Below are 457,475 nucleotides of genomic sequence, written 5' to 3' on the forward strand. Positions count from 1 at the left end.
CCTTTGAAATGTGGTGGCGGCAATTTAAAAAAAACTATGTGCTCTTGTTGGGAAACAAAGCCACGTGCTTTTTTGACAGCTGTCAAAGCCAAGTGTTTTTTGACAGCCACGTGCTTTTTGACAGACAACAACGCATCGCTAACCTCAGTACTGCCATCTTGACGGGCCTAACCTTAGTGGTACCAACTTAACCTCACTAGCATGAGGTAAACAAAGCCACGTGCTTTTTGACAGCCACGTGCTTTTCGACAGATTTGTAAACAAAGCCACGTGCTTTTTGACAGACAACAACGCATCGCTAACCTCAGTACTGCCATCTTGACGGGCCTAAACCGCAGTAGTACCAACTTAACCTAACTAGCGCGAGATAAACAAAGCCACGTGCTTTTTGACAGCCACGTGCTTTTTTGACAGCTGTCATCCGCCATCTTTAAACTACAGAGCACCGTGCTGCCCTCTTTCGTCACCTGTCATCGGCAGTGCTGCCATCTTGACGGACCTAAACCTTAGTGCTACCAACTTAACCTCACTAGCTCGAGATAAACAAATCCACATGCTTTTTGACAGCCACGTGCTTTTTTGATAGCTGTCATCCGCCATCTTTAATCTATAGAGCACAGTGCTGCCCTCTTTAGCTACTTACCTTTGAAATGTGGTGGCGGATAATTTGAAAAATGCTTTTCGACAAGCAGCCATCTTTAATCCGGAGAGAACTGTGCTGCCCTCTATGTGGTGGCGGCAAATTGAAAAATTCCACGTGCTCTTGTTTGAAAACAAACTCACGTGCTTTTTTGACAGCTGTCATCTGCCATCTTTGTGCACAGTGCTGCCCTCTTTAGTTTGAAATGTGGTGGTGGTAAATTCCACGTGCTCTTGTTTGGAAACAAAGCCATGTGCTTTTTGACAGCTGTCATCCGCCATCTTTAATCAACAGAGCACTGTGCTACTATCATGCGGGCAATTTCATCACCTGTTATCCGCCATCTTTAATCCACAGAACACCGTGCTGCCCTCTTTATGGCTACTACCTTAAGCACGTTGTAGCGGACAATTTGAAAAGTTCTGTTAGCTATCATCCGCCATCTTTAATCAAGAGAGCACCGTGCTGCCATCTTTAGCTAGATACCTTTGAAATGTGGTGGCGGCAAATTGAAAAATTCCACGTGCTCTTGTTTGGAAACAAACTCACGTGCTTTTTCGACAGCTACCATCCGCCATCTTTAATCAACAGAGCATAGTGCTGCCCTCTTTAGTTTGAAATGTGATGGCGGCAAATTCCACGTGCTCTTGTTTGGTAAACATAGCCATGTGCTTTTTTGACAGCTGTCATCCGCCATCTTTAATACAGAGAGCACCGTGCTGCCCTCTTTATCGTAGTAGATGTAAATTCGTCACCTGTCATCCGCGGTGCTGCCATCTTTACCTAGATACCTTTGAAAAGTGGTGGCGGATAATTTAAAAAGAAAAATTCTACAGCAGCCCTCTCTCGACGCTAATTGCGTAAGATGGCGGCTATACATGACTCCTTAAGGGTGCTTACGCAAGATGGCTGCTATACACAGGTTCTTATGAGACGCCCTTGGGATGCTTGCGCAAGATGGCAGTTATACATGGCTCCTTATGAGATACCCTAGGGATGCTTGCGCAAGATAGCGGCTGATCTTATGGGACGGCTTAAGGGTCCTTGGACAAGATGGCTTGAGACGCCCTAAGGATGCTTGCGCAAGATGGCGGACACAAGATGGCAGCTATACATAACTCCTTATGAGACGCTTTAAGGGTGCTTGCGCAAGATAGTTGCTACTCTTAGCTTAGAGGCTAACGTGTCGTGATAGTTCGATTCATTAAATTTAGGGCTTAAATGCAAAATGTTAAATATATCGAAAACGGTGCACCGTAGAGCAAAACGGACAAAATTTTTCTGCCTAATACCTAGGTTCGCAGTATGAGGAACAAGAAAATCACAGTCTAATGATGGGATCAACGGTTCGGTTCCTACTTAGGCCCTTTGGCATTTGCTCTGTTTTAGCTTGTATTGAAGCGAGTCTTCGTAACATGATCAGGTCTAGCTATGGTAGAGAGTATAACGTACCGTGCAGGTTCGATTCATTAAATTTGGAGGCTTAAATGCAAAATGTTAAATATCTCGAAAACGATGCATCGTAGAGCAAAACGGACAAAATTTTTCCGCCAAATACATACGTTCGTAGTATCAGGAACAAGAAAAAACATAGTCTAATGATGAGATCAACGGTTCGATTCCTACTTAAGCCCTTTGCCATTCGCAGCTATCTATTTCTACAAGATGGTGGCTGCTCTTATGAGAAACAAGATGCCTTGAGACGTCCTAGGGATGCTTACGCAAGATGGCAGACACACAATGGTGACTATACATAGCTCCTTATGAGACGGCCTAGGGGTGCTCGCACAAGATGGCGGCTACTCTTATGAAGAAAGCTAGCTTAGAGGCTACTGCGCAAGATAACAGCTGCTGTTATGCATGTGGTGGAGGGCAATTTGAAATTCTATGTGCTTAATCAACAGAGCACCCTGCTGCCCTCTTTAGCTGAAATGTGGTGGTGGATAATTTGAAAAATTCTTTTGACAGCTATCATCTTTAAAAACAATGGCGACTATACATAGGCTGTTAAGGTCTTATCATTCTCCTCCTCCTCCTCCTCCTCCCCCTCCTCCTCCTCCTTCTCTACCTCCTCCTCCGCCTCTTATGTCAAGGCATAGCTTTATATCGAACAAGTTTAAATCTGCATCGCGAAGGCAAGCGTGTGCAGCGATAACATTATTGTGCATGTTTAGACTTTCGAAACATAAGAAGAGTAGAATCAAACGCTGTACTCGATACGACATGTGATCAGAACATTGATTGATGCGTTCAGAAAAACAAAATAAGTGATCAAGACTAGAATCGAACAATGTACTCAATACATCATGTGTTTAGAATATGTCAGGGGATACGCTTGTTCTAAGAAGATCAGATTGAAACATAACAAGACTAGAATAGAACACTGTAATCGATGTTGTTAACTTCAACATGTGATCAGAACATTGATTGATGTGTTCAGAACACAAAATAAGTGATCATGACTAGAATCGAACACTGTACTCGATACAACATGTGATCAGAACATTGATCGATGTGTTCAGAACACGAAATAAGTGATCAAGACTAGAATCGAACACTGTACTCAATACAACATGTGTTTAGAACATGTTAGGGGGTACCCTTGTTCTAAGAAGATCAGAATGAAACATAACAAGACTAGAATCGAACACTGTAATCGATGTTGTTAACCTCAACATATGATCAGAACATTGTTTGATGTGTTCAGAGCAAAAGTACAATTTTGATGATTTGCGCAGCTAACTCGCTCGGTAAACGATATAGCCGAAGTATATCTTCAAATTATTTACCTTCCATCATTCGTCTTGTGTGTAAAAATCAGTCGAACAAGTTATCGCATAAACATGGCTGAAAAAAAATCGTGATAGGGTATGGAACCCAGGGGTTACATCTTATCAGAAGGGCAAAAAGGATGAAAGGACTCTTCCTCCTCCTTACCGCACATTCCTTGGCTAAAGGGCTAATGGGCTAAAGGGCTAATGGGCTAAAGGGCTAAAGGGCTAAAGGGCTAAAGGGCTAAAGGGCTAAAGGTGCAACAACCTCATCGATCGCTATCAGCAAGAACGCTTGTACTTTGTTAAGTGTAGAAAATTAATCTTTATTGGTAAATGGTTTTATGTTCAGAACAAGGAATGGAACCTAGGGGTTACGTCTTACCTAATAAAATCCCCGAGGTGCGATGAGTTACGTTTTTCGAACTAGTGTTTGGAACACTGAACTTTTCAAGATGGCAAGAGTGAGGTTAGCAATGTTCTGTTGTTGGATTTTAAATTCCGCGCTACAACATGCATAAGGTGGCAGCCCTTGAGGTTTACTCCCGTAAAGATGGCAAGAGTGAGGTTAGCAATGTTCCGTTGTTGGATTTTTAAAATTCCCCGCTATAACATGCAAAAGGTGGCAGCCTTGAGGTTTACCGCCGTAAAGATGGCAGCAGTGAGGTTAGCGACGCTCCATTGTCCTTCAAAGTGAGGTTAGGGTTCGTCAAGAAGACAGCTGTCAAAAAAGCACGTGGCTATGTTTACCAAACAAGAGCACGTGGTCGTGACGTCACGGTCACGTAATCAATCCTTAGCTCGACGTCGCTAAGAGCAGCATTAGGATTAGCTATTCTTAAAAGTCTTGGGAACAGAGCAGCAGTATGAATTGCTATGTTTCAAAGCGTGTACACATCACCTATCGATTTTACATACATCGACCATCGAACTAAACTTCATGCGCTAGATCGTGCTGCTATCTTAGCATGACTTTAAAGTACAATGAATAGCCATGTTTCAAAGCGTGTACACATTACCTATCGATTTTGCACGCATCGACTCTCGTACTAAACTTCTTCCGCTAGATTGTGCTGCTATCTTAGCATGACTAAGATGCATGAACTGAAAGTACGAAGAATAACCATGTTTTAAAGCGTGTACACATTACCTATCGACTTTGCATGTATCGACTCTCGTACTAAACTTGTGCAGGTAGATTGTGCTGCTATCTTAGCATAACTTACACGCATGAACTTAAAGTACAGAGAATAGCTATGTCTCAAAGCGTGTACACATTACTTATTGATTTTGCATGCAACAAATATCGTACTAAACTTCTTCCTCTAGATTGTACTGCTATCTTAGCATAACTTATACACATGAACTTAAAAGTAGAAAGAATAGCCATGTTTCAAAGCGTGTACACATTACTTATTGATTTTGCATGCATCAAATATCGTACTAAACTCCTTCCGCTAGATTGTGCTGCTATCTTAACACAACCTATACGCATGACCTTAAAGTAAAAAGGTGTGTACACATCACCTATCGATTTTGCATGCATCGAGTCTCGTACTGAACTTCATCCGCTAGATTGTGCTGGTATCTTAGCATAACTTATACACATGAACTTAAAAGTACAAAGAATAGCCATGTTTCAAAGCGTGTACACATCAACTATCGAATTTGCATGTATTGACTCTCATACTAAACTCCTTCCGCTAGATCATGCTGCTATCTTAGCATAACCAATACGCATGACCTTAAAGTAAAAAGAATAGCCATGTTTCAAAGTGTGTACACATTACCTATCGACTTTGCATGCAACAAATATTGTACTAAACTTCTTCCGCTAGGTTGTGCTGCTATCTTAGCATAACCTGTACGCATGAACTTAAAGTACAAAGAATAGCCATGTTTCAAAGCGTGTACACATTACTTATTGATTTTGCATGCATCAAATCTCGTACTAAATTTATTCCGCTAGATTGTGCTGCTATCTTAGCATAACCTATACCAATGAACTTAAAGTACAATGATTAGTCATGTTTCAAAGCGTGTACACATCAACTATCGAATTTGCATGTATTGACTCTCGTACTAAACTCCTTCCGCTAGATCGTGCTGCTATCTTAGCATAACCTTAAAGTAAAAAGAATAGCCATGTTTCAAAGTGTGTACACATTACCTATCGATTTTACAAGCATCGACTCTCGTACTAAACTTCTTCCGCTAGATTGTGCTGGTATCTTAGCATAACCTATACGCATGGCCTTAAGGTACAAAGAATAGCCATGTTTCAAAGCGTGTACACATTACCTATCGATTTTGCATGCATTGACTCTCGTACTACACTTCTTCCGCTAGATTGTGCTGGCATCTTAGCATAACTTATACACATGAACTTAAAAGTACAAAGAATAGCCATGTTTCAAAGCATGTACACATTACCTATGGATTTTGCATGCATTGACTCTCGTACTAATCTCCTCCCGCTAGATTGTGCTGCTATCCTAGCATAACCTATACGCATGACCTTAAAGTAAAAAGAATAGCCATGTTTCAAAGTGTGTACACATCACCTATCGATTTGCATGCAACAAATATCGTACTAAACTTCTTCCGCTAGATTGTGCTGCTAACTTAGCATAACTAAGATGCATGAACTGAAAGTACGAAGAATAACCATGTTTTAAAGCGTGTACTCATTACTTATCGATTTTACATACATCGACTCTCGTACTAAACTTCTTGCGCTAGATTGTGCCGCTATCTTAGCATAACCTGTACGCATGAACTTAAAGAACAAAGAATAGCCTTGTTTCGAAGCGTTTACACATTACCTAATGATTTTGCACGAAACGACTATCATACTAAACTTTTCCCACTAGATTGTGCTAAAATCATGTAAGTGTGCTGCTATCTTAGCATAACCTATCGATTTTACATGCATCTGCTATCGTACTAGACTTCTTCCGCTAGAGCATGTAGCAATCGCTTTTGTGTATCCCTAACCCATGTGCACGAACTTAAAGCATAAAGATGAGCTATGTTCTAAAGCGTGTACACATCACCTATCGATAATGTATGTATCGAATATCGTACTAAACTTCTCCTGCTAGAGCGTACGAGTATCGCTTGTGCGTGCACGAACTTAAAGCATAAAGAATAGCAATGTATAAAAATCTTGTAAACAAAGCAGCAGCATTACGTATAGTCAAGATTAAATGCGTGCACACATCATGTATCCATGACGCACACAGTACTAAACTTATTCCATTAGAATGTACAAAGTTCGCATGTGTTTGTGCTGCTATACTTAGCATAGCCTATGTGAATGAACTTAAAGCATAAAGAATAGTGATGTATAAAAATCTTGTGAACATAGCAGAGTGTTAACTACGTAGGTGTAGACATTGAACTTTGCATGCTGAGGCAGCATACTACGTGACCGTGACGTCACGACCACGTGCTCTTGTTTGGTAAACATAGCCACGTGCTTTTTTGACAGCTGTCTTCTTGACGAACCCTAACCTCACTTTGAAGGACAATGGAGCGTCGCTAACCTCACTGCTGCCATCTTTACGGCGGTAAACCTCAAGGCTGCCACCTTTTGCATGTTATAGCGGGGAATTTTAAAAATCCAACAACGGAACATTGCTAACCTCACTCTTGCCATCTTTACGGGAGTAAACCTCAAGGGCTGCCACCTTATGCATGTTGTAGCGCGGAATTTAAAATCCAACAACAGAACATTGCTAACCTCACTTTTGCCATCTTGAAAAGTTCAGTGTTCCAAACACTAGTTCGAAAAACGTAACTCATCGCACCTCGGGGATTTTATTAGGTAAGACGTAACCCCTAGGTTCCATTCCTTGTTCTGAACATAAAACCATTTACCAATAAAGATTAATTTTCTACACTTAACAAAGTACAAGCGTTCTTGCTGATAGCGATCGATGAGGTTGTTGCACCTTTAGCCCTTTAGCCCTTTAGCCCATTAGCCCTTTAGCCCTTTAGCCCATTAGCCCTTTAGCCCATTAGCCCTTTAGCCAAGGAATGTGCGGTAAGGAGGAGGAAGAGTCCTTTCATCCTTTTTGCCCTTCTGATAAGATGTAACCCCTGGGTTCCATACCCTATCACGATTTTTTTTCAGCCATGTTTATGCGATAACTTGTTCGACTGATTTTTACACACAAGACGAATGATGGAAGGTAAATAATTTGAAGATATACTTTGGCTATATCGTTTACCGAGCGAGTTAGCTGCGCAAATCATCAAAATTGTACTTTTGCTCTGAACACATCAAACAATGTTCTGATCATATGTTGAGGTTAACAACATCGATTACAGTGTTCGATTCTAGTCTTGTTATGTTTCATTCTGATCTTCTTAGAACAAGGGTACCCCCTAACATGTTCTAAACACATGTTGTATTGAGTACAGTGTTCGATTCTAGTCTTGATCACTTATTTCGTGTTCTGAACACATCGATCAATGTTCTGATCACATGTTGTATCGAGTACAGTGTTCGATTCTAGTCATGATCACTTATTTTGTGTTCTGAACACATCAATCAATGTTCTGATCACATGTTGAAGTTAACAACATCGATTACAGTGTTCTATTCTAGTCTTGTTATGTTTCAATCTGATCTTCTTAGAACAAGCGTATCCCCTGACATATTCTAAACACATGATGTATTGAGTACATTGTTCGATTCTAGTCTTGATCACTTATTTTGTTTTTCTGAACGCATCAATCAATGTTCTGATCACATGTCGTATCGAGTACAGCGTTTGATTCTACTCTTCTTATGTTTCGAAAGTCTAAACATGCACAATAATGTTATCGCTGCACACGCTTGCCTTCGCGATGCAGGTTTAAACTTGTTCGATATAAAGCTATGCCTTGACATAAGAGGCGGAGGAGGAGGTAGAGAAGGAGGAGGAGGAGGGGGAGGAGGAGGAGGAGGAGGAGGAGGAGAATGATAAGACCTTAACAGCCTATGTATAGTCGCCATTGTTTTTAAAGATGATAGCTTTCAAAAGAATTTTTCAAATTATCCACCACCACATTTCAGCTAAAGAGGGCAGCAGGGTGCTCTGTTGATTAAGCACATAGAATTTCAAATTGCCCTCCACCACATGCATAACAGCAGCTGTTATCTTGCGCAGTAGCCTCTAAGCTAGCTTTCTTCATAAGAGTAGCCGCCATCTTGTGCGAGCACCCCTAGGCCGTCTCATAAGGAGCTATGTATAGTCACCATTGTGTGTCTGCCATCTTGCGTAAGCATCCCTAGGACGTCTCAAGGCATCTTGTTTCTCATAAGAGCAGCCACCATCTTGTAGAAATAGATAGCTGCGAATGGCAAAGGGCTTAAGTAGGAATCGAACCGTTGATCTCATCATTAGACTATGTTTTTTCTTGTTCCTGATACTACGAACCTACGTATTAGGCGGAAAAATTTTGTCCGTTTTGCTCTACGATGCATCGTTTTCGTGATATTTAACATTTTGCATTTAAGCCTCCAAATTTAATGAATCGAACCTGCACGGTACGTTATACTCTCTACCATAGCTAGACCTGATCATGTTACGAAGACTCGCTTCAATACAAGCTAAAACAGAGCAAATGCCAAAGGGCCTAAGTAGGAACCGAACCGTTGATCCCATCATTAGACTATGATTTTCATGTTCCTCATACTGCGAACCTAGGTATTAGGCAGAAAAATTTTGTCCGTTTTGCTCTACGGTGCACCGTTTTCGATATATTTAACATTTTGCATTTAAGCCCTAAATTTAATGAATCGAACTATCACGACACGTTAGCCTCTAAGCTAAGAGTAGCAACTATCTTGCGCAAGCACCCTTAAAGCGTCTCATAAGGAGTTATGTATAGCTGCCATCTTGTGTCCGCCATCTTGCGCAAGCATCCTTAGGGCGTCTCAAGCCATCTTGTCCAAGGACCCTTAAGCCGTCCCATAAGATCAGCCGCTATCTTGCGCAAGCATCCCTAGGGTATCTCATAAGGAGCCATGTATAACTGCCATCTTGCGCAAGCATCCCAAGGGCGTCTCATAAGAACCTGTGTATAGCAGCCATCTTGCGTAAGCACCCTTAAGGAGTCATGTATAGCCGCCATCTTACGCAATTAGCGTCGAGAGAGGGCTGCTGTAGAATTTTTCTTTTTAAATTATCCGCCACCACTTTTCAAAGGTATCTAGGTAAAGATGGCAGCACCGCGGATGACAGGTGACGAATTTACATCTACTACGATAAAGAGGGCAGCACGGTGCTCTCTGTATTAAAGATGGCGGATGACAGCTGTCAAAAAAGCACATGGCTATGTTTACCAAACAAGAGCACGTGGAATTTGCCGCCATCACATTTCAAACTAAAGAGGGCAGCACTATGCTCTGTTGATTAAAGATGGCGGATGGTAGCTGTCGAAAAAGCACGTGAGTTTGTTTCCAAACAAGAGCACGTGGAATTTTTCAATTTGCCGCCACCACATTTCAAAGGTATCTAGCTAAAGATGGCAGCACGGTGCTCTCTTGATTAAAGATGGCGGATGATAGCTAACAGAACTTTTCAAATTGTCCGCTACTACGTGCTTAAGGTAGTAGCCATAAAGAGGGCAGCACGGTGTTCTGTGGATTAAAGATGGCGGATAACAGGTGATGAAATTGCCCGCATGATAGTAGCACAGTGCTCTGTTGATTAAAGATGGCGGATGACAGCTGTCAAAAAAGCACATGGCTTTGTTTCCAAACAAGAGCACGTGGAATTTCCACCACCACATTTCAAACTAAAGAGGGCAGCACTGTGCTCAAAGATGGCAGATGACAGCTGTCAAAAAAGCACGTGAGTTTGTTTTCAAACAAGAGCACGTGGAATTTTTCAATTTGCCGCCACCACATAGAGGGCAGCACAGTTCTCTCCGGATTAAAGATGGCTGCTTGTCGAAAAGCATTTTTCAAATTATCCGCCACCACATTTCAAAGGTAAGTAGCTAAAGAGGGCAGCACTGTGCTCTATAGATTAAAGATGGCGGATGACAGCTATCAAAAAAGCACGTGGCTGTCAAAAAGCATGTGGATTTGTTTATCTCGAGCTAGTGAGGTTAAGTTGGTAGCACTAAGGTTTAGGTCCGTCAAGATGGCAGCACTGCCGATGACAGGTGACGAAAGAGGGCAGCACGGTGCTCTGTAGTTTAAAGATGGCGGATGACAGCTGTCAAAAAAGCACGTGGCTGTCAAAAAGCACGTGGCTTTGTTTATCTCGCGCTAGTTAGGTTAAGTTGGTACTACTGCGGTTTAGGCCCGTCAAGATGGCAGTACTGAGGTTAGCGATGCGTTGTTGTCTGTCAAAAAGCACGTGGCTTTGTTTACAAATCTGTCGAAAAGCACGTGGCTGTCAAAAAGCACGTGGCTTTGTTTACCTCATGCTAGTGAGGTTAAGTTGGTACCACTAAGGTTAGGCCCGTCAAGATGGCAGTACTGAGGTTAGCGATGCGTTGTTGTCTGTCAAAAAGCACGTGGCTGTCAAAAAACACGTGGCTTTGACAGCTGTCAAAAAAGCACGTGGCTTTGTTTCCCAACAAGAGCACATAGATTTTTTCAAATTGCCGCCACCACATTTCAAAGGTATCTAGCTAAAGAGTACAGCACTGTGCTCTGTTGATTAAAGATGGTGGATGGTAGCTGTCAAAAAAGCACGTGAGTTTGTTTCCAAACAAGAGCACGTGGAATTTTTCAATTTGCCGCCACCACATAGAGGGCAGCACGGTGCTCTCTTGATTAAAGATGGCTGCTGTCACGTGGAATTGTCTGCTACCACAGGTATCTAGCTAAAGAGGGCAGCACTGAGGTTTGCGATGCAAGATGGCTGCTGTCAAAAAGCATTTTTCAAATTATCCGCCACCACATTTCAAAGGTAAGTAGCTAAAGAGGGCAGCACTGTGCTCTATGGATTAAAGATGGCGGATGACAGCTGTCAAAAAACACGTGGCTTTGTTTACCTCGCGCTAGTTAGGTTAAGTTGGTAGCACTAAGGTTTAGACCCGTCAAGATGGCAGCACTGCCGATGACAGGTGACGAATTTTGCAGCTACTGCGATATAGAGGGCGGCACAGTGCTTTGTGGTTTAAAGATGGCGGATGACAGCTGTCAAAAAAGCACGTGGCTGTCAAAAAACACGTGGCTTTGTTTACCTCACGCTAGTGAGGTTAAGTTGGCACTAGTGAGGTTTAGGCCCGTCAAGATGGCAGTACTGAGGTTAGCGTTGCGTTGTTGTCGATGACAGCTGTCAAAAAGCACGTGGCTTTGTTTACAAATTCAAATTTCCCGCGGGAGGTGGAGGAGACCTCTGGGAGGCCTCTGGCTGAGGTGGAGGTGGAGGAGGCATCTGGGAGGCCTCTGGCTGAGGTGGAGGTGGCCTCTGGGAGCCTGAGGTGGAGGTGGCCGCCGAACCATCCAATTATACTACTGAAGAGAAATCGATTAGGAATATACATCGTGATTATTTTGAAGTCCATGGCAAAACCGTAGCGTGCATACATAATTTTGAGAATAAGTCTGAGGTTAGGAAATCTAGTCCTCTACTTCCAAACTATTCGTGTTCCTCGAAAAATATTAACTTAGATAGAATATACTTGATATTGTGTTATTCCGTCAGTGTCTATGTGCGTCAAAGTGTCTAGTGATTTAGATGCAAGTGTATTTTACAATAATCTGTGCTTTGCCTGCGGAAATGTTTGGCTCGTACTTGGAGTATAACAAAACTTATAAGTGTGACGGATGGAGCAATCTGCATACTGTTACGCAAAAGAAATAGTGACTTAGAGGGATTAACTGGGTTTGTAACGTAGGGTTTTACACTACCAACACCTTCCGATTCATGCTATGGCTATCAGTTATTAAGCTGACTGTGCCGAACTGAAGCTCGTGCATGTGGTTAAATATCAATGTTTAGTCAATAGAGTTTTTCCACTCATGTTATTTAATGGGTGAAAACCTATTAGGCTATATATTTAGTGTCTGAACGTTTCATTACTAAGGTTACTATCCTTGCGTGAAGTGCTGTTATGCCATATGTCAACATTATATTAACATCATGTTAATATAATCATTTCGGGTGTACTTGATCTGAGTGACACCGAGCTCGAAAGCTGCAGTCGCTTAAGTGCGCCAGTGTCCAGTATTCGGGAGATAGTAGGTTCGAACCCCACTGTCGGCAGCCCTTAACATGGCTTTCCTTGGTTTCCCATTTTCACACCAGGCAAATGCTGGGGCTGTACCTTAATTAAGGCCACGGCCGCTTCCTTCCCACTCCTAGACCTTTCCTGTCCCATCGTCGCCATAAGACCTATCTGTGTCGGTGCGACGTAAAGCAATTATCAAAAAACTAGCAATGATCTGAGTGACTCAGACGGTTAAGGCGCTGGCCTTCTGATCCCAAATTGCTGGATTCGATCCTGATTCAGTCCGGTGGTATTTGATGGTGATCAAATACGTCAGCCTCGTGTCGGTAGATTTACTGGCACGTAAAGGAACTATTGCAGGACTAAATTTCGGCATTTCGACGTTTCCGAAACCCGTAAAAAATGTAGTTAGTAGGACGTAAAACGAATAACATTATGATTTCGGGTGTACTTCCCATTCATTGGGTGGTGAATTTAAGAAATTATCTACCACTTCAAAACTAAGGCAACAAGTTATGTTTGTGTTTCACAGTTCTCATGAGAGCGAATAAATCGAGGAATTTTGCACCTTAATTTATTTTGAAATATTCAAAATGATGTTAGAAATATCATTTTAACAGTTTTATCACATATTTTCATCTATCCAGCGAAGTGAAATCTTAGAGAAAACGTTATTTGACGAATTGAAATGTCTAAATAATCAGCTTGTTGGTCTCTTTTCTAGTAAAATATATGTGATTCTAGTTGATTATATGTGGTGCGTACTTGTTGGCGAAGCGATTTCATACGTGTAAAAGTGATTTTCCTTACGATGTTACATTTATCATATTAAATTACGGCCGTTTATATAAAATGCACGTGATATTTTCGTGTTAGCCAATACCAGCAATTCGGCTACTTCGGCCGCCATGTTTTTCTTATATTACGGTCTGAGGATTGGAGTCGGTCTTGGTTGGATGTCTATGCTTCGGTGCACAACCACCAGACAGAGCCAAAATCGGCCTAAACGTCAATTTAGAAGTAGAGCCGTTCGGAGTATAGTACGCCTCATTTGGGCTCCGCCATTGGTTTTTGCGGTTTCCCTTTAACTACATAGCCTTTGGTGGTGCTATTTGAGGATCCAACCAGCCTCTGGGCTGATGACCTAACAGACAGTTACAACTGTGAGCAACGAAACTACAGTATAGCCTACTGTATATTATATTTGTTGCTGTAGGAAGAAAAATATTGGTATTCATCGACCTAGAAGAAAGCGGAGCACAACATATTTATTTTAAGTAATAGATTGTTTTATGTAAGTAATGCATTACAAAATGTATTTTCTGTTATTAAATTACGTTTACATTCTTTACTAACTATGTTACAGTATTTAGCTGGGTACCGGTATGTGCTATGATTCTTGTCAATCCCACCATGATGACGTAATTGCCCTTCAGGCATTTTCACACTGATTCCATGTACTGCATTCAGGTGTTTTATCAAAGTCTGTCATACTACCGATCATGTTAGCATATCTATGGCATAATGGCTACCTGAGATCTAACTTTCAGTAGCGAAGCAATACAATGTATGCAGAAAGACCGTGTATAAACATGACACGAGCTTAAAATACCGCACACTAAATACAACATATATTCCGAGGCAGTGATTTTAAATAATAATAATAATAATAATAATAATAATAATAATAATAATAATAATAATAATAATAATAATAATAATAATAATAACGTCCGCCTCTGTGGTGTAGTGTGATTAGCTGCCACCCCCGCAGCCCCGGGATTGATTCCCGGCTCTGCCACGAAATTTGAAAAGTGGTACGAGGACTGGAACGGGGTCCACTCAGCCTCGGGAGGTCAACTGAGTAGAGGTGGGTTCGATTCCCACCTCAGCCATCCTCGAAGTGGTTTTCCGTGGTTTCCCACTTCTCCTCCAGGCAAATGCCGGGATGGTAACTAACTTAAGGCCACGGTCGCTTCCTTCCCCTCTTCCTTGCCTATCCCTTCCAATCTTCCCATCCCCAACCAAGGCCCCTGTTCAGCATAGCAGGTGAGGCAGCCTGGGCGAGGTACTGGTCATCCTCCCCAGTTGTACCCCCAACCCAATGTCTCACGCACCAGGACACTGCCCGTGAGGTGGTAGAGGTGGGATCCCTCTCTGAGTCCGAGGGAAAAACCAACTCTGGAGGGTAAGCAGATTAAGAAAGAAATGAAGAAAGAAAGAAAGAAATAATAATAATAATAATAATAATAATAATAATAATAATAATAATACCGTGCCCAGTCAGCTTTCGTGGGGGTCTGGCACCGAATTGAGTAAGCGCTAGACATAACTCCTCGGAAGACACTGGTGTGGGGGGCCTCAACCCCGACACGGCGTGTCCCATATGGCTGATAGGGGATGTTCCTGTAGATATGCAGGACAGGTGTGAATAAGACCAAGCCAAATAATGACTCGCGGATCAACTGAGGCAAAAAGGACTGCAGTCAACGGTCTCGACGGCGGAAGAGGATATTTCCCAACGGCTGAGAGAGCGGAAGAACTGACTCTTCGGCTTACAACAGAAGTTCTAACCACGGACTCCTAATTAATCGTAAATGATAATTTAGCCGGAAGACACCAAGAAGCACCTCTCGATCTTAACCATCGAGTTGTAACCTTGTGATCATACCAGTATGATCGCCCCCTGCATGTATCTTCAACTTGCAACATTGGCATGATGAATAACACGTTATCACAGCAACTACCCCAGGCTCTGGACACACCTAGTCCGGTTTCTCCCGATCATCGGATTCTGGGGGATCGGGGGCATCATGCAGAGAAGAGTCGGAGCTTCTCAAAATCTCTTCGTCCCAAGAAAAAGACCTTCTTAGGTACAATTAATGTCAACACCCTACTGAAAACAGGCAAGCTTAAACAGCTAACGGGCACCCTGGATAAGTTCGATATTCAAATCATAGCACTCCAGGAAACGCGCTACCAGGATGAAAACCATTTTGACTCTGAAGAGTACAGGATATTTAAGGGTAAACCTGCCATAAGAATCCATGGGAACTTAACACAACTTGGAACAGCTTTTGCGGTACGAAAAACTATCATCAGTTCTGTACTTGATATTACATCCCCATTTGAAAGAATCTCAGTACTTACTGTGAAATCTGGCAATAAAGCTTACTCCTTGGTCAAAGCCCACGCTCCCACAAACACTGATAATAAGAAAAACCCAGAGAAAGTGGAAGCCTTCTGGGAACTCTTAGAAGAAACCACTACCAAGATTCCAAAGCATCACGTGAAAATCTTAGTAAGTGATTTTAACGCACAGGTTGGCAGAGAGAGGAAACACAAATTGATTGTTGGTCATCACTCGGCACATTGGAGAACGAATAAGAACGGAGAACGTCTTATAGACTTCTGTAAAACCTTTGTCTTAAAACTCATGTCTACGCATTTTGCGAGACCCCCACATAAAAAAACGTGGAAATCACCAAACCCGTTATTGGGCGAATTCCAGATCGATCACGTCGCAATCTCCAGAAAGAATATGTGTGAGATCCAAAATGTTAAGAGTACGGAAGGGAGTTATCGAATCGCATCACTGCCTAATACAAATCAAAGTGAGATTCCAACCCAACAGATGCAGACCTAAACACGTAAGATCTCTAAGAGCTGATCCAGAATGTCTTCGATAGAACGCCACGACCTTTCTACAAGACACGAGAGCAGGACCCCAAGGACTGGCCAGGCCTTCGTAAAACACTTCAGACATCAACCATGAAATTAGGACAGCCTCCAAGGAAACGCAAACATAGGTGGTGGAACACAACCTGTGATAAAGCCATTGATGAACGGACGAAAGCATGGGATCAGTGGAATGGACATCAAACAACTAAGAGATGGGAGACCTTCCTAAAAGTTCAGAAAATCTCCTCAAAAATAATCCGCAGGGAGAAACGAGCCTATGACAAAAATAGACTCATAGAAATCGAACAAGATTTCCTTAGAAACAACTCCAGGAATTTCTACAAGACCTTCCGTGAGAATTTATCCAGTTATCAACCACCATCTTTATGTTTCCGTCGAGCAAATGGAACATTAGAAACGAACACCAAAGAGAAATGCACCATTCTAGCTGACTACTTCCGAGACCTCCTCAACTGTGATCCTCCAAAGGAAAGACTGAACTTTGAAAAGCCCATGCCCAACCCCGATTCACAACCACCGACAATACAGGAAACAGCAGAGATCATACGATCGCTTAAAAATAATAAAGCTCCTCTAGAGAATGGCATCACTGCGGAGATGTGTAAACTTGGAGATGATCTTGTAAGCAAAATTCATGCAATCCTAGTAGATATATGGGAAACGGAAATGACTCCACAGAATTGGAAGTGTGCATTAATACACCCATTGCACAAGAAAGGTGACAAGGCAGATTCAAACAACTATAGAAGCATATCTCTACTGCCAATCGCATACAAAATTCTTTCCAAAGCTCTCTTGAACCGGTTAGAAAAACAGACAGATCATCTGATTGGCGAGAACCAAGCGGGTTTCAGGAAAGGTCGATCATGTGCAGAACAAATATGGAACTTGAAGACGATATTAAGGATTCGCCGAAGTGCCAGCACGATCGTCACCTTTGTGGATTTTAAGAAGGCGTATGACTCTGTGGAGAGACAGACAGTATTTGATACTCTAGAAGAACTCAGAGTGGACAAGAAGACCAGAACACTTATCCAGCAGACCCTCACAAATACGACCTCTAAAGTGAAATTCTTGGAGAAATCTCTGAGTCTTTTGAAATACGTACGGGCGTTCGTCAAGGTGACGGAATCTCCCCTATTCTGTTTTAGTTCTAGACAAAGTTATTAGAGAGTGGGAAAAGAATATCAAGGGTGTGAACATCGGAAATTTAGGAAGCAAGGTCAATGTGAAATGTTTAGCATTTGCTGATGATCTCGCAATCATTACTAAGACCAAGGATGAAACAAGATAGGCCTATGCCATACAGAGACTACACAATATAGCATCAAAGGCAGGCCTCCAGATATCTTACGAGAAAACCAAGTACCGGTACATGGAAAATCTACGTCAAAATAGCAAAAGAACTCCGCTAGAGATGGAAAACGGCACAATTTCACAGGTGCCCTCCTTCAAATACCTTGGAGAAATTATACTACCATCAGGATTAGACAGCAGTGCCAATGTAGAAAGAAACACCAAACTACATAAGGCATACAGACTGACGTGGAATTACTACAACAAAAGAGTCATATCGCGTAATGCAAAATTACGACACTACAAGACAGTTGTATTGCCTTAAGCTTTATATGCCTCAGAAACCATATGCTTAGGTGGTCACTCTAAAATTACAGAAATTGAAAAGCAGGAGTGGAAAATTCTCAGGAAAATTTATGGTCCTACGAGAGAAAATGGAATGTGGATTAAGAGGAGAACAGCGGACCTCTACTCCTTCACCGATAGGTTTACTGATGCCGTACGGAAAAGACGCCTTAATTTATATGGCCATATCTACAGAATGAACAGCGACAGACTAACTAAAAGATTATTCAAAGTAATCAACTCAAAGAAGGTCAAAATAAAATGGCTAGAAGAAACTTTTTTGCTATTTGCTTTAGGCCTACGTCGCACTGACACAGATAGGTCTTATGGCGACGATGGGATAGGAAAGACCTAGGAAGTGGAAGGAAGCGGCCGTGGCCTTAATTAAGGTACAACCCCGGCATTTGCCTGGCGTGAAAATGGGAAACCACGGAAAACCATCTTCAGGGCTGCCGACAGTGGGGCGCTAGAAGAAACTAAGGCGGACCTCCGAGAAATAGATATCACAGACGACATCATGGAAAATCGTGGAGCTTTTAGAACAAAAGTAGCCAATCATAAATTTAGGGATAAAACCAGAAAGACTACTGGTAGGAAGTGGTCGACAGAACGCAAGATGCAACACAGTGCATTCATGAAGAGATTTTGGGAGGATAAGAAGGCACAAACCATCAAACCAACTAACAAGTTCAAACGCGCACTATGAATGGGCATAACGAAGAAAGAAATAATAATAATAATAATAATAATAATAATAATAATAATAATAATAATAATAATAATGTTATGAGTTTTACGTCCAACTACGTACATTTTTATGGTTTTCAAAGATTCCGAGGTGCCAGAATTTAGTCCCTAGGTGATCTTTTACGTGCCAGTAATCTTACCGGCACGAGTCTGACGTATCTGAGCACCTTCAAATACCACCGGACTAAACCAGCATCGAACCTGCCAAGTTGGGCTCCGAAGGCCAGATAAGCTATATTATCAATGTTAGAATGGAGATAGCATATTCACTGGAGTGGCGAGAGACGCCGTGAACGGATATTTTCATATTTTATTAAATATTATGCCTATATAGTTGTAGTATTATTGTTCTCAAGTCATCGTCAAATTTAGATTACTTCTTTTGCTCATTCATTAAGTTTTTAATATCGTACCGCGTTATCGCAATCCCATAAAACGTCAGCGACCACTTGTATACGCATGCTTCATCCATCCAAGAGCGGGCGAGAGAGCGAACGTGTGACGTCATGCTGTCATCGAGTCTTCCCAAGCGAAACGAGTCCGAGCCTGGACTCGAAAGAGTCGAGTACCGCGATTCCAGGCATCACTCGCCAACATCACTATAAATTAGTACAGCTTCGGATCTCGTTGCGCTAGGATGCTGTTCTTAGTGTCAAACAAGTCGTCTGGATCAACCACGTCGATTAATAATTAAAACAAAATCATGGGATACCGGATTCGCAAAATATCGTACCAATCACATCAGAGTCTGAAAAAAAAAAAAAAATAGATGAGCCACATAACAAATACCTCAGACACTTTCGAAAATGGCAATGGGAGAACAGAACAGCTCGTAATGATTCCAGAAAGCTGCCTACGACTGCTGCAGAGCAGAAGCGAGCTGAATGGGGGTGAGCCTAAGGCCAGTGTGCAGAGCTGCAGCTAGATATTTCTTGAGCTCACCAACTGTGTGGTGTGTAGTGAAGTGAAGGGAACTATGCACATTATTTGGTCATCATAGAGAGACGTGAGATCACAAGTGATGTTCACCTAGACATTGTTCCGTAAGAGCTGCCAATATTTAGGAAATGGAACCGTTATTTGATTGTGGTTCGTAGCATCTGAAATCGTCTTGAAACTGCTTCTACCTGTTTATCGCATCTGAGTTGATGGTCTTGAAACTGTCATTAAAATTTTTGTGTTAAAATAGTTAGCAAGAATATTGAAAATAGAGCCGGCCCCGTGGTGTAGGGGTAGCGTGCCTGCCTCTTACCCGGAGGCCCCGGGTTTGATTCCCGGCCAGGTCATTGATTCTTACCTGGACCCGAGGGCTGGTTTGAGGTCCACTCAGCCTATGTGATCAGAATTGAGGAGCTATCTGACGGTGAGATAGCGGTCCCGGTCTAGAAAGCCAAGAATAATGGCCGAGAGGATTTGTCGTGCTGACCACACGACACCTCGTAATCTGCAGGCCCTCGTGCTGAGCAGCGGTTGCTTGGTAGGCCAAGGCCCTTCAGAAGCTGTAGTGCCATGGAGTTTGTTTGGTAATATTGAAAATAACCAACACAAGAAAAAATGAAAATATCTGGATATGGTGACAAAGTCAATAGGGCCATGATATTCAAATTCTCGAACGTATGATTGCATAGCCTTTCTGACGTAACAAGTTTGTAGACTATGGAGTCAAAAGCGTGATATTTGTGTTTAAGAAAATAATATCATGTAATACTAGAATATTTTTAACATAGAATGTGTCTTTCTTTTCACTAGTGTACTGTGCCACAAGCAGATGTTCGAGCATTACATGGGAAAGCATCATCAATGATCTGCATTTTGGCTGTCGTCCAGTCAGCAAATGCTCTATCAATTTTTTACCCAGTCTTTTCTTAAATTATTTCCAGGAACTTGGAAATTTATCAAACATTTCTCTGATTAATTATCCCAATCCCTAAAGCAAGGAGAATAGATAATCTGCACTTTACCTGGATGCTGACATTACCCTATAACTTTGGATTATCCTCTTGAATTCCAACTGTCTTCATATTATATGATCTTTCCTACTTTTAAAAGCTCCACTCAAGGTTATTCGTCTACAAATGCCAGTCCATGCCATCTCTCCACTGATAGCTCGGAACGTTCCGACAAGGCAGACTCATATTATCTCCTGTTATTCAATGTGGTGAGATTGTCACTGTAACTAGTCAATACAGGCCACTATAGGCCATTAATCTGGCCATGTTTATACCATTCTGCTTAGTCGATCCACTTGGCTCCTTACTTCCAAATCTCAAGTTTCCAACATTTTCATAACACTACTCTTTTGTCAGAAATTACCCAAAACGAATTGTGCTGCTTTGCTATGGATATTTTTCACTTTTGCCTTTGCTGGCGAGATGTAGTGTTTACAGTGCACTATGTCTTCTGGTATGGGCTATATCAAATTTGTTATTTTCATTGACCTGTCACAGTCTCATCCTTGGCTTTGACAATATGAAAGTGACTGAGGTATGAGTGATGCTAGTAATACCATTCCTTATGCAGCCAGTCCCTGTTATGAATGGTGTGAAAATATCGCTCATAGGGTCAGTTGGTGCATGCATTTCAGTGGGCTTGGCAGACTGATATGTAAGAGCAACTGCTGGCTTGGTGAGGAAAGCAACGGGAAACTACCTCACTCCTCGTTTCCCTAGTACGCCTCTTCAGTGACGCCTAGGCTATTTATGACAGCTGTTGGCGAAGCTGCAGAGGATCAAACCAGCCTTCGGGCTGATTACCCAACATACATACATTTTTCACTTCTTGTACCAAATAATCCTGGTGTGGATACCGTACAATTGAACCATACTCTAATTGGAGTCTTACTAGAGGCTTATATGCCCTCTCCTATACATCCTTACTATGACCACTAAGTACCCTCATAACCACTTGAAGAGATCTGTAACCATTATTTACAACCTCGTTAATGTGATTATGCCAATGAAGAGCTTTCCTTATGTTAACACACCTAGGTACTTACAGTGATTCCATAGGGTACTTTCACCCCATCAATGCAGTAATGAAAAGTGAGAGGATTTTTCCTCTGAGTGAAATTTACAACCTTACTTTTCATCCCGTTTACCATCATACCATTGTCTAATGTCCATCTCGCAATGCAGCTGAGTTCATTTTGCGGTTGCTTACAATCCTCCTGCTCTATACAGTATGAAATCATTCACAAAATGCCTTCTCTGTGATTCCAGTTCTGTACTCATTTTTTATATATATAAGAAAGCATAAAGGTCCAATAGTACTGCCTTGCAGGACCCACCTCTTAATCATTACAGGATCAGATAATGCATAGCAAGTTCATTTCCATAACCTTCCAACTATAAATGATATCTAAATGGTTAATGAAGGTTAGAAAGGTGGACGGCGAAGAAATTCTTTGAAATTAGTTTTAATAATCAGCGACATGATGATGAGAGGTGAGGGCACCCACCTTATTGTGTTGAATTTGAGGTTGTCATGACACAGCAAAATTAGCATAGCTCATGAATCCGTGGTGCTGGAGTGTTGTGGATGGTATCACTACATTTGTTTTGCAGAATTCTATCATACTACCTACCATTGCTCATCATAACTTCCATAACTTTGTGATCAGGCCAGTTGAAAAGTCAAAAACTGTGCTAAATTTGCAAAATCTCTAAATATATCAGGAACCACCGTGCACATGTTCAGGGGATAGAAAGAAATCTGAGAAATCAATATTTTCACTGCATTGTCTAATCTCTGGACTTGGAGTCGGTTGTAGATTTTGGGACGTTTCGCAAGCAATCTCTAACCACCAGCATCTCGTGAGGATGACCAGACCCAAGTTAAGGAGGTGCATTGGGCAGCTGAGTTTGACAGAATTTGGCAAGCTGCCACTGAGCACTTTGGTGTTGTGGACAAACATTGTTGTTGCATCTAATTTGATCTATTTCATTTCTGGCAGACTTATTCTGCGCCACAGACTTTATGGGCATTAGTCCGGCCATTTTTTTCCCTGCCTGCCATATTGTTGTGATAGATATAAGAAAGATACATCCTTTTGACAGTGCTGACAGTGTATTTTCAGTGTTTCTCCACCTATTTTATGCATACACACAATCTACCTCTTCTTCTCAGCAATAGTAGTCCAGTTCTCCTTAGAAACATTAATTCTTTTGGTAATCGATGATGATGATTGTTGTTTAAAGGGGCCTAACATCTAGGTCATCAGCCCTTTTTGGTAATCATTAGTATAGTTGGTACACTGAGAGCGATAACATGCAGTGATGTTTCGGTCTACTGGATAAATCAGGAGACTGCCAGTAATCTCAGATTTCCATTCATAGCCAGTGGAGGATTTGACATTTCTGCATCCCTAGGCAAAATTATATCATGTACCCTTTGAAAAAAAAAAAAAAAAGAACAAGTGTCAAGTAGAGAAATAACTATACTCTACAGAATGTCATACACTATACAATAACATTTAAAATTACACAAAACCAGAGTATTCAAAACCTGATAACTCTTAGATAATGATGATGATAGTAATATTGGGTCAATGCATAAGTTTGTGCGGTTCTTATATTTTATTTTATTGTACAGTCACTGTCACACACTGTAACTCACTGATGTATTCACCTCCATTCTCTATGACCCTTCTGCTATCGTTCAGGTAGCAGTTGAATGCCTTGCCTGTAGAACTGTTTTGGTTTTGACTGGAAGAAATCTGTTAGCCATTGGTTAAGAGAAGCTTCATCAGGAAACACTTGCCCTTGATTGTGGTTAGAAAGAGAGTGGAAAAGATGGAAATCTGAGGGGGCACGGTCAGCTGAATACAGAGGGTGAGGAATAAGTTCCCAGCCAAGTTCAGCAATCACACCTTATGTCAATTGCGCTGTATGCAGACGAGAGTTATCATGGAGCAATAAGACTGGTTGTTGTCTTTGTCTTTTGTTGTCAATAGGAATGGCAAGCCATTTTAGCTGGTCACTATACGCAGCAGAGGTAATCGTTATGTTTTTCGGAATTAGTTCATGGTGAAGAATGCCATCTTTGTTCGACCAAACACAAAACATGATTTTCTGTGGATGGGCATTATCCTTGCCATAGGGAGTTGTTTTTTCTGATGGGCTGAGCCACTCTTTCCTCTCCCTCATGTTGACATACAGGCACCATTTCTCGTCACTGGTGACAATGTTCGAAAGGAATGCTTCGTGCCTATTACAAGCCAAACGGTGCCAGGCAAGCAATGATGAACAGATGTTTACTCGTTGAGTTTTGTTACCATCACCCAAATACCCAATTTCTGTACCTTACCCACCGAATGCAAATGGTGTACTATAGTTGACTGATCACATGAAAAAACTTGCGCCATTTTCCGCGTTGTCTGGCGACGATTCTCATGAAGCAATTCATTCAAGCAATTTTTATCAAAATCTGAAGGTTTTCCAGAACGTGAATCATCAGACAAGTCAAATCACCTTGCTCGAAAGCAGGAAAACCATTTTTGTGCTGATCTTTCAGCAACTGCTTCATTCCCGTTCTCACAAATTGTTCTCGCAGCTCCTGCTGCACTGGATCCTTGGTTAAACTCCAGGAGTAAAATGTGTCGGAAATGCTCACTTTTCTCAACTTGACATTCCATATCTGTTTATCTGAAATATACACAAATAATATGTTCACAATCAAGAAAACCTGTGTTTAACAACACACAAACTCCAAACTCAGTTAAAACAACAGAATAACGATAAGTAATCCCTTAAAATTACTTTAAAAATATATTGTAGTTCCACCTATTCAATACAAGAAAACTTAATAATACAAGGTTACATTATAAGTCAATCACAATTGGGACTGGTTTCGACCTTTAGTCAGGGTTATCTTCAGCTTGTCGTTCAAAAGGTGCAAGGTAAAAATTCACTGGCAAATAACAAGAGTGCATAGAAAACAAACTTTTTCACAGGACGAAAGTTCAAAAACATATAAGAAAGATGCACTGGATATTCAAATTTCTTTTAAATTTTTCAAAAGGTGTAAGGTAAAAAAAAAGTCACTAGCAAATAAAAGACGTAGAAAACATATACTTTTTCACAAGACGAAAGTTCAATATCACATAAAAAGGATGCACTGAGTGTTCAAAGGTCATTTAAAGCTTGATGTGGAGATAAATAATTATCTCGATGTTGGATCTTGTAGTCATATGTTTTATAAATTAAGAAAACAAATAGCTGGTTGTTATTGATTTTTACATAGAAAAGATGAAGTTAAGCACTAGTGAGAAGAGAAATAAGTGCAGAAATTGGAACAATGATGATGATGCTTGTTGTTTTAAGGGGCCTAACATCGAAGTTCATCGGCCCCATTGGAACAAATGAGTATCACAGAAGACGACTGAAGGTCTCATTAAATGAATGCTCAAAGAGTTCTTAGGGCGGCGAAGTTGTCAATCTGAAGGTCAAGTCATTCTGAATCATATTTTAGAAATTCTCAGTTCAATGAGAAAATAGAGAAATTTATAGAAAGTAAAAATCAATTTATGAGGTGGATAGGAGTAAAAAGGTGTGAGAAAATATAACATAAAATTTCATATTGTAAAGAGTTTCACCTTGGGAGTGGCGACCCCATTGTAATAACAGCCTATATGTTTCATTCATTACATCCCTGACCCGGTCAAAGACTGGAAAACAGGTTGAAGGTTTTCATTTTCATTGTAAAGAGTTTATGACATGCAGTGAAGGATAATATTTGGAAAGGAGTAAGAAAAAGGAGGGGAAAAAAGAAGTAGATTTGAAAGAGAGATAAAAGTAAGGAAGTAAGGGGAGTGGATCTATGTTGGGTCAGGTGGTCGACATAATTGGGGCGAAAGACATGGATAGGAACTATGTCTCTCTCTCCAGTCGTTCCACTCATGACTGAGTATCATGATCCAAGGACTTTGTCGTTTCTTTTATAAGCTGATACCATTCTGTACGCACTTGCGTTTTCTGGACAGTAACTCTCCATGGTAAGTCCATGATCTCTCTTACTTGATCAACCCATCTTTTTGCGACCTGTCCTCGTGTCCTTGTGCCAGAAACTTTTCCTTGGACAATTAATTTTTCCAGGTTGTCATCCTCTCTTCTCATAATGTGATCAAAGAATTGTAGGATTCTCTGGTACACAACTTGGCATAGATTCTCTTGTATTCCAATTTCCCGGATGACAGAATAATTTGTTTGCCTGGCTGTCCACGGTATTCGCAACACCGTTCTCCAACACCACATTTCAAAGGCGTTGATTCGGTTCTTGTCTAACTTTTATGGTCTAAGTTTTGCATCCTTACAGGAAGATCGAGAACACAAGCATATGGACTAATCTTTCCTTCGTATTCATAGATATTGCTCTATCTTGCCAGATCTTCTCTAATTTTGCCATAGCTGTACATCCTAGAATGATGTGATGTTTGACTTCTTTTTCACAGCTACTTGTATCCTCGATTATTGAACCAAGATAAGGAAACTGACAGACTCTTTGGAGATTGTTCAGGTGCTGTGGCAGCTGAATCTCTGCACCTTTGTTCACAATCATTAGTTTTATCTTGCTCCAATTAATTTCCATGCCAAGATTGTCACTTTCCTGTTGTACACAATCCATTATCTCGACAAGCTTCTGTACACTGCTGGCTACAAGTGTGGTGTCGTCTGCAAAACGGAGGTTATTAATTCTCTTCCCACCAATCGAAAATCCTCCTTCCCAACTGTCGGGTGCCTCATGATATATTCACCATAGAAGTTAAACAATTGAGGTGATAAGATGCATCCTTGTCTCACACTTTGGAGACTTTGAAACTTGATGATAGATCACCATCAACTCTGACTTTGGCCAAGTTGTTATCGTATAAGTCTTTTATAAGTGAAATGAGATGAGATGGAATTCCCATTTCCTCTAGAACACACCACAACTTCAGCCACAAAACACATTCAAAGGCCTTTATTTGGTAATCAATGAAGCACAGAAACAAAGGAATGTTGAATTCTTATGCCTTTTCAACCAACTGACGTATATTCAGAATCTGTTCTCTAGTCCCTCTTCCCTTGACAAAGCCAGCCTGTTCTGACGGGGGCTGATATCTAATGTAAGGTTTCAAATGTTCATTTATGATATACAATAATTTTTTACTTGCATGTGATATTAGTGAGATGGTTCGATAATTCCCGCAGTTCCTTGTTGATCCCTTTTTGTGATGTGGAATGAAGATGGAAATGAGCCAGTCTTGTGTCCATACACCACTGTCCCATATCTTGTTACAGATGAAGTGCATTAATCGTACCCCTTCTTCTCCCATTTTCTTAATCATTTCCCCAGTGATGCCATCACTTCCTGATGCTTTATGATTCTTCAGGTGTTTAATTGCATCTTCTACTACTCTCCTCAGTATTGAAGGCTCTGGTTCGCAGTCAGATTGATTAGGGTTGTACTTATTGCAAACATTCCTGGTAGTCACATCTGCATATAGATTTTCACAGTATCTTTTCCACCTTTCAATGGCCAGTTGTTTCTCTCCAATGAGGGTACCATCTTCATCTTCTACAACCCATGAACAGGGCTTGAAGTCGTGGATAATTTTCTTTACCTTCATAAAGAGATCACGAGGTTGACAGTGCTGTTTATGCAGTTCAATCTCTTCACAGATTTCATGAATCTGGTTTGCCTTATCAAGTCTGCACTGCTTTTGAATTTTCCGAGAAGTGATGCGTGCATTTTTAAATATTCATCAGTTTCATAATTGTTTCTTTTTAGCTGTTTCCTTTCCTCTATTAGCCTCAAAGTTTTGGCGCTTAACCATGACTTCCTGAATTCTGCCCATGTATTTCCTTGCTTGCACTACTCACAGCAGTCTTCAAGTTGTTCCATCCGAATCTGCAGTGTCAGTGGGATTTATTCCTAATGACTGTAGTTTGGGACAAATAGCCTCGCCAAAGCTACATAGAGCTCTATAATCAAATTTAATTTCCCGTACCTTTGTTGTGGTTTTGAGTTTCAGTCGCATTCTCATGATGACAAGGATATGGTCTGAACCACATTCAGCACCAGGGTAACTTCTGCTGTTTAAAACAAATGACTTCCAACGACTTCTGATCAGGATAAAATCAATTTGATTTTGTACCTGGTCTCCAGGCTTTGTTAGTTTTGGATTCAAGAGTAAATTTAATATGACAGTCAATGTTGTTGAGAAGTAGAAGTGTAGAAGCAGTGGTGTTAATTTCTTCATTCATAATAACGATCGTATCATCAACATATCTGTCCCAAAAGAGGATACTGGTAAAATTATTATTATTATCAATTTTTGTGTATTCTAAGAAGTCTAGGTAGATCTCTGCCAAGATGCTTGTGGCCAGTGAACTCATTGCTAAGCCATCTTGTTGATACATAGTGTTGTCAAAGGTAAAAAAGTTATTATTAATGGCGAATGTTAAAATAGAAATTAAGTCCTGAAATCTAGTTTACTTAGGTGAGGGTATTTAGGTTATTTTCAATGATGGGGAGTGATTTTGAGGTTTGAATACTGGGGTACATATTGATGATGTCAGAAGAGTGCAGAGAATGATTTGGTTGGTTGTTGAAATTTTTTACTTTTTCTATTAAATCTATGGTGTTTTTGATGGATTTGTTTGATAAAAATTTGTAGTTTTTCCTTAAAACTCTTTGGATGAACTTGGAGATATTATACAAAGGACTGGGTTTGTAATTGATTATTGGGCGAATGGAATGTCGGCTTTATGAATCTTGGGGAGGGCTTTAGTCATGGGCAAACCTGGGTTCATGTTGTAAAGTTTTGTTTTTTCTCAAGCGATGCAGAGATAAGAAGTATTTTTTAAGGTTTGTTTAATTAAACGCCTTAAGAACTCTTTGAGCATTCATTTAATGAGACCTTCAGTCGTCTTCTGTGATACTCAATTGTTCCAATTTCTGCTTTTATTTCTCTTCTCACTGGTGCTTAACTTTATCTTTACTATGTAAAAACAATAACAACCAGATATTTGTTTTCTTAATATAAAACATATGACTACAAGATCCAACATCGAGATACAATCTCACTACTGATCTGCATTTAGAGCAGTCGGCCAGGTGGCAGATTCCCTATCTGTTTTCCTAGCCTTTTCTTAAATGAAATTGGAAATTTATTGAACATCTCCCTTGATAAGTTATTCCATTCCCTAACTCCCCTTCCTATAAACAAATATTTGCCCCAATTTGTCCTCTTGAATTCCAACTTTATCTTCATATTGCGATCTTTCCAACTTTTTTAAAGACACCACTCATCAAGATTTATAAGACCTTTGAATACTCAGTGCATCTTTTTTATGTGATATTGAACTTTCGCTTGTGAAAAAGTATATGTTTTCTAAGTCTTTTATTTGCTCTTGATTTTTTTACCTTACACCTTTTGAAAAATTTAAAAGACCTTTGTATACTCAGTGCATCTTTCTTATATGTCTTCAAACTTTCGTCATGTGAAAAAGTTTGTTTTTTAAGCACTCTTGTTATTTGCCAGTGAATGTTTACCTTGAACCTTCTGAACGACAGGCTGAAGATTACCCTGACTAAAGGTCAGCTCCCGTGCCAGCGAAATTAATCAATTAAGGTTAAAATTCCCAGCCCCGCCAGGAATCGAACCCGGGACCCCTGTGACCAAAGGCCAGCATGCTAACCATTTAGCCATGGAGCCAGACGACTTTTAATGTAACCTTGCATTAATAAGTTTTCTTGTAATGAATAGGTGGAACCACAATATATTTTTAAATTAATTGTAATCTCAGTTCAATACGGACAAAATGAAATTCTTACCATTCAAACAAGTAATCCTTTCATGCCGCATTGTTGCCAACTCAAAAGAATATTGCATGAACTTATGCATTGTCCCAATAATAATGTCATTTGTTTTATGTCCCACTAACTACATTTTTATGGTTTTTGGAGATGCCAAAGTGCCAGAATTTTGTCCCACAGGAGTTCTTTTATGCTCCAGTAAATCTACCAGCATGAGGCTGATGTATTTTAGTACCTTCAAACGCCACCGGACTGAGCCAGAATCAAACTTGCCAAGTTGGGCTCAGAAGGCCAGCACTCTACCATTCGAGCTACCCAGCCCGGCTGTTACAGATGAAAATTCATTTACTAATCATAGACATTTTGCCTTACTTTGAATGTAGCAAACTTGATCAAATCTTCACATTTAAAAAAAATTATCTTCTATTATACAAAATGTTGCCCCACTTAAGTCTGGGTGTTTATTTTTAGCACTCATATTGTGTAGGCCCTACGTATGAGATTTTCAGAAAGGTATTTTTACCATAAAATTACATTTACAAATCACAGTGTGACAGTAATGATAACAATTAAAACAATGAACTAATCGGTTCCCTATGGTAATGGAGTAGACCGTACAGACAGCGACTCAACGCTGTGTTTTGGGTAGCAACTCTACCCACTAAGGGGGCCAACAGCTTTGGGTGGATGAGTTCCATTAGGCAAGGTGAACCCTTGAATGTACAAAATGATTCTGGAGCCCATCAAGCAGCATCTGTTCTCAAGTTATAGGCGGCGGTGATAGGCGTCTGCACTCAATGATAATAGCATACTGATCAATTGCTGGTAGTAGCTCTAAAATGCCTTTGGGTGGCAGAGCACATCAAATTAAAACCCTATTGATGAAATTCAGTGAAATGCTAGGCCGTTCCCTGCAGGTGATGTACAGTTCCTGCTCTCTTGAGGGAAATGTGAAAAGTGGACGACCAGATGACGCAAACACTGCAAGAATTAATTTGTTACTTCTAGTGGCAAGGAAGAGGAATTGGTGGATTATATGGAAAAGAAAGATATAGATATGATGGCAATGAGTGAGATTAAGAGGAAAGGAAGAGGAGAGAAAGAACTGAAGAAAGAATATAGATTGTACTGGAATGGGGATGTGAATACAAGAAATGGTGTTGGTGTTATTCTGAGAGAAGACCTAGTACAGTATGTGGAAAATTTTGACCAGAGATAGGTGAGAGATGGCAGCTGGAAGATGTCACAGATATGCCAAGAGAGGATTTTGGAGGAGACCATAACATTGTAATTGCTAAATGAAGAGTTGGTAAAACACATGAGAGAGAAAAAAAGGTATGGTAATTAAAGAAGGAAACAATTTCAAGAAGAGCTGATTCTTTGGCAGGTGTTCTAGGTATAGTGTTTCCTAGTTTCCTAGTGTTTCCAGCCAAAGGGCTTGATGAATGGAGCCTAGGCTGTGTTGAGTGTAGCAGTTAAAATGCTTTAAATAAACATTTGTCAAGTTATTACCAAGGACTGCAGTCTTTTAAGACTGTATTTAGCACAATACAAGTGGAAAGATTACATCAAATTTAGAAAATAATGAATAATAAGAATATAGTGTTCGTATACAATATTTAGAGCAGTCCTCCACAAACTTTATATGTTGTGCACAACATTTCTTGCCCCATCCCCCCGTCTTCCTTCCCCTCCCTGACTCATTAGATTGCACAAAAGTCTGGCTCAAATGAATTTCTGTTAATAATGATACAGTAATAATAATAATTATTAGTGGCCTGCGATAACAAATGGTGCTAGTTAAAACCTCTAAGGATGCTCTTAGTGCTTTCTTAGGCACTGTAGCCTGATTTTCTAGGAATATTACATTTACTTTCAATTACTGTTTGTGACTCTTAAAAAAAGTCAATAGGTTTACTTGCATAATCCAGAAGTTTTGTCTGGAAGCGTCTTGTAACTTTTGCAGGTTTCAAACTATCATTGGCTAAAATATTCTAGCAAAGCCGCTCCTGGTTATTCACAAGAATATGAGTGAAACCTAGTTTGCGCACTTTTGTTTTCATCAAATAATTAACAATAGCGGTGAGAGATGAAGCAGATGTGGAAGGTGAACATGTAACTAAATATGTATCCTGTTCTTTATTCAGTACCTTTTTTCCTGTGTGAACAGCCACTTGATGAAACACTCAAGGGACTACTTTTTACCACTGTGAATCAGGCACTTGTCCATGATTATAATGATACATTTACTACTAAAATAAGTTAACTTCTGCTACTCAGAATGCACAGAAATCCATGTGTATAGCAACGTGTACTGTTCACTCATAGTCTTTGCACTGACAGACTAGTTTCAGAAGAAGCTTTTTACAACTGGCTTTATGTTGCACCAACACAGATAGGTTTTATGGCGACGATGCAATAGGAAATGGCTAGGATTGGGAAGAAAGCAGCCGTGGCTTTAATTAAGATACAGCCCCAGCATTTGCCTGGTGTGAAAATGGGAAATGGAAAACCATCTTCAGGGCTGCCAACAGTGGGGTTTGAACCCACTATCTCCCGAATGCAAGCTCACAGCCTCTAACTTCATGGCCAACTCGCTCGGTCGAAAGAATCTATTCTCATACTATAGCGAGGTAGTGGCAGTAACATTGTCAAGTGGCTTATTATCATTAAGCTACAATGGATGGAATGTGATGAAGTCTGTATTGTCAGATGAACTTCCCATCTTGGATGCCCTCACCCCCACACTTAACAGACCACAGTTCTATCTAGTAGCCGCAAGACGATGTTCTCGGCAGAATGAACTCTCCTGAAGCTAAAAGCTTGTTCCTCAAAGGTGCAGTTTACCCTGCAAAGTTCAGGAATTCATTACCCTTTCCTGTTTCATGAAATTTTCCCCAACCTGTCCCCAATGATAAGGGCTCTTTTCTGTGTTGGATTCAACATGCAAGGGATGGCAAAGAACATTTTCAGGATTGGGAAAAATACAGTTTTACTAAGCAGCAATAGTAAAAAATTGTGATGCAAAAAGGAAAGGTATTTTTATATAGAATTTGATGGGAATCAGGACTTTGAATTTATGGCATTGTCACCTAGATGCCAAAACCGTGAATGTGCCAAAATCCACATTTAGACATAAGTGCATGGCTGGCATCTAATTACATTAATCTTTGTTCTGCAAATGTTGTGTCTGCTTTCCTTGACAAATAACAGCAAGTTCCAATTTCATGAAAGTACAAATTTTGCTTTATTTGTTATGCTACCATAACGAATGTGACACATTCATGAAATGCACATTCATGGTTGAGCTTTATCCTTGACATGAGCAGACTAGGATAAGGAGACACTCAGAAAATAAAGGAAAAAAAGTGAAGATTGTCTATATTTTTGTCGATATCAAGAAACAAGATTATCCCTCATTCTATTTTGCAGTAGAAAATTTTCAGCTAGTCAAACAAAACATATTGCACAAACAATTCACGACATCAAGCAGGAATGAACCATTCCTAATAATAGGTAAAGGGTATTCAATGTGCTAAAAAGATATAATTACTTTTGAATTTTGTGCATCACAAAATGTACCTTACTATGATCATTAGAATGTGAAAGGTTTTGATGTGTCATGTATAAACTATTTCTTCGTTCAACAAAATGAGACACAACGGTTACCTGCAGTTAATAAGCATTCTTAGAAAACAGATCAGTAATCCTAGTCTAAGTTTCGGTTATGCACTGAATGTTCCACATTAAGGAAGGTGAGATCAGAACACTGTAAGAGAAGTTTGATAAAAATAATTTGTGTTGAACATGTTTAAAATATCTGAACTTCTGTAATGCAGCCAATTCATCATCATCATGTCCTGCTCCAAGGCAGGGTGGTTCTTGGGTTCGATTCCTGGCTGGTTGGAGGGATGTTAATCTAAAATGGTTAATTCCCGTGGCTATAGGACAGGGTATTTGTACTGTCCTCAACATTCCTGCACTTCACACAATACAATAATACACAATATCCTATACACAGCAGACATGCCCCACTCCCTTCAGAGGACCTGCCTTGCAAGAGCTGCGCTAGGCTAACAGCCACACGAAATTCTTTAAAAAAATTCTTCTTTTTATTATTATAATAGCATATTGAATAATGTTAATACAAATGTCCTGAAGAAACTCAGAATACTGGACCACAGAACAACCACCAGTGTGGTGTGACATGAAGAGATAGCAACTGTCTACTGACCAAGGACAGAGAGCTTGGTGTGGAAGCATCATTACCAGACTTCACTGATTGCTACTTCGTATGTAAAAAAAACCAATGGAAGGAACAAACAATTGGGACAAATCAAGTTATATATAAAAAGGTGGGAACAAGTAATAGGATAAACACAAAGAGAGGTTAGCATGAAAGAGAAAATGAGACAAGGACAAACATGAAAGCACAAAAGGACAAGGCCAATCTCTAAATCTTCATATACAGTAGAAGTCCGTCAAAGCGAGAATTCATAACAGCGAAAAATTTGCTCGCTATAACGGATTGTCGTTATATCCGATTTTTGTATAAAAGCCGGAAAACCCTTCATGCAATTTAAAATCGGTATGAAACGGCAATCAGTTTGTCAAAACTTGCGTTTCCGTAGATGATATCCACACTACGGCTTACTTGTTTGTTTTGTAATCCGATACTACGTGAAAGTGTATGTTTAATTTCATTCTGAAAAAAATATAGTACCGTATATCTCCAAATCCAAGATGAACCCCACTTTTTCCTTCAAAAAAATTTAAATCAGGATCAAAAAGAAGTTTGTAAAATCATATAAATGCCTTGTTGTACAGTAGGCCTACGTATTTTTAGACTATTTTTAGACGCGAAAATTCACTTTCGTCACGCTGTATTTCTTTATTTTTGGCGGCTACACAATTATTCTTTATTTCCGCGGGTTTAAGGACCATTAACTTAACATTGGCATCATATTACCGAAGAGAACTCGTTGAAAATTTTCCGGCAATATACCTATTCGATGCGTCTCTACAATACAACTATCCATCAGGAAATTATTCTCGCTGTCTATAAAACTGTTACTTTTACGCAGCGTCAGATATAACCGGCTGCCGCTACACGCACGTCTCGCTTGTCGGGTTCGCCCAAATTCAGCGGCTAGCGATGTATTGGCCTAATCGCGAACGTTGAAAGTCAACAAACGAGTTTATTGCGCCACGGTATGGCCATTCCGCCCTTGCTTTTTCGTGCACAATACCTCACAATTTCATCTTCGACTTCTTTAAAGCGTCCTTGTTGCGGACCACTGAATGCATTTTTTGTACAGTACGCATTTTTTTAGCTCTTTGTCTTCACGCTAACGCCAAATATTGGCTTTAGTTAGGCCTATGCCGTATTTTCTTGCGGCTGCACAATTATTCTACATTTCCGAGTGTTTAATAAACATTAACTTATAATTGGCATCATAATATCGACTAGAACCCGTTGAAAATTTGCCGGCAATACCTTTTCCACGTGGTACGACTATCCATCACGAAAATATTCCTGCTGTCTATAAACCTTAATTTTACTAAGCGTCAAGTACAATAGGCGCGTTATGACTCTGCCACTGAGTAGCCATGGTTTTTCTAAGAATTCGAAGGGTCGCATGCTTTGATGCCATTCTGCAGATTTGAGAAACACACAGGCTCTGTACAACCGGTTGTCACGGCTAGCGATGTGTAGTAAAGAGGCGGTCGTTTATTGTCAACGAGTTCTGTGCCCGTGTGAAAAGAAGCAGCGTGGTTACCGCGGTAGTTGCCAGTGGTATCCTTTAACTTACTGTTAGGCCGCTAATGCAACAACCCTTGAGTTTTCGCATGAGATTCTGAGAAAAAAAAGTCTTGGATTCGGAGAAATACGGTATCACTACAGAGATTTCTGCGGCAAATACCTCAGCTTTCTTCTTCAAACAGCGTCACCTAACCTAACCGTATATGTAGCCTATCATGAAAACATATTTGAAACGCATGTAGAGAAATAACCTCCTCACGAAAATTTTACATGTAAATAGCCGTAACTAGACGCGAGAAGATATGAAATATCCTCTGAAATCAGTGATGTACTCTGCCATATCTTGAGGTGTATCACGTTCTTACTTAATTTCCGTATATAACATTAAAATTAAGATATCGTTTACTTCAGTCTTTATTTTTAACGAGTTAACAACTGCTATCGGCCACGTTATTTACGCATTTATTATGAAAACGTGTTTTTCTCTTTCATTTCGAATTTTCTTTAGAGAACATCAGTCAATGGGTATTACTAATAAACTCCAACATCGCCTTTGAATGTCAACGAGAGAGCTCGCAAATGCACAAAGTGAGAAAACTATACCGTACCGAAGATGATCGATAGCATTTTGTTGCAAACGTTTCAGTTTTCTTATTCAAACAGCGTCACGTATCCTAACTTAACCGTACTATACGTATGATGAAAACACACTTCAAGCGCCAGTAGAGAAACTATACATTTCTCGCTATAAATTTTCATTACATAAAATCAGCTTCATGGTCCGTATCGCACTTCAATAGATTCACAATTAAGTATTTATTTATTTTCCACCTAGTCGATACAATGATTGCTTAAGGCAACTTTTAATGGTCAAAAGTGGTACATGTTTCGTATATTATCAACATCTTCAGCCACATAACACTGTTTAGATGAAAAATATATAAAATTGACAAAGTAATGCTTTAGATGAAGTGTCCTTAAAATTAACATAAGATTGACAAGATTAAAACAAACAAATAACTCAAGAGAAAATATATAAATTATTTCTACAATAGAAAGCAGTCGTCAAGGAAACACTTGTACAATATTCCATAGAGAAATTGTCCTAATAAATATTCTTTTCTTAATAATTCATGAAAAAAGATCAATTTATAAATTAAAAATTATACAATTTATAAGTAATTATCGAAATGAAGAAATCCTGATATCACAGTGCGGCTCTTATTATTAATGTAGATGAAAATATAACTAATTCCTAGTTGTCAAATTTTATTAAGCCTGCTTTCCTTTGGAACAGTAACTCCTGTCATTCTTTCACAGTTTTGCGCCGGGTGTAATATTGATGATGCGTTCTTCCTTGCTCTTGCACCTAAGGAGGTGGAGGAGCGGGGGATATAGGTGTGTCAAGAACTTCCTTGCTGTCACCTATAGCTTTAAAAAGTTAAAAAAGGGCAGCTTAATGAACACTTATGAAGACCTGTACATTCATCTAGACCAACTTGTAAAGAAAAAGGATAACCTTAATGAGGCTGTAGAATATAAGAATCCATTATATTATCAAATTCTAGTATATTTGAAAATGCTTGAGAAGGATCACGAAAAAAGAATTGGAATTTCTCCACCTACAGATAGCCCTACAACTTATTCCTCCTCAGTTGAAGCTATAGGTGACAGCAAGGAAGTTCTTGACACACCTATATCCCCCGCTCCTCCACCTCCTCAGGTGCAAGAGCAAGGAAGAACGCATCATCAATATTACACCCGGCGCAAAACTGTGAAAGAATGACAGGAGTTACTGTTCCAAAGGAAAGCAGGCTTAATAAAATTTGACAACTAGGAATTAGTTATATTTTCATCTACATTAATAATAAGAGCCGCACTGTGATATCAGGATTTCTTCATTTCGATAATTACTTATAAATTGTATAATTTTTAATTTATAAATTGATCTTTTTTCATGAATTATTAAGAAAAGAATATTTATTAGGACAATTTCTCTATGGAATATTGTACAAGTGTTTCCTTGACGACTGCTTTCTATTGTAGAAATAATTTATATATTTTCTCTTGAGTTATTTGTTTGTTTTAATCTTGTCAATCTTATGTTAATTTTAAGGACACTTCATCTAAAGCATTACTTTGTCAATTTTATATATTTTTCATCTAAACAGTGTTATGTGGCTGAAGATGTTGATAATATACGAAACATGTACCACTTTTGACCATTAAAAGTTGCCTTAAGCAATCATTGTATCGACTAGGTGGAAAATAAATAAATACTTAATTGTGAATAAATTTTCATATTAGCCTTTCCGTAATTTAACCAGACGCGACAAAATATAAACCAACCTCTAAAATCAATTAAGCACTCTGCCATATCTCAAGGTGTATCCCATCCTTACTTAATTGCAGTATTTAGCCTCAAAATTAAGCGGTCGTTTAGTCAGCCTTAATTTTAATGAGTTAACAACCGTTATCGGACACGTTATTTATGCATTTATTACGAAAATATGTTCTCTTTCATTTCGAATTTTCTTTACGGAACAACTGTCGACGGATATTACTAATCGACTCCGACATCGCCTTCGAATGTCGACGAGAGAAATCGCTAGTGCACATAGCGAGAAAACGATGCTGAAGGTAATCGATTGCATGCAATATCATCGCTGGGGTGCATAAATATCGGTAACGGAAAAATCGCGCGCGCTTAATTGCTCGTAATAACGGATGCGCCAGTGATAGGGTTCTCGCTGTAACCGAAGGACGATACACAGTTTAATATAGGAATTTTGAAGGGACAGGAAAGTGTTGCCGCTATAACGGAGTTCTCGTTATACGCCGTACTTGCTAAAGCGGACTTCTACTGTAATTTCAAATAAATTGGTTCCGTGCTAAATCCCAGTTCTTCTACATCCTTTTCTTCTTAGCCCCCGATGAGCTCAATTCTGATGGCTAGCTTCATCAAGAGGATGGGCATCAACACCTACTGAGCAGCCATCTTGACGCATGTTAATCTTGATGTGGGGAGTGTGGGGTAAGAAGAAAGCCAGAAAACACAGGAAAAGACAAAACAATAAAGATTAATAAAAGTGCTAAAAGACTATGAACACAGGACAAATATAAAAGGAGAAAAGGAACACAGTGGGTCAATATAAGAGATAGAGAGGAACACAAAAATGACAAATCAAGCTGTAACTTGATTTGTAATTATACAATATGAATGCAATGGAGGGAAAAGATCACATTGCTTATTCAACCTTCTATTGTAATCTGAAAACCACTGACATGTGAGAGAAGACATCTTGGAGCCAGGTACAATAAAACTACCAATATTCCCTGTCTCAAATAGTTTATTTGTATCAAAATTATTTGCACATGTATAAGGCACTTAATAAATACAGCTGGACATTTTCTCATAAATAGCACTCAACATCCCTTTCATAATATTACATCTACTGACTATGAACCTGACATACAAACTCAAATACTGCTATCACTAACTACATCGCACTGGGTAACATACAATCACAATACACCTGAACATAACACAGGAAACGGACAAAACTGATGTCAATAATAAACTATAAAATTAGTAAACAAAGTACAAGGCCTTATATCCGAACACAATCATAGGATCTAGCATCATTTTCTTAAAATGGATCAATGGCATGGAATAATATCAAAACACTTCCTCAAAGTAAATCTGACGGCTTGTATTAATATCAAAAGACTTCCTCGAAGTAAATCTGATGGCTTTCACACAAGTAACATCTCACGTAAGAATGTACAAAACTACATTATTAGGAAATATTATTTACAATATACAGGAGATGAACTATTTTGTATTTCTCATAATAACAGTAAACTGTATTTGATAAGTCAAGATGTTCTGTGGTTTGTAACGTGAGGTATAATCAACAAACTCCCTCCACTCTTTGGCATGCATTTTCTACACAATACCATAAATACTAAAATCAGAGTATTAATAAAGAACTCAGGCCATCACCATTTTCTCTTTTCCCCCAGGTAAGTATTTGTTTGATGACAACATTTTACGAGCATGTTCAAAGGACAAAGATATTAGGTATCTGAAGAGCAAGCACAATTACTGATATATTACTGAATTATCTTATTTGATTGTGAGCATCAGAACACACAAGGGAAAAAAAAAAATGATTCCAGGTAGGTTGTCAGGATTTAAGATTCCTGATTTTTCCCAGATGTCATAAAAATATCTGTGTATTTTTTAAATGGATTTGTTTTGACAAAGTATGGCTACATGATCAAAGAAAGAAATGAACTAAGATACTGTTGAAAGTTACCTGAGACCAATATACTATAATTATGTACACAACATTACTGAACAGGGTCCAACGAGAGCTTATAATTATTTTGTTCATGTAGAATCCTTTAGTAGTCGATGATGCTTTTACAACAACCAGGTGTGTGATTACTATGCACGCATAAACTGACGTGACCAAACACAAACCAATCATTAATTCACCACCACTTTGCCATTGCAGCATCTATGGCATTTGCTTGGTTTATATATTCTGTTTTTCCACTGAAATGAAAAAAATAAGATATATAATCCCTGGCTATCTTTCAACTCTCTGGACAGGGTTAGGAGCTGACGAATGTGGTACACCTGCAGGTAAATTATCTTCAGTTGAACTCAAGAGACATCCACAGTAACGTTATTATGTTAGCCTTTACAGTACCTACTGGTCAAATAGCTGGTAACGTCCGTTTCTCTTCCTCTGTCAATTCTGGATGCCACACATCAACGATAAGAACAAGTCTTGTGGTGGTACCATTGTGCCACACCTCGTGCTCAAAACTGTCGTCAAATATAAACAATTTTCCTTCTTCCCAACTCCTGCAAAAAAAAGGAACATATTTTATACAGCCACACAGTAAGAAGCATATATATAGAATAAAGCCATCTCCTCAAACTTTTATACTGGATTTGGCCTTAATTACCTCATCAAAAGGGAGAATGTCTAGGAGATAGGTAAATTACTATACTACTACTATACAAACATAAAGTACTATAATTAACATTCAACAGAACACAAGCAAGGTTTTGCCTCCTCAATTATATGACAAGTGGAATTCAGTGTTACTATACATCCTCTTTTTCTGGACATGTCCTCTTTTTTTTGTCTATTGAAAAATGATCCAGCCAGGTTTTTGTGAAAGGATAGAATTGTCTGGGTTTTCATTTTGGGGGGTCATACAATTCTAATGTTATTAATTAATAACTGTGCAAGTGTACAGTAAGCTATCAAATCTGTTTTGTATTAATCATCTGCTTCAGAAATGTTAACATTATAGGGTTAGAAATATGCATTTATCACACTTGTTTCATTGGATAGCAATTACATGTAATAAATATCATTTTTGGTCCGTATTGATGATATTTGATTGAAATAATAACATTAAGTTATTTATTAGATCACCTAATCAATACAAAATCGTCTTGGATGATTTACATAAATTTGTTAACTAATAGTGATACATGTTTCGCCTTCCCTGAAGGCATCATCCGCCATAGTCTTAACCTTAAATTAAAAATAAGCGTCTAAATAACATGTAATAATGAAATGAATTTTAGAATCTTGAAGAGATTTGAAGTAAAATAACATTAAAAATAACAATGATGGTTTAAAAATACAATGTGATGAGATATAATAGTGGAAGTATTAACAAAATTAACATTAGAAGGCTGCTAAAATAAGTGCAATGGATAAAACAACAGATTGTTATACAACAAGTAGTAAGATTGCATAAAAATTAAAGTTGATAGTCGGGCGGTTGTAATTAGACGATGGCGAAAAATCGTATATAATCAAAGTAAAGAAGAGAGAATGAAAGTCAAAGTTAGTCGAGAGATCCGAAGTTAATCATGATCTTGAAGATAAAAGACGAAAGTCAGAGGCATATGGTGAAGTTGTAGAACACATTGAGGATATGAAGTTGTAGAATAGAAGTTGAAGAACAGTTGAAAAATTATCATCAACAATAAAAAGTTTCTTCATTCAACCAGAAACCAGAGATGGTGTTCATGCAGCAGAAGGAATGCTGGATTTCCATTGTGTGGAGTATCATAATAGCTACAGGTCAACAGTGTACTACTGCTCTTGTGATGAAAATATTTCCTGATTCTAAAATTGTACAGAAAATTTCAAGTGCCTGCACGAAAAACACAGAAGCAATTGTGAATTTGGTGTTGTCTCCTAATGAAGTACAAACCGTGTTCGACTGAAAAACTTATTGTTTAGTGGTGTAGCTACTAACGCTAACAATCATCTAGCAGTAAAGTTATTTCTCATCCTGATTCAGTACTTCATTTGGAAAAATAGGACAATACAGTCTAAACTCTTAAGACTTCCAAAGCAAGTCAAATGAGACTGCACTAACTATTGCAGATTACGTGAAAACATCACTCACAAAGTTTCATCCTTAAAAAAAAAAAAAAAACCAACTATTGCCTTTTCCGGTGGTAACTGCAATATGATGTTTGGGGCATTAGCTAGATCTCCTCATAACAACATATACTCAAAGTTGAAAACCTCAAATGAGGATAAACTGATAGGTATTGGATGTTCTGCACATGTCTTAAATAACTATCTACAACATGGTATGGATTCCCTTGAATTTGATATACAGTACAATCAACTGTAAAGCCTCTGTGTCTCAGGCGGCAGTGCATCAGTCCCTCACCGCTGGGTTCCGTGGTTCAAATTCCGGTCACTCAATGTGAGATTTGTGCTGGACAAAGCGGAGGCGGGACAGGTTTTTTCCTCCAAGTACTCCGGTTTTACCTGTCATCTTTCATTCCAGCAACACTCTCCACTATCATTTCATTTCATGTGTCAGTCTTTAATCATTGCCCCAGAGGAGTACGACAGGCCTCGGCAGCCAGCACAATTCCCATCCTCACCGCAAGATGGGGGCTTCATTCATTTCATCCCTGACCCAGTCACTGACTGGAAAACAGGTTGTAGGTTTTTTTTTTTTTTTACAATCAACTGTGTTGAAAATTTACAATTATAGTCGGTTAAAAACTTCTGTAAGTTTGTGGTCATTGAATTTGAGCAAATACTCTACGACTGTGAGATGAGATGATTGTCTTTGCGACTTCTGACTAGCCACGGCTGACCGGATCGATGTTGAATAGCAGAACGTGAAACGTTGTGTATCTAGTCAGTCATGAATTTACGATGTGCTAGTCCATGGCTGAATAGACCAGTTCTGTGGGAATTTTGTGCCCTTAAGTGCTGAAGTTTTGTAATCTCATGTTTGTAAATATTTATAAAGCATTAACTGTGAGTGAGTTTCATGTAGTACATTGTTGTTATGTACTGTTGTGCCGCGACTTACCTTGTGTACCAGCCACTCACATTACACTACCATTCGCCGGACTTTTTCTCCACAGACCGACCGCCATTTTGAACAATCAGCTGACTCTCCTGTTCATCTGACATCGCTCTAATGTCTCACACATTCTAGAATGAACTGTCGATCATATAAATACGCCTCACCTTATGCAGCTGGGCAGGATGAATGAGAGGCTGTTCCCCGCTGGATGTGCGAGCACATCACACTGGTCAGAGCTGGTTCTCTAGTCCCTTTGACTGCTGCTGTTTAGGTTTCAGGTGAGACATAGAGGCGCAAGCTTGGACTTACATGCTTTCCCTATTTTGAACTACTTCACTCTTCAAGCAAATTTTATCTTCATGTGACTGCCGTTACTCCTATTAGAACTCTTTTTGTGTCAGTCGTGTCTTACATAAAATCAGCTTCATGGTCCGTATCGCACTTAAACAGATTCATAACTAAGTATTTTTGATTTTTCACTTTGTCGATATACTAAATTGCTTGACAATTAGGAATTTGTTTTTGTATCATCTGTTGGTACATTCAATCTTATTTTTTCCTGGTATTCTTCCTTGGTTTCCTTTTCCTTCAGTTTCCATATTTTGATACGTCTTTCTTGCTTCTCTGTTCTCTTCCTTTCCGTCATTGTTCTCAGTTTCATTACCAGTAGTCTGTGGTCACTATCTAGGGCAGGGCCTGTGCACAGTGCAAAAGACGACTTCACTTGGTTGACCAGAGTGCAGAACCCCACTTCTAGATTTGGAGCAATAGCGCTGTCTCTCTCTTTCCCCACACTTGTCTTGCTTGCTCCGCCTGTCTCCCGCTTCCTCACTTGCTCTGTAGCGCTCCAAATCCGAGCCGAGTTGAGCCAAGCTTAGCCGAGTAGCCCAGAGATGAAGCGTTAGTTTGAGCCAAGCCGAATGGGACCGCTGCACTGTGCACAGGAATTCTGTGCCTCAGTTTGCACGCGTGAGATTTTGAGCGTTTGAGTGGCCCTGATCTAGGGCCTCTGATGGTATTACCCTTACATCTATAACATTCCCCTTCCACTGCTATACCACATTATCTTATAGCTTTCTCCCTTTTTGAACAATGAGTTCCCGACCATCATCCCATTTCTTTTGCAGAAATCCAAGCCCGTTCTCATAACCTTTCCTTTCCATGCCTACATGGGCATTCTAGTCCCCAATTACCACGTTATTTTGTCCATTCAATTGTCTCTCCAATTCTTCCTCAAAGTCATCTTTATCTTAATGCATGCATCCTGCTTGTGGAGCATACACTTGTACAATATCCCAGGTTATTCCTTTGACTGTTATTTTGACTTTTATCAACCTGTCACTTATCCCTTTTACTTCCTCTTTCAATCCATTTCTTACTACCACTCCTACTCCATTTCCAGTACAACCAAAAACCATTCTGCAACTCTCTCCTACCCTCACCTCTCCACTTAGTCTCTGCCAGCCCTAGCACATCCAGTTTTCTTCTTTCCATCATGCCTACAAACTCTTCTACTTTTCCAGTCAATGTTTGTATATTCAGTGTGCCAATTCGTAACCCAGTTCCTCACCAGGGTCGTCGTCTGTTACATCCATCCGGCTTATCGTTCCTTGTTTCCTTGAAAGCAAGTTAATATTCATCACCGGCTTGCTAGGCCTGTCGTGACTTCACCAGAACCCTGTTAGCCGCCATCCTTTTTAGGATTCCTGTAGGGCCTTCACAGCTACCGTAGCGGTCTCGGGACCCACATAGTCCCCACTGTACTTCACCCCCACAGGCTATAGTTCGCAATATGAAAGATATCAGGGATACAATGGGACAGTATTTTGACAAGCTCCTAAATGGCCCTAAGGAGATTTCGGTTGAGGATGTAGGGCAGAAAAAATAGAGGAAGATATCCCAATTACATGGACAGAAGTAGAGCAAGCTCTCGATAAGATGAGAAGTGGTAAGTCAGTAGGAGCTGATGAAGTTACAGCTGTCATGATCAAAGCTGCTAGCCCACCAGGAATACATTGGCTGTATAGAGTTCTCAGAACGTACGGAAGGATAACGAAATACCTGAAGATTGGACAAAAGGGATGATAGTTCCTATCTTTAAGAAAGGGAGTAGAAGGAAAAGTGAAAATTACAGAGGCATTACCCTCCTATCACATGACATTAAAATTATGGAGAAGATCATTGAAGCCAGAGTAAGGGATATACTAGAGCCTATCTTCGAAGAGGAACAACATGGCTTTAGGGCTGGAAGAAGCACAACAGATCTGATATTTGCTTTGAGGATGTTGGCAGAGAAACACTGGGGAAGAGGAAAAGACCTAATTATTGTGTTTATGGACCTTGAAAAGGCGTATGATAATGTTCCTAGATAAACTATTTGGAAAAGTCTTTTTGCTATTTGCTTTACGCCACTCCAACATAGATAGGTCTTATGGCGACGATGGGATAGGAAAGGTCTAGGAATTGGAAGGAAGTGGCTGTGGCCTTAATTAAGGTACAGCCCCAGCATTTGCCTGGTGTGAAAATGGGAAACCACGGAAAACCATCTTCGGGGCCGCTGACAGTGGGGCTCGAACCCACTATCTCCCGATTACCGGATACTGGCTGCACTTAAGCAACTGCAGCTATCGAACTCAGTGGAAAAGTCTTAGAAAACTTGGTGTACCAGAGTACCTTATTAGGAAGATCTAAATGCTATACACTAATTGTAAAAGCTGTGTCAGTATTGGAGATGGTCACTCTGAATGGTTCAATACAACCAAAGGAGTACAACAGGAAAGTGCCTTATCACCTCTTCTATTCATAGCAGTTATGGATATCATTTTAAAGGAACTAAAAGGAAAAGGTAATAAAGATCTTAAGATCGTGTTTGCAGACGATATAGCAATATCGGATGAAATAAAGGAGGGAGTGCAAAATAATCTGAATGCATGGTGTAAGAAGTTTGATGATTATGGAATGAATTGAACCCATCAAAAACAGCAGCATTGAAAATTAGCAGACATAATACAGAATGCAACATAAAAATACAGGACCACCAAGTTGAAGTAGTATACCAATTCAGATATTTAGGAAGTGTAATGGCTAGTAATAATAGAGCTGAGATAGAAATAACAAACAGAGTAACCAAAAACTCTGACTTTTACAGTATCGTTAGACACCTACTATGGGATGAGAAGGTTCCACAAAACAAGCCTATGAATATATTGAAGCCCCTTTTACCATTAGTGATGATCCTGTACAAGTCATACTTTGCACCCATCCTTACATATTCTCTGAAAACCTGCACACTAACATCAAAGGATTGTAGCAGGATTCAAGCCTGCGAAATGAAATTTCTTAGAACTGCCCTCCAAAAGACACGACTTGATCATGTGAAAAATGATGAGATCCGATCTAACCTAGGTCTAAATGAATCGATGGAGGAAAGACTTAGGTAATCTAGACTTAAATGGTTTAGGCATGTTAAACGAATGAATAGCACAAGGTTACCATGTGCTTATTTGGAAAAAAGAATAACAGGTAGAAGACCAGCTGGAAGACCAAAAAGAAGATGGATGGACCAAATGACGGAAGTCATGGAGAGAAGAGGGTGGAATTGGGAATCTGTCATGGACAACAAAATCTTTTTGAATAGGCAACTTTGGAAGACGCTCGTTTTTAAACACCCTACCCGGCTCGCTGGAAGGGCAAACCGATGATGATGATGCTTTGTACCCGCTGGTCGGTTGTGTACACACACGTACTGTATATCACATTCCAGTAAAATGTTGTTGTTATTATTATAATCAAAATTATCTTTTCATTTAGTTGTATATCTTGTTACCATCCTCTACGTCCCAGACCCCTCTGGCCTATATTCCACTGCGCACAAAAGTTTTATTATTATTATTATTATTATTATTATTATTATTATTATTATTATTATTATTATTATTATTATTATTATTTTTATTATTATCAGTAATATTGATGTTAAATCTGTACTTTGTCATTGAGCAGTAGCTTAGGCCTAACATACAGTCACCACATGGTGCCAGAGTACTATAATAACCTAGTAACAGTTGATAACAGCATAGTAACAGTTCGTAAGAACATAATAGCAGTAACACAAAATGTAAACATTAAAAAATGTAACAACATGACAGCAGTAATACAAAAATGTAACAGTCATTAATCCACCAAGAGGTAGAATGAGCTGTTGTGTGGTAGCTACTACATGCGTAAAAATTATTCTTTTTTAAACCACCACCACCAGGGAATAGATACACAGTTTACAACCTGTGACTAGCAAAATTTAATTGACTAAATGTAAACGGCTGGACTCGGTTAACTGTGTGAAAATGCACATGTATGCAGCGAACAGTTTTCTACCTCTGCTTATGAAGATGACTTGAAAAAACAGTTTGTTAGGATTATCTCTAAGGAAAATACTGAAGTCAGGTGCTATGCCATCTCTGAAATGACCAGGTCATGGGGAACAATGGATACAAGTAATTCAAATTTGGCTTTGCAACTTAAAGTAATGAAAACCTTGTTTAGTTGCCTTAGAAAGACTGGAAAATCTAAGCCCGAAGAAATCACACACAGAAATAGAAGAAACTTCTATGGATATCTTGACTCAAGAAGTGAATGAGGGCTGGGAATACTGTATTCATTATGACTAATTACTCGAAGAAAATTAATCTTTAAAGAAAGCAGTTCATGCTTTGAAAACAAACTTGAATGTTTCGAAAGAAGAGCGGAAACATTGTAAAATGATTACTGATAAAAACTGGAATCACTGCAAATGCATTCGGAAGTATATTGGTAAGACATATATAAAAATATAAAACGAATCAAATACACAGGTATTCATAATCTATATAGAAAATAAACTTTCAGAACAAAAATAACCTGTTTTAATTTTGTACTTAAACTCTTAGGGTTGCAGTTACAAGAGTAGTAGTGGAGGCTGCTTAGGAATGTGTGCTATTGTATGAGCAAGAAGAGGAAAAGCAGAGAAGAGAAAATTAATAATTAATGCTATTGGTTTTACATCCCATTCCCTACATTTTTTATGGTTTTTGGAGGTAACAAAATGCCAGAATTTTGCCCTGCAGGAATTCTTTTATGTAACAGTACCTCGACTGACACAAGGCTGATGTATTTCAGCACCTTCAAATACCACTGGACTGAGCCAAGATTGAGCCTGCCAAGTTGGACTCACGCAGCCAGTGGGTTACTGCCTGAGCTACTCAGGAGGAAGAAGAAGAAGAAGAAGAAGAAGAAGAAGAAGAAGAAGAAGAAGAAGAAGAAGAAGAAGAAGAAGAAGAAGAAGAAGAAGAAGAAGAAGAAGAAGAAGAAGAAGAAGAAGAAGAAGAAGAAGAAGAAGAAGAAGAAGAAGAAGAAGAATGCTTTTCCTTCAACTTATTGTATTCTTAATTCTCTTTCAAGTTTTAATGAGGTGTTAATAGCTTTATAAAAAAGCATTTTTCTGAGTGAAAATATAAATAACAACTTTTCTATTACTCTGAGTTGTATATTAAAGCATACAAAACAAATAGACTGACTGTACCTTGTTTCATCTGCTACACGGATGGACGTTCCTTGGGGTACTACGAGACCAAGATGAGCACGCAGGCGGCAGTTTGTGGGCCCGCAATGAGGCCATACATGTGTTCCTGCATGCATCACGCTGAACTTAACCTGGCCGCGACGACAATCTCGAGCTGCTGGGAAGTTGTCGATGAGCTGGCAAGTTCTTGGGGCATTTACACAGTTGGCAGCAATTTTGCGACCTGCAATAACGAAAAATTTACTTATTACACCTATGTGAACATAAGATGACTGTACTAAGAAGTAAATAATTACTGCTCACACAAAGTTACATCTTGTCACATTTCTATAGTACAAAGCAACCACAGTGTATAAGCTAGGGGCATCATCCCAGTATTCTTCTGGAGGATTCTTCTTCATCCTTGCTTTTATTCCCCAACTACATGGCGTCAGCACTTTAAGTGAATTCAGCCCAGTTTTAAGGCCAGATGCTCTTCCTGTTTCCAACCCTATGTGAAGGGTTGTATTCACTATGACATGTTTCTGTGGTGGTTGGTAGTGTGGTGTATTGAATGTAGATGAAGATTTTTATTAAGATGAACAGAAACAGCCAGTCCCAAAGTCAGAGAAATTAACCAGACATGATTAAATTCTCCAGCCCAGCCACTATCCAAACATGGAGCCTTTTGAACCAAAGGCCACAATGCTGACCATCCAGACAATGAGCCATACAGCATTCCTAAACTATTAAAAAATTACTTGGAGGAGAGTTTCAATATTAACCATGACTAACTAGGCAGGAAACCTTGGAGACAGAAACAAAACAGACCATGTAAGAGATGTTATCAAAACTGAAGTAGATGCATTACAATATTTTGAACCTAGTTGGTCATGTGCATCTTTAGTAAACGGGCTAATGGCTGGCAAAATTGTCAACCCAAGCTAATGTTTACATTCTGAACATTACATAATTCAGAATAAAACTTCAGATGGTTCAACAGGAAGATTCTAATCATTCTCACAACACTATGGCACAGTCTGTTCTTCAACTTACTCGGTCCACTTAGTTTAATAGTATCCTTAATTATATATTTTAGTAGAAACTGGCGAATGTTAAATAATGATGATGAGTAATGTAAAGACAAAGATAGGAGAAACAAAAATGACTTGATGTGGAAAGAGGACTTTGCCAGGGAAGCATACTATCCCCCACACTCCTCACTGTCAAGAATGAACTCTATTAAGTCCATAAAACAAAAACGTTCAGGGAGAAATGCTTCTCTACCAAAGGAAAAATCCTCTTCTGCAAAGTATACGAAGTTAAAGTGCTATAAAATGTTTTAATGTCCATCAGATTAGTGACAATCCTAGATAAAAAATGCTGAGATGAATGGGGAATAAGAGGAATGTATTTTTTTCTATATTTCACTTCAGTTAAATATTTTGTGTCACGGCACCTGTCTTAATTCCGGTAAATACAATTTTCACTGGTTTGCAGGAACAGCAATGTGGTCTCTCTGCCACCACTGTGTAAGTCAGTGATATTCATTTAAAATATCTTCAGTACTAATAGTTTAATGACTGAAAATTCATTTACGAGAAAGCTTAGTGGAATTAAGTTGAAAGAGCTAGTGAGGAATTAACTGAAGTAGTGCAATAAAACTGTGTAATGAATTGTATATTTAATATCAAAGAACTAGTAGCAAAATAACCTTCGGGGAAGTACAGTATTTCTCCGAATCCAAGACGATGTTTCTTTCTCAGAATCTCATGTGAAACATCAAGAGTCATCTTGCATTCGCGACCTAACAATAATGAACACCACTGGCAGCTACCACGGTAACCACTTTGCTTTTCACCCCCTGCGTCCACACAAAACTTGTTGACAATCAACGCCCGGTACTTTATTATACATTACCAGCCGCGGTTACCAGTTTTACAGTGTCTCTGTGTAACGTTAATGGATCTCGTGAAATAGAGAAGAGAGAATGACATTCTATTAGCCTCTAAAAAAACTTTTCTCAAATTCGCAGAATGGCATCAAAACTCGTGAGCCTTCGAATTCTGACAAAAGCCACGGCTACTCGGTGGCAGAGCTGTAAGGCGTTTACTGTACCTGATGCTTTGTAAAATCAAGTTTTATAGACAGCAGGAATATTTTCGTAATGGATCATTGTATTATAAAATACATGGGACAGGTATTGCCGGCAAATTTTCAACGGGTTCTCGGCGATATTATGATGCCAATTTTAAGCTAATGGTTATTAAACACGGGCAAATGAAGAATAATTGTGCAGCTGCAAGAAAATATGGCATAGGCCCAACTAAAGCCAATATTTGGCGTTAGCGTGAAGACAAAGATAATACCAATATAAATGGTCCTTTACTGGACATTATTAGGTAGCTTAAAAAAATACAATCAGTGGCCTACAACAAGGGTGCTTTAAAGAAGTTGAAGATGAAATCATGAGGTATGTGCGCGTGCAAAGAATGCATGGGCGAAATGGCCATACTATGGCACAATAAACTTGTTCATTGATCTCCAACATTTGCATGTTTATTAGGCCTATTCATTGCTAGCCGCTGAAGTTGGCCGAACCTGACAAGCAAGATGTACGTGTAGTGGCAGCCAGTTGAACCTTACGGTGAGTAAAAGTAACAGTTTTATAGACAGCAGGAATATTTCCTGATGGATCGTTGTAGAGACAAGTGGAACAGGTATTGCCAGCAAATTTTCAATGGGTTTTCTTTGACATTATGATGCCAATTTTAAGTTAACGGTTATTAAACCCGCAAAAACAAAGAACAATTGTGCAGCTGCAAAAAAAAAAAAATGTAAATCCCGTCATAACTAAAGCCAATGCTCGGTGCTGGCATGAAGACAAAAATAGTCTAAAAATGCGTACTGTACAAGAAAGACATTCATATGATTTTACAAAGAACTTTTTAAGCCTGATTTAATTTTTTTGATGGAACAAGTGGGGGTTGTCTTGGATTTGGAGAAATACAGTATGTATGTTTGGTTATATATTTTCATTTTTCGGGTCATATGCAGTTATTTCTAAGAGCATATTTGGGTGATTTTTAGGTCCTAAACATCTGAACCCTAATGCTAACCTTCTCGCTAAAAATTTACATGGGAAAAGTTTTTCTGAAATTTAACCAGATAACCTAACCTTTGAAATCAGTGATGTTCACTGCCGTATCTAGAGAAGTATACATTCTAATTTAATTTCAGACTCTTTAATGCCCCGTCATACCCACAGTCCCTAAACCTGCATTCTCAGCCATTCTTTAATCCTCTTTACTGAAATAAGAAAGAAATCAACAAAAATAAGCTAACGTATTATGGGAATTTAAAATAATTAAAGGAAATAAATGCTGTACTCTACACCAGGCCTACACAGCTGTAAAACAAACAAGACACTATTAAAATAACTACACTACAGTACTATTCAGGCATATTCTAATTATAAAATAACAGCAATAATAAATAATAATGTTATTGGCTTTATTCCCACTAACTACTTTTTATGGTTTTTGGAGATGTTGAGGTTTTTTTATGTGCCAGTAAATCTATCAGGATGAGGCTGACGTATTTGAGCACCTTCAAATACCACCAGACTGAGCCAGGATCGAACCTACCAAGTCTGGGTCAGAAGGCCAGCACCTCAACAGTCTGAGCCACTCAACCTGGCATAAAATAGAACCTCGATTATACGTTCCCGGAAACTACATTTTCCCGTATTATTAGCTCAAATTATGTGGTCCCGAGAGCATCCTAATTAAATCACATTGTAAAAATTCTGCATCATCCGTTCCTCGAACAAACGATTTCCCGGATCAAATGTCCAGAAATTTCAGTCCCATCAACACTAAATCCTCGATCATGCGTTTTTCAAGAAACTGGATCTTACGAAAGGATGGCTACAGCATACTTACGGATCTTGGTATTGACGTCCCGTCGTTGTGGTAATTTGAAGAAATACTGTACTGGAAAAGCGATCGGCGGTGAATTTGCATAAGGGATCATCTTAGCATCACATTCAGGTAGAATTGTTTAGAGAATCTTTGGAAATCATAATGCAGAGAGTGCCCACAACAATTGGAAGGAGACAGAGCATATTTTAACAGCTCTATTTGAAGACGGAACGAGTTTTGTCAAATGTTTGTACTTGCAAAATGTGTACATTATTGTCTAGGGTTAGCTGTTTATTTTTTTACTTTTTTCGAGTGTATTGCCGAACAGGTTTTCGGCATTTCCCTCAGGGCACTGCATAGTCACTGGGTTTTCAGGCAGGAATCAAAACTGTTCCTTCTTAAGTAACACAAATTTACAGTAGTATTTTAATATTATCTTATACAATTATGTTATCGAGACCAGAACAGATGTTGCACCTTACATACATAAAGCCATGGGAGGTTTTGGGATTGCCTATATGCGCACATTACATTTAAAAACTTTGTATCATTTCGCACTCGTACCGACTTGTACAGCGAGTGCGCTTACCAGCTGAGCTCAAGGTTGCAAATAATTGTAATTTCGGAAGTGTTAATGGTATTTTTTCTCTTTCCAATTTGATTGTGATTAGTGACGGGCAGAACTAAATATTATGCATTCGAGAACTTCAGGATTGATACTTTCGAAACCACATTCTCGAGTTCAACATAACGTTTAAAAGTCGATGTAGGCCTAAATTACGCGGTACAAGATTTCCATAAACTGACTAGGAACAGTATACCGGTGACCAAATTACAATGGAAGATTAAAACAAAAAAGAATTTTGGCATCATGTTGAACGCTTTTGTATCTAATGTGCTTTATTTTATTAGATTAGAGAATGAAAAACTACTTGTGCTCGATTGTTGTTTGGCTTGGCATTACAGGTATTAATTAGATTTTTCGAAGAGTTGGTTGATCAAAGTTGTTGAACTGAAAGAAGTTTTCAAAGGAATATGACGAAGTTTTCAGAGGAAACTGACAAAGTTTCCCGGATAAAACTGAGATTTTAAAGTCGCGTACCGGTAATTCATGTCTGAAGCCAGCCCCATGGTCTAACTTGGCTGCCTCTCACCCAGAGGGCCCGGGTTTGATTACTGGCCAGGTCAGGCATTTTTACCTGGATATGAGGGCTGGTTCCAGGTTCAGTCGTTCTATGATTACTGGTACCTTTAATTGAGGAGCTATCTTAATGGTGATATGGCGACCCCGGTCTAGAGAGCCAAGAATAACGGCCGAGAGGATTCGTCACACTGACCATGCATCACCTAGTAATCTGCAGGCCTTTGGACCGAGGGCGGTCGCTTGGTAGGCGGAAGGCCCACTGGGGCTGTAGCTTGGTTTTGTTTAGGGACGTATGAATAAGTATACCTACATATTTCATTTTTGTGATGTTTAGCCAAATTGTTGATGGTTCATTCGTTCCCGGATTTTCCGTTTTCCCGTGTGGTACGTTCTTTTTTTCCCCAGGGTCCCTCCAAAAACGGAGAATCGAGGTTCCACTGTATTGAAAGGATTGCACATGCATACTACACAAGGACAAGATCCATTAATTTGCTGCAACATTGAAAGTACTGGGGAAGATATCTAAAACAGTGACTCAATAATTTCTTTTGAAAATATGCCAAAGATTTGAACTATAAATATCAAAATATATGAATCAGCTGATTTACTTGACCATGTCCCAACAGCAGATTATCTGAATATAATGAGCAGGGGAAAAAAATGCAAGGGAGAGAGTAATGTAAGTCTCTGTTAAGACCTCAATTAGATTATGGTTCTAGTGTAGAGGACCCACACCAGGATTACTTAATATGAAAACTGGAAGAGATCCAAAGGAAAGCAGCATGGTTCGTTCTGGGTGATTTCCAACAAAAGAGTAGTGTTGCAAAAATATTGCAAACTTTGGTGCTGGAAAGAATTGAGAATAAGGAAACGAGATGCTCAACTGAGCCATAAATTCTGGGCTATCAGTGGAGAGATGACGTGGAATGATATTAGTCTATATAAATAAAATTGTAGGGCGTCCGCTGTCTGTAATTTCTTTTGTTTTGCCAATTTTTCAGATATTTATCCGTTTTAGGTCAACTCAAGACCGAATCGGTGGTTTTTACGTTTCGTGTCTGTTTGTTTGTCTGTCTGTTTGTCTGTTCCACCATCACGTTGAAACGGCTGGATAGATCTCAACCAAACTTCATATTTAGAGTATACTCATCCCGGGGAAGGTTTCGATATGCGTATCATTTTAAAATCTTTGAATACACGGGGGGGTTTATAGGAAAACCAGAATGGTTTTTCCACCATCACGTCGAAACGGCTGGATAGATCTCAACCAAGCTTCATATTTAGAGTATACTCATTCCGGGGAATGTTTCGATATGCATATCATTTAAAAATCTTTGAATAGACGGGGGGTTTATAGGAAAACCAGAATGGTTTTTCCACCATCACGTCGAAACGGCTGGATGGATCTCAACCAAACTTCATATTTAGAGTATACTCATCCCGGGAAAGGTTTCAATATGCATATCATTTTAAAATCTTTGAATAGATGGGGGTTTATAGGAATACTATTGATTTTCTGTAAACTTCGTTTACCGTACGTGAAACGTCTCTTCATTATAAACAACTTTCGTTATGTTCATAATTTACCTTACTCTTCACATGACGGAGAAATTTACAATTTTCCGCTGGTATCATGCTCTGCACTGAGTGACCGACAGACCGACAACGAACCTACAGGTTACCATGGCAACGTCTCTGACTGCATGCCAGCAGGGAAGTAACGTATTGCCATTTTCCTCATCATGCTTTTAAATTCGTGGTTGTTCCTTGGGTAGAAGGCAAGAGAGGCGTCAGTCGGCCTATATGCGGGATATTGGCGGAATATCGTTGGATGTTATAACCGCCCTCGAATAGATTAAGTAATAACACCATTAGTCATCTTATTATTATTATTTGTTTACCTAGGAATCACTGGACCTAAATTTCTCCTCTGTTACCGCTTTATTATATCCATAACTCACACTAGCATAATTTATTGAGGGGCATTTGATTTTCCAATACATTAACTTGGCATTTACATATTTGTCGTTATCCGGCTGTCCTCAGTTATAATCCATTTTCTTTTGCTACGGGCTTTACGTCACACCGACACAGATAGGTCTTATGGCGACGATGGGATAGGAAGGGCCTAGAAGTTGGAAGGAAGCGGCCGTGGCCTTAATTAAGGTACAGCCCCAGCATTTGCCTGGTGTGAAAATGGGAAACCACGGAAAACCACCTTCAGGGCTGCCGACAGTGGGATTCGAACCCACGATCTCCCGGATGCAAGCTCACAGCCGTACGCCTCTACGCGCACGGCCAACTCGCCCGGTAATCCATTTTCTATTACTTTCAACTTTCTTAACTGTATTATTTTCTTCCTTAATTACGCCGTATGTACGCGAGTGCTACAAACTACTGGATGTATTTCCACCAAGACTCATATTTAAAATACACCTGTCCTTGATAGGTTTTAGGGCAAATGTTGTTTCTAAATCCCTGAACTGACTGGGGGTTTATACGAAACCGAAACAGTGATTTTTCACTTCCACAAAATATACACAACCAACGTTAATTTAAATCTACCTGCCTTGGTAGAAATTAATTTCTAAACTTTTTTCTCATGTGCATCATTTCGATACGAGGATTAATAAGGGAGATATCATTAACGGACCGTTTTTCTGTACAAGTCCCATCGGACTTAACTCACGAGCGGGTGCGTGTAAAGCGTATTCCTTACAACTTGAAAACTACTGAAGACATTCGAACCAAACTTTATATTTAGCATCCACCTGTCCAAAGGTAGGTTTTAAAAGTCAATAACATTTCATGTACCCGGAATGGACTGGTGGTTTATAGGGAACCGAAATGGTGATTTCGCTCTTCCACAATATATACAGTACAAGACCAACCTGACTGGAAATCGACCAAACGTGATGGAATTCCATCTCTAAAACCTTTTTTCACGTGCATTTTTTTTGTCAGGAGGATTAATAAGGGAGATATCATGTCAGTTTTGCAGGTTAAGTCAAGCGGACATAGCCAAAAAGGTGTTTTACATGGAGCAGATTCCTTATCTATATAAATCAAATCGTAACGACTGTGTGCCTCTACATCGACTATTTTGGCGAAATTTTCGTACAGCTTTCCGTTTAAGGGGTAATAATGACGATCTGCATAATTTTTGGTTTAGTTTCCTGAAAGTCCTAATTTTAACCCGCCTTGCCCAAAATTCAGATTGCGGCATAATCTGCCAGAAGAAAAAGAAGATAATTGAAATTTGACAAAATTATACGTTTTAGCCTGTAATGAACGGAAAACATCCAAGGTCATTAAATTTTTCACTTTTTATCCCCGAAGAATATCGAAATATGCAGGCAATTTTAATGATGGTGCAGACCTTCGGAAATTCCTATCACATAACAGATTGCACAATCTCCGTTCAATTTGGAATGATCTACAACCTTGGTCTTATGACTTTTTGCCGTATCTGTATCCCTTTTACGTTTGATTTTTCTCTATTAATCGATGTTAAATCAATTTGGAATTTTCACATGCATAATTCATACTTTCGATTACTTATATGAAATACAGAATCATCAAACTCTTCACGAAAATTGGCCCACCCAGTAGCCATATGTGAGCCAAATGCTATGTATGTAGCTGTCACATAATTATCCGAAAAGTAATGTAATGTGAGATAATCTTACAAAATCGTTACCCTGTTCCACGTTTCTAACTCAATCTGACCCAAGAATAGATGACATATCATAGGACCAGCCATTTAGGCCACTAAATCCGGTGTGTCTTATGGTATAATCCTTTGTCGATATGATGTACGTTTAGTAGCAGTTAATCTGTAAATGAAGGTCTTCAATATTGTAAACACGCATATACTTTCGTAAGTCGATCTATATATATTCACTGATGTCGATTTTTAGCGATCGAGAAAGGGTGGGTCTGCTATTGTAATCAGTACTCCCCACACCGACTTTGACTGGCAGTATGAAAGGGTTCCTTCTCCAACTCCTGTGTAATTGTCATTAGTAAGGGAGGCCTACAATTGTAATGAATAGTTCACTTCTTGATTTGACTTGCAGAAGGCAAGTGAGCATGCAGTTTTGTTTAAAACTCCCCTACCCGATTGTGTTTGGCAGTAGGCAAGGGTGCCCGCCGTTATAAACAAATGTCCTCATCTAAAATGTGACTGGCATTAGGCATAGTGGCCTGCTATTTTGATGGAAACTCACCAACTTGGTGTGACTGGCAGTAAGCTGGCTGGAAGTAGGAAAATGGGCCTGGCATTACAATGATAACTGCACAACTCAATTTCGAGTGATAGTAGGGTAATTGCCTGCCATTATAATAAAAACTGTAATCTGTCTGGAAGTAGGAAAGGGGGGCTGCCATTTTAACGAAAACTCCCCAAATCGATTCTGTCCGCGAAGTAGGCAATGGGGCCTGCAATTATAATGTAAACTTCCCAACTCGATTGTGAATGGCAGTAGGCAAGTGAGCCTGCCGTTATATCACAAATCCATAACAAACACCTTACATTGTAAACAACGTACGGGGACCTCCCCATGCTCTTTCTCGGATAACGCTAAGAGACATGCAATTTTAAAACAATCTTATTTACTGCATGCACACTATTTACTTCGATATTCGAATACAATGTAGAATACCGTTGCAAAGCACGCGTACATTGGCTAGTATATGAATAAGCTTGAGTGGTGGAGCTTTTAATACAATGCGGACCGGTCCCGAGAAAACTCGTGTTTGCCTGGCCGAGCGTTGCGGACCGGTCTTGAGTTATCTCGTGTTAGCAGCAGACTGAAGTTTAGTGCTATCTTTTGAGATATATCAGAACTATTTAGACGTCAAGGGTGATAGAACTCTGTAATGTATGGTTCTACACAATCGATAGTCGCATTTCTTTTCAATTATTTTTCTTATCATAGCTATTCTTTGCATTTCCTGACAACATGTTTACAAAGTTTAAGAGCTATGCAGTGTGCAAGATGGCGGCGCCCACCGATCGCACGTGTTTAGACAGGGATGAAATTATTCGTGAATTGTGTGCTGGTACAGGCTCCGAATGTCTAAGTGATGATGAGTGATGAAGTGATGAAGAGTTCGATGATGAAATATCTTCTAACGGAAATGTTTCAAGTGGTGATGAGGATCTAGCCGTATCTTCAAGGTGTGGAACTCACATGGTGCAAAACGAGTCTGATAATTGTGTTACAGGTTTAAATATTCGAAATATTGTAAATAATGCAGTGTTTTCTGACAACTGCATTATGGACAACAGTGAACCTAAGCTAGAAGATTTTGAAGGTGCTGCTAGTATAAAGGTATGGCCTAATTAATCTGGAAACACAGGACAAGTAGCAGGACTTATGTTTGGTGAGGATTTCTTTCAATATGTAGCTCAACAGACAAATACTATGAGGAGAATTCACATTCTCATAAGGTATCCTATAAAACACTGTGCCATTGCATTTTCCGTAGTGTTAAAAAATGTCGCCAAGTTGAATGAATGAAGTTACACAAAATGAAATTTATGTAGAGCAAACGCAAATAATAGTATGATTCAGAAGTCCATAGGGCAGAACTCAGAAAAAAAAAGAGCATAATCGCTATGTCAGTGGAGGAAAAGAAATACACGTCAGATTGTAAAAAAAAGGAATTGTATTATTATAATTCTTCACTAGAAAAAGCAAATGGAGGATACGTTTCTCAATTGCGTTTAATTGCAGAAAAAATAAAATAAATAAATAAGTATCCTTCAGGCAAAAAAAAAAAAAAAAACAGAAAAAAAATAGAAGAATTAAGTACAGAAGCAGTGTTCTCACAATAAAAGAAGAGAAAACCTTAATAAGCAAAGCAAGTGATCATACGAGAACTGAAGTAGCAGTTACTGGCAGAATACCAAGATTGCCCAGCGTAATTCAAACGATAAATTCAAGAAAGGAAGAAGAATAAGGAAAAATAGCATGACAAAACTAGCAGATTATCAAAATCTAGCTCTTTTGTAATTAAAATAGAGACTGAAGGATTTCCGGAAAAACAATTCCAGAGACTTCTATCAAACATTCAAGACTAATTTGGGAGGGTACCAAGCCCCCAGCCTTTGTTTTAGAGATGAAAATGGAAAGCTGGGCTTGACCAACAAAAAAACTGTACGATCATGTCTCGGTACTTTGAAAACCTTCTTAATTGTGATGAACCAAAAGAAAGATTCCCTGTGTGCAACCCGATCCACAAACTACCCAACTCACCCCCTCCTTCTAAAGAGGAGATCAAATAGATTATAAACAGCTTAAAGAATAATAAGGCAGCTGGTGAAGATTCAATAGTGGCAGAACTACTGAAGCTGGCAAATGATGAAACTCTAGATGTACTAGTCAAGCTTTTTGAAGATATCTGGAGAACTGGGATGATAAGAACTGAGATGATACCAAATGAATGGCTGTCAGCACTAATCCACCCTCTGCACAAGAAAGGTGATAAAAAGAATGTCAACAACTATAGGGGCATCTCATCAGTATCTGTTCCCTATAAGATCTTCTCCAAAGCAGTTCAGAACAGAATAGAAGCTCACCTTGACCAACAGATTGGGGAATACCAGGCTGGCTTCAGAAAAAGCTGTTTGTGCCCAGAACAGATCTTTAACCTGAAGAGCATCATCAGGTACAAGAAGACAGGAGGACACAGCTACGTTGTTGTGTTTGTTGACTTTCAGAAAGCATATGACTTCACTGACCGCGAGTCATTAATGAATATTTTAGAAGAGTTTGGAGTGGACGATACATCAAAAAATTTGATCAAACAAACTCTAACCAACACAGTGTCGAAAGTAAAATTTATGGGTGAGATCTCAGAACCGTTTACAATCAGAACGGGTGTCAGACAGGAAGATGGTCTATCCCCACTCCTCTTCAACTGTGTTTTGGAAAAAGTCATTCGAGAGTGGAGGAAGTTGTTAGACCAAGAAGAAACAAAGGAAGATCAGTTCAGACTTGGTCCTAAGCACAAAGGGGTGTACGTTGACTGCCTGGCTTTTGCGGATGATCTGGCCATTTTTGCTAACATAGATTCAGCAGTCAACAAGATCAATAGGCTGTCAGAAGTTGCTGAAAAGGTAGGACTCCAGATTTCTATTCCAAAGACAAAATATATGACAAACATCTGTGATGGACCTGAATGGATGATCACTAATCTTGGAACAATTGGTCGAGTCAAGAATTTCAGATATCTTGGTGAAGTCATCCAGCAGAATGGATTAGAAAAGGAAGCAATCAATGTCAGGATGAGGAAGTTAGACCCGGCATACCAAATGACAAAGAATATCTATAATAAAATGTCTATGAGTATAGGGGCCATGTTGGGACACTATAACACAGTTGTAAAACCAGAGGGATTATATGCGTCTGAAACTTTGACCTTAAGTAGTAAAGGTCAAGCTGACCGGCTGGAAAAAGGAGAGTGCAGGATACTAAGGAAAATCCTTGTTAATAGGTGGGTTGATGGACAGTGGCAAATGAGACCAAATGAGGATTTGTACAGCAAGACAGAACCTCTCATAGCGTCAAGTAAGAAGAGACAGCTGTTATTTTACGGACATCTCTTTAGGATGACTGATGATCGACTAACAACGAGAATATGGAATTTTATTCAATCTAAGACAACAAGGCTGAGATGGTTCCAGGAATGCGAAAAAGATCTGAGGCAGATTGGTATTTCAGACCAAGAAATTCATGACAGAAACCCATTCAGAAGATTGGTGAACAACTATGAGTATCAAGGTTTCAAAATGGCATTAACTTCCAGAAGACGGAAAGGACCTTTGTCTGAAGAGCATGAACAGGTACTCGTCGCTGGGCTCAGAAGATACTCGCAGGAAGTCAAAGCCAGAACAAGAACAAGACATAGACACTAAAATGAAGTTGTATGCTAGGTACCACGCAGTCTATAGAGGCTCAACTCGATGTATTTAAAAAACAAAGTCTGAAGCAGTATTGAAGCTAATATAGTATAACTGAAAGCAGTCTTCATTGAATATCAAAGACAGAAAAGCAGTTATATATTGTCAACTTATTAAAAATATCGATATGAATTCCCATATCTCATATTTGTATTCAGTTATCATGAGCTCAAGCAAGAAGAACGGTATAATGTACTACTAGATGTGCAGAGGGCAGTCTTAGAGATGTACTCAACACGATGGATCCAGTCCACCTGATGCGGAACGTGAAACCAGCTGATTTTTGGTTTCCAACCGGCCGAGCGCAGCAGCCCTAGAATGGATTGTTCATGAACCGTCCTGGACAGGAGAATGATAAGCTAAGTTTTTCTAAATTACAATTCTTAATTGAATTAACGCAAAACAATGTTTGGAACTTTGAACCGAAGGTATGTACCTGTAGTGTTGATATATTCAGTGAAATGTAACCTCAAAGTCAAGCTCTCACGAATAAGCTATGTTAGAATCGATACATACAATTGGAGTATAAATTGTATAAATTAGAATACAATGCAACAGCCATGGGAATCTTGCCACTGATACTATTAATAGGTAAAGTTTACTACGACAGGGAAAGATCAGTTATTGAGAAGTAGATATTATGAATGGATAGAGCAACCTAATGTTTATTTGGAAATCATAATGATATGGTTAGGTAGAGATATGCAGCAGATATGTGTTTTCTTTGTCATTGGAGAAATAAGAAGGAATATTATGATAGACTAGAAAGTTAAATATCGTCATGATGAGATAATATGTGATCCAATTATCGTTCTACGTTGCGATTTTATTTGACGTAAATAAATATCACACGAGAACACGTTCACTTCCTTGTATAAATTACTTTATTTACACTGTATGTCACAACACACAATTATACACAGTAGTAAATGACACTATATACAACACTCAATAGCGGAGCACTCTGAAGTCGATTCTCACAAGTACAGATATCAGCAACACTGACGCACGCACTATAACATACTCTCTCTTGAATTCACCGCCTGACTCACTTGAGTCCAGTACTCATACTCCACCTCGGAGCCCAGTCCATCACTAGCCTGAGTCCCAAGAACTAAGAACTGCAAACTTAGAACTAAGAACTAACTTCACTGACTGACAGCTTGATATTTATACTACTCGATCAACCATCTAGAATGATCGACTTCTAGAAGAGTTCTTACAACACTCTAATGGAACATACTCGAAACATCGATCGACCAGCTAGTCGAATGGGTATTCGAACTTTCCTCTCCTTATTTACAAATGTACATGGAAATATCTACAACATTTGCAATGTCTCTACATGTATCTGGATAATAAAACCTTACAGTAAGTTTCCAGAACCCTTCATATATACCAAATTATAGTACAATAAGTCTACCGCTTTCGACTCTATAGATTTTGAGGTTAACTTATACACAATACGTACTTGAGGTTATACAATTTTATACTACATATTTACAGGGAAATCATATACTAGTCATGTTTAACGCTTAATAAAAGATAGTTTAGCATTAAATAAACTATAATTAAAATATATTAAACATAATAATTGAAGGTTTTACACCAGTTACGATGTTGTACCTACGACACAATGTAGTGGAGATAGCTATATTTAAGTATTTTGCATCAAGGGAAATATGTCTATGAGAAGAGATTGAGATATTTAAGAAGAAATGGATACGTTAAGAGAGGATTACGCTTGAAATAAGTAAGCTACATGTTGTATTGAAGGAAATGAATAATCGTCGAAGATAATTGATGTTAGGAAGGCATAGAAGAAATAGAATTAATACAAGATATGTGTAGCTTAGGACTGAATCTTGTATAGGCAGTACTGAAATGAAAGGAAATCTCATTGAGGGAGCAAAGAAGTATAATGTTGACATATCTGACATAGATTAGTGAATGTAAAGCCAAATCCATCTTATTATAACCATATTCACGAAATGACGTTATATATGTCAGGAGTTACCCATGATAAACATCCCATATGTGTTTCATATGATAATATACAGAGTATATGGATGAAATGATTAATGTTGATATCGGTAGTCTTAATTAAGCTGTTCAATGGATGTAGAGAGCTGAATACACGTAAGAGGAGTGTTATACTACATTGATAATTGAGCGTATGTTTTCAGATGAGAACTGTAATCAATTAAGAATGAGTTCTGTTAGAAACCTTCACTTTCTGAGGTTATGATATATGATTGAAGTATTCAAGTAAATTACGGTTGGGCTAGTAGATGCAAGTAGAATGGAATAAGAGGGTAGCATTCTATTACTGAACTGTGCTTTATTCAATGCTTTTAGGCTGTTCTGTTTCCTAAATCTTCCAAGAAAATTGAGGTACAAGCAGTTTCTGATGGGAGTTGCTAGGGAATGGTTGACTGAAAGTGTAGCTGCCATGGATCCCCAAACTTCCTTGCCTCCTGGCTCTATAAAGAGAACCCCCAATCAGGACCCTTCAAGCAGACTATCCAGACAAATAAGGCATCATATCCTTGAGAAAATTCCAGCAACTGGGGCAAAGAAAACCCCAACTAGAGTGTGTCATATGTGTTCAAGCAAGGGTAAGCGCAGTGAAACAAGATATATGTGCAAACAATGTTGTGTACCCCTTCACAGAGGTACCTGCTAGTCGGATTATCACACCAGAAAAGAGTACTAGGACTATTGAGGAAAGCCTCCAGAACAAAACATAGTAGTCCTTCAAAGGTTAGTGAAGTTCTGACTGTTTATTTGAATGCATGCACTCCAATTTGGAGGTAGTTAGAAACAAGGCAGTGCATGGGGTGAAGGGCACCCAGTCTGCAATGTGTTAAAGGAAGGAAAGAACATAATACTGTATGTGGATAATGCTGAAATTCAAGGGGACAAACTATAGCAAAAGTTTGTTTGTAGGAAGAGGAATTAGGAATTGGAATAATTAATGAAAGGAAATGTTCAATAAAATTCAAAATTCTTTGAAATAATTTAAGAAAATATTAGATAAACAACTGATAAGGAATCTGCCATCTAGGCAACAGTCCTAAATGCAGATCAATGATGACTAACTGATTTACTGATTATCACCAACAATGCAAAGACTGTTAACAATCTTGTCAGTGAAATACAGTATGTTCTCTTGAAAGATTTTTATTTTATTTTATTTACAATGCTACCAGTATCGTATCATTTATTTAAAGAAATTGTTTCCTTCAGGATAGGTGCAATGGATCTTAAAGTGCTATGCGAAATATCTTGTTTAGTACCTATACGAATGTTGAGTGTAGAAACAGCAGAAGTTACAACTCTGTACAATAACCTGTTTGTAATTATCCTATTAACAAAACTATATATATTTAAAGAAGAAAAATAGAATGCAATAATATTTCCTATTTCCCACAACCCAAATATGAAAGAAAGTAAACCTAACCTACGTAACTTACAGTAAGTATTCTATCAAACATCAAGAAAAATAGTGAATGTAAAATAAATATCATTAAACAAATGATTTACTCCACTAACCAGATTACTCACATACCAAATTTTCCTATTATGCCAAGTAATAATTACTTTACCACTATGAAAAGACGCTAGAGTGTCCAACAAATCTTGTCAGTACTGTCGCATGATCTACCCTATCAAAGGACTTGTATCGGTCAGTAGCGACTGTCCATCTGACTTCCTGAATCAAAAACACGTGCTATATCTTAAGAAAATCTTTCAAACATTGGTCTGGGAAGACTTGGGAGTAAGGATACAAGCTGCTCAACAAAGCAGTACGTTATGAGCTATCAGTGGAGTGATGGCATGGAATGACATTAGGAAATGCATAAGCCTGAATGGAGGTCCTGAAAGTAGGAAAGATCAGACATAAGTTAAGATGAAGATAAAGTCTGAATTTAGAAAGAAGAATTGTGGCAAATACTCTTTTATAGGTAAAGGAATTAGGGACTGGAATAATTTACCAAAATATATGTTTGAAAAACTTCCAACTTCTTTGAAATCATTTAAGAAAAGACTAGGTAAACAACTGACAGGGATTCTACCACCTGGGCAATAGCCCAAAATGTAGACCAATGGTGACTTGATTGATTGATGACACTTTGACACTTTTATAACGAAAGCTTTAGAAAATGTCAAAGTAAATTAGTGTCAAGCGGGAAAGTTTACCAGCTGGTCCAAGGAGAAATTTTATATTTCATAAAGTAAAAAAAAAGTATTATATATTACTGTGTATAGATTGTTAATAGGCAATCAAAAATTAAAAGGCGACATGACTGGCTTCTCACCAAGGCAGCTATGGTTTGAATCCCAGCCACAGCATGGGGGATCTTAAAATGAAAAGTCACATACCTGCTGTTTGGATTGCACTAAAAACTGGGTGACCAGTAATTACGATTACAAAATCAGCACGGTCACGTAAAACTATGAGCTTGTTTTGTGTGAATAAAAACTCTGGACTTGTGCTGCAGGTAAACAGGAGAGACAACAGTGTAGGCAAATTTTGTAAACTCACCTCTAGCAAATAACTCTAGTTGCTTCCACTGGCCAGAATCCTTCAAGTTCTCAGCTTCATCCTTATATAAATCTGATTTTGAATTGTACAAAGCATTCAACCCTTCACTCTGGATGATGGCCCAGTTATCCACCAGTTTCCTGAAACACAAAAACTCAATAGAAACTTGTGAGGTTATACAGAACCTACAGTTTGATTTATAGGCTACATCATGAGATGTTGCTGGTTTGGGTGGCAATGGTGGTAGTGGCCCAGTACAAGATTACATACACACATACAGACTTACGTCTTTCAGCATTCAGTCTGCAAGTCTCTATGATTTTACTAAACTCCACCAAAATCATCTATTTCATTACTATCACTTTGAAGCTCTTACCGTACAGTACCCCTTGTTCTAGGGCAGCTATCCCTAGTGGATTCTCTCTCTCTAACCAGCTCTGTGCTTCGTTTAGTTCTACAGGTCTTATCTTTAAATCATTTAACCAAGTAATCATTGTACATAAGCTTGGTTTTTCAAGGATTTCAGCACAGGAAATTTATTTACAGAGTTTACGCCCACATTGGAGCACTTAAATCAGACTACAACAAATTTGTCTTCCTTTTCTTCTCCCAAAAAGTCTTGAGTCTGGTTGATCTGGCTGCCCTCTCCGCATCCGTTATAACATATTGTTTCCTCTGTACAGTGGTCAGAGGAAGCCTGATGCATTTATTCTTCAAAATACTTTTCTCGCCTCTGTTTTCTATGGTTTGCATGGTAATATTCAACTCCTCCAAATCACTTTGGACTTCTTTAAACCAATTGTTTTTTGATTTATTATTCCAAAAGTTATTAAATAATGTTTTAAAACTCTGTTATCACTTAGTCGAAATATATGACAAAAAAAAGGCAATTCTTCTTTTTCTCATCGTGTCTGTGATGGACTCACTTTCCCGATAGATAACCTCATTCGGCAACAATCTCCACTGTCCATCCACCTGATGTTTCTTGTTTATGATCGTCCTGAGTATCCTTCGATCAACTCGTTGTAAGCGTTCTGTTGTTGATCTAGTATTGAGTTTAAATAATGTTTCACAAGCATAAGTTGCTTCTGGTTTAATAACAAAGTTATAATGCCTAAATTTAACATTAATCGAAAGACATTTCTTTTTGTATGTAGGCCAAGTTATCCGTTGTGCCTGCTTCAGTTTATATATTCTGCTCTCTATTGATGGTTTTTCATTGCAATTCCAAGTGAGATTTTCACCCAAATATTTAAATGTACTTACAATTTCAATTCGTTTATTATTATTATTTAATAATAGCTCTGAATTTAAAGTTCTGAAAGTAGGCATTATTTTTGTTTTATCATACGAAATTTGCAATCCAACTTTTTTCGCTACATTTGCAAGTTCTTCCAATTGAACTTTAGCCTCTTCGAAACCATTTGCCAGTATCGCAAGATCATCTCGAATGCCAAGCAATTTGGTTTGATATTTTTTCCAATTTTGACTTTTGGAGGACATACCTTAGTCCACTCTCGCATGACCTTTTCCAATACACAATTGAACAATAATGGCGAAAGTCCATCTCCCTGGCGGAGGCCTGTTGTAATTGCAAATGATTTAGATAACTCACTTCTGAATTTAACTTCAGATTGAGTATTCTTAAGAGTCATACCAATCAGGCTAATAAGTTTGGAATGTAGACCAAATTCCTGAAGGATATTCAACAGTGATTCACGATGTATACTATCATACGCCTTTTGAAAATCAACAAACGTAATAACTAAATTTTTGTTTCTAGATCTATGATGTTTCATAATCCATTTTAAACTGATGATTTGGTCAGGGCAGCTTCTTCCTGGACGAAATCCACCTTGATATTCCCCTAGTTCACAGTCAAGATGTCCCTGTATTCTGTTATAGATAATCTTAGATAAAATCTTATATGTAATATCCAATAATGATACTCCCTGATAATTATTTGGATCAGATCTATCGCCCTTTTTATGCAATGGCTGAATTATTGCCATATTCCACTCTTCAGGCATTGTAGCAGTATTCCAAATATCTATAAGATGTTTATGTAGATTCTGAACGGTTTGGTCATTAGCATTCTTCCATACCTCTGCGACGATTTGGTTCTCTCCCGGTGCTTTATAATTTTTAAGGGAATCAATTGCTGCACGTACTTCATTATAAACGGGCGGTGTAACCTTTTCTAAAGGTATCCTATTTTTTGGATGTGTGTCATATTGCAGATATTCTGAAGGTTCCTCACTGTTAAGTAAGTTCTCAAAGTATCTAGCTAAAATTTCCGCATTATCTTGATTAGTATGTGCCTGTTTTCCATTAGTATCTCTCATTAGGAGTGTTGGGGGAGTATAATTAGTTTGGTATTGCCGAAATGTTTTATAGTAATCTCTTGTCTTATGTTGAGTAAATGCTTCGTCAATAGAGTGTAACATCTCCGTGTGATAATTTTTCTTAACCCTTCAGATGATTTTAGCCATATGTCGTCTAGCAGTAACAAGTTCTTCGCGTGACTGTTCTGTTTTCCATTGTTGATCAATCAACCATACCTTGTGTCGGTGTTGAGTCGCTGCATCACACTCCTCATTCCACCAAGCATGTTTTTTCCTCTTTTTAACGGGAGTGTTTTCCTCAGCAATGGTTTTTAGCTTGTTAATTACTGTTCCCAAATCATCACTTAGATAGGTTTTAGATTGTTCATAATATAATTTATTATTAATGAGATAGCTAGGGTCATATGTTTTCTTCCTATTACATTTGGAGAGAATGCGTTTCTTTTTTGGAGTTAATTTTATTTTAATTTTGGACAAATAATGATCTGAATCTATGTCCACTCCACGCAGGACCCTCACATTGTAAATTTCCTTATGATAGTTCTTATCCATAGCTACATGATCAATTTGGAACTCCCCTAATTTAACATTAGGGCACTTCCAAGACATCAGTTTATGTGATCGTCGTTTGAATTGTGTGGTTTTCAAAAGTAGCCCATGATCAATACAAAGATCTATCAATCTCTGACCATTCCTGTTAGTTAGATGATGAGCTGGCCACTTACCTACTACATTACGAAACTTTTTCTCACGGCCTATTTTAGCATTGAAATCGCCAAGCATGATTTTAATATGGTTATCGGAAATGGATGATAATAGTTGGTCTAGTTCTTCCCAAAATTTGTCTGTGTCTTCCCTGTTGGTCCTGTTTTTTTCATTCGTTGGATCATGGACGTTTATCAATGTGTACGTTTTATTCTCTACTTTGATTGTCATCAATGCCGTTTGGGGGGAGGTGGAAGAAAAATCTTCAATTGAATCTAAGATACTAGTATGAACCAAAAAGCTGACTCCAAACTGAGGAAAACTCTTTAGTACTCTTTCACCTGGGGGACCCTTGTATAGGCGATATCCCCCTGACTCAAGGGGGTCTTGATCTGTATTACGCAATTCTTGAAGAGCAGTTATCAGTATCTTATGTTGATCTAAGACGTCTGTGAGATGTTTTAATTTGCCCACTTTCATTAATGAATTTATGTTCACTGTAGCGAAATATGAGAACTGTCCTGATATATTAAATTTAAGTTTCCTCTTGATCGGATGGGTCTCCATGTTGTTTAATGGGTTGCAGGCGCTCCGACTCGCCTTGGTCTTCCATGTGACACCCCACCTATCCGAATGGTGTCTTTGTTTGGATCTGATGATCGTGTGTATCCAAACCGGTGGATATTTCATTAGAAGACTAATCATAATAGGCTGATTGTCTGATCAATGATCAATACATTTCTGACCGAAGTCAGGGCTTACAATGCGAGATGTGATCTGGCAAGATGATGAATGGTGAATGATGGGTGATGAAAGATGAATTGTGAAGAAGGCTTTTTGCCTTATTTCATCCTAGTTGTTCAGGACTGGGAGTAGGCATTTCCTCCATACCCCGCGAACGTTATGGTTTTCCCGCCAATACTCGGGTAGCTGATTGCAGTGGTTTCTCACTGGGCGATGGGGTCGCCACATCCCTACACCAAGGCAATAATAATAATAATAATAATAATAATAATAATAATAATAATAATAATAATGGAAACACCACAAAGGAGGTTTTACATTGTTGTTATGTAGCACACAGGAGGATTTCGTTTGTGTTTCAATACAGGTTGATGAATATGTCTTATTTTACAATGCATTGCAATCTTTATTACTCTTAAATGGGACTAAGGAACTTACATGCAATACAAAGTCATTACAATGGGTACCTGCAGTAATAGGTTTCCTGTCTTTCTTGGCTGGTTGGAACTTAAGATTATCATAAAAGATACGGTGATTTTTTTATAAAGTTACATCTTTGATCTCTTGCAGGTGTTTAAATTAATTTTCTATAATTGGTACCTCAGTTGCATTGAAAGTTAGAAACTTCATTTTGTTCCGTATTGAACTGGGATTACAGTAAAATGAAAATGTTAAAGGTCCACCTTTTCAATACCATGAGTGTTTATTGATGTGAATATATGTATCACATAACGTTTAAAGAAGATTGGTACTAGTTTCAATGCTAATTGCGCGTCATCATCAGCCAACAAATCAATTGAGCAAAATACAACTTATCAAACAGCAATATATAACATATGATAGCACCTACAAGACAAATGTTAAACTATGACTAGTTGAAATATGAAACACATGACAGTAAATACGAGGATTAATGTTAAAAGTTAAATTGACAAAAGTTAAAACAATGAAAGCAAAACAGAGAAGGTAACAATAGTTAGGGTATGATACATGAGAAAATAGTCCAGCCTGAGGTTTGTAGAACATAAGGTGTATCTATATACTAGTGATGGGTCGAACTAGCTCTTTTGAGGGAGCTAGCTCATTCGCTCCCACTCCCAGCTGAGAGTCGTTCAAAAGAGTCGACTCTCGGGAGCGGAAAGTTGGAGCGAGCCGAGGAAGTCGTCGCTCTCCGCCTCCAGGTTCGTTCGTTCATTCGTTCTTCCGGTTTAGGGCAGACGGCTCTGTATGACTTCTGTTCGCTCTTCATGACTTCCGGCCGCTCTTTATGACTTCCGGGAACGAACGAGATAGCACAAATAGTTTACATTTCCCACAACAGATAGCAACACAATATCCAATTTGGCACGCTACTTTTGGAATAAAACGAATGAACAACTAAATTATGCACTGCTGGCAACATTGACAATTAATCCAATGATAAAGCTTTATATATATAGTAACGAAGAAATATATCACAAGTATACAGTATTAATGGATGACATCCATGTTTGATGATATCCAATATTACTCTGCCTAAGTTCCATTCTTCTTAAATATCTTTCAAGGCTGAATGCGCCGTGCGAGACGTATATTCGAGATATTGGCCCTACTTACACATTAATAAATTATTATTTAAATGTAATGCCATGTAAGTTACTGTGATAGATATTAAGGCATGAGTTATTTATTAATTAGAGCCCAAAATAGTGTTATTTTACATTTTATAGACTACTCATGACTCCAGTTTTTATTTGAAGGAACGAAGTAGCGCGAGATAGTTCACGTTTCTCACAACAGATGGCAACACAATATCCAGTTTGGCACACTACTTTTGGAATAAAACAAATGAATAATTAATATAAACATTACTGGCAACATTGGCAAATACTCCAATGATAAAGCTTTATATATAATAACGAAGAAACGTATCACAAATATACAGTATTAATGGATGACATATAATATTACTTTACCTAATTTCCATTCTTCTTAAAATGATGTCTTTCAAGATTACATGCACCGTACGAGACGTATGTTCGAGTAGTGGCACTACTGCCGTTCGGTCGCATTAATCTACTGGAATTTCCTGTTCACGTAGTTCACATTTTACTCAACAGATGTCATCAGAATATTCTTGGTTACGACTGGTGATACAGAAAGTTTTTCGTTCCACTCTGCACGTTGGAACAACAGATTCTTTCAGTCAATAGTGCAGTGTAGGAAGCATACTGATTAAATGCAATCTTTAACGAAAATAATGGAAAATACTATCAGCACAAAAGTAGCCTACATATAACAACGTATAGCATCTATTACTACGTTCTGTATTTTTTTTCTTTTTTTCGCGTACAGTATGTTACACACTCTTCCAATATTTTTTCAAGAACGAGTACACCGTAGGAGACGTATATGTTTGACATACAGTATTGACACTCCTTACACTATTAAACTACTTCTTCTACCGTTTTTCCCACACCTGTGGGGTCGTGGGTGTGAACTGCTTCGCACATATGGAGTTGGCCCTATTTTACGGCCGGATGTCCTTCCTGACGCTAACCCTATGTGGAGGGATGTAATCACTATTGAGTGTTCCTGTGGTGATTGGCAGTGTGGTGTGTTGTCTGAATATGAAGAAGAGAGTGTTGGGAAAAACACAAACACCCAGTTCCCGAGCCAGAAGGATAATCAGAAGAGATTAAACTCTCCGACTTTGCCGGGAATCGAATCCGGGACCCTCTGCACTGAAGGCCTCAACGCTGACCATCCAGCTAAGGGGTCGGACTCCTTACAGGACTACACGCTAATAAATAATTAATTCAAAATATACTGCGGTATATACTTTGGTATGCGGTATTTAGCCTATATTTTAAAGTCAAAAGTAGCGTTATTTTATATTTTCCTTAATTCGATTTAAAACTACGATATATCATTTTATCCACTGCACCGTAAAACCAAATGATGTTGGCAATATGTTGATTCATAGCTATGACCGCATTTAAGAAATAGGTGAGGATTTGCCAGAGTATTTCTTAATTATTTAGACAGAATAAAACTACGCCCTTTCTACTTGCCGGATGGTATATTCAGTATTCTGGATAGTGACTGTTGTTCGTGCTTAGTTTAAGATAGTTAGCTCGAACTTGGTGTCGTTCATTTGCTCTTAACCTACTGGATCTACTGTACATCCTTCATAGATTATGAGTGACTGGTATTGCTCAATGATATGTTTACTTCATTTTCTTGTTTCGTTAGGTAGCGGGCTGCCAGAACTATGGCACAAATAACATACATGGCCTACAGACCACAACCACTGGCGCACTGAGTGCGGGAAGAGGCTAGTCTGGGTAGCCTATAAGAAAGAAAGCGGCATCTGTATGTCACGTGATTATCTGAAGCATGGTATTGGCTAGAAATGAACGAGAGTCGATGTGACGAGCTAGCTCTTTCGTGGAGTTGCAGTTGATAAAAGAGTCGGCTCGTACTAGCTCTCAAGGAGCAAGGAGGGAGCTAGCTCATACAAGAGTCGACTCGTAATTGAACGACTAGCTCTCAAGGAGCGAGGAGGGAGCTAGCTCTTACAAGAGTCGACTGTAAATGAGAGAGCTAGCTCTCTCCAATGAGTCGTTCAAAAGAGCCAGTTCGTTCATGAACGACCCATCACTACTATATACAACATTTAAATGCACCTACTAAGGCAAATTTTATATGTAACGTTAAAATGATGAGGTTATGGTGCGTCTGACCATCTAAAACATATGACAGCACCTATAAAGTCACTGTTAGATTATAACCAGTTGAAATGATGAGTTGCATCTGATCGTAAAATATAGCATTTTTGAAAAGGTATCCCAGTTGTTGAGTCTTGGTAAACAAGAGAATAGTCCAGCTTGACGTGCATAGATCATGAGGCAACATAATATGTTGTCAGCGGGAAGAATAAACCTTGTTCTCTTAAGTTGCGGTAATTAACAGGCTTAATTCAGGTGGTTTCGAAGCCAACAATGTGGTTGTGTGAAGATCACAATTTGAATTAACGTCACGATTTCCAGTTCAGAATGGAAACGTGGAGACCTGACGAAAAGATTGAAACCCAAGTTAGGCATGATATAAATGTACATAGACAAAAGAAATATAAGGGAAAGGAGGTGAACTCAACTTGAATAGCGTGATGGCACAGATGTTGAAAGGAGAGGAGCTGGGCTAATGAAGAGAGCAATAATGGAGGCCAAATAGCGGAAGGGAAGGGAGAGTGAGGGGAGGGGAAGGGGAAAGAGGAGGAGCTAAAGCTGAGGAGTAGGGCTATGGTGGGGCAGAGGGATGAGGTAGTGGGGGTAAGTGACGGGGATTCAGCGACAATTAAAACAAACCCTAAAGAATACTTCCTTTCTTTTCACAGACCACGAAAATTCTAAGCTTTTAGATATGAACCCGGGTCTTCCTACAGCTAAAGCCCTCCCAAAGATCCATAAGGCCAACATCCCTATCCGCCCTATTATTAACTATAGGCCTAGTCCTCTGTATAAAGCCTCTCAATTTGTCCAAAGTTTCTTGGCTAAAAACTACCATTTTCTCGCCAATAAGTCTATTAAAAACACCATTGAGCTAACTGACAAACTAAAGACCTGCGACTTGCAACCTAACCACTCCCTTCATTCTTTTGACATAGTCAACATGTATCCAAGCATACAAACAGCAAAGCTTTTCCCTATTATTGAAAGCAACTTAAAGAAATACAGTCATCTTAGCAAACTTGAAATACATGACTTCATCTCCATTCTGAAATTAGTCGTCAATAATAACTTTTTCACTTTTGACAAAACTATTTATCAACAAGACGGGTTAGCAATGGGTTCACCCGCCTCTGGTATCTTAGCGGAGATTTATTTAGATTATCTGGAACACTCTAAAATCAACAACAAATTTCCCAATATTTTTCTATGGGCCGGCTACGTGGATGACACATTTGTAATTATAAACGAATAAATTAAGAGCGCGGCCTCTACCTCTACCTCTACCCTTCACGATCTTAACAGCATCGATCCCCACATTAAATTTACACTTCAGTCTGAAGCAAACATGTTAATCAATCTTCTAGATTTGACCATTCATAGACACCCTTTCTCTTGATCTTACAAAATCTTCAGGAAACCCACACAAACTGCAACTACCATTCGTCAAGACTCCACACATCCCCAAGCACACAAACATGCTACCTATAATTGTGCCTTCACAATCCCCATGTCAAAGAAAGACTTGAACAACGAACTCAATACTATTCATGCAATTGCCAAATTTAACGGTTACAATAAGCCCTTTATAGAACAGATTATCAACAAGTTCAGACACCGACCTAAGACCACTCTTACTAAATAAATATCTAAAGACGCCACTTCTTCCACCTTTACTTTCAACAAAGATGTCTACAAAATCACCAAGCTCTTCAGAAAACACAACGTAAAAATTTCCTTCAGAACAAATAACAGGAATTCTGAAATTCTGCACAATTCGCCATCAGTTAACATGTCCAATACTTTCTTAAAGTCCGGAATCTACAGATTCAAATGCAATGACTGCAATTCCTCATACGTTGGGCAAACAGGACGCAGTTTCATGACTAGATATTCAGAGCACGTCAAAGCTATAAGATACAATAGGTTTTCAGCAATAGGTCAACACATCTCTGACTCCAACCACAAGTTTACCGACATTGAACATGATTTAGAGATCCTTCAAATGGCCAATAATTTTTTTTTGCTATGGTCTTTACGTCGCACCGACACAGATAGGTCTTATGGCGATGATGGGATAGGAATGGCCTAGGAGTTGGAAGGAAGCGGCCGTGGCCTTAATTAAGGTACAGCCCCAGTATTTGCCTGGTGTGAAAATGGGAAACCACGGAAAACCATTTTCAGGGCTGCCGATAGTGGGATTTGAACCTACTATCTCCCGGATGCAAGCTCACAGCCGCGCGCCTCTACGCGCACGGCCAACTCGCCCGGTCAAATGGCCAATAAAGGGCCTCTCATGAATATAATTGAAAATTGTTCTATCCATTTCAATCAATACATTAATCCTAACTTCAACTTAAATGAAATTTCTGATAAGCCTAATATCCTTTCCGATTTCTTAATTAACTTGTTTAAAAATATCAGATTCCCAAACACTAGCGCTATCTTTCAAGCCATGTGCAATACACATCCCCGTCACTTACTCCAACTACCTCATCCCTCTGCCCCACCATAGCCCTACTCCTCAGCTTTAGCTCCTCCTCTTTCCCTTCCCCTCCTCTCACTCTCTCTTTCCTTTCGTTATTTGGCCTCCATTATTGCTCTCTTCATTAGCCCAGCTCCTCTCCTTTCAACATCTGTGCCATCACGCTACTCAAGGTGAGTTTGCCTTCTTTCCCTTATATTTCTTTCATTGGCTTTCTTTGGCTTACCAAGACTCAACAACTGGGATACCTTCTCAAAAATGTTATATTTTACGGTCAGACGCAACTCATCATTTCAACTGGTTATAATCTAACAGTGACTTTATAGGTGCTGTCATATGTTTTAGATGGTCAGACGCACCATACCCTCATCATTTTAACGTTACATTTAAAATCTGCCTTAGTATGTGCATTTAAATGTTGTATATAGATACACCTTATGTTCTACAAACCTCAAGCTGGACTATTTTCTCATGTATCATACCCTAACTATTGTTACCTTCTCTGTTTTGCTTTCATTGTTTTAACTTTTGACAATTTAACTTTTAACATTAGTCCTTGTATTTGCTGTCATGTGTTTTTATATTTCAACTAGTCATAGTTTAACATTTGTATTGTAGGTGCTATCATGTGTTATATATTGCTATTTGATAAGTTGTATTTTGCTCAATTGATTTGTAAGCTGATGATGACGCGCAATGAGCATCGAAACTAGTACCAATCTTCTTTAAACGTTATGTGATATATATTCACATCAATAAACACTCATGGTATTGAAAAGGTGGACCTTTAACATTTTCATTTTACTGTAACCTCAGATGCATACAAGGCACTGGGAACTGTTGAAACACTCATGCTCTGCCATCATCGTCCTCTCTGTGGCAATGCAGCATAGATTTTCACAGGGTCAGTTTTAAATAAAAGGGTTCCATCTGGGAACAATATCAAAGATCAAATATCTGCCACAACATGATCTCCAGATTTAGTTCCAGGCTTGACAGACTGAATGAACTTCTTCAAAATTCAAGAAGAATGAGTAATCTACAACTTTGACTTCATATGGATTTTGTGTCCTGGCTGTTCTCATTTGAGCAACATAATCCACTGGTGAAGAGAGATAATCCACCTGACAGCTGCCCCTATTAAGGAGGTTTGAAAAGTTTTTTAGAGTTTGTTACGATCTCCGCTTATACTACGTATATTCCCTACATTGCATGCTGCTTTTTCTCCGATCAAGTCGCCACTGCTCCACACATTCTACTACTCCGCTCACCTGTGGTCTGGATACTCCATTCATCACGTGACACTGACGTCATCCTTTCCACGCTTTGCCTTCTCCGCTTGTGTGTGTGCTGGTGCTTACCTATTGGATACATGATAATGACGCTTCTGGAACTTGCTGGCTTTTCAGCCTCTTTACTTTTCGCAATCTTTCTGTATTGCTACATATTCCCACTCCGCTGCTCCAAAAATTGAGTCTGCCTTCGTCTCAGAGTGGTGGAGCACCAAAATAACTGTGCTACGTTGTATAATGTCACTTCCATCTGGACTGTTATTTCTTCAAGTAATTTTGTGAGCAAGATTGATCATTATGTTATTTGGACATTAAATTTTCTATTGGGCCATCTGCCACAGCCAAACTTTTCTTCCGACGGCTTAAATTTGTATCATCAAGTCACATATAAAAGACTATTTCTGGAAAAAAAAAAAAACACAACTTTCAATCCCGAACTGCGCTACGGACAATTTAAAACTCGTAATCTCATCATCCGCCTCGTAGGACCTATGCTTCTTTGTATTATAAATATCATAATAACAGATCCCGCTGCATAGACACACCCGGCGAAGAGAATCCTTTCCCCAGCTCAATCTCTACCCCACTTCCCCTTTCCCTTCCTTTTGCATTTCTTTTCTTTCAGGTTTGCTACTTTTTTTATTCCACTTTTATATTCTTAATTGTATGCTTTGTATTTGTCATAAGGTTTTTGGATACATTTGTGATATTCTATATTGTAAATGTGGCACATTTTTATTATCTTCTCAGGTTTTCTCTATATATTTCACTATTTATCAAACCCTTGTCTTCGATTTATTATCTTGTTGCTAATGTTTCATTATTAACTTGTTTATTGTTAAATATATCTTATTTATATAGTTAACCTTTGGTTTTCTCTTGTTCCTATAATCTTTCATTTCTTGGCCTAGCTCCTTCTCACTGTGCGTTTCCATCGTTCAATTATTATTATTATTATTATTATTTTTATTATTATTATTATTATTATTATTATTATTATTAGTATCTGTGCCTCTTCTTCTATGACCTTTTTGTTTAAGCTATACATATTTACTAATTCTATACTATATTATACCAGTATCATATGTACATTTCCACTACTGCCGTGCACTACAGTTGACTAACTATTGATAATCGCATGCCACCAACAGTAGGGTACCAGAGCTACCCACAAGTTGCATGCCCACTATTGGATCCAACATTGTATGATCCTTCTCTAAATACAACTGCTTGATTGTAATTGACTCCTTTTGAGCTATGTCACTGAGCACACTAACAAGAACCTTATTTCTGTCTTGGTAATTACAACCATCCAAAACGAGTATAACAAATGTATATTTCACAGGCAAGTTTGTTATAAAATCAGAGATGCATATCGTGATGTCATTGGCAGTAACTACACCATTAGGTTCATGTCAAAAATATAGCGTCATATCTCCTTTAAGTTCATACATAGTGACATTGTAATTCTTGTTTGTAGTATAGTTTTGGTGCAAAGGTTTTAGAGCATACCAATGTGCCTGTCTGTAATCAACTAGGTATATGACAAAAATAGGTAGAGTCCATTAAAAAAAAAAAAACACCACCTTGGTATTGCTGCTTCAATGTTTACTAAAGTACAGGACAGGTGCCCCTTTATTATTGTTATTCACCTAGGTGAAAAGCACCTACTGCTCTCTTCAACTAATCAGGAGATATATGAGTTGGCCCATCATGTAAGTGAAACCATCTTACTGCCTAAGTACTCACTTAAAATAGCTGGCATACGTAGTTTCTTCTGGGCTCCACCAGGGCTGACCACGGAGCCTATTTACGTTGTACAGGGAACGCTGGTATTTTGACAAGAAGAGTCCTTCCTTTACACCCAGTTCATTGACCTATATCAGAATAAAAGAAATTATTATTATTACAGGGATAATGAACACAGAATCACATAACGGCTGTGCAAGAGACCAGGTTCTTGGATGAGGACAACTTTGAATTGGGAGGATTCATGATACTTACGGGGAAGACGGGGACAGGAGTTATGAAAAATATTCCCCATCTTGGGACAGGTTTTGTAATCGACAAGAAAGTATTAGACATCATTATAAACTTTGAGTCTACATCTGAAAGGCCATCTACACTCATGTTTAAGTCGACCAACAAAGTATTATACAATTGTGAATGTTAATGCCCCTATACACATTGACAACAGAAAGAATACAGAGAAGATGGAACTATTCTGGGATAAACTAGATGACACGATCCAGAACATACCCAAGAAACATAACGTCATCCTTCTAGGGGATTTTACTGCCCAAGTGGGGAGAGAGAAAAGGTTCAGACATATAGTGGGATGATACCCAGAACATAACAGGACAAACCAAAATGGTGTCAGGCTCATCGAATTATGCCAGGTGCACAATTTGGTCCAGAAGTCAACTAGCTTTAAAAAATTACCAAGAAAGCAGAAGACATGGATATCACCTAACCCTCTCTTGGGAGAATTCCTGTTAGATCATGTTGCGATAAAGTGGAAATTTTATAAGGAAATCCAAAATGTTACGGTTCTCAGGGAGACCAACCCCGACTTGGACCACTACCTATCTAAAGTGAAACTAAAGATCATCCCCAAGAGTAATTTTCAACGGAAAAACCTTGCACGAAGGAGATATGATCCGGAAAAAATAAAGAACAAGGAGGAATGGGGCAAGTTAACCAACAACCTAGGAGGTCAGGACTGGAAGCAGATGGAGAAGAATCTTATAACCACGGCACAGCAGCCTGCGCCTGTTACCAGGGCGAAGAAACACAGGTGGTCGAATGAAGAGTGTGATAAACTACTTGATCTGAGGAAGAAGGCGTGGCACATCTGGCACACCAAAAAGGACGAGAGGCCTGGCAACACTTTGTGAAACACTGGGAAGATGGTGTCCAAGAGGATCAAGAAAGTTAAGAAGGAACAAGGAGATCAACTACTCAGGAAGATAAATGATGACTTTGCTAAGAACAACATGAGAAACTATTATCGGATCTTCAGGGAGAAGCTAAACAGATATGACCCTCCAACTTCAGGACAAGAAAGGGATCATGGCGTATAGCGATAGGGGCAAATGTAAAGTACTAGCATAATAATTCAAGGAACTTCTAAATTGCGAAAAACCACGCCAAAAGATAACGTTCGATGGCGGACCAAAGTCATCCCCCAACCCTGACTCTAAACCCCCATCTATAAGTGAGATCCAGGAAATACTAACTCATATGTAAAATTTCAAGGCATCGGGGGAAAATCAGATAACAACTGAATTATGGAAGTATGCAAGCAAAAATGCAAATATCTAAATACAAAAACTTTTTGAAGAGAGATGGAAGTATAAGGTTATTCCAGAGGAATGGAAAATGGCCCTAATACACCCCCTTCACAAAAAAGATTCGAAATCAGATCCCAACAACTACAGAGGGATTTCACTGATGGATATGACCTACAAGATATTGTCCAGAACATTACTACAAAGAGCAGAGATGTATCAAACAGGGTTTAGGAAAGGAAGATCTTGCCTTGAACAGATCTTAAACCTCAGAAACATTTTAGCATACCAGAAGCAGAGGGCGAAACTGTATATAGTGACAGACTTCCAAAAAGCTTACGATTCCATAGACAGAGAGAACTTGTGCAATATTTTGGAGGAGTTTGGCTTGGATGGGAAAATTTTAAACATCATCAAGGAGATGCTCACAAATACGTCCTCTAAAGTCAGATTCATGTGCGAACTATCAGAACCTTTTGAGGTTAGAACAGTGGTCCGGCAAGGGGATGGCCTCTTCCCGCTGTTGTTTAACAGTGCACTTGAAAAGGTTGTGAGGGAATGGAATGCAAGAACAAGAGGGGGAATAAGACTAGGAACAAAAAACAAAGGAATGACGATTAAGTGTTTGGCATTTGCTGACAACTTTGCGTTGCTCGCAGAAATATGGGAGAAAGCAAAAGAACAAATCGCCGAATTACAAGAGCAGGCAGGGAAGATAGGACTTGTGATTTGTTTTGAAAAGACTAGGATCACGACGAATATATTTGACACTCCTAAGAAAATTGAAGTAGGAGCTCAAAAAATAGAGGTGGTGAAGAGTTTCAAATACCTAGGGGAATGGATTGAGTGGAACAACCTCGAAGGAAAAGCAATGGAAGCAAGAAGGACCAAAATGGAACTAGCTTTCCAGAAAACCAAAAACACATACAATAAGAAACCCCTCTCTTGGAACACGAAAATAAGGCATTATAACACAGTAATTAAGCCGGAAGCACTCTATGTGCAGCAGAGACACTAGTCATGGGGAGGAAAGGGCAAATGGAGAAATTGGAAATCAAGGAGAGAACATTTTGAGGAAGATTATGGGTCCCAAAATTCCAAAATAACACACAAGTTTTCTATAGAAACGAAGCCCTCTATGTAAAGTTTGATGTGTAAAAGCTTTGCAGCTCTGTGTGCAGAAGAATCTGAAACCCCTACTTGTAGTGCTAATTTTGTGAGTGATTTATTCGGTGACCATTCAAAATTTGCACTAATGTCATCTAGCTTTTCCTCTGTTAAAACAATTCGTGAGCTCGCATTTTTTAAATTGAGCACTGAGCCAGTAGTTTCAAATTTATTTACAAATATGTGAATCTGTGCTCATGAAGGTGGCACTCCACCAGCAAATTTCTGAACAAATGCATCGCGTACCCATCGAGCCGACTTGTACTTAAAATAACTTTTCACTTACGAAAATACAGTGTTGCAATGATAACTGTCTCACCATGTTAATAGCCGAGATTCAGACTGGCTATTGATGCTAGGTCGAACACGTGCATGCTCCTTGCAAGGTCAACAACTATGCCTCCCATACAGCGGCTTAGGTCTCAGAGAGTAGCAACGCTGGATGGTCTGGGTTTATAAGAGAGAAACTGTATTTCTTCTCGGTCCCTGACAAGCTCATTTCTGCTTCCCAGCTTCATCAGGAGAGTAGGCTTCAACACCCACTGAGGGGCCACCTTGGCGTATCTTCAGTCTTGGTACAGTAGAACCTTGATGCACCATTCCCGGAACTGTCTTTTCCCGTATTAATCGTTCAATTTATTTGGTCCCAAAAATGTTCCATATAAACCAATATTAAATTTCCCTGCATCTATCGTCCCTCAAACTATCGTTTTATCGCATCGATCGTCGAAAAATTATTTGTCCTCGGCCACAATTTTCCCGCATTGATCGATCGTACGTAAGAAAAATATACGTTGTTTTTTTAATACAGAGAGACTGCTCAATACTCTTAGCACATAATAGCAGCAACCTATTACAAGAGAATGTACGAGCGATTCTGAGTTGCTAGTCTTGAACAAGAATCTCGTAGGCTGAAGTGCTGTGCACAGGTTATTCATGCGCAACTTCACAACGAGCCTCGTGGTGGCAATGTTTCTCCTCAACCCACTAACCGACCCCTAGAAGTATTCTTATTTACAAGAATTAAAATGTAGGCAGTATAAAACTCAAATATGCCACCATTTTCTGTGCTGGTATATGCTGGCTAGGGCTGAAAACTTCGTTGAAAATGAGAAAATTGCCCAGTGCACCAGATATATTTTAATTAGTCACAAGGTGATTAATCGCATCGTACCTTGTGGAATATGTGGGATGCTAGAGGCCTGTTGACTGCTTTGTTGCCCTCTGCCCAATAGTCTTGTTACAAGCCGGACCTAACCAAGCCAGACCAATAATTTTTTCTCCTAGCCTAGTCTTGTAACTAATTCCTAAGTTGGCAGCCTCGCACAGGCCACTGTGACATCATCCGAGATGCGCCGTGTTCAATTTCTAACTTCTGTAACACCATCTGAGCCGAGCCGTGTTGGGTACCTAACCTATCGTTCGTGAAGGATCTACGGAATCTTTTCCTAAATACGGGTTATTGCCGTAATATCCGCATATATCCTTAATTTGCAATAAGAGAACGGAACTCAAGAGGTTTTCAATTATTACGAAATGTGTAAAGAAAATTGAAACGAAACTGCGTAAAAGTCACGTTTTTTAATTTTCATCACATGGGCCTATATCAGGGTTGCAATATTTATTTATTTATTTTTTTTTGCTAGGGGCTTTACGTCGCACCGACACAGATAGGTCTTATGACGACAATGGGATAGGAAAGGCCTAGGAGTTGGAAGGAAGCGGCCGTGGCCGGTGTGAAAATGGGAAACCACGGAAAACCATCTTCAAGGCTGCCGATAGTGGGATTCGAACCTACTATCTCCCGGATGCAAGCTCACAGCCGCGCGCCTCTACGCGCATGGCCAACTTGCCTGGTTGCAATATTTTGATATCGTTATGAGCTAAATGGTTAGCGCGTGTTGGCCTTTTGTTCAAGGCGCCTCGATCAGGTCGAGGATTTTAACTTTCCTTGGTTAATTCCGACGGTTCGGGGGCTGTTTGTGTGCCGAATTAAACATTAGAATTCATCTTACATAGGGCCGCATTTTCATATGCACGTAGATCACCTATCACGCGCCAACTCGAAAGACCTGCACCCGGTTCCGGAGGCCACACGCATTATTGCTGTTTTTATAATAATAATAATAATAATAACAACAACAACAACAGCAACAACATAACGAAGAATGTCCAAATACAGTACCAGTATTTTATTATTTTACTTTCCTCCTATTTTTATGTTGGCCACGTTTATCGTTTTCCTGCAACCATCGTCATTTTCCCCCTCTCCCTTGAAAAGCGAAGCTCCGAGGTTTTACTGTATAGAAAGTGTGGGGTAAGAAGAAAGCTGGATAAATACTGGAAAAGGGAAGATAAAAAAGATAAAGATGAATACTAGTGGTAAAAGACTAGGAATGCAGGAAAAAGACAAAAGGAGAAAAGGAACCCCAGCAGGTCACTGTAAGTAATGGAAAGGAACAAAATAGTAACAGGATTCGTGATTCTGCCAATACATTTGAAAACTTGCAGATAAGTAGCTGTTTGATTCATGGACTAGGCACACTGTACTCATCAGACCAGTGAATGGCGTACTGCAGTGTCTGTACTACAAAGTATTTGCAACAATAGTATTTGTGGTTGTTTCCTCGATCTTGAAAAGGCATTTAATCATGTGTCAAATGACTTGATCTGGCATGCCCTCCATTGTCACAGTATCTCTGCAGAGGTGACAGATTGGGTCAAACTGATCTACTACAACCCAAAGAGCCAAATACAATCAGTGGCTGGATTATCTGGTGATTTTCGTGTTTCTGTTGGTGTCCATCAGGGATCTGTACTCTCACCTCTCCTGTTATAAGAGATCTACAGAAATCTGTACCTTGGACCTTGCTCTATACTGACGACATGTTTCTGACCTCTTAGGATAAGACTGACTTACAAGTCCAGGCATGGACCAACCGTCTCGCAGAATTTGGACTACGGCTCAACATTATGGAAACTGAATATTTGACAACAAGTCTAAATGATCTGAATGCTATTCAAATTAAGAAAATATCTTGGCTTGACGATTACTGCAGATGGAACCTTCAGTCCTGAAATATCAAATCGTGTGAGCAGCACATAGCTGAAGTGGAGCTCAGTGGCTGGTGTCCTTAGTGATAAGATGATTCCAGACCGGCTAAAGTCTAAAGTTTATCAATCTGAGGTGTGTCCAGTTACTCTGTATGGTGCAGAATGCTGGCCTTCTACTAAGGGGATGGAAAAGCGACTTAGTGTGATGGAAACAAAGATGCTCCGACGGACATCTGGCTTGACACTTTATGACCATGTCAGCAACAATGAAGTTTGCAAGGGATATGGAGTGGCACCAATCTCTGAAAAGATGAGGGAAAGCCGTCTCTGCTGGTATGGGCATGTATTTTGAGCTGCTGAAACAGCAGTTGCAAAGAGTGGATTGACATTGCTGACTGATGGGAAAAGGCCAGTAGGACGATTGAGATAGTGTTGGCTTGATACTATACATGAAGCTCTAAAAATTGCACGCCTTCATCATGTAAAGTGGCGACAGAGAGCCAAAAAAAGCAGATCCCATGAGTATGTGGGACAAATGTTAAGGAGGAAGAAGAAGAGAATATGTGGTTGACTGAAATATGTAAATGAAATACTTTTGCTACCCTCTAATAATATGTTATTGGCTTTACATCCCACTAACTACTTTTAGGTTTTGCTACCCTCTTTGGAGAGCAAAGACTTTTGTGGATTTCATCATCACCACAATTGATTCTCTACTCCAGCAGACTGGGTGTGGAAATGAACAAACCTCATCCATAAACTTCTACCTTGCCAGCACTTCACTTTCAGTATCTTCTCCACTCCAGCAAGCTGGTGTAGGAATGAACAAATCTGCTCCATAAACTTCTATCTTGCCACCACTTCACTTTCAGTATCTTATCCCATGTTGGGCTCCTCCTGCCCAGATCTTCATCCAGTCACTCTAGGTCTGCCTTGCAGTCTTTTTCAAGTAATCTTTCTTTCTAAGTAAGCCTTGGGCATTTTTATGGATTCCATTTGCATGAAGAATGTGGTCAAACCATTTCAGTTGTGATTCTTCTGGAGTATCAAGCATACTCTGTCTGAGGCCTAGTTGGAGGCAGACTTGCTTGAACTAAGGAACTTCATTTCTGTTGCTTGTAGGGACCAAACTCAGAAACAAACCAACACACCTGAAAATTTTTCAGCTGGGTGGCCCTCACCTCTACCTGCAACTCAGTCGGCCCAAGAAAGCATAAATAGGCATACGCCTAGTTGGCTGTCGTCTCCCCAGTACATCATGTATTCCTGCCTCATCGCAGGTGTGGACACCGCCCTCACGGAGAACTTCATTCTCACTGAACTTCGCAGGTCCGGCTCCCGAGTCCACGATGTTCGCAGGCTCCAGGATCGATCAACTTCACTACCTTCAACCCAGGTCCTGGCATATCTACGAGATGGAGACGAAACCTCAGTCCTCGAAGCCTGCGGCGTGAAGATCAACAATAGACTCCATGAAGTGTTGCCAACTCCAGAATACATATTGGAACAAATGTTTAATAATCCTAACACCTTTCCCACCGTTGTTGATGAATATCAACCTAAACCAACCCAGCAGCCTCCACCGCCCCCCACCTCCATTTCGTCCACAACTACTACAACCACTACCATCACTACCTCGGCCTACACCCCTCCCCATAATTCCATCATAACTACCACGACCACCCACCCCTCTCCCATAATGTCAGTACCCATCACCTCTATAAACTCCACACCACCTAGTCCTCAGCAACCCCCTGTCAACCAAACAGATGCAACCACCACAGCACAGCCAGCCGCACAAGAAAATACAACCGCCGCAACACCAGCACCTCAGCAGCTACCAGTTCTGAGCTGTGTCATTCGAGGTATTGACCCAGCCATCACAACAAGAGACATCCTAGAAGAACTCCAAACAGCAGGCGTCCCAGCCCGTCGAGCATATAGAATTTACAACAGCAACGGCCCAACATTTATGGTACGGATACAACTCCCCTCCGAAGAAGAAGTACAGCAACTGATATCCACCAGCGTCCAAATTCACAGCCAGCACCACCAAGTAGAGCACTCTCGCTCCCCACCCCATACTATGCGCTCTTCTACCAACAACCCTCACCGGCGCCCCCGGCCACCCCCACCACCGCAAGCCGCTCACCTACCCATTCCCCAAACTAGCTTCTTACTACCACCCCTCCCGATTCTAGATCTTCTCCGACTTCTCGCCACATCCATCGCCAATATTACAACAACCCTCCCCTTCCTTACATTCCAACCCTACCCCAGCACTCCTTACTAAACCTTCACATCCAACTGCACCAACTCCATACGCACTTGTAAACTGAATGTAATCCTATGTACACTGACTGACACAGGAAATGCAACACCAAGAAGGAGTGGTCAGAACTTTATGCCAATTGCAGGGTAGACTGACGTCACTGAGGTATGCTCATGATGTGAAATGCGCCGCTGTGCTGCGCACGTAGCGAACGATAAATGGGACACGGCGTTGGCGAATGGCCCACTTCGTACCGTGATTTCTCAGCCGACAGTCATTGTAGAACGTGTTGTCGTTTGCCACAGGACACGTGTATAGCTAAGAATGCCAGGCCGCCGTCAACGGAGGCATTTCCAGCAGACAGACGACTTTACGAGGGGTATGGTGATCGGGCTGAGAAGGGCAGGTTGGTCGCTTCGTCAAATCGCAGCCGATACCCATAGGGATGTGTCCACGGTGCAGCGCCTGTGGCGAAGATGGTTGGCGCAGGGACATGTGGCACGTGCGAGGGGTCCAGGCGCAGCTCGAGTGACGTCAGCACGCGAGGATCGGCGCATCCGCCGCCAAGCGGTGGCAGCCCCGCACGCCACGTCAACCGCCATTCTTCAGCATGTGCAAGACACCCTGGCTGTTCCAATATCGACCAGAACAATTTCCCGTCGATTGGTTGAAGGAGGCCTGCACTCCCGGCGTCCGCTCAGAAGACTACCATTGACTCCACAGCATAGACGTGCACGCCTGGCATGGTGCTGGGCTAGAGCGACTTGGATGAGGGAATGGCGGAACGTCGTGTTCTCCGATGAGTCACGCTTCTGTTCTGTCAGTGATAGTCACCGCAGACGAGTGTGGTGTCGGCGTGGAGAAAGGTCAAATCCGACAGTAACTGTGGAGCGCCCTACCGCTAGACAACGTGGCATCATGGTTTGGGGTGCTATTGCGTATGATTCCACGTCACCTCTAGTGCGTATTCAAGGCACGTTAAATGCCCACCGCTACGTGCAGCATGTGCTGCAGCCGGTGGCACTCCCGTACCTTCAGGGGCTGCCCAATGCTCTGTTTCAGCAGGATAATGCCCGCCCACACACTGCTCGCATCTCCCAACAGGCTCTACGAGGTGTACAGATGCTTCCGTGGCCAGCGTACTCTCCGGATCTCTCACCAATCGAACACGTGTGGGATCTCATTGGACGCCGTTTGCAAACTCTGCCCCAGCCTCGTACGGACGACCAACTGTGGCAAATGGTTGACAGAGAATGGAGAACCATCCCTCAGGACACCATCCGCACTCTTATTGACTCTGTACCTCGACGTGTTTCTGCGTGCATCGCCGCTCGCGGTGGTCCTACATCCTACTGAGTTGATGCCTTGCGCATTGTGTAACCTGCATATCGGTTTGAAATAAACATCAATTATTCGTCCGTGCTGTCTCTGTTTTTTCCCCAACTTTCATCCCTTTCGAACCACTCCTTCTTGGTGTTGCATTTGCTCTGTCAGTCAGTGTATATAAATCAATGTAACTCAATATATGTATCTCAATGTAGAATTCTCAATAAAAAGCACGAGAACAGAACATAACTGCACCCCTTAGCCAAGAGGCCAAACCTCCACCTCACCCCTATACAAAAATCACCATTTTTTCCCCCCTTCCAACTCCTGCAAATCCTCCAAACCCGCCGAATCTCCTGGCCAGAGAGAAGGCGTTACCTTCTAGGAGGCCCGTCCCTCTCCTTCGGGAAGTATTTTCCCCAAAAATAGTTGGGAATCAGAAATGAGGGATGTTGTAGCTGCTTTAAGTTTGCTAATTTCATAGGTAACTCTGCTTTTAAGTCCACAGAACCCTTCCAAGCTCTCTGAAGTGCTGGACCATTTCAATTTCATGCTGCCTACATCTTTGCTTCCTGTGTTCATCACCAAGCATACTGTTTTGGTTTGACTGATTTTAAATTCAAACTTGTCAAATTGCTCTTTTCATCAATTTAGTCATTGTTGTACCTCAACTTCTCTCTCACCCCACATGAAGCACCAGAGGTTCTAACTATATTAATTATGATGTTAGAAGAATGCTGTTCAATATGTATGTAACAATGTTTTTGTAGGTACGGCTATTACTGTCTACTTGATACACTATCTGATTATTAAGTAGTTCAGTAGATGCTCAATAGTTTCAGATGCTGTAACGGGTTGAGGCTGGAATGCAGAGTAGGCCAAGGATGAGAAAATAATGTACAAGGAGAATTTGGACTGGGACAAAGGAATGAAAGATGTCGCCTGGTTGAATTCTGCACCGATCATAATTTTGTCCCTGCTAATACTTGATTCAAAAACTAAAAACAATGTGTTTTATATGTGAAGAAGACCTAGACACATTGGAAAATATCAAATAGACTTCATTATGGTTAGGCAGAGCTTCAGAAACCAAGAGTTGGATTCCAAGGCCTTCCCAGGAGCAGACATGGACTCTAACCACAACTTGGTGGCCATAAAATACTGACTGCAGTTGAAGCAAGCAAAGAGATGGAAAGTCGATAAGTTGAATAAAAGGAGCATGTTTAGAAAGGACTAAATTAAGTGGGTGAAATAAAAACAAGATATGAAGAATGGACTGTAAATTCAATAAGTCTGCAGAAGAAATTTTACCAGCATTCAAGCCGAAGACTGCTCTCATTTCCTATCAATATGCATTTTCTGAAGAAAATTATGATGTAACTCAATTACAGGATTCAAAACAGTTTGGTGTGTCATAGAGTGTTATGTATTTCCGGTGCTGCTTTACAATGCTGATGGATGGACACTACAGGCTACATCAATGAAAGGCCAGAGGGCCTCTGAAATGTGGATATACTGCAGAATGTCCAAGATTGTAAGGGTATAACATGTCACCAATGAGGAGGTATTCTGTCATGCTGGGTAATCAGGTGAAGTCTTAATCCCTGTAAAATGCAGGAAAGCAGCCTACTTTTGTCACATCTTCAGAAATAATTGATCATACAAGGCAAGAAACAAAAGGGAAACGTGGACTGGGTCAGAGAAGACTATCCTGGATGCATAACTTCTGACAGTGGTTTGATGTCCATAATACAGTAACTCTTACGTGGGAAACATAAAATAAGAAAAAATACTCCATGATGGTTGCAACCTTTTGTGAGAAGACACTAGAAGAATAATAAGAAGAATTGTGTCCTGTTAGTTACATCACTGATCACTCCTTGGAAAATGATGTGTATTGGAAAAAGATTAAACAAGTGTACAAATATCTACCACAGATTAGAAGCTAGGAAGCAGTGCTTACTTGACATTCTTCTTAGCCTTGAGAATTTGTCTGCCTTCAGTTCGTAAGCGTACAACAAGTAGAAAGCTGTATACAGGGTGAGACTAAATATCTTTGGTATACGAAGGCTGGGTCTTTATTAGTGGCAATGTTGTTGTACGTACACCAGGATCTGTAAAGGTGGCGCATACGTGTTGAAGCCCACCCTTCTAATGAAGCTGGGAAGCAGAGATGAGCTTGTAAGGAGCTGAGAAGAAATGGAGGTACAAGAACTGGTACTGATGAGAAGAAAGCCTATGTATCCACATCCATTCTTCCTCTTCCTAACCTATTAAGCGTATTTATCTTTCTACAAATCACCTTAGTCAGTGTGCACAGGAGGAGCAACAGAAAGAACAGGTAATCCCAGTTCTTCCAGATGACAGACTCAATGACAAAAGGGTTCAAAAAGCAGAAACCTGAATAACGGGCAGGACTAAATATCTATGATATACGAAGGCTGTTTCTTTATTAGTGGCAACACTGTTGTATGTACACCACGAAATGGAACCAATGTTTCTCGTGTATACACACACATTAATGCGGTCTCAAATCTACCTCACCACACATGGACTCATCCATCTAATGTTCTGCAGATGTGCTGTGCTGCCAAGAATAGCATCATCTATGAGAGACCAGTCAAATGGTTAGAATACAAAACATTCTTGGAATAAGAATGGTGCAGCTGGATTAAAATTGAATGTGCTTGCGGCTGTATAGCCGACAGTGTCGTGAAAGTCTTTGTCAGGCATGTTGCCTTCCAGAACCGTGGCAAGATGAGTCAAAGCCTTCAATGATGGACAACAGCGTTTGGGCGACATACCTTGGCCGTGTCATCCTGGTGCCAGTGACAAGGGTGTGCAGCTCATTGGTGGGTTATTATTATTATTATTATTATTATTATTATTATTATTATTATTATTATTATTATTATTATCATTATTTTGTATGGCAAAATAAGGCTACATTGGAAATGTACATATTACAATAAGCTATATACAGTATTTACAGATCAGGTAAATTAAAATGTAATGTCCAGTGTATTCAGCCAGTTCACAACTTCATCAGTGGCACTGTGTATATCCTGAATAGTTCCCTCAAATCTTCTTCTTGGGCACTCCGTAACAACGTGCTGGATGTCTGGGGAACATTGTCACAATCGTAGTATGAGTTTTCAGATTTCCCCACCTAGTGAAGCCAGAATTTGCATCTTCCGTGGTTTGTCCTAATTCTATTTAAAGATGTCCATGCCTTTCTAGGTAAACTGAAACCAGGCAGAGCTTTACATGGATCATTGATGGGAATGGATACAACCCAGATGGTTCAAAGAGTTAGCCCCAATACTGCCTGGACTTAAGCCCCTCTGATTTTGATTTGATACTGAAGATGAAGCAACTGCTTCATTCCATCCACTTCCAAACTGTTTTCAAAGTTCTGTAGGTGATAAACCGCTCAATTCATAATATCCAGAGAACAGGCACTGCTATGGGATACAATGACTGCTACATAGCTGGCAACGGATTCTACACAATGCTGGGGCTGCCATGTTACTGCAGAACATAAGAATTCCATAGACGATGTATTTCCAAATATAACACTTCCAAACCAAAACAAACGAATTGTAGATGTTGACACTATACAAAAGAATAGTTATATTATATTCCAGGTAAAGCATGTTCACCATTTTCCTGCAAACCTGTGAGAAATTTAACATGAAAACCTGTGCGAGTTGGCTGTGTAGTTAGGGTTGCTCAGCTGTGAGCTTGCATTCGGAAGATAGTGCGCTTGAATCCCAACAGTAGCCCTACAGATAGTTTTATGTGGTTTCCCATTTTCACACCAGACAAATACTGGGGCTGTACCTTAATTAAGGCCACAGCCGCTTCCTTCCCAATTCTAGCCCTTTCCCAATCTTCCATTACCGAAAACCTTTGATGTGTTGGTGCGACATTAAACAAGTAGCAAAAAAACGTAACATTAAAGGTGAAAGAATAGGTATTGGTCTCATTTACCTTCATAGCTTCATCTCGACGTCCTAATCTCATCAAGGCATCTCCCAGCTGGAAGAAGAACCGTCCGTCAATAGTGCCGGGCTCTCTCGTTGCAATGCCTTTGGATAGGTACTCGACAGCAGCTGTCATGTTCTGATCTCCAGTCTTTAGAACAAACCCATAATGTACTTGAGCAAATCCATTGTCAGGCCAGCGATCTAAAGTTTCTCTGAGGATGCGTCTGGCATCAGGTAACCTACAAACAGATGTTAATATAAATATATTAATGGAACATTATGTCTGCTCCTAGATCTAGCTGCAGTCACCCACTTAAACAGTCTGAAAGAACAGGTGTTTGACAAAGGTGTACAGTTGTTATTAAGTGTAATTCTAACAGAACATCCCTCTCAAGAGAGTCGCCAAAATTATTACATAAATGTGGTGGTTCTTCTTACACCTTTATGTACGTGGTCTACTATCTTATTCCTGGAATGCACTGCCCACTCTCATATGGAGCATGATCATCATTGTTACTCGCTAAAAGCAGTACTGCCATTCTATGATGAGCCAGTGTGCTGAAGACCAGCTTGTTCTATGCATCAGGAGTTTGTAACTATGAGAGGACAAAATTGTCAGAGGCTTTCAGTGTGAAAACTGAAATGAAACAGGGTTATCTTCTAAAGTGTCTAGTCTTGAGGTTATGGACGACATATGCCTGCTTTCTGAAGACCTCTGAGCAACACTGGAGTCCATAAAATGGGAGCCAGAAAAACACGACTCAAGATTAAACATTAAAAAACAAGGTCAACCCAAGATCTGCAGAGAAACTTTCACTGGACAGAGACAACTTTGAAAAGGTGGATATGTTTTACTAATTTGGCAGTTAAATCATATAAGATGTGATGCTAGACGTTAAGAAATCATCAACAAGGCAAGGGAAGCCTTCACACTGCTGAGGCTTGTCTGGAGATCTAGACAAGTGCACAGTACACTAGGCTCTGAACATTTAACAGCAATATTAAATCAGCACTCCAATATGAATGTAAATCGTGGAAAGTGACTGAAGAGATGAACAACAAACTTCAGACCTTCTGGAACTGTTGTTTGAGGAACATACAGTGGAACCTCGATTCTCTGTTTACGGAGGGAGCACGAAAAAAAAGTACAACACGGGAAAACAAATGGAATTCATCAACAATTAGGTTAAACATCACAAAAATGAAATATGTATAATTATAATCTTACAAACACTTCAAAACTAAACCAAACCAAACTACAGCCCTAATGGTCCCTTGCCTACCAAGTGACCGCTGCAGATTACAAGGTTATGCATGGTCAGCGTGATGAATCCTTTTGGCCGTTATTCCTGGCTCTCTAGACCGGGGTCACCATCTCACCAACAGCTACCTCTGTGGATCCGTGGTAGAGTGTCTGCCTCTGGATCCCAAGATAGCGGGTTCAAACCCAGCAGAGGTAGTCGGATTTTTGAAGGGCGGAAAAAAGTACATTTGATACTCCATGTCGTACGATGTCGGCATGTAAAAGATCTCTGGTGATACATTTGGTATATACCCGATAAAATTCATTCAATCTCAGCCATAGACGCCCAAGAGAGATCCGGTTTAGTCTGTTAGCCATCTAGTGGGCCTAGAGTAAAACGGAACGTTGAAATTGACAAGCAGACAGCCAGATGGCGTCAAATCGAAATGTCTGCACACGGTAGTTGAGACCATACGATAATAATAATTATTATTATTACCATCTCCCTGGTCTAGAAAGCCAAGAATAACGGCCGAGAGGATTCGTCGTGATGACCACACGACACCTCGTAATCTGCAGGCCTTCGGGGTGAGCAGCGGTCGCTTGGTAGGCCAAGGCCCTTCAAGGGCTGTAGTGCCATGGGGTTTGGTTTGGTTTGGTTTTGGTTTACCATCTCACCATTAGATAGCTCCTCGATTAAAGGTAAACACGTAGGCTGAGTGGACCTGGTTCCAGGTGAAAATGCCTGAACTCCGGATGAGAGGCAGGTACGCGAGTTAAAAATTTCTATACTTTACGTTCAGTTTTACTGGTGAAACTTCTTCAGTTTCCCGTGAATACTTCTTTCAGTTCAGCTACTTTGATCAGCCAAACTCTTCTAAAAATCTAATAAGGCCATGCCAAAAAACAATCAGCCAGTAATGCCTAGGCCATCTATGACAGCTGATGGCAGAGTTGTTGAGGATCCAACCAGCCTTAGGGCCGATGACTGAACATACATACATGTAGTTCAGAATTTTCAGAAATTATGGATATTCATGACCTTGAACTTAGCTTGAAAGCACGCTCGCTGCACAAGTCAGTACTAGTGGGAAATGGTACAAACGTTTTAAATACAACGTTCCAAAAATAAAATGACCGCGGTTTTTATGACATTTAACACAAAAACATAAAATCTAATAAAATAAACCACATCAAATACAAAAGCGCCGAATATGATGGCGAAATCCCTTCTTTTATTACTCTTCCATTGTAATTTGGTCCCCGGTAGACTGTTCAAAGTAAGTTTCTGGAAATCGCGTACTGCGTAAATTAGGCCTACATCGACCTTTAAATGTTATGCTGAAATCGAGAATATGGTTTCGAATGTAGGTATTGATTTCAAAAGTTCTCGAATGCATTATATTCAACTAAGACCAACTACTGTCTTGATTCAACTCTGCCCGTCACTAATCACAATCAGATTGGAAACGGAAAAGAATATCATCAAAACTTCAGAAATTATGGATATTCATGACCTTGAACTTACCACGAAAGCGTGCTTACTACACAAGTCAGTACTAGTGGGAAATGATACAAACTTTTTAAAGACAACGTTGTGAAAATAAAGCGACTGTGCGACATTTTAACACAAAAATGTAAAATTCCCCGTCTATTACTAAAACAGTAATAGGCAATCTCAAGACCTCCCATGCCTTTATGTATGAAAGGCGCAACATCTGTTTTGATTTTGATAAAGTAATTGTATACGATACTACTAAAATGCTAGATTTGTGTTAAGAAGGAGCAGTTTCGATTCCTGTCTGAAAGTCCATTGACTATACAGTGCCCTGAGGGAAGTGCCGAAAAGCTGATTGTCGATACAATAGAAAATTAAAAATAAACATCTAACCCTGCACATAAAGTTGACGTTTTACAAGTACAAACACTTGACGAAAATCATTCCGTCTTCAAGTAGAGCCACAATATAAAAGAATAGTATAGAAGCCTCCACCTTATCAATACAATGTTTATTTACAAGATGTAGTAAATTCAGTACCGGTTTCGACCCCTATGGGGTCATCCTCAGCTGTTATACATTAAATCAGTTTCAAAAACAGCACATTATAAGGACTAATGCCTTCATATCACTGACCCAATTTGACAGATCATGAAAGTAGATATAACAGTAGTATAATGGATCTTTTCTCATTGACTAGAAAGTTGCTTATTATGTAAAGCGTCATCTCATTGTAGCCTGAGTCTAGTAAACATCAAATACAGTTTAAAATGGTATATGTGGAATTATTACATATTTACATATGTATTATTGGAACATACATTGTCTATTAAAAACAAAAATATACACATAAAATTTGACCCGCTATAACAGGCTGTTTAAAAGTGGATGATATTATAAGAACAAGATAAAATGGGTCCACATTTAACTCTAGTTTGTACTGGTTTGTTGTTGCTGCATTGTTCTTGTAATATGGTAAGTACACAGTGTTTGTAATCTAATGTTTAAACTTGTGATAGTTTTTGTTCATTCCGATGTTTTCTTGATTAATGCTAGTATGATATATTACAGATGTCTTGATGTACTAAATTATTATGACAAATTGTGTACACCATTGCTAAGTTAAGATAATGCCTATTATAAACTGGAGTATTAAATAATGCCGTGTATCTTGGGATTAAAACTATGTCGATATCAACCAATATACATAAGTTCTAGGTGATAACGTGAGGGCTTCCTTTATATTGTAGACTGTAATATGTAGAGTGTTGGCACTGTGTATGCTGCACGGCTGCACGTCGAGATATTGGTTGACATCGACATAGTTTTAATCCCAAGATGCACGGCATTATTTAATACTCCAGTTTATAATAGGCATTATCTTAACAATGGTGCACGCAATTTCTCATAATAATTTAGTACATCAAGACATCTGTAATATATCATACTAGCATCAATCAAGAAAACATCGGAATGAACAAAAACTATCACAAGTTTAAACATTAGATTACAAACACTGTGTACTTACCATATTACAAGAACAATGCAGCAACAACAAACCAGTACAAACTAGAGTTAAATGTGGTCCCATTTTATCTTGTTTTTATCATTTCATCCACTTTTAAACGGCCTGTTATAGTGGGTCAAATTTTATGTGTATATTTTTGTTTTTAATAGACAATGTATGTTCCAATAATATATATGTAAATATGTAATAATTCCACATATACCATTTTAAATTTTATTTGATGTTTACTAGACTCAGGCTACAATGAGATGACGCTTTACAAAATAAGCAACTTTCTAGTCAATGAGAAAAGATCCATTATACTACTGTTATATCTACTTTCATGATCTGTCAAATTGGGTCAGTGATATGAAGGCATTAGTCCTTATAATGTGATGTTTTTGAAACCGATTTAATGTATAACAGCTGAGGATGACCCCATAGGGGTCGAAACCAGTACTGAATTGACTACATCTTGTAAATAAACATTGTATTGATAAGGTGGAGGCTTCTATACTATTTTTTTTATATTGTAGTAGCAATCAATACGGAAATGAAGCTCATAGATTATGATTCAAGTAGAGCTGTCGAAATGCACTCCGTCCTCCTTCCAATTGTTGTGACCACTTGCTTTATGATTTCTGAGGATTCTATAAACAAGACCGTCCCAATGAGATGCTAAGATACTCCCTTATGCAAGTTCTCCGCCGATCGCTTTTCCAGTACAGTACTTGCTCTAATTATCGCAATGACGGGACATTAACGCCAAGATCCATAGGTAGGCCATAGCTGCCTTTTGTGAGATTGTTTCTTGAAAAACGCTTCACTGAGGATTTAGCTTTGATGGGACTGAAATTTCTGGACGGTTGATCTGAGAAATCGTTTCTTTGAGGAACGGATAATGCAGGATTTTTACAACGTGATTTAATTAGAATGATCATAAGACCACGTAATCTGAATGAATAATCTGGGAAAACATAGTTTCCGGGAATAGATAATCAAGGTTCCACTGTATTAGAAATAAAGTGACCTAGTATCATACCTAATGCTAACTTTGGGACATCAGAGACCAACAGTGTAGCAGGTCAAGAAAATAATAATGATGTTATTGTTTTTTTTATGTCCCACTAACTACTTCAACAGCTTTTGGAGATGCTGAGGTGCCAGAATTTTGTCTTGCAGGAGTTCTTTTATATGCCAGTAAATCTACCAACACGAATCTGATGTATTTGAGCACCTTGATATATCACCGGACTAAGCCAGGTTCGAACCTGCCAAGTTCGGCTCAGAAAGCCAACGCTTCAACCGTCTGAGCCACTTAGCCCGGCAGGTCAAGAAGACAAAGTGGAAATGGTATAGGGCACAACCTGAGGCAGCTGGCAAAGGATCAATTGTAAAGCAAGTTTTGACGTGGAATCCACAAGACCGGAGGAGACAAGGTAGATCACGGATGACAGGGAGAAGATCTACAGAGTGCGAATGCGCAGCCATGAACAAAACTTGTCAGGAGGCAAGAGAACTGGCGAAGAACAAAGTGTGGTGGTGACTCTTTGTAGAGGCCCTATGTTCCACTGGGAATTCAAGGATTATTATAAAATATTACTTTAAGCAGTTACATGCAATAGGTTTTGACTACAAGATAATAGAAAGTTACTCAATTTACAGAAATCTGTCTCATATACTGAAAAAAAGAACTAGAGATGAAGCCGATCAGCTTCTAAATATTCATTTTACCAACAACTATTTGCAAAGGCCCTTCCTAAAAGCTTCTGATGGTAGATTTTGAAATTCACATCCTATTTTATTAAATGTGTCCTAAAGTAGTATGAGATTTCTCAGTTCTGTGCAGTCTACATGTAAGTCAATCTGATATGAATGTCCAGTACGAATGTATGGCGTCCTGATGGGTGAAATCATTAAGAGACTTGCTCTTTATGTAAAGTGGTAGTTTATACACAAATGAATTGTGTACCCATAGAATAGAAAGTTCAATAAAGTGAGGTTTAACCTTATTCAAGCGTTACACATCTTTACCCGGAACCCGTCTACTCCCGCGTGAGCGATGGACGTGCTTATCCAGAATTTTGAGTTACGCACTTTTGTGACTCTATGTTTCCTCTTAGGGTTGAAATATTAGCCAATAGAAGCCAGGAGTGTATAAACAGGGCCTTTATTTAGGCTAAACACAGGGATTTGGAATTTTAAAAAAGAAGATGTTTGTTCCGAAGGACGGTTTCCATGCTGGTGTACTTCATACAAGTTTCTTGACATTGTGAAAGTTTTGCCTTTTCTAGATGTTATGTCATGGAAATACATTCAAAATGAGAATGAGATAGACACAATTATTAAATAGTGATCTTGAATACCTGGAAATGAGTGGGAAAGCGAGGAAAGTGAAATTGTTGCAAGTGAGTGCGAAAATAACGTAAGTGACAGAGCAAACACAGATGATGAAAAAAGGGTTCTGTGGCCTATGTTATCTGTAGGGCCCAAAAAGTAAGAAAATAGACTATTTATCACGTAAAATTTCCACAGAAAATCCATTCTTACACCCTGATATATGCTTTGAAATGTATCACACAAGTGAAAGTTTCTAAACTGTCAGGGAAGACTCAACATCATGTGTATAAAATTGTATCATAAATACTAGTTATATTGTTACTGTACATGATTATTAGTGAATCTGCCAGTTCATATTTATAGCAGTAGTCATAGTGAATTATGAAGTAGGGCAGAAAGTGAACTACAGCTCAGTTGTTTAGTGATCTTAATTGAGACTATTTTGAGTTGTGCCTTGTGTCATTTTTGCACCAAAACCAACAGTTAAGGATTTATTTTTTCAAGTTTATATGGATACCTACAAAATGAACTGAAATCAGGTATGAATGACTTCTTAGAGTACTTACATATTTGCATTTTCATGTGTGTTAAGAATAAAAAATATTTTTACAAAAAATAATTATACTCACAAGCAAAAACTTATCCGCTTGGCAAGGGTTAACTAAGAGTCTTTAGAGGAACATTTGCAACTATGACAATAGTCTTCTTTTCCATTTTAACAACACTACTGATATGCAAACATTCATCAAATGACAAGCCCACAACTGAAGATCATCATCATCATCACCATCATCATGTAAATCTTCCAGCATGCCAGGCAGGGTGATGCTGAATGAGCTCTCACCAGCATTGTTTTCTAATGTGGGTCTCTCTCTCTCTCTCTCTCTCTCTCCATCATCACTTTCCAGTCCTCTCCTCTACTCTTTCTATGTCTACAAAAGCGGATCACATATAAATTGGAATTTGAATGTACCGTTGCTGTTAGTAATAATTCTGAGGCGGGGCTTTGCCAGGATGTCGGTGGAGGTGTCTGGAGAAGGCGATTGTGCGCGCGAACGATGGTGGAGAGCTGAGCTGCTTCAGTACGCCAAGCAAGAGGTGCACACGTCTGTTGTACAGCGCATCATTATCAAATTTCTCGCAAAAGAGGGCACCAAACCTTCCGAAATTTTTAGACGGTTCCGCGCACAGTTTGGGGAAGAAACACTTTTGCAGACTCGAGTGTATGAGTGGGCTAAAAAAATTGTGGCATGAAGAGAAGCTGTGGAAAATGAACCTCATGAAAAGAGACTGCAGACAACACTGTTGCCATTCGCGACATTATTGGTGAAGATCGACGAATAAAAATTTCGCAGATTGTTTTAGCCATAGGAATAAGTTACGGAAGTGTTCAAACCATCATCTGAGATGAACTCCATTTCAGAAAATTGTCTGCCAGATGGGTTCCTCGTCTCCTCAACCAGGAACCAAAAACTTTATGCCAGGAAGTTTGTCAGAGACTCCTGCGTCGCTAGGAGAAGGAAGGAGAGGATTTCTTGCATTGTATTGTGACTTGTGATGAAACATGGGTGGATCATTACAGCCCAGAGTCAAAGCAAGCAAGCATGGAGTGGCAGCAAAGAGATGAAGCAGGTCCGGTCAAGGCCAAAACACGCCCATCTGCTGGAAAGGAGCTTGCAACTGTTTTCTGGGACTCCGTGGGCTTTTTGCTGGAGGATTTTCTTCACAAACAAAGGACACTTAATGCAGGCTATTACTGTCGCCTTTTGGTTGAAGCAAAAGCTGCATATCACAACAAGAGACACTGGCAACCAATCCGAAACGTCATTCTTCTCCATGATAATGCAAGGCCGCATACTGCCGCTTTAATGCGGGAAAAACTGGAAGAAATTCAATGGACACCTCTAGAACACCCTCCATACAGTCCAGATTTATCATCCTGGGACTATCATTTGTTTGGACCAATCAAACAAGACCTAGGAGGGCAGGAGTTGGATGATGATGCAAGTGTAGAAGAGTTTGTGCGCAACTGGCTCCGCACATGTCCCTCTTCTTTCTATCAGGACAGCATCAAAAACTTACCAATCCGATGGAGAAAATGTGTACTGAAGGCTGGACACTATGTAGAAAATTGATCTCAATATGTGTATTTTTTTGGTTAATGCAATTTTTTTTTAAATTCCCGTTTATATTTGATCCTCCCTCGTATCTTCAGTTGGTCCAGCCATCGTTTCCTTAGTCGTCCAACAGGTCTCCTTCCAATGACTGTTCCATGTGTGCATGTGGTACCTGAGTGCCTGGCATTCTCTTTACATGCCCAAACCATTTTAAGTCTTAGTCTTTCCTCCAAAGGGTGCTCCACTCCCAAAGGTGATCTGACATCCTCATTTCTCACATGATCATGCCATGTTTTCTGCATGGCATTCCTAAGAAATTTCATTTTACAGGCCTGTAGTTTACTAAGGTCTCTAGCCTGCAACATGCAGGTAAAACGGATTGCTTTCATAACTGAAGGTACTTGGAGAAAAAATGCGAAGTATACATTGCGGACATGTGATTTTGAAACAGTATTTTTCAAATGGTGGAGCAACTGTGACACCCTAGATAATCTACTGTACAGCTTTTCGATATGCAACTCCCATATCAAACATGGATCTATATTTACAGCTAATAGTTTAATGTTTTCCATCTCAGCTGGGATTTTTAATTATTCCCTTCAAGAAATTATGATGCAGGAATATACAGTAAAACACACTCCACCTCTAAATAAGTACCTGTTGACCATAAGGTATGTAACAGCCAACTGGTTGCGATGAGAAGGATTGTCAGGGAAGCGCCGTATTAGCATCTTGTGAATTTGCACAGCCATCACATGCTGTCCTACAAGAAAAAAAACAAAAACTGTTACAGGAGCAGCTTGGTCGAATGAACACCATCTCATATTACAGTTAAAAACTAGCTACTAATTGGTGGGTTCCACAGTAGGAGCATTTATCTTGCAAACACTCCACAATTCAAGGATTGAAATGTGACATGATTCAGGTTTTTTCTGAAAATGAGTTACAGTAAGTTTCATGCATTTCCAGGGAGTACACATTGGCCAGAACAAAAAATACACAAGTCACACTGTGAGTCATATTTTTCTAGCGCGTATACTTAGCACTACATATAAAATGACACATCGAGTTCTTTTATTTTCTTCATTTGGAAATGCTGCCTTTCAACAAAGATAACCAAGAGGACTCAGTATATACTCATATGTATGTCAAAGAATACCGTAAATTACATAACTGATACAATTTATAGCAATGTACAGTTAACTAACAAGGGAACTGTCAATAAACTCACATCAAAACCTACCTTGAAATTTTGCAAAAATCATTTACATCCTACAAAACACTCACTTAACCAAATCTTAACGGGGCAGAAAACAACTTTCATTCCCCCATAAACACAGCAAGTTTTGTTGGCGATGTCATTTCATTTTTACTCCTGGTAAAAACAGCTCAAAACTATATCACTCAGCTCTGTGGAATATAAAAAAAGTGTTAGAAATTATATTCTCATTTTGAAGAAGGCAGAAAAGCAAAATCACTGTTAGTGATGAAGATTTAAAACTGTGGGCTTGTGATATTTCGAGAGGTGTTATAACTGGAAGGAGTAATGTTAGAGCATTGACTTCTTAGCAGTGCTTTTTGATTCATGGATCAGTATAATGATACAGCTTGCCTAGAACATATTCTTTCCAGCAAGACTATCAGACTTCTGATGATTCCTCTTGGAACTACAGGGAAAATCCAACCATTACATACATTTTTTTCTTCTGACAACAGAAAACTCTTTACTGTTGACTGACAGAAATCTTGACTGCTATTGAAGACATTCATTTTGAGGTGTTCCTTTGGAACAGAATTTTGAAAAAGCAATCTTTATACATTTACAAACTTCTTCCCTCTGGTTCTGGGATATAATTAAATATTCTTGGTTCACAACAAAATACGCGATGGAGTGACCTTGTGAGTTTGTAGTGCCAGTATAATACTGTCTACAAATAAGTGTAGAAAGTTGTAAAAAAGAACAGTACAAAAATAAGGTATTTATTGCACACTGTTCCAAAACAAAAGTGTGTTCCATAGCCCGTAGCTGGCTGTACTGATGCAATAGTAATAATAATAATAATAATAATAATAATAATAATAATAATAATAATAATAATAATAATAATAATAATAATAATAATAATATAATAAACAATGCAAAACTATCCATGAACATGCCTGTGACAAGAACCAGCTGGAAAAAATGAGTGTTTCAATCACTCTACCAATATGAGTCACTTGTGCTTCTGCTTTATTCTGGACAAACAATAGTGTGTAGATTAACAACTTTCAATTACAATGAAAAAGAATCTCTAGGAGAAAGAGCAAGGAGGATGGAAATAGCCTTTATACTGTGCCAGGATACAGGTCCAGATCAATCTCCTCCCAGGCAAAATTGAGGCGCTACTGCACATCAATAAGGTCACAGAGAATAATTGTTCTTCAGGAAAAATGGAAAAACCTCCATTCACTTAAAGAAGTACATAAAGATCTAAAGGAAGGAGACATTTACCCCAAAGAAATTCAAAGAGAGAACCTTCTCAGGAAGAAAGTTGTGGATTTGGAGGGGAATCCAGAGAGACGTCTTGCAAAAACGCGCAACACCTTGGTGGAAGATAAGGAAAAGCCTGAGATTGAATGCGTAAGCATCCGAAAGAAAAAATGGCATGCAGCATGTGCAGCCATAGCCCGCAGCTCGCTGTATCAATGTAAAAGTAAAATAATAATAATTAAAAAAACACTGCAAAAACTGCCTTTGACAAGAACCAGCTGGAACAAATTGAGAAAGACTTTGAGACGAACAACACCCATGACTTCTACAGAACTTTCAAACAGAACCTCCATAAAGATACTCCACCAAGTCTACACTTCAAGGATTCTGACAGAAAAACTGCTCACAATGACAAGGACAATTGCCAAATCCTGGCCTTTTTTACAATTTTGTTTACGTTGCATCGAAACAGAAAGGTCTAAAGGTGACAATGGATAGGAAAGGATTAGGAGTGGGAAAGAAGCAGCTGTGGCCTTAATTAAGGTACAGCCCCAGCATCTGCCTGGTGTGAAAATGGGAAACCACGGAAAACCATCTTCAGGACTGCCAACAGTGGGGTTCGAACCCACTATCTCCCGAATGCAAGTTCACAGTTGCGTGACGCTGACCACACAGCCAACTCACTCAGTCCTTGCTAATTACTTTCAGTCCCTGCTCAACTGTGAAGCCCCAGTAGACACGTTCCCTTTCGAAGACACTAAGCCTGTTTACCCAGATTCCTTTCTGCCAACAAAGATGAAGTCAAACAGATAATCCAGTCAGTGAAGAACAACAAGGAACCAGGCGGGGACTCGATAATAGCTGAACTAAGAAAGTATGCCAACGATAAGGCTGTCCCTACGTTAACTGAGATAATATGTGAGATTTGGGAAGCGGAGAAACTTCCTGATGGCTGGACCTCAGCCTTGATTTACCTTCTTCACAAGGAAGGTAATAATGGTTGTAAACAACTACCATGACACCACACTTCTCAAATTAGCCTGCAAGATCCTCTTGAAAGTTCTTCCAACTAGAGTAGAACAACAATTGGATCCACTGCTGGGAGAATATCATGGAGGTTTTAGGAAAGGATGTTCATGTTCTGAACAGATAATGAATATTTCATCTGTCCTTACATATCTCAAGCTTAGGAATAAAGAATTTGTAGTGATCTTTCTCTCTCCTTCAAGTCAAATATCACTTATATAAAGTTAATGATGACTGACTGAATTATTCTCTTCAGACCAAGTTGGATCAATACCTCTGTGTGATCCAATCGACCCACCTTACCTTAAGCATTCTTCTATAAACCAACATTCTGAAGGCCTCTATTCTTGTATTTCCTTCAGTAGTTATCATCTATGCACCAAGAGTAAAGGAGTTAAAACTTTAAAATAATAGAGTCGAGAAATTCCAAGGGAAGAAATCTTACCTTTGAATCTCATTCTATTAATGCATCTGTCTGCAGCGAGGAGAAACAGAGGATCTGGTACCGATGATCCCAGCAAGAGTAAGAGTTTGTAAGTCTCGATGGCTTGTTCCAGAAGACGGTTGCTATGCTGCATCTCTGCAAGGACGTCGAGAGCCCTCGCCTTGCCGTAGTGTCCGCGAGGAGATCTGGGGTACTTGGACAAGATGGCCGTGAACGCCTTCAGAGCTGATTCAGGCTTCTGTTGTTGGATTAGGTAATCAGGTTGGATGGACATGTTAGTGACACACAACAATCTCTCTTTAAATTAGACACATAAAAACATGCTATGTTACTCTACCATCTACAGCCATTTTCGTTAATGAAATGGAAACGCAAACTTGGTAAAAACAACTCTCACAAAAATAAGCTATCTGAAAAGTTAAACCAGTCATATATACATTCTGAATTTAAAATATTAAAAAACAAAAACAAGAAACAAGCTTCCATTAGTTTCTCAAACTGTTGGTTTCATCTCACTGCTGAAAAGTGGGTGCCAGTGAAATAGAGAAAGGAACAGTTTGTCTATTATACATGTGCAATAATAGTCAGGGTATTCCATAATTATATAAAATGCAAACACATGTAAGAGGTACCATAATAATGAAAAATGCATGGAAGACAGGAAGCATCACTGACATGCCGAGGAACCACAGCACAGAGCTAGTCAACATTATTTCTAACTTTACTGGCCAACAAAAAACAGAGATCAAAACAGGGCCACAACTATCCTAGAGTATAAAAAAATACTAAAAGGAGAAAACAACTCATTTTGCAAATATAAAAACAACTTTTCATCAAACTGGGAGGAAAATGTACATTGCAGGCATGGAAACAAACACTATAAAAACATTGTTAGGAAAAATTAAAACTGTGGAATTCAATCTTAAAGGAATATTGGAGAAAGGGACTTCAGTTGCCTAAATCCTGAAAATAAGGTGTAAAGAAAGGCAATTAGAAAGCTCAAACTTTGCACAATATGGAGAATTTAACGAAATTTTATTATCCTTAAAAACAATTTTATAATCTAAAGGATGTATGTTGACTGAGTATTCAGCCTGAAGGCTGGTTTGATCCTCAACAGCTCCACTAACAGCTGTCATGGACAGTCTAGCTGTCACTGAAAGGCATACTAGGGAAGTGAGGAGTGAGGAAGTTTCCTGTTGTTTTCCTTGTCGAGTCAGAAGTTGCTACTTCATATCAGCCTGACAAGCCCACTGAAATGTGTGCACTAATCGACCCTATGAGCAACAATTTCACACCATTGGTAACAGGGACTGGCTGCATGAGGAATGGCATTAGTATCAGAAGACATAGTGCACTGTAAACACAAGGTCTCACCAGCAAAGGCACAACTTAAGGGTAAATGTTGTAAAAATAAAATTAATTCTCATAGTCTAAAACACCTGTTGACTCCACTCACTTTTACAAAAATTCTGAGAAGTCCCAAGACTGAGCTTAAAGAAGAACCACATTATAAAGAAACAGTAAGAGTAACAGCCACTACAAATGTAACCGTACTTGCTAACTTCCTGATACTGAAACAAGTAAATTTTCCCTTAATTCAAAGCAAGTTAGTTTTACAAATTTATGATGCGTCAAAAGCCATAACATTCAGTTAAACAATTATCAGTACATCTCCATATTGGAGTCACAAAACTATCTGAACTACTTACTGTATTTACAAAAGAAATTAAAAAATTTTACACTTTACATTGTAGAGTTATGTTTGAGGCAGATGAGGAAACATTTAGGAAATCTGTTGTAGCTTTCTTAGTCAGCTTCAGAAAATCTTGGCCGAAACTCTGATCAAACACTGAAGAGTGCTGCTATGTGTTATTAGATAAGAGTGATAGCAAATGTGTTCTGTTCGTACTCACAAAACTGTAAGCAGGGCGTTATGTTGCATTTCATGACATCCAAGCACATAAGCCATTCCTGTACTTGCACTGAAGGTACGGATGAAATTATATCATCATCATCATCATCATCATCATCATCATCATCATCATCATCATCATCATCATCATCATCATCATCATCATCATCCTCTCACTCTGCAAATCGCTGGTAGAGTGTCAGCCTCCAGATCTCAAGATTGCGGGTTCAAATCCCGCGCAGGTAGTCAGATTTTTGAGGGGGAGGAGTCCATTCGACACTCCATGCCGCATAACATCAGCATGTTACACTCCATGCCGTATGACATCAGCATGTTAATGATCTCTGGTGACACATTTGGTGTTTACCTGACAAAATTCATTAAAACTCTGTTATAGAAGCCCAAGAAAGATTCGGTTTATTCTGCCATCTAGTAGGCGTAGATTACAATGGAATGTCGAAATTGACGAGCAGACAGCTAGACAAAATTAAAATACCTGCATATGGTAGCTGAGGCTGACCTGCAACTATCTAGTTTTTTCTTAAATGATTTTGAAAAAGTTTGGAATTTATCAAACATTTTCCCTTGGTAAATTATCACAATGCCTAATTCCGCTTCCTATAAATTAATATTTGCCCCAATTTGTCCTTTTGAATTCCAAATTTATGTTCACATCATGATCTTTCCTATTTTTAAAATCTTTTCTTTTTCTACTAATGCCATTCCTTGTCATCTCTCCACTGGCAGTTTGGAACATACTGCTTAGTCAAGCAGCTTGTTTTCTTATTCCTGAGTCGTCCCAGTCCTAAGATCGCAACATTTTTGTAACACTACTCGTTTGATGGAAATCACCCAGAATGAATTGTACTGCTTTCCTTTGAATCCAAAGTACACACTCAATTATCTGCGCAAATTGCGGGTAGAGAAACCGCGAATAATTTTAAACCATGGATAATCCACAAATGAGGTAGATATTATCCACAAATGAGGTAAAATAGATATTAACAAACCAAATTAGAAATTAAACAGGAGTTGAACGTGGAACAACAGGTAGTGATAATGGAGTTCAAAGGGTTAATATAAAGTATCTAATGGTTACTTAAATCTTGTTAGACAACCAAATGAAGCAATAAATTTGCCTTCAATCCTCAAGACTTCGAAAAAAATTATTGGCCTGTTTGGTACAAATTATGCCATATATGTTCATCTCTCTTCTGCCTGTTTCTAGTGAAACTGTTCCAGTAGACTGTTGTCTTCCGTTTTGACAAAAGTCCTGGATGAGTAACAGCTCTTTGCAGAACTTATTATTTTGTCTTTGATTTTCTGGATAACCTGGATACCCATGCTGCTATAAGTCAAAGACATGTCTTGTAAAACTACATATAACTCCATACTACATATAACTACATACATCTCTCATATAAACTAAGAACGTCAAAGCAGCATTCTTACTCTCGTCTAAGTGGCATTCTTACTCTCCGATACGTAAGCTGCACTACTGGAGGTGCACACAAAGTTCCTGACCTTGCAAGCAGCGTGTAGATGTTTGACCGTGCAAACATCAGTCGCCAGTCTGAATCTCGCTTTTAACATGATGAGACAGTTATCATTGCAGCACCATATTTTCTTATGTAAAATTTATTTTAAGTACAAGTTGGCTCGACAGGTACACGATGCATTTGTTCAGCAATTTCCTGGTGAAGTGTCACCTTCACGAGAACAGATTTACGTCACTTAACTGTAAAAAAAAATTGAAACTACTGGCTCAGTGCTCAGTAAAATCATGTGGGCACACAAACACTTTCTACGGAGGAAAAGCTAGATGGCATTGGTGCAAATCTTGAATGGTCATAGAATAAATCACTCATAAAATTAGCACAAATAGGGGTTTTTACTAAAGGACCCGTGCTGCTCCGCAGCATTCATTATAAATAGGTCAAATAGTGTGTCTTGATATGAAATTCAATCAAGACCACGGTCGCTTCTTTGCTACTCCAAGTCCTTTCCTATTCCATCGTCGCTGTAAGACCTATCTGTGTTGGTGTGGCGTAAAGCAAATTGAAAAAAAAAGATAAGGAAGCTTGCAATGATGACTACAATATTATGTACTCCCTCCGGCAATACTGATATTGACAGTCTCATCAAAACCGTAACAAGTCCAAAAACTATATTTTCACGATAATGCATTTTACAGATTGCAACTTTACTCTCTATTTATACACTAGCCGCAATTATAATTTCACAAATCTTAAGTTGTTATGGTTTTTTCGTGAGAAATATTTACATCTTTCTGGCCTGACATTACAACATTTGTTTCTGAAAGTTTCATATTGAAATTAGTAAAATAGAATTTTAACCCTACATTATTAGCCCTGGAATTATATTTTTAACCTTTTCCATGTAAAAACAGGAAATTTGGATTTCTTGAGTTGTTACAGTTCTTCATGACACCATCGATATTAGATCAATGCATAAAATTAGGCATGAGCATTTGTCTAAAAAATCCTGAGCATGAGGTATTTCTATACATACAGGATCTTTCATAAGAATGAACCAATTTCATCAAGCTATATTTTCCCAACAGTCAGTAGTACAAGATTAAACCTAAGACACGTGTTTGACTGATGTTCAAGTTTAGTCCTACAAGTGTTCAATATGACCACCATCAGCAGTACGGACCACATCAAGGCGATAGGACAATTCCTCCCAAACGTGTTGCAGCATATCACAATCCACTGAGTTGATCACACATGTTATCCGCTCTTGAAGGTCATCCAGTGTAGTGGGTAGTGGCGGAACATAAACTTTATCCTTGACGTATCCCCACAGGAAGAAGTCGCAAGGAGTGAGGTCTGGGGATCTGGGAGGCCATGCGAGTAGAGCATGATCCGTAGCAGTGTGTCGACCAATCCACAACTGAGGCACTGTTTCATTCAGAAATGCTTGCACTGGTAAGCTCGAATGGGGTGGGGCTCCATCTTGTTGGAAAATGAAGTCGCATGAGTGTGTATGCAGCAAAGGGAAGAGCCAGATCCGTAACATTGTGAGATAGCTTTGTGACAGTGTTGGTGGTGAAGAAGAAACGGCCATAAACCCTGACATTACTGACCGCACAGAAAACATTTACCTTGGGAGAATTCCATTCATGCTCAATTGTAGCATGTGGGTGTTCGGTTCCCCAAATTTGAACAATGCGACGATTGACACAGCCATTGATATGGAAGGTTGCTTCATCACTAAAAATGAGGTACGAAAAGGTGTCTTCATCATCATTTTCCATGTTCAGCATCGCAGCACAGAATTCCATCCGTTGTCCCTTGTCAACATGTCTCCATGCCTGAAACAGCTGAAGTCTGTACGGTTTCAAGTGTAGGCGTCTTTTCAAGACACGCCAGATACTGGTACTGTTCACCTGAAGCTGACGGCAACCTTGAGATATGGATTTGCTAGGGCTCAGAGTAAACTCCTCTTGGATTCTCCTAACATTTTCTTCTGACCGTGCAGTTCGTGGTCGACCAGGGCTTTTTCCTTTACACAAACATCCTGTTTCCTGGAACTGTTGGAATCATCTTGGGAGAGGGCCTGTATGCATCGTCATTAAATCTCCTATGGAAGTCGCATTGCACCGTGACCACAGATCTGGTCCGTGCAAACGCAACAACACAGAACGCTTTGTACTGAGGTGTTGTTACTGTTAGATTCACGCGGCAATTGAGTGAGATCACTACTGTGCAGGATGAATGGAGTCGGGGGGGGGGGGGGGCAGGGAGGGGAGGGGAGGAAGGCGCGGAGCACTCTACTGACTATTAATAGAAATGTGAGGCCACGTCCTTTGTAACAATATGAGACTCATTCCGCTGTGTGGCTTGAGTATGGCGCAATAAGCCTTTGAAATCGGTTCATTCTTTATGAAAGACTCTGTATTATAATTTCAATACACATCTGGTTCCTGAGAAGCCCCTAACATTGTATGCACTGACTAAATCTAATTTAAAATCCATTAAAAACAGATTTTATATTCATTGCACCTTCCAAACTGTTCCATATTTAGAGTTAAAAGTGTGTTATTTTCAGTGTATCCAATAATAATTCTTACCTCTTCCAGCTCTGCTTCAGCCAAATCAAGTTCATTTTTTATAATCCAGTCATCAGAATTTGTAATATCAGCATTGACATAGCTCTGAAACAAAATTGGAGAGTTAACAACATATTCACAACAAAAATACGAGTCATTATCAGTCAAACGGTGTTTAGATTTCAACAACAAGTTTATCTTGAAGATGTCGAGGAAAAAACGTAGGGAGGACGTGGTAGTTTTTCATGTTGGTATCAACAATGTAAGGTTGGCAAGAAAAGGTACCAACATGGTTGGGTATGTGTGGGATCTGGTGAATGCAGCATGGGAGATGTTTAAATGAGAGGAGATTATCAGCAGGATACTGTGTACGAGAGAGATTGACAGTAGGGTGATTGGGGATTTAAATGAGACATGGAGTGAGTATATGGAAAATTTATAGATTCTAATGGGTGGATAGAAGATAGGGATCTGTGCTCTGATTACCTTCACTTGAATGCAAGGATACGTGTAAGTTAGGGGTTTGTTTAGAAGTGTTATATGGAGCTAAATTCCAGGAAATAGGATGGACAAGAGAGCGGTGATGACAGTATAGGGAACTAGAAGCTCAGTGAGGATGACACAAAACTGTTGGTATTAAACTGTAGTAGTACAGTAAGGAAAGGAATAGAATAAAGTAATTTAATTGATATATACTAGCTGGTTACCCATCCTTCGCATGGGGATGAAAACATAGTGCATTTTGCTGTTAAACAAATAATATGGTTAGCGTTACCCATGAAAAACTTCACAGAGATGAATATACTTTGCTGCATGGGGATGATAACATTCTGCATGGTTAGCGTCACCCAAGAAACACTGCACAGAGGCGACCAAACTTCGCCGCATGCAGATGAAAACATAATGTATGATTAGCGTCACTCGAGAAACACTGCAAATAGGTGACCATACTTTGCTTTTCATTTTTCCCCTTTCCTTTTTTAAAATTATTTGGTTTAATATCCAATGAATTAAGAACTTCGAATGCAGAACAATTAGTGAACTTTTAATCTTTGCCGTAAATAATAATCCAGTTTGAATTAAACAATTACTACTACTGCTGAACATTTTCATGCTGTACCCTGATAGATTATGGTGGGGCTCCTACAGGGTTACACCCTCTCTCAGGCCAAGGAGATTTGAAGTGGTGTTTTGAGGTGCAGAGAAGATGAGGGAGTGATGGTCATAGCCTATGAAGGGAAGAAACAAAACAGAATGGTAATGAATCTTCACACAACACATTTGTAAGTGTTTTCAGGCCCCTCGTGTGTAAGTAGTTGTGCAGGTCTACCATCTATCGCCTGACATTGAACTATTCTTACTTACTGTTAATTTGTTGTGAAGTAGACATTCTAGGCTGCCTTTCAGTACCAAATTTGTTTGTCTTTGTATGTTATTGGTATGCTTTTTTGTCCTTGAACAACTATCAAAATGTTTCATCAATGTATGTAAACAAACATGGCAGTTAATCCAAGTACTGATTTGAGCTGAAAAGGTAAGGTAAGGGTTATTCTGCCCAATGGCAGGTCCGAACCTCCGCAGAGGTGTTCCTGAGCCGGAGTTTACGTACAGTAGGGTGGCCAGTTCCTTTCCGCTCCTCCATTCCCTTACCCCCCACCAACAGCGCGTGGTAACCCATCCAACTCCTGACCACGCCCAATGTTGCTTAACTTCGGAGATCTCACGGGATCCGGTGTTTCAACACGGCTACGGCCGTTGGCGAGCTGAAAATAGCATTATTATTTAATTATATGCTGATAATTTGTCACATTTTCACAGTGAATGCAATGAAAGTGATGAAGTATTTGCTGATATTTAAAGCACCAATTCTGTGCTTTTGGATGAATGTGATACTCAAAATGACATATTTATAAGGCAGTATACACAGTCAAAGCAGAAAGACTTTTCTGACAATGGCCCTACTATTTCTCTCAGTAAGTTGTGTGAGTGGGATATTACCCCAGTTTTAGAACCTTTTTATGGGATATCAAGGTTGCGTAGCCAGACTTGCGAATGCAGGCAAATATCAAGTTTCAAATCTGTCAAATATTAGAAATCTCACTTATCTAGCAGCAATCTTCAATTTAAAGTTTTAACTTTTTCAATCGGTGGATGACAATTTAAGCAAGCCTGAAACTTATTTACCACTTCATTTACAAGATTCATTGAAATACATTCAGCCGTTATGCTGTTAAACAAATAAAATCCTTATCCAGAAAGCTAAAATCAGTGTTCGGAAAATTTACCATTTTATCTCAAGATAGCAGATAACAATTTAATGTTGATAAAAGCATTTTCATGGCTCTACATAACAACAACAACAACAACAACAACAACAACAACAACAAAAATGTAAACTATTATTTATAAGATGTACCAGATATTGTAACAAGAGCTGAATCATGACTGAGAAGTGATATTATGGATGCGCAAATTTTCTCACGGAAGCAAACAAAAAGAATAAAATCAGATTTTGAAGCCTCCATCATTTTGTTATAAGACTGTGGATGGCAGTTTGATATCATTAAAAACCTTCTCACAGCTATATATTACAATGAAAAGAAGTTTAACTGAAATCAGTTATGGATAACATGATGGCAAACATAACTGACAGTCATATGAATTTTACTGAAGAATGGAAAAGTATGTAAAGGTACTTTAATGCAGAAACAAGTACCAATAAGGACATTCCAGGGATCATTAATGAACAAGAGGAGTGAATATGTGAGGACTTAAAAGTGGCAGAAGTATTCAGTCAGCAGTTTGTAAAAGATATTTTGTTATAAGGATAATGCCCAGGCTGAAGAGGTAACTAATACTGGCGAAGTACTGAAATGTACCTATAACGATAAAGAAATTTACAAAAAGAGATGAAAGCTTTAAAAAAATTTTTTTAAAAAAAGCAGATGGGACTGATAACAATGTTAATGGTTTACATATCATCTAACTACATTTTAAGATTTCCAGAGAGACAGAGGTGCTGGAATTTTGTTCCACAGCAATTCTTTTACATGCTGGTAAATCTACCAACTCAAGACTGACATATGTGAGCACCCTAAAGTTGGGCTCAAAAGGCTAGTTCGCTACCGCCTGAGCTATTCAGCACAGTGGAGCTGGGATTGATAACATGGGTTGGGATAAAGTACTGTATCTGAAATATTTATTTGATTACTGTTTGCATGAAGGAGCTATACCAAATGAATGGAGAGTTGCCATAGTAGCCCCTTAGAGGTGTCTCCAAAATTACTAATTGGTTTGATAAAAGGCAGTTTGGGTTTTGGAAAGGTTATTCCAGAGAGGATCAACTTGTAAGATTCCAGCAAGATATGGCAGATATTTCAGATTCAGAAGGTCAAATGGACTGTATCACTATTGACCTCTGATAGGAAAACTGCTGACAAAAATAAGGACTATAAGAATTATTGCAGCCGAAGGGCCAAACAAAATAGTAACATCTTATTGTATTCGGTTAATGATATTGTTCTTTTAGTGCATTTTATTAGGTGGTATTTGTCACATTCTCGGTTGCACAGCTTACATACACAATTTTCCCTTGGACTGTGGTAAGATTTTCATATTTTGTGATGAAAACCATGAATGATGTATCTAGTCATGACTAAGGACTACCGGACTAGATAAAAGACTGGTGGAATGGGGGCTAAATTTCTAGAAAATAGAACTCAGAAAATTAAAATAGGTGAAGCATTATCTGATGTAATAATTACAAGGGGGTCCTGCAAGGCAGTACTATTGGACCTTTATGTTTTTGTAAGTATATGCATGATATGAGTAAAGAATTGGAATCACAGATGAGGTTTTTTGCAGATGGTGGTGTATTATATAGAGTAGTTACAGGATTATGAGCGACTGCAAAAAGGACTTGACAATACTCATATTGTGAGATGGACAATACAATGGTATGCTGGTAAATGGGGTGAAAAGCCAAGTTGTAAGTTTCACCAACACGAAAAGTCCTCTCAGTTTAAATCACTGTGGCCCAGTTTCTTCAACGAATTTAAGAGTTAACACTGCTGTTAAGGAGACTTAACACATAATTTAATAAAATAGCTGTTTTATCAAGAACTGTTAACTCTAACAAATTGTTAATACTTGTGTTAAATTATCATGTGTTAAACCTCTTAACAGCTGCTAAATATCAAAATGGAGGTATATATAAGACATGAGTTTGAAGCTTTACTGCTGTATGAAGACTATTTTTAAACTGAAGAATGCAAAAGGATGACCCATACTAAGAAAAAACAACATTTTAGAGTTGTCAGAAGAAAGATTTCTACAAAGATATCTAATTACCAAAGCCATAATGAACAAGGTACTAGAAGAAATTGAAAATAGGTTAGAGTTTCCAACAGATTGAAACTCATCAGTGTCTCCAGTGCAGCAGTTGCTTATAGTTTTTACAAGGAGACCCTGCGTCCAATCGATTTCAATAAGCTTAATGTACCTGTTGGGGGATACTCAACAGTAACTCGGGTGTGAGGGTTTAGGTCAATACGCTTTTGTTTTCGAAAAAATTGAGGACAAATGTCATGAGGCAGGATCTGCTTCGGACCAAGTGGAGGTGATAGAACACTAAAAGCCGAACACATTTTACTTAAACATGTTAGGCCCACAACCTAATAATTTCCGAAAAATTTATGAATCCCCCGATTCCAATGCAATGCGTATATACCTGGAGAGTTGCAGCACTATCAAGCAGAGCGGTGGCCGAGTGGTCACCATACCTGTCTATCAACCGCGATGACATGAGTTCGAGTCCTGCCTAGCATATATTTTATACAAATCAAATTATTATTTGAGGGATCGTGAAGGTAAAAATGCGAATAAAAATATTTGGCAAACTGCAGTGACTTTTGTTTTCTACCTCAAATTAATATGTATACAGAGAGAGAGAGAGAGAGATCCAGCAGTAACTGTGAGAATGTTTAGGCCTATATCAATTTCAGGTAGAAAATAAAGTGTACTGCAATTTGCGTAATATTTATGTTCCCATTTTTATCTTCATGTTCCCTCAAATATTAATTTATTTTGTACAAGAATTATAGCTGCGACGGAGACTCAAACTCATGTCTACGAGGTTCGCAGATAAGTCAAATCAATCACTACTGATCTGCATTTATAGCAGTTGCCCAGGTGGCAGATTCCCTTTCTGTTGTTTTTCTAGCCTTTTCTTAAATGATTGCAAAGAAATTGGAAATTTATTGAACATCTCCCTTGGTAAGTTATTCCAATCCCTAACTCCGCATCCTATAAACGAATAAAAATGAAAACCTACAACCTGTTTTCCAGTCAATGACCGGGTCAGGGATGTGATGAATGAAGCAGATATAGGCTATTAGTATGATGGGGCCACCACTCCCAAAGTGATTTATTAATGACTGACAGATGCTATGAAATGAGAATGGAGAGTGTTGCTGGAATGAAAGATGACAGGGAAAACCGGAGTACCCAGAGAAAATGCTGTTCCGCCTCCGCTTTGTCCAGCACAAATCTCACATGGAGTGACCGGGATTTGAACCACGGTATCCAGCGGTGAGAGTCCGACGTGCTGCTGTCTGAGCCATGGAGGCTCCTATAAACGAATATTTCCCCCAATTTGTCCTCTTGAATTCCAAGTTCGGTGACCACTAGGCCACCACTCCGTTTGACTGTAATGTAACTCCAAGTATATATGCTCTGCATTGGAATCGGGGATTCATCAATTTTTTAGAAAATATTAGGTTGCGAACCTGACATGCTTAAGTAAAATTTGTTCGCCTTTTAGTGTTCTATCACCTCCACTTTGCCCGAAGCAGATCCTGTGTCATGACATTTGACCTCACTATTTTTTTCTTTTGAAAACTAAAGCGTAAAGACCTAAGCCCTTATAGACGAGTTACTGTTGAGTGATCATTTACTTTACTTCTCGCAGCCCAGTACTCGCTACATTCAGCTGCGCGCTGAACGGCTGTCGTTAGTTTACACGTTCGTGGCCTTCTCGGGAAGGATGTTGTGAAACGGTGCTCAGAGCTGCCAACCTCTGTACTGAGGAACTAATGAGTGAGGTGCTTCAATAGCTGGTGGTGGTGATTACTGTTACACAATTGGTCTGGACTGGTTCTTGCCATGCGGATGGTTAGGATAGGATCTGGACAAGACCATTGGTCTGGACGGTTGGAAGCCGCAAAGCGGCCCTAGGCTAGTTTCGTGAGGAAACACAATTGGTCTGGACTGAAGACGATTGGTCTGGACGGTTAGGATTCTTGCCGTGGACAAGACTATTGGTCTGGACGGTTAGGATTCTTGCCGTGGACAAGACGATTGGTCTGGATGGTTAGGATTCTTGCCGTGGACAAGACGATTGGTCTGGACGGTTAGAAGCTGCGAAGCGGCCCTAGGCCCCTAGCTTCGTGTGGAAACACGATTGGTCTGGACGGTTAGGATTCTTGCCGTGGACAAGATGATTGGTCTGGACGGTTAGGATTCTTGCGGTGGACAAGACGATTGGTCTGCATGGTTAGGATTCTTGCCGTGGACAAGACCATTCCTCTGGCGGTTAGAAGCCACGAAGCGGCCCTAGGCCCCTAGTTTCGTGTGGAAACACGATTGGTCTGGACGGTTACAAGTCGCATTGTTATTTTACATGGTGTTTTTTGTTTGTGCTTTTATTCAGCTGGGGTTGGTAAAGCTATGTATTTATCAGCATTGATGGCAATGACGTCACATTCCGTTCACGTTGACCAATGAGAATGCAAGAAGCTACTTTAACCATGGACGATGGCGGCTGCTGCTCTTTATTAGGTTATAAAAGTAAATGTACTTCTGGGGGCGGGATGGTGGGTTCCTAGACATCACAATGAACACATCTCTCCTCTAAAAGGAATTCCAAGTAAGATTTGCATTATTTTCACTTCCTTATAATGTTATAAACGTTGGGCTGCGGGATGTAAAGTTATACCGTTGAGTGTCCACCCACAGCTACATTGAAGCTCGTTGAAATCGGCTGACCGCAGGGTCTGGCCTCTCCTTGTTAGATATTATGCTTGAGACACTTTTCATGTATCAATAGGCGACTATGTTCACAAGTACAAGACAAGAATGTATAGAATTTTTTTGAGTAGTATTGTTGAAATATGGATTTCCTGGTATGTTTTCTTTGTCTCCAGGTCATCTTCGAGTAGTGAATCTATTTCATCGCGAGTGGTAGTTTGTAACCAAGTGTTAAGCATTGAGACAGTGGTGAATTATGTAGTTTTCTATCCATGTGATAGTTTAGTTATCTATATATTATTAATAAATAATTAATCATCCGTGGACCCAGAGCATTTCTATGAATTTTCTATGGAATTGTGGTTTTTTTTTTTTAATCTACGAGCAATATTTCAGTAAATTTTGGAGCGTTTCTTTGTCTCGTGGTGATTGATATTAAAGTCGTCTCAATACTTGGTCAGACGTCAGATAGTTGTACATTTCTGTAACTATCATTTCATGATGGTGATGATTAAGCGTCGAATTGAATTCATATTATTTAATTAAATAAAATAGGGTATGTTCTTGTGATGATTAGACTTTGAATCTGTGACTACATGTTCACGCTATTTTATATTGTCGTGAAATGTGCAGAGTCTTCACTAAATTAATTAGTGGTGGAAAGTGATTACATTAGGTCTGTGTAGGGACTAGTGTGTATTTGAAATGCTCCTGATGCGTGTGGAGACTTATTATGATTATATAACGAGAGCGTCACTGAATTGTTGTATGGTGAAAGACACTTGTGTCTGCAAATATTTAGTTTGCATGGTATATTATGAAGTCTTCAAAGATTATTAAAGTCTTGTTGAATCATTGTGTGTGATTTTGAATTATCACGCATGGTAAATCACCTGTTGAAATTTTGTAGTCAACTGATTATACCCGAGTGCTTTCTAATTTATTTACCAGGATTATCTGGATTATTCTGCAGATCTTTAAATTAAGTGGGTGTAGAATAATTCTCTTACAGCAACTTCTAATCCCATGAGTTTGCTAACACTACTGAGCACATGATTTTAACCACGGTATGCTAAGCGTGAAGGAATTTATTGTATTGAGTTTGAGATTAACAAGTGTTACCATGTTATGTAAATACATGCAATATTTCTTCTATAGATATTTTCTAATAGTTAGTCTACAGAATAGTAGCTGTGGCAATTACATAGATATTTAGAGTTATTTTAGAGTTCTAGATAGTACACTGTTACCATATTACGACCATGTGGGTGCCATATTGGGCCATTCATGTGTTTACTTTTCTTGCGCGCGCGCGCGCGCGCGCGTGTGTGTTGAAGTTATCAATGTCGCTGTTTGTTTTCAGCATTGTTTATTCGCTTTGTTCTTTACTGGTTATTTCTTGATATGAGAACTAGCTGAGGTGACCACAGAAATTAATTAATTAATCAATATTTGTTCCTGAACAGATACATAGCTCATGTGTCTAGTTAAATTGGGTTGGTTTACGACTAAGCACAACCCATGTTTACAAATTAATAAATATTAATTACAACGTAAAATCAGTCAGAATGCCAATTTTATGGCATAAAGTTTAGTTAAATGTGTTATTTGTTATCTTTTAATTCAATTTAATGTTAATAATTTCTAACATTGGTCATTTGATTTTTTCAGATTTTTCGAGAAAATTTTACAAATTTTTTTTTTCCCGCACAATAATTTGAAATTATGTCAATTAAGTCATGTCACAAAAAATCAAATTACAAATGTATGAATCAATTTGATTAGAATGGATAGAGAAAATTATTTGTACCATCCCATTTGCTTGCTTAGTCTTTGTTACCTGAAGAGCTCAGTTAAGATGAAATAACGTAACAATCATTCTCACAATCGCAGTAGTTAGGATGGCTTTGTTCATTTGACTCTATTGAATAAAAACCCTTTTATTTACCAATCCTACGTCATCTTTTTCCCACAGATTATGTGAAATTATTTTGGAAGCTAAATCCTTACTGAGCACCCTCAAGTTGAGCTCATGCTCTCGGCTGACCTTGTACCGCGGACAATACGCAGCGTGATATTGTGGAAAATATATCAACTAATGTGACAGAGTCCATTGTGATGTCATATGCCGTCAACCCCAAGATAAATAAGCGAAAAATTTTATGACTGACTTATGCTGTCATACCCACCACGTCTATAAAGATGTCATGCTTATTTAAGGGGTTAAGAGAGAGAAGATGACTTAGTCCTGCAACCAGTGCAGTAGCTGTCGTACACACAGTGAAAGTGACTTAGCCTCGGTTCATCTCTACTTGATATTTTAGGTAAGTTGCTCTCCATCTCTCAGCCAGCCTGTATTCCAGCTTTGTATTCCAAACAGATACCAGTTACTTCCCGGCTCCTTCTCTCTGAGGTTTCTCTGCAGGATTAAGGTGACATTATTGGTTTTTACTATGTCCCAGTTATTCACTGCACTTATTTCATAACACACCTTGGAACATATCCTTATCTCAGCAGTGCAGCAAGTGTCATGACCATCCGAACTGATGTTACTTTGTAATCAGTAGTCAAGTGTGTTATATCCTGAACCCTGACACGTATAGATAGAAATTAATATGGTGAAATCCTGCACATAAACTCTACGTCAGCTGGCTATGATAATGAAATGATGGGACGTTTGTGGGGAGAGTGCAAGAGAAGGGGACAGAGGAGAAAAACTGGCAGGAAATTATGTTACTGCAACAATGAAGGCGGAGTGTGTGGAGGAGTCAGTAGGTAAAAGTCTACAATGCCATTGAGAGGTGGCAATCTGTGCAGGCCAGCAGGAAGCAAGCAATATTGCCGGCGAATTGTAGAGGCTCGTGATCAGGACGTTCCTCTAAAGCAGGTTGAAAGTTTGATAACAATGAGAGATGCACCCAGAATCTATAAGTGGAAACTACAAGAATCTACTGCAGGAATACATAAAAAAACAATCAGTTTTGAGTCAGTTGTGAGTGAACGCATGCAGTTACGAACCAGTCCTGAGTCTGTGGCTAGGCATTTTGGTGAGGAGAGAGTAAGTAAGACAGCTACATGGGATTCAGTGTAGCTTGTTAAGTGAACTTCTCTAGAAACAGCCCCAAGATGGGGGAGAACATATGGAGAGCAAGATTGTCAAGTGGAAAACTCAAATGCAATTAACAAGGAAATAACTATAAATAGTAGTTTGATCAAATCACACCCAGGAGTGGGACAATGATGATGATGATGATGATGATGATGATGATGATGATGATGATGATGATGATCAGTAGTTTGATCAATTTAATGTACAGTATAGTGGGGGAAAAAAGAAAGCTGCTTCTCTGTATAGTAATTTTAGTTTTAAGGACCTCGATAACCCACTACATTATGTTATGTATAACTGCAGGTTGAAATTAGTGTGAAAAATTCATTTCAGTTTTAGAACTTGACAAATGCTGGTCTTGTGATTGTTAATTAGGATGGAAACAGAATAATGTGTGATGGTTATTAACTTCTCTTCTACATAGCATTACATACAATGACTAATGTTTAGAAAGTTAAAAGTCATATTAAACATGTCCATTATTGCTCTTTGTGTGAAGGAAAATTGATATTAGATTAGTACATAACACCAACACAATAAAGGCAGGTGTATGTGCTCTTTGGTAAGAAGCAGTTCGTCCTGTTTCTATACACATACTGTACTATTAAACATCGTTCACTCCCTTATAATATATATTGCACTAACTATTTTATGCTGTATCAACACATCTTTACTAATTTATATGGAGGTGCACTAATTTTTCTTCAAATTCCTGTATATTGTAAATGCTGTTTCCTATCAACCAGCTTTTTAGAGTCTTCTGAAGGGATTTCACAGACATATCTCTTAATTCCAGTGGGAACTTGTTAAAGAGTATCATTCCTGTGTAGTTATGATATTTTTGCGTTTTCTTTAATCTAACATGAAGAGTGTCTATAGCATTTCTTCTTCTTGTATGATAATGATGTATTTATTTATTTAATTCCAAGAGTCTCTACAGAGTTCTTCTCCTAATTAGACCCTGTGTTGCGTGTAATGTATAGATCAAAACCAGGATAAAATTATAAATATTAAAACAAACTAAACTACGTTAATCGGCAATAACAGCACTTGGCAAATTATCGATAGTTACGTAACAAAAAGAAAGAAAAGCAACCTGGTGTTGACCCACTTCTTGACGTTCATCTGACTAAGTCAGCTTGTCTGGTATGACGACATACCACTCCATGCTGACTTTATCAAAACATTACAAATCACTGAGTGCACATGTACCAACTTACTGTTCTTCTTGAGCTGGCCTCCTTACTGTTCAAATGCCAAGCAACCTGTGCTACTACGTAAATAATTCTTGCTCTTCTACAGCCCATTGATTTCAACACTTATCACTAACTAACCATGTTAGCATACAATACCTTCCACTTTTCTTAAACATAATTTTTGACTGCACCTAAAAATTTATTCAAGTTTCCTTCACTGTTCCACTGTTTCACTATCTACACTAAAATTTTCTGCTCATCATTTTGCCTGCACAACTCCTGTTGCTTATTACTTAAAAACATTACCCTTAACTTCTCTGTTTCCTTACAAAAACCTATTAAATGTAGGTCAACAGTCTTATTCCCACACAAGATACACTGTGAGCTCTCTTTCCTCCTAATCCATCCTTTGTTTTTATACCAACCCATAAGCCACCATATTAAACTGCCTCTCATCCTTCTATCCCCATATCTTATATTTATCTTGGAAATTTGGAATACTTTATAGAATAAACTGAGTGAAGCTCTTTCCCTACATTCTCCTAACAGTCTTTGCATTTGTATGTCTTTGATTCTTGCTATCATAGCCCTCTAACTTCCACTATCTTTACCCTTCCGTATCTCCAGCCAAATATAACCCATACTGAGATTCTCGACATAGGTTTTAATTTTTGACAACCAACAATCGGCATACATACCTTTCAATTCTTGCTTGTATGCTCCTTGTAAAACTTGACCCCCTCCTCCTCTTTTCAGTCGCATCAAATAATTCAATACTCTTTTAACAGCCGGTCTGAGTGGCTCAGACAGTTGAGGTGTTGGCCTTCTGACCCCAACTTGGCAGGTTCGATCCTGGCTCAGTCCGGTGGTATTTGAAGGTGCTCAAAAACGTCAGCCTTGTGTCGGTAGATTTACTGGCACGTAAAAGAACTCCTGCAGGGCTAAATTCCAGCACCTCGGCGTCTCCGAAGACCGTAAAAGTAGTTAGTGGGACGTAAATCAAATAACATAATTATTATTATTACTCTTTTAATGCACTCCACCTCTAAATACTCACCACATATTAATAACGCTCCCATATTCGCTGTTCGTTGTGGTAGTCTCATGACTGTCTTACTTTGCTAGTTGCTTTACGTCGCACCGACTCAGATAGGTCTTATGGCGACGATGGGACAGGAAATGGCTAGGAGCGGGAAGGAATCGGCCGTGGCCTTAATTAAGGTACAGCCCCAGCATTTGCCTGGTGTGAAAATGGGAAACCACGGAAAACCATCTTCAGGGCTGCCGATAGTGGGGTTCGAACCTACTATCTCCCGAATACTGGACACTGGCCGCAATTAAGCGACTGCAGCTATCGAGCTCGGTGACTGTCTTACTAAATTTGTATATTTTTTGATTTAAAATATATCTTTTTTAAAAATCTAATCCCCATAATTCTACCCCATATAAAGCTCTACTTAATACTAATGTCTTTAACACTAATCTCACTACCTTATAATTTATCCCTGGGTATTTAGCTACTAAAATTTTAACCACAAAGAGAGCTCCAACCCCTCTCAATTTACCCTCTTAATGTGATCATCCCATCCTCCTCTTTTATTTATCAGTACTGCTGGGTATTCTAACCTCTCAACTTCATCTATTCTCTCTCCCTGTATCATCCATTTCATTCCATTTTTCATCCCCTTCCTCTTGCATATAATTAACACCTTCTATTTGTTACAATTAATTTTCAATGACCACTTCTTTGCGTAAACCGAAATCTCATTCAAACTTCTCTGTAAACCCCCTCCTGTTAAAGCCATTAATATTATATTGTCTGTGAATATCAATCCTGGTATCTCTAAATTTTGCACTACCGGTACAGGCCAATTTACTCCTTCGTGCCCATCCAAAATGTCATTTATAAATAATAAGAATAATATTGGCGATAATTCACAACCTTGCTTTAAGCCAACCTTACACTCTACCAGCCTACTAATTATATTCTCCTTCAGTTTGATACAGCAATATACATTCTGATATATAGCCTCAATCGCTCAAATCATCTTTCTTGAAACTGCCAACCTCCCTATTTTTTCTATCAGCACTCTTCTACTCACCGTGTCAAATGCTTTTTCGAAATCAATCACTGCTGGAAATACACTGCCTCTTTCCCTGTGCATGTATTTATCTATTATCATCTTTACTGTCATGATGTTATTTATTATTTGCTCCCCTTTTCTGAATCCTATTTGCCAAAACTCCCGTGTAGATCTTGCTCAGTGAGTCAAGGAGAGCTATCCATCCGTAGTTATTCGGGAGGTTTTTATTCCCTTTTTATATATATATATATTGACCAAATAATCTCAGATTCCTACACTTTTGGTATTTTACCACCATAAAAAATCTTGTTAAATAGTTTTACTATTCCCTCCCCCATCTCTCTGTATTTACTTATTTCTTTCCAAAATAAATTGTTGATACCGTTTATCCCTCCTGCCGATCTGCTCCTCAGTTTACCTACCACCTCCTGAACTTCTTCCATTGTGAATTCCTTATCAAGTTCATATATACTTCTATATTTCTCCATATAACCTGCCTCCCTTCTCTATACCCTCATTTATCTCTTCCTCCTAGTATCTCACTGAAGTATATTACCCACTGATCATAATCAATATTCGATTTGTCATATCTCTTCCGTCCTTTGTTAATTATATTTATTCTTTTTCATATTCTGTCTGGTTCATCCTGCATACACTATTTATTAGCTCTGATTGTTCCTTCTTCCTCTCAACAATTAGAAGTTTGTACTCTTTCCTTAATCTACAAAAGACTTCTCTTTCTTTATTCCCTCATTTTGCTCTATACTCTTTCAATGCTGTCATCACTGCTTTCCTCAAAACCTTACATTCCTTATTGTACCAATCTCCAACTTCCCTCTTTTTTCTTTTACTACCTTGACCTATCCGTGCCACCCTCCTTATTGGATATTCAATTAACTCCAATGCTCTATCTATGTTCTTTTCCTTCAAAGCCACTTCCTATCCACATCAAATTAAAAGTATCTCTTTTTTCATAAGGTCATCTAGTTCCAGTTTTATGTTCTATATCCATTTATATTTAGGGTAACTTCTACCCCTCTCTGAGGACCTTTTTGTATCTCCCTTCTTTAACTCCTCCATCTTTCTCGCTATTCTCACCCATACTGGTGCACGATGCAACTCAAGCCAATCACCTACCTCTATTCTTTTGATTTTCTCTAGCGTGTCTTCCAAACTCATTACTAAGTCAATAACACTACTCCCCTGTTCTGTAATATAAGTCAATTTTCCTTCTTTGTCACCCACCCAACAACCATTTAAGATGATGAACTTCCCTACTTCGCAGAATTCCAGGAGTTTTCAACCGGAGCTATTAATTTCTTTATCATTACTTCTTCCTCTCCTTATTAACATCTTGTCTTCCTTACTAAACAACGGACTTTGCTCACCTATTCTGGCATTCCAATCTCCTAATAACAACATTCCATCTTCTTAATACTTTCCTCTAATAATACTAGTTTCAACTAGTAACTCCTCAAAAACTTATCATTAGCTTACAGGGATCCCATGGGGTGACAGTAGGCAAAATCCAAGCACACTTGTTTTTCTCTTTCTTCCTCCCTTCCCATGTTAAATCTTAACCAGATAACTTCTTCCAAATCGCTCTCTATACCCTCTACTAATTCACTGATCTCTTCTCTAATTAGCACCACAATTCCTCTGGGTGCACTCCCTTTGTTACGCAATTTTTTTCTTGACTTATGCCTAACTGTGAACCCCCCCAAGTAATCTCCTTACCTACCTCTAGCCATGTTTCCAAGAGTGCTACAATGTCAAAATTTTCTGGTATATTTTTCACTTATATGACCTATTTTACCCAATAAACCTTCGATATTTACAAAGCCTATCTTCCAGTCTTCTCCATATCCATCTTTATTTTTGCTCGTCATTATCTCCCTCTCCCCTTCTACCTCCCTTCCATCGTACTTCTTGTTTTGCTCTTTCCTTTTTCTCTATACCTTTGTTTTTCTTACCCCCACAGGTCCTTGATACTCCTGCTTCTCCCTTTCATCATAGTATCTCGTCCTTTCTTTTCCTCCCTCAAACCATCACACACTATATCTGATTTTTCTTGAGGAAAACTATCCAACCTCACTTCCTGTTTCTGAGATCTCGTATTTGAACCCTCACTGCACTGCAGTATACTGGCCACCTGACTTGATTCTTCATTAGTTCTTACCATGTTACCTCACTCTTCTTGCACAGCATCCTTTCCACTATCTTGGCGTGGTGTTAGGTCCTCTTCCTGTTTGAGTTTATCTTCCATGACTTTTAATTTTGCCACTGACCAGACACGCCACAATTTCCCGTTAGATACCACCAACTTTTGATCCTTAATATATGCCCTAAGACCGTGATATCTGGCTCTCCCTAGATGTTTCTTCAAAATTCTCAAGCTCTCACTCCCTTCTCGTCCCATGTCTCTCTTGATCCAAATTTTTTCTCCTTGCTAGTTACTCGCATTTCTTATCACTATATCTGCCATTACGGTAGATAAGAACTTCACTTTGATTGGTCTACGCCCTTTCACTTTTCCTACCCTCTCCACACCGTCAATGTCCACTTTGCTAAAGTTAATACGCCCTTTCACTTTTCCTACCCTCTCCACACCGTCAATGTCCACTTTGCTACAGTTAATTTTCATTTTATTTTGTATGATGTCCACCACTTTGTATATAATGTTCACCTTCTTCTCACTCCCTTATTCCTGCGGCCCATATATGAATATACGTTTATTCATCCTTTCTTGCCTGATGTTTTCCATCTCCTTCAGCATAGACACCTCCTTTTCCAGGTTTTTAACTTTCTCCCTGAACGTTTCAATTTCATGCTCATTGCTTCCTACCTTTTTTACTGTGTCTCCCATACCTTCATATTTTCTAATTTCTTAACTTGGTCTTTTATCATTTCCTTTATCTGTTCGAAACAGCCATTTTCTTTATTTATTTCTCTCATCACCTCCTTAATATTCTCCACGTCTTCCCAGGTCATGTTGCCACTTGCAATTGGGCCGGGGTTCAGCTCCACGCCCCCTATAACTAGTAGCATGGATATCACCGCAGCCACCAACAGCATGTAGCTCAACTTCCCCTGCACTCCCTTGCTTGCCGTCCGCATCAAAGTCTTCTTCAGCCTTAGCTGCCAGCTCCTGATCGCCGCTCAGTATTGCTCAATTCCCACCATGCCTCTCTGCACTCACCACTCCATACTTCTACACCTGTTGCTTGCTTAAGCTGAACTGTATGCTGCGAGTTCAGACTAGAATCATTATACTGATGTACCTCCTTCCTTAATGGGTAATTAATCAGGTTTTCTTTAATGTCCATTATGCACTGTTAAGTGTGTATTGAGGGAAGAGTCATATTTCCCAGTTCTTGGAAAATAGTCGTACATGATTCATCATCATCAATGTCCCACTCCAGTTGCCCGGGTGTGGTTCCTTGCTTGTCTGAAATTCTCTGTATGGCCAACCAGACACCAGTGACCAAACTCATAACCTCTCAATTTTGCCTCTGATGCTGTCGTGATTAAGTTAAGGTGGGCTCGGTTCACCCCTGGTGTCCAGATAACCATTTCTACATGTATTGAGCATGATCTAATAAGCTGAAAGTCTACTTCAAATACAGTGTGGCCATCAAAGCTAACATCTATTACCTAGAGATAATTTCTTTTCCTCAACTTTCTTAATCTTGAGGCATCATAACACAAAAGAAAAACCTACGGCTCATAAGAGCCCGTGAACTGCAGTCATGGTCAGTGTACTGCTTCTCCTATCCGATAGCTCCTCTGAGGCTAAGGGAACCCTGTCCGATATGCAGATGACCTGGCACTATAATATCAAGTAAACGATCTCATGCATTGTGAGAATGCAGCATCAGTGACTTAACACATTAAATGACTACTTTCACAAATGGAGACTCAAGCCAAATCCATACAAGACTGAGGTTTTAGCATTTCACTGGGTACATAATATGAAAGCACACAGGAAGCTGATGTTGGATGAGACTGAAATTCATCAAAACTACTCCCCAAAATATCTAAGAGTAACTCTTGATTGGTTAGATAAGATAATAAAATGCTCACCTGTTCTCCTGAAGTCTTGGAACTCTTGCTAGGAGTGGAAGCAGGCTTCTTCACTGGTTGAGGCTCATCCTCGTCATCATCTTCCTCATCCATACCCAGAACAGGTTTTATCTCTTCAGCAAACTTAGGTTTGGCAGCCACTTTTGGTGGAGGTACAGCCACTTTTGATGGAGGTACTGGTGCTGGAAGAGACAACCACTTGGCAGCATCCATTAAACTTAGCTATGTTAATTCACACTTTGAAGGCAGTTTCATAATTACAACCTCATTAAAGGTTCGTCCCCAGCAAGCAAATTGAAAATATTAGGCCAAAACATTTCAGAATTTAGACATTACAACCATTCAGTAGAGTAAATGAGTCACTGAAGGTAGAGTTCAGGCACTATTTTAAAGTTAATTTCCTGATTAAAAACTAAAAACAAGATATTACAACAATATGTGGTAGTTGACAAGGAAACAAGTTGAAATGAAAGAAAACTTTATTAAAAAGTGCTATTTTATTTAACACATTGAAGCCCATGCCCAACCTTGACTTGGGCCACGTGAAACGCTAAGATGTCCCTTGCCTTACTATAGTTTGGAGACATATTTCCTGTGATGTAAGTTTGAGTGTACAATCAGGACCCAGGTTTGAGCTACCACAGATATGTTCATAGGTCTTTTCTCTTTGATGCTGTTGATTTATGTTGTCATTTGCCAATTAGTCAGGGAAATACAAAACATGTGATATTGTGCAGGAAGATCTTGCACCACCTTGACAGAAGCTGAAGCAATTATTTTTCAAGTGTTCTCATGTATTTATTCATAAATATGCCACGAATACCATGAGTTCTTTGAATCCTGGAAGAAAATATAAATACAGCTGCTGACACTTAATTCTTACCTTCCACAACATCCTTCTTCTTCGTTCTTTCAGAATATGGCAATGATTTTTAAATTTGTTAAAAAATATCATGTACAAAATGATTTGAAATAGTCCAATAAAGCCTGGGTTTTGGAAGGGGCGAGAAAAGGGCTGGGAACCAATGTGTTAAGAACTTTAGTGGTTAGTAGACTTTGTAATTAGACAGTTCCAGATTCATAAAAATAAAATTGAAGCACATATCTTTGTGTAAATTAGAATACCAATGTAGAGATAAAAGGGTGGTAAACTACAACTGTTAAATCAATAGTTATATTTGATGTGGTACACGGAGTTCAAGGAATGTCAATATACGGTACGTTATAAAAAAATTCTTAATATCATTGGAGAAGCCTTCAATAATTGAGCTGAAGTTTAAAGTTCAATTGTTGTTTCTTCCATCAAATCTCTATCACATTCATTACAGTAGACTCTCAATTATACGTGGTAATTAGGGGTAGAGAAACCGCAGATAGTCCATGAATGAGGGAAAATACATGCTACATTAAATGAATGTATTATAATAATAATTGTACTTCCTGAGCTAACATGTGTAGGCATTTTGATTAGAAACCATCTAGGCTGCTTGTGCATCAATTTCAATGTTCTGTTTTACACTACTAGATGGCAGAGAATACAGGATCTCTCTTGGGTGATCAATGGCTGAGTTTTAATTAATTTTGTGTCTGGCTCGATGGCTAAATGGTTAGTGTGCTGGCCTTTGGTCACAGGAGTCCCTGGTTCGATCCCAGCAAGATCGGGAATTTTGACCATAAATGGTTAATTCACCTGACACATGGAGTGGGTGTATGTGTCATCTTCATCATCATTTCATCTTCATCACAACCCGCAGATCGCCTATGGGCGTCAAATCAAAAGACCTGCACTTGGCGAGCCGAAGTCCTCGGACACATCCTGGCACTAAAAGCCATACGCCACTTCATTTCAACTGATTCTGATGGGTAAATACTTAATATGTCACTAAATATCTTTTACATGGTGACATCGTACAACATGGAGTGCTGAACGGATCTTTTCCGCTCTTAAAACATCCAATTACCTCTGCCGGGTTTTTTGAACCTGCAATCTTGGGATTCTGAGGCAGATTCTCTACCACTGAACCACAGAGGGAACTGATGACTTTAATATACAGTATCTAAAGGTTTAAAAACCTTGTTAGCTAAGCAAACGATGCATTAAATTTGTCTTCACTCTTTAAGACTTCGCAAAAACAAGAACTGGGCATTGTTTGTGCATATAATACCAGATACTTGCATGCCTTTTACTCATTTCTATTGTAACATGGCTTTATCCAGTTTTTGCATAACTAGGCATTTTCATTGTTTTCCACTTTGACAAACCCCTGGACGAGAAAGAGCAGCTAGTAGAACTTATTACTTTGTCTATGTTTTTCCGGATCTCCTAGACTGCTGTTTCATCTACACCATAAGTCAAAGACAGGTGCTTTGTAGGACTTCCTTCTTCAAGTTTACACGCAATTTACAACTTTAGCTGCATCTATAACACTGCATGTTTACATTCTTCAGATACTGCTCGCAGGTACTAAAGGAAACCAGTTAATAGTACTGCATGCTGTCGACATTCACTTCCTAAACTGACCTGAACTACAACACCATCAATGCCGTGGCTCTGTCGACTGTTTGAGAGGTAAGAGACTGTGAGTCAGGGTTGTGATGTACAGTCAAGTGCAATAAGTATTAGTGTCTGGAAATTGTCCTGACATTTTTTATTTACATTTTTCTAGACCACCGCGGTTAGTCCACAAAGCGAATAATCTGGCCATGGATAATCAAGAGTCTTTCTATTCCACTTGCAAGAAGCACTGGCATTGTACTTACCTTGACTTCTCTTTCATTGCCTTCAGAATAAACTTCTAGAATCCTACAATGTGGGAACATCAGAGGTTAAGCCACTCATCTATCACTTGGAGGAGTCAGAAAACAGGAAGAAGAAAGCTCAAAATGTGAATGAGAATGTTTGTACCGTGTTACACAGTTCATTGTTCATAAAACAAAATAGCTTTAAATTGGATTTTAAAGTTGATTATGTACATATTTCCTTGTATTTTTCAGATGGCTCTCCTAAATTCAAGGATTTAACACTGACCATTACGCTATAAGAATGCTTCTCTGAATGCTGGCTTATGTGACAACTTATTACTGTCGTTTAAAAACAAACACATTCAAATCTCAAAAAGTATAGCCAATTCCAGAGAAACAGGTATGGATTTAGTACCCGTGTAGATTAAGCTCGACAAGAGTATTGTCTACTATATTGTAGACTTCCACTGTAGGCTTTTCATTGTTTTCCTCATCGGTGTAGGCAGGTTTCAGCTTGGTTGGCATGGCAGGCACTCAAAGTTATAGGAGCGAATACTGACTTACACATTCCGGTATGTTAATCACAGTGTGTTAGGTTAAACACAATTCCTCCTTTTTCTTATTTAATTTTACCTGATGGCTGAAGCGTCATGACTATCATAATTCAGCCAGCTAGCTGATTGAACCATTCTCCTTTATTCTTCTCAATCCAAAGCTTTCAGTGTGGTTAACTTCGAATGGAACATTCACCATACTGATCTGCCATGCTGGTACTCGCCCTCATGGTCTGATTCCTTGGACCTTGTCCTCAACAATAAACTTTTGAAGGAAACTATCTTGGCAGATTACGTGTCCAAAAAGACATATGATCCACTGAGAGACTTTGCACAATAGACAAACTTTTAGGTGAAGTAGGTTCAGAATTAACATGTTCATGAGAAGTGTGTTCAACGAATTCTCAACATTTCCCTCCACCGAAACATTTCAAAACATTCTAATTATGCACAGTCGTATTATAGAACCATCTACGTCTCTGCACCATACAAAAAATTCAGGAGACTATAGATTCCTCTACTCAATGGCATATTCTAATTATGATTATTCTGAGTGGCACAACTTAACACCAGACAGTGTTACAAATTAGCAAAGCCTCCAGAGTTGCCACATTATAGGATTGCCAATCAGTGAGAAAGGAATATGCTCTTAAGGTTTGACAGGACTTCGAAAATTCAAAGAGAAATCTGGAACTTTCTACAATCATAACAGTAACAGCCATAATACTAACATTTAACCAGATCTTCATCCTCCTCCTCTTCTTCTTCTTCTTCTTCCTCCTCCTCGACGCTCTCCTCCTCTTCTTCCGATGCACTGGCAGGCTCGGCTGACTTCAACTTCCAAGGCCGAGTTATCTTTCAAGAGAAAAGGAGCAAGTGAGTTGAAATTGATGCCAAGATCAAACTGTAAATTGAGTATTACAACCGAGCAGTATCTTACTTCTTTATTAGACTTCTCTGGCTCCTCCTCTTCTTCCTCAGACTCTGTGTCTGACCTCTCCAAATTGCTGTATTTTTTCATTATTCTTTCAATATTTTCATCAATGATGGGTTCATCATCATCATCATCATCATCATCATCATCATCATCATCTTCATCATCTTCTTCTTCTTCCTTCTCCTTATTTTCTTTCTTTATTTCTTCCTCCTCCTCTTCCTCCCCAACACTTTCATCTTCCTCTTCTTCTTCAGTATATCTCCTTTCTGCTTCTTGGCTTTCATCAGAGTACTCTGAATCTGACATAAATATGATAAACAATGTGAAGAATGTAACATAACTGACATTAAACAAAACTACATTTTATAAGAAAACTTCATATTCTATGCCAAACTTATGGAATAAACTTCTCAAAGAGTTCACAATTAAGTATTTATTTATTTTCCACTTAGTCGATACAATGATTGCTTAAGGCAATTTAATGGTTAAAAGTGGTACATGTTTTGTATATATAAACATCTTCAGCCACATAACACTATTTAGATGAAAAATATATAAATTGACAAAGTAATGCTTTAGAGGTAGTGTCCTTAATTTTAAGCACACTTAATTTTAAGGACACTTCCTCTAAAGCATTACTTTGTCAATTTATATATTTTTCATCTAAATAGTGTTATGTGGCTGAAGATGTTGATAATATACGAAACATGTACCACTTTTAACCATTAAATTGCCTTAAGCAATCATTGTATCGACTAGGTGGAAAATAAATAAATACTTAATTGTGAATATATTGAAGTGCGATACGGACCATGAAGCTGATTTTATGTAATTCTCAAAGAGTGTCGAAGCCCACCCTTCTTATGAACTGGGAAGCAGATAGGAGCCCTTTGGGAGTTGGGACGGAATGGACGTAGAACTGTGATTGATGAGTAGAGAGCTGATCAATGTATCTATTGTTTGTCATGGTTTCTCCTTTCTGTTACTCTCCCTTCCTACAGTGAACTATAATTTTTTTTTTCTTTTCACAATGTGCTTTACTTGCAAAGAATCAGCCTTGTATCGATTAGGTAGAACAATTGTTGTTGATTTATCCATTAATGTGCTTTACATTGTACCAAGGTTTTACGGCGATGATGGGATAGGAGTGGAAAGAAAGCAGTCATGGCCTTAATTAAGGTACAGCATTTGCCTGGTGTGAAAATGGGAAACCACAGAAGACCATTTTCAGTGCTGCCGACAATGGGGTTCGAATCCACTATCTCCCAAATGCAAGCTGACAGCTATGTGACCCAAACTCCAGAGTCACTTGCTCGGTATCATTGTGTTTATCCTATTAAATGACTAATTTTCAAAAATATTCTTCACAAGCATTCAACTCACACGAGTGGTAAATAAGATGCTAATTTCATGTCTAATTCTTTAAGGAATTCTTATGCTTATAATGTTATCAGCTGGAAAAGAATAAGATTACTTTTGCAGCAAGGTATCACCTGAGCAAATTACAGTATTTCTTTACATAAAGCCAATCAGTGTTGCATTTAATTGCTGTGGTGAAATATTTACACATCAGTCGTATGTTTCAAAAGGCCTTATGATTGTCCTGATGGATTAAAGTTACATAAATTATAAGACCATAGAAAATTCAATGGGATGATTTTCGATGTTGTTGAGTCAGTTATACCATATGGAATTGATTCTACACTTCACTGTCTAACTGGATGACATGCAAACTCAGTCAAAGATAGCAGTTATAAATTTATGGTTTCACAATACACATGTAACTGTCAGAAATACATCTTGGACTTGATTGCTGCCTGGGAGACTAATTACCTTGGATCGAGTAGGGGTATTTCAGTCGCCTTGACAAAGAATACTGCATGAAACGTCGGCAAACTATACGTAATGTACATAAAATAACAACACAGTTCAACCAAGAAAAAGAACTAAGTAATTGGACTAAAACACTTACAACTGCCAGTGTTATCTCTTATTTAATCTCCCTAATGTGGTTGTGTATGTCACATTATTCAAAAGATATTTTTTTGGTTAAGAATCAATGCAAATCTGTTTGTTTTGTGGCTTATAACCACAAAATTAACAGCCCAAGCTTTGATGTTCTTTCAGGACTCAAACTAACACCCTAAATGTATGGGCAATAATGAGGCCATTGTTTGAGTGAGTCAATGATTGTGTCAGCCGGACCTGTACCAGAGTGAAGTGGAGCATTTCTTCTCGGCTTTACATGGTAATGGATAAAGCAAAACTGATATCAAGAAGGCTCTTGAGTCTCCTCTATGATCTGACGAGAAACAAAAAGAAACACATGAGAGAAAGACTTTCCTCCCATTCATCCCGTGATTACATATAAATTTGGTAAGCTTTTATAGCATAACAATATCAAAACTGCCTTTACAACACCAATTCCATCAGTTATGCTTAGCTAAGGAAAGTCCAACTAGTTTTTATTTTATTTTTTTGCTAGGGGTTTAACATCGCACTAACACACTGAAGGTTTTCAGTGGTACAAGGATGGGAAATGGCTAGGATTGGAAAGGTAGCAGTCATGGCCTTAATTAAGGTATCACCCCAGCATTTGCCTGGTCCTTGGGATCATCTCCTTGTGCAAGCTATCTCCTAGTGTTCTTGCAGGAAGGTTTATTTTGTAACCACTAAGTGCAGCATCACCACCGGGATGAAAGAACACAGGTGTCATTATCGTTTCATCCAACCAGAAAATCTGCAGAGGTAAAGCATGCTCTCTTTCCTTGATCATGAAGTGAAAACTTCAGAAACTACCATTCAGGCAGCATCTGTCAGTATCATTCTTATCATATCTCTATCATGAAGCTGTTCCAACAGGAAAGAAAAGGACCTATTAATTAGCAGAGTTAATTGACTGTTGCTCGCTATCAGACGACAGAAGAATGAACACACTGGGACATACTGCGCAGGTTATCGTTCTCTATGCGATTTTTATTTTATGAAAGAAAATATCACATGAGAACACGTTTACTTATCTCTAAAACAACTTTATTATCACTACGAAACTTATCCTGTTCTCGTCAATCTCTCTTTTTATACACCACTGTGCTAACTTTTTTATTCTACAGAAAAAAAATCACTCTTTTTACAAAACAATCTACAAAGGATATATACAAGTTTCACACCAGAGACCTAATGGTGATGTTTCTTGATGCCATATTGGAAGTCTGTGTGTCCGTTGCTATGTTACAAGTCTTTCGAAACAAATCCTTTCCACTGGTACATACTCATTATATGTCCAGGGATAATATTTTTCTATTATATTAAATATGATTATTGAAGGTTTTATCATAATTAGGGTTTCTGTCCTATGACAAGATCTTGGAAACACCAATCCGAGAGAGAGGGGAGTTCATTGTGGAGCTACCACCTAGCCTTCAGATGCTATGAAAGTGCAGGCGCTGCCACCTGTTTGTGTTATTTCATTCTGACAATGGCTACCGTGTGTACAATTGTTGAAATGTCGACATATTTTAAAATGTCCACATAGCCTACTATACTGGAAAAACATCAAAGCATGTCACCTGTAAGCTTTCTTGCTGGCATCTTCCTTGGTTTGTTAATAAAGCTAGCCATTCCTTTTCAGTGTTATCTTAGTTAATATAACTTTTAAGTTTTTCAGTCTATCAAAACACAAAATAGAACACTATAAGGTACTTACAAAACAAAACACACAATAATAAATGAATAACATGTTTTGTTCTACAAGAACATTCTCAGATTCTATCAAATCACTTTTAACCATGCGTACATTAAATTCAATATTGTTTATGTTGCATAATCTTGTCAATGATTGTGAATTGGTGATTTGAACAAGTGATCAAGCTCCATTTTTGACACTTCAGTAAGTTTTGTATACTTTTCTTCAAACCAGCTTTGGCTTCACATTCTTTACCTCCAGCAACAACAGCTGGAGTGAATCCAGGTCACCGGCTTCGACTGTGGCTTGCTAACACAAACTTGTCTGTAGTGTAGGTAGGAGGGGGGGGAGGCCATAGACAACAACATTTCCATACTATTCATAACAGGGAGTGGCTACACAAGGAATGGCATTACTAGAATCACTCATACCTTGATCACTTTAATTTCTAGCGTACACCAGAAGGCGTAGTGCACTGTAAACACTATGTCTTATACTATAGCACTTTTTTCTAAATACATTTTTTATGCATGTCTGGATGCATATTTTACTATATGATAGTGCATACAAAATTAGGCCCTATTCATAAATTATGTAGTATACTACCTTCATACATTAGAGGATGGTTGCCCAGTTGTACTTCCTCTTAAAACAATAATCACCACCACCACCACCTCATACATTCATAAAGCATTTGAAGTCTACAGATGATTGTCATTCAACATTAACCTTTTCACTCTGGAGGACTGCTGTAGCAGTTTGGGGAGAGCCTTGCTGGGTAGCTGGTGAACTCCTCCAGCAGTGGCGCAGGAGCAATACCGCATAGTCTGTGGACTGCTGTAGCAATTGTGTGTTGTTTGTTTTTTCTGTGCTTTGCTACTGTAGACTGCTGGAGAAGTTCAATCCTTGTGATATCTAGCAGTTGCCTTAGGAGTCCACAGTTACTAATAGAGCCGTCAGATTGTCAAGGGCAATCAGTTGAAAGTAAAGGTTTGAGTGGCCCTCAAACTCGTCACTTGCCATCTAGTTGCTCGTAGTTACCGTTTACTGCCAATGTGTTTACGCCACAATAGGTAGCTTCAAAGCATTGTGGTGCTGTATTCCATAACATTGGAGAAACAGTATACTGCGGAGAAAAATTTTACCCGTATGTTGGTTAGTGACTTCAAAGAAGAATATGGGAGGAATTTAACTTGGCAAGTGCCATGTCCAAAAGCCATGGATATAAAAGAAGAATGGGAAGCTATGCATGGAGGAAAACAAAAAAGATCTAAAATATATGCAATGATATTTGACAGAATTATATATATATTTCAAAACTTTGTCAGTATCTTGCTTCTTAAAAAACATGGAATAAATATGAACGAGAAATTGGAGAATGGGAAGTATACAGCACAGTTGGCAGGGTCAGCCGACCCCGACCCAGAAACTCATCCTCGCGGCCACACTTCCGCTCTGACTTTGCCGGAGTGAAAAGGTTAATGTTGCTTTAACACAGACGATAATGCAACAGGATTGGGCTAGGAAGGTTGTCGTGGCCTTAATTACGAAACAGTCCCATCATTTGCCTGATAGACAACAATGTTCAGTGCTGCAGACCACCGTCTGCCATTATATCACAAGGATTATTCTACGATTCAATGCATTAGTCAGCAGGGTTTACTCCACTGCAAGCATATGAGGTTAGGTAAGGCTGAACTACACTTTTCAAAGTCTGAAAATCAAGTTTTGAGGATAGTTAGCTAAAAGTACATATAGTGCTAATAGTTTGAAGTTGGTTTACATGAACTTACTTGAAGCAAAGGAGAAAAACCTTACTTTATAACTTTACAAAGGAAATTTAATATGTCCTCCTATTCAAATATCTTGTAAAGGAGAAGTCATCCGTAGTCTTACGTGAAGCTAAACAGTTAGAGCAATAATTCAATAGGAGAAAAACATTCAGGAGAATACCATAACAGTACAAATGTTGTTTACAGACCAAATTTGTTACTTTCATCAACTTCTCTCGGTCTCATCTTTTGTTTCCAATATCCAGTTACAAATTATGGAAATGGGGATCCATTTAGGGGTTGATAAGGCCAAATTTAATCATTTAAGACTGGATACAAATATCTGGTTATAAATCAAAGTCAGGAAGCTACGTACATACATAAAAGGTAAAACAGGAAGAGGAAACAGCAGGAAGTAGAGAGGTGGGTGGGCTCTCCCTCAAGAGATTTCAGTTCTTCCACGTCCATTTTTTCACCATTTCTCACTAGGCCTAGCGTCTTTCTACATATTACCTACTTAGGGGAGTAGGAAGATCATTAGTGTTGATAAGGGAAGTATAAGTTGGTAAAAGACTTCATTATGGTCTCCTGTGATTAAGGTCCTAGCAGAGTGATATTCAATTTCAATTTCATGATGTTAACTGCTTATATTTCTGGTACAGAAAGTGTTGATCAGTTTAGGAAGTATAGAATATGTTTGTTTTGCTGCTAGGTTCAAAACCTAAGAATACTCTACACATTTTGGCATAAAATACTGAAGTGCTCACCTTAAGGGTTAAATTACATCAACAAAGAATACATAAAGCTTTCAACAGGTCATTTACTTTTCAACAGGTTATTTACTTCCTGAGAGAAGGAAGTTTTCACTGCTACAACAAGGGAAAGAGTCCTCCAGTGCCTGAAAAGGTGACCTGTCCTCTTCTATCTCATATTTGATCATTACATTTCATTTTCTATCTTCATTGCCTTTCAGAGGAATTTTCTCCAATATATTCAATATTAAAGTAGACTCATTTATCTAATATTCTGTATCACTTTAAGGTGATCAGTTTTATACCATCACTACCATATTTATTTCCAATCTGAGCATCATGGTAGCTCGGAGGATTTTTCACCAGGGCCAGCATGTGGCAGCAGAAAGGGCATTTGGTCTTAAACTCTGCCCAAGACCAAGTTCCCGTATTTCCTGCATGATACAGTCTGCACTACTTCTTTATTTACAATTGTTATTACCATCTATCTCTTAAAATGTTTCCTAACATAATGAAATACATGCAGCATTTCACCTTTTGAACCCTAGTATATTACTCAGTAGTTTAATTTTGACTAATTCTGTTTCTTATTACTGCTAATTGAAACAGAGAAAATAGGCCCATCAACAGAGGTGGGGTTTCCTTCCATATATACCAGTGATTATGGACAGGATTGCCAAGGTTTTACAGTTTCACAATATCAAGACCGTCTTTGTAACCATAGTGAAAATATCTCAGCAACTATACTGGGCTAAACAGGCTTAGGACTGTCTCTCTCCCACAGCTGTACACTATATTCCCTGTTCACCAGAGATGGTTCATACTGAAACCACCAAACGCAGCATTAATATGAAGCTGAAACAGCATAAATATTACTGTCATCTCACTAAACCTGAAAAATCCACAGAGCCAGATGGAGCAGACCCTCTCTCTTTGATCACGATATAAAACAGAAAACTACAAATGTGACTACCTCTTGGTTTTTTCTTTTCTTTTTTTTTTCCTTTTCTTTTGCAAGTTGCTTTACATCGCACTGACACAGATAGGCCTTATAGCGACGATGGGACAGGAAAGGGATAGAAGTGGGAAGGAAGCGGCTGTGGCCTTATTTAAGGTACAGCCCCAGCATTTGCCTGGTGTGAAAATGGGAAACCATGGAAAACCATCTTCAGAGCTGCCCACAGTGCGGTTCGCACCCACTATCTCCCGAATACTGGATACTGGCTGCACTTACGCAACTGCAGCTATCGAGCTCGGCTGACTACCTGCTAGTTTCACACACGTCTTTATGACAACTATTTTAATAAGAAATTATAGGGACCACAGATTAGCAAAGTTCGGTGATGGTTACTTGATGCCAGATGACATACTGTAAATAGATAAAAGATAGTAATACACATTCATTGCTTAACCCGTAGAGTGGAGCTCGCTTCAGGTGACGCGGCCGGAGCGAGCCCGCTGGTGGGCGCGCGTCATGTGAAGCACGGAAAGTTTTTATTTTTTATATCTGTTACGAAACAAGAGGAAAGTTTGAAACTTTCTCCGTATGTTCTGAGAAGTGCTGCCATCTGACAGAATTATTTTCACCTTCATGTATCTAAGCAGTTCTCGTCTAGGAATCCCCTTATTATCTGCTACATAGCTGCGTAGCGCAAGAATAACCTATGTGGCGCCTGGTGAGAAGCTCAGTCAGTGTGCCGCGAGGAGCGTAGTATTTCGTGTCTCGGTGTGAATGTTTTCAGCTCTCATAAGTTGTTTCGTTGGTATATAAATTTATCTTGTGATTTATTGTTTTAATTCTACATGTTGCGTTTCCTATTTGTAGTCAACATGTCCAAAAGAATTGTAGATCTTCCGAGTGATGATATACGGGATATTCTCGAGCTCAGTGAGGAAGTTAGTTGCAGTGATTCTAGTTTAGAAAGTAATGGTGAAACTATCCCGCTATTAGATGCTCCAAGCACAAGTGCTTCCGTCGGAGTAGGTCTGTTGCCTAGATGACGTGGGCAGGTGTCGCGTTCGAGCTCCGATGAGAGTAGTGAGTCAGAAAGTGATTGCCTCCTACTCCGCCTAATGACTGGGATGTAAGGGGATGTAGGAGAGCCCGATTTCCAGCTACATACCAAAGTGGAATTCAGGGCGAACTTTTAAATAAAAAAGAACCGGACGAAATATTTGAGCATTTCATTGACGATGAACTGTGCGAACTTATTGCAGAGCAAACTAATCTGTACGCTCAGCAGTCAATACAAGCTAGTATAGGAACAGCTAAAATGAAAAGGAGGAGGAGGGAGAGGGATTGGGTTCCTACTAACAAGAAATAAAACTTTTATTTGGGATCTTTCTTCTTCAGGGTATAATTCAAAAGCCAAAGCTATCTCATTATTTTTCACGTAATAAATTGTTTGCTAGGCCCGTGTTTTACGAGACCATGTCCGAGAAACTTTTTTCCTTCTACTGAAATTTTTACATTTCTCAGATAATGAGGCTTACGATCGGCAAGTATCCCCAAAACTCTACAAAGTGAAGCCAGTTCTAGATATTCTCGTATACAAATTTAAAATGTCCTATTTACCAGATGATCATCTATCAATTGACAAAAGTTTACTCCTTTGGAAAGGTCGCTTGGGGTGGAAAATGTACATTCCGAAGAAGAAAGCTCGTTTCGGGATGGAATCTTTTAAATTATGTGAGGCTAAAACAGGATATGTGTGGAATATCCTGTGGTACACAGGCAAGGAAACTGAGCTAGTAAATGAGGTTTGTGGAGTAAATATTTCTCAGTATACCAAGCCCTCAAAAGTAGTGTTTGCTCTAGCCGAACCTCTTCTAAATAAGGGATATCTCATAGCTCTAGACAATTATTACAGTAGCCCGGAACTCTTCGATCAGCTCAATGAGTTTCAGACAGATGCTGTCGGCACTGTAAAATCTAACAGAAAAAATCTTCCGAAGGACGTCATGGGGAAAAAGTTAAAAAAAGGGGAGGTGGCTTTTTCCTATAAAAACAAACTCATGGCCTTGAAGTGGAAAGACAAGAGAGATGTCTGCATGCTGAGTAGTATTCATGATGCGGAAATGCGCACTGTTCTAAACAAGAAAGGAGAAACCAAAGAGAAGCCGGTCGTATGTATTGAGTACAATGACTCAATGGGAGGGGTGGACTTATCGGACCAATGTATCGTACCATACAGTACGGCGAGAAAAAGAATGAAGGAATATTACCACAAGATTTTTAGACACCTACTGGATATAACAGTGTTCAATGCTTTTCTAATATACAAGAAACATGGCGGTAAATTCACTCAGCTGGAGTTTCGTATTCAAACTGTGCAGAAACTATTTCAGAAGTATGTGAACGCTACCCCTAACGCAGCCTTGCCAATTCGATCAGTGAGACCCGCACCTGTTGACTTGTCAACTCGATTCTCGGGAAGGCATTTTCCAGATTTCAATCCAGCCTCCAAATCAAGACTGCACGCAAATAAGAGATGCGTTGTTTGCGTGGCAAAAGGCCAGCGGCGGGACACTCAGTATTGTTGTGTAGTATGCAATGTCGCTTTGTGCCCCTCTCCTTGCTTCAGGCTATACCATACGGTTGAAGTATGACAATTGCAAATATGCCAGGGAGTCTCAGGTTCCATACTCGGGGAATCTGAGAAGATCGTAGTCTACACTCGGTGACCGCTGTACAATCTGTGTGCCGGCAACTATCGGGGACCATCCTGAAATAGTTCTTTTCAATTTTTTCTCCAGTCATTTGTTATAGCTATTGAGCGTAAATAATTAGTGTAAACAGTGTTGAACAGTGTAGTGTAATTTTGTGTAATGTGGTGACAAAATTGTGACGAATGAACTAATGGATTACTCGCTGCCCTCTTCAATGGCAAGTTATAGGCCTACGTGGTGAGTACATTTTTCTATTTTATTTCAGGAAAATGTGATATTTGAGTGAATGTGTCTGTATTATTTGGAGTATATGATACTTTTTTTATTTGTGTGTTAGGCATTTCAACGTTGAATTAATATAAGCAACACAAATAATACTCCGAATCGGAGTAAATATGAAATGGCACATATGCAATTTTTGCACTGACACTGGATGAATTGAAAAATCAAATTAATTGTAAATAATAACGCAATTTACACTGCAGCGTATAATTTTATGCTAATTTTAACATAATATAATATTTAAGTGGGTGTAGGTTGGCAAAAACTATTTCTTTCTTAAAGAAAAAATTTACTGAAAATGATTCCCCACTATGCAAGAATTCCTCGTTTAGGACCTCCCCACTTAACGGGTTAACCGAAAAAAAAAACCTGTTGTCCGAAATGGCTTCCCCACCTTTAGTTCAGTTAACTGGGGTTGTACTGTAGATAGCAGGTGTTGCAGAGGTTAAAGAGCCAAAAGAAGTGATCCATAGTGGACAATATCTTTACTGACGATGAATACTTGTTTGTAAACACTAGTTTGTGGAGACCATGCTAACAGGGGTTTATCAACGGTGTCACAATCAACCAGTCAGCCAGTCAGGTGAGGTAACCCCTGGTGGCAAAGGCCTTACTCATGTTCTTGTGTTTTGGGACTGGATAAACTGGATCCATCTGGTTCATTTTGAGTTTCAGCTAAATGTCATTTCTGACACCACATGCTTCCATCTTGTACAGTGGTCAGGACTCAAAGCAGTGGGTGGATAAACTTTTTCACTAATCTCAGGACTTGTATTTCCAAAACATTAAGAAATATACTTTGGAGTGGGTTCCTAGGATAGGTCGATGTTCCAATATTTCACTCAGAGATTATTTTCAGAATCAACAAAGATGCATGGTTATTTTAGTACCCATACTATGTGAGAATAAGAGACTCAGAAGACTCCCAAATTAATTCTTAATATCAATGCAGCTATACTTACGAGATTACCATAATGGTACAGAATATCCTTACATTGAAAATTAATTCTCTACACAACAGTGTTTTGGATGATCCAAAAACACTATACAGTCATGCTGCAGGCACAGGGCAGATCAAATGTAAACCAGAATTTTAATGCTACATATTAGATATTCAGCCAAGGGGTGTGAATGCAACATCGCACTTTTCTACATATCTCTTAATTTAGAGAAACATTATGCCCATTGAATTTTCAGTTCTTTTATTCCCAATGATTCTATGAGTGGGCCAAATAAATGATAATCGCGCTGAACAAAAAACTTAGGCTATAACGTTGGGTTTTTTTGGGTGTGATTTCTTCCAGCTTATTGAACGTTAAAGCAGCAGTATCGGGGCTTGCATTATCACAGGGAATAATGACGTCTCCGATTGGTTGCTGATGTTATTTGTTGCGACAGGTAATTTTTGCATCATCCAGAAATTGACAGTAGTAAGCAGCATTCACTGTTCCACATTCATGAGAAAATCAAGCAACGAAATGCCCATGAGTCCAAAATAACTGTCCAAAATAACCTCTCCAGTAGACAAGAGACTTTTGGCCTTTATCTTCTGTCACTTATTGCTTGCATGTTTGGATTCAGAGGTATAGTGATGTACCCAAATTATATCATTGCTGACAATATGGTGCAAAAAGTCCTCTCCTTCCTCCTCGTAGCAAGTCAGGAGTTTCTGATTTGGTTTAGTTGCTCAGTAAGGAAACAAGGAAGCCATCCAGCAGACAGTTTCCAGTAGTTAAGGTCATTACTGATGATGGATTGAGCGTTCTTGTAACTTATTTCTACTGGTGATGCAATTCTGGAGATCTTTATATGGTCATCTGCTTCAATACAGTCATGAACATTTTGTTCTGTGACACTTGTTGGGGGCTGTTGGTGTAGGTCGCTTTCCACAGCTTCCCGTCTCAATTAAAAAAACTTTTTATGCCAATCTAATACTTGTGCCTTTGATAATATTTATTCCCTGAACTGTGTTTGCAGTCTTCTCAAAACTTCAGCAGGTATGACATCAACTTTGTCATGAAACTTTATGGTGATACATTGCACAAAGGACAGTAGTACTTCTTGCTAACTTCACTAGTGAAGAGAGGAAAGCCTTGCACACATGTTGGGTGAGGATTCGGCTTCACACACACGCACTATTTTACATTCCGGGCCGCAAACTTGTCCCACAGCTACTTCAGTTGTTAGCTGAAAATTCTGGTTTATATTTGATCCATCTACATATAAAAGATACCACCCTATATTTGTATATGACCAATAGCTATTTTCTTACAAGAGTTGGTATACAAGGAAAAAGGTAATTTACTTAGTATTAAATGGTATGGAGATCAAGTCCTGGTACTTCCTCCATAAATATTGCCTTGTTGAAAGCTTTATGGCACATAACTGAGTATTTCACCTTCTATTATTTCTTTCTCTTCTTCATCGGCAGGAAGGGGAACAAATTCATCTGGCAATAAAGTTTGTCTGCGAACTACAAACTCTTCTGAGATTTCACTCTCTATACTTTGAGGAGCAGATGGTGGTGGAGGTGATGATGGCGGTGGAGAGAGCAGTTGTTCGGTAGGAGCAAACTTAACCTCAGGTGTCAGAGGGTGTGTTACATTACCACCTGAAATAGCAACTTTAAATAAAGAATATCCAAACATCACACTACACATGGGCAGATGACCCCTGTCATCACAGAAGGATTACCAGTTCTTTCCCTTCCTTCTACTACACTTAGGTCACTAGATTGCTTCTGAATGCAGTCAAGAACTAAGTTTATTCCTAGTGATCCCATGGAGCTCTAAGACTGATAGGTTTTCTGCAATAATGGGATAAAAAAATGGATCGGGATGGAAACAAAACGTCAGTAGCCCTAGCATTTGCCTGGTATGAAAATGGGAAACAGAAAACCATCGTCAGGATGCCAAAAGTGGAGATGGAACTAACCCATCTCCAGCTACATGACCCTAATCGACACTAGCAAAGAACCTATAAACAGAGAAAAGAAACAAAAGACTTCCGCCAAGTAGTGCACCTATATAAAATAAACACAAACCTTTCAGTACTCAGTATGAAACGGTCAAATGAAACTGTACGAAGCAATCCAGAAATTTACAACACATTTCCAGCCAATCCAAGAAATATTAATTTTTTGGGTCTAATGTCTCTTTACCTTTGAAACTGAAGTGAAAAAATATATTCTTCAAATGAATGTGCTTTAACTCTGAATAGCATCCAGGCTGTAAATTCTCCTACATTCTCCAAACTCCTCCATCAAGAAGAAATTAAATTTACCTAACTTGAACCTGAGTCTACAGCACAAACCTGAAGTACTTCAATTCTCTTTCATCAATTGTACTTTCTCTCTCAAGACCAGAAGCAATTACAATGATCTCTCTATAGTGTTTCTCTATAGTCCTACAACAGTCCTCAAAGACAAGGAGGAGTTGAACCTTGATTCTACTTTGTCAGAGCAGAAAAAAATGAAACATTGATGTCATCCTGTTCCCTGTTGTCTTCTTGTATAGAATAGACCGTTTAACTCTCTGTGATCTGTTTCTTTTCTTATAGGATGTATAATGGTTCCTTGCAGTGGATGCCCTATTAACGGGCCAGCTCATGTTCAGACCCTTAGTTGGAGAACAAAATGGCTGATTGAACCAACAATATTAAAATGACAGGCCTATCGCCACCATTTCCAGCTGTTTTAATGAAGGATTAGAACCTCTTCTTTCAAAAACGATTTAGTAACTGGAGTTACAATGCTGTTGTACAAACCATAGCCATAAAGCATCAATTACTATTCCATTCGTTGGCTACCTTAAAGTGTGTCTAGTAGAAAGTTTTTTTTTTCTTTTCTGATTCACCCAAGTAAAATAGTCCTGAAGAGATTTTTGAGTGTGCCGTTAATAACTTACCATACTTAACTCCTAATTCATTACAAATTAACTGTACAGATTCACCTTCACCTAAATGTTCTGATGCGCTATATTGAAACGTTCTGTTTTCTTTTGCTAGCACTCATTTTACATCATTAAAACAGTACACCTGAGGACTAAACTGAATGAATCAGCAAGCCAACTGAAAATCGCATCCACTATTGTGAGCGATAAGTAATATGAAACAAATATTATTAATGGTTGTAACAGAGATATTGTGGTATTTACTCATAATGATAAGTTTTTATTTTTTTTACTGAAGATGTGCAGATGAACTGGAGTATTTTATGGTAAAAAAAACTACATCTAAAACATGTCATAATATGAAACAAGGTGCATCTTGCGCAAAAGCAGGGTGGGATGGGGAGCAGCATGGGTGCTCTCAACCATGCGAAACTGGAAGCAAAATCATTCACCAAGTCAACTGATCAACCTGAGGCCAATTAAGAGGGTGTCCACTGTATTTACTTTCAGTGTCCAGGTTGGATACAAAATGTCCAAAACTGAGCAATTGAAACGATCTTATCATTTGCCTCCAAGAGATCCTGATTTACTGTATATAGCAGAAAATGTCTCCGCATATGTACTCAGTGTCTCTTTCAGAGTGATATATATCGTCCTCAAATTGAATAGTAAATTCTCCATACAAGTCATACATGTCTATGCTCCAACGAGTACTTCTGACGAAGAGGCAGTGGAACAGCTGTATGAAGATATCACCAAAGCGAAAAATTCAGAAAAGACACAACTCTGTATTATCATTGGAGACTTCAATGCAAAAGTGGGTCAAAAGGAAATCGGAGACCCAGAGAACATTGGTACATATGGACTAGGCGATCGAAACGAAAGAGGAGAAAGATTGCTAGAATATCTCACAGCCGAAAATCTCTATTGCATGAATACTTTCTTTAAAAAGCCCATCCAACGAAAATGGACATGGAAGAGCCCCGATGGACAAACCAAGAATGAGATAGATTTTATCCTGACCAACAAGAAGAAATATTGTACAGATGTTACTGTTCTCAATAGATTTGATACAGGAAGCGACCATAGGCTAGTTCGAGCAACCTTTACATTTGACCTCAAACTTGAACGGTCCAAAATGACAAGGGGGTACACTTTTCCAAGAGTAGAGGACTTAGAAACACATCAATCATCATTTCAACAAGCTCTTACCAAAAAACTTAACCCAACAGAAGATTTGAAATACTTGGACGTGAACGAACTTAATGAGAAAATTACAGTCAGTATTCAAAATGCAGCAAAGGAGATCCCATTGAAGAAAACTAATAAGAAGAGCCGACTTTCACTCAATACCATGCAGCTCATTAAGGACAGGAAGACAATGGACAGGGATACAGCAGAATACAAAAATCTTAACAAGACCATTCGCAAGGAAATAAGAAAAGATCTAAGGAAATTTAATAATAACATGATCATACAGACAATTGAAGAAAATAAAAACATGAAGATTTTAAAGAACAGCATGTCTACAGGAAGACCAAAAATTACAAAACTTAAGAACCAAAATGGAGAAATAGTCACAGATAGGCAAAAGATTACTGAAGTTATTAGAGATTTCTACTACAAGCTGTATACATCAACCATTAATAAACCATCCAGTGATGAACAACTAGCCCAGAATTATACACATGAAGTAACACCGGAAGTAACCACTGCTGAGATTGAAAGTGCTCTTAAACAACTAAGGAATAAAAAATCCCCTGGGGAGGATAAAATAACGAATGAAATGCTGAAATTAGGTGGAAGAGATCTGCTAGAAGCCGTGAGAATACTCATGAACAAGTGTATTAACTCTGGAAGAATACCAGAAAATTGGAAAAATGCTGAAGTGATACTTCTCTTCAAGAAAGGTGATAAGGAAAATTTAGAGAACTATCGTCCTGTGAGTTTGTTATCACACCTTTATAAGCTCCTGACTAAAATTGTAACCAACCGCCTCACAAGAGAACTGGATTTTTATCAACCTGCCGAGCAAGCGGGATTTCGTAAAGGCTTCTCAACTGTTGAACACATCCAGACTATTCGTCTTCTTCTGGAGAAAACCACTGAGTACAACATCAAGATTCATCTGGCCTTCACTGATTATAAAAAAGCTTTTGACTCAGTGGAGATCTGGGCAATCATGAAGGCACTTCAAAATGCCATGATAAACTCAAGGTATATAAAGCTTCTGGAAAACATTTATGATCAAGCAACAATGGTAGTCAGAGTGGACGAAGACCTCATCACCAATAAAATCCCAGTTGGCAAAGGAGTTCGACAAGGTGACACAATCTCTCCAAAGCTGTTTACCCTTGCCTTGGAAGATGTATTCAAAACCCTTCATTGGGATAATAAACGAATAAAAATCAAAGGGGTATATTTGAACCACCTGCGTTTTGCCGATGACATTGTGCTCATAAGTGAAAATGTAGATGAGCTAGAAAGCATGATCCAAGAATTAAAAACTGCTTCTGCTAAGATTGGTTTGGAAATGAACATTAATAAAACGAAAATACTAAGCCCAGAGAGTCGACCACTTAAAACGGGAAACCAATATATAGAAGCTGTCGATGAGTACATCTATCTTGGACACAAGATAAAACTTGGAAAAGACAACCAACGTGCAGAAATTCCTCGCAGAATAGGTATGAGTTGGACTGCATTCCGAAAACTAAGATTCATCCTCACTAACAAGGATGTTCCAATTAACCTGAAGACCAAGGTTTATAATACGTGCGTGCTGCCAGTTATAACTTACGGTCTGGAAACGATGACTCTGACGAAGGAAAGTGCTCGCAAGCTTCAGCGAACACAACGAGCCATGGAGCGACAGATGCTAGGGATCAGCCTTAGGGATAAGATCCGTTCAGAGGACATCAGGAGAAGAACTAATGTAACAGACATCCTAGAGATAGTAGCAAAACTAAAATGGCAATGGGTAGGACACGTAGCTCGACAAGACTACAACAGGTGGACCTCTAGGATTGTTCACTGGAGACCATGGGGACACAAGAGAGGCATTGGAAGACCCCTGAAGAGATGGCTCGACGACATAAAGCTGTTGGCTGGAACACGCTGGTTCCAAGTGGCTCAAGACCGAAGACGATGGAAGCACATGGAAGAGGCCTATATCCAGCAGTGGATTGAAATAGGCTAGAAAAGAAGAAGAAGAGAAGAAGAAGACTAATTTCTGCCAGAAGGACACCATTTAAGGTTCAACTTGCACCTCAAAATGCTGCTTTCCAAGTCAGGTGAGGGTTCTCCATATTATGTATGGGAGATTCCCTTAATTTCCATGTCTGGGATATTCAGTTTACCCCTTCCCAAAAGCAGACAAGTGGTTTTTGGTTTCCTTGGAGAGCTTCAGCTCTTCCTCGACTTCAGCCAGCTGTTGAAAAGATGGTGGTTATATAGTAGATTGCATGGACCTTCCATTTCCAGTACTTCTTACATTTGGCATCAGTTACCACTTACTTCCATATATCAGGAAGTGCACTTTCAATAAGTGGATTGAGTTTCTGAACAGGTGTCCTGTGATAATGTATGTTGTTTGTGTGAGATGATCTTTCCCAAACAGGAGCTGCATATTCAACGGCGTGTGCTGATGTTTACTGTGTTGCAGACTGTGCTCCCCAAGTATAACTGGTAAGTTTCTGTACAGGTTTAAGGCATCCTGTGATTATGTGCGCAGTTTTATTTGCGGTAACATCTGCCTTGTTTGTGTGAGCTGATCCTTACCCAAACAAGAGATGCATACTTTGCCACTGAGCTGATGTTCACGGTGTTGCCGGTTGTGCTCTTCGAGTACAAATGGTGAGTTTTCATAAGATGTTGTTTCTAGAGCTAATGTTTCCTATTGTATTCAAGCAATGCTGCTTACAGGACAAGGTATAGTTGAGTATTCAGAGGTTGTGCAAAGCAGCAATCTATTACCTCTCTTACAATGCTTATTTGTCTTTATGAGGTAGTAATGCTGTTCAGTATTGTGACATATTTCTGTATGTAGCCAAGAGATATTCTGGTCAATGTTTATAAAGATACTGTTATGTGAATATCAACAGGTAAAAATTAATTTTTCAAAGATTTGAGAACTGACAGCTGAATTTGGGTGGAAACCAAGGAATCACTGGAGACTCAAGTCATGTGAAAACAGAACACAAGGAGAGATTCTAAATTTGGAATCTGAAGAGCATTAGAGACAAACTGATTATGATTCTTACTTCCTATTGAATTTCAATTAGTGTAGCCCACACCAGCAACTAATGCACTCTATCCTAGCAAATGGCAGGACCACTGCTGCTCAATCCTAAAGTCTGTTGGTTGGGTCCTATCAGTCTCCAGTTGGCTGTTTTGCTCTGAATTTTGCATATCTTTGCATGCACTCGATGTGACCTTATAGGATATTTATGCAGATCAGGGCACTTCTGTGTACCAACACTACATGGCCATTAAGGACCGAACACCCACAGGTACTGCTTAAGTGGAGCTGCTGTGGTGTCAGTATTACAGCCTCTCCCCTTCTAGGAAGACTGTTCACGAAGTTTTGAGAGACGTCTGCAGGCATTTTCTTCCATCCCTCCTGCAACATGGCTAATGGTCTGTTCTGGCTTCAACCAGAGATGATCCATTGGGTTTAGATCAGGGTTCAGGTCCAGCCATTCAATTTCATTCACTCCCATTCTGACAAATATCTTGTTTATGGCCTTTGCTTCATGAACACGGCTATATCTTTTTTTTTTTTTTCAAGTTGCTTTACGTCACACCGACACAGATAGGTCTTATGGTGACGATGGAACAGGGAAGGGCAAGGAGTGGGAAGGAAGCGGCCGTGGCCTTAATTAAGGTACAGCCCCAGCATTTGCCTGGTATGAAAATGGGAAACCACGGAAAACCATCTTCAGTGCTGCCGAAAGTGGGGTTCGAACCCACTATCTCCCGAATACAGAATACTGGCAGCACTTAAGCGACTGCAGCCAAGGGCCACTTCTAAATTGTTGCCACAGGGTAGGCAGCAGATAATTATCCAATATTTCCTCACAGGCTTTGGCATTCATGGTTTGAGGAACTGAAACAAGTAGATCAAGAGCAAACTACAAAAAACATGCCCTCCTCTACAAATTTCACATTAGGAACAATGCATGCTGCTAAGTAATTCCCTTTCATGCTCTTTCATTGCTCTAGAATACACAGGCCACATGTTTTTCACCATTGTCAATCAATCAATCAATCAATCAATCAATCAATCAATCAATCAATCAATCAATCAATCAATCAATCAATCAATCAATCAATCAATCAATCAATCAATCAATCAATCACTACTGATCTGCATTCAGGGCAGTCGCCCAGGTGGCATATTCCCTATCTGTTGTTTTCCTAGCCTTTTCTTAAATGATCGCAAAGAAATTGGAAAATTATTGAACATTTCCCTTGGTAAGTTATTCCAATCCCTAACTCCCCTTCCTCCTCCTCCTCATCATCATCATCCTAAACCATCTCCAGATTCCCGGGTGTGGTATATGAGCCTCCCCCATCTCATCCTGTCCTTGTACCATTCTTCCTCCACCAACTTGTCCCAATCATGACCTCTCAGCAGTACATCGCTCTTAACTAAATCTATCCATTTCCTTCGTGGCCTTCCCACGCGTCGTCTTCCTTCTACCTTTCTGTCAAATTCCTTCCTTGCAGTTCTGTTTACTGGCATCCTCTTCATATGACCAAACCACTTCAGTCTTGATATCTGAATCTTATTGAGGAGAGAATCATCTATTCCTACTTCTTCTCTAATTTTCTCATTCCTAATCTTGTCTTTCCTGGTTTTCTGGATCATAGTGCATAGGAATTTCATTTCAGCTGCCTGAAGCTTGGAATTATCTCTATTGGTCAGTGTTGTGGTTTCAAGACTGTATGTAAGAATTGGTGTATAACAGGACTTGTACAATGTCATTTTTGTTTTCATGGGTATTTGCTCATCCCACAGCAGGTGTCTTAACTGGTGGTAAAATTGTGTTGCCTTATTGATTCGATTGTTCACCTCATGTTTTGCTAGGTTGTCATTTGATATAACACTACCCAAGTATTTGAAAACTGGAACGCTGTCCAGTTGAGCTTCATTTGACATGACTATTGGTTCTGCTCCTTCCCCATACACTTTCATCACCACCGTCTTGGTCTTGCTGATGTTTAAACCATATTTCTTAAACTCCTCATTCCAGCTTTGTATTCTCTCTCCCAATTCCTCTTCTGAGTCACTCCAGATCGCACCATCATCTGCAATAAACGAACTTTGCCCCTATTTGTCCTCTTGAATTCCAACTTTATCTTCATATTGTGATCTTTCCTACTTTTAAAGACACCACTCAAACTTATTCGTCTACTGATGCCCTCCCACATCATCTCTCCTCTGACAGCTTGGAACATACCATTTAATCAAGCAGCTCATCTCCTTTCTCCCAAATCTTTCTACCCCAAACTTTGCAACATTTTTGTAACGCTACTCTTTTGTCGGAAATCACCCAGAACAAATCGAGCTGCTTTCCTTTGGATTTTTTTCCAGTTCTTGGATCATGTAATCCTGGTGAGGGTCCCATACACAGGAACCATACTCTAGTTGGGGTCTTACCAGAGACTTATATGCCCATTCCTTTACATCCTTACTACAACCCCTAAATACCCTCATAACCATCTGTACCCTTTATTAACAATCATATTTATGTGATTACCCCAATGAAGGCCTTTTCTTATATTAACACCTAGGTACTTACAATGATCCCCAAAAGGAACTTTCACCCCATCAACGCAGTAATTCTGAGAGGAGTTTTCCTATTTGTGAAACTCACAACCTGACTTTTAACCCCGTTTATTTACGTACCATTGTCTGCTGTCCATCTCACAACTCTATCGAGGTCACCCTGCAGCCGCTCATAATCTCGTTACTTATTTATTACTCTGTACAAAATAACATCATCTGCAAACAGCCTTATCTGTGATTCCACTTCTTTACACATATCATTGTTATATATAAGAAAACATAAAGTTCCAATAATACTGCCTTGAGGAATTCCCCTCTTAATTATTACAGGGTCAGATAAAGCTTCGCTTACTCTAATTCTCTGAGTTCTATTTTCTAGAAATATAGCCACCCATTCTGTCACCCCTTTTTCTAGTACAATTTCACCCATTTTTGCCAGTAGTCTTCCAGGATCTACCTTATCAAATGCCTTAGATAGGTCAATCGCAATACAGTCCATTTGGCCTCCTGAATCCAGGATATCTGCTATATCTTGCTGAAATCCTACACGCTGAGCATGAGTCGAATGACCTTTCCTAAATCCAAACTGCCTTCTGTCAAACCAGTTATTAATTTTGCAAACATGTCTAATATAATCAGAAAGAATGCTTTCCCAAAGCTTACATACAATGCATGTCAAACTGACTGGCCTGTAATTTTCAGCTTTATGTCTATCACCCTTTCCTTTATACACAGGGGCTACTATAGCAACTCTCCATTCATTTGGTATAGCTCCTTCAACCAAACAATAATCAAATAAGTATTTCAGATATGGTACTAAATCTCAACCCATTGCCTTTAGTATATCCCCAGAAATCTTACCAATTCCAGCTGCTTTTCTAGTTTTCAACGTTTGTATCTTACTGTAAATGTCATTGTTATCATAGGTAAATTTTAATAGTTCTTTAGTGTTACTCACATCCCCTATCTGGACATTATCCTTGTAACCAACAATCTTTACATACTGCTGACTGAATACTTCTGCCTTTTGAAGATCCTCGCATACACACTCCCCTTGTTCATTAATGATTCCTGGAATGTCTTTCTTTGAACCTGTTTGTGCCTTAAAGTACCTATACATACTCTTCCATTTTTCACTAAAATTTGTATGACCACCAATTATGCTTGCCATCATGTTATCCTTAGCTGACTTCTTTGCTAGATTCAATTTCCTACTCAGTTCTTTCAATTTCTCCTTACTTCCATAACCATTTCTAACTCTATTTCTTTCCAGTCTGCACCTCCTTCTTAGTCTCTTTACTTCTCTGTTATAATATAGTGGATCCTTACCATTCCTTACCACCATTAAAGGAACAAACCTATTTTCACATGCCTCAACAATTGCTTTAAACCCATCCCAGAGTCTGTTTACATTTTTATTTACCATTTTCCAGCAATCATAGTTACTTTTTTTAAACTCCCTCATGCCTATTTTATCAGCCATATGGTACTGCCCAATAGTCCTAATTTTAATACCTTCCTTTCACATTTATTTTTAACTACGACAAAAACAGCTTTGTGATCACTAATGCCATCTATTACTTCGGTTTCTCTATAAAGCTCATCTGGTTTTATCAGCACCACATCCAAAATATTCTTCCCTCTAGTTGGTTCCATCACTTTCTGAATCAGCTGCCCTTCCCATATTAACTTATTTGCCATTTGTTGGTCATGCTTCCTGTTGTTCGCATTACCTTCCCAATTGACATTTGGTAAATTGAGATCACCTGCTACTATCACATTCCTTTCCATATCATTTCCAACATAGCTGATTATCTTATCAAATAATTCTGAATCAGCATCAGCGCTACCCTTTCCTGGTCAGTATACTCCAAAGACATCAAGTTGCCTATTATCTTTAGAGAAGAGCCTTACACCCAGAATTTCATGCTTTTCATCCTTAACTTTTTCATAGCTTACAAATTCTTCTTTCACCAGAATGAATACTCCTCCTTCTACCATTCCTATCCTATCTCTATGATACACACTCCAGTTCCGTGAGAATATTTCTGCATCCATTATATAATGTCTCAGCCATGATTCAACTCCTATTACAATATCTGGTAAATATATATATCTATTAAATTACTTAATTCTATTCCTTTCTTTACAATACTTCTACAGTTCAACACTAACATTTTTATGTCATCCCTACTTGATTTCCAGTTCCCTGTTCCCTTATCACCGCTCTCTAGGCCAGCCCGTTTCCCTGAATGTACCTTCCTCTTACCCTTCAAAAAAAAATTCCTAACTTATACGTACCACTGCGGTTTAAGTGAAGGCCATCTGAGCGCAGATCCCTATCTCCTACCCACCCATTTGGATCTAGAAACTTCACTCCCAGTTTCCCACATACCCACTCCATAGTCTCATTTAAATCCCCAATCACCTTCCAGTCAGTATCCCTCCTACAGAGTATTCCACTGATGACAATCTCCACTTCCTTAAACTTCATCTGTGCTGCATTTACCAGATCCCACACATCCCCAACTATGTTGGTACTTATACCTGCTTGCCTTACGTTGTTAGTACCAACGTGAAACACTACCACCTTCTCCTTTCCCTCTTCCTTTTCTTCTACTTTCCTCAACATCTACCTCAACCTAATTCCTGGATAACACTCTACCCTGGTTCCCTTTCCTCCACATACTTTCCCCACATGTCTAACGATGGAATCCCCCATGACCAGAGCCTCAACCCTACCCATCTCATTTGATCCCCTCCCCTCCTGGTCAGCCCTATCTTCTCTCACTGCTGCAGAAGCTACTTCCTCCTCCCTTTTCTCCCTCCCATGACCCTGTTCCACCTGTCTTTCCTTTCCACTACACTACATTTCCCTTTCCTACCTTTTCCCTTCCTCCTACTTCCACACATCTCAGCAACAGTTCCCTGTTCCTCATCTTCCCTCGGTTGTTCTACCTGCAGTGACTCGTACCGATTTCTAACAGACACCTGTCCTGAATTCTGATCCTGAACAGAGCCCTTAGCGTGCAATCTCCTTCCCCTTAGAACATTAGACCACCTGTCTTCTACAATTCCCCCATTTCCTTCCCATCCCTCCTTTACACCTACTGTATCTTGTACATTATTTGAGGGAGGCCTACTTTCCTTCCTGTCCTCTGAGAGAATCCTAATTATCTCCCTCAAACTCTCCAATTCCTCCCTCATACTCCTTAATGCCTGGCCACACCCACAGTTCCTACAGTTGCACTGCTTAGCAATTATTTACAAAATAATGGGAAGAAAAGGAAAAATAAAATAGCTTACTCTGTGCAAATAAAAATGAAAGTAAAGAAATATTGCCTATAAAAATGAAAGGAAAGAAATATTGCCTATAAAAATGAAAGGAAAGAAATATTGCCTAGGATAGTTCACAAAAATCACACAACAAGAATTAATATAAGCTACTACTACACTACAATACTACGGGTACTTAGTTGTACGAATTTTTTCTACAACACCCTAACAGAATGAAAATTGCTGTTAATTACTGAAAACCGAAAGTAATACACAAGAATTAGTTCTACACAATTCTAAACTGCAGTTAAGTCTGCCCTAATTACTGCAACAGAATTCTGGCAAGAGAGTTAATACAGATACTATAGATACTACAGATACTATACTGTACTACACAAATATTTCACAGTAGTAGAATAAAAGCACAAATTTATAATAAAATACCTACTATAACACACTAAAATGATTTTAAACTATGTTCAGACGTAATCTAATTATAATACAACAGGTTATTACTAAGCACAATCTGAAATGGAAATTACAATTGAAGTTTGAAATTCGCAAGACTACTCAAAATAATAGAATACGCACTCTAAATCCTAACAAGTCACTACAATACACTACAACAGTTTTTAAACTACGTTCAGACGTATCCTAATTACAATAGGTTATTAATAAGCACAAATAGAAATGAAAATTGCAATTGGCCTAAAGTTTGAAATTCGCAAGAACTACTGTACTCAAGGATTACCAACAAAGTTAAACGGTTAGACAGAAGATTATTTCTTTAGGATATAACTTTATCTTACTATGCTCTAATAGAAATGAAACCTTGCGTTTGGTTAAATGCTTAAGTATCGAAAGGATTGCCGTACACAAAGAAAAACACGAATATAACAGGCAAGATATCTCCACGGGACGGAGAATAAAAATGTCCTTAATTAGGCCTACTGAAAAATACGAGGTTTTCTACAATAATTTCTCAAAAATATTTCTCTCAAAACTACTCCTATTACTCTAGGGACTTGAATTGCAATTGCTTGAATATATGAACTTTATTATTATTATCTAACCGCTCATAAATACTGAAAGATCGAGGGAGCGCAATATAAATTACGGATACTTTAACGGATACTCAGAACTATAAATGATTGGAATACAAGATCAGCTGATTTTTATTTATATTTACTTGACTACACTACACCCTTTGTTCATGGCTGTAGCCAACAATTTGAATATGAAGAGCGACAATAATCAATAACAATACGACGACTGTTAACTATTACCGTGTAATCTCTTTAACTTCTTTTTAAATGGAAGTTTAGAGGCGTATCGTGTTTTTAATGTAGTAAATTATTACCTTCGCGATAGTTTGAACGGATATCTATACGAAATACCGGAGAAGTTGCGGCAGAAGTTGCGGTACTATTCTTATGATAATCTGCCTTTGTAAGTATTATACCAACGAACCTACAGATATTTACAAATATTTTTAAAGTTAATATTATTACCTAAAGTATTTCCTAAACCTAAATTCGAAACAAGGTACACCTAGCTAGCCTACTTAACCTAGAAAACGTAATTTACTGAAGACCAACTGAATTACTCGTTACAAAATTTAAATAAATATCACTACTCCCAATTTCTACCAACAAGCACTAAACACCACTATATAAACAGCACTAAATGAATCAGAAATACACAAAATTAAGCTATTTCAATAGGTTTTAACTACTTTATCACTACAATAATGCAAGAGCTCTCTCAACAGCCAACCATTCTCAAGCACATCCAACAATGCAATGTAATCGGCAGTGAGCATTCCAGTTTAGTGATCCTTGGTTGATGTGCAACAGTTTACCCCAGAATCCTCCTGATTGGCATCACTTCCAGATGCCAATCAAAAAATATGAGGTTATGGTTTCCAATGAAGCTCACCAGTTTGACCTTGCCACATGTCTAACATCTGTTAAATATTTTAGTTCCCTTTGTGAGGTAGTTTTTTGTAACTCCCTGGCCTTTCCATTTCACCACTATATAACTTACTATGGAGTGTGGTATCCAAACTTTGCCAGAAATCTCAATGATGGAATGACTGAATCAGTGGGCACAAATAATCATGTATTTTTCAGCCACTGGTCATCTGCCCATTTCGGCTGCTATGGCTATTAAACATTTCTACCAACCATGCATGGTCTTATATAGGCTAAAGTGATGCTTGAGTGACATACGGGATCAGTCTACTTTCCTTTCAGAGGGTGACCTATTATTTGGGACAGGGTGGGAGGATTTGAGTTACTGAGGAGGGGGAGGGAAAAGCCTGTGGTGCAAAAGCCCATTAAGGCTTCAACCTGTCAAGCTGACTGCTGCTGGTCTGCAGATACTGGAGGGTCAGGGTGGCAGCATTCTCAGCCATACTGCTTAACTTTCTTCTCAATGTGTTCCAGTCCACAGGCCAGAATTAAAATCTCTGGAGTGGCCATGAATAGAACCCAGGGCATCTGAGTAAGAGGCAGGCACACTACCTCAACACCAGAAAGCTGGCTTGAGGATGAAGAGTGAAATTAAACTCACTGTGTGTGAGAGGGCAGAGAACTGGTGACCCTTCTGCACAATACATGTTTGACAATACACAGTTGTGTAAACTATGATAAATCATGATAAATTTAGTACAATCAATTACAAAACACCAAGCACAAATTAGTGAAATTAAATACATGTATATCCTGCATCTAGGATCCTTAGCGTATTTATATCACATATGCATATGAAAATTGTAATAGATAATCTCACTTTCTAGAGTCCGTTTTCTATAAACAGAGTTATAAAAAGAAAATCTAATCTCATGTGAATGGGTCTTCTGTTTCATACATCATTTTACGTACTAAGTACCAAATGTGTTTACTTTTTGCACATGTTATATGCAATCTATTTTAAATAACCAAATTACGATCGTTTTCTCAGCAATGAAAAATTAATATTTTTGTTTGTTCAAATGTTATTAAAACTGTGGCATTTCTAATTAAAATTTGTTGCTATGAACTTGTTTAGAGTAAATTGTTGCATTTGATTTCATTACTATTAAACACATTTTTCAAGCCTGTAGCAAAAAAAAAATAATCAAGATTCTGTTGGGGAAAAAAAAGGGCAAATCCAAAAATTCTGATATAAAATTCATTGCAAAAATGCGCTGTTTACCATTATGCCATAAAAGTCCAGGAAGTTGTAAGAGAAAATGAACAGAAAGAGTAAGCTGGTGTGGGAAGGAGGTGGTATATGTAATAACAGAAAAAGTTGTTCTCTGAGATATCTTGCACATTTAAGCCATTTGGAATAAACAAAGAGATTAAAAGTATTTTTATTTTAAATATTTCCAATTTTAAGAAGTATGATAGGAAAGACTAGTCTTACCTAAGCAGCGGACGGAAGCAGACGTTAGGAGCGGACAATGCCGGTAGAGCGGGAGCGCAGTGTGTGCGGCGAGTGGGAAGAAAGACGGGAGGGAAGAGGAAGATGATTGGTGTGGACCAATATCGGGTGGTTATTGGAAGATGGAAACAGCCTGGAGTGAAGGAGGTAAAGTAGAAACGAGAATGATGGGTGAGATAATACAGGTGGCAGCAGTGATTATGGTACTGTTAATTATAGGGGGCGTGGAAGCAAGTCCCGGTCCGACTCACAGTGGCAACATGAACTGGGAAGACATGGAGGTTATAAGAAAAGTGGTCAAAGAAGTTGTAGAAGAAGTTTGCCCATTTGAACAGATTAAAAATGTGATGAAGGAACAAGTAAAAGAACTTGAAAATATAAGGCGATGGATACAGGGAAAAATGGAGGAAACAATGACCAAAGTGAAAACTAACGAGAGAGAAATTACATCACTCAAGACGAAAATAAGGAAGATGGAGGAAGAGATGGTAAGTTGAAGTCAGTAGTAGAAGATGGTAACCAAGAACGCAGGAATAAATGCTTATTCATATATGGGATCCCGGAGGAAAAAGGTGAGGACAAAGTGCTGACTATATACAAAGTAGTGGAAGTCGTCCAAAAAATGATGAAAATCAATTTTAGCGAAGCTGATATTGACGATGTGGGAAGGGTAGGTAAAGCACAGGGAAACAGACCGATAAAAATGAAGTTGTTTTCCACCCTGATGGCGGAAATAGTGATAAGAGGAGCGGATAATATACAGCGAGCAAAAATTTGGATTAAAAGAGATATGGGAAGAGATGGGATCAAGAATATAAACACCCTGAAAAGACATTTGGTCTGGGCGCGATTGCAAGGGTTAAGAGCCTACATCAACGGTCAATTATTAGTGGTAACCAATGGTCAATGGACCAAATATTGGACAGTAACGCAATTACGTGAAATGGAGCAGAATGAGAAGGAAGTGGTAATGGGGAAGAGGGTAGAAGAAATGTGAACTACAGATAGTATAATTGGTGAAGACGAGCATGGAAATAAAGGAAAAACCAAGGAAAATAGGGCATTAGAAAAGAGCTCGCAATGAGAAGGAGACACCACGGTAGAGGAGATCATACAGGTTATCAGTGAAGAGATGAGGAGGGAGTGCAAGACGAGGATTGAGGAGCTGAGGTCGGAGTTCGGTGCCAGAGACGAAAGGAAGGAACACGGAGTGAATGGGGGGGAGGAACCACAAGACGTGATGAGTGCACATAAACAGAGTGAAAGGGAGAAGACAGAAGCACGAGGTGGCTTGGTAAAAGGGAGGAGCTTGAGCCTGAAAGAAATGTGGGAGAAGACGAGCAACTTGGACGTAGGTGTAATGACAAGAAGTAAAAAAAAAACAAGCAGTAGCAGCAAGTAAATTGTTTAAGCTAAAGGGAACAGTGGAGGAGTGTGTTATTTGCAGTTGAAATAAGAGTGATCAAGTATTAAATTAGTAGGAGGTGAAGTGTGTGTGGACAAAAGAAAACAAGTATAGCGAGGCAGTGGAATTCATGAACAGACAATAGTAATGAAACGTAAGGAGAAAAGTGCACAGCGACACGGCAGTGGAGGTAACAATGAAACGGGAGGAGAAAGAGTGCTCAAGGACACGTAAATGGAGGCAACCAGATAGCTGGGTTTGCAACGTAAGTAGAAATACAGGAAGGCCAGTGTTCAGAAAAGATTGTGCTGAGTAACGTACCAGGCCAGAAGAGACATGCTGCGTGTTTAAAGAACAGACACCGTCTGCTTACACTATTACATCCTACATAGCAATATGTTATTGTGTAGACACTCTCCACAGCATGTATCATGGGTTTAGTTTGCACTCTACATAGCAATATGTTATTGTTTAATATCTATATGCAGCAATGCGTTATTGTTTTAGTTTCTGATTATTATACTCACAGACTACATTTCTGCCACGGCCAACAGACCATCAATAAGGGTGGATCTCGGGTCAGGCGACAGTGTTTATTCTGCCTATTGCTTTTTTTTTTTTCCTCTCCCATTATTATTATTATTTATGATTTGTTCATGGGTCTGTTGTTTATCAGGTGACAGTATTTTCCTTTTCCTTTGTGAGCTGGTTTAGGTAAGATTTGTTATTTTTTCTCCACATAAATGGATCATATACACATTATGTAGATCTGGAGAAAGAATAAAGAATATGATGATGATGATGATGATGATGATGATGATGATGATAGGAAAGACGAGGAAAGACAGGGTGAGGAACGAAGATGTAAGAAAGGAAGTCAGAATAGAAAACCTAAATGAGAGAACTGATAGGAATAAACTAAGATGATCTGGACGTGTAAAGAGGATGGAGGAGAAGAGAATAACAAAACAGATAATGGAGATGAAGTTCAAGGGAAAATGATCAAGAAGAAGACCTAGAACATGGTGGTTCAATTCAATAAAGAGGAGTGCAAGAAGCAGAAACCTGGACTGGGACAAAATACTGGAAGAGGAACGGCAGAAGGAGAGAGGAAGATGGAGAAGTGCCATAAATGCCCTGACCTGGCAGGAGCTGGATAAGGGGAAAGGGGGAGGATGATGATTATTTCCAATTTTAAGCAAGAGTGCATAAATAAATTAGCATGCAAAAGTAGGTCCTTTCAATACAAATATTACTATTAAAAATTCACTATTATAAATCAACTGTCAAGACACTAAGATATCTAGTGTTGCAGCAGCTCCATCACAACTGTTTCCCATAACTGATCCTACATAACCACTGGTCTTCTCCTGACAGTTGGACAGTTATGTCCTAACCTAATCCTTTTTATCAATCACACTTCTAACACTGTAATGTGTTGAAGAAGGACTGAAATGTGGATGCAATTACATTCAGTACAGTTTTACTGATATGATAAAACTGAGTTTAAAACTTATTTTATGCAATAAATCATGTAATGCTTGACAAATAAACAATAAAGATAAAACACAGAAACATGCCCAAACCTCCTGTCAATACAACAGTTAGTAATTTCACAGCAACAATACACACTCTTAAGTTTTTCAACCATCTTATTGATCCCCTCTTTCATAAATGAGCTTGAGGGTAGATGTTCCAGCATTTGCTAGGAATGTATGATTGTCAGCATTGGGATTTGAACTATTGAGTAGCTTCCCAGAATTATAATGAAATTGCTTTCCATTGTTACTGCCAACATTTATACACACTGGTGATATCTGTCAGTAAAATTAGAATGATGAAGACTATTTTCAAGTACTGAAAGTGAGCCAAAATGTTTGTAGCACTAGCATAAGCACACAGCATATAGAGTTAGTTTAGAGAAGTGAATATCACCAGCACTGAAAACATTCTCGCAACCAACATAAGCCCAGTATTTTCTTGCTTGAAATTCTGATGCTATTTTAAATTGCCCTTTGTTTCACCTCATTTTACTAAGAAACGTTTCTTCAAATAATATTTCTGAATAAGCTTTTGGATGTTAACATTATCAAGTTTATTTATCGTCAAGGGGGGAAAAAAAGGGGGGGGGGGGGAAAGAAGATAAATTATAGTAAATTATGAGAGAGTTTAAGACACTGAAATGTCTCACCATCAATGCTGCATTGTATATAACAAAATCAGCACTAAAATGTAAAATCTAATTAATTTTCATCAGGAGAGCCAGTATTAATAAATATTTTACATCTTCAATGTTTGTGTATTGTCATAACTTTGAAATAGCCTAGTGATTGATGTCTTGAGAATATTTCAGTAAAGAAGGATGATATGAAATACGGAACTGTAAGAAAACTGAATGAATTTTCGTACTTAGGTTACTTCATAGGAGCCAACGTATTACACTAACAATGAAACTGTGATGAAAGCAAATATACCCTAATAATATTAAGAGTAGTAATGCTGATGTTCCAAAAATGGAATAGCAGGCAGATACAGGTTAAAATTAATGACTAGTTTCATATTACTACAAATTCTAGACTATTAGGCACAGAACTGTTAAACTTATAAACCAGAGAATATCCACATTGTGAAGACTGTCACTAATAAGCAAAGCACAACACACTAGTTCTAAAGTTGGGAAATGCAGTACAGGTTAGTAAACAATGACATGCTGACAGTGTGTGATACCGACCGGAATTCCATTTCCTAACTAGAACCACGTGTGCTACAATCACTAGCGCCACGCCCACACCAAACTTAAGTGCCACTGGAAAAACACAAGTAGGAATCACAAAACTGCTTCATTTCCAGTCTCTCCAAACCATACATGAAATTTTGACCTAAATAAAAAATGTACAAAATCCACACAGAAAATTAAGGAAGTGTGAGACAATAAATTCAGCCAACAGTTCAGTAAAGTTGATGTGTGACGTTGTGGTCATATTGCCATACTTGCTTTCTAAAATTTCGACTGTGTATATTAAGTGTGACAGACACTGTCAGCTAAATGATAAGTGCAGTGCATTTCCCGGCTTTAACATACCACAGAAACAAACAGATATACAAATGGTTCTGCAATGGGAAAATCAGATTGTTGGAGCATAATTTAGATCTTCTTCGTGAGAGATATAACAACTTGAATAGGATCAATCAATCAATCAATCAATCAATCAATCAATCAATCAATCAATCAATCAATCAATCAATCAATCAATCAATCAATCAATCAATCAATCAATCAATCAATCAATCAATCACTACTGATCTGCATTTAGGGCAGGCGCCCAGGTGGCAGATTCCATATCTGTTGTATTCCTAGCCTATTCTTAAATGTTTGCAAAGAAATTGGAAATTTATTGAACATCTCCTTTGGGAAGTTATTCCAATCCCTAACTCCCCTTCCTATAAACAAATATTTGCCCCAATTTGACCTCTTGAATTCCAACTTTATCTTCATTTTGTGATCTATCCTACTTTTAAAGACACCACTCAAACGTATTCGTCTACTAATCCATGCCATCTCTCCACTGACAGCTTGGAACATACCACTTAGTTGAGCAGCTCGTCTCCTTTCTCCCAAACTTTGCAACATTTTTGTAACACATTTGGTCAAAAATCACCCAGAACAAATCGAGCTGCTTTTCTTTGGATTTTTTCCAGTTCTTCAATCAAGTTATCCTGGTGAGGGTTCCATATACTGGAACCATACTCTAGTTGCGATCTTACCAGAGGCTTATAAACCCTCTCCTTTACATCCTTACTACAACCCCTAAATACCCTCACAACAATGTGCAGAGATCTGTACCCTTTATTTACAATCCCATTTATGTGATTACCCCAATGAAGATCTTTCTTTATATTAACACCTAGGTACTTACAATGACCCACAAAAGGAATTTTCACCCCATCAACGCAGTAATTCTGAGAGGAGTTTTCCTATTTGTGAAACTCACTACCTGACTCTTAAACCTGTTTATCATCATACCATAGCCTAATGTCCATCTCACAACATTATGGAGGCCATTTTGCAGTTGGTCACAATCTTGTAACTTATTTATTACTCTATACAGAATAATATCACCCACAAAAAGCCTTATCTCTGATTCCACTTCTTTATCATATCATTTATATATAAAAGAATACATAAAGGTCCAATAATACTGCCTTGAGGAATTCCCCCCCCCCCCCTTAATTATCACAGGGTCAGATAAAGCTTCGCCTACTCCAATTCCCTGAGATCTATTTTCTTTTGTACAATTTGCTTAACGTCACACCGACACAGATAGGTCTTATGGCGGAGATGGAATAGGAAAGGCCTAGGAATGGGAAGGAAGCGGCCATTGCCTTAATTAAGGTACAACCCCAGCATTTGCCTGGTGTGAAAATGGGAAACCACGGAAAACCATCTTCAGGGCTGCCGACAGTGGGGTTTGAACCCATTATCTCCCGGATGCAAGCTTACAGCTGCACGCCCCTAACCGCACGGCCAGCTCGCCCAGCGGATCTATTTTCTAGAAATATAGCCACCCATTCAGTCACTCTTTTATCTAGTCCAATTGCACTCATTTTTGCGAGTAGTCTCTCGTGATCTACCCTATCAAATGCCTTAGCTAGGTTAATTGCAATACAGTAGGATAAACAAAATGACAGATTAGCATCAGAGCAACAGAAAGAGGAGACAAGGCCAAACACGAAAACACAAATGGATAAGGGTTATTTCTACATATTCATACCCTGTCATCTTCAAACAGATTAGCTCTGTCCTCGTCAATTCCAGTTCTACTACATCCATTTCTTCTCAGCCCCCACAACTAGCTTGTTTCTATTTCCCAGTTTCATCGGCAGAGTGAGCTTTAGTTTTGATGTGGGAACTATAGGATAAGAAGACAGAATGAAGATCTGTCAAGATGGCCCCTTAATAAGTGTTCAATCCTGAGCTGAGAAGAAATTAATGAAGGACAATGATAATTCATGAGGCAAGAGTCTACATATTTGAAAATGTCCTTGTTCTTTTGTTTTCTCATGTTTGTCCTTTTCTCTTCTTTCCATTGCTCCATTTTCCAATGCTGTTGTTTTGTTGTATTTATTCTTTCACATGTTTCTTTTCATGTCTATATCTCTCTGTATTTTGCTACATCAAGGTTATATGAGTGATGCTAGTAACACCATTCCTAATGCAGCCAGTCTCTCTGATGAATAGTGTGAAAGTGTTATATTTCAGTAGGCTTGGCAGACTGACGTGTAACAACATACGCTGTCTCAGCGAGGAAAGCAACGGGAAAACACATCACTCCTCACAATAATAATAATAATAATAATAATAATAATAATAATAATAATAATAATAATAATAATAATTTTTTATTTATCTTTTATTATGAAGGAGTGTGGAAAATCTTGCATGAGGCACTTGTGAAGGATTCGCACTCCACGAGCGTGTGGGATTCTTACCCACTGAAAACCATACACCCTTTCCCCACGACATGTATTTTCACCCCGGAATCACTCTCGTATTACTTTAGGGCGGCATCGTGCTTGCTCTCTCTCAGGCTTCTTTCTTCTTTGCTGCTACCCTTCTCATGCCCTTGTATGCCCATAAGTTTATAATATCATCCATTGCACAGGCCGAACGCGACCCTGGACCAATGACGGAGCACTTAAGGAGGCAGACTAAATGGTGCAACAGGTATTACTAATCACACAAGGAAACTTCAAAATTCCTCAAAAGTGACACACATTGAAATAAATTAACTTTTAACCAAAAACAGGCATCACAAAGATTAATTACCAATGAATAACAGTGCACGGAATGCACAGGGAGCATGTGATCTAAGAATAAGCTATGAGTTGCCAACCATTGGGACAATGGCGTGTTACTAGTTTCTTGTGCATGTGTTATTTTTCCACGCCTTAAGGAAGAATGAAGTTCTCTTGCCGTACCTTAATGCTTTTTTAAGATTGCAGAGGTGATGGAAGTTCCTTGTTCTAAAAATCTGCACAGAACTGTATTTAATATTCTTTATAGAAAGGCAGAATCATTGGTCTACAGACCCCTCCGTGGCTGAGTTCTAATCTCAAAGTAATTCTTGTAGCCCCCATTTACTATAATCTGTTTGTTATATTGTTACCTCACAAAGAAACTCCTGGATTTCTCCTCAATTCTTTTTTTCCCTCATAAGTACGTGTATCTTTACTTAATGTCAAATCAAATCTCTCTAGCTTACCTTTGCATATCAGAAGCTTCAAGTCTTTTCCAAATCCTTTTTCCTGTCCATGTTTGATATCCAAAACAGGCCATACTGGACATCAAACAACTTTCTAATTTCTTTGATCGAACTAGTTTATACTTTTACAGTATCTACCAAATATACAGTACTGAAACTCATCTATCTTAAATGTGCATGTGCGTTTGTAGACAAGATACATATGTTCCCAGGAGTGAAAAGGAAGCTGTGTTGTACAATTGTTGTTAGAAATGGGTCTCTCAATTGAAAAATAAAATATCCATGGTTAAGTATTATTTCCACTCATATGGAGAGGACGTGAAAGGGGAACTGAATTTGAAAAAGTTGACAACAATTCCAAGAGAGATTTAATACAAGAGCACCAACTTACTTACTTAGTTACTTATCGTATGGCTTTTAATACTGGTGGTGTCCGAGGACATGTTTGGCTCACCTGGTGCAAGTCTTTGCCGCCCATAAGTGACCTGCACGTCTGGTTATGATGATAATGAGGTAGGGAGAGGGTGAAACCCGGCATCAGCATGTAGCCTGCTCCTGTCAAATAACACCAATGGGTCTGCTTAAAAGTTTTATGTCCCCATTCAATGGATCATCAACAGCATCATATGCCCTCAATCCATATGAACACTGTGGAGAGGTTTGGAATTGAATCCAGGGTTTCAGCACACAATCTAATGATGGGAAATTGTATACCATCACCTCTCCTACCCTGCCGGCCAACATTACGAAGGTGAATTTTTTCGACCAACGGGACTCGGACCGCTAAGCATGGTGTAAGATCTTATAGACTTGATGCCTCAACAATCAACACCACTGAGTGACATGGCACCAAGTAACATAGTTATGTTGTTGAATGGTATGAAATTTTGCTGTACTGGTAGTGTACTGTATCAACAAAAAGGAAAGTCCAGTCAACCAATAACTATTTCGATGAACGGGAGTCAAGCATGTGTTCTCCAACAGAATATGTAGTTGCCCTGATGAAAGGCCTCCAAACTAAACATCAGCAATACACCCATTTGCTGATCTTTTAAGAAAATGGGTAAGTTTCCGTACTGGATGTAAGACGGACAACAAAGCCAGATATGCCAGCAGGATGAAGTACCATGGAACATTCTTAGCCATGGTGTATGAGGATCCAGGTTTCTAGATGAATGTAAGATTCTATGGCAAAAGTCACATTCACTTGGATGGTTACATCAATCACCAGGCAACTTGCTTTCTTGGTTCTTGAGTGGTCAGATGTTATTGTCCAGAAGCCTCCATTTTTTTTTTTTTTTTTTTGCTAGTTGCTTTACGTCGCACCGACACAGATAGGTCTTATGGCGACGAGGAAGCCTCTACTAAGTGCACATGTGACGATATGGTGTGCCATCTCAGCACACGTTATAACAGGTCCTTATTTCACCGAGGATGAGGAAGACAATGCTTCAATCAATCAATCAATCAATCAATCAATCAATGAACAATGAACAATGATTTGTATTTAGAGCAGTCGCCCAGGTGGCAGATTCCCTATCACAGGGATGGCGAACCTATGCCACGCGTGTCATTAGGTGACACGCGAACACGATTTCGGTGGCACACCACATGACCATCTTAACATTTTTATGTACGTTTTGTACTCTAGACTATACATATCTCATCCATCGTATAGTCATAGTGTTTCAGGTTTAAGAAATAAATACCGAATATCTAAATTCTAGTTCTGTTCGAACGTGCATTATGGCAACACTACAACACCCAGAGGTCCTGAAGTCAAGTGAAATAAATGTCAGATGCAGCCGACGAGCCATTCGCTCACCCATATCAAGTGAATTAGTGAAATTTGGCTTGTGTGTGGTTGCCAGCATCGCGTAGTTTTTCGTAGTGAGTAACTGTTTATTGTTGTGAATTTTGTAAGGCAGATAGTTGCCAAGAAATGATCCCAATATTGAGATATGGAGAAAGAATCGCACTTTATTTCCAAACCTCATATTGCACAAATGACTTTTTTTTGAATGGTTAGATATTGGCAGTTTAGAAATGGAGTTGACTGAATTTTAAGAAAGCATGTATGGGTGAAAATTTCGTACAATTTGATGAAGCTTTAGTGAAAATCGGGTGTGCTGTGGATGGTGAATACTCTCTCCAGAAGCCGGAGAACTTAATACTTGAACAGTGGAACAGTCTCCCACAAAAGTTTTCGGCCATGAAGAAACTTGCTACAGCGCTACTTACTTTGTTTGGGTCATCATACGCCTGCAAGCAGATATTTTCTACAGTGAACGTTGTGAAGACAAGTTATGAACCTAACATAAATGACAAAGCTACTAACTATTTTTGCGGTATTCGCAAAATACGACCATGAAACATGCAATCACATGTGTTTGGTATTTTACAATATATATATGTAATATCATATTATGAAACACAATTTGGAATTAGGGATGGAAGTCGGTGGTAGCGGTGGTTAGTAGGGGTAGAGGTTGTATCCATTACAAACGAAAATAACAAGTGGCACAGTAAACAGTTGAGAATAATAATCCAGACCTAAAATGGCACACTAGTTGGAAAAGGTTCGCCATCCCTGCCCTATCATTTGTTAACTAGTGTTTCTTAAACAATTTCAAAGAACTTAACTCCTTTTCCTATAAATGAATTGAATTCCAACTTTATCTTCATATTGTGATCTTTCTTCCTTTAAAAACATCACTCAAACTTATTTGTCTATTAATGTCATTCCATGCCATCTCTCCACTGACAGCTCAGAACATACTGCTTAGTTGAGCAGCTCATCTCCTTTCTCCCAAGTGTTCCCAACCCAAACTTTGCAACATTTTTATAACATGACTAAACCTAGTCTCATTACACTCCTGTCTGACTCGTTGGCTGAACGGTCAGCGTACTGGCCTTCGGTTCAGAGGGTCCCGGGTTCGATTCCCGGCCGGGTCGGGGATTTTAACCTTAATTGGTTAATTCGTACGGCACGGGGGCTGGGTGTATGTGTTGTCTTCATCATCATTTCATCCTCATCATGACTCGCAGGTCGCCTACGGGCGTCAAATAGAAAGATCTGCACCTGGCGAGCCGAACCCGTCCTGGGATATCCCGGCACTAAAAGCCATACGACATTTCATTACACTCCTGCCTTACTTAATATTTTTGGATTGCTTTTAAGCATAATTGGAAATTAGTGTCAAATATTAATTTTATTTAACTATTTATTTCACCTTATTTGAATTTTCGATCCTTAGAATCTTTAGAGTCTTTTCCCTCACTAGCGCTTGTAAATGTTCAAGTGTAAATTATTTCTTTACTGTATGCTGGTGCGCTCTGCTGCCAACAACAGTTCTATTACGGCTGGTAGTCACGTGGTTCCATTCTTACCGTTCGCTAAGAATGAAACGATGTTCAGTTACTTTTAACTCATTGAACTGAGAGGACGCATTGCTCCTCCATTATGATGGAAAGGTCCTGCAAAAAATTATACTGGGAGATGTGGGTGCCTATTGAGCCTGGATAGCTTCCATTTCTGAGATTATGTGAATTACGTTAGCAGCATTTTAAATTATATTAAATATGTAATTATTTTTGTGGTGTGTAACTGAATTTCCCAGTTAGTACATAGAAAACAAGGTAACTCAACAATTGTGCTACATTCACACTGGCTACATGAAAACTTTAAATAATTACTATTATCAGTACAACCGGCGTGCTACTAGTTTCTTGTGCATGTGTTATTTTTCCACGCCTTAAGGAAGAATGTTCTCTTGCCGTACCTTATTGATTTTTTAAGATTGAAGAGGTGATGGAAGTTCCTTCTATATTTGCATGTGTATTGGGTACCTGACTAAATTATGTTGATTACTATCTACTTCAAACCTGCATGTTTACCTCGTTGAGTTCTTGGATATGTCCATTTGAGTTACCTTAAACTACTTCTCTTGTGTTGATTTCTTTTATTTTGGTAGGCTATGGTTTTCTTGATAATTCACCCTAATTTTATTTTAATTTTCCTTGCTGCTAACATTTTCCATTATCTATATTCTGTTAATTGCTGGTCCCGTGGTGTAGCGGTAGCATGCCTGCCTCTTACCCGGAGGCCCCGGGTTCGATTCCCGGCCAAGTCAGGGATTTTTACCTGGACCTGAGGGCTGGTTCTAGGTCCACTCAGCCTATGCGATTAGAATTGAGGAGCTATCTGACGGTGAGATAGCGACCCCGGTCTAGAAAGCCAAGAATAACAGCTGAGAGGATTCGTTGTGCTGACCACACGATACCTCGCAATCTGCAGGCCTTCGGGATGAGCAGCTGTCGCTTGGCAGACCACGGCCCCTCAAGGGCTGTATTGCCATGAGGTTTGGTTTTATATTCTGTTAATTTTCTTTTCTTAGAACCGTGTTTATCCTTGGTTAGTTCCTTTGTGGTTTGTAGTTTTAGTATTGCTATCTAGTTCTTTTTAGGGAGTGCATCACCGATTTTCTGAGTCGTATTTACCACATATGAAAATTATATAACCTTATAAACATAAGAGGGTTTTTATCTTAATTGTTTTTGAGATTTTAATGAAATTGTAAAGAAGTCATAACCTTGAAATTAAACTTTGTTATTTGTGTTCTATTTGCGGCACATATTCATGGTTTCACTTGTATCAGCTGTTTCTGGTAGCGGGCGCGCCAATGTTATTATGTACTTGTGTTTTGTGGATAGTATTCGATGTTCTTAGTTAATTTTCGGAGCTTCCTAATGATCTCATAGTCAGTTTTCTTTTTTTATATTCTATTTATTATCTTGTGTTTTCTCTGCTATTATCAACCATTCATGTACCGTATGTTAAATGGTTAACTTCAAGGTTATATCAGTTATTCCTTTACTAGTTTTGACCCACTGCCTCAAGTTAATCCAAGACGAATTTAAGTTTTCAAAATTATTACTACATAAAATTTTAATTTTAGTAAATTGTAATACATGAAGATACTGATTCACATTTGACTCCTAAAACATTCAAGCCCCTTATTGATGTATCTTAAATTGGTGTAAATGCCCCCTTTATGTTCACTCTATATTGTATCTGATTTATATCAATATATTTTATGAGTTTTGAGTACTTATTATCATTTAGTAAATTATAACAGTAACTTGTTAATTCAACTTCCGCGTTTCGATAGTATTTTAATCTGCTCTCTGGAGCCCAGCGTCTTCCACATTTGTTTTGATTATAACTCCAGACAGATGCATTACACGTAAGTTGATTTATTTATTTGTTCTTGATATGTATTTTCTTGCGTGGTGTTGATTTCTGTATGTATCCGGTCTGGGTTGAAATTGTAATACAATTAGGGCTATTTGCGAGCTAGCCCAGTGACTACTTAGTCATTTGGTTAATTGTATTACAGTTTGGTAACATTACTCTTTTGTCGGAAATCATTCGGAACAAACTGTGCTGTTTTTTATTTTATTATTTCCAGTTCTCGAATCAAGTAATCCTGGTGAGGATCCCATACAATGGAACCATATTAATTGCAGTAAATCCAGAGACTTAGACATCCTCTCCTTTATATCCTTTCTACAACCTCTAAATACCCTCATATGACGAGATCTGTAACCTTTATTTACAATCCCATTTGTGATTACCCCAACGAAGATCTTTCCTTTTTTTCCTTTCACACCATCAACACAGTAATTAAAATTGAGAGAATTTTTCCTCTTGATGAAACTCACGACCTGACTTTTCACCCTGTTTACCATCATACATTATCCACTGTCCATCTCACAACATTGCTTGTACCATCATCCATAAGAACATGGTGATCGGACCATTTCTTCAGGATTTGAGAAAGTTCTGTCATAGAAAGGGCCTTCATGCGAATAGACAGTTGTATTAACAGGATGGAGCAACCAGCCATACAGCTTCAGAATCTCTAGTCATTCTGCACAAAAACATTCCAGGACGAACCATTTCATGTGGTACTGACTTCCCATCACTGTCCCATTACCCCGATTCTTACACCACCTGATATCCCCTTGTGGGGGATGTTAAAAGTATTCAACTGTGAAGGTATGCTAAGAACTTTGCCTGCATTACATAAGCAAACCATCTCCTTGTGCAGGAGTCTGTGGCAACCTCTGATCCGGGAGATGTTTGAGAATTTGCATGAACGATATGAATACTGTTTACTGTGCACTACTTACATAACGCATACCATGGTAAATGAACACACTAATAGTGTGTAGGTTAATTTCTTTAAGGAGAAATAAACTACAAACCAGACAACAGTGTAATACCATACCGTCTGTCATTCCATTTAAGTACTGTACATTTTGGTGCATACTGTACTTGTCATAACCTTTAGAAACCAAATGAAGTACAAAATAAGGGTTGCGTTTCAGTAAAGCATATTTTGAGGATATATATTTTTCTGAACAATCACATTCTGCATCACACCAGTTTACACTTGTATCCCCAGTATCCACATTTAAAATATTTACTTGTAGTGCAGCAGAAGTAGCAGTCTTGTCTGAGTCAGCCAATTTTTAGGCACCCTGTAGTGGTTACCTTTCATCATCTGATGAATATACCACATCATTTCCACTATCTGTGTCTTCTAAGTCATGCTATTTCATTATCATCAATATAAAGAGATGCCATTTTATTTGATAGTGCTTTGAAGTGCAGAGATAAAAATATGTCTGTATTTGAAACAAATATCACTACAGGTTCAAAGAAACCTTCAAAATTAAAGATAAGTTTCCACCAACACAGAAAACATTTCCACCCTATGTTGAGTTTCTTACGAATGTCCAATTTCCTGACTGGCTGTCACTTCTAGAGTTATCAACGATACAATCTGTCACCGACTTGTATGGGATGATTCCACCAACTAACAACAACACTGTTGAGCAGGTTTACACTGAAAATTATACCCTATTAACACGAAGTTGGATACAAGAATACACTAAAAGAAATATCAGTGACAGTTCAATGTCCAAAATAACAGTCCTATTGCTATATTAAAATAGAAACATCAGAGAACCATACACACATTTTTATTTAGGAATGAAATAATTATGAAACTGCCTTTACATAAACAAAATATTTGTAAAATTTTCAACAAAAGGTTAAACTTCATAATATGTCCTATGCTTAAAGTACACAATTTAGAAAGGTGAAATCTTATAAATCTTATTACCTCAAATATTGAGAGAGAGAGAGAGAGAGAGAGATATACACACTGACTGACAGAGCAAATGCAACACCAAGAAGGAGTGGTTCGAAAGGGATGAAAGTTGGGGAAAAAATAGAGACGGCACGGACGAATAATTGATGTTTATTTCAAACCGATATGCAGGTTACACAATGCGCACGGCATCGACTCAGTAGGATGTAGGACCACCGCGAGCGGCGATGCACGCAGAAACACATCGAGGTACAGAGTCAATAAGAGTGCGGATGGTGTCCTGAGGGATGGTTCTCCATTCTCTGCCAACCATTTGCCACAGTTGGTCGTCCGTACGAGGCTGGGGCAGAGTTTGCAAACGGCGTCCAATGAGATCCCACACGTGTTCGATTGGTGAGAGATCCGGAGAGTACGCTGGCCATGGAAGCATCTGTACACCTCGTAGAGCCTGTTGGGAGATGCGAGCAGTGTGTGGGCGGGCATTATCCTGCTGAAACAGAGCATCGGGCAGCCCCTGAAGGTACGGGAGTGCCACCGGCCGCAGCACATGCTGCACGTAGCGGTGGGCATTTAACGTGCCTTGAATACGCACTAGAGGCGACGTGGAATCATACGCAATAGCGCCCCAAACCATGATGCCGCATTGTCTAGCGATAGGGCGCTCCACAGTTACTGCCGGATTTGACCTTTCTCCCCGCCGACGCCACACTCGTCTGCGGTGACTATCACTGACAGAACAGAAGCGTGACTCATCGGAGAACACGACGTTCCGCCATTCCCTCATCCAAGTCGCTCTAGCCCGGCACAATGCCAGGCGTGCACGTCTATGCTGTGGAGTCAATGGTAGTCTTCTGAGCGGACGCCGGGAGTGCAGGCCTCCTTCAACCAATCGACGGGAAATTGTTCTGGTCGATACTGGAACAGCCAGGGTGTCTTGCACATGCTGAAGAATGGCGGTTGACGTGGCGTGCGGGGCTGCCACCGCTTGGCGGCGGATGCGCCGATCCTCGCATGCTGACGTCACTCGGGCTGCGCCTGGACCCCTCGCATGTGCCACATGTCCCTGCGCCAACCATCTTCGCCACAGGCGCTGCACCGTGGACACATCCCTATGGGTATTGGCTGCGATTTGACGAAGCGACCAACCTGCCCTTCTCAGCCCGATCACCATACCCCTCGTAAAGTCGTCTGTCTGCTGGAAATGCCTCCGTTGACGGCGGCCTGGCATTCTTAGCTATACACGTGTCCTGTGGCACACGACAACACGTTCTACAATGACTGTCGGCTGAGAAATCACGGTACGAAGTGGGCCATTCGCCAACGCCGTGTCCCATTTATCGTTCGCTACGTGCGCAGCACAGCGGCGCATTTCACATCATGAGCATACCTCAGTGACGTCAGTCTACCCTGCAATTGGCATAAAGTTCTGACCACTCCTTCTTGGTGTTGCATTTGCTCTGTCAGTCAGTGTATATATGTGTTCACTGCTCATCTGCCCCCAGGAAATTACTTATTTACTTTATATTAATCAATCACAAATTGAACTATATTTTCTAATGTAGTCAGATGAACAACCACTGTTAATGGCTAAAATTTCTCTCAGTATTCAACACAGATATCATTACCAACTAGCAAACTATAAAAACTCCTAACCAATGTCTCTGCTGGTTTGACATGGAAACAGTGCCCCACTTCATGGGGACACACTCCCTTCGAGAGGCTCTATGCTAAGAACCATCAGGCATCTAGTTTACTACTTTAACTGTCAAGTTTTGATTTCTACAATACATAACCCATTATTATATCATAGAAAAGATGAAGAAAAACAGTCAGACTTTACTGAATGCACACTGTAACTTAAGAACAGTATGAAATGACATGTCACAGCATACATTATGAAGGCGACTGAAGTAACTCTCTCAGTCCCACACGATCGCAATTCTGGTCTACAGGACAGGTCTTAACGCTTTAACCTACACCAACCATGCAATTCTGATTGTTATGAATTTATTTTAGGTTAAGCACAATAACAGGTCAGTGTGGGAAGAGGGAGAAAAATAAAAGGACATGAGGACAAATGTGAAAACACAAAAGGACAACGTCAATCTCTACATTTTGAAATTGACTGGTTCATTAATCCCAATTCTTCTACTTCTTGTCAACCTCTGAATTTTGTTTCTGCTTCCCAGATTCACCAGGAGGATGGGATTCATCTTGACAGATCTTCCGTCTTGAAGTGGGAAGTGTAAGGATAGGAAGAAAGCTGGAAAAACATATGAAAAGGGACGAGACAAAAAGATAAAGATGAATACAAGTGGTAAAAGACTAGGGTCATAGGACAAACATGAAAGGAGAAAAGCAACCCAATGGATCAACAGAAGGGAACAAACAAATGAGAATCTAGTTATTCTGCACTGAGAAGAGAACCAATCTATTTGAAGACAGCAGTGTGTGAAATATGGTGATCGTCACTGTCCGTATGTGTTTTCTTTCTATTTCTCACTCTGTCACTGCGTTTGTCCTATTATTTGTACGTCTTCATATTGCTATCTTTCTATATATTACTTGATTTGACACTTGTTTCTTCCTTTCCAATACTTACTGATTGTGATTTTTTACATCCAACATTAATATTAGATTGGCTTCTTCTGTAGGAACTGCTCACTTAAAAATATATACACGGAAAACTACTTGTCTGATAGCAATGAAATTTTTATATGCTATAGCCACATGTATGCGTAGTGTAATACTCAAGTTACAAATTTTTTTCCACCACCCCAAAAAATTATATTAATTAATATTAGTATGCAAGATTTTATTTGTTGTACATCCTGCTAAATACTGTCGGATTTTTTAATTATGGACACTGTCCGACTTATTGGCAGAATGGTCAGCGTACTGGCCTTCGGTTCAGAGGGTCCCGGGTTCGATTCCCGGCCGGGTCGGGGATTTTAATCTTCATTGGTTAATTCCAATGGCCCGGGGACTGGGTGTTTGTGCTGTCCCTAACATCCCTGCAACTCACACACCACACATAACACTATCCTCCACCACAATAACACACAGTTACCTACACATGGCAGATGCCGCCCACCCTCTTCGGAGGGTCTGCCTTACAAGGGCTGCACTCGGCTAGAAATAGGCACACGAAATTATTATTATTATTATGGACACTCGAGTTCAGGCGTTAATTACAGATGAACCGATAGGCCTATTTCAAAATGAGTTATATCAATATTTTCCTTATTAAATTCTGCACTAGTGTGTCTAAAACAAATTGTTTTTGAAGTTCATGAATTATTTTTTTATTTGTGGTTGTAGTAAATATTGTCCGGAGTTTTGGCTTCTTCTCTAGGAACCGCTCACTTAAAAATATATACATGGAAAACTGCTTGTCTGATAGCAATGAAATTCTTGTATGTTATAGCCACATGTATGGATAGTGTAACACTCAAGTAACATTTTTTTTTTCCACCACCCCAAAAAATTAAATTAATATTAGTATGCAAGATTTTATTCGTTGTACATCCTGCTAAATATTGTCAGATTTTTTATTATGGACACTCGAGTTCAGGCGTTAATTACAGATGAACCGATAGGCCTATTTCGAAATGAGTTATATTAATATTTTCCTTATTAAATTCTGCACTAAAGTGACTAAAACAGATTGTTTTTGAAGTGTTATTAGCAGCGTCCAGCGCGCACACAACTTCTCGTCAATATAACTCTTCATAAATTCAGTATTACGCTGTATGGTTACAGCGGTTGTAGTTTCTGATAACCTTGACTGAATGCTTCAAAACAAACCCAAGTTTCCTGTTGTATGTTTATTCTGGGCTGAGTAAACGTTGTTGTAGAAAAATGATAAGAACTTTCTTTGGGGTGGTTGAAAAAGAATGTAAATTGAGTATTAAACTATTAATACGTGGCCATAACAAATAAAAATTTCTTTATCAAAAGTAGTTTTCCACGTATATATTTTTCAGAGAGCGGTTTCTACAGAAGCAGCCAAAAACCCCAGACGATATTTATTACAACCACAAATTTAAAAAATAGTTAAAGAACTTCAAAAACAATTTGTCATATACGCTCTAATGCAGAATTAACAAGGAAAATATTGGTATAACTTACTTGGCAACAGGTCTATCAGTTCGTTAGTAATTAAAGCCTAAACTCGAGTGTCCATAATAAAAAAAAACCGACAGTACATTTACATTTTTTGGAGATGCAGAAGTGCAGGATATATATGTCCCTATGGGAGTTTTTTAAGTACCGATAAATCTGTCAATGCGTCTGAGTAGGGATCAAACCTCTAACTTGAGCTCAGAAACCCAGTACTCGACCATGTTTTTATTCAGAGATTTATTGATGATGGACATAATAAAGACTCATAAACATTTAATAACACATTAAGAAAGTGTGGTGATCCTATTTCTTACAATGGCAAATAAATGCATTTAAAATTGACAGGAGTCGAACACAAATTCTCTTCTCTTTAGTTTGACTAAAAGACTTCAGTTACAGATAAAAAATAATATGAAATATAAATGTTCCTGGTTGCAATATGCTTTTGAATATAATAGCATAAAATGTAAAGCAATCTAATTGTAAGCTGACAGGTTAACATATACGGACGTGACCAAGTTTCAATCTACGGACGTGACCAAGTTTCAATCTTACTTCTTTGGGAGCAAGATGATAGCTAACTTTTCTTCCATACATTTCTCTGTAATATTATGCACTTGGTGGTACAGGTAGATCTCGTTATACACGATAGTTATGTTCTGCGGAATTGCCGCGCATACCAAATTCGCGTAAGTCGAGTGTCATTTTATATGTAAATTACAGGGTTAGGTTTCAGTTTACTCACATATTAAATTTAAAATAGCAGAGATTCTTAGTATTTTTACAAGAAAAAACCATTATCATGTTTCTGAAACGCTTTTTAATACAACTTTTACACTCTGAAAAACTGAATACTGAGACACACAATAATAAACTAAACTCTGCATACAAGCTCTTCACGTTAACTTGAATGGCAGCTCCAGAGAGAGATATGTGTTGTTGGTTGTGATACTCAATCCAATCCATTCTTTCCATCGCTTCTGAGCGGGAATTCGTCACTCTAGTCACACTTAAGTTAGCAGAAGATTGAGCAGTTCTTTGAATTGATTCTGCATTGTCACGAATAGTGGATTCACTTAAGTCCCAAAGCACGCCAAATGTCAACAATACGCTCACCTTTCTCATAGCGATCCAAAACTTCTGTGTTTCTAATGAATACAGCTTTGGCACACTTTCTTTCCTTTTACCCGGCATTTTAAATACGAAACCTGTCAAGTGCAAGTGCAACTTGATAGCTCTACTGACCGGAACTGACGATTCACGTCTCGACAAACACGACAGAAGAGAGGCGCTTGCCCCGTTTAACCTTGGCGCGCGACGTACTGTACATGACAGAGTTCGACATGCATGTCTGTACCCACTTTAAGGCATGACAGCTTCCATGTACTGTTAACAGATGGCAGCACTAGACTCAAACACTACAATCACGTATATGCAAAATCGTGGATAACGAATCCGCATATAACGGGGTTTACCTGTAGTAACATTACTATCACACTTGATGTGCCTGTATACCATTGTTAGTAATATCACAATCCCCAATTTTCAAATTCAATTGCACCAAAGTTAGTCATATTATCATTTCTGGTTTCTTTTCATTAGTAATTGGTGGTGCTTCCCAGGGAGAATGTTTGTGCGCTCAGCTAGTTTCCTATTTGCTAGAGCATTAATGTCACACACCTCAAAGGTTTTTGGTGAAGCAAGAAGAGCGAGGATTGGGAAGGGAGACATCATGACCTTAATTAAGGTAACACAAGCATTTGCATGGTATAAATGGGAACTATAGAAAATCATATTCCGGGCTGCTAACTGTGGGATTCGACTCCACCATCTTCTAACTGCAAGCTCACAGCCTTCTTTCCTTCTCCTTCAGTTCCCATTTCCAGTTCTCTCCTGAGTCAGGTTATGAATCTAAGACCTCCATCATTGCCTGTCTTTCCACCACTCTTTTTCTGCTTCCAATATTTCTTCTATCTTTTCTCCTCTCTTCTCTGTGCTCTTCTGCACTGTATCCATCCACCTCTTTTAAGGGCTTCTCATTGAGTTCTCTGTAAATACTTCCTTTGGAACTCAAGTCTTTTTGCATTCGTATCATAAATCTGCACCATTTCAGCTTCCTTTATTCTACTTTACAATGTTACTTTGAAACTGCAATCCTCTTCATAATCTCTTCACTTCTGATTCTATCTTTTCTTGTCTTCTCTATAATACCTTCAAGGAATTTCATCCAGGATGCATGAACTCTACTCTCAATCTCGTTTTATAGTTATCCCTGTACCTGCTGCATATGTCAATATCGGTACATACACTGAAGGAAATGGAAATTGCAACACCCAGAAGGAGTGGTGCTACATTGCTGCAATTAAACATGCAGGATGAGTGTTCAGTTTTGATTCGATAATTACACTTTCAGGTCCCTCTAACCACAAGTTTGGACAACAATCAATACAGGATGTGCCCACCATGAGCTGCAATACATTGATGAATTCGTCGAGGCATGGAGTCAATAAGGCCCTGGATCGCTTCCTGAGGAATTGTGGCCCATGCTTGCTGCAATGCACAGGTCAGTTGTTCGAGAGTTGTGGGTACTTAGGACAGTTGGCCAGTTGTCGACCCATCATGTCCCACACATGCTCAATAGGACTGAGCAGGGATACGGTGGACCATTCTAAGGTTGTGATGTCGTGGAGAGCTACTCTAGAGATGCGTGCAGTGTGAACCCGGGCATTGTCCTGCTGAAACATCCCATTAGCAATGTTCGCCATAATAGGGACAACCAATCGATTGAGTACCCTATCAACGTACTGTCAAGCAGTCATAGTGCCCTCAACAAGCACTAATTGTGATTTCACATTAAAGCCAATAGCTCCCCAGACCATAATGCTTGGTGTTTGCCCTGTGTGCCTCTTGACAATAAGACCTGGGCGGCCCCTCTCCCCAGTACGTCGGCGCACACAATTCCGGCGATCACTGCGGGCAAGACAGAAACGCAATTCATCACTAAAGACGACCCTATGCCATTCGTTGACCCATGTCGATCTTTCTCGACACCAGGCCAGCCTTACACGTTGCTGTTGTGGGGTCAATGGAACACCTTCTGCAGGGACACAGGCTCATAAGCCAGCTGCACGCAGGTGATTATCAACTGTTTGTTGTGTAAAGTGGGATGCCACAGCTGCTCGAATTTGCGCTGCTATTGCATGGGGTTCCATCCGAGCCATCCGAATGATGCGGCGATCCTCTCTCACAGTTGTCCGTCGCGCTGGGCCTGTGCCAGGTCTACGAGTGTGGGTACCTTCATTTGACCACTGCTGCCATACACATTGTACTGTGGATGCCTGTCGGCCAACACGTGCAGCGACAGTCCTTAGCGATAATCCAGCCTCACACAGCCCAATAATCCGAGCCCTCTCAAACGGTGACAGTTGTTGATAGCATGCTCTTCTCTGTCGTCGAGGCATGTTTGACGGGAAACACTTCACTGCACAGACTGCAAGTCAACTACGCTACACCAGAGTCCGTATACTGGAGTCGATTCCTCCGCGACCAATCATGTGGGGAGACCTGTAGCAACAATCCAATGGGTCTGAAACTTTGATCGTTTACATACCTACATGGTATCGTTCCATATCTTGAAAATCAACACAAACGACCAATGCCTTCATGGTGTTGCAATTTCCATTTTCTTAAGTGTAATAGGTTAAATACAGAACTTTCTGTATTTCCTTGAAACTTCTTGGTTCCACAGTATATCACTCACAATATGGTAAAAGCTATTTGCTTGTTGGACACTCTTTCCAATCTTCTCAGTTATCTTTCCATCTTCTGTGATTACACTCTTCAAGTATTCGAAATTTTTCACAACTTCTATTTTTTTATTTACTGTTATCTTTGCCCTTCCTTCTTCTCATTCCAAACTCTTCTGATTCCATATACTAACCTGTTCTTGTACTTCCATTTCATTCTCTCCTCAAATCACTATATCTAGGAAAAATAACACCATAGTGCTGAGGGAAGTGAAATTTTCAGACACTTAATGAGACACAACAGTTTAATTTGCAACATCATGGAAGGGAAAGTTCTTGGGAAAAAGGGAGGTCGAAGAGTTCCATACATCAAGAACCTCATGATACAAATGAACTGCAGCAATTATGTAGAGATGAAGATGCTGGTAATGAGAGAGAAAGTTGGTTGCAGCGGTAAGGTGTAGATTTTAGCAAATGATGACGATAACACTATAGGATCTGCAAACAATTTTGTTATGTTTCTTCTCATCTTCTGTTTTACACACTTGTGGATTTAATCCATGACTGTAATGAAGAGAACATTTCCCTGTCAAAGTCCTGTTTTAACGTCAAACTACAGTTCACAGCTACATGACATGAACCATGTAACCAATTTGTTTGTTCAGCTATTTCTATTAGGAGTGTTGTTGAATTTATATAATAGACTGTTTTTTCTAGAATGTATGTATTAAGTACATAGCAAAAACTGACAGAACAGCGATTATTTTCCTGAGAGCCTAAATCATCTGTCTGTCTGTTAGGTCATCAGCCCAGAGGCTGGTTGGATCCTCATATAGCACCACCAAAGGCTATGCAGTTATAGGAAAACCACAAAAAAACAATGGTAGTACCAAAATGAGGCGTACTAGGCAAGACGAGGAGTGAGGTAGTTTGCCATTGCTTTCCTCACTGGGCAAGACAGTGCTATTGTAGCACAACTAACCCTATGAGCAATACCTTTCATGACACTCAGACGCACTGGTTGTGCTTTGAATGTCATTACTCAGCACGACTCACACCCCAGCAGCTTCCATATTGTCACAGCCATGGATGAGACTGGGTCTTCAGTGGAAGCTACACTTTGTTCTGGCCTGTGCCAAGATGGAAGCAAAAGTACTGTATCCATCAAGAACTGACAGCAGGCAGGGCCTAAATCATAGTGTACAAGAAAGTAAAAATTCAGAGCACACAGAATCAATGTAAGGATTATCATGCACTTACTGCAACGTGATGTGGCATAACGTATGAAATGACGTTAAACTAAAGATGTTGTTATGAAGCACTTAACATTATATAACTAATGCCGATTGGTAGTTATTGCAATGCTGGGCAGACAAATCCACTATTCAGAATAGTTCTCTTTCCCTACTCAACAGATATAATTTTGTACTTTAATAAAAGAGAAATACGAGGGCAGGTCGGAAAGTAACGCACAATAAATTTTTTCTCCCCTGGTATTGCAGCTGAAATGTTGAAATTTCACAAGATAGTTAGAAGTTTGTGCTACAGAGGGTATTTTGTTTTCATGTGCAGCTATAGCGAGAGAAGCCTGAACTATGAAACAAACATGGCGCGCATGTTACTGTCATCCACATGTGAAGAGCAGCGAAGTGTAGTTCGATATTTGTGGGTCAAAGGGAATACACCGAGTGAAATTCACAGGGACATGCGTGGCATGTACGGGGACGACTGTCTGGACCGTAGCAATGTCTCCAGGTGGTGTGCATTCTTCCAAGAGGGCCGTATGAACTTTAGTGATTCGCCATGCTCCGGACGGCCGGTAACTCTGCAGAATGTTCGCGCCATTGAGGCAGCAATTTTAAACGACCGGTATGTGCACCTGCAAACCTTATCACGGACATTCAATTTTTCCTATGGTGCGGTGTATGACATTGTTCACGACACGTTGAAATTCTGTAAAGTTAGTGCTCGCTGGGTGCCTAAGAACTTAACAGACAACCATAAGGGCTAGTGAATGATGACAAGCATGGATCACTTAACGCATTACGCCACAGAAGGGCATGACTTTCTGAAAGGAATCATCACTGGTGATGAGTCATGGGTGTACCACTACACGCCCAAAACCAAGCAGGCCTCTATGGAGTTGAAACATGCTGGTTCCCCAGTACAAAAAATTCAAAGTGACTCAATCTGCTAGGAAACTGCTTATGACAGTGTTCTGGGACATGTTTGGTGTGTTATTGGTGGACTTTGCTGAACACAGGACCATTGTGAATGCTGCAGCCTACATTCAAACTTTGGTTAAGTTGTGTCATGCCTTTTGTGACAAGTGCTGCAACATTAATGCTGACGGTATCAAACTTCTTCATAATAATGCCCGTCCCCGTGTTGCTGCTCCTGTTCGTGAGAAACTCGCCAAATTTGGGTGGGAGGTGCTACAGCATCCAACACTTAATGTATTACACTGGTGATGAGTCGTGGGCGTACCACTACACGCCCAAAACCAAGCAGGCCTCTATGGAGTGGAAACATGCTGGTTCCCCAGTACCATCAGACTTTCATCTGTTTGGTCCCATGAAGAAATTCCTGGCTGGCCTACACTGTACACATATATAGAACGCACCACACCACCAACCACCACAGAAACACACAAGAGTGAATACCTCCCTCCACATAGGGTTAGCATCAGGAAGGGCGTCCGGCTGTAAAATTAGTTGAGACAGATGCGGAAGTGAAATCAGTAGTCCACAGATTGCTATACTCCAACCAAACGGACTTCTACTACAATCAGGGTGTATCGAAATTGGTACCATGATGGGAGAAATGCGTTGAGAAACTTGGTGACTATGTAGAAATGTAAGTCAAAGATGCAAGTTTATTTGTGATTTGTTTCGTTCTAGTACATAGTAAACTTTTTGGGAGAAAAAAAAAAACTACTGTGCGTTACTTTCCAAGCTGCTCTCGTAAAGAAGATACGAGATTCTGAAAGTTTGGAGTAAGAAATATTTTAAGTAACAAATGCTAAACAGAGAAGGCCAAGACTCTTAAAAAGAAAAGTTCATACACACAAGGATGAACAGTGAATGGTTAGATTTTCGTTTTGCAAAGTTAGATATTTTCTAATTTATTTATTTATTTGCACTTCTTGTTCCTGGCCTTTCTTTCAATGTATTGAGGTTGCCGCTTAGATTTGGACCATTTTACAGCCGGATGCCCTTCCTGATGCTAACCCTACGTGGAGGGAGGTATTCACTCTTGTGTGTTTCTGTGGTGGTTGGTGGTGTGGTGTGTTCTATATATGTGTACAGTATATGTATACACATATAAACGTGAACACAAACACCCAGTCCCTGAGCCAGAGGAAATAACCATATGTAGTTAAAATCCCCAACCTGGCCAGGAATCAAACTCAGGACCCTATAATCGAAAGCCATTATGTTGACCATTTAGCCAAGGAGCAGGAAATATTTACCAATTCACTGTTATATACAATTTATTACTCCATGCCGATTCGTTCAAATGCATCAAGTGACATAAGAACTCAACATAATGGGAAGGGAAAAACTGACATTGACAAACTTTTAAGTTATGTGAAGAATTGTTAAGTCATCCCTAAATAGCACCATTTAATGTCATGCATGATACTTTTACGTTATGTTGTCACATTGCATTAAGTGCATCATCATAAATGTGGCATAATCGCAAGTAACAGAAAGAGGTTTTTTTTGACAAACCGACACCTGACAGTAGCATTGCATATCTGTAGAAGGACATTTGAAACAGCACCTCAACCTCTGGCTACGAGAGGTGTGTAAATTAACAAGCAGACAACTTACCACCAGTCGGCTCAGGTTCTTGTTCTTCCTCGCTCTCTGGCCCAACATTATCATCATCATTATCATCATCAGCTCCTTCTTCAGGTTCATCCTCACCAGACTGCTGTTCATCATCTTCCTTAGATTGCTCTTCCTCAACTTCCTTTGAATGGATTTCTTCATCATCGGCTTCAGCATCATCTTCTGCACCGCCATCTTCGTCATCATCCTGAAAACCAAAGGACCAGAAGTTTTACTAATCTTCATTCAATTTTATTTACAGTGCCTCTTTTCTTTTACACTGAAAAAGAAAAAAGAAACATGTATGTGAATTACTTTCATAGTGTTTGGGGATTTGCTTCCCTATCATCCATGTCACTCAGCTTTCAAAAAACATTTAATGTAGTCATTTCAAGACACTTAATCATTTGCGCAGAGAAACCCAATGTCACTGGTGATAAGAATTTGTAAGAACTTCACCACAATGCTTCCCTATCATTCAACAAATCTACATATGCTCAAGTAAAGCTAACAGGAGTAAAATGCATTATATGTATAGGAAACAGATGGGGAGCAGCAACTTCCATGCACGATAGGGTACACATAAAGTACACATATGGTAGTGGTCACTGTAGACAGGTAGATGCAACCATCACCAAATGTGGCTTCATTGAACTGGACAGGAAGATCTATGTTATGGGTTTTTCAAGTACTGCAGTGGCCATATTTTTGTTTGGCTACAATGAGGAGTGTGGAAAGTGTTAATCATAAACTTGTCATTACTAAACTTCGATTTTCAAAATGAAAATGATGATAAATGATTGTTGTTTTAAGGAGCCTAACATCTAGGTCAGTGGCTCTTAAAAATCAAAATTAACCTGATAATGCTTAATGTAGTCAAACTAGCTCAAAACATACCTGAGCATGGAGAATACAAGCATACAAACAATAGAGTCTCCAGCATTGTTCCCAATGTGAATGTTAGTGTGCTGTGGAAAAGGTTGAGAATCACTATTCGTTTATGGTATGATCTCAAGGTCAAGGAAAGTGATTTATTATGGTTTGTGTTTTTCAACAATGTGGCTTGGTGCAACAACTATGAATGTCAAATTTTATCAAAATAAGTTGTTTGTGGTATTGGGCTATATGAGCTACAAGGACCAATGTCCATCCATAAAGGAGAAATAGAATGTGTAAAACAACTGTCATAGTGTGTTTTCATTTCTCTTATGTACAATAAGTTACAATGTTGATATTAAAACTGGAAACACTATGTTGACATACTAGATGTAAGTTATAACATTCTTTTTACAATTTCTGTTTTTCACCACACCGACAAAGATAGGTCTTTATGGCGATGATGATGTACCAGTTTATATTTGGGATTGCGAATGGAAAGCAGGAACTGTTGTTCTGTACATCATTACTATTATTGTAATAAAGGAAACCAAGTATTTGTACTACACAGCAAGATGTTAAGAGGATCGTCGCCGTAAGACCTATCTGTGTCGGTGTGACGTAAAACAACTAGCAAAAAAAAAAAAACTAGCAAAAACAAAAAAAAAAAAAGATGTTAAGAGGGACTGTTTGGACACCCTATTGAAAGACTGGCTCTTTCATTCTCACATCCCGCTGGTGTCAGAAACAAGTTATGGTTCTGGTGTCAGAACGTCAGAGAATATGGGAATGACGCCAGAAAGAATTCTGAGGTCTGGCAAGGGTCAGAGTGTTCCGGCAATTGTCAGAGGGTGTGAGAACATTCCACCCACGCGGTAAGAATGTGCATAGGCTGCTCCGGTCAAATCCTGCACATGATAGGTCGATTGGTTCCCTAGTTTTGGAAGGGGATGCATGCAAACTGATGGGGGTTTCTTCATATTCTAAGATGCAACGCTAGTGTCGTCTAATATCATCTTGATCTTCAGAGAAGGTGGGCGGTTCTGTTCAGAGCTCTCACTCCGAAGGGGTAGTTCCAGCCTAAGTTACAAGATAATGTAATTTTTAATTTTCTTTAACATGTCTTAACTTAACTTTTACGGCTGCAGGAATTTGGTGGGGTAGTCTCGCATCTCCCATGTTTTAATTTAATCGAAAAAAAGCTTTTCAGCACTATGGTACGCAGTGTGTTTGGGAATAGGTAACCTTACCAAGTAAATAATAAGATAAAGTAATGTCATTGTGTTTTTCTTTGTTGCCTGTCTCGGTAGAATGGGACTACCTCACTGCAATAGGGAATCTTCAATTCCGATGTAGGCTTTTAGTTTCTGGGTCATGCCCTTGATGTTCGTTACTTCACTTTATTGCCTAAATTACTATGGTTTAACCTTAGTTCTAAAATGGTAAATTTATTTGATATCACCTTTAAAATTGTCCGGGTTTATTTAGTGCACAGAACATCACCTGAATTCTGATGTCAGAATTACCAATCCTCCTGTGCCTGCGAGCACAGCTATCATTTTGGTCATCTTCAGTTGTTTCTCAATGTAGCATCCTGACGTAATATTAATTGCTTCATAGTCCTAGACTGCAGGGGTCAAGGTATTTGTGAGAAAGCCAATGATTTCAGGTTAAAAACATTAATGATATCTTTAAACCATTTTCTGAGTGTCGACGAACAGTGTAAATGTCTATTAATACAGTTAAGCTCTGTGACTGTGTCTGTGTTTTCTAAAATAATTTTGAAGGTTAGGATGTTATCTAAATGAACCTAAAGAGTTACGTTAAATAAATGATATTTTAAGGAACCTGATAGACCAAGGAGGCTTTAAACCCTGAAGAAGTTGTGCTGAACCGATCATCATCAATGTCCCACTCCAGTCGCCCGGGTGTGGTTAACAAACCTCCTCCACTCCTTTCTGTCCTTCCACTTTTCCTGCTCTATTACATCCAATCCGGCTTCTCTAATGTCTTTCCAAATCTGATCCATTCACTTTCTTCTCGGTCTTCCAACTGGTTTCTTTCCAATTCCTTTCTTGCTACCCGTTCCTTTCCCATTCTTTTCACATGTACGAACCATCTCATTCTTGCTTTCTGTATCGTCTGCACTAACGGTTCTTTATTTAGCTCATTTAGACTCATTTAGCTCTTCTCTAATTTTAATATTTTGAATTCTATCTCTTATTTTTTTAACCGATATTCTTAAAAATTTCATTTCTACTGCTTGGATCTTACTATCTTCTCTCTTATTAGTTACCAGTGTTTCTAGTCCGTATGTTACAATTGGTATGAAATACTGTTTATATAATGTTAATTTCGTTCTCTTGGGTACTTTGTCATCCCATTAAAGCTCTCTGACTTGATGATAAAATGTTGTACCTTTACTTAGTCTGTTATTAATTTCAGGATTGATTTCATTACTTCCATTAATAATGCTACCCAGATACGTCAACTGTTCTACATTCTCTAACCGTTCTCTGACTATGTTCACTTGGCTTCTCTTTTCCACAGTGCACGACTACATTTTTCTTTTACTAATTACCATTCCAAACTCCTTCAGATTTTGATTCCAAATGTCCAAGTCTCCTTTGTACTTCCTTTTCTCCCTTTCCCCAAATCACCACATCATCTGCAATTACCAAAGCATTCAATTCATCACTACCGATACTCTGTTTTACACATTTTATGATTTCATCCATCAATATAATAAACAATAATTGCGACAGTTCACTTCCTTGTTGAGACCTTTTTTGTATAAAATGTTTCACAGTCCCCACTCCCCACTTGTACACTGCTTTTACTCTCATGACACAACACTTATCTTGTTAATTAATGATTTTGGAACATTCCTTTTCAGTAGGCATTACCATAGATTTTTTCTCTTAACTGTATCATAAGCTTTTTCCAAATCAAAAAATACAAAGATGATTTCCTTGTTCCTTTCCTTTCGATTGATGTTTTGAGTGTGTTCCATTAGAGTGTTGTAAGAACCCTTCAGAAATCGATAATTCTAGACGGTTGATTCAACAGTATATATATCGAGCCGTCAGTCAGTGAGGCAGCGAGTTCAAGAGAGCGTGTGTTATAGTGCCCAAGTCAGTGTTGTTGATATCTGTACTTGTCAGAATCGACTTCAGGGTACTACGCTATTAAGTGTTGTAGTGTCACTTGCCAGTGTGTATAATTGTGTATTGTGACTAACAGTGACAATAAAGTAATTTACACAAGGAAGTTGACGTGTTTTCGTGTGATATTTATTTTCTATACTAATATTATAAAGAGGAAAAATTTGTTTGTTTGTAACGAATAGGCTCAAAAACTACTGAACCGATTTTAAAAATTACTTCACCTATGGAAAGCTACATTGCCAGTGAGTAACATGGGCTGTATTTTATTTTCAAAACAATTCGAGGTGGGGGGCACGGGAGGACATATAAAAATAATAGGCTAATATAGGCAAAATATCGAATTTGTCGTATAAGGACGAAACAAGGCTCAATTTAATCCTCTTGACGCAAAGAACAAAACTCGGTAAGCCCTATGGGCCCGAAAACCATGTTTTAAGGCCCTAAAACCAACCGTTACGGAGATATTGGCATCACACTACCCCTGCTCTAGGAATCGGATAAAGTAATGAACTGCCGTAACCATGGCAACGTCAGCTCCAGGATTCTACAGCAGCTAGATTATGCATGCATGTTTGGGCATAGCTGCCAACCAAAATTGATACACATATGACTTACTATCTGGAAAAAATAAACTGTTGTGCAAGACGCTCATAGCACTCCTTTGGGCGGGGATGGAAAGGGAGTGAAGTATAAAAATAATAGCCCCAGAGATCTTCGTAGTACAGTGACCAGTGGTTGCCGACGGGCCTCCGTTCTTACGTACTGGCTTAGGCTTCAGCATTTTGCGGAGCCTGTTACCTATAGTTTAAAGTATTTTCTACCAAAAATAATGGAGTAGTAGGATCACTGATGTTATTAGTGCCGATATTTTGGTCCACTTTTACGATCATTGTAACCATGAAAACAACCTATATACTGTACACAATTGTCTTGACTTGAAAAAATTTATCAATATTTGTACTCTGATTAAGGGGCTGCCTGGCCGAGGCGGTAAAGGCGTGCTCGGTTCGCCCGGAAGGACGTGGGTTCGAATCCACGTCAGGAAGTCGTAAAATTTAAGAAACAAGATTCCCACTTCCGGAGGTGCATATGGCCCTGAGGTTCACTCAGCCTACACCAAAAATGAGTACCAGGTTAATTCCTGGGGGCAAAGGCGGCCGGGCGTAGAGCTAACCACTCTATCCCATCACATGCCGAGGTTAACAATGGTGGAAGCCTTTACCTTCCACTCCTCCAAGGGCCTTCATGGCCTGTACGGAGGTGACTTTGCTTGCTTTGCTTGTACTCAGATTCATTATATGATGTGCGACATGAGTGACAAGCCCTGAGAATTATAATTCTCGATAATTATAGTAGTTTCTTTTATGCATCGCGTATTTCCTTGATCATTTGTAATAGTTACGAAATGTCGGAAATATTTATATTTGTGGTACTATCTGGCGGAAGTATACTTACACTAAACCTGCAGCTTTGTGAAGGGTGCAGGTATATCTAGGTGGGATTGAAGGAAAAACATGGTAGCAAAAGATTTTAGAGGTCGATGCTAATTACGAACTAATATTTAGATGCACCCGTGAAGATAAGAAGAAGAAGATACACTATAATTCCAAACATGACAAATAATCTATATGTACTTAAGCAAATACACCAATGATATAAATATCTAATGAAGTCGCTCACACCGATAGCATAAGTAACTAAAGCCAGTTTCTGATAACCCGTACGAAGAACGGGTACTTCTGCTAGTCATTAAATAAAATCGCATTTGAGAACGACAGACTAGTGGTATTTGTGCTGCCAAAATCATATGGTTCTTCATATAATGGAGTGACGTTTTCATAACAGTTCAGCAAAGTTTCAACGTGCCTTTGGAACTCCTTCAATATTTTGGTCTTATCCCTAGTCACCTCACCATTAGGAAGTTCTACAGATTGGACGGATTCATTTTGAGTTCTCCTATTCTTAACAATATTGTATAACAGTTTTTATTTCCATCCTGCATTATTTTGGTAGCCAGATCTTCCTTGCATTTCTGCTTTTATCTACAACCAACTGTTTGACCTGTAATTTTTTCTTTCTGTAAAGTGACAGCTTCTCCTCTATTTCTTGTTGATCTCCCTGTGTTCTTGCTTGATATTAGGATCTTCTTGCATGGTTTCTGTCATAGATAGCCTTTTTAATATCATCATTCCACCAGGCAGTTTCTTTAGGTTTCCTTATTTGACTCTATTGTCCACATACTTTTTCTGCTGTACCAACCACAACCTTCTTTAGAGTATCCCATTCTTCATCTACCAATTTCAGTTCTTCTCCCGGCAACAACCTGCGGACACCTTCCCTGAATTCTTTCTTTACACTTGGCTTGGTTAGTCACCAAGTTTTTATATTTGGGACTCTCTTGTTACAGACTCTGGGAGGTCTTTTCTCTGCAATAACTGCAACCAACAGTCTATGGTCTCCACCAAGATCTTCACTTGGAATGACCTTGACATCACTGACATTTTTCCATACATTAGGATCTATCAGAATATAATCTATTACTGTACCTATTTTATCATACCAGCTATATCTTGTGATTTTATGGGAGTCCCTTTTCTTGAACGAAGAAGAAAAAAAATTATGACATAATTGAGAAACATTATTGATAGCGATGATCACAACATCCATATAGCAGTTTTCAGCTTTTTAACCACAGACTCCATGGTGCAACAGTCCTGATGGACGTTGGCCTACCAAGTGACCACTGCTCAACCCAAAGGCCTGTAGATTATGAGGCGATACATGGCCCGTGCTACAAGTCCTCTCTGTCATTATTCTTGGGTTGCTATTCAACTGTAATCGTGCAGGCCGAGTGGACCTTGAACCAACCATCAGGTCTAGGTAAAAGTCCCTGAGTTGGCTGGGAATCAAATCCGGGACCTCTAGGCGAGACGCAACCACTTTACCCTTCGACTGCGGGTCCGGCGAATAACCACAAACAGGTGACTTGAAGTTTACTGCTGCTAATTCTCATGCTGCACATTTTTGTGGATTTTATGGCTTGTCTTTAACAGTCTTGCTTCTACATAGATCACAACAGCTCTTTCTTCTGAAAATTCAGCAAGGACCATGGTTTTAGTTGAGCTCAGTATATGCTATGTGGCAGACGTCACAGGCTCGTCTTGTTCTAAGGTGTACAGAACTGTTAAAAGATACATCAAGGACAATATCTACACCAGGAGTCCTGGTTCTGGCTATAGGAGCAGCACTATTGAGCGTGATGCTTGTGTTGTTCATGACTGCCATACAACAGCTGCAGAGATCAGAAATCATTTGCAACAAGTACAGGGCACAAACATCATGGAAATGTCAGTAGGGAGGAAGTTGTATGAAGCAGACTTACAGTCCGAGGCCCGCCATACAACCTCTGCTTACACGCGAGCACCATGCCTTACGAATGGAATTCGCCAATGGCCATCAAAATTGGACTGTGATGCAGTGGAGCTCAGTGCTGTTTACAGATGAATCCAGATTCTGTTTGAGGGTGCTGGATGGAAGGGAGAATATGGACAAGGTCCAACGAACGTTATTCACTCTGTACTTTCTCTGGAAGGACACTGTTCAACGGAGGCCCTGTGATGGTCTGGGCTGGGATTACGACTGATGCGTGCACAGAACTTGCGTTTGTTGATAATGGGAGTAACAGCCCACCGATACGTATAGGAGATTTTAGTGGATCACGTGTTGACTTCTGCACCTGTCATCAGTGAAAACGCTATAACAGATTCTCACTCTCAGCTCACATGAAAATAATATCCACTTGCATTCACTAACCTCTTCTTACAGAGAGGTTTAAAGAATAGTTTGATTTATTTGCAGTGTTAAAAAGGTAGTCAAAACATAATTCCAAAGCAGCTAGTAAGTAGGTAGGCTATTACGTTATTTTATAATTATTTTAATGAATCTTAGTATTATAACTTAGTTGACATTCGACAATTAACTCAATTCAGCTCTCAAACCTACCCTATGACCATGGATCATGCTCATGACCATTCTGTTTTATATTAGGAAGAAATGCTCAGTATTCTCTCAGTTTGTATGTTGCATCATTGCACAAGACTTCAATCATCGAATAACGAGATCACCGGTGTACATGGACAGCGAAAATGTGAGCTGACTGGTGCAATAACTTAACTTAAACGATGTTGAATCAGAAAACTGTGAATACAGTAGAATTTCCAAGTTCTTTGATTTATTTAAGGAAAGCCTAGATGAACAATTGATAGGGAATCTGCCACCTGAACTACAGTCGTAAATGCAGATCACTGATGATTGCGTGTAAAGTTACTTTTTCTCTAATTCTATATACTTATTTAATGGAGTTGTCATTGTGGGGGACAGGCTTTGTAACATCAAAACTTGATGCGAAGAGGTGGCTGCAGGAGAAACATGAATCTGAAAGCTGAATGATACATACAAAAGCATTTCATAGAATGAAAGACCAGATGGCAGCAGCGAGCAGTGAATGCTGTTGTTGCTGTCTATCAGTACACACTACAGAGATGTAACAGGAACGGTTAACTCTAATGTGCCATGAATCAGATCAGTGCATTCAGTAACGTGAACGGAACCAAATGAATCAATTCAGCAAAATGAATCAAATACATCATCACTAATATAAATGCTGTTGGATGTTTTCTTTTGAAAACCTAGGTGGTCAGCTCTAGTTATCTAATCTTCACAGCTTGCACAGTTTTGAAAGTCTGCTTGTTCCTGAGGGATTACATCCATTGTGGAAGCTATAGGATTGTACAGTAGTCTCTCAAATAGTTTGAAACAGCACATTTGAAGTGCAATCAGGTGGGAGTTCTTAAGTCTATCACTTGGCTTGCTAGGTTTCAATACAATACCATACAGTTACTCACAAGTCTTCTCTTGTAAGATTCATCTTTACCTCCCTTTATTCATCTGTTACTTCCGCTTCCTCAGTAGATCAGTGGTACAGAGTCTGCCTCCCGATCCCATGATCGCAGGTTCAAACCCGACAAAAGGTAGTTATTAGGACAAAGTCACAATTTTCCAAAGTAATCACCCAACGCAGGCAGCCTAGATGCAGTCAAACCAAAATGCCTGCACTCTGTAGCTGAGGCCATATGATTTTTATTAGCAGTTACTTCGTGTGACAAAAGAATTCAGAACAGTGAATTTAACAACACACTTTTTGGATCACTTCCAGGTGGGGATTTCCTTTTAGCAATAAGATAAAATGTTCCATTTCTTTTTTCTTCTCTCTCTGGTAATAGATCTGAATTAAAATTCATATTATGTGACTAAATGTGATAGGACATTACTGTTCTAAGCTCGGCACTAATAAAGACATGTACTACTACAAAATCGACAACTCCTGGATGAACAGTATCAAGCATACTTTCCAATACTTCCTATAAAGTGACAGTGTTATATCTACAAACAAGGAATACTATGTAGAAATGTGAAAACTTTAATTTCTCTCAGCACATTAATTTGTAGAAGTGGTGATGAAATAATTAATTAGAGATAGTGGATTTTATCATTGTATAGCATTATTAATGTTAGCATTTAGCACTGATTTATGATGGAAGTGATTATTTTCGAATGAAGAATTGAATGTTAATATATCAGTATATCAACTATTACATTTTCTAGATTCTCCAGTTTAAATTCAAGGAAATTACTGGAATATACAAAAATGTGGCATAATAGTGAACGTCTCTACTTAGTATAAAGTCCTCAATTTGGTCTGTCTGTGACAGCTAATCTCAAGAACTGCTGCATGGATTTTGATGCGGTTTTCACTATTCTATTAAGCATTTCTCAAGAAAGGTTTATGTATAATAACATTCATCTATGACAGAGGGAAGCCACATAGCAACGATTTTAGTGAAGTATATCGAAGAAAAAACGGCCGTTGGGCACGTTTTTAGATTATACTGGCTAAACAGTTAAAGATACATGTATGGTACGAGGGTAAGATTATTGTTCAGCATAAAACGTTCTACAAAAATGTCTGCAACAGTATATATCTTTAACATATAGCCCATCATAAGTGTTTTTATCTTACAGTTACGATTTAAGTGAAGCAAGTAAAAAAAAAAAAAAAAACGGCTGTCCGGGTGCCTTTTCAGGTTACGCTGTCTGAACAATTAAAGATTTCCTTCATTAGCCATTTAGGCTGGTTGATTTCCTGTTACATGACATCTCAGACTCCTGCTCCTTGGAGCCTAAATCTTCATAAATTAATAGTCCATTATTAGGAGGTGTCAGAAATACATCTGCATCTAACAAGTTGTCTACAATTGCTAGTATTTCTTCAAGAGTCAACCTGTGCAACACTGATAAGTGCATATGAAACACCTATCCCTGCCATTCCTACTGCTCACATATGTGAGGAGATAAATCCCCAGTTTCATTACAGAAAATGTTATTCCATAACTGAACTGTTAACGACAGCATACAAACTTACAAACAATATATATATATAATAAACAAAGCAGCAATCCAGAAAGGAGTGAGGCAAGGCTGCAGTTTGTCTTTCCCTCCTTTTCAATGTTTATATAGAACAGGCAGTAAAGGAAATCAAAGAAAAATTTGGAAAGGCAATCACAATCCAAGGAGAAGAAATCAGAACCCTGATATTTGCTGGCAATGTGGTTATTTTATCTGAGTGTACAGAAGATCTAGAGAAATTGCTGAATGATATGGACAGAGCCTTGGGGAAGGAATACAAGATGAAAATAAATAAGACCAAAACAAAAGTAATGGAGTGCAGTCAAGCAAAGTCAGGTGATGCAGGAAATATTAGAATTGGAAATGAAGTCTTAAAAGGAAATAGATGAATAGTATTACTTGGGTCATAAGATAATGATGGCAGAAGTAAGGAGGACGTAAAATGCAGAATAGCACAAGCAAGGAAGGCCTTTATTAAGAAAAGAAATTTGCTCACTCAAACACTGATATAGGAATTAGAAAGGTGTTTTTGTAGACTTTCATCTGGAGTTTGGCTCTGTATGGAAGTGAAGCATGGAAGATAACTAGCTCATAAAGAGAGAAAAAGCTTTTGAAATGTGGTGTTACAGAAGAATGCTGAAGTGAGATCGATAGATCAAATCACGAATGAAGAGATACTGAATTGAATTGGTGACAAGAGATCAATGTGACCACATTTGACAAGAAGAGATGGATGGTAGGACACGTCATAAGACACCTAGGACTTGTTCAGTTGGTTTTTGAGGGAAGTTTAGGCAGTACAAATGGTTAGGGTTAGACCAAGGTATGAATATGACAAACAGATTAGAGCAGATGTAGGATACAGTAGTTACATAGAAATGAAAAGATTAGCACAGAATAGGGTGGCATGGAGAGCTGCTGGGCTATGGGCTGATGACTCAAACAACTTGCTTGAATATACCATATGTGCGCAAATAATCCCCACTGCCGAATAATCCCCGCAACCTAATTTTAGGAAAGCTCATTTTGAAAAAAAATTTTAAGGAACTAAAATTTCTTCCAATGAAAAAGTAACATAGGCATAAACAAACATTTCATATCACTCCCCAAGGTCCTTGCGGTCTTTACGCAAATATGAATGTGTAAATTTATGGATATAGCTGCTTTGTCTGAACATATTTGAGAAAAACATTATCACTGCTATAAAATAAATATATTTGCCATGAAAATTATCAAGTAGCCCTGGGTATTTCATTAATCTGAACTTGCTACTGCAAGATTGAAAGATTCGTTGTCTCTTGCATCAGTATTATCCTCTCCTAAATTACTTACAAATTCGTTACACACCACATCTAAAACACAATTCAGACACGGTCTTTTTTTTTTTTTTACGCAGACATTAATATGACCGGTGGTGGATAATTCTTTTTCGTGTAATGTAAACAGTTGAAACAGACACACTGGTAAACTTGGATGTTAGTTTATCGATATGGTACAACCTTGTTAATTCAAAGTTGTTGGGAAGAAAAATTCGGACTTCGAATAACATTATTTTGAATTAACCGCCGACTCGTACTTCAGAAATGCCAACCCATGCCGCGTCAAAAAAATATTCTAAGATCTGTTACTGCATGCAATTAACATTGATTCACAATTTAAACCTTTCAAATGAAATGGAAAAGAACTATTTCCAAAATGTATCCAACAAGGTGCATTTACAGTACGGTATCCAAATAATGCACTTGGATAACTCACTGACAAACATAACCTCACGCAACGAAAGAAAAAAGGAAAAAAATAATTCTAAGACGAGAAGTCTATGCTGGCTCTCCTGAGCGAGTACTTTATTCATTGGTTTACTGTACTGTATGTTTTTTTAGATGTGTTGTATTTGTATGGAAAGTACCCGATGCCCTTAAAACATCGAAGCTAATCCAACTTTCCTATGATGAGGGAAGGAAGTCTTTTGCTTCCGTCTGCATTGCAACACAGTACAGTGACCCCATCTCCTTTTAAAAAGTCCGTTTGGGCTAGGCATTAAAAACACCAATGTAGTCTCATTGGCATTGACAATATTGTTTGTTGCGTACGAATTGATTATGATTATGAACCACGGTTTTTCGCCAACTGTCGGCATCGCCGAAGAGAATCGCCAGTGTTCGCGGATTCTGCTTCTTCGCACACTGCCCGTTATGTGATACTGTGGCATTCCTCAAAACGCTGAATACAAAAGAATTACGATTTCATTCAAACTCACCAGCTATTAAACAAACTGTCAACACACCGAAGTGAGTGACAGTGCAGAAAGCTACCCCTGCACATTCCGGAAGACGCACTCTATCGTGACACGGAGAAAATTTCAAATTTAAATTACTGTGTGAAACACTATTTTTTTTTTAATGTAAAGGCAGTTTTAAATTAAAAGTCTAAATTGTTTTCTGTTTAAATGAAACATATGGGGGCAGTTTTCTTCCAGCTGTGGTTATACAAAGCATAACTGTACACCCAATATTGAAAACTAGGTGAACTAGGAGCGTGTTGCCAACATTGACACAAATAAAACCCGCACCCCAATTTCGTGCCTCAAATTTAAAAAAATATGCAGGGATTTATACGCGTAAATACCGTATATAATTATTTTTGCTAGTGGTTTAACACTACAACCACAGCTGCATCATCACTGGAACATTTACTATTTCTTTTCTTTGCATTTTCTTTTTATTTTACTTGGGATCCTGAAATTTTTATGACCTTTAATCAATAACTGTAATAAACATCCTCACATAATTTCATATTTTCAGGAACAACCCATTAAGAGAAAAATCTATATATACCTAGAGCCACGTTTGGACAGATTTGACCAATCCATTATATTTACAGAGAGTAATTGTAAGGCTGTATTGATTTGGTAGATCTCCACAAGTGTTGTAATTTAAATTTCAGAGACGAAAAGGAACAAGGATGAAATTTTTAACTTGTAATGTTAACGCCAACCACGCAAATAAGGTACCTAACATCTATTTGAATTTAAAAATTAAAATTAGTTAAAATAACAAATAACATTTGTTTCTTAAAGGTTTGTCTTAATAACTTAATTCCTAATTTTTTTGAACTATGATCAGAGCTCGTACGGAAGTACCAGTCTTTTTCAAAAAGAGGCAAAGGAAAAGTTGTATACCACAACATGACTGAAGATCAATGATGCTACACTAACGATCTATGAACAAAAATGTTCACGTTCTAAGTACTATGCATCCAGACATTCAAACTGAGGGTAGTAAAAAGAAGAATCCCAGACACAGCCAATTTTTTATAATGGATCTAAATATGGAGTTGATGTGGTTGATTAAATGTCCCGTAAGTACTCAGTGAAAACACCATCCAGGCGATGGCCAGTTCATACATAACAATTCACGAGATTTGGCAGGAATAAATTTTTCAGTGGTGTACAATGCACTAAATGAGACTAAAGCACAGAGAATTCATTCTGCAGGTGGGAGGGGATCTAGCTGAAACTTTTGCAACAGGTAGGGTGGCAAACATGAGCTGACATCCCTGAAGATATTCCTGACAGACAAGAGAAGAGCACTCGTCATCAAGTAAGAGCCTAACTGCACTGGACACAAGTAATTTGTGACGTGTCATGCCTGCAGAAAAACTGTTTGTAGCAAATGCACAGCCGAAGACTATTACATATGCTCCTCCTATGACAGTAAACTGTGAAGGCAGCAATGCATGTTTGAAATTTGTACTGTACCTCATGCAAAGTTTTTCATTTTCTGTTTAATAGTAAATAAATACATTATAACTCTCAAGAGTGTAATATTTCTTCTTATTATTCTCATTCTTCAAATAACATATCCGGTCTCCCAGATGTTGGTGCTCACCCTGGAAAAAGCACCCTTTTCATTAGCCAACTTGAACAGTTGTTTAGTGTTGTTAATGCAAGTCCAGTCTTTGATGTTTTGGAGCCATGACATTGGTAGTCTACACATTCCTTGCTTGCCTACTATCTTTCTTTGTAATATGAGCAATAAAAGCCCGCACTTTCTACCTTGTAGAACAGGCTGTTCCAAATCCACACGTTTGAGTATGCGTACGTGCTAGTACGCAGCAGTGTTGCTCAGAGTACGGTTGGAGGGTGATTGGGGCGGAGGGTTATAGCCAATACGTCACACGGCGAAGGTCATAGAACAAGTCCATGCGCTTCCTGCTAGTCTTGATGTTGTGTTGTTTCCCATCATTGCATAACATAATATTCTGTCACTATGTCAAGCCGGGGAGGCCCGTTGCCTAGGACGTGGTGACTATCCTCTGTTTTATTCACCAAGAGGCACTTTGTGCCGCAACAGTGGAACTGGAAACTGTTATGAAAGTTGTGGTGATGCGTGTAAATTTTGTCCGGCGTCACAGTGTTAATAATCGTTAGTTCAAAGGGGTTTTAAAAGATCTCAAAGCGGCTTACGGTGATATACCCGACCACAGCACTGTTCGCTGGCTAAGTTGGGGAAAAATTCTTGACCTGTTTTTTGCCATTCGCGAAAAAAATCACTCTTTTTTTGGAAATGAAAGGACAGGCAGAGCAATGTCTGATCCAACATGGATAGCAGACTTAGAGTTTCTTGCAGATATAACAATCTACCTAAACCATCTGATCACGTCATTGCAAGGAGAAGATCTATTAATCGTAGATATGTATGATAAATAAGCTCCGTTTACTTGAACGGCAGATTCGAAAAACGTTTTCTACTCGTCTTGCATGTTTAAAACTGCCTCCTGAGACCTCTTTGGACAAGTGCCTACAGAAGATCATGAGGCCTCTACAGTTTTCTGAAATAAGGTTTCAAGAGATCAATGTTTTCGAAAAACAAATGCAAATATTCAGCACTCAATTCTCAATTGATGACTACCACATGTCAACACAGTTGGAAATAATAAAAAAGCCAAACCAAACCCCATAGCACAACAGCCCAGAAGGCCCATGGCCTACCAAGCGACCACTGCTCAGCCCGAAGGCCTGTAGATTATGACGTGCCGTGTGTGGTCAGCACGACAAATCCTCGCAGCCATTATTCTGGGCTTTCTAGACCGGGTGGATATAATAGACTTGCAGAATTCTACCCTACTAAAAGACAGATATTACAAAACACTGAATCTGTCATGATGGTATCGTTCACTGCACCCAGAAACCTTTCCCAGGCTGCACAACTACGCAGCACAGCTCATCTGTATGTTTGGGTCCACATACTGTTGCGAGCAACTTTTCTCGGCCATGAACCGAATAAAATGCAAAGAGAGATCAATGCTCGGAGATCCTACATTGAAAAATGCTCTGCGCATCATGTCAGCAAATGCATTGACTCCTGATATATAAGCACTTGTATCCACAGTGAATCGTGTACCTTCTGATATTTAATAAACATACTGTATTCTGTATCTTGAACTTATGATTATCTCCTACATTCACACCTCCACAGTGATGCAACCCCATTCAACAGTTATTCTCTGTCACAGGTCTCCCGCCAGTATCCACCGCACCACGACGACAGCTTACCCCGGAGCAGAGTTGTATTGCATGTTACAGGTTTGCTTACGTAAGGCGGTGAGTACGCTACTACTCACTGGCGAGCAGCTCAGCTGGAACAGCCTGTTACAGAACATGGCCTAAATAAGCTGTTTTCCTGACTTTGATGATATTTGCCAGTTCATGCTCAGCTCCAGCTCTCCTTAACACTTCATTATTGGTTACAAAATCTGTTCTAGCTATCCTGAGCATTCTCCTATGTAACCACATTTTGAAAGCCTCTAATCTGTTCATGGAGGAAGCTTTGACAGTCCAGGATTCTACTTCATAAAGAATTAATGACCAGAAATAACATCTCAACAGCTTTTGTCTGAGTTTGAGGTTTTGATTATCATCACAAAAGAATGACATCTTTTGGAAAGATGATCTAGAAATCTCACTATGGAATCTGATCTCTTTTCAGGGTCCAGACTGTTACGGTGCTCCCACGGCATGTGAACTGACTTAATCATTCAATGTTTTGATTATTTAATGAAATGGAGACACCTTTGTCATTGCTTCCAGTAAATACCTTGAATTTCATTTTTTGTGGTATTGATGTTTAGACCATACCTTTATCCACTGTGATGAATTCTACTGAGCAGTCCTTGAAGACCTTCAATGGTGTTGCATATAATTAGAGTGTCATCTGCATATCTAATATTGTTTATGACAACTATATTAACTTTCACACCCACCTCAGTATCAAGCGAGGCTTCTTTGAATATGTGATGCATAGAGGTTGAATAGGAGTGGTGAAAGTATGCAACCTTGCTGTACTGCTCTTTTGATACTTATCTCTGAAATTCTTGTTCGTCCAGTTTCAACTGTGGCTTGCTGGTTCCAATAAAGACTTTGTACAATGCAGATATCTTTTATGTCTAACCATTTCTGCTGGAGAACACCATCAGCTTTTCATATTTGACTCTGTCAAATACCTTCTCATTATCAACGAAAAATGCAAATATATCTTTGCACTGTTCAAGGCATCTTTGAAAAAGAACATTGACACTGAGCAATGCCTCTTAGTTTGCAATTTGCGCAGTTCACGATAAAATTTTCAACTGGTAGTCAAGAGCCATCAAGGTAGCTTGGACAACACCAATGTAATTACATTCATTAGAGGGACATAAAACCAATGACATTATTATTATCATCACTAACCACACACCCCTCAAAATTTTAAAAAAATGTGTAAATTAATCCATTCAGGCTACTTAATGATTTTTGTTTGTTTGTTAAGAAGGAAGCCATACTTTTTCTTTTTTGTTTGCTAGTGGCTTTACGTCGTACTGACACAGATAGGTCTTAACGCAACGATGGGACAGGAAAGGCTAGGAGCTGGAAGGAAGCGGCCGTGGCCTTAATTAAGGTACAACCTCAGCATTTGCTTGGTGTGAAAATGGGGAAACAACGGAAAACCATCTTCATGGCTGCCAACAGTGGGATTCGAATACACTATCCCCCAGATGCAAGCTCACAGCCGCGCGTGCCTAACAGCACGGCCAACTCGCCCGGTAAGCCATACTTTTCAGTGTCAATTCAGTTAATGTAACTTTAAAGATTTTCACAGTCTGTCAAACACTAAATATAACACCTATAATACTACAACATAACAAAACACATTAACACCAGGCCATTTCCTAGCAACTCCATGCATCATGTTTTCTGGTGTGGTATGCCCTCTGTGAAGGTGCACACAGTCAATCAAACACATACACCAGTGATGCCTGTTTTTTCTCTCTTTTCTTTCTTTTTACATAACAGATGGCAAAACAGACCTACAAACCTAGGTACGCCTTCCACCGTGTCAATATCCACATGTACCAACCACTGTTTATTTTCTGTGGGCCCTCCCCATCCAGTTACCAAACGCTTCAAGGAGTACCTCTGTCTCAACCTCAAAGACACTATCGGCCTATGGTAGTACACACTAATGATCGGTCTTTGAATGTAATTGCAAAAATTTGTATATATATTCCATTATGCCAAACCTGGTATGCTCACCGGACAAAAAATTAGTCACCTTAGTGCTCACGCACAGACGGATTGTTAAGTCTGTACAGATGGCGCAGCCAACAAGTCTCCTACTTAACCGCATCCGCACAGCCTCTATGTGTGCATAAGGCAGTAGCTATCAGTGAGACGCTAATGTTTCAAGCAGACAGTGTACGTCAACATGGGTAGATTTAAGAATGTGACAGAGTGGCAAAAAGGGGCAATCATGCCCATGGCCATACGGTGCGTGAAGTTGCTGGATTTGTTGGTGCTTCGCAGCGGACTGTTCAACGTGTCTACAAGCAGTGGTGCACTACACGTGGCCACAAAACACGACGTCAGAATTGTGGTCAGAGAAAGATCCTGACTGCAAGGGACCCGAGATGCGTTTCACGGCTTGTGAGTCAAAATTGCTTCCAAACCCGACAGGAATTGTTGCAGTCAGTAAATGAAGGTCCACCCCAACCTGTTAGCAAGAGAACATTGTGACGGGAACTGCATGCAATAAACATTCGGAGTCTATCACCTCACAAGAGGCCATTGCTCAAAAAGGCACATATAGCTGCGCGTCTTCAATGGGTTAGAAATCATCAAACGTAGACAGCATCTGACTGGCGGAACATAATGTGGTCTGACAAATCATGTTTTTGCCTGAATGCCAATGATGCACGTCATCGAGTGCAACGTAGGCCATATGAACCATTTCATCATGGATGTGCACAAGGTCTGGTTCAAGCTGGAGGGTGGGTCTGTGATGTTTTGGGAGTGTTTTTTGTATCATGGATTAGGCCCGTGCACTGTGGTGACTACTAATATGAATCAGCATGTTTATTTAAAAATTCTGAACAACCAGGTGTCGCCTTTCAGTCAACATCAGCATGATAAGTATGCTATAGATACCCCGAATTTTTAAGATGATAACAGCGAAGTTCATCAGGCTCAATGCACATCTGACTGGTTTTATAAACACTCCACCCTATTATATCTCGATTGGCCAGCAAATTCCCCCAACTTGAACCCTGTTGAAAATCTGTGGTACATGTTGAAACAGCAGATAGAACACTGATGTCAACATCCCCACAATTTGGTGGAATTGAGTGATCCAAGCCTCAGCGAATGGCTTAACCTGGACGCGAAGTACCTTCACATCCTTGTGGACTCACGTCCAATCCGAATCTAGGTGGTTACAGAGTCCAGCGGCGGAGTTACGTGGTATTAAACGATGCTTGTAATGATTTCTCCAGGGGTAACTAATTTTTTGTCTGGTGAGCTTATTAGCTCTAAATAAGAATTATTGACGAACCTAGGACGCTTAACGCATATTGAACTTAGAAATTTTTCTCACCAAACACCTTAAGGCACTGGATGTTATCCGCCTAAAGTACGATACGGGAGTGAATGTGTAAATGGTTTGTATTCTTATAGCTAGGTTATAGGTGTTATATTTGGTGTTTGACAGACTGAAAATTTAAAATTAATTTATGAATTTCCGGCAGACCACCAGTTGCGCAGTGTACTTTATGGTGTCCGGCTATTTTGTGGAGATATTACTGTATAAAGGCCATTTCAAATTATTATTATTATTATTATTAACTTTACTGGCTGCATTAGACCACTTGAGTCTTCCATGCACACCTTTTCTTTGAAGGTTGTACTGTTTGATTCTTCTCATCTGCCCAGTACTTCATTATTTGTTCTGATCGCAGTGTTCTTAATTTGTCTGAAATCTCTACAGGCCTTTTGTGCATCATTTCAGTTGAAAATTTGTGATTCCTAAGAAGGGTGGTAATTTTATTCTTGTTTTCTACATCTGTAATTTCGAGTCCAACTCTTTTGAGATAATCTTGAATGTCTTTGATCCAAGCCCTCCTGTCTTCTTTCCCATATCTCTCATCATACGAAGGGCACTAGGAAAGTTTTGCAATGTGAGTGAATGCTATAGACTTTTCCAAAATGATTTCCACCACACTCAATACACTTCTCCATACGGCGAAACCAGTCACTGAACCAACTCTGCCACTTTTCTTTGGTTGCAATTTCACACTCTTGATCCCATGATGCCAGAAGCTCGTCATCAGATGCAAAACACCGCCCTTTCAGCTTCATCTTCACTTCTGGGAGGAGTGCAAAGTCACAAGGGCAAGATCAGGATTGTATGGAGGGTGATCAAATACAGTCAACCCTGATCTGGCACAAAAATCCATTGTTACATTAGCACGATGTGCTGGAGCGTTGTCGTGATGCAAGAGCCAAGTGCTGAGCAATGACCTTGGACAGAGCTGCTTGAGAGCCTGGATGACCTGAGGCAGACAAGTCTCACTGTACCACTTCGCAGTAACTGTCCTTTGTGTTTCTAGCATAACCCAAGTCGGGATGCCCCGTTTAGTGAAGAATACTGCAATCATCCTTTTCTTCACTGACCTTGACTTTCGGACAGTCACAGTGTACCCTCATCTTCAAACAGCCACACCTTGTTCTGGGATTTTGTTGGGACATCGTAATAATAAAGCCAAGTTTTGTCACCTGTAATGATGCTATTGACATTACGCAAAGTCCCATTTTCAAACTGTTTTAGCATTTTTCGCCACAATTTCACTCGATGTGCCCTTTCTTCCTCTCCAAGTGAATGGGCCACCCAAAGGGAACAAACCTTTCTAACATGGAGATGGTCGTGTGTAACTGAATGAATAGCTGGTGCAGAGATGTGGAGAGTCTCTTCTACCTGCCGATATGTCAACCGCCTCTCTTGCTGCAACATTTTCCTCACAGCTTCAATGTTTTCCTCGGTCACTGATTCAGACGGTCACCCAGAACGAGGATCATCTTCAACCCCAAAATTTGCCCTCTGGAACTCTTTGTACCAGCGGAAAATTGTTGTCCGATGTGGACAGTCTTTCGCCAGCACAGGAGTCATTTCCTCCAGACACTGGTCAACTGTTAATCCACGAGCAAAACTGTAGCGGATAACTATGCGATATTCACCTTTAGACCACACTGACATCTCAAATTGCTTTCAATCCCACTGCTTGGTAACAACTGGTGTGAAGATTGCGCCTTGCTGTCTTCTAGACTGGTTTTCACTCCTCTTTTCATCCCTCACCATAACAGGGGTGTCCAGCCAACCGTTTTTGTGTATTGCAAACCTTTCCTAGTGCTCATTGTATATACATATAGACAAACAAAATCAAGTTACATATAATGGTTCGAGACATAGTATACTGCCAGTAATTGCTTTTCCTTGTTCTTACAATGGATGCTAGACAAGACCTTAATAGAAAATTTGTGTTTAGTTCAATTTTTATTTCATTTTACAATCAAATGTTAATTATTCCACTATTGTAATTCCCTGTTCATTGTTCACCAAGGAAAAGGGAAGCTGACACTGGTGCAGGTGTATGCCCTCAAATGGGCTGCAGGCAAGATGAAAAAGTTCTTTAAGACCTAGAAGAGACCATTAGTGAAAAGAGGTCAATCAATATCAGTGACCTCAATGCAGAACTCCAGACAGACATGAATGGTTATAAACAGATGATGGGACCATGTGGACATTGGAAGAAGGAATTCAGAAGGGGAACATCTCAGACTTCTACATAAGAAACTTTTGTTTTTGTTACTTGTTTAACATCCCACAAAGGTTTTCAGCGATGGAAGGTTGGGAAAGGCCTAGGATTGGGAAGAGTGGCTTTGGCCTTAATTAAGGTACAACCCCAGCATTTTCCTGGTGTGAAAATGGGAAAAACCTGCAAACCCTCTTCAGGATTGCCGACCCATTATCTAAATACTCAATTTATAATCGTGTGTAGATGATGATAGAAGTTGATATCACAACAACAACAAAAAAACGTCAAGTAAATTCAAATTGGTGGATAGTAAGTGTTCAGCTGAAGAGGACCACTAAGTGGTCGAAACATGTCCTGTAAGTGTTAATTTATATTCAATTTTGCCCGAGGCAATAATAAAGTATCGATTAGGTGGTTATTTATACTTCTTGCGGTGTAAGATGTTAAAGACTCATCTTGAATTTCATTTTTTATGACCATGAGAAGTCTTAAATATTCAATAATAATGAATTTAAACAATACACATTTATAGAATAATAATAATAATAATAATAATAATAATAATAATAATAATAATAATAATAATAATAATAATAATGAGAGAGTTATGAATGCCATGCTTTTGTAGATCTGATATTTCCCAGTGCTTCAGGATATGTTGTATTTTAGTTACAATGTGCTTTTCAACAAACATTTTGTAAATTAGACCAATGAGTCGCAGATTTACTATGCTGTTTGGGAGCCAAACCAACTTGGGAGTCAGGCATTTTTCAAAGTAGAGGATGTGTTTATTCCCCCAAATTACTGTATATTTGCAACCTTCTGTGAACAGTATTATAAGGTACTGTACATGAATTGTTTTATTATTATTTATTGTCTGGTTTTCTATGGCAGGACTCAGGCTATGAAGCCTGCTATTTTGTCCGACCACACATACACCTACATGAAGAGTTAAATATACACTAAATTATCTACAATTTAATATCTTAAGGTATCAATTAAATGTTTTAATTAACCTAATAACTTAGCTATGATCTAATCCTACTATGTTATAAATTATTATTATTATTATTATTATTATTATTATTATTATTATTATTTACTAACCAGGTTTTACAGAGTTTCTTAAAGTGGAGGTGGTTTGACAAGCTCCTAATTTCAGCAGGTAGGGAATTCCAAATTCGGCTGGTGGCGACTACAAATGATCTCCTGTAGCCAGTTGAGCGCTGAATGGGAATACTTAGTACTGAGGTGGATGATGATCTGGTAGGAATACTAGAAGGTGATGCTAGGTAATGGAATTGTGTGGCAAGGTATTCAGGGGTGTTAAGCATTAGTATACAATGTAACAAGGAAACAGTGTGTAAATTTTGTCGCTCTCTTAAGCGTAGCCATGAAAGTCTATCAAATGCGGGAGAAATATGGCTAAACCTTGGTATATCTGAAATAAATCTAACACATGCGTTATGTGCCTTTTGGAGCTTGATGGAAAGTGAGGCATTCAGGTTACTGTATACTACATCACAGTAGTCGAATACTGGCATTACCATACTTTGGGTAAATCTCTGAGTTTCTGAAGGGAATGTAAGGAATAAAACACTCGCTGACAAATACCTGTTACATGATGGTTCCAACTAAGGTTTTTATCCATTATCATCCCTAAGTTTTTAACTCTGTCTTTGAATTGTAACTGAGTGCCTCTTAATGTTACTGAATGGGTATGCACGTCTGTAAGTCGTGCACAAGTTTTTTGGTTAGCTAAAAGGATACACTGCGATTTTTGGGCACTGATTTTTAGTGCATGGTCATCGGTCCACCTACATATTCTTCCTAGGTCGTCATTCATATTATTTATTGCTGTGGACAAGTCACGAGGATGTGCATGTGTATATATTTGTATGTCGTCTGCGTACACATGATATTGACAATGTTTAATTACTTGTGTTAGTCCTGAAATGAATATCGAAAATAGGAGTGGCGCTAGCACTGACCCCTGTTGTATTCCGGTCTCTACAGTTACAATTCATAATATTCATATTTTAAGACAACCCATTCGATTACGATGTATCATTCCATTTTCTTGTGAGCGTCTTTAATTATATATCAGCGAGTTTTATATCATGATAATTTTAAACCACGTGTTCTATAGACCTAATAAGTGACCATTACCGTGAATACAGTCACAAACCACTAGCGATTCAATTTAAATGAATAATGTGATCATTGTACCAATCTTCAAGATAAATGACCATGACAATTTAACCAGATTTTGACTTGTCCCAGGACAACACCCTCTGTCAGCACTGCCACAGAAAGCACGAAACCCATGTTCTGGGTGCCTATCCTCATGAGGCATTGAGAAATTTCTGCCATCATTTGATACTGCACATTTTCGCAAACTCACTGAGATCACGGTTTCACAGTGCACATTTCTGGCCTGGCCACCGATGAGAGTAACAGGCATATTGACATGGTAGCCTTTCAACCAGCTAGCAAACAAGGACTGATCCTACATCCCAAAGTAAGCTTCCAGTTGCACACTGGCCAGCCTGAAGAGGTGGGCGCAGAGAAGAAGTCGATTTACCAGCCAACTGTAAATTATTATAAAAGCAAAAGTCACCTAAACATCTCCGTCCATGGACTCAAGATCGGTGTTCGAGGCACAATCCCTAAATTTCTTTTACAGCTGTTGGATTCTCTTGGTCTCATCCGGAGACAACAACATCGCTATCACCGCATTACGAGGTTCCATAACTGTAATCCACAATCACTTATATACAGCATTTAATGAGCTGTACACCATGCTGTATTTCTACATTTATTTCTGACCCTGTGTTCTTTACTTTTTCTGACACATTCTAGCAAATTCACAAATGACTTGGGAATCATATTATTTTGTAGTCGATTTACTTCGTCCTTCTGGCAGCCTCCTCATCGGGGAAGTTGTAGTAATAGTTAATAACAAAATTAATGATCATACTTTATTATTGTAACCAGTTTGTATGGCCGATTTTAAAAATAAATTTATTAGTTTTAACCTTAAACCACGAGGCTGAATTTTGCATTATGCATATTCCCTGAGATCCTTCAATGTTATCCATGTTATGGACCACACACCTCTGGAGTGTCTCAGTCTCTGACTGTTGCTGGCAGAAAGGCAGAATACATACAGTACATACATATGTAGGTGGTTTGAAAAGTTCTCGGAATGTACTAGAATTAAGTATCTTACCTCGGTGGAACTGCTTTTATTTTTCAACATAGTCTCCCTGTAGACTAATGCATTTGGTCCAGTGATGTTCCAATGCCTTGATCCCATCTCAAAAATGAGATTCCTCCAGGCCTGCAAATACCTCTCCAATTCGGCTGACAGTTCTTCCCTTGTAGAAAATCTCTGACCACTGAGGAAAATTTTCAGCTTGGGGAATAGATGAAAGTCTGATGGTGACAAATCAGGTGAATAAGGTGGATGTGGCAACAATTCGTACCCCAGTTTATGAAGTTTTGCCATGGCAATAACACTTGTGTGCGGCGGAGCATTGTCCTGATGAAATATGACCTTTTTCCTTGTCAAACCAGGCCTTGTTTCGCATATCTTTTCCTGTAGTTGGTCTAGGAGGTTTGCATTGTATTGCCCCGTAATTGTTTGGCCAGTAGGAAGATAATCTATCAGCAGAATGCCTTTTGCATCCCAGAAAACTGAGGCCATGACGTTTCCAGCCGAACACACTGCCTTTGCTTTCTTTGGTGGTGGTGAATCAGCATGTTTCCACTGCTTTGACTGCTGTTTTGTCTCTGGGGTATAGTAGTGGACCCAAGTTTCATCTGTAGTCACAAACCGGCGCAAAAAATCTTGTTGGTTGCACTGAAAACGGGCCAGACTTTGTTCGTACATTTCCAATCTGGTGCGTTTAATGTCCAATGTCAGAGCAGCGGCACCCATCTTGCGGATACATTTTTCATACCCAATTCTTCGGTTAAAATATAATATACCCATTCAGAAGACATCCCTACAGCTTCAGCAATCTCCCGCACTTTCAGTCGATGATCCTCCATTACCATTTTATGCACTTTTGCAATAAATTTTGGGGTCGTAACACTTTTTGGCCGTCCACTACGCGGATCATCATCCAAGCTCTCCTGACCAAATTTAAACTCGCTGGTCCACTTAGCAACAGTTGAAAATGAAGGAGCAGAGTCCCCCAGTGTGTTCTGAAAGTCAGCATGAATTTCTTTTGCTTTCATACCTTTCTTTATGAAGTATTTAATCACTGCTCGAATCTCAGTTTTTTCCATTGTCACAAATCACTACGCGGGAACAATAACAAAGAGTCATCACTACCACACTCCTGCAACTAGAGCACTGACGCGCCACGTGTTCACTCACAAAGGATGTGTGATTATTGCGTGGGAACCTCGTTGCTCTAGCACTGACATCTAGTGGTGATTCCGAGAACTTTTCAAACCATCCTTGTACCTACGAACATTACATACATGATTTATATCATTTTCATTTCCCCTTGTCCAGCTCCTGCCAGGTCGGGGTGTTGATGGCACTTCTCCACCGTTGCCTCTCCTTCCACCACTCTTCAGTAATTGGATCCCAGTCCAGTCTTCTTTTCCTTATACTGTTCTTGACAGAGTCCACCCATCTTGCACCAGGCCTCCCTCTTGCCCTCTTTCTCTTAGCCTCCAACACTTTTGGTATCCTTCCCTCTGGCGTCCTCATAACATGTCCAAACCACCTCAATTTATTCTTCTCCATCCTATCACTCAGTTTTTCTACCCCAATCTCCTTTCTGACTTACTGTGTCTCTCCTTGACTTCCCTACCATACTTCTCAGGAGCTTCATCTCACTGGCCAGAATTTTACTCTCATTTATTACTGTCACAGTCCAAGTTTCTGATACAGGAGTATAGTACATCTTGTACACTACTCTTTACATTTCTATACCTGCCAACTTTCAAAAAGAGAAATCCACAAGATCCTAAAGCGGAAATTTTTTAACATCATTCGCATGCATCGCAAGTCTTGAGACAGAGTGAAAAAGGATGGCAAGGGGGGAGATTACAAACAATACTAATACAAGTGAAATACATGTTATGATCACCCCTGAAATTAAATACACAAAGTTACATCTTGATGAGTGCTCATCTGTTTTCACTTAACACTGGGAACAGTTCACACAGTACACAGTGCTTTTCTGCACTTTAACTTACAGGTCACAATATGTCGTCAAAATTAAACTAAACACGTACACTTATTTACAAAATTCTGTCTAGTTCACAGTATGCAGGCTATTATCCATCACAGGTTGGTGATAAGTTGCTTTCTTTGCTTTCTTCAGAAATTCTGGAGGAAATCTACTATAGTAACATGGACTAGTACTTCTGGTTTTCAAAATGGAAATATAATCCAGAATTTCATTTGACAATGAGGACCTAAACTGATTTTGGTTCTTTTCCACCAACCTGAACACACGTTCACACTCAGCATTGCTGTGCAGTAGAGTCAGAACATTAGCCTGGATATCCTATCATACTTAGGAACACCATCAGCTCCACGAATGTTCATCAAGCGAGCCCATTTAGTGTCATCTGTCAGATTTTCACTCCCAGTAGCACTGTCATTAATCTGAAGAGCTACAAATCGGTTCTGAAGCACATTCATTGCGTCCTCAACTGACTCACTGTCCTTCCTCAGCAACAATAATGGAAATTTTTCTATCAAGAATTGTACAGAAGAAAACCAGGCATATTCTTGAAACATCTACAACCTTTGCATGTTTCAGTAGTTCATAACTGAGAGGGAACTTGTTAATAATATAATCACATGTTATGCAGAAGTAACCTCTGGCCGATGAAAAGAATGTTGATTTATCTCTATCATTGAGGTTCTTCACCAAGTTCATTGTCTCAATGCCAATGACTAGCTCATCCTTGTCTCTCTGATTCTCAATAAAATGGTATGGAACCTTTAATAAAAGGGAACTATTTTGGTTTAAAAAATCTGGAAAGCAGCTGCTTTAACAGGTTTGTCATTAGTTCAAGTAGTTTACGAATGTGAGGGGAAGCACTATGAAGTGTAGAATTGAGATTCTCAAATAAAGGAATGACAACATACAGGAAGGTACAGTATGACTTATTTAAGCCTGATAACAAAACCATTAAAACATTTCTTCACGATTTTAAATAATGTTCTTATTCTTTAGCACAGGAGTATGGTCTTTGGAACTACCAGGCTCAGCTTTTGGGATGTAAATGATGTTAAGCTAGTAGTTGATGCACACTGAGCATTAATAAACACCTCATCTTTAAAGAAACCAAGTTAGTTTATCCCACTGCTCTAACAGCCTCTGCAGACAGACACCTTCCTAACGATAGCCATCTTGTGCAATCATGTTTCAGTTATCTTCTTCGTGTCCTTGTTGTGAAGCTCTTTTTTTTTTTTTTGCTTTATGTTTATTTATTTATTTATTCATTTATTCACAAAGCACAAGATACAGCTACACTGAGCAAATTTCACTTGCACTGTCAACAGACTATTTAACAAACGTAAACTTTCATAATAAAATATAACAAACATAACAAAATATAACAAGATCAGGTACACATCCTACTAATAACTATCCAAATCGAAAACCATGAGAATGTCCATGTTCATAGCCAAGTCGTCGTGGGTCAAGATGGCGGTATAATCCCTTCACATCAACTTATCTTTAAGATACTATTTACACACCTCTCGAATACACTCTGATGCTATATCAAGCTCTTGTCTCCTATTAATATTGTTAAAGAGTGTTGGGAGGCGGATTAGGAAAGATCGTTGAAGTATTGAGTGCTGATTATGGGGAATGTGGAGAAGGTCTTTGGTTCTGGTGGAGCGGGAAGGAACGCGGAGAGAGAAGAGTGAGACAAGATGTTCCGAGCGGTAGTGTCCATTTAAGATCCCGTGGAGGAAACTCGGGTAGCTACCTGTCGCCTGATGTGCAGCGGTGACACATTAATTGCCATTAATACCTGCTGCGTAGACAGATTCTGAGCTTGGGGTTTCTGTTCCTTACAATTGCAGCAAAGAAGGACACTGCTCTGTCTAACTGCTTAGTATTGGAGGGGGCGGCTGTTGTCCAAATCGGAGAGCAGTAGTTTAAGAGAGGTTGAATGATCGTGAGGAAGAAGTGACGAAGAGCAATGGGGTCAGAAATTTCTGTGAAGCGATAGAGAATGCCCAGTAATTTCATTGCCTTGGTTGTATATGTTTCTACATGGGTCTTAAATTGTAATTTTGTATTGAATATTACACCTAGGTCACGCTGTTGCGTAACCACGGCGATGGGCTTGTCGAGTAGGTAATATGATGTCGGTAGAGGAGATTTACGTAGTGTTATGGTCATGTGGCTGCATTTTTGTGGATTGGGGATGTTTCCAAGTACGGCACCAGTTCGAGAGGGCATTAAGTGAGGACTGTAGCAGAGCTGCAGCTGCTGGATTCCTGATCTCCCTAAATATCTTGCAGTCGTCAGCAAAGAGTAGGGTATTCGCTGTTTCGTTGAGTTCGGATGGCAGATTGTCCATAAACAAAGAAAACAGCAAGGGGCCAAGAGTACTGCCTTGTGGTACACCGGAGGTGACTGGTAACCATGAGGATGAAGTCTGCCAACGGTTATGTAGGAAGCCAGCAAGAAGGGTCAGAAGACTGCCATGTATATTAAATCGTTCGGAGAGTTTATGGAGCAACAGAGTATGGTCTACAGAATCGAAAGCTTTTGAAATGTCTGCGTAGCAGATATCCAGCTGTGATTTAGCTGCAATGGCATGTGATGCAAAGCTATGCAGAGTGGCCAGGTTTGTTAGACAAGAGCCACCTAGTAGAAAACCATGCTGCTTGGTTGAGATATACGGCAAAGTAAATGCGAGGAGACGCTGGTGTATAATTTTTTCAAAGATAAAGGATAGTGTGGGGTGAATAGAGATTGGTCGGTAAGATGAAACATTAAATTTGTTGCCTGATTTGAGAAGTGGAACAATATTTGCCTGTTTCCAGGTAATAGGAAAATAGCCCGCGGCAAAACATCGGTTAAATAATTTAGAGAGAGGGACGCAAAGAGTGCTGGCAGTATTTTTTAGGAAAAGGGGACCTATAGTGTCGGCATCGGTAGCTTTGTTGGTACGAAGAGTCTGAAGAAGGTTATGAACTTCACTTGGTGTGGTAGTTATGCTTGATAGGGTTCTGTTTGAAGCTGTACCAACGGGAGGGAGCGGTTGGTTTTTTACGGGAGGGGAGAAGTTGGAGAAGAAATACCTGTTGAACAGTTCATTGCGACCGGCGCCATCTGCTGTTGCATCGTTGTGGTTCATGCTGACAGGAATCCGCTCCGTCCTTCTCCGTGTGTTGATGAGACTCCAGTAGCGCTTGGGATTGCTGCGGACATTTTCAGTGACAGTGTCTACGTGTGTTTTGTAGTCTCTTCTGACCATAAACCTCGCGTGGCGGCAGATTTTAACGAAGGTATTGTGAGTGTGTGGGTTAGGGAAGTCTTTCCACAGGCGCCAAGCTCTCTTTTTATTAAATAGTATCAGTCTGGTCTCTTGTGATATCCAGTGTTGATGTTTGCTGGTAGTATCCCGTTTTGCAGGTACGAAGTCTTTAATTGCAGCTTGCAGCCAGTCGTACAGCAGGTCAAGAGCCGATTCGATATCAGGTATTTCGAGCAGACTCCAGGGAAGGCATTCCAGGGCACGACACATTGCAGGCCAGTCGGCATGGCGCCAGATGTAGGTAGGACGGTAGGATGTCCTGCTGTGAGGCTTTGAGGAGGGGTGGGGAAGGAGGAATGTAGCATCGAGGGACTGGTGGTCGCACAGGAAAAGGTTTCTACCTGGGGTTATTGTTTTAAGTTCTAATGAGGAGAGTATGATGTGCAGGGTGTTGGGTCCACGGGTTGGATACATATTATACTGTTTCAGTCTGAGGCCATTAATAAAACTGTCTATAAAGTATGTCACAGTTGTTAGCTGACTGTCCAGTAGTTGGAGAAGACCACTTTATAGACAGGTTAAAGTCGCCCATTAAAATTACTTCATCATGAGGGAGCGCTGCAATGACTGAGTCCAGGCACTGTTCAAGGTTACAGAATGGGCTGTTTGGTGGTCTGTAGTAACATCCCACAAGTACAGGGCGTCGAGGAAAGAGTAGCTCCACCCACACTAACTCACAGTTCCGTTCGAGATCTGTCCATTTACATGGTAATGCACTATTTACTGCTAGCATCACTCCACCACCTAGAGTAGCGCGATCACGACGGAATATGCTGTAATTAGCATTGAGTGGTAGTTCACTGTCACTAGCCCAAGGGAGCCATGTTTCAGTAAGTCCAATCACGTCAACTTCTCTTACGTCTGGCAGGGATAGTTCACAATCAGACAACTTATTGTTTAGGCTTTGCACATTCTGACAATAGATGTTTATGTCTGTTTTCATTTCACAAGTGGTGGGACCGGAGTTTAAGTGGACATCTCCAGCCAGTAGTAGGAGGCAAAGCAAGCCCTAATCGCCGAGCGACCAGGCTTAGGCTTGTTCGGCTCCGAGCTAGTAGGGAGGCGCCTATAAGTCTGGAAAAATGGTGCATCCAGTCAGAGAGAACGCCGGAATGTAGTAGTTTCTCTCTGCTAGTAGCCATGCAAAAGGAGAACTCACTTTTTCACTTGCACACACCGATTCCTTAACTCGAATAGACCCGTGCAAAGAACCGTAAAGCGCAACAACTCTGATTATTACCACACAAACAACACAAACTGCAGCAGCACTAAGCTTGCGCGTGTCTCCTCTAGCCGCCATCTTGACTCCGACACAGAAGGTCTTATGACGACGATTGTGAAGCTCTTGGAATTTCTTAAGGCATTCCTTCCTCTTACAGCTCTTTTCTAAATAATAGAAGATTTCGACTAATAGTTCATCAACTTTTAACAGGCAAATTGCTTGAACACTACCCAGCAGCCAAGTTAAATGGCATGAACAACCCAGTACGAAGACAGATGATTGTACTTCCCTTAAAACAGCAGCAACTTCATTCTTCTTTCCAATCATGACTGGAGCATTGTTGGAACAGAACGCTACACAATCGAATCGGTATTTTGTAAAACACTAACTGTGTAATTACCAAATTACGTCCCGATGAATCACCCACCAAGGCTGGGACAGACAACACTGAGATAACTATTTTTTTCTGCTTTAACACAAAACAAGTGACTACAATAGGGTAAAGCTTAGCGTTACTATTATTGCTCCCATCTGTAGCTAAAGAAAATGGTTCATGTTGCATGTCACCAATGAGTTCACTTCTTGAATCCGTAGCCATTTCTTTTGAACTGTGTGTAGTTTTCGTACGACCACAGCCATACTTTTTTTTGCAATTTCTGAACCTGGAAACATTTTTTTTAAAGTGCACCAGCATAATCAGCAACAGCTAACAGGATATTATGTTCAATTAAAAATGAAGCAAACAATCATTCCACTCTTACTATAAAGAGATCAGCTAAAGAAAAGGTAAAAAAAAAAAAAAAAATTTGTTTTCTGACTGCCATCCTTAAATTTATATTGGAGATGTGCTTAACAGACTTAATGTGATTTACTAATTGTGTTCTTCCTGTGTGAGAAACGTTTATATCACATGAGCACATGGAACATAATGCGAATGTTTCGCCTTTCTGTGATCATATATAATAAGAAAATGCAGCACAATATGCCTCCCTAAAAGACTGATAATATCGTTTCTTAATTGAACTCATTACAAACACATATAAAAATACTAAATCACTTACGAATTCTTCACACAATTTCACGAGTTTCAGAACTACCGCCAATTATACTCGCACCCACACAGTGGTGGTGGTGGTGATGATTGTTTTAAGAGAAAGTACAACTGGGCAACCATCCTCTATATGACACTAATCAGAGAAAAAATGGAAGGGGTCCGACACTTTGAAAAATGAAGGTATCGGCCAAAGGAAGACAAGGGCCACGAAGGGCGTGAATCACACCCACACACAAACAAAGCCTTTGAGCTGTTACGAAGCACGACGCAGTTACTAAAGTTGTCATATATATAAATTCACAGCCTGCTACTCTGCACTGATTTCTTTTCTTCAAAATCACAGCCTGCTACTTGTTTGGGAACATCTCAGTGAACGAAGTAGCAGCTAAGATTAAACAGGTGACAAAAGCCTGTTGATAATCGATAATGTGATTATCGATACATTTACTGGTCGAATTCCAAACACTGGAACTCATATTACCAGCTACTTACATAAAATCAACTTCATGGTCCGTATCACACTTTAATAGATTCACAACTAAGTTGTTTTTTTCCCCCACCTTGTATCGACAAGGTGGAAAATAAAAAAATACTTAGTTGTTACCAGCTACTATCGAAAGTAAAAAAAATCCGATTTGACCGCAGCAAGCAAAAACAAGAGTAGATATTCAAAACCTGTACAATAACACTGTTCATCCGTACAACCGTAAAACACTCAAAATCCATACATTTTATGGAAAAAAAAAAGAATACTTTGCAGGTATGCATTTCGGAACTTCTCTGTTCTACACCAGGTTCCTTACATTCTGGTAGAACATATTTCCTGCTTGTACCCTTCTGCTGATCTCCTTAATCCAACCTTGCATCTTGCATTATTTCACTTCCCAAATATTTCAAGTATTCAACCACCTCAAGGTGTTGTCCCCTGTTACTAACGATTCCTTCTTCTTTCCCTCTCGTCATCACCCCTGGTTTGCTCTTCTCCACACAGATTTTCATACCATATTTCTCAATATTGTCATTTAAAACCTCTAATTGATTTGCACTCTGTATTGTTGATTCTCCAGATCACATCTGTAAACAACAATATTTTCATATCCCCCCAATATCTTGCCTTTGTTTCCTTTAGAATTTTATCCATAACCATTATAAACATAAGTGGAGAAAATACACTTCCCTGTCATAGTCCAGTTTGGTTTCTAAACCAATCTGTTCTTCCCACTGGAGTCTGGACACAACTGGAACAATTCTTATACATTGCTTTCACTAATTCCCTTGATTGCTTTCCGCACCCTTTTCTTTCCAGGGTTTCTCACACTTCTCCATTAACACTGCCGTATGCCTTCCCTAGATCAAGGAATACCATCATCAGATCTTTCCCATATTCCCACTCTTTTTCCATCAGTATTCTCATGGTAAATATAGGGTCTATCATTGACCTGCCCTGTCGAAATCTATACTGCTCTTCAATAAATAATATTTAGTTTTATCACTTCCGAGCGTTATTTGTATCAACAGACCAAAATAGAAAGCTTGCCACACCAGCATCCTTACGGAAGTAAATCAAGGGGAACACCTGTCATTTGAAAAAACAAAAAAAAAGGTTCTCCTATCTAAAATGACAGATTTATTTTACACCTTGTATAGTAAATAAGTGCTCCTTTCTTTGGCACAGAGGTCATCATATGAATTATCTAAATAATTCTAAATAATATTGGTTAGAGGAATGAAAATAATGCCAAAAAAAAAAAACGGGGGGGGGGGGGCATGTTTTCTTTTCACTTTTCTTTGTCACTTTAATTATTAGTGCAAGTTAATGCTACATATGCTTTGAGATTAAGAGTACACAAAGCTATTTGTGCCCCTTTACCACCGATGCACACAAAGAACTAAAGTTTGGTAAGGCTCCAGGATTTGAGGAATTTATCCAGAACTCCTCAAAGATATGGGAGAAAATACAAGAGATGAACGGCACAGCTCTTTACGGATATTCTTCAGCTTGGACAAAATCCCACCTGAATTAATGAAAGCAAAAATTTCTGTCTTGCAACCTGAAAATCCAGCAAATACACCTGAAAGTTACAGACCCATAGCCCTACTTGGCTGCTGCTATAGATTTGAGATGCTTATCTATAATAGAAATGGTATTACAAACTTAGAACCCATTCCTGTTGAACAGGCAAGCTTTAAGCCTAGCCTCACCTGTTGCAATTAAGTGCTTTAACATCTTACATCAGGGCTGGATGCCAGAAAAGTCTTACATCGGCTGTCTTTGTTGACCTCACCATTTCCTTTAATACCGTCTGGATGGAGGGTGTGATCTAGAAACTACTGTGGTACCCTGCTTCTCAAGAACATGCTAAGTGAAGGTAATTCCAGGTCTGTTTAGGGGAAAAGAAGAGTGCAGTGAGAAATTTTTACCCCAGGGATCGGTTCTGTCACCACTACTATTAAATACACACACCTCTGACCTTTCCAAGACAACAGACAGAAAATTCTACTATGCCGATGACTTGCCCTAGCTAAACAACACAACAAAAAGATCTAAAGAAAACCAAAGAAATTTTACCAAAGGATCTGTTCACCTTGGCAAACTATTTCAGGAAATGGAGTCTCAGGCCCAATTCGGCCAAGATAAAGGTATCCTGCTTCCACCTGAATGAATGCCTGGCAAGAATAAAATTGCTCATCAGCTTCTCCAATCAAGTATTTAATCAACCTCAAACCCTATGTTTATCATTAAAACATCATCAGTTGAAATTATCTAAGAAACTGAAAATTTGGAACAATGTTATTCGGAAGGTGTGTGGTACTACATGGGGTTATGCTGCAATCATCCTGCGCTCTTTGGCCTTACCAATGGTTTTTCCTACCGCCAAGTACTGTGCTCTAGTGTGGCTTAACAGCTTGTATAAGAAGTATGCTAATCTGTAACAGAATGCCAGCATGCATCATATCTGGCACAATCAAATCTACTTCGAACCACTGGCTCCCACTGCTGTTTGGATGCCACCTGATCTACGAAGACCTAATGCTCTTGATGGAGAGTATAATATCTACAGTAACCTTCCGCTACCTGTCCTGGACAAGACACCCACATTCCACACAAAAACAACCCCTTCGTGATGCTGCTCAAAAGACAATTTCAGTGCTCTGGAAGAGTGTAAGGACTGCTGGAAGGAACTCTACAGACTTGCCCCTGCACAACATCTTCACTGCTAGCAGATTCCAACTGCTGCGCATAACATGGACCAGACTGAAGAGGATCAGGACAGGTCAGAGAAGGTGTAGGCATTCTTTCTACAAATGGGACATCTTGTGATTTCTAGAATGTAATTGCAGAGCCCCTTGTCAGACCATTGTGCACACTGTAACAAATAGTTTTGGGTTTATCCAGGTAGGTGGGAAGAATTCAGATTGTCAACAACAGCAGCACTACAGTGGATTGAAAAGATATATTACACTAATGCCTGATATGAATTCATGTTTCACCACACACTAAATAGAACAAAATAAATGCTATAAGTGGATATAATGGTTATAAAATGTATGTTCAGCAAAATATGAGTGATTATGAACAGTATATCATTATTTATTGAAGTCTGGAAGAAAAAAAAAAAAAAAAAAAAAGTACTTGTTTCATTCTTTACATATAACATGACTTGGAACTTTGTCATGAAATCAGCTGATATACTGTAAACTAGTGATGGGCAGTCTGACACGAGGTCTCGAGATTTCTCGAGACTAGCGCAGGCACTATTTCTCGCGAGAAATTTTGAGAGATCTCGAGAGCGTTGTCCCCGCATTGTGCGGCGAGCAGCGTGTCGTAGGCCTACAGAAAGTTGGAGCTGAATGTTGTTTGTGCCGAGTATGCGAATAGCCAACCACGGGCCTTCTCCATTTCGTAAATACATGTCAACAAGCGACTAGGGCGTTCATTTCTACCGAGGTCTATTTTGACGTAGTATAACGTCATTATAAAGGATACGCATTCTGGCACTGTATTCACTGGCAGGTACACGAATGAATGGTTTAAGTACAAAAACTGTCGGCTACTGTTGGTACACATACCTAGATACTAGAGGCGTGCGTTACTTGAACTCGAGACGAGGCAAGATGCGCCTTGCTGCATATGCAACCACCATTGCGCATGAGTAGAATGTATAATCTAAAATGCTTCAGTTTGCTCCAGTTCTTTCGACAGGTAGGTGTACATTGTTATCAGACCCCACATTCAATAACATATGACCACTGCTTGTGTTTACCGATATTTTGGTGACGAAGGAAATTATTCCTTACAATGTTATAGTGTGTTCACGTCATAATTAGGTACTTCGATATATGACGGTGCAATGTGAAATTGTGTCTAGTTGTACGTGACAACGTGAAGACGGTGTATGAAACGTAATGAAGTCGTGGATGTCGGTTATTTTGAAGAGATGTCACATAGCACAGCCTGCTGTGTTGCTTGTTCAAAAGAAGTAAAATACCGGTACGTCGGCAGAAATACTTCTGGGATGATCTGGCACTTACATACGCATAACATAAATGAAGAGGAATCGTCACAGAACAGCTCCGGCCCGGTCTGAATCACAAGAAGCTACCGTGCCGATAACGATTATGAGGCATCCAGATAGGTTTACATCCTAATAACAATCATTAACAAATGACACGGGTTATTCAGCTAAGAAGTCCACCTGAAATAACTCGTGAACAGTTTAAGATACTGGCATTCTGCCTTCAGTTTCGTTAATGGTATTAAGAAGCTCATAGTTCAACATGCAGTGCTTGTCTAGGCTTTTGACAAAATTTATCGTCACACACGTTTCCATATGAGAACTGTTGATGATAACTATCAATCTTACACTCGTAGTTACTGTGACGTCTTACAGCTCGCAGCACAGGAGAATCGAAGAGCGTTGCCCATCACCCCTGCTGAAAGAATTGGAACAAAGTCGGGCATTTTAGATTACACGTTCCACTTATGTGTAATGGGGGTACATATGTAGCAAAACACATCTTCCCCGTTTCAAGTTCGAACATTGCACGCCTCTAGTATCCTATCTACAGTTATTCACAAATTATGCATGGTTATTCAGCTAAGATGTCCACCCCAAATAAGTCGTGAACAGTTTAAGATACTGACATTCTGTTTTCACTTTCGTTAATGGTATTAAGGGGTTCATAGTTGAACATGCACTACTTTTCCAGGCTTTTAACAAAATGTATTGGGTCACACGTTTTCATATGAGAACGTTATTTCACGCAATAACTGCCAATGATATACTATCAAGTTTACAGTCTTCTTTACTGGTACGTCGCACAGCTTGCATTACAGGAGGATCGGTCTTGAGATTCTCGCGAGAGTCTCGAGATCTGCGACGTCAGTCTCGAGAGTCTCGAGTGAGAGCGTTGCCCATCACTACTGTAAACTGTGCATTCACAACACTGAACTTTACTTCAGTCTGCTACAGAGCACATGGACCAAATTTATACTCTCCAGCATTGACGTTGTTCGCGAGGAGGGGAGAAGGGTGGCACCACCATGAAAGTGTACGCGATGTATATAATTTTTTATAATTCAGTTGTTGATTTTTAAATTACAATAATTGCTGATTGTCAATAAAGTTAAACATGGAAGTTCATACGGTGTTATAAGAGAAAGAAAATTGGGTTTTCTTCAATGTATAACTATGCACATGCATGCAAAGAACAAATTTTACCCGAGTAATAGAAACAATTTTGGCAACATTTTGGAACTATTACAAGTCTAGCTATTTAACTAAACATTCTAATACTGGTTAGGTTAGACATGTCCATTTTCTAAAATTTTATTTAATTTCATTTATCCATTTCAATTAAGCTCAACACTGTAAAATAACATAACAGGTTATAGAAATAAAAGCTCTATTTATTCCAATATTTAATGCTATAAAATGCTATTTGTTCCAACAATTAATACTATAAATAGAAAAAATAACTGTAGAATTTTACACCTCCAAGACAGGGTCCACCCAAAACTTCTAAATGAAATGTACAAAATGGAAAGACCGCCACACAATCTGACAATTACCGGTAGTTAATTGGGGTTCTACTGTACGGTGTGAAGTGCCCTGAGAGCAGAGGACAAACTGCGAATGTTCGGTGCTCTACACTTTGAACTGACATAGCCTCCCAAAGCGAGTATGAAGAAAGGCTGCAGTCGCAAAGGACCTGACATTCTTACCATTAGTTATGGCTCTTCCCAGTGTCTTGCACGCTAATGCTGCTCAATTTATATGAGAGAGCTGCATGAAATAATAAATTCTGCATAACACAAAAATAAATTCTTATGATTCTGTTTTAAAAAAATCTTTATTGTAAAACTGTCATAAATTTATTGCACTTTAGGAATAGGGCCAGCTATTCCGAATAAATGAAAAAACATACAAATGGTAAAAATTATGTTTGTCTACTAGAATAGTCATAAAATCAAAACTGCAGTCCATACAACATCATCACATAAACAAAGTCACATCACATCAATATTCAGTCAATTATATCAACAAAAACAACACATTTGTAAATAAAACAATAACAGCATCAGGGCAAAGCTATGGAACATTTTTCAGTCCAATTTGAGAAAAAAAAGAAAAAACGAAAAAGAAAAGGAAAAAGTAGGGAAACTTCTCTATAAACTAACTGAAAATAGTTACAATAGAATTTGGTAAAATACCAAGCAAAGATTAAACATTCAGATAAGACTACACTGTCTAACCCAACCCAAATCAATCTTACACAAATACCCGCTGTTAATAACATACCCACTTCCTATCATTTAAAAATGTTTGCCAATGTATGCCTTGACTGAACATTAACCGATTAAATTGCACAATACTGTTTGCAGTGCACACAGATTTTAACCAGCGGTTTACACTATCTTCAGTACATGACTACATAAAAAGTTTTTATATCCTCACAAATAAGATAAATCTGGCTAATCTGAAAGCAATAATCGGCTGAAAAATCATGTCTTGTGGAACAAGAAGCTGGGGGAAAAGAAAATTAATCCAAAATAACTGATATCAGAGTATTCACAGAAGGTTTTGCTTTGCTTTCGAAATGCCTTTTGTATTATAGCTCTTTCTCATGCCACTGTAAAAGTGTTCTTTCAGTTTATCCAAGAAGGGACTCTCAGGTTGTAGGTTTGAATACTGTAATCCCAGAGTCAAGATGCAGACCAAACCACCAGCTGCAGTTCAGCAGCAAATGATAGTGGTCCTGGGATACATATAAATTATGACCTCATCACGAAGGAGCCTGATAGAAAACAAAAAACAAAAAACACACACACACTCTCTCTCTATGCATTTCACTTGTATTGGCCTATTAACGTTTGTTTGGCAAAATTATCTGGCATTCTAATCTATCAACACCATGAGCACTGATTATGCTACAGCAGGATTAGGGTGTTACCAAGAATGGAATGAACTTTTTTTGTTTTTTGTTTTGCTAGTGATTCAATGTCTCAGTAACACATCAAAGGTTTTTGGTGATGCAAGGATGTAAGGGGGCTAGGATTGGGAAGACAGCGGCTGTGGCCTTAATTAAGATACAGCCCCAGCATTTGCCTGGTGCAAAAATGGCAAACCACAGAAGACTATCTTCAGGGCTTCCGACAGTGAATGCAAGACTAATTCAATATGCAAGTCACACACATAACATCAAAACAAAAGACTTAATTCGACACTTGTTTGTTCCTTTCCTATACTTATATCAAATCAAAACTTGCACTTCAGCTCCGAGGTCATAGAATATCATCGTTATTACCTGGCTAATGAAAAATAGAGCAAAGACTTTCAAGTATATAGTTGAGAGAAATTTTGAAACAGGTTTGAGATCATTCCAAGCACGGATCTCCACCTAGTGGTCAAAAGAGAAGTAGTTTGCTATGTTGACTTTCAAAGTACCTAATGTACAAAATTAAATCCATGCGAATACCTTCAATGACATTCAAGATTTCTACCAGAGAGTTAACCTTTGAAGGTGGTTGTCTGTAGCAGCACAGTCTGCTGCATAGGGAAGGTTAATGTTCAATGAAAATGTGTGAAATAACTTTCAGTCCCCTTAACACTATTATAGTTAGTTTTTGTAGTAAAATGAAAACTTAGAGCTAAGGCTTTCAAATATACAATTTAGAGAAATTGATGATGATTGTCTTGTATTGCCCTTTGATGCACTACACAACATAAATCTGCAACAAAAGCAGGCATCAGAACATGCAGGCAACTCATTACTAAATCACAGGTAACAGAACAGAAACTGAGCACATGTGTTGGAAGTTTGCATTCAGCAAAGAAGTCACACATGCTGTTAGAAGTTGTAGACAAATGTCACTATCTTGTAGCTTTTATTATGAACTCTTCAATATATGAAACTTTTTTTCTTTTTTCAAAATTGTGAAAGAAATGGAGAATTTATAAAGAGTATTCTCATATCGTGAAATATGTAATCAGTATGTGCTGTAGTTGGCATCTCTGCAAAACCCTTCTCTTCATTACTTTCTTACTTTTGTACAAAATGTTAATATATAATACGCTGAATAAAGACATCCCGCCCTTCCCGTTATGAAGGGTACAATGTATCTACACAACTCTAAATCAACATAACTCCCAAAATTTACATTCTTGGTTAAACAAATCTGGTCCTGAGTGATGCTCTGGAGCATATGATGGTAAGATGTTTCTGTTCAATTGGTTTATTAGAGGGAGAAATATGATTTATTTATAAATAGATGTTCAATCATTATCATAACATTACATAAACAACTGAAATATAGCTATTACTTAATGTCTATTTTTTCATCTTCAGAGATCTTAAACTAATAAAATGCTCCACTCATACTGTATAACACAAACAACTATTCTTCTGAGACTGTGAAGGCAAATCAGCAGTGGTAACCAATGAACATCTATTTATTTTAATTTTAATCAAGTCATTGAAATTGTGAAATACTTGTGTTGAAGAAACATGCACGGTTAATTAACATAGCTTTTTGATTAGTATTGACAAGGCGATTCTTTATCACCTGTTTTTTTTTTTCAGTGGTATAAGTTTATCACTCTAAGTAGTCAATATGGACTATAGACGTCAAAGCCTACTGTGTGCTATGCTTGCACTGAGATCAGAATGTTTTAATAAAGGTGATGACTTTTAAAAAAAGGTAATTTTCTCCAAGATAACCAGAGTGAAAATTGTCATTAAAATGTCAGCATGGAAATTAAATAGCAGAACCCTTTAAAACGAATTCTGAACATTATTTGGAACTGAAATCTGGTAAAGGACTAAGTATTGGAAGATGGAGACGTCTAAATTCTGAGAGTTCGCAGGTTGTTCCATACTCAGGGATAGGAAATAGCGAAGTAACAGTACACAAGCATGGTTACTTTACCCTTCCTTGATGAGCTGCCTGTCCGCTTCCTTTTAAGTGGGGTTCTCTTGTCACTTTGGCAGGAGGTGCTGATTTCTCTTCTCTGTTCACAGGTACATCCTTTCTTGATGGGACTGGCTGGGAATTGTCCTTGGCATCATCAGAGCGGCCACCGGCTGGAATTGATTTACTGTCCACTGGAACTTGATCTGATGAAGCAACTGGTAATTTGGATTTTTCAGCTGCAGGTTTAGGTAAAGATGTAGATGCTTTTTCACTTACTCCAGCAGGTTCAGTTTGCTGATTATCTCTAGTCTGCATTTCTATGGAAAAAGGTTTTCTGCCTCCTTCAGATTTTCCAGCATGTAAGGCTGGAGGAGCTGTATGGGCATTTTGTGTTTTTGGCTGCAAATCAGGTTTGGAATTTTTTCTGGCTTGTTTTCCACTTTCCTCAGTAACTACATTGCTTGTTTTGTCTGGTAATTTATTTTTCTTTTGGGAAGCATTATCTATTTCTTCAGGTTGTACTTTGTGGATGCCAGTTGTGTCCTTAGTTCCCAGACTTGGTTGTAGAACATCCTTTGAGATTTTTTCTGTATCAGAGGATGCTTTCGGACTGGTTTCTTTTGACTCTGTCTTAGGTTTCAAACTGCTATCAGAAAGCCCTGCACTGTCAGGACCCTTGAACTTTACGTCAGGCGTTTTGGTAACGACAGTTTTAGATTCTTCTCTAGACTTTGCCATGTGCTGAGATGGAGTGTGAGTAGCCTCAGGTGGTGGTTTCCCACCCTGACTACTGCCCTTTGTCACTCCAGCCCTATCACCTGATTTATCAGCCAGTGGAGATTGAGTCTGAGTAGCTTCAGCTGGAGGTTTCCCACCCTGACTACTGCCCTTTGTCATTCCAGCCCTATCACCTAATTTATCAGCCAGTGGAGATGGAGTATGAGTAGCTTCAGCTAGAGGTTTCCCACCCTGACTACTGCCCTTCGTCACTCCAGCCCTATCACCTGATTTATCAGCCAGTGGAGATGGAGTCTGAGTAGCTTCGGCTGGAGGTTTCCCACCCTGACTACTGCCCTTTGTCACTCCAGCCCTATCACCTGATTTATCAGCCAGTGGAGATGGAGTATGAGTAGCTTCAGCTGGAGGTTTCCCACCCTGACTACTGCCCTTCGTCACTCCAGCCCTATCACCTAATTTATCAGCCAGTGGAGATGGAGTATGAGTAGCTTCAGCTGGAGGTTTCCCACCCTGACTACTGCCCTTCGTTACTCCAGCCCTATCACCTGATTTATCAGCCAGTGGAGATGGAGTCTGAGTAGCTTCAGCTGGAGGTTTTCCACCCTGACTACTGCCCTTCGTCACTCCAGCTCTATCACCTGATTTATCAGCCAGTGGAGATGGAGTCTGAGTAGCTTCGGCTGGAGGTTTCCCACCCTGACTACTGCCCTTTGTCACTCGAGCCCCATCACCTGATTTATCAGCTGGTGGAGATGGAGTCAGAGCTTCAGCTGGAGGTTTCGCACCCTGACTACTGCTCTTTGCCACTCCAGCCCTATCTGGTGGAGAGCGAGTGGGAGTAGCTTCAGGTAGAGGTTTCCTAGAAACTTCAGCCCTATCACTTAATCTATCAGGTACAGGAGAGGGAGTTGTTGCACTCATTGGAACAGTCATCATTTCTTTTTCACTTTCAGAAATGGGCAATGGTTTTCCGTTTCCATCAGTATTTTTGGTTACAGTTCTTCGAACAGGCACATCTTCAATTTCCTCTTTATGTGGTCTTGTAGGCATTCTAGTTACAGGAGTAGTGGACTTCTTTAGACCCTAATAACATGCAAGAGTGATAAGTAAAACACAACAAAACACACACAAATTAGAGTATTGTTAACATTATTATTAAAAAAATCATGCAGTTACTTAACAGACAAAAGTAGAGCTGGTTGAGGCTGAGATACTGTATTGGCCTGAATGAAATGACTGCTGTCCCATACCTGAGTATAGGTTGGGAACATGTTTTTCTGTTGTAAGTTTGTGTGTAAACCAGAACTCTGATTTAGGTTACCATGGATATGTTCACTGGTCTTTTCTCTTTGATACTGTTGATTTGTGTTGTCATCAGTCAACTAGTTAGAGAAATACGAGGAAGTACAAGACACATGGTATGGTGCGGCAAGAACTCCTTGCATGAATCTTGATTGAAAATGAAGGAATTGTTTTCCACTTGCCGCATATAATTTGCCCGTAAATTCTTTGAGCATAAAACTAAGTTTAGAATACCTAAGAAGAAGTGGTGTCTAATGATGCTTCATAGTAGTAGAAGTTCGGGACGGGACCCTCCTCAAATATATATGTAATAGGCCTCGCGAGCCAGTGAAGCATAGTGTAAATATATAATAGGCCTCGCGAGCCAGTGAAGCACAGTGTAAGAATTTGAAGATGAAATTCTAAAATAATTCAATTATATTACGTCCACTTATTCAAAACATTTCTTCCATTTATTAAATGGTCTATTTAAAAGTTACATGGTTGTTTAAAATACCTTGGACATGTTTTGACCTAGCTTAGAGGTAATCATCAGCAAAATAACAAAGAAGAAAGACATACAACAAAAACAGTGACACATAAAAATCTGAGATAAAATATAGTCAACAAATGCAATGGGAGTTTATGTTAAAATGCACACAGGTTCAATATTAAAAATATATTCAAGAAGTCCAATGGAAACTGTTAAAATTGTACATGGATTCAAACTTGGACAAAATAAGTGAAGTTTTAAAAAAATCCGTTTAATTGCATCAGAGAACACAAGTATATACAGGATCCTCTTTCCTCCAGCTCTATGCTTGTGTAGATTAGGTTGGGTCGGTGTTGACCTCCACACTGACTGGCAACCGTTCCGTTTTGCAGAAACATGACAGATTAGAACATCTGTCTTCAACATTCAAGTAATTCCTCCAGCCAACTAATATTGTACTAAATACAGTAGGACCCACACTCACAACTTATTTTATCCAAGTATGAATCCATGTATATTTTTAACAGTTTCCATTGTACTTGTTGAATACATTTTTAATATTGAAGCTATGTACATTTTAACATAAACTCCCATTGCATTTGTTCACTGTATTTTATCTCGGATTTTTATGTATCACTGTTTGTGTTTTATGTTTTTCTTCTGTGTTATTTTGCTGATGATGAGCTCCAAGATAGGTTGAAACATGTCCAAGGTATTTTAAACAACTAACTTTTAAACAGACTATTTAATGAATGGCAGAAATGTATTGAAGAGGTGGACCTAATATAATTGAATTCTTTTAGTATTTCATCTTCAGATATTTGAAGTCAATAAGGAACCGGAATGAAGTTTATTTTTGACCCATGAGGCTATTAGGCCTACATACCGCATTTTCTCGGATAATTAACGCCTTGCATAATTTACGCATCCCAATATTTTTGGGTCCAAAGTGGAAAAAAAAGAAATGTTCACGTATATGACGCACCCACTTCTTCGAACATCCATCACGCAGCACTGCGTACGTTTTGAAATAAAGACCTCAACTACTCAGTCAGAAGCCTTCCTATTGCGAAACCGGTCATTCCAAATACTGGGCAACGTGCTGTTATCAGCCGGTTGGAAATACCACTGCACTAGTTCAGTGAGAGAACCAGAGCAGAAGTCACTAGTGACGCTCTATGCCAGTCTGGTACAATCATATTTTGCGAGTTTCGGGTACAGGAGATGGGTTTTCTGAGATATCAAAATTGTTTGTTAGTCCACAGTGAGCAAGAATTCGAGTAATACTGAAACATATAAACTCGTGGTGATCAGTTACGCCGAAATATACGGGAACAGGGCAGTGAGCCACAAGTATTCAGTGTTTGAATACAACGTATGTTAGCTTGGTAACAGAGTGCACTTCAAGCGACCAACAAGTCTTGCAAAGCATTTCACGGACCAAAAAGCGGCAAGTTTCCACAAGTAGAAGAGGATCTGCTTAAATATATGATTTCGTTACCCAACGTTGGATATGCCGTTTCTCATGAAATGCTGTATTTTTAAAGGACAAGAAATAGCTGCTACACATGGAATCAGTGTCTCAGATTTGAAGTTGAGCAGCGGCTGGTTGATTAATTTTATGAGGAGAAATGGACCTTCTCTTCGACGAAGAACAACATTATGCCAACATTGTGACTGAGAAGCGTAAAGTGAAGGAATATTTGATCTCCTAAACAGGAACTGAAGGTTGGACGGCAATCAGTTTCCCTATGCCACAAAGTCGAACAATCGATAAGAAAGGGACATGAGTGTTATCGTACGCACTAACGGAAGCAAAAGAAAACAATGTATTGCAATGCTTGCTGTAACAGCTGATGGCAGGAAGCTTGCACCTTTCATTGTTCTAAAACAAAAAACAATGCCTAAAGTAAAATTTCCGCGAGGGAACCACGTTCGTATCCAAGAAAAAGGAAGATGGACACGTCACTCGTACAAGATTGGATAAGAACGGTTTGGAGAAATCTAGAAGGGTCCCTCCTTCGATGTCTAGCCCTTCTCGTGTTGGACAGTTTTTTTCCCCCCGCCCGTACGTCATTATTATGTACTTACATGAATTATACTTTTATTAGTTCATGTTTATTTCACTTCAGGTCGAATTGTCAGCTTGTAATGCGAAGAATGACAATAACCGTAAATTTGTTGAACCACTTGTATTTATATTATATTTGACATATCTTTTAAATGCAAATGAGTTGTAAACAATTTTTAAGTATTTGATTTCCTTGAATAATTTACGCATACGAGATTTTCACCTGTAATTTTAGTGAAAAAGGTGTGTTAATTATGCGAGAAAATACGGTATATAAAATAAGAGTTTTGTCTGTACATTGCTCAGAATTTAAAAAAGATAGTATTTCTACATCGGCCGTGTCCAAAGTAACAAGGAAATTTTTTTAATTTTCTGTAATTTCTGTCTGTCTGTCTGTCTGTCTGTCTGTCTGTCTGTCTGTCTGTCTGTCTGTCTGTCTGTCTGTCTGTCTGTCTGTCTGTACGTATGTATGTATGTTATATAGTATTAAATTTCCAATCTCATTTATGTCGTATGCATTTTTAACGTACCGGCTATGATCAAAGAGATCTTGACGAATTTGGATTTTGTTACTTTACTAAGTCCACATCAGCGCAGAGTCGCAAAAATATGGGGTAAATGGAATTTAATGAAAACCGGTATGTAAAGTCTGAGAATAAAGAACTACAGCCTACGCTATAAATAATTTCATAAGACACCCTAACATCACAGAGTCGAAAGAAAACTAAATGTGAAGGTCTACATTACAGAAAGCTCATAAAATTGATCAGCAGTAACATTACATTGACCATTGTTCGTTGTGATGTGCTTTGAGTCTTTGTTGCACAATAGATACGATTACTGGTTTCTTTTTTTTTTTATTTGCTTTACGCCGCATTGAGTGACATCGTAGTCAGGGTCAACGCAAGGATTGGATAGTGCTAATGAGCGATTTCAATGCAAGAGTTGGAAATAGAACTGAAGGATACAAAAGGGTGATTGGAAAATGTGGGGAAGATATGGAAGCTAATGGGAATTGGAAGCGCTTGCTGGACTTTTGTGCTAGTATGATTTTAGCAGTTACGAATACATTCTTCAAGCATAAGGCAAACCACCGTTACACATGGGAGGCTAGGGGTACCAGATTCACAATAGACTATACCTTAACCGACTTTGAATTCAGGAAATCTATTAGGAATTTACAGGTTTTTCAGGGATTTTTCGATGAAACACCACTACCTGATGTGTAGTGAAGTATGTCTAGGCCTAGGATAGAGAAAGTGAAATATGTCTGCAAACGAATAAGGGTAGAAAATCTCCAGGATGAGGATTAGAAGTACATGGATATAATTAGTAGGAAGTTCTGAACAGTGGACAGTAAGCAGGTTCAGGATATAGAAATAGAATAGGAGGCATACAGGCATGCTGTAGTAGCAACAGCAAGGGAATGCCTTGGAACAACTTTGTGTAAAGATGGGAAAAAGCTAACATCTTGGTGGAATGATGAAGTGAGAGCAGCTTGTAAACGTAAAACGAAGGCTTATCAGAAACGGCTCCAAGTTTCGTAGATCTAGAAAAAGTACATGACTGGGCACCGAGAGGGAAAAGATGTCTGCCATACTGGGTGACTATGGGATTAAGGGTAGATTATTAAAATCAATCAAAGGCATTTATGTTGACAATTGGTTTACAGTGAGAATTGATGGTAGAATGAGTTCTTGGTTCAGGGTACTTACAAAGGTTAGAAAAGGCTGTAATCTTTCACCTTTGTTGTTCGTAGTTTACGTGGATCACCTGCAGAAAGATATAAAGTGGCAGGGAGGGATTCAGTTAGGTGGAAATGAAGCAAGCAGTCTGGCCTATGCTGATGACTTGGTCTTAATGGCAGATTGTGCTGAAAGCCTGCAGTCTCATATTTTGCAACCTGAAAATAGGTGCAATGAGTATGGTATGAAAATTAGCCTTTTCAAGACTAAACTGATGTCGGTCAGTAAGAAATTCAACAAAACTGAATGTCACATTGGTGATACAAAGCTGGAACAGGTAGATAATTTCAAGTATTTCGGATGTGTATTTTCCCAGGATGGTAATATGGTAAGTGAGATTGAATCAAGGTGTCGTAAAGCTAATGCAGTGAGCTCGCAGTTGCGATCAACAGTATTATGTAAGAAGGAAGTCAGCTCCCAGACCAAACTATCTTTGCATCGGTCTGTTTTCAGTCCAACTTTGCTTTACATGAGGCAAAGCTGGGTGGACTCAGGATATCTTATTCATAAGTTAGAAGTAAGACATGAAAGTAGCGAGATTGATTGCTGGTACAGACAGGTGGGAACAATGGCAGGAGTGTACTCGGAATGAGCAGATAAAAGTTAGGAATGAACTCGATGGATGAAGCTGTACGCATAAACTGGCTGCTGTGGTAGGATCAGATCATGTGAGGCGAATGTACGAGGATAGGCTACCTAGGAGAATAATGGACTCTGTTAAGGACAGTAAGAGAAGCAGAGGGAGACCAAGACGACGATGGTTAGACTCGGTTTCTAACGATTTAAGAGGTATAGAACTAAATGAGACCACAAGACTAGTTGCAAATAGAGGAATGTGGCAACATTTAGTAAATTCACAGAGGCTTGCAGACTGAACACTGCAATCCGTAATGTCTATAATAATGATGTATGTATGCTTCACGCCGCACCAACACAGATAGGTCTTATGGCGATGATGGGATAGGAATAGGGAATGTGAAGCATGCCATTCATCTGGTTCATAAATTTTCTGCTACTACTGGTACGTAACACACTGGTTCATCATAGCATTCGAGCTATTCAATCCCAACTCTGAGGCACTGATTGGAATGAGCAGTGTGCATATTGTAATAATGGCAGAGAAGTGTTCATGGCTGTCTGCGGCCTGGTGACTCCAACTCTGGAACTTTGGACTGTTAGATAACATTGCTTTTAAAGGCTACATTCCTACTGACATGTTTGTAATGGCCTAAGTTGACTTCAGTTAGCAAAACCACAAAGGCAGTCCTTCTGAGAATCCCAGAGCGAAGCACGGGTACATCAGCTAGTACTGTATATATTTGAGGATCCTGTACCAGACTACTACGAAGTTAGATATCATTTCAATCTCGTATTGACTACGGTACATACAAAACAGTCAATACTACACCAAGATCTATTCTAGAAACAATAAGATTCTGGTGGATGCAGCCAACAATTTGTACAATATTTTAATGCCATTTTTGTCATATTTTATCAGTGTTGTCCTGAACACTTGTTTTACAATAAGTTCTTACCAGAGACCTAATACATGTACACTTTTAAATGATATGTTGATTAAAATAATGTGTGGTATTGAAGAGGTGGAAATTGCAATATTTTAACTTAGATGTAACTATGAGTTCCAAAAGACAATGAATTAATGGTAATGGACTAATGGAGATGATGGACAAGAGACCTTGAAGTAATGGGACCTGGACTGGAATATGGTCGAGGACCACGCTCTATCCGAATAACGGAGAGTAATGAGAAGAGTACCAGTATTTAGAAACATTGTCAAACACTAACACAGTAACATGGTTATATTGCACAGGAGAACTTATAAATTCCAGGGTCAACTTAAACTCAGGCCAATACAGTATCTTTGACAGTGTTGTAAGTGACAAGAGATAATTTACTTGCAATAAACTAATTACAGCTTCTCAAGAGAAGAATAAGTCACTCGCACTCGTAATATTAATAATACAAAAAACTTCGCAAACAGTTACCAAACATTTTGATCTTGAAACAATCAATCTTAATCTTGTGTGAATTTTCATAATCTGATAGGGTCATAGGTTAGAAGAATCAATTTTATTAAAATAAAAAACTCACAATACTGCTGTAACATGTCTAAGGTTGAGGGAGGGAATCATCAAGTGCACATGCTGATCTCATGTATCATTGCCAGTAGAACATTCAACAGGCCTCTTGTCACCAATAAACACAACTGGAGTATATCTCAAACATCCTCACTAGGTTTGAACCAAGGAACATTAAATACACAGAACAAAGGAGTGCTCATTGGAGTGAAATATACAGTATATAGGTACTATTAGAGGATAATGTTTGTCCAATCCTTGTCCTGTTTCTCTACAGGGTCAGATATGAGGTAAAATGAATCTGTTGTGGCGGGGTTTTTATGACCAGATGCCCTTCCTGACATCATCACAGGGGTTGATGAGATTAAATGAATGACGTGATATATGATAGTAGGAAGGGAAAGGGTGAAACCTGGTGCCGGCACATAGCCTACTCGCGTCGAATAGCACCAAGGGGTCTGCTCAAGCTTAATATTCCCCCATCTGATGGACGAATCACCAACATATGCCCTCACTCCATATGAGCACTGTGGAGAAGTTTGGAACTTAATCCAGGCTTTTAGCACGCGATCTAGTGATTAAAAAATTGTACACCACCACCTCCCCTAATCTGCCAGCCAAAATTCCGATGGTGACATTTTTTCGACCAACGGGACTTGAACCGGCTAACCATGATGTCAGACCGTTTAGACTTCAATGCCTTAATGATCATGGTCATGAGGCGGGCTACTACTAGAGGATAATAAATAATGTCATTGGCTTTACGTCCCACCAACTACTTTTACGGTTCTCAGAGACACAGAGGTCCTGGAATTTAGTCAAGCAGGAGTACTATTACGTGCCAGTAAATCTACCGATACAAGCAGATGTATTTGAGACCTTCAAATATCAACAGACTGAATCAGGATCAAACCTACCAAGTTGGGGTCAAAAGGCCAGAACCTCAATCGTACCCACTCAGCCCGGCACCATTAGAGGAAACAGAAGGAGAACAAACACACGTGGAGAGAGTATACATGAAACAAAGACAGGGGTTACTAACTTTTGCCTGTACCCTTTGGCAGAAGAGGATAGAAAAAGAATGGTGGTGATCTATGTTGTGAGGTTAACAGAGAAGGAACTTAGTCAAGAGAACAGAAAAAAGGAATGGTTATCTAATGTTAAGTCTGGGTGCTATCCTAGACTGGAACACCAGTTGGTGTCCAATTTGAGGATCATCATCATCATCATCGTCGTCGTCACCACCACCACCACCACCACCACCACCATCATCGGTTCCTTCCGTGTGTAGCGCATAGGGCGGCAAGCTTCTGCCAACAAGTCCTTATTGAAGTGACGTTCTTGATGCCATCCCACCTGGTTACCGTATTTACTCGCGTATTAGACCCCCCTTTTCCCCATTTTTACATCCAAAAAGAAAAAGTAAAGGAGGGTCCAATATGCGATAACTTCAAATTCTGTGCAGTGAACACATGACTTCTAGGCTATAAAGAGCTATGAATTGTTCATGCAAACATTCTACAATGTTCTTTAACAAACCTATGAATGTATTTGAGTCATACTGGCTATTTTCGTAGGAAAGCAGTATTTCTAAATGTTACAAGTACATAAATGGTGAACACGACATTTAGGCCTACATATCAAGTAAATATAATTTGTTTTAGTTACTAATATCACGTCATTCGTTTCATCTCATTAATTCGTCTGATGAGGTCGACGTCAGGAAGGGCATACAGTGGTAAAAACTTGCTCTGAAAATTCTTCTTACTTCATAGTCGATTGCACAGAGAAAAGGGATATGGGTATCGTATTATCACATTATGCAATATTGATAAAAAATAACTCAATGACCAGTCATTTGTCTCTGTCAGTTGAGTGATAGGCCTACTTCTAAAAATCATTTTTATTTTTCATTCAAGGAAGAAGTATTGTGTAAATCAGTTTTTTAGTGATTGACTCATAGCAATGTGAAATCTAATATGATTATTTACTTTATTATCAGCTTATGTAATTTGATATATTTTAACATCCGTCAATATGAATGTAGTGTTATTATCTTAATTATGTGAATTTGTTAAAAGCTTGTACACTAATTATACGGTTATTGATTGTCACTAATGAGAACATTCATTCTTAGAGAACTATTATACTGTAAGTCACTAGATTCAGGGCCCTGACCAAACTTTAGGTGAAGTTTATTATGGCTGGAGATGCTTACGACAGCTGAGCGAAACATGTCCCAACGTATAAACCAGTTGTAATGATTGTATCCTAAATATCAGGATTGATAAGTATTGGAAAGGTAGTTTATCTTATTGTTTTTATATTTATGACTATTATTATACATTTTTACCGTACTGCTATGATAATAGAGATATTAACCCGATGAGTGCTACGCCCACCTATAGATGGGCTGACGCGGCCGGTCCACCAATGCTACATCTATAGACGGTGCGAGAGAATTTTTTTTTGAGTTTCCCAGTTCGCTTTTGAGTGCGAATTTGATCTCTGACATGTTCTGCCATCTGTTGGGCATTATGTAGATCAGAGATTATAACTTCTGGAAGTAACTTACAGAGCTTTTTGTAGACGTCTGTGGAGTTCATCTGTGATGTAAACAAACATGGCGGAACAACAATCTATTTGATCTTGCAGCGATGTTATTTCGGTTCACAGAATCTTTCAGTTATTAACCACAGCGCAAAGTTGATGATGATGATGATGCTTGTTGTTTGAAGGGGCCAAACATCGAGGTCATCAGCCCCTACAGCGCAAAGTGATGATGGAGATGATCATTTTAAGGAACTTTTAAGCGATTTTGTAAGTGAGAGTGCCGAAAATACTGTATGTGGGAGAAAAACAGAGCCTCCTAAACGAAAGAAGAAAAACACGGCGAGTACAAAAGCAATTTTATCACTAATAAAGTATCAATTAGGTGGCTTTTTAGATTAATTTGTTGATCACTAATTTCGTGGCAGACGGATTACTTTTCTTCACCAGAGTTTCAGGTAACTGTGACAGGCTCTGAGGGCCAAGTACTGTTTGATGACAACTCGAAAATGATTGATTTTTTTTTAGAAAGTTTGTGCCAGTGGAGTTGGTGTAGATAGTTGAACAAATCGGCATCACAAACAACCAGTAAAAAACATTTAGCTATCACCACATTCCAGGTTTGGAAATTATTTTAAAATATATACTTCTAAGAAGTTGCATGTATTAGTTGCCTACTGATTTTAGGAAATATTATTATTTTGGGCTCTTTACTTTAGATAAAGATAATGCACGCATGGTCACATAGGTGTAATTTTGGATTCTCTCGAAATAATGTTGAACATAAGTGTAGGATTTACAATTTACATTTAGATTTATAAACAACCTACATTTATAAACATTTTAAGTTAATCACCCCACTGATAAGTTAAAAATTGGGGCTTCTACAAATCTTTTTACATACGAATGAAAAAACTCAGCACCGAGGTACCAAACAGTCAACTGCTAACTCAGCACTTACAAGGTTAATGATTTTGGATTTTTGCTGCTAAGTCTATATCAGCGCCGAGTCACGAGAAAATGGGTAAACAGAATTTAATGAAAATTGGTATGTAAAATCAGGGAATAAGGAACTACAGGCTTTGCTATAAATAATTTTCTAAGATGTCCTAATATCACAGAGTCAGAAGAAAACATGTTAAGGCCTAAAATACAGAAAGCTCATAAAATTGATCAACAATAACATTGCATTGACCACTGTTTGTTGTGATGTGCTTTCTGTCTTCTACTGCCACTCTTTTCTGATAGATGGGGTTACTGCTGCGTACGGAGTATAATAGCCTGCCTGAATATTGGCGAAAAGTACCTGGGGAGTTAGATCTCTCTCCTTTGTGTGTGTTTTTTTTCTTCTTTTTACAAGTTGCTTTACGTCGCACCGACACTGACAGGTCTTATGGCGACAATGGGACAGGAAAGTGCTAGGATGGAAAGGAAGCGGCTATGGCTTTAAGGTACAGTGCCAGCATTTACCTAGTGTGAAAACGGGAAACCACGGAAAAACCATCTTCAGGGCTGCTGATGGTGGGGCTTGAACCCACTATCTCCCGAAAACTGGATACTGGCTGCATTAAGCAACTTCACCTATCAAGGTCGGTTTCTCTTCCTTAGCACGTCATTCCTCTGGTTCATAATTTTTCTGATACTACTGGTACGTAACACACTGGTTCATCATAGCATTCCAGCTATTCAATCCCTACTTTAAGGCACTGATTGGAATGAGCACTGTGCACATTTAACGGAATGGCAGAGGAGTGTTCACGGCTGTCTTTGGCCAGGTCATTCTAGCACTGGAACTTTGGACTGTCAGACAGACACTACAGTACTGTTCGTTAAAAGTGAGAAAATGTGCGGTTTTTCATTTGATCGAGTGTTTAATATGATAACATTGCTTTTAATCACTACATTCCTACCGACGTCATTGTAATCATCTATGTTGAGTTCAGTTGGGAAAACCACAAATGCAGTCTTTCTGAGAATTCCGTAGCGAAGCACGGGTACATCAGCGAGTATATTATATAGCAGTGATAATGTTTTTTTATCATCTCATATACGTTCAGGCAAAGCAGCTATGTCCATAAATTTACATGTTCATTTTTGCGCAAAGATTACGTGGACCATGCTGAGTGATATGAAATATTTTTTTATGCCTACATTACTCTTTCATTGGAAGAAATTTTCATTCATTTCATTTTTACAAAATGAACGTTCCTAAAATTAGAGTGTGGGATTATTCGGTGGCGAGGATTATTCGTGTAGATACGGTAATAGCCTCCTTGTACAGTTTAATCTGTGTGATTTGTAAAGTCTGTAAATAATATCTTTTGAATGTATCTGGTGAAAATATTTCATGAGATATGGTCAACAATACATGCAACATTACTCATTACAAAGAGTAAGCATTACAGAGTTAAATTTAACAGTATTAATTTATTTTTTGAGTTATTGACAATGCTGTATTAGTAACGCGTGACAGAGCACAGCTCCTCGCTGCCAGTATTTCTGAAAGTGCAATGCATGGTGTAATGTTTAACCAGGCAGGTCACAACAGGGTGAAGAATGAATTGCAGATCAGGCACATACAAACCAGCTTATGCACAAACACAGCATGCACGTTCATCAGGCTGACTACAAATTTGAAGTCAGATTTGTGGTAATGACATGCATGTAAGCTGGTCAAAATAATTCAACCTTGGAACATGATCTCTAAGTAATGTTTTCAGTTTCAACTACTATTTCAGCATGTAGTACAGTTATTGTTTTAAAAGCATAAAGTAATTGGACTGAACATATATTGGCTGGATATTATAAAATTACAATGAATATATTCACAGCATGTGATGTAAAAAATGACAGCATCACTCTCTGCTTCCAGTCTGACATCATACATAATGAAACACCATTAAATTCCATCATGGCCATCAGTGAAGTTGTACTGAAATCAGTGATCATTTTAACTGTTTTTCGCACAATGTTTAACAAGCTAGTCAACAGTCGTACTGGCAATAATGCGGCAACTCTTTGTTTCTATATAAAACACCTCTCTAATAATGGTTTAAGTGGCTACAAGTCCTCAGGTCTTTCAAAAATGCTGTCTGAAAATTTTTCACATAATTGTCGCATTTGTGTTTTGCCCATTCTTACGTACAGTGCTCGGATATAGTTAGCAACTGAAAAAAACCTAACCAACTTCAAGAATTTTAGCAAAGGATGGAAAGAAGCTTACTGGATGTTTCTCTGAAGAATCATCTCCATAACATTGCCATCAGGCAAATTAACTGGACTGCAGGATATATATAAAGTGAGGTATGATCGAAGATGGAGTTGGGATGAACATGCTGCAAGATCTGATCCCTACAAATGGGTGAGGGCAGGAATGAAATAGTATGTGAGAAGAGGATGCACACATTCTAGGCAGTCTGATACAGTGAGAAAAAACTGTGGGGTCAATGTGGATGAGAACTGCCTACAATAGAAGAACCTGGAAGATGATGGGGGGGCCTATTCCAATAGCGGATCGATCAGGCTACGATTATGATGAGGACATAGATGGTACAGAAATTATATATACAACAGTTGTGTTTTTTCATCCCTCACTCATATCTACTTTTGACTTTTGATACCATGCAGAGTTAAATAATTACATCATCGTGCTTGTAACATGTAGATACTGTCTCACCTCATCAGCTTCTTTACTTGCTGCCTCTGTACTCTCTTCCACACCTTGGTCAGCATCATCTTCCTCCTCTTCTTCTTCACCACTTACAGCCTGTGACTGATCTTCTGAAACAATGAAAACATTCAATAAGAGAATTCGGTCATCTACAGTAGCTTCCACAGAATGTACAATTACACATTAAAATATGCAGACAGTATAAGAACTGTCAAGTGATTTCTTAACACTAACAATAATCTATGTACAATAATGAATATAAATATCTCAACATTAGAATAGTACAACAGAAAGGAAGTGTGACACTTATACATTAGCATCAAAAAATTTAAACTATAGTTCTTATTATTTACTAACCCACATGACTCATTTGATGTGATGTTCACGCGAGCATTGGCTAGGCCTTCAGCTCAAATTACGATAGACTGACGCGACAAGTCGTAGGTATTAGCTTATATTTTTATCACCCCTGAAAGGGTTTCCCTTTTGCGAACATCTATGAACAGAACAGGAATGTGGCTTGTTTGCAGCTCTCATTCTAAGAATTTGTACTGTTACTTACTGCCTAACTGTAGCATCTAAAAGCACAAACATTTCATTAGGTAGCAGTCAGTCTCCTAGCCATGGCTCCAGGCATAATATAGGCAAGTGACAGCAATGCTACTGCTGAGTTAACTGAAGGTGTTTTAGACAGCGATTTGGAGGACAGTGATGATGATTAAGATAATAACGAAGAAGAGATTTTAAGTGAAAAACAGTTCATCTGATACAAGTGACTGTGAAATCATACCTAAAGCCCTGCGTGCAAAAGCAAAACATAGTGACTGGGTGTTGGTTAGTAATAGTGATAATCAACCAATTATCCATCAATTTACAGGCTCTCCAGGGGTATCAAGAAAACCAAGACAAATATTTAAGTAATTTTGTATCCGAGTTGTCCGTGTTCTTGGAGTTTATGGATCGTAGTTTCCCACACTGTGGGGGATACAAGTATTTATGCTATGGAACAATATTATCGGACCCACAAGGAAAAAGACTGATGACTGGTTTGACACTAATGAGGATGAAATTAAGGCCTACCCCCTCCGTTCAGATGTCCCAAGTTCGTAAGCCTCGCATCCAATTATATTGATACCCCAATTCTTCGCGGGACAATGAGTAGTACGAGTGCCTCTACATATACCCAAATGTTTCGAGATTTACCATACAAATTATCCGTTCTAAGGTCATTGTTGAGTCAAATTATTTGGACTGTGTTATGCATCACTTGACCAAGCGCCAATTCTGAATTTTCCAGATATCTACACCACCTGGTAGCCGAAGCTTCAAACTATATGAAAAAAAATATTCGTACTCTCGAACATCGTTTATATCGAAAATAAATCGATTAGGACCGAGCCCCAATCTAAATATCGCCTGAAGATATTTCTGCATCAACTGACCAGACACACTCTCATGCAGTTGAATTTTGCATCACCTGACTAAACGACATTTGGCAGTCGCTTGGTCATGTTATGCGTATTGCTCTTTCCCGCCTTTTTATTCCTGCTACAACAGTGAAGTTTCTCCGTGATTGTCTACCGTCTTCATGTATAGACAAGAAAAGTGTTCCTCCAATCAATACTTATTTATTGTGAATGGATTATTACACTAGTACCGGTTTCGGCCTTTCGTGGCCATCAGAACACAGCAAGTCTCCAAACATATCGGTACACAACCTCCACAACAACAATAACAACAACCACATAATGAGCATAGACAAGAGAGGTGTCGCCACCAACTGCCCCAAAATTACACCCTGCCTCGCAGTTTATATAAAAAACTTACAGAAGTACATCAATAGTTGGATTGCACAGTACTAAAGAAAAAAAAAAAAAAAAAAAAAAAATTTTTAATGACAAGAGTTCTTACCACATATCAGTATAACGTATATCAGCCATAGAACATTCTCGATGATCACCTCATACAACTAAATCAGCACAAGAACCACAAGAAGAATGAATGCTATGCAATACGAACTCAAATTTTAATAGACGTTTTAAAACATATACTATGTTTTAATGTGTAAAATTTTTTAAGTGTTTTATACTGTGGCCTATATGTTTTAATGTGTTTAATGTAATCATATCCATGTACACTCAATATGTTTTAGTTTAATGTAACCATCACCACCACCTTTAATCACAGATATTTTAACCTAACAATACTGCAATACATTTTATTTCCATTCTCCATTAGACATCCGGATGATCTAACTTAACATCTTTGTGATTTTGTCTAATGACTATAAATGTTATGTACTAGCTGATGATGGCCATGAAAGGCCAAAACCAGTACTAGTGTAATAATCCATTCACAAGAAATATGTATTGATCGGTGGAACACTTTTCTTGTCTATACATTGAATCCAATCAATACGGAAAATGAAACTTATAAATAATAATACCGTCTTCATACCAACAAAATTATTTAGTGAGTGCCTATTAACACTATTCACTTCTGTTTTGGCATGGATCACTTTAGGTTTTTCTCAAGAGCTCAACGAATGGTCGAATTAGCAAGTAAGGAAATCTACTTGCAAACATTATTACTGGTTAGTTGTTCAACTATATCACAGTACCACTAGCATACATGACAAATGCATTTTACTTATGGATTGTTTTTCAAATAGTTTCACCATTCTATATTCTCTTCTCATTATGCAGGAATGATGAGCCGGATTTACATCCACAGACACCAGCTATTGCAACACCAGTTCATGAATCCCCAAAAGGTGTAATATTTTCCAGTAGTCTGACAGAGCTGAGTCCAATGAAATGCTGTCATGCCACATAAAGTACTATTCTGAGGTGTAATACAGCCACGCCTAGCAATCTTCACAATAATTATTCAGATTTAGAACTGAGATGCTCTGGTGATTCAAACTTTGTTGAGGGCAGAATGGATGCAACAACATTGTTGAACATAAGTACGATTTAGTTAATGGAAAAGAAACATCATCATATCCTATAGCATTGCCAGACAGATACTGTAGATCAGAGTCGGGTAAGGTTTTTCTAGGAAGAAATACATTCTTACTCCACAATATAATTCTCTTTTACAGGAAAATTCACAGTCTGATGATCAGCAGCAGTCCGTTCCTGTATTACTGGATGAACATCACTTCTCTCATTCCCATACAGGCATTAGTTCAGATGATAGTAATGCTACTAATGAACATGTTGTTTTAGGCTCCAGCATCTCTAATTATGCAGCTAGCCAGACCCATTGTTCAACTCCTCAGCCGATGAATGAAGCATCTCAAATATTGAAAGCTCAAAACAATGATTCTCTGGGAGAAGGGAGACCAAGAAAAGCTTAAAGTAAATACAAAATATTAATATTCCACCTTCTCAATACTAAAAAATCATTTGATGTTTTTACAAAAACATTACAATGATATTAAAAGGTACTAGTTTTGGTCCACTGTGGACCATCATCAGCATAGCCAAATTACAACAGTAAAAGACATAGTGATAAAAATAGTGTGGAGAAATGAGAGGATCTAGAAGGATGGGATGGTGGTGGAATGACAGATAAAAGTGAAAAACCGTGTTTGCGAATAATGATAAAAGTAACAGAAGTGTTCACAATGACAAGTAAAATCTTGTGAAGTCACGTAAAAACTCTTGATGAAATAGTCTTTGGTTAGCAGTTACTCCTGTGTTGCACGATTGACATATATAACTACGTATATGCTTCTAGAAAGTTGTAGATGTAAGTTCCACTTTTGCGTAGAGGGAAGAATTGTCCGATGAGACTAGCAAAAGATTAAAAATTGACAAAGTTGAACCTGTTCTATGGTGGAATGAAAGGCTTTCTGTGTTAAACAAAAGTAGTCTCAGTTCAATCGGGACCCCAATGAACCTGGGGAAAGAAGATAGTATTAACGCGGGTAATCGGATAGAGAACAAGCGAGGCACCGGAAAATATAAACGATGACTCACCTTGCGCTGCGTGGAACAAACTCGCTGTATTGAATGCAACTTATGGAGTGAGTGTAGCGCGGAGTAGATCAGCAGGAAAGAGGGGGGGGGGGATACGGAGGGGAGGAATGACGTAAGTGGTGGAGGGGTAAGTGGTGGGGGGTGGGAGGGATGGGAAAAGTTCAAGGCGGGGTGGACGGGAGAGGAAGTGATGGTGTTTGTAATTGATTTAAAGAAAGAATTTTGAACGACCGATTTGTTTTTTCTGTAATAAGTAATGAAAAGGTCAAATAAAATATTGGGTTTCTCAGTTATTTCGTTAAGGTTATAGTTAGCATTAAAGTATTGATCTAAATGAATGTAAAAGTTCTCTATTATATTGAGTAGAGGCCCTTTCTTAGCTATTTTGAGAATGTCCAGGTCTGTTTCAATATTCGTGAATTTGTGGTTATAGTCGACCATATGTTGGCCGATAGCTGAAAATTTGTTGTATCTGACTGCATTGAAATGTTCTAAATATCTAATGTTGAAGCTCTGGCCGGTTTGCCCCACATAAGAAATATTAGAGCATGTATTACATTTAATCCTGTAGTCGCCTGATTTTGTGTACCTATTTATTTTATTAATATATGATGTGTTATGTAAGATTTGTGTGTTGTTGTTGTTGTTGGATTTAAAGGCTATTTTCATACCTTTTTTCTTTAAAACATTATGATTTTGTGAATTCCATTGACGTAAGTGAAGATGGAAAAAGAGTCATGTTTAGGTGGTTCTTTTTTAAGTGTGGTCTTGGGGCAAAATATATGTTTGTTAATGATGTTTTCTATGAAATGGCTATTGAAGCCATTGAATCTGGCAATGTAGCGGATAGTATTCAATTCGGTATGAAGATCTTTTTTATTCATAGGAACGTTGAATGCTCTATGTACAAGACCGTTATATGTTGCTTTTTTGTGGGGGAGGGGGTGAGCTGAATCTTGTCGGATTGTGACAGCCGATTGGGTGGGCTTTCTGTAGATCTTTTAGGTTAAAGATTCCTGTTGTCTAGTGATCGTAATATCCAGAAAATTGATTTTTTGATCTACTTCCGACTCCAGTGTGAATTTAATATGCGGATCGATGTTATTAAGTGTTTGGAGTGTGGTGTGAGCATCTTCCAAGTTCTCGTTGATAACTACTAGGACATCGTCGACGTACCTAGCCCAAAGGAGAATACTGTCGAATTTATTGTCGATTTTAGTATTCTCGAGAAAGTCCAGATAGATTTCTGCGAGAATGCCTGATGCACGTGAACCCATTGCCAGACCGTTTTGTTGATAGATGGTACCGTTAAACGTTAAAAAGTTGTTATTTACGACTAATTTCAACAATGTAATGAAATCTTGAATTTCCAATTTACTCAAATGACTGTTTTTGTGTAAGTTACTTTTAATGATGGGAATTAATTTAGAAATTGGAATGCTTGGGTACATGTTTACGATATCAAAGGAGTGAAGTGAGTAATGAGGTTGCATGTTAAATTTATTAAGTTTGTCTATTAATTCAAAGGTATTTCTAACCGATTTATTGGATGAAAAACGGTAATTTTTGCTTAGGAACTTTTGAATAAATTGTGCGGTTTTATATAAAGGGCTCGGTCTAAAATTGATGATTGGACGAATGGGAGCACCTGCCTTATGAATTTTTGGAAGAGCTCTAGCCGTAGGAAGCCCAGGGTTCATACTTATAAGCTGGCTTTTTTCATGTTCAGTGAGTAGGAAGGAGAAGTTTTTTAAGGTTTGTTTAAGGAGTCTTTGGACTTTTTGTGTGGTGTCTTTTTTAATTATGGAAAAGGAACTATCTTTAAAGAAATCTGATGTTTTACTGATATATTCATTCTTATCGATGACTACGGTCGTGTTGCCTTTATCGGCCTTGGTCACGATTAGGTCGTTGTCCTTAATTTTTTTGTTTAGGGTGTGCAGGAGCTTCAAATCGGTTTGTACATTCCTGTTATTAGAATTGGCTGGAAAATTAGGTGAATTATTGCGAAGAAGGATGTTATTAAGTTTCTTTTTGATGTCATATCTTAATTCATCTTGTGTGTCTAAAGGCGTTTTAGAGATAGCTAATTCCGATTCTGTTATCATTGTGATAATTGAATTGGTTGTGTTCAAATCGGGCCAGTTATGTTTGGGTCCCTTGGCTAAAATTCCTTCTTCATTTGGATTTAGGGGAATATTGGATAGGTTAATTACGGGTGGATGAAAATGGTTATGATCGTCTGCTGGTCTACTATTGCGCCTATTTTGATAATCTTGCGATTTGGTTATCTTTAATTTCTCCAATTTATTATCCAAAGTATGTTGTTTCTTGGTTAAGTCAATAAATAATTTATCTTCAACTGATTGGAAGAAGATTGTCCAATGCGCTTTTGATAACAATTTTGTTGCCGCAAGGTGAGACTCGTATAGTTTGAGATTAAGGAATGATTTTTTCCTATAAAGAAACTTGATTTCATCTTTCAACCAAATTTTATTAGTCTTAGTTTGAGTTTTGAAAGTTTGTGACGTGATACGATGTTTCTTTTTGTTGTGTCTTAAGAAATTTGGCGTTAAATCAAACCGAATGCACTGTTTGAGAAAATCTATGTCTTTGCCTTATGTGGCTATTTTCAACTTAATGCCTAGATATTGAAAGGCTTTGTGTTTAGCTTGGTTAGTGTCATCATTAAAAGTAATAAACTTCATTGTTAGGTTCCGTATTGAGTTGAGACTATGCTTAAAGTAAATACAAAATGTTAATATTACAATTATCGACAAATTCGACAATATTCTCTTTTGGGCTAGGTACGTCGACGATGTCCTAGTAGTTATCAGCGAGAACTTGGAAGATGCTCACACCACACTTCAAACACTTAATAACATCGATCCGCATATTAAATTCACATTGGAGTCGGAAGTAGATCAAAAAATCAATTTTCTGGATATTACGATCACTAGACAACAGGAATCTTTAACCTACAACATCTACAGAAAGCCCACCCAATCGGCCGTCACAATCCGACAAGATTCAGCTCACCCCCTCCTCCACAAAAAAGCAACATATAACAGTCTTGTACATAGAGCATTCAACGTTCCTATGAATAAAAAAGATTTTCATACCGAATTGAATACTATCCGCTACATTGCCAGATTCAATGGCTTCAATAGCCATTTCATAGAAAACATCATTAACAAACATATATTTTGCCCCAAGACCACACTTAAAAAAGAACCACCTAAACATGACTCTTTTTCCATCTTCACTTACGTCAATGGAATTCACAAAATCATAATGTTTTAAAGAAAAAAGGTATGAAAATAGCCTTTAAAACCAACAACAACAACAACACACAAATCTTACATAACACATCATATATTAATAAAATAAATAGGTACACAAAATCAGGCGTCTACAGGATTAAATGTAATACATGCTCTAATATTTCTTATGTGGGGCAAACCGGCCGGAGCTTCAACATTAGATATTTAGAACATTTCAATGCAGTCAGATACAACAAATTTTCAGCTATCGGCCAACATATGGTCGACTATAACCACAAATTCACGAATATTGAAACAGACATGGACATTTAAAGATAAAAATTTCATTGTTCCGTATTGAAAGTATTAACGTTAAAAATTAAATAATTGAAAAAGAGGATCAACCTATTCAATACATAAAAGAAAGAAATGTAGGATTACATTCTTATTTAATAGTAACTATAAACAGGACCGGTTTCGACCCTAGTCCAGGTCATCGTCAGCCGTAAAAACATGTAAAACAATGCATATGAAAAAGAAAAAGATTAAGTGAACTCTGGATCGGTATAAGATGAAACATAAATGAACAAAGGGGGTAGAAATTGTGAGCCACTTAGAAGAAAACAGTACGTAATATTAAGAATGGTAGTATGGCACACGCAATGATAGGCGAAGTCTCACAATGTTTATGAATATTGGAGAACGGTCAAATGGGTCAGTTTCCACACTCTGTCAGGCACAAAGTCACAACACAATTAACTTGAAGTTGCAGACGAATAGATTTGTAAAAGCAAACTGCCAGCTCCCGGTGATCAGCGCGGCACATTCAAGGTCATGCGCTGCGGTCTCGAACGCCAAAGTAGAATGGAAACTGACCCATGGAAGTCCAGATCCAAAACACAACTGGATGCGAAGCCGAGAATTTAAAAACGAAAAAAGAAACTCATCTTGAACAAGCCAAAATTGCGCAGGATATGAGATCATCGGACATGTCGAAGGCGAAACAAGATGGCACCCTGGAAGTTCTTTGCTTTGACTTAGAGAAAACCTTGCCATTGCCTAGAATTCTTACAAATACAGTCTTTTATAAAAGGCAGTTATGGCTTTATAACTTAGGAATACGCAGCAGTAAGGATGAAAGAGGACACTTATGTCTGGTTAGAGGGTGAGGCAGGCCGAGGATCACAGGAGGTATCCTCATGCCTAATGAAATATTTAATGGAACAGCTACCAGCTGTTGAAGAAGTCATCTTGTAGTCAGATTCCTGTGGAAGACAGAACCGAAACATAAAAATGGTTTTTATGTTAGAAGCTATCTTAGAACAGCATCCTACAGTGGGAAAAAAAAAAATCACTCAACGTTTGCTTGTTCCAGGAGACAGCTTTCTCCCCAATGACAGTGATTTCGGGGACATAGAGTGTGCACTGAAACATCAGCAAAGGTTGTATACAGCAGAGGACTACATCAATGTGATGAAATTGTGTAGGAAGAGGAATCCCTTAGCTGTTCACAGAATGAAGTCTGAGGATTTTAAAAGTACAGATTTACTTGAGAAACAAATCGTGAATCGGAAGACAAATAATTTGAGAGAGAAGATAAACTGGCTGAAAGTAAAAGAGATAGAGCTACATAAAGACAAACCATTTAGCATCTTCTTCAAGCAGGAATATAAAGGACAACCAATTGAAATAAACATTCAGAAGAAGAAAGCTGTTGGTCATCCTTCACAAAATGGCGTGACCCACTATTTTAGCAATGTGTTAATACCTCTGTGGCCGAATGGAAAACACATTTCAGAAGCAAAGCTCAGCGACATACACTCTTTGATGTCACTTATTCCAAAAGAATCCACTGATTTTTATCGTAAACTTTGCACTCATCCGGGTATTGAAGATGATATTGATGGATTCGATTGCCAGCAACTTTATTTCATTGTTGAAGATGAAACTTAGATGAAGCTGATGATACTTCCCATTCCTGTGTCAGATTGAACATTCTGAAGTTTATTTCAATTTCTGTTATTAGTGATATCAAGTAGATAGACCGGTATAAGTAAAACCCATCTGTAAAATATCAGTACGTAATTGTATGGATAATATGTTTCTTTGAATGTATGGTAATGGTATTGTAGAATAATAAACAGAAATTTTGTTCAACATTACTCATAAAACTGTTTATACGTCTGTTTACCTAGATTATTACCCTTTCGTAGTAACAATCCCCAATGTAAAACATAAGTAAAAGCATAACATTAATATGCATCACATGACCAAGGGTCAAAATTGTCACTTGGTCAGTTGATGCGAAATAGAAAAAATAAATTACTTCAGAAAGTTAAAATTGACTAAGCGACATTTTATGGATAATCAGACACTTAATGACTTGCTTCGCAGTTGGTAATTGGTCTGTAAATAGAACTGACCTTAGTCCTTCTTATGGTGAAAGAAATCTGCCAATTCATTCAAAACTCGAATTTACATGCTAACAAACGCGTTCACGTCAATATCTCGATATGACAATTTGGCGCTTGGTCAAGTCATGAATAACATCATCCATTTTAAATACTTCAATGAGAACAGTGCATGAAAATTCTGGTTGCTGTTACAGATTTCAGAGCAGTACACAGTAGTTCTGTCAGGATGGCTTACTCATGTTGAGGGCGATTTAAATCTGATTTCTAAGAGAGCACACTGGAGCATTAAACGTGAAGCGAGTGGGTTAAGAAGCAGATTAGGGCTATTTCAAATGACATGTATTTTAAATCAAAATACAAACATAGGAAACCATTACACACAAACTGACACATTATAAAGCAATTTTTGCCTCAAATAATGGAAAACAATGTACTTAAGAGCAACACAGTTCAAACTCTTTGCTCAGCTGTCTCTCCGCCTTTTGTTCTGATTACTGCTTGATGAATTGTGGCATTCTCCTGGTTGGTTACTCCAAAATCTCGGTGGTTATAGTTCCCTATACTCGCAAAAGGCACTGCCAGAGAACTTCACAACTGTTGACGAAAGATTGTTTAGCCTTCCCACAACAACTTGGTATTGTTTAGAGAAACCAAGGAAATTGTAAAGCAGAGAAGCCACAACAGCTGGAAGAAGACAGTGTATTCGGACAGCTCTACTTAACGGAATGAGTTGTCAAAATGTTCACCCTTGTATTTTTAAAAATATTTAGAAAAACTTTCTTTACAAGGTTAGATGTTCATATTTTGACCGACCTTCAACAATTTTAGTGCCAAGCAAATTTTCAACACTTCTCTCAAAGCACTAGCTACTGGGCTTTCAGACAGGAATTTAATCTTGAGAATTTGCAATAATATGCTTGGAAGATTTCTCAAGTCTCATGACTTGATATATTCTTACAGCTGTGGTTGGTCCTGGCTCACTTCTGAGCAAGTGGCACCAAGTCTTTACACAATGTAGTTTCTCTCCACTTTTACTCATTATGACAGGTTACCTAAGGTGAACCTTTCACAGTTGCTACAGTTTTCAATGCCACAATAAATCTTCTGACACCATCAGGCATTATAGGCATATACAATTGTATTCTAATGACCTGAATAGACGATGCACCTTATATAATGCCATGTAAGGTTAAGATGGGATTTTTAGGTTTACATATTTAAGTTAAAATGTCCTTAAATAAACCACAGTTGTTTCATATGCACACGCTCACATTTAAAAAGTTTGTACTATTTCCCATCTGTACTGGCTTGTGCAGTGAGTGTCAATGCATTTTGCAGCAGAGTTCAAGGTCACGAATAAACCAAACTTTCTGGAGTTTTTATGGTATTCTTTTTTTTTTTCCAATTAATTTTGTGGCTTATAATTAGCCTGACTAACAGAATCTAATACAATGCATTTAAGACCCTTGGATAATGGATGGATACTTGCACTCAAAACTATATTCTCAAATACAGTATAACATAACCTTTAAAAGTTGAGAAGGCCTAATAGTAATGTATGCGGTACAAGACTTACCATACAAAAACTTATTCATATACCGGTGACTAAATAACTGAAAGAAAAAAAAAAAAAAAGTAGGGATTTCACTCTCGTGTACAGGATGTGCTTTATTTTCTTCTTTTCCCGACTCTGACTCACTCTGGACTGCGAGAAACAACTGGTTTACTGGTTTCTCTTTCCTTCTCCTTCCATAAAATTTTCACCTTTGACTGTTGTCTTATCTTCTTCTTTGAGTAATTCAGTTTAATGACTGTATCTGGACTTTCATTTGAGATGTATTTTAAACTGTTTATTGATAAAATATTATATTGTGATGTTTAGCTGAATTGCTGATGGTTTTAATTCATTCCCAGAATAGCAGTTTTTCCCATGTTGTATTCTTTCTCAGGGTCCTTCCTAAAACGGAGAATCAAGGTTCCACTGTACTATTACGACTCCTGATGAATCTTTTATTTTTTACACACTTCTTGTACAGCTTTGACGTGAGTTTCTGGTTGTCGTACTGCTGCAAAACAAACCCTCTTACAGTAAGTCAAGTTCCACATAGTAATGCACTGATCGATAGAATGTGATGGTTTTTTAGATCAGAAATATAACGTAAATCAAAACTTACAACGATTCAATAGACATTAAAAGTCCTCTTTATGAACAATTACCAATCCTGTTCTATCAGTTACATCTTCAAGATAATATTTTACGTAAGGTTTTAAAAACAAAAACAATAAACACTCCCATCAGGCCGATAAACACATCACATCCCTCTTCCCCACCAGACGTAAGCAACTCCTCCTCACGCGCAACCCGCAAGCCAATAGCCCCGCCTTCGCAAGGCCACTCCCCTCCACCAAGACGACACACATACAACACGTGCAGCAAAACATTGGCGACCACCAGTACTCATAAATCAAAGTAACATTCAAGTGGGCAAAAGGTAAGCGTCAACACAGCAATACTTACAATTTTTCCGGTTACTCTCTCCCATTTGTTTCTTACATTTTTTAATCTGGTTAATTCTAACGTCTCCCTTTACAGATCTTATATACACTCGACATCGTGACATCACAACTAACCCAACTAACTTCTTGCTACGACACGTCTACTGTTGCAAATACTTCTAACTCATAACGTTACAAGCTATCTTTGTCACCGTCAAATGATTCCACTTTTATATGCTTTTTCAACTAGAATATCTACACTCACAATTTACAACATTTGAACATCACTTCAAATTTTGAGATGGTCCATAGTGATCCTATTTGAAACTGTTCTTCAACTTCTATTCACCAACTTCATATCCTCAACGTGTTCTACAACTTCACCATATGCATCTGACTTTCGTCTTTTATCTTCAAGATCATGATTAACTTCGGATCTCTCGACTAACTTTGACTTTTATTCTCTCTTCTTTACTTTGATTATATACGATTTTTCGCCATCGTCTAATTATAACCGCCAGACTATCAACTTTACTTTTATGCAATCTTACTACTTGTTGTATAACAATCTGTTGTTTTATCCACTGCACTTATTTTAGCAGCCTTCTAATGTTAATTTTGTTAATACTTCCACTATTATATCTCATCACATTGTATTTTCAAACCATCATTGTTATTTTTAATGTTATTTTACTTCAAATCTCTTCAAGATTTTAAAATTCATTTCATTACTACATGTTATTTAGACGCTTATTTTTAATTTAAGGTTAAGACTATGGCTGATGATGCCTTCAGGGAAGGCGAAACATGTACCACTATTAGTTAACAAATTTATGTAAATCATCCAAGACGATTTTGTATTGATTAGGTGGTCAAATAAATAACTTAATGTTATTATTTCAATACGATTATGTTATCGAGACCAGAACAGATGTTGCACTTTACATACCGATACAGACAGCCATGGGAGGTTTTGGGATTGCCTATTACTGTTTTCGTCCTAATATAAGACTGGGAATTTCACATTTTTGTGTTAAAATGTTATAAAAGCCGCAGACGTTTGATTTGCGCACGTTACATTTAAAAACTTTGTATAATTTCGCACTTGTTCCGACTTGTACAGCGAGCGCTCTTTCCAGCTGAGCTCAAGGTGGCGAATAATCATAATTTCGGAAGTGTTAATGATATTTTTTCTCTTTCCAGTTTGATTGTGATTAGTAACGGGCAGAACTAAATATAGGTAATGCATTCGAGAACTTGAGAGGATTGATACTTTCGAAACCATATTCTCGAGTTCAACATAACCTTTAAAAGTCGATGTACGCCTAATTTACGTGGTACAAGATTTTCATAAACTGACTAGGAACAGTATACTGGCATCCAAATTACAATGGAAGATTTTAAAAAGAAGGATTTTGGCATCGTGTTGAACGCTTTTGTATCTAATGAGCTTTATTTTATTAGATTAGAGAACGAAAAACTACTTGTGGTCGATTGTATTTTGGCTTGGCGTTACGGGTATTAATTCGATTTTTCGAAGAGTTTGGCTGATCAAAGTTGCTGAACTGAAAGAAGTTTTCAAAGGAAGTTTCACGGTAAAACTGAATGTAAAGTTTCGGGATTTTTAAGTCACGTATCGGTAATTAACGTTTGAAGCCTGCCCCCCCATGGTCTAACTTGCCTGCCTCTTGCCCGGAGGGCCCGGTTTCGATTACTGGCCAGGTCAGGCATTTTTACCTGGATATGGGGGCTGGTTCCAGGTTCAGTCATTCTATGATTACCTTTAATTGAGGAGCTATTTAATGGCGATTTGGCGACCCCGGTCTAGAGAGCCAGGAATAATGGCCAAGAGGATTCGTCACACTGACCATGCGTCAACTCGTAATCTGCAGGCCTTCGGACTGAGGGCGGTCGCTTGGTAGGTGGAAGGCCCATTGGGGCTGTAGCTTGGTTTGGTTTAGGGGCGTATGTAAGAATATAAGTGTACCTACATATTTCATTTTTGTGATGTTTAGCTAAATTGTTGATGGTTCATTCATTCCCGGATTTTCCGTTTTCCCATGTTGTACGGTTTTTTTTCCTGTGGTCCCTCCAAAAACGAAGAAACGAGGTTCCACTGTATGCATGTGCTTAATGCAGGACTGAATTCTGTTCGATGGTTTTTAACAGCACTGAAAACTTTTTCTGTGTGAGAGTTGTTCCATGCTTTGACCAGTGGTTTATCGGGTGGATCCCTCATTAATGCAATGAAAATGAAAACCTACAACCTGTTTTCCAGTCATTGACCGGGTCAGGGATGTAATGAATGAAGCATATATTGGCTATTAGTACGATGGGGTCACCACTCCCAAAGCGATGTATTAATGACTGATAGATGCTATGAAATGAAAATGGAGAGTATTGCTGGAATGAAAGATGACAGGGAAAACCGGAGTACCCGGAGAAAACCTGTCCTGCCTCCGCTTTGTCCAGCACAAATCTCATATGGAGTGATCGGGACTGGAACCACGGTATCCAGAGGTGAGAGGCCGATGCACTGCCGTCTAAGCCACGGAGGCTCCTCATTACTGCAATATTTTTCCTAAATGTTTTTCTATCCTGAATCTCTTCATCCTTGAAACCTACTTCTGCTAGGTCCTTGTGCACCTGTGTGAGCCACCCAGGTGATTTTTTTCCATTTTTCTTGCAGAAGGAGTATTCTGTTGACAAAACCCTCAGCTTTGATTCATTCTTTTAATGTGTCCATAAAAGGTCAGTCTCATTTTCCTCATTGTCTCCATAATTGTTTTATGCTTTTGCAGAGTTCCGGTTCGATCTCAACCAGTATGTATGTCAGTGCTTTTGAGACTATTCTGGACCGAAGATACTTTGAAGGATCTTCTTTTCATTTTTACAAGGACTGTAAATACTTTATACTCTAATTATTAATACAAAAGTACTTAATGCCAGCCATGTGTCTCCATCAGTTGAGCAGCAAAAGGCCCATCACACAGCAAATCTAATCACTGCTTTCATTTGAATTTGTGTCATCTGTGTTGCCCTCTCCTCTGCAACCGGTGTTGCCGTCATTCCATGTGATATCATTGCCGCTGAGATCCCAGGTTTTTTTAAAAAACATTTTTTAACAGTTTCTTTCCTGATCAAAGTCCAAACAGTGAGAAACGATTCACAAATGTTTTCTAGATATGGTCTACGTATTCTCACAGTAGGTGTGAAGGGATGTGTAGCACAGCAATCCATTCAGAATCAAGTATTTTCAGGTGACCCTGAAACATCTGAAGGTTGGAAGATCAATATTAGTCTTCCACAGATGACTGCAAAATCACTCTTTAGGGGATTTAAGCTGGTTCTTAATGGTATCCATGAAATGGCTCCAAAAACTATGTATCATAATTAGAGCTTTCTCCTGTAGTAGTGCTCCTGAACGATGACCTCTTACAGTTTTCAGCTAGATCTGTACCAGATCTGATGTTATCCAACCCTTCTAATATACTCAAACATGAATGCCATTTGGAAACTTTCCCTTTGGTAGACTTTTCCATTTAAATATTGTATACGGAAGAAGCTTCCTACCATCAGCAGTAACACCCAACATGACAGTACATTCAAGTTTCTCAGTGCCACTCATATGCATTATGAAGCTAGAAGCACCTTTAGCATTAATAGTGTTGCTCCCGGGCATGTGGAAATAAACTGGCATTTGATCTGCATTGTCAATCTGAGGAAGCAAGTAATTCTGCACCTTTCTTTGTTCAATAATGTAACAATGAAAAGCAATGATTTTATCAGTATAACCATGAGATAGTCACTGGCAGAGGGTTGTTCTTCTGAAACTCAGACCATTTCTCCACATGAAACGTACAGCCCATCTCTTGCTGGCTATGAATTGTTAGCGACTGACATTCAACGTTTATCTGTATAATTACAAGGTAGTTGCTGGCAGTAATATTGAAACATGCGTTCTGATAGTTCTTAGAGGGAGGTCCATTTATAGCCTGCCTGGGTGGGGAGAAGGCAGTAAGGGGTATGGTTACCATGGAAACGTGAACAGGCCTACTGTAGTTGCCAGGGAGATGAACCTGCTGGCCGCCTCGTGTTACACGAAGTTGCCAAACCTCTCACTTCGTAACAATAGACAACAGAACACGGTGGTCTGAACGAATGAACAAGTAAGCCAGAAGCGAGGGGAAGGAGAAAGGAATGCAGGAATGTTGCAACACCATGCAATGGCAAGTGCAATTCTCCTCACTCCAGCCCTATCTGTCAAAATGCTTCTCTTAATAAGAGGGCAGATCGGAAAGTAATGCACAATAACTTTTTTCTTCCCTGGTATTACAGCTGGAATGTGGAAATTTCACAACAATATAGTTTGAAGTTTGCTCTACAGAGGGTATTTTGTTTTCATGTGCAGCTCCAGCAAAAGAAGTATGAACTACGAAACAAACAAGGCACACGTTACTGTCGTCCATGAGTGAAGAGCAACAAAGAGTAGTTCGATATTTGTGGGCCAAAGGGCATACACCAAGTGAAATTCACAGGGACATGCGTAGCGTGTATGGGGATAACTGTCTGGACCATAGCAGTGTCTCCAGGTGGTGTGCATGCTTCCAACAGGGCTGTGTGAACCTTAATGATTCGCCACGCTCCGGGCGGCAAGTAACAGCTTCAACTCCGCAGAATGTCCGTGCCATTGCGGCAGCAATTTTGAATGACCGGCGTATGCACCTGCGAACCTTATTGGAGACTTTCAACATTTCCTATGGTGCAGTGTATGACACTGTTCACGACAAACTCAAATTCCATAAAGTTAGTATTCGCTGGGTGCCTAAGAACCTGACAGACAACCATAAGGGCTAGCGAATGATGACATGCATGGATCACTTAATGTGTTACACCGCAGAAGGGCATGACATTCTGAAAGGAATCATCACTGATGATGAGTCATGGGCTCTATGGAGTGGAAACATGCTGGTTGAACAGTACGAGAAAAAAAAAAAAAAAAATCTAAGTAACTCAATCTGCTAGGAAAGTGCTTGTGACAGTGTTCTGGGACATGTCTGGTGTGTTATTGGTGGACTTTTTTGAACATGGGAGCACTGAATGCTGCATCCTACATTAAAACTTTGTATAATAAAAATCCTCCGGGCTATTCTGCCGTGGTCCACTCCTCTCGTTTCTTCCAGACGTTTCGACTACTGCTGCGGTAGTCATCTTCTGTGGCGTCGTGTAGATACGCTCTCCTGTATCCCGGTGGCGACTGTGAAAGTTGTTTGGGAAGCAGCTGTATTTATATGCGAGTGTGCGGCCTCCAATTGGTTCGCGCCGTGCAATCCGACATCTGATTGAATATCAGAAAGCATGACCTCCGATTGGGTCGCGCCGAGCAGTTGACGTTTGGTTGGGTCTCTGAGCACACGACGTCCGATTGGGTCGTGCCGAACAATGGATCGTCTGGTTGGTTGACTGTGATGTCCCTGATCTTAGTTAGCTTCGGCCGTACGTTATATAAAAGGGTGTACCAGGCCTTGCTGAGTTTCAGTCCTTCCTCCTTTCTATTAAAGTTATCCGGATGTTTGTGTACTTCGATTGCTTCAATGTAGAGACGGGCATGAAAGTGGGATGTTGTGGCCAGTATGTCAGTATACTTGTAACGGATCTCATGCTTCCCGTCAAGCAGTGCATGCTCCGCTACTGCTGATTTGTCGTATTGCCCCAAGCGACAGTTCCTTTTGTGTTCCATCAGGCGAGTATTGACACTTCTGCCAGTCGTGCCAAAATAAACAGCTCCACAGCTGCACAGTACCCTATAGATCCCAGTAGATGTTAGAGGGTCACGTGGATCTTTGGCAGATCGTAACATGTTTCGTAGCTGTCGGGTCGGCTGAAAAATGGTCTTAACATCGTGACGTTCAAGGAGCCTTCCAATACGATCCGCGACGTCCCGAATATACAGCAAATAAGCGATACCTTTCTTCCTCGGTCGTTCTCGTTTACTGTTAGCTGGCTGTCTTGTGGGGTGGACTGCTCTCCTGACCTCTTGTACACCACAGAAGATGACTACCGCAGCAGTAGTCGAAACGTCTGGAAGAAACGAGAGGAGTGGACCACGGCATAATAGCCCAGAAGATTTTCATTATATTGACACCGGCTGTGAAAGCCTTCATACTTTAATTAAAACTTTGGTTAAGTTGAGTCATGCCCTTCGTGACAAACGCCGCAACATTAATGCTGACGGTGTCGAACTTTCTCATGACAATGCCCGTCCCCATGTTGCTGTTCCTGTTCATGAGAAACTCGCCAAATTTGGGTGGTAGGTGCTCCAGCATCCACCATACTGTCTGGACCTAGCACCATCGGACTTCCATCTGTTTGGTCCCATGAAGAAATCCCGGTCGGCCAACACTTTGCGACAGATGCGGCAGTGAAACCAGTAGTCTGCAGATTGCAATATTCCAACCAAACGGATTTCTACGAACAGGGCATATTACAACTGGCACCACAATGGGAGAAATGTGTTTAGAAGCTTGGCGTCAAATTGAAATGTCTGCACACGGTAGCTGAGGCCATACGATTATTATTATTATGTAGAAATGTAGCTCAAAGTTGTATGTTAATTTGTGATTTGTTTGGTTTTGGTACATATTCAACTTTTTAGGGGAAAAAATTATTGCGCGTTACTTTCCGATCTGCTCTCATTTACAGGTAAAGTACTTTGGTATCCATCTTGGTATATAAACCCGTTTTGGCCATCTGAAGAGGCCACACTGTTATTTGCTACAGTCCCACAATGTCCCCAAAGCCCATGCCTAGTGGATCCAGTTACTGTACTGTAACGTTTCCAGCACAGTCTGATATGCAGCAGGAACATAACCTCCCTTTGCCATCAATATTGAAGTACCTCAGGGATCGGCGCTTTCACCCTCACTACTGTCCTTAGCATGACACTACTATGTGTGATCTGCAATTGCCCCAATTGTGGACACTCCTCTACGCCGACATCATCTTGGCAGATTTAAGATGTGAAAACCTCCAGGAGAAAATGCATCAATGAAAACAGCAGCTTGAGAAATATGGGCTTCAACTCAATCTCAAGAAGATGAAGTATATGGAGTATGGCACACAAACTGATGGTAGCATCAGTGGGGAAAGAGCTGAAAAAAAAGTGGAGTAATTCAAATACTTCGGCTCCCTCACATGCAATAACGGTGATAGCCTTCCAGATGCACATACTAGTCAACACCACCTGGATGAAATGGCAACAGGTGACTGGAGTCCTGTGTGATCATCGGATGCCCCTATACCTCAAAACAAATGTATAAAGAACAATGGCGCACCCAATCGCCATCTACGGATCAGAATGCTGGTCAGCAACAGAAACGTATGAGCAGGTTCTAAATGTTATAGAAATGCTACGATGGAGACTTGGACTCGTGTGATTCGATAACACAAAGAACGACGATGAGTGGGAGTCACACCGATTGTAGAGAAACTACGGGTAGGTAGACTTGGATGAAATGAACAAATCATTAGCAGCAAAGAGAGCTCAGTAGCAAAGACAGCCATGCATCTGTAGCCAGAAGGCCAGCGGCAGCGTGGTCGACTGAAAAATTGGTGGATGGATCGCATCAAGAACATGATATATGTGAATGCCATGGATTGGTCTAAATTGGGACATATACGCCAACAAGCACACCATGTCACTGTGTAGGAAAAACACTAGGAAGATGATGTTCTTTGAGTTGAGATACAAATGATGTGCACTCAGGTTTTCTTAAATTCAACAGTAATATACAATGCTTGTATCAATGTTTCAAAGAGTAAGGGAGATTTAAACATTACCTTCATCATCATTTCCTTCATCTTCTTCATCAGCATCTTCAACACTCTCAGTTACTCCTGGTATTTCTGTTACTTCCTCCTCGCTCTCCTCCTCCCCTCCTTCATCTTCTGCTTCCTCCTCCTCTTCTTCTTCTTCATCTTCTTCAGGTTGTGAGTCACCTTCAGGCTGGAGGAAAAACACAAATAAAATGGAGACAAAGTAGGTTAAATATGTATTGTATCCATGTGAGACTATCTGTTTCATACATATACCCAGAATAAAGCAAAATATTACATTCACATAAGTTCCCATTAAAGGAAAAGAACACAACCCTGGATCAATAACACAGAAATTATGAAAGGGAATGTCACTTCAAACATTACAAGAGCACAGAGCACCAAAAAGAGTCGTTTATGAGAGCCTTGTGCATCCTACTCTCTACATTACTGTCTGTGTACTCTGCTTTTGTGAGAAGTTTCATTCACACTGGGGTTGATGACCTTAATGTCTAGGCCCCTTTAAAAAACTGTCATTAACATTTCATAAACACCGTTTTACACAATGCTTTCTTTCTGACAGTAGGCAGTACCAACACCTTTCTTAAATTACAAAACCTTAAACAGGGCTGTGTTAGGGTCACAGCTGCAAGTTTTGACCTGAAATATATACTTTGTCGTAATAAAGTACCTACTCATCATTGGTTTGAAATTTTATTGTTTACATTTTAATTCTTAACATTTTCACATCTTCAAGACCATCAGATCTAAATTTTCCCTCACTGAGGCAGTAGATGCGCTTGACTGGTGCTCTGGTAGCGTGGAACTAGCATCACAACACCCGCCCACCTTAAATTTGAGACGCTCCCAATAAGACATTGACGCTTCATTTTAGTGCATAGTAATTTCACACTACAACTAGTTTTCATAAATAGATTGTGATACTTTCAGCGCAATAGTGCTGCAGCGAGGCATATCGAAAAAGACTGGAACCTGATTAACATTATCGATTTGAGTGAATAAGTAAGTATGAAGTTTCCTGGTGCAAACGTAAGACATATGCTGACATTCTTGTATGGAGGTCTTTCCCTAAGTCATGACAATTATGATATATCATGTGAACATGTGGCATCACCGTAATCACAGTAAATACATTCGAAAGCCAGCGGTAAATGGTACTGAAATGAACCGACGGATTGCAACCGCATGCAAGGATGGCTCGGTACCAGCACCTTAAACCCTTTGTTGAGCTTGGCCATGCTACAAGATGGATCTGAGCAGAGTGAAACAGCGAGCATATGTGAAAATTGCCTTTCTCGCTGGCAGAAATGCTACTCAGCGTTATGTGGAACGACGAACATCTGTGGGTGATCAACGATCTGACATGGATGCGCAGCAAGGACAGCTTCGCCACGAAGTGGGTGGCCAACGTCTGCCCATACTGACCTGTCTGTGGCTGTAATTGAACAGTGTTTAACAGAGGACCAATGTTGGACTGTGCAGGAATTAACGACACGGATGGGTATATCGAGAGTAACAAGTGTTCCACATTTTACAGCAGGACATGAAGGTGCACAAGAAGTGTTCAAAATGGGTATCACATCAGTTAACACAGATGCAGACATGCACTGATAAGAGACCAACCGTATCAATCTGGAGCGGTTTCAGCTAGAAGGGAATGACATGGTCAATCGCATTATTGTGATTGATTGAAACCTGGACACAAGCTTATGAACAGAATTGAACAATCAGCAGAATGGCATTATCCAGGGTCACCACGACGACACAAGGTGCAACAGAATCCATCATCCACATAGGTCATGCTCATTCTGGTATTTGACAGCTACGGTATTTTGGAGTGTCACCATGTTAGGGAGGGCCACACTGTCAATATCCAATACTACTGCAACTCTCCGCTGTACCATCCGTGACGTACACTTCGGCACAAATGTCCGGCTCTGCTGAATAATGCAATCATACTCCACGATAATGCTACAGCCCACACTGCAGACATCGTCAAGAATTGTATACAGCAGTGGGGATGGAAAATCCTACCCTGCCTACCCTACTCACCAAACCTCAATCCATTTAACTTCAAACTCATTCCACAACTGAGGAAACTATTGCATGGGAGGCGCTTTGCAAACAGGGCAGGTATCATCACGCCATATCGGCGACAGGTGGCACGCATTGATGGCAATGCCAGTTGCATTCGCCGCCTTCCCCATCGTTGGCAACACTGTGTGGATGCACTGGGAGACTATTTTGAAGAACACTAATTAAGTTTGATTTTGATTCATTTTTATTCCATATGTACTCATGCACAATAAATTTACACAATTCCGATGCATGTGTTTCATTTCAAATTTTGCCACGATCTCCTGAACCGGAACCATATTTTATGCTGGCATTCAGATACACACTGCCTCACTGGTTCAATGCACATCATGGAATTCCCATGTTGTCGCATTATTGCAAGATATATAAAGGTTTCCATGACTTACGGAATGACCCTTGTATAAGAGCAATCAGACACTCAGACAAAACTTGGTCCTTAGGGGTTAATGGAAAGTAAGTGAGTTAAATCCACCTTTTCAATAAAAATTAAATAGTGTTTATTAAATAAACATTTAATGAGACTAGTTTTGACCTATTTGAAGGTCATCTTCAGCCATATCTCACGTAGAAAAACGTATTTGAAACAGTTTTTTTAAAGATGGTCTTAAAACATTTAAATTTGACACGATGAAATTTTTTTTTTAGAATTTCCTTAAAACACACTTGTTCACTTAGCTGTGGGAATATATGAGAAGGAGGAGAAGAAGAAGAATTTTGATATTCTTCGTAGTATTCAAGAACGTAGATACCAGTCAAAATTCACAATCCTGATGAGGTATGGAATTGGGCACATATGCATTAATGTTGTTGTAGTAGAGAAGAAATCTTCTGATATTTTTTGTATCACTGCGAAGTGTAGATACACTTTTACACTTTAAAACATTTATAATCTTGATGAGATGTAGACTTGAGCATATATGCAAAGAAATGTCCTAGTTAAAACACGAGTTGAACAAATATATTATTGCAGTGGAATGGAAATTCTTTATAGCTGTGTATAAAGAAAACAATGTAAAAATATTGGAGGTATCCATGGAGTTTAATGACTAAAAACTGAAAGTGAATGAAGTTGAGATTTTTATTTTTTGTATTAAAATGGTGGAGTGAAATGTTATCCAATGCTGATATAAAAGAAAGAAAAATGTAGGAAATATTAACAAAATTTAAGGAATGTAAAATATTAAATGAAAAGAATGAAAGAAAGAACTGAAAAGAAATAACTCAAATTGTGGCTCATCTTACGTAAGCAAGTGTCGAACGTATTAGTAAAATAACGTGCTAGGAAGCAAATGACATGAAAAAAATCACTAACAAAACTAATAATAAGAATTCTGACATCTTATACAACTCCACCTCTATTAATAAATTTAATTGTTTTTCTAAATCCAGTATGTATAGATTCAAATGTCACGATTGCAATTTTTCTTACATCGGACAAACAGGGAGAAACTTCATCACTAGATACTCAGAACATAAGAATGCCATTAGATACAATAAATTTTCGGCTGTAGGTCAACATATGCATGACTATAACCATAATTTCACCAATATTCAACAAGATCTAAGAATTCTTAAAACATTACATAAAGGCCAATTACTTGATATAACAGATAATTTTTTCACACATTTAGATCAATATTTTAATTCTAATTACAACCAAAATGAAATATGTGAAAAAACCAACATTCTACTTGATCTTTTTACTATTATTCTTAAAAATTTTAATTTAACCAATCTAAATTGAATCTTCCATTCTATTCATTTCACCTCTCCTCAGCATTTACCCCCCCCTTCCCTCATTCTTCAGCCCCACCTTAAGTCTCCCTCCATTCTTAACACTTTTCATTAAACCTTAGTAATTTTTCCTTATAATCTCTATCTTTTTTTTTCCATGTCATTTGCGTCCGAGCATGGTATTTTACTAATACCCTCAACACTTGGTTACGTAAGATGAGCCACAATTTGACTTATTTCTCTTCAATTCTTTCTTTCATTCTTTTCATTTAATATTTTACATTCCTTAAATTTTGTTAATATTTCCTACATTTTTCTTATTTATTTTTTCCTTTCTTTTATATCAGCATTGGATAAGATTTCACTCCACCATTTGAATACAAAGAATAAAAATCGTAACTTAATTCAAGTGCCTATTACTTTCATTTTGTAAAGTCATTAATCTTCATTGTTTTCTTTATACACAGCTATACAGAAGTTCCTTTCCACTGCAATAATATATTTGATCAACTGATATTTTAACTAGGACATTTCTTTTTATATATGCTCAAGTCTACATCTCATCAAGATTATAAATGTTTTAAAGTGTAAAAGTGTATCTACACTTCAGTGTTATTGTCTGCATGGAGGAACTTTAACAAATGAATGGAGAGTTGCTATGTAGCCCCTTTATATAAAGGAAAGGGTGATAGACATAAAGCTGAAAATTACAGGCCAGTCAGTTTGACATGCATTGCATGTAAGCTTTGGAAAAGCATTCCTTCTGATTCATTCATTCATTATTTATTTACCATAAACCTTTACCGTATCTATGGAAGGCCAGGGGAAAAGGACAAGCCCCCCCTACACGTAGTGCCCCCTGACCTTTAAAATAATTACCTAAATTCTAAAGTACAACACTCATATACACTATTTACAAGTAAAGTAAGAAAGTATAGCCTAATATATACATATTTCTCATTTATGCAACCTTTCACTCTCTCGTTCATTCTTCCACATATTCACATGCATTTTCTCACCGTATGTGCTTCCTAACATAACATTTAACTATATTTAAATTTCTACATTTAATGTTGGCGGGTAGATCGTTCCAAAGACGCGCTCAACGAGCAAAGAAACCTAGTTTGTAGGACTCAGTTCGCGCAAAGGGGGGTATAAGACACACCCCTTTGCCTCTACGGACGGAACTGTAAGATAAGGAGAGTTGAGGGAATGGTGAAGGGTGAATGGCCCCTGTGAGGGACTTGTGTAAGAAGGTGACGTCGCTTTGTTTACACAAGGAGGCGATTGACGGGAGGGAACAGCTGTTCTTGTTAATTAGTCGTTCAGCGCGACGTTGAATTCCTTCTACTTTGTGAAGGTTAGCTGCAGTGGTAGGGTGCCAGGCAGGTAGACCATACGTTAGTATAGGTCTCACTAGTGTCAGGTAAGCCGTCCGTACAGCATTTGACTTGCACCTACAGAAGCTTCTGTGCATAAAACCGAGCACCCTGGCAACTTTGCATCTCACTTCCTCTGTTTGTGCGTTCCATTTTAGTTGTTCAGAAATGGTTATTCCTAACAAATACATAGTTTTAACTCGCTCAATATGAACCTTATTAATGTTATATATACATTCTACTGGGTGTCGAGACCTACTTAACCTAATGTATTTACATTTGCCAGCATTAATACCGAGACCGTTGACGTTACACCACACCGCTATAGCGTCCAAGTCTGACTGTAACTTCAGACAATCATCTGCACATTGTATATCCCTGTACAATACAGTGTCATCAGCGTACTCAGCTATGGTTGAGGTCACACATTTAAGTAAATCAGAGACAAATGCATTAAATAATAAAGGTCCGAGGACGGTGCCTTGACATACTCCTGAGGTTACTTAACGGTCGATGATCGAACTCCATCAAACAAAATACGTTGTGCTCGACCCTCAAGAAATGACCACAACCATGCCAGTACACTTCCCCTAACATTCATCTGTCTTAATTTTAACATGTTTTAACATATAAGACATGTTTGCAAAATTAATAACTGGTTTGATAGAAGGCAGTTTGGGTTTAGGAAAGGTTATTCACTGAAGCCCAATTTGTAGGATTCCAGCAAGATATAGTAGATATCCTGGATTCAGGTCAATTGGACTGTATCGCGATTGACCTGTCTAAGGCATTTGATAGGGTAGATCATGGGAGACTACTGGCAAAAATGAGTGCAATTGGATTTGACAAAAGAGTGACTGAATGGGTGGCTCTGTTTCTAGAAAATAGAACTCAGAGAATTAGAGTAGGTGAAGCTTTATCTGTCCCTGTAATAATTAAGAGGAGAATTCCTCAAGGCAGTATTATTGGACCTTTATGTTTTCTTATATATATCAATGACATGTGTAAAGAAGTGGAATCATAGATATGGTTTTTTTTCAGATGATGTTATTCTGTACAGAGAAATAAATAAGTTACAAGATTATAAGCAACTGCAAAATGACCTCAATAATGTTGTGAGATGGACAGTAGGCAATGGTGTGATGATAAACGGGGATAAAAGTCAGGTTGTGAGTTGTGAAAGTTCTTTTTGGGGATCGTTGTAAGTATCTAGGTGTTAATATAAGGAAAGATCTTCATTGGGGTAATCACATAAATATGATTGTAAATGAAGGGTACAGATCTCTGCACATGGTTATGAGGGTATTTAGGAGTTGTAGTAAGGATGTAAAGGAGAGAGCATATTTGTCTCTGGTTACACCCCAACTAGAGTATGGTTCCAGTGTATGGGACCCTCACCAGGATTACTTGATCAGGAACTCGAAAAAATCCAAAGAAAAGCAGGCTGATTTGTTCTGGGTGATTTCCGACAAAAGAGTAACGTTACAAAAATGTTGTGAAGTTTGGGCTGGGAAGACTTGGGAGAAAGGAGACGAGCTGCTCAACTAAGTGGTATGTAATATGCTTACAATATTGCGATTTTTTTAATTCCACCTTTTCAATACAATTGGTTTTATGTTGTTAGGAAATCATAATGCTACAACACTATTTTATAGGGACATGTTTCGCTTTATTTCATAAACATAGGAATTTGTGAACACATTAATAGTTTAACAACAAGAATGACTATACTATACTAAAATTGGAAGACATTGACATCCAAAACACAGTATCTTCAAATGGTTGAAAATTTGGCTAAAATTATTTTCCCAAAGTTTTAGTTTATTAAAAACAATTGTAATTTGACTTCTATGTTAAAATTTGAGTCGTAATTTTTGTTAAAACTTATTGGTGTCTGAAGATTAAAATTTTGGATACGTTGGAATTCTGCTTCAGGTATTAATTTTGAGGCTTGCTACTGTGATTTATTAGTTTTGAATAGTAAAATGCTGAATTAGGTAGAATGCTCAACTGGATGCTGAGATTAGTAAAAGGATTCAAGCTGGAAGTTGTTTCTATCATAGTGTAAGAAACCAGTTATGGGACAAAGATGTGCCAATGGAAGCAAAGGATACTATGTACAAGATGTATTACGTACCCATAACAACTTACGGAGCAGAAACTTGGACAATGACAAAGAAGGATGAGAGTTGAATACAGGCAGCCGAAATGAAATTCTTGAGGAGTATGATACAGAAGAGTACAAGAGACAAAATAAGGAATGAGAAAATCCGGGAAGAAATTGGAGTGGAAAAAATGAATGATAGAATAGAGAAGAGCCGACTGAGATGGTCTGGGCACATAAAGCGAATGAGTGACGAAAGAATGCCAAAAAAGGTGATGGAAATGCAAATCCAAGGAAGGAGAGGCCGTGGACGAACACGATTGAGATGGAAGGATACCATCCAACGCAGCATTATAGAAAGAAACCTGGGCTGGGACACGCTGTTGGAGGAGGAGTGGTGGAAAGACCGAAGAAAGTGGAGAGGAACCATATTTGCCCCTACCCGGCTACAGCTGGATAAAGGGAAATGATGATGATGATAAGGTAGTTTCATCGAATTAGTCTTGATTTGACGACCAGATTTTCCTTTGGTAGTAGTTTGTATTTATGAGGGTTTAGTCAAATGGGATGCCAATCCAAAATCTTGAGGTGTTGATTTGTTTCTTTCACAATATTTGAATGATGGTGCGTCCCTTTTACTGCTACTACAGAACTTCGTGGTACAGTTACAGTCACCGTAATGTAACTTACTTACTTTTAGAATTAAGCACAAATTTGTCAAAGCAAATAAAAAATGACAGGTTTTAACCTTGCGATGAGTATATAGGCTGAGGATGCTTGAAATCAAGCGAAACATGTCCCTATCAAATAGTGTTGTAGCATTATGATTACCTAACATAAAACCAATTGTATTGAAAACGTGGAATAAAAAAATCACAATATTGTAAGCATATTATAGCAAATTTCAATACGGGTCTAACCATGAGATTAGTTATATGTATTAATAAGTGGTATGTTCCGAGCTGTCAGTGGAGAGATGGCATGGGAGGACATCAGTAGACGAATAAGTTTGAGTGGTGTCTTTAAAAGTAGGAAAGAATTCAAGAGGGCAAATTGGGGAAAATATTCTTTTATAGGAAGGGGAGTTAGGGATTGGAATAACTTACCAAGAGAGATGTTCAATAAATTTCCAATTTCTTTGCAATCATTTAAGAAAAGGCTAGGAACACAACAGATAGGGAATGTGCCACCTGGCCGACTGCCCTAAATGCAGTGATTGATTGATTGACAGTGATATGAAGAATATCAAAAGATTTCTTCTCTACTACAACAACATTAATGCATATGTGCCCAATTCCACACCTCATCAGGATTGGGAATTTCGACTGGTATTTACATTTTTGAATACTACGAAGAATACTAAAAGGCATTCTTCTTCTTCTTCTAATTTATTCCCAGTTAAGTGAACAAAAGTGTTTTAAGGAAATTCTAAAAACATTTTTTCATAGTGTCAAACTTCTATGTCTTAAGACCATCTTTAAAACAACTGTGTTTTAAATACGTTGTTCTACACGCGATATGGCTCAAGATGACCTTTAAAAAGGTCAAACTAGTCCCATTAAATGTTTATTTAATAAACACTATTTAATTTGTATTGAAAACTTGGATTTAACTCACTTATTTTAATTTGGTTTAATCAAAGTTCAATACGGATCCATAAAATGAAATTAATTTTTCTAGAGTTTAATGGAAAGCCTTCCATAATGGACAACAACAATATGGTTTCAGAGCTACACTTGATTCCTGCCACTCAGACCTCCACGAAAATACTGGTATAGTAACAATAAAGCCAAAATGAATGGTGACAGGAGTAATAGTTCGTAGGAACCTAGTTCACATACTAGTGAGTAATACTGGAGCATAAAATTTAAAATATCTTAAGTTGTAGAAAACTTCAAATACCATATTGGTCAAAATATAAGACTATGTTATGTTAAAAAAGTACTTGCTACCTCCGTGTCTATTACTTCTAACTTGTGAATAAGATATCTTGAGCCCACCCAGCTTGCACTCCCGTAAAGCAAAGTTAATCTGAAAACAGACCGGTCTAAAAGCAAATTTCCTTCTAATAGAATACTGCCGATCCCAACTGCAAGCTCGCTGCATTAGCGTAAATACCTTTCAAAAATTCAGGGTCATCTTATGTGTGAACCTGTCTTATTGCTATTGGCTTTACGTCGCACCGACACAGATACGTCTTATGGCGACGATGGGACAGGAAAGGGCTGGGAATGGAAAGGAAGCGACCGTGGCCTTAAGGTACAGCCCCAGCATTTGCCTGGTGTGAAAATGGGAAACCACGGAAAACCATCTTCAGGGCTGCCGACAGTGGGGCTCGAACCCACTATCTCCCGAATAATGGATACTGGCCGCACTTAAGCGACTGCAGCTATCGAGCTCGGTGAACCTGTCAAATTACGGCCAACACAATACTTGGCCACTGAAATAATGGAGAGTTTGAGACTGGATATGGACATTAGAAGATGAATACAGTGTGGGAAAGAATGAATCCAAATGGAACTAAAATGCACTAATGCAGGACAAAGAAACAACAATTAGCTGAGGAAAAGAGAATACCTTGTGTAACACTTCCCACGTAAAGATGGAAGATAATTCAGGTTAACAGCTTGTCATGGGCTAAGAGGAAACTGGTCTAAAAGATCTGAGAAAGCACTTATTTATGAAGGCAACAGTTTAAGATGACTGTTTGGAACAGAATACACTCATAGTTTACGAACCATACTTGGAAAAGGAAGCATTACAAAAACATGAATTTTAAAATCAAAATAATTTCTAGGCCACATGTACTGTATGACTGGTTTATATTTTATAAAGAGGAAGGATCAATGTACAAAATAAGAAGTCTATTACACTGATATGACATCACTGGCTAATACATTAGCACTGCCATCATGAGGTACTAAAATCACCATGCCATAGTCTCACATTTAGTGCAGCTCTGGACTACAGCATGGTAGCATGTCATGAGAGGCTTGGGTTGAGTCAGTTCAACAAGTTCTACAAGTAACAAGTGAAATCAAGACAAATGGTGAGGTGAACACATCTGAAAAAAATGTGGTGTGAACAAGTGTGAAAATTTCTTTCTTCCTTTCTTTCTTTCACAAAATGTTGTGACAAAGACTATAAATGGCTTCAAAATTACAGAACTATTCAAGATACAGCAACTTGCCAGAATTCTAAAACATTCAAAATTATCAATGCCGAGCATCAAAAGGGTAGCTCCGCACAACAGGAGCCCCAGCTGAGCACATCTACTCCCAAGTGGTGGAAAAATTTCACACCCATACTAACTAGATACTTCAGCAATAACTATTATCGGGTATGTATACTACATAAAAACTTACAGCTGTGGTCCCGACACAGCCCATTGCCATTTTTTTTTATTATTTAGTGTTTATTCTTACTACAGCTGAAATGGTCACAGGTCTTACCTCCTGTTCCTCTTCACTCTGCTCTTGCTTGCTCACAGCTTCAGCACTAACAGGTTCTTCAGATTCTTCAGGCTCATCCTCCTCTGAAAAATGCACAGATTGAGGGGCGTTATTGGTAGTCTTTGCTAACAACACAATAGCAGGTGTCTTTTTTTTAATATTGCACCAACACAGATAGGTCTTATGTCGACGCTAGGATAGGAAAGGCCTAACAGTGGGAAGGAAGTGGCCATGGCCTTAATTAAGGTATAGCTCCAGCATTTGCCTGGCGTGAAAACAGGCAAACACAGTAAACCATCTTCAGGGCTACCGACAGTGGGATTCAAACACATTATCTCCTGGATACAAGCTCATAGCTGTGCACCGCTAACTGCACGACCAACTCACCCGGTACAAGAACAGTTTAGTTCAAAATGGAAATTCTCATTATTACTAACACACTGTTTCTGTAAATCATTATTTGAATTTGTGATTAAATATTCATTCTCTATGCTTTTTAATATACTTCTATCTACTTAATACGTATGCGTTCATGATTAACTTCCAATTTAGCTAAATGATGTGTTGAAGTAGTCTAAGTTTCTGGTATCTTACAATAACATCCAAGATAGATCTTACTGTACATTTCACTGGACTGGTGGTGATGGTTTTAAGAGGAAGTACAAATAGGCAACCACCGTCCATTCATAGGAAAGAGCATGCACGCACACATGCACGCACGCACATACCCATGCACACGATCCAGTGATTGTACTCTGACACAGATTTTGATCTTTAATCAATGAGCTGATCTGTGGCCAAAAAAATGTAACTTCGATAACTGTGACAACTTCATGAATGAAAAGTAAATCTCAAACTTGAGATTCTGAGGACATATTTTTAAAGAGAATCCATATCATCCAACATAATACTCAACACTCACCTTCTTCATGTTCGTCATGCTCATCATGTTCATCATGCTCGTCATGTTCGTCATGTTCCCCACTTTCTGCAACTTCTGCATGGTCATCATGTTTAGCAGGAGATTCATCAACCCATCCAACGAGATATTTAGCAAAACGAGATTCAGATAATGGAGTATCCACTAAAAAAGAAACAGACAATAGTCTATTAATCACTGCTAGTAAATATTTTAAAAAATTATAACACCTTGAAGGATTATGTTGATTTTGATCCTATGACAGCACATGCCACTTGGGTGATGTACTGGTAACTGTTACAACATTGTCCATGGTATAACTACTAGACCACCATCTGCATCTACACTTTAAAAGAGAATGCCCACTGTCATTATGTTCAGTGTGCTTCAAACGCGTAGAGCAATTGGACATAATACTACAGCCAAGTGAGTGAGTTTGAGACAGGCCAAACTGTGGCATTTTGAGTGGTGGGATGGTGCTTTCAGGAAAATGCCTCACAAGTAGGACATGCCACATCAGATGTGCAGCAATGCTGGCAACAGTCGACAAATGAACATTCTAAACGAGGTCCTGGACATCCATGCAACACAGATTGCAAAAAGATCATCATATTATAAGAGCAGCAGCAGCAGACCACACAATATAGCTACCACAACACAGGTAAGAGCAAATGTGACCCCAGAAGTGTCAACATGAACCGTTGGGAACTGGTTACAGGCACTGCGACAATGGGTATGCCGTCCTCTAGACCAACTTCCACTCGCGCCATAGCATCGACATGCATGGCTCAACTGATGCTGTCAAGAGGATCACCTGGAAGATGGAATGGCACGTCAGGGTCTTCAGTGATGAAAGCAGATTCTGCCTGTATGAAAGTGATGGTCGTTCTAGTGTACAATGTAGACCTAGTGAGCACCTTCTCATAGAGTGCATTCCTCCAAAATACAATGGTCCCACCCCAGGCCCTCATGGTCTGGGATGCGATAAGCTGTAACGCTCATTCACCTCTGGTATTTGTGGAGAGAATGCTGACCAGAGCATGGCATGTGCAGAATGTTGTTCAACGTGTTATTCTGCCATTCTTGCAACAGGAAGATGATATGGTGTTCCAACAGGATAATGCTCACCCACACACTGCCCGTGCGACTCGCCATGCAAACAACTTCCCTGGTCAGCATATTCACTCAACTTTTCTCCAATTGAATATAGTGGGACAAGATGGGGAGCTGGAAGGAAAATGGTCAGTATGAATTTAATTCTAAGAATGTACACATGTGTTTTTGTGTGTTAATTAAGACTGTTAGGTGACAATGTATTAAGTATTCATATGGTGTAATCATCATCATCGACCATCTTCAGTTGCCCAGATGTGGTGTAGGAGCCCCCTCCACCTTTGTCAACAAACCATTTTTCTCTCGTAACCATTTATCAATCTTGTCCCCTCTCCTAGACATTTTTCCTTACTAGATTAGTCCATTTTTTTCTGCGTCTGCCCACCCATCTTTTTCCTTTTATTTCTCTTTCAATTCCCTCCTTGTGGTCCTGCTGGCACTTGTCTGTTTTACATGCCCAAACCATTTCAATCTTGCCTTCTGGATCCTTTGTAGTAGGGGGTCTCCTATTCACACCTCCTCTCAGACTTTTCTGTTCCTGATCTTGTCCTTCCTAGTCTTTTGTATCATTGTACGTAGGAACTTCATTTCTGCAGCTTGTAGTTTTAAGTTGTGTTCACATTAACGTGGTCTCTGGTAAGACCCCAACTAGAGTATGGTTCCAGTGTATGGGACCCTCACCAGGATTACTTGATTCAAGAACTGGAAAAAATCCAAAGAAAAGCAGCTCGATTTGTTCTGGGCAATTTCCGACAAAAGAGTAGCGTTACAAAAATGTTGCAATGTTTGGGCTGGGAAGACTTGGGAGAAAGGACTTGAGCTGCTCGACTAAGTGGTATGTAAAATTCTAAATTCCCATGGAGGGAATGAAAAGCCTTTCATCTGATATGTTTTTGACGTAAGTGGTATGTTCCGAGCTGTCAGTGGAGAGATGGAGGACATCAGTAGATGAATAAGTTTGAGTGGTGTCTTCAAAAGTAGGAAAGATCACAATATGAAGATAAAGTTGGAATTCAAGAGGACAAATTGGGGCAAATATTCGTTTATAGGAAGGGGAGTTAGGGACTTACCAAGGGAGATGTTCAATAAATTTCCAAATTCTTTGCAATCATTTAAGAAAAGGCTAGGAAAACAACAGATACGGAATCTGCCACCTGGGCGACTGCCCTAAATGCAGATAGGTAGTGATTGATTGTAGTTTCCAGGCTATGCTTGAGGATGGGTGTATAATAGGACTTAGATATCATCTTAGCTTTTGATGGTACTTGTGTATCCCGTAGCAGTTGTCTTACTTTGTGGTAAAATGGAGTTACCTTGATAATTCAATTGCCAACCTCATATTCTGCAAGGTTGTCTTTTGATATTATACTAGACAAGTGCTTAAACTTTGGAATAACGTCCAGTTTGGTGTCCTTGAGTCTCAATTGTGGTTCAACACCCCCCCCCCCCCCGCATCATCATTACCACCAGCTTAGCCTTTCTGATATTTAAATTATGTCTCAAACTCTCGAATCCATTTCTGCAGCCTTTCCTCCACATAATTTTTGTTTCACCCCAAATCATCACGTTGTCTGTAAAGATAAAGAAGCTTGTAAGTCTTGCTGCTCCTTTTTTTTTTTTTTTTTTTTTTTTTTTTTTTTTTTTTTTTTAGGGAATTTATTATGGTATCCATCACAATGATAAATAGGAGGGCTGACAAAGTACTTCCTTGTTGTACTCCACTCTTCGTTTCAAACCATTTGGACAGCCTGCAACCCATTTGCACACAACTTATGGTTTTATCATACAGCAAATCCACTGTTGCAGTAAGACTGTGGTGAACCCCAGCTCTTTTAGGAATTCCCAGATACACTCCCTTGGTGTGCTATCATAAGCCTTTTCGATGTCCAGGAATAGTAGAAAAAGTTGTTTCCCTTTTTCCAGTGCTTTTCCATGAACATCCTGATAGCAAAAGTAAGGTCTGTAGTTGTTCTTCCCGGCCTAAAACTATATTGCTCCTGTTCCAATAAAGGCTCTATAATTCCTCTTAATCTACTCTGATTTTTTCCACAAGTTTTAGACCAGGAGGAGAGAGCAGCGTAATTCCATGGTAGTTGATGCATTTCAATCAACTCTTCTTCTTGAAAAGAGATACAATTATACCCTTCTTCCAGTCTTCTGGGATAATGTTTTCCTGCCATCCTGTGTTAAGGAACCTATATAACCACTGGACTGCTGCTCGCAACATATCTGCCCTTAACTCATCCACTCTAGCTGCTTTCCCTTTCCTCATACTTTATAGGGACTTTTCTATCTCCAGCCCTGTAACTGGTGGTTCTATGCTTCTACTTTCCTCGTTGATACTACAGGGTTCCTCATTCTCTGATGATGTGCTTGCTACTCCGTTTAAGAGCTTATCGAAAATATCTTAAATTTTCTCCTGATTTTATCTTCCTCTCGCACTAAGGTTCTATTGTCCCCTTCTATTGCTTTTATATCCTCTTGCTCGCACCTTCTGTTCTTGACTATCCTGTACAATACTTTCCTATCTCTTCTGCTTTCTAATTCCAAGTTGTCCATAAACTCATTCCATACTTTTCTTTCTCTTCTCTTATTACCCTCTTAATTACGAGTTTCTTTGTTCTATAAAGTTACTGTAGTCTACTAACTTCTTAGTTTACTTTGTATTGGTTAGTTTTTGTTTCTTCTGCTTTTCTTTATCTAGTGTCCATTTTGCTTGGCTTCTCTCTTTAATGGTTGTTTTTACTTTACCATGCCACTAAGGTTGAAAATGTTATCTCACACAGTTCTTTAGTTTTGCCCACAAATGCATCTTAAAAAATTATCCACTCTTCCCCTGCTGATGTTTCTCCCTTTGGTAGGTTTTGTTGTATTCTATACGACATTCTTCCTGGAAATGGATGTTTTCCGATGCCCATGTCTTTACTTTTTGTTTCTTCAGAGTTACATATCGTATTGTTGTATGTTTTAAGTCCTTGATCAGCAATCTGCGGTCGCTGTCCGTACTTCTGCTGGGAATTACCTTGACATCAGTCGACCATTTCCCCACATCTTTGTTTGTGACTGTCACCGGTGGTGAGTTGATAGTCGGCGGAATCATTTTTGACTTGACAAAAGAAACTATGGAACTGACATTTTTTTGAAGAATTCGACTAAAATTTTTGCTGTTGTAAAGATTATGTAAAATTTGTGTGTTTTACTTCTGATGAAGTTGTATTTTAAAGTATTTTCAGGACTCACTGAAGAGACAATTATTTACTTAATCATTGACATTGATATTGGAGATCTCCAGTAATATGTTTGTTTGTAATCCTTTTTTATATCACCCTGTAATGCCACGTGGAGGCTTCGATTATGAAATCGCTGAGTTTCGCAATCGAAACCTCTAGAATGAATTTCCCACATTACCATATATGGTGCTGTAATTCTATTGGTGAAACTTCGGATCGAAACATAGGTAGCTTCCCTGATTGGTTGTTTGAGTATTACCCAATTTCCGGCCTTTTGGCTCCTTAGCAAGAGCAAGCCTCTGTTCAGCCTCTTTGGTTTTCGTACATCGTAACCTTTTGTGAATATGTAAACTTTAATTTTTTTTTCCAAGTTGCCTCCAGTAATTCCGTACCAATTTAGTGCACACCTGTTGAGGTTTGCGTCCCTCACTGATGTGTATTAGGAGAGGACTGCTTCTCTATAGGCCCCTGCACTAAAGTTAATTTCCGTTGTTTCCTTCCCTTGTATGATGTTTGTAATTAGGTCATTGTACCCTTTAAATTTTCATTGTAAATTTCAACATCGAAATCATGCTCACTTATTTAAACGTTATTGTAATTTTGTGTGAATATTCTCTTTCCTGAAGAAACACTGATAGGAACCTCGTGGTTCGATTTTTTTTTTTTTTAATAATGATGTTATTTTACCTTGTGCACTTCATACCTTGGTTCTATTCTATATGTTGAGTAAATTAGACAAAGAGTTGATGTTCTCACGTTTCTTTCCCTACAACGTCACGTAAGATCTCGTCCTCTGTAGGGTTTCCCAGCCTGCTTCCCATACTTCCTTTCTCTAGTTGTCATGTTGGTTATCCTGCGAAGCCACGTGTTGGTAAATTATGTGTTTTATATGTATCTTGTATTACGTGCTCTCTTTTGTTAAAAGCGGGGTTACAGTGATGACATAATCGATCAAAGAGTTTACACATATCAATCAGTTGTTCACCTTTTGAATTTCTGTTTCCAAACCTGTGTAGCCCAACGATATTCTCACAGCCTTGCCTGCCTGCTCCAACTTCTGCCTTTAGGTCTCCATTAATGGTAACGCATCAATTTCATCATATAAATCTTGAAGGAATTTTTCTTTATCGTCAACACTGCACCCAATCTCTTACTTGTATAGATAATTTTATGATTCTGTCGTTCTTGTAGGAAACTTCTGATATGGCATTCATATCTCTTGTCAGTAAAAATCCCACACATTTTGGCCTCCTTTTCCAGTCCACACTATTATAATTTGTAGCCACCTCTAACAACCTTGTTACCTGTCTTTCTCCATTGCATTTTGTTCAGATCCAATATAGATTGTTTCTTCTTTCCATCATATCTAAGAGTTATTCTGTCTTACCAGTTAGGGTCATTTGTTTGTGGTCCTAATTAATACTTTTCTTGAAATCCGTCTTATCATCGATCCGTGTTGGCTGTCATACCTGATATATCTGCTCAAAGACAATAAGTAATAACATCAATTCAAGGCTCCTTTTGCATTTGAAAGCAATAAAAGATGCTAACAATTGGCTTGCTAGGACTATTGTTGATTGTTGCGCGTTTGGTTTTGGACTGGATAGTCAGTGACTGACAGGCATTTCTTCACATCAGATCTATGGTATACCCACCAATACTTGGGAGGCTGATTGCAGTGACTGCCTACTGGGCGATGGGGTCAGCACTTCCCTATGCCATCATATGGCGCAATACAGTGTATTAAGTTAATGTGAAAAATGAAAATCCACAGCCTGTTTCCAGTTAATTGACTAGGTCAGGAATGGAATGAAGACCCCATCAAGTAGCAAGGATAGGTACTGTACTGGCTGCTGAAGCCCAGCTTAGCTTAATTCAGGTATACTACTGCCGCAAAGTTTTTATTTATGATGCATACGTGCGTACAGAATCGGCTCGTGTTGTATGGAGAATGTTTCAAGAGAGATTTCCTGATATTCATCTTCCAAGTCGAAGTTTGATTCACAGATAGAGAAATATATTTTGTGAAACACAAAGTATTTGTGATAAAGAAGCACATCCAGACCTGCACAGTACTCTCAGAAGAAACTGTACGTAAAACAGCATATGCTATGGCATATCCCCCAATAAAATCACATCAACGTCTTTCTAAGCAAACAGGAATTTCCTGTTCCCCATAGATCTTTGGTAATTTTACTGACTGACTGACCTTGAGATATACATATTTATATATTGAATTGTGTGGATAATAAAGTAAAATAAATAAATATATCAATCTCAAGGTCAAAGTCAGTAAAATTACCAAAGATCTATGGTTTATAAAAGAATGTCAGAAATGCAGTCTAATACCTAAGTTTTTGAGGTCAGCTCAAAGAAATAACATCAAGACCAAGGTCATATGACATTCAAAACAAAATCAATAAGATATGGCTAAAAAATGAAATAAATAAATTATATAGGAAAAAATTCTTATTAAACTTGCAACTATATAAGGTACACTTAAATGTTGCTCTTTTAACAACTCCATTAGAATGGAATTCCATCCAACAGCACACTAAAGAGAAACTTATTAACATCTTCGGGGGAAAAAAAAAAAAAAAAAAAACGCTAGTAAAGAAGCTAGAACTAAAAAATAATAGGCCAAACAGACATGTAATCAAAAAAGGAAAATAAGTAATTTCACCAATATTCAACAATCCTAACACAATCTATCAAACACTAAATTCTCTGATCAAGAAATGAATATATTGAACAAAGGAGCAAAGTTTAATTGGTCCAGCCATACAGAACTGAAGACCTGATAAATACAATAGCACAAACAGAATTTAATATAGGGAAACTGCCAATAAAAACACAGAATGATGTTAAATTTGAAATAAAAAAGAAACTCCCAAATCTAATAAAAGAAATGAAAACTGATTCTAATCAGACCCTATCAAAACAAATAAAGGATTTAAAAACCAAAATAAAAGTTAATAACGTAACGGTCACTAAGGCAGATAAAAGTGAAAAAATAATTCTTGTAAATAAAGACTACTACATTAGAAAAACCGAAGAATTTTTCTCGGACAATTCCTATACCCTTGTAAACAAAGATCCAATACCCAGAATTCAAAGAAATTTAAAATCTATCTTTAAAAATTCTAACTTTCTATTTAAAGAACAAGAATAACAAAAACTGATAAACATGAACCCGAAAATACCAAAGGCAAAAGATCTACCTGAAATACAGCACACAAAAACAACATACCCATTCGACCAATCATAAATAGCATGGATAGCCCCACATATAACACATCAAAATGTATACACCAGTTTCTAAAAGAACATTACAAATTCAGCAATACTTCTTGAGTTACAAACTCGATAGAATTCTGTGATAAATTAAAAAAGTTCAACCTACAACCCCAGCACAAAATAATTTCCTTTGATATCACTAACATATATTCTAACATACCTACTAATGAAACAGTCAAAATTATAGAGTCCAATTTATCCAAACATAGCAATCTAAGTAAATTAGAAATAGACAAATTTATTAAACAACTTAAATTCATATTGAATAACAACTACTTCTCCTTCAATAACAAGATCTATCACCTATTAAGCTTAGCTGTGGGGGACCCCAGCTCAGGGATATTAGCCGACATTTATATGGATAACTTGGAAGAATCTAAAATTAAACTGAATATAGAAGGGCTATGCCTTTGGTTGAGGTATACAGATGACATATTTGTGATAATAGACCACCGGCAAAATAATAGTACAAAAATTCTAGAATTTTTAAACAAGGTAGATAGTTGCATAAAATTCACCAAAGAGGATGAAAACGGTTCCTTAAATTTCCTGGATATAAGCGTAACATGTACAGATTTTGAATTTGACTTTCAGATATATAGAAAACGAACACATGTCCCAATTACAATAAAATATTATTCCCTTCATCCGAAATCCCATACACAAGCTTCCTTTTTCAGCCTAGTATATAGAGCTTTAAAAATACCTTTATCACCAGTTAACTTAGAGAAAGAACTTAGATTTATAAAAGAACTAGCATTAATTAATGGTTACAAAATAGGGAAAATCAATCGAATCGTTAACAAAGTAAAACTTAAACTGGCTAAAATGACTAAAAAATCAAAGTATACTACTTTCACCTACACTAATCCTGCAATTCATATTACAAACTCCCTGAAAAAACGAGATCTACAAATAGCATTCAGGACAAACAACACTAATATCTTTTGTAATCATAATACAGTTAATGTAAATAAAGATGAATATAAAAGATCCGGAATTTATAGATTAATATGCACACAGTGCAATTTCTCATATGTTGGCCAGACTGGGTGCAGTTTTATCACAAGATATATGGAACACTTTAACGCATTGAAGCATAATAAGTATTCCGCAATGGCTAACCAAATTAAGGAGACCAGCCATCAATTTAGCACAATAGATAAGGACCTCACGGTAATAAAAAGAATTGGGAAAGGAAAGTTAATGACTGAATATGAAAACATTTATATTTATTTAGATCAGCATTTCAATAAGGAACAGCAGCGTATGCTGGGATCAAGACGTGAGCTACCACTAGACTTAAACCCCTTTTCGATAGTTGGTTTAGTGAACGTCAAGCCTTAAGCATTTTGAGCTGCAGCCAATAGCCAACGGAGAAGCCTGCTGTGTTGTCAAGGCTGTTTTACAAGCTACTGCCCTGGCCTCTGCCACTGCCAATACTCAACACCTGATCAGTGGAGATTGTAGCCTAAGGTTTAGCAAATTGAAGTCCGGCTTTGTGGCTAAATGGATAAAATGCTTGCCTTTGGTCCGACGGCCCCGGTTCGATTTTCACAATCAACCCCTTGATACTGTTAATTCTCCTGGCTTGGGGACTGGGTGTTTATTACATCTTCGCCATTAATTTTATCCTCATTAGGTCACCACCAAGCCTATACAGATGTAATGCACCATTATTATTATTATTATTATTATTATTATTATTATTATTATTATTATTATATGTTGCATTTTACAGCGGTCGTACCCATCGTTCAATGGTTAATTGGCTTCCTCAGGAGATCAATGGTGGTGTCCGACCCACGATCATGGGTTCGATTCCAACCAACAAAATAGAACACAAAACCTAAAAGATTGCATTTCATTTTATCAGATCTGCCTATAAACATAAGATTATATTACTCCTATAACAGCAGCCTTGCAGTGTCTTTCTACGTGGACGTATCAGTAAACGGGAGTGAAATACCAGCACTCTTATCTATGCAATTAAGTCAGAAGTATGAGGTGGTGAAGTATACATGATGAGAAACGCATGGTTGATAGTTTTGCAGTGGCTATCTGACGGAGCAAAGCCTAGGACACCTATCCTGCCTGGTCCCCACGCCTAACAGGCATACAGCAGCAAGCCACGTGCAGTGAGTCGAGGGGAAGGGACGAGAGTATGGGCTGTAACATCAGTCTCCGAAGCCTTGTTCTCAGAAATACGTGCGGCGTTTTCTCTCATTGCTTTCAAGGTTTGTAAATGGAACAACGTGTCAGATGCTTACATTATAATGTACTTTAGATTTCCATCGTTCGCATTTGAGGTTTGGGCTTCACTGATAGCCTTGGTAGCCCTCCGTATACGCCAATGATAAGGAAGGAAAGCTAAACAATGCAATCGAAATAAAAAGTCCATTAATAGAACAATTGCCAAAATTAATACAAGCTTTTAAATCAGATAACCATAAAATTTCAAAATTTTCAACTGTGAACCTTTCAATACGTCAACAAATATAACTACCACCACAATTCCTTCCCCAACGCCCTCCTTACGTCAAGCCAATGCCCAACACTCGCCCATAACCCCTTCACCTTCCCCTCCACAAGCTAAGCTAGTAGCCAACACCCGGACTACAATTCCCTCCCCTATGCCCCCTATTTGCCCTCCTCACGTTACGCCAATGCTCAATGCGTAGGTTACAATCTTATTAATGCTCCACACATAGCCCTTTCTACTTCACCTACTCGCCCTCCACCACACCCGCCTCATTCATATAACACTAGAAGTAAAAACATGACGACAAACAGTGTTTATTCGTTAGGAACAAATATTTCAGATTCCTATGGGAATCAACATCTAAAACAGTCTTAGTACTGCAACAAGCGCAAAACAAAAAAGCGAAAGGGTAAGCGATATTCCAGGTTTTCAATGTACTCATAATAACATTTTCAAACTAACACAATCATAATAATCTTCAGTTACAGACACATTCATCCTTAACGTTGCAGTATACAACAAATCACGTCTATGTAATCATTTTGACGTCCCTTTAAACCAAGCTTAATAACAAACTGACCAGTATATACAAGCTGACTCAAATCAGTTGAAGATCGTGATGACTAAAGTATGATGCATACAACAGAGTATAAACATCCAATGAACCTTCCCTTAATAATGGCGTAGATCTCAATTAACGAAAACACAACAGAAAAATACAGCAAGTTTAACCTTTTAACCTTTACTATTTTGGTATCGTTGAAACTTCGATAAATACACTAAGTTGAAAGTTAGAAACTTCATTTTGTTCCGTACTGAACTGGGATTACAGTAAAATGAAAATGCTTAAGGTCCACCTTTTCAATACCATGAATGTTTATTGATGTGAATATATATCACATAACGTTTAAAGAAGGTTGGTACTAGTTTCGACGCTCATTGCGCGTCATCGTCAGCCAACAATTCAATTGAGCAAAATGCAACTTTCCCAATAGCAATATATAATACATGATAGCACCTACAAGACAATGTTAAACTACGACTAGTTGAAATATAAAACACATGACAGTAAATACAGGGATTAATGTTGAAAATTAAATTGTCAAAAGTTAAAACAATGAAAGCAAAACAGAGAAGGTAACAATAGTTAGGGTATGATACACGAGAAAATTGTCCAGCTTGAGGTTTGTAGAACATAAGGTGTATCTATTTACAACATTTAAATGCACCTACTAAGGCAAATTTTAAATGTGATGTTAAAATGATAAGGGCTAATGAAGAGAACAATAATGGAGGCCGAGTAGCGGAAAAGAAGGGAGAGTGAGGGGAGGGGAATGGGAAAGAGGAGGAGCTAAAGCTGAGGAATAGGGCTATGGTGGGGCAGAGGGATGAGGTAGTGGGGGTAAGTGATGGAGATGTGTATTGCACATGGCTTGAAAGATATAGCGCTAGTGTTTGGATTTTTTAAAAAGTTAATTGAGAAACCGAAAAGGATATTAGGCTTATCAGAAATTTCATTTAAGTTGAAATTAGGATTAAAGTATTGATCGAAATGGATAAAACAATTTTCGATTATATTCATGAGAGGCCCTTTATTGGCCATTTGAAGGAACTCTAAATTGTGTTCAATGTTGGTAAACTTGTGGTTGGAGTCAGAGATGTGTTGACTATTGCTGAAAACCTATTGTATCTTATAGCGTTGATGTGCTCTGAATATCTAGTCGTGAAACTGCGTCCTGTTTGCCCAACGTATGAGGAATGACAGTCATTGCATTTGAATCTGTAGATTCCGGACTTTAAGAAAGTATTGGACATGTTAACTGATGGGGAATTGTGCAGAATTTCAGAATTCCTGTTATTTGTTCTGAAGGAAATTTTTACGTTGTGTTTTCTGAAGAGCTTGGTGATTTTGTAGACATCTTTGTTGAAAGTAAAGGTGGAAGAAGTGGCGTCTTTAGATTTTTCTTTAGTAAGAGTGGTCTTAGGTCGGTGTCTGAACTTGTTGATAATCTGTTCTATAAAGAGTTTATTGTAACCGTTAAATTTGGCGATTGCACGAATAGTATTGAGTTCGTTGTTCAAGTCTTTCTTTGACATGGGTATTATGAAGGCACGGTGGACAAAACTATTATAGGTAGCACGTTTGTGTGCTTGGGGATGTGTGGATTCTTGACGAATGGTAGTTACAGTTTGTGTGGGTTTCCTGAAGATTTTGTAAGATAAAGGGTGTCTATGAATGGTCAAATCTAGAAAATTGATTAACCTGTTTGTTTCAAACTCAAGTGTAAATTTAATGTGGGGATCGATGCTGTTAAGTCGTGAAGGGTAGAGGCCGCGTTCTTAATTTCTTCGTTCATAATTACGAATGTGTCATCCACGTATCTTGCCCATAGAAGAATGTTGGGAAAGTTGTTGTTGATTTTAGAGTGTTCCAGATAATCTAAATAAATCTCCGCTAAGATACCAGAGGCGGGTGAACCTATTGCTAATCCGTCTTGTTGATAAATAGTTTTGTCAAAAGTGAAAAAGTTATTATTAACGACTAATTTCAGAATGGAGATGAAGTCATGTATTTCAAGTTTGCTAAGAGGACTGTATTTCTTTAAGTTGCTTTCAATTATAGGGAAAAGCTTTGCTGTTTGTATGCTTTGTTCGTCTACAAAATCACCAACCTCTTCAGAAAACACAATGCAAAAATTTCCTTCAGAACAAATAACAGGAATTCTGAAATTCTGCACAATTCCCCAATGTGAAATGGGCAAAAGACATGGTTTTGAAAGGACCTCATTTGTACAGGTTGAGATAAATTAGTAAGCAGCTGGTGTACCTCCATGAAATGAAGTACAGATGTGCATAAAAGGAATGCTTATTTCATAGCTGCCAACTTTTATAAATTAAAAATAGGAAGATTTTTTTTCTTGGATTTCATCACATATATTACACCACGGTCTAAGTGAAAAAAGGACAGGATAAAAGGCATACATATCTACAGTTACAATGTGAATTGACAAATTTTAAATCATAAACTAAAAATTTCCATTAAAATGGTTACAAAAAATTTACCTAACCACTCTCATTTATGACACATACATACGAATAATGGGAGCCTCCATGGCTCAGACGGCAGCGCGTCGGCCTCCCACCGCTGGGTTCCGTGGTTCAAATCCCGGTCACTCCATGTGAGATTTGTGCTGGACAAAGCGGAGGCGGGACAGGTTTTTCTCCGGGTACTCCGGTTTTCCCTGTCATCTTTCATTCCAGCAACACTCTCCATTCTCATTTCATAGCATCTATCACTCATTAATATAAATCACTTTGGGAGTGGCGACCCCATCGTAATAACAGCCTATATCTGATTCATTCATTACATCCCTGACCCGGTCAAAGACTGGAAAACAGGTTGTAGGTTTTCATTTTCACATACGAATAATAATACAGTCGAACCTCGATATCTCGAACCTCCATTACTCGAATTTTCAGTATCTCAAACTACCTTAGGTTTTCCAGCCGTTTGTCCTATTCTTCAAGTGTATTTATTTCTCTATTCTCGAAATTCGGTTATACGAATTTCTCGATTTCTAGAAGCAAACATTTTCTCCCTTGAAGCAAAAAATACTCTGTAACTCGAATTTTGTGCAACATTAACTGTTCAATATGGCATTTGTGGTTTGTGAGCAACAGTAAAAGCACGTAGATACATATGAATCAATTATGTGCTACACATGCTCAAAAACGGTATTCTCTATATTTCAAAATTTCGATAACTTGAAATAAAATTTATCTCCAGAGTTGATTCGCATAATAGTATCCTTCATAAAATGATCAAAAATTCTATAGGTATCTCTGAACACTTGAGATAACGTTCGTTATGTTTTTTGGCCATAATGTGAAGAGAAAATACCAGAAACTGTCACCGACACAACTCCCTGAAATACATTTAACTCATTAAAATTATGAAATAAAAATAAACAAAAATACACTGAAATACGCGATTCTACCACATGCAAAACAGATCGGTGCGGTATGTTTCATACATTATTAACGTACGGCTTTGAAACTGGGAAAAGCACAGAACCGCTACAAAAAATACGTGGCCTACAACTCCAACGAAATTACGCACAGAAATGATATTAATAGTGCGCGAACCACACGATAAAGTCAATTTTTTCGTCCCGATTAACTGAGTCGCTAGCGCTCGCTAGCCTCTCTCGCTTGTATGACGATTGCGGTCCCGAATCGCCAGCTGTACAGCACACATGCTGCTGTAGCGAGCAGGGAACACGATACACTAAGGCGACGGACGATATACTCACGAAATAAAGCATCAAATAAAAATGCTTGAAAATGAGGTTGGGTAAATTACACAAGAACATAAAAATTTATCCTTTATCCTAGAGGAAGAGTATTAACTGTACTGGAGGTTATATTGATCAAAAATAGGAAGAATTAAAAATAAATCGGAAGATTAGTTACAAAACGGAAAGTTTCCGGGTAAATTGGAAAATTGGAAGGGTTGGCAGGTATGTTATTTGCCGGTAATTTGGTAAAATTTTCAAGGAAATAGCTTTTAATGATTGAGAATGTGCTTGTTTCTCTCCACTTCAACATATTCCAGCATTCTTAGTACAAGCACAGGATCAGAAGGTTAATATTGTAGAGACTTGGTACTCAGCCAGGTGGGAGGCTACTATACACTAACTCCTTGGCTGTGAGATAAGACAAAAACAGATTACAACAAAAGCTGTGTAAGCACAGGACAGCTGATAACCTAAACTAAAGAAACTGTTGATTTTATCTTACATACCATATTGGCTTCAATACAAGGCAATGATTTTAACCTTAAAATGTACTTTTAAAAACTGTAATTGTTGTATTATATGCACAGCTTAACATTTAAAAACATTGATTTTCATAAAGACCTATTTGAATAATTCCCCAACTGTACTGACTTGTGCGGTGGGAGTCACCATGTGCATTGCAGCTGTGCTTAAGGTCACCATGAAAACAGAATTTCTCTAGCTTTACAGATTTCTTCCAATTTGTAGCTTCTGATTATTAGTGACAAGCAGAATCAAAGTGCATTTGAGAAATTTTTGAGAATTGCATTTGAAATAACGTTCTTAAGTTAAAGAAACTAACTACTGTAAATATATAGTAATCAAACAATATAAACATTAGAAGGGATTTCACCATCTTACTTGAGCCCTCTTTTTGTCAGCTGTGATTTATCTTACTACATTAGAGAACTAAATAGCAGGGCTATTTAAGTGATTTATATCATTGCTTGTTGGTGTCAGTATTAAAAAATCAGGCTTCATCTTTAAAGACAGACCAAGATTGATTGCAGTACACTAGCTAAATTCCTTGTTCATAATTAGTGCATGCCAAAACTAAAAATTTCTTCCTAAATAGAGTAGCATAAGATGTTCCACATCATCTGCTTTAAATTCCCAATTCTAGATTTTCATTTCAAAACCTTCACAAAGACAATCCCTGAGAGCTCATTAGTAAATACCTCGATCAAAAGTATTCAAATATTTCACTCAGCACTCGCAATGAACTGAGAACTTACAAGAATCAAATTCTTTGATTTTGAATAATCTAGTTGCTTGAATCGACATCATTGCAATAATGCATGAAGTTTACAACAAAGAAAAAATTCAAGAAAGGTGACATGTCAAAAACAGCCTTCAGAGGATCACAGACCAGAAAATTTAATGAAACTGACAGGCTTGTTACTGAATTTGTGAAGGAGAAAAGAAAGGAGTCATCCAATAGGATATTAAAATGAAGGCAATGAAGGTGGCATGCAAGTTAAAAGTTTTGGTAATTGAATTTTAGGCAATCCTGGGGTGGTGTACACAAATTGTAGTGTTCGACACTATGTTCACATTGCACAACTACTGCACAATGTCCACCGGCCGATTACACTGATAAAATGGTTGTCTATCAGCATTATTAAATTATACTAAGGGGAAGGGCCGATCACACTGATAAAATGGTTGTCTATCAGCATTATTAAATTATACTAAGGGGAGCCACAATATCTTAAATTAAAGTAACATTTTTGTTCTTAGATTTACTTTAGGACTTATTAGATTATCTTTGATATGGAAAAGCTTGAATATATCTGTGGCTTGGTTCTAAAAGGGCCAATGCCAAAAAAACCTGTTTTTGAGCTATGAGCATTTGAAGTTTTGCTTATAGTTTTCCAACTATTTTATTCAACAACTAACTTTCAATAACTTTATACTTTCTTTTTGGAAGTCACTTGATTAAACGCTAATTTTTTCTATAGTATTCTTTAAAAATTGCCAGGTCTCTGATCTTTATTGGTAATCTAACATTATTGGCATGGACTTATTTAATAAAACGTTAACTGTTCGTTTAGTACTTAACAGAGACATTGGCCCTTTTAACATGTTGCAAGCCAGGATAAAACGCGTTTGTATCAGTTAATATCTCAATTTCGATAAAAAATGACATTGGCCCTTTTAGAACCAAGCCACAGAATTATTGTAATTACTGTATATTAAATATGTAATTTTTCTTTTAAATAAGTTCCAAAAATCAAAAGTCATCCATCTTATATTAAGGCCAACATGGTATTTTCAACTGTTCAATTTTCAAAGAAGCCACTATCATATACCCAGGTTTCAGAATAGAATCTCATCATACAGTAGAAACCAATTACAATCAATCATTTTACTTACAATCATTTGTTCCACGGTGTTCAAATAATATCAATCCAACCATCCCCAGCAACACAGTAAGCAGGACAAAGAAAATAATTTTTGCACAGGCATTGCCTCCAGTTCCAACATCTTTGTGAATGTGGAAGTGTTCGTCCGAGGTGAAGTGACCAGCAGGTTCGTCTTGGCCATCTTCTGAAAATTAAATCAAGTTATTACAAACTATCAACCATAAAAACGCAAGTGTACTAGTTCCTACCTGTGGCTTCACCCATGCAGGCATAGTTTCCAATGTAAAAAATGAACAATTCAAGCAGGCTGGATAGGATACAAATGAATAACTTCCAATGTGTGGAAAACATGTGGACAGTACTGAGGACTCATCAACAATGTGATCGGTATAGTGAGAGGGTACCAACCACACTACAGTTAAGCAACACTGGCAGTGGCTCATTCACTTAGTACAAGCATGGGATCAGAAGGTTAATATTAGAGACTTTGTACTCAGCCAGGTGGGAGGCTACTATTCAAACTCCTAGACTGTGGGATAAGACAAAAACAGATTACAGTAAAAACTGTGTAAAGCACATGTCTGAAAAAGAAAACATAACAGATTATACCTGAAAAAGAGAAAGTAATATTAAGTTGTTTCTTTTTTTCAGGTATAATATGTTGCTGTAAGTTTTCTTTTTCAGGTATTTTCTAAATTGTATTTATTCATAAATTAGTTTAGACAGACTGAAGAACTTAACAAAATACATCTGATACTCAAATTTACACAATAATTCTAATTAGTTGCAAACAGCTTATTGAGCTGTGTCAGCAATGTCACAACTGAGCGGCTCAGAAATATTAATGATCCTGTGGAGACATACTATCACCGGAAGAGAAGTACTTTTGTGCACTGGATCTGGAAACCTACCCATTCCCTCAGTGGGATAACACTGTAATCTGGGTATACCGTAGTGTATGAGTGTGTATTCTGTATAGCTTTGAAAACAACAGAATTCGTGTCTGCTGTTTATAGTGTTTTATTCCTATTCATGATAGTTCTAAATAACTCAAATTACAAAAACAAAGAAAAAGTCTAATCACTGTGGATTAGAGCACTTAAATCACAATCTGCAAAATGATATAAATGATGTGAAGGAAACTGAAAATAATTAATCAACACATCACAGCATTGGCTTCACAACACAGCACAGGCACCAAACAATCTTGTTGAGTCTTGTTTGCCGGATCAATAATCTACTGTATATCATACCTTACACAGCAGAATTAAATTTCCTATAAAAATGCACAGTGCAAAAAAATATGTGGCACAGCTGGCCCAGCAAAGATTCATCCCCCAGCTGGATAACTTCATTCCTCAGGAATTGTTGGTAAACAGAACACCTGAAGACATTTGTAAAGTAACTCTACATATTTCGTTAACACTGCTGTACATGACAGTAAGCACAGTTTCCTTGTGAACAGTTCAGAGTTACGAAGAACAATTTTGTAGGAAAGTTAAATCTAAATCTTATTCTAGTTTTCTGATAAGACTAACAGTTCGTTAATAATTTTTTTTTTTTTTTGTATGCACCAAAATGTATACAAGTATACTTTCCTGAAGAAAAAATGTTAGAAAGAAAATACATATGAACTTCTTTTGCAGGAAATTGAATTCTAAGTGAACTTGATTGGCTCTATTTTTTAACAGGACTAACTGTTCAGCAATGTATTCACTTTTAATGGTCCCTGGCTTCCATTTCCCTCCGACTTCCTTCACATCTTGACCATGATGGTTGGGATTGGATCCGTATTGACTTAGTAACAGTAAATATGTTGGAAGATAGTCCGCCTAGTCAATACTATTCATTTATTTACCTTTCACCTTAACATCTAGTACATGTTTCGAGAATATTGTGCATTCTCTTCCTCAGCTAGTGGATTAAAATTCAGTATACAATAAGACCTGACTAAAATACATCAACATCTATCTAACACATGCATGCCACACGTAATATTTACATCATCACACTGGTAAGATTTAATATTTTTACCCCGTTGTATTCTCATTTGTTCATGTCTGAGCCTTTTGTTAATTTTTATTTCATTTCCTTTTTATAGACCATTTTAACCTATTTTCAACCTGGCTGCATAATACAACTATCAACCGAAGATAATGGCAGGACTCCAAGTTTTAACGCAACTTCATTTATTCTTGTACAAATCCAATTGAACTACACAAGACAGTATTATAATTCCTAGGACACCGTAAATTCACATCATTATACGACGCTGTGTCCAATATTTTAATTTAAATAGACATCATTTTAACACCCATTAACGGTGGATATCGGCAAGACTTCAAGTTTTAATGCAATTTCATTCATTTCTAACTCAACATTTTTGAACTACGCAAGGCAACTTCAAGGACACTGTGAATTCATATCATCACAAGACGTTGTATTTAATTACACATTACTATATTGTGTTTTTAATTTGCACTTGACAAAAGGGGATTTTAATTCTATGTTTGTACTATCCAAAATTTTTTAAGTGTCACATTGTCATACTCATTGTTTTGAATTTTTAATGGGGGCCCCCGTATTTTAGTCAGGTCTTATTGTATACTGAATTTTAATCCACTAGCTGAGGAAGAGAATGCACAATATTCTCGAAACATGTACTAGATGTTAAGGTGAAAGGTAAATAACTGAATAGTATTGACTAGGCGGACTATCTTCCAACATATTTACTGTTCCTTCACATCTTTTGCTGTGTAGCCCCTCTAAGAGACAATGTGTTAGGAAATAACCTATATGTTATCCTGTGTCTTATTCTGATTGCATGTGAAATTTCATCCTTATGCATCAAGTCATACAGATTATAGTTCCACAAATGCCCAAACACATTTTCATCTTTATTATATTTGGGATATTAATAAGACACATATCAAAAAACAACAAAAAACAAAAACAAAGAGGGATTAGAGAAGAAACCTTGAAACAATTTCAAAGTATCCAAACTTTAGTCTATAGGAGTATTTGTATTCACCGGGATGAAAGCATACCAAGCCAAAACTTGACAAGAGCACACACTAACACTGGCATTGGTGGCAGTCTCTTCTAGTTCAGAGTATATTCGAACTCGCAACAACTGAGTTTTAAGCAAATGCAATTAGAAGGAAAAAGGATATTTAATGAATAAAATCATTAAACTAAGACGTGATTATAAACAGGTTACGATGCTCTCAACTTCTGTGTCGCTTCTTATAATATGTTGTCACCCGCAGTCAAGTTTGTGAACTCTACGTAGATAGAATTTTTTTTGGTGGATATCTAACATATGCACATGGGTTCTTCTAACAGAAGGATGAGTTACCACCGAAATAAGGAATTATATACACTCCCGCAGCTTTTCATGATAAAGTTGCGCTACATCTCATATCCACTACAGAAAGAGGTACACGATGTACAAGTGAGAAGAGGAGTAAACCTCGATTCTGATCACTATCTGACACGAGTTAAAGTAAAATTTACTCCAAGAAAATACCACCCCAAGAAAATCCAACAACAGAAATTTGACATAAAAGGGATTCCTGTTACTGATCTAAAAGAAGCGTGGGAAAATCAACCAGTGAAAATATGGAAGAATTCCACGCCAAAATCATACAGAAGGCATGAGAAATGGTGCCCTTAAAAAGGAATACAAAACACCCCCTGGTGAAATACAAGTCCTAGAGATAAGAAAATATGCACTTCAGAAATATAACAGTAGGAAAACCCAGAAAACTCAACAAGAATTTTATAAGACCAGAAAACAAATATCCAAAACCATCAGGCAAGAAAAAAGAAAGCACCTGAAAGAACAACTGGACTCAATTGAAAAAAAAAAACTTTAAAAAAAAAAAAAAAAAAAAAAAGGGGGATTCCTACAGAACGTTCACAGAAAAAATCTGAGGATACATTCCACAGAATTTACGTTTCAGGAAACAAGATGGAAAACTGGCGCTTACTAATAAAGAAAACTGCCAAGAACTTGCACGATACTTCTCTCAGAACTTCTTAACTGCCCTGAATCCAATGGAAGATTTCTTGAAGAAGCATCCAGTTTCACTCACCCAGAATCACCTCCACCAAACCAGGAAAAAATTCAGAGTCACATTAAACGACTAAAGAACAACAGAATCTCAGCAAGAGACGGGATTGTCGCAGAATTCCTTAAGAATCTTGGTCCAAATTCACTCAGAGATCTTACAGAAATCATACAGAAAAATGAAAAACTACACGAAGACTGGAAATGTGCCTTGATTCACCCACTTCACAAAAAAAATTTTTTTTTTCCTAGGGGCTTTACGTCGCACCGACACAGATAGGTCTTATGGCGACGATGGGATAGGAAAGGCCTAGGAGTTGGAAGGAAGCGGCCGTGGCCTTAATTAAGGTACAGCCCCAGCATTTGCCTGGTGTGAAAATGGGAAACCACGGAAAACCATACTTCACAAAAAAGGAGACAAAACTGATGTCAACAACTACAGGGGAATGTCCCTCCTTGAAATCTGCTACAAAATTTTCTCTGCATGCCTGTTGAAAAGCATAAGACTGGTGAATATCAAGCTGTGTTTCGCCCTCACAGATTGTGCACTGAACAGATCTTCAACCTCAAAACCGCTCTAAAATTCAGGGCCCTCAGAAACCTCCCAATCATCTGTACCTTCATAGATTTCAAGAAGGCTTATGATTCAATTGATCATCAATCCCTGGTCAGCATCCTGAAAGAACAGGGACTAGACTCTCAAACGTTAAACTTGACCAAACACACCCTCATTGATACGAAGTCAAGAGTGAAATTCATGGGAGAAATCTCAGACAAATTCCTGATAAAAACTGGTGTCTATCAAGGAGATAGACTGTCACCTTACCTCTTCAACCTCGTCCTAGATAAGGTGATGAGGGAATGGGAAAAAGAACTGAAAGTGCAAAATAGTTGGAACCCAGTAAACATTGGGACAAAAAAAAAACCAAGCTTGAAATTCAATGCTTAGCCTTCGAGGATGACCTGGCCCTTTAGTCCAGCGATGAAGTCACAGCGATAAAGCATGTTGAAATTCTCCAAGAATGTGCCAGAAACGTCGGACTTTATATCTCCTCCAGAAAACTGAATTTTTCTGTTCAAAAGTAGACATCCATAGTCTCGATACAAAATACAGACAAATCAACAGAGTCCCTCACTTCAAATACCTGGGCGAAATCCTCGAACCAACCGGACAAGAAAAAAGGGCCCAAAACAACCATGTCCAAAAACTCAGAAGAGCAAATGGGAGAACAAGAGAAATCTACAACAAAATATGTATGTCTCTCCACGTTAGGATTAAACATTACAATACTGTAATCAAACCTGACGCTTCATATGCAGGGGAAACTAACACTTCATAACAAGGGCAAACTCGAAAATATCTGAAAAGAAGAGTGAAAAATCTTGAGGAAACTTTTAGGACCAAGACACATGGAAGAAGGGTACCGCCTTCTAACCCGGAAATCCACAGAAAAATTATCTAATATTGCAGCAGACTTAAGGAAAAGAAGGCTAAAATTTTATGGACATGTTAAGAGGCTTCCAGAAACCAGACTAACCTACCAAATTCTTGAAAGAGTTGATAAACTGAAGAATTTCCCTTGGACACAGCAAACAAAAGCAGACATGAAGAATACACAAATTCAACCTGAAGAAATTTTGAATCAAAATATATGTAGAAAGAAAATTGACAAGCAGGAAGTTGCTCCAGAGAATTAAGTACCAAAAAGAGCAGGTATCAAGTGGACAGAAGAAAGGAAGAGGATTTTTAGTGAACAGATGAAAGTATCCTGGATCCTCCGCAAATGAAATCATAAATAAAGCTTCGTGTGTTCCGAAAGGGACCATTCATGCATAATAATAATAATAATAAAAAATAAGAGGGCCCCACACACATGGATAATACATGGTAACACCTAAAGTAACAAATAAACCGGGAACATTGCAAGTGCTCATAAACATCAAAGCAGAACCACATATGAAGAAGACTGTGCTTGTGGATGATCAGGCACAATATCTGAAAGGATGTAGTATGTACGTATGTATGTATGTATTCAGACTGAAGGCTGATTTAGACCTAAACAGCTCCACCATCAGCTGACAAATGCCTAGGCATCACTGAAGAGCAGTACTAGGGTAAGGAGGAGTGAGGTAGTTTCCCATTGCTTTCCTCACCAAACCAGAAGTTGCTATTATGTATCAGCCTGCCAAGTCAACTGAAATGCATGCACCAACCGACCCCATGACGGTCATTTTCAGACCATTGATAACAGGAGCTGGCTGCATTAGGAATGACATTACTAGCATCACTTATATTCATATCGTCAAAGCCAAAGAAGAGAATGAGACAGGTCAATGAAAGTAACAAATATGATCTAGCCCATATCAGAAGACATAGTAAACTGTAAACACTAGATTAGTATATTATAACCTGATTTAAAATTTAGCGACAATTCACAATAAGACTTTTTAAAGTAATTTGGAAGCAACTTATTTTGCTTACATCCTGTACAGTTTATTCTGAGACTATACCAACATTTCATGACGTAAATTTCTTTAAACTTAAATCCCTAATATTAATGAACAGGTAATAAGCGAGAAAAATAATTGCTTTTCAAACTAAAATTGAAAATTGAAATGTATTTCACTAAAATAGCCTATGTATTGATGAATAATTGAAAAGGCATGTAGCAGAAAATTTGAACACCTTCACAGTAAATTATTTATGTTCAATGAAACAATCAGGCCCAATCCGCTGCATTTACCAGAGAAGGAACGTATTTCCTCGCATTTATAGTTGCATGTCTCAGGAGCTGTGCTTTTGTAACAGTTTCTGTATTGCCGTTCAACTCAATCCACATCCCTTGTGTAACTTCTAGTTTGGGATCTTGTTTCAATGCAATACTTTCATTTGCATTAATTTCTTTCGCTTTGCTATTCAGATACTGCTGTCCACTATTCATCAGTCTCTTTGACCATCTTCCTATTCACTTACTCTGTATTAATGTTTCTTATTTTTCCTTTATTTAAATGTTTTATCCCTGAACATTCACACTTTTAGTTCGATCCATTGTTGTCGCTATAGAATGTTCTTCCAGAAATACAGATTTTCAAACCAAAATTTTCCTTCACAAAATTAATATAACAACTCTAACAATGCGCACCATTTGCAAGGGGGTTCCATACATTATTCCACAAATATCTTGCTCTGAGCAAATCAGTTCCATAAAAAATTATCTCAGCCTTAATTATTGTTCATAAGCCTGTTTTCTCTTTTTTGCATTATAAACATATTTTCTCAACCTAAACATTCAGAAGTGTTGTCTGAGTTAATCATATCACCAATTACAGTTGGATTTTTATTTAGCTGATCTAAAAGAGTGTCTTGGTAAACAGTACTCACAGCGGTATTCTGAAGTTTGGAGATACTGAATTTCGTCCTGGAAGGGTTTGAGAAGTATGAAGATCCTTACTAGGCTAACTAGAAATCTGTGGTCAGTGCAGCAGTTATCTAAATTTCATGCATTTCTTCTAATCAGAACATCTTTTCTGTCATGGCCAGTACAGAGACGAAGTAGTAGTCCATTTGCACTGCAATTTCCAACACCTTGATAACCCATGTCATTTTCCCATAATCAAATGTCACTTTCCCACCCAGCATTAAAATTGTCAAGCAAAAAGTTTTCTCTTAAATAGCTATCTTGGCAAGAACACTGTTCAGTTGGTGGTAGAATTGATTGTTGGAGCCCATCATTTAAAGTGGGAGCACAGGCGGAGACAAGAATGACAAAACTATCTCCAGCAAGAGCAATTCAAAGAGTCGTGAGTGTTTCATTGACTGGAATAGGGGTGAGCTGATGTTCTTTCACCATTTTCTTTTTCACTGCAAATCCAGCACCATAGGTGCGTGGTTCTCCTGAATTCTTTCCTTTCCAAAAGATGGTGTAGCCTAAACTGTTCTCATTCGTTTATTCTTCATCTAACAACTGGTTTTGCTGAGAACGATGCCCATGCCCAGTCTAGCTAGCTCACGTACAGTCAGAGCTGTTCTCCTCTCTGGCCTCTTGTTATCATTACTTAAGCCCTGTAGAGTCCTGATGTTCCACGTTTGAAGTCATGTTTATAAATTTCTGCCCACAAAAATTGGACTGACTTTCTGGGTGCAGATTCCCTGCCAGGTTCAAGTGTGATTATCAATATTTGCCCAAGTTTACTTGGACCTTCCCCATTCAGGATGAGCAGTAGTTTTAAATAGGCCTGCCCGGTCACAGACGAAGGACCAGATCCTTGAGTAGTCAGAACTCTCAGGAAGGCGACCATCACACAGCGGCCGTCAACGTGCAAGTCCAGACTAGTAGCTCCCAGTCTCACCCAAAACCTGCCACCACCATCCTTATCCCACTCTGTTGGACTTCTACGGGAAATGACAGGAGAGATTTCCATTAGCATGATTCTGTTTAAGGTGAATCACAACGTGCCAGGAAGTGACTCATACACTAAGATTCTGGAGCTATTCGTCATGGTACAAGAAGCTTGAGATGTGAATTCAGAACACCAGAATTGCAGCAAACTGCTGCTGGCTCAACAAAAGTTTAGCTTGGCTTCACAACTAGTTTGTCTCGCATAACCTCTTCCGCCTCCGAAACCGTTAGGAACTACAACGGTAAAAGTTTTTCCTCCGCCTGCTTAGCTGTTGGACCTAATGTGTGATGGATTCCAGTGTCATTTCATCCACTAAGGGGACCACCACCCCACCCAAAGGGGCCAACGGCTTTGGCGGATGAGCCCCTTTTAAGGAGTAGAGTTATTTATTGCAGCCTAACACTAGTTGTTGAGTAACTGCCTGTATGTATATAAAATGTATAAAACAGGGCTTATTATTAGATCCAATCGCAGTGTATCTACACTGGTTATTTGTCAATATACATTTTAAATACAATACAATATTTTCAATTGACAAATATGTTCATAATCTATTTTATATTAAATATATAACCCGAATAAATGGAATTAAATTAAATTGCACAGTAAAGTATCTAATGGTGTGTAACAAATACAAACTAATCAACTAAGTCACTATCAAATTAGAAAACATTACATTTCATTCGTGATCTTCAGCATATTCATTAATCAACGATGAAAGGGACTGGCAATGATTCCTATGTCATAAAAGATTGCTCTGATATTCTCAGACTCCCTTCACTTCATCATTAATCTGAAAATAAAATCATTCATTCAACAATCTTTCAATCTGGGAAGTATGGCCAATTCAAAAATCTGGAAATTCATTTTTAGTTAATGACTACTGAGGTGTGGCAATATTATAAGCTGTAGCTAAATTGTTCAAATTTGTATTGCACAGTAAAATCTTTGCATTTCTCAGATCAGTCGTTACAGTAAACCAGTAAATTTTTAGTTAATCTAACTATAAAAATTTCAAAGAGATGAGTGGTGGAGGAAGGTGATCATATAGACATACTTAGCACGCCCAGAAAGCAAGTTCCATTTTTATCCGTTGCCTTGGCATCGCTGCCATTGTAGTTCGGCCCATGCGCTGTAGTTGCTCTGAGTCAAGGAGAAGGAGATGACGCCATTGCGAGATCACTGCCTATTGTTTATGCTTTATAGTGCTTGGTTAGAATAGCAAAGTTGATTGAAAATCTCAAAAATCCCACTACGTGAGATTAGATCCATCATTCATTTTCTGAATGTGAAGAACACTAAATTAGTCAACATTCATTGAAGATTTGTATGGTGTACGAAGAAAATGGGATGAGTGATTCAATGGTAACTAGAAGGGTCCGAGAGTTCAATGATGGACGTGATCAAATGGATGAAGACAAACAAAGTGGGCTTCCATCGTTGGTTAATGAAGATCTGATTCGTGCAGTTGAACACACAAAGGAAAACCATACGTTTACAATATCTGACCTCTTTATGCAAGTTCCGCAAATTTTAAGATCACTTCTTGATGAAACTCTTTCTGATGAACTGAAATTTCAAAAACTGTGTACTAGTTGCAGAGTGACACAAACAACAGCGTCAAGGCAGTGCACTTGACTTTTTGACACATTACAATAAAGATGGTAATGATTTTCTAAGCAAGACAGTGACCGGGCACGAGACTGGGGCATGTTTGAAATCCCTGAATTGAAACAACAATCGATGGAATGGAGGCACACTTCGTCACCAGTAAAGACTAAAACCAAGCAAATCTTGACACCTCGAAAAATCATACGCAGTCTTTGGGGATCGACCCGGCGTTCTACCGGTGGATTTTGTACCGCAGGGTGGATCAATGCAAATGTTTACTGCGATATGTTTAGGAAAATGTGTCGTGGAATAGAGAATAAGAATTGTTTTCAATCAGGACAATGCCAGACGTCACACTGCAAACAAGACAATTTTTAAAGGATTTTGGCTGGAACCAATATGACCACCCACCGTACATCCCTGACCTCGCCCCTGGAGACTTGCATCTCTTTTTGTACCTTAAAATGTTCCTCGGTGGGCAAAAAAACAACAACGATGACAAGCTCCAAGGACGTTACCACACGGTTGGCAAAACAGGTGGCAACGATTTATGAAGAAAGCATTCAAAAACCTGTACCATGCTATGACAAGTTCCTCCAAAATGGTGGGAGCTATGTGGAAAGATAGTGTACAAATTGCATCGGTCATTGCATCATGTCCTTTCTGAAATTTTTGGATTTGGGTTACTGAGAGCTAAACACACCATTCCATGCTGAAATGGCTTCTTTCTACTTATTAGTGTAGTCACTGAACGACAATGATTTGCATTCATTTTTAAAGGGCCCCTTCTGTGGTAGAAAGGGTGGTTTAGCAAAGAACCAGAGCAAGCTACAAGCAGATACCATCTGGTGGAAAAAAAGAAAACTTCCCAACAGATGCTCTGCTATGATGTTTTTTTTTTTTTTTTTTTTGCTAGTTGCTTTATATCGCACCGACACAGATAGGTCTTATGGCGACGTTGGGACAGGGAAGGGCTAGGAGTGGGAGGGAAGCGGCCGTGGCCTTAATTAAGGAACAGCCCCAGCATTTGCCTGGTGTGAAAATGGGAAACCACAGAAAACCATTTTCAGGGCTACCGACAGTGGGGTTCGAACCTACTATCTCCCGAATACTGTATACCGGACCCTCTTAAGCGACTGCAGCTATCGAGCTCGGTGCTATGATGTAGTAACATAAGAGGTTCTTTCTCGGACAGTTCTGTGTTTTCACATTTTGATTACAATATAAAACTACACAGAGAAGTATGTACCACATTCGGTGAAGGTTTTTCATTTATACTCTGATCCATGTGCAGGTCGGAACAAGAATCATTAAATGATTTGGCTTCTTACAGCTCTCATGGACACTCACTGAATTGAAGAAAATGATATATTTCCAAATCGTGGTCATTCAAACCACGTGATAGGGATTTTGGCGCCATCAAGAGAGTTGTTAAGTTGAACAGAATGTATATACTAAAAGCGTACGTGAAAATAATTGTAAACTGTGCTAAGAACAACAAATTTAAAGTTCACATTGTAGGTACAGAGGGCAGTTTGGATTTTAACAGGTGTTAGCCAAATCTCTACAAGAAGGGAGGACTCTCCATGGTATCTCGAGGAACATACATACATACATACATTATCATTATAGACGGTTATGCCTTTCAGCGTTCAGTCTGCAAGCCTCTGAGAATTTACTAAACGTCGCCACAATCCTCGATTTGCAACTAGTGTTGTGGCCTCATTTAGTTCTATACCTCTCACCTTTAAATCGTTAGAAACCGAGTCTAACCATCGTCGTCTTCGTCTACCTCTACTTCTCTTAGCCTCCATAACAGAGTCCATTATTCTCCTAGGTAACCTATCCTCCTCCATTCGCCTCACATGACCCCACCACCGAAGCCGGTTTATGCGTACAGCTTCATCCATCGAGTTCATTCCTAAATTAGCCTTTATCTCCTCATTCCGAGTACCTTCCTGCCATTGTTCCCACCTGTTTGTACCAGCAATCATTCTTGCTACTTTCATGTCTGTTACTTCTAACTTATGAATAAGGTATCCTGAGTCCACCCAGCTTTCGCTCCCGTAAAGCAAAGTTGGTCTGAAAACAGACCGATGTAAAGATAGTTTCGTCTGGGAGCTGACTTCCTTCTTACAGAATACTGTTGATCGCAGCTGCGAGCTCACTGCATTAGCTTTACTACACCTTGATTCAATCTCACTTACTATATTACCATCCTGGGAGAACACACAACCTAAATACTTGAAATTATGGACCTGTTCTAGCTTTGTATCACCAATCTGACATTCAATTCTGTTGAATTTCTTACCTACTGACATCAATTTAGTCTTCGAGAGGCTAATTTTCATACCATACTCATTGCACCTATTTTCAACTTCCAAGATATTAGACTGTAGGCTTTCGGCACAGTCTGCTATTAACACCAAGTCGTCAGCATAGGCCAAACTGCTTACTACATTTCCACCTAACTGAATCCCTCCCTGCCATTTTATACCTTTCAGCAGATGATCCATGTAAACGATTACAGCCTTGTCTAACCCCTGTAAGTACCCTGAACCAAGAACTCATTCTACCATCAATTCTCACTGAAGCCCAATTGTCAACATAAATGCCTTTGATTGATTTTAATAATCTACCTTTAATTCCATAGTCCCTCAGTATGGCGAACATCTTTTCCCTCGGTACCCTGTCATATGCTTTCTCTAGATCTACGAAACATAAACACAACTGCCTATTCCTCTCTTAGCATTTTTCAATTACCTGGCGCATACTGAAAATCTGATCCTGACAGCCTCTCTGTGGTCTGAAACCACACTGGGTTTCATCCAACTTCCTCTCAACGACTGATCGCACCCTCCCTTCCAAGATCCCAGTGAATACTTTGCCTGGTATACTAATCAATGAGATACCTCGATAGTTGTTGCAATCCTTCCTGTTCCCTTGCTTATAGATAGGTGCAATTACTGCTTTTGTCCAATCTGAAGGTACCTTACCAACACTCCACGCTAATTTTACTACTCTATGAAGCCATTTCATCCCTGCCTTCCCACTGTACTTCACCATTTCAGGTCTAATTTCATCTATTCCTGCTGCCTTATGACTATGGAGTTTATTTACTGTCCTTTCCACTTCCTCAAGCATAATTTCACCAAACTCATTTTCCTCCTCCCCATGAGCTTGGCTGTTTGCAACACCACCAGGATGATTTCCTTTTACATTGAGAAGATGTTCAAAATATTTCCTCCAACTCTCCAGTGATTCCCTGGGATCTATTATGAGTTCACCTGACTTACTCAAAACACTGTTCATTTCCTTTTTCCCTCCCTTCCTAAGATTCTTTATTACTGTCCAGAAAGGTTTCCCTGCTGCTTGACCTAGCCTTTCCAGGTTATTACCAAAATCTTCCCATGACTTCTTTTTGGATTCAACAACTATTTGTTTCGCTCTGTTTCTTTCATCTACGTACCAATCCCTGTCTGCCTCAGCCATTGTTTGGAGTCATTTCTGATAAGCCTTCTTTTTACGTTTACAAGCTGCTCTCACTTCATCATTCCACCAAGATGTTTGCCTTTTCCCATCTTTACACACAGTTGTTCCTAGGCATTCCCTTGCTGTTTCTAGTACAGCATCCCTGTATGCCACCCATTCACTTTCTATATCCTGAACCTGCTTACTGTCTACTGTTCGAAACTTCTCACTAATCATATCCATGTACTTCTGTCTCATTTCCTCGTCCTGGAAATTTTCTACCCTTATTCGTTTGCAGACAGATTTCACTTTCTCTACCCTAGGCCTAGAGATACTTAGTTCACTACAGATCGGATAGTGGTCTGTATCATCGAAAAATCCGCGAAAAACTCGTACGTTCCTAACAGATTTCCTGAATTCAAAGTCTGTTAAGATATAGTCTATTATGGATCTGGTACCCCTACCCTCCCATGTGTAGCGGTGAATAGCCTTATGCTTGAAGAATGTATTCGTAACAGCTAAACCCATACTAGCACAGAAGTCCAGCAAACGCTTTCCATTCCCATTAGCTTCCATATCTTCCCCACATTTACCAATCACCCTTTCGTATCCTTCAGTTCTATTCCCAACTCTCGCATTGAAATCGCCCATTAGCACTATTCTATCCTTGCTGTTGACCCTGACCACGATGTCACTCAATGCTTCATAAAACTTGTCAACTTCATCCTCATCTGCACCCTCACATGGTGAATACACGAACACAATTCTTGTCCTAATTCCTCCCACTGACAAATCTACCCACATCATTCGCTCATTTACGTGCCTAACAGAAACTATGTTCCGTGCAATGGTATTCCTGATAAAGAGCCCTACCCCAGACTCTGCCCTTCCCTTTCTAACACCCGTCAAGTACACTTTATAATCTCCCACCTCTTCCTCATTATCTCCCCTTACCCGAATATCACTTACTCCTAGCACATCCAGATGCATCCTCTTTGCTGACTCAGCCAGTTCTACCTTCTTTCTTCTATAAGCCCCATTAATATTGATAGCTCCCCATCGAATTCCATTTTGTTCGCCAAGTTGTTTCAAAGGAGTCCCTCGCCTGTCAAATGGGAGTGGGACTCCATTACTCCCATAGGTCCGAGGCTTGCTTAAAGTGTTCTGAGCTCGGTAAATTCATGAAGCAGGATGCTGCCCTACTTGCACATAGTCCAAGTGAGGATCTCTCCTCTAACGGGTTATGGACCACCGGTGAATTGTATAGTCCTAGCCGCCTGAGCAAAAGGAGGGCCACGACTCAGAATATGTCCGAGATGCCCACTCCCATTCCATAGCAACTGGTATCCCGACTCTCAGGACCACTTACTAGGCCACTCAGCCGTTGCCCATGGTTCACGAACTAGGACGTGACTACAGTAACCCACAAACATGAAAGGAATTAAATTCCAGTCAAAAGTATCATTCAGTCCTGCCAGTTACTCTGAATTTCAACACGGTAGAAGACGGCAAGAAAGTTTTGAAGTGCATTCCCATGAGTATGTGGAGTATTACAATGAAATGCCCAAAAGAAAAGAACTAGAGCTATATACTAAAAGAATACTTGATGCTACTCCGTATTATGAAATATCATTATATGTAAAAATGATTTCTACTCTGGAGAATAAAATTACAAACTAAAGTTTTTGACAATTTTAATGGATGTGATCATTAAAAGAACAAATAACCACCTCCTTATCAAACATTTAACACACATAAATATTGACTCTGGAGAGTCATTTCTAAAACGCCCTTATTTTACAGAATTTGAAAGCTTATTATGTCCTTCCCAATGAAACAGAACAAACAAATTTTGCTTCAAAACAGATTTAAGTGTTATGTACAAAAAACTGTTAATCTCAGATAAATGGTTTAAATATAAATAATTTTTTTTCATTTTTCTCAAAACTACTCTCTATGCACATTGGGCTTTTTAGAAATGACCGATTCAACTGTAGTTTGTTTTGCAATAAATAGTTTGTATCTATACTCATTTTGTTTTCATTACCAAACAGAACTTACTTTCTGGACATGCCTGATATTAACCGATTCTGAAAAGGCCTTTGTCAAAATTTATCACAAAATACCACTGTGTTTACTTTTATACCTCTGCAAGTTCAATTATAATAGTAAAAACGCGGATTATGAACAAGATGGAAATACCCCTAAGTCTGGCACTTCCAGCCAGTTTCATACAGCACTTAGTAAACTAACGTATGTTAGCAGGGAAACAAGTAAACCAAAACAGAAGAAAAAAGTGCCAGGTAGACAGCTAGCAAGAGCAAAAAAAAAAAAAAATAAAAAAAAAAAAATAAAAAAAAAAAAAAGTCCAGGAATAGATGGAGAACAGCAACTTACCACACAAGACTGCATGGGTAAGAAAAACACGAGTCCAAAATTTTTAGCAGCAGTCTCTACCAGTGGAGAATAGAATAATAATGGTCATTGTTGGCAAGCATACGTGTGAGGTGAGAAGAGTGGGTAGACAGACAAGAGAATGGGGAAAAAAAAGAGTGTTAAGGCCAGGGTGCTCCCCTGGACCTGAGCACCAGCTGATGTGAAATATTCATTAAACTTAGTTAACAGATTTAAGTTTTATTTAGGCCTTTTTCATGACTGTGTATTAATTCTCTATGAATTAAACCTGTTACCAGTCACAATTTTTATTAAATGTTGCACTACACAATGCGTTTCAGAGTCTAGGCTCAATCATCAGGTGATGAAATGACATTTAATTATTTGTTGCTCTACGTGATACACAACTGTTTTCACAGAATATTAAACTCAAGTCATTTAAGAGTAGGACAAGAAGTACCAAATTAAAAAATTCTCACCATTTTACACACACATCCAAACCGATAAAATTTAATATTTTAGAAATTCTAGAAATTTATTGACAACTAATAGAACAATCATCACCTGGAATAGTTTCCAAACACAGGCTGGATCTGTTTGGAACATGAGTCTCTCCATCGTTGTCTGTCCATCCACCTATTCTCTTCTGTCACTGTTGTCCAGTTCCCTCCTCTTGCCTCGATGCTCTTCTTTTCACCTTTCAGTCACCATCTATCCCTCAGACCTCCTCTACGTATACTTCCCTTCAACTCCATTTCTAACATCTTCCTTGGTATCTTCTCTTCTCCCATTCTCTTAACATGTCAATACCACCACAACCTTGATTTTTCTAACTTTTCCTGTAAGGGTACCCTATTTACTATTTCCCCAACTCTCTCATTTCTTATTCTGTCCATTCTCGTTAAACTACTCAACACCTTTGAACAATTCCACTGCTTGTATTCTACTTTAGTCCCTCTCCATCACCCACGTTTGTGATCCATATGTCAAAATCAGCATAAAATTAGTCTTGTAGATAATAGATCAATACAGGCTCTTAAGTGAAATAGTTAAATATTCCTTGAAAACAATTGTGTATCACATAGAGCAACAATTAAACACCATTTCACCACCTGACGATTGACTCTAGACTCAAACACGTCAAATACAACATTTAATAAAAATTGTGACTGGTCACAATTTTAATTATTCATAGAGAGTCAACTTGGTTAATTCAAGAGAAGCCAAAATGAAGCAAGCCTTAAGTTAGAGAAAATAATAGACAAGTTCCAATTTTATTTATTTATTTTTTCAGTCATAACTTGATTCCTTCAATTTGTAAATTGAAACAGTAATATCACGATTAATTATCCGAGCGGAGGGGTGGCGTGTGTTAACTCGCTATGGCTATGGAACCAAGTTCTGTGTTTGAAAGATGAGTGGGCTCGAACCCCCACTGTCGATTGTCCTGAGAATGGTTTTCTGTGATTTCCCACTTTCACTTCAAAGCAAATGCCAGGACAGTTCCCATTCACAGGCCATGACTGATTCCTTACACGTCCTTACCTAATCTCAATCACTTTCATTCATTTCATCTTTGTTATCTCAACTGAGGTTTGTACAAGAGCACCTGGCTGTAAACACATACCATATAATTTCATCTCACCTCATCCCCAACTCCATATTATGAAACGGGACTAAGGGTTAGACATACTGAGACATGACAGCTATTTACAATGCAATGAACAGTAGTTATGGATACTGACGAGTATAAGAATAAGATCTCTGCTATATTGCCAGAGCCTGTTAACAGACTGAGCTAACGTGACCCTACCACTTGTGTCCAACGGCACCGTGAAGTTCTTAAGGCAATCTTCGATTCCAAAACAGGAGGCTAAACATCTCTCCCTGGGGGATGTAGTGCTACTTAGTTTATATGGACTTCCTAAGATCCATAAAGATGATGTTCCACGCAGACCTACTGTTAGTGCGATAGGTTCTCTAACGTATGCTCCGACTAAATACCTAAGCAAATTGCTTCAGCCGCACATAGGATGTACTGAATCATACGACAGGGACTCTCGGTATTTCGTCAACATGTTGTCGACCATAACCCTTCAACCTAATGCACTTTTGGTGAGATTCGATGTGGAGTTCTTATTCACTAAAGTGCCGACTGAATCGGTCATGTCTCTCATTGAATATCTGTTCCCTGAGGACATTACCAAGCTATTTTTCCACTGCATGACTTTCAGCTATTTCTTGTGGGGTAGGAATTTTTACGAACAGACAGACGGAGTGGCTATGGGAAGTCCACTTTCGCCCGTAGTGACTAATTTCTTTATGGAGCATTTTGAGGAGGAGGCTATTGCTTTGACACCCATCAAACCTATGATCTGGTGGAGGTATGTTGATGGCATTTGTGGTCTGGACAGAAGGTCCGAGAAACTTCATTTCTAAACCACCTAAATCAGAAACATCCTTTAATTAAATTCACCATGGAGATGGGAGTCTGACGGATGCCTTCCTTTCATGGATGTTCTAGTAAGAAAGAAACCGGATGGCTCCTTAGGACACACAGTCTACGGTAATCCCACCCACACAAATCGCTATCTTCATGCAGATTCTCACCACCATCTTGTACAAAAACAAGGCATTCTCACGACACTCACCAAGAGGGCGAGACGAATTTGTGAGCCAGCAAATATCCCGGTGGAGATGGACACACTCAATGTCACGTTCAAGGGTAATGGTTACAGCGATTTGCAGATTCATAGAGCGCTGCATCCCGGAGAAACGACCGAGCAAAGTTCACAGAAGGAAGAAGTGAAAGGAACTGCCTACTTGCCTTACATTCACAATACCACAGATCGAATTGCCAAGGTCCTCCGCAAACACAATATAAAAACTGTGTTTGGCACCATCACTAAAACTGCACACAGTCTGGGTAAAACCAAGGACAAATTGTCTCCACTTTTACATCCTGGGGTAAACGATTCCCTGTACTTGCGGTAAGGTATACATTGGCCAATGCCGGTCCATTGGTACTTGTATCAAAGAACGTGAACAAAATATTCGTCTCAACCAGCAGAGACAAATCAGCAATAGCTGAGCATGCTCTATCCAGGATTATACGGGAAGCTGTGGACACTGGCTATCAATTAAGTAATACATGGTTGCCAGCCATTAAGGATTTATGTAGGTAGTTCCTTTCCCTGTCCCTTCACTATTGTTATTTTGTTTTGGTGTTTTGTAAATTTGTACGTTCCTCATCGCCAGATGTTTAATTCCAGGCTTGTGTCAACATCACAATTTCATGTGTGTGTACACCTGTTATGTTATGCGACTATCTCAGACTGATTCTGATGGTTCCGTCAGCTTCCGCTTCAAACGCTAGCGCTGCACCATGTCCAGGGAGCCATTTGGTGAAGAATGAACTACCACTTCACTTTTATCACAACGTCTAAATTCAAACCTCATTGTCTGAGAAGCCTTTCTCGTGGACTGTCGAGATTTTCTTCTGAAGACGCAGAGCAAAGTTCTCTGCGAAACGTAAAGAATTTCACCTTATTTTCTAGACAAAGTATAAACCCAAAAGCCTATATCATGTCTGTAGGTAAATTTCAGTTATTTACAAAAGGTACAGGTACCGTCAAAATATCTCCTGTGGCATTTCCTCAATAATATGAGTCACAACTGTTGTGTAAACGGGTAAGTTGGCCGTGCGGTTAGAGGTGCGCAGCTGTGAGCTTGCATCTGGGAAATAGTGGGTTTGAACCCCACTGTTGGCAGCCCTGAAGATGGTTTTCCGTGGTTTCCCATTTTCACACCAGGCAAATGCTGGGGCTGTACCTTAATTAAGGCCACAGCTGCTTCCTTCCCACTTCTAGGCCTTTTCTATTCCATCATCGCCATAAGACCTGTGTGTGTCGGTGCGATGTAAAGCAAATTCTAAAGAAAAAACATCTGTTGTGAAAATAAAGTTACACATTAGGAATTACAGTATGTTATTTCCCATGTATACAGTGTTTCCTTTATTCAGGCATGCCCAGTCCTCAAGCAGCTCAATTGGCACCAAGTTATTCTGGATAACAGAAGTCTTGGTACCGATGTGTGGGGTTGTCAAGCTGATGGTGGTTTAAGTTTGGGATGCTTTTCCATGTTGTCGTCCATGCATCTTCTTCTTCCCAACACTATTCCCATTTATGTTCTGGGGTCAGCTGTTTTGAACCTCGTCCTCCATTTCACTCTACCCGCTGAATCAGAAGGATGGAGACCTACCGACTGTACGCAATCCACCCATAACTTCTTCAGTCTTAACCTAGGATGCTATCTAGCAGGGTTCAGAGCTAGTGCCTTTTCAATGATGGCCTCTTTATTTGCTCTGGCCACATGCTCATCCATCGGTTGTTATTAAAGGAATGTCTGCGTTTAATTTTAAGAACATCCCCAGCAGGGTTTAGGTTAAGTCTGATGTCTTTGGAGAGGTAAGAAAGTATCTCATCCAGCGCCAATGAAGCTACTACTTCTGCTTTAGTAGAAATAAAAGTTATGAATTTTTTCCTGTTTCTGCTTCCATGCAATGTGTACCTATTAATAGAATATAATGATCATGAGAATGTAATGATTACAATTGTATTTCAAGAAGTAAATTACGAGTAAAAATATATTCTGTAAGAAGAAATGAATACAAGTAAAAATCAATAAAATATTTGTTACAAGTAATAATTTGATTACTTTGACACAATCACTTCCCAACTCTGTAGGTCAGCATTCAGATCCATACAAAGCCAGCTGTCTTCCATTCTCTAAATGATCTTAAATCCTTTGTGCTGATTTATAGCCCAGGAAGATTTCCTTAACTCAAGGTGAAGGGTAGGTGTACTGAGCCCAGTTTTATGGATGAGCAGCTGTTGTGGAAACTTCACGTTACAGGTTCCTAAAATAAACTTCCTTCAGCTTATCTCAGATCAGGATACCGTAAGACTTGGATTTTAAGACTTGATTCATGCAAGATGAGAGATGCATAACTGCCTCGTACATATTCAATCTATAGGAGTAATATTGATTGTATTTTAAAGCTGTGCAATGCAAGGTCTGTGCAGCTTTTCAGAGATACCTCGCTGCATAGCCTCGCACAGATTTGTGCGAGGCTTCAGCAAGTGGTTTCTATTTTCACCGAGTGTCAAGATGAGTTTTACTGACTAAATTGACACAAAACGGATTAACAGTTGATGTCTTACAAGAATACTGCAGGGTTTTCCATTACTGAAGATATCAACTGTCTTCCCCACCACAACACCTGGGGGATGGAGGCAGTTATAAAAATCCACGGTATCCTCTGCTCATTGTTTTTTTTCTTTTTTTGCAAGTTGCTTTACATTGCACTGACATAGGTCTTATGGCAACGATGGGACAGGAAAGGGCTAGGAATGGGAAGGAAACAGCCGTGGTCTTAATTAAGGTACAGCCTCAGCATTTGCCTGGTATGAAAATGGGAAACCACGGAAAACCATCTTCAGGGCTGCCAACAGTGGAGTTTGAACCTACTATCTCTCAAATACTGGATACTGGTCACACTTAAGTGACTGCAGCTATTGAGCTCGGTCTGCTTATTGTACAAGGTGACTGAAAGAGGTAACTCCCAAGGGCTCACAACCAAGGAAAATGGATTAGCAACCATTGGTCCCCCAGCTAAGAGCTAGGCTCCTAATTTCATCTTTCATATCTGACCTAAGTTGGTCAACTGTTGCTCCCTTCCATCCACAATGGTATTTGGTTTGCGAGACTTACGGAGTCTTTCATTTTTACGCCTTTTATTTCTGTTTTTTTCATTTTTCATTCATTCTTTGAAGGATAGGACTGCTTCCATGTTTTCCTCTGATTAGGTTATTAGAGGATGATTAAACAGTTTTACTTCCTCTTTAAACAGTAATAACTACCGCCCAATTCCCCTTGAAAAAAAAAGCAAGAGAATTTCCTCTTCATCATCTGTGTCCTCTTCCAAAAGTAGCATACAAGTAGCAAGATCTATTAGACAGAGCATGACTTCGCAGTATGAAAAACCACAAAGCTTCGTAACTTGCTTGTGAAGGTAATAAGAAGTAACGGTCTCGCCCCGCACATACGTCATGTCTTAGAAACTAAGCTTTTATTCATAAGTAGGAAGTAATGGATATAAAGGTAGCGAGATTGACTGCTAGTGCAAAGAGGTGGTAACTACAGGACTGTTGAGAGAATTTAAAGCTTCTGATTCAAAGCTTCGAAGTGTAAAAGTTTTGCTGGTGCTTCAAAGTAGTTCCGAAGTTTTATATCAGCTATGAAAGCCATTTCCTCAATAGCATAGCATATGGACAAACAACCCTATATGTTTATAATGCCTTAATTCCCACAAATGCGTATACTGCCGTTAACTCCCGTTCTGTATTGAGGGATTTCCTGCAACAAGATCGACCACGTTCTGATGACGGTGGACACTTCTAACGACATCGTACCAGTAAGTGCTAGGGTTTCCCCAAGTTCAGCTTGGTAATAATTACGGAACAGAGCTTATTGCTTGCAATCAGTTGCCGTAAAACTTTGGAAGTTCATGGAAGTGGTTCAGCTGGGATTCAAAACCCCTTACAGTGGAGCCATGGTCAAATATAAAATGGCATTAAAATTAACTGCACGCGAGCATAACTACTAACAATTGCCAATACGGACCATAATGATATTCATAACTTATGATGTCTGCATTTAGCACTGGACATGGACTGTTAAAAATCCTGCTCCCAGGATGGTTATTTGAACATAAATTCACACACGATCAATGAAAGACAAGCAAGGGTACTGTTCCCCTTTACTCTTCATTATCATGTATAGGATTCTACACAACATCAAAGAGAAGATGGTGCGAGAGCAAGTAATATCAGTAGCACTGATACTCGACCAAATAGTATTGGTTCAGTGCCCACAGATGATACTCAACCAAGTAGTAGAAGAAAAATATAGGAGACTAAAACTTTTAAGTAAGCAAAGTCAACGGCTGATATGTATTGCATACGAATACGTTACGAAGAACAACATATGCAAGGATTATTATTATTATTATTATTATTATTAATATTATTATTATTATTATTATCATCATCATTATTATTCCAGTCCATAATTTGTGATTTTACTCTTCCTTTCTTTGCTGAAAGTGAGACACTGATATTAGCTGCATAAAAGTAATATTTGAATAGGCTTATTTTGATACAAATTCAAGCATAGTATTTAGGAAGACCTGCTATTTGTATTTAAAACAGCTCATGGCGATCATTTACGGCTATTCGAAGGACTTTTGTCGAGTTTACTTGCCAATTACTTCTCTCTTTCTTTCTTTCTTTCTTTCTTCGTACTAACATCTACGACCACTGCACGGGTTAAGCCCGAAACAAAATATTCTGTGAAATTAGTTTGTGCTGTGGTTCATGATTGGGTTTTTATATTTATATTGACTTAAAAATAAATTAAATGCTAACAGTTTAAATAATCGATGCAAAATATGATAACCCTGCTCCTGACAGCACTCACCTGCCTTTTAAACAACATGCACCCCTTGTGTCCAGAAGAAACAGACTGACAAACCTCATCACTAGGGTGGGCCAAGTTTTGGGATCAGAAGCTGTCGCATGTGTATACGTTCAGCGTCAGGTGTATACAGAAACAAGTTGATTTATGGAATGAGGAGAAATTTTAGAACGACGGTTACTGCCATGACAAGCAAGACTTCGATCATGACGAGAGGTAAGAAAACAGCTTTTTTTATACAGTTTGCTTTACGTCGCACCGACACATCTCATGGTGATGATAGGATAGGAAACGCCTAAGAGTGGGAAGGAAGTGGCCGTGGCCTTCATTAAGGTATAGCTCCAGCATTTGCCTGGTGTGAAAATGGGAAACCAAGGAAAACCATCTTCAGGGCTGCCGACAGTGGGGTTCGAACCCACTATCTCCCGGATGCAAGCTCACAGCTGCACACCCCCAACCGCAACAGAACAGTCGGAGAAGTGATAAGAATAGGAAATTAACCACTTGAAGTAGTGAAAGATTTTAAATATTTGGCCAGCATAATGTCACAGGATGTAAATGGTTTGGACACGTGATGAGAATGCCAGGGGAGAGAATTCCAGAAAGAACATGCATGGATACAGCAACTCCAAAGACACCTAGGGGGCAGCTTAGAGTGAGATGGAGGAGCTCTGTAATGAACCGTATTAAAACTAGAGGTATCTAAAGCAATGCAGTTTTGGAAGAGGAATGGTGGAAAGATCTAGCAAGCTGTATGGCTTTGGTACACTACTCCACCAACATCCTAGAAAAATGAATATGTGAGAACATCAGTCAAAAATACCATTTCGGTAAAAGTAGATAGATTGAATGCTTGGTAAACCTAGTGTTAAAGGAGGAAATAAAGGCAATAATTGACAGAATAACAACAATTAAAATAGCACTAAAGGGAGAGAACTTTGAGAGAGTGCAAGTGAATGCCCAAGAAGCAGACTACATATCACAAAAAAAGTTTTTATTTTTAATTTTGCTAGTGGTTTAACGGAGCACTAACACACGGAAGGGTTTTGGCAATGCATGGCACCCCGACATACAACCTGCTGTTCAGACGGTGGTGTAACAATGCTGTTCAGAAATGGCACAGTTCATTAAAACAGAAGACGACTGGCATTTTTAAAAATGAAATGTGTGTGTTTTCATCACTACTGCAATAGGCCCTACAATATTTTTTTATTTTCAAAAGACATTTGGCAGTTTCTTTTAGTGTAAGACAGCCTATATGTTTTTGTTGTCTAAACTACTGTGCTGTAATGTTTACCGTAAGTAAAATTTTTCATATACATGGGCTTTTTAGTGTAATTTCCTAAGTCAGTTTTTCTATACTTCTGAGGTAGTCTTGGTCCCATTCCCCCTCAAATTACCGAGACTCTACTGTATACAATTTCTAATCACTACATTGCAAACCAAAAGCCTGGATTCAATTCCAAACCTCTCTGCAGTGTTGATACAGAGAGAGATCACGTGACACTGATGACGGGGATTCATCCGTCATATGGAGGAGAAATCAAGGAATTTACCTCTGTGACTTCCGCGCTTCCGACTACATTTTAAATGTGGATTTTAGATGGGATCAACTTTGTTTTTCTTATTTATTGTTTTGTTTTCTATTAGGTGTGTGTACCATATGATTAATAAAAATATTAATAAGGAAGAATAATTTAGAAAAAAAGGGCCAAGTTAATAAGCAACAACAACAAAAAACAAATATTTCTATCAGATAAGCAACTAAATGTGAAGAATGAATTAAGTAAGGACCTTTGTTAAGCCCTTATCAGTGCAAGTACGTTAAACAACCTGTGCTTCAAAAGGAGTGCCTGGAAACATACACAGTGCGAGAGTATTTAAGACCAGTCAACATTCAGAAACACCATAGAATAACTACTTCAGGAGTTAGTTGCTACTGTGCAGTCTCTCAAACTACAGTTGATGTCTGTCAACCATAGATCTCATAGTCACAACCCCAATGCTAGTCAGTCTCATCACAAATTCATTCCAGCTGCAGCCGTCAAGGGATACAACACAGGCAGGAAATTTTGATATCTTCATTACCATTTTGGCATTGTTATATACATTAAGGTAAAAGAATGAGAAGGCCTCACATCATCAACAGCAATAACTACATATTATATTAGAACTTTTCACCAATATCCATAACACCAGTGAAAAATCAAATATTGTAGCTTATACTCTTACTGTATACCCCAGTGGAAAAAGCCTGTGATATGATGTCATGAGTACCATCAGACCTTACATTCCACAACAATTTTGCAAGCAGTTCTTCACTCAGATTTGCCACATACAAAATCCTGGCATTATATCTTCTGTGCAACAGATGTTGAGTTGTTTCATTTGGCCATACCTCATTGAGATATGCTTAAATGGGCTATAGGTTGTCTCGCTTGACAAGGAAGCAAGATCTCAAGACATACTTGTATTCAAGATTTGGAATCTTTCAAGTATCTGAAGACCAGTTTGTTGTGGTCATACTGACCTTGTTGGCCCATTGCCTCCCTCAAATTGATACTTGCATCCAATAACCAGAATAGATAGATTCACAAATTGAATGGAAGCAATACTATCGATTGATATTACAGCAAAATCAGTAGCAAGCCCTTACACAAACTGGATAACTCTGTTTGGAGTTCCATCTTCTATTACTAATGACCACGGAAGATAATTCAAAGCATCTCTCTTCACGTACGTGGGAACACTGCGTGGCATCTGACTTCCAAGATTGATGCCGTAACACGCTCAATGTAACAACAAGATAAAAAAATATTGCACATTGAAAACAGATTTGAAGGCACGCACATAATTCATTGAAATGGTCAAAAAGCCTTCCGATAATCTTGCTAGGCCTGCGTGGAGCAATCAACCCAGAAACTGGATCATCCATCATACAAATGGAGCACAGTAAACCATCAAGTTTCCGGGTGAATTCCTTGATGCACCAACTTCCAAACATAACTATCAGGATACCTTTTTCATGCAGCTTTACGATGCTATGAGACAGCTGAAACCTAGTACAGCAGAAATCGAAGAAAAATATCTTTGAACACTAAGACCTGGACTCGTGTTCTCATGTCTTTGTACGAGTAGATAGAGAAGAAGCCACTGGAACCTGTAAATGAATGCCCATTCTCTGCTGTCAACCAAACCAATAAATTCTTCATGGCATTCATCAAGTTCAAAAAACTGTACTATCTTGGTGGATAGATTAAAGTAGACGAGGACCAGGCTCAACCAAGTAGCCTATTCCCAGAGAATCGCAGCCTTGGTAAGAAAACTGCATAGCTTCACCGCCACTGCTGACTCCCAGAACAACTCTTTAAAACATAAGGGATGATATAGTGCAAAAGAGAGCAGTGAGAACTCGATGTGGTAGAAAAGTGCATTTTTCAAAATGTTTTCTTAATACTTTTGTTTATATTGTAAAGATTTACTGTATCACACAGATTTGTTCACCATGCAGCTTCCTTAATTTGATTGTTTCTTGTATTATAAAAATTTCTGTTAATGGTTTTATGTTAAAAATCATCAAATTTGCTTTGTAACTTCATTATTCGAGGGGGAGAGATGCAGGTGGCCACCGTGAGGTCAAAACTGAGCGTGTTCGAAATAAAGAAACAACAGGTCTTGAGCGAACTCTGGAGATGTGTAAATAGGAGGATATGTGGTTAAAATAAAATATATCTAGATCTTGTACTGAGTGGAATTTAAAAATTGTATCACTGTCTAACAGAGTATGTTACAAACCCAAATATTACAACTCGTTTAAGTTCCAAACAAAGATTTCTGTAAACAAAGATTTTTGATGGCATGGTGAATTTGAAAAAAATGCGTTTCTCACAGGTAAAATAAATGACACAGAACCTTTCTATGAGTACAGAAGTACTTTTACAGTATTTAAAAAGATTCTCATTTAGTACTTACAAGCATAAAGATTACCAACTGTAATTTTGTGTCAAAGTTTTGAAGGTGGTCATTTGACACCCTTTTGAGGATTTCTGTGTTTCATCTCAGGCTCTAGTCAGGACATACAGTACAAGGAGAAAAATACAAATTCATGATACCATGTTGCATAACTAAGTTGGGAGCTTCATCTTCAAAGAGTGCTCTCTCCTCACGATATTCCTCGCGTTGCCGGGCCTCCAGTTGTCCTAACAACCACAATCCATCCATCTTTAAAAACACTTGAAACAATATCTTTCTCTCTAAGTAAAAATTACAATATCAGCATTAAAGACAAGGGATTATTTCAAAATGTTGAATGATTGTCAAAAAAGGAAGTTAAGCAGCTGGTAAATCCTATAACAAGAAATGACCAAAAGGAAAATTAAATAGTAATTACTTCAAAGGATCGAAGGGAAAAGTAAAACCGTCATAGAAACAATGTAAAGAAAAAGACATTAAAGAAAAAGTAAACTAGCAGTAAAAGAAGGGTTATCTCGACTCAATCAGCTCTAGTGAGGGTTAATGGAATGGATCCAATCACACAATACACTCAACACATTAAACAATATCCAGAGTGTTTCTTCAATGAACTCTTACATGTTAAAGTAATTGCGCTCAGATGTTTTGTAATCATGGGCCGGTTTAATGTAAAATAATACCCGTATATTAATCTCTCCACAGGTTAATCCAGTCATTTCTGAAATCAACAGCGCAACCCTACCTCATTTTGCTTTTGAATGGAAATCTAAGGCTGGGTCCACTTTTTGATGTGACATGATAAATCAGGTGAAAATTCATCTGTGATCACCAAGAATCAAATCTCTGCCATCTTGGCAGAGAGCCAGCAGCTACACTACTGTGTTACATATGTTCCCAAAAATGATACTAGTACACATTTACATAAGTTAATATCCGCTTGAGACTAACATCAGTTACATAAAGCAGAGAATATAAAAATATTTCACTTCAGAACTAATCACATAATCGCATGTCACATTGGGAAGGTGGAGCAACAGAAAGAGGTGACAAGGACAAACAAAGAAGGAAAAAAGAAAAAAGACAAGGATAATCTCTATAACTTCACACACTGCCATCTTAACATAAATGTTTTCTCTCCTTGTAATCCCATTCCTTGTTGCTCATTCACTGAGATCATCTCTGCTTCCCCTCTTCACCAGGAAAGCAGGCTTCAACAACAATAGAGAAGCCATTTTTACAGACCTTTCATATTGATGTAGGTAGTAGTGATGGGACATTTGATTCATTTTACTGAATCGATTCATTTGATTCCGTTCACGTTACTAAATCGATACAGTGATCCGATTCACGGCTCATTGGTCACCGCTCCTACTGCATCTGTGTAGTATGTGCTGGTAAGACAGCAGCAACAGCATTCAGTGTTCGCAGCTGCCATCTGGTCTTCATACAATGAACTCCTTTCTTAGAAAAAATGCTAGTTACTCTAATACATCGAAGGTTTCCGGCTACGCAGGGTGGGAAAGGATAGGAAGGTAGCAGCCCTGGCCTGAATTAAGGTACAGTCCCAGCATTTCCTGGTGTGAAAATGGGAAAACTACGGAAAAACCATCTTAACGGCTGCCGACGGTGGGATTCGAACCCACTACCCCCGAATGCAAGCGCATAGCCACGCGATATTAACCGCACGACAACTCGCTCAGTCATTTTTTTTTAAAAAAAGTATTTTTCTATCAGCTGAGGATTTTTTTAAATCGTCATATTTTGTATAGGCTACCCGAAATGTACAGTAGCCCGCTGGTTTTCTGATTTAACATACTGTTATTGTGTCTGTCCACATATGATTGAAGTCTTGTGCAACGATGTGACATATGAACTGACAGAATACTGAGCCGTTCTTCCAAAATATAAAACAAGTACTTTTGAGTGGTCATGAGCATGACTCATAGACATAGGACAGGCAAGAATCGAGTTTAATTGTCAAATGTCAACTAAGTTATAATACTAAGATTCATTAAACTAATAAATAGTATAACCTAATAGCCTACCTACTTACTAGCTACTTCAGAATTATGTTGTGACTACCTTTTTAACACTGCAAATAAATCCATCTATTATTTAAACCTCCCTGTAAGAAGAGGACAGTGAATGCAAATGGGTATTATTTTCAAATGAGCTGAGGTCGAGAGTCCATTATAGCATACGATTCTTTCAGTGTAGCATGGCTCACTGTATGTCTCGCTGCAGCGGAAGCTCGGCTCTCCGCGTGTCCAGTGAGCCGATAAGGAGCCCTGTGTATCATGTGTCTCGCTGAGCCGCGCTCGTTCACGATTCTTTCGATGTGCCATGATTCAGTGTCTCGCTGCAGCGGAAGCTCGGCTCTCCGCGTGTCCAGTGAGCCGATAAGGAGCCGTGTGTATCATGTGTCTCACTGAGCCGCGCTCGTTCACGATTCTTTCGATGTGCCATGATTCACTGTCTCGCTGCAGCGGAAGCTCGGCTCCCCGTCAACGTCCAGTGAGTGCGCCACTCAGCACTGTCCGGTGGGAGTAAGCTGAATCGTGTGCCGTGAGCTCGCCGTTCCTGTGAATCGATTCACTCGGACACTTGAATGAATCGATACACTGCTTCGAATCATTCATTCAGTAGCCAACACTAGTAGGTAGTGCAGGATAACAGGAAAGGCAAAAGACTTGCTATGTAACAGTAGAACAAAGGGACTAAGGACGAGCAGGTTGGAAATATAAGAGTGTGGAATGGTTGTGGAAGTACAGAGAAATTGAGGTAACTTATTAGGAAATCGAATATTGTGAAGTCAGCTAAGGATAACATAATGGCAAACATAATTAGCAGTCATATGAATTTTAGGGAAAAATGGAAGGGTATGCATAAAGCTTTAAGTAAGATACAGGTTCCAAGAAGGACATTCCAGGAATCATTAATGAACAATGGAAGAGTATATGTGAGGACTTACAGAAAACAGAAGTATACAGTAAGCAGTATATAAAGATTGTTGGATATAAGGATACCGCCCAGGTGAAGGAGATGACTAATACTACAAAGGTATTGATATTTACATATGATAACGAATATATCCTCCCCTGTGAACCATGTGACTTTGCCACAGTGGCGAGGCTTGTGCATCCCAGTGAAGCAGGTAGCCGAGCTGCATGTGCAACCACATCGGATGGGTATCTGTTGACAGACCAGACTAATGAATGGTCTATCAAAAGTGTGGCAGCAGCCTTCAGGAAGTCGCAAGGGCAGCAGTTTAGATGATTGACTGATATGGCCTTGTAATAATACTTAACACGCTAAATTGTGTTGATACTGCTACACTGCTGAAAGCAATGGAAAACTACAGCTGTAACTAACTCCCAAGGACATGCAGCTCTCTCTGTATGAATGATATATTGATGATTGCCTCCTCCCGGGTAAAATATTCCGAAGGTAAAACAGCCCTCCCGTTCGGATCTCCAGGTTGGGGACTACAAGAGAGGGGGCAATCATCAGGAAGAGGGATAGTGACATTCTGCGAGTTGGAGTGTGGACTGTTAGAAGTTTGAATCATTGTGGTAAGTTAGAGAATCTGAAAAGGGAGATGGATAGACTAAGATATAGTTGGTGTATGTGAAGTATGTTGACAGGAAGAACATGATTTTTGGTCAGGCAACTACAGAATTGTCAAAACAAAATCAGGCAGGGGAAATGCAGGAATTGGTGGGGGGGTTTTGTTTTTTTTGCTAGTTGTTTTACGTCGCACCGACACAGATAGGTCTTATGGCGACGATGGGACAGTAAAGGGCCAGGAGTGGGAAGGAAGCGGCCGTGGCCTTAATTAAGGTACAGCCCCAGCATTTGCCTGGTGTGAAAATGGGAAACCACGGAAAACCATTTTAAGGGCTACCGACAGTGGGGTTCAAACCTACTATCTCCCGAATACTGACCGCACTTAAGCGACTGCAGCTATCAAGCTCGGTAGGAATTGGTTTAATAATATGAAAATAGGGCAGCGGATAAGCTACTACAACCAGCATAATGAAAGGATTATTGCTGTCATGATAGACACCAAGTCAATGCCCACCACAACAGTGCAGGTCTATACTCCTGCTAGCTCAGCGGATAATGAAGAAATCGAAAGAATATATGAAAAAATAGAAGATTTAAACAATATGTAAAAGGTGACGAGTATCTAATTGTGATAGGAGACTGGAATGCAGTGGTGGTGGTGATTATTGTTTTAAGAGGAAGTATAACTAGGCAACCATCCTCTATTGCAGTGGTGGGCCAAGGTGGTGGTGGTGATTATTGTTTTAAGAGGAAGTACAACTAGGCAACCATCCTCTATATAACACTAATCAGAGGGAAAAATGGAAGGGATCCGACACTTCGAAAAATGAAGATATCGGTCAAAGAAAGACAAGGGCCACGAAGGACATGAAAATGAAAGACTCCCTAGCCCTCGCAAACCTAATAGCGTTGGGGTCGGAAAAGAACAAGAGTTGACCAAGAGAGGTCAGACAGGATAGATGAAAGTGAGGAGCCTGGCACAAGTAAGTGGAAGCAATGCCAGGACTCAGCTGAGGGCCCCGTGGTTGCCAACCCACGCTCCAATGTTCAGAGCCCTTGGGGCCCCTTTTAGTCGCCTCTTACGGGTGGGCCAAGGAAGAGAAGGTAATGCGGTAGAAGAATTCAGACTGGGACAAAGGAATGACAGAGGACTATAATTTAGTCCTGCTAATACTTGGTTCAAACACCACAAACGATGGCTGTACACTTGTACAAGACCTGGAGACACAGGAAGGCATCAAACAGACTTTATTATGATTACGCAGAGATTCAGAAACCAGGTGTTGGATTGCAAGACTTTCCCACGAGCAGATGTTGACTCTGACCACAACTTGGTCATGAAATTCCATCTGAGGTTGAAGAAATTGAAGAAAGGAATGCAAGTAGATGGGATCTAGGCAAGTTGAAAGAAAAAAGTGTGAGGGATTGTTTCAAGGAACATGTTGCACAAGTACTAAATGAAGAGGCTGAAGGAAACAATAGAGGAAGAATGGACAGTCGTGAAGAATGAGGTCCGTGGAGCTGCGGAAGAATGTTCAGGAAGAAAGAAAAGATCAACTAAGAATCAACAGATAACTTGGGAGACACTAGACGTGATTGATGAATGACCGAAGTACAAGAATTTAAATATGAGAAGGGCAGAAAAGAATACAGGCAATTTAAGAATGAAGTGGATAGAAAGTGCAGGACAGCTAAGGAAGAATGGCTGAAAGGGAAGTGCAAGGATGTGGAATGTTGTTTGGTCCTAGGAAAGAAAGATGCTGCATATAGTAAAATAATTTGGGGAAAGGAAAACTAGGTGTATGATATTAAGAACATATGAAAAACCACTTCTAGCGAAAGGCAGAAAGATGGCAGGAACATATCCAACAGTTGCATCAAGGTAAAGAAGTAGGCTAGATGATATGGTTCTAGAACAAGCAGAAGCTGTTCATACTGATGAAGTGGGAGACCCAATTTTGAGGTCAGAATTTGAGAGCTCTGAGAGACCTAAATAGGAACAAGGGACCTGGAATTTATGACATACTTCAGAATTACCGACTTCCTTAGGAGAAACCACCACAGCGAGGTTATTCATTTAGTGTGTAAGATGTATGATACAGGAAAAGTGCCATCCGATTTTTTGGCAGAATGTTGTGATAACTATTCCCAAAAAACCTGGTGCTGATATAAATGTGAAAGCTACCACCCTTTTAATGTTGTTTGTTTTTTAACTGTTTTTGACCTATAAATTTGTTAACTGGTAGTATTACAATTCAATTTTATCTATTTATAATTTAATGAAATGTCTAAGCAAGTTGTGTAAATAATGGTGAGATGTATTTTATATTAATTACCAGTTTCTCTTTACTTTAACTCAGCTCATGATGGTGTAAAAACATTGAAAACAGTACTGCTAATAAAGTGATTATATTGTAATACAATCAGACAACATTGTTTTGTATTGAATAGGTGGAACCTTTCAGATTTTATAAGTATTTGTAAACTCAGTTCAATACGGATAAATTACGATTAAATTTCTTATGTTAAAAGAACAAGCACAAGTACATGGTGTTTGTAGATCTAGAGGAGGCATTCGATAATAATAATAATAATAATAATAATAATAATAATAATAATAATAATAATAATAATAATAATAATAACAATAATAACAGTTCGGATTTAGAAAAGAAAGGTCCACTGTCAAGGCTATGGAAAATCTGCTAGGACACATCAAATCTACGTTGGAAACACCAGGAGGAAAACTCTACGTGATATTTGTAGACTACTCGAAGGCTTTCAATTTAGTGAACAGGGAGATCCTAGTCAAGAAGCTGGAGAAACTGACTGGAAGATCTAACATGACAACGCTTATATCAAATATATTAGCGGAAAATTATGTACAAACAGATGATGGGATAGACGTATCAGAGTGGATACCACAGAAAATAGTAGTCCTCCAAGGAGATCCACTGAGCCCAATCTTGTTTAACACCTTCACATGCGATGTAGGGGTAAAGATAAAAGAAAATGCCAATGCGAAAATGTATATCTACGCGGATGACATGGTGATTGCTTCAGAGAACGTCGAACTGCAACGAGCTATGGACTTATTCGTGGAATGGGCAGAAGGAAATGAAATCTGCATAAACGAGGACAAAACAGAAATGATGATTTTCAGGAAGGGTGGTAAATTTGCGGAGGCTGACCAAATAATATGTAGAGGATCACGTCTAAGAAGAGTAAATCATTTCAAATATCTAGGACTAACTCTGCAAACAAGTGGGCATTGCGTACGAATACACATCAGATCCAGGATGGTTGCTGCGATCAGAGCAATGAACGACACAGGGAATATTACCCTTATTGCAGTAGAGACAGCTATGCAGCTATTTAAGGCAAAGGTAATACCGGTGCTGACATGGTCTTGAACTCATAGGAGAGTACCTCACTTATAAACAACTGGAGGAACTGGAGAAAATCAAGGCTCACTACCTCAAAAGGGTCCTGGGAGTATCAAAGACAACCCAATCGCGTTTGGTATATGAGCTAACGAGGGAAACGTACCTGATAGAGGACCTTCGGAATGAGCTGATACTGCCAGTTAATGCGGCATATAAGCAGCTTCTACAAGATCTGAAAGCCAAGAAAATGGAAATTTGGGATTCCTTCTACACTACCGAGGTGGATGGGTACAAATTATCAGCTGTGCCACATCGCTACAAGAATGGCGGTCCATGGTTTCCATTTTAAGTGCAACACTGCAGTTTGTCCCCCCTCCTTTTCAACGCTTATATAGAACAGGCAGCAAAAGAAATCAAAGAGGATTTTGGAAAAGGAATCACAATCCAAGCAGAGGAAATCAAAACCCAGAGATTGCTGATTGATATGGACAGTCTTGGGGAAGGAGTACAAGATAAAATAAATAAGTCCAAAACAAAAGTAATGGCGTGCAGTTGAACGAAGTCAGCTGATGCAGGAAATATTAGATTAGGAAATGAAATCTTGAAGTAGATGTATATGGGTACTTGGGTAGTAAAATAACGATGATAGAAGTAAGGAGGACATAAAATGTACAATAGCACAAGCAAGGAAGGTCTTTCTTAAGAAAAGAAATCTGCTCATTTCAATCATTTATATAGGAATTATAAAGATATTTTTTGAAGACTTTCATCTGGAGCGTGGCATTGTATGAAAGTGAAACATGGACGATAACTAGCTCAGAAAGTTAAAGAACAGAAACGTTTGAAATGCGGTGTTACAGAAGAATGCTGAAGGTGAGATGGGTGGATCGAATTACAAATTAAGAGATACTGAATCAAATTAGTGAAAGGAGATATATTTGGCTAAATTTCACGAGAAGAGGGGATAGAATGACAGGACTCATCTTAAAGACACCCAGGACTTGTTCAGTTGGTTCTTGAAGGAATTGTAAACAGTAAGAACGGTAAGCATTGACCAAGGTAAGTGTATAACAAGCAGATTAAAGCAGATATAGGATGTAGTAGTTACATAGAACTGAAAAGGTTAGCACAGGATAGTGTGGCATGGACAGCTGCATCAAACAGTCTATGGACTGATTACGCCAACAACATAGATATTTACAGTATTCGAAAACAAGAAAAGCAGCTGGGATTGATATGATTTCTGGGGATATACTAAAGGCAATGGGTTGGCAAATAGTACCATACTTGGAGTACGTATTTGTTTACTGTTTGCATAAAAGACAATACCAAAGGAATGGAGAATTACTATAGTAGCCCATGTACAATGGGATGGGTGATAAATATAAAATTGATAATTGAAGGCCAGTCAGCCTGACATGTGTTGCATGTAAGCTCCGTGAAAGCATTCAATCTGATTATATCATTCATGTCTGTGAAATTACTGTTTTTGATAGCAGGCAGTTCAGGTTTCGGCAAGGTTACTCCAGGAGTCCAGCAAGATACAGCAAGAATTTTAGATTCAGGAGATCAAATGAACTGTACTGCTATCGATGACCTATACAAGGGTTTTGATGGAGTAGATCATGGTGAAACTACTGACAAAATCGAGAGCAACTTGACCATACAAATGAGTGACAGAATAGATGGCTAAATTTCTGGAAAATAGAACTCAGAGAATTAAGAGTTTGTGAAGTATTATCTGATCCTGTAATGATTAAGAAGGGAGTTCAAGGCAGCATTACTGGACCTCTGTTTTCTTATATATGAATGAGTAAAGAAATGGAATCAGAGATAAAACTTTTGCAGATATGACGTTATATAGTATAGAGTAATAAATATTGAAAGCTCCAGCAAGTGTTCTGATTTGTAAATTTATAAAAAAAACTGACCACAGATTTGTTTTTCTTTTTAAGAGCATAAACAATTTTAGCATTTTTGTAATCCATTCATTAAACAATAGTATGTGGCCTCTGGAGAGACCTGGTCCAGTCTTTCGAGTTGACAACCATGGGTGATCTGCGCATCTGTGAGAATGAGGTCCTAGGATGAAATCTAATGTTTAAGACAGCACAAACAACTAGTCCCCAAGCCAGTGGAAAAAAATAAATGAAGGTTAATCCGCAACCTAGCCAGGTATCGAACCCAAGACGCCATGGACAAAAGACCAGCATGTAATCAGTTATCCACGGAGCAAGACTGTCCATTCGTTGATTAGGTACACAAACAATAACTTAAAATGAACTACCAACAAAATAAACTACACAAGTTAAAACAATTTAAAAGACAAAAATAATTAGCAAACTAAAAATAACATATTTATAATTTAATCTGACACTAAAATGTGCTTGCAATGAGACAAAATAATTCACAAGTGATTTACATGTACTTTTAATAAATTTTGAGCCATAGGTTTTTTGTTAAATTTTAAGTACTGTGACATCCAAACAGATAGAAAATTGAAGACAGCGAAGAGGCTATCCACACTAGAAGATGGGGAGGACTTCTCATTTTACCCGTCTATATCGCCCTTTCTGAAGAAATGGGAATTGGGATCGATGAGGAGCAAGTCCACTAACAACGTATGAAGATGGGTAGATTGTTCTTATCCTACTAAGTTGTTCTAGTCTCTTCTCTTCCCACACTGGCATGTCAGTGTGTTCGCATCAAAACTCTTTGTGGCTTTATACTGATTTAATAATTGGCTCGAGGCAAGTTTTTTCCCCAGAGTTTACAAGCAGTACAAAATGCTAATACCGAATATACTCTTTACAAGAACCGCTTAATGATGGTGAAATGTGTCTGATTATAACACTGTCAATATGAATTAAATATGACAGTTCTCTCTCGAAAATAGTTCATGCACAGTACTGTACAGCTATACCTAATGTGGAAAAAATATATATTATTTTGCTTCTGCATACTTATTTTCACCTGATGAAGAGAAAGCTTATCTATTAAAAGATGGCAGTGTGTGATGTAAGGTCCAAGAGGTAGAGCTGGGTTGATTCCCAGAAATGAACAAGACAGTAACAGTGTGTTATCCATGAGAAGGAAAATAGAGAAGAGGCCGTTCACTAAGTGGTGTGATGTACTGAGGCAAACTGTGGGACTATTGTGGATGAGAAATGACCAGGGTAGGAAAACATGGAAGACTATGGAAAAGGCTTTGCTCCAAAAGGAGATTAATCAGGCTAAGATGATGATGAAGAAAGATATGGAGATTGTGCTTGTCCTTGTGTGTTTCCATGTTTGTCCTTTTCTCATCCTATTGCTCCCTCTTCCCACAAAAATCTGCCATTGTGTTTTATCTTCCTACTATGTGTAGGCCTACTCTTTATTTACATATAATTTGACAACTGTTTGTTACTTTCCGTTACTTATATTGACATGATGGGATACTTTTCTCTTTTTGTGTTTGTCCTGTGTTACAATCTGTATTCGTCTTTATCTCATGTTTCTTCCCGTTTCCTGAGTATATCAGATTTTCTTCTTCTCCTTACTTCCCATATGAAGACCAAAGATCTAGATGGCCTCTCAATGGGTCTTGATGCCTGCCTTTCTGATGAAGCTGGGGAGCAGAAATGAACTCACCAGGGACCGAGAAGAAATGGTTGTAGAAGAACAGGGTTTGATGAGAAGAGTCAATCTACTTGAAGACAGCAGTGTATGATGGAATGTGTGGAGATTGTCCTTGTCCTTTTGTGCCGGGCTGAGTGGCTCAGACGGTTGAGGTGCTAGCCTTCTGACCACAACTTGGCAAGTTCGATCCTGGCTCAGTCCAGTGGTATTTGAAGGTGCTCAAATACGTCAACCTCGTGTCGGTAGATTTACTGGTACGTAAAAACAACTGCGGGACTAAATTCCGGCACCTCGGGGTCTCCAAAAACCATAAAAAAGTAGTTAGTGGGATGTAAAGCAAATAACATTATTATTGTCCTTTTGTAATAATAATGTTATTGGCTTTACAATTTTCGGAAATGCCAAGGTGTCAGAATTTTGTCCTGCAGGAGTTCCTTTACATGCCAGTAAATCTACCAACACAAGGCAGAGTATTTGAGCACCTTCAAATACCACCGGACTGAGCCAGGTTGGGGTTAAAAGGTCAGTGCCTCAACCATCTGACCCACTCAGCCCAGCTTGTCCTTTTGTGTTTTTATGTCTGCGTGTGCAACTTGATTTGATTCTTGTTTGCTCATTTCCAATATTTAGTTTACTATGTCAGTGTCACCCTCAAAGCCAACTTCGTTATGAAATATAAATTAATCTTCTAAAATAAACACTTAGAGCAACTTTCATACTTGATCAGGGCTAGCAACTTTAACATTTATGATTTTGGCTAATTCAAGAATACTCTCATTAAGGAAAGCAATCATTCCAGCCAAGTGTTCAGTCAGACATGCTCTAGCATGACTGCAGGCAAGAGTTGTTGCACCTTTGCCTGCACTGATGAATGATTCTGGAGTATTACCAGAATGAATTGCAACAAAGACTGCATTTGGAGAATTCTTAGCAAGAACTGAAAAACATGCTGGATTTAATGAAAATCTGAGATTCAAAATTACTATGACGTGTAAAGAATTCATGGAATAACACCAATACCACGCCTATGACCTAGCTATTAGGCCCCTTTAAACAACAAGAATCATCAACACCAATACTAAGGCCAACAAACTCATTTAACAAGCCCTTAAGCAACAAATGAACACTGGCATGAAGTTCTACTTTCCTCATACATAAGATACAGAAGCTCCCACAGTTAGCAAACTATCTTGACATGCATCATCATAATTACATATCTCTTGGCCTATTTTAACACAGAAATATGCTAATATAATCAATACCTTCAAGTTCCTGCCATCGGAAAGCATGAAGAAAAAAAAAAAAGAAAGTGTTACCAATTAAAGAAAGAAACTTAACTAGAGATAATCCATACACTCACAGAGTATGGTACATCAATCAGGGTGAAGGACAGGTGACAAACATCTATTAATCAGGACTACTACAAAAGGCTGGGCAGAATACATTTGTAAATAACAAAGGAACATTATCAGTATAATGAGCGAGGCACCTAACAATGCAGGAGGATGTATTTGAAATGTTTTATACAGCTTAGGCTCATCCTCTTTAATTCCCCAAGTCCTAACATGAACAAAAAGCCATTATGTAGCATTATTTTATTAAAAGACAATGAAGGGTCCTCCATTCCTGAAATACTCTACTCCATACAGCCAGCCTATTAGCTGCTTACTGGGTAACTTGGCTACCTCTGAGTTCAGGCTATTAATAGCCCAACCAACTACTTAATTTCTTTAACATCCCAGGAAGACGTCGCACAATAAATAACTTAGAGAGCTATAGAATTTTTTAAAAGGCTCTAACTATGACAAGAATATTCTAATTTAAAATGCTAAAATCTAGAAGTGGTATTTGTTAAGGTTCCAAATTAAAATCATAAATAAAAATAGCACAAAAGAAAAGGATAAAAAGTCCTTCAATACAGGTCTAGACATAAAAAAGAAGAGTCTAATAAGAGAAAATTGGGAAACACATGCAACTTAAATGAAAATTAACAACAACTAAAAAAGGAGCATAATCTTATCACTTCGAAATAAATTCCTGCACAATGACTGATTTTCTATGAACCAATCCCAACAGCAAATGATCAGATCTACCAAACTAATCCCTCGTTGGTCTAATGAAGAGATTGCTGTATGGGATATATTAGACCAATATTTAAAAATAGGCCAGATTAATCCTTAACAATTCCCATTTCACAAGGTCTCATATGACAACTTATGTCCTCAATTTTCTATTCTCTCTTAGAACACAAACACTTCAGTCTAGCAGGCCTATACTAACTGCTGGAGGTTTTACGTTTTTGATAAATCATATATTGATACCACTACTGTATTTGCTGATACTGACAAAGGCACCGATTTAAAGTGTCATGGAAATATTTACTGCCATATTTTTTTCAGCATCTCTCTTTGAATTGCCAACTCATCTCCTTTGCTGATGCCAACAAGACCCAAAAGATTTTACAGGCCTTTATTTGAAATGGAAGAATAAACCTCCTGCCACTGAAATCCACTTATTTCCCACTTTAGAAAAGACTGTACTAATGAATGTAGATCTAAGAGTTATTCATTTCATATGGTCAATATGCCAGTAGTTTTTAACTATAAAACCACACTAGCATGGTGCGGTGTAAGTTGTCAATCAATCAATCAATGTCATAAATTATCATGAGAGAAACCTAAGATGGAATTTTATATTTAAATATTAAAAATTACAATAAACCATTTTCACTGATTAGTTTCGAAGATCAAGATGCTAAAAACCATGAAAATACACTGCATAAAAATTATTTACAAAACAGTATAGACTAAGGTACCATAATTCTATGTGCAGTTAGTTATCCATGCATTTTTCAACCTCACTGATGTACAGATATTAACGGTATATTTACAACGAATACAGTAACAGTGACACGTGTGGTGTGGAAGAAATGTCTATAGAATGATATGCCACCCACATATTGCACAAATTTTTCTTGGCAAACTCACCTTTCTTCCTCCTCTTGTCTTTTCGTTTCCTCGGTTGCACGTCTCCCGACATGTTGCTTGGTTAAGAGCCAGCAACGCGAGGGCGATTACTTAATATTTACGAAGTTATCCAAATCGTTCTCTATCACTCCGTCATTTGGCCTGCCGTCGTAGAACCCGCAGTACCATGCAGCCGGTTCTAGGCTGTACTAATGGATAACCTGTGTATTGCACGAACTTGAATAAATTCCAGATTTTAAATGCTCTTCTTATTTAAGTATCTTTAGTTATAACAGTAATACTGAATAGAAAATAAGAAATATATAATGAATGCTGTTATGTTCATTAAAATATGAGAATCTAGACTTTTTACCTGGGCATTCTGCGTAGTCGACAGGAAGTGAGTTAAAAAATGTCATGGAGTACACACAAGTTATTTTTGTTGTAAGGTTTTTTTTGTGAGCTTCAGAGTGAATGACTCGCGGCCGCTCAGCACTCTCATCCTAACGCCGACTTCTTACGGCTCCTCATAAAAGTCATTTAAATGACAATTAAATTAAACCCTCATATTCCTGTCAATCGCTTCAAGTAAAACGAAAGAAATTTTAATCAGGAGTTTCGAAAAATCTACAAATAGTATGTATACCAACATGCGCATGAAAGTCTTGCATAGGGCGAACAACATTTTTAAATACTGTTTTATTAGACAATAACAAGGGTAACAAAAATTACATATGTGGCGAATTTGGGTATTGAATAATCTACTGGGAAATTCTCTCCGCCAGAGGATACATAAAAGTTACTTACTGTGGTAACATTTAGTAAGTGTCTATTGCACTCACTGTGTAGGCTGTTTTCGAAACAAGTGTTTATTGTTGTGGTGTCAGGTGTATGGGGTCTACGTGAACGTAGTTTTATCAGGTGTTGGTAACAAGTATGTACTCATAATGAATAGATTCTGTCGCTGATGGTGGGTGCATAACCAAATAATGATATTTCAAGAAGTGTTCGAACACACCTGAGGGACAAATGACATGGGAATTTGCACGCGGCGGCATTTTCTGCTGACTATATGTGGGCTACAACTAGTAAGTACCTATAAAGGGAAGTAATTATATTGCATGTGGTTTTGTCAAAGTATTACCTTAATTTTTCAGTTTTCGTAAGTAAAGACATTTTTCCCTCTGGCTTCAATTTAAAGATGCTCAGATACAAAAATATGATCTGTTGGAATTTGCCTGCATCTGTGATGTAGAAGTGAAATCTCTTTATATCATCAGTATTAGTCCTTCTCCTTTCCTTCTATGATAGCAAAGAAGCATGTAGTATGATATAAAATGTCCCCTGTAGTTTGGGTTTTGGTCACATGATGACTCACCCTACAAATATCTATTATAGTGACAGGAGGAAACACATCACCACCTTGGTGCCACATTCATAACCTCATAAATATCATGAGTCGAACTGAAGACTTCCAGTTATATGTTCCGTATATTTTGCAGTATAAATGAATAATAAACACAATAAACTGATCAGCCTTATTGGAATAACGCTCAAGAATACTAAAGCAAAAGTTAAATTTAGAGGAGAATTGCCATACCCATGTATACAATCAAAACTGGACTTCGGCAGGGGGATGGCCTCTCGCCTATTTTGTTTAATTGTGTACTGGAGAAGGTCATGCGAGAATGGAGAAAGAAACGCCAACCGAACATCAAGATTGTTAGAAATATAAAACTAAACTGCTTAGCATTTGCAGACGATCGTGCACTACTGGCAAATGATGTGGAAGAGGCTAAAGTCCAAATTGAACATCTAGAAAATATTGCAGCAAAAGTGGGATTACAAATTTCATTTGAAAAGACAGAAATTATGCCAACCTTTGAAGTGGACACTCCTGTCATTCAGCTAAACAATAACAAACAAATTAAGGTTGTAAAAAAGTTCAAGTATCTTGGGGAAATTATAACTTGGAACCTAAATGAGAAAGCCTCAATAGAATACAGAACAACAAAACTGAGACAAGCACGAGTCACATGGTCAATATATAAGAAGAAATCTCTCTCGATAAACGCCATATTCAAACATTATGGGTCAGTAGTTCAACCTGAAGCAACTTATGCAAGTGAAACTCTGTTTAAGTTGAATACCAAAGCAACAACGGATAAAATCCAAAAAATAGACAGAAGGATCATCAGGACAATCATCAATAAAAAAACATCATGTAAATGGACAATGAACCGAGCTCGATAGCTGCAGTCGCTTAAGTGCGGCCAGTATCCAGTAATCGGGAGATAGTGGGTTCGAGCCCCACTGTCGGCAGCTCTGAAGATGGTTTTCCGTGGTTTCCCATTTTGACACCAGGCAAATGCCAGGGCTGTACCTTAATTAAGGCCACGGCCGCTTCCTTCCACTTCCTAACCTTTCCTATCCCATCGTCGCCAAAGACCTATCTGTGTCGGTGCGACGTAAAACAAATAGCAGAATGAGAGAAAAAAAAGAGAATGGACAATGGAGACTGCTGCCTAATGAAATAGTATATCGGGAAAATGAATCAATTGTGGATACGATGCGGAAAAGAAGAATTGCCTTTTTCAGTCACATAGTAAGATTACCAGAGACCAGACTACTGAAACATTATTCAATTTCTTTTGGAATAGTAAAACCAAGAACAACTGGTTCGTTGAGGTCCAGAATGATTTAGAAGAGCTGAATATACGAATGAAACAAATTGCAGAGAGAAAAGAGAAGAGGATTCTAAGAAGTTGAGATACAAGACTAAAATTAAAAACAGTCAAACGAAAACAGTTCACCATTACAGATGAAGAGAGGGCGGCCAGGTCAGAAAAAATGAAGTTCTGGGAAGAGAAGAAGAAGTTGAGAAAACATTACGGTACAACTAATATTGTGAAGACTGTAGTGTATAGGATTGATTTAAGTGCTCCAATGAGAGCGTAAACTGTATAAATAAATTAAATAAACAAAAACAGTTGTAGACAAAGGTATACAGTTCCCCCTCTGAATGAAGAACTCGATTTTGGGACATGAAACTAAGAAATCTTACCTTGTATAACATGTAGGAGGGAGATATAGTCATTGAGATTGCTAGAGACCCACTGACCTGCCCCAGAAATATATATCTTTATAGCAAAATATAAATCGTGCTTCATTTCCTATAGGTTACTTCTTGAGTGAAGAGCTATTGCCATTGGCTTAAATTTATTTAGTGTTATGTTACTCTCAGAACTCAATGCACTTAGATTTCATTATGAACTACAATTCTTTTGTTGTAGGCCAATGGTCCGACATTAAATAGTGTCACTGCTACATTGAGACGTGCTCCCTTCGAGAGGTTCTGTGTTATGCACCCGACGTGTTAGACCAATGACTTTTGTCACTATCCAGTACTTGCACAGAGCAATAATTAATATTGTGTTTAGTCAACAATTCGTAATCATGTGGCTAGGAAAGAGAGAACAGTGTCATGGACAGCATGCTCTACTGATCTTGGCTGTGGGGGAGCGGTATACCTTTGCCCAATAGAATAATTACAGAAAGAATCTGGCTGCATAGGTTTTTGAAATTTAATGCGATGTCCTCCGAGTTGAAGTAGTTTTACTCAGCAGACTTATGTAACGGTATTGATACTTGAAGGAAAGTAAAAAGGTTGTTTATGTATTTTATATAAAATTTGGCTGAAGTGGGATTAGATTTGATATTATAATAATAATAATTGTTTCAGAATTTCTGTGGCTCTCGGAGGATTAGAAAGCACCTGGGTTGAATGGCTGGACAAGGAATTACTTAGAGCAACTTTTAATATTACAAAATTGAAAATTTTATTTCTTTCCTTTTTTAATGAGAGATAGAAAATCTGAATGATGAATAACAGACAATATAACAATTTATTGATGAGCTCATCAGCTCTAACAATATCGGGGACTTAGAAGTCCGAAAAACAGTTATAGTTACCAGGCAGTAAATTTACATAGAAAAGAGCATTATTGCTCTTGACAGGTACAATATTTTAAAAGAGCACGATTTGCTCCAAGAAGGTACACTACTCAGGAGTCTGTGCTCCGAAATATCCTGGTCTAGCCTCGCAGAGGCAGTCAGTTTCCTTTCATACACTAAAATTACACTAGGCCACATCGAGTGATCTTACTTTAAAGATCCACAACAGCATTGGTCACTGTTCCAAAAAGGGAACCAAAATCAAAGAAACAGTTACCTTAAGAATAATACAAGAGAGACAGAGGCGTAATTGCCCATACTACATGGCCTTAATAGTAAAAAGAAATGTACATAACTGCAAGACACCAGCACTCCTCACAGAAATTGTTAAAACCCTAAGTGGGCTTACGGCCCGAAGATACAGAGGCTAATCCTATACTACATGGGGGTGACTAAAAGAGAAATGTTAATGCCAAGACAAGATTTAAGAATTTTAGAGGTTGGAAGCTTCAGTCACCCAATGCAAGGTTGAATGGGAAACGACAGAGGTTCATCAATCTTTCTTCCCTACATTACGTATTTCCCAGTAGGCAATAAAAACAAAGTCCTCAGAGTTGCTGATAATTCTACATTGAAACCACTAGTTTACAAAATTACATTAAAAGAAAAGTTTGAAACCTTCCTCTCAGACTATCTGCAGGAGCTATCACATGTGTAGGTAAATTCTGCCATTACCTTATACCACTGGATCTTCGTCATGCAGGCCTTTCCCCTGCCTCCCTAGGTCACGTCGCACTCCCAAGCACAGGAGCAATTCAGACAAGACGGTCCTAAAGTGCCCTGCTTTTATAGTACAGTAAGGGAAAGATTTCAGAACTCTTTACTGATAGGCTGGATTCCTGTATAGTACGCAAATCTTTTCTTGAGCCCTGAGCTCCATAGTGCTGAATGGGAACTAGGGCTCAAGAAAAGGTTCACATACTATACACACCCCCAGTTGTAATTGGCTAGAGAACATATTTCCAAGTATCTGATACGTTGATTACAATCGAGGAGAAACCAGCTGAAGTGTTGACAACTTCGGTACATAAACAAAACAATCTTTAGAACTAGGTTTACAAACTTCAAAAATAAATATTACTCTATCCAGTAGTTACTCTTACTCCAGAAGAGGGAGCAACTGAATCAATGGTAGAGACATCTAACTGTAGAAGAAGAAAGTTTCTGGTAGTTCACAAGTTCAAGTCTTTTGACAAAGATGATCTTATAGAAGGCTCGCAGTTTAACTAGCCGGGGAAGGTGAACCCCTGGTATAATAATAATAATAATAATAATAATAATAATAGCATATAGCCTCTAGAGAGCCCTCGTATAGACCTTTGGATTGACAGTTGTAGGCGATCTGTGAGAGTGGGGCCCTATCTATGATGAATTCTAATGCTAATGAACAGCATACACAACCAGTCCCTAAGCCAGAGGAATTAATCATTGTTGGTTTAAGTCCCTGTCCTGGCCAGGAATCAAACCTGAGACCTCTTGGACCAAAGGCCAGCTTGTTAATCATTTAGCCATGCAGCCAGACAGATCAGATAATCTCTATAGCGACAGAGAATAATAGAGCTATCGCCATCTTTAGAGAGGATCTTTTGGAGCCTGGAACATTCTGAAGCAGTCTCTATCCCCTTGCAGTGCCTTCTTCACGAATCTCACTTAGCCACTCTTAAAGCTTTATTGTACTCTGTTAATGATTTTCTAGTCACTCCACTTGTCTGACATTTTGGCTGCATTGTACAGTTTTCAAACATTTATCATCTTTTGGCCAGGTCATTATTCAACCATGGAATGTACCTGTTGGATTGCCTGACCACAGGGCAAGTTTTTTGTAGTATGAAATTTTCACTTTCTGCAGCTGATGTGCACATTTTCAGTTCCTTCGAAGTGTTCTACAGGGTGGGTCCTGCAAGAGTTGTCATCTTCTCCGTCTGCCACATGTTAGTAAACAGAAGCACGCAATTGCTGTCACACCATTCCTGTGCACCCATAGAAAACACATCAACTTCGATGAATGGATAATCAGATAGAAAAAACATAACTTTTACCCCATTACAGTAGTGTGTTGAAAATGTTCTTTTTTTTTTTTTTTGCAAGTTGCTTTACGTCGCACCAACATAGATAGGTCTTACGGCGACGATGGACGGGAAAGGGCTAGGAGTGGAAAGGAATCAGCTGTGGCCGTAATTAAGGTACAGCCCCAATATTTGCCTGGTGTGAAAATGGGAAACCACGGAAAACCATCTTCAGGGCTGCCGACAGTGGGATTTGAACCCACTATCTCCCAAATACTGAATACTGGCTGCAATTAAGCGACTGCAGCTATCAAGCTTGGTGAAAATTTTCTCCCTCAGTCTGTAAATGGTGTGAAGATTACTTCTATACACTCTATCTTTCAAACTACCCTACAAATACAAGTCGCAAAGCATTAAATCGGGAGACTGAGCTGGCCATAAACTTGTGCTAATTATTCTGTCCCCTGGAAACATCACCCACTGCATTTATTGAATTACGAGTGGTGAATGAGTGAGTATGTGCTGTAGGCCCATTTTGATAGAAATATCCGAGCAACCTTTCCTGTTCTCAGTTGAAGAAAAGACATGTTCAGTATTAATTCTATGTATCGGTCAGAATTAATGGTGTCGTTAAAAGAAATTGACCCTACAATTCTTTTAGCACTAACAGTGCACCAAATTTCTAGTTTAAGGCCATGAAGTAAAGTTTCATTAATCATTTTTGGATTCTCACATGACCAGTACCAGTTATTTTTGCGCATTTCCATGCCCGAAATCAACTAATTTAACCATTTTGGGTGGGCCCATATTGACTAAGCTTGAAGAATATATCAGGTCATAGTTGGGTCCATCCTGTTAATAAGCTATAAATTTCATTTTTGTTCTGTATTGAAGTGTGATTTATTTTTTATACTGTTAATATATTATCAAATTCATAATTTATACAATTATTTTGACATGTACATGTGTACGAAATTACTAATTTGATAATATATTGACAGGACCTACCCAACGATCACGCGTGATATTCTATTTCCACATCCATGCAAATAAAACCATGCCTCATCAGAGAACAGTTCTAATTCAGGATTTAATTCACCACAGTTGACACGCTGAGGAAACCAATTGCAATAATGTTTTCTTGTGGCTGGATCTCTTGTACTTCTGTGACTTCATAAGGCTTAAATTTCAGTTTTCTTGCTGCCAGTGTGCAGAAGAATATGAAACCTTGTTTTGCTAAAACAGTATCCTTATAAAGACTTTTGGAGTGATTGCTCAAGTCTTTAGCAAATATCCTGAATTTTTTCATCAGTTAAGACAGTTGGTTTTTAATTTTTTTTTTGCGCTGAACCCACAGTTTTGAATTTATTCACAATTTTTTTAAATTCCAAAACGCGTGGCACTCACACTTCAGGAAATTGTTTTTGGAATTCTCTTCTCACTCTCTCATCAGATTCTTGTTTTTAAAATCTACAACACACAAAAATATGCTGTTCAACGCATAATTCAGAAGCCATGAAACACACTACAGTATAAACTGATAAGTTACTGTTGTACACTGAGTGGCCAAAAGTCACGTGAAGGTGTGTCCCATTAGAAAATCTGCTGTGTATGACCCCTGAGCATTGCGACTAGCTGCAGCGTAGCTGAGCAATCTGTCACAGACACCATTGTCGTGAAGATGGCAACACGTCGCGAGTTAACAGACTTCGAACGTGGGATGATCATTGGTGCCCAGTGTATGGTTCATAGTATTGCGGAGATTGCACGCAAATTCAGGTTTCCGAGGTCATCAATTTCTAAGGTGGATCTTCAATATCGCAGAGAGAATGTTACCACCCACATAAACCACTGCACGTGAAGACCACAAGTGTTTAACGAATGGACATCACGCCGCCTCCCCAGATTCATACAGGCCTCTCGATGGGCTACTGTGAGTCAGATCACCACCCCAGTTGAGTGTTAGGAGTCAGGAACCCATTTCTGCCAGGACTGTAAGAAGGCAACTGTACCGCATAGGCTTCACCACAACTAACTTTTATTTTTTTATTTTCCACCTTGTCAATACACTAAATTGCTTTAAGGCAACTTATTGGTTAAAAGTGGTACATGTTTCGTATATTATAAACATCTTCAGCCACATAACACTGCTTAGATGAAAAATTCATTTAATGACAAAGTATCAATGCTTTAGAGGAAGTGTCCTTGAAATTAACATAAGAAGATTGACAATATTAAAAACAAAATACTTAAGAGAATTATATAAATTCTTTCTACAATTGAAAGCAGTTGTCAAGAAACACTTGTATAATAATCCATAGAGAATATGCCCTAATGATCATTCTTTTCTTAAAAAGTTCATGAAAAGAAAAAGGCCAATTTATAAATTAAAAATTATACATTTATGAGTAATTGTCGAAATGAAGAAATCCAGATTTCATAATGTGACTCCTATTACTATTTGCAGATGAAATATTACTAATTCCTAGTTGTCAATCCTTTTTAAACCTGCTTTCCTCTGGAACAGTATCTCCTGTCATGTTTTTACGGTCTTGTGTCTGGTGTAGTAGTGGTGATGCGTTCTCTCTTGTTCACGTACTTGAGGAGGTGGAGGAGCGGGGGGATATTGGTGTGTCATGAACTTCCTTGTTGTTATCTTCAGCTTCAAAGGAAGAGGAATACGCCATAGGGCTATCTGGAGGTGGAGATATTCTAATTCTTTTCTTGTGATCTTTTTCAAGCATTTTCAAATAGATCAGAATTTTATCATATAATGGGTTAAGAAGCTCCTGCTCCTCCACCTCCTCAAGTACGTGAACAAGGGAGAACGTATCATCACTACTACACCAGACACAAGACTGTAAAGAACAGAGATACTGTTCCAGAGGAAATCAGGTTTAAAAAGAATTGACAACTAGGAATTAGTAATATTTCATCTGCAATAGTAATAGGAGCCACATTATGAAATCTGGATTTCTTCATTTCGACAATTACTTATAAATGTATAATTTTTAATTTATAAATTGGCCTTTTTTCGTGAACTTTTTAAGAAAAGAATCATTAGGACATATTCTCTACGGATTATTATACAAGTGTTTCCTTGACAACTGCTTTCAATTGTAGAAAGAATTTGTATCATTTCTCTTAAGTATTTTGTTTTTAATACTGTCAATCTTCTTATGTTTATTTTAAGGACACTTCCTCTAAAGCATTGATACTTTGTCATTATATGAATTTTTCATCTAAACAGTGTTATGTGGCTGAAGATGTTTATAATACACGAAACATGTACCACTTTTAACTAATAAGTTGCCTTAAGCAATTTAGTGTATCGACAAGGTGGAAAATAAAAAATACTTAGTTGTGAATCTGTGTAAGCGCGATACGGACCATGAAGCTGATTTTATGTAATAGGCTTCACCAGTTGACGACCAACCCGTGTCCCTTTGCTGACACCTCGACACAGAGCTCTATGACGTGCGTGGGACTGCAAACATCGGCAAGTGGACAATGGAACAGTGGCGCATGTGGTATGGTCCGATGAATCCTGGTTCCAGTTGTATCGAGCTGATGGGCGCATGAGAGTGTGGCTTATGCCCCATGAAGCTATGGATCCTGTGTGTCAACAAGGTTATGTCCAGGCGGGAGGTGGTTCTGGTTTGGGCGGCATTCTCATGGTCGTAATTAGGCCCCATTGTCCGACTGCAGGGAACGCTGACAGGTACACGTTATGTGGCTTTCAGACCATCTGCATCCCTTTCTGGCCCTAGAGTACCCTGATGGAGATGCCATGTTTCAATAGGACAATGAGCCATGTCACTGCTCTGTGGTGGCACGCAGTTGGTTGGAGGAGCACTACAGTGAAGTTATGACCATGGATTGGCCCTCCGGATCCCCCAGTCTTAATCCATTCGAGCTTTTATGGGATGTTGTTGATGCTGGTGTAGGCTCCATGAACCCCGCACCAACCACACAAGACCAATTGTGGGTAGCAGTGCAAGATACGTGGATCCAGATCCCTCCAGAACGATTCCAACACCTTGTAGAGTCGATGCCTCACCATATTGCTGCCGTATTGAGGGCTCGCTGAGGAGCAACTCATTATTAACATCACATTCAGTGTCTGTTTGGCCACTCAGTGTATAAGCAGCATTTACACTGTACACTGGAAGCTTATTGCAGACTAGCTGAGACCGTAACATCACTGGACGAGCTATGTAGGTCAATCGGTTATTGCATCATCCACTCGCCCAGATACAATGTAGGGAATAACCAGCAACACGACTGTTGCCTGCCCTGTATGTTTTCTTCTGTTCCCCTCAGGTTGCTGATCAGTTTCTTCTTAAAGGCTTCACAGTCTATCCTGTGTGGATTTCTGTAAGGTTTTACTCATCGATTTACACCAAGTTGTTTTTTCTTGAGTAGTTTTATGCCATTTTGTTGTACAAGGTTTTCTTTGTACTGAATTTAGAAATTTAGGAGTGAGTTTTTGATACAAACACTGTTTTAAAAAGTTTATATCTTTGCCAATTTTTTACATTTGAATCTAATCTTTAAGTTAAAAAAGGTGGTTGATTGCTTTTTGCCTGGTTGGCTAAATTACAGCTTATAAATCTTTTAGCTGAAGGTGTTCCGTAATTGAAATGAAACATGTTCTATTTAGTGTTATACTCAGAGATTAAGCTGTTATGTAAATGGTATTGGAAGGTGGGAATCTCCTTCTAACATAACCTTAGTTGTGTTGAGCCAATACAGGACAATATATGAGATTTATAAGCCGTTAATGTAAATATGATTGTACCTGTGGTCTGAAGAGCTTACCTCTTCAGATATATACCAGTTGCTTCCCCATGCCACGTGTTGAGAGTTGGCATCACATCCAGTTATGAGAAGGTAGCCGTCTTCCTTGCAGTCAATCACCAATCATTCCACTTCTTTTGCTGGTGGTAGTGGTGGTTCTTGATCATCATATGGAAGTAAGCTGATCCAAGTACTATCTCCCTCAGCACTTCCAAACGTGATGATTTCAATTTTACTACTGTGTGGTCTCTAGTACGTACAGACATCATCGGCAGTACTTGCACATCTTTTTTATTTTTATTAATATACACATTCTAGGAGTCAAGTCAGATCAATTCTTCTCCCACCTCATTCGGCCTAACATAAACCTTGACAACCCAAGGTTCCTGGAAAAAAAAGCCATATTACAGTCGCTTGTCGTCAGATGCATTGCTGCCAAGGCAGCTGTCCTATGCTAAAGATTTACCTGCAGCACTTTCATCCATAAATTTGGGTTTAAGTTTGTCCTTGTCCTTCGGTGGTTAAGACATTGAAGATCTTAAACTGCTTAGATTTCTGCAAATTAAATGAGTCAAGGTCCATCAATAAGGCCAATGTTTGTCCCTTTTCAGTCACCTCATGACTCATAAATCTGCATTCACTGACTTACCAGATTTTGATTCTTGAGCCTTGTCTTAATGATATTTACGTCTCCTGTGGTTGGTATCCAGACAAGTTCGCTTGGTCTCTGCTGGAGGTTTTCGGAATCCACCTCTTTCTGCTCCACTCCCTCCCAAAGACTGCGAACTCTGCTCTCTGCTTAAGCCATTGTTTGGTTTCCTCATTTTCACATGTAATCCAAAGAATAGCCTGTGGGAATTCAGACTTGATGTACTGTGGTGGTACTTCCTTAAGAGGAATAGTATGCACTGCCTCAAGTATTTTAGTTAGAATGAGATCTGCCTGTTCCTACTTCAGTTTATAATTTTGGCATCTGTTTATCACAACTATTTTAATTCCCACTGCAATGTTTTTATAGGTAACAGGCTGCATGTGATGGCTCCTGTTTTTTCGGAGGGTACTGCATAGATTTGGGTGTGCTGGAGTCAGAGTGAGGTGTTATTGTCCCTCCAATCAATCCTTGAATAGCTTCTGGATTAGACCTTCTGAATGTCATTTCTTCCATCCAGGTTCCTTCTCTCATCTTCCTCTTTCTAGTCAACTTCTTTCTGTGCACCCTAGGGATTCTTTTGGGTCTTGATTCAGACATACCGTTCTCTTTTCCCACAGCATCTCCTGAAGTGACAGTAGTTACCTCTATTTTGGAGTCTTCAGTGGACAAGTCTATGGATGAAGCCACTCTTTGTAAAGTTGAGCTTTCGCTGAAATTTTCTTCAGGTTCCCTTTTGGTGCCATGGCTACTGGAGAAAAATTCGGTCCACTTGGGTAGAGCCCCAAACGCCCAAGTAAGTCTAATCGCTCAGCAATTTTGCCCTGTTTCCCTGAGGTTCTATGGCACATCTCCCATGTACCATGCACCCCATCAGCATGGATTAAGGCAAGCCACACTATACACCTTGGTGTTGGGGAGTTGGTTTGTGGTTTCCTATTCACTAAATTCAGAGCAGGCCTGCTTGGTTTGTAAGTACTCCACGCTATCCACCACCCGCCAACGCATCACAGTACCCTCTCAGTGTCTAGCTTTAGGATTTACAGCCAGTTGCCCCATGCCAGGGACATCTGCCACAGATTGCTTACATATAGTTGACAACCTGACCTTGCTGTGTAGTTCCTTCGAAGTAGACTGTTTGGTGTGAAAAACTGTCCAAGGAACATGAAGCATCCTACTCCATCATTGCATTTTGAAGGCATCGACTTTATGTAACTCTGAACATTGAAGAGTCCACATGTAGGCAAAATCCAGGAAGATGGAAAATTCTAAAGTCCAAATCAGTCTTAACTTTAATGTGAGAGAAAAAGAATGATTTTTCCATAGTTGTGACAGCTGAATCATGACACTTTTGGCCATAGCAATTCTCCTTCTTATTTTATTGCCTAGCAGTTTTTAATCTTTTTTAAAATTGACGACAAAATGTGTACAGGAATTCTTCTCTTTTTTTTTTTTTTTCTTTACTTCGCACCAACACAGGTAAGTTTTATGGTGACAGTGGAATAGGAAAGGGCTAGGAGGGGGAAGAAAGCAACCGTGGCCTTAATTAAGGTGCGGTCCCAGCATTTGCCTGGTGTGAAAATGGGAAACAACAGAAAACCATCTTCAGGGCTGCCGGCAGTGGGGTTCGAACCCAAAGTTAAACCTGTTGAAAAAATGAAACGGTTTCAGTATTCATTATCTGCTTTGACTGAAGCTATTGAACAAATTAAGATTCAGAAGATTCAGACTGCCTTTGGCCGGAAGCTGTTCCTGAGTCCACGAGAAGAGGACGTTGGTGAGTGGGTAATCAACATGGCTAAGAGAAGATTTCCATTGAAGAAAAAAAATTTACTTGACATTGTTCAGCAAATTGTCCAGTCATCAGGAAGGAGCACACCGTTTAAGCATGGAAGACCTGGTAAAACCTGGTTTAAATGTTTTATGGGACGGCATCCTTCCCTATTTCAGAAGAAGGCTGAAACCATTAGCAAGGGCAAGACTGCTGTCTCGGAAGGGAGAATACGTGGTTGGTTTGATGGACTGTCATGCTACCTGGAATCTGATGATGTGAGAACAATTATGCAAGACCGAAGCAATGATCTTCAATGCAAATGAGACAAATTTTCTGTTTCGTAAGTTTTCAGAAAAGTAGCTTGGAGTCAGAGGGGAACAGCATCAAATTATGGCAGCCTCTAAAGAGAAAGAAGATATAACAGTGCTTGGAAATTTTTTTGTCGACGGGTGCCCCAACAATGATCGTCTAAAGCTAGTGTACCTGAGCCTTGGATCTACGAGAAAACTGAAAGTGGCAGGGTGAAGGCCCCAACGTTTCTGAACTACCTTCAACACTTTAGGTCCTGGCTAGAGGTAGAGAAAATTACACTTCCTGTTATTCTTTTTCTTGATGGACGCAGGAGTCACTTATCCCTTCAAGTCGGTGAATATTGTCATGACCATGGAATAATATTGTACTGCCTTTTCCCTAACGCCACTCATCTTCTGCAACCAGCAGATAAATTTTGCACCCGTGTTAAAGAAAGTTTGGGATGATGCTGTTAGGCCAGGTATTGTGAAAATCACCTTTTGTAAGTGTGGTCTCTATGCACTAGATCCCAGCACTATGGACTACACAAAATGTGTTGCAGATATTTTGAAAACTCCAGTGGGAAGGCAACAGCAAGAGAGTGACGAAGGCAGTTCTTCATCTCTTTCCACTTCCAATCAGAAGTTCAAGTTTGTGCTTGATGACCTGGAAGAATTCTTGCCTCCTCATATTCTCGATAAGTTCAATGACAAACTAAGACGTGATGGAGAAAAACAGAATGATGGTGAACCAGATTTGTAGCTTATTGGAAAAGTGTTACAACTCGGTACAATGCAACACATGAAACAATATCGGCTAATCAGAATGAAACGATGACTGACAGTTCATCAGAAGATGATGGTGATCAGGGCAGAGATGATTTCACGTGGAATGATGAATGTTTAGAGGTGTATGGACCTTCCCCCAAGACGGATCTTCCTGGTGCCATCATTTTGAAGAGTGGAGTAAAAGTTCACAAGCCAGAATTATTGAATGAGTATGAAATTGCTTCGGAACTTGCTTGCTCACCCACCTCAAGTAGTAGCAAGGATTCTTTCAAAGATTTTCTCAAAGTTTCTCAAGTGCCAGAAAAACCTCATCAGTTTAGATTAAGGAAAACATATGCAATATTGTCAAAGGAGTACCGGGAAGAATTGAAGAGAAAGAAAAGAAACAAGAAAGACTTAAAGACATGTTCCGCTCTCTGTGGAAAGATAGATATAAGAAACTGATTTTTGTGTGGGGATGGCTGTGCCTTAATTATGGCCTTGGATGCTACCTTCCCAATCCTAGCCCTTTCCCATCCTTCCATCACCAAAAACCTTTTATGGGGTAGTGCAGTATTATTAAAAAAGTACCAAAAGAATCTGTCATGGAATCAATTTTTGCTAGAAAATTGGCTTGTTCATTTCTATAATATCCAATGTGTCCTCAGATCTAGTGAAGAAGATCTGGTTGGTAGCAAGCACTGCATAGAGATCCTTTGCAGGGTTGATGGATTCATTGGATGTTATAGCTTTTAGCGCTGCTTGAGAATCAAAGTTAATCCATGTTTGTTGTTTGTTTCTAGGTTGTGGATTATTCAGTTTACAGCCATCCAACTTACTCGTACCTCTGCTTGAGACGGTTGTTTGTTTGTTTGTTTGTTTGTTTGTTTGTTTGTTTTGTATACATGGAAGTTTTACTGTCGGAATGTCCAGTCACAAGGTGGCTTGAGCATTACATAGGTAATCCCTGCCGGTCGTAAATGGCAACTAAAAGTGTCAAAATGTAATGTGCGTCCAAGTCTGAACTCATTCCGAACAGAAACAGTCTCATAAATGAAAGAGTCTGTACAGACTCGAGCCACACTCATTGCTGTTCTGTCGAAATGGGTGATATTTGAACAGTGAGCTGAGGGAATGAACCTAAACTTGAAACTCAATAACAGGCTTGCTATACCAGACCACTCAGTTGTTCAGACCGAGTGAGATGGCTCCGTAGCTGTGAGATTGCATTTGGGATATGGTAGTTCGACAGCCTTGAAGGTAGTTTTCTGTGATTTCCCATTTCCTCACCAGGCAAATGCTGGAGCTGTACCTTAATTTAGGCCAGAATACTAGCCCTCTCCCATCCTTAGATCTCCAAAAATCTTCACTGTGTTAGTGCAATGTTGAACCACTAGCAAATTAAAATTTGTCACTCGGTGGGTGATCAAACTGCAGGTTGTTGTCACGTTTCTGCTTCATTTGTGTGCGTTATGAGTTTTATGTGTAGTTGCTGTACAAGGAAAATGTTCAGAGAACCAATGCATGTGACAACAGTACAGTATACTAATGGGTGAGTCACTTGAACTTCCAAGTTTCTGAGCAGCTTGATCTGTCCAGTCTCAATTCTGCTCACTGTGATCAGTCAACATGGACAGTTCAGTACATTCATTTGCTCATTGAAGTTGAACACCTTTTCGAGTTTGCTCCTTCCAGTCACTAATTGAACAGATTGCTTGAGCAGAAAGCTGTGAATGACTCATTTCTTGTAAATGAGTTTGAGCAAGTATACGTCTAAGATGGTATCCACAACACAGATCCCCATTGTGCCATATACTGTGGTATATACTGATATGGTATTGTTACACATCGGACCCCAGGTAGTACCTTCCAAGCCAGGTGGTTATTACTTTGCCTGCGTAGTGTCTACGTAGGAAGCCCGTGATCGGAATCTGTGGCATTCAGGAAGAATATATTTTGGATGTGGCTGCTAAAAGTATAAAGCCTGTCCAGGGTAGTCTGCCGTCCAAGTTTCTAGATTGGCATGCCCCAAGAGGTTCTCCTTGGTACTAAAGAAGATTTCCATTCCAAGCTCAATTACGATGTCTCATTGCCTTATGCCTGCTCATATGTCACGTGAATGTTCGTTACCAGGCCTTTGCATCTCTAAGTAATTTGTGACATCCAGATGTGAAAGCTACAACCCACCTGGTGAAGAAATTTTTATTTCATTTGATTTTGAAAAAGACTAAATTTTTTATTCCTAACTGCATTGCCTGCGTATGCAATAAGGTTACTTGACATGTCACAGCCCCTATTGAGTTGTTTGCTCTACCTAACCACTGGTTTAAGCATATTCATGTTGATATTTCTGGACCACCTCCTCCATCGAATGGATTCATATACTGCTTGACAGCAAGTATTTGTTTCCCAAATTGGACCATCGCTTATTCAGTTGCCAACATCAACGCAGAGACCATTGGCTGAACATTCTTCAGTGGTTGGATCAATTGCTTTGTTGTTCCACAGACACTTTTATCCTATCAAGGTTGCCAGTTTGTCACACCTTTGCAAAACCGTAACATATTGACTGGAACATCTCACATCCGAACCACAGCTTTTTATCCATCTACCATTAGAATGGTAGGGTACCTCCACTGTCACCTTAAAACTGCCATCAGACGTCACGCCACCGATCACTGATCTGATGATCTGCCTGTTGTTCTTCTAGATGTCTGCACAGCTTACAAGAAAGATGTAAGTGCAACTGCCACCAAGTTAGTGTATAGTCAGACAGCATGACTGCTAGGTGAATTCTTCACAGACTCCAGCAGTGACACTATATCGAGGCATCAGACTTTGTTAGAGATCTACAAAAGCAGTTCAGACAGCTCCGTCCACTTTCTCCAAGGATACATAGTGCACAACAGGCTTTCAATTTTCATAACCTCAAAACCTGCTTACATGTGTTTGCACACTATGACTCAGTTCACAGACCCCTTCAACTCCCATGCAATGGCTCTTTCAAACCGCTGAATCATATCCCCCAAGAACTGTGATATCAACATCCGTGGTGCAAGAAGAACAGTTTCAACAAAAGCCTGCTTTCATTGCAAATTCAGGTGATCCCATCCCACCACAGTCTTCACCAATTCCAGTTGTTCCACAAGCAGAACCTACACAGAAGGCGGCTACCCCTCTTCCACCTGTAACAACTTGTTCTGGATAACATATTCTTTTTAATACTCGTGAGGGGGTATTGAGGTACATGACTCAAAAACTACATCTAACGCTTTCTAGTAGTGCCTCTCAAGGATAAACTCCCCAGACCTGTGTATATATTTTTGTATTTTTATCTTTGTGTCCATTCGCAATGAGACTGATTATTATAAACAACTGGCTATTATTCTTATTTCTTATTTACAGTACGTGATTAAAGTACTGTTGTTTAAGTACTGGGAAGTTGCAAAGCACACTTAAGGTTTAAATCAATGAGCCTACTTCTGTGCCTAGATTTACAAGTCTTCATTAATGAAAACAGCTGTTTGCACTGATAGATAATAATTAACTTATTTGAATTAAGTTTGTGCAGTTTTCATGGATCACCACTGAGCTGCACTCCACCTGTTGTCACAAACTTCCCCTCTGTTCCTCACTGAACTCCTTCCACCCCTCCAAAACGCAGCGTTGACGATACCTGGTCTAGATCGAAAGGCAGAACATGCCTTTAGCTCCAGAAACGATGAGAGCAGATTGGATGTTAAGTTATTTAACTAAGAATGAAACCAATTCAATTACAGTATATTGTACACATAAGAATGACCTCTGTGCAAAGGAGTTCAAACTTTTTTATTTTGAGTGGACCCATGGTTGTGATATTCAAAATTTAATCTAAATCATATCCTTGCCAGAGTTGCATTATAACACACATCTAAATTTATCATTGACTGTCTATTTGTTTTTTAATTTCCACCTTCCTCGTTACCTTGTCATTTGGTAATAGTTGCCTGTACTTTCTGTTTCAGGTATCTACTATAGAACGCCAAATATTTGACTTCTTAGGCTACATGTGGGCTCCTATCTTAGCCAACTTCTTGCACATTATATTTGTTATTTTTGGATTCTTTGGTACTTTTCAATACAGACCAAAGTACATCATCACAGTAAGTAGAATGTTCTGAGTATTCAGTTTTAGACATAAATTTGTTGTCTGTAACAGCTCTCTCATTATTTTGAAATGCATTATTTAACATTGGTGAAATTCATGTAAATGTCCATTACAGCTTTCTTATGATCCCCATTCATTATTCTGTGTCTAGTTGAGTAGTGTTGGATGTGGAATGTGAAATGGCAGAATTCTGTCTCCTTTTGAATGCTAGGTGTCGCGCTGTACTTTCCCTGCAACCAGTCAGTGTCTCTGTCCTCTTACATGTTTTTTTTTTTTTAGCGGTATCCTTTACTGTGATTAATGGCAAACGTTGTAAAACATCAGAACGGAACTCCAAAACACTATAATGGCTGGCATCAACACTACAAGAAAAAATTAGGTTGCAAATTTTGTTTATAGTACCAAAGTCAAAGCTTACATTACTATCATCTCTATACACGCTGAATAAATAATCAGGCAATTACTGACCAGTACAATGTAATTCAACATGGCCAGCGTATTCACCATCCAGCGATATAAAAATTTTGTACTCAGTTGAATTACGAAGGCCAGTCTGTAGGATGGGTTACCTACAACAAAATCTTTATAATATTCCCTTGCAGTTTTAATTGTCTGAATAACCTGTAAACATGTTTTACTATGCCATTCCTGATTATTGTACAAATAGTGTGATACAAACCGAAATAAATAGTGGTTTGGACGGTTGAGGCGCTGACTTTCTGACCCCAACTTGGCAGGTTCGATCCTGGCTCAGTCCGGTGGTATTTGAAGGTGCTCAAATACGTCAGTTTCGTGTCAGTAGATTTACTGGCACATTAAAGAACTCCTGCAGGACAAAATCCTGACACCTCGTCGTCTCTGAAAACCATAAAAGTCGTTAGTGGAATCTAAAGCCAGTAACATTATTAGAAATAAACATTTGCAATCATTGACTGTTGGGATAATCCTGCGTGCCATGGTTATAAAATCATAAGGAACACGACGACAAAGAATTGAAAATAAAACACGGTATCTACCTTTCTATCACCATCCAGAACATTGTAATATGGCAAAATAGTCACAGCTAAGGAGAGGGAACAATTTATAATAACGACAATGTACAAATGCTTTGATAATAACAGTTGCAGAGTGTAAGCAATATGAAACAGTGGCAGAGTTGCAGCTTATGGCTAGGGACAGTCAGATAGCAGCAGTGGAAAAGTCTCTCTCTCCATAGCAGTACTGAAGCATGACATGGACAAAACACAAAACTGCTTTCTAAAGACCAGAGGAAAGAAGGAATTGTAGAGATCTCCCAGTGTCTAAAGGTTTTACCAGTATATCTTCACAAATATCTTTAACCACATGCTAGAAACTCTGGTAGTGCCATCAGTTGTCAGCCACAGAATGAAGTATGGTATTGCTATCTGTTGTCATTTATTGAAACTAACTGACTCCTACTGAACCTGCTTTGTAAAGCCCAGAGGAAGCTTTGGCCAAAAAAATGAAAAACTCCTTTAAAGTTATTACTAGAACCCAGATTTTTAGGCAGTAATAGGTTAGAATGCAAACTAATTTGTCAAATAGGAGGTGTCGTCTAGCCAGCTCTTCTGCAATGTAACGGGGAGTAACGTAATTTCCAGGTGTTCTAAGAGGCTGGGCCCCTAAAATGCATGCAAATCTCATAGCAGAACTGTTGTCCGGGCTAGCATATACGTGTTACTTGCCTCAGTACCTTTGCATTCAGCCTATTAATTCCTAAAACTCCGGGCTCTAGCTATTACTATAAATGAAAATAAAAACAGTGATGCAGAATGTAGAAATATGCATTCAATCAATCAATCAATACTGATCTGCATTTAGGGCAGTCACCCAGGTGGCAGATTCCCTGTCTGTTGTTTTCCTAGCCTTTTCTTAAATAATTGCAAAGAAATTAGAAATTTATTTAACATCTCCTTTGGTAAGTTATTCCAATCCCTAACTACCCTTCCTGTAAACGAATATTTGCCCCAATTTGTCCTCTTAAATTCCAGCTTTATCTTCATATTGTGATCTTTCCTACTTTTAAAGACCCCACTCAAACTTATTTTGCTGTGAGCTTGCATCCGGGAAATAGTAGCTTCGAATCCCACTATCGGCAGCCCTGAAGATGGTTTTCCGTGGTTTCCCATTTTCACACCAGGCAAATGTTGGGGCTGTACCTTAATTAAGGCCACGGCCACTTCCTTCCAACTCCTAGGCCTTTCCTATCCCATCGTCGCCATAAGACCTATCTGTGTCGGTGCGACGTAAAGCCCCTAGCAAACTTATTTGTCTACTAATGTCATTCCATGCCATCTCTCCACTGACAGCTCGGAACAAACCGGTTATAATACCAACTATAGTGGTATTATAAATTTACTCATTCGGAACAAATATTTCATGTTCCCTATGGGAATCAGGATCTTTATCATATACCGCTTAGTCAAGCAACTTGTCTCCTTTCTCCCAAGTCTTCCCAGCCCAAACTTTGCAACATTTTTGTAACACTACTCTTTTGTCAGAAATCACCCAGAACAAATCAGGCTGCTTTTTTCTGTGGACCTTTTCCAGTCCTTGAATCAAATTATCCTGGTTAAGGTCCCATACACTGGAACCATACTCAAGTTGGGCTCTAGTTGGGGTCTTAGTACTTACAGTGATCCCCATAAGGAACTTTCACCCCATCAATGCAGTAATTAAAACTGAGAGTACTCTTCCTATTTGTGAAACTCACAACCTGACTTTTAACCCCATTTATTATCATACCATTGTCTGCTGTCCATCTCACAACATTTTGCAGTTGCTCACATTCTTGTAACTGTTTATTACTCTATACAGAATAGCATAATCTGCAAAAAGCCGTATCTCTGATTCCACTTCTTTACACATATCATTGATATATATAAGAAAACATAAAGTTCCAATAATACTGCCTTGAGGAATTCCCTTCTTAATTATTACAGGGACAGATAAAGCTTCGCCTACTCTAATTTCATATTGAAAATCGGCCTAGTAGAAGTCGCTGACTGATTATAGATAGAAACCATCCTTCTTGTACATGGGTGAATAGCATTATAATAATGTTAATTTCATAAAATAAAATACTTACTATGGTTGAAATAAAGAAAAAACATAGTTTTGGGACATGTACATGAAAGCCTTTGATCTAAATCACATTTCATGAAAACGAGTCCTGTGGGGCTGGGAATTGCAGAATAAAATAGAGATTCCTAATAGACAGCTGGTAATTATCAATCGTTGGGAGTCACGGCTTAAGTGGCACGTAGCCTATTTGAAGAGGGTCGCCAGAGTCTTTCCATTTCCTATGAGCGGAAGATATTTCTGTAGACTGTTGATGATCGTCATCATCCAAGTATCGTCCAGTGTTGTGCTGCAGTATGAAGCAGCTACTATAGCCTTGTTATCCGATCTTCAAGGTCAATCTGTTGTTGATCATCATAGTGACATGCACAGTAAACTTTAGGTGCCTTTTTCCTCATTTTATCTGTCTTTTCATTTGTCTGTATACACAATTCCTCAGTCCTTCTTTTCTTGCAGGTCTCACCTTTTTTTCTGGGGCCAACTCTCTCTCTCTGAGGATTCTTCTATCATTCTCATCTCCTCAGTTTCTGTTTTCCTGTTCTTAGACATTTACCGAGCTCGATAGCTGCAGTCGCTTAAGTGCGACCAGTGTCCAGTATTCGGGAGATAGTGGGTGCGAACCCCACTGTCTGCAGCCCTGAAGATGGTTTTCCGTGGTTTCCCATTTTCACACCAGGCAAATGCTGGGGCTGTACCTTAATTAAGGCCACGGCCGCTTCCTTCCCACGCCTAGCCCCTTCCTGTCCCATCGTCGCCATAAGACCTATCTGTGTCAGTGTGGCGTAAAGCAACTTGCAAAAGGAAAGTTTTTAGACATTTGGATGCATATGATGTTTCAGCCCTATCACTGTGTTGTAATGTCTTAGTTTCGTTCAGATAAATATCAGCTTCATGATGTATTTGTTTTCCATTATCTTAATTATATTGTTATTTACCTCTTTGATCTGTCTGACTGTATCCATTCACCCAGATATTTGAATTTGTCTACGTTGTTTGGTATGCTGTTTTCCAGTCAGTTGTGTTCATTACTTGCAACTTTTCATATGATATTAATTTTAAATAAGTTGACTGTATTTCAATTTCTGATTTCTGTTGCAGTACACTGTGTGGAGTGTTCTCTGGATTGGCTGGAATGTCTTTGTCATGTGTTTCTACTTGGATGTTGGTGTTTTAGATAAAGTAAGTACAATACAGTTTGATTAGCTTTACTGTCTAATAGTCTAGATCAGGATCACTCATCCATGTCAAGTCTGAGGTCTATTATCTTTATAAAAGGGCCTCAGCACCTTACCCACCAACTTTTTACCAATTAATTTGTGATGTGATGTTGTGTGGCCTCTATAGAGGCCTGGTGCAGGGCGACTTTCACATATAAGTGTGTGGTTGTGGTGGGCTAGCGACAGAGTGAAACTCAGCGCAGCCTACTCCTGTAAAATAACTCCAAGATCTTCAGTTGCCTGAGTGTGGTGTACAAGCTCCCTCCATCTTTGTCTGTCCATGAACCACTGTTCTCTCATAACCTTTTCCCAAAATTGTCCTCTCTCCTCAACAACTTTCCGTACTAGATGGCCATTTCTCTTTGGGTCTGCCCACTGGTCTTTTACCTTTAATTTTTCTTTCATATTCCTTCCTTGCAGTCTTGCTTGCGCTCATCCTTTTTTTACATGGCAAAACCATTTTAGTCGTGCTTTCTGGATCCTTTGTAGTAGGGAGTCTTCTATTCCCACCTCCTCTGACTTTTTGTTCCTGATCTTGTCCTTCCTTGTCTTCTGTATCATGATGCATATGAACTTCATTTCTGCAGCTTGGAGTTTTCAGTTATCTTGTCTCTTTAAAACGGTAGTTCACAAGCTATATGTGAGGATGGGTGTATAATAGGATTTATATAATGTTATCTCTCCATGGTACTTGTTTATCCCACAACATTCATCTTACTTGGTGGTAAAATTGAGTTGCCTTGCTAGTAAACTGTTTGCCTTCTGTGAGAGTCGAGACTTTTGCATAGCCAACACTTGGTTCTGAAATCATCCTAAAAGACTATGTACTTGGAAGAGCCTTGGAGGCAGGGCTAGATATCATATAGGTGTCAGCATCACCAGCCAAAGGTTCACAACAGCATAAATATGGCCAAACACCTTCACGGTGACAGATGCAGACAGAGATCACAATCTGCTTGTGCATATGTAAGAATGCAACGGAAACATGTTAGAAAGAAACAGTCTGTTAGAAGTGGGACATGAATAGGCTGAAGAGTGAGGGAGCCTACTCAAGAGTTGGAAGAAGAAACCAAAAAGGCTAGATCACACAGGAAATGCTTGACAAAATAGATGAATATAGGAAGTAGAAGAGTTATCCGGGATGAAATAATGCAAGAAATTGAACGAGTTGAGAAGGATGACAAATGGATCTAGACAGATCTAGATGAAAGAACAGTGTGAAGTGGAGCTGTTGGAGAGACAAGGGAAAACCGAAGAAATGTACAGAAGAGTAACAAGTTTTATGAGGAAATAATGTAAGGAAACTAGGAAACAACCAATGTTGAACAAACTAGAAATTATGATATGAGACGTAGATGAAAGTGTGCATGGACTCTGTCCATGACAACAGACCAGAGTATGGAAGAATGGAACTGGAAGAAAAGGAATATAAAGAATACGAACTGCACCCAAAGATAGAAAAATGGGAAGTGGAAGAAGCAGATAGCATTGGATTATGATGGAATACCATCAGAGGTAATCAAGGCTTTGAATGGTGCACTTGAAAGACTGACTGATCTAGTCAGATGAGTGTACAACTCAGGGGAAGAAATGCAGTGTCAAAGAGTGCAAAGACTTAGAACAATTGTTTCATATGCCATGTAATTAAGGCTCTGACTAGACTAATATTGCTGTGCGGTTAGGAGCGCGCAGCTGTGAGCTCGCATCTGGGAGATAGTGGACTCGAATCCAACTGTCGGCAGCCTTGAAGATGGTTTTCCGTGGTTTCCCATAATCACACCAGGCAAATGCTGGGGCTGTACCCTAATTAAGGCCACGGCCACTTCCTTCCCATTCCTAGGCCTTTTCTGTTCCATCGTCGCCATAAGACCTATCTGTGTCAGTGCGACGTAAAGCCAAATAGAAAAAAAAAAACTAATATTGAAGAGAATATGGAAGAAAACCAGTTTGGATTCAGGAGAGGAAAAGGGACAAGTGATGCAATTGAATGTCTACGATGATTGTTCATAGAATGTTTGGAGGTGCATCGGGAAATGCCCATATGTTTCATAGACTGGGAAAAGGGATTCAACAAAGTGAATTGGTGTATAGTAATGAGGATAGTGAAGGAAAAAAACGTATGAAGTGGAAAGAAGGAAGATTGATAAAGGAGCTCTTCACAAGGCATAGACTGGTGGGTAGAGTACACAAAGGAAGAGATTGGAATTTGAAGAGGTGTTCATTAGGAATGGTGCATGTCAGTTACTGTTCATTGTGCACCTGGATAAGCTTACAAAGTTAACCATGGATGAAGCAAGAGGATCAGTAGCAGAGGAGAAAGTGTGAAGACCATAAAATATGCTGATGATATAGTGATTCTGGCAAAATTGGATGAAGAGTTGCAGAGGATGCTGGAGGGTGTTGTGAGAGTTGGAAATAATTTTGAATAAATAGAGGCAAGACAAAAGTGATTAAAATGAGACCAGAAGAAAGACCTTTGAAAATATTGGTAGAAGTGAAAGTGATGGAACAAGCAGCATCATTCAGATATCTTGGAAGTTGAGTAATGTGGAATGGCAGCTGTAGAGAAGGGGGGAGCTGGATAACTATGGGAGAAGTAACTTTCCTGGCCCCTACAGCAATACCAGTCAACCTAAGGTAGAGGTTTGTAAAATACAGCCAAAATTGGTCAGGACATTTTTGTGGGGGCTGAAAAAAATAACATCATAAAGAGGGAATGTGCTAAGAAAATGAAAACAATTATGCTGTTAAATTTAAGGTTGGGTTTGAACGTAAAAATATTTGCGATGAAAACAAAGAAACACGTGTTTACAATTATAATTAATTAAATAAATAAAGAAATAATACATTTTAAAAACACCAACATAGTAAAACATCAAGGAAAAACGTTCTTAGTGACACGAACTATACACGTCGCATACAATATTCTGTTTAAAGTTATCGTAGGAATATCGAACATTTGGGCGATTTGCACACGTTTCATGTGTGGATTAGCATACACTTTCTCAATAAACTTCAATTTTTCATCATTTTTTAACTGTGTAGCTTTCTTCCTCTCCGTAACTGAATGTCCTGCAAACCACTACGCGTAAGTACATTAGATCTTATTTATGTATGTTGTTACACAATTCACTTACGAACATAAAATTAAGCACCAACATGTCAGCTGTCTACATACGTACAGTAGGCCTAATTTACGTATGTTGTTACACAGTGCACTTAAACGTAAAACTAAGCATCAACACGTCACATGAGCTAATGTTGCGCGATCCAAACAAACACACGCCGACATTAAAGATTGCCTTGAGACTGATGCTCCCTGCAGCTGTAGGCCGACACGCTAGGGCCGTGAAATTAAGTTCTCTACCAAATCCTCACCCAGGCCAGTCGTTGCTGGCGCATCGTGCATGCAACGTGGCCGGGAACAATAATTTAAATTTCTTATTCCCACTCCTCATTTCCCTAGTATGCCTCTTCAGTGACGCCTAGGCTATCTATGACAGCTGTTGGCGGAACTGTGGAGGATCAAACCAGCCTTCGGGCTGAATACCCAACATACAACATGGTGGGAATTACGAACGTACTAAAAAGTGACGTAAATGTGCTATCCAGATTTCTTTAACATGTATTTAATAGGACATTGACTGGGGCTTTAGAATAATGACATAATAACCAGGGAAGCGTGCTAGAGAGGGACGTCTTAACCATTTTTGACTGTACTTTATTTTGAGTGTAGTGATGTACGGAAGCAAAACATGGGAGCTCAAGAAGAAAACTGTTCAGGTTCTTGAAGTTGTGATGTGTGGGCGTGGAAAAGGATGTTGAAGTTGAAATTGATAGAGTAGGGAATGAAGAAGTACTGAGTAGTATATGAGAGAAAAGAAACCTAATGAAGGCAATCAAGAAGAGGAAATAATCATGGTTTGGGCACATCTTGGAAAGTGATGGAGGGAAAATGTGGAAAACCATGATGTGGAATGCTGGCAGACATCCTGTGTGGGAAATATATCAGCAGGTGAAGGAAGAAGCACAGAACGGAGAGACTATGATGATGTCCAGCTGATACCTGACCTAGAACAGATCTACACAGATGATGACATGAATTTTGTGCTTTAAGCACGTTAATACGTTTCTAATATTATGTACAATATGAAAATAAGTTATAGCCGGGCTGAGTGGCTCAGGCGGTTGAGGCGCTGGCCCTTTGACCCCAACTTGGCAGGTTCGATCCTGGCTCAGTCCGGTTGTATTTGAAGGTGCTCAGATACGTCACCCTTGTGTTGGTAGATGTACTGGCACTTAAAAGAACTTCTGCAGGACTAAATTCTGGCACCTTGGTGTCTCCAGAAACCGAAAAAGTAGTTAGTGGGACGTAAAGCAACTAACATTATTATGAAAATAACTAATAAATTACTTGTCTAAAAGTATAACAAAAGATAAACAGAACTATTTTAATCATGATTTATATAAATTTAACACTCGTCAGCAGTTACATAAGATCAAAAGGAGGTAGATTAATCTAGTTAAGCAAGAACTCTTATACAGCTGTTTTGCTTTTTTTTTTTTTTTTTTTTTTTTTTTTTTCCTTTACGTTGCACCGACACAGATAGGTCTTATGGCGACGATGGGACAGGAAAGGGCTAGGAGTGGGAAGGAAGCGGCCGTGGCCTTGATTAAGGTACAGCCCCAGCATTTGCCTGGTGTGAAAATGGGAAACCGCGGAAAACCATTTTCAGGGCTGCTGACAGTGGGGTTCGAACCTACTATCTCCCGAATACTGGATACTGGCCGCACTTAAGCGACTTCAGCTATCAAGCTCGGTACAGCTGTTTTGAAAGTGTTTCCGCTTTGTATAGCCCTGATATTGTCAGGAGTATTATGTGAGTCGACTAACAAGCACTCTATAGGGATGTTCTTTTTTTATGTTCTAATGCATTGTATAGGAATTTACATCAAAGGAAGGAGGATATGAACATTCGTCTTATGGTGCCGTCTCCTCACAAAAAGCTGTTAAACATCATGGTGTTATTTTTCCTATTTAATTTTTCCAGTATCTTTTACTAGATTGTGGATGTCAAACCACTGTCAGAGGTTCCGTCTTCAGGATCTTCTCTGAATTCAACCTTGTTTACTTTCTATCTTGCTTTCTGTTACCAGTTGTATCAGGTTGTATTTGTCATTTCAGAAGGTGTGACCAGGATAGCCTGTTTTCCTATGTTTTTAATGGGTTAGGATTACCCATGGAATCTCTAACATTCTGTGATACTTCCACATCCTTTTTGCACTGTAAAGCAGCCAATGTTTCAAATCGGAAGTCATGGCTACACATAAGATGTTATAATTTTAGGAACACATTTCTTTGCATGCCATTTTTGGTTTTGATTTCTACATTCGGTTCCCATTCTCAGACATGCAGGATTTGTTTAGTTTTGGAGGGAAGCCTTTGGGATTAAAATATTCAAGGGAGACCAAGCAATGAGTATGACAAACAGATGAGGAAGGATATAGGATGTGCTAGTTTTGTAATGATGAAGAGATTGGCCCAACTGGGCAATCCCATAATGTTCACAGTATCTTCTCAGAAGGTCAGCAGTGATATGCATGCGTATTTACCTAAGTAGTGGCAGGCAAGATTATATGTGTGATGATGTAGGTGAGTATGGACAGCCAGGTGTCTGCAGTGGCAAGGTTAGGTTTTAGATTGATTGGAAGATTGGGATGGGATAGAATAAGGTGAGATGGGTTGGAGAACTACATTACACCAGTCTAAGGACTGATGACACAAAAATATATGTTTGTCTACCCCTTAGTTCCATTTCCTGATACAGGGGTCAGTGATGAGGTAGATGAAATTATTTGGCATGTGTCTTTTTTTTTTTTTTTTAATGGCCGGATACCCTTATACCCTTCCTGTTGCCAAACTCGGTTAAGGAGCTAATAAAGATGAAATGAGTGATGGTGAATTAAATTGTGTAAAGAGGTGGAGGGAATCGCCTGTGGCCTATTAATAGGAACGATCTGGGCATTTGCCTGGAAGTGAAAATGGAAAACCACAGAAAACCATTCTTTGGACAGCTAACAGTGGGATTTGAACTCATTCAACTCCCAAATGCAGTGCTTGGCTCCATAGCTATAGCATGTTAACATGCGCAGTCACCCCATTCAATGACATCAATACATGTATATCTTCAGTCTTGAATTAGGAAGTGTAGGACAATAAGGAAGTTCAATAAAAACAGAAGAAGGTAAGAGACAATTAGCCAAAGATTTGTACACAGAAGGATAAATGATGACTGTGGATCAATATAAGTAATATCAAGAAACTAACAAATGACATATTTATTCCATATTTGACTTTATTTGCCACTTATTTGTTCCTTTCCATTGTGAACGTTTAAAGAGCTTGCTTGTGGTTTATTTCCTTTACAGAACAGTGATGTGTTGAACCTTGGTACTGGCAGTATCAGTTGGTGGGAGTCAAATGGTGCCGGGTGCAAGCCTGTATACTCCTCTAACTTAACCTCAGAAGACCCAGATCCTTTTCGACCTCTGAGGCCTGACATTGTTATCGGCTGTGTGCTGGAGTACCAGTATGTGGAAGTGCTTCATGCAGCACTACAGTGTGTCCTAGCTGTAAGTGAAACGCTTTGTACAATGCTGTTTATGAATATCCCAACAGAAAGGAGGAGCCTGAGGACTGATGAAAGAGTTAAGTTCAGCTTCTTACAGATCCAGGTATATTGACTTTAGGCTTATGAGGCAGTATTGAGAATTATATGCACTAAAATTCCCATAATATGCTCAAATATCCACAAAAAAGAAAATTGAGCCCACTTTCTTACTGTTGTATAAGATACACAAACAAGAAGTGTTGAGAAAAGTGGCTGCTGGTCTTATACTTATTTTTATTTCACTTTTCTATTAATTAGGCAATAATTTACCTTACAAATCAGTGATTTTGATACAAGGAGAAATACTCTAGCTGAAACGGCTCAAAAGTTACATTATATTTTTAAGTTTCAAGAAATAACATTGCATATTTCTACTTGAAATAAACTTAATAGTTCAAAAATGGGCTAAAATAAAACTGTGATTTTTGTTTTTCTGAAAGATCCTACAAAGGTTATTTCAATGCAAGTAATGGAAAAAATACACAAAAAACTTAATTTTGGGGAGATTTAATGTTTTTGAAATTAGGACTAAAAAGGGGCAGTTACAATTTTTTTTAGTGCATTTCAAAATGGTGATAATTGGTGAAAAAGGTGTGCCAACTGACTTGCATAGAGTTTATAACATCAGAAGGAACACATGTTGCCAAACTATATGGAAGACAGTCACAATAAGAAGATTATGATACTCATGTTCTAAAAAAATACTCTTTGTAATTCACACGCATAACAAATTGTAGATCTGTGGACTCTTTCTTTTGATGATAAAGCAACATTAAGGTACTTAAATCCAGGAGCAAAAAACTTGCATGGTACTTTACTTACAGCACACTGTTGAAATACAGTTTAAAAACTACAGCAGTTGATGTCCATAACTTTACCAAAATGGTTTGTAGAGTCTAATTTACATAATTCCTGGGTCAAAACCCACTTCTTTGTAGTTGTCCTTGATCGTAATGGCAAACAGTTTGATAGCTTAGCCATCTTATCTCCTTGACTCCTTGCTAGGAAATACACAAAGTCAAGCCTGCCTCTCACTCATCTACTGTAGACGGGAAATGCACACAGTTCACAATGTACAGCACTGTGCACTGCAAAAAAGACCTGTAATGATACAGGAAATAAATCCTGTACAATTACTATGACACCACATAGTGAAGTAGCCTTTCCAGTAAATGATAATTAAGAAACATGATGGCTAGTACCAACACAGTGTCACCAGAGATCGTTCACAAGCCAACACCTTATAACATGGAGTGTCAAATGGTCTTTCTTTTTTCTGCATCTCAAAAATCAGTCTACCTTTGCCAGGTATGAATCCGCGATATAGCGATCAAGCAGCTGACACTCTACCACTAATCTACAGATGGAACTATAAGTTCAAATGAAGTGAAATCAGTTGTGCGCAGGTGACTAAACTCCCAGGGAATAGATTTCTACGGACAAAACACATTCCGCTTGGTGGGAGAAATATCGCGAGAGACTTGGTTCATATGTTGAAAAATAGGTAAAATTTGTACACAAGAACCTCGTTTATCTGGCCCTCATTAATCCGGATCTCCGGTTTATCCGGATTTTAAAAAATAAAAATTCTTTCACTGCGTCGACTCTTGTTGAATGTCTTTTCTGCCAAGGATAGTTGTAGCACCTTTCGAGCACGTACACACAAATAATAATAATAATAATAAAAATGATAATAATAAAAACGAAACCAAATTATTATAATAATAATAAAAATGAACTCGGAAAATAATAAAATAAAAAGGGAAATAGTAAAATAACAAGATCACTTAATAATATGCATAGGAAAAATAGTAAAATCTCAATATTGTTGGCAATACACATCAAAGCTTGGAAACGTGACGGTAGACTATAAATACGCAAAATCAAACCATATGCAAAGGAACACTTACAGGCCTAATAATGACAACTACGGACAGGAGTGTGGAACGTGCAGGAGCCCTATTTGATGTCCTTCGGAAGGTATACTATTATGGGGAAGAAAAGGTTCACAATCATTCACCCTTGACTTAACTATATTAAAATTAACAAAAGAAAATTCCAAGAAACAAAGGTAAGAAATGACAGAGTACCTGATACTTAATACTTTTGACAATCGGATACAATTATGAATCAAAGACACAAATAAATGGCAGAATAGTTGACAATTAATGTTTAAAATAAATGCGAGGAACTTTTATCAAGGATTCACAGAGTGAATGGAGGCATCCTCGGAAGAATCAAAATTAATACAATACGTTATTCAAGAGAGAATGTTACATAATAACAAAACATTGAGTCAGAAAAGGTTTGCCTCCTAAGACAACATGTAAAGGATTAGCCTAACAGGAAGTTCTACAGAAACTGGAATACGGTGAATCTCGTAATCTAGAGGGAAATCCAGCACACAAAATAAACTTTTATATTATCGCGGAAAGTTACGTTAAAGGTGACAAAGGCCGAAACATTAAAATGAATTTAAGTTAAAGTAAATACGAAGAATTAAAAAATTAGCGCTTACCGTGAGAAACTGGAGACCCGACGGAGCAAGTCCTCAGGCACGCCTGCTCGCGAGTACGGTCAGATGGAAAGACGTGGCCGAATCCTATCACGCAATGCCAAGCCGGCAGAAGGCTGGAAATGGCCCGATCACAATTAACCAATGGGGCGCCGAATTCCTCTAGATTCCCATTTTTCGCCAATTGGAACGGTTGTTATTCTGATCAATCCAATTGCATGACCATATATGGTCAGTTTAAGATAGTTAGCAATTTCACAAGTTCTCGAATATTTCAATTGTGACACATCGGTGAAAACCACACGAGCGGTATAGGATGCCTCAAAAATAAAGCACCTTACAAAATTACAATCCTTGACGTACATAATATACAGTGATAATACCTCTTAATTCTTCTTCTTCGTACAATAATAATTTAAAAAATAATAATAATAATTACTGAGCTCGATAGCTGTAGTCGCTTAAGTGCGGCCAGTATCCAGTATTTGGGAGATAGTAGGTTCGAACCCCACTGTCGGCAGGCCTGAAAATGTTTTCCGTGGTTTCCCATACACCAGGCAAATGCTGGGGCTGTACCTTAATTAAGGCCACGGCCGCTTCCTTCCAACTCCTAGCCCTTCCCTGTCCCATCGTCACCATAAGACCTATCTGTGTCGGTGCGACGTAAAGGAACTAGCAAAAATAAATAAAAAATTTCAATAAATGCTTCAAGTTACATTAAAACGTCCATAATGTCTTTTCTTCATGCTTCTTGAAATTAATTTAAATGATACATGACTTTTCAAAATTCAATAAAACAACTACATAAAATTTAAATACAAAAATCACTTCAAAAATAATTCTCGCATATTGCAATGTTCATTTACAGTACCAAATAATATCTTGATCTGTCCAAAAAATAAAATGGTAAAACAACATATTAAGAAATACTATAATCAATGATTTTCAAATTAAAAGGTAAATAGTTTACATTTCCAAATTAAATAATATAATTTCACAAAACACAATGCTCATTTCTAGTTCTCCGTCCCACCACAGACTACAATAGTTAAGTGCAGGAATTGGACGTGATTCGGCCACGGTCTATCAAAGGTACCGTCCCGGCTTTCGCCTGGAACTGAGAATGGGAAACCGTGAAAAACCAATCCCAGGACGGCCGAGGTGGGATTCGAACCCACGCTCTTCTGAATGCAACGTACTATTAATTCACCGATAGTGAATGCGAAAATGAAACCGACACTCCATCAGAAGAAACAATGACTCGTGGAGAGGCAACAGTGCAGCTGGAAAAACTGATGGCCTATTTAGAATCCTTGACTGAAACCACACTGGCAGAACTGTTCTTAGTAAAACATCTTCGTGATCGTGCTGAGTCCAATCACTATATAAATGTAAAACAGGAAAAACTCGCACATTATTTTAACTCATAAAACAGAGCCGTAAATGTAAGAAAAGTGTTCTTATATTTTTTTGTACAATTGAGAAAAGGTATTTCTGTACAACTTATGTTAATGGATTATATAACATGCACTGTATTTGTTTTTAGTTTTTTCGGATTATCCGGATTTCAATAATCAGGAACAGTTCCGGTCCCACTTGAAATGGATAAACAAGGTTTTTGTGGATTTGTGTTTGTTCATATTGTTTTGTTCTTCCTTCTCATTAAACATTTTGTAAAAGAAATGTGTGTTACATATCACCCTGCCTTTAGGAGAATAAACATGTAATCTCTGTTCTGCAGGTTTTTGGAGGCTTGGGTGGAGTGTCTGTAAGTCATGTGTTCCTAGAAGAAGATGATAGTTGTAAGTATGATAGAATATGTTATGTTTTATTTGGGGGAGAAAATGTTGATAAGAGTTTACATTTATATTGACAGTAGAGCCAATGGCAAACCTAGGTGGATAACAGTATTAATCTGATGTCACGAAAACTCCTTCTGCTGTACTATATTCCCCATCAACCTTTCTTTTACCCTCTTACAACACCTGTCTGCAGTTGTGATTTCTGCTAAATTCTCGCACATCATCATCATCACCATCATTCTCCAACTCCAGTTTCCTGGGTGTGCTCACCTTATCTTTTTTTTTTTTTTTTTCCCTGTCTTAATACATTGTTCTTGGACATCTTCCCATATATTACCCGTTTCCTCCACCTCTGCCCTTGCACTTGGAGGTACAAGACGCATTTTTGTAAAAGAGACCAAGTCTCTCATAGTGCATAGGCACTGCCTTTGGTTTCAAGTAGCCTGTGCTGACCTCCACTACATACACTAGACATGCGTCTTGGTAGATGTGCTAGTTACCAACTGATAAGCCCAAATTGGCACACTGGGTGAAATGCTGGCAACCACGAGTGAGTTAGCTGGAAAATGTATAATTTTCAATAACGGACCAATTATACTGGAATTATGAATTAACTCATTCAGGACAAATATTTCAGGTTCCCTATGGAATCAAAATCTATATCATCTTATTGATCAATTTGCTCATTAGTTTCATTGACCACCTTAGCACCAAGAACCCTTGCTATGGAACCTTAATAAATTATTCACATGCAGACCCACATATCTCCAATTAATTTCTTGGGAAATGAAGTAATTTATTATATTGGTTATAAATCAAAATACCTCCCTTGTGAACCATGTGACCTTGCTGCAGTGGGGAGGCTTGTGCAACCATATCGGATATCTGTCGAGAGACCAGACTAGTGAATAATTCATCAAAAGGGAGGTAGCAGCCTTTCGGAAGTTGCAAGGGCAGCAATCTGGATGATTGACTAGTGTGGCCTTGTAGTAATATTTAACACGGCTTAGCTGTGTTGATACTGCAACACGGCTGAAAGGAATGGTACACTACAGCCGTAACTAAGTCCCAAGGACATGCAGCTCTCTGTATGAATGAATGATGTACTGATGATGGCTTCCTCCCGAGTAAAATATTCTGGAGGTAAAATAGTCCTCCATTTAGATCTCCATGTGGGGAGTACACAGGAAGGGGCAATCATCAGGGAGATGAATACTGACATTCTGTGAGAGCATGGAATTTTAGGAGTTTGAATTGTTGCGGTAGGTTTGAGAATCTGAAAAGGGAAATGGATAGACTAAAATTATATATAATTGGCATAAGCGAAGTATGTTGACTGGAAGAGCAGGATTTTTTGGCAGGCAGCTATAGAATTATCAACACAAAATCAAGCATGGGAAACGCAGGAGTTGGTTTAATAATGAATAAGATAGGAGGTCATTGGTTAAGCAACTACAACCAGCATAGTGAACGAATTATTGTTGTCAAGATAGACACAAAGCCATTGCCCACAACAATAGTGCATGTCTATATGCCTACTAGTTCAGCAAATGATGAAATCAAAAGGATATATGAAGAGATAGAAGATTTAATACAATATGTAAAAGGAGACGGGAATGTCGTCGTGATGGGAGACTAGAATGTAGTGGTAGGCCAAAGAAGAGGAGATAATGCCATAGAATTCAGACTGGGACAAAGGAATGAAAGAGGAAGTTGGCTAGTTAATTCTGCACTGATCATAATTTACTCCTTGTTAATACTTGGTTCAAACACCTGAAACGATGGCTGTACAGGTGTACAGGACCTGGAGACACAGGAAAGTATCAAATGGACTTCTTTATAATTAGGCAGAGATTCAGAAACCAGATATTGCAAGATGTTCCCAGAAACAGACATGGATTCTGCCAACAACGTGTTGGTCATGAAATGTCATCTGAAGTTGAAGAAATTGAAGAAAGGAAGGAATGCAAGAAGATGGGATCTAGGTAAGTTGAAAGAAAAGTGTGTGAGGAATTGTTTCAAGGAGCATCTTGCACAAGGACTAAATGAAAAGGTTGAACGAAACACAATAGATGAAGTGTGGACAGTTGTGAAGAATGAGATCAATAGAGCTGCTGAAGAAAAGGTAGGTCGAAAGATAAGATCAAGTAAGAATCAGTGGATAACTCAGGAGATATAGACCTGATTGATAAACGGCAAAAATACAATAATGCAAAAAAAGTAAAATTAGGAGGGCGGTAAAGAATACGGGCAATTGCAGAATGAAGTAGATGGAAAGTACAGGTCAGCTAAGAAGAATGGCTGAAAGAGAAGTACAAGGATGTTGAAGGCTGTATGGTCCTAGCAAAGGTAGATGCTCCATATAGGAAAATGAAGAAAACATTTGGAGAAAAAAAACCCAGATATATGAATATTGAGAGTTCAGATGAAAAACCACTTCTAGGGAAAGAAGAAGAAGGCTAAAAGATAGCAGGAACATAATAAACAGTTGTATCAAGGGAAAGAAGTAGATGTAAAGGTTCTGGAACAAGAAGAAACTGTTGAGGTCAGAATTTGACAGAGCCTTGAGAGACCTAAATAGGAAAAAGTTACCTGGAATTGATGACATAAGTCTCAGAATTACTGACTGCCTTAAGAGGAACCAAGTCGGGCTGAGTGGCTCAGATGGTTGAGGTGCTGGCCTTCTGACCCCCACTTGGCAGGTTTGATCCTGGCTCAGTCCGGTGGTATTTGAAGGTGCTCAAATACAACAGCCTCGTGTTCGTAGATTTAACGGCACGTAAAAGAACTCCTGTGGGACTAAATTCCGGCACCTCAGCAACTCCAAAAAACCGCATTAGTAGTTAGTGGGACGTAAAGCCAATAACATTAAGCGTAAACAACATGGGGACGTTATTCCATTTAGTGTGTAAGATGTATGATACAGGAGAAGTGCCATCCGATTTGTTATTATACCTATTCCCAAGAAAGCAGGTGCTGACGAGTGTGAAGACTACTGCACCATTTATTCAGTATCTCATGCATGCAAAATTTTAACACATTCTATTTACAGAAGAATAGAAAGACAAATTGAAGCTGAGTGAGAGAAAATCAGTTTGGCTTCAGAAGAAATATAGGAACATGTGAAGCAGTCCTGAATTTGCATCTGATGGAATTAAGAAAGACAGCCGTACGTATATGGCATTCATAGATCTGGAGAAAGCATTCGATAATGCTGATTGGACCAAGCTATTTGAGATTCTGAAGGTGATCAGGATCAGATACTCGGAAAGAATAATTATCTCCAATATGTAGAAAAATCAGTCTGCAGTGATAAGAGTTGAAGGTATTGAAGGGTATGGAAAAGCAGCAACTATTCAGAAAGGATAGGCTGCAGTTTGTCCCCTCTCCTTTTCAACGTTTACGTAGAACAGACAATAAAGGAAATCAAGGAGGAATTTGGTAAAGGAGAAAAGGAATCACAATTCAAAGAGATGAAATCAAAACTCTTGAGATTTGTCTATGATATTGTTATTCTGTCTGAGTCTGCAGAAGACGTTGAGAAATTGCTGAATGGTATGTACTCAGTCTTGAAGAAGGAGAACAAGATGAAAATAAATACAGTAAATCCAGTCCGAAACAAAGGTAATGGAGTGCAGTCGAATCAAGTCTGGTGATGCAGGAAATATTAGATTAGGAAATGACGTCCCAAGGAAGTAGATGAATATTGTTACTTGGGTAGTAGAATAACTGACGATGGCAGAAGTAAGAACAACATTTAAAAAAAAAGACGAGCATAAGCATGGAAGGCCTTTCTTTAGAAAATAAAATTTGCTCACTTGGAACATTGATATAGGAATTATAAAAACGTTTTTGAAGACTAGTGTGGAGCATGGAAGTGAAAGATTGTCGATAACTAGCTCAGAAAGAAAGAGACTAGAAGTTTTTGAAATGTGGTGTTACAGAAAAATGCTGGAGGTGAAATAGGTAGATCAAATCACAAATGTAGAGATACTGAATTGAATTGGTGAGAGAACAATTTGAGGAAGTTTGACCAGAAGAAGAGACAGAATGATGGGGCATGTCTTAGGACACCCAAGTCTTGTTCAGTTAGTTTTTGAGGGAAGTGTAGGCAGTAAAAATGGCAGGGGTAGCCAAAGGTATGAATATGACGAATAGATTTGAGTAGATGTAATAGTTATGTAAAAATGAAAAGATTAGCACAGGGTAGGGTAGTATGGAGGGTTGCATCAAACCAGTCTATGGACTGATGACCCAAACAAAAACAACAACAACAAATCAAAATACTACCTCTATAGTTCATAGGGTTGTTTTGTTTTTTTGCTGGAATGGGAATTGGAAAATGTCCCCATGCTTTTCCCTGACATAGAAACATTGTCAACCACTTTCTAGTCATTTGACACCATGCTTGTTTACAAACTGACAGATGTTCATCTACTGAGCAAGTGGCTGTGCGGTTTGGGTCACGTAGCTATCATCTTGCATTCTGGAGGTAGTGGGTTCGAACCCCACTGTCAGCAGCCCTGAAGATGGTTTTCCGTGGTTTCCTATTTTCACACCAGGCCAACGCTGGGGCTGTACCTTAGGCCACAATCGCTTCCTTCCCACTCTTAGCCCTTTCCTATCCCATCGTTGCCATAATACCTATCTGTGTCAGTGCAACGTTTAGCAGATTGTAAAAAAGAAAGTGTCAGTCTTGTAGCCTATTACTAATTGGAAGGGGTTCCCTTTACAAACGCTCTAAACTATATGGAATAAAGTAAAAGTGGCATGAGACCCTATTTTGCTTGTCACATGAAGTATGTTTTTAAAAATACATATCGAACAGTTCCATACACTGTCTTCTAGCCCACTCCAGCCATGTAAGGAACGGTTCCATAAGTTGTCTCAAATGAACTAAAGGAGCAATGGGATTTTGATGGTCTCTCAAGCTCATTTCCACAGAGACATTCTTTTCCACTGTGTTGGCCTCCTCCTTTGCATATTTATCTTCCAACACTGGTAGTAATCTGCCTGACATCTATAACAAATAGTCTTCTGAATTACTCTCTCTTTTTAGATTGGGACTTTGAATACACCCCCTGTATCCCTTGTTCTAGCACTCCTGCTTAACGAGATAATATGACTACAGTAGAAGTCCGCTGCAGCAAGTACGGCATATAACGAGAACTCCGTTACAACAATAACTTTTGTCCGTCCCTTCAAAATTCCTATATTAAGCTGTGTATTATCCTTCAGTTACAGCGAGAACCCTATCACTGACTCATCCGTTATTGCGAGCGATTGTGCGCGCTCGATTTTTTTTGCACCCAGTCATTGTACTACATGCGATGGGTCATCTTCGGTACCGTATCATTTTCTCGCTATGCCCACCAGCGAGCTCTCTCGTCGACATTCGAAGGCAATGTAGGAGTCGATTAGTAATACCCGTCGACTGCTCTTCCGCGAGAAAAATGAAAGAGGAGAACATGTCTTCATAATAAATGCATAAATAACGTGTCCGATAACTGTTGTTAACTCGTTAAAGATAAGCGCTGAATAAACAATCTCTTAATTTTAATGCTAAATACCGCAATTAAGTAAGAATGAGATAGGCCTACACCTCAAGATATGGCAGAGTGAGTCATTGATTACAAGGTTAGTTTATATTTTCTTGCGTCTGTTAAATTACGGAAAGGCTATTATCATGTAAATTTGTAGCAAGAAGGTTATAATTTCTCTACTTCTGCTTGAAGTATGTTTTCATCATTACAGATAAGTTAGGATATGTGACGCTATTTGAATAACAAAACTGAAACGTCCACAAAATGCGATCGATCATCTTCGGTACAGTATAGTTTCACGCTATGTGCATTTGCGAGTTCTCTCGTCAACATTCGAAGGCGATATTGGAGTCGTTTAGTAATACCCGTCGACTGCTGTTCTCAAAAGAAAATTTGAAATGAAAGAGGATAACACGTTTTCGTAATAAATGCGTAAATAACGTGGCCTATAGCAGTTGTTAACTCGTTAAAAATAAAGGCTGAAGTAAACGATCTCTTAATTTTAATGGTATACCGTATACTGAAATTAAGTAAGAAAGTGATACACCTCCAGATATGGCAGGGTACATCACGATTTCAGAGGATAGTTTATATATTCTCGCGTCTAGTTAAATTTCAGTAAGCTATTCCCTTGTCGATTTTTAGCGAGGAGGTTATCATTTCTCTACATGCGTTTCAAATAGGTTTTCATGATACATATACAGTTAGGTTAGGTGATGCCGTTTGAAAAAGAAAACTGAAATGTTTGCCACAGAAGCCTCTGGAGTGATAGCGTATTTCTCCGAATCCAAGACGACTTTTATATTCTCAGAATCTCATGTGAAAAATCAAGGGTTGTTTTGCATTTACGGCCTGATAGTAATGAACACCACTGGCAACTACCGCAATAACCACGCTGTTTCTTTTCACCCCCGCGCGCGCGCGCAAACACAAAACTCGTTGACAATAAACGACCGCCTCTTTATCATAGGCCTACATCGCTAGCCGCGGCGACAGGTCGTACAGTGCCTATGTGTAACGTCAATGGATCTCGGAAAATAGTGAAGAGAGAATGACATTCTATCATCCTCTACAAAAACGTTTCTCAAACCTGAAGAATGGCATCAAAACATGTGAGCCTTCGAATTCTTAGAAAAGCAACAGCTACTCAGTCGCAGAGTTATGACGTGTCTGCTGTACCTGATGCTTAGTAAAATTAAGTTTTATAGACAGCAGGAGTATTTTTATGATGGATCGTCGTATTGTAAAGATACGTGGAATAGGTATTGCCGGCAAATTTTCAACGGGTTCTTGTCGATGTTATGATGCCAATTTTAAGTTAATGGCTATTAAACACTCAGAAATGTATAATAATTGTGCAGCCGTAAGAAAATACGGCATAGCCTAACTAAAGCCAATATTCGGCGTTACTGTGAAGACAAAGATAGCTTAAAAATGCGTACTGCACAAAAAATGCATTCAGTGGCCTGCAACAAGGACATTTTAAAGAGGTTGAAGGTGAAATTGTGAAGAATGTGCACAAAAATGCATGGGCGGAATTGCCATACCGAGGCGCAATAAATTCGTTCGTTGACTTTAGAAGTCCGCGATTAAGACCGATACATCGCTAGCCGCCGAAGTTGGCCGAATCTGGCAAGCAAGACGTGCGTGTAGTGGCAGCCAGTTATATCTGATGCTGAGTGAAAGTACGGTAACAGTTTTATAGTAAACAAGAATATTTTCCTGATGGATCGCCGTATTGTAGAGACACGTGGAATGTGTACTGCCGGCAAATTTTCAACGAGTTCCCTTCGATATTATGATGCCAATTTTAAGTTAATGGCTATTAAACCCGCTGAAATAAAGCATAATTGTACAGCCGCAAAAAAAAAAAAAAAAAAAAAAAAAAATACGGCATAACTAAAGCCAACGTTCGGCGTCTACAGTCTAAAAATGCATACTGTATAAGAAAGACATTCATATGATTTTATAAAGCACTTTTTAAGCCTGATTAAAATTTTTTGAAGGAAAAGCGGGGGTTGTCTTGGATTTGGAGAAATATGCTAATATATATATTTTTCAGAATGAAATTAAACACACACTCTTACGTAGTATCGGAATTCGAAAAACAACAAACAAGCAAGCTGCAGTGTGGATATTATCCGCGAAAACTCAAATTTTGAACAAACTGATTGCCATTTCATACTGAATGTAATGTGTATGGGGGTTTTCCCGACTTTTACAAAAAAATTGGATATAACGACAATCCGCTATAGTGAGTAATTTCGCCATTATGATTTCTCACTATAACGGACTTCTACTGTACTTGTGTCTATGATAACTTTCCTATGTTCTCTCTCTCTCTAAAGCCGCCCGTAAAACATTATTTCCATAGTTCTGATTGCAATGTATTATTTGACTCTTTCGCTGCAGCATTTCTAACAATGTAAGAAAACTTAACTATCTAATGAAATCAAGAAATTGAAAGTTATAAAAAGTTTTTATTTATCTCTTTGTAGCACTCAGCCAGAGAGCGGAAAGGAATCTTAATGATAACAAATAAATATAAACTTAAAACTTCCGGTTTTGACTTGCAGTATTCTCAATACATACCAAAGGGATGCGTGAACAGACAGTCAACTCTGTTATCCTAGTACGGATTAACCATGGAAGTATTGTTTCCCTCCCCATATTTGGTATACTTGTGAACTAAGCTTAGATTCCATAAATTCCACTTTCCACCATCAGTGGCACAATCTAGTTTTGTGTGTGTGTTCCATTCACTTTATACCTAGTCACAGAAGATGATATAATGTCAGCCAAGTTGGCCAAAATAACAAAATAAATTCCTGGTGGTGAACAAGTGAACAATGGCTTGATTGTAACACATGAGAACAAGGCTTTCAGATGCTGAACCACGGTGACATCAATAAATCATGGCACAGAGGGGAGTGACAGTCACATGATAGTGTAGATGAAACTACAAAGGAACAGGTTTAACTGTTACAAATCTCTGAAAGTGACAAAATGAAATTGTTAGTGCTGTAGTTTTAATGGTTCTATTGCTGTCGTGAACCCGTTTTTAATATCGCACAGTGAACGGTTCTAGTGCTGCAGGGCATTTTCATTTTAAATAACCCTAACTTTTTTTTGTGTTTACGATTAACCAGGTTTTTGTTTATCTGTGGGGTGACTACCACCCATTAGTGTGGATAATCAAGAGTTGACTGTATACCACTAATAATTGTTGCTTTGTTAACAACGCTGGTGTGAGCAGTAGCAGAAAACACCAAGTTAACTAAAACAGAGTGCCGCAGTGAACACTGGATTGAAGAGAGTTGACAAAAGCCGACTGCCGCAGCGAAAGAGTTCATTGATGTAGTAACTTGTACATAGCTTTATCCACATTGTGCACACCATTACTGTCTTTTCTTGTCAGGGTTCTACTATTCTGTGTCTTATTTCAGTTGATTTTATTGGTGGATTTGATCCTCAGATGGTGTGGTAAGTGTTGTCTGCAGACTAGGTGTTGCATTTATGTTGACAAATTCTCCATTCAGCATGTTATGTGAGCCCTTGTAGTGTAGGGAATGTTAGTCATTTTGATATAAGTACATTTTTTTTATTATATAGCATTTCCATCAATATTGTTTAGAGCAGAATTAATCATTATCATCGTTTATCACTTAAAGGTCCAACTCCTTGGCTCAAACATCAGCATAGTAGCCTTCAGTTCAGACAGTTCCAGGTTCAATCCTCGGCTGGGCCACGGATTTTGATGTCTGTAGTGAATTCCTCTAGCTCAGAGGTTGTATGTTTGTGTTCATCTTAAGATAGTTCTTCATTTATAACACATCACCCTTCAAACCGTCCCTGAAACACGCATATGAGAATATATCTCTCCACGTAGGGTCTGTATCAGGAAGGCCAACATGGTGTAAAACTGGGGTTAATCCACATGTTGTGCCAGTCCCAGGTAGTTTGGAAAAGGCCGAGGAGGAAGAGAAGATGATGTATTGCTTAAAGAATCAGATGTTTATAAATTAGTCAAAACTTACTTCATTAGCTTTTAAATTTAACCCAGATGTTATATTCTAGCCATTAAAAAGTACCAAAAGATAGTTACATAAATAGGTAAGAAAAACTGATGACAGGTCAGTGTGGGAAGAAGGAGCAAAGAAAAGGAGACAAGGACAAACATGGAAACAAAAGGATGAGGACAGTCTCCACATCTTCAAATAGATGGAATCACTCTTCACCAATCCCAGCACTTCTACATCCATATCTTCTCAGCCCCGACAAGCTCGTTTCTGCTTCTCTGCTCCTCCTGATGACTGTCCTGCAAAAGTTGACTACCTCGGTCAAAATTAAGCCCAGAAACTTGGGATCATGAGTTGGTCACTCTACCACTGATTAGTATAAAGAGAACTTAACCTCTAAACTGTTCCAGATCTACTAAAACATTTTGCAGCTGTTTAGACTGAACGTAACATGCTGGTGCAGAAATTACACGCACATGGCTACTGTCTTCACGTGCACATTACCACTATTGATGACCGAAAGTAGGGTTCTTCCATGGTTGATGCAGTTGTGAGTTGCAAAAATATTTACCCCATTGATGCAGTTGTTTGATTTGCTTAAAACTGGGTTTTATTATGATGGCCTCTGCTCTTCTCATAATTCCTTTATACTTAAGTTGTCACACTAATTATGCTATCTTATTTCCATTGGATATAGAACATGCTCTAACCTGCCGAGGTTAGTATGTAAGTACTGTAATTGCCCATACTTAATTATAAGTTAAAATTGCTCTTATTGTACTGCATGTTCTTGTAATTTTATTTCTTGTAGTTTGTCTTGTAATAGTCAGTTAATTGACATATTTTCAAAGCAACATACTGAAATTTTTTAGTAACTTTATTCACTTTTTCACTGTATTTGTTTCTGTCAATGTTCATGTATATGCCATGAAATCCCCAGTAATTTGTTCGCATGTACCTAGTCATAAGTTACATTACCGATCAATTCATACCATCTAGTGCTGGTATCACTGTTCAGGGAGAGGCAGTCAGAACTCTCAGATTACTGATGATAAAGTAATCTTGACTAAATCAGCAAAAGATTTAGAAGAGGAGTTGAATGGAATGGGTACAGATTTGACAACTGAGTAGAAAATTAAAATGAACAAATACAAGAGTGATGGAATGTTACAGTAAGGTCAGTGGAGCACATATTGTAACACTAGAAAATAATGTCATTAAAGAAGTAGAGGAATTTTGCTATGTAGAAAGTAAAATAATCAATGACAGAACAAGCAGGCAGGACATAAATTGTAGGTTAGCAATAGCAAAGAAAGTCTTCATGAAAAAAGAAAAATTCACTCAACACAAACATAAATATACATGCCAGATTGCTGTTTCTGACAGTACTTTGTCTGAAATGTGGCACTATAAGGACGATAACTGTTGCGGAAAGTAACAAAATAGGGGCCTTATGAAACATGGTTAGAAGAATGCTTAAGGAAGATTATTTATTTATTTAATTAATTTAGTTAGTTAGTTAGTTAGTTAGTTAGTTAGTTAGTTAGTTAGTTAGTTAGTTAGTTAGTTAGTTAGTTAGTTAGTTAGTTAAAGGCTTTTAGTGCTGGGAGTCTTCGAGGACATTTCGGCTTGCCTGGTACAGGCCTTTCTATTTGACCTCCATGGATGACTTGCATGTGTGGATGTGGGGTGGTGGTGATGATGATGATGATGATATGGGGAGAGGATGAGCACATAGCCTAAATAACTCCCATCTGATGGACAAATCACCATCTATGCCATGCTCCCTCACTCCATATGAAGACTGTGGAGAGGTTTGGAATTGAATCCAGGTTTTTGGCACACAATCTAGTGATTAAAAATAGTATATCACCACCTCTCCTACCCTGTCAGCCAACAATCTGATAATGAACATTTTTTTTTCGATGAATGGGACTCAAACCAACTAACCACGGTGTCAGACCATATAGACTTGACGCCTTAACAATCATAGCCACCAGACAGGCTAATGCTTAAGGTGAAGTGGGTCGATGAAGTGATATTTGACCAAGTAGGTGTGAAGAGCACAATTTGGCAATATTTGTCTTGAAGGACTGGTTGATCACATTGTGAGACATGTCATACTTCTTCATTTAGCTCTTGAGGGAGGCATATGGGGTTAAAGAGGCTGGGGAGACAAAGAGATTAGGATGAATGTTAAGATGTGCTAGTTATGTAACAGTGAAGATATTGTCCCAGGATAAGTTAGTGTGAAAAACTTCATCAAACCAACTGGGCAATGCGTTAACATTCACATTATTGTCTCGGAAGGCCCCAATGTTTACCTAACTCGTTGCGTGATGATAAGCATGATGACCTCGGTGAGTACAGAGAGCTGGTCTGATCTGAGAGGTTGGTAGGTGGAATCTGGAGGGCCAAGGGATCTGCAGTGGGAAGATTAGTATGTACTGTAGATTAATTGGAAGAGTGGGGTGTAGGTTAAGGTGAAATGGATTGGGGAACTACATCAGACCATTGTAAGCACTGATAACAAGTACAAATGATATCTGAAGAGAAAGCTACATTCAAGATTTTCTCCTGTCAGATTCCGGCTGTAGGTCATTTTAAACAAAGTATTATAATCATAACTCATCATGTAGGGAATAGTGGCAAAGAGTTCCTGCAATCATATTACAGATATTTGGAAATTTAGTTTTATTCTTTCTTTTGGAATTAAACAATCCTCCTGCAAGTGTCAGAAAGGTTGTAATCTTTTATTGTGGCTCAGTTCAAAATCTTGAGATATTCACTTACCGTACCAGGTTACCACTATTTACTGTAGGTAATACTGTGTTTTAATGTGGTCAGTGCTGCAGGTGTCTTTTTTTTTTGAAAGCCTGAAGTAGCAATCGCAATGAAATGTGGGAAACATGAATATCAGACACTCCAAATAGAATTGTTGTGAAAGTAGTCAGCTTCCTTCATCATCTACAAAATCAGTCTTCAAATGTAATTTTTATTCTCTTCCCTAGCCCTTTTTCCAATGAATTGGGCTTAGCCAGGGTTTAGACCTGGCCCAGTTTTGCAACCAGATACCCTTCCTGTTACCAACCGTATGTGGAGGGATGTATACACTATTACATGTTTCAGATATATGGTTGCTAGTGTGAGGTGTGGTATGTAGGTGATGAGGAAGTGTGTTGAGACAGACACAAACACCATCAAAGGCATATGCCAGAAACATCACCTTCACATTGCTGGGATTCTGAAAAACCTCTGATTTTCCTGGGGACCCTTAACAACGCCGCTTGTTTGATTGACATTTCATTTTTTGCTTGTACAATTTGGCCCATGTCTCATCCAGCATAATGATACAGAGTATGAAAGCCTCCCCATAGCGCTCCAAGTGGGTTTGTGCTGTATCATATCGTTACCATTTCTGCAATTCCGTCAGCTGTGCTCTTCCTCTTTTGAGAACATCGTGGCTCCTCGCCCGTAAATCGCCAGCTTGCAGATAACGCTCTTCTCCACAGCATGGCGTATGCGCAGGACACTGGCTAGGAGAGTTCATGTACTGTGAGGTAACATGTGATATAGTTTTATTTCGTTGCATATATACAAAAGTGTTGCCACTGTTAAAGTACCAACCCTCGTAGGTGTGACTATTTTTATAACACTATGGCAGATGCCCTCCACATAGCTGGTAATGAATTTATAAAGGTAATGCAAGCAATGAGTTAATTCTGGATCTGTATTGACAAATTGATCACAATCAAAGGTAGGGAAGGTCAACCTATTCAATACACTTTAATATCCATGATGTATAGCCTATATTACAAAAACTCACACAAGAAAGTGTTTTCGTAGAATCCCTGATAATTCACTTGGAACAGAACAAAACATTGTATATTCATACTTACAAGTCTTGGTATTACATGTAATGAATAGGTGGACCTTCCCTACCTTTTATTGTAAAGATAGTGTAGTTTATTGGAGACTTGGTATATTTAAATTACTCTGGATTTCATGGAAAACTTTTAAAGTGATCTTTACTTATTTCTTTCTTCTTATGCAATCTGTTTACAGTTGATTTTCTGGGTGGTTTAGACCACAAGAGTCCCCAGCACTTGGCTTTACGCCCCATGTACGTAAGCCCAGACTACGAACCTGTCCCCATTTACAGCAGTAGTAGGCGTTCCTCCTCGCAACTAACCCGCATTAGCTCGAGAAACTTGGCTCGTTTTGGTAGTGACAAAATACGAGTGAGCCATCCGACCATTTATAACACACACCCCTTCCCGCTGGAGAAAAGTGTACCAAAAGGCAGGCCTAAGTCCATGCATGTACCTCGCGATAACTCTGATTACCTGTGAAGTTCTGATTGTGTTTTACTTACAGCCCTTTTGAATACATATTTACTCTTGCCATTTAGCCAACAAAGGTTTATTATCCTAGTATTAAATTTGAGTTTATCTGTGATCTTATGTGGATTCTGTCTTTAACCAAAATTGTTTTCTTCAATGGCTAATTTTGCTTGTTAAAGTAATATATAGTTTTTCCACCTGAAGAATGTCCAACATCTAACCTGGATCTTAACTTCGCTGAACTCAGAATTCAGTCTTGGTTCATGCTGTAGCAGATTAGTTCATGAACTTCACAATGTATTGTGGAACAGATAAACAGCGAATATGATTCTATCAGAAATTGGAGCTAAGATAGGGAAAGAAATGCACAACTCCATGAGCTACCCAGATCATTAGAGTGTTGATCTGTGACATATTAACAAATATGCTAAAAAAATATTAACCACTTTTCTAAATACATCAGCGCACTATTCTGAAGGAGTCGTAATAATGTTTTCCAGTTAGCTTGTCACAGAGCATTCATTGTCATGTAAGTAATTCTCAGGACTGAAGTGTAGGCTGTTTTCAAAAAAAAATTTACAACAGAATATGTCAATTTTAGGATGTAGCAGCTTGCTCTTCTTGAGATCATCTGATAACATTTGTTTAGAAATTGTGCAGTACTAACTATAATAGCCTGTATTACAGAAACTTGCACAAAAACGTGTTTTCTTAGAGTCGCTGCTAATTCGCTTGGAACAGAACAAAACACTGTAAAGACTTACAAGTCTTGGTATTACATGTTTAAAATATGATTGTACTCGGCCATGCCAGGAACTACTGCTTGTTTATGTCCGGTGCTCTGTCGTCCGGCTACAAAATGAAATCCTCCCACATACTAACAAACGTAAAAGTCTGGCTAATAATTGATAAGCCTTAGTGGATGAGTCTGTATCAAAAGTTTCTTGTATGTGATGATGCTCTACCCAGTGTGTTTCACACAATCAGTGTAGGATCTGTGATGTAGTTGCACCGTTAGAGTTATATTTTGTGTGTTCTCTCAGTAAGTTAGTTATTTTTGGATATGCGTCGGGAATGTGTATAGTATCTTCGACAATTACTAAAGATGTGATAGGGCACGGCTTAGAGAGGGCTGAATGTAGTACATGATTTGCACAATGAACGTAGGCAGCCCGAGGGTAGATCTTTGACTCAGCTTGAACTCCACTCAAACTGCTACTCAAAGCACTTGCAGCATCATAGCCCTGTCCACAGAGGCAATTTATATCTATATCCAAACCTGACAGATTAGTGATAATGGCCTCTGCCAAAGCTGAACATTTTGTATTCGTAACTGAAATGAATTTCAAGAAATGTCCGTGAACATAAAAATTCCCCTCATCTCGTAACGTAACGAACACACAAAGAAAATTGTTCGATACTCCAAACATCAGCTGTTCCATCGGCCAGGACCAAGAAGCATTTTGCACTGTTTACATTATCTACAATTTTTCAACAATTAAATTGCCACACCTCTCAATTACAGTAATTCATTTTGAATTTGGGGGCTAATATATTTATAATCCAATGAACTTGATTGTAATGTTCTTTCAAAACTTCATCCCCACCGGCAACCATAAACCTTAGTAATGCACAAAAATTCCCATTCTTTTTGTTTGGAACTATAATGAATGGTCCTTGATATGTCCTCTTAGAGCAGCGGTTCCTAACTTTTTCAGTCATGTTACCCCTATGACCTATGAGGGAAAATGATTTTACCACCTCCCACCCCCCTGTAAAATATGATCGAAGTAAACAACACATGTAGATAAATAGCCTTTATTAATCACATAATTGCACAAAAATATATGTAATTATAATTTTGAATGTACTTCTTTAGTTAATTAATCACAGTTAATGTGAAGGTTGGAATTGTTTTGCATTTGCTGTTTTGCATTTGCAAGATTTTTTATTTTGTGGTTAGTTTTACATAACGTGCATCTTAAGGCATGTTCCACATTGCGATGGTTTATGGCCTTTGTTTTTACTGTTAGTGAAACTGAGAAACACTCTCCCATCTATAAGTATTAGCAAAATGTATTATCATTCTTAAAGCTCTGTCAGTTATACCAGATATTCACCACCTACTTTTCGCCAATACGTACCGAGGTCATAATTTTGAAATTCCACTTTGAAAGTGCTATCTTTGCGTAGTCCGAGAAATTCTACTTTGGCGGACACATCTTCTTGAAAAATGTAATTATCTGTAGAAAATGGTCTTAATATCCAAGAATTTGACTGACGATTGTCCATGTGTGGGAAATATTGTTTCAGTGAGTCTATTACTGCAGATATTAGTGAATCATGGAATTTTCAAACGTGATATTTTCAGATTCATCATTTACCAATGCTCACACAGTTGTGTAAACATCATCGCCAACTTGAATTCTGCGTTGGTAAAGTTCCAATTTATGCAGAAAACTTGCAACTTCATCCTGTGCTGTCAAGATATTCATCATATTTTCTTGTAATAAGATATTCAGACTGTTAATTTCACAGAAAACATTAGCAAGATACACCAGAATTTCGACAAATATTTTATTTTTTAGTACAACTCTATTTCTTTTGTGTTGTCTGATTTTCGAGAAACAATCCTATTTCTTCATGTAGCTCATAAACCCTGTTTAAAACTCTCTCTCTCTTTTGTGTGGTACAAAAGACCATTAAATTTGGCACCAACTTAATCGCACAAAAAATTTTTTAAATCTGGAATCCGTAACGCTGCCATGAATATGATTCACAGTTTTTACTGTCACTCCACGTGCATACTAAATCTGAATGAAGCATCATAACAGCCAAAGCATAATGGTGTATCATACAGTTATGTCCGGCCCTGCTGTGTGTGGGGGGGGGGCAACGCATCCGCCTGTCACCCGGCAGCCCCGGGTTCAATTCCCAGCCGGGTAAGGGTTTTTTAATTGTAAACGATTAATATCTCTGGCCTGGGGACTGGGGGTTTATGTCGTCCTTAAGGTTCCTTTCCTCACATTCAACACTTTACACTTCCGCCATTTACAAAAATACACGCAGGTTCCTCACATATGATGCAAGTAGGGGCAAAAGATCTTTCTAGGTCGACGCCCCGAACAAATAGCATTTTTTTAATCATACAGTTATAAGATAAAAACTTGAGAGGCAACTTGTTTCACGAGTACTTGAAATCCAGAATGAATACCAGTACTTTTTGCTGAATAAAATGTATTAGCATTTTGAATACGTCTTCTCCTTGAGCAGTGTTAGGTAAAGACTTGCAGAACAAGTAATCCTCTTTTACACGATCATCATTAATATACCGAGTAAATACCAATAATCACGAACACGAAGCTACATTGGTTGACTCTTCCAATTGCCGTACAAATATAGCACTTTTTTCAAAAATAACGGTTGCCAAAATGTCGTTACTCAACTGTAAAATACGACTTTGAAATGTATTGGAGAGCGATATTTGATTTATTTTAGCCATGTGTTGCTCACCAATAACGAGCAGCACTGCATCACACAAACAAGGTTTGATGAGTTCCTCTCCTATAGTACGCGATTTTTTGTTCATAGCAATGCAATAAGCAATTTGATACGAAGCTAGAAGACACGATTCAGTTGTCTTTTGTATATTTCCTGTGAAATCCTATTGCAAAAACTTCGGAGCACACACATTTCTCTTAAAAAAATCCTTGTGAACTTTCTTAAAATTTTCTTTTAGTTTGTTCAGTTTCATGCTCTCTGCACTAAGAACTTTATTACATATTAGCTGATGTACCCGTGCTTCGCTACGGGATTATCAGAAAGACAGACTTTGTGGTTTTCCTAACTGAAGTCAACATAGGTCATTACAAAAACGTCAGTACGAATGTAGTGATTAAAAGCAATGTTATGACATAAAACACTCGATCAAATGGAAAATCGCATATTTTCTCACTTTCAACGAACAGTACTACGGTGCCGATCTAACAGTCCAAAGTTCCGGAGCTGGAAGGACCAGGCCGCAGACAGCCGTGAGCACTCCTCTGCCATTATTCCATTATATGCACACTGCTCATTCCAATCAGTGCCTCAGGGTAGGTATTGAATAGCTCGAATGCTATGATGAGCCAGTGTGTTTCAGAAAATGTATGAACCAGAGAAATGGCACGCTAAAGAAGAAAGTTATCTAACTCCCCAGCTACTTCCCGCCAATATTCAGGCAGGCTGTTACACTCTGTACGACCGAGAGAGTTGGCCGTGTGGTTAGGGGTGTGCAGCTATGAGCTTGCATCCGGGAGATAGTGGATTCAAACCCCACTGTCGGCAGCCCTGAAGGTGATATTCCGTGTTTTCCCATTTTCACACCAGGCAAATGCTGGGGCTGTACCTTAATTAAGGCCAAGGCCTCTTCCTTCACACTCCTAGCCCTTGCCTATCCCATCGCCGCCATCTTTCGGTGCAACGTAAAGGAAATTAAAAAAGTAATAGGTACGAGTAGCAGTAATCCTATCTATCTGAGATGAGTGGCAACAGAAGACACAAAACACATCACAACAAACAATAGTCAATGTAATGTTATTGTTGATCAATTTTATAAGCTTTCTATATTGTAGGCCTTCACATTTATTTTTCTTTTGACTCTGTGATATTAGGGCGTATTATATAGCGTAGATTGTAGTTCCTTATTCTCAGACTATACATACAGATTTTCATTAAATTCTGTTTACCCATTTTCTCATGACTCGGCGCTGAGATGGACTTAGTAACAAAAATCAAAATTCATGAATATCTCTGTGATAATAGCCGGTACTGTAACAATGTATAAACTGAGCTAGATAACTGCAGTCGCTTAAGTGCGGCCAGTATCCAGTAATCGGGAGATAGTGGGTTCGAGCCCCACTGTTGGCAGCCCTGAAGATGGTTTTCTGTGGTTTCCCATTTTCACACCAGGCAAATGCTGGGGCTGTACCTTAATTAAGGCCACAGCCGCTTCCTTCCAATTCCTAGGCCTTTCCTATCCCATCGTCGCCATAAGACCTATCTGTGTCGGTGCGACGTAAAGCAAATAGCAAAAAAAAAAAACCAATATATAAGACATAAATGATAGGAAATTTAATACTATATAACTTCAGTTATGTAGTATTTATCGATACGACCACTAATGACATAAATATTTGAGAATTAAATTTTAGGCCTTCCCCTAAATTACCCTTTTTCTCAGCGTAAATACAATTAGGCCTATTTATAGCCTAGATTATAGTGACTTATTTCCCGACTTTGCCTACCAGTTTTTATTAAGATACGACCGCTACCAACATAAATATATGAGAATTCAATTTTAGGCCTTCCCCTAAACTACCATTTCACTCGGCGTAAATAAAGTTATTTATGGCCTAGATTATAGCGACTTATTCCCCGGCTTTGCATACCGATTTTGATTAAATTCTCCTCGGCCGTTTTCTCATGATGCGTGTACATACATACAGACTGACAGAAATTATGGAAAATTAAAAAGTGCATTTCCTTGTTGCTGTGGACATGACTGATGCAGAAATACCATCCTATTTAAATTCTGAGCCATGTACAGACAAAACTCTTATTTTATATATATAGATAACACATTGAGGCTTTTCTATATTACTGTCAACAAGATTCGTGAAACCCTATTGTAGAAATGCTTCTTTATACGAGTGCTCTTTTCCGGATGTAGAAGCCATGTCACCTAAAACTATCGTTGAACACTGTTAGGAAATAAACGTACATTAGAAAAATACATTAACTACTTGCTACTGGCTAACGACTTTTATTCTATTGTTCACTTTGTTGCATGAGGATAACCCCTCATAATACGAAATAATTGTTTTACTAATAACAATGTTGAAAAAACATAAAAGGAAGTGAAAATTATTATCATTAGTACTTACCGACAAATAATACATACATACATTTTTTTATTTTTATTTTTGAACGGGGTGTATTATCTTGTAGAATAGTGTGTACACTTGTAAAGCTTGATACTAAGTACATTGCAAAACAAACAAAACGCGCAAGTTAGTGCTCGAGTAAACTCAAACTGACTCGTCCTCGGCCCTCTCCTTCGCCTGTGAGAAAGCAGGCTCAGTGGCGGCAGCTGCTAGAAAAGGATAGAACACAGTGACAGGCTACCTACCTATACACATATCGCCACGCTTTTTATTAGTGTACATGAAATGTGATAGGGCATAAGCCACATAGCGCTGATCTGTCATTCTATTATCTACACACCAACATTGACTAGCATTATTACCCCCATAGAATGGCTGTTTTACCCCCAGGTTCGGAACCAATGTCTTAGAGCAATGTTTAGACACTTGGAAAGTATCGCCGTTTCTTTAATTGAAATTAGTTTTTGTCTATTCTCTAACACTTGTCTCTTGTGTGTGCTGTTGCGACTTTCCATAATGGTTAGAGTAAATAATCTTTTGCTTCTGTACTACAGTGTCTATGATAATGAGTTTCTTCATGGGAACAGAAACATTCAAGAGCATTCTTTCAATTTGTGAAGGATTTCGACTCCACCCTCCCTCTCTGTCGATAGCAAACAAGACATGCGTATGACAAAGAACTCCACTCTAATCACAATAACATAACCATTTAAACTGATTGATTTCTTTTGGAAACACCTTCCTTCTAGTATGGAAATACATAGTTTTCATCTGGAGTCCAAGGTCCCATCAAAAGTTTAACTGAAACATTAACATTTACTGGGGAATTTGCAACATGTAGCCCTATGTCCAACTTTTAATGGGGATGAGCTTACACTTATCATTTACTGGGGGATTTGCAACATGTAGCCCTATGTCCAACTTTTAATGGGGATGAGCTTCACTTTTATTACGAATCACTGTAGCAGCAGAAGTAGGTTGCAATGGCTCTAATGACATCTGAGGTTGTGTTGATAGCACCAGAAGAAGACATACACATATCACTGAGTTCAGCTTCCTCTGTCTCTGCACTTTCTACTAATTTTTGTTAATTTGGGTTTTTTGGCAAACAAACAAAAGAAGTCTTTCTTTGACTCATTTTGAGTCTGTTACCCAGAACTAATCGATGAAGAAACCTACCGTGGAATCTAGTGCGTTACAAATGTATTGGCTGGCTGGACCTGAATACAACAATCACGAATCAACAATCTTATAATACCATATTTTCTTGCATAATTTACGCATCCCAATATTTCTGGGTCCAAAGTGGAGAAAAATAAATGTTCACGTATTTGCTTCTTCGAACATCCATCATGCAGCTACGGATATGTTTCGAAATAAAGATCTCAACTATTCAGGTAGCAGCAGCCTTCCTGTTGTGAAACCGGGCATTCCAAATACTTGGCAACGTGCTGTTATCAGCCGGAAGGAAATACCACTGCACTAGTACAGTGGGAGAATCAGCGTAGAAGTGACTAGTGATGCTCTATTCCAGTCTGGTACAAATGTATTTTACAAGTGTTTCGAGAACAGGAAATGTGTTTTTTGTGTTCTCAAAATTGTTTGTTATTTCACAGTGAGCAAGAATTTGAGGAATACTGCATCACATAAACTCGCAGTTTTCAGTTGCGCCGAAACATATGGGAATAGGGCAGCAGGCCGCAAGTATTCATTCTCCGAATGCAACATGCTCTGCCGCGGTAACAGAGTAGTGCACTTCAAGTGACCAACAAGTCTCGCAAAGCATTTCGCGGGCCAAAAGGTGGCTAGTTTGCGAAAGTAGAGGAGGATCTGCTTAAATATGTGATTTTGTCATGCAACGTTGGATATGCCATTTCTCATGAAATGCTGTATTTTAAAGGACGAGAAATAGCTGCTGCTGGAATCAGTATCTCAGATTTGAAGGTTAGTCTAGGCAGAATGATTACTTTTATGAAGAGAAATAGACTTTCTCTTTGAAGAACAAATTTATGCAAAAAAAATGCCGAATGACTTCAATGAAAAGTAATTGATTTTCATCGCTTTGTCATTGAGAAGCATAAAGTGAAGGAATATTTGCTCTTACCAAATAGGAACCACAGGTCAGACGCCATTCAGTTTCCATATGCCACAAAGTCGAACAATCGATAAGAAGGGGACATTGAGTGTTTTCGTAAGCACTACGGGAAGTAAAAAACGATGTACTGCAATGCTTGCTGTAACAGGTGATGGCAGAAAGCTTGCGCCTTACATTGTTCTAAAACTAAAAACATGCCCGAATAAAATTTCCGCGAGGGATCTATGTTCGTATCCAATAGAAAGGGTGTCTGGACACGTCACTCGTAGGTTTGGGGAAATCTATCAGATTCCCTCCTTCGATACCCGGCCCTTCTCATGTTGGACAGTTTTCTTTCTTTCTTTTTTTGCCGGTATGTCATTATTATGCACTTACATGAATGGTGCTTTTATGAGTTCATGTTTATTTCACTTCAGGTCGTATTGCCAGCTCGTAACGGGAAGAATATTTCCCAGTGTCGATACTTCAAACCCACGTGTCCAACTTACCTGATGTACTCTATTTCATTTTTCAGAAAAAAAACTCACGTCTGAATTTTTCGCCAAATAACTATAACCGAAGATGAGTTGAACCAATTTTGTGTATATTATATTTGATGTACCTTTTAAATGTAAATGAATTGTAAATATTTTTTTGAATATCTGAAATCCTTGAATAATCTGCACATCCAAAGTTTCCGCCTCTAATTTTTGTCAAAATGGTCCATTAATTACACGAGAAAATACGGTATCCCCTTTAATGTCATATGAGGAGGTAATCAGTTCTTTTGATTTTGTGATGCTGCCACTTGCTGATTGTAAGTAATGAATTAACAATGCTCAAGTTACAGTTGATACCGGTAGTAAATAATCGGGCATGCCATTTGTGTTGTATTAATTTAATTTCACATTTGTCTGCCACACTCCACTTCATGGATAGGGAAGTATAATGAATAGACCAATAGAGTGCAGTGTTGACTCTAAATAAACAAGTTCATAATTCTAGTCATTGTATTGAGACCTGGGGGCTTCACTATTTCTTATGATAAAGACAGGCTAATTTGAAATAACTCTCTGTGGAAATATGCAGGATTTGTAATTCATTGCCTGTAGGAACAATTAAACAGTGTTTCTCTTCCTGTGTTGCAATTACAATTTAGAGTTGGATTCTTTCTTCATGGTTCAAATCTAATTTAAATTAGAAAATATTTCTTGAAAATCCAGGGGTGTGCTTCAACTGGCTTTTGCATTTAATTCTGCTCTAAAATTCATCTTATACTGTTGATAAAATGTATTTCATATGATAACTATGCTGGGTCCATTGACTTGCCCACTGCTCGTCCCGCTGTTGTCCACAACCTACCAAAGTGCAGTCATATTTTAAACAAGTAATACTTCCCAAAATGTCCCATTCTCTGGGTGGGGTCATTGACAATATAAATGCTTGTGCAGTCATCCTACTTGGTTCTCTGTAGGGACGTCTATTTGGCATGGATTGAATTTCTCTGCTAGCAGTGCATGGCGTGTCAGTGTTTATTCAATAATTTCCTTTATAGTACGAACAAATATGTTTAATCATTCATTGCCACATTAATGTCTTTCATAATATTGTCATGTGCTTATCTGTTTGTATTGTTTAACTCGCAAGTCAGATTATTATTATTATTTTTTTTTTTTTTTCCCATTTCATCTTCTGCATTACTACCAATGTAAATTTGCATCATTCTGTAGAAATGAATAACTCAAAACTTCCATATTCTTCAATAATATTGATAACAAAATTCCTTAAAATGGAGCTTGTTGAGAATTCAAAACAATCTGTTGGAATAAGTTTATATTTTACTTCTACTAGAAATAACTCATTATATTTTGCTTCTCCTGTGAAATTAGCAAATTTTAAAATGAGCCATTCTTTAGCCAAACAAGACTTTCAGTGATCTGATAGCCTGTTGACAGAGATGATGGTTGTATTTAGCGATTTGAAAGTGGAAATTGGATTGTTTTTTGTCACACATTTAACATTGTGTAAAATTTATTATAAATTCCATATTGCTGAGGAAAACTGTGTGTAAAGTGATAGAAAGCAAGATGATTCATGTACCTTTATAAAAGTATCAAAATAGATTTAATACTACAAACTTTTATAAATTTCAAATATAGTATTATGCGAGGAGAGTGTAGATGTTAGAACCATTTTTCTGGAAGAAAAATCATAGTTTTTTTGGATAATTTTCTTAGCCTGTCCATTTCACCCGACTGTTATTGAATTAATGAACATGTAGATATTAATAATGTATAAACTTGCATACAATACCATGTTTTCATGCAGAGGTTGTTTCAGAAACGCACAACAAATTGCAAGGTTGTATTTCTCGTACATAGAGGAGACAAAAGATTGTATAAACATGGGTGCAGATATGAAACTCGGAACCTGAAGTGGTATTAGCTAGAATTTAGTTTGAATTTCCTATAATGATGGACTCAGATGATTACCTTACCGTAAGTGTTCGAAATGCACTCCACCTGCCATACTGCAGGCGTTTGATTGTCATCTCATTGCATTACAAACTTGCTAAAAAATGCTTAATGTTATATATATTGTATGACAAGCCTGCATAATTATTCCATGAAGTGGTGCTTCATTTGTTCAGCGGTCGCGTACACTGATGACTTTATGTAGCCCCACACAAAGAAGTCCAATGGGTTTAGATTATCTGAATGTGGAGGCCAAGCAGTTGATCCACTTCTACATATCCAGTGATCAGGATGACATGCATTAAGCTGCTCACAAGGACTAAAATGTGGAAATACATCCCTTGAATGATTGCCAGTAGTGAGCGTCTGATATCTCAGATATTACAAATTTCGGGACCATGTTTATATAACCTTTCTTCCTTTACGGTGAATGAGGAATCCAACCTTGCAATTTTGCTCAGTATTTTTTAAACAACCCTGTATTTATGAATGAACTATATATTGAGAATAAGTTCAAAAACATGGTGCAGCTACCAAAATTAATTGTAAAAATAAATATTCAACAAAGACTATAATAATTAAAATTCAGAAAAAGCTGTCAAATGGATACAGTCTCGGTTTTAAAAATACAATTTTTTTCATGTGCTGGGTAGCTTGAGTCATTGCCTATTATCGAAACACAACATTAAATGATCTTTCTATGCTCTCATTATTTATTGCATTGAAATAATATTTGGCACTCACAAAGGTTAGTCTGTTTTACAATTTTGTTCGTGCTGCTGAAATGGTGTGCGTTCAGAAGCAACATACATACATCAGCATCAGAAAATTCAAACTCACCCTAAGAACAGTCCAGTTCTTTTTATTGTTTTAGGTGGCGGATTAGTGATATTTTACTTGACATATATTTTAAATCAAATTGCAAACATAGGCATCCCTTATACACAAACTGCCACACTGTAAAGCAATTAATGCTTCAAGTAATAGAAGACAATGTATTATAGAGCTATACTCTCCAAACTCTGTGGTCATCTGTTTATCCCGCTTTTGTTCTGATTACCGCTCGACAAATACATGGCATTCTTCTGGTTAGTTGTTCCATTATCTTTGTAGTTATACTTCTCCATACCTGCAAAAGGGATTGTCAGAGATCTTCACAACTGTTGACACAAGATTGTTTCTGCCTTATTGTCGAGTTCATCCCATAACTCGATAGGTGATAAATCGGGTAACTGGTGTTAGGCAGCCTTCTAGTATTTTTTCTCATGGATGACGGTGGACGTACTGATGATGATTTGACCCATACTTCTCAAATTTTGTCTCATCATTCCATAGCACATGTTTCCACTAGTTAAAGGTCCAATCCTTGTGTTGTCTGGCCCATTGACGTGTTTGAGATTTATATCTACAAGTTAAAAGAGGCCTTTTGGCAGATAGCATCCACACAACCCCACATTACATAAACAATATTACACGATCAACACTGACTCTGGTTGTTCTCTAGTTCTTAGATTTCAGCACAGATGTCAGCTGTAAGCCTTCTGTTATGCTTGCTTAAGATCACAATGAGTTTAACTTCAGCAGCATTGTTCTTCTATGTCCACTATGTACTCTTATCTCTGTGATTGCCTGTCGCTTATCTTCACTTCAAAGCAGAGCAAACACCAAATTCAGAAATCCTGGATTTTGCAGCAAATTGAGGGTTTGACCAACCAATTATTTTGTAGGCACTTCCCATAGCATGCTTTTTGTATGCTGACATTTTTCCCATTTCTGCAGTGAGTCTCTATCCCCTGAAATTGGAAGAGTATTGAAGAGAAGTCAATGTTGTAAAACAGTCTAAACCAGCTGAGACATTCAAAAGGAGGAAAATTAGTTTGTAATATAGCTAAAAATAGATTATTTCTTCAACAAAGACAACACTATTTTAAGCTCCATTTTCAGTTTTGGGAATAAGAAGAAGGTGTAGGGCACAAAGTTGACAGTATGTAGTACAGAGTGATGTTCTCAGCCAAAAAAAACATTAATCCAAGAAAGCAGATGGTCATGTTCACTGTCATGGTGAATGAGCTACGTGTTGTTTCACCACTGATCATGTCACTGTCTCCTATAGCCGTTTTAAAACAACACAGAAAGCAACATTAACTATTTGATTGTCTTCACGGATAGTCTGACATTCTTTTACTATTGTTTCTGCCTTCCTAAGTGGGGAAACCACTCAAATATTTGAGAACATTTCATGCTCCCCAAAAGCCATCTTCATTATTTTGTAACTTTCAAAGCTTTTTTTCTTTTCTTCAAGCAAATATGCTGTTCACATAAATCCCCCATTTCACTTTTAACAAAGAACATGTGGCACATAGTTATAAACATGTATAGTGTCACTCTCGATACTCAGAACAAGCTGGTTTTCATAACTTGTTTGACTGTGCAAGGAGAAGGATTTGTTTGTTTTTAGAATAATAACAATCGTAAGCAGGTTTTTCTCTGGGTACTCCGGTTTTCCCTGTCATCTTTCATTCCAGCAACACTCTCCATTCTCATTTCATAGCATCTATCAGTCATTAATAAATCACTTTGGGAGTGGCGACCCCATCGTACTAATAGCCTATATCTGCTTCATTCATTCCATCCCTGATCCGGTCACTGACTGGAAAACAGGTTGTAGGTTTTCATTTTCATTTCAACAGTCGTAAGGTCAACATTTTATGCACAAGTGAAGTTTTTCTGTGATGTGCCAGACAAATGGTAATCAGAATGTTGCTTATTTCAAGAACAAAATTTCTGTAATCTGTGAATGAAACACAGCCACCAATAAATATAAATAACTGTTTTTTAAAAACTTCAACAGGTATCACAGGTAACACAGAAATAATTTCAATTTAGTAATTTAAAGTACAAGACAACACTTCGGCCTTCCACATATGATTGAGTTTCCTCAGTGTCTCATTGTTCCTACAATGCTTTTCTATTCCGCACAATGTCCCTCTGCTGCTCTTTAATAATGAATGAGCAAGAAATAAATATGAAACTTGTGGAAAAGGTTGAAAAGAAAACCTGTTCACTACAATTCGAGCTACCTGGCTATACAACGAATATTCTGTAATTTAAGTTTCTTTGCGTGTGGATCAATAATCTTAATCGATAATAGTAGTACAATACTTTGTTTTCCTTGTCACTTGAACCCCTCGCTGATATTATCACATAACAAGAAACCAAGTCAGAGATAATGACACAGCAATTACTAGGTTCCCTGCTTGAAAACACTAGACTACTGACCATACTTATAATGTAGATGTTGATTCCCATAGGGAACCTAAAATATTTGTCCTGAATGAGTAAATTTATAATACCAAATTTATAATACCAAATTTACTCATTCAGGACAAATATTTTAGGTTCCCTATGGGAATCAACATCTACATTATTTGATGGCCAGGCAGGCATCTATTTTTGGAAATGAGACATAGCTCTCATAGTGCATTGGCACTGCTGGTGGCTTCAAATAGCCTATGCAGTGGCCTCCACGGTATGCACTAGCCTTGCGTCTTGGGTGGTGTGCTAAGTCCCAACTGACCAGCCTAACTTAGCACACGAGGGCGAAACGCAGGCAACCAAGAATGAGTTAGCTGGAAAATTTATAATGTCCAATAACGGACCATTATATTGGTATTACTGACCATACTGTCGCTCCATGTGCAGAATGTTTGTCTTCCAATGGTATCCAACATACTCTCTGCTCAAATACCTAAGACATTCTGTTTCTTCTCTGTCGCTCCATGTGCAGAAGGCCTAAATCTGCGTGCGTCACAGACAGGTCTGAGAAGCAGTACATGTCATAGTAGACTAGGCCTAGTTGACTGTAAGTCACTGTAAGCACTGCTCATTCAGGTGCCAAAACAAACTTTACAGATAAAAATAAACTTTACAGATATTTCTCTGATTTTAAGATCCCTTACCCCTGCCATAATTCTTGAAGATCTCTGCCATTTCTGTCTGTGATATAGTAATTGGCCATTCATTATTTCATTACAGATAGTCTTCTTTCTTATATAGGCTATACTGTATATATTATGAAGGGAGAAGACTTTATTGTTAAATGTTCCTCTTTTGTTTCTTAATAAATGAATTTATATAATAATTATATTTATAACCAGATGTTAAGATTTATATATGGTATATAACATTTTATTAATCAGGTGTAATGTCACATATCAAATTGAGGAGCGTGGGAAGTATGTATTTATTTATTTTTTTAACGTTTCTCAGTGTTCAAGTTTTTTTAAATTGTGAATGAGTAATTTTCTCTTAATATAGTAGTGAAATGTGGCATGCAAAAGGTAATACCAGTAAATGTATTTTTTTTAAAGGCAATAGTTGGTGTCAACAAATGGTCTTCCTTTTCAAGAGAATTTTTTTTTTTTAAACAAACATTATACCAGAATAGATTGTTGGTAACAAGGTATTTTTGCAAACATTAATGTTTCTCATTTGTTTGTTGCATAATGTAGTTCATAAAATTGGTCATTGTTAGAAGGCATGAAGTCAATTTTTTATGGTAATGACATTTTGATACTCATTTTAAGAAGAAAGATGCTTCTGGTCTTGTTACAAGGAACTGAAGTCTGCCCTTTCCTCAATGGTAAAATCAGCAGCTGAATGTAATGTTCTGTTGAAGAGAACTTAGTTACTGGCTTTTATTGCCTTCCATCTTGTTATATGCCATTACTGTATACATTTGCATTGAAAATGCAGTAATATACATTATTGGCATCCATAAATTCCTTCATTTGACAAAAAATAAACCCTTTGCTTATTAAACTTGTGATTCATTATTAAGGTAAAAAGAACTGTCAGGACTTCAAAAATTTATTTTAAGAATAAAACCAACCAAATACACCTTTCTAGAATAGTATTAACATGGTGATTAAGAGAAAATAGCATAGTGCCTTTTAACAGTGATTCAATTGTTAAAATCACTCAGGTGATTTTTATGCTTCCAGGTCAAAAAATCCAATTTACATTATATTTTCTATAAATGTTGATAAATGAAATGTGTGTTACCTTTTGTATGACACCTCACTGTAGTATTTATCATTGTTAAGTAGATGGGTGTGCAATGCATGAAGAGGTTCTTTGTAGCATGAACTGTGAAAACCTGTCATTCAATATTCAGGAAACAACTCTTTGAAAATGGATTACAGTGGAGAGTGCCAGATAATAACAGTGGGTGTGATAATTACTGTGTCTTAACTGCTAACAGATAACTTACAAATTCTAGTGTAATTTTCACCTGAAAAATCATGTAGCTCTAGGAAGAGCATCCTTAAACTTCTAGTCAAAATCCAAAATGAGCCAGAGTGGCTGAGTCACCCCAGAAAACCTTGGGATTAGATTTTAATTAATAATGACTAGAGCTTTTTTATGCACGAATAGATGGTAAAATATACATGAAAAATGAAAGTTCCCGAATATGAAAAAAATTACGGTATGTAAGGAACTTTGCTCTGAGTTTTTCTTGTATAAAGCTCCTACATCCATCAGGGAACATTATTTTATACAATGAAAATGTAATTTTAGTCTTCATATATATTCTCAGCGCCAGTTGACAAAACACGGGTAACCACCAAAGCACATTTTGATATGCCTAGAACTGTTTAACAACTCGTGAGGATTCCCTAGTTTTGCTCCTAATCTTGTAATCTGTACCGACTAATATTATTTTACAGCAAGCCCATGCTAGATTGTTTTATTTTGTACTTAGTTGATTGTGGTTACTTTTATTAATTACAGGTAATTAACCAATGACCGAAAGGAGACAAGTAATAATTTAATACAACAGTTACAAGTAAAATATGCATTTTCCCTTATAATATGCATTTATATGCACTATCAGACCCTGGTCGAAGTTTCTGTGAAAGTGTGATTAACTTTATCATTACCCCATACCTTCAAATTTATTTTAAAAAGAACATACATTTCACAGTACAAATTTGGGCTTTAATAACAACAACAAAATTTAAGTACACTTTGCAATATGTTTTAATAAGATATGATGATAATAAATCATGTGACATGAGTCTTGTTTCAAACAACTTGAATACCAACTTACTACATGGATTCAGACTTGCAACCTTAGACATAGAAACTGGCCTAAACAGCACTACAACACTTTGACTGTCACTATGTAGAAAATGCAAATTAGGCAAATGCTGCTAAGCTCTAGCCAAGGAGGGTATTCAGGTAGCTCAGTTGTCTTAAGCAGTTACACATTTTTATACATAGTGGTGGTGAATATTGTTTTAAGAGAAAGCATAACTGGGCAACCATTCTGTCTTAACTCTAGTCAGGGGAAAATAGAAGAGGTCTGACCCTTCAACCCATTGAAAAATGAGTATATTGGCGAAGCCTTTCTCATGGACAGTCGAGATTTTCTTCTGATGACACAGAGCACAGTGCTCTGCGAAACTTAAAGAATTGCACCTTATTTTCTTGACACGGCATAAGCCCAAAAGCCTATAAAGCCTCATGTTAATAATAATACAGCCAGGTCTGATGGTGATGAAGGGATAGGACAGGATTAGGCTGTGAAGGAATTGACCATGATCTTAATTAAGGTACAGGTCTTATTTAAGGTACAGCCTCAGCATTTGTCTCGTGTGAAAATGAGTAACCGTAGAATACCATCTTCAGGACTGCCTACAGTGGTGTTCAACCCCACTATCTCCCAAATGCAAGCACATAATTACATAACCCAAACCTCGTAGTCACCACGCAAGTTGACCATGTGGTTAAGGTCACACAGCTGTGAGCTTACATTCGGGAGATGGTGGGTTCAAATTCCACTGTTGGCAGCCCTGATGATGGTTTTCATTGGTTTCCCATTTTCACAGCAGGCAAATGCTGGGGCTATACCTTAATTAAGGCCACTGTTGCTACCTTCCCAATCCTAACCTTTCCCATCCTTCCATCTCCAAAAACCTTTGAAGTGTTAGTGCAACTTCAACCCAGTAGCAAAAAAAACCTCACAGTCAACATGCTCAATCATGCTAATCAAGTAATCTGACAGGTACTCATAATAACATCCAAATATAATACCTTTTGATCAGTTGAGTTTGTTCTCTTGGAGGATCAAATTTTCTTTGTATTACTGAAGTTTCTGTCCACTCATTTCTTACCAGGAAGAATGGAACATTTACAAACCACAACCCTGGTCAATATTGAATGACAGGTGATAGATATTCAGTTCTCAGTAGTGTTTGCAGCTTTTCTTTGTATACATTATAGTGTGTTTTTCATACTAAGCATGATTTTGTAATCTTAGTTAAAGGCAGCTATATTATTCCTAACAGGTTTTTAGAATTTAATTTATAATTAATGTTATTTTGTTGGTATTTTCAATGAGAGCGAAAGTCATGGTGTGAGATGTTGGTTGTTTTTTCTACTAGGATTTGACATAAGAATGAGTTTTCTCCATTTGTTTATAACAGATTTAACATACTCTTTATTGTTGTTCTTTAACTACAGTTATAATTTTGTAAAAAATTTGAGGATAAGGAAAGAAGTGATAAAATATTCTGATTTTGTTTGAACCATTGCTGCCAAAGTTCATGCCACTATCATGTTATTGTTAGTGCTATTTCCTATAATATATTGTACTATTACCAAACCATAAGTAAAACTGAAAACAAGCAAGCTTTATGTTACTTTAAAGTCTCAAGACAAGTTTTTACATGGAGCCCAAAACCTTGGCACTCACATGAATTGATTGGGAATCAAACTGCAACTGCCCTAGTGATATCACAGAGCTGTCATGCAATCCTTAAATGGCTTGGAGAATCGTTCCAATAGGAGACTGCTTTGGAGATTTAGAAAATGTCTGTTAGTAAGAAGTCCAATTTGGAAAAACTAAAACAGATTTGAGGACACATTATCCATGTGAACACTCACAGCTGTAGTTCAAGAATAAACAGTGTTCCATCACTAAAATTAAGTTTAATAGTAAGCCTATACAGAACAAATAGTGTAGGTACATTACTAGATCAAAATGAAAATACATGACATAAGTTTTCCTCTTTACTTTTAAAGAAATCTGGTATGAAAGTTTGTGTTGTGGAAGCACTGCGAAGTTTATTTTTTAGATGCATTTCAACTTCATCAGTAGTTTCAAGCCTCTCTGGATCTCTGCTATGGATGAAGTAATTTTTCACTTCTCTCACCTCTTTAACCGAATTGTTACGTGAAATCACTTTGTGAACTTTTCCACTGCTTCATCCTTATCTTCATCCGTATCTGATGCAGTAATATCAGTACTCGCTCATTGAATGAGACACTGAACATTGTATGTACACTTGCTTACACAAAAAGTGAATGCACTGGAAAAACCTAAGTCCAGCTGTACAGTGACTAGCATTGTCACATACAACCATGGTTTTATGGTTCCTAATTGGATACTCTGAGGCAATGAAACATTACTCATATAGAAGTTATCATACTTGGATTATCTACGAGCGTGGGAAGCAATTAGATAGCACCATTTCCTGCAGACGGCCTTAAATATGAGCGAGGTGGAAGGTAGCAGGCAGACTAATAGGCGTGTTATGAGTGCCTGTTTGTACTTCCTGTACTTCTTCACTCAACATACCTATTGGCAGGATGGCGGATTCAATTAATTTCTTCCATGTATAAGGATCTTGTGGTAGACGGAAGGAAATACCATGGATATAACTTAAGATACAGGCATGTCATGTCTGCAGTAAAGTTATCAAATTTATCAACATCAACGGGAAGTCCAGTTGATATGGCATGCAGAATCACAGCAAATCTCTTGATTATTTCTTCACTGATTCCGGTAATTCTAGCTGATTTGACTGGATCACGAAAGACCCTTCGAGCAGTATTCCCGGAATTTCCTACTCCTCCACATTTAGATTGATCAACGATTAGACCCATTTGAGTGAAATCGTGCTATCTGTTGCTTCCTCATAGCAACTTTGACTTTGTCTTCAGGTTTTCTAATCTGTCATGCTTTTACATCTAGTCGGTAAGCAATATACAGAAAGCATTCAAAAAATCTAATGTATGCATACTGGGGTGAAAGACCAAATGCAAAATGGTCGACATCTCTTTTTTTGATCTTAACTGAATATTGTTCGTGGTTTTAGGTGTAGCTCCATATACATAAAATTTTTGTGCTGGCATTACACTCAGAGAAATGCAGACTTTACCATCAACCATAGTCAGGACAAAGTCAGTAATTACATTAAAATTCACACCTTCAGCAACAACTTCAGTGGGAACCAAAGATTGTATTTGTTCCTTAATACAATGAATTTATCTCTTACACATATCTGATGTCTCTTTTTCATTCAGGATTTTGATTTGATGACAAAATCTTGGAGAGGAAGGACATGGATTTTGCCGTAGAACCCTGTTACTTTTGTCCCCATTTGAAACAGAATGTAACTGCAAAGGCACCAAAAAAATAATAACAAATATATCAGAGTCACAGAACTTTGTATTTTCCACCTAGAATTTTTGTTTGTAAACACTTTGATTATTACTGCCATCACAGCTCCACTTGAACACTGCTTTTACCTTATCATTTTCTTTAATACAGTGTTTTTAACATCAGCTAGCACACTTACAAGTTGATGAATTGTGTAAGAGCCTGCAACGTTACTTCAACTGAGGTCTCTGTCACCTTGAGAGCTGCCTTTGGAGGGTAGCACTTTATCTCCACTTTCATTAAAAATCTTCCTTGGTCTTTCCATTCTTGAAGGACCAGGTTTCTCTGTTGCCACTTCCTCGTTTTTATTAAATAATTGTACTTCACCATCTAGCCATGCACTGCATTTAGTAAGAAAATGATCTTTCTTTCTACAGCACTGCTTCCATTTTATACCAAAATTACACGTAAAAGCACTTAAGATCTTTTAATGGTCCTTAAAATGTCCATAGGAGAGTTATCCAGGTCATATTTGTGCACTACAAAATCATATACTGCTCCAGTAGAAAGCCTCTTTTTTTTGCTAGTGGCTTTACATCGGACCAACACAGATAGGTCTTATGGCGACAATGGGATAGGCAAGGCCTAGAAGTTGGAAGGAAGAGTGGCCGTGGCCTTAACTAAGGTACAGCCCCAGCCTTTGCCTGGTGTAAAAATGGGAAACCACGGAAAACCATCTTCAAGGCTGCTGACAGTGGGATTTGAACCCACTATCTCCTGGATGCAAGCTCACACTAAGTTTACAAAAGGAGTATTTCTTACGAAGAGGATCCACTTCAGTGCTGGACATGTATTGTTTTTAGAATTAATATGACACAAAATTATTTTGTTTTTAGACAAACATTTTAAATTGTTTAACCCCTCAGCGTCGCAGCCATTTAAATAGCTTCCTACCCCGCGGCCGGATGAGATTTCAACTACGCGCGACTGAAATACATCGATTCACTTAAAGTGTTACTGCAGGTATAAGGGTAGCCCGATTTTCACGAAATTTGGAATTCCTTACGACAGAACTATGTTCATGCAGATAATTACATAATTGTTTCACATTTCCTTAGTAATTTAGTTCCGTGTGATAAGAGTTCGAAGCACTCTTTGAGACGGGGACTCAAGTCACACTCCTGGCAGCAGTACACTGACGTCTTCTTTTCGCAGTGTTTTGAACATAGGATACAATGTCTCTGAGGTTTGGATTTCCAACTCTTGGGTGCTAATTTCCTGATAAAATAAATTTTCCTGCAACCTTGGAACTGTATTATCTGATGCGCGCCAGCCTTGAATATTTCTTTCCCCTCCCTCCCGAGCGTATTTTGTAAACAAACCTTTCACCAGCTGAACCCGATAAGGCAATTGCTCAATATTTGTCTCTGTGACCTGTGTGAGTATTATTAGAGAATTTAGCAATCAGAATTCACCGCTGAAAACTTCTCTTTGACCTGTATAATTATCTATAGTCTCTTACACGAAATTTCCAAGTACTGTTTCCTCCTCATCGTCACTCTGCTACATCATCTGTTTCATTATCACTGCTGCTTATACTGTCACTACTACTTCCGACTAAACTTTCATCTGAATTTACAATATTTCAAGCACGTTACTGTCAGTCAAACGACGGCTGAGCGCGGCGCGTCACACGGACTGATGAAGCTGCAGCGAGACCGAAAGCAGCAGGACGAAACTGAATGAGGGGAATAACATTCATGACGAAACAAACCAACTCGATACATATTTCAGACGAAAGGTCGAGAGATCGTCTTTCAAACGAGATATATACCATGAACAACTGGTTCTCGCATCTTATGACAGAAAGCAGCACTAACTGATGCCTACACAGAGCGCTCGTGGAGAGTTACGAAAATGTTACAAGCTGAGAAATAAAGGCAAATATAATAAATAAACCACGCTTTTAATGTAAAACTAGAGCAAAGAACATCACGCGAAAAGACAAACTTCTCAGATCATCATTTCTTTATTTTATTCTGTGGGAAAGAAAGAAGCAAACTGACTTCAAAAAAGCAAGAGATTAGTGCTCAGACTTATTTGACAAATAATTATCCTTGCAAAAACAACTACATTATAACGAATTTTCAATTCTTATTTACAACACTGATAAACCTGAAACTGTCTTCTTGGAAACAAAACAATTTGCATATCGGTAACTCCAAAACTCTTCGCGCTATAGCCGTAAATGTGAAACCATGTCTGGGTCTATACCACGTATAGAGGTCGGCGGCTAAGGAAGAAAAGAGGGTCTATACCACGTATAGAGGTCGGCGCTGAGGGGTTAAAGTGATTTTAGCATGTGTTGTATATGTTGTCTCAACATCTTTATTTTATAACAACTATTCCACAGTGTCATTACTTTTAAGAAATCACAGTTTAACTTTCATAAGTTATAAGTGATAATGTCCTCTGACCAGTGCTTTTTTTTAAGATTAAATAAGGCTGATGATGCCCAGTAAAAGAAGGGTGAAACATGCCCTTTAAATTTAGTAATTTCTATGTTTATTTAAACCACATAACCATGGAATCAATTGTATTGAATAGGTGGGGTAATAAAAATACTCCCTTTGTAAACTTAGTGCGATAGCTATTTTGCAATACGGAACAAAGATGAGAGTTATGGTTTGTAATGCAAGCTCACAGTCGCGTGCCCCTAACCACATGGCCAACTCGCCCGGTGGTAGAAGCCCTAATACACAATATCTCCTCAAAGACTTCCCGTTTTTTCACAGGACACCACCGCACCTATGGAGTTAGTTCGGTAAACAATATTGTATTTCTCAAAAAGGTGCAAATATGCACAACATTTTAAGGATGGAATTTGAAGAAGACACTATAGGCTATTTGTTGTAGTGATGAATTTGAAAGTGATCATTACTTTTTCATTGGTCACAATTGACTCTGTATAACGCAATGAATATAATTCCGATAGTTATTATGGACATTAAAAATATAAGTGCTTACCCATTGTGACATCCTAACACCAAGATTAAACTAACACGTTTCTTCTTCACCGTGTTATCACGAAGAGAGTTCCTTGTCAACTAACGCAACAAGAGGCGCGCTATCGGAAGCAGCTGACGCATATCAACTTCAGTGTTCATGTTATCTTGATTTATGACAATAAAGGTCAAAGCAAACTCAGGCTAGTGTAGTTCAGGTAGTGGTAGACGAAATGCATAAGGTAAAATACTTCCCAAAATGACTTTTGTCCAGCTAGATATGTTTACTGGCCAACTGTGCGATGTGCTGGTTCAAGTATGTGGCGGGTCTCGAACCGGGAACAAGACAGTCGCTTGTGTGCTGAGATCCATTCAATTCCATTCATGAATGCCATGCAGCTACACCAGACTGCACGTTTTCCTGCAGCTCAAGGACAGCCTTCAGATGCCTGAATGAGGTAGGGATACAGTCCTGGCAAGTGATGAAGAAAGAAAAGCTCACTGATGAGCAGAGGGTTTACCGCATTGCATTTGCTGAGGACAGCTTGCTACAAGATCGGTTGAATGTCGTATTCTCCAATGAGAGCACATGGGCCATTACATGTGTTTTGCTCTTTCAGCACCCAATACAGTCCAGCATATGTGGCTGAACGTTAGCGCTCTGGGCATATATTTGTTGCGTGATGGGGTTGGATGAGTTCTCACGGGATAGGAATGTTGCACAGAATGCTCTCGCCACTGGACAATATGTGCACGTTTTAGAGAATATTGTGATCCCTTAGGTGCTTTATCCTGCCTATGTTAGACAATTTCAGCAGGATTTGTCTCTGATCCACATGTCCCAGTTAGTTCAGCAATGGTTTGCAAGGAAAGGTCAGGACAAGCTTATCGAATAGCTTCCTTTTGGGGCAGACATGTATCCCATCGAGAATGTGCAGGCGGAGATACCTGACCTGATTCTGTGCCAAATACAAACAACGCTCTCTGGGATGTTGTCAGTGTGGCCTGCAGTGAGGTGGTGGGTGACAACAACACATATATGCTTCTGCCATTATTTATTCCATGACCATAAGTCTGGAAAAGGTTGTGTGCAATGGTGGTGTATGGTCTTCTTACTGAGAGGACCCCCTAGCGGTCCTTTTCAATGCCTTAAAAAGCCAACTTACTGTCAGAAATGGTATGATTAAACAAAGAAAGTTATGTGACTTGCCATATAAGTCAGTGTAGGAATGAAAATAATCGTAAAAATAGTTTACCCTAGTGAGACTCTAACTCTTGACACCAGAGGTGAGCAGAAGAATTCATGATTTAGCACACACAGCTACCACCTTGGCTGACAGAGACTCCACATTCATAGGTACTTCATAAAACTAGAACACAACTGCTGGACACAATATAGTACATTTGTGACAACATTACGAGTAATAGGGCCACTTAATGGATATATTATGCCCCAGACAGAGACACGTAACAAGCCACGTACTGTTGCCTTAAAAGGACAACAAAATAGAACATAGCTCAACGGTGCCATGTTTCATGTCGTATCTTTCCACCTGTAACGTGTTACAGGCAATGTTACCTTTCAGGGGACACTTATTTTCTATGTCGGCAAGTGAACATAGCGTCATCAGTGGAGTTGAAATCTGCTGCACAATCACTGACTTGTTTAAAACTTCACCAAGTTCAGATTTAGTGCTTTCATTTTCACATTTGTCACTTCTGGAACCATTATACAGAAAATTTTGTTGTGTCCATTTTTTAATTGTGATTGTTCACTATTGAGAAGGAATTTCTCCATAAATACCCATGAATTCCTGCTGGGGAATTATCTAGACATGTCTTCTATTCAAAAGTGTCCATTCGGAGAACGTTTACTATATGTCATTAATAGAAATTATGCTTCAAATGTGAATTTTGGCTGATTTTATTCAGGGGTACTAAAATATGGTGTTTATTCAGTCATTTCTATTGTCATCAATTTTAAAATTAAAGTTTTGATTGTATTCTCCAGCTAAATTCTTACACGAAGAAATAATTGATCATTGCCTTACTTTTCCACTGTGATTTTTGACAAGGATGGATATAGAAATGCTGGGATATGAGAGAAGAGGCCTGACAAGTATTTTTTGAACATGTGAAGGTGGAATATCAGGCTATAGTACAGAGGGAAAGAGACTGAGGAGGGTCAGCAGAGTAGGCAGTGTTAGGAGGTAGAGAATGTAGTGTAGCATCTGCATGTTTGAAGTCTAGATGTTGAGCGACATTGGCTAAGTCATCAGCATAGGCGAACTTTTAAAAAAAAATGTTTCAGGAATGTCCGATACTTAAAGAGCAAGTAAATGGTAAAAAAGAGTCTTCTCACCATTGTGATTGAGTCATATGATTCAGATTCCCTGTAAAACTGAAACTCTTGTGACTTATGATCGCAGAATTGAATGTTGCATAAAATATTTTCTTGCTTGCTTTGAATTGAAGCTGGAATTTTAAAATGCACCCTAAGATTCTTGATATCTTTCTTGCTGTATGTGTGGACAGTCAAAAACATTCTGTCTATAAATGTCTGAAATAAAATTCCTTAGATGATCATCAAAGAGAGGTAGAATACAGACAAGTGATCAAGCAGATTAGAGCAGGACAGAGTTGAAATATTTCTTGTTTTATTCTGATCTATTCTGTGCAATATCTTGCTTGGATAACAATCTGCATTTTCTCTACTTTGTTCTGTAAGAAATTATGGTACTGTGATATTTTGCTGTGAACAATCTTTATTTTTTAAATTTTTATTGTAGCGTTACCATATTTCAAAATGAAAAATGGGGAGGTGGTTCAAAACACCCTTTATTCTAACAAATTGTGTACATTCTTTATTTGAACATCACTTATATTTTGAGAAAATAATATTTTTCAAAGTTAAATATTCTCACAGCCAATCAATACTAATGTGTATTTAAGATTAAACAATCAGTACATTTAAACATGACTTATTTTTTCTTTAAAAAAAAAAGTAATATCTCTCGTCGAAGAAACTCATTTCTAATTTTGATACTGTTAATAGAATTAATAACAACTGACATCAGCTATACCTATGGGAGGTAATCAGCACAGTCTTGCCCCTTTCTGTAGATAGCCTAATTCCCTTATGAACAACTGAGATCAGCTATACTTGGGTAATCAGCAGTCTTGATATGTTCTGTAGATAGCCTAATTCTCTTATGTCCAATAAACAGTTAATAATAAAAGTATCCTTTGTACAGCTGCTGTATAGGTCTGGATTGCAAAGAAAATCCGTACAATTTACAAGAAGTCAATGCATTTGACTGAGAATGTCTGCTGATGAAATTACGCTATGTATCTGAAACGCCCTTTACTAAAAAGTTGCTCTCTCTTTTTTTTTTTTTATCCTAGCTATTCACGTAGAAATCTTTTCAGACATATTATTTCATCAAACAGTGCCATTGGCATTACAGTAATACCTGTCTTCTTCAAATACATTTTTTTTTTTTTTTTTTTACAGTTCTTCACTCAGATCCTTTACAAAAAAATTAACCAATTGGCCACTGTTAATTCATCATACTGCCTCATCCATTTGCTAACGTAATCACTACAGACAATATAAAATGCATTCATATCCTTTAATTTGAAGCCCTTCATGTAAGATAACTCAAAAATACCCTTCAGAAACTGAGGTATTTGCCTGTTTTCTTGATGTTTATAAATTGTGCTGAAAAAGGACATTAAAAACCAGGTGGTACCCAGCTGATCTGGTAACCCTATTTTACCATGATCTTCATTATTTGGAGTTTGGTATAATACTTAGATAATAAAATAACTTCATCATATTATGAGTGCCCTGATAATACAGTATCTGGAAATCATGTTGGTGATACCATCTTCTTGTTAAACAATACACATCTAAGATCATTTGTGTTTAATACTTCTGGACTCTTGTACTTGAAAAGCATAGCTACATCATTCAGTTAGATTACAGACTGTATTTTATATGAATTCTCTCTGACCTTTTCTTTTTAATCTAATTTATATATTCTTAATTGTTGCAGAAATAACATACCATTGATGATCCATTTGTATAGTTATTGATCCAGTGTTTTTGTCATGTCGCCTCATTTTAAAGATATTGGAATTTTGATGTTTGGGTATTCTGTTCTCATAATGTGTGATGCTCAAATTAATTATCTTACACCTTCACTAATCTTCCAATCCATGATGTTCAGAAGGACTTTGGCTTGAGTCAAACAAAGTAGACCTAGTGTCTGAGCAGTTAATAAAAACAACCAAATACAGCAGAACCTTCATTGTCTGTCATAGTGAAGGGGAGGGGAGGACTGAAAAATTTGTTTTGACTTGTTTTTACTGTATTTTTATGTTCATTTTCGTAAGTCTGTAACTTTAAACTCATTGTAATATTATTTGCAGTATTTTGTTCTACTAGGTAATACATTAGTAACATTAAATATTGTATTCTTATAAACATCCTTTTAGGTAAAATAGGGTGAACTTCCTAGGAGAATAAATAATACAGAATAATAATAATTTGCCATTTTTCAAATCATCCAGTTATTCTCTTTTTCAGTGTCTAACACTCTTATTAACTAGTTTTGAAGACACTGTGTGCCAGAAAACATTTTTGCTCGAAGTGAGAGCTCAAGCTAAACTGACTATAATTGATGTGATGCAACCTTGTGATTGACTTTTTAAAACTTTTGTGAATGATTGATAACATTTGGTAGGCTACCAAAGATGAGAATACCATGTATTGTGAATGGTAACTGTAGCTGCATACAGGGTCTCTCTTGTATGCTTTATTACAGTATATTCTAGTAGACAAATGGAATTTTGACTGGAATTATTATTTAAAAAATGGACCTACCCTAGGATATTCCAATGATGGAGTAATCGGGAGATGGATAATTAAGGTTCTACTGTATTAATTTCATTTGATCTAATATGTTGTCATTGCATGGTAGTTTTTTGTAGTAAGAGTGAAATAACATCCTTACCGTGACTTTCAGGAAAGTGTTCATTGTACGCTCTCTGTATTGGTTTTTTTCTGTAATAAAACGTGGTCTTAAAAGCTTTGGCTTGTCTTATTAATCTTCTTACTTCATACCTTTCATTCCACATTTCCTGGTTTATGGAACTAACTCAAACTATAGCATGCATCTTATTGTGTTACACTTTGCACCAAACATAATCGCAATGAGTAGTTTGGGTAAAATCCTTCAACCCGTACCTAAAATGAATGTTAACAGGCTGAGTTTCCTTCAGGGCACCTGGCTGTAAACCTGCATGTTTTAAGACCCATTTTGTTGGTTTATATCTAGGAAACTATTTGTACCAAGACTACCAATGTGTGCTCACCCTTTAACATCAACTACGGCAAAATACATGCATATCAACTATACATATTCTTTAGCTGATCAACAGAGGTGTAAATAGCAACAAATCAATTGAAAATTCAAATTTCTGCTGCAATTTGGGTATAGTTTTCACAGAAGATATTGTTGGCAGCCCTGAAGATGGTTTTCCGTGGTTTCCCATTTTCACACCAGGCAAATGCTGGGGCTGTACCTTAATTAAGGCCATGGCTGCTTCCTTCCAACTCCTAGGCCTTTCCTATCCCATCGTCGCCATAACACCTATCTGTGTCGGTGCGACGTTAAGCAACTAGCAAGAAACAGTTCTTAATCCTAGTACCAACAAAAAAAATGGGATTTCAAGAAAAGAAAATATTTTTCCTCTCAAAATATGGAGGTTAATGCCATTATTAGGCCTATGTATACTTTAGGGAGAAATATGCTTTTTGCACATCTTCCTTGTAGCTTTAGATATTTAAAGAAGTGCACCAGGTTTGATTGCTCTAGCTCTTAAGGTTCCCGAGAAAAGTGTTCCTAAAGATTTTTAGATGTCACTTTTGAAAATTTAATGTTAGCTGACAGTTGAGAGGGAGTGGCAGTGGTGTTGCCATATTTAAATAACCATTTATTAATTAATAGAGAAATGTACACTCAAGTTTGAGCATTAAATAAATTTCACATTTTAGTCTTTGCTATAGTCTGTAATTGTCCTGGTTCTTTTCGTGCATGTTATGATGTGATATCTTCTACACTTCTGTCCACACAAAATGCACTTACAATCTTCGTCTGGCTCATGGAACTTCTGGTTTACGCATACCTTGTGGTGAAACCCATGTATGGAGAGTCGTGTTATCACGTGGCGCTGTGTGTTGCACTCTCTAGTCCATCTATCGTCCGTCATCGCTGGTGAGGCGTAGAAGTCGAGGTCGATTTCACTTTTCTTCCTTTCCCTGATGTTTACTAGTGCCCTGCTTGCTTCCGTTGATTGTAGGTAGAACTGTGATCGTATGTCTTCTATGAAATACGTCTCCCGCAGCATTTCGTATACCATCCGGGATGGCGCTGTCTTTCCGACTCGGGTAATCCTCTTCATGAACATTGCTTTTATTCTTTCTATTCTCATCAGGTCTCCGATCTTCAGCTTTTCCCACACGATCTCAATTCCATATGTTATCACTGGCGCTACTGTCGTCTTGAAAAGTCTCATCGCCGTGCTGATTGAAAGGTTTGAAATGTTTTGGATGCTGTATGAGGCTCTGATTGCTGCTGCCGTTCTTTCTTGAATATGTATACCAAAGGACACCGCCGTTGTCTGTAGTGTTATTCCCAAATATTTGTAATTTCGTACCTTTTGTAATGGCTTTTGGTGTAATGTTATGTTGTCTTTGGGCGTTGATTTCCCACCTTTTCTGAAGGTCATTTGTACTGTCTTTTCTTCATTTATCTGTAGGCTGTTTTCCTCCACCCAGGTCTCTAGTCTGCGGACTGCCCTTTGCACATCCTCCTTTTCTTTCGCTCCGATCAGCATGTCATCTGCGTATAGGATCAGCTCTGCTTTTGATCCTTCCTCTACTATGCGGTTCACATCTGCTGTATAAATGTTGAAAAGTGTGGGACTCATGGGATCCCCTTGCATAACTCCGTTCGTCTGTATTATGTCTTCAGAAATTTCTACGTTGTTGTTTATTCGGATTATGTTCCTCTGTAGACATGCTTCAACTATTCTCACTAGTGGGTCTCTCTCGCCGATTGTCAATTTCATTTTCTCGATTAGCTTTCGCCTGTCGATTGAGTCGAATGCCTTCTTGAAATCAACAAAGACTGCGTGATATTTCCCTCCTTTGTGTCTTAAGGCTTCTTCTACCTGATTTATTAGGTATTTCACTGCCTGGACCGTGCTCCTGCCTTTCATAAAACCGAATTGATTTTCTGGAATGTACCCACTGAAGGCTTCCAGTAATCTTTCATTTAGTATCTTCGTGAAAACTTTAAAGGATGCATTTTCTAGTGCTACTCCTCTAAATGAGTCTAGTGATGTTCTGCTCCCTTTTCCTTTGAACAATATCTTTAGAGTCGCTGTGTTCCATCCCTCTGGTATCTTCCCAGTCTGTATACATTTGTTCATTAGGTCTTTCCACAGTTCGTCCATCTCGCCAAGTGAATCTTTTAAGTGTTCCATGTAAATTTTGTCTGGTCCTGCGGATTTCTTGTTTCTCCCTCCTTGTATTGCTTTCCTAATTTCATACATTGTTATTGGCTCCACAGCATGCGCGGGTTCTGCTGTTTCTATGTCATATGCTTGCTTCAGCCCTTCCTTATTCAGTATGTTCGAGAAATGATGTTCCCACTTCTCCATATGAATTTCTCCTGTTGCAATTGACGTCTTCTTTTTCAGCGCTATGTATGGGTCTGATTTTGCTTCCTCGGCTTGTTTCCTTCCTTGTTTCTCTGTATATTTAATACACATGTTTGTTGCAGGAACATACACATATACATATTTTTGAATTCAGGAAAGGTTATTCCATCAAAGAAGTGGAAAAAAAACTGAATTTTTAATGAATTTTCACGTCCAGGTGCCCTTAATATCAAGTCATGATCCTAAATAACTGTATTGTCTTTTCTTGAATTGATGTTAACATAAAACATTTAGATTTTAGATAGTGCAATTAAACAGATTCCATTGTTTGTTAAACTGTATCACAAATTGAAATTTCCAAAGATCAGAACAGAACATTTAACTTCAATACTAAAGGCATGTGTACTTGTGATTGCTTAGCATGACAGGTATTGTGCTTTAGCTGTGCAGCTTTAAATTACTGTTAAGTTCTTTTCTCTGGGTTGGACTGTGTTTTTGTTTTATGTACCTTATGTACAGGTTTCCAAACAGTAGTCTCTTTGTACCCTGTTAGTTGATTTTTACCTGCCTGGGGAAACTGATTACCTCGAATCGAGTTAGGGTACATTAGGCACCGTGATAAAGAATCGTGCTTGGCAACCTGTACCTAAGGTGCATAGAACAACACCACAGTCCAAACTGAAACAAGTATTTAATAGTAAGTGCAGTAGTTTGCTTATTCCTCAATAGCCATTCCATGTTGTTGATGTTTAATAAAATAAACCAAGATTGAAAGATTAACCTTATATGATTCTACAATTATGTGCAAGCTCTACTCAGAAACCAGGAATCCAGCAAAGGTTGGTTGGAAGAGGAAAAAAAGTTTCCTTGGACATGTTGAAAACCTATTAGCATCCTAAGTTTATAGAGCTCATATGGCACAGGTGAATGTCCTGTTGGGTGTAATTTTTATAAAAATAATAATACGCATGGAGATGTTAGGTATAGCGTTGTTGTAACTAAATACCTTCATCTGGAAAATTTCAAGACTGTAGTTGCAATAAGAATTAACTAAACTTTGTCATCAGGTGGTACGGTACCCTCTAACCTTGAACTGACCCTTGGGTGTGATTCTGCCAGGTGGCAGGACAGCACTTAATAACACAGGTGACTGTGCTGCAATGGTATTGTTTCCTGGGTGGCGATAGAGCATGGACGTGTGAGCATAAAATTCTGTGTGAATTTAGGAAAGACGACCACAGAAACCTTGAACCTTATCCAGCATCCTCTCTAGCATTCACAAGACTTGGCACCACTGAAACACTGGATAAGTCTCTAGGTGTCTGTGCCTGTCTTTCCTAATTACACTGCAACTGTCAGAAAACCAACCAAGGGTTATCAAGATTACGGAGTATCTTATCACCTGCAGACAAAGTGTCTCCAGTTAATTCTGATTCTCGTTTTACAGCCTCGTTCACACAACATTTTTGGACAACAGTTGTTTGTACTAATACGACTTTGACAGATGCTTAATTTACAAGTGTGCAAGTAGATGAGTACATTCTGCAGTTTCCATACAATGTATCATTATTGTTTACATAAATTTACTGTGTTATTTCATGTTAGCCTTAAGAAGCAATTGCATTGCATTTTTTCCAGCGCAAGTTAACAACAGCTACAACAAGAAAAAGAATAACACAAAAAGAACTTCATTGTATTCCATCGAGTTTAGTTCTCATCACGGAGACGACAGCATCGAGTTCGAGGATGATCATGGTTTGCATGGACTGTCGCCCATCCCGGCCCCGCAGCTGTCGCCCCGCCCGATGACACCTCGTAGAGTGAAGCGCCGTAGCGTCATTTCACGAGGGTCTACTGGACGAAGTTCTATATCCAATTCTCACCAAGATAAACGTAGCAGTGTGAGGTACAGTAGCACTGTTCGCTCTTCACTTAGAAATTCTGGTAGAAGATCAAAAATTCAACACCAGAATCCAGTGACTCGATTAATTGAACAGCAGCAGCAACAACAACACATATTTGGTGACTCATCAACATCAAATGAATCCAACAGACTCAACATGTACGATCCCACGTCTTCCCAAGCAGACTTACTTGCGTCTAATCCTCAGTGGAAGAGACCTGTGGGTCATACTAATCCGCTCTATCAGCAGAGCTCTACCCAATCGCTGAACGACGATGAGGACACATATAACAATCGACCATCATCTGCCAGGTCTAGCTATTCCAACTATCATGGTACTAGACCCATCAGTTGTTATGTAGGGCCCGGAGGAACTCCTTCCTATTACATTGCTGGCCAGGCAACTCCACAGGTACCTCCCATCACCAATACTCATCGTCGAAGTAATCATGCAATATCAAGATCGAGGCCTAGCCCTGGCTTTTTGAAGGAAGGTCCACCTGCGTACGAAGTGCAGGGGGCTGTTGATTCAGAAACAGTCATATAAGATCTGTCTTTTCTCTTCTGAAAACAATTTAAGACCAGAAGCTCAGAAAACAGAATGGGAATAAAACATACTATAGAGGAAAGCAAACTTTCTAAGGTATCAAAATATACGTAAAATATTCTTCTTCTTCTTCTTCTTCTTCTTCTTGTTTTTCTTCTTCTCTGTTTGATCAAAGTTCTTGTTTAAGGTGGAAATGCTCTTACTGTAAATAAACTAAAATCTACAGAAAAGACAACACTTTTTAATTAAATTTTTTAATGTAACTTTTTGTTAAAGAAGTACAGGGTTACCACCATTCATGGAGTGCATTTCTGAAGATCAGTTGTGCAAAACATATTGAATCCCATTCTCAATAGTTAGAATTATACTAATACAAGTAAAGGAAAGGAATAAACTGAGTGAAAATCATTAGTGAAGATTGCAATAAAATACACTTTTCTTCCACTTGATAAGTGAAGGAAAATAGAAAAATCGGGTCAACAGAATTTCTGTGTTCTGATCAGTACATAAAATTTGTAATTGTGGAAATTAAAATTTTATGCATAATTGGTTTCAGAACAAAGCAGTTAAGAAATTTATAACACACCCAGCCATAGAATACCAGGCAGTTGTTAAAAAATTATAATTTCTAAAAGGTTCATTCTCTCTTTCCAGTGTCCTTTTACCTTTAAAACTGAAGTAGAAGGGCATATTACAGACAATTTTCAAATTAGCATAACTTAGGATCTGTATTGTTTGCTCAATATTTCTTCAGAAATGAATTCTTTAAGTGATCATAGATCTTCCTGAATCACCTTATATGTGCTATGTTGAGTTGCCTTGAAAAATATTCAAGCCATTAATTCAAATATAATTAGTTTTTTATTTTAAAAATAAATTAATATAACTAATGTGAAAAATAAGTACATATAAGGGAGGATTTCCTCCGCTTATTCTCTGACTGATGGAGGTATAAAGTGATCTGTGTTTCATATCAAATCATGGTAAGTTGATCCTTCGTAAATTCTTTACAGTGTTGTTATATTTGAAAAGAAAGGAAGATGATCTGTCTGCAGGGAAAGTTAATAACTCTCCTTTAAACAACATGGGTTTTTTTTCATTTCATATTATATTGAGTTGGATAGACCCTGCTTTTTAAAAGCAGTTATTACGTTTGTATTTTGTCTTAAAAAAATGATATCAATTTCAGTATTTCCCTCTTTTAGTCTTCAATTCTTGTTCAAATCTCTTAACTAATGTCTGCCTGTCTTCCACGTTTTACAAGTAAAAGAAAGACTAGATCAATTCAGTTTGTTATAAAAGTGTCTTAGTATTCTACACCAATTTTAGAATAGTTGTGAACATAGACTAGGATACTGGGTATCTGTAATGTGGAGCAAGGACTGTTTTAGTGGTACCTCCTTAATTGTCCTGTTATAATTTATTCTGGGTTGCTATAGAAGTTTGATTTTTAATTTTCCATGATTTCACTGACTCTTAAAACATCTGTCATAGGACAAGTAAAATTGTATAACAAATGACGCACTTTCCCAGCCCATAATCTAATATGAACTAGATACCCTTAAACTTTTATAATTTCTGCTGCAACTTTGTCTCTTCCCACTTTCATCTTTTTAACTAACAATGTCTTTTTCAAGTTACCTTGTCTGCTTGATATCCTTTCTGAATGGTCATACCTTACCTAGTCATAAAAATACAGGGTGTTTATTTTAAGTCTTTCTTGCAGACTATGGAGGATGAGAGGAGCAATTACGCGGGGATAGATCAGCAGCGCCTGGCACTTCACTGATAAGCAACATGATTAAGCCTATAAACGTACTAAGAACAAGTATATATAAATAAATTTAAAGATTGAACTTACCAGATGTAAAATATTGTTGCTTTGCAAGCTGACGAACATGAAACACCACTTTCCTAGAGACTTGGTTGCTTTCGTGCCTGTATGTTGTCTAACCTCTCCCATGTGAGAACTGTCCTCCTTTGCTGTTTTTTCTTATTAAGCACAGTACCAGTTCTATGTCACTTGTGAATGATTTGATTCACGTAATGTCTCGATGGTACGGACAAAGCGGGGAACCGATGTTCAAACTTGTGAAGGCACTTTTTAACTAAGGTTTTCTTCTTTCAGAAATATTCTTTATGCAAAACTGTACTTAACCATCAGAATATAAACTGTACAACATACCTTTAACATCCAAACTGAACATCTCCTCACTAAAAATTGGATATACCATAGCTTGCCACAGCGCAGTCATGACACAAGCCAGATGGCTTTGGCAGCTTGCTGTGAAGGAGAAATATTAAATTAATCGCTCTGTATTTCTTGCATCTGCTTTCTATTTCTACTGTATTGTCAGTATGGTTGGAACTGGTTTATATTTAACCTGTTTGTAGGTTTTTGCAAGTCTTCACAAAACAGCATTATATTACATAGAATATTTTTCTGAGTTAAATGTAACTGATTCAAACATAATTCTCAGTTATGCATAACATATTTTCAATCCTTGGTGTATTGTTATTCCATTCTTACTCTCAGAAACTCATGGTAATGTAATTAAAACAGGAGATTACATTAATTATCTGGCTACCTTTATCTTCAACACTTTGATTGTTCATTTTGAAGTGGCTGTTCTTTGTCACTGCTCAGGGGATACATGTGACTTAAAGTGTATCACGACACAAACGGACCTAACCAGAAGTGGGGCTAAGCTGAAATCTAGAAATAACATTATCCAATAGCTTTGTGGTACCATGTGGTGTTCTACAGCTTTCACCTTAAGATCATCTGTCCTTGGCCTTGACTACTCTGCAGCAGAATACTGTTCCACTCTTTGACTAGGTAGTTGCCCTGCAAAACTGATCAGTGTTCAAGTGAATCAGACTATGTGCATCACTAAAGGTATAGTAAAATCCACTTCAACTTTCTGAATGCCAGCTCTGAGTCATATACTTCCACCTCACATGTGAAGGAAACATGCTCTGGTGAGGGAGTATAAGAAGATTAAAGCCACCCCTGATCTGTTTATCCATGAGGATATTACAGATAGGGAAGTAAACTGGCTCCATTCTAGGCATCCTACAATCAGGACATCGAAGGATCCAGCGTGGAAGCAAGAATGGACTAATAGCTCTCCACCACAGCTGCATAGTTTCGTCAAAGGCAGTGTTAAACACAATACTTATTTTGCCTTACAGAACTTGGTCGACACTGAACAGGATCAGAACAAATCACAGTAGATGAGCTGGCCTGTTGTACAAGTGGGAGGAAGACTCCCCCAGTCTGTTCTTGTGGTGCTGAATTCACCATGGCCCACATCCTCACAGAGTGCACCAATCTCTTTGGCCTAAGATGGAACCTCGGCCTACAGGAGGCACTCAAACTCATACTAGCGGATGAGGAGAATACTGCTGATCTTGTCATTTGCTTTATGTGTGAGAGTGGGTTAATCAGAGACTTCACTAAGCTCGATAGCTGCAGTCGCTTAAGTGCGGCCAGTATCCAGTCTTCAGGAGATAGTAGGTTAGAACCCCACTGTCGGCAGCCCTGAAAATGGTTTTCAGTGGTTTCCCATTTTCACACCAGGCAAATGCTGGAGCTGTTCCTTAATTAAGGCTACGGCCGCTTCCTTCCCACTCCTAGCCCTTCCCTGTCCCATCGTCGCCATAAGACCTATCTGTGTCGGTGCGACGTAAAGCAACTAGCAAAAAAAAAAATCAGAGACTTCAAAATAAGTTTTTAGTGTCCTTTTTGGAATCTTATTTGTTTTATTTTTAAAATTCATTCTCAGATTTCTCCATTTAATGAATACTTTTAATTTTGCTTCCATTTTTGTCCCCACTTAATTTATTCAGAGAGGATGGTTATCTAGTTGTGCTTCCTCTTAAAACAAAAATCACCACCACCACTGCTACTCCAGAGGCTCTACAATATATAAATAATTTTTAACTTTCTGTTGATGCTAGTAATGTTTATTATGCCATATGCTCAGTAGATTCAGAAATCAGCATATGTGTTATTGCACAGCAAAATAGAACTGATGATGATGCTTGTTGTTTAAAGGGGCCTAACATCAAAGGTCATCAGCCCCAAAATGGAACTAGCTCAGTGAGAAGATTGCATTGGCAGTGCTAATATGCTGAGAGGTGAACATACCCTACCTAACATGGGAATAAAAGTTTATTCATTTTCATATAAAAACAAATTATTGATCAGTCTCCAGCAACCATGAGTGAATATGTCTCTCTATAGAAGAAAAGGGAGATTTATTCATGAAGGGGAGGATAATAAACTATAAAGATTTTTTTATCACTGTAAAGAATTTTTAAAAACCACAAACTTTATTATACATAGTTCTTGAGTTACAATAGGTTCAAATTGTTCTCTTTGAGTTACATATAAACCAGTTTTTACTGTATTAATTTGTCTTTCACAAATTGAGTGTTAAAACTTTCACTTTTCCTAGTTTCTCTCCATTGTTCAGTTCATCTCTTATTTTGTCAGTAAACAGTTCATAGGTCCTCCTCCTTGTTATTCCATATAACAACTAACAGAGAACTCCCTCTACCAAAATGCTATACAATTACACTTTCCTTCTAATTTTTCAGTTCTATAGCACCCCCAAACTTGCACAAATTTGATACGCAGTGTTAAGGAGGATACAATTTTCTCAAATTTACTGCTAGAATGATTTGTAATCATTAAATGTCAAGTAATATTAGGAAGACTGTTCTCAGTTGACACATACACCTACCTAAAATACCAGTCTGTGATCTTTATGTGTCAGCTGTGAACATTCTGTAATTCTTCACTTCTCTGAGATCTGTAATTCACTGCCATGTGTACTTACACTACTGAGAAACTCTGCCCCCTAGTGCTGCTAATATCTGCCACCTCGGATAAATACATTGGTCATCATGGATTAAAAATGCCGGTAAACTTGCAATCAGTATATTACATGTTTAAAATACGATTGTACATGGCCATGCCAGGAACTACTGCTTGTTTACGTGCAGTGCTCTGTCATCTAACTCTTATCACCAGGTACAGAAGCACACTAAGTCTGTGACTGCTCAGTCAGTTAGTACTTGGTGATACAGTAATTCCTATCATTCTAATGTCGCTAGCCCTTGAACAATCAACACATTCCATTCTGAATTTGCCCCATTGTTTTCTCATTTGTAATATTCATCCTGCCGTGTCGGTAATGCAAGACTCATGTGATGACTGTACTCAGTCCACTCCATGCCTCCTGCTCAACCCACTGCTATCTACCTACTGTGGTAAACAAGCACTAGCGCCATCTCACTCAGTGTAATTGTATTTTGAATAAGTACTACCCAACTTCAACTTGAGTAAATTAAGATGCTTACTTCTTAGAGTTGCTTTAGGTGACAAGTTATTTTATTACTAATATCAAAATCCCTGGGTCTGAATATGATTGATGTAACCTCCCTTCTTCATGACATGTTAAATTTTTTAAAATATTTTACCCTTTACTTGCATGCTTTGTTTCTATGTAAGGAGTGAATGCATATTGGTTTGATTTTATCACTTTCCCCGAGTAAATCAACATTTTATAACGTGTTGACCAAATAAGAGGCATTTTTTAAATTTTATTTTGTTAGGCAACATTGAAAAATTTGACTTTCTTAGCAAACTTTCTTATTGTATATCACAAGCAGCATTAGGGGTCTGTTTGGTTATCAGTCAAAAAACCTCAGACTTCTTTAGGGCTTCTTGAATAATGATATATTTGTCTTTTTGAGTTAGAATCATTGACAAAAAAGACTGAAACAAATCTGAACATGGTCATGGTTGTATAAAGCCTTATAGGATTATCAATATTTACAAATTTTTGTAGTAAAAGGCAGTTTAAACGTTATTAATATGTTGTGAAAATATACTTGATGTTTTGTAAACTAATTTATTGTCGTTGGTATGAATGAGAGTTGTACTTGCCTGAGAATGTAAACATATTTTGAATGAGATCTATTTCAGCTGTTTTATGACCAAATATATAGATTTTAAGATCTTGTAAATGAGTTGTTTGGATGAAAGTTGTATTTGTGCGTAACTTATTTGGAGCATGTAGGTTCTTAACTGTCTTTGAAAGATTAAAGGATATTGATGTTTTACAAGAATAATAATAATGAATTTGCTCAATGAAAACTTAAACCCACTTAAATTAGCTGATAAAGTACGATATATCTTGAAGACAATAAACTTTATTTTAAAACAATAATTTTAGTTGGATATTGTATACATTACATCTATTGCTAAATCTATGTTTTTGATATATATTGTAAGTTTTCATTCAGAAAGTTATTTTTTGAGAATCAACACTGTTTTATAACTATTGTGCAGAGAATTGATGATATGTTGTCTTAACAAGACATATGTTAATGTAAGTTCTTTGTGTATTCAGTATGTAGCATTTCAAGTCAACATAAAGAATGCTTGTTCTAGTTTCTTGAAGGTGTTGTACTGCAGAGTTAAGCAGTTAAGAACTGTATTGTGCTAAATATAACCTGACATTAGTTACTTAAGTTATGATATCTTTATGAGGGTAAATAAATGAGTTTGTTGATTTTTGTAAATATAGATACTTGATTAAAACAAGTAAATATGATATTTTCTTTGACCTTCATTGATTTGATTATCTGTTAATGGCCAGGTGTTAGGATAGTCTCTTTAATCTGAGTTTCATGTTTGCCAAGTTTAGCCACATATATTTCTCTCTCCATCAGTTATTATAAGCTTGCGGGGATTATTTGTGTTTCAACTGGAGATGATCACGAGTATTCCCTACTGTTAACATAGGTTTTTCTCTGAGAAGAAAGTCAAGCCAGTTCGGAAATCCTGAGCAGTTCTGGGTAGTTAAATAACAAGTAAAATCCAAATCCTTCACCATCTTTATGCTCACCATTACTCCCACTCATAGCTAAGAATTGTAAATATCTTCATTAATATTTATTGTACATAAAATAGTATAAGACAAAAGAATGGCATTTTGTAGTACTTAAGTTCTAATAATAGGGAAGCACTTGAGAGTTAATTTTCAAACTTTTCTATAAACTGTCACTGCTCCACCCTGCACCAGTAAAATATTTTCAAGCCTAAATAAAAATTCATCCCCTCCTGAGGTTAATAATTAAGTTTCGTTATGTAAAAGACAGACAAAAAAATGTAACTAATCTAACATAACAGGAGAGTAACTTACATGAACTCCTCATTTCTGCTGACCTTGTCCCTTATTGGTTTACCTTTTATGTTTCTGAGGAGCTTCATTTCCTATGCTTGTGTTTTACTCTCGTCCTTAATGTTTACTGTCCATGTCTTAGCGACATAGATCAATATTGGCATGTAATAAGACTTGTAGAGTTTTTTCTTAGACTTGATTGGAACATCATCTTTCCAAACCAAATATCTCGCCCTTTGATAGAATCCACTAGCTTGACTTACTTCTCTTTTAGGACTTTTATCATTCATTATAATGCTTCCCATGTACTTGAAACTATTTACCACTACCAGTGCCTCTCTTTTCACTCTGATTATTCCCCTTCTGCCCCTGTTTCCTCTTCTCATTACTGGGGTCTTGCTCTTGTCTTGACTTATTTTCAGTCCCCATTCCTCTAACGTCTTGTTCCAGGTATGCAATTGAACCTGAACTTCCTTTTCATCATTTCCGACAATGACTGTCATCCGCAAACAACCATGCCTTTCTTACGAAAATTGTTCAGTTATTTTTGGAGTTCTTTCCAAAATGAAAGGCTGTAGTTAGAGAATACTTAATTTCTAACATATATTTGAAATTAAACACTTGATATCTTTAGTGTCAGAAACTTTGTGAGATAGGTCATTTCACCCTCTCTTGACCACTCCTCATTCTCCTTGCGCAGTGTTTCTGGTCAACTTTTAACTGTTTGAATCTGTGATCAGAGATGTAGGTGATAAAGGTTAACCTATGTGTACACCAGTAACTAATTGCAGCAATTTACTTGCACTGAGCAACTTGCTGCACCAATTGCAAGTTTAAATTTCTTAGCAGGTTGACAGGCAGCAATTAACAATTTCTTGGGCAAGTGACTTGCAGCCAGTCTTGTGCTGGCAGCGTGAAGGACACGTCGTGAGCTTCCACAAGTTACTTGCACCGATAGAATCGATTTCTATTTTGTGCAAGTGGAAGGCGCAAGTTAGTAAGTAGGGTATCTATCACATATCTGTGGTTATTGTAATTTAGTTGTAGGAAAAGTAGTTAAATCCATGCAGTAACAACACTTAATATTTTTATAAAAAGGAGGAGAAACGTGAATGGTTTTGGAAGGAGACTTTTCCAGAAATTTGGCACATTCATAACAATAAATTTAAGGACAGACCAAAAAAAAATGCTTTTAGTACCATTGCAGAGGGTTGCAACATGTCTCCCTAGCAAAATATTGAGAAAATGACACAATCTAAAGACACAGTTCACCCCCAGTGGGTGGGGGACGCAGACGAAGAATTCACCCACAGTATCCCCTGCCTGTTGTAAGAGGTGACTAAAAGGGACAACCAAGGGATGATCTAATTAGAACCATGACACTACATGTGATTAGTACCACCATGCGGGGAACACCATAGGTCGCTTTAACTTGCGCGTAGTACCACGATGTTGGGTACCAAATAAGTACATGATTAGTAGCAAACGAGAGCACGGTGGCTTTTACAGTACCTGTGATTAGTAGCACTCGTGAGCAACACCGTGGGATGAGGGAACCCCTGGTTCTGGCTTCCCTATGATTAGTACCCACTATATGAGGAACACCACGGGATAGTACGAGTCCCTGTGGTTAGTACCCTTATGTGATGAACACCATAGGTTTATGTTGCCTGTAAATGGTGCCGCAGTGTGCGAAACAGCGTAGGTCTGTAATACATGTGCGAATTTCATTACCTGTGAGTAGTACCATAATGTGTGGAATACCGCGAGTCTACGCTACTCTTGATTAGTACCGCAACATGTCAAATACCATGGTTCTACTTTCCTAGCGATAAGCACCATTGTGAGGGACCGTTGACTTGGATTTTGGACCCCTTTTGACTACAAGTATCGATTCAGTATTGTGCTATAGAAGCAGTTCCTTGGTCAGTAATACTATTGTTTTATGCCACCTTCTGTGCATGTGAGGCACTGTGGGTTGGTCCTACTGATTGGTTTAAATTTATATCCATCCATTCATTCTTTGTCCTCATGTTTTGAATTGTGGTCAGTGGATGTTTTTGGGCTTTTAATTTGTCATTTCATTTCGTCTCATTTCGTACCATTAGGGACCAATGACCTAGATGTTAGACCCCTTTAAACAACAACCATCATCATCATCAAAGACACAGTTCTCACTGGAGGAAAAAATCTAGTAGCTCGAAATATTGTGTCCTGTTTTAATATTATTTTTTATCCAGTTAAGTTCAGTAAACACTCCAGATCATTTGTAGACATTAAACAAATATTTTGAAATAATGTCTGCCTCATTTCTCGCAGCACATTACTGCAGGCTCCGTACTGTGATCTGAGTATCCAGTCTTTAACACGAACTGTCATAAGCCTTTTTCTTTTTTTACCATTTTCATAAGAATTAAAAGAGCTAAATCACATCTGACCTGCCTCTAAGTCACCCATGTAGTTGATTTGCACTCCAAGCACATGTAAACGATATCTGCAAGTTATTGCTGCTGCAAGTTACGAGACTTGTAAAGAACTGCAAGTATCTTAATTAGTTATCTTGTATGAAGTGTAAACCCTGCAGCAATACTGTGTACAAATTACGAGCTAGTGTAAATCAGGTTTTCCAGGTGATAATATTCTTGATCAGTATGAGTTCATAAAAGTTGCATATCTGCTGGAAATACTCATATTTTTGGTGCCAGATTCTACATGTTTTTTCATAGGTTTTGTTTAATAATTTGAGTTTTACTATATTATACTGCATGTTCTCATATCAATGAGCATATTTGAGCATCATATCTCTGGCCTGTTCCTGTTTATTTAGCTGTCTAAGTTTTAACTGTGTTTCAAATTAGTTTTCTAGGTATTTATATCATCTAAGGATGAGAAGACCTTATCAAGTCCAGAAAGATTATCCAACTTTGTCAGTTATGTGTTCTTTTGGCTAAACTTGGTTACAATAAGAATGTTTACATAAGATGTTTGTTATTATTCTTGAGACTCCTATAAATAACTCCTGGTGGAAAGGATCTCAATGTGAAGTGGAAAGTTACTATGAAATTAATGAACTGTTATCTTACAGTAGTGTTCATGTGTCTTAAACATGTATATATTAATTTGTGTTCAATATCATCTAGCTTCCTTAAGTCCCTCATTTTATAGCTAGTGCCTGTCTTCAGTGACTCATGGAGATTGGAGTGCATTCTCAGTTTATTGTGGCTCCAGTAACAAAGTACCTTCCCAGCTTTTCTGCTAAAGGAGGAATTAAAGCTATATTATGTCTATCGCTAGTATGTTCCAAACTTGGGAGTTGAGTATTACAGCTGAATTCATCTCATCTTTTGCTTAATAATTTACAGATACTTCGCAGCCCTCGAAAACTTTTCAAGCTTTTTTTAAAATTATTTTTTATTATTATTGCTTAGAAGTTTATGGGACCAAATCCTGGTGCAATTAATTAACATTTAAGAGATCTAGAACCTCCAGCAGTCTAGTATTTCATAGTTGAAGAGGAATTAAACATACATTTTTTAAAATTTATTTCTTATGTCCAGTTACAAAATGTGTTTGAAATTATTTAGTACACTGTTTCTTATTTTCTTCACAGTATCTCTTCACCTGTTCACTAATTTTTTGCATTCTTCTGTCCATCCTGTATCTTTTCATTTATTTTTTTCAGCAACTTTTTATATTATTAGAATTCTGAATTTTGTTCTAAGTTTTTCAGGGATAGTGCTAGGTGTAGAATTATCTTTATTAGCCTATTGTTATCCATTTCGTAAAGGTGACATAAAAATTTAATCACCTTTTTCTGATTGTATCTTTCTTTTCTGTGATTTCCTGTGTTTCTTTTTTTATCCAAATTCCATTTTTGCATTTTGGTTCTAGGATTCTTCTGAGAAACTCTTCTCTGTGGTTTTTTTAATGTTTATTTGTGATCTGCTGCCAATTATCAGAGTTTTTTTCGCTAGGGGCTTTACATCGCACCGACACAGATAGGTCTTACAGCGACGATAGGATAGGAAAGGCCTGGGAGTTGGAAGGAAGCAGCCGTGGCCTTAATTAAGGTACAGCCCCAACATTTGCCTGGTGTGAAAATGGGAAACCTCAGAAAACCATCTTCAGGGCTGCCGACAGTGGGATTCGAACCCACTATCTCCCGGATGCAAGCTCAAAGCCACGTGCCTCTAACCGCACGGCCAGCTCGCCCAGTATATCATAGTTTAGGATGCTTTTAAATACTTATAGCATTATAAGTGTGGGCATATCTTCTGAGTATCAATGTAAATGAAGAAGAAATGCTGAACATTAGTGAAAACGTTGCAAGAGAATGCAAGAAAGAAATCAATCAACTAATTGGTAACTCTGAGCCTGAGATAACCGGAAAGTTGGTGGTGAAGTTGAAAATCACATTGAAAGATGACAAACCAATTTTCAGCAGACCAAGACATTTATCGCCAGCTGAGAAATCCATTGTTGACAATCAAGTGAAGGAGTTGTTTGATTAGGGGATCATCAGAATACACTAGCCAACTTGTAGTGGTAGCGAAGCAACTTGGCCATGCGGTTAGCGTCGCACAGTTATGAGCTTGCATTTGGGAGATTGTGAGTTGAATCCCATGATTTCCCATCTTCACACCAGGAAAATGCTGTGGTTGTACCTTAAATAAAGCCACGGCTGCTACCTTCCCAGTCCTAGCCCTTTCCCATCCTTCAGTTGCCAAAAAGCTTTGATGTGTTAGTGCGACGTTAAACCATTAGCAAAAAAAAGAAAGAAAAACTTAGGGTGGTAAAGAAGAAACATGGATCACCATGAGAATGCATTGATCTCAGAATTAACAAAGTTATTGTAAAAGACCAATATCTGTTGCTTTTTTATTTTTGCAGTTATGTTAGAGTGCTGTAGGTGTTCTAATTAGTGTTCACCAGACTGAAAAGCATTAAAGTTATATTAACTGAGTCAACACTGGAAAGTATGACTTCATTTTTAACAAACAATGAAGTTGTTACATCAGGTGCAAAATTTCTTCACTCAGTTCGATGGTTCCTCAAGTTGAAAATCAAACCATGCCTGCATCCAAATGCATGACAGAATTTGTTAGACACTAACATCAGCTTGGAATTTTTGGTTGTTATGCAATCCTCCTATGCAGCATATAGAATAGTAAATATGATATCTTCTTTATTTTAACGGTTAAATTGTCAGGCTCCATTACTGAGGTATCTTCGCCTCTGGTCCTCAGGGTCCCAGGTTCGATTCCCAGCCAGGTCAAGTGATTTATATCTTAAACAGTTAATTCCCTAGACTTGGGGACTTGCTTTTTTTTTACTGTCCCCAACATCACCGCAACCCTTATACCACACACAACACTATCCTCCACCACAGTAACATGTTCCTATACACGGCAGATGCCACATGAAATTTACAGTTAGATTCAATGGGACTCTAACTCATTTCTTGAGCTGCAGTTGCTTGAACCACTGTTCGAGAAAACATAATTTTGAGGTATTAGCAGTGTCTGAACAGGTTTCTCCACTTCAGGTCTCATACCCACTAATAGAAAAATTAGGCATCTATCAGTGTACAAAGCATAATGAAAATGCCTCAGAATAAATTTCATTAAAACTTAGGCAACTCTATTATCATTTTTAACTGTACTAATTTATGACGGAACCTAACATGTTAAAACAACCGCTATATCATACTTATCCTGGGGCCCTCGTTTTTCTTCCCTACGCTATGCCTTCTCAGTTACTCCTAGAACTGTTAGCAGGTACAGTAACAGAACTTTACTTAGTCCCTTTTGTCCTAATGATGAGGATAGTTTGAGCAGCTGAGTCAGTCATAGCAAGCATAAAAGTTATAAATGCGGGACTCTTTAAATATTCATTAAACTCTTTGTTACAGTTGCAGGATTTTAAAAATTCCTTCTCAAAACTGTAATTCAGTTCAAAAAAACTGTATATATTGTATAAAATGAAGTAAAAAGAAAGATGATTTGAGCCTCTTTACATTACATTAACCAAAGAGCAGTCATTATGGTAGATGTAACGAGGGTGTGCTGCTCTGTTATACAGCACATGTATAAACTTTAATGTTACTCTCTTGGGGTTTATATGTCATAGATCAAAACAGATAGTCATTTTTAAGTAAGCCTTTATTTTATGAAATTGCCTTATCAGTTGATATGTTCTTTCAAATTATGTTTATTTTTTGTTGTTTCTTGCTAATATATCATTGTTTATTTATAGCTAAAAATATTCCTCTTTCTGTTTGGACGTTGCACATTTGAATATTTTTAAAACAGATGAAGTTTGGTTCTTATTACGTATATGTAAAAATGTGTTTAAAATAATATTGTAATACCAAAGTTCTTCTTAAGTGGTTATGTACTTAATAAATATAGATGGATATTAATTTTCTTGTTTCTGCTTAACTGGTCGCACCATTTACTCCTTAAACCCACAGCCATGTAGTTGTCAGCTTGTATTCAGGAGATAGTGGACTCGAACCCCACTGTCAGCAGCCCTGAAGATGGTTTTCCTTGCTTTCCCATTTTCACACTTGCCAAATGCTGGGGCTGTATCTTAATTAAGTCCATAGTCGCTTCCTCCTCACTCCTAACCCTTCCCTATCCCATCGTCGCAATAAGACCTATCTGTGTCGATGCGACGTAAAGCAAATTGTAAAAAATAAAGAAAGAAACCCACAGCGATTATATACATTTAGCAGAAGATTGGCCCCATAATTTGAAATATGCAGCAAATTTTAAAAATCAGCAATTTTTTCATAATGAATAATGAATTTGAGCTTTATTAATTAGCGTGCATATTCAACTGTGCTGAGGACATCAGCTCTTACTCTTAGTTCTCCACGGCAGAGTATGCGAACCCTGTGTGGTTCAGCTTAGTCCACACAAATCAGGTGGATACAGCTCTCATTGAAACCTACAGAGTGGTTGCTGGGTGTTTGAAAGCAATGTCCATTGAAAAACTTTACTACCTGACTCGTACCACTCCACTCATATTGTAAGTTACATAAAACACACAGTTAAAAAAAAAAACACACAGTTAAAAAAAAAAAACACACAGTTAAAAAAAATTAGGGGAACATGTTTTTGAACATATGCCATACTCCACAAACCAATACCTCACACCCAGGCATATTACCAACTAAACCTTTATTCTTTACCATTGAAGTTTACAAAACAACATCGATGGATTCACGCTCATTTTCAGAACACAAATGGGAATGTCCAAATAGGGGCAAAAACAAAGTCATAACAGTCCTCCAGGGTGGGTTTTTATCACAGTTGGAGAGCTTCATTATGATGTATGTCCTCCACAAGCATTTATCACAGCTTGGCACCTACGTGGCATGCTCCGTATAAGTTGATGGAGGTCACGTTGCGGTATCAGGTTCCATTCATCAATGAGAGCCTGTTCGAGGTCTTGGAGAGTCTGTGGTGGAACAGGATGTCCACAACACTTCTGTCAAGCCTATCCCTCACGTAAGGTCGGGATTCACTGCTGACCATTCCATCTCTTGATTGTCCAGTTCTCGCAAGACAGCTCTGGTGATGCACGCTACATGAGCCCTGGCATTGTCGTGCATGAGTACAAATTCGGGGCCAACACCGTATGCAGCAACTAACACATGCTGTAGCGGTATCTGCTCGGTGTACCCCGCAGCGGTAAGATTACCACAGACGATGACAAGATGCGTACAGCCACCAGTACTGATGCCATCCCATACCATCACAGAACCTTGTCCGAATTGGTCGCCTACCTGGGCAACATTTGCCATGTACTGCTCACCACAGCATCTCCATACACGTTGACGTCCATCACGCTGTGTCAGGGGAAATCTGGACTCTTCTGTGAACAACACAGGTCTCCATTGGCAAAGCTGCCAGTTGACGTGGGTATGGACAAACAGAAGGCGAGCTGCACGATGTTGCTACATTAAACGGGGTACTCGAACAGAACATCTGGGTCGTAAGGACACTTGTCTGAACATGTTCCTTACTGTCTGGTCAGACACTGTGCCTCCAGTGATCCTCCTGAGTTCTTTTCGCAGTTCTCTGGCAGTTACTGAAGGACGCCGCAATGCACAGATGGTCAGATATCGGTCATTCTGTGGGGTTGTCATGCGTCCATGGCCTTGTCCAACCCTCCTTGTGAACTGATCTGTCTTATTGTAGCGATTCCACAAGCGGTGAATAACTGAAGGAGAGACATTGAGATCCACAGCAACACGACGAAAAGTCCATCCTTCCTAGATCAAAGTGACAGCCTTTGCAACTTGGACCTCGTTAAGATGTCTCATGGGATGTGCTAGTTTATGTACAACATGCTCGAATGACTGCAGTAGTTTGTGTACCTCACGACGACACACAGACGCACCGCTATTCACTTTGTTTTGAGGGGTCACCTGACAGTTTAATGCATGGCTACTATAACTTCGATTTGACATACAAGAGTAGCTAAGGTCTCAAGGTATGCTGTACGACCATTAGAACCCCATCTACCGGGCGAGTTGGCCGTGCGTGTAGAGGCGTGCGGCTGTGAGCTTGCATCCGGGAGATAGTAGGTTCGAATCCCACTATCGGCAGCCCTGAAAATGGTTTTCCGTGGTTTCCCATTTTCACACCAGACCTTAATTAAGGCCACGGCCGCTTCCTTCCAACTCCTAAGCCTTTCCTATCCCATCGTCGCCATAAGACCTATCTGTGTCGGTGCGACGTAAAGCCCCTAGCAAAAAAAAAAAAAAAAGAACCCCATCTACCAAATTAACATTTACATACCAGACGTTACAAAATATGTTCCCCTAATTTTTTGGAACTGTGTATATTTCATAATTTGATTCCATATTCACGTCAACTACTCAAATGATTACAGGATGTAATAGTCCATCTTTTCAATGTATATAATCAGTGAAATTAGATCAGTAATACTATGATTTATTTATAATTTGCTTTACGTCACACCGACACAGATAGGTCTTATGGTAAAAAATGAAATGAAATGGCATATGGCTTTTAGTGCCAGGAGTGTCCAGGGACATGTTCGGCTCGCCAGGTGCAGGTCTTTTGATTTGACTCCCATAGGCGACCTGCACGTCGTGATGAGTATGAAATGATGATGACGACACATACACCCAGCCCCGTGTCAGGGAAATTAACCAATGATGGTTAAAATTCCCGATCTTGCCCGGGAATTGAACCCGGGACCCCTGTAACAAAAGGCCAGCATGCTAGCCACTTAGCCATGGAGCTGGACAAGTCTTATGGTGACCGGGCAGATCACATGGTCTGCAGGGGAGGACATGATTATAATTAAAAAACCTATGGGCTGATGTGGTGATGTGTTTGAAAATTGATATGCAATGCACTAATATTACTCTATCTTATAAGAACTTTTGTGTAGTTTCAATTAAAATACAAGTCCAAATGTTCATATAAAGATGTCTTGAATAAATTAGTTGTTGAATAGGCTTAAATGAAAATTATAGGAATGTAAAGTTCTTGTGGTGGTGAACTCTCTCGTAAATACAGTGGAAGTCAAAAAGGAATCTTAAGATTTTTCAGGTGTGTGGTGAGCAAAGGTGTCCTCTTAAACATTTTTGAAAATATTTTTATACACATTGATCAAAGGTTTAACCCAACAGAATGAAATGTCAGAAGAAAACATATCTTTTTTGATGATTTTTTTTAAAAACATTAAGAAACAAGGTGCCTTCCATAATGTTAGAAACGTCATCACATTTAATTCTCCAAGCTCCAATCTTGTTCCACCCACTCCAGTCCCTCCTTCCATTCCCCCTCCACCCCACCCCAACAAGGCTGCTTCTCGACCTTCAAGTTCATGCATCATTCCGCAGAGCAGTCGAACACAGGCACAACAGCAAGCCACAATCCATCCACCGGGGCCAGCAGGAGTTAGAAGTTCATTTTCATTGCCCTATTCTTTCTTTATTTTTAACTTTTGAGGCTTAAAAATATTTTTTCTAATTTTAATTTCCTTTCTTTTAGACCCCTCACTCAGAACTGACTAATTACATCAGCCAGACCTTTCAATTTCAAGAATATTTTCTAAAGAATCATGGTTGAATTTTACAAATACGATAACACATACATTTCAATACCGCAAAATTCTAGCAAAAAAAAATTGAAATGTCTGAAGCTGATTTTAAGGTTACCCTCCAACTTTCTGCTATGTTATTGGTTAAGAAACTGTCCTTAGAATGTTTCCATGACGAATCTAGCCATCCTAATCCTTCTTCAATTGCTCTCTCTCTCTCTCTCTATATATATATATATATATTGAACAAATCAATAGGTTGCTTTTACTGCTACTGCACTCAATTTTCTGTTTCAAGTGTTGAATAAATTGTTTCCTTCCAAAGTAAATAAAGTAGTTATCTCAGTTTTCTCCAATCAGTCATTGTGTTGAATTAAAAAACATTACTAAATTATTATAAAATGTGAATGTTGTTTTTGTTTTTTTACTCTCCCTTTGTCACCTGAAATTTTAGGATTCGCATGTGCCTGAGTCAATTAAAGACAAACTCGTAGATAAGTTGCATGTACTATGTCACAGCAACAGGCTTTCATAGTAACACCACATCGTAATGTTTCTTTCAATAAAAACATACATACATTATCATTATAGACTGTTATGCCTTTCAGCGTTCAGTCTGCAAGCCTCTGTGAATTTACTAAACGTCGTCACAATCCTCGATTTGCAACTAGTGTTGTGGCCTCATTTAGTTCTATACCTCTTATCTTTAAATCGTTAGAAACCGAGTCTAACCATCGTCGCCTTGGTCTACCTCTACTTCTCTTACCCTCCATAGCAGAGTCCATTATTCTCCTAGGTAACCTATCCTCCTCCATTCACCTCACATGACCCCACCACCGAAGCCGGTTTATGCGTACAGCTTCATCCATCGAGATCATTCCTAAATTAGCCTTTATCTCCTCATTCCGAGTACCCTCCTGCCATTGTTCCCACCCGTTTGTTCCAGCAATCATTCTTGCTACTTTCATGTCTGTTACTTCTAACTTATGAATAAGATATCCTGAGTCCACCCAGCCTTCGCACCCGTAAAGCAAAGTTGGTCTGAAAACAGACCGATGTAAAGATAGTTTCGTCTGGGAGCTGACTTCCTTCTTACAGAATACTGTTGATCACAGCTGCGAGCTCACTGCATTAGCTTTATGACACCTTGATTCAATCTCATTTACTATATTACCATCCTGGGAGAACACACAACCTAAATACTTGAAATTATCGACCTGTTCTAGCTTTGTATCACCAATCTGACATTCAATTCTGTTGAATTTCTTACCTACTGACATCAATTTAGTCTTCGAGAGGCTAATTTTCATACCATACTCATTGCATCTATTTTCATGTTCCAAGATATTAGACTGTAGGCTTTCGGCACAATCTGCCATTAAGACCAAGTCGTCAGCATAGGCCAAACTGCTTATTACATTTCCACCTAACTGAATCCCTCCCTGCCATTTTATACCTTTCAGCAGATGATCCACGTAAACTACAAACAGCAAAGGTGAAAGATTACAGCCTTGTCTAACCCCTGTAAGTACCCTGAACCAAGAACTCATTCTACCATCAATTCTCACTGAAGCCCAATTGTCAACATAAATGCCTTTGATTGATTTTAATAATCTGCCTTTAATTCCATAGTCCCCCAGTATGGCAAACATATTTTCCCTCGGTACCCTGTCATATGCCTTCTCTAGATCTACGAAACATAAACACAACTGCCTATTCCTCTCGTAGCATTTTTCAATTACCTGGCGCATACTGAAAATCTGATCCTGACAGCCTCTCCGTGGTCTGAAACCGCACTGGTTTTCATCCAACTTCCTCTCAACGACTGATCGCACCCTCCCTTCCAAGATGCCAGTGAATACTTTGCCTGGTATACTAATCAATGAGATACCTTGATAGTTGTTGCAATCCTTCCTGTTCCCTTGCTTGTAGATAGGTGCAATTACTGCTTTTGCCCAATCTGAAGGTACCTTACCAACACTCCATGCTAATTTTACTACTCTATGAAGCCATTTCATCCCTGCCTTCCCACTATACTTCACCATTTCAGGTCTAATTTCATCTATTCCTGCTGCCTTATGACAATGGAGTTTATTTACCATCCTTTCCACTTCCTCAAGCATAATTTCACCAACATCATTTTCCTCCTCCCCATGAGCTGGCTGTTCACAACACCAGCAGGATGATTTCCTTTTACATTGAGAAGATGTTCAAAATATTCCCTCCACCTCTCCAGTGATTCCCTGGGATCTATTATGAGTTCACCTGAATTACTCAAAACACTGTTCATTTCCTTTTTCCCTCCCTTCCTAAGATTCTTTATTACTGTCCAGAAAGGTTTCCCTGCTGCTTGACCTAGCCTTTCCAGGTTGTTACCAAAATCTTCCCATGACTTCTTTTTGGATTCAACAACTATTTGTTTCGCTCTGTTTCTTTCATCTACATACAACTCCCTGTCTGCCTCGGCCCTTGTTTGGAGCCATTTCTGATAAGCCTTCTTTTTACGTTTACAAGCTGCTCTCACTTCATCATTCCACCAAGATGTTCGCCTTTTCCCATCTTTACTCACTGTTGTTCCTAGGCATTCCCTTGCTGTTTCTACTACAGCATCCCTGTATGCCACCCATTCACTTTCTATATCCTGAACCTGCTTACTGTCTACTGTTCGAAACTTCTCACTAAAACTTCTCACTAATCATATCCATGTACTTCCGTCTAATTTCCTCGTCCTGGAGATTTTCTACCCTTATTCGTTTGCAGACAGATTTCACTTTCTCTACCTTAGGCCTAGAGATACTTAGTTCACTACAGATCAGATAGTGGTCTGTATCATCGAAAAATCCGTGGAAAACTCGTACATTCCTAACAGATTTTCTGAATTTGAAGTCTGTTAAGATATAGTCTATTATGGATCTGGTACCCCTAGCCTCCCATGTGTAGCGGTGAATAGCCTCATGCTTGAAGAATGTATTCGTAACAGCTAAACCCATACTAGCACAGAAGTCCAGCAAATGCTTCCCATTCCCATTAGCTTCCATATCTCCCCACATTTACCAATCACCCTTTCGTATCCTTCAGTTCTATTTCCAACTCTCGCATTGAAATCGCCCATTAGCACTATTCTATCCTTGCTGTTGACCCTGACCACGATGTCACTCAATGCTTCATAAAACTTGTCAACTTCATCCTCATCTGCACCCTCACATGGTGAATACACGGACACAATTCTAGTCCTAATTCCTCCAACTGACAAATCTACCCACATCATTCGCTCATTTATGTGCCTAACTGAAACTATGTTGCGTGCAATGGTATTCCTGATAAAGAGCCCTACCCCAGACTCTGCTCTTCCCTTTCTAACACCCGTCAAGTACACTTTATAATCTCCTATCTCTTCCTCGTTATCTCCCCTTACCCGAATATCACTTACTCCTAGTACATCCAGATGTATCCTCTTTGCTGACTCAGCCAGTTCTGTTTTCTTTCTTCCATAAGCCCCATTAATATTGATAGCTCCCCATCGAATTCCATTTCGTTCGCCAAGTTGTTTCCAAGGAGTCCCTCGCCTGTCAAATGGGAGTGGGACTCCGTTACTCCCATAGGTCCGAGGCTTGCTTAAAATGTTCTGAGCTGGGTCGATTCATGAAGCAGGATGCTACCCTACTTGCACATAGTCCAAGTGAGGATCTCTCCTCTAACGGGTTATGGACCACCGGTGGATTGTATAGTCCTAGCCGCCTGAGCACAAGGAGGGCCAGGACTCAGAATATGTCCGAGATGCCCACTCCCATTCCATAGCAAATGGTATCCCGACTCTCAGGACCACTTACTAGGCCACTCGGCCATTGGCCATGGTTCACAAACTAGGACGTGACTGCAGTAACCCACAAACATGAACATGAACCATTTCAATAATAAAATGATTATTTTTATATAGATGCTTTTGTATACACATGAAGGGGTGGGATACATCAGAAAACACAAACATATTTCTATTATTAGCTGCTATGTCAAGTTCTTTCCATACACCCCAGTTTGTTGATGCACCATCAGCAACAATTACGTGCTCCAGACATTATTATTATTGTTGTTATTATTAACTAAGCAAGTTGGCCATGTGGTTAGGGGTATACAGTTGTGAGCTTGCATTCAGGAGATAGTGAGTTTGAACCCCACTGTCGGCAGCTCTATAGCATAAGGTGGACTGAGTAGCTACAATGTTGCAGACTCCTTAGTAACTTCCTTCCCTACAACTCTTACGGTGTTAACTCAGCCTGTAACTGCAGAGCTGGTCTCAAGACTGGATAACATAGGAGAGAGATCCTAAATAGTGCAGCATAATACATAAGCCTAATAGGGTAATAAAAATAATAATGTTATTGGCTTTACATCCCACTATAATAGAGTAATGGTAAAGGATAAGAGATGATAAATAAATGAATAAAGTATTACTAAAAAAATTATAATTAAAAATAATGCCAGATGCAGTATGAAATGATTGTATACCAGGTTGGGTCAGTAACAGTCTTCCCCTTTAGCTCCTGTGCCAGTGATTCTCATAAGACCCATGTAAATGCATCACTCCATAAGAGTAATGTATACGCATTAGCCCCTGTGCAAGGTCCACAGAGTTAGTCCCATAACAGCAATGTATATGCATTAGCTCCTGTGTCAGGTCCCCAGAGTTACTCCCATAAGAGTAATGTATACACATCAGCCCCCGTGCCAGGTCCCCAGATTTACTCCCATAAGAGCAATGCATATGCTTTAGCCCCTGTGCCAGGTCCCTAGAATTACTCCCATAAGAGTAATAAATATACATTAGCTCCTGTGCCAAGTCCCCAGATTTATTCTCATAAGAGCAATATACACTGAGTGGCCAAAAGTCATGGGAAGACTCGAAATGTGATGTTAATAACAAGTTGCTACTCCGTGAGCCCTCAATATGGCGAGGCATCAACTCTACAAGGTGTTGGAACACTGCTACCCACAATTGGTCTTGTGTAGTTGGTGCAGGGTTCATGGAGTATACACCAGTATCAACAATATCCTATAAATGCTTGATTGGATTAATACCATGGATCTGGAGAGCCAATCCATGGCCATAACTTCACTGGAGTGTTCCTCCAACCACCTGCATGACACCACAGTGCGGTGACATGGCACATTGTCCTGTTGAAACATGGCATCTCCGTCAGGGTACTCTACAGCCAGAAAGGGATGCAGATGGTCTGAAAGAATGTCCACATAACATGCACCTGGTAGTGCTCCCTGCAGCTGGACAATGAGGCCTAATTGCGACCATGAGAACACCGCCCAGACCAGAACTGAGCCACCTCCCGCCTGGACACAACCTTTTTGACACGCAGGATCCATAGCTTGTTGGGGCATATGCAACACTCTCACGTGCCTATCAGCTCGATACAACTGGAACCGGGATTCATCGAACCATACCACACGCCGCCACTGTTTCATGGTCCATTGCTTATGTTTGCGGGCCCATGCACGTCATTGAGCTCTGTGTCGAGATGTCAGCAATGGGACACGAATTGGTTGTTGGTTTGTGAAGCCTATGCGGTGCAGTTGCCTCCTTACAGTTCTGGTAGGAATGGGTTCCTGACTCCCAACGTTGAACTGGGCGGTGATCTGACTCTCAGTAGCCCATCGAGCGCCCAGTATGGTTCTGCGGAGGTGACGTGATGTCAGTTCATTAAACACCTGTGATCTTCCCATGTGGTGGTTTACGTGGGTGGTAATTCTCTCTGCGATATTGAAGATCCACCCTCGACACTGTTGACCTCAGAAACCTGAATTTGCATGTAATCTCCGTAAAGCTATGACCCATACGCTATGTGTCGATGATCATCCCACGTTCAGAGTTGGTTGACTCGCGACACATTGCCATATTCATGACACTGGTGTCTGTGACAGACTGCTCAGCTACGCCGCAGCTAGCCACAATACACACCTTCCCGTGACTTTTGACCACTCGGTATATATGCATTAGCCCCTGTGCCAGGTTCCCAGAGATAGTCATATAAGAGCCATGTATATGCATCAGCTTCCTGTCCCAGGTCCACAGAGTTACTCCCATAAGAGTAATGTACATGCATTAGCTCCTGTGCCAGGTCCCCGGAGTTACTCTCATAAGAGCAATGTATATGCATTAGCCACTGTGCCAGGTCCCCAGAGTTACTCAGATAAGAGCAATGTATATGCATTAGGTCCAAGTACCCAGAGTTACTCATATATGAGCAATGTATATGCATTAGGCCCTGACTCACCTCCCCGGAGTTAGACCCATAAGAGCAATGTATTGCACCCGTTAGAACATCAGTCGAAAAACATTGAGACATCCCAGGGGGTACTCAGTAAGGATTTAGCATACCTGAAAGAAATTATGTAGAATTTTGGATATGAGAAAAAACTGAATAAAACTTAAATAATGGCATGGTTTATTTAAATAAAATGTATTTGTCATCCATGCTATCTATGATGATGGAAAATGATCATTAACATAAAATTAATTCTTGCTCTTGAAGTACAAAGGAAAATATATCAAGATGGGATAGTACATATGAATTTTTCCCTATCTCACTCTAACAAATCAATAAATACAATGTTTTGCATCTTGAGAATTAAGTGAACAATTTTCATTTAATTTAATTGTGAAGGATCTGTGTTCCCTCGATGAAATCTGGAAAATATCAACAAAAAAAAGGAATCGGTGAGAAAATCATACTGTATCACAATCCCTCTTACTGAGATATTAATTTACAATAATTATTTAAGGAACATGATTGGTGTGATCATTCATTCCAAAACAGAATTGACGTAAAAGAAATAAGTATCTGTTCATGACTACAGTCACCACAATTCCTATTAAGTTTAAAAGAAACTTAAGTTGTATAATATCAATTCAAATGGCCCATCATAACTTAAAGAAAATTCTCAGCTCTCACAACACAACCGTAAATAATCTGAAATGCTGAAATGTAAAAACGACGTCTATTTCAAAAATAACACATATGAAATGACTAGAACAATCGACGAAATCAAATCAATCACCGTCTCCCAGACAAAAGTTCTAATTTCTACAGAATGTCTACAGCTTTCTACAGTATTCACATGGTAATACGACACACTAATTAAACGCTTATCCAACACAATTCCCTGTCAGCACATCTAAGAAAGAATGTCAGTCTGTTCTAATTTAAACGTGTTCTACCGGCAAGAAAGTCATTGAAAGTTGGAGAACAATCTCCAAGAACATTCCAAATTTATCATGAAGAAATAATGAAGTGACGACAGGTTCGGAGAGCTCTAAAAATAAAAGATACAGGACACAAAAGAATCAAATGTATGACCAAATTCACTTACACGTAGTTTACGAATATTTAATATCATATTAGGATCTTTAAACATCTCCACAATCATCCATTCTGCATATGCAACAATCTCGTAATTATCAAGACAAATTTCATATCAAATACTTCACCAATACGTCTATCATAAAGTGTGACATATTTATATCTCGGAGACACTATACTAATAATATACCAATCAAGACCTTTTCAATATCAGGCCCATTTAAACATTTGAACACATTCGTGATCCACCCAGGACGTCATGAATAGGGCCCAGATTATTTTAAAATTCATATGCGCATATGCAAATCCATATTTTGAACGTTAGTGCATATATAGAAATATTTTTCTCTTATGTGTGATCGAATATCTAAGATTTCTGAACGAAATGAAAATCTACTGTACTCTATATGTTGTACATCCCTTGGCAACACGAGAAGCCTTCCCTGATCAGGGAAAATGCTTTCAGTGTTGCAATACAAGCAGGTATATGGATAATGATCCTTTCCACAACAGCTATTTCCTTCTTTCTGACATCCCTTCCTCCTTAAGGAACATGATTGGTGTGATAATTCATTCCAAAACAGAATTGACGTAAAAGAAATAAGTATCTGTTCATGACTACAGTCACCTCAATTCCTATTAAGTTTAAAAGAAACTTAAGTTGTGTAATATCAATTCAAATGGCCCATACAAGTGCGTGCATCTGTTAAGTTTCTCTTTGTCTATTGCAGTGTTTTTTACAAAATTAAAATGCCTAAAGATAAGAGCTCTAGGTCTTTTTTAAGTAAACTGTGAATATCAGGCAATAGTGACTATACAAGTGAGGATGATGTAGTGTACTGCCAAGTGTGTGACTAGAGTGTAAAAAGCGATAAAAAATTTCAAGCTGAACAGCATTCGAAAACAACTTCACATCTCAGATCAAAAGAACAGAATAAGAATAGGCAACACTAGTTTTAACCAACGTGGAAACACAGCGTGAAGTTAGTACATTTTCCGCTGATATTTATAAAACGTTTGTATGAGGTTTGAAGAATCCACATCTACACTCGTTTCTTGAAAAGTATTGTGCTAATCAAAGGATACCAGATGAATCTAAACTTAGGAAGAACTATTTCCTTTCAATGCACGGTTCTGTGATGGATTCGATGCGATCTGATATAGGAGAGAACTTTGTCTGGATATTGGTAGATGAAACAACCGATTCGTGTGGTCGATACATTGCGAACTTCATAGTGGGTAAATTATGTCCAGAAGAACCCAGCAAAACTTATTTACTTTCGTGCAAAGTTCTAGAAAAATTCAATCACGCTACAGTTGCAAGATTTGTTAACGATTTCCTGCGACTTCTATGGCCTAGTGAATTGGAGATTGTTACCAAGCGCGCCTTTTAGTCACAGATGCAGCTTCGTATATGATGAAAGTTGGTCAGTCTCTTTGAGTATTTTTTCCACATCGCATCAGTGCCACATGTTTGGCCCATGGATGGCATTGTGTTGCAGAAAATATACGTACTCTCTTCCCATCTGTCAACAAAGTATTTTCAAGTGGAAAAAGCTGTTCCTAAAAGCATGGGTTCCTGTACAGTTGTAAAAAACTCATCTGCCTCAGATTTCTTTTCCACCGGAACCTGTTCTAACAAGATGGGGAACTTGGTTATCCGCAATATCATTCTACCACGAGAAATTTAATCAAGTGAAAGGTGTAGTTAAAAGTATTGATAATAGTCATACTGCGTGTGTTTGTGAAACAAAGTGCGCATTTGAAACTGTATATAAATATATCAGTTTCATTCATGTGCATGATTCGTCACTTTCAAAGGCGATTAAGGGCCTAGAAACTTATGGTGCACCCCTACACGAATCCCTTCAGTTAATTCAAAATCCCCGTTAGTTATTTAAATGATGTCTGTGGTGAAACTTTAGAAAAAGTTAAAAGGAAACACAGTGCGGTGTTGAACTCAAACACAGGACTGAAGAAGATTCAATCCATAAGCAACTACATAAGTGGAATCAGGCAGTCTTTGCCAGAAGAATGTTCCGAGCAGTCAATGCCAGTGTACAAGTATTGCCGAGCTACGTCCATCGAAGTAGAACAATCATTTTCAGCGTATAAATTAATTCTGTCCGACAACAGAAAGTCACTGATCCATGAAAACATTGATAAAACTGTACATAACCTACTGCCTTGGATCATTTGCAAGGAATGAAACATGTTTATCAATTTAACTTTGAGTTGAAATTAAATAATGCGTTTGGTAAGTGTATTTTGTTTTATTTTTAGTGCATATGTGCATGCATATTTTTGGAGTTTTTAGTGCACATGAATCCGGGCCCTAGTCATGAATCTTATATATAACGTCACGTAAAATATCCTTTGCATACGTAATTCTCTGACACTATGTCTAACATTTTGAAGATCTGGCCTATCTTCCAGTGTCACTGTCAAAATTTAAGAGTTTCTCCCAGTATCGAACTCCAATAGATATACAGTTTGATTCAAAAGAGTGGAATCAATTCCATCACTCGAATCTTGTGATTTTGTAAAGTCTCATGTATAATATTAAGATTGCATATAATCTAGAATCGAAAATTTGTTTAATATGATGACTTCCGAAATGAGGAAAAAAATATAAGTTATAATCTTGTGAAGATACGAACACATTTCACCACAAGTCACGCCTACACTAAGCTGATAAATTGAGAATCACCAAAATTTCAATTAATTATACACCATACAGGAATAATTATACCAGCCAAAACAAATCATTGCCTGTGCCAAGTGTAAATACATGAAGACTGTGTACTAAAACTACTACACATGAGAACTACAAGGTTACACTGTCTTACAATACCATCCAATAACTACAATGAAATCAACTAACCAACTACTGGACAGATAATTACTATAAGATTTGTGTCGACTTAGCTCTTTTTCAACTCCTTCATTTTGTACGATGACTGATCGTCCCTAATGCTGTGATCATGGCAGGCATCCTCTCATCTTGACGTGCTTGGCGACGGACCCAGGGTTTATTATTTCATAGCTGAAACTCGTACAAAAATATTAGTAAAGTGTCAAGTAGTGGATCCTTCTCAATATCACAGGCGAATAGATACTTTAGCAGCCTCGATAACGTTGACGTCTGTTAGCTCAATGCTATGCATGAATCTGAGAATGGCAATATGACAATTCACAATACACGTGATGTTAGGTAGACCGAGCTCGATAGCTGCAGTCGCTTAAGTGCGGCCAGTATCCAGTATTCGGGAGATAGTAGGTTTGAACCCCACTGTCGGCAGCCCTGAAAATGGTTTTCCGTGGTTTCCCATTTTCACACCAGGCAAATGCTGGGGCTGTACCTTAATTAAGGCCACGGCCACTTCCTTCCCACTCCTGGCCCTTTCCTCTCCCAATGTAGCCATAAGACCTATCTGGGTAGGTGCGACGTAAAACAAAATTGCAAAAAAATATACTCTTGTTCGCTTCTACTGGCATTAGTATCAACTGGTCGTTTTCACACCATTCAGTATTTTCCAGTGCAATTGAAATGTTGCAACAATGAAGCATAACATTAGGAAAATGGACAGAATTGACACACCTGAGGACCATTTGATGAAAACATTGAGAAAATCTCCGACTTGTTGGCTGAATGGTAAAACTGAATTCGGGTCAGAGGGTCCCAGGTTCGATTCCTGGCCGGGTCAGGGATTTGAACCTTTATTGGGTAATTCCAGTGGCTCAGGGGCTGGGTATTTGTGCTGTCCCCAACATCTCTGCAACTCACACACCACACACAACACTATCCTCCACCACAATAACACGCAGTTACTTACGCATGGCAGATGCTGCCCACCCTCATCAGAGGGTCTGCCTTACAAGGGCTGCACTTGGCTAGAAATAGCCACACAAAATTATTATTATTATTATTATTATTATTATTATTATTATTATTATTATTATTATTATTATTATTATTATTATTATTATTATTTTACTTTTACATTGATACAGCGAGCTGCGGGCTATGGCTGCACATGCTGCATGCCATTTTTTCTTTCGGATGCTTACACGTTCAATCTCAGGCTTTTCCTTATCTTCCACCAAGGTGTTGCGCGTTTTTGCAAGACGTCTCTCTTGATTCTCCCCCAAATCCGCAACTTTCTACCTGAGAAGGTTCTCTCTTTGAATTTCTTTGGGGTAAATGTCTCCTTCCTTTAGATCTTTATGTACTTCTTTAAGTGAATGGAGGTAAGTTTTCCATTTTTCCTGAAGAACAATTATTCTCTGTGACCTTATTGATGAGCAGTAGCGCCTCAATTTTGCCTGGGAGGAGATCGATCTGGACCTGTATCCTGGCACAGTATAAAGGCTATTTCCATCCTTCTTGCTCTTTCTCCTGGAGATTCTTTTTCATTGTAATTGAGAGTTGTTAATCTACACACTATTGTTTGTCCAGAATAAAGCAGAAGCACAAATGACTCATATTGGTAGAGCGATTGAAACTCTCATTTTTTCCAGCTGGTTCTTGTCACAGGCATGTTCATGGATAGTTTTTTCGTTGTTTATTATTATTATTATTATTATTATTATTATTATTATTATTATTATTATTATTATTATTATTATTTTACTATTGCATCAATACAGCCAGCTATGGGCTATGGAGCACACTTTTTTTTTTTTTTTGAATAATGAGCAATAAATACCTTATTTTTGTACTGTTCTTTTTTACAACTTTCTACACTTATTTGTAGACAGTATTACACTGGCACTACAAACTCACAAGGTCACTCCATCACGTATTTTGTTGTGAACCATGAATATTTAATTATATCCCAGAACCAGAGGGAAGAAGTTTGTAAATGTATAAAGATTGCTTTTTCAAAATTCTGTTCCAAAGGAACACTTCAAAATGAATGTCTTCATTAGCAGTCAAGATTTCTGTCAGTCAACAGTAAAGAGTTTTCTGTTGTCAGAAGAAAAAATGTATGTAATGGTTGGATTTTCCCTGTAGTTCCAAGAAGAATCATCAGAAGTCTGATAGTCTTGCTGGAAAGAATAAGTTCTAGGCAAGCTGTATCATTATACTGATCCACGAATCAAAAAAAAAAAAAAAAAGCACTGCTAAGAAGTCAATGCTCTATCATTACTCCTTCCAGTTATAACACCTCTCACCGGGCGAGTTGGCCGTGCACGTAGAGGCGCGCGGCTGTGAGCTTGCATCCGGGAGATAGTAGGTTCGAATCCCACTATCGGCAGCCCTGAAAATGGTTTTCCGTGGTTTCCCATTTTCACACCAGGCAAATGCTGGGGCTGTACCTTAATTAAGGCCACGGCCGCTTCCTTCCCACTCCTAGCCCTTCCCTGTCCCATCGTCGCCATAAGACCTATCTGTGTCGGTGCGACGTAAAGCCCCTAGCAAAAAAAAAAAATAACACCTCTCGAAATATCACAAGCCCACAGTTTTAAATCTTCATCACTAACAGTGATTTTGCTTTTCTGCCTTCTTCAAAATGAGAATATAATTTATAACACTTTTTTTTATATTCCACAGGGCTGAGTGATATAGTTTTGAGCTGTTTTTACCAGGAGTAAAAATGAAATGACATCGCCAACAAAACTTGCTGTGTTCAAACCTGCACAGAGGTACCTCCCATTACATGGGAAGAAATAGAAGTAGCCCTTAAGAAGATGCCACAAGGTAAATCCCCTGGATTGATGAAGTCGGCATGGATATGATTAAAGTTTTACAGTGCCTACAAAGAGTGCTCAATGCAGTTTGGAAAGATGGCAAGATACCTACTGATTGGAGCAAGGGTGTCATTATCCCCCTGTTTAAGAAACAAAATCACCAAAAATGCTCCAACTACCGGGGAATAACACTCCTTTCTCATGGGTTTAAGATTCTTGAGAAAATCTTAGACAGCAGATTGCGAGTCATCTTAGAGCTACAGTTTGAAGAAGAACAGTATTGCTTCAGGCCTAACAGGTCCACAACAGACCTAATCTTCAGTGTCCGTATGTTAATGGAAAAATATAGGGAAAAAGGCAAAGATCTGTTTATGGTTTTCCTTGACATTGAGAAAGCATATGACAGCACTGCAAGAGAGAAGATATGGGAATGCCTAAGAAAAAGGAATGTGCCAGAGGGACTGGTGAGGAAAGTTCAGAAGCTGTATGAGAACTGTACCAGCTGTGTGCGATTGGGTGACGGACATTCATCCTGGTTCAAGACCGAAAGTAGAGTCCAGCAAGGCAGTGCACTATCTCCATTATTGTTTGTCACTATCATGGATGATGTAATGAAGAACATCAAGAAAACATCTGGTGAACTAAATGCAATGGCCTTTGCTGATGATGTTATGATCCAGGGAGAAACTGAGGAACAAGTTCAGTCGAGACTCAATAAATGGAAGGTTAAGTTCCAGGAGTTCAATCTCAAGATAAGCAAACTCAAAACAGTAGTGATGTCAATAAACAGAGAGGGATGACCAGCAAACATCGTGCTAGGAAACCATCCACTAGAAAGTGTGGAAAGCTTTACATACCTCAGCAGTGTAATATCTTGAGATACACTAGCCGCATGGGAGGTGGATAATAGAGTGCAGAAGAGCTCTCACTTTTACCAGCAAGTACAAACACTCCTCTGGGATCCCTAAGTACCAACAAAATCAAAGCTGGTGATATACAATCAGTACTTCACACCAACCTTAACCTATGGTATTGAAACCTGCACCCTCACTAAGAAAAACTCATCTAAGTTGCAAGCATCCGAGATGAAGTTCCTTAGGTCCACAATTCAAAAATCCAAACTGGACAAGTTGAGGAATGATGTGATTAGGAAGGAAGCTGGGATTGTTACATCATTGTTAGATCAGATCAGTATGTCCAGACTGAGTTGATTTGGGCATGCAATGAGGATGGAGCCAACAAGTACAGCATATGTTAACTTTGAACGACATGTGGCAGAGAAACAGATGGTGGGAAGACCAAGAACCCACTGGATGGACATCGGAAAGATGGACATCGCAGATCGGGTAAGGACACTGGAGGACGTCATTAACAACAGAACATATCTCAATAAGACAGAATGGAAGAGGCTCGCCAGCAGTACCTGGGAAACTGGAACTGCTAAATGATTACAATGATGATGATTATCGAGAAAATCCAGATATTCATTTAGCGAAATATCCCCTGAACAAATTCTGGATTTTAAGAATTGGTGGCTGAAATTCTATAAAAAAAGACCACAAAGAATGCTAATCAAGAAAAAATGTGTTCTAAATACAGGCTTAAACTGTATGCAAGAATCAGAACTTCTTTTTCCTAATAAACTTAAATAGAAAGCTGAAGGTCCATGGGGTGCAAAAATATGCTGCAAAGAAGAATCAACTGTGGGTTTACTTCATCTGCAGGAAATTAACGTAATTTTGTAGATTCCTTTCACTGCTTTGCCTTTGCTGATGAGATGTAGTGTTTACAGTGCACTATGTCTTCTGGTATGGCTTTGACAATATGAAAGTGACTGAGGTATGACTGATGCTAGTAATACCATTCCTTATGCAGCCAGTCCCTGTTATGAATGGTGTGAAAATATCGCTCATAGGGTCAGTTGGTGCATGCATTTCAGTGGGCTTGGCAGACTGATATGTAATAGCAACTTCTGGCTCTGTGAGGAAAGCAACGGGAAACTACCTCACTCCTCATTTCCCTAGTACACCTCTTCAGTGACACCTAAGCTATTTATGACAGCTTTTGGCAGAACTGTGGAGGATCAAACCAGCCTTCGGGCTGAATACCCAACATACATACACTTTCACTGCTATATCTTTTTTTTTTTTTTTGCTATTGGCTTTACGTTGCACCGACACATATAGTTCTTATGGTGACGATGGGATAGGAGAGGCCTAGGAGTTGGAAGGAAGCGTCCATGGCCTTAATTGAAGTACAGCCCCAGCATTTGCCTGGTGTGAAAATGGGAAACCACGGAAAACCATCTTCAGGGCTGCCGACAGTGGGATTCGAACCCACTATTTCCCAAATGCAAGCCCACAGCCGCGCGCTCTTAACCGCATGGCCAACTTGCCCAGCAATTCACTACTATACATGCATGTAGTCTTTTCCTTTATGTCCTGTTACAAGTTGTATTAGCCTCCATCGTATAGCTGCGAATTTAATCCGTTCAAGTGTGTATTATTATTGAGCTACCGGCTACCGCAATGTCTCACCATTGTAAATAGGGCACTCGCGTCCCCGCAGTGACGTCACCTGCCTGGCAGCCAAATGATTTTGTGAACAAAGCATGTATGGAAAACTGATTGTCTCAAGTTTTCTTGCATAGGCCTACTGAAAGATATCTTTCCTAAAAATGAAGAGTTTGCCGTTGTTACGCATCTTCTTCACTGTAATCATGGTCTGCCTGTGTTGTAGCCCAAGCAACTATGTTCAAATCAAATCAAAATCTCTTTATTTGCAAATGAGGTGTCTACCTCGGTGGCAAATGGTACACTAAAATACATTATTGTCAAGCACTAAATATAAAATTAACAAGAGAAGAAAATTTTTCCTATAATACAATATTATACAATTTACGCTAACAATGTTTGCTATTAAACGCACAGCTCATCCTTAATAAATTTATATTGTTTACAAAATTCTACTTATAATATCTCCTGTGCTACTTACAAATATAGTCAACTGATATACAGTATGTGGAATGACTTCAAATGATACTATACAACTGGTATAACATTAATATTTACATTGCATTTATTTACTTTTTTTTTTTTTTTTTTTACCCGTTCTGGATCCTAAGTAGCATAACGACCTGCTGCGTCTTAACCAGAGCCCCTTTTGCCACCACTTTTCAGAGTTCCTGAAGGGTCTTCACAGCTACCGTAGCGGTCCCAGGGCCCTCGAAGTCCCCACTGTACTTCACCCCTACAGGCAGTCCCCTACTTTGGCTGTCCAAACTCCTTAGACCAGGGGATGGAATTAATTTATTCACACACATTTTTTTATTTACAATAACCTGCACTGGTCGAATGCCCTCTAACACTTCATTTATTTTCTCTGTTGCTGTTTATTCTCTTCTTGAATATCTGTACAGATTTTGGAAAAGGATCAAACACTACCCCTGGTAAACTGTTCCACTCCTTCACACCCTTCCCAATGAATGAAAATTTACCCCACTCGCTTCTGCTAAAATTCCTTCTAATTTTATACTTGTGGTCAGTCCTGCCAATATAATTATTTTCCAACTGAAGCCTCTCACGGATATCTCCCCATGCTTCTTCTCCTGTATAGGCTCTATATAATCCTATAAGTCTAGTTTTCTCCCTTCTCTTACTTAAAGTTTCCCACCCAAGTTCCTTTAACATTTCTGATACACTACTCTTTCTCCTGAAATCCCCTGTTACAAATCTTGCTGCTTTCCTCTGCACACTATCTATTTCTTTTATTAGGTATTCTTGGTGAGGATCCCAAACACTGTTTGCATATTCCAATAATGGACGAACCATACTCAAGTAACTTTTTTCTTTTAATTCTTTGTTGCATCCTTTAAGTAGCCTCATTATGACATGTAATGATCTGTATGCTTTCCCAACAATGTCATCAATATGACCCTTCCAGTGCAAATTACTTTCAAATCTCACACCTAAGTATTTGCACTTGCCATCTTTTGGGATAACTACCTCATCCAAAGTATATTCAAATTCAGTTTTAAAGCTCCTGTTTGTAAAAGTTGTAACAGTTGATTTGCCTCCATTAACCTTCATATTATTTTCTTCAACCCATTGTTGGATACTTTCAAGGTCCCTTTGTAATTCTGAACAATCCTCAATGTTGTTTATTTCCCTATAAACAATTATGTCATCTGCATACAATCTTATTTTTGATGTTATATTGTTCCCTAAATCATTTGCGTATATTAAGAAAAGTAACGGACCGATTATACTACCCTGTGCAATTCCCTTCCAAACTTTCTCTTCCTGAGATACATTATTTCCTACTTTGACTTTCTGAACCCTTGAATTTAGAAATGCTTTTATCCAACGTGTAACCCTTACGTCCAATCCTATTCCCTCCAATTTCTTTAATAATATTCCATGTTCCACTCTATCAAAGGCTTTGGAAAGATCTATGGCTATGCAATCTAACTGACCTCCTGAATCCAACTGATCTGATATGTCCTGCTGAAATCCCACCAGTTGTGCCTCACAAGAAAATTTCTTTCTAAATCCATACTGGCTCCTCATGAACCAATTTTTATCATCACATATCCCTCTGATGTACTTCGATATTAAACTCTCCAGTATTTTACAAACTATACTGGTCAGGCTGATTGGTCTGTAGTTCTTTGGTTTCCTTTTATCAACCTTTCCTTTATAAATTGGTATTATTATAGATTCCTTCCATTCCTTTGGTATTACACTATTATTTATGACATAGTCAAAGAGAAATTTTAAATAAGGCACTATGTACCACCCCATTGTCTTTAATACCTCCCCAGTAATTTGATCACTTCCTGCTGCTTTTCCTTGCTGAAGCAGTTGGATTTCTCTGAAAATATCTTCGTTTGTGAATGAGAAGCTTCTTGTTTCCCTCTGTCTCTCTCCCTCTCTATCTTCTGTTTCGGTTTCCAACTCTTGACAATCATCTACTGAATCTCTAAATTCCCTACTAAATAGGTTTGCTTTCTCAGTATCTGTTAAATAGTGTTCACCCCCTTCTCCCACCATTGTAGGAATTTGCATTCCTTTTCCTTTTTGATTCCTGTTATATGAATACAGCTTTTTCCATTTCCCTTTGTGGTCATTACCCTCTTGAAGTATGCCATTCATATAATTCTCTTTTGCTTCCTTTTTCACTCTATTCAGTTCCCTCATTAGCTGTTTTCTAGTTTCTCTACTCTCCCTACCCTCTTTGATTTTCCTGTTTACTATTCTACATTTTCTTTTTAATTTTCTTATTTCCCTTGTATAATAAACAGGGTCTGAGGTCATTTTACCCTTCTTAACAGGTACAAATCTCTTCTCTCCTTCCCAAATAATTCCTTTAAATTTAGCCCAAAGTGTATCCACGTTACTCCCTTCACTTATCCAACAATTGAATTGTGATTTAAGGTAAGTCCCAAATTCATCAACTTTAGTTTGTCTGTACAATTTCTTGTCTTGTGTAACCCTCTTATTAAGCCTTTTTGGTACGAGTCCTACATCCATTATTACAGCCTTATGGTCTCCTATTCCTTCAATTACCTCAGTTTTATCAACAATTTCCCATGGTTTAACCAAGAATACATCTAGTAAGTTATTGAGACGAGTCGGTTCTTGTACTACTTGTGTAAATCCTCCCTCCCAAATTAACTTATTTGCCAGTTTCTGTTCATGGGCTTCACTTGCAGCTCCTTTCCATTTAACTTCAGGCAAATTTAGATCTCCCCCAATTATTACCATATCATTATTATTGTTTTTACAAGTATAATCTATTATTTTTTCAAAGATTTCCATGTCTCTTTCCTCTCTTCCAGGCCTGTATGTTCCTATAATTCCCACCTCCTTCATATTATCACAAACTAATTTTATCCCTAATATTTCATCCCTTTCATCAGTAAACCATTCATGTGAACAGTAAGTTTCCTTCACCAGAATAAACACCCCCCCTCCCTTTTTATCTCCTCGGTCTCTACGATAGACTGTGTACCCTTCTGGAAATACTTCTCTATTACCCACCCCTTCTTTCAACCACGATTCCACTCCTATCACCACATCAGTCTCATAAGATTCCATCAATGTACCGAATTTTAATTGTTTATTTACTACACTTTGACAGTTTACCAAGACCAATCTCAGACCCCCTTCCTCCCTAAAACTTGACTGTTGCAATTGGGTAACTTGAAATTCCTTACTACCCTGAGTTTCTTTTTCTAGTTGACTGAGCCAGCTTGAAGTACAGCTGGCTCTTTCTACTAGTTTTCCTGGTCAGTATTATAACTCAAGGGAGTTGCCTGTTTTACAGTACATATCTTAAGATTAATAAAATCTAGAACAATATTTGCTATCTTTCGTTTACCTGAATTGTTTAGATGGAGGCCATGTTTTGTATAACAGTATCTCTCAAAACTGCTGCATTCAATAACCTGAGTATTCCGAAAATCATGTTATTGTAAAATGCTCTCTTGTCATCACAGCGATATACAATGCATAACAGTCTTGTTCATACACCAACTTATTGCAACAAAATAACAGTTAAACTTTTGTATACAATTATTGTTTTGTGTTTTATTTCCCATATCATAATAGATACACTAATAAACAATGTAAATAACAAAAAACAGATCTGTGATCTTACAATTTAACACAAATGCAAGCAATGTACCAAAACTGGGCATTTCATCATGCAACAACCTTGTTTGTACACTTACAGCAGAAAATGAAAAGTTCACTCAAAAACACTCATTACCTTGGATTTAATAGGCAACCCCGATGAGTGTCCTCTGGCCTTGAGAATTGCCTTGCACCTTTGCTGCATAGAATGAACCAGCTTTTCACATCATTTAGGATCAGTTTTATCCCATACTTCGTTGACTATACTTCTTAATTGCTCAAGTGATAGGGGTTTCCTTGCATGAACGCTTCTTTTTAGATTGACACACAAATGTTCTATGTGGTTCAAATCAGGGGACTGGGCAGGATTTCACAGCTGCATTGGAACGTTCCATATCAGCCATTGCTTGCAAATATCAGCTGTGTGCTTGGGGTCATTGTCTTGCTGAAAGATGTAGTGAGACACCAACCCCATTTTTATAGCACTCTGTTTGACATGGTTCTTTAAAATCTTTAAATAACCCCATTTTTCCATGATGCCATTGATGATTTTGATATTTCCCACTCCACAAGAAGATATGCACCCGCAAATCATATTTTATCCACCTCGATGTTTTAGGGTGGGTAGCGTAAGTGCAGGTTCATTGGCTGTATTTACTTTTCTCCATACATAACTGTTTCCATCCGAACTGTACTGAGATACTCTGGTCTCATCTGACCAAATAACTTTGTTCCAGAACGTAAAATCCTTGTTTTAATATTCTGTGAAAATTTTTAATCTGGCTTGTCCATTTTCTTAGTAACAAAGGGACTTTTCCATGGTCGTCTACCGTTATAATTGTATTTCCACAATAGCCTACGAATTGTCTGACTTGACATTTTCTTCTCCGTACTTCCTACCAGCATTACGTGGATCTTTGGCAGACTTGATTGTTGATTCATTTTACTTGTTTTACAATATAATGTTCATGTCGCCTATTCAGTATATTTTTGTTTGCTTTTCTTGCAAATTCTTTGCGGCTGCTTTATATCTGAATTTGTTCAGCACATGGTGTATTGTGTAATGCGGTTTATTCACTTTGCATCCAATTTCATGCAGATACAATAATGTCTTGTAGTTCATCACTCAACTCTTTTCTTTTATCCATTATGTAACATATGGCCTTGTGCACTAACTTCGAAACTATGCACACTAGCACAGCACAGATACACACTAGCTAACTGGGTGTGTTCCTGAGCAAATACGAGTTACCGGTAGTGAACCTGTACAAAGTAGACTGTTGAAAGCAAATACGCCACTACACAACATATTTCACTCCTATTCTTTTAAAATGATGTAGTGAAACTTTTGATCGCCAACATTAAGTTCTCAACACCTTGTGCAATAACTTACCCAAGACTTGTGCATTGGTTACGTACTATTTAGAAATTATAAAGACATTATATCAGCTAAGTGGGGTGTACAAACAAGACTGTTATGCGCTGTAAGCAATAATCTACTTAATGTCCGCTATCTTCTTTATGTTGTTGTTGTTTGAGTCATCAGTCCATAGACTGGTTTGGTGCAGCTCTCCATGCCAACATATCCTGTGCTAACCTTTTCATTTCTGCATAACTATTGCATCCTACATCTCCTCTAATCTGCTTGTCATATTCATACCTTGATCTACCCCCTACCATTCTTACTACCAACACTCCCTTCAAAAACCAGCTGAACAAGTCCTGGATGTCTTAAGATGTGTCCTATCATTCTATCTCTTCTTCTCATCACATTTAGCCAAATCGATCTCCTCTCGCCAATTCGATTCAGTATCTCTTCATTCGTGATCCGATCTATCCATCTCACCTTCAGCATCCTTCTGTAACACCACATTTCAAAAGCATCTATTCTCTTTCTTTCTGAGCTAGTTATCATCCATGTTTCACTTCCATACAATGCCACGCTCCACACAAAAGTCTTCAAAAACATTTTTCTAATTCCTATATCAATGTTTGAAGTGAGCAAATTTCTTTTCATAAGAAAGCTCTTCCTTGCTTGTGCTAATATGCATTTTATGTCCTCCTTACTTCTGCCATCGTTAGTTATTTTACTACCCAAGTAACAATATTCATTTACTTCCTTTAAGACTTCATTTCCTAATTTAATATTTCCTGCATCACCTGCCTTTGTTCGACTGCACTCCATTACTTTTGTTTTGGACTTATTTATTTTCATTTTGTACTCCTTACCCAAGACTTCGTCCATACCATTCAGCAGCTCCTCAAGATCTTCTGCAGTCTCTGATAAAATAACAATATCATCGGCAAATCTTAAAGTTTTGATTTCCTCTCCTTGGATTGTGATCCCCTTTCCAAATTCCTCTCTGATTTCCTTTACTGCCTGTTGTATGTAAACATTGAAAAGGAGGGGGACAAACTGCAGCCTTGCCTCACTCCTTTCTGGATGACTGCTTCTTTTTCAAAGCCCTCGATTCTTATCACTGCAGACTGATTTTTATACAGATTGTAGATAATTCTTCGTTCTCGATATCTGATCCCAATTACCTTCAGAATCCCAAATAGCTTGGTCCAATCAACATTGTCGAATGCCTTTTCTAGATCTACGAGTGCCATGTACGTGGGCTTGTCCTTCTTGATTCGATCCTCTAAGATCAGCCGTAAAGTCAGAATTGCTTCCTACATTTCTTCTGAAGCCAAATTGATCTTCTCCCGCCTCAGCTTCAACTTGTTTTTCCATTCTTCTGTAAATGATTCGTGTTAAAATTTTGTAGGCATGAGATACTAAACTAATGGTGCAGTAGTTTTCACACCTGTCAGCACCGGCTTTCTTGGGAATAGGTATAATAACATCCCGCCGAAAATCGGATGGGACATCTCCTGTCTCATACATCTTACACACTAAATGGAATACCCTTCCCATGCTGGTTTCTCCTAAGGCAGTCAGTAATTCAGAGGGAATGTCATCAATTCCAGGTGCCTTGTTCCTATTGAGGTCGCTCACAGCTCTGTCAAACTCTGACCTCAAAATTGGGTCTCTCATTTCATCAGCATCAACAGCCTCTTCTTGTTCCAAAACCAAATTATCAACATCTTTACCTTGATACAAATGTTGGATATGTTCCTGCCATCTTTCTGCTTTGTCTTCTTTCCCTAGAAGTGGCTTTCCATCTGAGCTCTTATTATTCATACACCTAGATTTCTTTTCTCCAAAGGTTTCCTTGATTTTCCTGTATGCAACATCTACCTTTCCTAGGACCATACAACCTTCGACATCCTTGCACTTCTCCTTCAGCCATTCTTCCTTAGCTACCTTGCACTTTCTATCCACTTGATTCTTTAATCGCCTGTATTCTTTTCTGCCCTCTTCATTTCTAGCATTCTTGTATTTTCGTCGTTCATCAATCAAATCTAGTATCTCCTGTGTCATCCACTGATTCTTAGTTGATCTTTTCTTCCTTACTAACATTTCTTCAGCAGCTCTACTGACTTCGTTTTTCATGACTATCCACTCTTCCTCTATTGTGTTTCCTTCAGCCTTTTCATTTAGTCCTTTTTCAACATGTTCCTTGAAACAATCCCTCACACTTTTCTTTCAGCTTATCTAGATCCCATCTTTTTGCATTCTTTCCATTCATCAATTTCTCCAGCTTCAGATGGCATTCCATGGTCAGAGTCCACGTCTGCTCTTGGGAAAGTTTTGCAATCCAACACCTGGTTTCTGAATCTCTGCCTAATAACAATGAAGTCTATTTGATACCTTCCAGTGTCTCCAGGTCTCGTCCATGTATACAGCCATCATTTGTGGTGTTTGAACCAAGTATTGGCAAGGACTAAATTATGATCAGTGCAGAATTCAACCAGCCCACTTCCTCTTTCGTTCCTTTTTCCCAATCCGAATTCTCCCACTGTATTACCTTCTCTTCTTTGGCCTACCACTGCATTCCAGTCTCCCATCACAATTAGATTCTCGTCACCTTTTACATATTGTATTAAATCTTCTATCTCTTCATATTCTTTCGACTTCCTCATCATCCGCTGAGCTAGTAGGCATATAGACCTGCACTATTGTGGTGGGCACTGGTTTGGTGTCTATCTTGACGACAATAATTCTTTCACTATGGTGGTCGTTGTAGCTTACCCGCTGCCCTATTTTCTTATTCATTATTAAACCAACTCCTGCATTTCCCCTGTTTGATTTTGAGTTAATAATTCGGTAGTCGCCTGACCAAAAATCCTGTTCTTCCTGCCAACGTACTTCACCCATACCAACTACATCTAACTTTAGTCTATCCATCTTCCTTTTCAGGTTCTCTAATCTACCACAACGATTCAAACTTCTAACATTACATGCTCCGACTCGCAGAATGTCAGTATGCATCTTTCTGATGATCGCCCCCTCTCATGTAGTCTCCACCTGGAGATCCGAATGGGGGACTTGTTTACCTCCGGAATATTTTACCCAGGAGGAAGCCATCATCAGTATATCATTCATACAGAGAGAGCTGCATGTTCTCGGGAGTTAGTTACGGCTGTAGTTTCTCGTTGCTTTCAGCCGTGTAGCAGTATGAACACAGCTAAGCCATGTTGAGTATTATTACTAGGCCATACCATCTAGACTGCCGCCCTTGCAACTTCCAAAAGGCTGCTACCCCCCTTTCGATGAATCATTCCTTAGTCTGGTCTCTCAACAGATACCCATCCGATATGGTTGCACCTGCAGCTCGGCTATCTGTTTCATTGGGACACGCAAGCCTGCCCACCGCGGCAAGGTCACATGGTTCGCAGGGGAGGATCTTCTTTATAGTGATTGAAATTTTTGCAGCAAATGCATGCTCAGCAGGAAGTGTGAGAAGATCCTGTTTCCTTGCCTCTTTGCCTCGTCAACGTCAAATGGCTCAATATCAGTACCGGTATGTGAGTGTGTTCGAACGATGCAGAATGATCAGTCTCCAGGAAGCGGGTTTGTCTTACCGTGACATTTCGGCTCGTACAGGACATGCTACTGTGACAGTGATGCTTATGTGGAAGTAGTGGATAGAAGAGCGTCCTACACAGCGACGTATGTGTACTGGACCACACGATATGACCACAGCACAGGATGACCACCATCTTGTCCCTTTGGCCATAACGGACCGTACAGTTTCGTCAAAAGTGTTGCCTCGATGCTGAAGCACTGCAACAGGTGTGAACCTGTCTGCATTGGCAGTTCAACGGCGTCTGCTGTGGATTGGACTAGTTGCAGACATGCCACTGCATCGGCTTTCATTGTCCAGAAACCACAAAAGCCTCAGACTGCAATGTGAACGTGAATGCCATCACTGTAGGACAGTCTGAAGCAGGACTCACCTGAAAACACTACATTTTGCCACTCAGCATGCCAGATCACGCTCACCACGGTACGTGTCTGATGCTACCGTGGTGAGCGCAATCTGGCAGCCTGCATTGTTGAGCGGCATAGCAGGCAAACTTTACTGGGTACAACAACCGATCTCGTATGGTACGATTGATGATGATGATGCTTGGTGTTTTAAGGGGCCTAACATCGAAGGTCATTGGCCCCGGTACATATTGAGGGCAATCTGAACAACACTGGTACCGGTACTTGAGGAAGGTTATAGAGCACGATGTACCCTACTCCACCTCCTTCAGGCAACTTCACACGCAGTAGCGGCAATTGCGAATTAGAAGTGGGGGGAGGAGCGGGGACAAAATATATACACACAACAGAAAGTAGCCGGGTTGAGGGTTATAGCGGGGAAGTGGGGGGGGGGGTTATACACATATAAAGTGAACAAGAAAGTTACACAATGGTAAGTTTTTTATGCTCTTTGAGCGAATTTCGACAGAGAGGTAAAGGTTGACAGTTTACTAACTTAAGTGCGGCAATAATAGTTTTTTGAGATTTTGATTCTACTATACAATAAAACTTTCACCAAATAAACCATATTACAGGCGTATTACAATTAAATAGAAGTACGGCGTGATTATAAAATAAAATAAATAATTTAGTATTTGACTTCACTCTAAGAAACTAACAGACAATATTAAAGAGACTGCCAGACTGACGAATGCACGCGGTAAGCAGGTGAATCATACCTCAGTGTCCACGACCTTGGCAAAAAAATATACCCGTTCCTCATAGCATTTGCGAAGTCTCCACTACTTGCTATGGCGCTATACAAATCGGTTAGCTGCGACAAACGATATTTTGTGCGTATTTTCGATAGTAATTTTGTTAATAATTAAAAATTTGAACAAATTGTTTTCTTTAAATAATTCCTAGTTTCAGTCGGCCAAAATGTAATGTTTTCTCTACAAAGTCGCCGCTACTGTTCACACGCCACATTTTAATTGGACAATGCGCGGTCGTATGTGGCGAGGAATGTCCTCGAAGAACGACGGGTACCATTGCTTCCCTGGAATGCACGTTCGCCTTTATTGATGATGGAATTTAATTCCAAAGACAAACCGGTTATAACAAAGAAACTTTACATTTGCTGATATAGACTGTTCTATATTCTTATAAATTCTTAGATTTTATAAGGTTAATATTCAAAAAGTACAGAGGCGGGCTGAGTGGCTCAGACGGCTGAGGCGCTAGCCTTCTGACCCTAACTTGGCAGGTTCGATCCTGGCTCAGTCCGGTGGTATTTGAAGACGCTCAAATACGTCAGCCACGTGTCGGTAGATTTACTGGTCCGTAAAAGTACTCCTGCGGGACTAAATTCCGGCACCTCGGCTTCTCCGAAAACCGTAAAAGTAGTTAGTGTATGAAAATAAGCCTTTGCAAGACTTAAGTGATGTCAGTGGGTAAGAAATCCAACAGAAATGGATGTCAGATTGGTGATACAAAACTGGACGAGGTAGATAATTTCAAGTATTTAGCATGTGTGTTCTTCCAGGATGGTAATACATATTCTTTTATAGGAAGGGGAGTTAGGGATTGGAATAACTTACCAAGGAAAATGTTCAATAATTTTCCAATTTCTTTGCGATCATTTAAGAAAAGGCTAGGAAAACGACAGATAGGCTGCCACCTGGGCGACTGCCCTAAATGCAGATCAGTAGTGATTGATTAATTGATTGTGTATAAAGCAAATAACATAATAATTA

General features: G+C 38.7%; 2 protein-coding genes across 13 annotated transcripts; one reads left to right on the forward strand and one right to left on the reverse strand.

Annotated features, from left to right (window-relative positions):
• Window positions 1-38,580: 38,580 nt before the first annotated feature.
• Window positions 38,581-333,162, reverse strand: Asph (Aspartyl beta-hydroxylase). 12 transcript variants are annotated; one of them, XR_011018630.1, is made up of 22 exons: window positions 332,986-333,132; window positions 332,634-332,833; window positions 291,626-291,799; window positions 274,794-274,955; window positions 273,872-273,954; window positions 263,109-263,274; window positions 243,117-243,220; window positions 186,606-186,813; window positions 164,186-164,260; window positions 145,060-145,272; window positions 132,505-132,800; window positions 132,296-132,419; window positions 128,269-128,450; window positions 110,792-110,875; window positions 104,781-105,018; window positions 101,494-101,599; window positions 92,136-92,370; window positions 78,783-78,910; window positions 65,753-65,892; window positions 48,189-48,411; window positions 39,897-40,127; window positions 38,581-39,812 (listed from the first exon to the last, which is right to left on the reverse strand). XR_011018630.1 is itself a non-coding variant. In XM_068228878.1 (22 exons), exons 2-21 carry the CDS (start codon window positions 332,683-332,685, stop codon window positions 39,977-39,979), a joined length of 3,144 nt encoding a protein of 1,047 aa, XP_068084979.1. In that variant the 5' UTR covers window positions 332,686-332,833; window positions 332,986-333,133; the 3' UTR covers window positions 38,581-39,812; window positions 39,970-39,976. The 12 variants fall into 12 exon arrangements, 11 of the variants coding, with proteins under 11 accessions (XP_068084979.1, XP_068084978.1, XP_068084980.1 ...); XM_068228878.1 differs by having other exon boundaries at window positions 39,970-40,127; window positions 332,986-333,133; XM_068228877.1 differs by having other exon boundaries at window positions 39,974-40,127.
• Window positions 333,163-333,511: 349 nt separating this feature from the next.
• Window positions 333,512-414,177, forward strand: NKAIN (Sodium/potassium-transporting ATPase subunit beta-1-interacting protein). Its single transcript, XM_067152555.2, has 6 exons — window positions 333,512-333,700; window positions 350,918-351,055; window positions 355,261-355,341; window positions 361,809-362,012; window positions 366,307-366,367; window positions 412,567-414,177. The coding sequence occupies exons 1-6, from the start codon at window positions 333,647-333,649 to the stop codon at window positions 413,376-413,378; spliced, it is 1,350 nt and encodes a 449-aa protein (XP_067008656.2). The 5' UTR covers window positions 333,512-333,646; the 3' UTR covers window positions 413,379-414,177.
• The last annotated feature ends 43,298 nt before the right edge of the window (window positions 414,178-457,475 follow it).

The sequence above is a fragment of the Anabrus simplex genome, chromosome 8 (assembly GCF_040414725.1).
Source record: "Anabrus simplex isolate iqAnaSimp1 chromosome 8, ASM4041472v1, whole genome shotgun sequence".
In the NCBI taxonomy this organism is placed as follows: Eukaryota; Metazoa; Arthropoda; class Insecta; order Orthoptera; family Tettigoniidae; genus Anabrus; species Anabrus simplex.

Bases quoted from the DNA above. Each gene is read 5' to 3' on its own strand.
- Asph (XM_068228878.1), bottom strand. From the start codon at position 332,685: ATGTCGGGAGACGTGCAACCGAGGAAACGAAAAGACAAGAGGAGGAAG. The intron at 145,273-164,185 runs GTCGGTATCACA...TTGCTATTTCAG, and splicing joins AGTTAGGAAATGGAATTCCG to GTGGTAATGTAACACACCCT. The intron at 132,420-132,504 runs GTAAGATACTGC...TTCTCTTGAAAG, and splicing joins CAGAGAAGTCTAATAAAGAA to ATAACTCGGCCTTGGAAGTT.
- NKAIN (XM_067152555.2), top strand. From the start codon at position 333,647: ATGGGAATTTGCACGCGGCGGCATTTTCTGCTGACTATATGTGGGCTA. The intron at 351,056-355,260 runs GTAAGTAGAATG...TTTCTGTTGCAG, and splicing joins GACCAAAGTACATCATCACA to TACACTGTGTGGAGTGTTCT. The intron at 355,342-361,808 runs GTAAGTACAATA...TTTCCTTTACAG, and splicing joins ATGTTGGTGTTTTAGATAAA to AACAGTGATGTGTTGAACCT.